At 56.8% G+C, this 470912-nt stretch overlaps 152 protein-coding genes and 1 non-coding gene across 153 annotated transcripts; 82 read left to right on the forward strand and 71 right to left on the reverse strand.

Annotated features, from left to right (window-relative positions):
* Positions 1–278: 278 nt before the first annotated feature.
* Positions 279–3370, reverse strand: B0I36DRAFT_234868 (serine/threonine-protein kinase ATG1; the record flags this gene model as incomplete). Its single annotated transcript, XM_046149348.1, has 3 exons — positions 279–421; positions 479–3140; positions 3239–3370. The coding sequence occupies 3 exons, from the start codon at positions 3368–3370 to the stop codon at positions 279–281; spliced, it is 2937 nt and encodes a 978-aa protein (XP_046019093.1).
* Positions 3371–5497: 2127 nt separating this feature from the next.
* Positions 5498–6154, forward strand: B0I36DRAFT_312000 (uncharacterized protein; the record flags this gene model as incomplete). Its single annotated transcript, XM_046152443.1, has 1 exon — positions 5498–6154. A coding segment is annotated over one exon (607 nt), but the record flags the coding sequence as incomplete, so codon positions are not given.
* Positions 6155–6929: 775 nt separating this feature from the next.
* Positions 6930–7950, reverse strand: B0I36DRAFT_312002 (uncharacterized protein). The gene has a single exon (XM_046152444.1). It carries the CDS (start codon positions 7769–7771, stop codon positions 7271–7273), a length of 501 nt encoding a protein of 166 aa, XP_046019095.1. The 5' UTR covers positions 7772–7950; the 3' UTR covers positions 6930–7270.
* Positions 7951–9212: 1262 nt separating this feature from the next.
* B0I36DRAFT_358248 (ornithine aminotransferase) lies at positions 9213–10681 on the reverse strand (the record flags this gene model as incomplete). The annotated part of the gene is made up of 3 exons (XM_046157936.1): positions 9213–9356; positions 9419–10120; positions 10184–10681. 3 exons carry the CDS (start codon positions 10679–10681, stop codon positions 9213–9215), a joined length of 1344 nt encoding a protein of 447 aa, XP_046019096.1.
* Positions 10682–11577: 896 nt separating this feature from the next.
* On the forward strand, positions 11578–14538 carry B0I36DRAFT_312006 (Alg9-like mannosyltransferase family-domain-containing protein). The gene is made up of 4 exons (XM_046152445.1): positions 11578–12250; positions 12326–12547; positions 12607–12800; positions 12862–14538. Exons 1-4 carry the CDS (start codon positions 11972–11974, stop codon positions 14297–14299), a joined length of 2133 nt encoding a protein of 710 aa, XP_046019097.1. The 5' UTR covers positions 11578–11971; the 3' UTR covers positions 14300–14538.
* Positions 14539–16378: 1840 nt separating this feature from the next.
* On the forward strand, positions 16379–18766 carry B0I36DRAFT_312009 (major facilitator superfamily domain-containing protein). The gene is made up of 4 exons (XM_046152446.1): positions 16379–16563; positions 16623–16895; positions 16965–17871; positions 18000–18766. Exons 1-4 carry the CDS (start codon positions 16542–16544, stop codon positions 18304–18306), a joined length of 1509 nt encoding a protein of 502 aa, XP_046019098.1. The 5' UTR covers positions 16379–16541; the 3' UTR covers positions 18307–18766.
* Positions 18767–20075: 1309 nt separating this feature from the next.
* B0I36DRAFT_371414 (Phosphoenolpyruvate/pyruvate domain-containing protein) lies at positions 20076–21160 on the forward strand (the record flags this gene model as incomplete). Its single annotated transcript, XM_046160010.1, has 2 exons — positions 20076–20210; positions 20375–21160. 2 exons carry the CDS (start codon positions 20076–20078, stop codon positions 21158–21160), a joined length of 921 nt encoding a protein of 306 aa, XP_046019099.1.
* Positions 21161–21920: 760 nt separating this feature from the next.
* B0I36DRAFT_371415 (RNA polymerase I associated factor, A49-like protein) lies at positions 21921–23345 on the reverse strand (the record flags this gene model as incomplete). The annotated part of the gene is made up of 2 exons (XM_046160011.1): positions 21921–22781; positions 22854–23345. 2 exons carry the CDS (start codon positions 23343–23345, stop codon positions 21921–21923), a joined length of 1353 nt encoding a protein of 450 aa, XP_046019100.1.
* A 781-nt stretch (positions 23346–24126) lies between these two features.
* B0I36DRAFT_312011 (uncharacterized protein) lies at positions 24127–24829 on the forward strand. Its single transcript, XM_046152448.1, has one exon. It carries the CDS (start codon positions 24517–24519, stop codon positions 24748–24750), a length of 234 nt encoding a protein of 77 aa, XP_046019101.1. The 5' UTR covers positions 24127–24516; the 3' UTR covers positions 24751–24829.
* Positions 24830–25972: 1143 nt separating this feature from the next.
* On the forward strand, positions 25973–27220 carry B0I36DRAFT_358253 (kinase-like domain-containing protein; the record flags this gene model as incomplete). Its single annotated transcript, XM_046157937.1, has 5 exons — positions 25973–26048; positions 26113–26236; positions 26301–26610; positions 26663–26866; positions 26927–27220. The coding sequence occupies 5 exons, from the start codon at positions 25973–25975 to the stop codon at positions 27218–27220; spliced, it is 1008 nt and encodes a 335-aa protein (XP_046019102.1).
* Positions 27221–28716: 1496 nt separating this feature from the next.
* B0I36DRAFT_419873 (uncharacterized protein) lies at positions 28717–31838 on the forward strand (the record flags this gene model as incomplete). Its single annotated transcript, XM_046162139.1, is given in 6 exon segments — positions 28717–28741; positions 29132–29260; positions 30319–30405; positions 30427–30844; positions 30860–31481; positions 31608–31838. 6 exon segments carry the CDS (start codon positions 28717–28719, stop codon positions 31644–31646), a joined length of 1320 nt encoding a protein of 439 aa, XP_046019103.1. The 3' UTR covers positions 31647–31838.
* Positions 31839–32755: 917 nt separating this feature from the next.
* On the forward strand, positions 32756–33613 carry B0I36DRAFT_312018 (uncharacterized protein). The gene has a single exon (XM_046152449.1). It carries the CDS (start codon positions 32989–32991, stop codon positions 33475–33477), a length of 489 nt encoding a protein of 162 aa, XP_046019104.1. The 5' UTR covers positions 32756–32988; the 3' UTR covers positions 33478–33613.
* A 915-nt stretch (positions 33614–34528) lies between these two features.
* Positions 34529–34993, forward strand: B0I36DRAFT_344691 (uncharacterized protein; the record flags this gene model as incomplete). Its single annotated transcript, XM_046156288.1, has 1 exon — positions 34529–34993. The coding sequence occupies one exon, from the start codon at positions 34529–34531 to the stop codon at positions 34991–34993; it is 465 nt and encodes a 154-aa protein (XP_046019105.1).
* A 1399-nt stretch (positions 34994–36392) lies between these two features.
* Positions 36393–37743, forward strand: B0I36DRAFT_312022 (40S ribosomal protein S18). The gene is made up of 4 exons (XM_046152450.1): positions 36393–36518; positions 36688–36707; positions 36807–36917; positions 37091–37743. Exons 1-4 carry the CDS (start codon positions 36480–36482, stop codon positions 37389–37391), a joined length of 471 nt encoding a protein of 156 aa, XP_046019106.1. The 5' UTR covers positions 36393–36479; the 3' UTR covers positions 37392–37743.
* A 108-nt stretch (positions 37744–37851) lies between these two features.
* B0I36DRAFT_18720 (SBDS protein C-terminal domain-containing protein) lies at positions 37852–39387 on the reverse strand. Its single transcript, XM_046148762.1, has 2 exons — positions 39241–39387; positions 37852–39168 (listed from the first exon to the last, which is right to left on the reverse strand). The coding sequence occupies exon 2, from the start codon at positions 39117–39119 to the stop codon at positions 38148–38150; it is 972 nt and encodes a 323-aa protein (XP_046019107.1). The 5' UTR covers positions 39120–39168; positions 39241–39387; the 3' UTR covers positions 37852–38147.
* Positions 39388–40324: 937 nt separating this feature from the next.
* B0I36DRAFT_232729 (Alpha/Beta hydrolase protein) lies at positions 40325–42055 on the forward strand (the record flags this gene model as incomplete). The annotated part of the gene is made up of 2 exons (XM_046149165.1): positions 40325–40841; positions 40902–42055. The coding sequence occupies 2 exons, from the start codon at positions 40325–40327 to the stop codon at positions 42053–42055; spliced, it is 1671 nt and encodes a 556-aa protein (XP_046019108.1).
* A 1784-nt stretch (positions 42056–43839) lies between these two features.
* B0I36DRAFT_212222 (10 TM acyl transferase domain found in Cas1p-domain-containing protein) lies at positions 43840–45966 on the forward strand (the record flags this gene model as incomplete). The annotated part of the gene is made up of 3 exons (XM_046148933.1): positions 43840–44972; positions 44994–45633; positions 45670–45966. Coding segments are annotated over 3 exons (2070 nt in total), but the record flags the coding sequence as incomplete, so codon positions are not given.
* A 424-nt stretch (positions 45967–46390) lies between these two features.
* B0I36DRAFT_312029 (uncharacterized protein) lies at positions 46391–47073 on the forward strand. The gene is made up of 2 exons (XM_046152451.1): positions 46391–46682; positions 46845–47073. The coding sequence occupies exon 1, from the start codon at positions 46481–46483 to the stop codon at positions 46655–46657; it is 177 nt and encodes a 58-aa protein (XP_046019110.1). The 5' UTR covers positions 46391–46480; the 3' UTR covers positions 46658–46682; positions 46845–47073.
* Positions 47074–48428: 1355 nt separating this feature from the next.
* On the reverse strand, positions 48429–50134 carry B0I36DRAFT_358261 (uncharacterized protein; the record flags this gene model as incomplete). The annotated part of the gene is made up of 3 exons (XM_046157938.1): positions 48429–49054; positions 49595–49999; positions 50071–50134. 3 exons carry the CDS (start codon positions 50132–50134, stop codon positions 48429–48431), a joined length of 1095 nt encoding a protein of 364 aa, XP_046019111.1.
* Positions 50135–51212: 1078 nt separating this feature from the next.
* Positions 51213–53940, reverse strand: B0I36DRAFT_232748 (uncharacterized protein; the record flags this gene model as incomplete). Its single annotated transcript, XM_046149168.1, has 2 exons — positions 51213–53537; positions 53599–53940. 2 exons carry the CDS (start codon positions 53938–53940, stop codon positions 51213–51215), a joined length of 2667 nt encoding a protein of 888 aa, XP_046019112.1.
* Positions 53941–54379: 439 nt separating this feature from the next.
* On the forward strand, positions 54380–55381 carry B0I36DRAFT_312038 (uncharacterized protein). Its single transcript, XM_046152452.1, has 3 exons — positions 54380–54568; positions 54628–54749; positions 54808–55381. The coding sequence occupies exons 1-3, from the start codon at positions 54500–54502 to the stop codon at positions 55205–55207; spliced, it is 591 nt and encodes a 196-aa protein (XP_046019113.1). The 5' UTR covers positions 54380–54499; the 3' UTR covers positions 55208–55381.
* Positions 55382–56486, reverse strand: B0I36DRAFT_312039 (mitochondrial 54S ribosomal protein YmL31). The gene is made up of 3 exons (XM_046152453.1): positions 56266–56486; positions 55812–56041; positions 55382–55666 (listed from the first exon to the last, which is right to left on the reverse strand). Exons 1-3 carry the CDS (start codon positions 56313–56315, stop codon positions 55614–55616), a joined length of 333 nt encoding a protein of 110 aa, XP_046019114.1. The 5' UTR covers positions 56316–56486; the 3' UTR covers positions 55382–55613.
* A 150-nt stretch (positions 56487–56636) lies between these two features.
* Positions 56637–57887, forward strand: B0I36DRAFT_260600 (Sedlin). The gene is made up of 2 exons (XM_046151126.1): positions 56637–57111; positions 57222–57887. Exons 1-2 carry the CDS (start codon positions 56927–56929, stop codon positions 57541–57543), a joined length of 507 nt encoding a protein of 168 aa, XP_046019115.1. The 5' UTR covers positions 56637–56926; the 3' UTR covers positions 57544–57887.
* On the reverse strand, positions 57830–58994 carry B0I36DRAFT_312045 (histone-fold-containing protein). Its single transcript, XM_046152454.1, has 3 exons — positions 58653–58994; positions 58267–58404; positions 57830–58208 (listed from the first exon to the last, which is right to left on the reverse strand). Exons 1-3 carry the CDS (start codon positions 58660–58662, stop codon positions 58045–58047), a joined length of 312 nt encoding a protein of 103 aa, XP_046019116.1. The 5' UTR covers positions 58663–58994; the 3' UTR covers positions 57830–58044.
* Positions 58995–59931: 937 nt separating this feature from the next.
* Positions 59932–62484, reverse strand: B0I36DRAFT_232847 (uncharacterized protein; the record flags this gene model as incomplete). Its single annotated transcript, XM_046149179.1, has 2 exons — positions 59932–60009; positions 60076–62484. The coding sequence occupies 2 exons, from the start codon at positions 62482–62484 to the stop codon at positions 59932–59934; spliced, it is 2487 nt and encodes an 828-aa protein (XP_046019117.1).
* Positions 62485–63257: 773 nt separating this feature from the next.
* Positions 63258–64026, forward strand: B0I36DRAFT_18847 (uncharacterized protein). Its single transcript, XM_046148763.1, has one exon. The coding sequence runs from the start codon at positions 63497–63499 to the stop codon at positions 63983–63985; it is 489 nt and encodes a 162-aa protein (XP_046019118.1). The 5' UTR covers positions 63258–63496; the 3' UTR covers positions 63986–64026.
* Positions 64027–64067: 41 nt separating this feature from the next.
* Positions 64068–64768, reverse strand: B0I36DRAFT_233517 (uncharacterized protein; the record flags this gene model as incomplete). Its single annotated transcript, XM_046149235.1, has 2 exons — positions 64068–64582; positions 64657–64768. 2 exons carry the CDS (start codon positions 64766–64768, stop codon positions 64068–64070), a joined length of 627 nt encoding a protein of 208 aa, XP_046019119.1.
* Positions 64769–65605: 837 nt separating this feature from the next.
* Positions 65606–66738, forward strand: B0I36DRAFT_233048 (NADH-cytochrome b5 reductase 1; the record flags this gene model as incomplete). Its single annotated transcript, XM_046149200.1, has 4 exons — positions 65606–65774; positions 65840–65921; positions 65986–66529; positions 66589–66738. 4 exons carry the CDS (start codon positions 65606–65608, stop codon positions 66736–66738), a joined length of 945 nt encoding a protein of 314 aa, XP_046019120.1.
* Positions 66739–69544: 2806 nt separating this feature from the next.
* On the forward strand, positions 69545–71548 carry B0I36DRAFT_344703 (uncharacterized protein; the record flags this gene model as incomplete). The annotated part of the gene is made up of 1 exon (XM_046156289.1): positions 69545–71548. The coding sequence occupies one exon, from the start codon at positions 69545–69547 to the stop codon at positions 71546–71548; it is 2004 nt and encodes a 667-aa protein (XP_046019121.1).
* A 2935-nt stretch (positions 71549–74483) lies between these two features.
* On the forward strand, positions 74484–75239 carry B0I36DRAFT_18902 (uncharacterized protein). The gene has a single exon (XM_046148764.1). It carries the CDS (start codon positions 74617–74619, stop codon positions 75088–75090), a length of 474 nt encoding a protein of 157 aa, XP_046019122.1. The 5' UTR covers positions 74484–74616; the 3' UTR covers positions 75091–75239.
* A 2695-nt stretch (positions 75240–77934) lies between these two features.
* B0I36DRAFT_312062 (uncharacterized protein) lies at positions 77935–79128 on the reverse strand. Its single transcript, XM_046152455.1, has one exon. The coding sequence runs from the start codon at positions 78936–78938 to the stop codon at positions 78435–78437; it is 504 nt and encodes a 167-aa protein (XP_046019123.1). The 5' UTR covers positions 78939–79128; the 3' UTR covers positions 77935–78434.
* A 2925-nt stretch (positions 79129–82053) lies between these two features.
* On the forward strand, positions 82054–82695 carry B0I36DRAFT_18936 (uncharacterized protein). Its single transcript, XM_046148765.1, has one exon. The coding sequence runs from the start codon at positions 82102–82104 to the stop codon at positions 82579–82581; it is 480 nt and encodes a 159-aa protein (XP_046019124.1). The 5' UTR covers positions 82054–82101; the 3' UTR covers positions 82582–82695.
* B0I36DRAFT_427356 (uncharacterized protein) lies at positions 82401–83489 on the forward strand (the record flags this gene model as incomplete). The annotated part of the gene is made up of 4 exons (XM_046162425.1): positions 82401–82844; positions 82921–83058; positions 83132–83188; positions 83265–83489. Exons 1-4 carry the CDS (start codon positions 82779–82781, stop codon positions 83487–83489), a joined length of 486 nt encoding a protein of 161 aa, XP_046019125.1. The 5' UTR covers positions 82401–82778.
* A 2938-nt stretch (positions 83490–86427) lies between these two features.
* B0I36DRAFT_18960 (uncharacterized protein) lies at positions 86428–87094 on the forward strand. The gene is made up of 2 exons (XM_046148766.1): positions 86428–86884; positions 86972–87094. The coding sequence occupies exons 1-2, from the start codon at positions 86612–86614 to the stop codon at positions 87041–87043; spliced, it is 345 nt and encodes a 114-aa protein (XP_046019126.1). The 5' UTR covers positions 86428–86611; the 3' UTR covers positions 87044–87094.
* Positions 87095–90015: 2921 nt separating this feature from the next.
* B0I36DRAFT_312068 (uncharacterized protein) lies at positions 90016–91054 on the reverse strand. The gene has a single exon (XM_046152456.1). The coding sequence runs from the start codon at positions 90951–90953 to the stop codon at positions 90543–90545; it is 411 nt and encodes a 136-aa protein (XP_046019127.1). The 5' UTR covers positions 90954–91054; the 3' UTR covers positions 90016–90542.
* A 2741-nt stretch (positions 91055–93795) lies between these two features.
* On the forward strand, positions 93796–96071 carry B0I36DRAFT_379896 (uncharacterized protein). Its single transcript, XM_046160795.1, has 3 exons — positions 93796–94323; positions 94386–95187; positions 95336–96071. The coding sequence occupies exons 1-3, from the start codon at positions 94114–94116 to the stop codon at positions 95584–95586; spliced, it is 1263 nt and encodes a 420-aa protein (XP_046019128.1). The 5' UTR covers positions 93796–94113; the 3' UTR covers positions 95587–96071.
* A 3324-nt stretch (positions 96072–99395) lies between these two features.
* Positions 99396–103043, forward strand: B0I36DRAFT_19008 (uncharacterized protein). Its single transcript, XM_046148767.1, has 9 exons — positions 99396–99636; positions 99694–99850; positions 99953–100289; positions 100345–100407; positions 100520–100673; positions 100736–100877; positions 100939–101099; positions 101159–101647; positions 101719–103043. Exons 1-9 carry the CDS (start codon positions 99586–99588, stop codon positions 102901–102903), a joined length of 2739 nt encoding a protein of 912 aa, XP_046019129.1. The 5' UTR covers positions 99396–99585; the 3' UTR covers positions 102904–103043.
* Positions 103044–103182: 139 nt separating this feature from the next.
* Positions 103183–106186, reverse strand: B0I36DRAFT_234206 (fungal-specific transcription factor domain-containing protein; the record flags this gene model as incomplete). The annotated part of the gene is made up of 2 exons (XM_046149285.1): positions 103183–105379; positions 105438–106186. The coding sequence occupies 2 exons, from the start codon at positions 106184–106186 to the stop codon at positions 103183–103185; spliced, it is 2946 nt and encodes a 981-aa protein (XP_046019130.1).
* A 1673-nt stretch (positions 106187–107859) lies between these two features.
* B0I36DRAFT_19034 (uncharacterized protein) lies at positions 107860–109388 on the forward strand. Its single transcript, XM_046148768.1, has 2 exons — positions 107860–108576; positions 108632–109388. The coding sequence occupies exons 1-2, from the start codon at positions 108046–108048 to the stop codon at positions 109058–109060; spliced, it is 960 nt and encodes a 319-aa protein (XP_046019131.1). The 5' UTR covers positions 107860–108045; the 3' UTR covers positions 109061–109388.
* A 29-nt stretch (positions 109389–109417) lies between these two features.
* On the reverse strand, positions 109418–115432 carry B0I36DRAFT_312083 (peptidase family C50-domain-containing protein). The gene has a single exon (XM_046152457.1). The coding sequence runs from the start codon at positions 115196–115198 to the stop codon at positions 109571–109573; it is 5628 nt and encodes a 1875-aa protein (XP_046019132.1). The 5' UTR covers positions 115199–115432; the 3' UTR covers positions 109418–109570.
* A 1240-nt stretch (positions 115433–116672) lies between these two features.
* Positions 116673–117526, forward strand: B0I36DRAFT_19044 (uncharacterized protein). Its single transcript, XM_046148769.1, has one exon. The coding sequence runs from the start codon at positions 116773–116775 to the stop codon at positions 117466–117468; it is 696 nt and encodes a 231-aa protein (XP_046019133.1). The 5' UTR covers positions 116673–116772; the 3' UTR covers positions 117469–117526.
* A 58-nt stretch (positions 117527–117584) lies between these two features.
* On the reverse strand, positions 117585–118868 carry B0I36DRAFT_234611 (DHS-like NAD/FAD-binding domain-containing protein; the record flags this gene model as incomplete). The annotated part of the gene is made up of 2 exons (XM_046149330.1): positions 117585–118666; positions 118754–118868. The coding sequence occupies 2 exons, from the start codon at positions 118866–118868 to the stop codon at positions 117585–117587; spliced, it is 1197 nt and encodes a 398-aa protein (XP_046019134.1).
* Positions 118869–119819: 951 nt separating this feature from the next.
* B0I36DRAFT_312085 (cation efflux family-domain-containing protein) lies at positions 119820–121907 on the forward strand. Its single transcript, XM_046152458.1, has 2 exons — positions 119820–120964; positions 121036–121907. The coding sequence occupies exons 1-2, from the start codon at positions 119956–119958 to the stop codon at positions 121656–121658; spliced, it is 1632 nt and encodes a 543-aa protein (XP_046019135.1). The 5' UTR covers positions 119820–119955; the 3' UTR covers positions 121659–121907.
* A 609-nt stretch (positions 121908–122516) lies between these two features.
* B0I36DRAFT_312087 (actin-like ATPase domain-containing protein) lies at positions 122517–125013 on the forward strand. The gene is made up of 3 exons (XM_046152459.1): positions 122517–122851; positions 122949–123418; positions 123507–125013. Exons 1-3 carry the CDS (start codon positions 122797–122799, stop codon positions 124746–124748), a joined length of 1767 nt encoding a protein of 588 aa, XP_046019136.1. The 5' UTR covers positions 122517–122796; the 3' UTR covers positions 124749–125013.
* A 505-nt stretch (positions 125014–125518) lies between these two features.
* On the forward strand, positions 125519–127409 carry B0I36DRAFT_19075 (Alpha/Beta hydrolase protein). The gene is made up of 4 exons (XM_046148770.1): positions 125519–125731; positions 125933–126192; positions 126353–126425; positions 126512–127409. Exons 1-4 carry the CDS (start codon positions 125602–125604, stop codon positions 127282–127284), a joined length of 1236 nt encoding a protein of 411 aa, XP_046019137.1. The 5' UTR covers positions 125519–125601; the 3' UTR covers positions 127285–127409.
* Positions 127410–129773: 2364 nt separating this feature from the next.
* B0I36DRAFT_204618 (histone-fold-containing protein) lies at positions 129774–130004 on the forward strand (the record flags this gene model as incomplete). The annotated part of the gene is made up of 1 exon (XM_046148813.1): positions 129774–130004. A coding segment is annotated over one exon (231 nt), but the record flags the coding sequence as incomplete, so codon positions are not given.
* A 1182-nt stretch (positions 130005–131186) lies between these two features.
* Positions 131187–135021, forward strand: B0I36DRAFT_312097 (kinase-like domain-containing protein). Its single transcript, XM_046152460.1, has 5 exons — positions 131187–131676; positions 131798–131984; positions 132055–134530; positions 134608–134812; positions 134943–135021. The coding sequence occupies exons 1-5, from the start codon at positions 131597–131599 to the stop codon at positions 134980–134982; spliced, it is 2988 nt and encodes a 995-aa protein (XP_046019139.1). The 5' UTR covers positions 131187–131596; the 3' UTR covers positions 134983–135021.
* Positions 135022–135536: 515 nt separating this feature from the next.
* Positions 135537–137358, reverse strand: B0I36DRAFT_358285 (uncharacterized protein; the record flags this gene model as incomplete). Its single annotated transcript, XM_046157939.1, has 3 exons — positions 135537–136920; positions 136993–137259; positions 137327–137358. 3 exons carry the CDS (start codon positions 137356–137358, stop codon positions 135537–135539), a joined length of 1683 nt encoding a protein of 560 aa, XP_046019140.1.
* Positions 137359–138296: 938 nt separating this feature from the next.
* B0I36DRAFT_358286 (P-loop containing nucleoside triphosphate hydrolase protein) lies at positions 138297–139136 on the forward strand (the record flags this gene model as incomplete). The annotated part of the gene is made up of 2 exons (XM_046157940.1): positions 138297–138345; positions 138439–139136. 2 exons carry the CDS (start codon positions 138297–138299, stop codon positions 139134–139136), a joined length of 747 nt encoding a protein of 248 aa, XP_046019141.1.
* A 273-nt stretch (positions 139137–139409) lies between these two features.
* Positions 139410–140410, reverse strand: B0I36DRAFT_371440 (ribosomal protein S5 domain 2-type protein; the record flags this gene model as incomplete). Its single annotated transcript, XM_046160012.1, has 2 exons — positions 139410–140154; positions 140247–140410. 2 exons carry the CDS (start codon positions 140408–140410, stop codon positions 139410–139412), a joined length of 909 nt encoding a protein of 302 aa, XP_046019142.1.
* A 1760-nt stretch (positions 140411–142170) lies between these two features.
* B0I36DRAFT_358289 (EthD domain-containing protein) lies at positions 142171–143010 on the reverse strand (the record flags this gene model as incomplete). Its single annotated transcript, XM_046157941.1, has 2 exons — positions 142171–142416; positions 142804–143010. The coding sequence occupies 2 exons, from the start codon at positions 143008–143010 to the stop codon at positions 142171–142173; spliced, it is 453 nt and encodes a 150-aa protein (XP_046019143.1).
* A 1424-nt stretch (positions 143011–144434) lies between these two features.
* On the forward strand, positions 144435–145292 carry B0I36DRAFT_379912 (oxidase; the record flags this gene model as incomplete). Its single annotated transcript, XM_046160796.1, has 1 exon — positions 144435–145292. The coding sequence occupies one exon, from the start codon at positions 144435–144437 to the stop codon at positions 145290–145292; it is 858 nt and encodes a 285-aa protein (XP_046019144.1).
* A 277-nt stretch (positions 145293–145569) lies between these two features.
* On the reverse strand, positions 145570–147297 carry B0I36DRAFT_312106 (Emopamil binding protein-domain-containing protein). The gene is made up of 5 exons (XM_046152461.1): positions 146915–147297; positions 146815–146841; positions 146617–146753; positions 146314–146548; positions 145570–146204 (listed from the first exon to the last, which is right to left on the reverse strand). The coding sequence occupies exons 1-5, from the start codon at positions 147201–147203 to the stop codon at positions 146068–146070; spliced, it is 825 nt and encodes a 274-aa protein (XP_046019145.1). The 5' UTR covers positions 147204–147297; the 3' UTR covers positions 145570–146067.
* Positions 147298–148152: 855 nt separating this feature from the next.
* On the forward strand, positions 148153–152099 carry B0I36DRAFT_281816 (uncharacterized protein). The gene is made up of 7 exons (XM_046151497.1): positions 148153–148434; positions 148501–148608; positions 148677–148984; positions 149044–149073; positions 149138–150452; positions 150522–151076; positions 151139–152099. Exons 1-7 carry the CDS (start codon positions 148354–148356, stop codon positions 151736–151738), a joined length of 2997 nt encoding a protein of 998 aa, XP_046019146.1. The 5' UTR covers positions 148153–148353; the 3' UTR covers positions 151739–152099.
* Positions 152100–152427: 328 nt separating this feature from the next.
* On the reverse strand, positions 152428–154533 carry B0I36DRAFT_358293 (KRI1-like family C-terminal-domain-containing protein; the record flags this gene model as incomplete). The annotated part of the gene is made up of 2 exons (XM_046157942.1): positions 152428–154316; positions 154395–154533. 2 exons carry the CDS (start codon positions 154531–154533, stop codon positions 152428–152430), a joined length of 2028 nt encoding a protein of 675 aa, XP_046019147.1.
* An 871-nt stretch (positions 154534–155404) lies between these two features.
* On the forward strand, positions 155405–156240 carry B0I36DRAFT_358294 (rab5-like GTPase; the record flags this gene model as incomplete). The annotated part of the gene is made up of 3 exons (XM_046157943.1): positions 155405–155476; positions 155539–155602; positions 155681–156240. 3 exons carry the CDS (start codon positions 155405–155407, stop codon positions 156238–156240), a joined length of 696 nt encoding a protein of 231 aa, XP_046019148.1.
* Positions 156241–156790: 550 nt separating this feature from the next.
* On the forward strand, positions 156791–160270 carry B0I36DRAFT_379917 (uncharacterized protein). The gene is made up of 4 exons (XM_046160797.1): positions 156791–157206; positions 157263–157372; positions 157432–158154; positions 158217–160270. The coding sequence occupies exons 1-4, from the start codon at positions 157169–157171 to the stop codon at positions 160220–160222; spliced, it is 2877 nt and encodes a 958-aa protein (XP_046019149.1). The 5' UTR covers positions 156791–157168; the 3' UTR covers positions 160223–160270.
* Positions 160271–160558: 288 nt separating this feature from the next.
* Positions 160559–161266, reverse strand: B0I36DRAFT_358296 (uncharacterized protein; the record flags this gene model as incomplete). The annotated part of the gene is made up of 1 exon (XM_046157944.1): positions 160559–161266. One exon carries the CDS (start codon positions 161264–161266, stop codon positions 160559–160561), a length of 708 nt encoding a protein of 235 aa, XP_046019150.1.
* An 882-nt stretch (positions 161267–162148) lies between these two features.
* B0I36DRAFT_233176 (PIG-X) lies at positions 162149–163778 on the forward strand (the record flags this gene model as incomplete). Its single annotated transcript, XM_046149212.1, has 3 exons — positions 162149–162444; positions 162505–162565; positions 162642–163778. The coding sequence occupies 3 exons, from the start codon at positions 162149–162151 to the stop codon at positions 163776–163778; spliced, it is 1494 nt and encodes a 497-aa protein (XP_046019151.1).
* Positions 163779–165627: 1849 nt separating this feature from the next.
* Positions 165628–166132, forward strand: B0I36DRAFT_312115 (uncharacterized protein). Its single transcript, XM_046152462.1, has one exon. The coding sequence runs from the start codon at positions 165638–165640 to the stop codon at positions 166061–166063; it is 426 nt and encodes a 141-aa protein (XP_046019152.1). The 5' UTR covers positions 165628–165637; the 3' UTR covers positions 166064–166132.
* Positions 166133–166557: 425 nt separating this feature from the next.
* B0I36DRAFT_233686 (P-loop containing nucleoside triphosphate hydrolase protein) lies at positions 166558–167866 on the forward strand (the record flags this gene model as incomplete). The annotated part of the gene is made up of 4 exons (XM_046149247.1): positions 166558–166620; positions 166731–166907; positions 166974–167591; positions 167729–167866. The coding sequence occupies 4 exons, from the start codon at positions 166558–166560 to the stop codon at positions 167864–167866; spliced, it is 996 nt and encodes a 331-aa protein (XP_046019153.1).
* A 1201-nt stretch (positions 167867–169067) lies between these two features.
* B0I36DRAFT_358299 (transcriptional regulation of mitochondrial recombination-domain-containing protein) lies at positions 169068–170130 on the reverse strand (the record flags this gene model as incomplete). The annotated part of the gene is made up of 2 exons (XM_046157945.1): positions 169068–169601; positions 169792–170130. 2 exons carry the CDS (start codon positions 170128–170130, stop codon positions 169068–169070), a joined length of 873 nt encoding a protein of 290 aa, XP_046019154.1.
* Positions 170131–171139: 1009 nt separating this feature from the next.
* B0I36DRAFT_312118 (P-loop containing nucleoside triphosphate hydrolase protein) lies at positions 171140–174379 on the forward strand. Its single transcript, XM_046152463.1, has 2 exons — positions 171140–171222; positions 171296–174379. Exon 2 carries the CDS (start codon positions 171482–171484, stop codon positions 174254–174256), a length of 2775 nt encoding a protein of 924 aa, XP_046019155.1. The 5' UTR covers positions 171140–171222; positions 171296–171481; the 3' UTR covers positions 174257–174379.
* A 1048-nt stretch (positions 174380–175427) lies between these two features.
* Positions 175428–177388, forward strand: B0I36DRAFT_235703 (DNA photolyase, FAD-binding/Cryptochrome; the record flags this gene model as incomplete). The annotated part of the gene is made up of 2 exons (XM_046149418.1): positions 175428–176828; positions 177002–177388. The coding sequence occupies 2 exons, from the start codon at positions 175428–175430 to the stop codon at positions 177386–177388; spliced, it is 1788 nt and encodes a 595-aa protein (XP_046019156.1).
* Positions 177389–177780: 392 nt separating this feature from the next.
* On the reverse strand, positions 177781–179898 carry B0I36DRAFT_358302 (uncharacterized protein; the record flags this gene model as incomplete). Its single annotated transcript, XM_046157946.1, has 2 exons — positions 177781–179590; positions 179675–179898. 2 exons carry the CDS (start codon positions 179896–179898, stop codon positions 177781–177783), a joined length of 2034 nt encoding a protein of 677 aa, XP_046019157.1.
* Positions 179899–180472: 574 nt separating this feature from the next.
* On the reverse strand, positions 180473–182073 carry B0I36DRAFT_312123 (PrpF protein). The gene has a single exon (XM_046152464.1). The coding sequence runs from the start codon at positions 181949–181951 to the stop codon at positions 180764–180766; it is 1188 nt and encodes a 395-aa protein (XP_046019158.1). The 5' UTR covers positions 181952–182073; the 3' UTR covers positions 180473–180763.
* B0I36DRAFT_260670 (tetratricopeptide) lies at positions 182074–186367 on the reverse strand. The gene is made up of 2 exons (XM_046151127.1): positions 183472–186367; positions 182074–183410 (listed from the first exon to the last, which is right to left on the reverse strand). The coding sequence occupies exons 1-2, from the start codon at positions 186061–186063 to the stop codon at positions 182361–182363; spliced, it is 3642 nt and encodes a 1213-aa protein (XP_046019159.1). The 5' UTR covers positions 186064–186367; the 3' UTR covers positions 182074–182360.
* Positions 186368–186642: 275 nt separating this feature from the next.
* Positions 186643–190018, reverse strand: B0I36DRAFT_260672 (kinase-like domain-containing protein). Its single transcript, XM_046151128.1, has 3 exons — positions 187742–190018; positions 187577–187676; positions 186643–187522 (listed from the first exon to the last, which is right to left on the reverse strand). The coding sequence occupies exons 1-3, from the start codon at positions 189794–189796 to the stop codon at positions 187113–187115; spliced, it is 2565 nt and encodes an 854-aa protein (XP_046019160.1). The 5' UTR covers positions 189797–190018; the 3' UTR covers positions 186643–187112.
* A 2440-nt stretch (positions 190019–192458) lies between these two features.
* On the reverse strand, positions 192459–194525 carry B0I36DRAFT_344736 (glycyl-tRNA synthetase; the record flags this gene model as incomplete). The annotated part of the gene is made up of 2 exons (XM_046156290.1): positions 192459–192854; positions 192924–194525. 2 exons carry the CDS (start codon positions 194523–194525, stop codon positions 192459–192461), a joined length of 1998 nt encoding a protein of 665 aa, XP_046019161.1.
* Positions 194526–195112: 587 nt separating this feature from the next.
* B0I36DRAFT_19313 (RNA processing factor 1) lies at positions 195113–197005 on the forward strand. The gene is made up of 3 exons (XM_046148771.1): positions 195113–196303; positions 196369–196462; positions 196538–197005. The coding sequence occupies exons 1-3, from the start codon at positions 195528–195530 to the stop codon at positions 196922–196924; spliced, it is 1257 nt and encodes a 418-aa protein (XP_046019162.1). The 5' UTR covers positions 195113–195527; the 3' UTR covers positions 196925–197005.
* A 241-nt stretch (positions 197006–197246) lies between these two features.
* B0I36DRAFT_312131 (uncharacterized protein) lies at positions 197247–198899 on the reverse strand. The gene has a single exon (XM_046152465.1). It carries the CDS (start codon positions 198597–198599, stop codon positions 197532–197534), a length of 1068 nt encoding a protein of 355 aa, XP_046019163.1. The 5' UTR covers positions 198600–198899; the 3' UTR covers positions 197247–197531.
* A 753-nt stretch (positions 198900–199652) lies between these two features.
* B0I36DRAFT_t17 lies at positions 199653–199770 on the reverse strand. The gene has a single exon. It is a non-coding gene; the product is annotated as a tRNA-Thr (tRNA).
* Positions 199771–199961: 191 nt separating this feature from the next.
* B0I36DRAFT_260682 (uncharacterized protein) lies at positions 199962–205454 on the reverse strand. The gene is made up of 2 exons (XM_046151129.1): positions 201174–205454; positions 199962–201115 (listed from the first exon to the last, which is right to left on the reverse strand). The coding sequence occupies exons 1-2, from the start codon at positions 205006–205008 to the stop codon at positions 200373–200375; spliced, it is 4578 nt and encodes a 1525-aa protein (XP_046019164.1). The 5' UTR covers positions 205009–205454; the 3' UTR covers positions 199962–200372.
* A 797-nt stretch (positions 205455–206251) lies between these two features.
* B0I36DRAFT_358310 (uncharacterized protein) lies at positions 206252–207145 on the forward strand (the record flags this gene model as incomplete). Its single annotated transcript, XM_046157947.1, has 3 exons — positions 206252–206395; positions 206458–206718; positions 206780–207145. 3 exons carry the CDS (start codon positions 206252–206254, stop codon positions 207143–207145), a joined length of 771 nt encoding a protein of 256 aa, XP_046019165.1.
* Positions 207146–207164: 19 nt separating this feature from the next.
* Positions 207165–208272, reverse strand: B0I36DRAFT_233651 (uncharacterized protein; the record flags this gene model as incomplete). The annotated part of the gene is made up of 3 exons (XM_046149244.1): positions 207165–207556; positions 207630–208027; positions 208091–208272. The coding sequence occupies 3 exons, from the start codon at positions 208270–208272 to the stop codon at positions 207165–207167; spliced, it is 972 nt and encodes a 323-aa protein (XP_046019166.1).
* Positions 208273–210476: 2204 nt separating this feature from the next.
* B0I36DRAFT_234470 (developmentally regulated GTP-binding protein 1) lies at positions 210477–211894 on the forward strand (the record flags this gene model as incomplete). Its single annotated transcript, XM_046149317.1, has 4 exons — positions 210477–210762; positions 210862–211390; positions 211509–211617; positions 211739–211894. The coding sequence occupies 4 exons, from the start codon at positions 210477–210479 to the stop codon at positions 211892–211894; spliced, it is 1080 nt and encodes a 359-aa protein (XP_046019167.1).
* A 2734-nt stretch (positions 211895–214628) lies between these two features.
* B0I36DRAFT_344743 (uncharacterized protein) lies at positions 214629–217330 on the reverse strand (the record flags this gene model as incomplete). The annotated part of the gene is made up of 3 exons (XM_046156291.1): positions 214629–214889; positions 215769–216115; positions 217267–217330. 3 exons carry the CDS (start codon positions 217328–217330, stop codon positions 214629–214631), a joined length of 672 nt encoding a protein of 223 aa, XP_046019168.1.
* A 3399-nt stretch (positions 217331–220729) lies between these two features.
* On the reverse strand, positions 220730–224625 carry B0I36DRAFT_312154 (PXA domain-containing protein). The gene is made up of 3 exons (XM_046152466.1): positions 223686–224625; positions 222833–223628; positions 220730–221706 (listed from the first exon to the last, which is right to left on the reverse strand). The coding sequence occupies exons 1-3, from the start codon at positions 224251–224253 to the stop codon at positions 220806–220808; spliced, it is 2265 nt and encodes a 754-aa protein (XP_046019169.1). The 5' UTR covers positions 224254–224625; the 3' UTR covers positions 220730–220805.
* Positions 224626–226763, reverse strand: B0I36DRAFT_312156 (zinc-finger of mitochondrial splicing suppressor 51-domain-containing protein). The gene is made up of 2 exons (XM_046152467.1): positions 225140–226763; positions 224626–225075 (listed from the first exon to the last, which is right to left on the reverse strand). Exons 1-2 carry the CDS (start codon positions 226630–226632, stop codon positions 225024–225026), a joined length of 1545 nt encoding a protein of 514 aa, XP_046019170.1. The 5' UTR covers positions 226633–226763; the 3' UTR covers positions 224626–225023.
* Positions 226764–227503: 740 nt separating this feature from the next.
* B0I36DRAFT_358315 (CPSF A subunit region-domain-containing protein) lies at positions 227504–231606 on the forward strand (the record flags this gene model as incomplete). Its single annotated transcript, XM_046157948.1, has 4 exons — positions 227504–227747; positions 227932–230011; positions 230231–231515; positions 231580–231606. The coding sequence occupies 4 exons, from the start codon at positions 227504–227506 to the stop codon at positions 231604–231606; spliced, it is 3636 nt and encodes a 1211-aa protein (XP_046019171.1).
* Positions 231607–231794: 188 nt separating this feature from the next.
* B0I36DRAFT_233025 (uncharacterized protein) lies at positions 231795–232698 on the reverse strand (the record flags this gene model as incomplete). The annotated part of the gene is made up of 2 exons (XM_046149198.1): positions 231795–232472; positions 232567–232698. The coding sequence occupies 2 exons, from the start codon at positions 232696–232698 to the stop codon at positions 231795–231797; spliced, it is 810 nt and encodes a 269-aa protein (XP_046019172.1).
* A 2550-nt stretch (positions 232699–235248) lies between these two features.
* Positions 235249–239527, forward strand: B0I36DRAFT_235731 (PH domain-containing protein; the record flags this gene model as incomplete). Its single annotated transcript, XM_046149420.1, has 2 exons — positions 235249–238964; positions 239050–239527. The coding sequence occupies 2 exons, from the start codon at positions 235249–235251 to the stop codon at positions 239525–239527; spliced, it is 4194 nt and encodes a 1397-aa protein (XP_046019173.1).
* Positions 239528–241246: 1719 nt separating this feature from the next.
* Positions 241247–243658, forward strand: B0I36DRAFT_358317 (uncharacterized protein; the record flags this gene model as incomplete). Its single annotated transcript, XM_046157949.1, has 2 exons — positions 241247–241805; positions 241872–243658. 2 exons carry the CDS (start codon positions 241247–241249, stop codon positions 243656–243658), a joined length of 2346 nt encoding a protein of 781 aa, XP_046019174.1.
* A 153-nt stretch (positions 243659–243811) lies between these two features.
* Positions 243812–249553, reverse strand: B0I36DRAFT_419919 (putative death-receptor fusion protein-domain-containing protein). Its single transcript, XM_046162141.1, has 8 exons — positions 249191–249553; positions 248284–249122; positions 247286–248228; positions 247005–247235; positions 246718–246952; positions 246361–246665; positions 245784–246286; positions 243812–245728 (listed from the first exon to the last, which is right to left on the reverse strand). The coding sequence occupies exons 1-8, from the start codon at positions 249298–249300 to the stop codon at positions 243984–243986; spliced, it is 4911 nt and encodes a 1636-aa protein (XP_046019175.1). The 5' UTR covers positions 249301–249553; the 3' UTR covers positions 243812–243983.
* Positions 249554–250167: 614 nt separating this feature from the next.
* B0I36DRAFT_312173 (Tim17/Tim22/Tim23/Pmp24 family-domain-containing protein) lies at positions 250168–251619 on the forward strand. The gene is made up of 2 exons (XM_046152468.1): positions 250168–251068; positions 251140–251619. Exons 1-2 carry the CDS (start codon positions 250397–250399, stop codon positions 251200–251202), a joined length of 735 nt encoding a protein of 244 aa, XP_046019176.1. The 5' UTR covers positions 250168–250396; the 3' UTR covers positions 251203–251619.
* Positions 251620–253155: 1536 nt separating this feature from the next.
* Positions 253156–255145, forward strand: B0I36DRAFT_312176 (uncharacterized protein). Its single transcript, XM_046152469.1, has 2 exons — positions 253156–253296; positions 254639–255145. The coding sequence occupies exons 1-2, from the start codon at positions 253177–253179 to the stop codon at positions 255074–255076; spliced, it is 558 nt and encodes a 185-aa protein (XP_046019177.1). The 5' UTR covers positions 253156–253176; the 3' UTR covers positions 255077–255145.
* Positions 255146–256236: 1091 nt separating this feature from the next.
* Positions 256237–257619, forward strand: B0I36DRAFT_358321 (uncharacterized protein; the record flags this gene model as incomplete). Its single annotated transcript, XM_046157950.1, has 1 exon — positions 256237–257619. The coding sequence occupies one exon, from the start codon at positions 256237–256239 to the stop codon at positions 257617–257619; it is 1383 nt and encodes a 460-aa protein (XP_046019178.1).
* A 2755-nt stretch (positions 257620–260374) lies between these two features.
* On the forward strand, positions 260375–262413 carry B0I36DRAFT_235526 (WD40-repeat-containing domain protein; the record flags this gene model as incomplete). Its single annotated transcript, XM_046149404.1, has 4 exons — positions 260375–260504; positions 260572–260653; positions 260753–262118; positions 262186–262413. 4 exons carry the CDS (start codon positions 260375–260377, stop codon positions 262411–262413), a joined length of 1806 nt encoding a protein of 601 aa, XP_046019179.1.
* An 825-nt stretch (positions 262414–263238) lies between these two features.
* B0I36DRAFT_312180 (uncharacterized protein) lies at positions 263239–263639 on the forward strand. The gene has a single exon (XM_046152470.1). It carries the CDS (start codon positions 263261–263263, stop codon positions 263507–263509), a length of 249 nt encoding a protein of 82 aa, XP_046019180.1. The 5' UTR covers positions 263239–263260; the 3' UTR covers positions 263510–263639.
* A 1021-nt stretch (positions 263640–264660) lies between these two features.
* On the forward strand, positions 264661–266401 carry B0I36DRAFT_379945 (uncharacterized protein). Its single transcript, XM_046160798.1, has 2 exons — positions 264661–265161; positions 265230–266401. Exons 1-2 carry the CDS (start codon positions 264911–264913, stop codon positions 266014–266016), a joined length of 1038 nt encoding a protein of 345 aa, XP_046019181.1. The 5' UTR covers positions 264661–264910; the 3' UTR covers positions 266017–266401.
* A 927-nt stretch (positions 266402–267328) lies between these two features.
* B0I36DRAFT_232893 (uncharacterized protein) lies at positions 267329–267763 on the reverse strand (the record flags this gene model as incomplete). Its single annotated transcript, XM_046149185.1, has 1 exon — positions 267329–267763. The coding sequence occupies one exon, from the start codon at positions 267761–267763 to the stop codon at positions 267329–267331; it is 435 nt and encodes a 144-aa protein (XP_046019182.1).
* Positions 267764–268570: 807 nt separating this feature from the next.
* B0I36DRAFT_312185 (ribosomal L28e/Mak16) lies at positions 268571–269636 on the forward strand. Its single transcript, XM_046152471.1, has 5 exons — positions 268571–268696; positions 268792–268886; positions 268964–268987; positions 269080–269204; positions 269278–269636. The coding sequence occupies exons 1-5, from the start codon at positions 268657–268659 to the stop codon at positions 269444–269446; spliced, it is 453 nt and encodes a 150-aa protein (XP_046019183.1). The 5' UTR covers positions 268571–268656; the 3' UTR covers positions 269447–269636.
* A 1761-nt stretch (positions 269637–271397) lies between these two features.
* Positions 271398–272734, forward strand: B0I36DRAFT_371468 (lactate/malate dehydrogenase; the record flags this gene model as incomplete). The annotated part of the gene is made up of 6 exons (XM_046160013.1): positions 271398–271410; positions 271488–271630; positions 271705–271792; positions 271867–272329; positions 272387–272531; positions 272594–272734. 6 exons carry the CDS (start codon positions 271398–271400, stop codon positions 272732–272734), a joined length of 993 nt encoding a protein of 330 aa, XP_046019184.1.
* A 575-nt stretch (positions 272735–273309) lies between these two features.
* On the reverse strand, positions 273310–274570 carry B0I36DRAFT_312200 (transport protein particle component). Its single transcript, XM_046152472.1, has 3 exons — positions 274353–274570; positions 274045–274252; positions 273310–273841 (listed from the first exon to the last, which is right to left on the reverse strand). The coding sequence occupies exons 1-3, from the start codon at positions 274457–274459 to the stop codon at positions 273707–273709; spliced, it is 450 nt and encodes a 149-aa protein (XP_046019185.1). The 5' UTR covers positions 274460–274570; the 3' UTR covers positions 273310–273706.
* Positions 274571–276129: 1559 nt separating this feature from the next.
* Positions 276130–278127, reverse strand: B0I36DRAFT_358327 (PINIT domain-containing protein; the record flags this gene model as incomplete). The annotated part of the gene is made up of 5 exons (XM_046157951.1): positions 276130–276791; positions 276846–276948; positions 277007–277317; positions 277392–277730; positions 277968–278127. 5 exons carry the CDS (start codon positions 278125–278127, stop codon positions 276130–276132), a joined length of 1575 nt encoding a protein of 524 aa, XP_046019186.1.
* An 896-nt stretch (positions 278128–279023) lies between these two features.
* B0I36DRAFT_312205 (uncharacterized protein) lies at positions 279024–279910 on the forward strand. The gene is made up of 3 exons (XM_046152473.1): positions 279024–279162; positions 279335–279589; positions 279681–279910. Exons 2-3 carry the CDS (start codon positions 279376–279378, stop codon positions 279821–279823), a joined length of 357 nt encoding a protein of 118 aa, XP_046019187.1. The 5' UTR covers positions 279024–279162; positions 279335–279375; the 3' UTR covers positions 279824–279910.
* Positions 279911–283342, reverse strand: B0I36DRAFT_312206 (YL1 nuclear protein-domain-containing protein). The gene has a single exon (XM_046152474.1). It carries the CDS (start codon positions 283179–283181, stop codon positions 279987–279989), a length of 3195 nt encoding a protein of 1064 aa, XP_046019188.1. The 5' UTR covers positions 283182–283342; the 3' UTR covers positions 279911–279986.
* A 1114-nt stretch (positions 283343–284456) lies between these two features.
* Positions 284457–285938, reverse strand: B0I36DRAFT_19776 (uncharacterized protein). Its single transcript, XM_046148773.1, has 3 exons — positions 285472–285938; positions 285160–285219; positions 284457–285101 (listed from the first exon to the last, which is right to left on the reverse strand). The coding sequence occupies exons 1-3, from the start codon at positions 285699–285701 to the stop codon at positions 284615–284617; spliced, it is 777 nt and encodes a 258-aa protein (XP_046019189.1). The 5' UTR covers positions 285702–285938; the 3' UTR covers positions 284457–284614.
* Positions 285939–289313: 3375 nt separating this feature from the next.
* B0I36DRAFT_344765 (uncharacterized protein) lies at positions 289314–289758 on the forward strand (the record flags this gene model as incomplete). The annotated part of the gene is made up of 2 exons (XM_046156292.1): positions 289314–289418; positions 289531–289758. 2 exons carry the CDS (start codon positions 289314–289316, stop codon positions 289756–289758), a joined length of 333 nt encoding a protein of 110 aa, XP_046019190.1.
* Positions 289759–293639: 3881 nt separating this feature from the next.
* On the forward strand, positions 293640–294735 carry B0I36DRAFT_312212 (uncharacterized protein). Its single transcript, XM_046152475.1, has 2 exons — positions 293640–294477; positions 294660–294735. Exons 1-2 carry the CDS (start codon positions 293931–293933, stop codon positions 294662–294664), a joined length of 552 nt encoding a protein of 183 aa, XP_046019191.1. The 5' UTR covers positions 293640–293930; the 3' UTR covers positions 294665–294735.
* A 3953-nt stretch (positions 294736–298688) lies between these two features.
* B0I36DRAFT_312219 (uncharacterized protein) lies at positions 298689–300131 on the reverse strand. The gene has a single exon (XM_046152476.1). The coding sequence runs from the start codon at positions 299932–299934 to the stop codon at positions 298759–298761; it is 1176 nt and encodes a 391-aa protein (XP_046019192.1). The 5' UTR covers positions 299935–300131; the 3' UTR covers positions 298689–298758.
* A 1316-nt stretch (positions 300132–301447) lies between these two features.
* B0I36DRAFT_312221 (SYF2 splicing factor-domain-containing protein) lies at positions 301448–302749 on the forward strand. The gene has a single exon (XM_046152477.1). It carries the CDS (start codon positions 301583–301585, stop codon positions 302654–302656), a length of 1074 nt encoding a protein of 357 aa, XP_046019193.1. The 5' UTR covers positions 301448–301582; the 3' UTR covers positions 302657–302749.
* Positions 302750–304261, reverse strand: B0I36DRAFT_312223 (uncharacterized protein). Its single transcript, XM_046152478.1, has one exon. It carries the CDS (start codon positions 303898–303900, stop codon positions 302992–302994), a length of 909 nt encoding a protein of 302 aa, XP_046019194.1. The 5' UTR covers positions 303901–304261; the 3' UTR covers positions 302750–302991.
* Positions 304262–304694: 433 nt separating this feature from the next.
* Positions 304695–305543, forward strand: B0I36DRAFT_233957 (chromatin-modifying complex subunit AF9; the record flags this gene model as incomplete). The annotated part of the gene is made up of 1 exon (XM_046149263.1): positions 304695–305543. The coding sequence occupies one exon, from the start codon at positions 304695–304697 to the stop codon at positions 305541–305543; it is 849 nt and encodes a 282-aa protein (XP_046019195.1).
* Positions 305544–307294: 1751 nt separating this feature from the next.
* Positions 307295–309210, reverse strand: B0I36DRAFT_371475 (uncharacterized protein; the record flags this gene model as incomplete). Its single annotated transcript, XM_046160014.1, has 2 exons — positions 307295–308674; positions 308944–309210. The coding sequence occupies 2 exons, from the start codon at positions 309208–309210 to the stop codon at positions 307295–307297; spliced, it is 1647 nt and encodes a 548-aa protein (XP_046019196.1).
* Positions 309211–311140: 1930 nt separating this feature from the next.
* Positions 311141–311504, forward strand: B0I36DRAFT_19893 (uncharacterized protein). Its single transcript, XM_046148774.1, has one exon. The coding sequence runs from the start codon at positions 311238–311240 to the stop codon at positions 311460–311462; it is 225 nt and encodes a 74-aa protein (XP_046019197.1). The 5' UTR covers positions 311141–311237; the 3' UTR covers positions 311463–311504.
* A 786-nt stretch (positions 311505–312290) lies between these two features.
* Positions 312291–313382, reverse strand: B0I36DRAFT_344772 (inositol-pentakisphosphate 2-kinase-domain-containing protein; the record flags this gene model as incomplete). The annotated part of the gene is made up of 1 exon (XM_046156293.1): positions 312291–313382. The coding sequence occupies one exon, from the start codon at positions 313380–313382 to the stop codon at positions 312291–312293; it is 1092 nt and encodes a 363-aa protein (XP_046019198.1).
* Positions 313383–314521: 1139 nt separating this feature from the next.
* B0I36DRAFT_233727 (nucleoside transporter family) lies at positions 314522–315981 on the reverse strand (the record flags this gene model as incomplete). The annotated part of the gene is made up of 2 exons (XM_046149249.1): positions 314522–315707; positions 315770–315981. 2 exons carry the CDS (start codon positions 315979–315981, stop codon positions 314522–314524), a joined length of 1398 nt encoding a protein of 465 aa, XP_046019199.1.
* Positions 315982–316823: 842 nt separating this feature from the next.
* B0I36DRAFT_371477 (aldehyde dehydrogenase) lies at positions 316824–318402 on the reverse strand (the record flags this gene model as incomplete). Its single annotated transcript, XM_046160015.1, has 3 exons — positions 316824–317113; positions 317179–318034; positions 318097–318402. The coding sequence occupies 3 exons, from the start codon at positions 318400–318402 to the stop codon at positions 316824–316826; spliced, it is 1452 nt and encodes a 483-aa protein (XP_046019200.1).
* Positions 318403–319790: 1388 nt separating this feature from the next.
* On the forward strand, positions 319791–321954 carry B0I36DRAFT_19933 (alcohol dehydrogenase). The gene is made up of 6 exons (XM_046148775.1): positions 319791–320064; positions 320237–320313; positions 320381–320500; positions 320592–321188; positions 321376–321482; positions 321607–321954. Exons 1-6 carry the CDS (start codon positions 319940–319942, stop codon positions 321664–321666), a joined length of 1086 nt encoding a protein of 361 aa, XP_046019201.1. The 5' UTR covers positions 319791–319939; the 3' UTR covers positions 321667–321954.
* Positions 321955–322196: 242 nt separating this feature from the next.
* B0I36DRAFT_344776 (uncharacterized protein) lies at positions 322197–323309 on the reverse strand (the record flags this gene model as incomplete). The annotated part of the gene is made up of 5 exons (XM_046156294.1): positions 322197–322267; positions 322353–322427; positions 322547–322612; positions 322717–322869; positions 322997–323309. The coding sequence occupies 5 exons, from the start codon at positions 323307–323309 to the stop codon at positions 322197–322199; spliced, it is 678 nt and encodes a 225-aa protein (XP_046019202.1).
* A 931-nt stretch (positions 323310–324240) lies between these two features.
* On the reverse strand, positions 324241–325237 carry B0I36DRAFT_19955 (uncharacterized protein). Its single transcript, XM_046148776.1, has 2 exons — positions 324630–325237; positions 324241–324530 (listed from the first exon to the last, which is right to left on the reverse strand). The coding sequence occupies exons 1-2, from the start codon at positions 325173–325175 to the stop codon at positions 324294–324296; spliced, it is 783 nt and encodes a 260-aa protein (XP_046019203.1). The 5' UTR covers positions 325176–325237; the 3' UTR covers positions 324241–324293.
* Positions 325238–325925: 688 nt separating this feature from the next.
* B0I36DRAFT_344778 (uncharacterized protein) lies at positions 325926–326498 on the reverse strand (the record flags this gene model as incomplete). Its single annotated transcript, XM_046156295.1, has 1 exon — positions 325926–326498. One exon carries the CDS (start codon positions 326496–326498, stop codon positions 325926–325928), a length of 573 nt encoding a protein of 190 aa, XP_046019204.1.
* Positions 326499–326783: 285 nt separating this feature from the next.
* Positions 326784–328354, reverse strand: B0I36DRAFT_312241 (uncharacterized protein). The gene has a single exon (XM_046152479.1). It carries the CDS (start codon positions 328336–328338, stop codon positions 326989–326991), a length of 1350 nt encoding a protein of 449 aa, XP_046019205.1. The 5' UTR covers positions 328339–328354; the 3' UTR covers positions 326784–326988.
* A 3930-nt stretch (positions 328355–332284) lies between these two features.
* B0I36DRAFT_358347 (uncharacterized protein) lies at positions 332285–332770 on the forward strand (the record flags this gene model as incomplete). Its single annotated transcript, XM_046157952.1, has 2 exons — positions 332285–332448; positions 332617–332770. The coding sequence occupies 2 exons, from the start codon at positions 332285–332287 to the stop codon at positions 332768–332770; spliced, it is 318 nt and encodes a 105-aa protein (XP_046019206.1).
* Positions 332771–333004: 234 nt separating this feature from the next.
* On the forward strand, positions 333005–334066 carry B0I36DRAFT_312246 (uncharacterized protein). The gene has a single exon (XM_046152480.1). It carries the CDS (start codon positions 333435–333437, stop codon positions 333981–333983), a length of 549 nt encoding a protein of 182 aa, XP_046019207.1. The 5' UTR covers positions 333005–333434; the 3' UTR covers positions 333984–334066.
* Positions 334067–334186: 120 nt separating this feature from the next.
* On the forward strand, positions 334187–335497 carry B0I36DRAFT_358348 (mitotic checkpoint regulator, MAD2B-interacting-domain-containing protein; the record flags this gene model as incomplete). The annotated part of the gene is made up of 1 exon (XM_046157953.1): positions 334187–335497. The coding sequence occupies one exon, from the start codon at positions 334187–334189 to the stop codon at positions 335495–335497; it is 1311 nt and encodes a 436-aa protein (XP_046019208.1).
* Positions 335498–335693: 196 nt separating this feature from the next.
* On the reverse strand, positions 335694–337760 carry B0I36DRAFT_344782 (uncharacterized protein; the record flags this gene model as incomplete). Its single annotated transcript, XM_046156296.1, has 1 exon — positions 335694–337760. One exon carries the CDS (start codon positions 337758–337760, stop codon positions 335694–335696), a length of 2067 nt encoding a protein of 688 aa, XP_046019209.1.
* Positions 337761–339766: 2006 nt separating this feature from the next.
* On the reverse strand, positions 339767–347949 carry B0I36DRAFT_391961 (uncharacterized protein; the record flags this gene model as incomplete). The annotated part of the gene is given in 13 exon segments (XM_046161424.1): positions 339767–340850; positions 340981–341002; positions 341015–341095; positions 341111–341123; positions 341133–341450; positions 341460–342177; positions 342261–342838; positions 342923–343309; positions 343577–343681; positions 343691–346657; positions 346729–346839; positions 346939–347768; positions 347880–347949. Coding segments are annotated over 13 exon segments (7161 nt in total). The 3' UTR covers positions 339767–339889.
* A 2459-nt stretch (positions 347950–350408) lies between these two features.
* Positions 350409–351584, reverse strand: B0I36DRAFT_233662 (putative 2OG-Fe(II) oxygenase family oxidoreductase; the record flags this gene model as incomplete). The annotated part of the gene is made up of 3 exons (XM_046149245.1): positions 350409–351116; positions 351179–351245; positions 351316–351584. 3 exons carry the CDS (start codon positions 351582–351584, stop codon positions 350409–350411), a joined length of 1044 nt encoding a protein of 347 aa, XP_046019211.1.
* Positions 351585–352327: 743 nt separating this feature from the next.
* B0I36DRAFT_358352 (serine hydrolase-domain-containing protein) lies at positions 352328–353401 on the forward strand (the record flags this gene model as incomplete). Its single annotated transcript, XM_046157954.1, has 2 exons — positions 352328–352388; positions 352569–353401. 2 exons carry the CDS (start codon positions 352328–352330, stop codon positions 353399–353401), a joined length of 894 nt encoding a protein of 297 aa, XP_046019212.1.
* A 191-nt stretch (positions 353402–353592) lies between these two features.
* B0I36DRAFT_427431 (uncharacterized protein) lies at positions 353593–355031 on the reverse strand. The gene is made up of 2 exons (XM_046162426.1): positions 354676–355031; positions 353593–354585 (listed from the first exon to the last, which is right to left on the reverse strand). Exons 1-2 carry the CDS (start codon positions 354749–354751, stop codon positions 353813–353815), a joined length of 849 nt encoding a protein of 282 aa, XP_046019213.1. The 5' UTR covers positions 354752–355031; the 3' UTR covers positions 353593–353812.
* Positions 355032–355487: 456 nt separating this feature from the next.
* On the reverse strand, positions 355488–361019 carry B0I36DRAFT_379973 (uncharacterized protein). Its single transcript, XM_046160799.1, has 10 exons — positions 360605–361019; positions 360025–360532; positions 359725–359963; positions 359374–359659; positions 359064–359297; positions 358972–358986; positions 358136–358911; positions 357907–358069; positions 355922–357845; positions 355488–355815 (listed from the first exon to the last, which is right to left on the reverse strand). The coding sequence occupies exons 1-10, from the start codon at positions 360827–360829 to the stop codon at positions 355626–355628; spliced, it is 4560 nt and encodes a 1519-aa protein (XP_046019214.1). The 5' UTR covers positions 360830–361019; the 3' UTR covers positions 355488–355625.
* A 378-nt stretch (positions 361020–361397) lies between these two features.
* B0I36DRAFT_427433 (uncharacterized protein) lies at positions 361398–388014 on the forward strand (the record flags this gene model as incomplete). Its single annotated transcript, XM_046162427.1, has 3 exons — positions 361398–361521; positions 362050–362225; positions 362280–388014. 3 exons carry the CDS (start codon positions 361398–361400, stop codon positions 387852–387854), a joined length of 25875 nt encoding a protein of 8624 aa, XP_046019215.1. The 3' UTR covers positions 387855–388014.
* A 16-nt stretch (positions 388015–388030) lies between these two features.
* B0I36DRAFT_419938 (multicopper oxidase-domain-containing protein) lies at positions 388031–391144 on the reverse strand (the record flags this gene model as incomplete). Its single annotated transcript, XM_046162142.1, has 8 exons — positions 388031–388358; positions 388486–388688; positions 388722–389175; positions 389238–389394; positions 389434–389750; positions 389862–390013; positions 390076–390195; positions 391079–391144. 8 exons carry the CDS (start codon positions 391142–391144, stop codon positions 388163–388165), a joined length of 1665 nt encoding a protein of 554 aa, XP_046019216.1. The 3' UTR covers positions 388031–388162.
* Positions 391145–391698: 554 nt separating this feature from the next.
* Positions 391699–399698, reverse strand: B0I36DRAFT_235736 (uncharacterized protein; the record flags this gene model as incomplete). The annotated part of the gene is made up of 9 exons (XM_046149421.1): positions 391699–391790; positions 391847–391903; positions 391963–394061; positions 394115–394166; positions 394218–395612; positions 395655–396027; positions 396088–398752; positions 398816–398978; positions 399053–399698. 9 exons carry the CDS (start codon positions 399696–399698, stop codon positions 391699–391701), a joined length of 7542 nt encoding a protein of 2513 aa, XP_046019217.1.
* Positions 399699–401160: 1462 nt separating this feature from the next.
* On the forward strand, positions 401161–402292 carry B0I36DRAFT_20097 (uncharacterized protein). The gene is made up of 3 exons (XM_046148779.1): positions 401161–401361; positions 401421–401471; positions 401586–402292. Exons 1-3 carry the CDS (start codon positions 401306–401308, stop codon positions 402205–402207), a joined length of 729 nt encoding a protein of 242 aa, XP_046019218.1. The 5' UTR covers positions 401161–401305; the 3' UTR covers positions 402208–402292.
* Positions 402293–402870: 578 nt separating this feature from the next.
* B0I36DRAFT_20092 (uncharacterized protein) lies at positions 402871–403728 on the forward strand. Its single transcript, XM_046148778.1, has one exon. The coding sequence runs from the start codon at positions 402994–402996 to the stop codon at positions 403711–403713; it is 720 nt and encodes a 239-aa protein (XP_046019219.1). The 5' UTR covers positions 402871–402993; the 3' UTR covers positions 403714–403728.
* A 206-nt stretch (positions 403729–403934) lies between these two features.
* On the reverse strand, positions 403935–406454 carry B0I36DRAFT_312276 (nucleolar complex-associated protein 3). The gene has a single exon (XM_046152481.1). The coding sequence runs from the start codon at positions 406317–406319 to the stop codon at positions 404262–404264; it is 2058 nt and encodes a 685-aa protein (XP_046019220.1). The 5' UTR covers positions 406320–406454; the 3' UTR covers positions 403935–404261.
* A 204-nt stretch (positions 406455–406658) lies between these two features.
* B0I36DRAFT_312278 (60S ribosome subunit biogenesis protein NIP7) lies at positions 406659–407828 on the forward strand. Its single transcript, XM_046152482.1, has 3 exons — positions 406659–407043; positions 407148–407192; positions 407282–407828. Exons 1-3 carry the CDS (start codon positions 406827–406829, stop codon positions 407575–407577), a joined length of 558 nt encoding a protein of 185 aa, XP_046019221.1. The 5' UTR covers positions 406659–406826; the 3' UTR covers positions 407578–407828.
* Positions 407829–407836: 8 nt separating this feature from the next.
* On the reverse strand, positions 407837–409837 carry B0I36DRAFT_312280 (glutamate 5-kinase). The gene is made up of 5 exons (XM_046152483.1): positions 409678–409837; positions 409512–409553; positions 409088–409386; positions 408761–409031; positions 407837–408693 (listed from the first exon to the last, which is right to left on the reverse strand). Exons 1-5 carry the CDS (start codon positions 409685–409687, stop codon positions 407936–407938), a joined length of 1380 nt encoding a protein of 459 aa, XP_046019222.1. The 5' UTR covers positions 409688–409837; the 3' UTR covers positions 407837–407935.
* Positions 409838–410027: 190 nt separating this feature from the next.
* Positions 410028–411383, forward strand: B0I36DRAFT_312281 (peptidase M76 family-domain-containing protein). The gene is made up of 2 exons (XM_046152484.1): positions 410028–410808; positions 410874–411383. Exons 1-2 carry the CDS (start codon positions 410230–410232, stop codon positions 411099–411101), a joined length of 807 nt encoding a protein of 268 aa, XP_046019223.1. The 5' UTR covers positions 410028–410229; the 3' UTR covers positions 411102–411383.
* B0I36DRAFT_419943 (kinase-like domain-containing protein) lies at positions 411384–413102 on the reverse strand. Its single transcript, XM_046162143.1, has 3 exons — positions 412829–413102; positions 411795–412760; positions 411384–411725 (listed from the first exon to the last, which is right to left on the reverse strand). Exons 1-3 carry the CDS (start codon positions 412919–412921, stop codon positions 411612–411614), a joined length of 1173 nt encoding a protein of 390 aa, XP_046019224.1. The 5' UTR covers positions 412922–413102; the 3' UTR covers positions 411384–411611.
* A 796-nt stretch (positions 413103–413898) lies between these two features.
* On the forward strand, positions 413899–414459 carry B0I36DRAFT_20160 (uncharacterized protein). The gene has a single exon (XM_046148780.1). It carries the CDS (start codon positions 414107–414109, stop codon positions 414389–414391), a length of 285 nt encoding a protein of 94 aa, XP_046019225.1. The 5' UTR covers positions 413899–414106; the 3' UTR covers positions 414392–414459.
* Positions 414460–414987: 528 nt separating this feature from the next.
* B0I36DRAFT_312286 (mitochondrial import inner membrane translocase subunit TIM13) lies at positions 414988–415809 on the forward strand. The gene is made up of 2 exons (XM_046152485.1): positions 414988–415282; positions 415374–415809. The coding sequence occupies exons 1-2, from the start codon at positions 415199–415201 to the stop codon at positions 415530–415532; spliced, it is 243 nt and encodes an 80-aa protein (XP_046019226.1). The 5' UTR covers positions 414988–415198; the 3' UTR covers positions 415533–415809.
* Positions 415810–417197, reverse strand: B0I36DRAFT_312287 (coiled-coil domain-containing protein 55-domain containing protein). The gene has a single exon (XM_046152486.1). The coding sequence runs from the start codon at positions 417128–417130 to the stop codon at positions 415883–415885; it is 1248 nt and encodes a 415-aa protein (XP_046019227.1). The 5' UTR covers positions 417131–417197; the 3' UTR covers positions 415810–415882.
* A 49-nt stretch (positions 417198–417246) lies between these two features.
* On the reverse strand, positions 417247–418516 carry B0I36DRAFT_312288 (uncharacterized protein). The gene has a single exon (XM_046152487.1). It carries the CDS (start codon positions 418118–418120, stop codon positions 417449–417451), a length of 672 nt encoding a protein of 223 aa, XP_046019228.1. The 5' UTR covers positions 418121–418516; the 3' UTR covers positions 417247–417448.
* B0I36DRAFT_358366 (heterokaryon incompatibility protein-domain-containing protein) lies at positions 418449–419820 on the reverse strand (the record flags this gene model as incomplete). The annotated part of the gene is made up of 2 exons (XM_046157955.1): positions 418449–418505; positions 418642–419820. The coding sequence occupies 2 exons, from the start codon at positions 419818–419820 to the stop codon at positions 418449–418451; spliced, it is 1236 nt and encodes a 411-aa protein (XP_046019229.1).
* A 1634-nt stretch (positions 419821–421454) lies between these two features.
* B0I36DRAFT_312290 (uncharacterized protein) lies at positions 421455–422947 on the forward strand. The gene is made up of 2 exons (XM_046152488.1): positions 421455–422000; positions 422083–422947. The coding sequence occupies exons 1-2, from the start codon at positions 421847–421849 to the stop codon at positions 422778–422780; spliced, it is 852 nt and encodes a 283-aa protein (XP_046019230.1). The 5' UTR covers positions 421455–421846; the 3' UTR covers positions 422781–422947.
* A 706-nt stretch (positions 422948–423653) lies between these two features.
* Positions 423654–425078, forward strand: B0I36DRAFT_344801 (uncharacterized protein; the record flags this gene model as incomplete). The annotated part of the gene is made up of 1 exon (XM_046156297.1): positions 423654–425078. One exon carries the CDS (start codon positions 423654–423656, stop codon positions 425076–425078), a length of 1425 nt encoding a protein of 474 aa, XP_046019231.1.
* Positions 425079–425449: 371 nt separating this feature from the next.
* Positions 425450–430413, reverse strand: B0I36DRAFT_233338 (uncharacterized protein; the record flags this gene model as incomplete). Its single annotated transcript, XM_046149224.1, has 3 exons — positions 425450–427132; positions 427185–427463; positions 427519–430413. The coding sequence occupies 3 exons, from the start codon at positions 430411–430413 to the stop codon at positions 425450–425452; spliced, it is 4857 nt and encodes a 1618-aa protein (XP_046019232.1).
* Positions 430414–436901: 6488 nt separating this feature from the next.
* On the forward strand, positions 436902–437931 carry B0I36DRAFT_312304 (uncharacterized protein). The gene is made up of 2 exons (XM_046152489.1): positions 436902–436978; positions 437052–437931. The coding sequence occupies exon 2, from the start codon at positions 437277–437279 to the stop codon at positions 437745–437747; it is 471 nt and encodes a 156-aa protein (XP_046019233.1). The 5' UTR covers positions 436902–436978; positions 437052–437276; the 3' UTR covers positions 437748–437931.
* A 3163-nt stretch (positions 437932–441094) lies between these two features.
* Positions 441095–443737, forward strand: B0I36DRAFT_371493 (uncharacterized protein; the record flags this gene model as incomplete). Its single annotated transcript, XM_046160016.1, has 4 exons — positions 441095–442018; positions 442197–443181; positions 443242–443633; positions 443690–443737. The coding sequence occupies 4 exons, from the start codon at positions 441095–441097 to the stop codon at positions 443735–443737; spliced, it is 2349 nt and encodes a 782-aa protein (XP_046019234.1).
* A 1791-nt stretch (positions 443738–445528) lies between these two features.
* Positions 445529–447602, forward strand: B0I36DRAFT_344805 (uncharacterized protein; the record flags this gene model as incomplete). Its single annotated transcript, XM_046156298.1, has 2 exons — positions 445529–445654; positions 445740–447602. 2 exons carry the CDS (start codon positions 445529–445531, stop codon positions 447600–447602), a joined length of 1989 nt encoding a protein of 662 aa, XP_046019235.1.
* A 563-nt stretch (positions 447603–448165) lies between these two features.
* Positions 448166–449491, reverse strand: B0I36DRAFT_344806 (uncharacterized protein; the record flags this gene model as incomplete). The annotated part of the gene is made up of 2 exons (XM_046156299.1): positions 448166–449395; positions 449489–449491. The coding sequence occupies 2 exons, from the start codon at positions 449489–449491 to the stop codon at positions 448166–448168; spliced, it is 1233 nt and encodes a 410-aa protein (XP_046019236.1).
* A 911-nt stretch (positions 449492–450402) lies between these two features.
* B0I36DRAFT_312309 (uncharacterized protein) lies at positions 450403–451666 on the forward strand. The gene has a single exon (XM_046152490.1). The coding sequence runs from the start codon at positions 450791–450793 to the stop codon at positions 451436–451438; it is 648 nt and encodes a 215-aa protein (XP_046019237.1). The 5' UTR covers positions 450403–450790; the 3' UTR covers positions 451439–451666.
* Positions 451667–451717: 51 nt separating this feature from the next.
* On the forward strand, positions 451718–454561 carry B0I36DRAFT_312310 (beta-lactamase-like protein). The gene has a single exon (XM_046152491.1). The coding sequence runs from the start codon at positions 452170–452172 to the stop codon at positions 454402–454404; it is 2235 nt and encodes a 744-aa protein (XP_046019238.1). The 5' UTR covers positions 451718–452169; the 3' UTR covers positions 454405–454561.
* On the reverse strand, positions 454562–455778 carry B0I36DRAFT_312311 (uncharacterized protein). Its single transcript, XM_046152492.1, has one exon. The coding sequence runs from the start codon at positions 455352–455354 to the stop codon at positions 454704–454706; it is 651 nt and encodes a 216-aa protein (XP_046019239.1). The 5' UTR covers positions 455355–455778; the 3' UTR covers positions 454562–454703.
* A 183-nt stretch (positions 455779–455961) lies between these two features.
* On the reverse strand, positions 455962–459022 carry B0I36DRAFT_312312 (uncharacterized protein). Its single transcript, XM_046152493.1, has one exon. The coding sequence runs from the start codon at positions 458825–458827 to the stop codon at positions 456227–456229; it is 2601 nt and encodes an 866-aa protein (XP_046019240.1). The 5' UTR covers positions 458828–459022; the 3' UTR covers positions 455962–456226.
* Positions 459023–459278: 256 nt separating this feature from the next.
* Positions 459279–460487, forward strand: B0I36DRAFT_312313 (dolichol phosphate-mannose biosynthesis regulatory). The gene is made up of 3 exons (XM_046152494.1): positions 459279–459421; positions 459645–459725; positions 459860–460487. The coding sequence occupies exons 1-3, from the start codon at positions 459419–459421 to the stop codon at positions 460046–460048; spliced, it is 273 nt and encodes a 90-aa protein (XP_046019241.1). The 5' UTR covers positions 459279–459418; the 3' UTR covers positions 460049–460487.
* Positions 460488–460655: 168 nt separating this feature from the next.
* On the reverse strand, positions 460656–464128 carry B0I36DRAFT_358378 (uncharacterized protein; the record flags this gene model as incomplete). Its single annotated transcript, XM_046157956.1, has 3 exons — positions 460656–463866; positions 463963–464041; positions 464122–464128. 3 exons carry the CDS (start codon positions 464126–464128, stop codon positions 460656–460658), a joined length of 3297 nt encoding a protein of 1098 aa, XP_046019242.1.
* A 1782-nt stretch (positions 464129–465910) lies between these two features.
* Positions 465911–466588, forward strand: B0I36DRAFT_312318 (uncharacterized protein). Its single transcript, XM_046152495.1, has one exon. The coding sequence runs from the start codon at positions 466098–466100 to the stop codon at positions 466398–466400; it is 303 nt and encodes a 100-aa protein (XP_046019243.1). The 5' UTR covers positions 465911–466097; the 3' UTR covers positions 466401–466588.
* A 1140-nt stretch (positions 466589–467728) lies between these two features.
* Positions 467729–470566, reverse strand: B0I36DRAFT_371498 (uncharacterized protein; the record flags this gene model as incomplete). Its single annotated transcript, XM_046160017.1, is given in 5 exon segments — positions 467729–467875; positions 468212–468608; positions 468645–468853; positions 468866–469015; positions 469034–470566. The coding sequence occupies 5 exon segments, from the start codon at positions 470564–470566 to the stop codon at positions 467729–467731; spliced, it is 2436 nt and encodes an 811-aa protein (XP_046019244.1).
* Positions 470567–470912: the final 346 nt, after the last annotated feature.

Here is a 470912-nt window from a genome sequence, read left to right on the forward strand (position 1 = left end):
GGTAAATGTGAATGCTGTGCGAACCAGCTCAACCCAAAGATGATTGTGAAGGCAGACCATGCCGGCATTCCCAGTGCAGCTATTGCCTCGCAGAATAAGAAACAAAGAGAGGAAAGCAAGAAACAAAATAAGAGCTGATACTGTGAAACTCTTGAACCGTGAGGCCCCAACATGTTCTCCAAGACAAAAGACAAGAATCTCGTAACGTGTCATCATAGGTCGTGGTCCGCATATGTTGTGTTTGCGACTCGGTTGTCCATGGCCTCATCGTGCTTTCCTCACGAGACGCTCATGGGGACACTTCGTGGCGTAACATCGCCACTCCGCCGGTGGGTGAGGCTCTGTTGCGCCTTGGAGGCGTTCGCAATCATCTGCATCTTCTTGCGGAGCGCCGAAAGACGGCCAGATATCATTTGAATCACTACACGGAACGTATTAGTATAAGAATCAAGGATACAGGGTACAAATGAGGGCTCACTCTTTTGAACAGCTTGCTGGTCATCCTGGTTCATCTCTGATGCTCCTTCACGACTGGAGTCGCGCTCAGCCAGGGGACTGCTGGGTGTTCGCGGCTTTGCACCGATGGGGGAGTCTTCATGATCCAAGACTGCCTCCAGCATTCTAATGGCTGTAACGTAGGAGATCTCGCAGCCGGCAAGATCCTCATTTGCAATCTCGTTGATTGCTGCGGCGCGACTCATCTCCAGAGCTCGCTCATACATCAACTTCTCGGCACTTAGGCCAGACGACAGCACAATGCCATCCGCAGTCGTCGAGTTAGCACCGACGCTGTCTGCTGGCAAATTGTGGTTGTCAGGATGGCTGGGGTGGTCCTCGGGAAGCTGCTTCTGTGCATCCACAAGCCGAAGCCGCACCAGTTCGGCTTTCTCCAGCGTCTCATTGAAGCGGCGCCGGATCCACTGCACGGCCGAATTGACCCTGTTGATGAGGTTTTGCGCTGCAGCTGCCTCCCGGGCAGCATAGTGTGTGGGCGAGCCTGCCATGTCGAAGCGCGTAGCTTTCCGACCCCACCAAGAACTTGCGATGTCCATAGACTTGGCCAGGAGAGAAAGTGCTTTAACATACAGCACAAGCGCCTCCTCTGAAAGCACAACCACAGCTTCAGGCGTCAGCCCATCCTCATCCTCGGAGCCGAGCTGCTCTGCTGGCGTGCCGCCTAGGCCGTGCTCCATCGAGGGTGCAAGTGGCACAAGCTGCTTGTACTTGACCTCGGCAAAGCCCCAGACAACATCACTGCGCGTCGCATAGTCTTCGATGCATTGAGCAACCCTGGCGTCTTCGTCTAGCAACCCGCCAAGCCGCCCGTCTGTGAGCAGGGCAGTGGTTGTATTGAGTGTTGGATATGTTGTTGGGAACGGACTGTAGAGATGTGGTGGTGATGCGCCCTTCCCGAGCAGGTGAGAAGGGTACTTGAAGCCAAACAACCGAACACTTGCGTCTTGAATTGCTTTTGAAATAACAGAGGTTGTCGAGCTGGGGCTTCCTGATAAACTCTTCTCGTACGAGCCCCTGCGATAATGATCGACCTGCTGCCTGCCCTGCGCGATCTGCAACGCATTTGAGGGTTGCGCTGGAACAGCACCCGTTGTTGAGGTCGGAACACCTTGCTGAGTCGCGCGGCGGACGACATGGCCGGCTCGCAATGACTGTGGCTGTGCTCCTTTCGCGGCCAACTCATCTGCAAACGCATTGACCTCTACATGCTTCTTCTCCACGACGACATAGTCTCGCTCAAAGGCGATATCCTGAGCAGTCTTCTCCTTCTCATCCAATGAGGTCTGGTTGGCCTTGGGCCGGGCTCTGCCGACTCCATCCGGTGAGTACGATGTTGATGGTTGTTCGTCCCTGGAGTACCGGTTTAAGGAAGCATTCGAAGTTCTCCGTCGACGATCCTCCATCAGAGCTGGGCGACTGGGTGCAGATGTGGAAGGAGCTGGCGGCTGTGGTCGCCGGATGCCTAGTCCTGGTGCTATGTCGTCTCGCGGCGACGACGATTGGTACGACGTGCCATGGACAGCTTGATTGTCATACCTGTCGGTAGCATGTGCCATCCGGGGTGATTGCCGGCTTAGCTTTTCTCGTGGCGAGGACGAGCCTGGGTCCTGCCGGCCGGGGTCCTGGTCTCCTGTATATCGGCGATGTATGGAAAGCCTCCTAAGACTCGCTTGTGTCTCATCTGTCTTTGGAGGAGTGCGGCTGACTGTGGATGGCTGGCGTCTGACCTGGGGCACGTCATCTTCGACCAAGCCAGGAATGTCACCAGTAATGGCCGGATGCGCAAAGAAGTTCTCAAAGCTCATCCGTTCAACAGGGTTCCGCTTCAGCAGTGCCCGAATTAGTGATTTCGTCTCTGCAGTGACTTGGCAGTCTCGCGAGAATTTGATTTGGTCCTCGGCATTCTCGATCTTCCTAAGGAGTTCCACGTGGTTGCTGGCGCGGAACGGCGGCCTGCCGGATACCATCTCGTAGAGGACTGTGCCTACAGACCACAGGTCGGCCTTTGCATCATAACGTTCATAACGCAGGATCTCAGGCGCCATGTATAGGGGAGAGCCGCACAGAGTCTCGGCGAGTGAGGTAGCAGGCAAGACACGGGCAAACCCAAAATCCGCCAGCTTCAGCATGGGAAGAGACCGCAAGCCTACCGCAGGGATCAAAGAGTCCTGGCTGGCGCTGAGGATAGGTCGAACATCTCGGTTGGCCTCTCGGTAAGTGACTGAAGGTAGCAGGAGGAGGTTCTGCGGCTTGACATCGCGATGTACGAAGTTGCCCTCGCGAAGGAACTGAAGAGCGCTGGCCAGTTGTTTCATGAAATGACGAATCACGACCTCGTTTAGTCCAGCATTCGGAACGCTTGGGTATTTGCGGGCCATGTCGCACGTAGCTGGATGCGTGATGAGTTTCTCCCTCTTCTTAATGAACAGAGAAAGATCACCGAGCTCGCAGTATTCCATGATGAGGTTGATATGGGTCGTCGACTCGAGGCAGTCGTGGAGGGCGACAATATGTGGATGCCGGAGGCCCTTTAGGATCTTGATCTCGCTGTACAGGTTCTCCTTGAGCTTCTTGTTAAGACGGCCCAGCTCGACTGATTTGATAGCGACCGCATCACCGGTGACCTATATGGAGGCGACGGGAATGTCTCTGTTAGCTCCTAGTAGCAGATCGAGAGATAGGGTAGCGGCTGTGCAGGTTCTCCCGGGGCAGCTTGGCATACCTTGTGCTTGCCCATGTAGACCTGAGCGAAACTTCCTTTGCCTATCTCGGACCCGATGACGAAGTTGCCGACAACATCGTCACTGGTTTTCGAGCGCCGCGAGGAGCCCGAAGAGGTCCGATGGTCGGCCATGGCTTCCTGTGTTGGGGTTGACGCGCACAGGTTGGCGAGGTTGAGGTGTTCAGCCCGAAGGCTTATGAGGGCGTCTGGGGGTTATCAGTGCCGCGGAACGTCGTCATGTAAGCGACTGAGACAACCTCGAGTTATCGGGAGACCTTGGCGGTTTTTGGAGAGGGCGCCCGCGGAGTGGGACAAGGTCGGGACGCAAGGCAGACGCGAGCCAAGCTTGTTGCGAGCTGCAGGTGAGGTCGAGGTTGAGGTCGAGGTTGGAAGTCGAGGGCGAGAGGTCTCTGGGGACGAAGGAGCACCAAGTGCCGGAGCCTGGCCTAGCGAGTGATGGCAAGGGCCCTGGGGAACGACAGGAGACAGGACGGGACCGGATCGGCCAATGCGCTCGTGTGTCGCCAGGGTGTGTGGTGTGTGGTGTGTATGGGGGAGGGCGAGCGCGGCGACAGGACAGGCGGGTACCTAGCCCAAGTGGGGACCTCGACCTTGATGGCGATGTGCCGACAGCTCCTCGAGGCCGCACTGGCGTCGCGAGTGGGCGCCTGATGCGCAGTGCGCTGCACGAAGCAGCAACAGTGCAGGCGGGGACGGTGGGTGCTGGTTGCACAAGGCGGGACTATGAGGTAAGCAGTCTCGTGGCAAGGTCCGGTGTCTCGAGCCGGGGCGAGGACACTGGCTGGGCTGGCGCAAGCAGGACGGGTGGGAAAAAGGAATGACAGAGCAGGCGTGGTGACAGCAAGGAGAGTAATATGACGATGACAGTCCTGTGCCGAGCACGACGACGGCGAGGGAGCAGAAGAAGAAGAAGAAGCATCGACGAATGCCATGGCCGTCCGCCCAGGGCACGCCATTCGAGCGGAATCGCAGTCATGCACGAGGTGCCAGGCCAGGCGGGTCACAAGTATCGTCAGGGGGGCAAGGTACTTGACGGGTACGCGCAACGCCTCGAGGAAGGCGCGCGATCAGGACAGTCGATTGCTCTCACAGTGCTGCACCTTACCATGTACGCGTGTTGACGCTGGTACGCGAGAAAGTCATGCACTTGCACTTGCACTTGGCGCTTGTGTCCTGCGTCCTGCACGTCGAGGATGACCACGACAACTTTTGCTGTCCATGGAAGCACCTAGCAGCCACGATGTCTGTCGCAGGAACGTCGTCGACGACAACCTTCTCATCGCCTTGTGTGTCCGACCCCAGGTCGACTGACTGTGGTGTGTAAGTAAGCGTGTGCAGCCGCCATGAGTGGTCTAGGCTGGATGCACACATGGCAAGGCAAACGCTGGGTCCACCCAATTCTTCGATGACTGCATTATCATCCCGTCCTCCCAGGACCAGATTAAGATGACACTGACCTTCTGATGGCCTAGCCTCTCCCAAAAAAGGGTCGCCACGCCCGCTAAACAAGCTCCTTCTCAGTCTTGCTTCCTGGGCGCCTTCAAGGCTCTCTGGCGCTAAGGCAGACGAGTTCTCTGGACGGGGAGGAGAAGCCAGTCATGGTGTCCTGCATCCTGCCGCCATCCGTCAATGTCCAGCCCGGGTCGGCGCAGACTTTGATGGTGCTTGCAGACCACTCGAGACACGACTGGCAAGCCATGGCCGCTGGTACGAGGACAGCACCTTACACGCCCACAGTCGGCCCAGTCACGAGACAAAGGGGGCCAGAAGAAGAGGGCGACGGACTGAGTGGACGAGAGAGTCACTGGACCACTCGAGGCCGCCGGGCAGATAAGGCACGACCTAGGAGGCGGTCGAGGAGGTAGGTCTGCGGACATAACCATGCTATGCACTGATATGCCTGGCAGTCTGGTGATCACGAGTCCAGCTCGCGCCAGCCCCCTTCTGGCGCAGGCGACGAGGGGGGGCGTCAACCATCTCGTGATCACGTACCCTTCATTGGCAACGGTACTTTGCTAGTACATGGCGCCGATACATCCAAGGTTGGTCCTGCATCCTTCCGTGGCCATTGTCGTCCTGACTCAACCGGCCCTCCACCAGCCTCCGCATGGCGCCCTGCATGCTGGCAAATGGGACGGATGGCCGTACATACTGTGAAGACTGGCAGCAAACACTGGAGCAAAAGTCCTGTTGAAACACGCCAGGCAGGCAGGGACAGCGACCCAGCCAGCCGACGACGATGGCTCCGCTGTGGATGCACAGGTACGCATCCGCGATGCAGGCAGCCCGTGCCTCTCCCCACCTCCATATCTCAGCCTGGCACGCCCCTGCAGTTGCCTTGCCTGCCTCTGTGATGCAGCTCCATCCATCGTGGCAGACTCTGGGGCGCGCCCACAGGCCCCTGATAGCAGGGTGCCAGCTGCATGCCTTGGCAGCCGCGACAGGCCTGCTGCGCGCGACGTTTGTCGAGTCACAACCTCCTCCGCCTTTCGTGTCCGATTGCAATTCGACACAGCCTTGTCCGGATCCTGCCGACAGGCTCTTGTCCTCGAGACCGACAGGCCAGTCCCAACAGTCTCTCTCCATGCGGCTGTTAGCTGTGGCGCGTCCGCAGGCGCGCGTCCGCAGGCCTGGTGATGTGTATAAGCTTCGCAGCAGTCGATATGGCGTCATAAAGACACAATGCCGCGGCGCTTGTCTCGCCCGCGGATCACCACACTGCGCCGTCGAGCTAAGTGCAAGCAGGCGATCCCACAGCGGCCGGCGAGTAAGTCACGTCTGCTCACTGACTCGGGAGGACTGGTGCACACTGCCCGTTTTGCTGCGACGGTCAAGAAGGCCGTAGCCAACGAAGCACCTCCGCCGAGCCGGGTCATGCAGCCCGGCATAGCGCCACCGCAGCGGCAAGCCCGTCTCGATCTCGTACCAGAGACTACTCTGTATGTAGCAGGCGGTCTTGCAGTCGGCTGCACTGATCTTGCTGACGGCTTCGTGGCCGGCTGCTAGTCGAACTGCGATCCTTCTGGAAGGCAGCCTGCTTCGAAAGCTCATGTTTGGTAAGCGCACCGTGCAATTGCACCCAGCATTCCAGCGGGTCTTTGGCAGCCTTGGACATTTGCCTACCTCTCCTAGGTAAGCAGGTATTGTCTGCTTTGTCTGAGGACGGCCATGAGGAAACACGCTCGTTCTGTGTTCTGCTACGTCACTTGCTCCCGTGGCACACTGCTCAGTCTGTTCGCCAACGATCCCCATATGAAGCTCGTGGACAAGAGCCAGGCCCCGTTGTGAGAAACACCATGACTGATGAGTCTCCAGAAACGAATTCCAGGCTTCCTCCAGATCGCCAAGGCTGGTTGCCCGCAAGTCATGGCACACCCCATACACTGGCCCACGACACCATGCAGGGGGGGGCCGATGGATGGAGCCTTTCCCCAACTCGACTCCGTCTTCGGGGGGGCCAACTTGGGCGGTTGTCTTACTATGGTATCTGCGCCTGTCAGTCCTCCACACCACACCACGCAGACACACAGACGCTAGAGGTGGCCTTTATCAGGCCAGCGATGCGCTTCAAGATAAGAGGCCGAGGAGCACTCAGGACAAGTTCGGCAGCTCGAATGCGACCCAAGCCGTCCCCGAAGGGTAACCCGGCCAGACACTGTTCTCACTTTGGCCATGCCAAATCAGATCATTGCTCATCGTGTTCCAACCCGCCAAGTCAGCCATCCATGTGGCACGTGCAAGGAGCTGGCTAGTCGTGTGAGCCAGAGCATGACGGTCCAAAGACCCTGAACGCACGCACCCCAGACTGGACTTGAAGGAACCTTGGCGCAGAATGTGGTCGAGATGCGCGTGCACTTCCTCGGGGAGTTATGGTAACACCGTGTTGTTTCGAATTGTATTGCTTTCGAGGTGATTAGGGTGCCGCACCTGAATGACCAGCCACACAACCCTGCCTGGTACTAGCACACCAATATTGGCTGCTCATGCACAGGCTTTGACGGGTCGACCGGCTCAAGTCCCGTGTATTGTAGATTGTGGGCTCAATTGTGAGTGGACACCCGCCATAACATGAGATTTACTCATTCCCGAGCCTTCTCGGGCTGTCAAGCGGAAAGCCCAAGCATTCAAGGTTGAGAAACACGGCAACAAGACCTGATCCACACCAGGCGGCAACTTGTGGATATGGCAATGGCAGCCAGGCAGCTCTCTCGAAATTCGAACGAACATATGGCCAACCGCGTAAACCACACCGGCAAGATTCCCTCTGGAGGAGCAGGCAAGCCAAGGGACTGACCAGGCAGCCCAGCCAAACAACAAGCAAGCAGACTCGCGAACAAATCCCAAGCGCGAAGGCCCGCTCCCGTCCTGCAGATCAACACCCCAAGCCCAACTAGTTGGCTGTCTGCCTACCCGCGCGTATGTCCTATGTAGGTACCCAGTCACAGCCCAGAACAGGCCGGGAAGATGCATGCACGTACATGTGATAGACAACTGCCTGGACAGAACCATCATAGGCAGCGGCGGACATCCATGACATCCTCTCTCTCTGTCTCTGGAGCCAACGAGGAGGCGTTCACGGGCCACGCAGATGCTGTGAGTAATCCGCCCAGCCAACTAGGTAGAAGTGCCAGCCGGGTACTCGTCCCGTCTGAGTAGCCTGCGGCGTCAACTCTCGACGAACCAACCACCTCTCAAGGGGGGGGGGGGGAGAAAAGGGTAGATGGAACTGGATTGAACCCCCCCGGGGGTCCTGCCTGCATTTCCAGAGCATAGCCCCGATCCCGCGCCATGTATGATAGCTATCAAGAACCAACCAAATTCAGAGTCCCCACGATGTCCTTACTTGTGATGTGTGACTTTGGGGGAGCAGAGGGAAACACCTGATTTAGACGACAAGGGGGAGGGGTGGTGTATAGTGTTTCGAGCGTTACCCACAACCCGTGTCTGCTTGAGATCGCGCACACACACATACACACACACACATCCACTTCCACTACCACGGCTACTTCCACAGCACACACCGTGGGGGGTACGTAAAAGTCAGGCATGATAATTGATCATCTCTGTCTCTGGGCTCTGTCTGCCACTGGGCACAGAACCAGGCCCAGAGAGTATAGTATCACATCAAGCAAGATGATGATTGAGCAGCAATCTAGCCGAGCACGAGCCACAGCCGAGGGCGGGATCGGCCCTTTGATATATCGAAGCACCGTGAAGCCTTAAAAGTAGCCAGGGTCCATCCCGGGCGGCGACTTACGTCCTGGCTGCCGCGTGGTCCCGGCTGTGCTGTACCAGTATTAGCACGGTGTGTCCGGAACGGGGGCCGTTGTTCGTCCAGAAAGAGGGGGTTTGTCCACATATTCATGTGCATGCACACACACCTGCAACAATGTCTGCTCGGCTCACAGCTTCGTAGACGAGTGGGGATTTCACTATCGTCGTGGTGCCGCGTTCAAGCACCCGGACGGGCAAGATGCGGGAATTCGACTACTGTCGATCCATCGTGCACGCCGCTCCTGTGACAGGAGGGCTAGATTTCATTGCAGCAACTTGAGTCAATATCATGTGGTATCGAAGTCCTTTTTTCTCAATCTGCATGAGCCAAGTCTATGTCAACCGCGCGGGCGATGCGTCTAAAACCCGTCTTTGGACCAACAGATGAAGCGTCCAGAGGGTCAAAACCCAGAACTGACGCGGGATATGCAAGGAAAAACAGAACCCCAGTAGTGGTATCATTGTAACTCCGATTCCCAGTAAAGCCCAAAAATGCTAAATGTTGGTAGCCCGATAATGTTTAATGCAGGATGGCTGGGGCTCAATGCCCGCCAAAGTGTGCTATGTCATGCGTTGCAGAGTTTTTGAGCTTGGTTTTGTGTGAAATAGGCGAGGTCGTCGTCCATTGTGGCAGCGCTCGATTCTAATGAAACGAGGTTGACACCCAGCGACAGAGCCTTTAGTGGTGCGAGTCTGTGCTTGGAGGCAAGTTTGGCAGCTCCTTGAGGGCTTCACCGATAATGCTGACCGACTTGCGCAGCTGCTCCTCGGAGATGACCAGAGGCGGAGCGAAGCGGATGATGTTTCCGTGTGTGGGTTTGGCCTGTTGTGGTCAGTCAGCCGAACGTCACTCAGTCAGTTCGGTTGGGGAGAGTCGGCACTTACAAGCAGTCCTTTCTCCTTCAGCAGCATGCAGAGGTCCCAGGCAGAATGGCCATTAGTCTGCTCCTCATCAATGACGACCGCATTCAGCAGACCCTTGCCACGGATGAGCTTGATCAGCGGCGAGTTGAAGGCAGCCAGGCTTTCACGGAAGAGATTGCCGAGCTTCTCGGCTTTCTCTGTGAGATTCTCCTCCTCCATGATCTCGAGGGCACGGATGGAGACCGCGCAGCCTAGAGGGTTGCCACCGTACGTAGAGCCGTGCGTGCCGGGCTCGACTACCAGCATGATCTCCTTGCTCGCGAGAACACAGCTGACGGGGTACATGCCACCCGAAATGGCTTTGCCAAGAGTCACCATGTCTGGCTTGATGCCAGCCCACTCGGAGCACAAAAGTCTGCCCGTTCTGCCGATACCGGTCTGGATCTCGTCGCAGATGAAGAGGACGTTGTGCTTCTTGCAGAGAGCCTGCACCTTGGCGAGGTAGTGGGCATCCGGAACAACTACTCCCGCCTCGCCCTGAATCGGCTCGACGATGAAGGCGGCAGTCTCCTTACCATGGGCCTCAAGGACCGCCTCGAGGTCCTCAAGGTTGTTATAGCGGATCGGCTTGCCAGTCGAAGGGCATGTAGCGCCAACATTGGGAATGTAGGGTCCGTAGTTGTCCTTGGACTCTGGGTCTGTCGACAGGGTGACGGCAGTCATCTGTGGAAACAGGGGTTAACAAACCACGCAGACAAGCCAGATGAATTGGCCTTGAAGACTTACTGTGCGGCCGTGGAAGTTCTCCTCGGCTCCAAAGATCAGGGCCTTGTGCGCAGGAATCCCCTTGACCTTGTAGGCCCACTTCCTGGCGATCTTGATGGCAGTTTCGACCGCCTCAGCGCCGGTGTTCATGGGGAGGGCCATATCGTAGCCAAACATGGCATGGACCTTCTCCGCCCACTTGGGGAAGACATCGTTGTGGAAGGCCCGGGAGCTGAGGGTGAGCCTGCCGGCCTGTTCGGTGAGGGCCTTGACGAGCTCCGGGTGGCAGTGGCCCTGGTTGACGGCACTGTAGGCAGAAAGGAAGTCGATGTAGTGCTTGCCTTCAGGATCCCATACGTCGACACCGGAGGCCTTGGCAAAGACGACTGGGAGCGGGTGGTAGTTGTGGGCAGCGTACTTGTGCTCCGCCTCGATGGCGCTCTTGGTCGACGGGGCGTGGAATCGCGAGTTGCTGGGGGTGCCGTCGCCGGCCGCGGGGGCGTTTGCGTGGGGCGCCATGGTTGTGGTTGTGCTCTGGGGGACTATATATGGTGAGTTGCGGAGGTGTTGGAAGCAGGATGAAGATGGAAGTCTAGCGGCGGTCGGTCTGAAGAGCAGGGGCTTTTTAAGAATGGAAAAGGATAGGAAGCCGGCGACCTGACACGACCGAAGGCGGACCCTAGTAATGGAAGGGCGTGTCGACTCGGCAGAAAAGGACGGCCAAAGAATGGGATGGAGGCGGGCGCGGGGCCCGGCCTGCACCGGCAGGGGCAGCGGCAGGCGACAGACAGACAGACAGGACGCCAGGTTTTAGGTAAGACAAACCTGGCAGTGGCAGGCATTCCCGCGACACTAGACCCCTAAGTGCAAGTCGAGACGGGCAGGAGGCCACTGTTGCTAGTGGCACCCAGTCATGGCTGTCACATGAGGGCCCCGTGGCCTGGCCAAGGCTGCATCTGGCGTCAGAGTGTGCCGACGCAAAGCGGCCGAGCACGGTGTTTGTGACGTTGTGTCCTTGTCAATTCACATGGTTGCGGGATTCGAACGACGAGGCGGCACCATGTCATCGCACTGGGTGGGCGGCACGAGGGGTTGCCCGCTCTCTTCGAGGACAGAATCCGGGGTAAGAAAATGGTCCATGCTGCGTGTGCACTGGCAATTGATTGCCTGGCAGGCTGATTGGCCTGTGCCCCTGTGATCGATTGCCTGCCTCGAGATGTTCATCTTCAACTTCTGGATAGTGGCAGAGCCTCATCGGCCAATCTGTCCCAGGGGCTTATCAGCCTCGGGATGCACGTTGCGAGGCAGGCACTGGCGTGCTTGGCCAATGGACTTGGGCCCATTGGCAAATGTGGAGGGACAGGACAGGCCCTTGAGCCTCAGGACATCTGGACATGTCGACACTGACGCAACGTGGGGGTGGATCATGCCTGGGATTGCGCTTATCAGGCCTGGCTTATCGCAGCTCACGCCAGAGTTGGATGGACAATGAGAGGGTCGACAGACAACAACACTCCAAGTAATTAAAACGTCAATGCATCGTTGTCGCCTATCGAGAACCGCCTCGTCCAGTTGACCAATTCACTCTTGTCATTGCCGGGGAGCCTCACAAGGGTCCAGACTCGGCGCCGTCCCAGCCTCGGCCACCTCCGCCGTCGCCCAATCTCCCCGGACCCGGTCGAGCCCCCCTTTTCCTCCAACCACGGGGCCGGCCAACTCGGCCCGCATTCTCAGTTCAGGGTCTCCAGCTGAGATTGCGACTCTTGCCGTTCACCACACCCTTCCTGGAGACTACCGGCTGCCTACACGATGGCTCCAAGCAGGGCTTCCAAGTCCAGGACCAAGGACAATGCGGTCGTGGCAGCTCCCGCAGAAGCCTCTGCGGCTGCCGAGGCAGGTGCTAAGGCTGAGGAGGTCGCGAAGCTCGTTGCCCAGCAGGCCAGAGAGACGCTCTATGTCATGTTTGCGTGGCGATGCATCAATGCCTTTGCCTGTCGCACATTCTTCCAGCCCGACGAGTACTACCAGGCCCTCGAGCCAGCGTGGCAAATGGTGTTTGGGCCAGACAGCGGTGCCTGGCTCACCTGGGTATGTCTGCGTTCGGTGCTTGGGCGGCATCCCAAAAGTCGATCGACGTGTTCAAAATGTACTGACAATTCGCAGGAGTGGACATACGGCTTGCGCTCCTCGCTGCATCCCGCCATCTTCGCCATTGGGTATGCTCTGGTGGATAACTCGATAGGGGACCTTTACTCCGTCAAGGCAAAATGGCTGGTTGCGGTGCCCAGGGTGATGCAGGCAGGCTTTGCTGCCCTGGGTGACTGGTACAGCTGGAGGCTGGCCGAGAGGCTCTTCGGACACAGCACATCGATTTCGTGGGCAGTGGTAGGTCTCATCTTCTGAGGCGAATATGCTACGCGCCGTTGCTAATCCCAATCTGGTAGCTTGCCATGACCATGCTCAACCCGTGGCATTTCTACACGGCAACTAGGACGTTTTCAAACTGCCTCGAGGCCACTCTGACTATTGCCGCGCTCTTCTATTGGCCCTGGGAGCTTCTCGGTGTCGAGAAGACGGCCGAGGGTGCTTCCAAGGACGCTGATGCTGCTCCGTTGGCCACCTCGAAGCAAGTCAGCAGGTACGACAAGTCCCTTCATCGTCCGCGATTCCGACTCCAATACTCACAGTTTGCCATCTAGTCTACGCCTGTCTTTTTTCCTTGCCGCTCTGGCCATTCTACTGCGCCCAACTAACGCCCTGATCTGGTTCGCGGTCGGCACCTTGATGCTTACGCGTGCCACGCTAGACGGCGAATCGCCCTTGACACAACGCAACCTCCTCGTCATTTTCCGTGAAGCCATCGTTGGCGGTGCGGTCGCGATCTGGCTTGCTCTCCTGGCGGATCGTGCGTATTTTGGCGAGTGGACATTCACCGCGGTCAACCTGGTACGCTTTAACGTCGCCCAGGACCTGGCCAGCTTCTACGGGCAGAACGACTGGCACTATTATCTTTCGCAGGGAATACCCCTAACATGTACGACACTTGCGCCTTTCGTACTTACTGGCCTCTGGAAATCGACCAGTTTCGGTACTGGCGAAAGTGACGTGGCGATGCCCCTCAAGACCAGGAATGCTCTCAAGACTCTGAGCTTCGCAGCCCTGACGAACATTGCCTCGCTGTCCCTCATCTCACACAAGGAAGTCCGGTTCATCACGCCGCTCATGCCCATCTTCCACGTCATCGCCGCGCCTTACGTCACCTTCTTCTTCACGAACGCCAAGGCCGCCGCAGCCATGTGCCCTCCGCCTCGACTACAGTGGCGCCGCACCCCGATCCTCGCCTTGGGGGTGATCGCAAACATTGTCATTGCGGTGTATCTGTCCTGGTTCCACGCCGCGGGCCCCAACCTCGTCATGAGCTACCTCCGCAACGAGTTCGACGAGATCCACCCGGAGTCGCTAGCGATCGACATGGACCGCCGGCTTCCCAACGTCGCCGCGCTCGAGACCAAGGACACAGGGGCGAAGCAGGACGCCGACAACGAGCTCTTTGCGCTGTTCCTGACGCCCTGCCACGCGACACCGTGGCGCTCGCACCTCGTCCACCCGAAGCTGGCCGCGCGGGGGCTGACCTGCGATCCGCCCGTGCACACGCAGCCCGGATCGCCCGAGCGCGCGGCGTACCAGGACGAGACCAGCCGGTTCTTTGCGGACCCAGCGGCGTGGCTGGACACTGAGCTGTGGCCCGTCGTCGTCCCTGGTGCTTCCGACACGACTAACACCGCCGCCGCCAAGGCGCCCATGGCGCGCTACATTGTTGTCTACGACGGCCTGGAGGAGATGCTGGTCCGATACTTTGAACAGAACTGGCAGCGGCTAAACGTGACGGGCATCCAGAAGGTGTGGACCGCGTGGAACGGGCTGTTCACGGACGACGACCGCAAGGCCGGGAACCTGAATGTGTGGCGGGTGAGCGGAGTGTACGAGGAGACGGACCGGGCGAGGAAGGAGGCACGGGAGAGGGGCTTCGAGGAGAAGCGGAGGGCGAGGACGGCGCTGCACGCCAAGAACGAGGCGGACAAGGCAAATAAGGCGAGGGAAGAGGCCGCTGCGGGGGAAGCAGAGGGTGGGAAATAAGTGAAATGATTCCAGCGTGGACCATGTGGAGGACAGCCGTGTACGAGCTGTTGTAAAACATGAGGAGCTTGCAATCTGAAAAGTTTGGTGTTCAAAGAACGCGAAATACGTGCCCCAGCATGCATGCATGCATGGTTGGTTGGTTCGCCTGGACTGCCACGGTTTGGGGGACAAGACCTCACGACTATCGTCAACATGATCATCATCGTCGTCGTCGTCGTCTCTTCACATGAGTGCCGTGGCCTGGGGGGACTAGAATTGCATCATCTCGTCCGCAGGAGGGACAAATGACAGTTTCTGCTGGACCCGCGTCCTGGATCCCGAGGCTTCGGCAAGCAAGCGAGGGGGGAAGCTGAAAATGCACCAGCTTTCCCTCTCTCTCTTCATTCCAATATCGTGTGTATGTGTGTGTCGTGGCTTACGAAAAAGACATTTCGCACCTTCCCAAAACACGCAAGCACGGGATTGTAGCAGGGGGCACCTTTAACTAGCGCAGCGCCGCCAGCGAAGACCATCGCACTATGAGCAGCAGAGCTACAGCCGCCTCGCCTCGCCTCGCCTCGCCTCGCCTCTGCAGCTGACGACTGACACGAAGCCGAAGCCCCAGACTAAAAAGTCCCCCCCTTCCCAAGTTTGAAGGAAAGGGGAAGCTTGTCAGCGCGGGGTGGCGGCGGTGGCGCTGGCGCCGGCTGGGGTCTGGCTGGGAAAAAAGTCTGGGGGTGGGAGGGGCCAAGATGCAAGCAAGTAGAGAGAGTGCGGAATATGTCCCGTTACCACCGACGACAACGCCGCCGCCGGCGCCACCACTACCGGTACTACCCTCACTGAGGGTTTTGACCTGTCTGACAGGATGGTGCCGGGGCAGGCCGAGGTGTGTAGATTGGATTTGCGCATATGCGATTCGTGTATGTGTGTCGAGCTAGGATTAGTTTGACTACTACGGGCTCGATAGGATACTTTGGGGCGCGATAGGCTGTCAGATTGAGTGTTTTGCGTTGTTGTCGATTGGATGCGAGGCGAGGGTCTCGGTAGGAGAACCCTGCAGGGACTACCAATGTCAGTGCTTGCAGGGCATTTGCCGTATGGAGGTCAGCGGACGGGGAGAGATCGTCGGCTCCGCTGGGCAGACACTGGAAGAAGGATGCCCAGAGCCGCGACGGGTCCTGGAAATGTGGGAACGGCCGAAGCCGATGTATGACAGGCCAGGTCCGGCGGACAAGGACAGCAATATTCGATGCCAGGAACCGGCAGGCATTCCCCGACCCGACGTCCCAAAGATGGGCCGTTTGGTGCGAGGTTCGGGCAGAAAAGGTGGGTTCCGGTGCTGGAGACGGCGAGGGCAGTTCCACTTGGCGCCTGCGGTACCGGTGCTGAGGCATGCCACGGTGAGGCAGTCCGATCTTTGTCATAATGGATACCTCTTTCTACATTGAGTGGCTTCTGATGTGTAGGAATTACCAGGAAATCCCAAGTCTGTCAGCACTGTTTGTTGGACGGCTTTCGTCGGTCAGCCAAGCTGGTGATTGGGTGCGGAAACAATCCATTGCCAGAAGACGGCGGCACTAGTGAGGACAGAGTTTGGCCATGCCAAGCCTTGGGGGCAGAAAACCCCTCCCCGGGAGGTCCGGCAACTGAGATGCGTGGCTGCGCTGGCGCTGATGCGCTGCCGAGGTGGTTGGTGGTTGTTGATGACTGGGTGCAGTAGACCGATCTGGGCGCAGTGCTTGTCAGACGCCACCGGGGCACCCCAGCTCAATAGCGACGGGGTGTTGCGCGTCGCCCGCGCTGACCAAGGACACCAAGGACAAGAAAGCGCCTGCCCAGCGATCACTGGGGCAACTGCAACTCGGAGGCCGTAGTCGCCGGTAGAGTTGCGACCGCCGGCAACCTGGGAGGTGGTGATTGTAAATACATTGAGTGGACTCTGTATATGCGAGGAGATTTCTGGTCCGGAAGGCGCCTCTAGGGCCGCCCCATGTGGCCCCCGCATGTGGGGATGGGCGGGATAGACGGGGGCATGGGCCCCCTTGACTCAACCGACATCGGGCAAGCGCCAGTCCAAGTCGCAACCTACCAGACGTAGCGTCCGCGCAAACTTATAAACCAATTTGCTCCGCGCTGGTTTTCCTCTCCTTCGCCCTCTTGCAAGCTTGAATCGCCCTGTCGACACTCGTCGTGACCATTTCCAGCGCGGCCGTCGCAAATCAACCCAGATCTCCGCGCCTAGACCCAGCGGCCCACCATGACAGGGACTAAGGAGCACGGTACGTCGTCAGCTGCCCTTTCTCACAGCAACAGCCTTGCTGACTGCTCTTCCATACAGTCCCGGCCTCCGACAGCTTCGGCGACGGTGTCGGCAAGTTCGACGAAGCGAGCAATGACCGCTACGATGTCGAGAGCCCCGACGTGGGCCCTCAGTGCCCCCCGCACACTACGCAGCGCAAACTCATGTCCAAGATCGACAGCCACATCCTGCCCTTCATCATCGTTCTCTACCTCCTCGCCTTCCTCGACCGTGTCAACATTGCCAATGCGCGGTCCTTCAGCCTGGAAGCCGATCTTGGCATGGACGCTGGTGGGACACAGTACAACACTGGTCAGTCGCTGCCCACTCTCCCACCATCCCAGTCCAGCTTTCAAGGACTCTCAACTAACTGAAAGACAGCTCTCGTGATTTTCTTCGTCCCATATGTCTTGGCGGAAATCCCCTCGAACATCTTTCTCAAGCGATTTTCTCCAAAGGTCTGGCTGCCGGCGTGTATGCTGGGTTTCGGTGTCGTGACGACGTGCCAGGGCCTGGTCCAGAACTACTCGGGCCTGCTCGCGACACGCTTCTTCCTGGGCCTGTTTGAGGCTGGCCTGTTCCCTGGCTGCTTCTACCTCCTCAGCATGTGGTACAAGCGCGCCGAGGCGCAGAAGCGATATTCCCTCTTCTTCGCTTCCACGTCCCTGGCCGGTGCCTTTGGCGGCCTGCTCGCGTCGGCCATTGGAAAGATGGACGGCGTTCGCGGTTACCACGGCTGGCGGTGGATCTTCATCATCGAGGGAGTTCTGACCTGCGTGGTTGCTTTCTTCTTTTACCCCTTCTTCCCCGAGTTCCCTGAGCAGGCCAAGTTCTTGACCGATGACGAGCGCACGTTTGTGAAGCTTCGCCTGCAAGCCGACCAGGGCCACAACGCCGCTGAGCGCAGGACGAGCTTCCGCGACGTGCTCACAGTGATGAAGGACTACCGCATCTACCTCGGCGGGTTTATGTACTTTGGCCTGATCGTCCCGGCATACGGATACGCCTACTTTGCGCCTGCGATCATCTCGACCTACAACTACGACCCCATCCAGACGCAGCTGCACTCGGTGCCGCCATGGGCGGCCTCCTTTGGCTTCTCGCTCCTCATTGCGGCTCTGTCGGATCGCTTCCGGCACCGGGCTTTCTTTGCGCTCGCGCCGCTCGCCCTGGCCATCAGCGGGTTTGCCATCCTGCTGACCATCCACAACAACACGCCTGTTCAGTACATGGCGCTGTGCTTTGTCACGATGGGCTGTTACGGGGCCATGCCTATCATTATTTGTTGGTAAGTTTCCGCCCACTCCTTTTCCCGAATAGCAGTTGCTCTCCCAGTCCCTTACTGGCTCGGACATATCATCAAAGCAAATGCAAAACCAAAACAAAAACAAAAACTGACACGACTCTCGCCTTCAGGTTTGCGATGAATCTTGGCGGCCACCACCGGCGAGCCATCGGCACGGCGTGGCAGGTTGGCTTCGGCAACATAGGCGGCATCATTGCGACGTTTGCCTTCCTGGCCAAGGACAAACCCTTCTACCGCCCGGGGTACTCGATCTGCATCGGCTTCACGGTGCTCAGCGCGGTCGCGAGCACCATCTACCTGCTGAGCATCATGCGGGAGAACCGGCGGCGGGCCAAGACGGTGACGGACGTGGGCATGACCGAGTACGACAAGTCGGAGCTGGGCGACCTGAACCCGGACTTCAGGTACATGTACTAGGTACGGCGAAAAGGCTGTGCGTGCAGACACAAAAGAAAAAAAAGCCCACTCTGGCGGCGTTGACTGATGTCGAGGCTGCTCGGGTTGGCCTAAAAATGCTTTTGTTGTTTCTGTCTCATGGGATTATTGTCCACATTCAGAGGAGGTGTGGCGGGCTGAAGTCGGGCATCTATGTACAGAAAATGAGGTTACGACTTTTTGATGATGAGAAACTGCTGAAATTTTTGGACACAATATACCCCACGATCAAACTTGATCAGTACATTGTACAAGTCATCGATGCTCTCTCTCTCTTTGTGTGTGTGAATAATGAGCACATGCAGCATTTGCAAAGTGTCGAGATGGTGGTGATTGATGGTGATACAATCATCGAAGCAAAGTATGCACACATTGTGGATCCGGGGATCTTGCCGAGAACAAAACAAAGCTGGGGTCGATTCTGACACAAAAAAAAAAAAGGCCGGGCCAGCAGCCCTGGAGGTCACACTACTGGAGCCATTCCATTGGCGCAGAGGTACCTTCGTACCCTCGTAGGTACCTGTACCTACATTGCCCAGCTCAGGGCAGCCGACGGAAAGGGCTCCGATCAGACAGAGCGAGCAGTGGGAGCAGGAAGCGGCGCTGCCGAAGCAAGGCCAGCCCCGCACAAAGGGGGTTCCCCCATCGGCAGGGACTGTCCGAGAGGGAGGGAGGGGGAACACAACAAGCAAAAGGATGTGGGGTCAGTCGTCATTCCCGCTGTGTCGTCACCCTGTTCTGATGAGGATGATGGACTGATCAAAATAGATCAGAGTCAGAAACCACGGGGAAGAAGGCGGAGCGGTTGTCTCGTTTCGCCTCTATATTGACACTGGGGAAATAAAAGAGGCGATGACGGAGATGATGCTGTTGTTGTTGTTGTTGTTGTTGTTGTTGTTGTTGTTGTTGTTGTTGTTGTTGTTGTTGTTGTTGTTGTCTGATGTTTGTCTGTCTTGTAAAGCCTCGTCGGGTTGGTTACCACAGGCTGCCTGTGATGTCAGGCTTCGGTGCCTCGGCTACACAGTCCGTGCTTTTGTCCTTCGGATACTCGACGACTTGGTTCGAGTCGCACAGCAACTCTGCCGTCTGAGGGTTGGATCGAAAGGTATAGTGTTGTGCTTGTCTGAAGCCCCGGAAATATCTGGGAGCAGCTTGCAGCAGGATATCAGGAAATTCCTTGTCTGTTGCTTCCTCAGAAACGATACAAGAAATTCTAGGAATCGGGGACCTCCGTCGGAGCAATCCCACCTGTCCCAGTGTTGTGCAGTGCAGGCCCCGTCTCCACAAACGGGGGCAGCAGCGCGCGCCGCGAGCAAAAGGCGAACAGCAGCAAGGGAAAAGTGGCACGGCACCATACTGATGCTCGGCCGCACTTCCTTCCGACAACGGAGCCGCGCCGACCCGCCGCCCGCCGCCGCCGCCGTGCTGCCCGGCAGCACAAGGGCTCCTCGCAGTGGCGGCTTATATCTACCGATCCGTCTCCGGGAGGGGGGGAAGGGACTTCTTTCCCTCGCCCTACGGCTCGTCAGAGACAGTTTGCTTTAAGAGGCTACATATCCCGGTTCCAAGCGGCGTGGTTCCGTTCGATTAGACATCCAGGCACCGAGACCACCATACCTGCGTACCATACCACTACAACACGTCCCATCCAGGACGACGACTCCGGCCGAGGCACGAGCTAACGATTGCTACGCCGCAACCAACACATACAGCAGACTTTTCGACATATCAAACCAACGAACAACGTTGCCATGGCTGTGTCCAGGGGCGCCGCCAAGCTGCGCGAGTACCTCGCCGACCCGGAAAAGGTTGTCGTCTGCCCGGGCGTGCTCGATGGCCTGACGGCCCGCGTCGCCCTGAGTGTGGGCTTTGACGCCTTGTACATGGTGAGCTCTCTTGCCCTTTCTTGGCCACTTTTTTTCCTTTCCCTCGTCTGGCATCGTAGCAGATTGTCATCGTCGTCGTCGTAGTTTTGTGCCATGTACACTTTTTCTCGTCCATCATATTACTGGACTAACCTCCTGCCCTCCTCTTCCAACCCGGCTTCAAGACCGGCGCAGGCACAGCAATCTCCCGCCTCGGCCAGCCAGACCTGGGGCTCACGACAGTCGACGATATGGCCACAAACGCGGGCATGATCGCAGGGCTGGACCGCAGCGTGCCCGTGATTGCCGACGCCGACACGGGCTTCGGCAGTCCCCTGATGGTCGCGCGCACCGTCGAGAAGTACATGCTTCAGGGCGTGGCGGCATTCCACATCGAGGACCAGGTGACGACGAAGCGGTGCGGGCACCTGCTGGGCAAGGAGCTCGTCGACACGAGCGTGTACGTGGCGCGGATCCGGGCCGCCGCGGCCGCCCGCGCGGCCATGCCGGGCAGCGACATTGTCATCATTGCCCGGACCGACAGCCTGCAGAGCCTCGGGTACGACGCGGCCGTCGAGCGGCTCAAGGCGGCCGTCGCGGCGGGCGCCGACGTCGCCTTCCTCGAGGGCATGACGACAAAGGAGCAGATGGCCCAGGTCGTCAAAGACATGGCCCCCACGCCGTGCTTCCTCAACATGGTCAGCGGCGGCGTCACGCCCCTCGTCGACGCCGCCGAGGCAAAGGCCCTCGGCTACAAGATTGTCATCTGGCCTATGGCCTGCATGACCAGCGTGTACCTCGGCATGCGCGACATCTGCCGCGAGCTCAAGGGCACCGGCAGGATCGAGGAGAAGTACGAGGACGGAAAGCTCGTCGGCGGCGTCCGCGAGGTCTTTGAGTGCGCGGGGCTGTCAAAGTGCTCGGCCTTTGACGCCGAGATGGGCGGCACCTCGTTCAAGAACGGCGCCTAGAAAAAAATCGAGGTTACCGTCGCGGGCATAAAGAGATGGAAATAAGAAAGCTTTGAGTTAGGGAAGATACCATGTTGAAGAATCAGAAATATTCACCTGTCGAAAGCCATGTTTCGTGGTCGCATAATGCCGAAGCGTGGGTCAGCCCTTGCTTGAGCAGGCATGTTTTGCACGGTCATGGTCAAAAGAGTGTGTAAAGAAGAATGAGCGAGAAGTACAGCCGATTGATCAAACGCTGTTGGCGACTGCTCCGCTCTGGTACAAAGATCGAACTCTGACCAGAGGCACACGCTTCACGAATCAGCCTCTGTGCTTCCTGGCGAATTTGATCTTACTGCTATAACTATAACTGCAAGCTTTGAAGATCTCAAACGATGAATATCACAGACCAAGCTTTGCCATGCAACCGCCAGTCTCCTGTAAATGCATTGTCTACGCGGACGTTGGGTAGACATTTTATCAACCGCAAAGTCCTCCATCCGCCCTGAGCGTGGTTGTGCCTTTTTGTGCTATTCCCTCCACCGGCGCGGATCATAACATACAGACAGACGACCCATCCTCCCTCCCCGTTCACGACGGACGTGCGGAACTAAAAGTGTATAAAGCAGCGGCGATTGTCGTACGCTGGTAAATGTATTCTGCCCTTTGGCAAAGCATGATCCGAGCTTCTGAATAAACTCGATGGTATGTACAGTATGCGTCATTGGCTGAAAGCATATGCGCTCGCTTGCCTCCTTCTCTCACACTTGACTAGCATCACCTACCTCCGCGCCCGCTGATACCGCAGCTGTGGGAACTCGAGCGGTAACGACAGCGTCGCGACCTGCTTCTGTGTGCCCTTTTCGTCGCCCTTGACGACCTTGACCTTGCCGCCAATCTCGCGCCAGTACTGTGCAAACTCCTTCTCGTCCACGCCCATGTCGTACCGCAACGCACTCGTCTCGATCGAGTAGTTGCCCACAACCGCCGCCAGCGCGCACGTCCAGGTGCGGACGAGATCGATCTCGAACTTGCGCATCTCGCCCTTGTTCGAGAACCGCCGCCGGATGTTCTCGACCACTGGGGAGGGGACCGGGTCCAGCAGCTGGGCGAGCTTCTCCTTGTGCGGAACGACGAACAACCCGCGGCCCTGGGGCTTCGCGGCCCGCTGGAACTTGATCAGGCAGTCGAGGTACCGCAGCACGCGCAGGTGCTTGATAGCATTGGGCCCGCTGGCCACCGCCTGCAGCCGGTGCGAGACGTAGACGTTGTTCCCGCTGCGGATGTCCTGGCCCTTCTTGACGCTGTCTTGCCAGTCCTTGATCGGGATCGAGTTCAGTATGTCGGCACCGATCATCTGCTCTGGCTGGTACACGTCCTGGATTTCCTCGGCGTTCATGTTGCACGGCGGCACAGGCTTGGCAGCGTCGGCCGCAGCCTGCAGGTCCTCCTTGGTCGCCATGCCGCTCGTGACCTGCTGTATCGACTGCATCACCGCCAGGGACGTGGCATTGAGCTTGCTGGAGCCTTCGCCGACGGCCTTCTCGGGGGAGATGGCGTTTTCCGTTATCGCGGCGAGCGCCTTCTTGGCCTTCTTGGTTCCAAAGGCGTGGCCGAGATCGGTTCGGAGGTCGTACATGGTCTATTGTGTGCGTTTTGGTTAGCAAGAGCCCACCGCCACCGTGTCAGAGAAAGCCCGATAACCCTCTCGTACCTTGGACAGATCCCGCTCGTTCTCCTTCTCCGGGTCTGGCTGCTGCGCCCTCACAACACCTCGGATCGCCATCTTGCGCGCCTCCATGACCGCGAGCTTTCCGGTCGCCGGGTCGAAAACACCAATGTAGTGCTTGAGATGTGATTCCCGGCCCCCAGGACCTTCCTCCCTGCCTGTGTAGTCGAGCTTCTCGCCCGCGGAGGAGTGCAGCATCAGGCTGTTCGGCAGGACCTTCGACTTGCGCGTGCCCGCCGGCGCGGGCTTAGAGTAGGCCTGGAATTGTATCGAGGGCGGCAGGCAGAGGCCTGGCGTGGTGGCTATGACGGGCGGGCATTCTGTGACGCTTCGTACGGACGCGACCTTGACTGTGGACAGTTGGGACTGCTGTTGTTGTGATGACTGGCTGGGCTTGGGTGTCTTGCTGGACGACTTTTTGCTCGACTTTGACACATCATCGGTCCGCTTCCGCTTCTTCTCAGTCGAGACACCCATGGCTGCTGGGGTGTAGTGAGTTGGACCCTGTGTTTGGGAAGCGATGCTGGTTGGGACGGTTAAGGCAGGCCGCCTGAGTCCGACTTCTGCAGGTTTTTCGTTTTTGTTCGCTGCTCACTGGTCAACGGGAGCGTTCTCTCGAGTCGGTGCGAAACAATCGCATCTGCTCCTCTCTGCTGCCTAGCAGGGTCACGGTGCCAGCGAGGGCTGCTGCAGGTACTCGAAGTGTTGTGTTGTTTTGTATGTTCAATTGCAAGACAGACAGCCCCCCGGGTCGGCGCGGCTAAGAAAAAAGTTTCGGTATCTTATCGCCTGGAAAGTTGGGGATGCGCCACTCAATTGGGGGGACCCTTCCAGGTCGTGACCACCACCCCCACATGCCTACCAGAGCTTCCAGGTGCTGCGCGCTCGGCCCTGCAGGTGCAATCACTGGGCCGCGACCACGAGACCAGCTCGCTCGTGGTTTCAGAAATCAGTCACACACGCCAGATGTGCTCAAGTGAGTGGACGCGTTCTTCTCACAAGGTTGATGCCCTTGCGATTGGGCCTGATCTCGCTGTTCATGGTGGCCTGACTGCTATACCTGATCTCGACGTGACGGGGCCTTGATGCATGCCCCACGAGCAGCTGTGCGTCATACTTCCAGTGCAGCTGCCGCGGCCTGAATCCTTGGAATGCATCACCCGGAGACACATGTTAGCATGAGCACACGTCATATAGGATGAGGACTTGCAGAGCGCGGCGTAAAACCAGTCACGTGTTTCTCGGGACGCAAAATTCATTGGGTTGCAGAGACTGTCAATTGACTAGCAACTATTTCATCGCATCATCAAAAATCGTTCCTAACAGTGGCTCTGCCACCAGGCGTATTCATAAACGTCATTCCAACTCGATGAAGGTTGACCATCCCATTGTCCTGCAGAGCGCGAAATTCAACATTGGTTCAGACCGCACGCCGCCGCATTGTTCGTGTCCATTGCCCGGAGGTTTCTCACGTGGTGAGAACGACTTGTCGATTGGTTGTGTAAATCATTTGCCGGTGACTGCTTGCGTGCGCGCGAGAATGTGTGATCCGAAGGGTAGATTTGCCATGATCATTCTAGTTGCTCAGCACTGATGGGTTGAGATCGAGGAGGGGCGATTCGTTTATTTGCTGTGACGTGTTAGTGATATGATGTACGGAACAATCCTATTGAAGCTGCCAGTGAGTCCTTACCTGCGCGCCCGCATCTTTCTTCTCTTGCGCTTGAGGCGTCTGACTCTCTTCTTTCTCCACTTGGCTCTCATCTTGGCCTGTCGTTGGTCATGTCAGCGAGTGTTGCGTGGTGCGGCTTGCACCCAGTGGCACACGAGCAGCCAATGGCGGCAGATTGGTGGTCGGCAGCTGCTGCCGGCACTTTTCTGATGGCCATTGACGCCCGCGCGGCGGCACGAGGGACGGACGGGGTTCTTGCGGCTGCACTTACGGTTTGCTGTGATGAGAATGCTTGGTGTTGCAAGTGTCAGGAAGGTGGGAGGGGTCTTGAGTTTGACCAGAACATGATGTAGGACGCAGTCCCGGCGCGGGCGGTCCAGTTTCGGCCTAGTGCCAAAGGGCCGGTGTGCCCTTGCCCTCGCTTAGCACAATTTCCAGCGCGTTGTGCCAGCCGCGCACTGCCTGGCGCTGGGCAGCGACAGCCAGGTGGGTCGCTTGTGGCCGGGAGGCGCACAGACCACATGCAGCTTGTGTCGCCACCCATCGGCAGCTCCCTTGCAACCATGCAGCACCACCCAGAGCTCTTGCTGCTTTGTGTGGGGTAGCTCCGTGGTGCAGGTCTGGTGGTGCAGTTGGCTGCTCGAGACTGGACTGCCCCCCCGGCGTGCCGGCCGGGCTGACAGCAACCACCAGACTCTGTCGACCTGTGATGTTTTCAGGCGGCGCCGTCTGGACTCTTGCCGGCTCCTGGTGGCTAATCTACAGCCATGCATTCGTGTAGTGCCCAGTGATTTATGTTGTTCAGCACCCAGACACCTTGATTGGGGTTGCCTGGAGAGCTGCGACGATTGTACGGATGCCCACGTGCATGTGTGTAGAGGCAGCACGTTGATGCATGACTTTCGATGGTAATCGCATTTTGAATTTTCCAAAACTGGCTGGATGCTCTCTGTCAATCTGACAGCCTGTTCCTGCATTGTAACCTACTCGCGCACGCATCGCGTGTGAGCTGCATATGTGAAAGCTGTCATTGTATCACGGAGAGTTGTAAGGCTGGCCCGCGCAGTGAAAGAGCACTATTGCCGTTGCTCGACCATGACCTCGGGACTTTGGCGGTAGAGTGCTCATGTGTAGTCGATGGAATGGTACAATGTTCTCCGGCCAGCCGTGGCGTTGGACGCTTCCTGCGGGCGTATGCAACACACAGCAAGTCCAGGTGATTTCACAAGGAAGGAGCGAGGCCTCGGATGTCATCACAGAGACCAGGCCGGGCACTTGCCGCTGTGACTATTGTCAACCAGCTCTGGAAGCCAAGCAATATGAGCAACAGAGAAGCAAGTGCTCGTGGCTCAGATCAAACAACATCTGGCACGCTTTGACGGCGGATGTGCCCCTATTCTCAACCCGCTGTGTCGGCCTTCTCGCAGCAGCCATGGCGGACAGGAGAGTCGTCGCGGAACTCGACTGCTCCCAGTTGCACGACGCACTGCCTGGGTTTGCCCCAGCTGGTGAGCTGTCCTTTCCCTCTGGCCTTCCCTGCACTCGGTCACTGACCTACTCAATCCCCATCAGGAAACGGCCTACTGCGCAACAGCTCCTCCACCCAGCTGCATGACCTCCAGTTCTGGGAGAAAACAATCAATCTCAAGATCCGAGAGAGAGAGATTGTGTCGGTCGGCCGAGATCCGGCGTCAAAGTGGGTTCATCTTGAGCTGCACCGCAAGATCACCTGCCGGACTGACCTCTTTGGTACCGCACAGCAACCTGATAATCGACAACCCATACGTATCTCGAAATCACTTCCAGATCTATTCTGTCATCTACGATGAAGACACCCAATACGGATATGGAGAACTCCCCATGGTTTACGTTCAGGATTGCCAATCCTTGGAGGGAACATTTGTCAATGAACGGCGTATCGGATCTAAGGCCCAAGGTCACACTCCTGGCTACCTTCTGAACCATGGAGATAAGATTGAGATTCGGCCATATTGGAAGTTCCACGTCAACTTGTGGAACATGCCAGTCACGAGGCGCGCATGGCCCAAGATTCAGATCAACGAGACGCATGTGAGCGGGTCCATCGCAATCATGACAATGAAACAGGCTGCTGACGATACAGATATTCCGCGACCGCTACATCATATTCGACCGACGACTGGGAAATGGTTCCGTTGGCACAGTTCATCTTGCTCTGAAAGTGCGCAGCAATCGACAGGTTGCCTGCAAAATCCATGACCTCGACAAGCTCAGATCGCTCAAAGGCCAGCAGCAGACGGTTCGGCGTGTCAATGATGAGAGCGATATTCTTGCAAAGCTTCATCATGTTCGTCCCCAATGCCTGTTGCCACTCCGATGATGCTAATTATGCTACACACTGCTACAGCCGAATATCCTAAGATTCGAGTATGCGTACAGGTCCCGACACACGCTGTACACCTTCATTGAGCTAGCCACAGGCGGCGATCTGTTCTCGACTGTGCTCTTCCATGAAGACAGCTTCCCGGCTACACTTGCACAGCTGATAGTGTATCAGATTGTGCGGGCGATCCGGCACTTGCACAGGCAAAACCTGACGCATCGCGACCTGAAACCAGAAAACATCTTCTTCGCAGATGGTCCTTCGGGTCAAGGACGGGTCATTATGGGAGATCTCGGCTTTGCGACAGGTACTGATTAGGGACGGCACTTGAGCACGGTGGGAACGGACGCTTACATGGCACCGTAAGTAGAACCTGGGCACAACTATTGCACAGAAGCTGTATTAACTTGACTCTAGGGAGGTGTACAGAGGTGACAGCTACTCTTCCGCTATTGACATGTGGTCGATTGGGGTCATCACCGTCTTCTTGCTGCTCCCTCAAGAAAGACAGGGTCTACACAGGCTCAAACGTCACAGCGAGCTGACCTTGGAGAAATACCTCGAAGACCTCTTTCAAGACCACGCCCAGCATGACGAGCCACTTACTGCCTCTGCAGTAGACTTCATTCGCCACTGTCTCAAGGTCGAGCCTGCGCATCGACTTACAGCTTCACAGGCAAAGAAGCATGCCTGGTTTGACGGGATTGAAAGCAGAGAAGACTACCGGCGTGTTCGTGAGCAGATGGCAAGCTTGCACAGACGAAGCCATCATATCGCGCCACCAATCGAGGAACTTCCTGATGTCGAGGAAATACCACGCCCACGCTATGAGGTCTGTGCATCTCCGGCCGAAACACAACCTCTGGAACCATGCGAAGGGGCTGTTTGTGACTCGCAATGACTCAAGCCTGAGCCGATGCCTTCGCCCTACTTCCACACGTGATTGGCAAAGCTTGTTCAAGCGATGTTGACTGATCAAGGACCATGAGGCTCCTTTACACAAAGCTCCGCTGATTGGCTGAGGACACGCAGTTCAGCCGAAAAAGGCAAACTTGTAGAGCCCCACCCAAAATGGCTCCAGACAATGTACGATGAAGACAGTGACCAGGCAAGCGCGCGGTCTAATTTATAATCCAGGGGGGTCGGTTTTCGAATTTTGGACGTTGTACTCGCAGACCGATGGGACGTTCTGCAATCATAGCTAGCCATGAGCCATCACAATCACAAGTCGCATTATGACATATCTGCATGCACATGTCGAGCAGAAGTCGAGGTTTTCTACTGGTCTGGCATGGGCAATATGGCCCTTGCAATATTAGGCGCACTTCATTTGGTCAGCTCATTGATCACCATTGTTAGCATAGGGTTGTTCTCAAAGTCCGAATAGCTGCTCCGTTAGTACACCATCGTCAAGGTTACGAGGTTAGTAAGTACAAGATGCGTGCTGGTCGATCGACCGTCTGGCTCGCTGTGAATGTTAGCAAGTACTGTCAGTTGTGAAGTGCTTTGACTTTCTCAGTAGCCAAGTCTTTGTCGACGCATTCGGTCGACTCTCCATGGGGGCAGGGGAGTTGATTCATCGGGCTGGGTGGCAGTGTGAGTATTGTGGGGTGCGTCGGCCGGTGTTCCTTGAATGTCCTGCATCATGAGCCTGTACTTGTCATCAAGATCGGTAGCGGGGGGGACGACGAGGTTGTTAGTATGGTTGTCCAGGTTGCCTTGACCCGTTGAATCTTTACTCTCGTTGTTGCCGACACTTGACTCCTGAGCAGTGTCTTGACGCTGGTCGAATCCGATCTGCCATCCGCGGCCTGATGAGCGAGCGCGAAGCCCTTCATCGTCACGGAGCGTGCCGTTGGCTTCCGCGAGGCCGCGCATCTGCTGCAGCTTGCGCTCATTCTGCCAGTCTGGCATGGCGATGGCGTCGTTGATGACTGCCTGGACGAGCTTCTTGGCCATGTCGACTTTATCCTGGGTGTTAGCGGTGATGAGGACGTGCAAAGGTGAGTCGCTGCCGTTGCCGTTGCCGTTGTTATGGTCTTCTCCTCTGAAGCCTCCAGCTTGCTTCCGCGCAACAGTGCTGTCTTTGCCTTCCTTGATCGACCCTCTGCCGCGGATGACTATGGCGGCGTCAGTCTGTTCCTGGAGCTTCTTGATGTCTCTGCCACGAGGGCCCAGGATCTGCCCGATGAACTTGATGTCCGGGTGCTCCTTTTGCGGGATGAGCAGTTGGCAAGTGTACTTTGTCGGGCGGCGATAGTCCGCTGGTGCCTGGTACCCGGGCGCCGAGGCGGTTAGTCTCTCCACCAGGCTGTGCCGCTCGCGCTCGAGGGCGCGGCGGTGCCGCTGGATCCTGGTGTTGGTGCGCCGGCCACGGGCGTCGTATTCTGGTTCGGGGGATCGGTCACGAGGTCGTTGCTGGCGCTGCTTCAGCTGCGGCTCGAGGATCGTGTCGGGGATGCGCAGACGGGCTGATATCTCCTGGACGCGGAAGTGGTCGACGTACGAGTCCTTTTGCTCGGCGGTCATGGTGGCGCGGATCGCAGTGGCAAGGACCGCGCCGCGGGGGTCAAGGAGAGGGAGTTCTGGGGACGTGGTGGAGGGCGAGTGCCATCTGGTCAATCGTGGTTGCTCCATGCTGGGATAGATGTGTCGGATGGCTGCCGTTGTAATCAATGCCTGTGTCTGGTAAGTGTCAGGGTTGTCATGGATAGGTAGTTCTTGACATGATTGAGCCAGGGCGAAAAAAGAGCGCGGGCTGAGCATTTATGTGCTGAGCATTCATGTGCCTTGCGCGAAAGTTGTGCAGAGGCATCTCCGATGGCTACGGAAGGTTTAGGCTCCCAGGCTAGGACATGCTGGTGACTCAAGATGCAGGGAGTTACGACCTGTGGCCTTTCCGGTAGGCCTTCGTGTGATTTGTTGTGCCAGCCGTGGCACATTCATGGTAGCCTCGTCGAATTCTGTGCCTGGCACCATGCACAACCTTGACGGAGAAGCACACAACATCAGTGAAAAACCCATTTTGTCACATCCCATCACTAGCAGAAGGCTTTCTCGCAAGTTTTCCGAATTCATAAGCTCCCCATTGTCCATAAATGATCCCTTCAAGACCTCGCCACTTTTGCAACTGGCAGCAAGACTTGGGACAGCTCTCACCAAACAATCACCAAGTCCTCAGTGTCGCTACTAGTCTATCCAGGCAAAAGACATGGACAAGAAAGAAAATCAGCGTCCTTGGCAATCACCTCGTGGTGATGATGCCTCTGGGCATTCGAACCGCCGCGAGGCTTCGCCATCCAAGGATCCAGGAGCCCCCAGCCAACCAACTCAACAGCTTGTCCTTCGGGAAAGATCGTCGATCACAACCACGCCTGCGAACCCCAGCGAGCCAAGGTCACAAGAAGATGTACCAGCCGGAAATGGATCACCTCAATTAGCAGGCTATCCTCTACACGTCAAGCTCCCATTCGACCTTCGGGATCCCAGTGTTGAGATCGAAGGTGACGTACTGGACGCCCTAGCCAAAGTCTTTCCTCGCACCAGGAGCCTTGGCGAGTTTGCCAATCGCTCGTACCTCAATTTTGAAGTGGAAGAGCTCCCTCCCGGACCATGGCCATTGACCATCGCGGGCGTGCCCTACACTATCGGCGACATCAACGGCAGGACTGGCAGGGGACGTCTGCTTCCTCGAAAGGCGGCTGGCAATATGCGAGTCCGCATCTGTGGGGATCTCGAACGTGGAGCACCCAGCAGCCGCCAGGCATTCCGCTTGTACGCAGACACCATCACCAAGGCATTCTCGGCGCTTCTCCCAGACATAACTGTGGTAGAGTGCATTGCTACAGCAGATACCCACATGTATGTTGTCCTCGGTGATCAGGTGGACATTAGTGCTGTGATTTCTCGGCTTCCCGGACAGATTGGTCGGATGTGGACCATGTACGTGAATGACAGGGACCTTGGACGTCCGGAGCCCGATGCTCTTCAGGCACTCCTGCTGCGCACCACTACGCCAGATCCAGCGAACAAAATCGTGGACGATACAGCGTCTGTTGTCCTGCGACCTGGTGTCCTGCTGTGCTCCTTTGTGGACGGAACACATCAGACCCACAACTTGATCACCTCGGGGGTTGCTGTACAGAACGTGGTAGGGGATTCGTTCATGACAACAGCTGCCCACGGAATCGGAATCGACACTATGGTGTATGCAGGACGGCCTTCCATCACCAGCGACTTTCGCTCAGTCGGCGAAGCGGTGGTAGAGTTGGCATTCACTGATATTTCACTGGTTGCGTTGAAGTCGAACGTGCAGTTCCGCAACCGACTCTTCGACCAGCGTGAGGAAGAATCTGTACGCTTAACCAGCATAGTGGGTGAGGATCCCAACGACGACAAGGTCAAGATTGGTGACTGCGTGTCAATGGACACTCCTTTTACAGGGGCGATCTCAGGCTCCATCATGCACAAGAGCTGGAGATTGATCAACGAGCCTCCAGAGCATCCTGTTGAGAAGAGACTTCAATATGTTGTGTATGACTGGGTGTACAATGGAGAGCGGCCCCCTGATCAGAAGCTGGTGATTCCTGATAGCACCTGTGGATCAGCGATGTATGACGACAGACGGCGCATCACGGGCTTCTTCCACATCGCGATAGTCCGGGGTCTCATGGAAGGACACTATGCATCTGTGTCTGGAGACGAGCTTGTCCGAGCTGGCTACACGCTTGTGCGGCCTGAATGAATAAGTTCAAGACGGAACAGCATTCGTACGTCTCTGAAGGCTAGCCGACAGGGAACAGCAGCCATCACAATCGGGGTTGAATGATCAGGAGGTGTCTGTCCCTGGGATGGGCCGTTGTTGTCCAGAGTAGTTTTGCGTCGCGTGTGTTTAGGGTCATCACCTTTGGCCGTTTCAGCCTTCACTAGATCTGTGGGTAGCAAGTAAATGGGCTTCTTAAGCAGGCCGTGATAATGTGTCTCTTCGTCTGCTTGGCTGCTCGTGCTTATAAGAGTCGCTAGGCTCACCATAGTCCAAGTACACAACGATGCAGCAAACCTCCATACTTCTAATACCTGTTCCTTGTTGGGCATAGGCGGCTGTCGAACAATGGCGGTTCATCAGAACGTCATTCAGGTACACGGCGGGAACATGTTTAGCCTGAAGTGCCACGCAGAAAAGTGGGCAGGGTCATCAACATCGTCATGTCAGATGGACGTGCAGAATGCGGACCCTGGAAAGAGGAAATGGCACGAGCAGAACCCACGACCCCCCACCCGAATGACCAGCGTGGCGCTGCAGCAGGTGGAATCGTCGCACAGGCAGCGCTACGTGCTCGTCGTCTGGAATGATCTAGGAACGGGTTCCATACCTCCATACCGATATCTGAATCTCTAAGCCTCTGACCCTCTGAACCACTCAGAGCACGCGAGATTCGTGTGGGGTCAGCGCACGAGGAGTCATGTCTGGCCGGACCTGGAGAAAGTCAGTGCCGTGAGACGGCCACGCGTTGGCAACATGGAATTACGTGATAGCACGGCAGCGGTGGAAAGTCTGAGTGAGGGTGGCAGCTCTGGGGTGCGCCGTGCCCCGAGACGTCACAGGCCACCACCACTCGTTAGCGACAGGAGTAAAGGCGAGGAGAAAAAGGCCCGACAAGTGCTTATCAGTGGACAGGGCCGCCCAGCTCCGCCGAGACGCGCCGAGGAGGCGCTACAGGCGCGAGGCGGCTGATGTGAGTGGCCAGCAGGCGGGAGTCGGATGGGGAATGAGGCGTTTTTTGTGGGCGTGGATGAGTGAGTGAATTTGGTCACCGAAGACCCGTATCGCGCGCGTGATTGACTGCTCAAGTGTGTGCTGGACAGAGCTGGTGGGGCACAGCGATGGGAGGTGCATTGTGGGGGAAAAAGGGTCCAGCACGGCAGCATACAGAGGGGACAATCTGGACTGGGGCCTCGTCCCGAGGTCGCCAGCCAGTTCACGATGCAGAAAAGAGGAGCCCTCACGCTCGAGTCGACTTCTGTTCAATGCGCTCCTGTGGCCGGGTGATACAGGAGGAGACACAAGAGGTAGAGTTTGATCGTGCATGACATTCCCCGTATGGGGCAGCCTTGATGGACGTGGAGGGACGAGGAGAAGAGACGGAGGGAAATTTTTCGGGCAAATGGCTTCCAGGTCGTCCGCGTTCAAGGCTCCGGGGGATGGAGAGCACGGCACATCAGAGTTCTCTTGGCGGCTAGAACCTGCCATCCTATCGGGGGCGACGGGCGGGAAAATTCTTACGCATGTGAAGCAGACTCCCGGGTCATCACAGGGCGAGAGGGTGTGGGAGAGCCAAGGGACTGGCCGGGTCGGTCGAGCCGAGCAGAAAGCTGAAGCGGACAAGCTGAGGTACAGAGCAGAGCCTCCTGCTGCAGGGGAGCAGCGAAGGTTTCGAGAAGGCTGCGGTGCAACCCGAAGCAAGACAGGCGGGAAGAGCGCTGATCGACGGCCGCGCAGGAGGCGGAAGCGGAACGTTTCGACGCTAGGAACGAAGGGGGCGACACGGTCGGCAGCGGTAAGAGCCGGGAGCTGACAGCAGTCATCAGGAAAGCCTCTCGGAGGTAACGTTGGGTCCGCATGGGAGGCGAAAACGAGTGGATGGCTGTGCGCTGGACTGGAATAGTCAGTCAGGCTGGCCGAAATGGTGTCAGACGATGCTGCTAAACGAGGCAAAGAGACAGACTTGAAAGGGCATGTTCAAATGGCAGACAATGCGGGTGCGTGAGAGTGAGAGCAGCTCCAAATCAGGCAGGAGCAACCCACGCACCGGGCGGCGGGCCGAGTCCAGACCTGCCCGCCGCCCACGATAGATGCATCCATGGATCGCTTTATCAGCTGGCACAGCAGAGAGGCGAAACGGGGGGACAGATGGCTGCACCAACAAGTCGGCGGCGGGAGGAGTTCTCGGCCAAATACGACACGCGAGTGACGTCGATCAGCAGTTCCAGGTCCGCCGGCGACCCCGCAAAGCCCCGGCCCTCCCTGGCGAGCCTGGCACTCACTGCAGCGCCCTCGCGCCTCCAGCGCGCTGTGGCCGGGCCCAGCGGGCTTGCAGTGGAGTGGGGCCCTCCCTCAAGTCCCTCGAGGCGTCCACGGGTCCCTCTCGCCCGACCCACCCTTGCCCCGTTCCAAGACCGGCCCCTCCATTGGCTCGTCTTGGGTCTGCCCCAGACCACTTGGCTCCGCTTGCGTGCCCCGGCCTCCTCCGGACTGTCGGCACCTCGCTCGTCCTCCATCCCCATCGTCTCGTCGGGACCCTGCCACCCCTCCCCTCCCCGTTGCGGTCGCGCACCCGCCGAGAGATAAAGAACGGCCATGGCCCCGGCCCCTCCGCGACGCTGCCCATGCGGCTCGCTCGAAACCGTTTCCATACATATCATCGACCCTTACCCGACATCTACGTTTGTTTGAAGCCTGTTGCTCAACATCCTGCCGATCAGTTCTTCCCGCCTTCGATGTCACACTAAGACTGTCTACGCCAACCCAACCGGCTCCTGTCGCGTCCCACTAGTCGCCTTCGACTGCGCCTTTCCCAGCGCCAGGCCGATCCGCAGATCTCGCGATACACTCACAATCAACACAACATGTCGTTCTTCAAGCGATTCGGAGGCAGCAAGACCTCACAACGGTCTTCTGGATCCGACAACGAGTCGAGCGCAGCCAGCTCGCCAAAGGGCAGCGGCGAGGGCGCCGGCCTCACCCTCACAAAGACCACATCCTCCTCCAGACTCGGCCGTGTGTTCTCGGGCGGCTTCCGCTCAAGAAAGCTCTCAAACAAGGGTGCATACGCCCACCTTCACAAGCCATTCACCCCCGAAAATCTCGAGCACCAGAAGATTCTCAATGCGTTCGAGTGGAACTTCGGCACCAAGAGAAATAGCTTCGACTCAAGCTTCAGTGGCATCAGCCCTTGCACATCCCGACGAGGGAGCATGTCAGACGGCGAGCGATCACTGCCACCGTTCGACTGTGCCGACCTGAGCGCCCGCATCAAGAAGAGCTCCATGGACGACGAAGATGTCGCCCCTGACGCCATGCCCTCCAACTAGACTGCGGCCATGACGACGAACTGTCCGGTTTTATACTGAGGCTTCTGTCAACCCAACAAAGACAGACATTCCAACCTTTTACACAAGAGCGACCTACTTTAGGCGGAAGACGCCCATGCAAGCATTTACGACGGAGTTATTCACATACATCGGGATACGTGGCGTTCGGCGCCAATTGTTCATCATTTACGACGCGGCCGGTCGGCCGCCATACATAATGCACCATCACGACCAACTACTACATCACGCAGCGACACATGCGGCGTGGCGGGAGAAAAGTTTCTTTCATTCTTGGAATAGACAAAAGAATACCTCATTCCCCTTTCGGTGTGGGAACAATGGGGGAGGACGGAGAAAACGCGGCATTGAGACAGAGTTGCCTAGACCCAGGGCGAGCGGCGCGCCACCTGGCGAATCTCGTTCCTGATGCCCACACTTGTCCTCTTAGAGAGACGCCTCCATGCATATAGACATGCTCGCGAGCGAATCAAAAAGATACTCCTACCACACCAACCATGATTGACCAATGAACACGTGCGCGTCCCCTTCTCTGAAAACCTTGTCGTCTATGGTAGTCACGCGGCAGCTTCCTGGTCAATATCTTTATCTTGCGATATCGGACCGACATGTGATGCACTTCGGACTGGTATCTATGGTACTAGGCAGTCTAGTAATATCTGCTATGGAGAAGATAAGAAAAGGAAAGTATTGCCTCAGCATTTTCAGTGTAAAGATGGTACTCCTTGGGATAAACCCCCACAATAGGAGGGAATACACCTCATAGACTGTGTAAAATGGTGTCATCATCGGCAGACCTACCGTAAGAGAGAACAGAGAGAAGCAGTCTTGCGAAAACTCTCTTCCGTCGCCAGCGACGCGCAAACGCACTGCGTAGCGACGACTCTTGTTGCTTACTTTACCTGGTCCTCAACGCTCAGAGACTCACTTGAGTCCAGAGTGCAGATCAGGTAAGAGGGCCCTGTGGTAACTACAAGCCCGGCGGCCATTCAGGTAGCCCATGATGCGCGCGCGGCTGTTGGAGATGCAGTGCATGCGAACAAAGTGGCCTTTCAGTGAAGGCGCAGGTGAATGCAGAGGATGGGAACTCGCGGTGTCAGCCTCTCCCGTCACGCGTCTTTTCAATGAGGCTCCGTGCGATAAGACCACTCCAGGCAATCGGCATCCCAGCAGCCTCTGATTTCCAGCCGTCTTGGTCGCTGCACGTGACCGATCCACTTTCCAGATCACCACTGGCCAATCACAGCCTTCTCGAGAAGAGAAGGAGCGCACGGGCCAAGCACTTTCCCACAGCTGCCCTAATTAAGCGAAAAACCCAAGGAAAAATCCTGGCTGGGGCTGGGAGGGACGACTGGCACCATCGAAAGTGGCCTGCTGCTCCTGCTACTCAAGATCCCGTCACTCCACGACATCCCCTCGATCGACAACCAAGGTAAGGCAACAGTTCGACAAGACAAGGTTGCCCATCATGTCGCTCGTCTCCAGTGAGAAGACGAACTTCCAGTTCGTAAGTGCCGCCTGCCACGCATCCCGAACTTCCCCGACCCGAGCACGATTGCGCGCATCGCCGCATTTCATCCCGCGGATTTTGCATGATGCATCCGTAACCGCGACGAGGAGAGAGGAGGCAGTTCAGCAATGATGAAATTACAAAGCGTGCTAACGTTCCGCTCTAGATTCTCCGTCTCCTCAACACGTAAGCTCATCACCTGCACCGCACGATCTAGCAACGATTTGCAATTGCGACATACCTGATCTCGAGAGGATTTTCACCATTCTAATTCTCATCAAATAGGAACGTTCGTGGCGAGGAGAAGGTTATGTACGCCCTGACCCGCATCAAGGGTGTCGGTCGTCGCTACTCCAACTTGGTCTGCAAGAAGGCCGATGTTGACTTGAACAAGCGGTATGCACACCCCCTAAACCACGACGACACATGACCACATTGCGGGAAGCGTCTTTGAGCACGACCGGGACAAGAGGGAGCGGACGTGGAAATATTCAAGAACCAACCGTGGTGGCATGATGTCGAAATGTTTGGGAAGGTCACCAGGCTAACAGGAGGTTGTGTCATTACAGTGCCGGTGAGCTCACCTCGGAAGAGCTCGAGCGTATCGTCACCATCATCCAGAACCCCACCCAGTACAAGATCCCCGGCTGGTTCCTCAACAGACAGCGCGACATTGTCGACGGCAAGGACTCGCAGGTCCTCGCCAACGGTGTCGACTCGAAGCTCCGTGACGACCTCGAGCGCCTCAAGAAGATCCGCGCTCACCGTGGTCTCCGCCACTACTGGGGCCTCCGCGTCCGCGGCCAGCACACCAAGACCACTGGCCGCCGCGGCCGGACCGTCGGTGTCTCCAAGAAGAAGGGTGGTTAAGCGTTTTCGCCACACATCATACAGTACCGAAGGGCGTTGGAGTTTTATTACATCTTTGGTTCAGATCATTCATCAATGCGGATGAAACATCACAACAACACATGGCGTGAGGGCTGGACTAGGGAACTTGAAAAAAACAAAACTCTTTTGTTGGGACTTGCAGCGGAAGAAGAATACTGGTCAACACAAATCAAGAAAAGTCTGGGAATGCGGCCTGCTCGCTGTATCCTGTCCCGCACTGGGCGGATGTGGCAGCATGGTCATGCACAGCATGGGTGCACTAGGGTGTGTGCTCTTCCTACAATTACGAGTCCATCGCCTTTATGAAAAAAATACAAAGAATCAAAAACAACCTGGTCGATGTGTGAAATGCATTACTTGTGAAAGTCGCGTCAGACGTTTCGCGCCTCTGAATACTGTAAAAGAGATCTCGTCAGAAGGGAATACTCATCGTCTCACTTAGATCAATTGAGACGCAGACTTGGTGGGCGTTGCTCAGCAACACTTGCAGGCTTTGGCCTTTCTTAGTCACGCGGATACATGTTGTTTGTGGCCACAGACCAGCGAGTGTAGACTTTTGTCACGTGTGATCAATTCTGTAATTCTTTCGGTTGGCAATATATGAAACTATGAGGGCATGCTATGTCTTAGTAAAAATAGAAACACCGAAAAGGGTATCTTCATCAACCATTTTATTCTTGTCCCGCTCCCGGACGCCTACTCAATGTCCTCCTCCGGACCTTTCTTTTGCGCACTTTAATCCTCATGAGTAACAGCCATATCCAGCACTTCGACTCTGCCCTGTCCTTTTGTATGCGTGCCCACAAAGTCAGAAAGCCCCTTGAATGCTCCCGGCTCGACGAATCCGACAACCTCCCACTCGCTGCCCACCATGTCCTGATTCTCGATCTGCTCAATATAGCTGAGGATCTTGTCCTTGACGGTACCCGGGGCCTTCTGCTCGGCCCCTCCGTCCTCGGCGGCATCAGTGGACGACTTGGCCGCGTCGCCTTTGACGGCCTGCTTCAGCGCGCTCGTCGTGCATGTCACGCGCAGCCGCATCCGCGCGCGGGTTACAGGGATCGGTTGGTGCGCGATGAGTGCCTTCATGGCGTCCAGCGCTTGCGACTTGGCGGACTTGGTTGTCACCACACCTGTCCATGTGTGCTCGCGAAGCTTCGAGGAAGGTATTGGCTTGGCCTCGCCGTCGTCGCCGGTCGCCGGCGTCGCTGTGCCGCTACCCGTTGCGGAGTTCCCTCCTTGTGACGATTGTTGCTGTTGTTGGTGCGCCTGTTGGCTGAGCATGTCTAGCGCCTTTTCAATCATGCCTGTCGTGTATACCCGCTTCGTCCGAGGGTCGACCAGTTTGCTGGCCACTATGCTGATGACCTCGTTGTGTACCCTGTCCATTTGCGCTGCTCGTTCCTTCTCGCCGACTTGCAGCTCTCCCTTGTTGAGAATCTCGAGGATGATCTCGTCGGTCGTGGTCTTCTTGCCAAACGCCTTCTCAAGGTCTGCCGTCGGCGCAGTTTGACCCTTGGACACGTTGAGGAAGACGTTGGGGATCTGAAGCACCTCATCAAGATCCTTCTCAATGCCGGATCGCCACTCAAGGACCTTGTTCTTGTAGCAAGCGATCTCGAAGCGCTTCTTGCCCTTCTTGAGCCGTACCAAGGACACGTTGGTCAGCTTGATCTGATTCGAGGGCTGGTTGATCATGCGCGACATGGTGGTCGATAGAAGAGGCACAGGCTCTTAGGAGGTGGTTGTAAATGATCTGGGAAGTATGAGGAATGACTTCGGAAATGCTGAAAAACCGTGACAAACTCCTACTTGGGGGGATGCGTACAGGGTATGGTGTTTAATCAACGTCTAGAAATGTGTATGGTGGTTCCGTCCCTTTGGAGGGTATGACGACTTTTTCGCGTGCTGTGTCACCCCGCCCCCACTCGAACCTGGCAGTGCCGATTAGATAATGGGCTGTGGTCCTGAGGCCGGCGGAGGACGATGCTGACGCTCAATCACTCTGATTCATGCTTAAAGCTGAGAGACGGAGCTGTGTGCCGTGGTGCTCCATAACCCAAAACGCATGTCCTCTGGAATGCCCTCCTAGTACGTGTAGCTTCTTCCTTTAGGACGGCGCTGAGATGGGACTTGAGAAGGATCTCATCATCCTAGTCGCAGACCTGACTGATGCAGTCCGAGACTAGCCGCGACGACATCGAATTTGTGGCCCGCCCGCACCAATCTGTCAGTCATGGAGCGAGCCGTGGTGATCTGCAGTATGTGCTGACTCTGAAGCAGGCAGCAGCAGGTGATGCTTCACGACAACACAGACCTGACATGCGATGGCGAGTAATGCATGCACAAGACGCGCGCCGTGCCGTACCTGCATGGATCTGTATGACGGTCGTACAGTACACAGATACCCTGGCGCACGAGGCCGCGGGAATGCGATGCGCAATGGGCAGGCCGTGGCTGAAACCACATGACTTGTTGCGTTGGGGGCGGGTTGCTGTGGTGAGTGGGGAGTGCCTGAGCGGCCAAAGCCGCAGGCGGACAACAATAGGCGGGCGGCCAGACGATGACGCATCTGGGATGCTTATCGCGTCGAATCAGGCAGGCACGGCCACGCTACTGGTTGTCCTGGCAGGCACCCTGTGGGCAGCTGCGACAGCACGAGCCCGCGGACCGGGGCCCGGCGCACCAGCGTCTGGGGCAGCTCTGCTAGCTCTCGCGGCGCCCGCCCGACCTTCTCCAGCTTCCGCATCTCGCTCTCCATCCTCCTCCATCTCCCCGTCTCTCCCTCTTCTCTTTCCTCCCCCATCATCACCAGAGCTGACGGCGTCATACCCATCTCTCTGCTCATCCATTCCTACCATCCCATCCATCCCCCCATCTACCACCTGACCCTCGTACCCGTCATCGTCATCATGAAGGCGGCTACCTCGGCCCTCCTGCTGGGCGCCTCGACGGCCTTGGCCCACCAGGACCAGCATGTCCTGGGCGGCCACAACGTCCCGGCGTTCGACTACAACCATCTTGTCAACACTGCTCCTGAAGCGGCCAAGCCCATCGTCGACGCCGTCAAGAAGCCGTGGGAGGCCATCGAGAAGGCCCTCGGCGACGTCCCTACCCAGGCCAAGGATCTGTGGGACGAGATGTCCCTCCTGGTCCCCGGCTTCATGGAGAAGGCCGCCAACATGATCTCGCACCCCAAGCCCCACACCCGCCGGCCTGACAGCCACTGGGACCGCATCGTCAAGGGCGCCGACATCGAGAGCATGTGGGTCGAGACCGATGGCGTCAAGCACCGCAAGCTCGAGGGCAACCTTGAGGCTTACAACCTGCGCGCCAAGAAGGTCGACCCTTCTGTGCTTGGCGTCGACGATGTCAAGCAGTACAGTGGTTACCTCGATGATGAGGCCAACGACAAGCACCTGTTCTACTGTGAGTTTTGTCTGCCTCTCCAGACCAAATCTTGAACCGACCTGCTAACACATCCGTCAGGGTTCTTCGAGTCTCGCAACGACCCCAAGAACGACCCCGTCGTCCTGTGGCTCAACGGCGGCCCTGGCTGCTCGTCTATGATGGGTCTCTTTATGGAACTCGGCCCCTCGAGCGTCCAGAAGGACGGCACGCTCAAGCGCAACCCGTACGCGTGGAACAACAATGCCTCCGTCATCTTCATCGACCAGCCTGTCAACACTGGTTACTCGTACAGCAGCAACCCTGTCTACAACACCGTTGCCGCTGGCAAGGACATCTATGCCCTCCTGACCCTCTTTTTCCACGACTTCCCCGAGTACGCCAAGCAGCCTTTCCACATTGCTGGCGAGTCGTACGCCGGTCACTACATCCCTCAGTTCACCCACGAGATCCTGTCCCACAAGAACCGCAACATCAACCTCCAGAGCATTGCCATCGGCAATGGTCTGACCGATCCCTTCACTCAGTACGCCGAGTACCGCCCCATGGCTTGTGGTAAGGGTGGCTACCCTGCCGTTCTCTCCGAGAGTGAGTGCCAGTCCATGGACAACGCTCTTCCCAGATGCCAGAGCCTCATCCAGGGCTGCTACGACTCCGAGAGCGTGTGGAACTGCGTTCCCAGCGCTATCTACTGCAACAACGCCATGATCGGCCCCTTCCAGCGCACTGGCTACAACGTCTATGATGTCCGTGAGAAGTGCAAGGATACCGCAAACTTGTGCTACACCGAGACAGCTTGGATTGCTAGCTACCTCAACCAGAAGAAGGTCATGGATGCCATTGGCGCCGAGGTCAACGACTACGAGAGCTGCAACACCGACATCAACCGCAACTTCTTGTTCCAGGGTGACTGGTCCAAGCCGTTCCACCGCCTGGTTCCCAGCATCATCAAGCAGATCCCCGTCCTGATCTACGCTGGTGATGCCGACTACATCTGCAACTGGCTTGGCAACAAAGCCTGGACTGAGGCTCTTGAGTGGCCCGGCAAGAAGGCCTACAACTCTGCCAAGCTTGAGGACCTCACGGTTGACGGCGACAAGTACGGCAAGGTCAAGACCAGCGGCAACTTCACCTTCATGCAGATCTTCCAGGCTGGGCACATGGTCCCTTTCAACCAGCCCGAGGGCTCTCTGGACTTCTTCAACCGCTGGATCGGTGGTGAGTGGTACGCCTAAATGGCTTGCCGCAGTGAGGGACTCATATCATAGTACTGCATGTTTTTTGGGCCTCGCGGCGTTTTAGTGCTTCAGCAGCCAGCTAGGACAGACAGCGCATTGGCCAGTAAGGGGGCCTCTACAGCAAGAGCATACGGTGCTGGCATGCACTTTTGGATTCGGATACATTGACAGATTGAATGATCAGCATTATGAAAGTACAGCTATCGTAATGTGTTCGCTGCAGAAGATTGTGTGTATATATGCCAGAATGTCACAACAGATAAATTACGAAGGCCTCGATGCAACAGCCAGGAGGTTCCGTACTCAAAAAACATTGTGAGGAATCAATCTTGTCAACCAACGCACCTGACGCCGTGTGGCGAAAGGGTCCTGGGCTCAAGATCCACGCGTGGAAACGCTTCGTGGACCGAGCAAGGCGGGAGACCGGTTGCGAAAGCTATCTAGTGTGATCGGACTACCGCGCCGGCGTGTTCTGATCTGATCGATGGGAACCTACTGTGACTGCAGAATGGAGGGAACTGTCTGAACAGAACCCGGATTGTCTTTTGACGATATCTGAAGACCCATCTGCTCCTGCCGCGACATCGGAGTTTTCATTTCGATGACGTTGCTGCTAGCTGGTGTGCGGTTGGTCTGCTTCACGGCGCTGTGTCCAGGCGCGGGAATGGCGTGTAGCCAGCCGATCGTAGCTGCGCGTGCGCGCATAGAAGGAGAGATGGAAGAGGAGGGAGTGTCGTGTACTGAAGAATTTCTCGTGAGAGAGATTTGGGAGCGGAGTGTTTCCACTCTGTGGAGCAGGGGGGTTGGGGGCGGAAAGGAGATGGACAGCTGGCAGGCACTTTGGCACTTGTCAGGCTCACTTACACAGACCATCACGCCGGCGTTGACGCAGCACCCGCAGCGATAATATCCAATGCTGAGGTAGACGTTCGGCAGACAAATAATGTGAGCGAAGCAGATTGTCAATTTTGGTAAGCTCAAGCTAGCATGAGCTTATTCCTTGCTTCTCTTTCTTACTGAGGAACACCCGTTGGCTTTTTTGAAGGCAACTGGTGCAGAAGCTCACTCTCCAAACTGAGGATGTATCGACGATAGAAGCGAGGTCCTCGCAAGAATTAGAGACATGCGGCCTTGGCTGAATATATGAATAATCAATCGTATCTCTTCCCTGTTCATGAGGCTGTTGCGAGGTGGAATGTTGCTACTTGCGTTATGCCTGTATCAATTGGCTAGGAAGGAACGATGGCGGGATGGAGGAACTCGCGTGGACGAGCACTTTGGACGACAAGAGTGCCATCACGCTCCAAAAAAACTATCTTGTCTCCGTCAGTCAACACAGACTATTGACGCGATTCTGCGGCTCCGGTCCGAAAAAAGACATCCCCACGTTCCACAGTGAGATACACTTAACGAGAGTATTGGCGCTGGTTGAATAAGTACCGTTCCACGCACGGCCTCTTTGGCCGCTCCCTTGCTTGTCTTTTTTTGAAATTCACGTCTCACCAAAAGATAATCCAAGAAGACCAAAGTATTGTGGCCCAGAAACATTTGGTGCCCCAAGAGTTACACTATGGCTCGAAAGCATTGCATCACGTCTCTCCGCAAGAAGCTCCGTCGCACTCCCAGTGACAGATTGCCACTCAAGATCATTACTTTGTTTTGGCCGTTTGCCCTGATCTTTGCCCTGCTCAGATTGCCCCTCGGTATGTGCATCATCTCGGGACGGAGTCAAGTGATCGTGGCTACTTAGTGTATTGACAAATCTTTGTGCAGACTCGCTCGACCCGCACCGATGCAATGCATTGCTCAAGTCCGGCACTTGGGTGCGGCATCCATCAGGTCCTACTGAGATGCAGCGTTGGCAACCAGCTGGGTGTCAGACGCATGATTACAAGACGGATGAGCTTCGCCAGTGTTTCGATGGCCACAAGATTGTGCTTGTCGGTGATTCCACAGTGCGTCAGCTGTACGTGGAAATTGCAAAGCGGTTCGACATCCATACGTACCATAAAGCTGCCTGGCACCGTCACCAAAATCTGGATTTCCAGAGTGAAAATGTGACCGTGGAGTTCATCTGGGATCCGTGGTTGAACAGCACACAGTCCTTGTCCAGAATGGCTGTCGACTCGGAATCACATTCTCACAAGGTTTCCGCAGATCTAGCAGATCCCAGCGCAAGAATACCTATTTCGCTTTTGGTCGCCGGCAGTCCAGGTCTATGGGCTACTCGCTATGGAGGAGAACAATACATGGATATTTTCAAGGACCGTCTGGACCAGGCGCAGAACCTTTTTGCAACAATTTTCGGTCAATCATGGGCACCAAATGAGCTCGGTTACAATATGCGCATACCTCTCGTCCTGTTGACACCAGTCCAAGTCCTCGACCATCAGCACCTTGAGGACGATAGAGCAACAACCATGACATCTCAACGCGTTACAGCCTTAAACGACTACCTACAGCAGACAGACATATCTCCTCGTGTCCTCTGGGCGCACAATATGATGCTTGACGGCATCCCAGGCAAATACCAGAATGATGGGCTCCACGTTCTCCCACATGTAGCGAACGAGAGAGCTAATCTTCTGTTCAACGCCGTGTGCAACTGGAAGCTCTTGAAGAACTCAACTACGGGCGACTCTTGTTGCACAATGAACAAATCAGGGTTATCAGCGGTTGAATTTGGATTAATTGTTCTCACACTTGGATTCGGCACACTCTCGGGCAAGAAGATTATGGGCCAAGGAGTGAAGGGAGCTCTTCAAAAGCCATATCAAACATTCCTTTGGTTTTCTATCATCGGTGTCATCGCGAGACTCATGAATGGGACCTCATTCTTCCTCAGAGAGCCACGTCAGCCCGATCCCATAGCCATCGCTTACCTGATCGCCATCTGGCTGGCCACGAGTTTGTTGTCCTAGGACGGCGGCACCAGAGACAAGTCAATCTCGAAGGCGACTCCCAATCGCAAAGCGACAACGCTCACTGGGTTTCTCTCTTCCCAGCAGTGTGAAGAACTCAAAGGTTTTATGCAAGGTGTCATCCTCGTATATCATTACTACCACGGATCACAGGTTCTCTGGATATACAAAGGTATCCGTGTGCTTGTGTCGACCTACCTCTTCTTGTCGGCATACGGTCACACGACCTATTTTCTGGCGACTGGCGATACGTCATTGCGACGCGTCGCTGTCGTGATTTTCCGGACCCACGCACTTGCTATACGCTTGATGTTGTCTGCGGGCACTACGTATACTGACTATTACTTTATACCCGTTCTGACATTCTGGTTCCTTATCTGCTGGATGAGCTTTCGTCTAAAGCAGCACAAAAATCGAATCCTTGCGCTTTTCTGTATCAAATTGGCGTTGTGCGCCTTCGCCACCGACGTATTGATCCTTACACCGGGAATCCTAGAGAAAGTTGTGGGGGTTTCAAACATGATCTTGCCTCTGCGCATCGACCATCAAGAATTGCGGTTTCGGCTGGGCTTGGAGCGCTACATTGTATACGCCGGCAGTCTTCTGGCTTACACTGTTCACAAATACCGTGGAGTAGACGACCACGAAGGTTTCGTGCCGATGAGGAGCGATTTCTTTGTAAGCTCAGAGCACCATCCGGCGTTCAAGACCAAATTTCGCAGACATACCATTGCTGCTGCAGGCACACTTATACTGCTCTATGGTGTTGTCTTATGGTTCACCACGGAGAAAGGCGACTATAACCGGGCCCACCCCTTCATCTCTTGGATCCCAATCTTGTGCATCGTAGGCCTACGTAACATGCATGCGTGGGTGCGAGGCTCGCATATGCGACTGCCAGCTAAGCTGGGGCGCCTATCACTTGAGACATACTTGTTGCAATATCACATGTTGCTAGGGGACAATGCTACGACACGGCTGCGCATTGGACTGTTCGACCACGCCGAAAATCGCTGGAGGCTTTCTTCAACTGCTCGATGGGCGACGAAGCTTGAACCGGTCGTCCTAATTGCTAGCTTCCTTGCCTGGGCTATGCTTGGTCACGAAATTACCAGAAACCTCACAGAAGCAATCTTTCGGTTCTGGCCGAAGAGCACGCCAGCTCGCGCGCCAGGTTCGCAAAACATCAGGGCAGAGTCGTCCAAGAATACGCCATCTGCGCAAGTGGCAACTGATCTTCACGGCTGAGCTGCATCGCTGCCAAGCTCGTGATTTGGGGTAGCACTGGTTTTGGAATCAAGGCGACCAACCAGGTCGGCGTCAACCACCTCACCCAGTCGCCTTCTGCCCTGTAATCTGCACAGATAATAGTGTAGGGCGACCAATCAGGCAATCGACATTACCCTGTGTGTCGTTATTGTGGTAAATATGCACGGTCAACTCCCGAATGTACAGCACTACATGATCCTCGTGTTGGCCCAAGCAGCAATGTGCTCCGTCCATGAATTTTCCACATGACACCCAGGGCTCCATTAACTTGACGCCGATCTTTATTATCGCAACCGACCTCCTGCTATTATTTTCTGAACTCCCGAAAAGCCGGCGCCACCTCATGCCCTTCAACTTTTGTCACTTCAGAGATTCTGACATTGTTCAAGCTGGCAACGAATTGCCTTAGTTGTGCGTCATCTTCGTTACGACCACTATCACATCTGTCAGCTCGCACTCAGGGTACATGATGAAGTCACCTCGCTGGTACCACCATTGCAACTGTGCTCCCTCCATTATCGCAATTTTACGCTACTCTCGAGCGCCCGCCGCGTGGTTGCGACTTGCCTGTCGGAACGGACTGGTGCAGCACATACCATTATGGTCGTACATGTGTATGTGGGATATTGGGGTTGGACTGAAGTGACCCTGGCTGCAATACAGCTTGTGTAGGTTTGGTGTGGCAAAAGGGGACTGATTATTGGGCGATATCATGTGGTTTGTCGCCGGGAATAGTCAGATTGTTCTAGCGTCACACTGCATATGCTAGACGTTTTGGTGCCCTGATGCGAGTTCCGGCAAGTATTAAAACTACTGCAATAATCCATGTTGTTCTGATATGCCGAAGACTACTGTTCCCATATTACCCGGCAAGACCTTCAGGTTTCTTTACAGCCCAGTAGGCAAACCATCCAGGCGCTCTGACAATGACGGAGGGGTGAGATCAAACAGCCAAGGCAAAACCTCAAACCTTGGCTCAAGCTTTAGAGACTTGGACGGACTTGAGAAAAAAGCAAATCAAATAATCCCTGTTTTGCAGGCCGGACGCTGGAGCTAACGATGCAGAACGGATGCCCGCCCGGAGACTTGCATCTGCACAACGTGTGCCCCCCTTGCGACCGACCCCAACGGAACAATAGCGAATGAGAATAAGACCAGACAAACGTGGTCAGGCTCAACAAGTTGTTCCGGGATATGCCGAGCGCGGCAGACGCTTGTGGTGTAGAGTGGCACTGCGGCGGGAAAAGCCTCTGTCGGACGGGAGATGGATGTTTGACGAGACACTGACGGGAAGATAAGATGCCTTGTGAATAAGTAAAAATTATCATGGCAACAAATTATCTTGTCAACGATTACGAAATTGTGTCTTCAAAAATCCACTTCGCTAGCCGGGATCCCAACAGTACAAGGCTATCCGAAGCTGTCCCGAGCCCAGCATGGATACAATAGAGTTGAAGGCTAGGCGAGCGACATGAAATTGGGGGATGAACGGCAAAATCGAATTATTGCTGCACCTAATAAGAAATGATCCCCCCTTTCAAGAACGGCGACAGGAAGAACACCCTTGTACATGGCACGCTTGAATGCAGCATGGCTCGACGATTGGTACGGCTGAAGAATGATCAACTAGCTCAGCCTCGCGAGAGCATACATGCCACGCCCGCCCTACTCTCACAGATCATCCCGGCTATTGCCGAATATGAAAGGACTCGCTCTCGAGAGCTGCTCCTACCAAACCATGACCTCCAACAAGGCAACTCATTGAGCCTATGCCGCGATTGTTTACACGTTTAGCGAGGCACTCTGCTTGGCCGTGGCCACACGGCTGATGAGTCAACGACAGCGCAAGCCGCGCACAGAAATTGGAGCATGGGACTCACCGACAAGCCTCACCAGAACCCCCACGTGTTCGACTTAGGGACCATGCATATGGCTGCTTCAGCACAGCACATCACGAAGGCGTCCAATTTATGAGGTGATAATTTTGAAGTCTCCAAAATCTGGCACCCTTCCGATTGTTGGTGTCCACACCCCCACGAGCGAATAGTTTCTGCATGTGTTCCATATCGAGAACCGGTGAAGAAATAAACAAAAAAAAGCTCATGTTGACAAGTAGCACACCTGCGGCCATCATGAGCATGACATGAGCCTGCAGCTGACGCTCTTTCTCGGAGGACCGATCAGTGCATGATTGTAGCGTCGGCAGAGCGGCCGGAGAAGTCAATGTCGACCTCCACGGTTGGAACCTTGCCCGATTGCGAGATCATGCGGAAGAACGGAGCCAGGCTGTCACCGCTGTATGCTTTGACGTCGTATTTGACCGCCGAGTCACCGCTACCTGCAGAGCGGATCTTGGCCGTGAGGATGCCGCCGTTCCACCACACCGTGACGCTGTGCCTCTGCTCGTACGGGCTCGGTCTGGGCATCCCCGCCGCAGTTGATACAACAGCACTGCCCTGCAAAGTCGTGCCTGCTGCTACTTTAGCTGCTGGGCTACCGCTGCTGCTGTCGCCGTTGGAGCGTGCGCCACCATCATCAGCCAGGGTTGACCCGTCTTCGTGATCCATGCCCGATGCCGTGGTCGTGATGGGCATTTTGGGGCTTTTCTGCTCGACGGCCTTTGCGGGGGTGACCTGCCCAGGGAATGCAGTCGGATACTTGCGGCAGTAATCTAGAACAGCAACTTGCAGCGCCTTGATGCCGGCTGGAGACCGAGCAAGGAACTGATGCTGACCTCGCCCCTCCCAGTTTGCGCTGAAGACTATATCGAATACTCTGTCTTCAACGGACAGCGGCGAAGGGACAACTGCGTTGGGCCGGTGAGAAGGTATAGGAAGGGGCGGGCCTTGCGGACCTCTGAATCCCGTGGGTTTTGGCGGCGGCTTCGCCAACGCCGTGTGAACGCGAGCCCCTTGTCCGTGAAGCTGAGTTTGCTTGGGCTGAGCCGGCCCCAGCAAGCCATGCCGCTGTGGCTGGCCGCGATGTTGCACTCCGGACCCGGGGGCAGCGGAAAACAGTCCCCGTAGTGCGTGTGAATCGCGACCAGCATTGGGGGCGGCCGTGGCTACTGCAGGAGGACAGACTAGTGACGACACCATCGGCCGTGCTGCAGATACCGGAGTCTGCAGTGTCCTGTGACCTGCTGGCGCATTCACCGCAGCCGTCATTCGCTGAGCCGGACTGCAATTAGCTGTGGTGGCTGCTCTCTGCCTCGTTCCCGCCTGCGAGAGGCGGCATAAACAAGGCAACCCGTCTGCAGCTCGCGCGGAATGGCTGCTTGGGCGAGAGGCGGTGCCAGTGGCCAGCGTTTTCGATCCGTTGGGGGTGCTCGCCTCGCTTCCCCGACGGGTGGTAGCTGGCGTGGACACTTGTGCGGCATCGTCATCAGTGTCGCTGCCCTCTTCGTCTTGCCAGTCCGCCATGGCAGTGTCGTCAGATGTCTCGGACAGCACATCGTAGTCGCTGAGCCAGTCTTCATCGTCGCTGTAGTCTCGTGGAGCAAGCCTCGGGCGACGATTTGAGACATGATGCTGCACACCGTGACCACCCCTGTGGCAGTGTACCGTCCTCATCGACTTGTCGTGTAACGACGCCAGAGCACTGTCCAGATCGCCTGACGGGTCAGAGCAGACAACCGTGCCGGGAGCCACGCCTCGAACCATGGCACAGGCAACGATCTGCCCCGCTGGGCTTTTCTCTGTGATGATCATGATATGGCTCGGGGGCATCTTCATGAATAGGGCACAGTTGTCTATTTCGGAAACCACGTAAGCATGGACGGACTTTGCGTAGAGAAGAGCTCGCTACTGGCAGATGACTTACCTATGATCATCTCCCGAAGTGGTGAGTAGTGCCGCAGGGGGCTCATGGTCGTGGTTGCTGCCATTTCGCTGTTTCAAGGGCAAATGCAAGTCGTCGTGATTGTCTGCCACAAATTGGGGGTGCCAGGTTTCTCCCCAAGGCGCGGTCGAGAGAGCTGAGGAGGGGGGAAGAAAGAGTTGGAAAGAATGCATTGAGCCGTGTAGATATCGTTGTCCATCTTTACAAAGTACTTATACTCTCGCTGCCGCTGAGTACGTCTCGGCAACGGCGACTTGCCGTGAGGCTCTGCTCGCCTATGCAGGTCCCCATGATAGGCCGGGAGCGGCCAGCCTCGAGAGTGCAGGCTGCTCTTGCATCGAGCCTGTCCCGTTACCGTAGATCTACATGAAGCCAAGCTTCCGTCAAGCTGTCTGCTCAAAAAGGCTGCCCCAACCAACCAGCCTTGCGCGGTTCAGTCCAGGCGAAAATAAGACGGCACAGGGCGGAAGTCGCGTGTTGCCCAAGTCTCATCCCCGTGGTCATGCTGCCGAGTCGTGGGTGATTTCCATTGGCCAGTGTTCGCTTGAGAAGGAGCGGCCCAACCAGAGTTCCTTATCGAATGGTGAGGCGAACCGCTGCAACCTTGCGAGACACTTGGGTGCTTCCGTGCCGTCTGGCAGCTTTCACTGCGAGATGCCACGCGTACGACAATGATATTCGTGTTTGTTGGTTTGGGTGCCCAGTAGCACTCTGTGCTCTCGTCTTCTACTCTGCCTCGTAAAAGCCCCATCACATTGGTGTCTACGCCCGCTGGGATGACTTGCTGTTCCCAACGCCAAGGTCGCCGTCCTCGCCATCCTCGCCTCGATTTGGGGGATGCCGTTTATTCGTCGAAGCTGGTCAAAACATCCTTGCGCAAATTGGAGAATTGAGATGGGCAGTGGATCGGCAAGGGATCTGCCAACCCTATAAGGTCAGACTTGTTGGAGATCATGAGGCCATACAGGGCAAGTTGCCTTGCTTGCTTCCATGGTGAATTTTGACGTGATATCTGTTGCTTCAACTATGTCCTTGATTGGTTCTGCAAGCCCCCCCTCGAATCATGCGCTCCAGCCTTGCTTTTGCTGTGTTCCAGAGAGTGACAACTATTCTACAACGCCAACTCAGTTTGTTACCGTCAACCTTTCCAGTCGTGACTTGACCGCCTCTAATAGCATGCTCTCTCTTTCGAGCAGGCTCTTAACTTGGGTGACCTTGGCTTTCCGCAAGTCCGATGGGACACGCAGATCGCCCTTCGCTGGGCTTGGTGCAGCGTCGTCCTCGGTGCCATTGCCGCCTAGCTTTTTCGCCTCGTCGCTCAGCTCCTCGCCCAGAGCCATGGCATCATTGTACCTCTGGATTGTTTGTCTGAGTTTGGGAGGGCCTTGGGCCGCATCGTCACCGCCCAGTATTGTGGACCCGAGCGTCCTGACTTCTGTGACCCAGGACTTCTCCTTGTCACTGAGCTCTCGACTGGTCGCTTTGCTGACCTTGCGACGCATAGCCTCCAGCCGGGCTTGTAGTTGTTCTCCTCGAGCCTGTGCTTCCTGTATCCTCCTCTGAATGGCTTCATCATTGGTCTCTGTGGCGCCGTCCTCATCCTGCTCATCGTCGCCGGTGACGGCCTCAACCCTTGTCTTGACTTCATTCGCCTTGATGATCTGCTGCTTGAGCTCGTTCTGGAGCTTCTCGCAGCGCCTGAACAGTTCAGCCGCGGCAACACCAAGCCTGTATGTCTCATCGCTAAGGATCTTGTGGCTGTCCGTAAACACTTGCAACGTAGCAGGCGAGCAGCGCACCTCCTGGTTCACAAGCGCCTTGTAGCGACTAGTCCGAAGTTTCTCAAGCAAAGCAGGCAGTGTCGAGCTCTCATCGAAGACGTGAGATGGTTGAAAGACTGGACGTGGCTCGTAGAAGTCGAGCGGCTGTACCTCGGCGTCCTTATCAAACGCCGGGGACACTGAACGAACAGGCTGGAACTCGTCTTCTGGGACGTCAAATGCCATGGCCACCGGCTCGTACGGTGTGGCTGACAGGAGAAAATAGCCAAGATCCGGATCGCGGATGGCAACCGCTGCCGCCAGAGGAAGGTGGGAGTCGCCACGTCCTTGATTGGCATACAAGCGCTCTCTGGTGGAGCTTTGCCCGCTCACAAGAAGGTCGATCCTGAAGTCCGATCCGGCTTCTGAATCGCCCTGCAGTTCACTCTCCAATCGGAAAACCCAGGGCGAGAGTGAGACAAGAGTAATCGAGGATGGGTGCGTGACGTAGAATGAGTAGCGAGAAGTGACATCCGGGCTGAACACTGGCCAGCCATTTTCGGCATCATCAACCGCAGTCAGAATATCCATAGTCTGGAAGGTTAAGAGCGAAGGTGGTATCGTGACACGTCCCATGATCTTGGATTTGTTCTGGGGAGGTAGCCATTGAGCTTGTACGCCTTGCACGTCGAGGCAAATCCGCAACTGCCCGCTCGAGGACAGCAGGCAGATAACGGACAGAGAGAGGCCCTCTCGTTCAATATCCTCGAGCTCCAACTCTTCATCCTCGCCCATCATGAGCTCGTCGGTGTCAAGCTTCTCGCCGATAGCAAAGATATCGCTCAACTCAAGATCAAGATCCACCTCCGAGTCCGGGCTCATCTCGAGCTCGAATGGGCCTTGCAACCTTGGCACGATGCCGGGACGGGCGGGACGCTGGTAGACCTCAGTCGGCGGCTCGCCGGGAGGCCCCTCGATGATTCTGGGCTCCTGATTGTCAAGATCGCCCATCCAGTCGAGCTGTTGCTGTGCAAGCAGTCTTGCTTGTTCCGAGACTGCCGGATCGTCTTCGTTGGCTGCAAGATTTGCCACGATCGATACGGACAGAGATGGTATCAGTGTAGGAGGTGGCGCCCATAGGGTTGGCAGCAATGGACACAGCGCATAGACGTCGCCTTCACGCATTGCGATCCACAAGGTCATGGGCGACCAACCCCCAGAGCCCCTACCGGCAAAGCAAGCAGAAGCCACCTCCATCTCAAACGAGTCTGGGGTGAATCCTTTGGTCGTCCCGTCCGTTGAAGCTGAAAAGTTCTGGTCGAGGGATGTGCCGTCTGCGAGTTTCTGCAAATCGATAGTGAACGAAGGCGTATCAAAGCTCCATCGGTCGTTCTGGGAAAGTTCCCACACGCGTACAATAGCGTCCTTTGTGACCGTGACCAAGGCGGAGCCATTAACTCCCAAAGGATGCCACAGCACGGAAGCAATCGCAGACCTGTCGACGACGTGCGTGGTTGGGCCGAGCGTCCACGATTTGGGCTTGATGACTTCGATACTCGGCGCTGTCAGGTGGGACGAGTCTGGCAGTAGTATAACGCGCACGGTGTGGGTGGTGACGACCGCCATGAAGTTGGCAAATGGCGACATGATGAGCTGTTGGATGTCTCCACCAACAGGCACTTGAAGGGTCTTTCAATTCCAGAACACGGTTAGCAAGACTTAACAGAAATGGCACAGGTGTTCCACCTACACGAAAGCCCTCCGCATCATCCGACAGAGAAGGTTGGGAGATATCGTCATCGCCTGGAGCAAGGGAGCTCTCGCGCTTGAACCGGCCAGTCTCTGGGTTGCGATCCACGCCATCTTGCCATCGTTCCTTTAGGTAAACCAGATCTGCCCAACGAATCTCTTTTCCAACAGCGACGAAGACCTCTGTGCCACGCCGAGCAATCGTGCGCCGTGGTCCTGGTGGCGTGCGATTCTTGGTTGTCGAGGAGCTCCTCCCGTTGTCAAGATCCGAAGGAGCGAAGACCTCGTGACCAATCGAGGGCTTTGAGAGCCACGGGGGCGTGTAACTCTTGATTTTGACCATGGCTAGTATGCCCGTCGCGGGAGCGAATCGAGTCTTGGAAAGAGTGAATGCGTCCGTTCCAGCTCGGTGGGGGCGCAATCGTTCAGTGTCGCATGACAAGCCCACAAAGCTTTGCGATTGTTGCTGCCTCGGGGCAGGTCCGTGGTCGAGCTATGCTGAGAGCGCTGCCGAGAAGGATGCAGCGGGATGAGAGCGCTGTGAATTGTTGTTTTGGATACTTGTTGCCCCAAGCTCGGAGCTGTCGTTGACTAAGTTCTGCCAGACAGCTTGAAGCTTGCCTAGCGCAGCTGGGAAAAAATGGCTGGGCTGCCCAGTGGTTGCTGCCGCGACGCGTCTGGTAGTCGGTACCTGCCGCGCAGCTATGCCTTGGCCCGCCAGAGAAGTACCCCTTCTGATGTGTAGGGTCTGATGGGTCCAAGCGTCTCTCACTGCGCTTTCATCTCAAGCCATCTCTCATGCTCCATTCCGAGACTCACAAGACATCATATTCTGGCTTGAACGACAGGAAGAATCCACTTTTGCTTCACCGTCCCATCACAAGGCAGAACCAGATCTTACCATGGCAACAACCGCCCCTCGGCCAACCGTCGACCGGCTCGACCGACCCAGTGCATACTACAGCCAGAAGGTGCCTTCGAGCCATTCCTCTCACTTTATCAGTATGCTGACTGCTTTTCACCCGGACAGAACAGGCGGAGGCGGCCAGACCCTCGCGATCAGAGAGATGGAGATGCAGAGATGGCCAATGGCGCGGCCGAGGAGCCTGAAGACCCCCTTAGAAACGCCACCACACTTTACGTGGGCAACCTGTAAGTCGCACGGCATACACAAATCACATGATGGACAGCGCTGACGATCCGGGCACAGCTCATTCTACACGACGGAAGAGCAGGTGTACGAGCTCTTCTCCAAGTGCGGCGAGATAAAACGTCTCATCATGGGCCTTGACCGCTTCAACAAGACGCCCTGCGGGTTCTGCTTTGTCGAGTACTACACGCACCAGGACGCGCTGGACTGCATGAAGTACATTGGTGGCACAAAGCTGGACGAGCGCATCATCCGCACCGATCTTGACCCGGGTTTCGAAGAGGGCCGCCAGTATGGCAGGGGCAAGAGTGGTGGCCAGGTGCGTGATGAGTACCGTGATGATTACGACGAGGGCCGAGGCGGCCTGGGCCGGGCGCTCCAGAGCGAGCGCATGCGCGACAACGAGCGCCATAGGGAGAGAGACACCGAGTACGGCGACGACACGTATCGGCCGAGGTGAAGGGACGACGATTTGCCTATTTCGTGTACAGTATTCTGCCACAAGAAGCGAGGTCGGATCATGACAAGTTATGCGGAGGGTGGCAGGGAGGACTTTACCTGCAATCAAAATCTGAATGACGCCCCGCACACGCACTTATGGGACAAGCCCTGACATTGTTGCAACTACCGCCGAATCAAAGCCTTGAACTCCATTTATATTGATTGCTGTGGCCCTGGAAGATACAAAAGCGACCGCATCGCAGAGCACGAACGCTCCCTAGGTGTTGTAGTGTTACACCTGGCAGCCTTTTGGTTTCGCCAGTATATGTTACATGAAAAGACAATATCTCGTTTTGTTCCGCTCTCCATCCATCGACCGCCCACAATGACAACGACCAATGCTCGCTAGCCACGGCCTTGCCAGTTTAGTAACCAGGAGGATTCACTCTTTGTGACACTCTCGTCCACTTTGGTAGTTCTGTGATGGGAAAATGTGTCAGTCTCGTCCTCTTCCAGAGCCCATCCACCAACGGCAGAGTGTCCATGACAGTCCGTCGCCTTCCTTCCACACAACGCAACCGGCCTTCCACCCTCAAAATAATACCAAGAGAAAAACAACATACTGTGAATGCCCTTCCTGTATTTCTTTTCCTTGCGGTCGAACATGGTGTACTTGTCCCGCGGCAGCATCTCGGCCTCGGTGGGCATCTCGGCCTTCCACGTCTCGAGCGCCTTGAGGGTCTCGCCCTGCCGCGCGAGGGCCTTGTCGAGGGTGTCTACCACCGCGTCGACGGCCCGGAGGCGCTGCCGCTGGCGCGCCTTCTGGAAGCGGGACAGTCTCCAGGGGATCTTCCTATATCGTGGCGCAGTTCTGGTCAGCCGGGTTCCTCCTCGTATCGTCCGGGCGTGGATGGCGACAAGTCTGTAGCGGGGCAGACTTTCGAGGGGACGCGCTCGCTCAGTCCGCACACAGCATGTCATGCTGCTATAGACTGGCGAGGCCGAAGCTCCTAAAGTTGTCGTCGGGCTAGGTCGATGCATGTTACGGTGATGCAATCTGGGGAGGATCTGCCGTACCAGAGAAGACCTCCGGAGAGGCTGTTTGTCGGCCGGAACGCTCCAAACATTGTGTCTGGGGTTTTGTCGAAGGGCGTAGGTCGCTCCCTGCCAGGTGTAGTTGATCGTTGATCGTTGAATATCAGGCACGCGGTAGCCCTTCCGATGTCGACAGAGCTCAGCACCCTAGAAAATCAGCGATGGGTTTGCGCCACATGGATGCTGGACCGACTGGCAAGGTCGTGTGTGGCTCAGGACTGGGTGAGCGCAAAGACAGAAGTGGGGCCCTTTCTGGGTGCTGGACTGGAACCGCCCAGGTGCACGTCAGGGGCCGTCGAGTGGATCCGGCTCCATGCCCAGCGGGGAGCGGCCGTGAATGGCGACTTGCGACTCCACGTTCGAGGAGCTGTGATCGGGAAGCTCGTGGGATGTCCAACTTGCGCCGCCGCCGCCGATAACGACGCCTCACACAGGGCAAGACGATCCAGCAATATCCTCGAAGCTCTTCACGCACGCCAAACCACATACGAAACCTCGCGCATTCCCACAGGCACAGCATCGCCTAAGAACCTGCCGCCCCCAAAGCACACAGCACCCCTCCGGCGAGGGCACCCGACATCAGGAGCCACGACCGACCAAGACACCACCACAACCAGCCGGCAGTTCTCCCTCCCAAGTCACAATGTCATATTACTTCGCGATAATAGGCACCCAGGACAACCCGCTCTTCGAGCACGAGTTCGGTACCTCGAAGCAGGGCGGCGACGGGCAGTCCCACTTCAGCGAGCAGGCGCGCCACATGAACCAGTTCATCCTGCATAGCAGCCTGGATATCGTGGAGGAGGTACAATGGGGTAGTGGGCAAATGTAAGCACGGGGGAACCCAAAAGATGGAAGGGTGAAGCACACGGCTCGTGTGTCTTGACGAGTACATTCACTAACTTACGGTCCCCGGCCCATGGGGAGGAAAAACACAGGTACCTCAAGATTGTCGACAAGTTTTTCAACAACTACGTCTCGTGCTTCATGACGGGCAACAACATGAAGTTTCTGCTGCTCCACCAGCCCACCAACGCCGCCGCCGGCGCGGGGACCGCAGGCTCCTCGTCGCGCTCATCGACCTCGATCGGCGCGAACCCGACCTCGCCACAGGCAGAGGAGGCCATCAAGAGCTTCATGCTGGAGGTCTACGAGAACTGGGTCAAGACTCTGATGAGCCCTTTCTACTCTGTCAACCAGGAGATCCGGAGCCCCGTGTTCAGACAGAGGGTCGCAGCGGCAGGGCGCAAGTATCTGTAAGATCAAATCCGCCGTTGGAGAACGTCAATGGAAAGGGATTGGCAGTATGGAATAATTAGACAGTGTCTGTCTGGGAATAGAGCATTGCATGGCGTCTGGCGTCCAAGGATATACATTTACCTCAGGAAATTACACAAAACATTGAGTCGGCCTCGGTCGAATCATATTGATCTCAAACGACACGGGACAAGGAGCCGGGCTTGTAAACTTTGTATACAAATCCTACCAAAGACAGAAGAATCACGTTGTAATTATCACGTCATGCGAATGCAACATTGATAGCAACTGTGGTAGCACGCCCGTTCATGGGGCTGATTGTATTGTTGTAAAATTATCAAACACCAACGCCAGTACTGAATGTGTGTATCATGCCATAATGTCAAACGTCCCAGAACCCAAATATCCTCATGCTGCGCCGTATCTCGTATGTCTAGTTGGGTACTGGTATTATGTTCAGTGCCAAGGCAACCAAGTATAGGGCGACGCGATGTTGTATTGCGCTTAACCGCCGAAACCGTACAGGGTGCGGCCCTGGCGCTTGAGAGCGTAGACAACATCAAGAGATGTAACGGTCTTGCGCTTAGCGTGCTCAGTGTAGGTAACGGCATCACGAATGACACCCTCGAGGAAGGACTTGAGGACTCCACGGGTCTCCTCGTAAATCACTGGAAAGGGAATTAGCGGCGGAGCACAACAAGTAGACTGGGTGCGTTGGGAACCTACTGGCAGAGATACGCTTGACACCGCCACGACGGGCGAGACGTCTGATAGCGGGCTTGGTGATGCCCTGAATGTTGTCACGAAGAATCTTGCGGTGACGCTTGGCACCGCCCTTGCCGAGACCCTTGCCGCCCTTGCCGCCTGTGCAGAAATGAAAGTCAGCAACATGCCCAAAACCCAGTACCTTGAACTGGTGATGGATGAAGAGGTGTGTCGACGAGTCGCAGCTGACAAGTGACGATTCGAGGCCACAAAGTCACGTCGAGTATGTCTCGGCTACGCCCCGCCGCCGGCAACACAACATGGTACATGCGCCGTGCAGTGTGAAGATAAGGAGTGCGGGTACGAGATGCCAGACATGGCTGATGCGAGAGAATGATGTCACTTACGTCCAGTCATCTTGAGAGATGTGGTAGTGTGGTTATGTGATGAAGGTTGGGATTGGAGTGTGTGATGGTAAAAGTCGCGTCGTGTATGGTGGAGAGAGGAATAGGCGGAGAAGGCAGCGGAGGGGGCTCTGGGGGAATCCGGTTATATGTGACAGGGCGGTGCGGGTTACTGATTGCAGCAGGCACGCGGTGTGAGCAAGGAAGGAGCGTGCGTGACGGGAAGTGGCGCTAGTCCTGTTTGGGTGGTGCACCGGTGATGTTTGCAGACCAGCCGGGTGCAAAAGCGCACTGCAACTTGCGCCTGCTGTTGTTGACTCGCAGATGCGCGGGGTGGGACTGCTGGCGCGTTGCTTTCCAGCACGTCAGGACTGGGCACTGCGGGTGCGTGTTTTGGCTGCGCTTTCGAGCTTTCACCCGCTAGGTTTGGCTGGCCCCACTTGCAAGATCCAGCTGCGCACCCGTTCCTGTGGTTGGCTCTGATCCGGCCGCGAGCTGCCCCATCTGAAGTATCTCTTTTTTTGATTGGCTGCTTCAGGCGTGATCCCCCTGTCCAAATCGGGTTAGCTCCAATAAGCTTCACTGCTTGTCAGCTCAGCTTTCAAGCTTCCAAGGTTGGGTGCCGCTGCATTCAAAGTCGAGCTTGCAGCACAAATAGCAAGACGGCTCATCATGTACCAACCTCAGCAATGAATGCGCACAAGTCCAATCCCTCTTATGGACAATCCCTGCTAGCGGGGCGCCTGCCAAGGCCTGCCCTGTCGCAGTTCCGATTCGAAGTCAGCCTGGGTGATGCAAACATCCTGCGTGCTACGTCCAGCGCTAGCGCGGGAGCATGCCATCGGCATAATCTGTAACATGGACAATCCCATGACTACAAGAAACCAGGAAAAGAATGACACAATCATGGGAGCGCCTCGACCTCCAAAATATATTACACAGGCACAGTTGACTTGGCTGCCCTGCTTAAACCTATTTTCGTGAAACAGTCATGCTCGTTGTCGTATGGCCCGGTGGAGCATCATCCAAGGGCGCTTCCAGAAGACATTTTAACCTGAACGCCTATGCAATGCCAAACCATACCATGCTTGTAAGGAGCCCAACGGAGCGGCAGAAAACCAAGGATCCTCCAATGAGTCTCCTTTGCTTCTTGCCATAAGCCAAAAACACCGGCGCCTTGCTCAATCAACCATGCACACGGGCGGACCGCAATCACCAGGAAAAAAAACCCGCACCTTTCCAAGAGCACATGCGGTATGATTCGTGATCCAGCCAAAACCACTCATCCCATCATTGAGTCGTCGTACCCATCATCGTCGTCCTCGAGGCTTTCGATAGCTTCCTTGATCTGCTGGCTCGCCTATGGTAGTGTGTCAGCTTTGGCAGATTACGAGGAATCCTCCCTTTCGGGCGGGCGAGAACATACCTTCGGATCCAAATTCAGAGCTATCGTAAAGTGCCGCACGGCCGAGCTCTTGTCATTCTGAGTCTTGTACAGCTTCCCCAGGAGGAAGTGTACTGTTGCCTCGTCAGGGGCCAGATCCTTCAGAATCTCCAACTCTTTCCGAGCGGCGTCGAGCTGGTTGAGGGCCAGCAAAGCGCGAGCTTTTTTGTATCGTGTCTGCGCAGCATGGGGCGCAAGCTCCGTAGCTTTGCTGAAGTACTGCAATGCCGGCACAATCTTTCGCTGTTTCTCGAGAACGTTTCCAATGCAGCAGATGAGCACAGCATTGGTGGGGTTGATGTTGGACGCGGCGTCGAAGTGCGTGTACGCCATGTCGTAGTTGCCGAGCTTCTCATAGACACGTCCTATGCCGTAGTAGGCATTGTAGTGCCGACGATCCGCACTGATGGCTCGCCTGTATGCTGTAAGTGCCTTTTCATATTCCTCATTGGACACGTGCTCATGGCCCTGTAGAGTAAACGCGTAGGCGAATTTGGGATCTAGTTGAGTTGCCCTCTTGAAGCATCGTAGAGCTTGCTCATGGTCACGAGCCAGGGACCACGCATTCCCGAGAGCGCACCATGCCTGAGGGGAACGCCAGCAAGCATCCACCAATTCATGGGCCAGGAAGGATAATTCGGTCTCTCGCTTGAGAAACCATAGGATGGTCGAGTACACTTCCATGTCCTCGAAGCGCGTGGGCGCAAGGATGCGCAACCTCCGGTAGTACTTTTCGGCCTCAGCATACGCGGCCTGCTCATAGTGTGCTTTTCCCATTTGAGAGAGCACCCATGGTGTATCTTGTTGCCCACGTGGGAGCGAGGCATAGGCCGTGAGAGCCTCGGCGCCCTGAAATTGTGACTGAGCATGATAACCCGCAGCAAACTTCCGAAGAAGCTCAAGCACATATTTGAGCGCCTCCTCTACTTTAAGATTATCCGGCGTGCTTTGCTTGGGAGCTGGCTGTTGCACTACGGGCTCTTTCACCCGCGGAGCTTCCGCATGATCAACATCCATGCCGCTATCCTCAAGAGGCTTGCGATTGCCGCTTACTGCCCGTCCCACGGTGGTGTTTGCAGATATTGGACGAGCCAGTCGAGGAATCGGGGGCCTAGCCTTCTTCAGCTCTCTGGCGGGGGCGACTGACGTCGTAGTCGTGGCAGGGTGAGATTTGATGTTGGGGTTTCTGGACATGTTGATCCTGGCACTTCGTCTCTGTGGAGCGCCTGGTTCCTCTGAATGTTGCCTCGGCTGTACCGGGTGCCCGGAGACCGTCCGCTTCCTCTCAATAGCAGCAATGCCTGTTGCCGAGGGGACGCGCAAGCCTCCTGGCGCGCCATCTGAAGGCGCGTCTTCTTGGACCTTGTCGTACGCGCGGAGGGTGCGCTTCGTCCCGAGGCGATGGCCTATCTTAAGAGGCGGATCTTGAAGACCGGTATCTATGGGGAGCGTTTTCGCTCTGCGTGTCGGGGCAGGGAGCTGCTCAGAAGGTGCGTTTGGCACTCTTATATTTGAGTCAGAGTTCGACGTTGTTGGCGTTTCAGTAAGGTCAGATCCCATGTCCAGTGTTGACGTAGCCATCCTAGAGCGTGCAGCGGCAATCTTGGACAGGAAGTCGTTTTCCCCAGCGCCAAAGGGGGCCGAGCTGTTGCCGAAGAGGGAATCACTTGACGACACAGCTTTCTGAGAGTCGAAAGGATCTGCCATGTCGGCTGCCGCTTGCTGTCGCAAGTAAGAGCGCTTGCTGGCCGCTTCTGTCTGGTGGGCGATTGCGTTGTCCTTCTGTTCTGCCAAGACGCCGTTCTTGTTGCTGTCATGGCTGCAGCAGTCCAGAAAGCTTTCATTCAACTTGAAGACGTTCTGTGTGCGGACATCGACACCCATGTCACACAGAGCTGTAAACGCATCCCACATGAAGGGGTTCGCTTTCAGAGCCTCCTCGAAGCTAATGACCGCCTTCTTCTTCTCGTCGCGTGCTCGGTACAGTTTGCCAAGAAGGCATAGGATGGTGGCAGCATCCGGATGCTGCGACCGGGTCGTAGCTCCGTGCTTACCGAAGCCATTCTTGCCGGACCAGGACGCTCGAGCTCGTTCGAGGGCTTGGATGCCTTCTTTGTGATGGTCAAGTGCAAGACAGGTCTGCGCAAACAGAAAAGCGCAGCTGACGTGGCTTCCACGGTGTCCGACTGCTTTGCTGATCTCATATGCAGTCTGGTAATCCCCAAGCCGAAAGTGGCTGAGCGCTAGCAGATATACCGATTCGCTTGTGCGAGGATCGTGGGCGGCGAGCCTCTCGGCGAAGAACAAGGCGTTGTCATACGCAAAGTTGTCGAGGTGGTAGTGCACGACCTGCCTGAGCTGGGAAGAGACAGCCGAAGATGACGGCGCCATGCTTGCGGTGTCCCAGGCGAATGGGGCAGGTGCAGGGACAGAGCGTTTGGTTGCTGTCAAGCCATGTGAAGTGCCCCATCCAGCGAATGGCCCTGAGAAGCGTGCTGTCGCTGTTTGCTGCTTGCTTCGCACTACGCCTCGTCCTTATAGTGCCAGGGAAGCGTAGCTGGAGGTGATGGGCTACAAATTCAGTCGAAGAGGCCCGCTCTCGTGAAGCACGGCGATGACGGCTACAAAAAGATTCCTTTTTGTTGCTACGTGGTGCTGCACGCGGTTGGCCTCTGTGGTCGATTCGCTCGGGCGGGGGTTTATGACTGGCGCGAAACCTCAAGTTGTGATGTCAAAGATTGCAATACGCGCATCCTGAGGTGTGAGGGTGGCGTGATCGATACAGTGTGATGGGAAGGATGTTTTGCTCTCAAATCGGAAGCTCTCCAGCGCACGGCAGATGTCTGCGACCGTCAAGAGAGTGTGGGGAGGGTCGTCGGTGAACGCTCTTTGTCGACGAGGTTGCCGGGCTATGGTCGGATCGAGAGTGTGGCCTTTAGGCACCGTCGTGCGTAGGCGAGACAGCGAGGAAGCACGAGCCGAGCATCGACTTGTGGGAGGTTGCAGCTTCGCGGCCGATGTTATGATTGTGAGTCGGAGGTTGGGGCCATGATTGGTCTGGGATCGCAAAGGCACCGCCCCACCCGCACGGCGGGCGCCTGGCCTAGCAACAGGGCAACCTCACCTGGGCATTCACACCCTGTGCACTTTGGGCACTGAACTGGGTCCAGTCCCGCTGGCGCTTAAGGTAACTCGGCTCAGAGTCGCCGCAACCGCACACATTCTCATCCTGCAGCATTCCACGCATTGCAGCCACGGTCTGTTCGCAGAGCAGCTGCCACAGCCAGTGACATCATACCTCTAAGCCACCAGGTCAAAGACGTGCGGCAGCCGCTTTTGGTCTGCAACTGGCAAAGTCCCCGCCTCCAACAATCTTCGTCGCCGACACACCCGCCCATCCGACATGGCTCAGAAAGCCCGCAAGGACAGGGCCAAAGCGAACGCAGCAGCCCTGAACAACCTGCACATCGGCACTCTCGCGGTCAACGTCGTCTTCATCCTGTTCCACTTTCTGCTGAGGAGGCGCTCTCTACTTGCCTATGGCATCCTTTCCGTGCCCAGCTTCATCTGCGAGTACATCCTGGAGACGACAGGCCGGCCCAAGTATGATCCCGAGACGAAACAGCTCAGGACCGCTGGCGAGGACCTAGCTGCTGCCGGCCTGACAGAGTACATGTTCGACATTATCTGGGTCACTTGGGCTTCCACCGTGCTCGTCATCTTCTTTGGCAACTGGGGCTGGCTTCTATGGGCGGTCGTTCCTGTCTACGGTACTACTAAAGGCTACAGCCTTCTTGGCGCAGCACGTGGAATGGCCGGCATGCAACAACAGGCGGGTGATGCTGCTGCGGCACCACCAGTGGGGAACAGGCGGCAGAGACGCGCCGCCTAGTCTATCTGATTTGAAAGCCTTCTTTCAAGTCTGTGCAACGCGAGTCCAGCCGAAAAGGCTCAGGACTGGCCGATGTGCTCCCTCAGTTCGGGAGGCGATGGCATTCGAGCTCCATAGTCCACTCGTCCACGATCTCTTCGGGAACATCGCGCACTATTACGTGGATGTGTTCAAGCGCCCTCACGCTCTGAAGGGCCACCCAGTTCTTGAAGAAGAGAACCTTGTCCTCTCCGCCTGGACCCAGCCGATCAATGAAAAAGCGTCGGACGAAGTCCGTCACCAGGCGGCGACTCTCTGGCGTCATGTCGCCCACGGTATTGTCCGTCTCGATGATGGTCCTGGTCCAGACCACGATGTGTCTCATGTCGCTGGTGATGCCGTACGGCCAGTCATTGATGAGGACGCGATAGTCCGAAGGGTTCTCAAACGGAACCAAGGACGCAGGAATGAAAGGTGGTTTGCCCCATGTGCTTGGGAGGCGATGGCAAAGTAGATAGTTGGTCATGCTGCCGTACTCTGCCTTGGTCTCTGCGGTCCACTTCATATATCTCCGCAGATCTGACGGCTTGCGCTTCAACTTGGAGAGATCATTCCGGCCTGGCTCAATTGTGAGATGTTACACCTTTTGTGACTTTTGGTGATAAGTGAGATGCAGGGGCATGGCTACCTACGAACAACATCGGTCATGTCTGCCCAGTCATGGTATGGGAATTCTTCGTCGGTGAGCGACAGAACCCAGCGGTCCACCTCGGTGAGGGGGAATGGGGCATCGTCTGCAGACATCGCCGCAGAGGCCGGGTCTGCCTTCGTCGGGAGCTCCTCGCCCATGTTGCTTGGTTCGCTTGTCCTTGCGGTACAGTGGATGTAGAGGGTGAATGTGTCGCGCCAGCGGTGACTGGGAACTCGACTCAAAAACAGGGCTTTCTATGATGTGTGCACTTCGCGGGATTCTCAACCGCGCAGCAGACTCTATCGCTACAGAAACAGAGACCTCTCAAGACATTTGGAGGGCGTAGAGGGTCAGGGAGCTTGGGTTCACGAAGCATTAGTGCATTTGAGGCAGCATCCAGCATCCAGGAGTCTACAGGGTAAGCACAGAATTCGCTGCGCGCGAGTTCGCGATTGCGGAAGCGGAACATGGAAACCGGGGATCAATCAGCGCCAAAGCCGGCCTTAGGGGTCTTGGGCGACCCAAGCCAAGTCATGTCCATGCCGAGTCGACTGGCGTGTCTCTGTGTTACGTGCGGCTCTGCAGTCGCCATAGCAGGGACCATGAGAACCCAGTAGCTTGGTACATTCTGTACATTCTGGCAACCGCTCGGGTTCCGCGGAATGGTGCTGGAACCGCAATCAGAGAGACCCTGGATTTCTCGTCTGTCCCTGAGCTCACTCACGGTGGAGAGAGGGGGGTGCCCAGGCCCATGCAGGGTCGACCGTTATTGCTCTCGGAATCGGCCCATAATAAACCCCCAACCAAAAACCCTCGGTCTGGCGACGTCCCTCAAAGCTCAAGAAAGGCCCCTCCCCAACACCAGACAGCTTGATCATCTCTCGGCGCAATAACAAACTGCACAGGACAACTACCGAATACCTGGTCGCGACACACGCAACTCAATCACAATGGGCGTCGAGGACCTCGTCATCCCCTTCACCAACAGGGTGTACCTAGACGCCATCTTCATCCCAGCTGGCCTCCTGGTTGCTGGCGTGTGGATTGTCAAGCCCGACTACATTGTCCACGCAGCTGCAACCGCTGTAGCCCTGTCTGCCATCAAGTTCAGGCGCATGCGTGAGTATCCGCAATCCTATGCCCATTCTGTTGCGCACAAGCTCACATTGGTGTTGTCCCTACAGAGCCCAAGAAGATCCTCAAGCCCGCCGAGTTCCAGGATTTCGAGCTGACAGAGAAGACCGTCCTCTCCCACAACACGGCCATGTGAGTTCCGCCAGCCCCAACCGCACGCGTACGATTCCGAATTCTGACATGCCTGCGCCTGCAGCTACCGCTTTGCCCTCCCCTACCCGACGGCGATCCTTGGCCTCCCCATCGGCCAGCACATTTCCATCGGCCAGCACATTCCCCAGCCCGATGGTTCGTCCAAGGAGATTGTCCGGTCCTACACGCCCATCTCCGGTGACGACCAGCCTGGCCACTTCGACCTGCTCATCAAGTCGTACCCCACTGGTAACATCTCGAAATACATGGCCTCGCTCGCCGTCGGCCAGAAGATTCGCGTCAAGGGTCCCAAGGGCGCCTTTGTCTACACTCCCAACATGGTGCGCCACTTCGGCATGATTGCCGGCGGCACCGGCATCACCCCGATGCTGCAGGTCGCCCGAGCGGTGCTCAAGGGCCGCGCCGACGGCGACAAGACCGAGATTGACCTCATCTTTGCCAACGTCACCGAGCAGGACATCCTGCTCAAGGAGGACCTCGACGAGCTGGTCAAGACAGACCCCGGCTTCCGTGTCCACTACGTTCTTGACCGGCCGCCAGAGGGCTGGACCGGCGGCGTTGGCTACGTCACTGCCGACATGATCACCGTGAGTGGCACTGCCTTGTACTTGTGTGAAGAAGAATATGGCTGATTCTCGAGGGACAGAAATGGCTTCCCAAGCCTGCGGACGATGTCAAGATCTTGCTGTGCGGCCCGCCGCCCATGATCAGTGGTCTTAAGAAGACCACGGAAGCTCTTGGCTTCAAGAAGGCCCGCCCTGTAAGCAAGCTCGAGGACCAGGTGTTTGCTTTCTAAGCAAGTATACTGGGTCGTTCCGAGCGGTACAGCTGTACAAAGCACGGAAGTGGCGCGCGGACGGAATGTCCTGAGAAACTCATGCCACGGCCACCACCCGCCATTGGGCATGGCCTTGACCTGTTCGTAGCAGGATGTCGCGCCTAGAAAGGGAGGGGCGGTCCCAGAAGCTCTCAGTAGCCGAGGAGGGTTGCCGCCGGGAGTTGGGGGCAACACAAAGGCATGTATTCTAGCGTCAGGTGTTGGCCTGGAGGGCCTGGATACCTACCAGGGATTGATACAATACAAGCATGGCCCCCTGTGGTCAGGATGATCGTGGAAAACATGTTGCAAAACTCGGGGCAGCCGCGAGGCCGCGATCTTTGAACATAGCCGCCAGGGGCAGCACCTGACATCATCGAAGCACAGTTGGCTACACGATTCTACAGATCACACCCACACCGCCATGAAGCCTCTTCGTGGGCAGTTCGCAACGTTCCATCTTTTAGGCACACGACAGCGTCCGCCAGCACAGGGCGAGCTGGCTGGGCTTGGGCCCAGTCGAATGGAAGCTAGATGGGGCGGTGTGTAAGGTTTGGCTTGTCTGGCAAGGCCATCCCCGATTGAGCCCCAAACATACCTGCAAACCATACAGGAGAAGGGGATAGGCTTGCTTGGGTGCTCGAAAAGTGAGATTAAGCTGTTCTCTAGTTCTTTAGGCCCTTGTATTTCTACTCTCCCGGCGTGTCTTGTTCTTTCTCTCACAATGTGTATATATGTTTGACACAATCGATCGATCGATAACGATTTTGGTCGCATGGAAAGAAACAGGCAGGTCGATTAGAGATAAGGCTCCTACCGATATGGAGTCGGGGGAGGGGGGGGGGAATTATGGGGCGGGGTTGGAGAGAGCTGGAGGTCTGTGGGCGCGCGCGCGCGTGGTTGTGCGACCAGCCTGCCGATCTCGGATGCTGGAGCGTCACGTAGCGCTAGAGCCCCTCATCCTTCCCCCTCAGTGGTCGTTGTAACCCGATAAGGTTTCTGTGCACGGGATGTGACAGCTCTGACTTCCTACCTAGGTAGTTTCGGTCACACCTTGCAGCACTTGAACGGCCTTTGAGGGATAAAGAGAGAGAGTATTTGCTTTACTTTCCTTGCTCGGCACGGATTTGGGTTTCTGGGATGCTCAGGTTTGGTCAGGCACGCGGATGGAGTTGACGAAGGGGTGGGCGCCCGGACCCTGCTTTGGTTCAGCGCCGACCCAAGAGTCTGGTCATGTGCAATCGGAAGACGAAGCGACACACACAAGGCGGCGAGCTGTCTATGGGTGTGTCCCGGCCGCGGGACGCTCCCCCTGCGTAGTTGTCGGGGACTGGGATGCTGCCATTATCTTTGTGCCACGTGCCAGAGTACGTTGAGCGCGGAATCCAGAGTTTTGCTGAGCTTCTGCTGGGTGTAACGGAGCCAATACGAGGTGGCAACGGAGCTTGCGACGCACGGCAGGTCGGGACGCGCAGGCAAAGCCAGCGGCAGCCCACAATGCAAGTGGCAGACTGACGCGGCTGGGATTATGACCGGGAGAGTGTTGGGCCCTCGATTTGCAGGTAATTAGGGAGTGAGGATGGCTCTAATTGTTGACATAAATGTGTGGGAAAATGCTATCATCTCCTAGACCAGCGGGCGCTGGTGATCGTCGGGGCTCGCCCCTTGCCCTGCCGGGCTGGCCGGCCGGGGCTGCAGGAGAACGGGGGTCCCACGGGCCTGGGATGGCGTTCTAGAAGCCCTTGGCCAGCAGCGGCCGACAGGCACCGCCTGGCCACAGGGGCCGCCAGAAAACCACACAAAATATTCATTCCCGGCTCGGCGGCACACGCTCGTGCATGCGCGCATCATCCCTTCCTTGTGCCTGCGCTCCATCCAGCACCCGTTTTCGCAGACCGCCCTCCGTACATACATCCCACCGCTGTCCGCCTGTCCGCCTGTCTGTCCTCGCGGCCCCATCAATCATCGGCGATCCGGCCTTAGCGAACGCGCAGCTCAGCGACTCGGTCGTGCCTTTGCTGCACCCAGCCAACCAGCCGGCCAGAGCAGATCCCAAAGCAGCCAGCAGTCAGTCGCCATCCCCCCACATCCGGCGCTCGCCGACCTGTCGCCCGCCTCCTCCCCACTGAGACACCACCACCACCACCACTTGCTTGCTTGCTGCTGGCACGCACGCGCTTGCGCCCTTGGTCGCATATCGCCGTCTCTGCCCAGGGCCACAAGTCCCCAGCCAAGACCAGACCGGCAGACTGCTCGTCTCCCAAGGGCCCTCGACTCGCCAGAACAGACACTGCACTGCTGCAAGGCTGCCACTGCCAGCCCGGCCAGAAGCCAGACATAATCTTCACGTCATTGCCCGTCCACACAAGCTCGGCAGCTCGACTGACTGACTTACTGCTTGTGCATGCGCCGCCGCCCGCATTTCACTTTCTCGATCCTCAGTGCATCGACCTCCGGCCTCGCTCCTTCTCCGCGTCCTGCCTGCCTGCTTGCTTGCTTGCTCCCCCCTCCATCACGCAATCCACCAGTGAAGCAGCCGTCGTCGCCCGGGCTCGAATTGGGTCACCGCTTGGGAGGAAAGAGCCTGTGGCGCGCGTCGGACTAGGTGTTGTTTGTGGTCTTGGGTTCGAGGTGGCTTTAGATTCGAGGATGCATATCCCCTAAGCATCCCTTCATCTCAGACTAACAACGATCGGCGCTTCTTGCTCGCGTCCGCCCTCCTGCCTGGTGTGGTCTTATACTTTTTTTTTTGGTTCTCTCACGACGGACGCCACAACCACCAACAATGGCTGCAGATACGGACAACGTCTCTGCGCTCGTGGCCCAACTGCTCGACAAGCTCGCCTCGCTCGACAACCAGGTCCAGCTCTACCGCCAAGACATGGCCCACGAGTTCCAGCGGCACTCGCGAGAGCTGCTCGAAGACGTCCCTCGGGACGTGGCCGCACAGGTCGAGCAGGCAGTGGCGGACTCTCTGCACAACTATCCGGTCCTTAACCCCGGCTTCTCTGATCTCGCCAGCTCCATCCAGGCCGACCAGCTCGCCGACCCTCTGGAGCGCATCGAGCTCGACAAGAGAGCCCGCGCGGGCAGCCGGTCCCCACCGCCAAACCTGCCGCATACGTCTGGGGTGCCGCCCGAGCAGAGCGGCAATGGTCCGAGGAGCCCACATGAACGAGAGCGCGAATTCCATGGTCTGTTCACACCGAGCTATCTCCCCTTGCTTGAGGCTGCACCACGACCCGGTCCCGAGAGGAGGAGCGTCATGTTCAATGCTTCCACCAACACCAGCACATCCCCTCGTACCTCGTCGTCGTCCACATCACCACTACCCAGAAAGCAGCGTGACCATATCAACGATGAGCCTAACAGTTTCAAAGATTCGTCTGCGCCCTCGTCATCATCTTTAGCTACTGTCTCGACGCTTCGACCTCACCCAAGCCGCCGCTATACTGAGGAGACACTATCCTCCGTGACATCAGACGATAGTGCCTCGCGATCACGACCTCGGAGTGCTCTGCGGCGGTCTTCGAGCTCCTCCACAAAGACGCAAAGCCCAAGACGAGTGCGTTTCGAGGTCGAGGGCACCGAGGTGCTGCCGACCATGTCGCCCATGCTCTCGCCCCGTCTGTCAGATCTGCCGCCGTCACCATTGAACAGCGCCGATAACATATTGGGTCCATTTGAGGAGGACCCCTCGTTGCAAGGAACCCTCGCGAGTGATTACAACGACGACGATCCAGTCACTGAATTGTTGGGCAGCTCCCCACCAAGACCCAAAAAGGTGTCCTCGACAGATCGGTTAAAAGCCCTCGCACGCAATTCCACAGAGGACACGTCGAAATGGACAGTGGTCGGCGACATGCAAGGCAGCGATGACGACGAGGATGAGTTGGTCATGGGTGGGCGGAGTGCTAGGCAACGAGGTGCATTGGCCCAGGCAGCCGCCCCAGCACAGCCTGCTCAGCCGGCCGTGACTCACGATTCTGTGGCACATCGTATAAATGATGCACGCTTGCCCAGCCAGCTTAGTGCGGGCTTGCCGGTCGTGCAGGAACATGACGAGACTTCTAATGCGGAAGAAGAGGGTTACGACAGCAGTGAAAGCGACGAGCTTATGATGCCCGCGCGACGCTCAAAAAGTAGCCCGCAGCCAGAGGCTTCCTCCGCCGTTGTGGGCGCATCTGCGCAAACGGTCCCCAACGCGCTGAACGCAAGTATGACAGAGACATCAAGATTAGAAAGAGCCTCTCATCCTACTCCTGGTGTTGATGAGGAGGACTTGTTTGACTTTGACGATGAAAATCAAGCTTCGCCAAAGCCGTCAGATAAGAAAACGCCAACCAAGTACATTGAGGAGGAGGAAGAGGAGGAGAATCCCGAAGCGGCCTCCCCTACTGTCACACCATTACGCAGGGCCGCCGCTCCTGCCAGTCTCCCTTCGGCATCGCGGAACGTCAACATTTCGAAGCCTCCACCACCACCGAAGTCCCCCACGAGCGCCATGGCCAGCGCGCTGATGGGAACGTCAATGGGGTCATACAAGGGAAGACCTATCATTCTCGGAAGTGTTAAGAACGAACAGTTGCACGAGCAAGTTAGTCGAATGGGCAACTTCGCCTCGTTCGTGGGTAGTGTGGACGGCCGCACGGGTGTCGACGAGAAGGGGAGCTACCGACCTGAGGGTATGTCCTTTACCGGCACGCCAAAGAGCCTCAGCGAGCGCATGCTCAAGGAGGAGCTCGAGGAGGAGGAGGCAGCTCGCCGTGGTGGGTCAACCACTTCCTAAGGCGTTCTGTCCAGCCCCCCATTGCAAAGCAGTGGCGTAACCCCCTCTAAAGGGACGCATCCACGACACTTGGACTTGGTTCTCCTGGGCTGCTGATGGGGAATCGGTCAAACCTTTTTCACGCGTATCCGGCTTGGCACACAAGATTGCCAAAGTCCGCAGTCATCTTGGCACACACCTACATCTATAAAGCGCACCTTTTGTAAGCGACATTATCAGCATGGATTAACAGCGGATGGCGGTCAGCATAATTGTGAGGGCACGGAGAGGAGTGCACATTGCACCGCGCTTGTTTGTTCGAAAGGAAGGCCACGGAACGCTCTCCATACCCCCCGGCTGTACTCGAGCCAGCTGAGAGCGAGTGGCTGGCGTTAGGGAGTTGTATGTATCAACGGCGTACGGCGGACAGAACAGGGCATAAATTACCTGCACAATGAAAAGTTTTTACATTCTCAAACATATGCTTGTTTCGATACCTAGTAATTAGCGTTGCAACTGTTCCTCGGAAATCGTTCTGTTTCGGAACATGTACCTGCCTATCATCACGATATGTCCGCTTGGCAAGATCCTGGCGAGCCATATAGATAGCCTAAAGTATAGAAGCACGGTCAATGCGTCTTTGCTGTACGCCTAGTATCAACGACCAGGTTCGCTGGCACACTCCCTCCGCCTGACTTGGATTTCCAGTCAATCTTGGCCGTGCATGGCCCGGCCTCTTCTGATTCCCAGGTTGGGGTCTCTCGCCGTCGCTCGTGCGTCATGACGGGCTGGCCAGCCTGGTCCGGCATATATGTGGTGTACTATTTGGGCCACCTGTGGGTGGTGAGTGGTGGGTGGTGGCGCACAACTCATGCTGATGATGATGATGATATGAATGAGAGAGAGAGAGAGAGAGGGAGATGTGAGTATACTTGGAAAGCCATGGCTACAAAGCTGGTAGGTGCCGGAGATAGGACCGTGGCATATATCGCTGATGAGCTCCTAGTAGGGGCTTTGGGGGTTTTTCTTTTCTTCCTTGCCTTTGCCTCTCTCTCCTTTGGTCAGCCCAGGACCCAAGGAAGTGTAGTTCTTTGTTGGTCAGGAGGAGTGATGGCGACTTTTACAGGGAAGAGGGTCGGGGCCTTATTTATTTTTTATTTCTCTCTTTTATTTGAAAGAATTCTTTTGTGGCGTGGGTATCGATGGATGGGTAGATCTCCTGTTCTCAATACTCTGGGTCTATCGTGCCGAAAGGAGGTGACGTCGCAAAGTTAAAGGGAAAGAAGAACTCAACGGTTGTCCTAGAGGGGTCTGGTCGGTCGGCGGAACGAGTTAATCACGAGGTTACCACTACCAACGCTGTGCGTTTCCCAGCCCTTTTCCGCGCCTCGTGGGGAAGTCAGTCATTCTTGGCAGGTCCAGAACTGATGACAAGAGGGCGGACGAGCAGCAGAGACAAGAAGCAGAGACAAGAAGAGGAAGATGTGGGAACTAAAGGGGGGGTGAGCAAGGACGCACTACAGAGTGTCGGGCAGTAGCGAGCGACATGTGGTTCAAGATGGACATGAGGATTTATAAAAGTTACCAGAGTCAAAGTTACAGGTTTCTACTGCCATCAACTTGGCATCCCTCCCGGTACGAAACTTCGAGAGGGAGACAGGGCCAAGCAAGAACGAGGGAAAGAAACAACAGCCGATCAATATCTCAAGCAGGACACAGCAATGTCCAGTGGAACCTAGTCACACAGCCACTAAACACAGACAGACAGGCTGGAACAATGGGATGATCACCTCGGCCATGTGGTCACCTCCCTATCGCGGAGAGAAAAGAAAGGGTTCCTGCATCGCAGGATGGGGAGCATACGTCCACAGGCGATATCTCTCCAGAATGCTCAAACCCAAGCTCTCCCGAAAATGGGGGATCGCCCGAGAGAGGTTCTGGTCCGTTTCTTTGCACATGCTCTGATTTAAGCGAGGTGCGTGATGTCGAGCGAACCCGTCGCCATGATACCACGGACACATGTATTTTCACTTATTCCCTTTTCGCCCCCTTTCTGTCTCGCCGGCAGGCACGAAGGGGTAGTGATTATGGGCGAATTCTGATGCTATGGCTTGGTCCTACTTGTTTATAATGCTTGAAAAGCTTCTCCCAAGCACAAGAGAGGATTCTCCTGTAGCCATATCACGCCTTGTCGAGACCCCCATGAGCATTGTTCAAGCACAAGCGAGACCCGACGGGTTTCTTTGGAGGGCAATATAAATTGTTGAACGAGGCTTCAACGTTCAGGAAGTCTTGTGTCGCATGCCCGAGTGGCCAAACCCAAGCCTCAAGGGTATCTACCTAAGGTATTCAACTTGCAACGCATCCATATCGGGCATCATCCCAAGCGAGGCGAGCGATTGCTGGTGAGATCAACCGGCGGATACGCCGGAGCGCGTCGTAATAGTACATCTATCGCAAATGTTGAGAGTACATCTCTCCTTGGTATTTCTTTACCGATCTCTAGACGAGGGAAGGGGTGTAGTTGAGCGTGCAAAACTCTTTGACCGTCCTTTGACTACGGTTAACCGAGTTTCTCTGTCTCTGTAAGGCATTCCATCTCGTCTAATTCCCTGTGCAATTCAGTCTCCCTTTCCCTGGTCATCATACGACCAAATTCCCGTTCCCGCTTTATTGCCTCGCATAAGTGCCTCCTGTCATGGCGTGAGCACTACATACTCTGGTGTCCCTGGAAACCCCCTGAGGGAGGGGGGTGGTCAAATCAACGAGTTGCCACACAGTCTGGGAAAACTGGGCCGCGAATTCGTGTTTGGATGTCCCAAAGTCATCCAAACTCCCTTCGCCCATGAGTTGTGGTGGTGCCTGCCCCCCCACTGAAGTAAACGACCCCCGGATGTTTCGTTCTCTCTCACCTGTCACAACCTGTTCCAAACAGGGAAAACAATCGTGTAAACGCAGCCCCCAAAATCCCCCGAATCCCCCCGAGGAAACGCCTCCCACAGTCACCCCAAAAGCCCTTTTTTATTTCTCGGCAAGCCCCCTGAATCGGCCTAGACCATGGATGATCCCAGAGGAGAGCTCGCGAGGCCATGAAACGGGGGGCGCAGTTGCAACACAGACAGCGAAAAAGCACCGGCACCAGGGATCTGTCTCTCGCCTCGTTACATCCCGCTCTTGCGACACCAGCAGCCCGCCATTCGAATAAAGTTCCCTGCAAGACAAGATGTCACGCAACAACGAAATGTACCGGGATCGTTCGTCTTGACCAACCATGCCAGTGCCAAAGTGGCACAGCATACCAACTACTACCGGTACTCAGGACCCCGTCTGGTTTAGATATTTCCTCAACACCGGCAAACACACAATCCGCCGCCGGAGCACCGCGGGCCTCCGGGGGGGGGGGGCGAGCAGCGGGTTCTCTTTTGAGGCACGTTGCTTTTTTGCTCATTATTGACATGGTTGCCCGCAAAGATAGGGCTCGGAACAAGGGCTGTAGTTTGCCGGAGACATCACCGTCCGGAACTTTAATACACGTGTTGTATGGTTCAGGGAAGTGCCACTGAGCTCTGCTTGCACTAGTCTGGCGAGTGGTCCCTTGCATGTACATAGTGTTGGCAGCTGGCTCACAAGGACTCCTCTGCGCAGTTGAGCATGCGAGACGTGTGAAAGCATTGGCATTGGTTGAGTTCTTGATGTCTTTGACGCCCAACGTCTGGCTCAAGATGGTAGATAGCGTCCACTTGGTGTCGGCCAAGGTGGTCCCTCCAGGAGAGACTTGATTCCCGTTGGCTGCCAGTCAGAACTTGTCAAAGGAGAAGACTACGCTCCCTACTCCCCCTCTTCGCAGCTGTCATGTCTGGTTAACGCCCACGGAGATCAGCAAGGACCGCTACCTGCCGTTTGTGATGTGACATCGCTTGTGTGGATGGATCACGACGGGTGGCACTACCACCACTGTCCTTGACCGTGTGGCGTGTACACAACCGTGTGCGGCTTCCATTACGCGTCGGCGGGACCCTTTGACCTCGGGTAGGCCCTTTTCTTTCCTCATTGGTGCCGCCACGCAGGCGAGGCCCGCCGGGAGGAGCAGGTTTTCCCAAGACTGAAGCAAGCAACTGGTACCGGGCGTCGCCTGTCACTGTTTGTTGGTACCCTGGTCGGCCGTTTTGGTCGTCGCCACCACCACTACCGCCATGGTCGTCGCGCCAGGCTCCTTCCGCCGCTCCCCGCGGAGGGAGGAGGTGTGGTGGTGTAGGCTATAGTGGCAGCCCCCTGGCATTATGTCAGTTGTGAATCGTGCAGGCGCGATGCGACGCTGCGTGCCAGCATGGAGTGGGTGCCAACGGTGATCGGTCCCTACGCAAATGAAGAGCAAGCGGCGCCGTTTCAATCCAGTCCAGACCTTGCAAGGTATGGCCGGATATTCTCCGATCACGCGTGAGCCTTGCTTGTCCGCCTGCTGCGGTGCCAAACGACCCCCCCTCCATGATCTCAAAGTCCGTCAGCTCGAGGCCGGAGACTTCTGCCTCTTGCCGCCAAAGATTGGACTCGAAAAGCTTGTGACCCTTGCAGACCCTGGGCGGCCTGGGGGCTGCCAAGTTGGCAGTGGTGTCGCACTCCCCCACACCACATCGCGAGTGGTGGTCGGTCAACCACCTTCACCATGCTGACAGGCCACAAGCGATCGAAAACAGCCGTGGTCAGGGTGGTGAGGTCGAAAGATGACTCGCGTCTGCAGCCAGCGGCCTGGTCCTCTCGGGCGTATGTCATTCGTCACACGCAAGTTTTGCCCCTGCAGTGCCTGGCCTGAGCCTGCTTCCCAAAACTGTGAGCCACACCTAGTCTGTTGGACGGTCAGGTTGGGTTCGCTGATCAACCGACATCAAGTCAGCGAGCTACTAGCTGGACTGGGCTAGTTGTGCCACCTCCAAAGAAACAACGGGGAGCTTCTCATCACGGACTGCCTCACCACACCACAAGAGAAGACCGCTTGCACTGTTTCCACGACTCGAGAATAGTCTGCTTGTTTCATCGATTGTTTCGAGAGAGACCAGACCCACGGTCCAGATTCGCTTTGGCTGATCAACCCCGGTGAGACTATCAAAAGTTCGCACATGGTCCCCGTCAGCGCGACTGACCGCAGCCCTTACCAGGGCCATTGTCTAGCTAGAGATGCGGAACGTCCTACGCACGCCGAACGACCCAGGGACCCACGGATCCATGCTCGGCTGCATGCTGATCAACGCACGCTGGTCTCGACTGGCTTATCGATTGCCGGAACGTCTCTCCGCGTCCAGGTGATGGGCCAGGGGGCTTGCGTGATCATGCACAAGGAGTGTATTCCGAGAACCACGTTTCGAAAGCCCCAGTTTTAAAAGTGGTTGACATGTCGAAAAGTTCCCGCCGCAAGCCCCTGCTGTGGGTTTCCCCTCTCCTCCAAGACTGAACCTGGCCAGAACGCGAGGCTGGCGCATTCGCAGCCCACTCGAGAAAGTCCCCTATCACCATGACGAGCCGCTGACGAGTCTAGGGCTTTTATTGTTGTCGGCAAGGGGAGGCTGAGCGGACGCGCTAGACCATGGCGGCTCGATCGATGAAGGTTGGAGCACAGTATCTTTTGGGGGGGGGGAACAGCCAGGTGGAGTGCTCGGCATGGGCAATTGTTGAGCTCACCCGGAGGAATCACATCACCGGATCCTGAAAAACAGGGTGGCCAGCCGTCCTGAGATGATTGGTGATCACGGCGCAAGTACCACACTGGTAGGGATCTGTGTGCATCTGTACTGGGTTCCAGCATTCCTGGATTTGATGTCGCTCGAGTTGGCAAGAAAAGTGGAACATGGCCTCGTCAACTCCTGGCTAAGTGTTTTGGCTGGCGCTGGTCAACCAGGCCATCCCCACCCACCCTGCTGTCACTTGAAAAGCTGCGCCCACGGCTGACACACACCCAGCCATCGGCAGCCGCCTTGCACATCTACCGCTGCTGCAGGATGCATGCATTTGCTCAAAGTGGCAACCGGTAAAGAATGCTGGCCTGGGATTGGGGTTGGTGGCGCCAGTTCTCTCCTCACCCCAACTCGATGACGGCTCCTTGTGTCGTCACCTGCATGACTGTCTGCCAGGCCTGTAAGCGGGACATATTCCGAATGACATTCGAGAGACGTCACGCTGTTGTTGCTGTCCAGACACGGCACTGAAAAAGCAGTCTGGTGCGTCGCCCCCTGGTGATGGGACGCGAGAATCAAGTCAGCTGGCCAGTTTCCGCGAGCAACCCGATATCTGTGCAGACCACGATTTCGTGCTCGGTTGTATACACAAGCCAACCTGCGTTCACGAGGGAGATTCCAATGGTGGATCTTGCAAGGCCGTGTTCGCCATCACGTGGTCCGAACATGCTGCACGAAATGTAGGAGTCCAGTGCCATGTTCTTCAAAGTCACGAGCTTGACGTTCCTCAACAGGCTGGAAAGGAGGCCCGATGCGTCCCGTGCAATATGCACCCAACAGTGCCAGCCAGGTATCGTCATGTTGAGCGCACCAGGCGTCATTCATGGTCTGGTCGGATGGAGACAGCCGTTAGACGCAAGTGATGCATCGGGGTGTTTGAGTTTCAGTGATGCTCGCCTGTGACTGAGCGACTGGAATTCCCCCACCCAAATATCTTCACATTCTGACTCTGCTGACATTTTAAGCTTCTGGGCCGCTGCATGGAAAGGTCATTGCCTGCCTCTGGCGTTCGTCTATTGACCTGCTAATGCGTAGTGTCCAAGGAAGAACTTTGGATGGTATGAAACCGGAAGGCATCGCTTGCAGCACCGGAAGTCACATTTCCGACTAGGGGACCCGTGCTGGGGACAAAGCTCGGTTGCCGCAACCCCCCTTGGCTGTTGGCAATGCTGGCGTCCTTGTCAACTGGTGCTGCTCGGCCCTTCTGAGACGATCAATGCTAAGAGTGGAAACGTTGACATATTGCCGGCGCGGAACAATGTGCGTTGACGGATTCCATTGATGGGACTAGCACGGCGATGTTTCAGCAAGATGTAGCTGAGAGGAAAGGCACACTCGGGGCTGGCTGCCCGGCCGGGTGAAGCGCGCAGCGTCGAGGTGGAGAGAGTGCCGATGCAAGGTTTGTGGGGTTGACTGGTTCGGCTCCGATGCCAAAGACTCACGCACGGCCGCCAGACATGGAGGCAGTGCGGCGGGCAGAGACAAGAATGGCGTGGTTCCCCACGCCTGCACAATATAGGCGACAACCCCTGAACCCAGATGAGAGTTTGTGGCAAATGGTTCGGAGCCGGTGTGTGGGCGTGAGGGCGGACCCCTGAGCTAGCTAGCGGTGGCTGTTGAACAAAGATCGGGCTTGCCTGGGCCAAAGGCTCTTTGATGGCAGTTGCAGGGTGTGACGCCATCATGAGAGGATAATTTGAGTGTTGTCAAGGAGAAGCCCTGCGCATGAATGCTGTGGGCAGGAGTCAGTCCACGTCGCCCTGTGGTGTTAGTGGACTGCTAGGCCGCCTGAGGATAGGCAGTCCATCTTGGCCTCGGGGATGATGGCTTGAATGGGGTTGGTACGGCCAAGGTGGCACCGGAGCTGACGTCTAGTCCCGGAGACCAGGGGACCAGGGGGTTCCTCCTGTCAAAGCCCTGGGTGGGATTCCAGAAGGGTTTAGTGGGCGTAGAGGGCCGACCCTGGTCCCTGACGGTTCCTTCGATGATGCCAGGCATCGCATGCCCTGACGCTGCTGCGCTGGGGGTGGGTCCCAGCCGACGTCGATCGTTGTCATGGGGCTGCAAAGTTCCAACAGGCGACGATGCGAGCTGACGCCGAGGTGGTGCGTGCCCAAGGCAGAGTCATTGCTGCTGGCTGGCTGTCCTCGCTCGCAACAGGCGTCAGGTCCGAACATGCATGGGCTGCCAAGTTAGTGTGAGTAAAGTCACCACAGGCATGGTGTCGTCGACAACTTAGAAGTTCCACAATGCTCTGACTGATCTGATGAGAGGACGCGATTGGGCGTGGGCAGTGAGTGAGTGGACTCGACAATGTCCAGATGCAGCAGCTGCAGCTGCCCTGGTGCGTGCCGGCGCAGTCGCCCGGCAGTTGCGATCCGCGTCCCCCAGCTCCATCCATCCTCCAGTCACCACCATCGTCGGGCCTCGCCATCAACGTCAAACTTGCCCACAGGCTGGCGCCGGCCCCGTGGCCCCTCTTCGTCGCCCGCTAGACAAGTGCCGCTGCTGTCCGTTCAGGGTCCCCCCCAAAGCACTTCAGACGATGCTGGGTCGCGATGCGCTGGGTACCAGCATCGCAGCCGCCCGCCCGCCTCGCCACTTTGGAAACACCGGCGCTGGCTCGAGCAAAAGCCGAAAATAAATTGATCAAGCCCTACAGTCGTGGGACGGGACTAGCCAACCTGGTGGCCCAAAGCCCAATCGTCCCGCCGTTCCGGACCAATCGCAAGTGCAGAGAGCGTTGATATCGACCAGCAACACCAACTACACACAGACGTGATTGATGGCACAAGGTCGCACGCGGCTCATGTCTCGGGACGTGGCCCCCGAATTCCTCTTCGAAACTGCTTCGGGCACTTGAAGCAAATGAATAATGTCGCTCCGCGCCTGCCGCCGTGCGCTCACCACTCGGTGTGAAAGAGGTCAATCAATCCCCTAGTGCGACGCTGCCCGCTGTACAGATGCGCTCGGGTTGCGACAGAGCAAGATGCGATTGGTGGGTGACAAAGGCAGCCAGCCAGCGTCGATCTCTTGGACGGAGTCTGCGCCAGCAAGCCACCCGCACCAGTTCCAGTGTCTCGGGACTCAGGCCAACGTCCCATCTCCGCGTGCTGGAGCTACGCTACTACACTGGAACGTACCTCGAGGCACGCACCTGGTGTGACCTGGCTTGTTGTGCTTCCCTGCGAGGCAGGCGACATGTTGCTGTGCAAGACATCCTCCCCCGACCGCCTGCACGATTCAAGGGCATTGCGCACACCGGTCGTCGGGTAAGCCTGGAGACTTCAAACCTTGGTGCTCTCCTTGGTCTCGAGAGGAATTAACGTGAAAAACCGAACCATGCGTCCTTGTGACCATGCGCACATATCGGCAACCCTCAACCTTCGGAGAGCAGTGCAACGTTCGGAAATGCTGTGTTTCTTTACCCTGGAGACACTAGACACGACTGCGGCGCAGCAGCTCCCTCCAGCTTGCCTTTCTGATTGTAGGCAAGAAGACCCCACTTGGAGAGGCAGAGACTTGTTCATCATTCAGAACTTTACGCTAGACTGGAAGATGCCGGTCCTGAAGACCAGTCCCGCAGCAAATGTTTTCTGTTAATTCGCAGTGCAATTTGCGCCGCCGCTACTGTGGACCAAGAGTATTGTATACCCCGTGTCATATGGACCAAGGCCGAACTAACAGCTCGTGCGGCGTAGTGAGCCTGACGACGGCTCGTGATCCAAGTTCCCACTCGAAGCTGTCAATGGGCCATCCCTGCACGCCACGCATTTGAACGGAACAAGCCTCCATGCTCAGAGGGGGTTCCCTGAGGCAGTACGCTCTCTAGCCTCTCCAGGAACGGGGGTGTGAGACCAGCAGGGAAGCAAGGGGCACGGCCTGCCACGATGAGATTGTCGACATGGGTCTGTCTTGCTTGTACTGCGTATGCCGTTCGAAAAGCCACACCCCTCCCCCCTTCCCCGTCGGCTGGACCCCTACGGAGTGCGCCTCGATCCAGGCAAGGTGATCTGATCTGAAATTCCTGGCCTGTAACAATGCCCTCGGCGTAGTCTGCAGCAGCCCTGTCCTGTCAGTGGGCACCAGCCGGTCGATCCGTCAGGTATCCTGGTCCAGCAACATGCTTATCCACGCGTGCGCGGGCGATATTCAAGCAGGGCCTAGCACAGAGTGCTCCCCACCCCCCCAAGAAGAATGGTGCGCGAAACAAGAATTAAACTACTCCGTGTTGCAGTCTGCCGGAGATGCCTGTCTCCCACGCATAGCATGGCGTCCGGAGTCGTGCCCAAACAAAGACATTGCATTGTACAGTCATGATTGCCTAATTTGTTGTACGACGGCAGGGTTTCTGGTCGTACTAACAACCGCAAGGACGGTCTCTATTCTGTCAAGGCAAGATGACCTCTGCCGGTCTGGCGCCTCGAGTTGGAAACTTATGACGGTGTTAAGATCACGCTCCTGCGATGCAACCCTCCATCGCCTCACTTGTTTCCTTCACCCACGAATGTCACGCCGGCCTGCCAATCAGTGCGACTGCCTGTTTCAGAGTGTTTATAGCTGGTGGCGATAAGTGTACCGGTTCTGGCAGCGCTCATCCGCTGGGTACCTGACCGAGTTTCCCCGGAACCTTGTTTCTCTCCAGGTTGGTGCAGCCGAACAGTTGCCCGTCGTGATTCTGGGATCCGTCATTGTGGTGGAAAGTTCCTCGCCCACCTGCTGCAGTTCCCCCAAATGAGCCGATCGTGGTGATCTTGCAATTTGGCTTGTGATTCTCAACAACTCGCATGCAGCAACCACGGCTGTGCAGCTCTCCTCATTTTGCGCGGGCCCCACAACCTGCCATATATGTCGCCTGAATTAATACTCGGCCGACCGCCATGGATTTCTTTCTCTCCCACCAGGTTAACCCAAGCTCACTCACGGCTTAAAGGACTTGGATCAGCTATAAACAATCACAAGCCAGAACCCGCACGCTATTACCTCATCCCCCGAGCCTCTCTCGGACAGCACGTCGGCAGCAGTGACCCCCAAGCCAACACTGTCAGCGGTTCCTGGCCCATCAATAACAGCCATAACATAAGACAACTATTGCACAGCCCTGCCCTCCTCCCAGCTCATGCCCGCAACAAAATTCCCCGGATCATCCCAGTTCCTCGTCTCAGCAGCACACCCCCTTCCCAAGGATACAAGCCCGGCCCCTTTTTGTACACCAGGTGCTCTCACCTGGCTCGCTGCGACAACTGGCGACGACAGCGTTCCGTCTTTGGTGGGAACCTTGCTCCTGGGCGTCTGCTTTGGGACAGCGTCTCGTACGCTCTGGCCTAATGAAGCATTAATCACAAGGGACTCTCGTCCCAAAGTGAGCATCAGGGCAGAGCCAAGACAGGAGTACGCCCCCTCTCCCCAGCCCGGCTTGTGACTCTGTTCTGAATCCGTGGGCGTGCATGACACATGTCATGACTTGACATCGGCGGCAAACCCCTATTCCGTCGACTGCCCGCCCGCCTTCTGTGATCGAAGTCATGCACCGCAGAGTCAAGGTGCTAGCACTCTCAATGAGCCGGCCATGGAGCGTAGAGGGCATCCAGGTACATGCAGGGACTCATCGAGTTCCTGACGAGTCGATTCCACCTGACAGCACGATGCACATGCACGTGCACGTAGGCAAGCACCCGCTCACGACGCAGCATGACAAAAAGTGCCAGGCCATACCATACCATTGTAAGGACAGGAAAGATGCTTGTGACAATCTGGCAATCATCTACCGGCCTGGCCCTGCCCTGTGGACCTTCTGGCGGCTGCGTAAGGCATGCCGCTCCCTGTGACAACACACAGGACACCACCACCACCACCAGGACATGCATGGGACCTGCAGCTGGCCCTCGATGTCTCCTCCACCACGGGTACTACCTCCCCCATGATCGGTGGCCAGGTACCTTTATATTTCCCTTCCGACCGGGCCACTGTCTAGGCACCCCTGGCCCCTCCCTTGCAATTTTGCGCCTCAGGAAGAGCAACAAGTTCAGCAGCAAGGACTGGCAAGTGGCGGTGATGGTGGTGAGCCACATGCCAAACGGCCGCTTGGGCTTCGCATGACAGGCCCAATCAAGGCCCCCCAGGGTCGCTCTTGTTACTTACTGGTGGCATTATCGCCACTGGGGCAGCTGAGGCTCGTGCAAGCCTTGAATGTGCGCACCCTAATATCTCGACGCTCGTTTTTGAGGTACTTTTAATGCTCATGACTGGTGGCTATTGTGGCGCGCGAAAGCCCCAGTATATCGACTTGATCCCAACTTGGTATACACAGGGCTGGCAAGGCGAAGGACGCCACAGAAACACCGAGCACCAATGAACCGGTGTGAAGACTGGTCTCCGAGCATCGGCCTCTTGCGCAAAAACATAGTGGCTGCTGGAGGGCGTCGCCTTGTGATCCTGAGGGAGAGCGGGCATGCAAGCCACATACTAACACAATTATTTGTGCGGGATGCGACTCCCGTGGCCGTGATAGGCAGGCCGTGCCAATTCTGCTGTCCTTGACTTTGTGAAAGCGCGGCTGAGAAGGACGGCAAGTGCCGCACATGGGAGGCGACTTGCCTAGGAACCTGCTCCCACGCTGGCAGCCAGGAGGGTGTTGCGTCGAGTTGCTCGTGCCAAGTATCTCGAGGTCTGGCGGACGTTGTGAATTTACTACAGGGGCCCGCAAGGGAAATGATGACTAAGGCGAAACCGGTGAAGAGGGCGCAGCGGAAGTGCGTTATTTCTGCACGCATGGGCCAAGAACGACCCATTCGCTTAATACCATGCAATGCATGTGTTCTTGACGGCCTTTTGGTCTTGTTGGCAGTGTAAGAAGCGTTGGGGAATCCAGGCTGCCGTGGTTGGCACGTTGCAACACCTGAGTGAGCGGTCACGGAGTAGCAACAACAATAACAAGACAAGACTGGAGCCATGCGATTGGCGAGCGCGGGCCCTGGGCCAGTTGGGTTTGACACATTTCGGGTTGCTGGGCACACCTTCTGGAACCAAGTGCGGCCAAGGAAGGAACAACACACTCCATCCCCTATGTGCGACCCCACTTTCAATCCTCAGACTCTCCATCCGTATGACAAAGCACCACAAACCCACAAACAGAGGTCCACGCGTACACGCAAGCTGCCCAGGTGTCCAGTGGAAGCATCCGTCGCCGACTCCATCCTTTCCTAATCGACGGATCACGATGACGGGTGCCAGCATGCTAGTCGGAACCAAGCGTGTCTGGGGCGCGGGACATGCACTCCCCTTTGATCCGCAAAGGAGATCCCGCGATCCTGGCAGGCGGGAATCGTGTCTTGGGAAGCGCCTCCTTGCCCGCCGGCCCATTCCGTTGCCTCGGATCCTCCATCTGCCGGCCGCCCAGCAAGAGAGAGAGAGAGACTTCTGAACCTGACACATCCGGCAGAGCTCAGTGACAGGCGAGACAATTCATGACACGGGCAAGACAAAGTCGATACAGCGCACAGCCTTCGTGTCCGGATATCTGGGCTGGGTCTCAGACACGGAACAAGGAGCACAAAAGACATGAAGGCGGACATTTCCGCGCCTTGCGTCCTGTCAAACCTGTCAGGTGCGTGCCACGCGCCCCCTCGGCGCCCGCTCCCAAAGCCGAGACACAAGATCGAGTACGTGGCTTGGATCTCCTGCCAAATTTTGTTGTCTCTTGGACAGCAGATGCCAGTGCGAGAGCTCTTGAAGCGGTGTCCCTTGCCATGTCTCACTGTCCGCGACTACTGATCAGGCTCCTGGGGGGGGGGGGTCGTCTCCTCCCTCGACGCCCTCTGTCCAGGTGCTTGAATCCAGTGACCTTTCTCAGCCTAGCACAACCCACAGTTCGAAAGCCCGGAACTGTCTGAGATCCCGCAGTGGCATAATGCAAAGTCTCAGATCTAACTTCTCCATCCTTCTCCATCTGACACGTCTGCATATGTCTGCATGTCTTCAGCACACCCACGACCCACTTGCTTCATCTGTCCATTCCATCGGCACCACCAGGCTCTCTAGTCTCACCCGGCCGGTCATGTCTCTGTAGGTTCTCCCCAAGCGGATGGCATACGTGTCTGCTTACACTGAGCTTGGTTACCGCCGTTTTCTTCCTTTGACACAGAGAGATGGAGTGGGCCGTGCTCACGTGGTCGCTCAGTTATGCACCTGGGCAAGCCACTCAAACCACCGTCCTCCAAAGGACTAAGATACGTCCCCACTCTGCCTCCAGCATCTCGCTTCCCAACATCAGTGATAGGTCATCGCGCGCCTCGGACGCGAGGTGATCCAGGTGCGATTTCCGAGAAGAAGAATAAGAATAAGAAAAAAAGTTCCCGGAAAACAGATACATCAACCAACCATTTAGATCCGAAATCCCTGAAGAGATGCGGGAAGCGTTGCACTCGACAGAGTGGTTACAAAAAAGCAAGCAAAACTGACAACCAGTCGCACCCTTAAAACGTCGATATGTCGGACTTGTCCATCCCAAACTCATCAAGGGACCCGACTCCGACTCCCCGGAGAAAATTCAAGACCCTGCCAGCATGCAAGAGATAGGCTCTGTTATCTCCGTCTTCGCTCAAGAATTATCGCCTCGACTTGTCTCTATGGGTAGGAATGGTGTCACGGCGGCGGCACAGTTGCACTGGCGTGGCTTGGGCGGGCGCCGGGGTTGTCTCCGGCCAGCCACTCAGGACTGCCGCCGTGCACGTCGAAGCTGCGTGGTGCAAAAGTCAAGGTCATGCCAGAGAGGCGAGCTTCTTTGTGTGGGGGAAGGGAAGGATGACCAGGGTGATTGCTCTCCCGGGCCCAAGGATTCCGTTCCATCAAATCTCGCAAAGCGGTTGCAACTCAGGACTGCCAGAGTTAATTAACCTTGATGACCTCTAAACAGCCCTTTTTCTACACCCTGGCCTTCTCCCACCAGCACCATCGTATCCGCATAGGCAATTGCCACATGTAAAGTGTGGCTGCCACGGCCCTTGACAGGACCCCTGATCCTAAAGGTTCCTTGGGAGAGAGAGCACGGAGTTGCATGCCATTCTCGGACTCCATAATAAAACTGCCTCGCCAATCACCGCGCACGATTAAAACCCCTTTGCCGATCCGAAGAGAGCAACCGCCCCACCCCTGCCTGCCCACCATACATACATACACGCATCGAAAAGAGCTGAAAGAGAGCCAGGCACACACAACAGGGCAGTTTGGGGGGTGGGAGGAGCCTTCCCTGCAAAGTCAGGTAGCTGCACACCACGATTTTTGGTTTAAGATTTTCTTTTTTTCTTTCTTTTCTTAGGGATAGCCCACCGGTGCGCCTCTGAGCCGGGAGCCTAGGGGAATGACGTATCAACATGCACACCTCGTTCGTCGTCGTATTCGCCAATCATTTTTTGTCGTCGTTGTTGTTGTTGTTGTGTCGTGTCCCTTTTCTTATGCCTCTCCTCCAGTTTGTCCTATTTTTTTTTTTTTTTTTTTTTCCCCCGGCGGAGCCACGGAACTGTCCGTTACTTGTCAAGGCGAGGTTCGGGTTGTGTGGCTGAGCCTCTCTACGCGTAGCCCCATCCATGCCCTGCCGCCGCCGCTGCTGCTGCACTTGCCTAACCCGGTAAAGGTCGGTCTTCTCTCTACGCGCGTGCGTGCGTGCCGGACGAATAAGTGAAATTTCAATTCTAATCACTCTCGGAGTGGTTTCATGTAGAGCGAAACACATAATACACTCGCAAAGTTTGGGCGACCGAACCAATGTGCAGAATTGACACAAAAAATTTAAGCGTAGTAATAACCGTCGGGTTCGTGGACGTTGTGTGGTAGGGAAACGCTAAGGTGGTGACGCCCTTTCCTCAAGTACATCATCATTTGGAATCTATCTCATCATGTGATCAAGGGGCGGGCGGGCGTGGTAAAGAACCAAGAAGAAAAGAGCGCAGGGGCGATGGGAGCATTTTCAAGACAGCCCACCATACAGACATTGCATCCGAAGTATGCGAGCGAGATCTTGGCAAGTCCCGAGGTGATCGACCCGAAAAAACGTTTCAGTGGCTGTCCCAACTCACTTTTCCCGAGGTTGCATTTTTGACAAGCCCTCGACCAGGGGGGAGAAAGGCTGCTGCTGGGCAGGAGGACGGACGGTGGGTGGTGGGGGGAGGGCGATCCCGCAGGTCAAGCAGAATCAGCAGACAAGGAGCGAGCTAGGCCAGGGCCCTGCCCAATCAGGCGACGGGAGAGCGAGGTTCATCCCTGCTGCCGCGCCGTACTTTTGGCCTTAGTAAGTAAACTGGGGACGGAGGGCCGACTCGGTCGACGGGCCTCGCTGGCACCTGAAAGAGCCAGATGGGGACCGCAAGCGAGAGGAGACCCAAAAGTTCCAACGGCACCCGAGCTGACACTCCGCAATGACGGGAACGACGACGACGACAACTGTGGACCGGTGCCTTGCGACGACGACGAGCCGGCGAATCTGACCTCTTGAGAGCGACGATCATGGCAGCTTCGAGGAAATAACTAGCCGACCTCTGGCAAGACGACCTGTTAGCCGAATCTGGGTTGGCGTCGCCCTAAGGTCCGTCTGCCTGCGACTGGAGAAATTGGCATTCGTCAATTACTTCCCTTTCACATTGGTCCCCCCTTCAGAAAACGAGCGTCAGGCTGGGTGACTGGGCCGCCCGTTGCTGAGATTGGCGACGCACGTGCTGATGGCGTCCGACTATTTGCTTGCAGGCAAGGCGATCAATTGTTCAGGCCGCCGCACAGACCAGGCACAGGCGGGAAGAGATTCATTCCTTTACGTATCCAGGTCTGCACGACGAGAAGATGGGCCCCTGACTGACACCCGGCCTTGCTGGCATTGACACGGTGGGGCCAGCAGCTGTCATGGAGGATCGAGGCAGGCTCTTGTGACCACGGCGCTAGGTCCGGCTGCCTTGTCTTGTGCATATGCGACTCGCACGCGGCAACTGTTTGTGGCTTCCCGTATTGATGGCACAGCTAATGGCGGAGGATCATGATTCATTCAGCACCTGGGCAGAGGTGAATGCGACCGTAAGCTTCCGGGTTTACCATGGCATTCGGATGCAGTGTCTGTGTTCTGGGTCACAGATTGCCTGTCTGTCGTCGTGGCGCCATGACCGATGAGGCTAGGGGAATGACAGGGCCTGGACTCTGCTTACGCACGCAGGCGTTCCTGACAGATCGCGCAGAAATAGACTTTTGACGGCTCTGTGGAGAGTCTGGCACGCCAATGGCAGCAACGGCGTCTTTGTTGGATGAGCTGGCCAGGCATGGTGTGGAACCATCCCACGCCCGCACCACGCCAACTGGGCCGCTGTCTGCAATTGTGGCAGCACCGGGCTCCCCGGGCTGCTGCTGCTGCTGCGCGAAATCCACCACGTCGGTCAATGTCTTTGGCCCTGGCCGGCCTGTCACCGTCGCCGTCCTACTACTGGTCAGGACTGGGATGCCGGGCCCACCACCCGCTGCCAATTGGTGGTCTTGAGATCTGATCGGGCGCCTCCTCTGCGCGTCCCGGCTCCCCGAGCACAGACTGCAGCCTTTTCTGCATTCTGTCAAGTCTAAGCGTGACACTTGACGCGCTGCCACCTCTCTGTCACCACCAAGCAGGCTCGAGAGAATTGCGGATGGATGGATGGTTCGGTCATTTGCGGCCGTGGTGATGATCACTGCCCTCGCAGACCACACCCCGCGTCATGTTTTGGCAGCGACCGTCTGATGCGCCGAGCCGCGTGGCCTTATTTCTTCTCTGCCGGGCCTTGCTGTCTCGTGTCATCTGGCCGATCGCGCCCGCTCGTGCGGCAGGCTGCATGCCAGATCTGTGGTTCTCGGGTCGACAGCGCTCGAGACTTCTTTCTTTTCCTGGACTAGGGCCTGGCTGGCAGGCTGGCTGGCCCGTGAGTCGAGGTTAAGGGTGGGTGTGGGTGTGTGTGTGCGGGCCAACGCCCAGCTGCCGCAGGCAGGCTGCTGGTTCCTTTGACGTGGCTGGCCTCGCCTGATTCCTTTGGTGGACGGCAAATCATGACACGACAGAGACGTAACTCATTCGCGCTCGTACATGTTGATGTGCTGAGCTGTGGAGCGGAGAGCAGCAGCCCGCCCGCCCGTGTAGCCCAGCCGGTGCGGTGCCAGCCAGCCAGGCGGGGACGGCTGCTGCGGCTGTCCCACAGGCTAGCCAGAGGACGGGTTGCAAAAGGGGACAGGCAGCCAGCTGATGTCAGAAGTGCCGCAAGGGCTGGCCGTGCATGAGGGAAAGAGCAAGGCAGGCACTGCGAATAACCTGGTCGTGGGTTGACTCGCGGGGCGTTTTGTGTGACGGGCCCGCAACCGCCTACCCACACATGTGTTACTCGGGAGCCCCCTGGCCCTGTTGTCTGTCAATGCCAGTCCTGTCCTCGATGTGAGAGATGATGCAGGCTCTGATGGAAACTGCGTACGTAGTGTGCGTCTCGACGGCACAGGCCTTCGCCGCCAGACTTCTGCGTGCATCCGTCGACGTGGATCTGGTCTGGATGCAGCTTCACATCACACCTGACCTGTCCCTCCCGTCAACCGACTGGCCGTCCCGCCGTCGTCAGTCAATGTTAGGCTGGGTGGCCGGCCAGCCAATCCCGGGACTCGCGCCGGGTAGCGCACGTAAGCAGGATGCACGCAGGCAGGCATGCAGAACAAGACCCGGCAGGGGCCGATCTGGGTGCTCACACACACATTCACACACTCTCTTTTTCTTTCTCTCTCTTTCGAGTCTTCGTCGTTGACCGGTGCCCCGCCCACCCACAGTCGAATGACATGTGCATGCAGCTGGGCGCTGCTGCAAGCCCTCACGCACTGGCGCACTGACTGATCGATGACAAGTGCGCCCACAACGCAGCCAGTCCTCGGTAGCCCCGCCCCCCCAGGCTTGTCACCGTGGCTCTGGGGGTCCGTCCCCTCTTCCGCTACGTAGCGCAGCTGTCGTGGGGTGCGGCGACGTCCGCAACGGGCCAGAATCCTGCGAGAGCTGGTGACTGCTCGTTCGTCTTGGTTGCTTGCCATGTCCAAGCGGCGCAGGCAGGCCCGGCCAGCCGCTGCAGCGTCCAAGGTTGTGACTGATGGCAGCAAGTCCGCTCCTGTTAGCCTGTCCACGCGGAGCCGAGCCAGAGGCAAGGAAAGGGCTGACATGCAACCTCCTCTGGCTTCGGGGGCAAGTCGCGTTCGCCCCACGCACAGACAATGACGCAGTTGGCTGAGGCAGGCTTTCAACTCGCGATTGCTTGCCCAGATCATGTCGACGGCGACCGCCGACGCCCAAGGGCTAACTCGCAAAAGGGGGTTCGTTCGAGGCAAGCCCCCAATGCTCTACCTGTAGTGGTGGCGGCACCATCTTTGCCAAGGAAGAAACGAAGGCGAATCTCGGTCATCTCGAAGCATCGTGGAAGGTCGGTGTGGAGAAGGGGTCCTTCTTGGTCAAGGCGTGGCTTTCCGCCAATCTCGTCCTCACAGTTGTTGTCGCAAAAGGCCGACACCCCATCGTAGGGAGCCTTCACTGCACTGCACCCCAGGCAGCTTGCCAAGAAGGGCTGTGTATGGCCTGGGTTGCCCAAAGATGTCATACCTGCTGCGTAGAGTTTCGGCAATACAACCTGTACCAACAGGGTCAAACGGTTTCCCTGGTTCCGCCCTCCAAGACTCATGACGCTGATCTGTTCTGGTCCTGAGACTAGCTGAATAGACTTCGCTGGTAGACAAAGGCACAGGACCGCACGGTTCCACGGGGCTGGGACTGAGCTGTCATGTCATGCCATTGGCTTGTAGAGATGGCCCAACTTGTCCCAAAGGATAATTCTTGGCGTATATAGCCGCCAGCGCTTGTTGCCATCTCGTCTTGACTTGCAACCCGCACCCGAGCGAGGAGCCCTTCGGCGGGCAAGGTTTCAGTGGCTGACCTGTCCGCCCAGTGGCACGCTGATGTCAATCTCAAGTCCCGCAGGGTTCACCTCGCCGGATTGGCTTTCCGCGATTCGAGAACCTTTCGAAGTCTCGCACTTTACTTTCCCCTTTCACACTAGCCTGCCCACGGCTCTCCAGTCAGACACGCTGGCCGCCTTTGCTAGAGTTGGCCCGGAGACGTCAGCGCACGGGAAACAGGAACATCCTGATCGAACGGTTGCCGGCACGGCGGTCAGGCGCGTCTAGAGCGGTAGTTGGCTCGACCGGTAGGGCCACCCAGGCTGTTGGGACTGACGACGGCACATTTTGAGTTTCTCTAGAACAACTTTGCGACGCCTTCGTGCCTTCTATCCTGCATCGGCATGAGAGAGTTCGCAATTGCGTGTGTCGCCTGGATTGGTTTGCACCACGGGCTTTGTGTAGTAGCGCCCCGCCAGTGACCCCAAGGTGCGGCCTCCTCTGTCCGCGACGCCAAAACGTCGTCGTCATCACTCGCGACCTGAGCACGATCAACTAAGCTGTATCATGTGGTTGAATAGTGAATGAACCATGGCCGCCTAGAAGTGAGTCCGTCCTGTGACGCCATGTACATTCGGATATTTCCGTAGGCTTCGCATGCTGCTAATGCACCAAAGGCCCATTCTGACTAGGCGTTGCTTGCTTGATTGCTTGCCTGCCTGCTTGCACAGCATCCACACGCTATGCCAGATCTTAGCACCAACGCACCTACACATGCACGCACCAACGGCCGTGGTGGCTACTTCGGGGTAGGAACCTCCGTTTGGCCGACCTTTGCTGGAGATGAGATGAGGACTCATTCAGGCGGACAAGCCTGCATCCAAATATCATAACTGCAGTGCTATGATACTGGCCCCACGGATGAGACCCGGCATTCAAGGACTCGAGTGCCTCCAGACGCCGAGGTTTAGTCGACGAGCTTGCACTGTGGCAGTTTCGCTTATTCGTCCTCCAAGACTTGCTGCACCGCTTCTGGTTCTGACAGCTTTTGTTGCTACGCGAACTTATGCGTGGGCAAGGGTCGGTAAGATCGATCCTGGGTCCCCGTCGACACGCATGGCCCGCCATCGGGGCATTTCATGCCTTGCCCATCTAGCATGCCACCCGAGGAGGAGCGAGGGGGCGCATCGCATCACGCATCGCGTCACTTGCAGGGTGCAAAAGAAGAGACTGGGAGGGGGGCGTGGTCCGACGATGGCTGGTAGGGGTCACTGTGCTGCTGTCAGTCCAGCTTCTCCCTGTGTCTTGTGGGCGTGCAGTGCAATGCCATGTCGTATGCCCACCGACGGTGGTTTCGCTTGAGCTTTTCCATGCTGTCGCTCCATCTTGGTGCACGTGGGGTGGAAGAGTAATACTGCGGACACCCCACCACTGGGGTCAATGCATCATCAGCTCCGTGAAGCAGCGTTGACTGACATGACATGAGCTCAGGACAGCGTACCGCACCAAGGAAACCCTGCCCTTGGATATGCCGTGAGTTAGGGTTTCTGGCGAGCCCGTGCACGGCTGTCTCAAGCCAGCAAGGCGGCAGGCTGTCGACTGTGTTCGTGTGTAGCACATGCCTCACGTCTGCTACGTTTTGCGAGATCCAACAGAGCGGCGGGTTGCCGGGTCTGGAGAAGAGTGGCAGTTGCAATGTACAGTACATGCCCCCTCGCACAAGCTTGGGGGGGGGGGGGCTCTCGCACCTTCCTGCTGTGCTGTCCGCAGCCGCTCCTGCGCCTTCTTCCGCCGCGATCTTGGAAACGAGAAAGGGGCGGCGCCTGGATCTGGACGCCACCGATACACAACGTTTGGCCTGGTACTCTCTCTCTCTCTCTCTCTCTCTCTCTCTGCTGCTTCTCCTTGACCACCAGCTCTTGTGCTAAACGTTGAGACTTACGACGATCTACCGCACAACGAACGGCTCCTCCGCCCATCTCCGCGTCCCAATGCCGCCACACCCAGATTGAGGCCCGCAGGCGTCGATGCAACAACGAACCGCTGCCACTGGACCTGGAGACGCTTGTCGGTGTGCATAACCTCACGCCCCCTGGCTCGTCGCGCCCCTCTGTCCGTTAGCCTGCATGAGGAAACGCCACCGGCACCAGGGCGCCATCGTTGTGGGGAGGTGGACCGCCCGAGGGAGGCCCTGTCCACAGCGCCGGTAAAAGTACCAGAGCCCCTGCTGCCGCCCCGACGAACTTTGTTCCCTGGCCTGGGGCCGACGGTACACCACGGGGCGCCGCTGCCCATACCGCTGGTACGAACACGGCAACCGTTCAAGGCCCACGGCCGCCCTTCGAAGTTCCTCGCACAGCAGGGGATCGATGTCATATCCCAGTCGCAGCGCTGTCCCACGAGCACCTTCGCAGCGTTTAGGCCCGGAGCCCCATCGTGCGCAGGCCATGCCCTAGTCCACGCCCACGCCCTCACCTGCTCCCACGCCCTCTCGGCCCACCCCTGCCCCCCACCACGCTTCGTTCGTGCATCGTCCCCTAGTGAGGTTCCAACCTACTTGGGACCGTTGATGTAGCCGCTGCCCAAGCTGGGCCAGGGCGGCTTCGACAACTTCATTCAAAAGCACTCGGCCGCCCGACGCTTAATTCTCTGTACTGCTCCTGCTACACCTAGACACGCCCGTCTTTTCATCACAACAAGTTCACCGTGAGACATTGACGCAGTCCTGCTCATCCACTTCGACAGTCACCTGTACTTGACGCTTCCTCCTTGAACCAGAACACACACTCGGCCACACCAACAAGGAAGCATTCGACACCTTTACCCATTATATCGACCATCTTCACGCCGCCACCAGCACTGCACATCTTGAGAAAGACTTCTTCCCTCCTGGACGACACGCCACGGCAGTAGTTCGCCGCACCCATTCTGACGTTGTGTCATGTTATGGAATATCGCCCACAATTTTTTGGAATAGACACGCACCACCACCTTCACAACCACCTCGCAACTGGCAAGATGTCCACCCTCACCATGTCGGCGCCCCACCACCACGTTGGCTTTCACAGGGAGTTTACCTGGCAGGAGCCTCGCGTTCAGCAGGCATACCGCCCACAGGAAGAGCACAACAAGATCGCACTGCCATCTATCCGACAGGTATGCACTCTCACTTAGACGCTGGCCTGAGCAATTTGACTTGAAGCTGACCATCTCCACAGGCATTCCCAGAACTGCAACTGCAGATCCAGCAAGAACCACCGTCGAGACCTTCGACTACCGCCGGCATCTCTCCTGCTACTTCGCCAGGCTACATGTACTCCACAGGCAGCACCAAGCGCAGAAGATTATCGATTGAGACTGAGGATGAGGTTTCGAGCAAAGTTCCCCGGCTCTATGAGGCTACCCAGGTTCTCCCTGCTCGCCACAACTCTCCCCCACAGGCCTGGGCCGACTCGCATCCGAGTGTATTGAAGAGTGTTGTCCCTGCTTCTCAATCAGTCATCACTTCTGAGGCGCGCTCTCCCACCGACTCTCGCCCAACCCTGCCAAGCTTGCCGCACCTCAACTTTGATCGCCGAACAAGCGAACTGCCTCGCATGGGAAGCATGTCTAGTGAGGACTACGCTGTTGACCCTGCGAGGAGAGCAAGCATTGTACACGGTATGAGCCAACGCGAACCCTTGCCTCCCCAGCAAGAGCTGCGCTCTGTCAGTGCCAGTTATGATTATCACTCGATTCACCGAGGCCAGCCGCCTGCCATGCCCTCAAACCACGTACAATATGAACGCACCCCTTTCACTTCCGGGGTGTACAGTCGTCCTTACCACCGCGATCCCTACATGCGCATGAACGAGCTTGGTATGGGTCAAGGGGTTGAGAGTAAGCAGCGCAAGCGTCGTGGCAACCTCCCTAAGGAGACAACAGACAAGCTGCGGGCCTGGTTTGTGGGTCACCTGCAACACCCATATCCTACTGAGGATGAGAAGCAAGATTTGATGAGGCAGACGGGTCTGCAAATGAGTGAGTACATTCCACCCCAGGTGCTACATGGCGCAAACTTGTTCTAGAATCCTTTTGTGGGATCTGGACTCAGGCGGAAAGTCAAATTGTCGTGACAAGCGCCAGAGTTTCCCGTGGCGCAAACCAGGACTGACCATTTCTGCACTAGACCAAATTTCCAATTGGTTCATCAATGCACGACGTCGCCAGCTGCCCACAATGATCAACAACGCTCGTGCCGAGTCCGATGCCACGAGCAGCCGGGAGAATGACGACAGAATTCTCCCCTCCACTGAGAGGGACGCCTACGGTAGTTCCAAGCGCGCCACTGGCCACCTCAGCGACGGGGAGGGCAGTTTGTATGACGAGGAGCTTTCCCATCATGCAAGAGCATCCCACATTCAACGTGGCAGTGTTTAAGACCCTACCAACACATCTCAATAATTCCGCATACCGTCTTCGTGTCCTACACAGTCTTGGACCGAGTTTCTTAATACCCCGGCACCGATTCATATTCGCTGCATTGTCCAAAGTTCGTTTTGAGACGACTGGGCATTTTTCTTTCTCCCTTGTGGCATATGTCCATGCCTTTTTCTTTTTTTCTTTCTTTTGGGCTGTCGTCATGTCGACGTCGCAAATGCAGGGACTTTTACCCTGCACTATACTGGTCTGGTTTACACTTACATCAAGCAATGGCGTTCTGGTGGTTTGGGGAAAAAAGCGTATGTACAATGGAGCGTATACACATAGAGTTGGACCATTTCTGGGCATACTTTGCTGGTTCGAGCAGCCGACACGGGCAGGCTAGCCCCCAGTTTAAACATTTTGGTCAAGACATACCATAAAGATAGCATGGTGCTCCGCGGCGCCTCCACTCAATGAAAGGTAGACATTACTTTCGAGCCACTCCTTGTGTTGTGTTCACGTGGTTTGCCTTGTTGAATCGCAGTTCGCCCATCGTGACGGTTCTCAGCCATGTGGCGTGCCCCCATCCCGCAAGTAGAGCTTGCACACTGGCAGATTGTCCCGCTTCCCACCCAGTTGGAACGAGAGTGCCACTACAACCCCCCACGAACAAACACATCTCTAAATCTCCGATGTATGAAACAAACACGGACACATGCACGGCCATGCAGAAATGGTCACAGTAATTGAGTAGCAAGCAGTCCTTCATCCGACTGTTGTTACCTGTGCGGCGGCTTCTTTTCGAGTTGTGAACAGGGATGTCCTTGTTGTCGTCGTCGCCGTCGCCGTGGGTGTCATGTGCACGAATTCTGGCAGACTGATGCGGTAAGGGAAAGAGGGGTTTGAGAGAGCCGGGTAGGTACGAATCCGAGTCTTTCCGTACCAGACAAAGGGCAACGACCAAATCTAGTCAAGCGCTCTCTCTCTCGTAAGGGCAACTTTCTTGGGTCCTTGAAACGACGTGCACATGCTTGAAGTCGGCACCGAGTAGAATATCTTTGGGGACCGCTGATTGGTGAGTGAGTGCAAGATTGAGCATGGGCTGTAGATCGAGCGGCATATTTGACACTTTTGCAAGCCAAAACGATGCGGCTTCTTCTCCCTGGGACTCGGCATTGACCAGACAAGACCAGAAGGGATGAGGAAGCCTTGCCTATTTTGGTAACAATTCAAACTCTCCAGCGTGTTGGCTCAGCTGGCTGACCTGTCCGCCAACCAGCCAACCATGCGACCCAGAGATTGGCGTTGCCAAAGGAGTTTTGTGCTGCGATGGGGCGTCGTCTAGGTTTGGGGGCTTTGTGCGGAACAAATCCGGGCTGACACATCGGGCCAGTCAGGTGCTGTCTCCTGCTGTGCTTCCGATCCAGGGTCGTCACCTATGATCTTGGCTTGGTTAGGGCCCAGTACTTGTCAGCGCAAGCGGCGAGACCAGCAGCTGCGCGGTCGGCCGCTGGGGGCGCCAAAAGTTCTTTAGCGCGGTGCCGATTACTAAAAGTTCCTGGCTGGCTTGGCCTCGCTCCGGTGGATGGCAGACATGACACCCGCACAGAGCAGCACTAATGCCACAGCGAACACCCAACGTCGCGTCACCCTTGCCTTAGAGTCAAACTCTAATTCTGGGAAGCGGCCGGGCCTCCTCTCAGGGCGGGCTTGCTGGGCTCGATTGGTGACTTGACCCCACGTCGCTGGCTGTGGGGCACCCTTCGTCCCAACCTAACGTGCGTACTTAGGAGCACAAGCTACTTGAAGTGTCAGTTGTTTGTTGCGCGCTCTGTTGAGCAGCTGGCCATAGAAACCACTTCGCCGCCCGCCGTTGCCGTCGGCACTCGGGAGAGGAGATCATCACCACTTCTGGGCTTCTGTTCAAACCCTGTTAAGCCTGGTATGTCTTTCTCCGCTGTCTTTCGTGTTCCCGGCCCCTTAGGTCAGGCAAAGCGAAGATCCTCCTCGCGTCGCGAACGACGTGGTCGCAAGTGGCGATCGCCTGCGAAATGGCGACACTCTTCTATGAGCAGGCTGAAGGCCATTTTGACCAGCAAGTGGGTAACAGCTTGTGCAGCTGTACGCCGCACCAGCTGTATGCGGGCAACCCCATAGCGAGCCTGCCGAAACTCTGTTAGGCGCTTGGATGGCGACGCGAAAGCTGATGTCGCCCCAGATTGTGTGTCAAGTTCTGAGCCTCTGTCTGGAGTTGACCCGACTGCCCGCAGGCTGCTGCCCGCGCTGACGCCTGCGGTGTATTGTAGGCTGCAAAGCCCAATCTGCTGGCAATCTTTCTTCCTGGGAGTGTGTATTGCGCTGGTGTCTGTGAAAGCTGAACGAACATCACACGATTGGTGGTGCGTCGATAGTAAGGGCAAGCCCGACCTGCCGTGAGATCTGCACAGCCGTGCGTACCAAATCCTTCTTTTTCCGAAACCACAACACGCTTTGCCAAATATCGCGAGGCTCTGCCAGGGCAGGACGCCACCACAGACTGACCGAAGGTCAGGAAATCAACTAGCATGTAGTGGAGGACATGCTTGGCGTCCATGACCATGCTCTTACAGGCAGATCCGGCAGAGGAGCTGAACGCTGCCACGCGGCAGGCAGGATTAGCGGTCTTGGACAGGCTTCGGCCCGCCTTGACGAGCCACAGGCAATGCTCAATATGCAGCGCTAGTAGGCACGCACTTGCAGTGGCCGAAATTTGCCCGTCACTATTATACTTTCCTCGCCTGCAGATCAGTAGCTTTGACAGGACGTCTCAGCGAACGATGGAGATTTGAGTGTGGACAATTCCCCGTCAGCCGCGAGTTTGGGTCAGTCAGGGCATGGCAGTCGGGTGAAAGTGGGTTGCGAGGAGATGAGGCAGCGAAAGCACGTCGAGAGGACGGTCCACAATTGACTTGCACGATCATTGCCAGCAAGCGTCGATCAAAGAGACCATGTCTTACTCCCGCAGCAGTGGACGATGACCTGCCTGGGGCAGCCTATGACTTGTCTAGTAACCGTTTTGTGTGTACGGTCGGTTGTGTCCCGAGGGAACGGGCGATTGGGGGGGGGGTAATTGTCATCCGCGCCGTCGCGACAAATCGGCAAGGGTTGCCCCGAGTGGTGTCCATGGCAGACGCCGGGTCCAAGCACAGTTGGCAGGCGCAGAAATAGGCATGGTAAGTGACGTGGGCGGCGAAAGCTGGCTGGCGGGCGGTCCAGGAACCACTGGGGCACACGGTCGGAAATGGCCGAGGGAGGATTAAGGTTGTGATCCGGTCGGCGAGGTCGACCTTAGCCTAACACGGCAAGCAACTGCGATACTAGACAGGCGAGGGATGGTGGAAGCGATGCGATGCGATGCAGGCGACTGCGCGGCGCCGGCCTGGTCTAGCCCGGCTCGCGCCATGACAGTGTCGCTGATCGTCCAAGGGGTGTGTGCGTGGCAGGCAGGCAGGCGGGCAGCATGTCATGACTGCAGCCGCCATCATGCCCATTCTGGAGTAGGACGCTGTTGTGTTCGCAAAGTTCGGCCGTTTTGGCCAGCGACGCCGCGCGTGTCATGTCATGTTGACATTGCTCAATGGGGCAGCTGCAATGGAAGCGCCTCGGCGGAGGCTGCAGGGCGCCATTGGCGTCGTGGGAAGCTGCGATTGAGGGCTGCTGGCAATGTATTGCTTGCACCAAGTTGACCGTGCTTAAGTAATCATGAGCCAGCCCAGCCTCGGAGCCAGCCTCGGCCTGCTGGTTCCTGCAGCACCCGTTACGCACGCCATGACAGTCGAACGTACAATGGCCTGACGATACGCGTCACGCCCAAAGACTGCTACGATACCTGCCGCTTCCAGAGGCTGTAGCCTGCGCGACTCAGGCACTCAGAGCACCGCAACAGGACCCCGCCCCGGCCCCGGCCCCGGCTTCGGCTCCCTTGCCCGTCTTCCTCCGCCCATGTAGAGCAACATCCCGGGTCCTGGCTGCGCCATGTCGTCCAATGACACCGGCCCGGACGGGCTCGCCTCCGGCGACTCCCTGGTACGACACGAGGACAATGGCATACATGCTCGCGGCCGCGTGCTAACTTTGATACAGGCATGTGTCGCTTGCCGATCCCGCAAGCTCAAGTGCGACCGCACCAAGCCCTCATGCACACGATGCCTGAAGCTCAAGGCCGATTGCATGTACCCAGAGTCACGGCGGAAGCCAACCTTCAAACGCCGCAACGTTAAGGAGCTGGAGGCCCGCTTAGGTAGGTTGTGAGACACCTTGGCAGGCAAGTCGAGAGACGTGTTGACATGCCGTCGCCGGAATCCGCCCTTTTGTTGTCGACGATATCTGACACCTCAAGCAGCCCAAGTCGAAGATCTCCTGCGCGAGGCGGGCAGTGGCAAGCCGCTCGGGGACTGCCTTGGTGAAGATGGCACAATCGTGGAGCAAGTCGATGTTGATCTTGAATCTGCTCAACTGCCAGCTACCGAAGACGTCTTCCTGCAGGGTCTCGACTATGTTCCCAGCACAGGTCTTGGCGAAGCACGAGAGGATCCTGCAGTGTCAGCTTCTCTACCTCAGGACTTTGTATCAGGACTGCCCAGCAAACCATCTTTCGGACCCGACCCAGGTCTGGGGCAATTGATGGGGCTAGGCGGGCTTTCCGAGGCTCTGCCGCCGTTTGAGGTGATGGAAGAACTGCAAGTTGCACTTGGCGCGCAGGTAGTCTCGACTCGTGTACTAACTGTGTCACAGTCATCGCCTGTTCTTCACACGACAGCAGCATTTCATCCCAATCCTCCATCCAACCCGATATCTGTAGGTTCTTGGCATGACGTTAAAACACCATCTTCCAGCACTGCTCAACAGTTCCGACGAGATAGGTATCTGGAAACCCTGCGACCGAGACTAGCTAACTCATACAATCAAGGCATGCATTCTACTCGGCCCCGCATATGAAACCGCCAATGTGTCTGCAGTACGCAATCTGGTGTCTGACTTCCAACGGTGACGCAAAATACCATAAATATCACGATGTCTTCTACCATCGTGCGAGGCAGTATCTAGAGGCTGACGAAATGAAGGTTGGTCTACAGCTACATACCCGTGCTTGAATCATACAAGGAGACTGATCCGCGGTGGGCAGGGTCATGGAGAGCATTTCATCACACTTGCACATGCGCAAGCTTGGTGTCTGGTGGCTACCGACGAAGCCAAGTCGATGCTTTTCATGCGGGCAGCAATGAGCTGTGCCCGAGCTACGCAGCTCAGCTACATGATGGGTCTACGTATGTTGCTTGTGTAGACTCGATTACATGTCGTTTCTGAGATGCTGACACGACCACCTAGATCGGCTCGATTGTGGTCCTGAAGATACAAGCCCAACACTGGCTCCGCCCAAGGACTGGGCTGAGCTCGAAGAGAGACGTCGCACGTTCTGGGGCGTCTTTTGTATAGATAGCCATAGCTCCATATCAACTGGTTGGCCTCATCTGATCGATGTCGCAGAGGTACGGCACAAGCAAGCAAGCCACACTACGGGGAGACGCAGCTGACACATTCACTACAGAGCGTAACCACTCGCCTGCCAGCTTCCGAGACTGCTTTTCAGACTGGTGAAAAGGTCGATTCACCCATGTTGGTCGAAGCTCTCCAAGGAGCATCATATTCTTCATTTGCCGGCGCCGTCATAATCTGCCACTTGTTCAACATAGTCAACCGACATGTCCATCGAGGGAAGCCGACCGATAACCCTGAAAATTTCGAGTATGGTGGATTTTGGACGAGACACCGCGACATTGACAATATCCTGTCCAGCGCATTCATGTTCCTGCCCGAATGTTTCCGACTCCCAGAGAACAATAGAGACCCAACAGCAATACATACAAACCTCAACCTTCACGCAGCTGTCATCAGTCTACATCATGGCGCAATCGACAAGATTGAAAGACATCAGCTCTCTGATGAGGCCCGAAAAGCCAGCGAAGACAGATTGTCGTGCGCAGCTCAAGAGATTGTCAACATAGCCAAGCTTACCAGCCACATCAACAACAAGATGGTTCGTATCTCCTCTTGAACTGCACAGAAGTGCGATTGTTCGTCACCGCTGAGTGCTAACGTCGACTGCAGAAAAGCCCGCTTGCCGCCTTGTCCTTGTACTCGGCTGCGTCGGTATACATATACCTGGCCAAGACCAGACGAGAGCCCGTCATGGTCGGCAACCTTGACTTTCTTCTGGCGGCAATGGAAGCCATATCTCGTGAACATGCCATCACTGGTGGCTTTCTCAGACAGGCAGTTCTGGACATACAGCGCAATGACGTTGCGAACATCATCCGGCTATCTAGAGTCGATACGCTCTCGAGAAAGTTTGGCCAAATCCAACCAAACAGTATACCCCTAGTTGCGCGCTCTCATGTGTCTCGCCACACCGAAGGCGCGCCTCCTCTGCCGGGGAGACTTCCTTTGGGCAATCCTGTGGGTCGCATCAGCACCAGGAACATGTGCGAGGACAATGAGACAGTACCCATCTCCCATGGGTTCGTGCCCGTGGTTGACAATTCTAGCAGCCAGACGAGCCGTCAGGATCGCAATGGCGGACCCGCTGGCTGTTCGGACAGTGTTAGCCTCAAGCGAAGGCGGATGTCTCCATCTACAGCGCCTGATCAATCAGACGACAGACCCAAGCCGTTCACGTCTCCGAGCCAGTCCTGGAACACAAACAGCGCGCACAACACCACAATGAATCAAATGCCCATTCCTCACCGAGTGGCTTCGCCATATGGTGGCACATATGTGGATGGGGGGAACTCACGAGGAAACAACGGTCCCAGCACACGGTCTGCCTCTACTACTTCCTCGGAGCGCATCTTGTTAGGCGTGACAGCATCCCCCCTCGATGCGCAGAACACCATGCGGCCGAACCCATTTGGTGCTGCAAGCCGTGGGAGTGGCAGTGACGCCCAGCAAACCATGGCATCGGGTTTTACTGGGAACAGCAGGGGTTGGGATATGAACTCGCCCCCAACCTCCAGCTCGGCACATACATTCACCATCCAGGGCACAAACGGTCTGGTAATGAGTGACATGAACGCTGGCTCCACGAGTCAGCACAATGCCTGGGACATGTCTCTAGCCATGGACAATGCAGAGCTAGACTGGGACGTCATAGCTGCTTCTCTCGGCGTCGACAACGGTGGCAACAGCGGTGCACACAGCACCTTTGGAGCCCCCAAGAGTAACAGCAACAACGATGACACCAGCACGAGTAACATGTCTGCGAATATTAGCAGCAGCATCGGTCACGAACCATGACCTTGTATACATCTCAGCACGACTTGTAAGACTATAGCATCACAGCACCTTAGATACCCAGCAGATATGGCTTGATCCGATGCCGGAACGTGGTCAATCATGGAAATGGTATGTAGTTTGAATATTCAGCCACGCGCGTGTGTATGTTCCTCCAGAAAATCAGACTACAATACAGTACTTTTTCGAAAACCTTCCTCAGGGGGTATAAATAAAAGTGACCATTGTGTGTGCCACAAAGCTCCTGCTCAATGTTGCAGATAATGTTTTCACGCTCTAGTCTTACATTCCCGACATATGGGTATGTTGAAGGTCCAGCGGGTCGTTGAGGTTCTCGATCGAGGCCTCGCCGCTGGGAAATATGCCGCCAAAATTATCAAAAGCGCCCGATCCGCCCATTTCGCCGCCGGCAGCAGCCAAGTCGTGGGCGAAATTGGCCGGATCGAGGTTAAACGGCATGAACCATGCAGAAGACGTCTCTGGCGCAAAGCTAGGTGGAGCCATGGATGAAGAATGGGGATGAGGTGGGATCGTGTTTGCGTTGACCCTCGGTGTCGGCATCGAATCGTGGACGGCAGCTGGGTCATTACCATTACTGCTCGTACCCGCAAGCGCATGCCAGTCGATCTCGTCCGGATCCGCCATCGCACGTGGATCCAGATCGCCATACGCATTGAAGACAAGCTGGCGATCAAGCTGTGGTAGTATTGCAGAAGGGGCGTTCGACATGGGCAGTGCAAGCAGATCCTGCGATGTGTAAATGTGACCACCGCTGTGTTGTTGCAACAGCGGCGGGACGCTTGCTTGTTCAACAGGACTGATAGGTGAAAGCCCGCTGAAGCCAACTGGCAGCTGACCCGGAGCCTGTGCTTGCATGCTTTCCCGACCAGCTTGTCTTTGAGTGGGATGCAGAGACGTATTTGTTTTTGGCACTTGCTGCCGTAGAGCTTGAGCCCCGTGCCCACTCGACTTAATAGCCAATACCTGCCCGTCGACGCCGGCCAGCACAGCTTTCGTGCTTGCTTTGCGTTTGTTTGGTCCAGTGCCTGGCCCAGGCTCCTTGTTGTCGTGAGACTGGGCGGGAGACAGCTGCGTCATGTATTCCTCCACTGTATGCAGCTCAGGCTTCTGCTCTAGCACGCCATCGTCACCAGACTCGCGTTGTTTGGCGGCCGCAGGGTCCACAAAATCTGATGCCGACACCCCGTGTGGGTAGCGTGAGAACCAGTCACCGTACTGAAAGACCGGCGACGTTGTCGTGCTGTCGGTAGGCGGTGCTCCCCGGCTAGCGGCGTCCATGCAAGTGCGGTATTGTTCGCGAAGGTTTTCTAGCATAAAGTGAAACATGCCCCAGTAGCGTTTCATCCTCGAGAGAAACCTGATGTTCGTTGCAAGATGCTGTTTGGCAGCGTGCTCCAGAGCAGCGTTCCCAGAGAAGATGCCGAAGATGTGTACTGTACCCGACAGGAAAGCGCAGTAGCCCACAAATGGGGCGGATACAAGATGTCGTTCGGCATCTTTGAGCACTTCAGACATCCTATTAGCCGCTGCGAATGCCTGCGCGCCAGCCCGGGTTACAAAGTCTTTCGGGGCATTAGTTTGTGAACTACCAGTAGGCGACGAGACAGCGAAACGATTCAGGAAGAGGATGTTCTGTTGTATGGTGATGTGCAGAAACAAGAACTGGTTCGCCATGCGTTCAGTGTTGTGGAGGTGAAGATTCTCCCGGGTGTATTGCAACTCTAGGGGGAGCTTCCGCGGGAGGTCTTCAGCTTGGCTAAGCAGTTCGGTATATCTGGACGAACTCTCCCACATGTGATGCGAGTCGTCCTTTTTGCCACCTTGATTCAGGTACGATATGATTCTGCCCCATAGTGCAATCGAGCGTATCATGTATGCTGCAACGCCCATATTCTCCTGGGGATCTGCCAGTTGACCGGCGTCGCTAGGAACCGGGTGCGGAGTGCGGCCGTGCAGATCTTCAGTCGGGCCCGGCATGTCGAGCTGAAAAAGCTTCTCTTTGATGGGGAGCTGAATTCTGACGTCCTCTTCTTTCACAAACATAGGTCTGTCGATACCGGATGATGTGAAGCGATCCATCAGAAAGCTTGCCCACATGGTGCGCCGTCGGATTTCACGGTCAACAAAACTCAGGGGCGTGTTCGACTTCGGACCTTGTGGGTCGTGCTCGAGATCGCGATGTAGTTGTAGAGCAAATGCCATTCGTATGGCATCACCGCCAAGCATCCAGCTTCTGCCGCCTTGGCAGGTGCCGAACTCATGCAAGGCAAGTATGAGATAGCAAGTCAAGATCGTAATGTTGGGCCAGTCGTATCGCCGTTTCACAATTTCGCGAGCTGAACTCGCCCAGTCCTCTCCACGGAGGAAGTGTACGGTGTTCGAGAAGAAGGTATGCTGAGAGAAGCGTGCAGAGACAGCACAGACGGACAATATCAAGACAGGAGGCAAAGTCCCCGCACTGTGTAGTCCGAGTTAGCGACGAAAGCTGCGGATTGGATGTTGTGGCTGAAACCTACCGGAGTTTCCTCATGTAGCTGGGTTTGTGCAGCAGGTGGTAGGCCTGGCCGTAGACGACCTCGAAATACACCTCGGCGAGATGCTCCTGGAGCTCTTGTGACGGAAGCGCATCTCGACCTTCCGCCAGAAGCTTGCTTTCCTCCTCCTCTTGCACTTTGAGGGCAACGGATCTGTTGACATCATTGGAACCGGATGCACTCCGAGCCCATTTGTTGAAATCCGGAGCAAAGGCCTCCTCGGCCTTCCTTTTCTTCACGCCTTGCTTGAGCGTCCCTGGCAACGATGGCTTGACCACAGCACGGATTACAGCATTGGCAGATGCTTCTTGCTCTGACTTGGGCAAGGTTTTGATGATGCGATCCTCCATCCTCCTTAGCCTTTTGTCGAGCATGGCCATGTAATCTGTCCTCGGCGCAGCCTTGCGCGTCGTAACTTTGTATACGCATGGCAGCCTGGAACGGATGCAATGCTTGCAGGCGGGCTTCTCCCCGGAGCACCGGATCTTCTTCCTTCGGCACGATGCACAGGCGAGGGGCAGACGTTTCCGTTCTTTGCCGGCCTTGGTTTTGAGCTCACTCCATGCGGGTGCGGCGTCGTCCTTGCTGGTCATTTTGCGCCGGCCACCAAGCTCCACGCCGTCATTCTCGCCACTGTTCGGCATGCTGAAGGCGTCCATCGTCTGGTCGTCAATCTGATCGTCGAATGGATGTTGCCCATCCTGACTTGCTTCATCAGATTCAGCCGCCATGGCTGCCTGCTCCTGATCTTGGCTCAGATAGGCTGCGGCCGCAGGCAGATGAGTCCCCGTTACGGATTGGGAATGCCGCTTGTTCGTCTGAGCTTGCACATTGCGATTTGTCACTTGGGCGTCCACCACATGAGGTTGATGCGAAGGGTCAATGGTGCCAAAGTCGTCGCCGAGAGCAGACATTGGGAAGCCGAAGTCGAGAGAGCTGTTTGATGGGGTGACTACCCCATGCGAGGCCATGTCGACAGGCCACGCTTCCTGGCCACGAGGTTGTGGGCGTTCTCGGCCGTCTAGGCCTGTGGCTTATTGGCACGCAAGGTTGGAGCGCCTAGACTGCGGCTCTGACGATGTAGTCCACGATGACATGGGCAAGCGGAGCCTGCGGAATGGTAGGCGGCAGCACGAAGCAGGACCACTGTGGAAGCAACGCGAGGAACGGCAGTGGCCGAGAGTCATGGTCTCATGACGTGCGGGCGCGGCTGCGAGCACTGCAAGTCGTGACCTGGCAGGCACCTGTGCTCTTTGAGAAGTGACGGCGGTAGCGTCGAGACTGGCGGCGGCGGCGGCGGCAGCAGCAGCGTCAGCAGCAGGGCGACAAGACTTGGGCAGCAGTGTGTGCAGCCGAGGATGTAATCAAGTGGCAGCTGGCGAGGGCGACGATGGTAGGGGGGGCCGCTGGAGAAGGTTGGGGTAGCTGGCAAGGACTTTCTCAAGGGTGGGAGGCGGCGAACCCTTGCTGGGGGGGCCCAGCGACGGGTGTGGGGTACAGTCCGATGCGGACATGGATGCGGAGAAGCGCGTGTAGCGTCCACCTGAGCACCAGCAGCGCCTCTTGGTCAGCATGACTACAAGAGGGTATGGACATGGGGTGCCATTACCTAAGCGTCGGCTTTCGTACCTAGCCTTAGAAGCCCCGTCCCATCAGGACTGCCCAACAGCCAACTGGCCAAAGCTTGATTCATGCAGCAACAGGAGGCTTGGTTTCGAGTTTGATGTAGGATGGCTGGCGCCTTGTGCTGCGATGGGTTGAGAGCAGATCTGCAGGGCCGTGCGCAGCGAGCGGCAGGACCTTGCAGGAGGTTGACTCGAACCGGACTCGTGACAGGCAGGCCAGGTGTACATAAGGGCCGAATGCTCAAATGTCACACCATCTCCCTCTGGGCCCGCCCCCTGGTCGATGCGAGCAACGCCGGAATCCTTGTGAGATGCAGCAGAGGCGCAAAGCCCTGCCGGCACTTGTCTGACAGCAGTTGGGCGACGCCCGCCCTGCATGACCAACGATGGCCACGCCTTGGCCTGGACGGATTCATACTTGACCCAGGGACCTCTTGAAAAGGAAAGAGGGAAGCGACGTCGTGGCCTGGTGACAATGGGGGGTTTGTCTGTTCTCGAAGGTGTGTATCTCGAGTGAGCACGCAGGAGCTGGCGAATGGTGTATCAAAGTCAGAGACGCGTGTGCGGCTGGCAACATGCGTGCCCGGCTCATCGGTGGCAGCAACGACCAACTGCTATCTCATGGCAGGCATCGCCAACGTTCCTTCCCACGTATTGACGCCAGCAATGGCACGGCTGCACCAGCATCTGCTTGTGGTATCCGTGACGTGCACCACTGACTGCCCTGCATCTTGTGCATTCAATACATCGTCAGCTTGATTCACTGCACATCAAACCACTGCCTACATGAAAACCCTTGCCACTTACAGCAAGTCCCTCGAGCCAACAGCTCCTCGGACATCTCCATAGAAGACAGCCCGTCATCTGCCAGTAATCGATTGGTGTTGCTCTCGCGATATCTGAATTTGAAGAGGCTTTCCATCCCAGTCTTGCCTCCGCCGCCGCCGGTGCTCGAAATCTCCAAGATGTCGACGTACTACGAATTCCGTATGCTAAATCTACCGGCGCGGTATGGTCTGTCAGCCAAGAGCCAAGCCATGCTCAAGGCCCACGACGACTTCACGACGAGCAGGATCACTGAGGCCGAGCTCGGACGCCTGGTCAGACTTTCCAAAGACAATCGTACTGCGATGGTCGAGACCATGGTCAAGGTTTCCGAGATCATGGCCAAGAAGCCAGAGGAGTCGACGCACTGCCTGGCCGTCATCAAAACCTGTGGAGAAATCATTGCCATTGCAGACAAACCAGTCCCTACGAGCGGCTTCCCATATTTCTTCAAGCTCCCACCCGAGGTGCGGCAAAATGTCTACCAGTACTATCTCCGATCCAACGAGACAACCAAGGTCCTGATACCACACCCCAAGAAGCCAGGCGGCTGCTGGTGCGCACCACACGACAATGCGAAATGGATGACCTTTACGAAAAAGTCGGTCGCGGCACTCGGTGCCAGCAAACGACTGCGTGAGGAGATACACGCGGCGTTGTATCAACGATATGTAAGATGCGCTGATCGCTTTCAGGGACCAGAGATCCGTCTAACCCGATGTGCAGACTTTCCACTACCCCTGCGCCTGCGAGATGGGGCGTAGTCTTGACCGGGACATCGGCCTGATGGAGAACGTCCGCAGCATCAAGTTTCACTGGTGTGGCCCGCAGGCCGATACCGCTATCCTCAAGCTGAAGCAGTGCACCTCTCTAGAGTCGCTGTGTGTCGTCATCTCGAGAAGCACGACACGACACCTCACAAAGCGAGAACAGAGCTTTCGCCCGTACTTCGGCCACAGGACGAAGGCCCTCCTCACAGATGCGCTGGGAGTCGATGAGCTACTCCAGCTTCGCGGCCTGAAGAAAGTCGAGGTCTGCAATGTCGACCGGAAGCGAGCTGATCAACGCAACAGCGACGACCGGGCTTGCCTGGCTGCCCTCTTACTTTCCAGACTAAAACTACCGCGGAAGGATAATGACGAGACCGCACTGTAGATCATCTGCGGATGTGGCATTCTAGCACGATGCAACTCGCAGAGTCCCGCCCCCTGGGCTTCTCGACGTCATGATATAGTGGGTGGCTCGGGTGACAGGGGTCTTTGTTTCTTTGCCTGCGGTCTCGTGGAGCCCGTGGAGCGAATTGTGAACCGTCTTGACTTTGACAACTCGCCATTTCCCGATCCACTCGAGTCGGAGTATTTTATGTCAGTCGACGCCTGCTCGTTGGTCGTGTGGCCCGGTGGCCCTACCTGTAGAAGTGCCAAAAATGATAGTTATATGCATAGAAAGTTCCTACATGTTAGAAAATGACTTTTACAACCCCATGCACTTCACCATTGTGTTGCAAAGCTGTCTGAGATGAAGAAGGATGTCTCATTTCCATGTCCCTCAACTTCAACTGCGACGTAATCTATCCAATATGTTCTACAGGCACAAAATCGCCAATCCCGTAACCTTGTCTTCTCTTCCGCGCGAGAGAGAGAGAGCGAGCACTGTCGTGCACTCTCAAACCCCGATGTAAACGGGTATGCCATAGACCACGACTGCCGCGGCAGTCAGATATCTGAACCGGCACGCGCCCCTGGCCCGCACAATCGCCTCGACCAAGCTCGCCTTGTCAGTTTCCTCCGCCGTACCGCTTGCGCTGCTGGCCGTGCTGCGCGAACGGCTCGCCGCGCTGGCCTTGCCTTTCTTACTGCTGCTGCCACTGCCGCTACCGCCGCTACTATCGCCACCAGCGTCTCCGCGCTTCCGACTGCGCCCTCCAGATCGAGACTTGCCGCCATCCTGCGCACCGCTGCCGCCACTTCCATGAGAAGAGGAGGAGGAGGAGAATGTGCCTTGCGGCAACAGGCCCCAGTTCTCAAACATGCTCCCCGCGAACCGATCAATGTCCCGGTCCGTCACGTCCCACAGCGTGCCGGCCACCGCGGGGCTGCCGGCGAGCATGTAGTTCCACACGGGGCCGTGGCACTCAAACTCGCCGACGTCGGCGAGGCTGGCGGAGCTGCAGCCCAGGAGCAGCGCGACGGCGCGGCACTTGGGCATCCTGCGCACCGTGCGGCCGCGGATGTACTGCGCGCCGCTGCCGTGGCCAAAGTACAGGAGTAGGTCCTTGGACAGCAGGCTGGCCTCGAACTCGGCCTCGGTCGGGGCGCGGCCCTCGACGGACGACCAGGTCGGCGGCATGCTGGCCAGGGGCCGGCCAAAGGTCGACTGCGTGTTGCTGAGGTCCGCGCCCGGGTTGAGGATGTAAGAGCCCGACTTGATTGAGATGTGGTGGCCCTGGCGTGGGTGGACGTGGTTGCCAGGTGAAGGCTCCGAGTCGACCTCCATGTCGGATTGCTCGGCGGTGTGAGCCGTTTGCGTCTCCTCTCGCGCTCGCGGCCCTGCTCCAGGTATATTCTGCTCGAGTATGAGCCTGCGAAGATATGCAAGCGAGGGCACTCTCGACACAGGAGCGCCTTCCATGCAAGGAAGAGACTCCCAGGGGAAGATATGCAAGGCCTTGTCAACGATCAAGATGGTGTGCGGCACATGCTCGTCGGGTGTCCCGGCTTTGACCTCGTCCTGATATGAGTGGATGGCGTCGAAAGTATCAACCACCATCGCGTCAAAGTCAATCTCGTCGTACGCGTTGCGTTCGCCATTGAACTGCAGGATGTCGATCACAAAGTAGAGTAGGTCATTCAGAGGCTCGTCCAGGTCTGCCTCTGGAGCAGTCGCGTCTCCAAGACTGACAAACAACTCGTAAATTCTCGGGTCAAGCGTGATCTTGGGCCCTGGCGCTGATTTCGGCTTCTTGCCTCGGACTTGGCGCCTCGAAGGAAGATGCTTGTCGAGGATGTCCAGAAACGATCGCTGGAATCTGGCGAGGAGCTCAGGTTGTCTTTGGCTCGGAGCGAACACTCCCTTGAACCCACCGAGCCATGTCTGCTCCATGTTGTCCAAGAGGTCCCTCATCCGCTCGTCCAGAGCTTCTCGTTCCGCCCACCATTCGGCTTTGGCGCCTTTCTGACTCATGTCACGGGCATCGTGGCACGTGCGATTAATGTTCCTGATGATCTCCAGCAGCTCTGAACGGCCTTGGTGGAAGTCAAACACATCAATGTCGGCATCTCTGGAGTTTGCCCGCTCGAGGGGCAGCCGGATGGCGAAAGGACTGTGGCCAGCCTGCAGTTTCGTGATGCACAGGTCATGCTGGCCCGCCCCCAGCGATACAGATACGACATTCCAGTCGCTAGGAATGATGTCGACAAAGTCGCGCTGAAATCTCGCCATATCGGTCGCCGGCTCAAGACTGGATCGTCGGTTGCTGTCCGAGCTTTCAATGAGCATCGGCCACGCAGACTTGGCGAGCTTCCTGGAGTCTTGTGCAAGAGTCTTTCTCTCACGGCCCCAGATAAGATTCCTCGCCATTTCCACTGAGCAAGTCGCATGTGCAGAGTGGCTAGAGCGGTAGCTCTTTGTTGAAACGGTGGTGGACAGAAGTACCGCCACGTTCTGCAGCAGTTGAGCCACGCGGTGGACAAGTGAAGCGTTGCCATTGCGGGTGGCAGTAGAGCGAGCCTCAAAGAGATAGTCTTGGGCGCGGCGCAAGCCGTCCTGGAAAGACTGGCTTTCTAACACGGACGCGCGGGATCCTGGAGACTTGGTCAAAGACAATCGGTCGATGCTGGCTCTGTCCTTGGCACCGGCGGCAATGGCAGGAAACGACAGGGTTGACTCTTGGATGACGGAAAAGACGGAGTCATGGCCCATGAGTTCTAGACTATGACCAACCAGGCTGACAGCCTGAAGATATCGGACCTCGGGCAAATCCATAGGAATGGTTGACAAAGCTGTGGTGGACTCGAGCAGCTTCGTGGCCGCAAGCCAATCCTTGTTTTGTATAGACATGAGAGATTGCTGTTGATACACTGCAGCTCGCAGTTGGCCGAGAAGAACATCGAGGACAACAGGCGGCTTTGCCGTTTGGATGGTCACTTTAGCTCGATTAGCAATCGCCTTAGAAGCTGTTGTGTTAGCTCGCGTAGATTTGGTCGCCCTTGGTGCCTTGATCTGTCTGGTTCGCGCTTTTGTAGTCGAGGTCTGAGTTATGCTGAGCTTCGCCATGTCGTCCTCGAGCTGGATCTCTGGTGGATATGCTGTCGCCTCCTGACTTTCTGCCAGCACTTTGATCATATAGTCAGCCTTGGCGACAATCTCTGCAGCGGCTTCGGGATCAGTGTCGTGGTAGATCTTGCTCAGCCGACATAGAGCGCGAACATTGGCGTACGTAGGCTCAATTGCATTCATAGTTGGCAGCAACGTGCCTGCTAGGTGCGCGGCCTTTTCTGTATCCCCAGCACTGCGGTGAATGAAAGCCAGCCAAGCTGTCGCCTGCAAGGAGTAGACATTGGAGCGAGTCTTGGCCGCAATCTTCTGAGCCTGCTCGGCGTAGTACAGGGTTTCTTGATATAGCCCAAAGTGTGCGTATATCCACGACAGGCGGCACGTAAACTCGAATAACGCGCATGCGATCTTCCAGAAGCGAGGTCCCGCCATATCGACAGCAGGGTGTACTTTTTCGGCTACAGACTTTTCAAGACCATTGCCTTCTTCCGTCCTTTCGTGGTGGGATGTGTCGGCTGTTGTCTCGTCCAAGGACTCTTGGTTCTCAAAGCGTACCCAATCGTGGAAGACACTTTGCACGGCGTTCTTTGCAAGGTCGAGTGCGTGATGTAACTCGCCACGCTCGAGTGCAATCAGCGATGCAATAGAAGACGCCCGTGCAGCGAACAATCGCTTCTCGATGCCGCTAACCATTTTCGCCGACAGTTTGTTGGTACTCGAGGCAGCGTGTTGGGCGGCGTGGATGTGCGCGTCTGCTTTTTCGTACTCTGCAACTGCCAGATAGTACTCAGCCGCAGCCAAGTGAAAGCCAGCCGTTGCATCCGAAGCGATCTGCAGCTGAGCGATGTCATGTTCGCCTTCTGCCATGACTTTCTGGGCCCTGCCAGACTGTCCTAGCTGGAGCTGTTGGAGTATCAGGGCGGAGGCATGGACGAATTGTCTGTCCTGGTTTCCATCCGATGTAAGCTGAGCCACCTTGCGTGAGAGCTCCAGTGCATCCGTAGCCAAGAGCGCCAATCCTCTGATCCTTGCAAGATCGGACAAGGACTGTAGCATGGTGAGAAGCTGTTCGGGATCGTCTATGTGCTCGAGAAGGTGTTCAGTTGTGGCGCATTCAGATAGGGCCTTTGTCCATTGGCCCAGTGCTTGCCTGACCGATGAGACATCTAGATCGTCTCGGATGAGTGCCAACGTGCATGCCGCGAGGCTAAGCAGATGTGGAATATATCCCTCCAAGCCGGCGTCCTCTGCGAGCGGCGATTCCGAGATCGTTGCTGTGGTCGCATGGAGCTCTTCTTGCCAGCAAGTGGTGTCCGTTTCACGTCCGAGACTTCTCAGAGTGACTCGCAACAGCGTTCGAAACCTCCTGACTGGATATTGTTGTGCTTCATACAATGCCAAAAGGGACTCGACGAGGGAGGTGAAGGCTTGTTCGTCTTGTGATACCCTGGCGTCGTCGGTGTACACAAAATAAAGATCATGCTCAAGAGCGACGAACTTGTCCGAGCCAGAGAAAAGCCAAGTCCAGTCTACAGGCTGCTTATCAAGCTTCGCCAGGTTGCACACTGCTCGTGATAATGCCTCAGCCTCGGCGGTCTTCCTCCAAGCTACAACAACAGGCCTCGTGGACAAAGTTGTAATAATGTCCTGTGCGATGTCTTCTCTAAGCAGGTGGTCTCTGATAGATCTGATCGTATCAGCCGCATCGTCTTTTCGGCCCGACACTCTGCAGAGCTCCGCGAATCGTTCCCATTTGACAAGCAACTGCGCACGCACGCGCTCGTGGTGAGATGCATTCTTGACAGAGTCGATTGACCTCCGCAGCGCGCATAGCGATACCTTTTCGGTGGATTCCGACGCAGATTTGCGAAGGATGAGGTGCTGTTGGTAATAGAAGTGGGAGACCTTGACCAGGTACGAATTCGAGGGGTTCTCTTGCACGCTCGATCGGAAGGTGTCTTCGAAATGCTCCAACAGGCCGAGGACATCCTGCAGCACAGGGTCCAACTGCTCCCACTCCAATGCTGCCTTGTCGAGAGCAACTTTCAAAAGCATAAGGGCAGAATCGATGACCAGATGAGCATACTTTTTTAGCAACTGTCGACGCTGTTCAAAACGGAGGAGGTCTTTTGTTGATCCTGGGGTGGCTGGGGGTTTGCCTAGCCACCTCAAGCAGAATCGTGGTAGGAAGAAGATGAACCTCTGTAATTCTTGTTGCACACGGTGGTCCGTCAACCTCTTTGGCGAGCCCACTAGCATGCTCATTACAGTCTTTCGCAGATTGCAGACACTGAGCAGCAGTTCATCGAGTTCTGCTGTGCTCCCTCTCAACGGACCTTGCAGACCCTCCAGGACGTCGGCAGCCAGTTTCTCGTGGTTCTGTCCAGCAGTCCTCAAGCTGAGAGACAGCATTCGTGCAGCTACAGAGCATTGTCGTGCAGGTGTATCTTTGGCAGTGTCGCTGTTGTCCCGAACCTTGGTCATCCACTCCAGTGCTTCTTTGAGCTTGCCGGCTTCTTGAGACACAGCCGCAAGCATTTCGTAGATTGGGATTGGCGCGGCATTTGACGCTGAGCAGCCAGAAGCTTGTAATTGGTCGAAGACTTGTGAGCATGCCCCAGTCACAACGGTATACGTTGCAGCTGCCTCAAGTTGCGTCCGCCGGGTGAAAGCCTGTAAGCATTTCGAGAATGGCTGCAGAATATCCTTATCAGCATCACCCCGGGCATTGGCCCACTCCCATGCGTGCAGCTTCAGAGCGAATGCGATGGACTGGGCCTCCAAGCAGGTCTCAGGCCGAGAGCTGAGTTTCGGCTCATTTGCTATGCCGTCATCTTTCATCGACAAGCTGCACGTCAGGGAGAGAATCGTCTGCGATAGAGTTTCCAGCTGTTTCGAGCCCTTGTTACGATCTGCGGTGCCCTTCTTCAGAGACAGCCTGATATACTGGAACGGTGATGTCGCATTTTTCAGTCGTAGGAGAGGCAGTACCGCCGTCAGCAGAGGCGTCTTGTTCATGCCATGTAATATGCGTAGTGCTTGCAGTTGAGTCGATATCACTAGATTCAACAACGGACCAGCTGCGTTGTCCGGAGGGAAATCGAGCAGGTCAGAGAAGACCTTTGCGGTAGTTGTCGCCGTTGCATTCGCGCTTGCCGAAGTCGGTCTCGTTGCTTGGCCCGGCGGACTGACGAGGAGGCTCTCGAGTCGTCTTTTAAGCAGGCGTATCTCCTTGAATGCATGTTCGTAGAGCCTCAGGGCGATCAGTTTATTGATGAAGGAAGACAACCCGGATTCGAGCTGCAATTCGGGTAAGGCGACCGTGCCTGCCGACTGCAAGGTCCTCAGACAGTTGAATGCGACATGAGCGCATTCAACAAGGGCGAGGCAGCCGTTCGAAACAACCCCGGGCGAAGAAAGTGGCAGCTTCTCTGACTGTTGCATGGGCGATGTCGAGACTTTATTAACGGCGCGAGGTTGTAAGGGTGCCATTGGGGTTGATATTGATCGCCGAAGGGCTTTCCTTGAATTCGGGCCGGCAGACTCTGCGGTGTCTGAAGTACTGCCAGCCTGGGCCGGTTCTGTGTTCTTTGCCGCATCGCCAAGGGCTTTGAGGGACGCGTTGATGACCTGTGTTGCGAGGACAGCCCTCTCTTTTGGTGGGAGACTTCCATCGTTGTCGGCCTTGGCAGTCGTTGTCGACTTTGACGTTCGGCTTGTCGTGGTTGTCCGCCCGGCCGTTTTAGTTGTCGTTCGTGATGATGTCGTCCTTGTTGTCGCCTTGGTTGTACGTGTGCCGGTCGTACGCTTGTCTGTGGTTTCGTGGCTCTCCGCGGTCATGTCCTGCAAGAGCTGCTTCAGGGTCGCTGAGATGCTCGAGTTGCAGGCACTGGCTGAGGCAACCCCGTCGCGGACGACGTCGACCTGGGCCCTCGAGGGTGCCATGCTGGTGATGCTTGGTGTCGGAAATGGAGCTTGTCGTGTATCGTGTCTGAGGGCGAGATCCTCACTGAGGCATCATCTGGGTGTGCGTAATTCGTGGTTGGGCGAGCCGGTCCTGGACACTGCCCTGTCCTTTCTGTTCGGGTGACTCCAGAACGCCGCGCTGAAACAATGCAAAGTGAAGATGCGAGCGACGCCAATGCAAATGCGATATCGTATCCCGGCTGCTGTGCGTCGAACCAAAGATGAAGAAAATGCTCCCTAATCCCGCGCTCACAAACATAAACTGGAGCTCATCGTCACGATCCTGGTCCGCGGCGCTCGGCTCCTAATCAATATTGACAGGGCCCAAAGCATCCCACCTGGGGCCGCCACCATTGGCCAGAGGCTGCTCACTTCCCGGGGTGTGGACGGGGATGCACCCAATGACGCTAGTCCCGGAACGGGTAAGTCTCGTCGACCAAGCAACAAGAGCAGCTCACCAGTTGCCATTGGCCAGAAATTCATGGCGGGCATGAAGTGGATGGGTGGAGGAGGTGCTCTCAGAGCCAAGTGCCACCCTTTCGATTTCGAGATTTCAAGGTCAAGCCAACCTCGCACAAGTTCAATTCACCACAAAGGCCACAACGGCCACAACAGCGTCGCACTCCATGGACAAGTCACTAGCGCTTGCTCGAATCGCGCGGGGCGTCCGCAGCAGCCGTGCTCAGCGCACCGTCGCCTCTCTCCCCAGCCTTCGACCACAGTGCAGGCCAACACAACCGCCAGTCCTTGCTGGCCGGCACATGAGCTCCGGCCCCTCCGTCGTTCAGCCCTCGTTCTGGAAGTCAATGATACCAAAGCCCTTCCGCCGCAAGACGGGCCACCACCCAGAGTTCCTCGTCGCGCCCAAGAAGCCCCGGTCCAAGGAGTGGAACCCGGCGACCTTCTTCATCGTCATCTTCCTCTTCATCGGGTCCATGTCGATCCAGATGATTGCCCTGCGCAGGGACTTCAGCGCCTTCACCCGCCGAGCGGACGTGCGGATCGGCCTGCTCCGCGAGGTTGTCGAGAAGCTGCAGCGTGGAGAGCCTGTCGATGTGGAGAAGGCGCTGGGCACGGGGGATGCGCAGAAGGAGCTCGAGTGGGAGCAGGTGCTGCGCGAGATCGAGCGCGACGATATACTCAAAAACACACAGAAGAGCAGTCGGTCGAGATCAGCGCCCAGCTCGTCCGGATCTGCTGCTGCGAGCCAGTCCCAGTCTGCACCTGCTGAGAGCAAACAGGATGCGACGCAGTCGGAACCGACCTCGGCCACGGACAGCGGGACAAAGACCAAGGCGGCCAGCTTCTCTAGCTTCTTTTGAGTATGTATTTACATGTATCAAGATGTACCAACAAGTCCACCAAAATGTATATTAGACCGGAACGCTGCCCAATGCCTTTTCGGCGATGCTGGAGCGCAGTCGTTTCGCAGACGACATCACGACATCATGTCCTTGAACACAGACGCTCCATGGGCCTCTACTCTGTGGTCATGGCCGTCCTCCAAAGTTGCTTCTTTTCTCGAGAGCCGAAGCTCCTCGACAAGCGCAGGGAGCAGTTCGTCGGTCGGGATCTCCACCCTCACACCCTGCGCGCCATTCTGTGACGGGTCCAAGTTTGTGAAGAATGCATCCTCACCTCTCACTCCTCCAAGATTGACAATCGCAATCGGGACGCCTCGGTCCTGCGCCCTCTTGACCAGGCGCCACGCAGAATATGTCGCAAGCGACGTGCCGAGCACCAAGACTCTGGCGGCGTCCTCGATCGCCTGCTCAGCGGCCGCTTTTGCTGCGGGCCGGACATTCTCCCCGAACATTGTGACCGCCGGCTTGAGGATGCCTGCATTGCTGGTAGTCTTCCACCCACCATCGGCGTCGGACTCGACCGTCGCGCGACTCCCATCCGCCAGGACGGGGGGGCTGCTCAGACACCGCGGGCAGGGCGGGTAGCGGAAGGTGGTGTATGGGGCATTGGGCACATCGACATCGCCATCCGGGTTGGCACGCATGCCCCTGGCCTTTCGCTCGTCCGGGTCTTCCGTGTCCAGCGCGCCCGTGGCCATAATCTCCTGCAGGAATGCCGCCCAGGCCGGGTTGAGGCGGGCGAGCTCATCCTGGAAGACGTCCCGAGGCAGCTCCTCGTGGCAAGACGTACATGTAGTCGCCCTCAGATAGCCGTGTAGCTCGACCGTAGGTAGCTGTGGGTGCGCCTTTGGGTGGAAGGAATCTACATTCTGCGTAATGACCGTGTCCACGAGCCCCAGCTCGCCCAGGTGCTTGACCGCGAAATGTGTGGCATTGGGCCGCGCCTTGTGCAGCGTCGTCCAGCCCAGGAAGCTGCGCGCCCAGTACCGCTTGCGGGCCTCGTGGCTCTGGAGGAACTCGTGATGGTAGATGGGCCGATATGTCTTGTTGACGCGGTACGTGCCCTTGGTGCCCCGGTAGTCGGCGAGGCCGCTGGCCACAGATATCCCCGCGCCCGTCAGGACGACCGTGGGCGATGCCCCCGCATTCGTTGCTACTGGGTGGTGCTGTCGTTTCGTGATGAGCCCGGGAAGTCGTCCTTGGCTGCCCTGGGCCGCCTGATGTTGCTGAGCGTCGTCACCACCAAAGAAGTTGCGCAGCGCGGCGAGGGCGCCGGTCTTTGAGGTTGCGCTCGCCGGGATGATTGTCGGCGCCGCAAGGATGTCCGTGTAGGGGATTCGGAGCTTTGAGCTGCGCATCTGGGGCGACGAACCCGGGATGGGGGATGTCCGGCAGCTGAAAGTGCGGCCGGAGCGGGATTGTAACGGAGCTCGAAGTCGTCGGCCTGGTCCGGTTGGGATATGGTGGGATATCAAGTCGTTGGTGATTTGTGAAGTGCAGCAATCACATTGTCTCAATGCCTGCACTGCAGGGTGGAATTCCCAAGCGCCAATGGGGTGCATGACGACACGCAGAATATAAAGTGGACTACGCCGAGGGCTGCCAAGCCGGGGCTAAGAGCTCCTGGCAAACACCCATTGTGAATTCGGGTCAAAGACAGCAAGGAGTACATAGAAGCATGCTTTCTACGCAACGATCAAATGCCATTCTGCATGATGTCCCTTAGGAGACGTGGGGAAAGAAGATCGTGAAGATGTCGGGTCTTCAAAGTGTCCAAGCTGGCACGGAGCTGTTGAAGCAGATCGCTGTCAAATCGCGTACATCGGATCGTTGGGCCTGGGCACGGCCACAGGTGGTCTCCGACACCGGGGATCTGGGGCTTCTTTGGGTTCTTCCACCTCTGTTAGAATTGCTTTCCCGGTTCGACAGGTGAGAACGACGATGGTCTCTGTCTGGCCTTGGTAGTATGGAGCCAGGATAGAAGTAGCGTTGACGATTTAACCTCGAGGTACCTGCGTGTAGAGACCAGAGTCAAACCCCAAGCAAGCACTGCGCTAGACGAAATTCCCCTTGTGGACGTCCTGTGCCCCCAGCAAGGGCGCCCAAAAAGCCCCATAACCGGCTGGCATGTATCACCAATCGTCCGATTCAGGGCGGCCGGTTGTGACGGGAGGGGAGCCCGGGCTGGCCGCTCGACGTAGCGGGCATGAAGCGAGCGGAAGGCTCGGCCTGCGAATGTCGGCTCTGGTCATTGTTCCTGAACCGCGCGGGCCATAATTATCTCCGTCCTCGACACTCCAGCCATCTACCGAGTGAGTTGCCCGCCGCTCGGCCATAAGTACTCGACAGCCCCCAGACACCTCGCTCACATGGTATGGTGCCTTGGATGCGCCGGCCCCAGATTCTCGCCGCCTGACCGGACCGGACGCTGCCGCTGCCGCTGCCATGCCTCCGCTGCCGATGACCAGGTCCTGCCGAGGCCGCGTGCCTGCAACGCCGGCCTTGCTCAGCTCGACGTGGACACGGGCGCTGCTCAACCGGTCCTCTGCATCCTCCTCCTGCACAGCCGAGCCACGTCGCTTCCACGCGGCCTCGCCAGCCCCTTTGCGCGCGCGTCCTCGCTCTAGCCGCCCTGGCCCCTTGTCCCAAAGGCCAGATCGACTCGCCTCGCATCCACAACCACACCACCAGCCGCCGCCCCCTTCTCTTAGCTCGCGCCCCGTCCTCACCACCACACCAAGCACGTGCTCTCCCACGCCCGACCGTCCTTCTGCTCCCTCCTCCTCGATCCCGACCTCGCCGCCGATACAAGAGCCAGTGCTCAATCGCACGACAGCTCAGCACGGTCTCCCTGCACGACGGCCGCCCCGCCGCTCCTTTCCAGCCATGGGCTCGCTCCTGCACACGAGGGGCCACGGCGGCCACCACCACCATCATCACGACAATACTTACCTCACCTCGGGAAACAAGAACGATGCTGGCGTGCGAATCACCCGCATCGGTCTCTACTCGAACCTGGGTATGGCCATTGTCAAGGGCGCAGGCGGCTACATGTTCAATTCGCAGGCCATGGTCGCCGATGCCATCCACAGCGTGACGGATCTCGCCTCTGACGTGCTCACCCTCGCCACAATCTCTTGGAGCATCCGCCCGCCGACAGACAAGTTTCCAACGGGGTTCGGCAAGATTGAGAGTCTCGGGTCCCTCGGTGTGTCAGGAATGCTGCTGTTCGGTGGTCTGTGGATGGGCTACGGCAGCCTGCTGTCCCTATATGGCCACTTCTTCCTGGACCCCTCGGCGGCAGCCGACCTGCTTTCTCACGTTCACTCGCACGGCCACAGCCACAGCCATGGCCATGGTCACGACGACGGCCACGGACACATAATACCCAGTCTGCATGCCGCCTGGTTAGCAGCGGGCACAATCGCCATCAAGGAATGGCTATACTATGCGAGTACGTGTCACCACTCGCGAGGGAGAGAGAGAGTCATGATATTGCTTACTGACACGACTTTCTGTGCACAGCTATGAAGGTTGCCAGAGAGCGCAAATCGTCCGTGCTCGCCTCGAACGCTGTCCACCACCGCGTCGACAGCTGGACCGGATTCATCACACTGGGAGCGATCCTAGTTGCCAACTTTATGGAGAGTGCCGCTTGGGTAGACCCTGTGGGCGGTCTCTTGATCTCCATCATGATTGTCAAAGCCGGCCTCGAGAACACGATCGCAGCGCTTTTCGAGCTTGCAGACCGAAGCATCGACGAGGACGTGCAGAACAAAGTCGCCAAGCAGGCGAGGCAAGCGTTTGCCAAGATCGACGGCGGACACGAGTTGGAAGTACGTGAAGTGACAGGCGTCAAGTCTGGCCAAAATTATCTCATCGACGTTGAGGTCGCCATGCCCGGGGCATGGACCATCGCCGACACCCGAGACATTGAGCGGGAGATTCGCACGCTGGTGGGAGCCAAGGTCCGGGGTGCGCGCAGAGTGCGCGTGCGGTTTGTCTCCAAGGACGACGAGGTCAATTCGAAGTTTGATGAATTCATCCCTGGCGACATGAGCCCGAAGTCGAGCCCGGAACCAGAAGATGCGGACGAGCACGACGACCATGACCATGACCACCACAATGGCCACGGCCACAAGCATTAAACGGTTGAAGACTATAGAGAAGAAGGGTCTTGGTGAGCAGAGGCCAGCCGCATCCTGACTGACCACCAATGATGGCATTGAAGTCTCTTGTCAATAGAAAATATCCTTGGCTTGCAGGGCCCGGAAACAAGACTCGACCCATAAAATAACAATATAGATGGAGCAATAACGGGCTTAGACAGCATCTTGTCTGTCGCCATGACTTGAGAAACCCAAAACTGCTTCAGACCAAAAAGTCGTCGTATTCAACAACAGGTCCGATCTGCTCTATGTCCTGCTGGTGCTATGAACGGACCGCCGCAGCGAAAATGTGTGTGCATCTGACTCAGGCTCTTGTCATGTGTTGAGGTCCTCATTTCACTCGTACGGCCGTCAACGAGTTCGGAGGACGGCCAGACGAAGTGTGACACTGCCATATTTGAACGAAACTCGCTTCGAAACTGCATCGTCGGAGCTCTACGGAATTTAGGCTAAATGCTATTCTTGGTGGGTTCGGCGGTCCACTTTCCCATTGTTTCACGGGTCCTTCAAAACCACATGCTGGGGTTGCCCATCATGACTCGACTCAGTTGTACTATGCATGCTGATGGTTACAATACTATCCAAGGAGTTCTTCTGGCAACTTGGCATGACCTGCGTATGATCACAGAGGAGACCACGTGTACACGTGCTGCTGTTGCTCAATGGTGAGGGGAATCATTAAATTGGGGGTGGGACCCCTCTTCCCCACACGGGCGGATTTGGGGGGGCACGTCAAACCGACGTAATGCGGGCGTGATTCGTGCGGATATCATGGCGTTGAAGTAAAGTTGGTTGCACCGTCGCCTAGAAAAAGCCCCCGAATCCAACCGCTCTCAACGGGAAAAGCGCATGTTTACTACCTTAGCCGGGACAAAGAAATCTATTTGTTTCAGTCGTCTGCACGTGGCCTTCACCCGGGTTTATTGTGTGCTTTTTCTGCCACCTGTCGAAGACCTGCTCTAAGACACACTTATTTCCTTTTGGACCCCGTCGACAACCCGACTTCGGTGTGATCACGGAGATACCGCACGCCGCTCTTCTTTCGAGACGCCAGAACCACCACAATCACTGCTTTCCCCTGAAGACTTTGCTCGGCCACAATCCGCTCGACTTCGTGATGGCCTCTGGGCCATTGTACCTGGGCTTTGACCTGTCGACTCAGCAGCTCAAAGGTGAGACCCGATTGCCCAAATTTGGGCCAATTACTCAACCCACCGTTACTCAATGAACACAACTGACTTTGGAACACCCATCTCTTCATTCCCACAGCCATCGTTGTCGCCTCCAACCTGACAGTCGTCTCCGAGGCGAAAGTCGACTTCGATGCCGACTTTGGCGCCAAGTACAAGATCAAGAAGGGCGTCCTGACCGACGAGGCCGAGGGCGAGGTCTATGCCCCCGTGGCTCTGTGGCTCGAGAGTCTGGACCTCGTACTCACGCGGCTGCGCGACGACGCCAAGTGCCCGATCAGCCGGATCAAGGGCATCAGCGGCTCCGCACAGCAGCATGGGAGCGTGTTCTGGAACGACAAGGCGGAGGCGGCGCTGAAGGGGTTGGGCTACAGCCAAGGCGGAAGTGGAAGTGGGAGTGGCCTGCTGGAGCAGCTCGATGGCGTGCTTGCCTACCCATTTGCGCCGAATTGGCAGGACCATAGCACGCAGGCGGAGTGTGACTTGTTCGACGCCCACCTGGGGGATGAGGCCAAGCTCGCCGAGGCGACAGGCAGCTCTGCCCACCATGTGAGTGTTCTCTCCCTGGACCGTTGCTCCGAGACCTCGTTGCGAAATCTGGCTCGTGTTCTGGGAAACTGACCCTCGCGTGTTGTAGAGATTCACGGGCACACAGATCATGAGGATGCGGCGGAAAAGGCCCGAGGTCTACAAGAACTCGGCTCGCATCTCGCTCGTCTCGTCTTTCCTCGCTTCCGTCCTCCTTGGTGACATCGCCCCGCTTGAGATCAGCGACGTCACCGGCATGAACCTTTGGGACATTGCGAACGAGCAATGGAACGAGCCTCTGCTTGAGCTTACGGCAGGCAGCAAGGACGCCGTGCCCGACCTGCGCGCCAAGCTCGGCGAGGTGCCTCTGGAGGGCGCGGAACCTCTCGGAACCATCAGCCCGTACTTTGTCGAGCGCTTCGGCTTCAGCAAGGACTGCAAGATCGCACCATTCACCGGCGACAACCCGGCCACGATCCTCGCCCTGCCCTTGCGTCCCGGCGACGCGATTGTGTCCCTGGGCACCTCGACCACGTTCCTCATGAACACTGCGACGTACAAGCCGGACCCGTCATACCACTTTATGAACCACCCGACGACAAAGGGCCACTACATGTTTATGCTCTGCTACAAGAACGGCGGCCTCGCGAGGGAGAAGGTACGGGATCACCTGCCCAAGCCGCCGGCGGGCCAGGATCCATGGGCCAACTTCAACAAGGCCGTGCTCGACACCCCGCCGCTCGACGTCAAGCCGGGCGGCGACGCCAAGACCAGCAAGGCCAAGCTGGGCCTGTACTTCCCGCTGCCCGAGATCGTGCCCAACGTGCGCGCGGGGACGTGGCGGTACGAGTGCTCCGCGGAGGACGGGTCGGGCCTGGCTCCCGTGCCGGAGGGGGACCCGCGCTGGCCGCCCGAGGCCGACGCGCGCGTCATTGTCGAGTCGCAGGCGCTCTCGCTGCGCCTGCGCTCCCAGAGCCTCGTCGCCGCCCCGCCCGGCGCCAAGAGCCAGCTGCCGCCGCAGCCTCGCCGGGTGTACCTCGTCGGCGGCGGGTCGCTGAACCCCGCGATCGCCCGGGTCATGGGCGACGTGCTGGGCGGCGCGGACGGGGTGTACAGGCTCGACGTCGGCGGCAACGCCTGCGCGCTGGGCGGTGCGTACAAGGCCGTCTGGACCCTGGAGAAGGGCCCCGAGGAGAGCTTTGACGAGCTGATTGGCAAGCGGTGGAAGGAGGAGGAGGCCATCCAGAAGGTCGACGATGGGTATCGCGAGGGTGTGTTTGAGAGTTATGGAAGGGTGCTCGGGGCGTTTGAGGAGATGGAGAGGAGAGTGCTCAAGGAGTTTAAGAACTAGATGGAAAGGCCGCGGGTAATATCAGAACATGTTGCATGTACAAGGTCGAACGAAAAGTGAATTCCAGATGTGTATTTGCTCACTCGGAACGAGAGAAAGAACAAGACCTCTGCTCGACTCGAGCTCCTCAAACGCCATACGCCCCTACTTCTCGGCTCGCGTAGCTCGCAACATGCCCAAGCTCGAGAGACCCCAATCAGCCTGAGGAATGATTCAGGCACGTTGGCTTTGAAGAAAAAGATGTAGATGCAGTTCTCTCCGCAGGGTTACCTGCAGCTGTGGAGGAGGATGGGGAGCGGGCTAGATCTGGGTTTAGATCGTTGGGGTCCGCCAGGGCTGGCGCCAGGGCCCCGGTAATGTAGCGCACGCAGATCACGTACGTCACCAACCTTGGAGTGCAGGCGCGGGATGTTACCACACCACTTGCACATCACAAGCAGTGTCTTTGCTTACCTTAGCTCTGGCGCACCGACAAAGTCATTGTCGGCCTCATTGACTCTGTCGGCTTCCATTGGGCTTGTGCTGCTGGTGGCAGTCACATGCAATTTTGCATCTAGACGAGGCACGGAGGGGGTCGATTGGTCTCGTTCAGGACAACACTCGTTTGCCTTCATTCCTCCCTTTCGCTGCCCTTCCATCTCGGCTTCCCCGGCTGTAGAAATCACTCGACGCGATTCCAGATTGTGATATCAGAACGGATACTGCACACAGATCCATACTTTCGCTCATTAAGCCAGCCGGATCCAACCATTACCAGGTACACCTGCATGTCAGCGTCTCCGGAGAACCGAGACGAGCACACAACGACTGTTTCTGGATTCTTGGAGGGTTCGAAGCGAAACGACGAACAAAAATGTTCATGTTGGGCCCCGTCTCGGCGCTCGACTGCATCGCCTTCTGCGTCTTCCTGGCGATCCAGCTGCCATTGCAGGTCGGCCTGTTCGAGACGCTTGGGGTCCTGATCCCATGTCTGCCGTTTCTGCGTAAGTTGTCCTTTCTCTCTCTCTTTCTCCTCATACAACTCCCACCACGATTGGAAATGTGCTTCGAACTCATCGACATATACATATCCGCGTCATGCATGCATGCATGCATACCTCACGCCCAGCATGACATTTCGAATATGCCTCCTCTTCGGTAAAACAGCGAAAAGCTAAACCTCCAACCCGCCAAACCAACCATAGTCCTCAAACTACCGTTCCAGTTCCTCAAGACGCGCTTCCTCGTGCCCGCGCACCGGCAGCCCCCGTTCGTGGCCGTCGCGAGCCCCTTTGAGGACTTTGTCATCCGCTGCGTGCGGTACGCGTTCTCCAACATCCCGCCCAAGATCGGCAGGGTCTTCTTCTCCAAGGCCGTGGCGCTCCCGTTCCTGAGGTTCAGGCTGCTGAGGCACGGGTTCCTCAAGACCCCGTTGCATTGGAGGGAGTATGGCGATGGTGAGAGGGCAAGTCTTTTTTCTTTGTTTTCGTTTTCGTGTTCTCGTTTCAATGTCTCTTTTTTCTTTTTTTTTTCTTTTACGAAGCTTCACTGCGTAGTTGCGCGAAGCATTTTTGCCTATTTCATGGTGTTCATATCCAAGTGCTAACATGTGATCTTGGGTTCAGAAACGATTCAAGGGGATATGGATTATCCAGGATCCCACAAAGAGGCCTGATTGCTGCATCTTCTATGCTCATGGTACGTCGACTCTGGTGGCCAAACACACATCACACCAGGCCTGCCTGCGATCCAGATTGTTGACCACGTCTCACTATGGACAACAGGTGGCGGCTTCATGATGGGGTCGTCATACTTCTACCTCGAATTCCTGCTCACCTGGCTGAGCCTCCTGTCGGAGAGTGGCTACAAGAATCCGGCCATCTTCTCGCTCGAGTACACTCTGGTACCTGACGCGTGCTTCCCTACGCAGCTCAACCAGTCCATCGCCGCCTATGAGCACGTCTCGTCCATGGTTGGAGACGCCTCCAAGATCTGCGTCGCCGGAGACTCGGCGGGCGCGGGCATCGTGCTTACACTGCTATTCCACATTGCCAGACCTGACGCAAAGCCTAGGCGGGTGTCCTACGTGCCGACCTATTCTCTGCAGAAGCCTGGTTTTGCCGTGCTCATCTCACCATGGGTCACCATGGTCTCGCCGCTGCATAGGAACACGGAGAGCGACTACCTCGAGGCCAGCCATCTTCATGGATATGCCAAACAGTATGCCGGCGGTGCACAGTTTGTCCACGACCCTCTGATATCTCCGGGCAGCTGTCGCGATGTCGATTGGTGGAGCGAAGCGCTCCCGAGTAGGGGCGTTCACCTCACGTATGGTGCCGAAGAGATGTTGGCGGCAGGAATAGCTGACCTCGAGGATTTCCTGCGGCGGAATAGCTTCAGGGTCACTCAGCATGCGGAAGCTGGGGAGATCCATGCCTGGCCAGTCGCCAGTCTATTCTTGTGCAACACAATCGACGCGCGGAAGAAGGGCTTGGCCGATATTGTGAAGAAAATCAAGGAGAACATCACGAGCGACGAGGCCAATGAGGGAAAGTAAAGAGTCATGACAGAGACGACGAGAACCACGAAAGGAGAAACATGCGGGGTGACACAGCCATGTCAGATTAGATCAAGTAACGCCTTCATCGATCGCTCCAATGCCCTAGAAACCTTGACGCCATGTGTGATACACGGCGACCGGCTTCTTGTTGGGCTGGAGAGTGTGATCTCCGACAAAAAAGCTCTTTGAAACTCATCATCATCCGTGGCTGTGGTATAAAGCGTGTTTGGGTCTGTTGCGAACACATCAAGAGGCAGTCATGGCTCTTGTGATGTACAGCGAATGTGCGACCAAAATCCAGACTTGTCTGGTGGTCTGACCTACCTGCGCTAAATCTTGACTGATTGATTTGTATAACAACCGGGCATGCTGCAAGATGACTTGATGAGTGCGAGACACGACAGACAAAGCTGCAGTTGTCGCGCAACTTGATGCTGTGGACGCGGCGGATGCCGATGCCCAAAGGCCACCTCTTCTAGGAGAATATCTCATGGTCGCAGGGCAGGCGGGTTTGATTGATTCAGCGAAGCAGACCTTGGAAGTTCTGGCAGGAGTCGAGAGGAGGCCATGACACTGGCCCTGGCGTTGTGTGGGCAGGAGGGAAGTGATCATCTGTGAGCACGTGGGGCGCGGCAGGACGTGTCAGATTTGGATCATCGGCCGCGGCCCCCGACATCCACCATGGCGCGTTGTCGAGACCACGGGGAGGTCCGCGTGCCCAGCCGTGGTCATTGTTGCCCAGGTATGCATGCGGATGCTCGGAGTCATCGAACTCTCAATCATCTGCCAGATGGCCAGACGCCCAGAGGCAGAGACGACCATCAAGAAGATTTGCGCAAGAGCGGGCGACCCAGGGAGGTGGGCGGGCAGACTGCCGTTGAGGTTGAGGATGCAATGAGGCCTGCCTGCTGCCTGCCTGCAAGGCTGGCCGCTAAAAGAGGGTTGGTGTTACACGATGACTTGCGACACGCCCTCTGCCCCACTGTGGGATGTCTGCAAGCCCAATCGAGGCCGGAGCGGAAGCTTTATTTTTTCTTCCTTCTTTGCTCCTGCCTCGAGCCAGCGCTGCTGCCCAATGGCACAGCGTGCCAGGGCGGGTACTGCAAATCCTTGCCAGGGTCTACCCGCTGGCGCACCCGCGCCAGGCACTGCACAGGCGGATATAAAACCACTGGCCCAGCCGCGAACCCGCCCGTGCTGCCAGGCACGCACCCAAGCGCACCTCCCGGCACCCGCCCAGTCGATACGCGCCTTGCATAACGAAACCCACCACCTGCGTCACAGGCAATCGCGTGGGACTGTCGCGACAAGTCACCCTCGCCTTTGGAAACCCACACACAGGCCTGAGTATACGCAGTCCCCGCTCCCAGCACTGTTAGGTCAGGCCAGCCATTCAACAGAGCCAGGACGAGCCTCAGACTTATAGAGCCCCGAGAGCGATCCTACTCATCTCATCACCTCGCTCCAAACCGATCCGAGGCTGCAACACCAAGCCAGAAAGCCAGCCCCACTTTTGACAGCCTCGGGGTTGCATCACAAACCACCACGACATATCTAAGTACGCCTGTTACGTTCGTATTCTGTCCCACTTTTGGGACGGCGTCTCTTGGGATTTTGTTTCCCATCCAGGTGTGCAAACCGGCGCCATGGCTCCCATTGACGGGTCCTACGCGCCCAAAAGCCCCGACCTTTCATTCTTGGCATCCTCTGGGAGCGACCAGATATCCTTGCCACCACCGCCAACATCACATCAGCAGCCATACGGACAACATGCTCGAACACCATCTACGGACTATTCCAATCAGTATCGTAGCGCGCCAGCGCCTCTGCCGAACGGTGCCGGCTATGGAGGCCCTCCTCAGCACGGCTTCGTGGCCTCGCCCTCATACGCTTACAGCAGCCTGCCCCCTCAAGCCCAGCCCCACATAACTTCCCCTCCGCCACAAGCCTTTCTCCGTCAGGCTCCTGCGCCGCCAACCAGCCAGCTTCATTCTTACCATGATGGTTCTTCCTACAACAATCCTGGCCCCCCATTGCCGCCATTCTCGCCCCAGCAGCACCATTCACCTTACCAAGCCGCCAGCAGCTCACACGATCACAGTTCTGTGACACCACCGCAACAACACCAACATTATCACCCGCTGCATCACCCACCACAGCAACTCGGTTATTCACCGCCGCAGCAGGGACCGCACACGCCCAACCATCTCCATTCACCGCCGCCGCCGCCGCCAGCAGGCTATTCGCAGACCGCATTTCCTCCTCTCAACTCTTACGGCCAGCACGCGCCTCATATACCCTATCCGTACAGCCAGGCGGGACAACAAGCCGTGCCAGCAGGCAACTACCAAGTGGCGCAATACTCCAACCCTCCCTCCGCAGAGCAAAGCTTCCCTCCGCCAGCTCACAGCTCGCTGCCCGAGATGGCGCCCCCGAAGCCGGCGGCTCCAGCCAAGGAACCCGAAATCATGTTCTCTCCAGTCAAGACCAAATTCCCCACGGCGCGCATCAAGCGCATAATGCAGGCCGATGAAGAGGTCGGCAAAGTCGCGCAACAAACACCCATCGCCGTGGGCAAAGCGCTCGAGCTCTTCATGGTACAGCTTGTGACGAAGAGCGCCGACGTCGCGCGGGACAAGAACTCGAAGCGCATCACAGCACAGATGCTCAAGCAGGTCATTGACTCGGGGCAGGAATGGGATTTCCTACAGGATATCGTCGCCAAAGTAGGAGAGGAGAAAGAGGGCGCAAAGGGCTCCGCAAGGGCCAAGGCGGAGAGCGAAACAGACGAAGACATCGAGCCTGCCGAACCCAAGAAGCGGGGAAGGACTGGCCGCAAGAAGAAGGGCGCAGAGTGAATGGTGTTTTTCGCGACCAAGAACATCATTGCTGCACTCACACCTGGAGGCGGCGGGCACACGCTCAATAACGACGGGCACAGTAGCCCCATGACTATAACGAAATCACGACATCCACCATATCGTCATGCGGAAGACGACGGCATCTCGCCAATAATGCTAATGGCGTGGCCGCCGGTTCCCCGCTACGATTCACGTGAGCGCAGCCATTTTCGCGGCCTGTTGCCTCAAACTTTGTGCATAGATGATTTTTGGGACAATATGGTAAATGGCCAGTTCTGACAGCCCATGCCTAAATGTGATTTCCGGGAGGGATTTTACGGAGCAGGGAAATAGGAGGGACGGACACGCGTCCACGCATATATGGCGTCACGATAATAGACGAGGTGTCTCGGGAAGTTTTTTGACAGCGAGCAGTGCATACATTATGGCGTACCTTGGCGGCGCACACGTAAACACAGGTGCAGATATCGATACTTGTCACGGGATGGCGCCTGTTTTATAATAAGCACAAATGCAAGGGATACGATCCCGCTCTTTAAGACGTTTGGCAGTGTTTGGCACGAGGGAGAATTTGTGATGTGATGAAGCTTGCGGGAGAACGCGATTGGCCCCCACCTGAGGGTCGGCAGAGCTGGTCGTTGTTCTCGTGTTGACTAACATGAGCCCCGCCCCGAGAGCTCAAGGCTGTGGCCTCGCGTGTGAGCTTCCACACAAGATCTGTCAGTCTCAATGGGAGGGCTCTGCCGCTGCAAGCCACGCAGTTTGTGACCTTTGTGTGCACAGGTCAGGCTCACGTACTGTTGGCCTGTCTGTTCCATTGAGGTACAGTCGCTCGCAGCCGCACATGACCGGGACGATGCACGCTCGAGCAGCAGCAGCAGCAGCAGTGCCGGTGCCCCCGAGGCTCGAGCAGTGGATTGGCCCGGGTCTGGCGGGCGGGCCTCCCCTGTCCTGTCTGTGCCATCCGGCCTGCCTCCTTTAGACCCTGCCGGCCCGCGGAGCGCTACGTAGCATGACCTCGAGTTCCACCACGGAGCATCTGGGCAGTCTCGAGATTGCATGAGCTCCCGGGCGCTCGTTCAAGCATTGTTGTCCCTCTCGCGAACATCGACTCCCACCCGGCCGTGACGTCGAGCCGCAACCCGGCACCTCTCGAAAAAGCGCCCTTTCTCAGCCCATTGCAGCTCCATCACATTGCCCAGCCCGTGGCGAGACCCCCCCCCTACAGCGCACGCGCACCCCGCCTCTCTGACCGTCGACGCCAAGCCCCAGCCATGATAGAGCTCTGTCGTGCTGCTGCGGCCAGTTAACGCGAAGCGACACGACTAGCAATCGCCCACATAGGGAGGGCGAGCCTCGCGGGAGACGCCGACAAGTGCCACTGCCGAACACATCCCCTCGTGGTGCGACCCCGGGCGCGGACGTCGGGCCTGCCGATTTAGTTCGCCATGTCTTGGGACCTGCTCCAGCGCTTCATCGAGAGTGATGTCTTCAACCAAGACCCCTTCCTCTCCGTGTCGTACCTCTCGTCAGTAGCGTCTGCCTCTTTGCTTCCTGCTTCGGGACGCGCCGCCCCTTCCGCACAACCACAACGCCTTGCCACATGCTGCCACTGGACTCTGACTAACTCGGCGTCTTTCTGGTCACAGTCGTTACGCCGACCATGTCGGAATCACATATGTGCTCTGCTCGAAGCTCCGGCAGTTTCCTTATGAGGACGTCGAGTTCTTTCTCCCGCAGCTATGCCACCTCATAATAAGCGTTGACAATGAGTCAATGGCCCTGGAAGAATTCCTCCTGGACCTGTGCGAGGAGTCGGTCTCAGCTGCGTTACTGGTAGGACTCTGGTGCACCCTTGAAGGGAAGCTGTGCTTTACCTGACTAACCACTGTTCTACTTTGTCCAGACATTTTGGCTCTTCCAATTCTACCTACACGACCTCGCCCGAACGCCCCAGACGCAAGCCTTTCGAACCTGCCGACGGGTGTACAACAAGGTCCAGCACATAGTGTTTGGGCTTTCCGACGCCCCACGCAACGACAAAATCAAGGAGAATACGCTGCCCGTCACTGTTCTGGCGAGCTTCGTCCTCGCCAGCGTGGGCGTGCCCCTGCTGCCGAAATGGGCAGGCCCGCTGGCCATAGCACAGGCACGCAAGGCGCAGCCCGACGGCGATGTCGTCCACGAGACTGCGACACCGACTATCAAAGTGGCCAGGAGCAAGACGGTGACAGGAACCACGACAACGGCAAAACCTCGCCGGCCAAGAGAGTCGCCGGCACAAGCGCCTCCAGCAGACCAGGTGGCATCGCCCAATGGCAATGCCAACCCTCGGACGCCCATACACCGGTCTTCTTCCTCCGAAGCCAAGCCTACCGCCTCTGCCGAAGGGCGAAAACCAGCCTATCTGGAAAGTAGGCTGCTGGAAGCGCGCCTGAGCTCGGCATCACTGCCACTACCAGAAGCTCGCTCCCCGAGGGCTGTGTCGAGGCCCTCGACGCCTATCTCGGCAGGAATTCCACGGCCAGGCGGAGATTCGATTTCTAGGCGCCATTCCTCTCATATCAAGACGATGATGAGCAAGGCGGAGCTCACGCCCAAGAAGAAGGCGAGACTCTTGCGGCAGAACTATTTCCGCAGCCAGCTCGCATTCTTGACTGCACTCGAGGATATCTCGACAAGGCTGGTGATCGTTCCGAAACCGGCACGGCTCAGCGCGCTGCGTGCTGAGCTGGCTCTGATCGCGAGGGATCTGCCTGCGGAGATAGACGTCCCCGTTTTGTCCCCGCCGACTCTCGTAGATGGGAAGCCCGGGTCGAGTCGCCATCACCGAATTGTCCGGATCAACCCGGCGGAGGCTACGGTCTTGAATAGCGCAGAAAAGGTCCCCTACCTCCTCATGATTGAGGTCTTGAGAGACGATTTCAACTTTGATCCCGAATCTCCTGACAATGAGAGATTGTTGTCGACGCTTATAGCCGAGCAGGGCAGCCGCAAGCGATTGTTCGATCTGACTGATGCCCAGAGATTACCTGCCAGCGGGAGACCATCTGGAGTCGGAGATGAGCAGCCTGACAGTGTCTTTGAGCCAGTGTCCGGTGACCTTGGAAGCTCTCCGATGCTGAAGCCCGCTGAGCCGGGGACGCCTCCCGTCGTTCCGCAGCCGTTGAAGTCACCCCTGAACCCTATGCGATTCCCCAGTGGAGCGACAGGCTCAAGCATGGCTGAAGTCATGGGTACTCCACGAACCTCTGGTACTTCCACGTCACGGTCAAGTAGTCCCGGCCCCTTGCGGAGAGGGCCGATTACCAGTGCGAGGAATGCGTCGGTTGATCAGCCTGACTTTTCCGCTTTAGCAACGCATATGCGGACGGCTTCTCAAATGCTGGCCCAGCTGGAGGCTACAAGCGGCAAGCGGCCGAAGCATGAGGTGGCTGCGATTCGGACCAAGATCATTGCGAGCATGCAGAGCCTGGAGGAGCAAAGCTTTGATCTGGACGACGGGCAAGGGCCGACTTTCGACCTGATTATGGCCAAGAACGCCGCTTCTGCCGCCGCCTCTGTCGGTGGCGAGCCCGACAGCGAGACTGCCGACATGGACGACGTCGAAGCACTAGACCCGGCGAGTAACACATCCGCCGGTGCGGCACGCATGGAGAACGACGCAATGACGGGTGGTGTGCAGCGTAAGGGCGACCGTGACGACCCGAGCGCCGCCGTCTTTGGCGAGGCATGGCATATGAAGAAGGAGCGAATCCGACAGTCGTCGCCGTATGGGTGGATGAAGAATTGGGACTTGGTCAGCGTGATCGTCAAGACGGGCGACGATCTGCGGCAGGAGGCATTTGCTTGCCAGCTCATCAAAGTCTGTCACAAGATCTGGACCGACGCCGGGGTGCGCGTATGGGTCAAGCTCATGAGGATACTGGTGGCGGGCGAATCGGCTGGCCTGATCGAGACCATCACAAATGGTGTTTCGCTGCATTCATTGAAGCGCAGCCTGACGCTCGCATCCATCGAGGCCGGGATCAATCCGCGCCGGCGTTTTGCCACCCTTAAGGACCATTGGGTAAAGACCTTTGGCAAGCCGGACAGTGAGCCGTACCGTGCGGCCGTTGACGCGTTCAAGCGGTCGCTAGCAGCGTACAGCATGATCTCGTATATTCTGCAGCTCAAGGATCGGCATAATGGCAATGTCCTCATAGACAATGAGGGTCACATTGTGCACATCGACTTTGGCTTTATGCTGTCCAACTCGCCTGGCTCCGTTGGCTTCGAGGCTGCCCCCTTCAAGCTCACGTACGAGTATGTCGAGGTTCTTGGCGGTGTGCAATCCGAGGACTTTGCGGATTTCAAGGCGTTGTGCAAGCAGGCATTTCAAGGTATGCATTTGACTTTTTAAAACTACCCCTGCCCGTTTAGTACTCCTTCTAACGACCACTTTTCACCCCCTGTGCAGCCCTTCGTCGCTCGGCAGACAGCATTATCGACCTGGTCAGCATAATGGGCCGGGATTCAAAGATGCCGTGCTACGCGGCGGGCGTAGGCCAGGCGACCACTGCGTTGCGGCAGCGCTTCCAGCTGCACCTCAGCGCCGACGAGGCCGAGGCGTTTGTCGAGACAGACCTCATTGGCAAGTCCCTGGGCAGCTACTATACACGGCTGTGAGTAACCTTGAACTTTTCCCCGCCTTGATGGTGCTTGCCTTCCCAGGTTCGCTCAGCTGAGCCATGGGGCTGCACTTTCTCCGTTTGTCTTGAGTATTATGATGAACTAACTGATTGGGTTTCGTAGTTATGATACTTTTCAATATCGGACTCAGGGTATATACTAGATCTCGCTTCACATCCCTTCTTCACTGGATCTGTGGGGGGGGGGGGGTGGGGGGCGCAATGGTGGTAGGACGCTTTTGAGATGAACAGGGGGCATTTCGCGACAGGACGGTATCGTGCGAGACGGCAAGAAGGCAGAAGCGCCAAACTAAAACCCCGCGCCAAACCAAGCATGCCAAACATGTTGACGCATTCTCACATTATACACATATGGCATCATATATATACCAAAGCATAGCAGTAAATCAAGAAAGCATATATCGATCTCTGCACGGAGTAGGAATACCAAAAACAACTTGTTTTTTTTTTTGTTTCCCGTCCCAAAGTCGCATGGGTGCGTCTGGATCATGGTGGAGGTACTGAACTGAGCACAAAAGTTCTCCTCTCAAGGATTCTCTCTCCTTTATAGTGATAAGGATGGCACGTGAATCGGTAACCCCCTGATCGCTGATTCTGCTCGTGGTTGACAAAAACAAACTCTCTCCGTACAAACCTTCATCCGCACATGGAAGAGATATATAAAGTCCCATCACAGCTGACATGCGTCTCTGCCTACTCATCTCGCAGTGCACTCGGCTCCAAACACGCCCGAGCTCGCCGAGCCCAGGCCCAGAAGTGCAGTGAGGCCCCATGCCAGAGCACCCGCTTCCCAGTCCAGCTCTTCGGCAGGCAAGATGTCGCCTTCCTGGAGGGCCGCGGCCTCGGCAGGACTGGGCTCGTACGCCTGGTCGGCGGTTTCACTACTGACATCGCCATTGCTGTTGTTGCTGTTGTCGTGTGGAACGCTGGCCAGCGCTCTCTGCGACGACCGCCCTTTTCTTGGCCGGGGAGCGCCGGGGATGTGAGCTTCTTCTTGAGTGGACTTTGAGGTGCTCGCCCGCGTCTGCCGCCGACGTCGTGCAGGAGTTGCTTCTTCTTCATTGTTGTTGCTGTTGTTGTCAGAGCCCTGGCTGACAACGGCATCGGGGTTGCTGCTGGTGTTCGCGGCCGGCACTGGCTCCTTTCCGTCATGCCCAGCGGACACACCGGGTATAGCAGAAGCAAGAATACGTCGCACGTCTGCAGCACGTGTTGCGGCCCAGACGCCGAGGCTGAACGCACTAACCAAGACATCGAATCCAACAGCTTGAACTGCGGGATGGTCGCTGATGGACCCGAGAATCTTGCCTATGGCCGTCGTGCCACGCTCCCACTTGCTCCGCTCGTCAATGTCCCAGGGCAGGAACGCGCTGTGTCTGTGGTAGTGAGAGTCGGGTGCATTGTGGGCGAGGCCGACTGCAGAGGCTTTGGCGTGGAGGATGAGTGACATGGCAGAGATGAATCTGAACATGGTCGTCAGCGAGCTGTAGGCCTCATGCGGCGTTGCGTAGACCTTGCCCCAGCTTGTGGGAACCAGGTACGGTGCCAGCACCGGAATAAATGTCGACGCTCGCGAGAGAAGGGCGACTGCGGCAAAGGACGGGGTCCCTGCTGCATATGGGAGGAGGAAGACGGATCCCAAGCCGAGAATCAAGCTGCTGTAGAAGATAAATGGGCGTGGGTGCCAGGCGTTGGGCTTGGAGGCAAAGAGTCTGCTCCTGATTCGGCGCCATCTAGGCAGGGGGTTGCTTGGGAAGACGAGATCTTGGTGGTTCGTCGCCAAAGGTGATGGAGTCACCAGCAGAGCAAGGTAGAACAGATTCTGAGCATAGGACAGGTTGACGAGATGGGCCAGAGTCAGGAACGATGGCAGATTGCGAATGCCACGACGGCGGCCTTCGACAGCAACAAAGGAACTCCAGGCCACCGTCGCAAGATCGATCTGCTGGCCCCACCAGAAGCGACGACTACGCTCGGCCACGATCTCGAGGGTGTCCCTGTATACTGGCGTGTCGCTGAGCCACTGGCCGAGATAAAGCTCGGTGTCCTTGTGGCCGAGGCTATTCTTGTGCGGATACCAGCTGTGGTACATCATGTGAGCCAACGGACTACTTTCTCTTGGTATTCAACTTCTTCGCCACAGAGTCACATACCTCGGCGGAGCCTTGAGCCCACGCTGGTCGGCCCATACTCTGTAGGAAAGAATGGCACCGTCGGCAGCAGAAGAGGATGCGACGGTGACAGCGAGGACTGCGAGGGCGGCAAAGACGGGGACCAACTTGGAGCGCCTGCCTTGGCGCGATCGCGTGTCCTGAGGGGGCCCCAGAGCTCGATATGAAGTGGCCAGGCTGGTAACGACAGTATATGTCAAGTATACCACGGCGGCAACGTGCAGAACCGGGGCGGCCACGGCAACGTAGCTAAACGGAGGTGAGTGGCTGTGTCAGAAGGTTGGTAGACGACATTTAGCGGGCAGGGAGAAGCTACCTGACAGGATTGGGGAACACGACGGGAGCCATGGCGGAGAGTTGGTGATGGCTGCAGCTGGAGTGTGTAAGTGAGGAAGAGGATACCAAGTGATGGTGAGGCTGCGAGAGGTCGCGACAGGTGACTAAGACACACAAGGCGCGGTCCCTTGCGGCCGTCGCGGGAGAGCAGTGCAGGCGAGCGAGGGCAGCGATAAAAAAGCAAGCCGGTGGTTGGTGTCGCTCAAGCTGGCACGGGTTGGAGTCGCAACTCTATTATTGTTGTTTGTTTGCACGCGCCTGCAGGCCCAGCCCAGCCAGTGATGTCACTCTGCGGCAAAGTACTTTGAGGCAGGTACTTTGCAGGTGCTGCTTCACGACATCCATGGCCTTGGCCAGACAGAGAGACTGGCCCTGTCGCATCAAATACTTCACTCTGGGCCAAAAGATACCAAACCCCCGCGGCTGAACACCACACATCAACCATCAGACAAGTCCATCCCAAGGCATCCGAGACAAACACACGCTGGCCTCCCTAGACTGCGTGGCTGCCAGGGCAGCACTGCCGGCCAGGGCCAGTCGTTGCCATGACTGCTACCTACTAGTGAATGTAGGTACTTAGTGTAGGCATTTCAGAAACAGCAAGGCAGAGAGCTCTGCACCAATACTTGACGTTCTCAAACTGCTAGGGCTCCCCGCCCGTTCATGCTGATGTCAAGTTTTCCAGAGCCCAAAGTCGACCGCTCCGTCTAATTAACATTAGAGACGACCCCTGGCAAACTGCCCCGCTGCTGTCAGGCAAGCTGTCAACCCTGGGCCCACGCCCCCGCACGCACTCCAGCGCCGCGCTAGCAAGGACACCATCGCGCCCGAGTCTGGCGGTCCGTCGGCTTCGTTGTGTTCATCTGCCGTCCCTTTCGCCCTCGACTGTCCCGACCATTCCAATTTTCCACCCAGATCCTTCGCGGCCGCTCTTCTTCGCCCGTGTCGCCATGTATCACCTGGCCAAGGGCCTCTATCGCCTCGCGACAAGCAAAGAGGGTCAGTGTCCCAATCCACATCAACCACGCTCACATGCCCCCCTCCTCCTCTTCCTCTAAACACGCAGCTAACCTCAACTGCGCAAACTCTTAGAGTATTCCGTCATCCTCCTCGGCCTTGACAATGCCGGCAAGACAACCTTCCATGAGCAGGCCAAGTCGCTCTTCCTGCCAGACCGTCCAGACCCGAAGCTCAATACCGTGCCCACCGTCGGCCAGAACGTCTCCACCCTGACCTTGCCCGACATGTACCTCAAGATCTGGGACGTCGGCGGGCAGCACTCTCTTCGCAAGCTCTGGCAGAGCTACTACTCGTCCTGCCACGCCATTGTCTTCATCATCGACAGCACAGACATTGGCGACGGGTTCCTCGACCTCGACGACACGGCGGCCGGCACGAGTGCAGGCAGTAGCAACAACAACACCAACGGCAGCGGCAGCAGTGGCACAACCGGCAAGAACAACCCGGCCGCGACGAGCTCATCCACAACAACCGGCCGCCTCGAGGAGTGCCGGCTAGTACTCGAGGACGTCCTGCAGAACTCGGAAACCGAGGGCGTCCCGCTGCTCATCCTCGCCAACAAGCAGGACCGCGAGGACTGCGTCGAGGTCGTGCGCATCAAGGAGGGGCTTGTCAAGAAGGTCTTTGAGGGCGAGAAGGCCAGCAGCATCCGCGATTCGAGGGTCCTGCCCATCAGTGCGCTTACCGGTACGGGTGTGCGCGAGGCTGTGGACTGGGTCAGAAGTCGGGTCAAGTGGAACAAAGAGTCGCGGCCACCAGTCATGAGGTAGCGCGAGCGGAACCTGGCAGATCTGGTAGGGCGAGATTGGCGGCCGGTGCGGAAGGGGCCGAATCGCCCGGGCGACATATATCTTCTCTCTTTCGAGCGGGCATTTGGACGGCGTTACGGAGTGATTCGCATATGGATTGGGCATCTTCTTGTGCGTGTGTGCGAGCAGCACCATTTCAGTGGGCTCTCGTTCCTTTTTATTTCCACTTTGTGGTTCTTCTTGGTCTATATCTCGACGACTTCTCCGTTCCAATCGACTTGTCGGTCGATCCAATCAAACCATGGGTATCGTGTTCTCATTCTCCGCGGAAAGCTCCGCCAGGAGCCCGCCTTTATCCCTCCGCTTGCTGTCCTCTGCGAGCTTCTGGTCCAGATAAGAAGACAGCTCTTTGCTCTTTTGTAACGACACGCTCGCGCACTGGAGAAGGACCGTGGGCTCGACCGCCGCCCCGCCCAGCTTGGCGATCTGGCAGATCTCGCCGTGCCGGTTCAGACTGATCGTGCAGCTGCTCGTCTGGAGCTGCTCCTCGAGCAGCGTCGCGTCCAGCAGCACAATCTCCCTCTCGGTGCCGTCCTCCTCGCCATAGAAGCTGAACGTCACGCAGAACGGAGAGTGCAGCCAGCTCAGCGGCACCGGCTCCCTCTCGGCGGGCGTGTATATCGTCAGCGTCTCCCCCTCCATGCTGGTGTCTGGTTTCCGGAAATGGCGGAGGGCCGCGACCACGGCGAGGCACGCCGCGTCGATGAGGTTACCGTCGTGGCTGAGCACGTGCAGGTCCGCGCGGACGGACCAGCACTTCTGGCCCGCGACGAGGCACAGCGACTCCGTGTCGAGCGCGTTGGACCGCCGGATCGTCTTCTCGAGCAGGCGCGAGAGCAGCACCTCGGTCTCTGTGGGGCGGTTGACCTCGAAGGCTGGCGACGCCATGGGGCTCAGCTCGGTGCTGATTGTGAAGATGCCGTCAAAGGGCCGGTCGGTGTAGGGGACTGTTACTTCGGCGGAGACTTTTGCGAGGACTCTGTAAGGGTTTTCGGCAAGCCGAACATTAGCAACGAACTGGGTGGTGGGAATATAGAGGAAGAAAGTTGGGCGAGGGGAAGGGAGGCGCACCTCGTCTTGCCGAGTGTCACATCTGCGACGCCATATTGATCGCCAAAAGTGAGTTCGAGCTTGCGGAACTGGTCGAGCGCGCGGCCGTCCAGGCGGTGGCCCTCGTGGAGTGCCTGCACTACAAAGGCCCTCTCGTTGAGAGACGGCTCGGCCTCGCGAGGCATGTCTCTTGATCGCTTGTGTTGTACGGGCGGCTTGTGGGGGTGCTTGGGAAGTCGGGCGTTGTCCAAGAAAAACTCTGTAGCTGGATCCTCTACTACAATGCCAGAAGAGACGATCGTGTTCCGTTTATTAGTGAGTGTTGTAAGGCTTGTGTTTGTCCTTCACATTTCTCAGTGTTGAAGGTCGGGTCTATGGTGGGGCTCGTTCTGCAGAATGGAGCTTGTCAGTTTTCCCAATTGGCGTCGATGAGCGCATGGGGGCTTTTTTTGGAGATGTTCTGCCGGGCGGTAGGGGGTGTATCCTTGTGGTTCAAGCCAGGGTCCGCTCGCCTACGAAAGTGTCCCCTGCTGCTTAAGGTTGCCGCGGTGGTTCTGCTGCGCAACGGCTGTATCTTCAACTTCATACACTCGTAGCCCCCCTGGCACAACCACTGCGAAGCGCAGCATCCGCAACAAGCAAATAACCGACCTTCATTCTTGCGGTAACGCTCATTGCAGACATTGCACCAGTCATTGCAGACACTACAAACCCTCTGATCATTCCGACCTTTCAGCACTCCAGCCAAGATGACGACGGCTCACAGACCTACCTTTGACCCAGTCAGTCACCACCACCCCTTCCGGGGCCTTTTTTTCTTCTTTTTTTCTCTCCTTTTGCTAACCACCAGACCCCTTGACACAGGCACGAGGCAAAGAAGCCCTCCGCGGCCCGGCCTACCACCAGCGCCTCGCGCCGGCCCACACATCCCTCAAGTTCCGCAAGCCCGGCCAGGGCGGCGCCGCGGGCGCCCAGAAGCGCGACCTCCGCGCGGAGCTCCTGGCCGCCGAGGCCGCGCACCTGGCCAAGCGCAACGGCGGCGCTCTGCCGTCCGCAAACGACAATGACGACGAGACTGCTTCTTCATCGGGGACGGCGACGGCAAAGAGACCGCTGGCGGCGTTGGCGTCACGGGGCGGCGAGAATGGACCAGACGGGGGAGAAGAAGAGGCGGGCGTGGAAGATTTCGAGGCGAAGCGGCGGCGCGTGCTGGAGGAGAGCAGAGATATAGATGCGGACTCTGAAGACGACTCGGATGACAAGGACGGCGACAATGATGACGATGACGATGACGACGACGACGATGACGATAGCGATGATGATAGCGACGACGACGACGCCGAGCTTCAGAGAGAACTCGAGAAGATCCGGCGGGAGCGCGCGGAGAAGCGCGAGAAGGAAGAGCGCGAGCGGCTCGCGGCCGAGGAGGCCGAGCGGGAACGGGACATAGCGCTGGGCAACCCGCTGCTCAACAACAATCGCGAGCTGGCGAAGCAGGACTTCAACATGAAGCGCCGCTGGGACGACGATGTCGTGTTCAAGAACCAGGCGCGCGGGACGGAGGACAAGGGCAAGCAGAAGGAGTTTATCAACGTGAGTAACAGGCTCTGAATTGGGGCATTGTGCCCCCCCCCTTCGACTCGAGCGCGCCGCGCAAATGAGTTTGACACTAACGGTTTTGGAAAAATTAGGACTTGTTGCGGTCCGACTTTCACAAACGCTTCATGGGCAAGTATGTCCGGTAGACAGCAAGTAATGGGATTAAAGCCGCATGAGAGACTCGATAGAAGCATTCCTCCCACACAAGAAATTCAATACAACGATACCCGGCACCACTTCGCCCCCAAGGACGTACATGTCAATAGTCAAACGGGCTCCACGTTCTCTTTTTGACCCTCCATCCCAACATGCCAACGAAATCCACACAGCAGCAGACACGCCAGCGTCAGACTGCAATCTTCTTAACCTCGCCCCTCACCCGCATGACGCCGACCTGCTTGTCGATGAACCGCCTCTCGTCGGGCTCGATGACGGTCTTGTAGTACTCGTCCTCGAACGCCGCGGCGAACTGCTCAAACGAGTCGATCTCAAAGAGGGCGCACCCGTCGTAGTCGTCCAGCAAGGGGGCGCCGTCTGGGTTCTCGGGTCCGATGGCGGGGACGTCGTCTTTGTATTTGGGCTTGAGGTGGACCTATTTTGGGAGGGCAAGGGGTCAAAAGAAGTGAAGAGCAAGTAAGTCCATGAGAATGGAGAGAGGCTTCTTTTTCTTCGGGCAGGACGGGAGGAAGGAAGCTGGTCTGAATCCCGGTCTCACCCGTGGGCAGGCGCAGGACCAGGCTTACATGGTTTTGCAGCCAGTGTAGGCATTCAGTCGCCATGGCATCACCCCCTTCGTAACGCAAGGAGACTGTCCGGCGCATACACTTTTTCCACCTATGCAACAGTCTCTGCCCACAGACGCAAGGGGTAATGGTTCACACGAATCTCACTAGTAGCATGAAGCAATTCCACCGATTTCCAACAGGAAAACAAGTGAAGTACAACGGAAGAAAGTGGTGAAAAGGGGGGGATGACAAACCTGCGTGTATATAAGCCCGTGCCGCTCAGCCCACGGCTTGACAATGACCCCGTGCGTGTACTCCCAGTGCTCGTAGAACTGCTCCGGCGTCATGTCTGGGTGCCGCCGGATGTACGCTATCGACATGAGTTTCTGCTGCTGCTGCTGCTTCTGCTTCTGCGGGAGAGGCGGCGCCGCGGTGGTCGTCGTGGCGTTCGTGGTTGCCATTTGATCTTCTGGTGCCTTCTTCTGTGTGAAGGTAGGGGTTATGTGTGTATGTCTCTGCTAGCTCGGGATTATGAAGGTAGTATAGTTGCGGCAAACAAGGGATCTGGAATATGAAAGCCCCGGGTTTCTCTGGGGAAACTTTGTACGCGCAGCGGCCGGCGGTAGTGTTATGCTTTTTATAAGTACAAGCAAGGGTTGTCTTCAAGAACCTATGCGAGAAAGGCTACTCGACGGTGCATGTGTTGGCTGGGGAGTGTTGTCTTGAGCATGCTGCCCCCCCTCCCCTTCTTGATCTTATGAATTCTGGCACGTGAAAGCAGCAGGGGGGGTTTGTTATCGCGGTGTTCTCAGAACGAATGAAATGTCAGTCATGCTTGCAGGACGTATCCATGAAAATCGGCTCAGGGTCCAACTCGGCATGGCAATCGACTTATACTGACAGACACGGCCAGGATGCGGAAAAGGGCTGCCGGGTTTGACCCCCCCGACTTGCACGTCTGCGCTAAGCTCTAGACTAGGTTCTCCACTGCCAGAATTAGGGAAGGGCCACTTTCCCCAGATTCTGCACATCACCCCGCCCCTGTTCCTTTGGGTGGGCTCGCGATAGGCTATCTATCACCTGGGCAATACTTGCAGTATGCATGGTCGAGCAGATCAACCCTACCAAAGAATGTTCTACGAAAACCCCAGTAACGCCAACATATAATAACTCCGCGTTCTCCTGAAGGACATTGTCCACATCTTTGCAGCGTTCTGAGGAGTTCACGAAGCTGCTCGTGCTGCTTGTATTATGGAGCCCACGGCGTCTGCTGGGAGGGACGATGCCATCGGCCAGTGCGGGGGGGGTATGGATTCGGTAAAGATATCGTAGACATGTTCCCAGATCTCCTCATCGGTTTGCTGGCGAGCACTGCGATCAAGAGAGGCCTGACGCAGTCAAAGTCAAATTCGTCAGCGGCAACGCAGAGATGAGTTTGAGGACGTCGCCTCGAACGCTGTCGTGATGCGTCTTCGGACGCAGAAGATGCGTGGCTGGCAGGTTTCGTATAGCAGCTAAAACGTCGAGAGTGAGTTTTTGAAGATCTGTAATAGTTAGTTAGAAGAGTACCGGTAAAGCTGGTAATTTATTCTGTTTCCATTTCCGAAAGTGCACATGGCTTGTGAGCGTAGCGTTCTTAGCCAAGACTGTTGCAAGGTAGCCACGTCGCGACGAGACGGTCACCGTGGCCACGTGCTCCTGGAACGTTTGCGTACGCGTGCGGTGCCTAAAACAGATCTGCGACCTCCTTCTCCGTTGGTCGCCGAGTAATTACCAGGCCATTGCGTTGATTGCTGACCTAAAGCAACTTTTCAGCAAAGAGCGAGTCGTGGTATCGTGACGACTGGGCGATATTGACTCCCTGGTGAAAATACAAGTGAAATACATGGCTTTCGCCACTGGGAAACTAAGCGCCAACAATGTCATAGACTCAAATACAGACGACACGAGCGCATACATTATGTCTACCCACGCTATCCTCGGCGCAAATGGAGGTACGGGCTCGGCGATTCTGAGATACCTGCTGTCCTCGCAGATACCCGACCTTCATATCAACATACTGGTACGCTCAAAAGCCAAGCTTCTCGAAGCTTTCCCACGACTTGAGTCCACCTCGTCGGCCACCATCACCATCTTCCATGCCCCAATTCCGGACGAAAGTGCCCTCCAAGCCTGTCTCAAAGGCGCCTCAACTATAGATGCCTGCGTCGCTACCAACCACGCCAGTCGCAAGGTCGACATTCCTTTTACGACGGCAGCACGTGTTACCGCAGCTCTCGGCCAACTCCGCCGAGACGAGGGATCCGAGTACAAGACACCAACCGTCGTGTTGATTCGATCCTTGTCTCTGAATTCAGACGTCAAGATCAGCGTCCCCGGTTTCATGAAGAGTTTCTTCATCTGGGCGATCTGGTTCGTCTACGAGGATCTTATAAAGGCCTGTGGGCTCTACGCCGGAGCCGAGAAGGATGGACTGCTCACGCCCATCACCGCGGACCCGCCTATGCTGATGGATCCTGAGGGGACCAAGGCCACTGGGTATGAGATTATGCTCAGTGGCAAGGCGTCGTCCACGTTGAGCTATGCCGACTTTGGCGTGGCCATGGTAGAACTCGGACAGCGCCGCGAAGAGTTCGGAGGCAAGATTGTCGGCATTAGTGCAACCGGCCCAGTTCGGATCACTGTCTGGCCCAGCCTCGTAACCGTCTTCATGGGCTTGAAAATCCGGCTGTTTCCATTTTAAGATCGGGCAAACAGGCCGTGGTTCGCGGGTAGGTGTATAGGATAATAGGTTGACGATGTTTCGGACGTCCTAGGGGAACTCAATATCCTGCTGGAGCTTCTGGAGTAGGAAGCAATTAACATTCGCTCTGTAGTAGATGAGCTTGTCGTGCTTCTCAGGAGACGTAGATTTGTACTTCTATGTTTTTTGATATGATAGAGAACAACGATAGTGTTACTAATTAGCGTAATAATATTGCTTTCAGAGGCTTGAAGTTATTACTTAAGGTATACGGTGATTTAGACATAATATATCAATACTCTGAGATATCACTTAGTTGCTACTGTCAGGAGAAGTCTTGCAAGGACAGTGTAACGGAACCAGGTCACAGCGAGAGCATAGCGTAAGCGTCACTGAGGGGTTAGGAGAATGTAGTGCAGTCTTTGTTGTTCGAGAACAACTGATCCCTGACCTTCTTCCTTCTTTCCTTCGACTTCCCTTTCCCTTTAACTCTCGTCAGGCCGCGATCCACCAGCCACACGCTTCCCAGCGGTCCTTTAGAAAAGTTGATCGAAGGTGATGGGAATGGCCGCATTAACCCTGCGAAGCTTCCTGGAAACCGGAGGGGTTAAGTGCATCACATATCAAAATACATTCATAGGCAGGGCTGATGATTCCTATTTCGATTGCGTGCGGAGTGGCTGGGTTATGTACTCACAAGACAGCCAGTACAGGTCTCTACGGCGTAGGGCTGTCCATTCTCTTGACAAGTAGTAACCGGACAAGTACCACGCTTCTACTCCGCCTTCTTTTCCTCAAGTTCAGCTGTCCCCTTGCCGTCGCGCAGGCTTTTGCTCTCATCCAGGGTGACAGCCATGCGCTCGACCGCCCTAAGCGCAACAACGACTGACTTGATGCTGTTGTTCAACAGGACTGATATCAAGGGAAACTAGTAAGCAGGATGGACTCGCACTATCTGCACGGACAGGAGGCAGCTATGAAGCCAGAACTCCTTGCCCGCTGCCGGGGCTATTCGACTTACCAAGGGGAACTGCGGCCCATGGGAGGTTGAAGCCAACGTAGTAAAGCCAGAAATACTGGGGCTCGGGCCTGCTGTCCCACCGACCAGTGAAGTAGCTCTCGGTCAGAGAAGTGGAGTAATACAGAGAAACGCTGAAGAGGTGTGCTATGCACACGATCATGCGCAGCGGGTGCCGGAGAGGGCTTTGCAGCACAGTCGAGGCGGCGCTGAGGAACGAGAGTGGGCCCAGGACCACCTTGAGAAGGTAAAGGTATCAGTAACGCCAAAGTGATTTTCTCCTTACCGCAAGCTTGTGAGACTTACCACGGTGATGGCTTCGACACTGAGCATGAAGGGATCCGAGATCAGGTAGCGGGAATCAGACAAGGCATATTCCTTCCACAGCTGGGAGAAGAGATGCTGAGACGAGACAATGGTGGCGTGATTGGCGACGAAGTATCCTGGCAGCGCAAGAGGTGAGAAGGTGCTGGGTTAGATGACGGCCACGGTGATAGATCTTACCTTCGAAGAAGCAGTGTAGACAACCGCCTGTTGGGGAGTATGTGAGCACAAGGGCAGATAGCCATGCCAGGGGCCAGCTGGAAGACGTGGGGCAACTCACACATGACGAACCACGACACGACAGCCAGGCTCGAAGCTGTCAGCTGCGGGTTGACCTTACGGGCGAGCACGCCGGTGGCCAGGATCGTACAGCCCAGCATACCGGCAAAGGATGCCAGGAGCACATGCAAGGGCGTCTCATTCTCGACATAGCCTGAGAGGACGAGGTCTTGTGGAAAGTAGGGGTGCTGAGGCGGCAAGGGCTCCAGAGGCACCGCAGCAGCGGCGGTGTCGTTGACGCGCCCCTGGGCGGCAACCCACCAGGACACGATATTGTCGAAAGCACCCATGGCTGACTGCGGAATGATACACTGGTCAGAGCCGAGTGGAATGGCGTGGCAACAGGCAAGTGGGAGTCGACGAGTCTGCGTCTGAGCTGACGATAGTTAGTCGATGAAAGAAGTCAGGGGCTGCCGTCCGGACCGCTTACTTGGGCCGGTATTGCCTGATTTCCCCAGGCGTGCAGTGATTGGCTGCACACATGCACAATTGGCAGTCGCTAGCGCAGCGGCAGTTCAGGGCCCGCCCATCAGGGGTCCAAGACATCCATATGATGACATCCCATGCGTATCCTCACAATCGATTCGTCCTCTATGGGGAACTGACTGTGGCTTTGGAGGAATCTATCACCAACTGCGCAAGGCGATCCGATGGATGAAGCAGCGGTGGCACACCTCCAGTCTGGCTTGGCACCAATGCCTAGTGAGACGAGGATTTGAGGAAGATTGCGATAAGGGAGGGCCAGCTGCACATGTCCCACCCGACCGACTTGCCTGGTGGGCCAGGCCATAGCCCGTAGGGCTGGCCGGGTGGTGGCTGTCCATCGACCTGGCGGCGGGAGATGCCTGCCCCTTGCGTCATGAGATCTGCCAGTCCCCATGATGGGCAAGCTCTTGCACATGTTGGCCAGGACACACGGGGGCTGAATGGCTCCCGCCGTCGCAGCCGCTGGGCAGAGCGTACGTAGCGTACCTTAGGTACGTAGGCTCGGTCACCAAGTTGGGTGTTGGCCTAAGAAATGGTGGCCGGGCGTGCCAGTTGCTTGCTTCTGGGGCACGTTGGTGACGCTAGGCCCGTTTGGGCGACCGAGGATGAGGATGCCTCCCAGTGCTGAGCTGGATTGGAGGGGCCTGCCCTATCCTATCGTCAGCGCCGTGGAGCCGGCACCCTGCTCAAGCCTCGCCTGCCCCCCGCGGACGGCTCAAATCGACCGGCCAACCTCTGTCCATCTCGGTTGTCGCCAGGGCCAGATAGCCTCAAACTCCATACCTCTCGCTCGACTTCGTATACTGTAGCAAGTTGCAGTTGCAAAGCCAGGCTGCGCCCTCACGCCCAGTCCTCACCTCCGCAGTCCACAATGCCGGCCACGGCGTCGCCCCGCCACTCTCCGTGATCCGTTACCCAAGTACCCGCCCGTGACAGCCTCACCTGCCGGCAACAATGTCGTCCAGCGTGCCCTTTGTCACGATCCAGTCTCGGCGGCCGGCCGACAGCTCCAGCCTGAGCAGCCGCGATTCCACTGTACGTCGCGGCACGCCCGACGATGCCATGTCTGCTGGTCGCCTTGCTCTAACCCGCCCCTCTCAGTACGGCTCCTCTGCCGGCGACGACAAGATCGCGCCCGCCACCCATGACACTAGTAGAGTAAACTACCATGTCAAGGACATCTCGCATTTCGCCGCAAGTCTCGAGGGCGTATGTGAATCCTCCAGCTTTTGCTTCGGCTTTTTCCCGGTTTGCAACTGACCCGCCAGCCATCACAGTCTGCCGCGAGAGCATTCCCCAACAGAGGGAGCTCCCAGCGCTACTCAAAGGTCCACGCCATCCTTCTGCATTGGAAGTGTGACGATCTCTTTGTCCTGCCTGAGCTTGAGGATCTTGAGTGCTGCTTCCGCGAGGACTACAGCTTCGAGACGGAAACGTTTCCTATCCCGTCAGACAATGCCCATCTAGAGCTCATGTTGCGCATTGGAGCCATGATCAAGGAGCACGAATCGACCGAAACTCTCTTCATCGTCTATTATGGCGGCCACGCAAAGATTGACGACTCCAGGCAGAGCACCTGGTGCGCGTAAGGGACCATTGTTACCGATGTATCGCACAATCGCAGCCGCTGACAATTACATCTAGGACACGCTCCACCGACTCTCCTTGGTTACAGTAAGTTGGCGTTGGCTCATTTATGATAAAATACGAGGGATGGAGACTAATACGCAGCAATCAGGTGGTCAGCCATTCAAACCCTTCTGGAAAGATCTCTCTCGGACGTCTTGATCTTGCTAGACTGTTGTGCTGGTGCCGCCAGCGCCACCTTCCCGAGCGGAAATAGTGTCACCGAGACCATCTCCGCCTCAAGCTGGGATGCCATCGCCCCGGACCCGGGCCGGTACTCTTTCACAACTGCTCTCATTGAGGTCCTATCCCAGTGGAAAAGAAGAGTGTTCTCGGCCGCCATGCTTCACGCGGAGGTCTTGGCTCGGTTAAAACATCCCCGCCCAGTCATGATCAATGGCCGCCACTACGAAGCCCGCTCAACACCTGTTCATTTCATGATGACCAACAACCACAAGGTGCCAAGCATTGAGCTGGCAAGGATAATGTCAGACGACCAAAGGCCGCCCTCTCCACCAGAAGATGCGCAACCGGAAGATATCGCACTAGCAGGTCGGTCCGCGGCGCCTCAGGAAATCATCGGGTCTTCCCCGAACGAAGATATCCCGCATGTCATGATCTCCCTTGCTCTCGAGGATAATCAACGGCTCAATATCAGTGAATGGCAGCAATGGCTCTCAACCATCCCCGCGTTGGCCAAATACGTCAAGGTCCAGGGCGTGTTCAAGAGTCATTCAACACTTTTGCTCCTGTCCATGCCCGTATCTATCTGGAACGTCTTGCCTGACGATCGGGCATGCAATTTTGTGGCCTTTATCCGGTCAAACAACCTGGCGATAACGGATGAGCCTCTGGAGAAGCAGGAGGCGGACCAAGTGGAAGTCGGCAATGATGATGTTGACGTAGAGGTGGGCAATGAGCGGCAGTACGAACCCAGTACCCGCGATTCCGTGTGGTCTGGGACAACCGCCTTTACCGTATTCGACGGCGCACCGTCCGGATTTGGAGGTCGACGGCGACCGTCGGCGGATCACAGTATCCGGTCCTTCCGCCCATCACCTTCAACAAGATCCCGGACAGGAAACACGATCGGCTTAACCCCGTCCTCTGCGCGCAATCCCTTTGCTTCCGAGGCTGGATCAAGTAGATCAGCAGGCGTACCAATTTCGAGGAAGGTGGCCGGCTTGGCTTCAATGTCTGAGCTGAATAGGAGTGCATCGTTTGACAACATGACGCCTGTTCTCAACAAGCACCGCAGTGGGCGGCGGACTTATTTCCCAGATACCGAGGCGCTGCCAAGCCGTCCCGCGTTAGCGACGCACGTAGAGGCTCGCCTGGAGGAATACTTTCTCGGCGAACCGTATCCAAGCGTGGCCGTCAAGGAATTCTTAGCGTCAAACCTGGGGATTGAGACAACGGACATCGATGTAAGCTTACACCCGGAAGTCCAGCATTGGCTCTCTTGTCCAGCATCGTATACTGACATTATACCATAGCTGTGGTTCCACCACCGACGAGAACAACAAGAAGTCGCCGCGAGACTGCAAAGCCTGCCCCTTTTCGAAAACACCCCTGGCGCATCGCGAGAGAGTGTGCAGATGCTTTTACCTGGCAACCTCAAAGCACTGCTTGAGGAGGTTCCCACGGAAGACGTATTGATACTCGATCTGCGATCGTCAGAAGAATTCCAGAGATCACACATAAATGGAGCGCTCAACGTTCGTGCCCCAGCTTCGTTTGTCTCCAGGGCTACATTGGAACTGCTGGAACGAGCGCTTGATGAAGAAAACCAGAACAACTTTGGAGAATGGCAGACAAGCAAGTGTATGGTATGCTATGACCGTCATGTGGAGTTCCCATGGGAGGCACCAGTTGCAGAAGCTCTTTTCAACAAATTGAGGGAAAAGCAATGGCCAGGACAATGCTTCGTGCTCAAGGGTCACTACAGGGAATTTTCCGAGTCCTTTGATAAGCATATCATGGGGACGCGGATGACGGACGCCGCCAAGGAGTATATTGCGAGTCTCCAGGAGAAACCGAGAGACACGCAGGTAAGCTGTTCTCATCACGACGCAAAATCAACCAACTGTGCCGTTACTGACTGCCTATGAAGCAGGGCGACGATCCATACCACGACTGGCTGGAATTGCTAGAAGAGGAGAACACCATACATTATACAGACTTGGCCGACACGGCCAAGACCGAGAGGCTGGAAGCAATGGTCGCACATCAGAAAGAGCTTGGAGTTGATTTTGAGCAGAGGCACCCGTCTCTGGCCCGCAAAGCGCGGGATCTCAGCCCCTCTGCAGGCGATTGGAACCTAAAAGCTTCCATGGTCAAGCATCTCGATCGTGGACTCGAGCTCATGCGCAAAGCAGAAGGCAAAGCAGCTGTTACCTATCGCGATCCCCAGGACTTGAAATCAGCATATCATGACTACCCGCGCACGACGAATCTCAGCAAGCTAAACACTTACGCCGGACCCGACGGCCATCACCACAAGTCAGTTGATGGCGACGAGGATATGGGCATCGAGCGTAGGGCTAGCGATGGGTTGTCCAAAGGTAGCGGCGGCGGCGGGGGACTTACCACGAGATCGTCAACAAACAGTGGCGAAGACATTACTCTCGATAGAAAGGCACCTCGTCTCGCTGGTGGGCGTGGCCTGATGAGCAGGTTGCTTCATAGCAGAAGGTCTGACGGGCCTAACTGATGATGGCAGACAGACAGGGCCAGCTTTCACAGTCTGTGACAAGGACCGGTCACCCGTCACGTAGGGGGCAGAGCGCAGCTGCTTAGAACATATCATTTCACGGATAAGGCGTTCACTGACATTGAGCGGCGGACATCAAGTGTTTTTTGCCATTTTTCTGTTGGGAAACTGGAGTTTATTGGTCTAAGTCATAAAGAGCGCCATCTTGTTGTATATATGCTCCGCTTCGAAATCAAACCTCAGAGTTCACAAGACCTCTCTGTCCATTATTCAAATAGGCACTCTCTTGATAGCCTGCGCGCTTCGATCGTGCGTATCTCGCTCCTTTATGTCCTCCACCATATCAACCAAATAACCACCGTGCTAGGTTCATTGAGTGCACCGAGGCTCTTAGACGAGCAAATCATCAGCTACAACGGCAGCTTGCAAGTTATGGGCGGAATTCACGCGTTGTCATATCTGGCCAAACCACTGAGCGGCAAGCTGGCGGTTCGGAGTACCGACTAAATCTGAGATAGGTCTTCCGTGCTCAACCAAAATCGTTAGATTTGGAAAAATGTTCTTGTGTTTATGTACGATGCAGAAACTGTCTATCTACAATACTCTTCGCGACTTTTTGCACACCACAAACAGCCTCAAACTCGCAGGATCAGAATGAAACCACCATTCCAAAGATTATAGCGCAAGTCTTAAGCAGTCGCCTCGGCGTTCTTCTTGCCCTTGCTCCTCGTGCGCTTCTTCTTGCTCCCGCCCTCGATAATGTTCAACTCGCCAGCCTCACCTTTCTTCCCCGCCGTCGCGGTTTCTTCCACGGGGTCTGGCCGGCCCGGGTTGAACGCCGGGGGCTCCCGCTCGAACTCTTCGCCGAACGTCTCCTTGCGCCATTGCCGCAGCCGCGCCTTCTTGCCGAGCCGCTTCTTGTCCTTGGCCTGCTTGTCCTCTGGCCGGAAGTGCGCGAGCTTCTTGAGGCCGGCGTACTGGTTGAGCGCCGAGTCGGACGCCATGAGGATATCGAGCGTCGTCAGGCCGAACGACTCGGGCTTGGTCTCGCGGTACCGGAACCCGGTCTGTTTGGGCTCCGCGGATGTGCTGGCAGCACCGCTGCCGCCGCCGCCATTGGCGAGGATCTCGGGGTCTTCAATGTTCATGTGTGCGTCGACTATGGCCTCGAGCTTGGCGCGCTCCTTGCGAGCTTCCTTTTGGGACTGCAGGCGCTCCTTCTTGCGATCCTTGGTGGTCTTTTGCCGCTTCGCGGACGGCCCGTCTTCTTCGTTGTCGTCGTCGTCCTCCTCCTCGTCGTTGCCTGCGCCGACAGGCGCCGCCGCAGTCTCGTCATCAAAGTCCGGCACCAGATCCTTGATATCGATGTCGTCATCCCATGTGGGCTTCTTCGGCTTCTTGGATTTGCCTTTCTTCTTCTCCTCTCCTTCGTCGTCTTCATTGTCTTCGGACTCGGCGTCGGACTGCGCGGCGCCCATCTCCTCATCGGCCTGCGCGTAGTACTGCTCGTTGAAGTGCTTGGCCATCTCCTCCTCCCATTTGTCGTTGTCGAAGCCTGCGTCCAGCAGCTTCTGCCAGTCCTCGTCGCGCAGCGCATTCCCGGACAGGCCCGCGGCCTTCCGGATCTTGTTGAGCTTGTTCTCCGCCTCCTCGATCTTGAGCCGGCGCAGGCGCGCGCGCTCCTCCTTGCGCTGCTGCTTCTCCAGCGCCTTCTTCTCGGCCTCCTGCTCACGTTGCCGCTTGCGGCTGCTCTTCTCCTCCCTCCTTACTGACCGCGCCGCCGTCACGTCACGGGCATAAGTCTTGAGCACTTCGTTGCTCTTGGACGGGTCCTCGAAGCGCAGGTTGTAAGCCTCCTCCCACGCGTCGGCCTTGTCGTCGCCGGCGTCGTCGCCGTCGTCAGACTCGAAAGCCTCCCACTTGGGTCCCTCATCCTCGACCCACGCGCGGCTGGCCATGAAGTTGGACAGGAACAGCTCCGGGTCCTTGTCGGCCAGTGTGACGTCGGGTTTCGGTACGGCAGGCGTCTTGACCCGTCCTGCGCGAGAAGGATGTATGTCTGTGGTGGCCGTCGCGGACTCCACCTCGGTAACTTGTCTCTCGGGCTTCGACTTGGCCTTGATGAAGTCGTCGCCGTCGTCTTCGCTCACGTCCTCGTTGAACTTGGCAATCTCGTCGCGGATAGACTGCTTGATGTCGGCCTGTTCTTGCACATAAGACTTTTGTGGAGCAGCTTCGTCGTCGTCGTCAAAGTCCTTGCCCGTGTCACCCTCGAGATAGCGCTTCCTGTGGTAGTCCTGGATCGTGACGGGCTTCTCCTTCTTCTGCTTGGCGGCGGCGGCGGCAGCATCCGCAGCAGCCTGTGCTTCTTCGATCGGCGAGTAGAAGGTGACGGAGCTGTCGTAGACTCGCGGGTCCTTCTTCCTGATGGCCTCGAGGGTGGCGTTCAGTTGCGCATCGAGCTCGGCGGTCGCGAGGAAGCCGTCCTCGTCTTCGGTCTCGTCATCGGACGAAGAGTCGTCCGAGTCATCGTCGTCGTGAGTGCCATTGGTCTTGCCGGCCTTCTGCTTCTCCTCGACTGAAGCAAGGGGAATAATAGTTAGTTGGGTGGCGGGCTCTGAGGGGTGAATAGCCTGGCGGTTATTTGTTGACATACGTCTGTGCTTCTCCTCCCTCTTCTTGTTGTGTTCAAATCGCTTCGCATACTCCTCGTTCACCTTGAGCTCGACGCCGCCGCCAGTGTCGTCGTCGCTGTCATCGAAGACGCTTGGCTTCTTCGCTTTGTCCTTGGCCATGGTGGTGGTTTCAGTGAGAGTGAGTTTCAAAGCCAAAAGGAAATTTGTCCCTGCTCAGGTTTGGCCGTGTGCTGGGACCTTTGCCGTGGTGTAGATGGTGGAACAATGTTCGTACGTATCTGCGACTGTGCCGCCTGCGTAGTTCTGGGGCTGCCAAGTGAAGAAATGATCCAGGACGAAGCTATCGCGACAATCTGCGCGGCCAGCAGCGGCCTGCCCTGCGCCCGTCTGTACTTTTTTTCTCTTATCGATTTGGCGCAGCGGAGTGGCCCCGCCCAGCGCGGACCCTGCCGCCACAGTACAGATCTGTTGAATGCACTGTATCTGCCTGGGCAGTGCTGGCAATGCTGATGCCTGCACTGTCGCTGGGCGGCGCTGCCTGCGCCTGAGGCGGCGGGCACAGAACGCAACAGGAAGCAGGGCGGGCAGCTGTGCAAGGTGGGCCGCGATAGCTGAGCCCATGACCTATCGTCGCTGTGGTGCCGTCGTCGTCATTTCCTACCTGGGTGCTCTACGCTCGTGAGCATCTCTGCCCGCTTCTCATCTCTCGCCCACACCCTCTCCGCCCACATCTGCCTCGACCTCTCGCAGTCCTCCTCCCCAGCAGGCTGCCACATAACAGCATCACCACCACCGCCTTTGCGATCGGTATCGCCATCCTAGTCTTGAAATACCTGTGCCTGCCTGTGCTCTCCGCCAGCCAGCAAGCGTTCGCAGCCAACACACCTCCTTCCCCATCCGACCATCCCAATCAACCCGCCCTCCGCCGAAGCGTCCCATCACGACGTCTTGGGCTTCGAAGGATCGCATCCATCTTTCTTCGTAGGAATTCACACAATCCACATCATCGAGCGCCGGAACAGCCCCCAAAATGGCCGACAACGCGCCCAAGCCTAGCAGCAGCGTCAAGCTTGTGCTTCTCGGAGAAGCAGCCGTCGGCAAGGTGCGTTCCCTGCCGCCAAAGCCGTCGTGGTGTGATGAAATGCTAACACAGAGTGCCTGTAGTCGTCCCTGGTCCTGCGCTTTGTCAACAACGACTTCCAGGAGAACAAAGAACCGACTATCGGAGGTGCGCATTCCTAAAACCAGTGATCCTTACTATTTCTCTACCAGCACATCCCGGCTAACTGTACTCCTGCTGCTGCAGCCGCCTTCCTGACCCAAAAGTGCAACCTCCCCACACGCACAATCAAGTTCGAAATCTGGGATACCGCGGGCCAGGAGCGCTTCGCCTCCCTTGCGCCGATGTACTACCGAAACGCCCAGGCCGCCCTCGTCGTCTACGACCTCACCAAGCCAACGTCACTGATCAAGGCCAAGCACTGGGTTGCAGAGCTGCAGAGGCAGGCATCTCCCGGCATTGTCATCGCCCTTGTCGGCAACAAGCTCGATCTCACCAGCGGTGGCGACTCAAACGGGGACAGCGAAGGCCTCGAGGGCGACGACGCGGGTGATGCCCGGAAGATCTCTACCGAGGAGGCGCAGTCATACGCCGAGGAGGAGAGCTTGTTGTTCTTCGAGACTAGTGCCAAGACCGGTCACAACGTCACGGACGTCTTCACAGCGATTGCCAACGCCATCCCCGAGACTTCCCTGAAGACGGCACGTGGGCCTGGGGCTTCGAACGCTGTCAACCGTGGTGGAGACGAGCAGAGAGTAAATCTAAATGGCCCACGGGAGGCCGCGAAAGAGGGATGCGCCTGCTGAGCTTGTTGCACGCGCCGTGGAGGTTGCTCGTTAGTTGTGTTTCCTTGTTGCTACATCGTTGTCGAGAAGGGCTGCGGTAGTATATGCATTTCGACCTCGTTTTTGGGAGTCCAGGGATTGGGAACTTTGTTGAGACTATGTTCTCGGATCTTACAATCGAATCATGTTCATCATGCGTTACTGGCTTTCTATTAGAGACTCTCGCCGGGAAGCTATTGCGGTTGCTACGTTGTGCGAGACCCTACTAGTTCATGCATCATGGTTGAAATCAATGAACGCCACTATCAACAAGAGCTCTCTGATGTGTCCCTTTACAGCTTGCATTAGTATGTTCTGATCAAGCCATATCGATTCTCAAATACAATGATCAGCCACCATAAGTAGTATGAAGCCACATCAATCCCATGGGCATGGTGGTTGAGATAATTTGGAGCTTTTGAATAGTACTTAAACCTACAGTGCGGAAGGCGCACCACTGCGCACTGTCTATGTGATGGCCGCCGGACGGTTGCTCCGTCTCCCAAAATCCTTTCCTCCACCTGCCGCTGTAGCTTTACATTTCCGCATCGCCTGGATGGGTTCGCTTTGTACCATCCACGAACACGTGCAGCCGCGCAAACCCAGCCGCGCCGCTCTGAAACACGGTCAGCCTTGACTGCACGATGCAAACACGCGACACCTGACGGGAGTGTTGCACCGGATCTTGTCAGCCCTGCACAGGGGACTGCCGCGCCAACACGACGACGCCCGAACGCCTACCTCTTTGCGCCTTGCGCGTTCGCCCATGACTCGTCTCTGAGTCGCGCTCGCGAACTTTTCGCACTACGTCTGGAGCCTCACTTCGTCTCAGACGTAACGGAGGAGAACGAATCTTCACACCAATTGCGACTAGACGTGCCCAGGGAGCTGCTCTGCCCAATATTTCGCCATGGCAGCACTCACGGAGGCTCAGGTCGAGCTGGCGAAGTACGTCCTACGCAACGACAGCTCTGCCATGAGATGATATACTGACGGCATCATAGTTCCCTCACCCAGGATGAGCTCCCGACCAAACTGCGATGCGCCGTGTGTAGCAAGCTGGCGATTAATGCGTATCGTCTACCGTGCTGCGAGACTGCCATCTGCGAGACTTGTACGTCCCACTCGCTCGACTTTTTCTCGTCCTTACTTGCAACTAACGAGAGCTTCCAGGCCAAGCGACGCTGCCATCCTCCTGTCCTGTCTGCGAGCATTCTCCCGTCTCCGGCGCCGACTGCACGGTGTACAAGTCGCTACGAACCACGATTCGGGTCTTCCTCAAGACCGAAGAGAAGAAGCGCGAAGCCTCCCGACCAAAACCATCCGACTCGGCCCCAGCGACCCCTGTGGAGAACGCACCACCGGCTCTAGCAGCGCAACCAGCAACCGACGATGCAGCCCATGGTGCGACTGCTAAACAGTCCCAACAAACAGCCATCTCAGACGATACGGGAACAGCTGTCCCGGCACCACCGTCGGGCGAGCAAGTACTCGGTGATCCCGCTCAACCCGCCGACGGGCGACCGCAGGAGGTGAGGGGAGCAACTCTAAACGACTTGTCTTCTTGCGCGTCTAACGAGATCTCCAAGGGTGACGCGACCGTCGCACGAATCGATGCGGACGGCAAACCGACCGATCAAGATTTGGCCGAGACTACGGAATTCACCCCGGAAGGTGGTGATGCTGTGGCCGGCGACGACGCGGACGAGGTTACCGAAGCTGCCGATGATGACCAAAACGGTTACCAAGAGAACGGCATGGGCTATAGTTCTGGGCCATCGGGCGGCAACTTCAATGGCATGAATTTCGCTGGTGCAGACATGAACCAGATGCAGATGATGATGGCCATGCAGAACGGCATGAACCCGGCAGCGTTTGGCTCATTCTCGATGCCAGGTAAGTCTTCAGCAAATTCACATTGCAAACGGACAACCATGATACTAATCAATGGCACGCAGGCATGGATATGAACATGAACCCGATGATGATGCCAAACATGTTTATGAACGGTGGCTTCGGAGCGCAAGGTATGGGCATGAACGGCATGAACATGAACATGGGCATGAACGGGTTCAGCGGTGGCGGCAATGACTGGAACGGACAGCAATCATGGAACGTCGGCCAAGATAATTTCAATCCAAATGCTCCTGGCATGGGAAATGGTGATTTTGGCAATTTTAACTCAGGAAACTATGCTGGTTATGGCCATCACACTCAGTACAATGATTACAACCGAGGCGGCTACGGATTCCGGGGTCGTGGACGCGGCCGAGGTCGCGGTTTCTACGGCGGCTATGGCCGCGGCTACCACAACGGCTACAACAACGCCCCCTCTAGCTGGGCACAGCAGAATGGACAGTACTACAACCAGGGCGCACAAGGAAATGGCTTTAATGCCGGCCAGGGCGCTCCCGGTGGTTCCGTGGACGACAACAGCCAGACCACCGACCAAGCAGGAACTACGATCCAGACAGAGGATGGCGAGACGACCCAAACAGGCAGAGAAGGAGCTGTAAACAACACCAACGGCGCAGGTTCCAGCTATGGAGATGCCTCTCAAGCCGGAGCGCCCGAAGGAATGCAGGCTGATTCTGGATCTGGACCACTCCCATCTGCCACCGTTCCGGATGTTCCTCTGAATGCTCCCACAGGACCAAAGGCTATGCGCCAGGGACTCCCCAATACCAGCTTCCACTACTTGAAGGCCCGAGGACTTCTACCTGGAGACGCCGGATCCAATGGCTCCGTCGTGGCCAGTCCTGTTGACGAGCGTCATCGATCTCGCAGTGGATCTGTACATGCCTACAAAGATGAGAATCGGCGCGATAGTGAGCATGGCGCACACACGTACGGATCAAGTGATCAGAGGCGGCCTCGCGGCGACGACGACGACAGGCATGAGGAACCAAGACCTTACCCAGCAAGCAGGAGCCAAAGTCGTGACCGCAGCCACGAGCGCAAGGAGTCTAGGAGACATCGCCGACATGGGTCCGAGTCGGCATCCGATGGTGGCGATGACGATGATGGCCGCGACGTCGATGACGAAGACCGGCATCGTAGCCACCGGAGCAAACGAAGGTCAGCCAGGGATGAGGATGACTCCAAGGGACGGTCGCGAGACAATGCGCACGACGACAGGTCGCGATCTGCATCTCCTGATGACCGTGAACGTGACAGAGACCGGGACAGCCATCGGGATCACGATAGAGAGCGGGACCACAAACGGTCGAGCCACCGCAGCCGCCGTGATAGGGACGACAGGCGGCGCGAACGGGACCGCGACCGCGACCGGGATCGGGACCGTGAGAAGGATAGAGATCGTGACGGGGATGACGACCGCCACCGACGTTCTGGCCATCGGTCCTCGCGCCGTGACCGCGACTATGACCGCGGAGATCGTGACAAGGGTCGCGACGACCGGCGGCATGAGCGGCGAGACCGTGACCGTGATCGTGACCGTGACCGTGAGCGGGACAGAGATAGAGACTCTCGTCGTAGCAGCAAGGTCGCGAGCAGTACCCCGCTGACGCCCATCGAGGGCTCCGAGTTCAACCCGCCCAGCGGGCCAAAACGGCACACGAGTATCTTCAACATCAAGGGCAACGCGACCGGTAGTGGCGGCACGTTGAACCACAAGCGCAACAGCGAGTCTGCCTCTCGCTCCGGCGGTGGCACAAAGGGCAGTGGCTCCTCGACGCAGCCGGCCCCATCTTCCTCGACTGCTGGCAAGGATATTCACACTCTCGAGCGCGAGGCCAGAGACCGCGAGCGCCTGCTCAAAGAAGCCCAGCGAATTGCTGGCATGGCTGGCTTCGCGGGTTCCAAGCGGGGCCGGGACGACTCGGACGATCGTGGCAGCGGCAGCCGTCGCAAGAGCCGGCGCAGCGAGGCCGTGAATGCCGATGAGGAAGAGTCGCGCATGAGGCGGCTCGAGGCTGAGCGAGAGAGGGACCGCTGGGACTGAGATGGTTCTGATGATTCCCGGCACTCGATGCCACCCGGGGGGGGGGGGGGGGGTACGGAAATTGTATAACACGAGCAATCAATGGGCAACCCTCATCGGGACCCTCGGCGCCTTATGACATGGGGAAGGAAGCATGTGCTAGTCGGCAACGTTTTTTTGCCTGATCTACAGCCATGTCTTTTGTCGAACTTCAGGACAAGAGTACAAAATCAAAGCGCGCCAACGCGCGTAGTAGCATGTGGAAAATAATAGAGTTTGTCTTGAGCAGAAACGCGCATACAAGTGCTCATTGTCTTGTGGAAGATGTAGGTGCGCATCGTACCGCGTGCTTCGAATCTAGCAAAGTCTTTGGTAGTGTCTTGTAGAGGCATTCAGGATTACTTTTGCCAAGTCAGATGCGGCTCCGCCAGATGTTCCCAAAGTGGCGTTCGCAATGTCTGCCTCTTCTTCTTCTTCTCCCTGCCCTTGTCCGCATGAGTCGACTATGACGAACTGCGCGCGGTCCTCTGGCTGTTCTGGGTCTTCCTCGATTCTCCAGCCGCCACGACGTTCACCGTCGCTCGTGGCGAGGTGAGATTTGGCCAGCTCCTCGAAGAAACCCTTGTCCTCCTTGGCGACCACGAAACGCCGAATCCTCAGCAAGCTTCCAGAGACCCCTTCGACATTATGGACATCCCTCAAGAGCGACGGGGAAAAGGCCTCGACGTCGGCGACGTGGAAGTAGTCTATGTCGGTGAGATCGATAAAGTCGAGCAGCGAGCCGAACGCGCTCTTGTTCTCGGCCGAGGCGATCCAGGTGTGGTGCTGTTCCACCGAGGCCCAGTGCGCGGTGATGAGGATCTTCCTGGGGTCTTGGGTCTGCTGGAAGAACGCGGCACCTCTTTCCTCGGCCGAGGAAGCTGTGGGCTGTAGGTTTGCCGTGGTACTGTTCTTTTCGAACCATCCGTCTTGTATGGGGAGAGCCTTGCGGGCAGCACTCGCAAAAAGCTCCAGGGGAAGAGACGAGTCCCGGAGGGTGATGTGAGCAATTTCGGTCACCGGCATGTTGGACAACTTGCTCAGGAGATTGGGGTTTGGCGCTTTTCTTTTCTCACTCTTTGTTTTCCTTCTTGCAAAGGGGCAAGACTATTCTGAGAGTCTCTTGCTGGAAACATGTCCGTCAAAGCGTCTACGGTGCAAGTGAAGGTCATCTCGGGGACCTGCAAGGAGGCTTGCGTATCCTGCTGTCTGCCTTGGCTCACCAAGGTGCGGATCGGGTGCAGGCACAGGGACCGCGTAGCATGTAGATTCCTTATCGAAATGTTGCAGATCCCCCGCAGTGCGTCAGACCTAAGAACGTCGCGTACATGTTGACATCAAGAAATGGTACTCCTGCCAGGATCGTCTTGCGCAGTCGGACAAATAATGTACCATATTCATCAATTGTCGAAGACGCCCAGGAACTCATATAATATAAGCCAGACGTGCACGTGTAGTTATATGCCGGAACTGAAATTAAAAGCTTGCAAGGTATGCAAAACCAAGCATACCAGGGCATTTCATTCTCTAGGTGACCAGACTTCTCATGATAGGGAGAGGGGCAGACGACATTCCAGTCTGGAAGCCGCCGACGCTAAATCAGGCAGTAGCGGATGTTGGTGTGCAGGGGTTCCAGGGGTCGAGGCGTCAGCAAGCACCTTCCCTGCCTGCCTGCAGCACTTTGCGTCACAGCTGAGCCCAGGGATGGCTTGGAGGCTGCTGCACCGCCAACACATCACTCGGCCACGTTCAGCTCCGATTTCGAGATATCGGGACACACAGGCACATTCCCTACCTCGGTAGATCTCAAAACCACCACGACGGCGCCCCCCGAGACAGCGACAGACCGTATACATACCATCTCGGCGACAGGACTATTCCAGAGCGATCCAAGACCCCTCCCCTAGCATGCGGCAGCGCACCACCTTCTTCCATCACAACGACGATGGCGTCGAGCCGGCTGACCTCAAGATCACGAGCGATTCCCTCTCAGGCCCAGACCTAGTCGCGATCCGCGAGGACAAGATCACCCTCGACCTTCAAGAGCTGCCGGGAGAGCTCCGCGAGCTTCTCGCCAGGTCCTCAGAGCTGCATCTGCGCTGGGAGAGCCCCAGGCGGCGCGATGCGACCGAGTTATGGCCATCTCGGGTGACCCCGGGCCTGCACGTCTTCTATACGCCACGGAGCGATGACAAAGCCGAGACGTGAGCCTTCAGAGACGCAAACACTTTATAGGGAGGCCTCGTGTCCTGACAAGAGCATAGTGGTCATATGTGTAGGACTCTCCGCAACACATTCGGGGTCATGGATTGTCAAACGCCGAAGGTATGTACAACGCTGTGCCTTGGCTTTCCCTGATGAGCACTCGTTAAACTAAGCGCAAACACGCAAACACGTGTAGGACTCTTTCACGAAACTGCCAAAAAGTGAATTCAAGCACTCCGCGGCCTACCACTATTATCACCCGCTCAGCGATCTAAAACACTTCGGCTTATATGCAGGCCAGTACGCTTGCGGCCCATCGGATTCTGCCTGCGCAAAGAAGTTCGCCAGCCTCGACTCCGCAACCTCATTCGATTTCTCCTATGATGCGTCAGTAGATACTGTCAAGGCCTCAATAATGTGGCCCAGAGGGAAACAACCGCTATCCCTGACCGCAGTGCCTGGCCATAGACTCGAGGTGGGCATCATGACGCCCGATGCGCCTCCATACGTCGGACCAGACGAGCTAGGAGTGGCTGGTTTATTAGTTGTATTGGGAGAGCACCAGAAGCCTAATCCAACGCTCTTCGCGTTCCCTGCTCGGCACAAGGCCTCTCGTGTCAAGTTTGCGTCCCGCTTCCTCTCGCCGGCAGGCTTGCATCCCTCGCTCCAGTTAAAAATCAGCTCAGCCAAGCCGCCCATCAACGATGAGTCTTGTTCTATGTATGCGCATCTTACGCTGCCGCGCACAATATTTGGCGACAGATACCAGCTGCAAGATGATCTCTTTCTGGCGTCCAAGAACTTGACCGCGCTCCGCTACATGAGCGAACCTGTAGATCTCGAGGCTCCAGACTATGTCATGAAGCTTTGGGGCTCCAGCATATTGCTTGAACTAAAACCACCACAGCCAACAACAGATCAGCCGTGGACCGCGGAAGTCCCACTTCATTTGCGATACTTGGCTCCCACGCCTGGCGGGTATCAGACAATCAGCATCCCATACCCTGCTCTGTTCTGGGCCTGCGAGGCAGAACAAGGGATAAAGTTCACCAACAGTCCCTTCGATCGCCCCCACGTTGGCTATGATTCTCTGTTCAGCGCGGAAACTCTCTTCTGGCACATAGACCCTCAGCCAGAGAGAACCAATCTGCTTACCAACGACATCAATGTCCCGGTACTGAACACGGAACAAGCCACATGGGTCAACGCCGGGACGACTCTCGTCGTCATGCTCGGCTTTGGCTGGATACTCTGGAAGCTTGTTTGGGTGGCTCAACGATCTGGCCTTTCAAGCAAGACCCCAAATGAACTTTTGGCAAAGAAGCAACAGTAAAGCTAAAGCCAAAATGTCGCAACGAGCCCTCTTCGATGTCCCTGCGATGATCTTGACACAAAGCGCGTAGCAATTTGATAATGTTGGACTGTGCCACGATCAAGACAGGGTTGTGGCCTGTGCAATCTCATCCAACTGTGAATACAGTTTGTTCTACAAATTGGCGGAATATATGGTACCCTGCAAACCAGCGAAGTACCGAAACACACAAGACAATCATTTCCGCAATCGTGTAGGCAGCGCAACAACTTCATGAGAATCATTAGACGATCGCCTCTGTCTGTCAGGCCATGCTTCCGTATAACAAGGGCTACCTTGCCATTGACACGAGGCATTTGTGTCGCACAATCCATTGCCATTTTGCAGCTGAAAGGTTCAGTCAGAGCCAATCATCTTCAATATGCGTCTGAAATGCATGTCAGGGAGGACATGCGGCATTGCGATCACGACATCCCGGGCGGGATGGCGTGCGCTGACCGGAGGTTACCGACCCGTCAATCGTTGTTCTAGACCACGAGCACATAAAGCACTGACTGCTGCTGTTCCGACTCTATGCCAGGATCTCTCAATTTTTCGAAGTTGCACTGCCGTACCTCGCCTCTCGGATCTCTGCCCGACAGCCTTGGCCTGAGCCGCCCTCAAGTTCGATTGCGTGGCAGTCTTGGGTGCATGGTGAGCACTAGTGGTGGCTTTAATGTCTCGCTGTCGCGGCGGGAGCAGATTGGCTTCTCGGATACGGCACGATCGATATCTCCCCGCCTGTGCCATAAGTCAACGGAGCGAACACTGCCAACCGCATGCAACCCCTGCAGGAACGTACGACCAAACAATACAGCAGAAAGACGACTTCTGATTCGTAGACGCTGCGGCATGAGATACGAGACTGTATCGACGCAAAGCTGCTGGTGTTCTTGTTGGTCTCTTAGGCTCAGACGGAGTGTTTGGAGTGCTCGGACATGGCGAGTCACGACTGCAATATAACGTTTGACGACTCTCCTCTGCTGCACACGGCGCACTGAGGTGCCATAAACTGATCAAAGGCTTTGTGCCAGCAAGGGTGAGATGCAATGGAAGCTCAATGGTAACCTTGGGTTGCTACAAACCCACAACATCACTGAGAGCTTTGAAAACGTGCAATGCAGCAGTCTCACGAGGAAGACGGCACGCGCCAAATAAGCATGACACACAAGACCACACGCGCGTGTGTTCTTTGGGCCACCCGACGAGCGAGGTGGGAAGTGGCCCCGAGGGAACAGCCTCTGAGCAGGGCTGTGAAGGAAGGGGTGGGATGATGTCATGGCTACGGAAAGCGCCATTTCCATTATGTACATCCATGGCTAACTAGCGTGGGACACAACAAGGCAATCAGAGTCTTTGCAGAGACTTCCTAGAGCCGGGTTGCGCCCCTCCCCCCTCACCAGGTTGTCAGAGGCCCCGGTCCGAGTTGACAACCCGGTGCAGAGCTTCTTGAGCTTCTATTGGTCGAGCGCAGGGCCCCGGTCCTCTTTTAGCACAAGGATCAAGGAAGTCAATTGCCGGACTCGACTGCTGTCGTTCTTGCCTCTCTGTCCCCCAGCTCTGCTGTCGTCATCTGGCAGGCTCACAACCGAGAGGATTGCCACAAAAGGGGATCAAGCCGTCCTGTCCAGACGCACTTCTAAGCAGTCATTTGGGGTCGTCGAGCTCGCTCAGCTGAAGGACAGGCAGGGGCTGGAGTTGATGACTTGGGGTTTGCAATTGGAGAGGCCAGCACTTGGCCGGCTAGTCACCACAAGCTCCCCACCCGATCGTCTTCGAGACACGCCACATCGAGATGTCTTTGCCTCCGGCAAACCTTGTTGCGGGGACGTGAGGAGCCCATGGCTCTCTGTTGCACACTATGTACTCCGTACGCCAGTTGCGCCGGAAGAGCTCCTACGAGCACCGGCTCGCACCGACGCCCGCGTGGCCCGGTAGCCGCGATGCCACTCCCTTTCGCCTCCCCTGCCGTGGCGCCGGAACCCACCCGTCCCAGACGCCCGTGGGTGTGCCCTGCGCCCGCTCCAGACCTTGGCTCCGCACCGGCTCCAGCCGGAGTGGTTCAGGTACATTGTGGGCGTGGCTTCTCAGCACGGCGACCCGGGTCACTCTACTTGATGCGGTTGTGCGCGGCGGGCGGGCTGCCCAGCCTGGTGGGGACTGGAGATCTCCATGTGCGCTCATCATGGGCTTCTGCCGTCACACCTTCCTACCGGTACCTAGGGCAGGCCGCTCAGGACAACCACATCGCGGGACCCCACCGCTGACAGCGTGGTTGTCGGCGTGGCTCGTCCCTGGATCAGGGTCCCGACATCCTCGCGCGTGTAGATTCACGATGGTATTTAGGCCGCCCGGCGCCGTTGCTCCTCGGTCGTGTCTGCTTCCTGCTTCTTGTCCTCGTATACATCTCCTCGACCTCGTCCTCATTGTCACTCCCACCACACCATATCACGATTACATGATCTGGCACATTCAATGATCCTAGCTCTCAACTACTTTATGCGCGGTGCCTACTGAGCGACACTCCTTTGATCTCCCTTTTCGACGACCGAGCCGAATCCCAGGTCTTTTGCGACACCACGCCAGTTGACTGTGACGCCTGCCAGAAGTTTGCAGGTCCCCCCCATACATCAGCGCGCTCCAACACTACGCAGCCAACAGAGACATTTACCCTCTGCTGTGTGTGATCAGGGCCAGGTTTCATTGCCCAATCCCTACAATCCATCACCCGGAAGAACCCCCCTTCAGGCGCACGACCACGATGTCGACTAAGCCTATTTTCGTGGCGACGCACCCACGTGCTTGCTCCACGGCCTTTGAGAGGGTTAGTCCACCCCAGCATCAGTTATTGGCGCAAAGTAGCGCTTGGTCCGCAGCCATGGACGCGCCGTGATTCCTGTTAGACTAACATCAGCCCACTTTCGTATTTTCCAGGTCTTTATGACCCGCAGGAAAACACTCCAGTGCGCCCACGAGCCCTTCGGCGACAGCTTCTACTACGGCCCGGAGAGGCTGTCTGAGCGCTACGACGAAAAAGGACGTCAGGAGAGTGGTTTTGCCAACACGACCTACAAGGATGTGCTCGACCGGCTCGAAAGAGACGGCAGCGATGTATGTATTATGCCCATCTCTCCACTGTCCGGACACTGGTCCTGCATGCTGACTTGCAACCAACAGGGCAAGAGAGTGTTCGTAAAGGACATGGCCTACTACCTGATGGCCCCCAGCGACAAGCCCACCACTCTGGCCCCGTCACTCACACAGGAGAGCAACGGAAGTGCCGTAAATGGCGAGAAACACGCCAACGGCACGACCAAGGGGCTGGAAATCCCCACGTGCATCCCCCTCGACATCCTCAAGAAGTTCCACTGGACTTTCCTGATCCGCCACCCCCGTAGCGGCATCCCTTCCTTCTACACATGCTGCACCCCGCCGCTCAACGCCGTGACTGGCTGGGACAGCTTCATGCCCAACGAGATGGGCTACCTCGAGCTGCGCAAGCTCTTTGACTACCTGCGCGAGCAGAAGCTCGTGGGCCCCCACATGGCCGGCGAGCAGCCCCAGAGCGAGGGTGATGTGTCCATCACCGTCGTGGACGCCGACGACCTGCTGGACAAGCCCGCCCCCGTTATCGAGGCCTTCTGCCGCGAGACCGGCATCGAGTACACGCCCGAGATGCTCTGCTGGGACGACGAGGAGAACCATAAGTACGTCGCCGACGCGTTTGCCAAGTGGAATGGCTGGCACAACGACGCCATCAAGAGCACGAAATTGACGGCACGGACGCACGCCAAGGTGAGTACAACAAACATGCGCTCTGCCCAGAGCATATTCATTGATACATATGCCCCCCCCCCCCCCCGCGGGTTCAACCTGTTTCATAATTTGGTCTGTGGATACTAATTCCGTCTTCTCTCTCTCTTCGCACACAGAAAATCGCCACCCCTGAAACTGAGAATGAACAGTGGAGGCAGAAGTTTGGCGACGAGGCATCCAAGCTCATCCGCAAGCTCGTCGACGAGAACGTTCCGCACTACGAGTACCTCAAGCAGTTTGCCGTCAAGGTCTAAAAAAAAAAAAAAAAAGGCCTACTGGCAATACTTTTAACCCAGCTCCGCCTTTGGTTGTTCTTCTGTTTTCCTTGCGTGTGTGACAGGGGCAAAGGGGGGCGTCCTTGTCGGCTCTGGCTTGTCGGTAGACAGTCGACACTCACTTACAACAACGGGGGTTTTACGACCCATGGAATATTGGGTCGTCATCCAACCTGGGGCTTTGCACACGTTTAGCATCGGTGTGCCGCGCCGAGCTGTCTTGTCCTCGATTGCATCTTTTTTTCTTATCCAATGGTTGAATGACGTGGATTTCCCACGTACTGGGAGTCATTATAAAGGGGAAGATGAGCCACAGCTTCATCTTGTGTGGAATACCGGAGGAGAAACCCTAGGGCTCTGGGTTTGCGACACGCGTTATGACCAAATAGTACACTCGACTTCTCAAAATGAATAAATACTCGGGGAGTGGGATCTGATGTTCGCTGCAGGTGCAACTGGATTTGCTAATAACATGAAGACCACTTGCTGATCGTCTCGTGTTCACATGCACTTGGGAGGGGCTTGTTTTGTAACTCACGCTCTTTGCATTCTTCCTGATTGATCCCAATGCCGTTGGTGGTTGTACATGGTTTCTTTCTTACGAGAGTACAAATATCTACAAATATACCTACACGCTCTGCGTGCTTAGTGAAGGGTCCCCCGGCATCCTGAGGTCCTGCCAGCGACGTAGCGACGGAGCCACACCATCTCTCCTGGTACGTCCATGCTTTCTATATTGTTACATCTTCGTGCGGGCGTGTGCGCGCACCCGGTATCCATGAGACTGACGATGTGTGTGTGTGACTCCTCCTTGACCATGGAAAACACAACGAGACCGTATTGAGACCCCTCGCCGCCGCCGCCGCTGCTGTTGTTGATGCTCCCTATTGCAATCACTTCTTTTCCTTGGGTGCTACATCCGCCGCGTCTTTGTCAATGCTGTGCGTTGTTGTTGCCGCAAGTTGGGGTGCGTGTGGCCCCGAGCCCTGCTGCTACCCCAGTCTCTTCCTCCATGCAACTATCCATCTCCAAGTTCATATTTTGGAACATTGCGGTTCGCTCTGATCTGTCCGCTCTGTGTTGGTATGCATCTCCCACTCCGCGCACCATCCTCGGCAAGACTCTTCTTCCTTTGAAGGAACATATTTTCCTGATGCTCATACTCCAATATCGGCCGACTCTACAAGGTGTTGCCTTGGGGCAGCGGCTGTGGAGCGAGGCGTTCAGCCGCTTCTGCGGCGTCCACGTGTGTCACGTTGTCGGGCCATGCGGCCGCGTAGTCCTTGTGGTTGGGGTCAGCCCAGTAGATGGTCGCGGGGACCCGGACGCCGCCCGACTCGGACCCATCCTCTGCCGCCACCTCCCCGGGCCGGGTGACCCATATCTTGTTGCCCTTGCCGAGCCCGCCGAGGACGGCGGCCATGTCGGCGATCGAGTTGGGCAGCATGTGCCGGTTGAGCTGCACGCCGCGGCCGTGCTTGTCGAGCGTCGCGCCCGTCTCGGGATCCCGCACGAGGCTGGGCTGCTTCTTGCCGTCCCACGTGTAGCTGTGCAGGAAGTGCGCCTCGCGCAGCATGTGGTACACCGACAGGCCCACGAGCCGGTGGCCCTCGGGGAACTCGACCATGGCAAAGGGCTCCCAGTAGTCCTTGCGGATCTTGGATGGCTTCAGCTTCTTGCCGTTGTAGGGTATGGTTCTCATTTGTTTGTTTGCCTATCAAACTCGGGGGAACATGAAGGGTTAGTAATATGCACTTGACGAAAGATTGAGCTGTGAATTTTCGAAGGGGATTTCCATAGCGCAGTGGATGCCCATTCAGGCGGACATGGGCATGATGTGAGATCCACCAGGACTCGCAATTATGTAGTCGTGTGACGATATGAATGTCTCTGCTGGGACGCACCTTGAAGTTGCGTTGTAATGAGAAAATGGTGAGGCCATCGAGGAAGTGCCGGAAGAACCATATCCGGTCGCCATGGCCATGCGGCCACGAGGCAGGCCGGGGGGTGTCGTCTGGCAGAGACTCTTCGATCGATTCGAGCTCATCTCTGGGTACCATAGAGGCAGGCAACTCGCTTGTTGGTGAGGAGGAAGAGATCGTCGTGTGGCTGGACTCGGTTGTGAGGCTGCGAATGGCGGGCCTGCGGCTGGCGATGGCGCAGGCAGCCCGGGCGGATGGCCGCAGGCTGCTGGCCGACAGCTTGGCCAGCTGGGCGGTGACGGGCTTGAGTCGGAGCGCCATTGTCGTCTTGCGGGATTGGCGCTGTAGGGCGAGGAGGGGGTATCGCTCAATGCGAGGCTATCGCGGCTCGATCCTGGCGTGTGATTTTGTTCCTCAAACGCGGAGGGACTCTGCGCTGCATGGCTGACCCCAGTTAATCGATAAACGTGGATGTGGAAGGGCAAGCAACGTGCGACATGATTGGCTACGGTCTCTGAGCTGACCCACTTCTCTCTCCCTCTCCCTTAGAAACTTCAAGATGCACCTAACTGTTGGCATATGGCTGATTCTTGGCTCTCAAAGAATGCAAGCCATAGTGGGCTGATTTTGATGACTAGTTACATCGGTACAGCAAATGGATCGTCACAACGGCCTGAATACATGCGACCTGCAGACGATTCAGAGTTGGTTCTCCAACTCTGCCCAATTCGGGACAAGGTTGTGAGCACGGGGCACTGGAAAATATCAGGCGCTGACGTCTCAATGGGACGTGGGCGACACGCGCCGCTTGCACATGGCCTCGAGGTGGTTTAACGCCTGAGTAACAACAGACAAGTCTACTACGTCGGCTGCTTATACCAGGGCCAACAATGGTCGATGTCCAAGGAAGTCGAACGCTTGAAGTAAGACTGAACGGGTTTCAAAGTACTCGAAGGGACTAACACCTATACTTTCTGGGCCTGAATCGGCCGAAGCTATGATCCCCCGACTTGTGATGTCGGCTTGAGCCGCCGTTGCAGTGTGTAGTTGCCTCTTCCAAGGTTGAGCATATGCAAAGTGGTACGACCAGGCCCTGGTGGGCTGTCTGCACGACAGGCACCTCTGATTGGCCTGGCAGGCAGCCTAACTCACACAGGGTACCCCGCCTGGACAGCAGACATGCCCCGAAAGGTGGGCCCCACATTCTGAGCGCAACCAGTAGAAGCTTCTCCAGGCGGGGTGAAGCTTCGCGAAGGCCCTATGACATCGTCTGGCAAGCTCCAGCACACCCGCGAACCAGCAAGCTCCTGCCTGCTGCTTCGTGCCCGAACAACGGCGGCCCTTGTGCCTCATGCTCCACCACCACCTCACAAAGCATAAAACTCGCGTCAGTATCCCGCAACCGCCGCATCGGTGCGTTCCTAGTTTCCTGTCTCTGCAAAGCTTCAAAGGTCACACAAAGTGTTTGACACACTCACTGTTACAGCCTACCACGTCAACCCATCGACACATCGACACGCAAAGCACAAGCCTCGCACACACATACATACAGAGGCTCCAACCACAACGCACGCCGTCGTTTCTTGCTTCTTTTTTGAATCCTTTCACAGCAACAAATCTAATCCAACCTAATCGACAGGTGTGAAGCTACACCACCACACAAGATCCCAACATGACTTCACGCATGGAGTTCACAGACCGGGGCAAGCAGGCCCTGGAAGACGCCATGACTCTCGCCGAACAATACGCCCACTCACAACTCCTCCCAGTCCACCTCGCCGTTTCCCTCCTCGACCCCCCGCCGGACCAGTCCAAGGACCAGCAGAACGCTCCCCCGGGGGCTCACAGCAGTCTTTTCAAGCAAGTTGTCGAGAGAGCCCACGGTGACCCGCAATTGCTCGACCGCGCCTTGAAGAAGAACCTGGTGCGGCTGCCCAGCCAGGACCCTCCGCCCGAGAATGTCACAATGTCACCTTCATTCAGTGCCGTTCTCAAGAAGGCCAACGAGCTGCAAAAGACACAAAAGGATACCTACATTGCTGTCGACCACCTCATCACCGCGCTGGCAGAGGACACCTCCATCGCCAATGCCCTCAAGGAGGCCAACATCCCCAAACCGAAGTTGGTCTCTGATGCCGTACAATCCATTCGCGGCACGAAGCGGGTCGACTCCAAAACGGCAGACACCGAGGAGGAGCACGAGAATCTCGCCAAGTTCACGATCGACATGACCTCGATGGCCAGGGAAGGCAAGATCGACCCAGTCATCGGTCGTGAGGAGGAGATTCGGCGTGTGGTTCGCATCCTCTCAAGGCGAACCAAGAACAACCCGGTGCTCATTGGTGAGCCCGGTGTCGGAAAAACCACCGTCGTCGAGGGTCTGGCCCAGCGCATCGTCAACGCTGATGTTCCAGATAACCTCGCCGCTTGCAAGCTGCTGTCCCTCGATGTGGGAGCCCTCGTAGCTGGCAGTAAGTATCGTGGTGAATTCGAAGAGAGAATGAAGGGAGTTTTGAAGGAGATCACCGAGTCCAAGGAAATGATCGTACTCTTTGTCGACGAAATCCACCTGCTCATGGGCGCTGGCGCTTCTGGAGAAGGTGGCATGGACGCCGCCAATCTCCTCAAGCCTATGCTTGCGCGTGGTCAGCTGCACTGCATTGGTGCGACCACCCTCGCCGAGTACCGCAAGTACATTGAGAAGGATGCCGCGTTCGAGCGACGCTTCCAGCAGGTCATCGTCAAGGAGCCCAGCATTCCCGAGACCATTTCCATCCTTCGTGGTCTCAAGGAGAAGTACGAGGTGCACCATGGTGTGACCATTGCTGATAGCGCCATTGTCGCCTCTGCGAACCTTGCCGGTCGCTACCTCACTTCCAGACGCCTGCCAGACTCGGCAGTCGACTTGATCGATGAGGCGGCCGCTGCCGTCCGGGTGGCTCGTGAATCTCAGCCAGAAATCATTGACTCCCTTGAGCGCAGGCTGCGACAACTACGCATCGAGATTCACGCACTTTCCCGCGAGAAGGATGAGGCCTCAAAGGCTCGCCTAGAGATGGCCAAGAGAGATGCCGAGAATGTCGAGGAAGAGCTGCGGCCATTGAGAGAAAAGTACGAGAGCGAGCGACAGAGAGGCAAGGACATCCAAGAGGCGAAGATGAAGCTTGATCAACTTAAAGTCAAGATGGAGGACGCGGAACGCATGCGCGACCACGCTCTTGCGGCCGATCTCCAATACTACGCCATTCCTGAGCAGCAAGCCCGGATCAAAGAGCTCGAACACAAGAAGGCCATGGCGGATGCCGAGCTTCACCACAGCGAGACAAGCGGCGCCATGGTGACTGACGTTGTCGGCCCCGATCAGATCAATGAGATAGTGTCTCGCTGGACTGGCATTCCTGTCACTCGCCTCAAGACATCTGAGAAGGAGAAGCTCATCTACATGGAGAAGGCACTCGGAAAGGCTGTCGTGGGTCAGAAAGAGGCCGTCACGGCCGTGTCCAACGCCATTAGACTCCAGCGGTCCGGATTGAGCAACCCAAACCAGCCGCCGAGTTTCCTGTTCTGTGGTCCTTCTGGTACAGGAAAGACTCTGCTCACAAAGGCTCTGGCCGAGTTCCTGTTCGACGACCCCAAGGCCATGATTCGCTTCGACATGTCCGAATATCAGGAACGGCACTCGTTGAGCCGGATGATTGGTGCTCCTCCAGGCTACGTCGGCCATGATGCCGGTGGTCAGCTCACAGAAGCCCTTCGTCGCAAGCCGTTCTCCATCCTGCTGTTTGACGAAGTCGAAAAGGCTGCCAAGGAGATTCTGACGGTCCTCCTCCAGCTCATGGACGACGGCCGCATCACGGACGGACAAGGTCGTGTGATTGATGCCAAAAACTGCATCGTTGTCATGACCTCCAACCTTGGCGCCGAGTACCTGGCCCGCCCCGCAGGGCGTGATGGCAAGATCGATGCTACCACTCGCGAACTTGTCAACACCGCTCTGCGCAACTACTTCTTGCCCGAGTTCCTCAACCGTATCAACTCAATCGTCATCTTCAACCGTCTCACGCGCCGTGAGATTCGCAGGATTGTGGATCTCAGACTCAGCGAGATCCAGAAGCGGTTGGCGGACAATGATCGCAATGTCATCATCGATGTGAGCGACGAAGCCAAGGACTACTTGGGCAATGCCGGATACTCACCAGCATATGGTGCTCGGCCACTGCAACGACTTATTGAGAAGGAGGTGCTTAACCGCCTGGCCGTTCTCATCCTGCGCGGAGGTGTACGGGACGGCGAGCGGGCACGTGTTGTTCTGCGCAACAACAAAATCACAGTTGAGAACAACCATCCCGACAGCGAAGCGGATGATGAGGAGGATATGATGCTTGACGAGGAAGACGCAGTGGAGGAAATTGCGCCTGAGGATATGGACGAAGACATCTACGACTGAAATGCCTCGACGGGGTTATTATGAAAGACGTGTGACGACTGACGAATGAATTTGGATCACTGCATGTAAATATTTAGCGATTGTATTGATCAAATTAAATGAGACTAAGAGTTTCATGCTTGACCAACCTAAAAGACCAACAATTTGTGAAGCTTGAATCTGAAAAAATGCTCACCCACGCTTGTCCGTCAGCTGTGGTCCACAGACGGGTAAACTACTGCATCGGCTGTGAGGAAGTGGACTTTCATGAATCATAACAGTCGTAGCAACGGCTTCTGCATGACACTACGTCATCGATCGCGCGCGGTTCGATCTGCAAGCGTAGCGTTGCGCCAGATGTAATGCGGAATAGGTACTGGTCTCGGAGTCTAATTTGCTGGGCCCCAGCAAAAAGCAACCAACTCTACATTGGCTGCCTTTCCATGCAGAGCTACTAAGACATGCGCATGAGCAGCATGCGGGAACTGGTTACATGGAGCTAGCAAGCACGGCGGTATGGATCAGATTGGTTGCCCAATTCGTGTACATATATATATCTTTCCCAAGAACCCACAGAGAGACTTAAGAGACAGGCCAGTTCCAATTCCACGACGTCCAAGTCCTGGGCATGTTAATACGACGCCCATTCACAAGTACTCGCACACCTCGTATTGCTTGTGATACGGTCGACAACGTCGCCGCATTGAGAGCGTTCATCACTGCCAAGTCTACACTGCTGGGTGGGCAGTCACCTCGAGAAGGGCTACGCTGCCGGTTGTTCCACACAAACACCACCGCCTTCCGGGTCTGGCGAACTTGTTTGCCTGAGGGAGTGTTGTCGCGGTCACGCCCGGCGCAAACGAGTTGCGTTTTCCGTGGCACAGACACTGCGGAAGTCTTGGGGAGGCATAAGCTGCAGCGAGTGTGGTATACAAGCATAAGGTCAACGACGGCACGGAGCGGCGACACCGAGAAGAAGAACAACAAGAAGACGACGACGCAGAATAAGAAGACCAGCACGCACTCAAGCAAGAGCACGAGTGCAACCGGCCCCAGCGACGCGATCAGCAAGGGCAAGGAACAGAAGGACGTCGCTCGCAGGGAGAACAACAACAACGACGACGACGACGACGACGACGACAAAACCAAGGTTCCACCTGGGGCCGCAACAAAGACAGCGACCGGCCCCAAGATGACGGCCAAGAAGAAGAACGGAGCAGGCAGTGCGAAGGGTCAGGAGGAGGAGTCCTCGCCAAAGGCCGCGGCGGGGCACAAGCACGAGCGTGCGGCCTCGACGGACGACGTGCTCAAGCATCCATCGACGAAGCGGGCCAAGGAGATTGACAGCACCGAGAACCCGAACGACGAGCTGAGGCAGCTGATGGAGAAGCATGACACTGACGACAACAACAATGACGACGACAACAATGACGGCGACAAGGTGCGCAACGTCCTCCACTGGTTCCGCAGCAAGGACCTCCGCGTCGAGGACAACCGGGCGTTGCACGCGGCTGCGGAGAAGGCGGCCCAAGGTAAAGGAGGTGGAGGAGGGGGTTGCCTGCTCGCGTGCTTCCTGTACTCGCCCGAGGATCTCGAGTGGCACGGCACCAGCCCGGCCAGGACGGACTTTATGCTCGAGGGTCTGAGGATCGTGCAGGAGCAGCTCGCGGACGACCTCCACGTCCCGCTCGTGTTCCTGACGGCAGAAGAGCGCGGCATGAAGACGGACCGGGTGCTCGAGTTCATCAGGGACAACGACGTCAGCCACGTGTACGCCAACATCGAGTACGAGGTCGACGAGCTCCGGCGGGACATTGACATGTTCCACCAGCTCGACGGGCACGGCGTCAAGCTCGTGCTGCACCACGACCAGACAGTGGTCGGGCCGGGCAGGCTCACCACGGGCGCGGGCGGGCCGATGAAGGTCTTTACGCCGTACCACAAGGCCTGGCTCGCCGAGGTCGCCAACGAGCCGGAGCTCATCGACACGCTGCCCGCGCCGAGGCCCAACGACAAGGCCGTCAAGAACGGCGGCAAGACCAAGAAGCTGTTTGGATCACCGCTGCCCGGCATCCCCGAGTCCAAGCAGTACGCCTCGGACGACGAGAAGAACCGCCTGCGCGAGCTCTGGCCCCCCGGCCACGCCGCGGGCATCAAGCGGCTGCACGACTTTCTGGACGCCAAGGTCGACACGTACTCGACCAACCGGTCCAACCCGGCCGCGGACAACGCGAGCCGCATGTCGGCGTACTTCTCGTCCGGGATGGTCTCGGTCAGAGAAGCCCTCGACGCGACCCGCCAGCGCAAGGGCGGCGGCGGCGGCGGTAGCGGAAAGAAAGGCGGCTCCGCGGTCGACTTTTCCCAGTCCGGCCCCGGCGGCGGCGGCGTCGCGGCGTGGGTGCGCGAGATTGTCTTCCGCGAGTTCTACCGGCACATGATGGTCGTGCTGCCGCACAACAGCATGAACCTGCCGCAGAACCTCAAGTTCGACTTTGTCCAGTGGGAGGATGACGAGGAGGGCTGGAGGAAGTGGTGTGAGGGGAAGACGGGGATGCCTTTTGTCGATGCCGGGATGAGGCAGATCAACCACGAGGTTAGTCTTTCTCTCTTTTGTCTTCTTTGTTTTTTGTTTTATATTTCTTTTTCTTCTTTGTCTTCTTTCTTTCTGCTCAATGGACACTCGATGAATTTCTCCTTGCTTCAATGTTGTGTCTCCTTTGGAAGGCCACAGATCACAACTAAACCAAAAAATTGTCTCTCAAAAAGGCATACATGCACAACCGCCTCCGGATGAACACGTCCTCGTACCTCTCGCGCAGCCTGCTCATCGACTACCGCCGCGGCGAGCGGTACTTTGCCGAGCACTTGATCGACTGGGATCTGTGCAACAACACGCAAGGGTGGGAGCCCAGCTACACCGTCTTCAACCCGGTCACGCAGGCCGAGAAGAACGACCCGGGCGGCGACTACATCCGCCGGTGGGTGCCCGAGCTGCGCGGCGTCGAGGGCAAGGCCGTGTTTGATCCATACAACCGCCTCAGCAGGGATGAGTTTGACAAGCTGGGGTACCCAGCGCCGCATGTAGACTTCAAGGAGAGCAAGGAGAGGTGTGTGCAGCGGTACAAGCAGGACATGGCAGATGCTGATCCGTGAAAGGGCGGCGCGTCACGATCAGAGTTGGAAGCACTCGGGCGGCGTGCGTAAGAGTCAAAGGCAGTGGCCAGCTCAACCTGAGAAACAGCCCGGGGAAGGCATTTTCCATAGTCAGCAGGCTTTTGTGTCGGGAGAAGGCCCATGTGACGCCATCACGGGCAAACCAGGTCTCTAGACCAGTATGTCTATCCTGCATAGAAAGTCTGTAGACAACGTAAAAGAGCCTGGATGGTCCCAGGCACATAAGTTCCACTCAACGCGATGCAAATGCCTTTCAAACGTAGCCTTGAATCACTCCCTGATCCAGGCACCAACCACCCACAAACGACCCATCATAGGTGGTGGCTCAGTCATCAGCCATCCATGGTTCACGCTCCTTGCGCGTTGTTCGTCTACATCTTCCAGAGATCATGCTGACACCCCTCGTCTCCTTCTTGCCCATGCTCACCTACTCCTGAGTGCGCCTGACGCCTCTCCTGGTCCCTTGTTATGAACTTGAGCATCGTCATGCCGATATTCCGCACGACCAGGTCGCCACGGCGGTCCGCGTTGGCAATCACCCACCGGAAGTGGTCCTGCGCGGCGGCCTCGTCGCCCACGCGCACCCGAGCCATGCCGAGGACGAGTATGATCCAAGTGATTAGGTTGGGCACGCTGCCGAGCTTGAGCACCGGGTTCTTCCCGCGTTTGTCGTCGACGCCGATGTCGTCGTCGTTACTGCCATTGTCGTTGCTGCAGGTTGTGAAAGAGGTGGTACCTTGTCGAAGGTCCTCGTCATCTTGGGGCCCGCTGCTGGGGCGATGTGAACCACTGCCCTGCCCCTTCTTTGAGGCCTTTGAAGGAGCCATTTTTGAATTCTGCTTGCCAATCCGCTCCTGCTTCTCGAGTACCTTCCGCATGCCGTCTTCCGCCCTGAGGATCCGACCCACGCTGAGATCGTCCAGCGTCTGCGAGACGATTGCCGATATGTCGGCGTCAAAGTTGCCCATCGTGGCTTGGTACTGGCTCCAGCGCTCGTGCATGTCCCGCCAGTTGCGTATCCGCTCCGTGATCCAGGGGCCGTCTTCGTGCGCCGGGGCAAGGGTAACCGAGTCCTTGCTGCTATTGCTGCTGCTGCTGCGGCGGCGGCGGTGATCGTAGCCGTCTTCATGGTCACTTGTCGTGATTCTCTCATCGCCAACATCGTCATCTTCGCTGGAGAAAGAATGCGATGTTGAGATTGACGAGCGTGGCGTCTTGGAAGGCCAAGATCGAGTCGCCCCTACAGCACTGGTCGTCGTCGGCCCTTCCGGTGTCCCGAGGCCAGTGATGTTCCTCGCCCTCAGGGCATTTACCATCTCAGTCTCCGACGCTAGCATGACGGCTTTGCGGAACTCGTTCATATTCTCGTCGCCCTCGCTCATGTGCCATCGCCTCATGGACGCCCAGACTACTGCCATGGGGTGGTTCCGTGTCAGCGTCAGCGGCGTCATCTCGAGCAGGTAGTTGTGCACGATGCGGGCCAGTTCTGGCCGCTTCTTGGCTGCCATGTCAAGACTCATCCGCATCATGCTGGATATCAAATCAGGGTGCTGCTGCTGGAGAAGTGACTGTATGCGGTCAAAGTGTGGCTGTAGAAGCTGCGCGACCGCCGGATTGCTGCCACAATTCAGTGCGTCGGCGACAAAGCAAAAGGTGTCGTGGAACCTGATCAGGTCTGCCCCGAGATGAAGCACAGGCTTGTTTGGGCTATGGCCGAGCATAATGCGCCGCCATTGTGTGGAAGGGGTCTCGGATATGACCTTGTTAGTCTGGATGTAATACCTCACAGCCAGCAGAGTCCTTTCCAGGTCTCGAGTTGAGGCTGGAGCGCTCAACCGAACCGCCAGAGAGTGTGACATCGAGGCACTGCAGCACATATCCACACTGTCGAGCGGAGTCGTCGTGAGGGGAAAATCATCCGACGCCGCTGGTGAGCCCGGCGAAGCCGGGGGGCGATGTGGTTGCGCCGTGGCACCAACCTGCCACAGCAAAAACGGGTTGCGCTGCAGGTAACGCTGGAGTTTCTTGTCTGAGCTCTGTCGCCCGCCGAGTCGGATCTGACCAGCAGTATCCTGGGCATTCATATGCCTCAGCTGGTCTATCAGCAAGCTCTTTGCCTCGCTCTCTTGTATGTTTTTCGTGAACCCCCACGCCCGAAGGCGCTTTTTGTACATGTTGATCCTTAGGAAGAGGTCAGTGCAAGTCTAGAAAGCCGCCAAAGAGCATTTCGGGCAGGCTTGATTCGTCTGCGCCAGAGACACTCACGTCGCATGAAATCCATAGTCGGTTTCGAGAATAGCTCGAACCTCGGGCAGCGTCTGGTTCTCATCAAGGTACAAACGCTTGATGGTGGCCTTTTGGGCCTGCCATTGCGAGGGAGTCGCATATTGTTTCTTCTTGAAAGCGGTGTTTGCAGAGGCCGGAGAGGAGGATGCCGTCCTGCCCTTGGTCCCAGGAAATGCGGACACCTGGGCCGGAGGAGACTGCATCTTTACGTACACGTAGCTCTCTCTGGACTGGAAGGATGCATATGCACGGCACCAGGCCTCTCGAAAACATGCAGGATCAGCTTGGACGTCAGAGAGGAGAGGAGGGTGGGGTGTTTATCGAGAATCGCATCGAGGAGATAGCGGCCCGAGGGGTGTCGGCAGGTCAGCGTGACATGGCAAGTGGTTGGACCTTGTTGGCGATACCGAGATGCAGCGTTGCACGTAGCGAGGCCAGGGTGACACTATACGACAGGGCAGTGCTGTCAGCAGAACCACCGCCCGGTTGCACACCTCACCGCAGCCCCCAAAGATGGCGGCAGCCTTCTGGCCAGCCGAGAGAAGCCAAAGCTGGAGGATGACAGAGACTCTCCGTAGGGCTGTATTTGGGAACGGCACCCCTGCCACCCCGCCCGGTGATGAGCCCCCAGTGCTGATCGCCGTCCTGGAGGTAAGCCGGGTATAAGTGGGAGCCACTCCCCGCCGCCTCTGCGGGGCCGGCCTGGATGGAAATAGTATCTGTGGTTGCACAATCAGGACTGGGCATGATGCTGTAGCTGCGACCATGCACTATTCATAGTCAGACTCGTTCCATCAAGCTTTGTGTCTATTGCTTATCCGTCGTGCCCTGAGTAGTCATCCACACGCACGACTGCCACAGGCTCTTTCCCCCACTGCAGCTCTGGCCTTTTGACTTGCTGTTGAGGCAGCTGCTTCCCATTGGTGGTATGGTGCAGTGAGGTATTCCCACAGCACAAGCCGAGATGCTTTGACATCGAGTAAAGCCGGCAGCTTTCCTGCTCCCTTTGTGCCGCAATCATCCAAGTAGCCGTGGTCGCACAGCCACCTGTCGGGCAAGCCAAGTGATCTAGTAGTAGACTTCCCCCTTCATGAGGACTCGTGCCGTGCGCAGCAGGTCTGCAGACACAATCTTGCCGTTCTCGACTGTCGTACTAATCTCGACTCTCCCGCTCGGGTGGCCGATGACGACGGAGCTGCTGCTACCTTTGTCGTCATCTCGCCGGCGGCGGACCTCGGCTGCCAGAGTACCCGGAATATTTGCCGCCGCACCCAAGCAGAGCGCCAATGTCAAGGGGACGTCCTTGTGCGGCTGGCCCATGGAAAGTGCCAGGCATTGCACGTCGACTCCATCGTCTGCAGTCTCGTCGAACAGAAGGACAATCTTTGGCACGCTCTCGGTCTTTGGATCGAGGCCCATCCTCGTCGCGCCAGCCTGCCGAATAGCTTCGAGCCTCGCCTTGAGCTTCGCATCGGCATCAACGACAGCCGGTGTGAACTTTTGGGCCGTCACATCCTGCCCGACCTCCAGATCACTGACCCGAACAAAAACGCCTGGATTGGATACGTCGACCAGCGAGGCCGGTATGCTCCCCGCGCCGCCTGGCAACTCGAGTATATCCACCGCATTGCCCGTGGGCAGGGCCTTTCCCGTCTTGGCGCCGGCCGGGTCCAGAAAGCTCAGGGTGATGCATGACTGTGTGCCCGGGACACCGTCCATCGCATAGTCGCCCTCGGGACAGTACCGTGGCGGGTCGCCGCTGACTCTGAAGCGCGAGTGCACCACCTTGGACGTGTTGGTGTTGAAGAACCGCACCGTCGCTTCCCGATAATCTTCTTGGTCTGGGTCTCGGTCTTGGCCCGTCAGGTCCTGCTTCACCTTGGCCGGCGTGTCCCCGACCAGCCCTTCATCCCAAGCCACCGGCCCGACAGCAGAGCTCATGTTCCCACAGTTGCTCGCGAGGTCCAGCACGCCATCCTTGATGCCGACCTGGACAAAGGTAAAGTCGACGTCGACGTCCGGCCGCTCCGACCTGGAGAGTACGCAGATCTTGGACGTCGACGAAGTGCCGCCCCCCATGCCGTTGAGCTGTCGCGCGTGCACCGGGTCGGGGCTTCCCATTGCGGAGGGCAGAACAGTGTTCCACTGTTCTTGATCCTGCGGCAGGGCGTCACGCATGATGACGAGCCCCGTGGTGGTGCCGCCACGGACGAAGAGGGCCGGAAAACTCCGTGGAGGAAGTGTTGAAGATACCATCCTCACTGGAGTATGTGACTGAGTTAAAAGGCCTCGTCCACGAGACAGAACGTCAGCTTGTGAACTGAGGCTACTGCGCAATGCATTAGGGGCGGGCGATTGGCCGCTGGAATGCAGGGTAACCCCCGCCGATTTGACAGCATTCAGCGCCGTCTAGGTTAAAACGCCAACAGCACGTCCAAGCCACGATTCTACATATAAAGGCCATTCCACGAAATGAACAAGCATAACCACTATCATCCTCAACACTCAAAATAGCTACGGCCCATATATGCATTGAACGACGAGGAATTATACAGCAGTGGCAAATAGAGGCTGAAAGGATAAGAACTCCATCTCCAAGTAGTGTTTACAACGAGCATCAGTAGGCGATGCAAGCATTTCAGTCTTGTCCGCACTTCAGCCCCCTTCACTCGTCGTCATCCTCGTCTACCATGCTCGTATCCGCCTTGCCGCCATTAGCCCTTGGGCTACCACCACCTTCATCCTCATCTTCATCACTGTCATCCAGGACGCGGCCGCGGCGCGCCCGCTTTAGAGCTCGCTTGGCTGAAGCGCCGCCGACCTCGTCGTCGTCATCATCCTGGTTGGCTCTGTGGTCCACCTCCATCTTGTCGTCAGCCTCGTCGTCACTGCCACCTCTAGACGCATCGTCCGCATCCGACTGGTCGGAACGGCTCCGCTCGAGCGCCTTCTCCGCACGATCAAGAGCATCATAGTCCTCGTCGTCACTGCTGTCGACGACCAACTCGGCAGATTTGTACTTCGAGTTCTCCTTCTTGGCGGCGAGTCTGCGCCTCTTCTTGGGCTGCGTCTCGTCCTCTGAATCGCCATCGTCTGCGGCAGCCTTCTTTGACTTCTTCGAGCGGCGCTTGGGGGCTGGCTCCCCGTCCTCTGCCACTCTCTTCTTGGTGGAAGTCTTCTTCTTGCGCCTTACTTGCTCGCCTGTCTCACTGTCTGTCGTCATCTCGGCAGCGGCGCGTTCTTGATCCTCCTTGAGGCGGATTTCGGCCAGTTCCCGGTCGCGAGCAGCAATCTCTTCGCGCTCCTTGGCGATCTTCTGTTTGCGTTCGAGCTCCAGAGCAAGGGCCTTCTGTCGTTCTTCATCGCGCTTCTTGAGCTCCGCTTGCCGTTGCTCGAGAGCCGCGGACAACTTCTCCTTGTTCTTCTCCTCATATTCCTTCTGGCTCTCGATCTGGCGAGCGAGTTGTTTTCTCTGCGTGTTGCGAGCCATGCTTGCACGTTGCTCCAGTTCAGCCTTGGGGTACGGGGGTTGCGGCTGGCCAGCAATCTCGTCAAGCGCTAGGATGGCAGCCTCAAGACCGTCCGAGGCCTTCTCAAGCTGCTCGAGCGTGCGTTGTGTCTCTGGCACGTGCATGATGATGTGCTGGACCAGCTGAATCTGGACGAAAGCGACGTTGAACTTGAAATGGACTTGGTCAGGCGCAGCAGCAAGGGCCTGTTCATTTCGCTTGTCAGTATTGTGCCGGCTCGAATCATGTTCTTTGAACACAACTCACCTTCTGAGCATACTCCAGCGCAGTGGCGTGCGCATCTAGACTCTTCTCGTGGCGACCCTTATTCAGCCACGTCCGGCCCAAGCAGGCAAGGATGCTCGAATCGTTCTCCTTGCCGGATTTGGCAAGCGCTTGCTCGTAGTTCTCGATGGCCTTGGAGAACTGGCGGAGCTCGGCATAGATGTGACCGATATTGACATTGACATTGGGGTCCTTGACCGTCTCTCTGACCTTCAGGAAAATCGGCAACGCGGTCTTGTAGTCCTTCTTATCCTCTACAAGAGCAATGGCAATACCTTGAGCAGCATATGCGTTCTTCGGGTCCAGCTGGAGAGCCTTGTCGAAAAACTCGACTGCACGCGTATACTGCGCCGAGCGCTTCTGTTTCTCCTGATCCGTATCGCGCCGCATCTCGCGAGCCGCCATCAGGTAGAGGTTGCCCATGCCCACAAGCGCATACCGATCATGCTTGTCGTAGTTCTGCAGAGTGTGCTTGTAGTGGCGGAGCTCTGGGTCCTCGTTGACATTAGGATTTCTCTTGCGGGAGTTGACCTTGCCAAGATACCATCCATACAAGGCACGGACATCCAGATCTGATGGGTTCTCCTGGTACAGCTTGGCAACAGCATCGGGGCCTTCCTTGCCAGAGCTTTTGCGCAACTTGATGTAAGCGAGGCGTGCCTGCGCATCAGTGTAGTCATCATGCCTGGCAATCAATTTCTCATAGACACCCTGGGCTTCGTCGGTGCGGTCCTGAGCCTCGTAGCTCCGGCCAAGGTTGAAGCTGATGGTGGTGACCAGGGCATCTGTATCTATCTCATCGTCCTTCTCACCGATGCGAATACATGATCCGAGGGCGGCTTCAAACATTGCGCTCGCCTGCTCATGTTTTTCGGCCTGTGAGTAGAAGCAGCCGATATTGTTGAGTAATTGAGGGGGCAAGTTTCTTCGCAGCGCATTGCGGAGCGCAGTCTCGTCCTGTATATCTGTAGGGTGTTCCGAGGCGGGAATTTGATCAAGCTCGAGCTGTTCAACCTGCTGGAGGCATTGTAGGGCCTTCTCCGGCTGGTCGTTTTCGTAGAGCCGCGCGAGATTGAGAAGAACAGCGGCGTCTGGGGACAGGTTCTTTTTCGGGTCTTTCCAGGCGGTGCGTACTTGCTCAAGATTATCGATGGCTTTCTTCTTCTCCGCACTCTTGTCCTCTTTGGTTGCCGCAAACTGGCTCGCAGAAACCTCCTCTGCGTACAGTGCGCCAAGCAGAATCATGGCTTCGTAGTTGCGCTCCTTCTTGCCAGTTGGCTGGACAATCTTCTCAAGCCGGAGCTTTGCCTCTCCCAGGTCATTGTTCAGCACTGACAGCTGCGCAAGTCCAAACTTGGCAGGCAAGAAGCCACGGTCGACACCACCACGCGCCTCGTCAGCACGGCGGTAGTAGTCTGCCGCAAGCTCTGTATTGCCATTCGAGTGCTCTTTGCGAGCGAGGAGGTACCAACCATCGCTAGCAATGGCGTTGACATCAGTGTACTGGATAGCTTTGTTCGCGAGTGATTCCACGTGGGCGTAGTTGCGCGTAGAGAGGAAGTAGCCCGAAAACGTCGCGCAAGTCAGAGGCTGGTTCTTGTCGAGCTTGAAGGATTTCTGGGTGTATTCGGTCATGGCCTTCTTGTACAGCTGAGCAAACTCGGGGCTGTTCACTGGCACATTGCCACTGGCATCGAGATAGTACAATCCGAGAAGGATGTTTGACGTCTTTGAATCGGGGTTGATCTCTAGAGACCTCTCCCAGGCCATTCTCGCGTCATCCTTGTACCCAAGCTGCCAAAAGCAGCAGCCAATGCCAATTCTCGGATCGGGATCAACGAGATCTGGCATTCTCCTCAGAACATCCTGGTATGCGACGAGCGCTTCGCGGTGCTGGCCAAGCGAGAACATGGCTCTCGCCTTGCCGAGCAGTGCCAGCATGTTCTTGCCCTGCGAGACCTTGCTCGCCTGGTCGAAAGCCTTGATGGCATTCCGCAGTAGCTCGACCTTGTCCTGGTCTATCGCATCAGCACCAGACGACTTGGACGGGGCTTGCAGCGAAGCCTTGAGGAGGAGCAGAACACCACGCGCGAGAAACAGCGGCGGGAAGGCCGGGTTTATCCGCGAGGCCTCGTTCAGCGAGGCTGTCGCAACCTGAATATAGTAGTCCTTGGTCTTCTGGTCGTCGCCCTTGGCGATACGGGGCGCCTCACGGCTCTTCCATAGGTTCATCCAGCACAGGCAGGTGACAATGCTGAGCTTCTCCTTGGGATTGTTATCCTGCATTGAGCTGCTGCCGCGGTTGAGAATGTCAATGGCGTGGTCGACCTTTTTCTGCTTGGCGTACGCCATAGCGACCGTCATCCAGTATGTTCGCGCCGCGCGTTCGTTCTCGAAAAGGGTGCACAACTCGGTAGGGTCATCCATCAACGCTTCGAGGTCGATTTCGACAGCCTCATCCTCCTGGTCGCCTTGTACCGGGACATCGATGGCTGAAGGGATGTTGGAAAATCGTTTACTGGTCGGGTGGCCGTTCGCGGCGCCATTGGCGCGACCATTCTGAGAGGACGACATCGCGAGACAGGTTTAGAGTGATGGCTTGATGTCGAAAGGCCGCGGTTCGGTGTCAATGGAAGGGGCGAGATCGCGGCGGCAATCGGGCCTGCTGTCGTTGCTACCGTTCTGAGCAATGGCTAGGGGTGAGTAGCCGCGAGAGCTCCAGGGGTGCAGCTGTCACGACAAGCTCACGGGAGCATTTCTCGTGTCGACGTGTGGTGAGATGGAGTATGTGGGTGATGCGAGATTGTGGGTGATGCGAGATTGTGGGTTGCTGTTGGCTGGCGCCCTGCGCGTTGCCGAGACGTGTCGCGCGATGGAGGGAAACGGCGAGGTTTTGGGTAAGTGACACGCCTGGTATTAGTGGCCGCGCATCACGACAGTTAGCTGCGCGAGGCTGAACAAATTCTGGTGGACCTTGCAGGCACGCATGCGGCTCCGACAGACACAGTACGAGTATCGTTCCTCGTGTCCGGATACGCACGGCCCAAAGCATAACCCTGTGGTCCATTCACGATGACCAGCCTCTTCCACCACAGCTTCACTTTATTCTGTTTATTCTAAGGCTGGCATTCCAATATTGATAGCGAGCATTGTGCCCAACATTTGGCCTATGAACAAAGTCCTCACCAGTGTGGTTTCATAGGACAGTACTGCAGGTCGATTCCAGTCATGCACCTTCACGTGTTGCATCATGGAGACCGGCACATTGTTCCAGACATATCCATCGAAACAGCACAAATTCGTGCTTGAAGCAACTTCCTACGCTGCAGCTCTTCAAAACGATTATTTTGGTCAACGCAGTATATGTTCTAACAGCATTTCTGGTACGCTTGTGATGTCTCTACACAGGCATTCTACCTCCCTGCCCCCACCAGACCTACCCAGAAAACATGTAAATGACCTCCAAAACGCCTGATGGAAGCTCGAAGTCTGCCGACAAGAGTTTCTCGTTGAGTAAACGCATCCAATTCATTCATCATCATCTGCTCTATGCAGTAGGTTCGCTAACGGAGTAAAGAAGTGCCGTGCAGAGGGTATATGACGTGATTAAACATGCACACGCCTTATTTGGCGTGCTTTCGGAATGCGAGGAGTTCTGAGAGGCTGGCCAGCGGGCAGCCGTGCTTCAGGAAGTCATGCTGCAGCAGCTCATCCGCGGAAGCACGGCTCTTGACATCGACGCAAAGGCAGACGGACAGGAACGCCTTAAGCTCCTTGCTCAACTTCTCTGGCTTCTTAAGCCGCGGAGTACCGTTGGTGGCGATGAGGTACAGAGCCTTCAGGGGCTCCTCGTTCAGGTACGGCGGCTCAGACTCGATCATCTCAATAGCCATGATACCGAGTGACCAGATATCGACCTTTGGACCGTACTCTTTTTGCTTGACAACTTCAGGAGCCATCCAATAGGGAGTACCGACCATGGTGGCGCGCTTGGACTTGGTCTCAGTGAGCTTGGCGCAGAATCCGAAATCGGCTGTTCATTTTGTTAGCAACGGCATCTTACATTCAAGGCTTTGTCGAAACGTACTGATCTTGACATTTCCGCGGGCGTCAAGGAGGACATTGTCACTCTTGATGTCACGGTGAATGATGTTCTGCGAGTGCAGGTGCTGCAGTCCCTGGCATGTCTACATTGCGGTGCTGTCAGTCTGATGTCCCCGGCCAAAACTTGTGCGGACGGGGCAAAGCTTACCTCCAAGCAGATGGTTGAGATCTGCTCCTCGGTGATGACGGGGTTGTTGTCGATGACGTCTGTCAGAGCACCACCCTCCATGTACTCCATGACGACCCAGAGCTCGGCATTGTTATTGCGAAGGAAGGCGTCCAGGAAGTTTACTATGTTCGGATGCTTGCTATCCTTCATTACCATGATTTCGTTGACGATGAGCTCCTTGCGCGGCTGGTGGGCAAGATCCATCTGCTTGATCGCAACTTGAGCTCTGGCGCCCTGTTGCCGGAGGACCTCGCGAGCAACTGGAGAGGTCGCTCCCTCCTTGACCTTGGCTACATATACGGAGCCTGAAGCACCTTGACCAATCTTCTTCTGTTTGGCGTACGAGATGTTTGGATCCTCCTTCGAGACTGCCTCTATCAGCTTGGTCATTACCTCCTTCTCGGTCATTTGCGACATGCGGGCATCCTTGCTCTTATCGGACGGCGGCGGCTTGGCCGTGAGCGCAGCTTCGGCGGCCTTGATACCATCGTTCTGAGCAGGCAAAGGCTTCGCTGGCACGTTGAGCGGTTTGACAGTCGGCGGCATGCGCTGTGCTTGCGATTGTTGGGGCTGACCATTCGAGCGAGGCTGCGAGGAGCTGCTTGGGTTGGTAGGGTAGCGTTGCTGCTGTTGATCGTTGCGAGGCGGCATCCGTTGTCCAGACTGGTCACGAGGCACAGATGAGCTGCTGCCAGAGGACGGGGGCATATTAGGCCTGGCAGGTGAGCTGGACTGGCCACCGGGCGTCGGCGGTGCGGGACGCTGCGCCCGAAGGTTGTTGGCTTGTGAAGCGCCGACCTTGGGCGCTGGAGGAGCAGCACGGGTAGGATTGTACCGGTCGGAAGAAGCTGGCGCACCGCCGTATCCACCGCCAACTTCCTGTTGTGCCAAGGGAACCTTCTTCTTGGGCAGGGAAGCCTCGTAGGCCTCTTGCTCGCGCCGCTCCATCTCTCGCCGGTTCTGCTCTTCGATCTCGCGCTGTCGCTGCAATTCGAGCTGCCTCTTGCGCTGCTCTTCTCTCGCGGCATCGGCGGTGGAGTAGCCGGCGCCAAAGCCGTTCGAGCCATCAGGGGGTGTAGGCCTCCGTGGAGCCGAGCTTGAGGACTGAGGAGGCTGGTTGGGGAAACTGTTGTTGCGTTGCCCCGGAGGCATGGGACGAGGCGGCGCGACTGAGCTGCTCCCGGCGCCATAACCGAGCTGCTTGTTCTGAATGCTTCCTGGAGGAGGGGTAGGAGTAAGGCTGGGGTACTGTTGCGGGTTCTCTGCCCGCTTGGTCAGGTCAGAGTAGAAGTCCAGGACCTCGAAGACGGCCTGAGGGTTCCGCTCATAGTCTTCCTTTGTGATGGCGGACGAGTTCAGAAGCTTCGACCACTCAGGCGGCAGACCAACAAATTGACCTGTTGAAGGGTCGAAACCAACATGGACAGCGTGTGAGAAGTTGGTGGGGTTGCTCACACCACCCATGGTCGGGCAGCGGCCATAGATGAGATCGATCCAGTCGTACAGATCATCGTCGCTCTTGACCTTGATGTGTAGAGTTTTTGTGTTACCGTCGTCATCACCAGGGCTATTTGAGGAGCCGCCAGGCTGCCTCTTGATCTCGAAGATGGTTCCGGCCGACTCGACGCGCCCGACATTGACGACATCCTTGAGGTAGAGTGTGTACGAGACCTTGCCGCCTTCTGTCTTGTGGAAGTCGAGAGCCTCCTTACGGAGGATCAGATATTTTTGCTTCCAGGGCTGGATGAAGTTGCGACTCTCTTTGACCTGCGCCCAACCCTCCTTGATAATGGCCACACCGCCCATGCCATCGGTGGCATTGGACCTCTCGCGGGCGAGAGGGAGTGATATGGTGGAGCCGGTGTAGGTCGATGTTGCGGTCCGCGTGATCGGCGAGATGGTCATGTTCGCCATGCTGCCAGGCAGGTTTGTGTTTGGCGTGAGGTTGAGACGGGGACGGTCGCCAGGCGGCTTCGGGGCAGGGCCTGGGTTCATGAACTGCCCCGACGAGTACATGCTGCCATTGTTGGCCATGGTGGAAGTGGGGGAGGACGGCTCTTTAGAGCGCGGGCAGAAGTGGTGGCCGGAAGTCCCAGGGCGTGTCGCTGCTCACATCTGCAGCACTGATGATACACAGACCAGGCCGGGGGTTGCGTGAGGGAGAGGCGACAGAGCGGCGGCGAGCAGGTCGAAGGCTCGAAATGAGGGGGGTTGTGCTTTCGCAGGCTGTGTGGGCTCAGGGGCCAGTTGATGGAGACAAGCAACCTTGGAAAGGGAGGGGAGGGGGGTCCTCGCAGTGGCGGCGTGGAGAGCCGGACCCCAGCCAGCCAGCCCGGCCCAGCCCAGCAAGCAAGCAAGCACCACTCGGCGAAACAACCACTCAGCATCAACGTCCTCCCGCTCCTTGCCTGGCGCGCGCAAGCGAGGCGAACAGCCGGCCATATCCCATCCAATGACTACGAGCAAAACAAGTGGACAACAAGACTGCTGTCTCCCTTGTCCCGTCATACTGGTTGAGGATACTCGCCGATCACATTCGCCCGGACTGTCGTCCTCTCTGCACAAAACGCTGCCAGGAAGAGGGTAATCTATGCTTGACGAGCCGTGTTACTCCTTGGGACCTTGGAAGCCAGTGCCCCATCCCTTGACGACTGCACGGCCGCCACGAAGGAGTTGTCTACCACGGGGTTACTTCAACGAATCGTGTGTGGCGTCCACCAGTGTGGCTATTGGTTCCCTAATCTCAGAGATATGCCTCACGTCCGATAGCGCGTGAGCGCAACATGTCTCTACGCAGGTGGCAACTGTTGGGATGCATATGGGCTGGTGGTTGGGTATTGCGCGCACTGCCCTGTCGATCACGGAGTGTTTGGCTGTAAGCAATCCCCTAGGTGGCATTGGTTGGGTGCATGTGTTTCGATTCCATCTCCATGACCAGTCTCTCGTAGACACATGACCCATAACGCTCCTCGGCATGGACAGATCTTCTGGAAGTCTGGTCAGGATTCCTCCGCAGCAATGCTCATGTCGCCCCGACCGAATAACAGCATGCATGTCGCAACGTCGTGCAGAAGCCTGCTGGCTCCGTTGATGTTTCACGCATGGGGTTCATCCGCGTGTGTCGATACGGCGTGCTTCGCAGCTGCCAAGTACGGCAAACCTACCTCAAGGTACGCTTAGGAATGCGTGCGGCCCCTGCCAGCCTTGTGCGTTCGTTGTAATTACAGCAAAGAAGCATCCACTTCTCTCGAGGCCATCTGCCATGTTCTCTCGCCCGGGCACACCTCGCCCCTTCATAACAGGCCTCTTTCTTCACCACGGTTCAAACGGACCAAGCCAGCGTCCAACAGCCTTCCGGGCAAGGATGGAAAAGACAATGGCGGCACGGGAGCGGGCTAGCCAGGCGCCGTGTGGGGTCGCCTGAAGCATCAGCAGGGATACACGTGCGATTCCCAAGGGTTGGTCAGCCAGCGATGTCACAGCAAGGTAGCGGCGGCGACATTACTGTACTCTTGCGCATCCACTGTTGGGTTGTCATTATAACCAGGTAGCGTACTCAGCACCCACGGCAGCTGGATTCCCTGCTGATCCCTGCGCCGGGCCCAGGAGTAATTAAGGCCGGGCGTTGTTGGGGGCAGTCTTTGGCCGGACCGCAGCACCGTCCGCCTGCAAGCCGGCGCAGGGCCCGGAGATGAGAGGTGCCTGGACGACCCCACTGGACTGGGCACCACACCGGCGGGAACGGCCGCAGGTCGAGGCGTGGAACCGCTCGTCGGTGGCCTTAGGACTGCATGAAGCAGCCCGGCGGGTTTTCGACGATCCGCCGCTTGGCTGCGAGCTAGCCGCCCCTAGGTGTGTTTTAGCACGGACGAGGCGACGGGCTTAAAAGATCAGCACCCCTGAAAGGCTGATGGCCAAACTCTGAAGGCTGTGGTGACAGCCGCTGTGGGTGTCATCTCTGCGGCTCGGAGCCCAAGGGGCACAACACAGACGTGTGTGGGAGGAGGCATCGTCCCCTGATCTCCACCGCACATCTGTTCTGTTTCATCGTTCTACAGCATCTCGGGCCTGCATCGTTTCGCAAACCACGTTGCACCCTGGCTAGCATCGACACCGCCACAAGTCTTGGGCGATTCGCGCCTTCACACAAGTCCCGCTGTTGACACGCCTGTCCCTGCATGGGTTTCAACACCACAACCCCACGACCCTACAGCGGCTAAGTCGACGAGTTTCAGATTCTCGGCTTCGCTCCCACCTAGACTGCCCCACCTGTTCTAGGGATTAAATCGCCTGATGCCCCAGAAGGAAGGCAACATGCAGAAGCCACTCTTCCGCTCGTCATGAAACAACGACGTCACGAGCGTGTCCATCTTTAGGTCACCAGCTCTTGGCGTTGTCTCGATCGACTGCCAATCGCTATATGCATGTTATTTGGCAACAACACATAAACACATATCATGGAAATACATGATCGCGGTCAATGGCTTATCTTGACGTGCCCATCAGGAACTCATCATTCGAGAAGCCAGGCTTTTGGTGGAGATATTCTCCACGTCCGACGGGGGTATTTCTCTGGCTTCTGCCTGAGCCTACGATATCACATGTAAATGATGTGCAATGAATGAGCGATGTAAACACCCGTGACTATTCGTCTTTTGTAATCGTCTTTTATTGCTTGTTCTATCTTGACAATATCTTAGCGAGACGCGACCTCAATCTCCTGGCCCTCGAAAGCGGGCAGCTCGGCCTCAATATCCTTCCACTCCTTCTCGCCGTCGGCAAGTGACTTGATAGCGGCGATGATCTTGTCCTCATCAGCGCGGACCTGCTTCGTCGAGTCACGGTCTCTGAGTGTCAGCGTGCTGTCCTGCAGGGTCTGGAAGTCGATAGTGATGCCGAGTGGAGTGCCCAGCTCGTCGTTGCGGCTGTACCGCTTGCCGATGGTCGCGGACGAGTCATCGATGCGGCTCGACACGCCTGCCTTGCGGAGCTTCAAAGAGAGCTTCTGGCAAATGGGTGTGAATTTGTCGTTGGAAGACAGGGGCACGATCAGAACCTTTGTAGGGGCAACTGTGGGAGGGAAGGACAGGACCTAGAGATTGTATTGTTTAGCCATCAGTTCCAACGCGGGTAGATGTCTGCTGAATGGGAGAGCACTTACCAGGCGCGCCTCGTCGCCACCCTCGCTGCCGCGAGTCCAGAAGCAGTGCTCCATGAGAGAGTACAGGATTCTCCCAATGCCAAAAGATGGCTCGATGACGTTCGGAGTGAACTCCCGGACGTTTTCCGTCCGCGTCCGTCTCTCAATCACGATGAGCTCCTTGGGGATTTCGACCTTGCCCTCGCCAACGCCGGCAACCTCTAGAATGATGCTGCCCTTCTCGTTGAGCTCCTTGGCGAGCGACTCCCTCTGCTCCTGGGTCGTAGCCTCGACAGCCGCCTCGACTGTCCTGCCGTCCTTCTTGAAGTGAGGGCCAAACTTCTTCTTGTTCAGGTCCACCTGCCACTCCTCAATGACGAGCGGCTCTGGGAGTCTCTGGCGCACGATCAGTGGCGAGCCAGTCTTCTTGGCGTGGACGCTCAGATCGTAAGCGCTGCGGTCGGCGCAGCCAACACACTCGATCCAGCCGTATGAGGTGAAAAGCTCAGCATCCCAGCAATCAGCAGCGTAGTGGGCCATCTCGTTGGCCATGTGCTGTCTGAAGCGGATCTTGGATTGATCAACACCAATCTTCTTCAAGAAGAGGTGGATGCGGGCCAGGAAGTAGCCCAGCGTCTCATTGTCGACAGTGCCGTCCTCGACGGCCTTGCCAATCGCGACCCTCTGGATGTCGGTCTTGCCAGAGAGCTGAGTCTCGCGGTTTAGCAAAACAAGCTCGATATCCTTGACCTCGGAGAAGCGGGGGTGCTTCTTGCCACCCTCGGGATCGACAAAATGCTCAATCTCGGCCATGAGGAACTCGCGGACACGGAGCAAGCCAGATCGAGGGGAGATTTCGTTTCTGTAGGACTTGCCAATGGACGCGGAGGCGAAAGGCATCTGCTGCTGGTTGAACTCGAGAAGCTTGGCAAAGTTGAGAAACTGACCCTGGGCCGTCTCGGGTCTCAGGTAGCCAGGCAGGTTGCTACTGGGGCCGATGGCAGTCTGGAACATAAGGTTGAAGGCGACAGGAGGCGAAGGCTGGACACCGGTAGCCGGGTTCTTGAGGTCGTACTTCTTGATGAGCTCGCCGAGTTCGGTTCCGTTGTAGTTGTCGATCTTGGCGAGGATCTCCTCGTACTCTTGCACAACGGCGTCGTCGAGCTTGATGGCCTCGATGGCGCCCTTGATCTTCTTCTTCTTCTTCTTGGGATCCTCCTCCTTCTCCTCAACCTTCTGGCCACGAGCCTCCTTGTCGCCCTTGAGGCGGGACTCGAGGATCTCCTCGACAAAGTGATCGGCACGGATGATGTCGCCATTCTTGGGGTCCTTGCACATCCAATCGGCGAACTTGTCGACGTGGCCACTAGTCTTGAGGACTTCGTGGGGGGTGAGGACACTGCAGTCGACCTCGAGCATGTCCTCCTCGAGAACAAAGTGCTTGCGCCAGGCGTCGATGACATTAGCCTGAAGGGAACAGCCGGGCGGGCCGTAGTCGTAGAGACCGGCGACACCACCGTAGATCTCAAAGGACGGGGTGTAAAACATGCGCCGCCGGAGCATGGAGTCGAGGGCGGCCCGGTCGAGGGGCTTGCCCTTGAGGGTGGTCGCTTCGCTGGTCATGATGGGCTTCTTTGACGACGACGACCGTGGGGGAGGCTGGATTCTGGAGAGTGGACGCGAGGTCACAAAGTACTGTGATCGCACGCGAGCAGTCGGAGCGGCAAGATTGACGGGCAACCTGATGACACGAGGCGCGAACGGCCTTTTCACAACAAGGTGAGGGAGCTTCATTCACACAAAAGGTGGGGGAGGGGGAGTGACAAAAATGAGTCAAGGTCCACCCGTCGAGGGGCAGTTGCGGCTTCCAATCGGAGCGGGTGTGCCTGCAGGTACTCGTCCGAATGGGGAGAATGGCAGAGGGACCGCTGTGCGACAGCTAGCTCAAGCAGAGAGGGCTGGGCTGGGCTGGGCCCCTAGCCAAGGCGGTGGTACCGTACGTAGTTATCGCAGTCGGCCACGGCCGCAGAAATCGGTGGGCGGACCAGGCTCTTCCGCTGTGTCAGTCCTGTGTGCTTGGGATTGTGAGGGCGGCCGCCCGAGTGCGGAGGGAACCTCTCTGGGCGTGAGATTGGTTTGACTCACACCTGCTCTTGCTGCGCAGGACACGGCCGGTCCGATAAACACTCAAGTAGGTAGACTTGGCAAGTGACTGCTGCCACACAAGTACGAAACCACAGTCTTTTTCCGGCAGAGCAAGAACATGCAAGAGAGAATACGTGGTTTGGAGATCCTGGGTCTTGAAGGCTGGGGTTGGGCCACGATACCTGCAGGGCGCTAGAGCCAATCATTCCTTGGGCCCGCTGGGATGGGTTCGGGGCTGCAAGCTCCACTAAAATTTTCTACAATCGCAATCGCAAGTGACCCTGGAGAATGCTGCACCGGCTTTCCTACCTACAATCAAGACTCTCATCCGCGACAACTGCCTCCTGTGTATATCGATCTGGGTGCTGCCTACTGCAGTGTATCTCGTCACAATCTCCAGAGCGCACAACTCCCCCCCAGATAGCAAGCGAACAACCACTCTTTGACAGGTGATTGACCTCAGCGGTCTCGCCAAACACCATGGGCTCAGACTCCATCGTCAAGCGGGCGCCCAACAAGGTCCGCCGCCAGGAGCTTCACGTCAGACACAAGAGACAGAATGAAAAGGACAAGCGCGAGGCCCGCTTCCGGCGGAAGAAGGAGGAGGCCAGGGATCCTGAGCTCCGCCGAGCTCGTGTCGCCAAGAACGTACCGGCTTCAATCGACAAGAAGCGAGTCTGGGACGATGTCGACGACGACAGCCTCGGAGCCAATGTCGACATGGCACAGCTCATGAAGAAGCGGCGGCTACAACAAGAGGAGGCCGAGGAGCGGGCGGCTGCAGGTCTCGGAGAAGAGGACGACGAGGCTGAGGCCCAAGATGACGAGGACGAGGAGAATGATAGCATGCTGGGCTCAGATGAGGACGACGACGACGGCGAAGAGGATGAGGAGCTCGCCGCCAAAGTACGAGCGAAGCAAGCAATGCGGGAAGATAGCACCGCCGCGTCGACGACATCCACCAACCTCGACATCACACCCGACGCGCTCGTCGCCCGTTTCCCGACGCTCTTCTCAGACGACCGGCCCGCCGAGCCCAAGATTCTTGTCACCACAAACCTCAACTCGACTCTCCACGACGAGGCCCATCTCTTGTGCACATTGTTCCCGAATTCACAGTACATTCCCAGGTCGGCGCACAAGTACGCCCACAAGTACTCTGTCCGGGAAATCAGCAAGTTCGCCAGCAACAGAGGCTACACTGCGGTCATCGTGCTGCGCGAGGACCAGAAGAAGCCAATTGGCTTGGACATAATGTAAGACTATGCTGCCATTTCGTGTCCTCCCGCGTCAGACATCACTTGCTAAACCTACAATGCAGACATCTGCCTGCTGGCCCGACCCTCCAACTTAGCATCAACACGTGGATTCCCGGCAAGAAGCTGCCAGGACACGGCAACCCCACCAACCACTATGTACGTAACCACCGACCAACCAGACACCCCCTTAGCCACTCGACTCGCATCACGAGCTAACAAGACTTCCTTTAGCCCGAACTCCTCCTGAACAACTTCCGCACGCCACTCGGTGTGCTGACCGCCAAGTCCTTCCAGAACCTCTGGCCGCACAACCCGGAGTTCCAGGGCCGGCAGGTCGTCACCCTGCACAACCAGCGCGACTACATCTTCCTCCGGCGGCACCGCTACGTGTTCCGCGACAAGCGGGCGACCGAGAAGAGCGTCGTCGGCGCCGACGGCAAGGAGCTCAAGGGCGTCGAGGACATCCGCGCAGGGCTGCAGGAGCTGGGGCCCCGCGCCACGCTGAAGCTGCGCCGGATCTACAAGGGCATCGGGCGCGCGGGCAGCGAGGGCGAGGACGCCGTGCAGTGGGAGTGGAAGGCCAAGATGGAGAAGGTCCGCACGAGATTCAACTTGTAGACAAAGAGAGAGAGAGAGAGAAAGACACACCCACACACATTCCTGGCCCTGCTGGCCTTCGGACTCTCCACTGCTCAGACCCTCTGGATCTTTGTTTGGCGAGCTGAACCTTTTGTACGACTTGAAGCCTAGTGACTACCGTGTTTATGACGTGGGTGTAAAATGAATTCACTGTTTCGGCGAAGTTCTGAACAAAGACAAGAAGATTCGGCAGTCTACCTAGCACGAGACGCAGGGGATGCACATCTCGGACGGGAACGCCACGCAACATCGTGTGCATCGGACAGGGACCATATCAGCAGACTGATGGATGTACCGTTGTTGTTGCCCAGGATATTCATTCACTCGAAGATAAAACAGCTCCAGTTTATATCTATCAGGTATGCGCTCCATCGCCCGCGGAGCATATATACAACACTGAGCGAGATCGGTCTCGTGAATTATAGCAGGTCTAGGCTCAAATAGGCCAGGAGGTGATGGTGATTGTGATGACCAACAACCAACATCGAGAACGCTCGAAGCGACTGGTCCAAAAGATTACTTCCTCGATGGCTTTTCGTTCATTGTACAACTGCATGGTAATTCAGGCTTGTGAACAAACGCATTTCTAGTAAGTCGACGGGGGACTATAAGGATGATTTGTGTAGGACTGAGAATTGGAGGACGATTGAGTCCACGAGCCATCATTAGTAGGCACGGGGCTCGTGGACGGATGGCCGCGCGTGTCACCTGCATACTGAGTGTGAGGGCTACCGTATGGAGGTTGCCCATGCGGAGGATAATGAGGGTTTTGGTATGCCCCGTTGGCACCTGCAGGCGCATAATCCTGATAGCCAGTGGTATTGTTATTGTGGTATGCCATGTCGCCCCCGAGCTCGGAGAGCAGAGGTTGCTCGGTTGCTGCCGGGTTCCCTGGCGGGCGCCACGGTGTCGCGCCCAGCTCGACGGCGTCTGTCTGCTTGTTATCGTTTGCCCATTCCGAGGGCGCCGGCGTTGATGACGAGAAGGCGCTTGATCCTGGAGGATGCCAGGAGCGATGATCCTGATCTGACGAGGACAGTGGCATGGGACCCTGTCTCCGCCGCGAATAAGCCCATATAAACCACGCTGCCAGTGCAAGTGCAATTGCGCCAAACCCAACGCCCACCCCTATGCCGATTTTCGCGCCCGTAGACAGAGCATCGTCGGAGCTGGCTGGGCTCGCAGGCGACGAAGTCGTCGGAGAGGCGCTACTGCTTGCTGTGGAAGCACTCGTCGAGGTGGCAGCAGTGGGAGTCGTCGAGGAAGTTGTCGCAGTTGCCGCCGCAGCAGCAGCCATGAAGGCATCTTGGGAGACGGCGAGAGTCACGCCCGTGCCCTGACAATTGGAGACGAGGGTGGCATAGACGGTGTTGAGGTCGCCGGGGCTGTCTTTGGCGACGCACGAGGCCGTGTTGTAGACGAAGTTGCCCTTATTGGTGCACAGGCACTGGTTCAGCTCGGCGCCCGTGCTGCCAGTACACGCAGCGCTGTCTGCCGCGCTGTAGAGACAGGCCTGCGACCCCTGAGGGTATGCGCTGAAGTCATTTTTGAGGGCGGCGGCGAGATCGAGGGGAAAGAGGGCGACGGCGACGGCGACGGCGTCAAGCGCCAAGAAACGGGTACGGGGGAGCCCCTGGCCGAGGAAGGATCTCATCGTGGGGAAGCCGATCGGGGGTGGATGCGTGGCGTCAGCACGGCAATGTCGCGCATGGCAACCTGGGGTTGCATTGGGTGTCTTGAGCGTGCTGATCGATGCGCGGGTCAGTGCACCGAGGACTTGGTTATGCTCAACGATGTAGTTGCGGTTGCGGGAAGGCTGGGAAACGAAACGACGGCGGTGGCGTGTGCGAAACGAGCGGCAGCCGGTCTGTGAGGCGGAGGAGACCAAAGAAATGGGAGGAGGGTATCAGGAGGAGAGGAAGAGGTCGGGAACGCGGTAGTCCTCGATCCTGGATACGAGTAGGGGAAGGTGAGGGACAGGCTCTCTCTCACGGGCGGTTGGTTCTCAAGTCGTCTAGAGTAATTACTGGCTGGCCGCATTCGTCCGCACTCATCCATCCACCCAGCAGCAACACAAACCAGCTAAGACTCAACCCTGGCAGGCACACTGTTCCTCTGCTCACAACGGCACACACTCGAGTCTTCCCTCCCCCCTCCCCTGCCCCGTCATTGCACAATCCAGTGGCTTGGCAGATCTTGAATAGCCCTAAACTTAAGTGTCGGATCTTCGCAGCGCATGGTCAGAACTAAGGAAGTCCGGCGTGGGGCCCAGCTCGAGGTGCTGTCGTCATCGCTAAACATAGCAAATACTATACCCGCCCTTCCCCCTCGCTACTCCATCGTCAAGAAATGGCAGCAGTGCGTGCCATCTCAACACCGTTATTGGTCACCCAAAAGGTGTGATTTCCTCCTGGCTCAGGTTCCGAACTCGGGCAGCTACGACAAGGCGTTACTCGGGCTTGGCCGTATCTCGAAGACTGGCTTCCGCATGGCTACTTGTTATGCCGGCGACTGGGGAATCTCTTGCTCTGCTCGATAGTTGCGTCTTGCCAGTTGGCCTGTCCAAGCGGGCATAGAGACACAAAAAAAAAACATGATGCCCGCGGAGCCATGGCACAACAAGAATAGGGAGATTGTCTTCAACGACAGCCGCCACATTGAACTGGCCCGCCGACGAGTTGCCCCTGCGCAAAACCAAAAAAAGAAATGCCCACAGGCTGGATTGAACAACCGACCTTTGCATATCATCGGGACTGGGGACCAGTCTTCCGCATGAGTGTATTAGGTAATACAAGTGCAACGCACTACCACTGTGCTATGCGGGCGAATGGGGAGATGTGTCTCAACATTTCTTGTTGCCAGTCGCTGGCTTATTGGTGTATATAAGGGATCAGGAGTTTTGGTGCAAGAAACCCCATCTGGTCGACATAACCACCACTCTGATACTGCTTAGAATTGTTCACACTTGTCTCAGGCAGGCTCACGCACGACGACACAACATCACGCATACTCGATGCACCATAAAAAGGGAGTGTCATCCTCATCAGAAGTGCCCAAAGTGAACTGACATCAATCCCAATATGCACGCTACATACCCCCTCATCGGCATGATCCAAAGAGCGGAAACCCAAGACACAAACGCCAATCGCCGTTGCTAAGATCATCTCGTTTCCTTCGTTCTATGCCAACGCGCCAAAAACACACACAAAGTGTCCCTCATCTGCCCTCATCGCATGACACTCTGGTCAGGCCTTTGTCATGCACGGCGGCGCCTGAGGACAATGTAGAAATCCGTCACAAAAATGTTTCTTTGGCTAATCAAGAATTCGGCTTCTGGCTAAGACCTATGCAGTTCGTACGAAAGAAGACGTCATGCGTGAGTGTGTAGTAGTAAATGTAATGCGGTCATGAAAACGGCAGTAGTCGTCTACTGCGCGAGAGGCGAGGTAGGCTCATTCGCACTACCGGCCACGGGTTTCGTTGAGCTGCGCTCCGATGGCGACATCTGTTGGCTCTCCTCGACTGCCTCATTGGAGACCATGCTCTGCGGCGTGAGATGAGCTCCGGCGAGGGCAGCCTGTCTCTGCTCCTCAGTGAGGAGGTGGCCAAGACCTTGCTCCAGACAGAGCCGCGCGTAGTCGGGCTCCTCTGGCGTGACTGCAATCAGTCCACCACGCCTTGGCACACGGCGCTCGGGAGGCGGGTCGTGGCTGAGCTTGTAGCTTTTCGGCCGATCTTCGCCGGCGAACTGCCCATTGACATAGTACTTCCATCGCGGCGCAAAGTAGCCCCGGCTGCTGGCATCGGGGTCCTGCTTCCACTTCGCAGGTGTAGCGCCCCAGGTGTTGAGCGCGGACTCGGTCTCGGGAAGCTCGCGGTAGTCTATCGAGATCTTGACATCCTGGAGGTGAGGAAAGTTGGGGACCATGAACAGAAAGTCAGAAGCTTTGACAAACCATAGGTCCATGTCAAAGAACAGCTTGGCGGCGTCGCCACGCAGCTTCTCGAGCTGCTTGTAGCCCATCTGGAGCGGATTCCCCTCAAAGTAGTCAGGAAGTTGCATGCCAAGTCCGTACAGCTTACCCTGTGTCAGGGCGTAACGCTCGTTCTCAAGCCTCCAGATGACTTTCTTCGCAATGTTGGAGGCCTTGACTTTCTCCCATGCGGTGTCTGACATCAAGGTTAGCAGTGTGATGGGGACGCATGCTGGTTTGCCGGGACAACTTACATCGTGAGAGCGACAGATCCTTGTCGCCCAGCAGAAGCGCGACCTGGGTGTTGAGAAGCCACTGCTCCCGACCGGCTGCTGTGCCAGTCGCTTCTGGGTTGATCGTGTCGTAGCGGACACCTTGTGCCATGGCGAAAAGTTCTGCATACTGTCGCTGCTTTGGATCCGGGCATGTGTCGAGCCAGCGCAGGACGGGAGGGAGTTTGGACAGCCGGGCGCGTTCCTGCTCCTGACGGATGCGCTGAAGCTCGGCTTCCCTCTCAGCTTCGCGTGCAGCCCGTTTCCGCTCGCGCTCTTTCCGTTCCTCTTCCTCGCGAAGCTTGCGGGCTTCCTCGGCCGCCTCACGCTCGCGACGGATTCTGGCTTCTTCCTCGCGCCGTTTCTCCTCCTCAGCGGCCTCTCGCAGCTTCTTTGCTTCCTCTTCCTGCTTTCGCTGCTCTTCCTTTCGCTTGCGCTCAGCCTCTTCCTTCTCCTGCCGCTCGCGCTCTTCACGCTGGAGACGCTCCTTTTCGACACGGGCCTTTTCCTCTTCCTCGAGGCGCTTCTTTTCTGCCGCTTCCTGCTCCTTCTGTCGGCGTCGTTCTTCTTCCGCCGCCGCCGCTGCACGTTTCCGTTCCTCTTCCTCGGCCTGCTTCTTCGCAGCCTCATCTTGTTGCCGCTTCTCTTCTGCAGCACGCTCTTTCTCCAGCTCTTCGCGTCTCCGGGCCTCCTCCTGTTCCTCGCGCCGCTTCCGCTCCTCATCCCTCTTCTCCTGCTCAGCGATCTCGGCCTGCCGCTTCTTCATGGTCTCTTTCTTTGCAGTTTCCTTGGCTTGAAGGTCGTCGGTGATCTCGCCTTCGGACATGTGAGCGTCGCGCATCTCGATTTCAGGCACATCTGACGCAACAGTTATGCTGCCGCGCTCTGACGTCGTCGACTTGACGGAGAGTGCTCGTTCCCGGTTCACCTTTTGCACCTTGTCTTTGCGCTCGGGCTCTTCAATTCGAGGACGTTTGTGGTTCTCTGGAGATGTCTCCCGTTTCTTCTTCCGTCCGTCGGGAGATGCGCCTGCCACGTGTCGAGGTTCCCGGTTATCGGCATCAAGCCGCCTCCTCTTAGAGGGCGCTTCACCGTCATCCTTCTCGCTTGTGCCGTGACGTGGCGGAGTAACACTGGCACGATGGCGTTTGCCGTTACCCTCGCCGCCTGAGTGACGGTCCCTCGAGTCATCGCGCTTGAGAGCCTTGGTACGATCGTGGTATTTTTCGGATGGACGCTCTGCGCGTGGCTTTTCGTGAGCATCGTCAGCCTTGACGTCACCTCTGTCGTTGGAAGCCGTGGATGCCATGCTCGACCGGCGTTGTCTATCACGTTGGCCTTTCAAGTCGCGCCCAGAAATGAGCTTACGGCGCGGCTTAAATGCCTCGCCATCAGATGAACCAGCGGCGAGATCTGACTCTGCCCGTTTCGGTTTCGGTGCTGGAATCTTTGATCCGCCGGGAGTCGACTCTCGATCTGAATTCGTGTTGACTATTACCTCGTCTTTCTTTGGTCGCGCAGAGGCGCGCTTTGGTGAGGATGGTTCTTCTTGATGACCAGATATGTCGGCACGGCGCTTCTCTTTGGGACTGCCGACCAACTTGGCCGACTGGACCTTCTTTTTCGGCTCCCCCTCTCGACTAACACTTGACGGGCGTCGTTTGGGAGGCCGAGATGTTTCTGGGCTGGATTCTTTCCGGGTCATCCTTTTGGGCTCGCCCTCAGCTTCGCGTTCTCGCCGATTGCTTGAGCTTGCCTTCTTCCCCAGACCTTTCGCTTTGCGGTACTCATCATATGCATTTTTCAGCATGTGCTCTTCTTCCTTCCACAAGGGTCCTTCGCGGCGCCTTGCGATCTCGTGATAGCACTCTCCTTTAAATCGGCGTGTGGGATCAAAACCACTTTGGTTGAGTAGCAATTTGATGACTTTGGCATTTTCCTGGCCGATCGCTGCCAGCATCGGGGTGCTGTATTGCGGAGGCAGGCCCTTCACAGGTGCCGGGTCAGGGTTAGCGCCACCCAACGCCAGAAGGAGCTCCATAACCACGTTGTGCCCACCACGCGCTGCACCAACCAAGGCTTCTGGGTCATCGCAGCCTTCCCTGACTTGAAGTACGCGCGTAACAGTCTCTTCATCACCTCGGGCGGCGGCGTGCCGGAGCGTCTTCTCATCCAAGTTCATATACAATAGATGATTACTGGTTTTTGTTGACCGCATGGTTCCGCCTCGTCGTTGAGCTGCTGCCGAGGCCTGAGGAGAACGACGGGGACTGTCCGGCCCTTGAGAGGACACCGTATCGAGGTCTTGAGGTTGCCGGTCCTCTGATGGCCGTAAATCTGCGGACTTTTCCTTGGCCTCACGCAACACAGCGCGGATCTCTTCGGCGTTATCCAAGTCATCCGGCACCTTCTCCAGTGGCTCGTGACCCTCCGCATCGGCCTTTCTGGGGTTGACACCAGCATCTAGCAGTAGCTTGACCACTTCTAGGTGGCCATTTTCGACTGCGTCCAGCAACGGAGTTTCCTTGTCACTGTTGCGGCAGTCAATGTTGCAGCCGGCCTCGATGAGTAGCTTGACGATATCTTCGTGGCCATTCAGCGCTGCCACTTGAAGTGGGGTGTTGCCTGCGTAGTCTGCAAAATCCAGATCCTCCGGTCGCTCGCCAAGCCGCCGTTTAGCCACTTCGTACTCGCCCTTTGCGCAAGCTTTAGCAAACTGTGTTTGCCCGTGGTTGTCGACGTGTCGTTTGTGTCCGGTTCTTGTGGCTGGGGACATGGTAGAATCTGCTGTCAAAGGAGTAGCCAGCCGTCGCACCTTTGAGTTCCGTGGATGAGAACTGGCGCTCGCGGACGAGTCATCAGAATGATATTCGGTGGCCTGTAATGGCGCCGGCAAGCGGCGTTTTTTGGAGACAAGCCCATTGGAGGATTGCGAAGGGAGCTGTGTCGAAAGACTTCGTCGATGAGGCCGACCATGCGGCGAGCTGGACCGATCTCGGGTTGCGTTGGCCGTCTTGTCCCCTTGGTGATACTTGGCGGATACGGAACGCTGATCACGATCCTTGGGTGTCACAGAGTCAGGGTGTGCATCTGACACACGAGGACGCCTTATTTTTTTGGGCTCTTCGTCATCAGACTCTACCTTGGCTGATTTCCTCTTAGTGGGGAAGTTCTTGTCCCCATTCCTGACCCTCTCCCGATTCAACCCACTGCTCAGTGCTCGAGCTCTAGGTGGCCCCTCGGATCCTGATTCGGATCGAGCATCTCCTGAACGGCGACGGCGATGAGGCGGTGGTGAGGCTGGTACCGAGCTCAGGCCGCTGGAGATGTCCTTGTTTCGTTGCTGCTTCTCGCGATCCTGGGGGCGTTTCTTTCCGGCAGTCAGAGCTGTCCGTCGACGCTCCTCTTCTTCTCCGCGAGTAGTGCCGTTGCGTGCAGCATCAGGGCCTGACTTGAGCGGTTTCCGAGGGGCGGCTTGGACGTCCGCAACTTCGCCATCGCTCTTGTCCTCGTGCTTGATGAACTTGCCCTGACGTGGCTTGGATGGAGAGATGCCATCTTTGCCAGCAAGCACTATGGTCTCAGCATCGGAGTTTTGATCATGCCAGGAATCCACATCTGCCGGGGGCGATGCGCCATTGCTTGTCGTCGTGGCCTTGGGCTCTGGGGAGATGCGACCGTTCACTAGGGTGCTGGCGTTGTTGATGGCAGCAGCTGCGTGAGACGCCGCCTTGGAGTCAGCGGGATTCTCCGCGCGCCGCGACGGGGAGGTCGCCTGCCCAGTGGTTGCGGACTCGACAGCATTCTGCGCATCCATAGCAATCGATTCAACAACCAAGCCCTGCCGCAGTGCACATGGTCGCCACGCTGCGAGAGGTGTGGCGAAGTGATCGAGCTCCAGGCAGTCTGGCCAGTAAACCGGTCGCGCCAGCCGGGTTCGCGTCAAGTGATGTGTGTGGGTAAATGATTGCGAGTCCTAGTAAGGTTGAACGTTCGAAAACTCTCGATGGCCGGTGTCGTGACAATCTGGGGAGGTTGTTGGTTTGGTGTTGTTGTGTATCCGGCTGCGGGCGTTGCAGGTCGTGATCGGAGCGCGTCTGCGCTGTGAGAAGCAGGGTCTGGAGGTTATTCGCGACAGAAATCGATGGCCGCAGAAAAGTTGGCTAGATGCCGTGCTGGCGACGGGAGGAGAAAATGGATGCAGTAAGCCCGCGTGAAAGGCCAGAATGAGGGTGAGGGAGTGCAGGTGCAGGTGTGTGAGGGTGCGAGTGTTTGGGTGGTGCGGGAGACGGCGAGGTGAATTGAAGATGGGCCCAAGCGGCGGCCGTGGTGCGCAGCCAGAGCTGCTGTCCATGGAGGCAAAAGTGGCACCAGCAGGAAAGCACGCTTGGAGGACCCCTGCTGTGAGGAGGCTGCCTTGCACGCTCTGCTGCCCCTACCCGGGAGCACAAGGGGAGGCCCCCCCTGGGTGCCGGCATCAGTCACCACCCGCATATTAGCGTCCTGGCCTTGCTGCAGCCGTTGAGAGACACGGCGGGCCGGAACAAAACAACACATCGTCGTCCAGCCTCTTTCGCGCACGCCACAGGAGCATCATTCCCGCAGGCATTAGGAGGAGTTGCCCGGGTGCTCGACACGCCGCATTGACTGGATCTCCGTGGTGAAACGGAGGCACATCTTGGTCGAAGACTCTGACCCTGCACGAGCAGGGAGCCATCGCCCACCTGGACCTAGTGGATACAGTAGTGAGATTGGCTGATCACCGCCAGCTGCGCTCGTGATTCGCTCGCCGCGTAGGCCCTCGAGCCAAGACAGTCAAGCCTGGCCAATTGCTCCCCTGCCTGCCTTGCCATCGACTCCACCACGGCCACAACGGCTGTCGACACAAGTGACGCGGGGACGCGCCTCGACATCCTCAACCACAAGAGACCATCACAGCCTCGCTTAGCCGGCCCTGGAGCTTGCGGTGATTCGACAGCTGCTGTTCTGCTGCCGGCTCCATCTCCTTGGTTTCAGTTGCTTCCATCTTTGTATCTCCGCAGGCATTACTAGATCACGAAATGGCAGCGTACACCGGCATGGATAACGGATCCCCAGCACTGCCACGGTCTCTCGAGGATGTTCGGATCACCGGCCTTCCACCAGTCGCCTTCTACATTTCTGATTTCATTACCGCAGAAGAAGAGAAAATCTTGCTGGCAAAGGTGCGAATTCGTCGTCCTTCTCGCCCGCTGCGTTTGCTGGGACTGACGTCCCCGTCCGCAAGATCGCTGCTGCCCCAAAACCACGCTGGAAGCAGCTCACACATCGAAGACTCCAGACATGGCCGTCAGATCTTGTCAATAACAAACTTGTTGACGCACCACTGCCAGTGTGGCTTCAAGAGCCTGTAATTTCAAGACTCAAGTCCATTCCCATCTCTCGAGACCAGGCATCGTCTCATGTCTTCTGTGACAGCCCTCACGGTGCCCCGAACCATGTCCTGGTCAATGAATATCCTCCGGGAATAGGCATCATGCCACACAAGGTAAGCGCCATTATTGCCTGCTTGCTCTATGTTGTCGACTTTCTCACCCACACGGGCGTAGGACGGGTCCGCGTATCATCCGGTCGTCTGCACGGTCAGTCTTGGCGGCAGCCTGTGCTTGAACATTCACAAGACCAAAGTGGACGGCACGCTAGACACGGAACCAATATGGAGGATCTTGCAAGAGCCCAGGAGTCTCCTCATCACATCTGCCGACTTGTACACCGAGTATCTACACGGCATTGCAGACATTGCCGAAGACATCGGCCTGTCTGAGCACAGCATCGCCAACTGGGGTCTTCTTCGTGATTCGGCAAGCTTTGCAGAGGGCCGCAGTCAACGCTTGACCCGAACAAGTTTGACATATCGCGATGTCATGTCTGTAGCGAGGCTGGGGAACAAGTTTTCGTTCCTGCAGAAAAGATGAGGTCAACATGAGAAGCCGGCTAGTACACCAAGGGAATCATCCTCCACTTTCCCCGCACCTTGTCCGCGCCAAATTTCTCTTCGTACCATTGCTTGGTACCAGCTGCAGTTGCGCCTAAGTTGATGGCAACAAACATAGCCGCACATAGCAATGTGCGGTTGATTGGCTTGCCTGCTGGTGCAGCAACGATGGCCAAAGCCAGGTATAAACAGCATTCGCAAGTGTAGTGCGGAGACACTATGAAGCGGAACAAGCCCCGATCCGGGAGCGAGTATTTCTTGAGAGTGGACAAGTACACATGACATCTGTTCTGCGACAACCACGCCACAAAGAATGCGAGTGTCCCGAGCACAGTCTTGAACGTCGGCATCTCGAGATCCGCGATTTGGTGACGAGAGTGCAGTATCGCTCCTGTGGGGAAACCTTTCAGTATCACAAAGATATTGTGCCCAGCTGGGTGTGCTCATACGAGGCCTGTACTTACGCGAACCCTCCGCCCACACAGCGATACTCGTGGAAAAGTAAAAGGCAAGTCCCAGCGCCCAGTGTACGAACCACATGCGCGATGACGACGACCGCATAACAAACAAGCTCTCATACAGTCGTCTGCCGCCTTGAAGACTCATCAGAATCCATGTCAAGACAACCTGGTCCATCGTCATGCCGCGCTCACTGGCTGTCATTGCAAATGATCCTTGGGACACTGCAGACCGCAATATCCTGCCGTTTGTGAAGAATTGTGTCGCCCAGAAGGCCGAGCAGACGACCGAGATAATGTAGAAGTGCGCGAACCACGAGTGTGGCACCTTGCCAATCGATGTGATCCAATCGAGAAGCTGTATGAACCAAGCATCGCCATTTGCATTTTGCGATTGTTCAGCACTCGACACAGACTCAGTTTCATGGCCGACGGCGTCTGCCAATGGTCTCTGAGTAGATGTTGACATTGGTTTTTGGTCCGTCTGCCTCTGCCTCTGCTTCTGCTGTGATCGCGGCCCGTAAGAGAGCAACAGGCCCTTAGCCGAGTCGGGCATTATCGTGATTCCTAGTACGAAAAGTGATGCGACAACATAAAACAACTGGCAGGCAGCCGCTGGTGTGAGGCTCTGCAGCCAATACGCTGCCATAGTCATCGAAGTCGCGCTGGTTATTGCCGGCTCTTGGTTATCTGCTGCCATGCTTGACCACAGACCAAGGGGAGGCGGTGGCGGAATCCCAGGCTCAGGGCGCTCAGAATTGGCGTTGACGGTCTTCTTCGAGATGATGCTATTCAGGTCGCAGGGATACCTCGCTTGCTGGTTCTCCTGATTCCGCAGGGACTAGATGAAAGCCAAAGTGGTTGTTTGGGCAAGTTGTGATCTTGTTGGAACAACTTATGCCTTTCGAGGAGTTGCTCTGGCACCAACCGACACGGCAAGCGTTAGTATATACTGCATAAGCTCATATAGATGCACTAAACCGACTCCATGTGGGTACTCTCTGGCAACGCATCCATTGATGGAACAAATGAACCAACAACTTCGTGGTGGCTACACTACGATAACATGGAGCTCGATGCTTGATCCTAATCTTCGTCATATATCCTGTGCAAGGAAGCGTCATCAGGTGCTCCGACACATCGTTATCAAGATCAAAGATCCTAGGATTTGATCGGCCGGATACTACCCTTGACTATTTCGTAGTTTATCACTCCCATTCTCGTTTGAAGTTTATCCAAGCGACTTCTAATACACGTACGAGAATGCTCAGAATGGGGCTCGGTGAAGCTAGGTTTTTTTTTTCTTGAGATCACGCTGGAACATGCAAGTCGCAGTCTCTTCTTTCAAAAAACACAATCCACAAAGGAAGCAAGAAAAAAAGGGGGAATTAATCGGGAAGGGAAAAAAAAAGAACATAAACGGGAATAGACCCTATTTTTGTCGGCGGATGTGCGCCGAAAGATGTTGGGGTCTTCTCCTACAATAAGTACTATGCCTGACACTGGGAATACTTTTTGTCTCTGGCCGTGAGTAATTATAGACGTATCCCCCCGTTATGGAACTGCCTTCCTCTAATAGAGCTGCTCAGTGAAGGCACAAAACCTGGAGTTCTTATAAAGGAATCTTGAACAATAAGATGCGTTGGTTTCTATTGTGCCTGTTCGTCCTTTCTCAATCGCTTGGGGCGAAGCTTGAATCTATCCAGTTCCAGAGTTATTCCGCGGCCCCTGAATCAATTATTGCGTATGGCCCTACTACATAATAGTCGCGGGAGAAAAGGACGAAACTCGCGATAGCGACGTGGAGAAAACGGGCAAAGACGGGCAACGACAAGTTTCATCGCGCCACAGCATAATTCCTGAAATCCTAAACATGAATATTCATGGCCGATGTCACGCCTTCGCGGTAGCTCTTCTCCCCGTCTGACCTACCACTTGTCTCCCCCAGAGTGGTATTACACAGCATTCTGGTCCCATATGCCGATGCCGATGTATAATGTTCGATTTTCGAGACTGATACACTATCAACCAAAGCATCCGACATAAGCGAGCCTGGCCACCTGGGCTGATACGTAGCGAACTCAACCAACGACCGGAAAGACACAAATCAAGCTCTCTGCAAATCGAGGTCTAAATCCATGACGTCCGACATGCTGCATTTTAATCTGGACGTGCTGAAAAATCTGTAATGCTTTTCCTGGTGACACTGGAGTTGCATCTATCCGGAATATCTGTGCACCAAACCGAGCATCATGCACAAAACGAGCATACCATAAACCACGGCGGAAATTCTTCGGTGCCCGCCACTGCTAGCGCGGGGCTGACATCATTTTCGGAGGGTCTCGCGCGCCCGCTGGAGGAATCTTTTTGCCCCACTGCTGCGAATGCTGCGCTGGTGTCCCAACTTTTTTGTGATATACACTCGGGCGGACGACGACAACAAGCGTATCCCGAGACTCGGCCTGGCCAAGATTGCTGCATAGTAGGTTAACAGGACGGAAAAGGAACCGTCGGAAGAGACACGAGAACAGACTGTTAGAATCATCACAAGTCCCTCAGAAAGCGTAGCCGAACCGGCAGGCTCCAAACCGCAAAGATGTCGACGACAGTAGAGAAGGTAAGTGACCGCCCCCCTTATGAAGAAAAATCCGAGCATCGGGGGCCCCCCAGAATGCTAACGCACGAGAACAGATCAAAGAGATCGAGGCCGAAGTAAGTCAAGGCTTAGATTCAGGACAATGCCCAGCCGGCCAGGACCAATCCCATACCAAGGTTACCGCGGCACGGCACGTGTCGTTTCTCCTCGGCAGAGTCCCCGAATCCTAAGCTGACGGGACATGTTCCCCTGTATAGATGGCCAAGACTCAAAAGAACAAAGCCACATCATACCACTTGGGACAGCTCAAGGCCAAGTTGGCCAAGCTCAAGCGTGAGCTGCTGACTCCCAGCAGCAGCGGCGGTGGTGGCGGCGGAGCTGGTTTCGACGTCGCACGCACAGGTGTCGCCAGTATCGGCTTTATTGGCTTCCCCTCCGTGGGCAAGAGTACGCTCATGAGCAGGCTCACTGGCCAGCACTCAGAAGCTGCTGCGTACGAGTTCACAACCCTGACGTCAGTACCCGGTCAAGTCATGTACAATGGTATGTTGCCCCGTGTCTCAAACCTCAGCTGTCTCTTGGCGGAGGAAAAATACATCCTTCGTGGTTTTTTGGTGATTTGGATACTGACAGGTAGTTCAGGCGCCCCATTACAAATGATTGACTTGCCCGGTATCATCGAGGGAGCCAAGGATGGCCGTGGCCGTGGTCGTCAGGTCATTGCAGTCGCCAAGACATGCCACTTGATCTTTATCGTTCTCGACGTCAACAAGCCTCTCACGGACAAGAGAGTCATCGAGTCCGAGCTGGAAGGTTTCGGCATCCGCATCAACAAAGAGCCGCCAAACATCACTTTCAAGAAGAAGGACAAGGGCGGTCTCAACATCACCAACACGGTGCCAATGACCCACATCGACCACGACGAGATCAGAGCCGTCATGAGCGAGTACCGCATCAACTCGGCAGACATTGCCATCCGCTGTGACGCCACCATTGACGACCTCATCGACGTCCTGGAAGCCAGGAGTCGGAGCTACATCCCCGTCATCTACGTCCTCAACAAGATTGACGCGATCAGCATCGAGGAGCTCGATTTGCTGTACCGGATCCCCAACTCTGTACCAATCAGCTCCGAGCACGGGTGGAACGTCGACGAGTTGATGGAGGCAATGTGAGTAGTCCCTCTTCACACCAATCGCCCTTTTAGATCCTGGCCGATGGGGTTTCGCGATTCTCCACACCACGACAAGAACCCTTGCGCTGACCAGATTGCCATTGTTATCCACCAGGTGGGACAAGCTCAAGCTCGTCCGGGTCTACACCAAGCCCAAGGGCAAGCTGCCAGATTACTCGGCTCCTGTCGTTCTCCGCTCGGGCCGATGCACAGTTGAAGACTTTGTGAGTGGATCATCATTGTTTTCCCCCTCGCGGGCCCAGTCCTGCCCTTATTACTCGTTCAAGCTTCAAGTCTGTCCCCTGTTGAGCGGAGACTGACCCCTGAGACCAACAACGCCCGCAGTGCAACGCAATCCACCGTAGCATCGTCGAGCAATTTAAGACGGCCATCGTCTATGGCAAGTCTGTCAAGCACCAACCGCAGCGTGTGGGCCTTGCCCACGAGTTGTGTGATGAAGATATTGGTAAGTGGAAGCAACCAGCAAGCGCCGAGAGATAGCCGCGGCTGCTCATCCCCGACCCTCCTAGCGGCAGCCCTTGCCCGGTCACCCTGGTGTTTTCCGCGTGAAGATGGTAAAGAAGGTTGGAGCAGTTTGCTTACTATCTCCCCAATGCAGTAACGATCCAGAAGCGATAGAAAGGCAGGAAGCCGAGCTGCTTTCTGCAGGAGACCATGGGCGCTCTCGACTTCTCTCTTGTCTGGTCATAAGCAACGATCTTGTGTTGGCTACATCCCGGAAGCCTCGGCGTCTAGGGCGACTAACGATAACGAAAAGAGCCTGTTGGTGGAATAGTTGTTGGTTGCGACATGAGAGCCGCCGTAGAAGTGCGGCGCCAAGCTGAGCCAGCACTGGGGATGGACAAGGGCCCGGTTGTCGACCACCGCAATACCACTCGTACCATTCATTGTCGAAACCTCGCATAGAGAGCGGAATGCCCGAACAGCCTCACCAAGCCGGTGACGTTGCGAAAACGATCCACTCCTGTAAGCCATGAGATGCACCGAAATAACCGAGCTTCGCACATCTTCTCAGGGATGGCTCCCTCGCCCATGGAGAAAGTGAGGATCTGAGAGAGCCGATCTGAGGGCCCGTGACCGGCCGTCCGCACCCATGCTCGCCGCGCGGTATTTTGAGTGAGCGATCTTGGGGAAAGGAATCAAATGAACACGCTTGGTGGAGAATGTCTACATGGGACGATGGTCTTGGCGTTGTTGGTTCTCTTGTCGTGGCGATGACAGAAATCGTGTTGGCGGGTGATGGCAGGGTTTACCCTGGATTGGTAGAAACAGGCAACTCGGTCCAGCATGGGTGCAAGCAGGCCAGAAGAAAAATTCGTCAAGAAACGTGATGCCTGTGACGTTTCTGCAGTATTCTGATACTTTCTCGTTGGCCAAGTCGCAGGGCGTGTTTGCTTTGAACCTGGCAGGCGCACACCGGGAGCAAATCCCCCGGAGCCGTCATGTAGACGTGGGCTGGGCATGTGCATGCCCAGCACACAGACCGGAAACCAAGGCGACCTACCCCGGAATATGTCTGCACGCGAAAAATGCGACGTGCATTTGCTGCCACCGGTAAAGGTGCATCCAGGCCGGCAGTGACCGCGCCTGTAAATGGTCTCGCCTTATGCGGCCGCAGAATCCGAGCGAGGGTAGGAATGTGAGATGGAGGGGGGGGATATGCAACCAGACGCCGTGCATGCCCGAATGTTGCTCCGCTTGTCAAGATCCATGTCATGCCGCCAACACCTGACGCTAAAGAATGGGATGGCATGGGAGCGAGTTTGGCGCACGAGCGAGACAAGCGCGGCAAGCAATTGCGGGCTGGATCCATATCTTTGTCAGCCTGCCTGGCGGGGCAGTCGGTGGAGCGGCGGCGACCATGGCAGGGATCTTTGTGTTTGGAAAGGCCGATTCGTGTGGCTCTGATGGGCGCAAATCCTCGAGACTTGTTCTCCAGTCTTGCACTGACAGGACCCGGGAGGCTGAAGTCGTGGGCAACCATTGACGAGGCGCGTTCAAATCTCGGCAGTCCAGTCGCTGGCGGTCTGGGGCCAATTCAGACTAGCAGGGTGGGGAAATGCGGCACCTTTGTGGCGGACCTTTCAGAGCTCGTCTCTTGCCGCCGGCAGCTGTGATTGGCCGCCAACTCTGCGCAGATTAGCCTTTAGCATCCGCAGGCCCTCATGATTGTCACTGTTGTCATTCGCAAACCCCGACAGACTGTGATTGCTAATCGGCAAAGCTGTCGAGCCCGCTCGGGGGTCGCAATCGCTTGGCTCGTCGTATAACAAGTGTCCGGGCTACATAGTACGGGTGCGTGGCTTCAAGGCATTTCCCTACGGCATTGCCCGAGTAAGTGACAGCCTGCTAGTAGACATCACACAGGCTGCCCGGCCGACCGACGAGCTGCGCCCAAAGTTCTGCGCAGGGCTGTTTGCACGGTGGCGTCGCGATCACTGCGCATGCTCTGGTCGCTGTCGCAGTTGGCCTTGGGAGTTGATCTGACGCGCAGCCACGCAGACACAGAGGACAGTCCGTCACAGTCGTGATCGACCCTGCGAGATCTTAGCCTCGGAACTCCTCAAAGATTCAGACAAAATTGGACGGTGGCGTTCAAAGGTGACAGACATGCTTGGGCAGCACGGGAGGCCTAAACGATTCCAGACCCTGTTGAAGTTCGGGCAGGGGATTGTCGAGGGCAGAACGGAGGAGGGCAAGGCCTGTTAAACGGTGTCAGGTAAGGCACCGGTGATGTGACCAATAGGATATGAACCGTGACAGCCCCAGCCGGCTCGGAGTGCTGTTGTGTTCCACTCTAGTGGCATTTCCGCCCCTGACCCTAGTCGCATCTTGGCAGAGTTGCCGGTGGTGCTCGATAGCCACAGCCAGGAGGGATCGGCATTGGTAGTGTGGTTGCTAGCTCTAACATGCTGGCACAGGTAACTTATGGTGTGGCCAAAAGTGATCGTTCTGGCAGTCTCATCTCAAAAAAATTGATCTCTCGAAGACCGCCTGAGTAGCTGCTTGCCCAGCAACATCCAGCTTTCTTGTCTTGCTGAGCAGGCCAAGGAATGAAACGGGGACACTCGAAAGGTTGCGAAGCTCGAAGGCCAAGTTGCCGTCCTCGATGCGCGTGCATGCCCACTACGTCGCGGACATGTTCGTTCACTTATGCCGCTTCTGGACGTTCAATATATTCCGGTCTATAGGTGTGATCGACACAGCCACCCGCTCACAGCCGAGCCTGCGTCATGAACATCAGTCGAGAATATGATGTAGCAATGTCAGGAGGTATATGGTCCACGTACACACGCAACGTCGACAGTTTCAAAGTTGAAGCGAGATGCGCTGCGAAAGGGGCAGAATGCTCCTCTTCCGGTTTGCCCTTTCTGACACGAGGATGTCCCGTTTGTTGACAGCATGCAACCTCACCCCAGCAACGTTGGAGGACAACATGTAGGTTTTCATGAGGCTTGGTCGTGCTCCAAACTGCCTATAAATAGTGCATTGTCGTGAACCACGAAAGGTTTGGTCCTGAAGAAGGGGTGCGTTTTCAGTCAGAACAAGAAGTTCGAAAATTCTCGAGCACTGATTGCAACAGGGCCTGTCAGCGGACATGGCGCGAAGCATTGGCTGCTGGAACCTCGCCGCGCTCGCTGCGAGACGGGCTGTATGATTTCCATGTGCGAAGTGATGAAGTGCTTGCAGACGTTTGTCGGATAGATAGTAAGACCATGGAAAAAATAATAATTGGGATGCTTTCTCCAGATGGCATTGCTTGAAATGGCGGCAATTGCTGGCCCACTCTGGCATGATCCGGCTTTGTCAATGACAAATGAATGTCGACCTCAGCTGGAGCGTCTGAACACTTTTGAGCAGCCAAGGTGACCTGAAGCTCTTTGGTATATGCCTCTGTGACGCCTGCCCGCCCCTGCCGTTATTTGAACGCCTGCTCCATAGGATGTAACGCCGTGTGATCTCCTCAGACCCAGCTAGACTGATTGCGGCAGGGTCTTCGTGCTCGTCAGACTGGTTAGGCAGTACTTCCCAGTGATCCTTGTCCCCGTGGACCAGGGCTGGCTCGTCTTTAAGTCCGCGGGGCCGTTGATATGCGGATCCTCCCGAGCCGAAACGGGCAAGCCGATGAGAGGTCTTCATCCAAGTTGACACTCGCAGTCAAGGTTTACCTCGTTGTGGTGGTTGGAGGAAATGAGTTCCATTGCCGGCACACGCCACTTTCAGCATTGCAGAGGCTCCTATAGAGTTTTTGGATATAGCAAAGGGCGCAACGATTGGGTTGCAGTGCTTCAAGTAGGCCAACGCATTGAACTTGAAATCGGCTGAAGGCGCAAGACCTGCCCAGGGACATTACTGAAGCATGCAACACAAGCAGGAGGGTGATACCAAAGAAGTGTCTCAACTGGGGATGTTCGCGACTGCCGCTAGCTGGAGAGCCGCGATGATTGTGGCGGCTTGGATTCGAGGGCGAACAGCGACGCCTGCTAGCTTGGCGTCTCCGGCTGGAGGCCTGCCATGTCACAGAGGTGTCGCCACTGGCTGGCGACGCTCTGATGGAGTTGTTGTCGTCGTCTTCGTCCTCATCTGTCCAAGGAGGAAGTCGAGGGACCAAGTTGCCGATCGTAGACGACAAGACACGGCGCCACACGACTAGGATGTGCGTGCCTCCCGCGGGTGTGTGTTGCTTGGATTCAATATTGCCTGACGTAAATTTTCCGGCGTAGTAGCTGCGCTATGATATGCTTCCGGACCGTGCCCAGCCTTACACTGCTTTGTGGCTCACTGGGGGAGCGAGCAGGGCCAAGCAGCTGGCCTCGGGAGTTGCTGGCGGGCAGGAGGAGCCTGATGAGCCTGATGAGCACGAAGGGGAAGGATAAAAAGACGAGGGTGTGGACGGGAGGTGGTGCGCGGGCTGGGGTCGGGACGGGCATACCCTAGGCTCAGCGGCTGTCTAGCAGTGGACGGGACCCGCTGCCAGATCTCTCCATGGCCAGGGGAACCCTGCCCGGCCAGTGAGTGTGCACTGCAGGCGCACCTCATGGGATCCTCGCCGCCTCTCCTCCTCACTACCTCGTCTGCTGCTGCTGCTGCTGCTTGCAAATCATGTCACTCCCGTGCCCTCCGCGACATCTACCCGCCCAGCAAGTCAGATCACCGCGCCCGCTAGCGTCGGAGCGCAACGCTGGCCATCAGCCAGTCGCCCGCGCGAGGCACTGCCCCTCAACCATGGCTCTATTCCTTTATCGGCCATGGCAGCCCGCCCCGGCCCCCATGAGCCCACCTCCGCCGTCCAAGGGGTCCGCTTGCTCGCTCCATGCAGGCATCCGCGCGCGCTCTCCAGGGTCGCTCTCGAGCCCAGTTGGTGATGATGATACAGTGCCCTCTCCGCTAGGCTTCGGCCCTTGCCGCATGGGGTATCCTGCGTCTGCTCTGCTCTGCTATGGCCAAGGTGTGTGGGTGTACAAGACTCTGGCTGGCTGATGGTGTTGATCCCATGCTAGGCACCGCTCGCACAACAGGCTTGGGCAGCTAGGCGAGGACCCTCGCCAGGCATCCTGGCATTTATTTCCTTATGCTGCATGGCAGCGTCGACGATGATCTGCCCGGGACTCAAGCACTCACAGGCACGACGTCACATACATGCTGAAGCGAGACGCACTTTGCAGCGTGGCCTGCATGGACAGCAGCACGACTGCAACTGACTGCCCAATGCCTTGCAGAATCACTGCGAGGCTGCCACGCACCTTGCGCGCTTCAGACAGAGGTGTACCCGACCAGCAAGCAAGCCCATCCAAGGCTGGCTGGCTGGCTGGCTGGCTGGCCTACAACGGCCGCCCGAGGTCATGAGGTACCTCCCCTGCCCAGGCCCGGTGCCGAGTCAGCTTCTTCGAGCCACTTGCGCCAACGGCCTGACATGCTACAGTCCGCCGCCCGCCCTCGTCGGCTCGAGCCAGGGCCCTGGTCTTGAGATGGCCTCTGGTCATCATCTCCGCCCGGAGGGACGCAGTAGTGTTGTAGTCTGACCGTCTGGCAGCTACCACCACACCCCCTTCGTGCTCGTTCTCGGCCACTGGGCCCAGTCGAGCCCGCCCACACCCGCCCGCACTCGCCTTTCCTCTCGCACGCCCCGGGCCCTGCGTCCGCCAGCTTCAACCATGCAAGAGCTTCTTACAACATATGTACTGTCCACAGCTCCTCCCCATGCTCCCCAAGCTACCGTTGCAACTGCCTCCCTTCTGGTCTCGGCCTCGCTTCTCACCGTGTGCTTCAGGTTGCCGTCCGTCGAGTGCCCAAACCATCAAAACGGCATCGTAGCCTCGCCCGGCCTTTGCCCAAGTCTCCTGTCTGGTCTCTGGCTGAGACTCCCGACGCTCTCTTTACCTCTTCTGCCTTTGTCTTCCTAACCCTGTCTCTTGGACCTGGCTGCTGCTTCTTCTGCTACTCCATCACTTGTCGATATTGTCATTGCGCCGCGGTATTGCAGATATTGGGCCTCGCTTTCAGTCTCATCCGAGACTGCCATCTACGCGTCGGCACGTTCTTTCCTCACCACAGCTAACTTCACAACCCCACGGCTTCATATCTCTGGCACATTAGTTGCCCTGTTCTTCGCGATCTTGCGCCAGAACTGAACTCAAGGTTGTCTCGGTTGATTCACTACGTACTCGCGAAGCTGGTTGTCCCGATTCGGACCGCATCCAGGCGGCCGCCCAAAAACAAGTGTCACGACGACACGGCGACTATTTCTCTACGACCGATGACTGGCGACTGCCCTTTGCCACAACCAGCATTCCGACGTCGGGGGCCCAAGCATCTCTTCGAGGCCCGTTGAGGCTCCCGTTCCCCTATTGGAAGTGAGAGTTGGATTAGGACTATTGCCATTTCATTTTGTTCTCTCATCTCTCCTGCGTACCAAATTACTCTGCCTGCCACCTGTAAATCCGCAGGATAGCCAGAGGAGAGCCATGATTGCTCCCAGCACCATGGAGCAGGACAGCCAGGCTGATCATGACAACGCTTATCAGGACGGAACCTGGGCACACTTACACTCATATAATTCGATGCCAATGTCTTCCTTCGAAGACGAATATTATTCACAGCCTGGAGGACAGCCATTGTCGATGGAAAGCTTCAACATGCAGATGGCGCCCCCACCGCCGCCTGCTATACGAGCACATCCGCAGGGTGTCTACTCGACACAGCTGCCCCATGGACTGCTGATACCCTCTCAGCCGTCGCAGGTGCCTTGGCCCAGCCTGCAGACAAATCCCTCTCGCAACTTCTCTGCGCCTCCTATTCCGATCCCGCCAGCCTCTGCTCCCCCACGCGTCCCTCAGACTAAGCTTCCCTCGACGACCACGACTGGACCGCGCAAGACCCTCACCATCGAGGACCGTCGAGCCATGTGCAAATATGCCGAGGAGAATCCGCATGTCAAACAGACAGAGATCGGTGCCAGGTTTGGCGTTGAGCGAAGGTTTGTATAGAGACCTATTCAATGAATGCAGCTTGATGGCTAACGACGTCCAAACCAGCACCGTCTCCAAAACTCTGCGTAACAAAGACAAATTCCTCAACAAGGCCGAGGAACAGAGCAGTTCTCCCACGCAGCGCACTAAAGGCAAAGGCCCCCCGGACATTGAGCGAACGCTGGCATCATGGGTCAAGTCTGCGCAGAAGTCAGGCGCCCCTATCCATGACAAAGATTTAGAGGAGAGGGCACGCTTTTTCTGTGCCGGAGCGCACTGCGATGGCTCAAAGTTGATCACAAGGGCCTGGATCGAAAAGTTCAAACAAAAACATGGCATAGGGCCCAGAAGACGAGCGTCTGAGACGGCACTCTCAGACACGCGATACAAGAGCCAGCCCGCCTTGTTGGCCGCCTCGAGTACGACCGGCACAATTTCCCCAGTCTCGCCAAAGACCAAAGCGTCTCCTCTTGTGCCTGCGACTGCCAGCGATCTCAGATCATCGCTCTCAATATCGATGGACTTTGAGAGCGATGGAAAGCAGCATCACCCGCGCAGCGCATCAACCCTTCCTAGCGCTATGAGCGATCCAGCCAGCGCATCCTTCTCTGGTAGTGCGATCAGTCCAACTTCCGCTTACACCTTCTCGCCCAACCTCACCAACAGCCTGTTCGACGGCCTCGGTCCTGGCCAACACCGTCATCGCAGCCAAACCTTGCCAAACATTGACCCTCTGGAATACTTGGACCAGTCACATAATATGGACTCTCTCACTCCAAAAATCAACAACACTGGAACTGGATCATCTTCAGCGATGGCCTCTCCAGCTCACGAAGTGGCAACCAACCCGTTCACCTTCGAAAGTGCAATCTCGACACCTGTCCTTCGCCATACAAGCAGTAACAGCAGCCTAACCGGCCGATCGACGGCCTCGGCTGCTGTGAGCGGAACCCCAATCTCTGCGCCCAACTCTCCTACGCAGGATGACGCGCGGAGAGCCGCAGACACCCTGCTGTCATATCTGTCCAGTATGGCAAGCCCAGGCCTTGTCGACAAGCAAGACTACGACGCGGTGGTCCGCCTCACCGACAAACTCCGCCTCCATCAGCACTCGCAGATCATCCCTCAGCAGGGCCTACTCAGCAAGATGAACATGACAGGCCAAGGGCTTGGCATTTTGTCCAGGATACCAGAGGGCGATGCAGAAATGCTGCATTCGCCTCTGCACCAACTAGAAAATTCATAAACAGCAGCTCGCGCTGCTAACCAGACGACAGTGCTGCACACGACGCAAGTCCCAGTCTCACGACTTTCATCATCATACCATACGCCATACTATACTCTAGCGGATCACATCCAAAGCGTTCTCCACAGAACCAAGTTTTGCGCAACCATCTACACGCAGATGTTACTACTCCCCCACGCGAGCAGTTACAAGCACTATCCCCATTATTACGAATAGGCACAGCTACCGGACCACATTCCAAAGATCTCTAGGCGCTCACGCGAACTCGAATACCAATATCTGTTTATTTGCCGACTTTTGTTTTCATATTTTGCCCTTTTTATTTATTTATTGATCATTTGGTTGTTCATATTGTTTGATTCCTATCATATATTTTGCTGTTCTTAGGGCATAAAAGCGAGGCATTGCTACAAGCCGAGGTCCAGGGTCTGGATGGAAGTTTAGGTAGAGGGACTGCCCGGACACATGTCCTCGGTTGTCTGATTTATCCTCGCCGTCGGTACTTCATCTCATTTATGTGTTGAGGACATACAACAAGTCAGTAATGATATCGCAAATATGATCTGAAAATTTACCTTTCTACAACGTTCAAGCAGGCCGTGAAAGCGAGAAATGTTTGACAGTATTTGGTGGTATCTACACTACTAGCTCTACTAAATCTGGCATGCCAATATTGCTAAGCCAGACGCTCCTCGAGCAAGTCAACGACACCCCTTTCGGTCAGCTCGGGCATCAATCGTACAAGGATAAGCTCGAGGACGCCGTATAGCAGGTGCTTATTGCAGTATGGGTCTGAGAACAGGTCCAGGATGCCGGACTCGATTTCCATAATGGCCCGCTCGGTCTCGGGGTCCTCTTCCTGTGCTTCCTTTTCTGCTGCGGCTGCCGATCCTCTGCCACTCCCCGCGTGATCAATGATCTTTTTGCTGGGATGTGCCATTCCGGGCGTCGGCCTACCAGGGGTGTTGGACGTCGGCTGATTGGGGCTAGGGGTCGCTTCAGCGGTAGCGGAGGATGAGATGGAGGACTGTTGGCGTGTTGGCCTTGCCCGCCGGTGTGCTGCTGCGTTATTCGCCAGTGTCACATGAGCGGTAGCAGCGCCTGCCGCAACTGCGTCACCTACATGCGCGATGCCATGTTGCTGCTGCTGTTGATCATTGTCTTGTGTCCGTCCTGATCCCAGTCCGAGGTCGACCCTAGTCCCATTGGGATCGACTTCTGCTTGAAAAGCACTGTTGGTTTTCTGGAGCGGATCGGACCGCATCTCGTTGGCGGCGGCTACGGCGCTGGGCTGCTGGAGCTGACCACCGCCATGTTTGCTGATGCTAAGCGGTGAGCGCAGCCAAGCCCACGCACTGGCGCCATAATAGAGCCTGCCTACCCTTTTCGGGACGGCCCCCCAGATCGCCCTAGCGCATCTGCGCTTTAGTGCAGCAAGTTCCTCATCGGATGAAGGGGGGGTCAAGGTCGATGTTCCTGGGGCATTGTTAGGGAAGAGTGCGCCGCGGATGGAGCGCAGCAGTGGGGGCAGGTGATCGGGCGCCAGCATGTATGTCTGGATACAGTGTGACATGAGCCTATAATGGGTGTTAGTCAAGTTCACAGGCTTGCAGCCAAACATGCAGAAGAGATTGGGTGACGACGTGGGGGTTGCCCTGGAACCGGTGTCGGATCTTTGTGAGCAGGCCCAATTGCTCTGCACGAGACCCCGATGAGGCGCCATGTTTGATGGCGCGATGGGGCTGCAACACATAGCTTGTCTCCACATGACTCTGAGCTACTCCAAACGAAATGATGCTCTCGCCGCGGTGCAGACAGAGCCAGGCAGCTCGCCTGATATGCTCTGAGACCAGCATGTGTGGACGTGATGTAACACAAATAGTGTGACTGGGAGGACGAATCTGAAATCAGCTACCCCAGCAGAAGACCTGGGGGGTGATCCAGGCAGCTCTCGAAAGAAGAGAACCTAGGTTCTGATGCTGAAAACATCGGGGCAGTCATGTCTGTTGACAGGGTTACGGCTCATGATCTCACTAAGATCAGACCCTCGAGGACGACATGAGGCGGAGACCGGACAGAGCTGCCCCACAAGATGGGACTGGGCATGTCCGGCACGAAAGGACAGAGTCGCAACACGAAATGTGCTATGCCAGATTGGAATGGAGAAAAGTCTGTACAGGCTTGCCGGTTGGTGACGCCCCTGGTACTGGTTTGTGGTCGGCGCGTAGCGACGGCTTGCGGCTGGCTCAACTTGAACATCCCTGTCAACTTTCCGTGCAATCGGAAGAGCAGAGGCCTAACTCGTCTTGTCATTGGCTCGACGGGATGCGATCACGGGGAACTGTCCGTCGTCCTGCGGGCCACCAACTTTGGATGCTTATGCGCCACTTTCAAACAGGACTGGGTTGCTCAACTACAACCAACTTCACTTCTGATGAAGTGAGACCTGTGTGACGGAGTGCAGCCAGCCACGTGGACCTGTCCTGCAGCCCTCGTGTGCCTGGCTGAGGGCGTGTAGACAGTGAATATCACGGTGGCCAAATGTTTCGAAACCAGTGAGAACGAACTGACGCGGCTACACAGGCCATACAGCGCCGTTAGGTCTCGGAGCAGAGTTGTCCTGCAGAAGCACTTGCTGCTAACGCATTGTAGTGGGACCAACTGGACACGTAAGGGTACTGATGTAGGAGATGATTCGCCTACCTGTCCAGGACTCCGTCAACATTTGCGACTTTGCCCGGTCCACTGAGTCCACCCCATTGCAAAAGAGCAAGGGCTCCCCCGAGCCACGGCATGCGTGTTTGAACCTCAATCAGGTTTCCGAGGCAGGACCAGATGGCGAAAGAGGCCACAGGAACGTCAGGAGTTGCTGCGTAAACGTCTGACGATATCGAGGCTGCATATGGTTTTCCGTCGGGTCGAAGCGTCGATTTAGGGGTGTGAGATTGGAAAGAAGTCCTTGGTGGTAAAGAGCGCGACAAAGCCACAGTGCTGAATAATAATCTCCCGATGTTGAGCATAACAAAGAGACTTTGCATGATTGACCAGAACAGGCTGGTCAAGATCGAGCCGTGTCGCTTGGACTCAGGTATGTTTGCCTTGCCACCACTCCCTGGCTCGAGGTCCTGTTGCCGTGCCGAGGACTGCTGCTTCTGTCCCAGCCTGGTCAAGATGATGAAAATCTCCCATAATAGCCATGGCTGGGAGAGTTTCGCGATCATGAGGTTGCCGATGATCAGCTCTGAAAGGATCTGCCCGACGATCGCGACCAGGCACTCATTCTGGAGATCTTCAGTTGGCAGCAACAAGGCCAGTACGCCCTGGACTAGTAGTTGGCGGTAGGCGAGCTCATTTTCGTTTTGCTCTTGATCACTGACCCCGTCTTTTCGATGGGGCACCGGAGACAAGGCGGGCAGGGGCCAGAGCGAATGATAGACCTCACGCAGGCTTGACTCGAGAGGGGGTCGTGCTGCAGAAGCATGCTTCGCAATCCGATAGGCTGCGCCACTTGTGTCAGCTCCATGATGCCTGGCGGTTTATCGAGCGGACGACCTACAGCGAACATGGGCATCGAGCAGATCAGGCAGCTCATCAAACAAGAGGCTTTCGAGATCGACCTTGCGAAGCCTCTGCTCCAAAGCGCGCGTGACGTGCGCGATTATTTGCACAATCTCGGCAACAAAAGTCTCGTCTGGTGTGATCTTGCCATACCAGTTCTGGACAGACTCCCGAAGTATGATGGAGATAAGGGCGTACAGTTGGAGGTCGACATCGTTGCGACTCGTGAGTGGCGGAAGGAGATCCTCGATCGGAGCAGGCGCGGTCCTTCCTCTGTCCAAAGAAGCCTGAGGGCACAGCGTACGACGTATGAGCGCCGCTGTGGTCTTGTCGGACAGGAAATCTGCCGTGGGTGGGCGACTTGGCCGTGGCTGAGGTCTCGCAGCGCTCGGGTTTGTGGTTGTAGCTGCCGCGGCTTGCTTCATGGGGCTCGTTGGTTCGTATCCAGGGGACGGCGGCGCTCGCCCGTCTTCGCCTCCATGGTTTGCGCGTAGCCTTGTGTGGCCTTTCGCAGTCGACGTGCGGGTGGTAAGAGGAGGCGGTGCGACTGGTGCCGCTGCTGCCATGACCCCTTTGATCACAAAAGTATCCTGCTTACTTTCGTCTGGTCATGGTTCACCGTCGCAGGTGCGAGCGGGGTCGGAGTTGAGTGTCTGGTGGTTGAAGCTTGTTGCGAGATGACTGTGTACTCCATCCGCAAACTATCCTGCTGTGGAAGGGCATGCCGCGGCCGCACCTGAGAAGCAGCTCGAGGACGGTGTCGTGATCCTGTGCTAGCGAGTGGGGATGGAGAGGTGTCGTGGAGGGGGACGTCACCGCACAGCTCCACCTCCAACCAGGATCATTGGAGAGACCCCAGCCGTGCAAGGCACAATGTACTCTCCCACGTTGCACGCGATTCTGACCTGGAAGGAAACGGAACATCACACATCGCGAGAAGCGACCAGGACATAGCTCAGATACTGCCGCGCTTTACAGCTTCATTTTTGTACAAGTGATTCACGAAGAGACTGCTCTTGTGGAATCTTTATTGCCTCGGTGACCGCATCGCTTGCTCGCGGATCCTGCTTAATATCAAGCACACCACGACTCTCCTCTACTGCTTACAGAAGCAACGCAACAATGGTGATCTCAGAGCTGAAAGTTCCTTCCGATGTGACTGATCTCGGAATTAGACATCACTTCCCCTCTGTGCGACTGGGTCGGCAGAATATGTGTGGCTCTATCGTAATGTACACAAAGTACTATACATATACTCTGATGGATATAGGCGGCTAAGCCAATGTTACAAGTAATGCTACAGTTGGAAGACCTCTTCTCGGCCAAGGCAGCGTCACTATGTTGATCTTGTCGTCTCCTCTTCGGCATCCTTCCGCATAGTCTCGTATCTACGAAGTTGTTAGCCATACACCGGGATTGATAAAGTATTGGAAAATAGGGGGCGAGACGTACCTCTTGCCTCGGAAGGCCCAGACTCCCCAGTTTCCACACGAGATATCCTGCGGATCGAGGTCGTTAAGATCCCATCGCAGACTGCGGAACTTGTTCTCGCCCGGCTCAAGGAGCATGTCGAATTCTCCACGACAAGTCTTGTTCACCCATTCAATATCTCGCTCCATGTCATATTGAGTGTATCCGGTCACGATGATGGGTGCCTTGGTCTCAAGAAGCAACGGCACAGTCTCAGCCCACTCGTGTGAGCTCGCCGGGTGGCCCATGCCGGGGTGAAACATGACGAAGCAATCAAAGTACGGATCGTATGGCGCGAAATGGCCAGTCTTGTGAAGGGTGTGGTAGTAGTCAACAATCGTGCTGATTTTCATAGTCGGCCAGACACGATCCTCCACAATGGCGCCAAAAGGATTGGTCGGTGTGCGTGGTGGTAATGGGAATTCATCGTCGCGATTGCTCATACTTTCAGGTCCGATGAAGATGAGATGGAATTTGCCACGGGGAAACAGATGGGAGAGCTGCACCCAGACATTGCGAGGAAGCGAGGATTCAGCTCGGGCTCCCAGGATGAAGATGCGCACAGGCGGTGCCTCTGGCCGCAGACCCTTGATTCCAGCGCCACCTCCGGTCTTTGGAGGGTGCAGTGTATAGCGTAGGGCACTCATGCTCTTGAGGCCTTCAGGAGTGAGTCTGTCGCCCTTGCGAACACCATAGGGGCTAAGCTCGTGCAGAATGCTGCCAATCGTGACAGGATAAGTAAGAAGCCGCGTCGCCTGGCGCATGCTTCGGTCGTCGTTGATAGCCTCAAACTGACGTGTGTATAGAAGTGTGTCCCAGTTCAGCAGGTTGACTGGCGCCTCGTCCATCTGAGGACCCGCGTACTCAAACTCTGGGAAGAAGCGACCGGAACGGAGATCATGGTCGTCCTCGTTGATCTGCTTGAGTGTATCGCATATTTCGAGATGGCGCTCATAGTCCTCTGCCCAGTGCTGCTCACTACAGTAAACCGGGATGCCACAATCGGGACACTCAAAGTCGACATGGGCTGGCGGTTGAGTGCCGTTGCTTTCGACGGGAGGGGCCTTGCCATCGCTAGGAGCGTGAGCAATGCGGTGGTCTGGATGAGGGCAGGATGCATGCTGCCGTATAAACGCAGCACGCCGCCGCATATCGGGAATTGGCGAGTTTGTGTACGAGTGGAAGAGGTCGTCGGGATGAAGCACGAGCTTCTGCTTCTCGCCATCGGCTGGGGCATTTGTTGTCACAGAATGACCATCGTCGGCGGACTTTGGCTGGGCGCTGCCAAAAAGCGAGAAGGATTTACGAAGAGGAGAGATCGGCGACGATTGGGCTGTGAGGTTCGTTGAGCGCCGCCGGCTGTAGGCAAGACCGGAGAAGTTGCGGGCGACGTGAGTCGGGGCAGTGGTGCGGCGGGCCGATCGTAAACAGCTGCGGCAGACACTGGACGTCGCCAGGCGTATTGATGGTTCCATGGCGATTTGGGCCGAGGGCAATCTGCTGCAAGCAAGTCGTAATGTGCCGAGACGACGAGCTGGCGTGGCTGTGGGCAGGTCAGGCCTGGATCGTGCCACGATGTCGAGGCCCGCTGCACAAATTGTTCACCAGCTCCGGAGCCTGGCGGAGCATCGGGTCGCTGGGTCCGCGCCCGCCGGGAGCTTTGGCGCTTGAGGGGGGGGCTCTGCCAGTGAGCAAATCCCAGCACATCCACCTAAAGGCGGCCTTGAGCCACAATATGGCTTCTGATGGCTGTTCGTTCTGCACTTCACTCACATCCTTGCTAGATTGCGATGCCACTTTTACAAGTGAATAATTGAAGCATGATTTGCATCGCACATCATTTGGAGTGCACCTGCGCATATTCCTTTTTGGTCCTGTGCAGCAAAACAAAGTCTTTGTCGAGCCTCTGGCGGGCCACAGCACCAAGTCCCAGGGACGTCCATCGGTGCCTGTGGCGCAGTTGCTGTATGCGGCTCCAATCTCCAGCTGTCGGGTGGGTCGCGCGCAGGTCCGCCTAAGAAAGCTCTTCCAAAATTTGGAGCTGCGCTCGCTGCCTGCATCACACAGCTTTGCTCCTACTCAACACCACTCGCCCTGCTTGACCGCAACGAGTACCCAACTACAACCTTCCCCCGCTGCAGCGCGATCCTCGCGGTCGACTCCTGCATACACACATGGCGTCGTAGTCTCACACCTGCGGATTGCATTATTTCAATCAATCCTTGCCCGACTCCTGCCTAGTCGTCATTTTAGGCCCATGGTCCTCGCTCAGCGCGTCGTTCCTCCATAACCCCCGACATCAGGGACGAAGGCGCGCAGGGAGCCGTTCCCTCCCCATCAGCGACCATGGCGACTACTTCGAACATGTTCCTGTACTCCCTGACGATCCAGGCACCGACTACGGTGACGCAGGCGATCCTGGGCCAGTTCTCGGGGACCAAGGAGCAGCAGATTGTGACCGCATCGGGTTCGCGCCTGACGTTGTTGCGGCCAGACCCAGCCCAGGGCAAGGTCATCACAATCCTGTCGCATGATGTCTTTGGTATCATCAGATCCATTGCGGCATTCCGCCTTGCTGGCAGCAATAAGGGTAAGATCTTCCGTGTCCTGTCTTCGTGGCTGTCACTGAGAGATTTCAAAGCGCGGTTGGTCTAGCGCGACTTCAAGGTTGCGTGACCTTGGTCTCGAAGTGGTGCGGTCCTTGAACACTCTTTTGCTTCCCGCAACACTGCACGTCTCACATTGCGCACGCGCTAACGAACATTGCCGGATAGATTACTTGATATTGGCGACCGACTCGGGACGGATTTCGATTGTCGAATATATCCCAGCGCAGAATCGGTTCAAGCAGCAGAAGTTGGAGACCTTCGGCAAGTCTGGTGTGCGCCGGGTCATTCCCGGGCAGTATCTTGCCAGCGACCCGAAAGGAAGGGCTTGTCTCATCGCCTCGGTTGAGAAGAACAAGCTGGTCTATGTGCTCAACCGCAATGCACAGGCTGAGCTCACGATCTCTTCCCCGTTAGAGGCACACAAGGCGAACACTATTGTGCTGTCGATGGTCGCGTTGGATGTCGGGTATGCAAACCCCGTGTTTGCCACTCTGGAGGTCGATTACTCCGAGGCGGACCAAGACCCTACCGGGGAGGCTCTGAAAGAGGTCGAGACCCAGCTAGTGTACTATGAACTTGACCTTGGTCTCAACCACGTTGTCAGGAAGTGGCATGATGTTGTCGACCCAACAGCCTCGATGCTCTTTCAGGTTCCCGGCGGTAATGATGGGCCCAGCGGAGTGCTCGTATGTGGCGAGGAGAACATCACATACCGGCACTCGAACCAGGAGGCGTTCCGCGTGCCTATCCCAAGGCGGAAAGGTGCTACCGAAGATCCCAATCGCAAGCGCACTATCGTCTCCGGCGTGATGCACAAGCTCAAAGGCAACGCGGGGGCGTTCTTCTTCTTGCTGCAGTCAGAGGATGGCGACGTGTTCAAGGCCACCATTGATATGGCCGAGGATGACGAAGGAAATCCGACTGGCGAGGTTCGCAGACTCAGAATCAAGTATTTTGATACTGTCCCCGTATCGACCAGCCTCAACATCCTGAAGAGTGGGTTTCTTTTCGTGGCCAGCGAATTCGGTAACCACCACTTCTATCAGTTCGAGAAGCTTGGTGATGATGATGAGGAGCTGGAGTTCTCCAGCGACGACTTCCCTGCTGACCCGCTCGCCTCGTTCTCGCCGGTATACTTCTATCCACGACCTGCTGAAAACCTGAGTCTTGTGGAGAGCGTCAATTCGATGAATCCCCTTATTGACACCAAAGTCGCCAATCTCACCGAGGATGACGCCCCTCAAATCTTCTCCATTTGTGGAAATGGTGCTCGCAGTACTTTCAAAACTCTCAAGCACGGCCTGGAGGTCAACGAGATTGTGGCGTCTGAGTTGCCTGGTATTCCTTCGGCCGTCTGGACCACAAAGCTCACTCGGGAGGATCAGTACGACGCATACATCATTCTGTCTTTCAGCAATGGCACCCTAGTTTTGAGCATTGGCGAGACCGTCGAGGAGGTCACCGACACCGGCTTTCTTTCTTCTGTTCCCACCCTCGCCGTCCAGCAGCTGGGCGATAACGGGCTGATTCAGGTTCACCCCAGAGGTATCCGGCACATCATTAATGGCCGCGTTAATGAGTGGTCGGCCCCGCAGCACCGCACCATTGTGGCCGCGTCCACAAATGAGCGTCAAGTCGCAATTGCTCTCAGCTCTGGCGAGATCGTCTATTTCGAAATGGATACCGATGGGTCCCTTGCTGAGTACGATGAGAAGAAGGAGATGTTCGGCACCGTGACTTGCCTAAGTCTCGGACAGGTGCCTGAAGGGCGGCTGAGAAGCTCTTACCTCGCTGTCGGATGCGACGATTGCACGGTACGAGTGTTGAGTCTTGACCCTGATTCCACTCTTGAGAGCAAGTCTGTCCAGGCTTTGACTGCGGCGCCATCTGCTCTCTCCATTATGTCAATGGAGGACTCCTCTTCCGGTGGCTCAACACTATATCTCCACATCGGACTACACTCTGGTGTATACCTCCGAACTGTTCTCGACGAAATTACCGGAGAGTTGACAGATACCAGACAAAAGTTCCTGGGTCCCAAACCAGTCAAGCTCTTCCAGGTCTCTGTTCAAGGTCGTGGCTGTGTCCTTGGGCTAAGTTCACGGACATGGCTAGGCTATTCGGATCCAATCTCCAAGGGCTTCATGATGACACCTCTGGACTACAGCGACCTCGAATGGGGGTGGAATTTCAGCAGTGAGCAGTGCGAAGAGGGCATGGTAGGCATCCAGGGTCAGAACCTCAAGTAAGTCCGGCGTCTTCGCATACCCCTGATTGAACCTGCAAGAGGCCTTTGCCCCTTGACCCCCTGGACGGAAGTGATGAAGAACTGGGATCCGATGCCAAAGTGCAATGAGGTCACCAAATATTATTGTACCAATTGTTCCTACTGATCCGTCAACCCATGTACCACTCGTGTTTCTTCACAATCTTATTCAGAAGGAAACTAACAAGGTGGTGACAGGATCTTTTCTGTGGATAAGCTTGACAGCACCTTGCTGCAAGAGTCTATCCCTCTTACGTACACACCGAAGCGGATGGTCAAGCACCCGGAACAGCCCTATTTCTACACGATAGAGTCGGAGAATAATACGCTCCCCCCGGAACTGCGCGCGAAGCTGCTTGCCGATCCCGGCGTCGTCAATGGCGACGCAGCCGTGCTCCCTCCGGAGGACTTTGGCTATCCCAGGGGCCGTGGGCGTTGGGCATCATGCATCAGCGTGGTTGATCCATCTATTGAGAAGAGGGTCTTGCAAACCCTTGATCTTGAGGATAACGAAGCAGCTGTGAGCATGGCGACGGTATCATTTGCGAGCCAAGACAACGAGACTTTCCTTGTTGTCGGCACCGGGAAGGACATGATCCTGAATCCTCGCCAGTTCAGCGCTGGCTTCATCCATGTCTACCGATTCCAGGAGGATGGTCGAGAGATTGAATTCATCCACAAAACAAAGGTTGAGGAGCCACCAATGGCCCTGATTCAGTTCCAGGGACGACTCCTGGCAGGCATCGGCAAGACTTTGAGAGCTTACGACCTGGGTCTGCGTCAGCTTCTCCGTAAGGCTCAGGCCGAGGTCGCGCCGCATCTCATTGTCTCACTACAGACTCAAGGCAGTCGCATCATTGTGGGAGACGTACAGCAAAGTGTCATTTACGTTGTATACAAGCACGAGAGCAACAAGCTCATCCCCTTCAGCGATGATCAGATTGCTCGCTGGACGACTTGTACTACTATGGTCGACTACGAATCTGTTGCAGGTGGTGACAAATTCGGCAATGTCTGGATTGTTCGCTGCCCGGCCAAGGCCAGTGAAGAGGCTGACGAAGACGGCGGCGGCGCCCATCTTGAGCACGCCAGAGAGTACTTGCATGGCACCAATCACCGCGTGAGCTTGATGACGCACTTCTTCACTCAGGATGTACCAACCAGTATCACCAAGACCAATCTTGTCGTTGGTGGCCAAGATGTCTTGCTTTGGAGCGGCATACAAGGCACTATTGGCGTCTTCATTCCATTTGTCAGCCGTGAAGATGTCGACTTCTTTCAGAGCCTCGAATCCCACATGCGGACTGAGGACCCCCCACTCGCTGGGAGAGATCACCTGATCTACCGTAGCTATTATGTGCCTGTTAAGGGTGTCATAGACGGCGACCTGTGTGAGAGATTTGCATTGCTCCCCACAGACAAGAAGCAGATGATCGCGAGCGACCTCGACCGTTCAGTCCGCGAGATCGAGAGGAAGATTTCGGTAAGTTTTGAGTGGAGTCCTTGTCCTCATCAGTCATGTGCTAACTGCTAACGTCACCAAACAGGACCTCCGCACCCGATCAGCGTTCTGAGCACACTTTCTTTGTGTAGTCCGAATCGCTCTCGCCACAGTGACAAAGCGACAACCCTTGGCGTGTGGATAATGCTGGGATATTTTGTTCGAAACTTGGCACGACACCATCCAGCTGTTCAGACAGCCTCTCACTGGCTGCACAGCCGACAAGCTCGGTCATTTCATGGCAACACGTACTTCTATGTACTAGCGTCTAGTGAAGCCTGGTACCCGCGTCGCGCCACGAGGTCGTGCTGCCGTTTTCCCTCGCTTTGTACTTTCGAGAGGATGTGCGCGCTCCCACTCCTCATCTGCCAGATAGGCTTCTACGGCGAGATCCATGTCATAGTCGGCCTGCTCCAAGTATAGTACCGCCAAGTCGTACTCGTGCACTTTGCAGCTGACCATCCACCTCCGAATCTTGGCTTTGCGCAGCTCCTCCTCCTCACCTTCAACCGGACGGGGAGACAGTGAGATACCTGCCTTGTAATATTGGCCAGGTATTATGACTGTCCGGCGCGCAAGTAATAAATGGTCTGCATTGAGGTTATTCGCCCTCCGCAGCGCATCCGCTGGGACACCATAACGCAAAGATAATGAGGAGACTGTATCATCGGGGTGATGGAGGAAGTGCAGGGTATCCTCCGCGACGTCGTCATCCAGCGGCACCGACTTTTCGTCGAGAGGTGAGGACGAATTGCGAAACGGTCTGTGAATCGTGGGATATGACGTATATGGTGGCGGCGCTAGAGATTCGACGGCGGCTGGATCAGATGTTGAGGCTACCGCGTCATACGACGGTGGCTCTTTGAGGCCCGGCGGGAGGCTACTCGTTGTTTGAGAAATTTGACAATACGGGCAATATGTCCTAAACCTCGGGTTGCTCTTTAGAGAATCACATTAGCACGCAAGAGTGTTGCGCTTGCGATACAAAACCAAACGAAAGGACTCGTGATTTTTCGTGATGATGATAACGTACGCGAATGCAGGCGCCGCATATGACTCTGGGGCAGCACTCCAGCCGATGATCCGGAGGGAGTGGCTTCTCGGAAGAATCGCTATATCGCTCGACCTGTGACAGGAGCATGGCGCAAGTGCAGCACGCCTCCATGTTTGAGGCTGGGCGAGGAGAACCTCTGGCGGACGCGACAGTCATTCTGCCCGGATTCTGTTCGCTGATGCGCGGATATGCAGGGTGGCCGGGCAGAGCGGTTGTTCTTTGTGGCTGTCGGATCTGGACGCAGAGAAGGGTATTCTCGCGGGGAAGTGTTGTGATGGCGGCGGAGGCAGTGGTGACGGATAAAACGTCGTGGGGGTCGAACAAGCTTGGAATTTGGGCCAGCCTAGACACATTTCGGATCTAGATGTCATGGGGCGGCGGGTGCGCCTACACAGCGGCGGCAACGCTGCCTGTTGCCCCCCCCCCCCTACTGATCAGGTCCAAATTAATCCGGCCCAAGCCCCCCCACCAAAATTGGCTGCACAGTACTTGCACACGACAAAAGGCCACAGAACCGTCAAACGAGGTCAGAATCGAGTAGTAATTATTGCATTTTGAAGCTGGCGATGGCGGCTTCAATATTTGGTGTATCCTCCGCGCGCACGGGCCACTGCGCGAAGGCGACGGTCCATTGTAGTGAGGACCTTTGTGATCAGCCGTTCCGGCACTGCTGCCCACGCCGACTTCAAACACTCCTCAAATTGGGAGGTATCACCGTCGTTTCTTTTGAGGGCCATAATGTTTGGAAACAGTTTTACTAGCTGGCGCTTCATTGAGGCCCAAATGTGCTCAATTGGGTTGAGATCTGGCGAGTGTGCTGGCCAGTCTGGTAGTACCGCAATGCCCCTGACGGCGAGCCAATCCATAGTACTCTCTGCGCAATGAATTGCTGCATTATCCTGCTGAAATACCTGCCAATCGTCGTATATTGGGATGAAGCCATCGCGTAATGCCTTCTGATAACTCCAGGCCGTATAGCCCTTCTTTCGCTTGTTAGGATCTGGCTGCGGTTCGCGCTGCATTATCACCAACTCTGACCGGCACCCCACGCCGTTCTTCAGGTATATGGCACCCCAAACCATAATGGATAGGTTCGCCTTAACGTGCGATTTAAGGTTAACGAACTGGTCGTCCCATTTCTCGCTTGGGAAGCGGAATACCCATTGCGCGGGTGCGTTCGTGGAGTTCTGGCAGGACGACTCATCCGTGAAAATCACCTAGATCAAGTCAGGATAATCCCACCAACTTCACTTACACGTACCTCCTGCAATTCGTCGACTTTTGGTAGCCACTCTCTTGCAAATGCAAGCCTAGCTCTTCGTGCTTCTTTAGATAGCGGAATCCTCTTCTGAGCTTTCCACTTACGTAGCTTAGCTTCGTGAATGATGCGCTTTATAGATGTCTTGGAGATCTGGAAGGGCATGGCTTGTATGATCTCTGGCCACGTCGCTTTTCGCTTGCGTTTGACGATAGTTAGTACGCGCCTTCTCTGGGCATTTGTGAATCCATTGCGACCATTCCGAGGCGATTTGGCTAGGTTGCCGTTGTTTTTCCAGTCCGAGATAATGCGGGTGATTGTTGACTTGGAGGCCCGCGTAAGCTCGGCAATGCGGCGGTGCGTTACACCTGCGAAATGGGCGGCGCAGATAGCTGCTTTCTTCTTAGGAGTGAAATCCTGCTTCGGCAGCCTATCGGCGCACACTCCAGCAACAAAATCATCCATGATAACCTCAAAATGCGCTCGAAATGGTGGTTTTGAAGAAGGGAGGGTTTGCAGGTGGCGCGACGCGTTCGCGTCGGTGGGGTGGTTGGGCCGGATTATTCTGGGCCCCAACTGTAATTGCTGGTTAAGTCCGGCCCAGGTACATGTGCTCCGCTGACTGTACGGGACTCTACTTCCATCATCACCACTGCGGTCCTTGCTCTCGGACTGCTTGACTTTCTGGGCGGCCAGTCCGTGTCTGTTGTGCAAGGGAGAACAGTTGTGCTATTTCATCGCATCGCACAACATACCTCTTTCGGCAGATCAGGCCCTGGCGCTGAGCTGCATGGGTTTCGTTCTGAAATAACGGCATCGAGACTGCAAGCAACAATGTCTCAGGGAGGAAATCCCCTAGTCCCCGAGCTCCAGTCCACGTACCAAGAACAGTTTGAAGACACCTGGCTGCTTTGCATCGATGTCACTTGGTGCACCGGAACAGCTCGTGACGGTAGTCGTTGTCTGTGGTCAAGCACCGATATTCCAATCGGCCGGTCTGGTTGTGGTACCGTGACTCGTGCTGGGGTTACGTCACGATGCCCAAGCGCCGGTGGTAGCGTGCATGGGCTCGGCGTTAGCTTAGCGGGCAGGTCCCTTGGGGACGCTGTGGAGCTCTCGCTGCCAGCAACACCACTGAGCAGCTTGAACGCAAGTCCACTCGGCAACTCGAGCTGTGAAACAACAACTGCCACGACAACGACGAAAGGCAATCTGCCCGACAGAAAAGCCGATACACTTCCACGGCAGACCTGCTCGCCAACTCACCTCGCCACTCAGAGCCACCTACCACCCCTCGATGCATTCTCGCCTTGCTTCTTCTCCCGACTCGTGACGACGCCTCGCCCACGATGGCTGACAGCGGTTCACCTGTCAAAGCCGGGTTGGCAGCAAAGGCAGCCTCGATGACGAACCATACATTCAGGCCTAGTGGGCCATCGGTCGCCGTCATGCTCAACGAGGCCGGCCTCGACTCTCCCTCGTTCCGGGCCACAGCTGTCCACTTCACCGAGCAGGTCGACGCCATCGAGCGCTGGCTGGACGGCTATGCCAAGGCTAGCGCAAAGCTGTCGCACGACTTCCTCGCCCTCGAGGACCACGTCAATGCCTACATGTCCCGCATCATCCCGCCAGTCCACATCACCGCCATCGACCATGACTACTCCGCGCTCGCGCTCAAGCGATTCGGCGACGGTGCACGAGAATGGTGGTCCTCAATGCTGGGCACGGCCAAGAAGATGGAGACGCTTTCGACCGAACCAGTACGCAAGTTCCTCACCGAGGAGCTCAGGACGTTCAAAGAGGCCCGCAGAGTCCTCGAGGCGACGCAGAAGGCCTTCGACACCACCCTCGCCCGCTACGTGGCTCAGTCCAAGACAAAGGAGCCCTCGTCACTGCGCGAGGACGCCTTCGCCGTCTATGAGTCTCGCAAAGTATACTTGAAGGCCTCGATGGAGTTTTGCCTCTTCGCGCCACAGCTCAAGAACGCACTCGACAAGCTCCTGGTCCGCATCTCGACCGACATGTGGCGAGAGATGAAAAAGTCCAAGTCCGCTGCGGGCAGCTTCGGCAAGTACGGCCAGGAGATGGACCGGGTACGCGGCTGGGTGAAAGAAATGGAGCTCAACGAACCCGTCTTCAAGCGTGAGCTGCTCACCTCGCGCCGGGATATCGGGGAGACCGCACTGGCCAGCTTCAAGCCATCTCGGGAAATTGACGACTACGGTACTTCGACCGTGCCTTTTCTCGGGTCTAGAGGGCCCATGAATGTGGCTACGGACGGTCAGGCAGCCGTCATCTCGGAAAAGCAGGGCTGGCTATTTCTCAGGACGATTTCGGGCAAGCCAGCACGGCACCAGTGGATCCGCCGGTGGTACTACTGCAAAGACGGGATATTCAGCTGGCTTGTCAATGGGCCGCAAGGTGTTCTGCAGGGCGATGAGATTGGTGTTCTGTTGTGTAACGCCAAGCCTGCTGTTGGAGAGGAGCGCCGCTTCTGCTTCGAGGTCAAGACGAAGAACCAAAGCCTGATGCTCCAAGCTGAAACCCAAGCTGAGCTCATTGAATGGCTGGAAGTGCTTGAGGTTGCCAAGAAGAAGGCCTTTGAGGCAAGTGTCGGCAGGAATGCATCTCTGCTGCCTGGAGGCGTCGACCCAGCCTTTGCCATCGCTCAGCCTGCCCTTCCCGAGTTCTCCGCCAAGTTCTTCGATGCGCAGATGAGCTTCGGAGGCGGCGACGACGGACCGCTCGCCATGGACCGCACAGGTACGCTCGCTGTGCCAGGACAGGAGCTTGGCCCTCGAGCAAGCACGGATGGCACCATCACCTTGCCCAAGCGGTCTGCGACTTCAACTCTGGTACGCGAAGAAGGCGAGAGTGGCCGCGAACACGCCGCTAGGATCATGCAGAAGCTCGATTTGCACCGCAAAGCAACATTTGGCGCACCCGAAACGGCCAGCACGTCCGCCGCGGCTATGCCTACAGGCGGCATAGCTAGCTTGATATCGGCAAGCCACAGCCTGCTGCCCAGTCACCAAAGTCCAATGCTTGCGCAGCAGCTCAGTTCGAAATCAGGATCCACGGCAGCACTCACAGGACCGGAGATGCACCCCGGAACACTGGCCCCCACGACGCTGGCGCGACCTCCCGCCCCTACCAGTCTTAGCAAGACAGCGGTCGTCTACAGTGGTGACAGGGCATTCACGGCAAATCCAACTCGGACCATGCCAACTGCCATTCTTGCAAACTACTGGGGTAGTCATGCCTGGTCGCAAGAACAGACGAGCAAGATTGCCAGAGAGATTTCGGACCCTGATGATCCGTTTGGGCCGAACTCGCCTACTATCATGATGACACGAGCGAACGACAGTGAGACGGGCACGCCGCTGTCGGCGCACAAAAAGTCTGTCAGCATGGATGCCAAGATCTTGCCGCCGTCGGCACAGGAGAAGCCGCCACAGGAGACGTTCCCTACCGGCTATCCGATTGAACTCAAGACCAATTCTGCACAGTTCCGTCTCTTGTTCCCGTCGGTGTCGATAGATGAGAAGCTTGTCTTGGTTTTCCGAGCCTCATGGAACAGTACCGCTGACGGACAGCCAAACACTCCCCAGATGGCAGGGAATGGACGGATCTATGTCACTTCAGACAACATGTACTTCTATGGCAACCAGATGGGCCTCGTCGTTACGTATGCGTTTAGTCTTGATCGCATTACCGAGGCCACGGCTGCTCCTGGGAAGGACTGCGATTTCATCTTTCTGCATCTGGATCAGGATGATGAGAATGCGTACAACAGAATCACGATCAAGGTCTACTTGGAGAACCTCGACTTGCTGCACGCTCGTCTGAACCTGCTCATCGACGACTTGCAAGCAGAAGAGCCTATGGACACCTCCGAGCTCGTACAGATGCTCATAGGCCTCGAGGGCAATACGAGAGAAAAGCGCAGCCCCAGCGCGGACAGCTGGGAGAATGTATCTGCGCACGAGCATGGCAATGAGAGTGCTTCTGGCAGCCGTGCGGCGAGCCCGAGATCACATGACTTTGTCTACAAATCTCGCTCGCGAGCCGTGCACAACCCTTTCCCCAAGATCCAGCTTCCAACTCATCCCGTATTCTTTGAGCCTGAAGACATGCAGAGAAAGGTGGCTGAGCGGAACTTTGAGATCAGCGCCAAGGCATGCTTCCACGTGTTGTTTGGCGACAAGAGCTTTGTTTTCCCCAAGATGTACTTCGACCGAAGGGCCAAGGAAATTGCTCAGGGCCCTTGGGTCAACATCCCGGACTTGGATCGCCTGCAACGAAAGTTCAACTTCAAGGTAGACTTCTCCTCTGGACTGCTCAAACAGACCAAGGCCTTGGATGTCACCGACTATCAGACCATCGAGGTCTTTAGCGACCACGTTACATACGTCGTCACATATGTGCGAACACCATGGCACCTGCCCCATCCAGATAGTTTCAGGCTGGTTACCAAGATTGTCATTACACACGTGGCCAAGTCCAAGTGCAAGCTTGCACTGTTCATCAAGGTAGCCTGGTCGAAACCACCAACACTTGGCCGCGCCATGGTTGAGCGGCAAGCCCTGGATGACGCGGGGCAAGATGCGGAGGAGCTCGCGGATGTGGCTACGGACCAGGTCAGGAAGCTAGGCCACCACAGCCGCACCAAGAGGGCGATCCAGGTGTACGGAAACGTCGGGCAGGAGCCTCAGGTCCTCGTGTTCCGACCAGGCGATACGGGCGACGCCTCGAGCAAGAAGTCGCAGGTGAACCCGCGGACAATGACATCCATGGTCTTTGACACGACGCGTTCTTTCATGGAGAGTGTGGCGACGTCACTGATGATGTGGGCGTTTGCCGTCGTCAAGAAGGCATGGGACGTGGTCACGGCGCAGCGTCTCCTGCTGACCGTGCTGGCCCTGAGCGTGATGGTCAACATGCTGCTGTCGTCGCAGAACACAATGGAGTGGTGGGGCGAGCGCCGAGCTGCCAAATTTATGGGACGCATGGGCATCACACCCAACGTGGTGATGAGCAAGGCGATATACCTCTCGGACCTGGAAGATGCGGCACGCGGCTCGAGGGTTGAGTACTCGTTGCCGCAAGGGAGCACCTGGTGAGCCCTTTCTCCCCTCCTTTCCCATAACACGATGCATGTTCTGCATGGGCTCCCGTGGCTAACGAGTTTGTGAACATGACAGCTTTGACAAGTACCAGGCCATCATGAACAGCACCTCGGTCGAGGCGCCTTGGGATGATGCGGGCGCAGGCCTGTCGCTTGCGAGTAGCCGATCCGCCGCGCGCCGGCTGCGGCGCACTCGTCAGCGCTTAGGCACGTACCGGCACGACCTGCTTGTCGCTATCCGCATGGTCAACACGGTGGAGCGCGAGGCCGTACAGGCTGAGTGGGAGAACTGGCTACTGGACGAGAACGAGCGGTGCGACCAGGCCGGCACGCTGCTCAAGGGCATGCAAAGCGGCGGGAACTCGACTACCGCGACGACCACCAAGAGCAAGAAGGAGAAGAAGCTGGCGCAGCAACAGAAGCAGAAGAAGGACGAAGCAGAGCAGGACAAGGCGAGAGCCGAGCTAGAGGCGTGGTATCAGGAGTACTGCGGGAGCTGCCGGGCGGATCGCGATGCTGTGCTTGAGGCCAAGGAGGTTCTGTCGCTGAAGTAGAAAGCTAGCGAATCGTGGCGAAGATGTGGTTTTTTTTCTCTGTGAGAGGGACCAGTATTGGTTCATCTCAGCATCTATACATGGATACCTTAGGAGGCAAGCACAGCGGCAGCAAGAGTATTCCTCATATTGTGTATACACGAGCGGAGTGTCCCGCGATGGTCACAAACCCCACTTCTCGCGCGTTGTGAGTGTACACTAGGACAAGACCAGGGATGTGATGAGAAAGGGAAGCTCGGATCGTGACTGGCGCCGGGTGTGAAGGAGCAACTCATTCGTGCCGACAAGCTCCTCGGTGGTCACGTTGACGTATGTGTTTTGGCCTAAGCAAGGAAAACCCCCCACCCACCGCCTCATACCCGGACGGAGCAAAGTATCCGTTAGTCTGCGAGTTAGCCTCGCGGGGGAGACGCAGTATGTAGACGAGGAAAACCGGAACACTGTCGCGTGTCACAGCCCAGAAGGGGGCAGTTCCCACTTGAGCTCTCTTGAACATGTTCCCCCCTACCGCTGCGACAGGGCCTTTGAAGAGGCGCCTGTCATCATTGCCCGGGGGGCCTCCCCTCAGTGCCCCATGCCCAGGAACAGGCCAAGCGGGAGGCGCTAGAAGGATGCATGCAGCTGTGACGTCAACCCCCCCTGCCAGCGGGTTGGACGCTGGACAGCCCACATCGTCGTCGTGCGCGAACTGGCAGAACCCCGCGACTCAGAGGCTCAAAAGGCTCAAAGGCTCAAAGGCTCAAAGGCTCAAAGGCTCAAAGGCTCAAAGGCTCAAAGGCTCAAAGGCTCAAAGTAGCACGCTAGCACTCTCTGTGAGCAAGCAGTTGAGCAAGCGTCGCAGCTAGTTCAGGAAATTTCCAAGTAGTGTAGTCGGGTGCTGCAGGCATGACGGGGTCATCGAAGTCGTTTTTTTTGTCCCGTGTGAGCCTCGGGCTCCATCCCCGCATTGAGTGTATGGGATCGCCCTCTCTCTGTCTGGTGCCGTCTTGCGTAGACGCACTACTTGGCGGCATGTCGACACTGACACAAACCAGCAGGGGCTCCCTGCCATGCTAACGACCTTGCAGACTGGACCGCCCGGGGGTTGATCGACATCGCCGGGCCTGAGGCCATCATCCTAATCGCCGTCTCTGAAAAAGAAACCGGCCCTCTTCGCTCCTGGAGGCTCGCCGGCACACCCATCTACTCCTGCTTCAAACATACACGAATTGACCTCTTGCGGCAAGCATCGCAACCTCTCAGGCTGGCCGATCGATTGTCTCCTGTCGCCTGCCTATATCCAGTGCATCTGCTGCATTCGCGTCCATCTCGCCCCCATTGCTGTGCAGACACGTGCATAGCCCCAAACCGTTGAGCGACGATCTCTGGGAGGCAGCCCGGCACTCTTGATATACCTCTGGCGTAGACCGGCAGACCTTGGTCAACGGCATATCCATTCGCAACCACCAACTACTACATCCATACCATCACTCGGCAAATACCACGTGCCGTAGATTGAGCCGCATCCTGTCTCGGCTGCGTCGGCTTCCTGTCTCCATCTCGGGACCCACGGCCGGCTGCTGTCAACGCCACCTCTCTGGCTTGTAGCAAACAAACAAATAAACCAAGGCGACAACCACTTCCAGGAGTTGTCGAGTATCCCCAATCCAGGCTTTCACACCTTTTGCCTGCCACGATCAGGACCGCCGTGCCATCCCCACACACCAGACCGCAGCAGTCATGGGTGGCGGCGGCCCCCACGAGGTCTTCAAGGCCCTTGGTCCGGCGGATTGGGCCAAGGACATCACTCCAGATGGCAGCCCCGACGGCCTCCGCGACTTTATGCTCTCGACATTCAGCGAGGCACAATGCATCATTGACTCGATCCCGGTGGCCACCGGTATCACCGCCACCTCGACAGCGGCAGGCCGGCCCCGCGCGTCCACAGACTCGAGCGTGGCCCCGGGCTACTCCAGCGCCCTCCCCGGCCGGGCGCCGCAGACTGACGATCGCGCAAAGGCCCTCCGCAAGGACTGGAAGGAGGTCAAGGTCAACCCCAGCGAAAATCCTCTGGGCATCCACGTCTACAAGATGAGCGGCAAGGACGGCAAGGGCGCGTGGTTCGCCCGCCGCAGCCTGCACGAGGGCCTCTCCTTTGAGCGCTGGAAGTTGGGGATGGAGCGCGAGTTTGCCGAGACGATGAAGGTCAAGAAGGACCCGGGGAGCGGCAACATCCGCGGCATCGGGGCCGAGCGGTGCGTCGAGAACACCATCGTCGATGGGTGTGGCAAGGCTAAAGGTATGGTGCTTCTGTATGACCGGGCTGAGCGGGACGGATACTGACATGTCTTTGGTTCAATTTAAGTCTACCAGCTGTCTGCACAGTTCCCTGGCCCTACCACACCACGGGACTTTGTCACGCTGATGCTCACATCTGACTCGGCACTTGAAACACCAGTGCAGGACGGTCAGAAGCAAGCACGGCATTTCATAGTCGTGTCCAAGCCATGTGTCCACCCAGAGTGCCCACAACGCTCGGGGTACATCCGTGGATACTACGAGTCTGTCGAGTTCATTCGCGAGATCAAGGTCAACAGGCCGCTGCGGAGGACCCAATCCTCGACCGACACCCGGCCCAAGAGCGGCGAGCCCAACCTCGCTGCGGAGGCAGCCAAGGCTGCCCTCGAAGGGTCGGCAGCGAAGGAAGGCGAATCGGGCCGGCCCCGTGGCAAGACCATCGCCTTCGCAGGGGCTGACGGGTCTGAGCATCCGGAAAAGGATGCAATGCAGGAGGACGACGACTCGAACACCATGATCGAGTGGCTCATGGTCACGCGCTCCGACCCCGGTGGCAGTGTGCCGCGGTTCATGGTCGAGAAAGGCACGCCGGGCGGCATCGCGGGCGACGCCAACAAGTTTCTCAAGTGGGTGTCGTCCAAGAACCTGCAGGACTTTGACGAGGCGGATGAGATGGACAGCAAACTCAAGGGCGAGGCGCAGGACGCCGAGGAGACGGCCGTCATGCACCAGAAATCCTCGGCCGACCCCACGGCGAACGTGCTCGACAAGCCGACCGTCCAGCCGAAGCCGAGACTGTCGCAGACTCCAGCACCTCGATCTACCCGTATGCCCAACAAGAACAACAACAACTACAACGGCTACACTGACGGGGGAGAAGAGGATCCCTCCCCACAAGGCTTCTACGGTGTCATCGCCAACGCGCTGGGCATGGTTGCCTCGCACCTGCCCAACCCATTTGGTACGTCGGCCAAGGGCGGGGACACCGATGCCAGCTCGTCTATTGCGTCGTCGGATATCTCGGACGACACTGCCTCGTCGATCCATAGCTTCCACAGCCTCGAGAGCGGAGACGAAGGTCTCGGCTCTTCCTCGCGGGCAAGAGACGACAGCGGCGGGACGGGCACAGGAAGCGCAGCAGTCTCGGTACGTAGCATGGAGTCATCGTCCGCAACCGCGGCGGCGGCAGGTGCGGGCAGTCTGGCGGGAGGGGCAGACATGACGAGGGCAAAGCGCAGCGCGACGCAGCACGAGAAGGAGCTCCGCAAGCTCGAGCAGCGGAAGAAGAAGATGGATGAGAGGCACGCGCGGGACCTGGCGAAGCGCGCAGACGACTCTACAAAGGACGACAGCGCGGTCTTGAAGCTCAAGGAGAAGCACGAGCGGGACCGCCAGCGCCAAGAGGAGAAGTACCAGCGGGAGCTGCGGAAGCTCGAGCAGCGCCGGGAGAACGAGGAGCGCAAGGCAGAGCGCAGGAAGGCCAAACAGCTCGAGAAGCAGGAGAAGAGCGACCTGGGCATGGAGCTCGAGCGGCTCAGGGCCGAGCGCGACGTTGCCTTGAAGCAGATAGAGATGCTCAAGGAGCAGGTTGGCGAGCTGCAAGGGCAGAACACCCTGCTTGTTGCGAGGCTCGGCAGGGAAGGCATCACCATCGCAGGAGGTGCGGATGGGGTCTTTTCGGATCTGAGCAACGGGCGCAGGCCGGTTGGTGGCAGTGCTCGGGGCCCGAGTCGGAGCATCGGATCGGCGTCGTCAACTTCGATAAAGGCGGCATCGGTCAAGAGCGCAAAGCCTCTGGATCCTGGTGTGCAGGTTGACGGGCCGGCTTGTGTGAGAGAGCCTGTCAAGGGGTGATGTATCAACTTTCCAACATGGGACAGATTTCCCGAGCCAAAACGTGAACAAGCGAATATCCCTAGTCTTTATACTGGTGGTAGTGGTTGAGGTATTTATGGTGTTTCATAGCTGCGATCATCGGTAGCGATCTTTTCTGCATCTCAATATCAGGCTCGTCATTGCATGCACTTTCAAAAGAGACATGGTACAGTTCTTCTAGAAATGGTTTTAGGAAACGCCAATTTTCGGAATGATAAGCACTCCCCCTCAACTGCCAAAAAACCCATCTATCGACGGCAGTCGTGCAACAAGGCCCCCAGGAAACGCACTCGCCGAGTTGTCCTCAGAACCCCTCACAGAGCGCAACTAAAAGCCCGTGGACCTCATTCTTCCTTCCAATCTCCGCGAACCGCACGAGTTCCCTCCGGATCAACTCCCTCTTCTTGTCGTTCCTTGCCTCCTTCTCAGCCACCTTTACACCATCGCCCGCGCCCGCGCCCGCACCGGCACTACCGCCGGTCTCGGGCTCGGGCACTGCAGAACCGACGAGAGATACGCCACACGTCAGGATGCGGTAGCAGATGGCGTACACGGCGGGCTTTGACGTCCATCCCAGCGGGCCGTCGCGGCCCTGCTGCCGCTGCTTCTCCTTCTGCTCCTCCGCCTCCTTCCCTTCCCCCCCCTCGTCGTCGCCGGCGGCGATCCGATTCAGTGTCTGCAGAGCTTCCAGGGTCCATGTCGAGAGCGCCTCGAGGACCGGATGAGACTCCAGACTCGAGGACGAGGACAGCAGCCGGGGAAAGCACGCGATGAGGGCGGCCCGCCAGCGCTGCGCCTCGCGGACCTCGTCGACGTACAGGTTCTGCTCCTCGACGACGAAGAGGGCGTCGTCGAAGCGCATCGCGAGGCGGAGCTGCTCGTCCGCGGGGGGCCAAGAGGTCTCGGTGTCCTCGTAGCCGCCCGTGTTTTGGCCGACCGCCAGCCGGCAGGCGACCTCGGCGCGGAACTCGATCGCGCTGCTGCTGCCGCTGCCAAACTGCTCGCACAGCCAGGCCAGCAGCCGCGCGGCGGCCTCGATCGAGGCCAGCGCTTGGGCGCCACCATGCCCCGGGAGGAGGATGTTGCCCGTGGCTGCAGCTGCGACGGCGCGGACCTCGTCGTCGTCGTCGTCGAGGCTGTCGTATAGCGCCAGCAGCCAGGGGAGATGGGCTTCGTCCAATGGTGGTGGTGGGCTTGGGTTGCTGGTGTTGTCGTTGTCGTTGTTGGTGACAGTGCTATCGGGTAGGGCTGGTGAGAGGCGCATGGCGGTCGAGATGGACAGCATAGCACTGGCGGCAGCGAACCGCGTATCGAAGGTCTGGTCGGCCGAGCCGGCGGTCGTCATCATGAAACCCCAGGTGCGAAGCCAGGTCGGCAGCATCCTTTGGTATACTGGCTCGTCGCGGGCAATGACGACCGCTAAAATGCAGCCGCCAACCTGCATGATGGACTCGGAGAGGCTCGGCGTGATGGGGAGTCTCGTGATATTCTCCCAGAGCCGGACAAGCTCTTCAGTTGCGGGCAAGAGGGAGAATTCAGGCGAGGGAGCACTGATCGCCTGGTTCAAGAGCGCGCCCAGATTCTCGAGTGCCAGTGAGACTGGCTCAGTGGCCCGGGTCTCGAAACAGACACTCATGTTGGCATCCAGCAACACCACGAAGGTGTCTTTGTCCATGTCCGTGGGTAACCTTGACAGGCGCTCGAGCATTGCACAAGAGACGTTGATGTCGGTCTCCAAGGCGTCTTTCAGTGCTGCTTTCAAAGTGTTGTTGGCGCTGCCTGGCGCGATCTGCGTCACTGCCTGTGTCTGTGCCTCTCCAAGCCTGAGGTGAAGAAGCGCGGACGTTCGGTCTTTGAAGCCGTCGTCGAGTATCGCCTTCGGTATTGCGATATGTGATAGCCCTGTCCTTGCTGATTCTTGTGACGCCAACTTAATGATGGTGTTGACGACGTCAATGTACACTGCTTGTACCTCCGAACAAGAGCTGCCATCAGAGACGATGTCCACAACCGAGGAAAGCATGGTGGACAGCGATGTCAGAGTCATGGCTGTGCTGCATTAGTACAGTGACACCGTCAATTGCGTGGCCAAGGCTCAACATACCTGAAATCTGCTCCGGCATGACTTCCGATAACCGTTCAAGGAGGAACCTGAGCGTCATGAGGGCTCCGTGGAGCTTGTTCGCAGACGAAGTCGACTTCAGAACGAGATCTTGCACATCCTCGCTCCACCCAGGTTGGAGCAAGAAAGAGCACAGGGTGCGCGCCGCAATCTCGCGAACGTGCCAGATCCGGCTGCCGAGGTACCATGAGATCAACTCGTACAGTTCGTCACGGGCTGCCTCAGGAGGACCGGCGCGGCGGATGATGTCCAGGGCGGGAAACACAGACTCCGCCGATTGTGAGCCGATGAGCACCCCCTCGGCCTGTTGGCCCATCTGGAGCAGGTTGACCAGGACTGCTGGAAGCTGAGCGAATTTGTGATACGGAATCCTGGTGGTTTTGCCAGCCCAACCTGCTTCTATGGATGCCTTGCTCTCGTTGGTACCCAAAAGGCAGTCAATCAGGCTGCGAAGGAGAATCAAGCCACAGTTTCGTATCGCCCAGCTAGAAATGGTTAGTCGTATGTTGTGGTTGTGGTTGTGGATGTGCAAGGGAAGGACAGAGATATCTATACTTACACCTCTGACTTAAGACATTCTGCTGCAAGTTCCAAACATTCCGTCAGATAGGGTTCTGCCTTCTTGCTCAGATATGAGCTCTTGAAGATGTCCTTCAAGCAATTCAGAGCATGGACTTGAGACAGATTGGATCCGTCCGTCTCCGCCACTCTAGCTGGCCGCCGCGATATCCGCTGCAACTCCCGGACGACATCATGGAATGATGGCTCTTCAGCGTTCGACGACAGGACCCCGACAATAAGGGCTGGAATGCCAGCCGACCGGCGAGTTGTCGATGCTTGCGTGTGTATACATTCCAAAGCCCCCTGAGGCTTCGTTAGTGAAGGAAAAGAAGTAGTATGTGCGTTTAAGGCTCACCAGATACCACTCATTCAGGAGATTCGCCCCGTTGCTTTCAACCGGAAAGTACTGAACAAGCTGGCAACATGTAGCAAATGTTTGTGAAACTGTGGTGAAAGCACCGCGGTGTCGCAGATTTGACAGTTCTTGGAACGTCAACCTGCCAATGATCTCAAAGCTTGCGCGAGCATCTGCACTTGGCTTTATTTTTGACTCGCTCGCAAGACGGCTGGCGATGACTCGCAGAAGATTGCTTTGACGGTCGTCAGAATTCTTGGCTTGCACAGTAGATCACTGGGGCTTACCTAGACTCATGCACCGCTCGGAAGCTATAGCTGAGCAGATCTTTGGTGTCCAGTCCATCGACTTCCTCAAGATCTTCGGGCAAGTGACCCTCGGGCGAATCGTCACAAAGGATGTGCTGGACAATGTCCCAAATCTTGCTACAGCACTGAATCGTCCTGTTTTGGATCGCATAAAGTACTTCTCTGTCTTCAACTGAGAGAGAAGACGTGCTCAAGGAGCTCCAAAGATAGCTTTTTGCTGTCAGTATGTCGTTAGAGTCTCATTCGCCGGGTTGACATACCGAAGTGAAGCGAAGTTTCCGTGAACTGGACTTTCCAGGACTGCCGCCGCCAAATCCTTCTCCGCCGAGATGATCTTCTTCTCCAGGTCATCTAGTATAAGTTGGGGGACCTTCAAAGATTCACCACACTGGGATCTCCACAAGTGAAGCAGATGGTAGGAGCGGGCAGCTCCATCAGAGTGGTCAGCACGAGCGGTCCTGCTGGCAAGCAGGTCGGCTCTCTTGCAAAATTCTTCCAGTTCTGTTGCCATTTGCGCATCACGATCGCCAATTCGTGATGGTGTTGGAGATTTGGTACTGGTCGATGCCAGAGACATGATCAGGCCTGCTGCAGCGTCTCGGACATCGTCAAAAGGGTCCATAACAAGATCCAGCACACATCTCAGCCAGACTGAATCGACAAAAGGGCTGCTAACTTCTCCAAACATGGAGATCTCTGACTCTTGGACCAGAGGTGAGCTCAGCACATAATTTGTCGCCTTCAAGGATGTGATGTGGCGTTGATAGGATGCCGTAGGACTCATCTCATTTTTGAGGAAGTCGAAATACCAAAATACGAACTCGCGGTGTTGTCTTAACGTCATTTCAACGTGGCTGGCACCAGCGTTTGAAGCCGTACCCTGTGATGATGTGTTCTTCGCCTTCTTGACGGCCTTCTCATAGTCGCGTCGCACGGACTCGAGGGCCCCATGGATTCTCTTGATCATGTTGCGAGAATGACCGAGAACTTCGTACCGAAACTTGGAGTTTGAGTCGGAGTGGAAAGATGGAAGGTGTTTCTTGAGAAGATTCAGAACCTCTGGTGTGTACGGTCGCGTAGTGGAGGGTGAGGCGATCAAGATGGCGACGGCAGAGGAGCGTGCGTCATGAGAGTCATGGCATAAGACCTCCTCCAAAACATGGGCGTCCAGCTGTGTCACGGCACCAGGCTTTTGTTTGAGCCCTGGGAAAATAAGTCAGCAAAGGTGTGTGACTGTCTCTTGGTGCTCTGAACCTACCCTGGCCTGGCTCGTCCACAACACCAGCTTTCTTACCCGCCTCTAGCATAGACAGCCACAGCATGGCGTTCAGGTTCCAGCCCTCGCCACGATCACCTGTAAGCCCCTGAAGACTCGTGAGCCGCTGCAGATACTCGAGCGCGCCTGCCCGGTCGGTCTTGAAGAGCGGCATGAGGATGTACAGCCGCACCGATTCCAAGAGATCGGCATTTGCTTCGAGTGGCGGGTAGATAAAATCATGCCAAGTGCTCGGGGGATGTCTCTCATCACCATCTTTGCTCAGCGACGCTGTCAATATCGTGACTATGAGTTTTCCTGCGGCGGGGCAGACGTAATGCAGAACCATCCAGTCAAATATCTGGCTGACAAAGTTCTGCCATGTTGTTCCCTGGCTCATCTTGGATTGATGTATCTTTTTGTATGTAGCCAAGACATCGTCCAGATATATCAGCTTCTTCTGCAGAATGTGGTCAAGAGCAGTCAGTGCCGACTTTATCGACGGCCGTGATGATTTCTCAGTAATGATTGATACTGTTTCGTCGAGAATTTTCGACTTGATCGACAGGCCAACTTCAAGTGACGGGTTCTGCGCGGCGGAATAGGTGAGGAAGTCGAGCACAAGCCTCATCGAGCGGTGGGCGTCCTGCTCATTCCATTCAATGAAGAAATTGAAAATCGTGGCCGCGGTGTCTTCTGTGAAAGCAAACTCCCTAAGTCTGAGCGAAGTCGACCTTGCACATAATTCGACCAGGCCACAAAGCTTGACACAGGCGTTGCCAGACGACTGTTTTGGCTTAGACGCGCTGAGGAGTAGTGCTCGGAAGAGCTCTTGTACTTTTCTGTCGATTGATGCCATCAGTCATGTTTCCTTGTAATTCGAGGGCTTCTTCATGGGAACTTCTCTTACAATGTCTGCTCATTTTCAGGTTGTTGTTCCAACCAGATGAGAGCATGCCTGGGGTTGAATGAAGATTCTTCAATGCCCCTTATGATCTCTGACAGGTCATCGGACGCCATGACGGCCAAGAAAATTTTCTGGGCTTACACCCTTTACAAGTTGTTCTTGTCTTGCAACCCACGATCATCCGTTTTCCAAGGTGGGGGTTTTGCGATGTGTAGATGCCAGCCAAAAGCGCTCGGCGTGGCAGCAGCTGCCTTGACGTGAATGATTGGGCCTTTGTGAATGGAGAACAGACTACCCGAGGCCTGTATAAGCAACTTGTCTTGCCATACACATCGCCAAGTCGATCAAGACCATTCCCATCGAAAAGTTACAAAGGTACAACAACAAGAGCAGGTGGGATGTGAGAATTTAATGTGGATCCCGCCAGTCCGCCTCCGGTCTGGGGCCGTGTTGCAATTTTTAAGCTTTGCGACAGCTTCACGTGCTGGCTGCTTGAGTCGTCCAGGGCTGTTGGGCCCAGAGCAGGTATATCTTGACGAGAAGCTAGTACAGGCATGGCCACATCCTCATTGATTGAGGCGACTAAATATTCAAATCACGAGATGTGACTGTCTATGGGGAAGCGATGTTCAAGTACCATGGTACGGGGGATGTTTAAGAGAATACCCCTCACGAGACTGTTCGCAGAATGCAAAGATGGATCGCTCTGAGAAATCCGACTTACACATGCACGGACGGGTATAATTGTATCGGCCAGCAAGACGCCGCCATCTTCATGGGCTAGCAGGACTAAAGGTGTGATGATGCGTGCGGCGCATACGGTGTGTACGGTGCATACGGTGCGTGCAGAGAAAAGCACTTTCTGGAATGGCGCACGGGCCATCCGGCCGGTCGGCCGCCCAGTTTGACTCGAGTCCCGCGGCTCCAGCCTGCCTGCCTGGCGGCGGCGGTTGGAGATTTTTTATTGTCAGCCCTCCACCCGCCAGACTCCTTGCACGCCGCATCGTCACCCTTCGCCTCGATCCCGCTTCCCCCAGCACATCCGTCCTCGGACCTCGACCGGCCCTCTCCCGTCCCGGCCTTGCTCTCGCCTTTGAAAGCGGCTCACACCTGCTCCTGTCCTCAAGGCTCTCCCTACCCGCCCGCGACGCTTTTCTCCCTCATCGTCCTCGCACGGCACATCTTCTATACGGCATTTCGCGCACCACCATGTCGATCTGGGACGCCCTCCTCGGACGCAAGTCGTCCTCTCAGCAGTCGTCGTCCTCGTCGACAACGACGCCCTCCACACAGACGACCGAGATCGAGCCGACGTCATCCACCACCAGCTACAACCCCAGCCCTTTCAGCCCCTCAGAACCCCAAGGCGTCGATGCCTTCCTCAACAGCTCCGTGTTTGCGGACCCCTCACAGCTGCACCCGCTCGCCGGCCTCGACAGCGACAGCTTAGAGTACCTCACGCTTGAGGACTCTGCCCTCACCGACCTTCCCGGCGCTCACTCTGCCATTCCGTCTCGTGGCTTCAGCGACGATCTCTGCTATGGCACCGGCATCACATACCTTACGGCTTTGACCATTGGTGGTGCGTGGGGTCTGCAGGAAGGCCTGAGGAAGTCTGTTGGTCAACCGCCGAAGCTCCGCCTCAACTCGACCCTAAACTCGATTACCCGGCGAGGCCCTTTCCTGGGCAACTCGGCTGGCGTTGTCGCCATCACATACAACTGCTTCAACTCGGGCATCGGTTACATCAGGGGCAAGCACGATTCAGCCAACACCATCGCTGCTGGCACATTGAGTGGCATGCTGTTCAAGAGCACCCGTGGTCTTCGGCCCATGCTCATCTCTGGTGGTGTCGTGGGATCTGTGGCTGGAGCCTGGGCGGTAAGAATCCCTTCATTACGCGATACTTTCCGGTCATCCTTGAGCAAACAGCTGACTAGATTGATATCCAGATCGCCAAGAAGGTCATGGTACCTGACACAGATGCTTCGCCCAAAGAGCTGCAGCTACAATAGATGGCGCAGCCTCGACAAGTGAAAGAGAACAGCTCGGCCGTTCAAGTTTGAAACGATTTTTCTTTTGATACCACGAGACGTGCGCCACACCACCATGTATACTATCCGGATCAGTAGCGACGTCCACGCCACCGAGCGAAAAATAATCACGCGGCGATATTCCCTCGGTTTTGTTAAGCATATAGGCGAGGATGTACTTGTGTAGATATAGAGGGCATTGGCTAGAGGGCGTGGGTTATGCGACGATGGGCAAGTCACGATCTCTCCTCCAACTGGACATTGCATGTACAATACGGCGAGCAAGCACATAGAAGTGCAGCCTGCAGTTGCAACTCGGACGGCGTTTGGAAGTTTTGGGAAGGCAGAGGCCATTGCACCTTCTGACATGTAGCACAATATTGATTCCATCTTACATTGCAGATGTCCTTGCTGTTTGGTCGACTGTTTTAGCTTTGTATCGTGGTTCGCATTATTGCGACCTTCTCTCAGCCTCGAGCTTCCTGCTCCTGCCGTACTTGTACAGCATCTCCGATTGCTGTGCCAGGCGGAACGAACCTCGCGGTAGTCTCCCAAGCTAAAAGCATTCACGGACGATACTGTTGGGCATATCTGCGACGACTGGCCGACCGATGCGCAGACACACCACTCAAGCCCGAGGGTCAGTCGCACGAGGAGATAGCTGCTCTGCAGTGCACTGTTTCTCAAGAGGCGCAATCATGCTTCGCCGCAACTCACACGAGTCAACCTGCGCGGTGAAACCAAGAGCCTAGGACAGCAGCGTGGTCAGCCTGAGCAACCTCAGTCATGAGTTCTCATGCTGTGGCTTAAGATGACTCTGTAGGAGAAATTCAGACATGGAAGGGCGCACTACTTGTGTCCAGAAACTCCCTGACAAACCCGTTATGCAGATGGTCTATCTAGCTCGTCACAAATTCGCCTGCAGTCCCACCAACACCTGCGATGTCTTGGACAATTCTCCCGCCGATAGGAATTTCGAGCAGCAATCGATTCGGCTGTGGAACTGGATCCTTAGCAATGAGTGGGACCACGGCATGGCCACGCGGATGCTCACATTAGCTACACAAAACTGGCCAAGGAGAGGTTGATATGGGACGCGAAGGGTCTGCGGGGGTGACACTGCGCCGGAACCAACGTTTGACCCAACGGTCACGGCATAGTCATACAAAAGTCTCAACATCAAGAGGACAAATTTACATCGTATCACGTCAACTCTCTGGATGTCATTCGACTCAGAATACGACCGTGATGGCCTCCTGAAGTCGATATCGGGCAACTTATTTATTTCCACCTTCATGCTTGTTAGTCTTAGGGGGGGGGAGGGGGGGGCGGGCTGTGACATACCACCCAATGGGGGTTGTCGTTTGCTGGCGTGTCCGTACCTGGTGTCTAATAGTCTGAGAATATTGCATATGCTCACAACATTGCCGTACTCCTAGCCAAAGGGCCTGCTCATGCTTCTCATCTCCACGTTCCGAAGCCTGCATAGCTCATATCTAAGGTTGTGTGATGGATACTGGACTTCCATTTGCATGCGGTAGGGTCTGAAGCAGAAGAACTCGAGTTTCGAATCGCCCGGGAAACTCGCAAAAGGCCAATTATTAGTATTGTCAGAGGTGCAATTAAAGCGTTGTCTACTTAAGTACGTTTGCAATAGTGCGGACATCACCATAATCCGACATCTAAAGAGTGTCCAACTACACGGAGAAATATTTCGGTAGAGAGGGGCAAAATGTGTATCTGTATGTGCCTGCCTCTTGCGTTGATATCAAAGCCGCCGACCTCTGCTTCAACTTTGACCTACCTTCCCAAATATCATCTTCACTGCCCTCGTTTGACGACACCCAACTTTAAAGTCTGCTCGACCGCCGGCCTGACTGACACCATTGCGTTGTCGCCGCGTACACGCCATATTCGATCTAGTTCAAGACAGCACGGCGACTTTACTCGGTCGAGATGTGCCTTCCGTGCTGGCCAGTCAAGGATATCTACCTCGAGGACGACCCTCCCAACCAGTCAGTGCAATATGTCTGGGACGGAGGCAAGTGGGTGCAGACTGTGAGACCAGTCTCTTCGGTAAGCATGTCAAGTTCGCCTCCCGTCTTCTCTCTTCTTGTCCCTCTTGAGCACGATACACATCAACCATGGAAGCCCTCTTGCCCAGAAAGTTTTGCCTCTCTTCTTCGCTTCCCTCTCCCTCTCTCGGAAGATGCGAAGCCAGGCACCAACATCTCAGTCCGACTCGGAAGCATCACCAGGGCAACGGCTGCCTAGTCGTGCCACACTGGCCGTGCTTGGTCGAACAATTCCTAGTTGCACCTCACACCGGACCTTTGTTCCTGAGGTGCGCATGACTTGGCAGTGGTGGCTCTGCTGTCCAACTGCGCGTCCCCGTCTGTTTGCCTTCAAGGCCGCCCACTCTCCTCCCACATCCTCTCTCGTACCACCCACCTTCGTACAATACATGGTCGTCGCCAGCGAACCATGACCCCTCCTCTTGCAAACGACCAGAAACCCAGAGCTACTGCTCCTCACCCGGCCACTGTCAGCGACCACATTGACGACGACCGCCCTCAAAATAAGAGAGAATTCTCTGCCGCTCCTCCGTCCCGCCAGCCCGGCATCACCAGCACCCACAACGGCAGCAACGACCAGAAGCCACTCCCCTCAGAACCCACTCCAGGCAGTGACGAGGCCCTGAAGCCACCTCCCACTCCTCCTTCGCAGTTTCAGCAACCCGGCCCCGGATTCGAGAACAAAGTCTCCGGTCACACCACTGGTTGGAACTGCTCTGGTATCAACGGCTTCAACCCGTCCACAGGCCACCAGCCCATCGCACCTCAGCACCAAACCACGGGCTTCCTCGCCCAGGCTGTGCCTCCCTTCTTTTCGCATCCTTTACTCGGCACCGCCACTGTCGGATCTCGTCCCGTCGCCATGGCCGACTATTCCAACAGTGCCATGCCCAACCAGGGCCAGCATTTCCAGCCTCCCGTCCCCGATACCACCTACGGTGGCATGGTCCACACCTGGCATCCACGCTTCGATGGCGCCTCTGGTCCGCAGTTCATGATGCCTGGTCACCCCGTGGCATTTGGTGCTGTCCCCATGGCAATCCCACAGGTACTGCCCATCCATCCTGTTCAGACTATGGTTCACCTGTCGGGGTTCATCCCACAGGCGGTACTAGTGTCAACTGCCTCGTGCCCCAGCTGTCTTCACAATGCAAGTCCCCATACATGTCTGATGGTGTGTCAAGCACTTCATCCCACGCAACATTTCTTTCTGGCTCGTCTTGATACTGGGAACTGGTGACAGCTCTGAAGATTTGATTCTTGATTCTCACCTGGAGCTCACATGTTACTGTCCCCAAGATTTGATAACGATGGGGGATGGCGCTGACTCTTAGTGGTTTTAGGTCCATCCCGGCATCGCCAGCGCACCTGTCGTCATGCAGCCCATGATGAGCCCTGGTCACCATCCTGCCTACTACAGTCCCGGCCAGACTGCGCAGTACATGCACCCGGCACAGTTTGTCAATGCCCAGAACCCGGTATTTGTAGGTCATGCCGGTGTTGCTCCTCCTCCTCAGGCTCCTCCCGACATCATGGGTATTGGCAAGACCGGAGCCGAGGCCTGGTACGAGCAGTGCTATAATGCGCAGAGCGAGTCCAACAAGATGAGCGAGCCCCAGGACTTCAAGCCTGCAGACCCTGACCCTGGTCGCATGTATCCTTGCCGCGAGGTCGATGGTGCCTGGACCCAGCGCAATCTCGTCACCATCGAGCGTCTTGACGATGCTCGCTGGTATATCGACAGCCATGGTCGCTTCTATGCTGTTCGTTCCGCTGACTAACACTGTGCACAAATGTTCAGTATCGGTAAGTTTCAGGGGGCGTTCTGGGGCTCGTGTAGGACGTTGCTGATAATATCAGAGACAATGAGAAGATTTTCTACCGCAGTCCCACGAAATAAGCGGCCAATGCTATGCTCTCGTTGTAAGTGGCCCACTGACAAGGGTGCCTGGGATGAAGACTGACGTGAGGGAAAGCTCCGCCTTGCAGCCGTTTGCCACTGCTGGAACATACACTGAACTTGGGCTTTAAGCACGACGGTCGTGATTCTTACGGTTTGGCAAAACCACTGCGGCGCCATTGAGAAGGAGTGCGGGATATTGTGGTTACTATCAACACTAGATGCACGGGCCCGCATCAATGGCACAGAGAGCTCATTCTCTTCTTGTTTTCCTATGATTTCTTCGGGGGTTTCTGAACGATGACGATCCAGAACGCGCACTGCGTACCAATCCGTGCATGTCAATCTGAATCCACCGTTATCCTACTTGTCATTTTTCTTGAAGTCATCTAGTGCACCTTGACTGTGGGCTTGTCAACTTTGAGTAAATCAACAAGACTGGCCATAAGGTGTTCCTCAATAAAATGTAAAATGTAGAAGATGTCGATGATGGCCATTCAGATTCTCCGAAGCGAGCTGGGGAAACCCTCGGTGGTCTCCATACAAGCCCATATTTCAAACTTCATCACAAGTTTGATCGGGTCGCATGCAAGGAGCAGTCTCCAAATCTCGACATGACGTTCAGACAAGTTCGCGAAACCCAGGAGTCTCCACTTTATACTGCCCAGTCTCACGGCATGATTGGCGCACATTGCACAGTCTCCAGCGACAGGCCCACTGAAATTCTTCGAGGGCAAAACCACATTCCCTTCAAACCTGCGACTTACACGCCTCAATGCTGCCTCCAAACGTGTCGTGTCACCTTGACTGCTCTGGCGAGCCACGGAATTCGAGGCGCGAGCTACCAGGAAGCAGATTATCAGACCATGTAATGGTTGGCCAGTTCTCTTGAGCTTTGGCTCAGGCACACATCTTCTCACGCCGTCGCAATTTGCAATTCAACCTCCCATCATTCATCCATTTCAAGCACAACCCGCAAAGCATCACTAAGACAGGCCCCTGGTCCACACACTCATGGACGCAACCGCCAGACCATCCACGATGGCCACCAGCAACGCCTACCAGCGCGCTCTGGACCAGCTCGCCCCGCTGGAGCCCATGCTCGCGGGCTTCGCGCGGCGCAACAAGAACCAGCACCGGCGCGCGCGGTGGTGGGCGTCGTTCGGCATGCTGCGCCGCGACGTCAACAAGCTGCTCGTCGAGCTCGTCGGGGCGGCCGGGTCCAAAGCCGCTCGTGCCTTGAGTGCTACTACATCTTCAGCACCTTCTCCGGCGACCTCCGTGTCTTCTGCGGCCCCCAAGGCCAAGAAGACGGCGGCGACGGCAGCAGCAGCAGCAGCAGCAGCAGCAGCAGCACCAAAAGCAAGGAAATACGAGGACCAGCACCTCCTCGCCACCGCGGACAGGCGCGCCGCCTGGATCCGCGACGTGCTCGTGCCCAAGTGCTACATCCAGTTTGGCCAGCTCACGGCCGACAACCAGTTCGCCACGCTGGGCGTCGTGCTGCTGGGCGTGCTGGCGCAGGTCGACGGGGCATGCTGCGCACTTGTCGGGCAGCGGCGGCTGTCTGTAGATCAGCAGCATCAGCATCAGCAGGAGCGGGAGCAGCCGGAGATCGCGGAGAAGAGAGGTACAACAACAGAGATGGTGGCGGCGGCTACTGCTGCTGCTGCTGCTACCGAGGGCCGCAAGGTCTCCAGACCTGGCTCTGCGCCCGTTGACGGCGTGCCTCTCGCAGGTAGGGCGATTACCCGCGAAGAAGCAGGAGGCGTGATATCTCGGGAAGCAGCAGCCGCTGCCGCTGCTACCGCCTCGATTCAAGCCGGCAGCAGTGGTGGGCGCGCGAAGATTCCGACTTTGGCCAAAGCGGCTCCGTCGCCGTCAAAAGGGGGCACAGGTACAACTGCGGGTCTAGAAGACGTTTCCGACCTGGAGAAACGTCGCGTCGAGGTGGCACAGAAGATGCTGAAGCGCAAGCGGGATTCTGCTGCCGTCGATACACGTTCCCCTGCTTCGGCCGTGCATCACGAAGAGGATGAGAAGGAGCCACAAGACAGCAAGAGCGATGGGGGCCCCGTGGAGCAAGTCCAAATAGCTGGCGAGACGACAAAGAGATCCAAGGTCTCGACGAGCACGGCCGAGTCACCACAGCCTGCATCAAAGGCTCTCATTCGTTCGCAAGGGGACGTAACGACGGGCACAAGCACAGGGTCACTCCCGGACAGGAAAATGACGAAGGAGAAGAAGATCAGGCCGGCGGAAATGGATGGAGAACAACCAAGGAAGAAAAATTCGAAGAAGAGCTCCGGAAAGGACGACGACGACGAGGGAGAAGATGCGGGCAGAAAAGAGAAGAAGAAAAAGAAGAAGAAAGGCGGAGGTGGTCGCGACGAGTTTGATAGTCTCTTCAGCTCTTTATTCTGAGTCGTTTTGCGCTTTTTTTTTACAAGTTCACACTCGTCTCCTGAGTTAGAGACCTGTGGTGTGGTCTTTTGTCTTTATACAGGATTTGAGCAACGCAATATACCCCCAAGCTTGCCCATTTGCAAAGCGCTACCAAGTAGCCGTCACGAAAGCCCTCAGTCGCGTTTTCTGTATTGGTTAATGGGGTGCGTGTCAATGTGCTCCGTCTGCCGTATGAAATTCCACAGCCTGATGGGAACAGGGAGCCCAACTTCGCGTAGCTATTGCCAAGCAAGGTGAAGGCTAATTTCGTTCATCATGATTGGCTGCCTGGCGTTATTGCTGACATGACCTCCCGTGAGCGATGGGCAAGGGTTAAAACTAAGTATGCCTGCCGCATGGAGCCGAAAAGGCGACAACCTAATACAACTTCAGGGACAAGCCAGCCAGCCATGCCAGCCTGACTGCCTGCCTGAGGTCATACATGATAATCTTCCTCCGCTAGCTGCACGAATGCCTGGTTTGAGCATGGTGTGTGACTAATGCATGCAGTCTGACACAACTTGCACCTCGAAGGCGTGTGGGGTGAACATCTCAGCACGCATGCGTTCTCTCGTTTACACTGCCAAGCCGCCCGGGCGGTGGATGGCTGGGCAAGGGTTGTAAACAGGCTCTGGAGGGTGTAGTTAGTTCGCGCTGGCCTCCACGCGCTCACGCCCTCGCCAGCAGCTGGCAAACACGCCCAGCCAGCTCGCGTGGAACTGTCCCGTCGGCGGGCGACAGTCCCTAGATCCTGCGTGGGATTCAAAAAGAAAGGCAGAGAGTATTGTTTACCACTCCTCGCCACTTGCATGCTTTGGTCGCTTGCGTGCCGGATGGAAGCTCCACCAGCGCGAAGGGGTCGGACCTCGCAGGGGTGAGAAAGAGCCTGATGGCATCCACAGGGGTGTGTCGTCGTGGACTTTTTTTTGAATCATTGGGGAGATTCGTCCGCTGTGGAGCAGGGATGCGCGAGCGAGCGACTCAGGTGTGTGAGGAAAAAGAAAGGTGGCTCCCGAGCAACTAGCTGTGCCCACGGGATAGGGTGGTGACGGAGCATACATATCGCCGAAACTGCGCTTATCTCCCCTCGTCCCTCTGCCCAGCCCAGCGAGATACCCTAGACCAGCCATCTTCCAGTATCGCGTGCGAGGCCGTTTGGCAAGGTGCTCAACCCTCGATGAAGTCTTGGCCTGAGATACGACAATCCTGAAAAGGACCTCGATACAATCGTGATTGTGAGGTTGTTGGAGCTAATATTTTCACAGTCAACATCTGAACAAAATCATATCCTTGTGAACTACTCATCAGGACCTTGAACTCGGCCGAGAGCAACAGGCCTTCGAATTCTCTCCATCCTGGCCGGCTACCATGGACTGTCCTGTCCCTGTGCAGCACAGTACTGCCGACATATCACAATTCGCAGCCGGTCTGACAAAGGCACCCATCGCACCTCAAGTATCCCTGCCTAGGATTCATGTCTAGTGTGCTCATCTCGTGCAAGACTACAGGATTCTGAAAACGACGGAAACGTGCTTCTTGTTCCAACAGGTGTGGCCTCTGTCAGCAAAGCAAGCGTGATGATGAGAGTGGCAAAGAGAGTGCTCTTCCTGCCTGTCTGCGCGAGGCTGCGATGCCTGGGCGGAACCATCTGCATCATGTGCCCGAGCGTCAGTGGCCACGCTGTAGGCAACCTTGGAAGGCATTGTGTGTCGTGCGGGACATGAGATCATGGCGCGGGTGTGTGTCGAGCGTCGGAACATGCCTGGCATCCATGGATGGTATTCCACCATGCCGGCCTGGGGTGAGGCTATCCGGCCTCGCGCCTGTGGGTCTGGGCACACGCTATGGGCAGGAGCGACATGGGGCCTTCTCCAGGTGTGCAAGTGGGGCGTGGCCCCCCTGCCGGGCGGACAGCACCGCGCTAGCGCCAGTGCTGGTGCATCCCAGTGGCCGCTGATGCCCCCCGAGCCCCCCATGCTCGCCTTTACGCAGGGCTCCACCCGCCCACCCACCGGCCCCCTGGCCCTGCAACTGGCCTTACCCTGCCCTGCCTGCCTGCTGCATCGGGTGCAGCGTGTGGCTTGTGGCAGAGAGAGCTCCTGCGGCTGTTGCTATTACTGCTGCCCTGCCAATTCTCTGCCGTCCCGCCGCCGCCTCCGCCTCTTTCGTGCGTTGGCTGGAGCCCGGCCTAGACGACTGCACCTGCCACCACTCACGCCCAGCTCGCGATCCCAATTCTTCACCCGTCCACTCCCTCTCTCACCCTCCTCATCCTTCCCCTTCACCCCCATCGCCGGCTTCCCCGCCCGCATCCTCTCTCCCATCCAGCACGCGTCTCGCGCATCTCTCTGCGCGTTCGCGATCCCAATCGCCCTCTGCGTTCGTCGTTGGCTTTCTCTCGTCCCTCGTCATCGCGCAGCTTTGTCGTTGACGCCCCCGACCCGACCCCTGAGCCGCCGCAAGTCCATTTCGAGCTCAATCCGCCGCGACAACTACTGCTTTGGTCGTTTCCACGACCACGATTCAGTCTCTGCCTGCAAGTCCTAACTTGGCAGCACGACACACGATTCGCGCGCCAGATCGGACAGCCAGGACGACCAGCTTGCGCTAGCGCATTGCCTCTCCAGCATCGCGCCCACGCCCAGCAAAATCTCCGACCACCTCAGCGGCCAAAGATAGCCTCTTGCGCGTCGACATTTTCACCATCAAAGGCCCTCGTCGCAGTCGGTCCACCATGTCCATGTACCCTGGCCACCGCGGCCTCCCCCACCAGGGCGGCTCGTCGCGCCTGAACGAGCTCCTCGAGCAGGTTCGCGCCGAGTTCGACAACCAGGTCCGCGTCAATGAAGACTATGAGCGCCAGAGTAAGTGGAGCCCGCCCAGGGAACAAGAGGGAAACGAATGCAAAGACTGACAATTGTCATCAAACAGTCCAACAACAAATTCAGGAGGCTCAAGTCATTAGAGAAAAGGTCTATCAGCTCGAACAAGCGCACATGAGCATCAAGCAGAAGTAAGATATCCTTGGAATTTCAACGAGGCGATCTCCCAAGCGACTTTGTATCCAGAAATAGGGTTGTCTCGCATCCCTACTAACTTGTTACACTTGCAGGTATGACGAGGAAATCGTCCTTTTGCGCCGCCAGCTCGAAGGCACCCGTGGAGGAGCGCCTCAGCCACAAGGCATGCAGGGCCCTCCCCAGCACGGCGGCCCCTCGAACGGTCCACCGCCCGCGATCAATGTCGGTAACAACCTTTTCAGCGGCATCATGACCGGTCAGGGTGGCCAAGGCGGCGGTTTGCCTCCTCAGCCTGTCCCTCAGGAGCAGCAGGCTCCCGGACAGCACCACCAGATGCCTCAGGCCCCGCCTGGTCTTCAAGGCCCTCCTCCGCCTCCGCCGAGCCAGCAGCCGCCATTCCAGCCGCCATATCAGCAGGGCCCTGCGCCCAACGGCTTCCCCGGCCAGGCGCCGTCGAGCACTGCTTCCCCTGGACCTGGCAAGCGCGGACTTGGTCGCCCGCCAGCCGGCGGCCCGGCTACCCCCCAGATCAACACCCCGATGCCGTATCCCGGCCCCGGAGCCTCGCCCCAGGTCGCCAACCACCCCACACCCGACCACCGAGCGATGCAGCCTCACCCTGGTCCTGGCATGGTGAACAATGCCCTAGGCGAGGTTGATCTTGAGCGCCTCCCTGCTCACTTCAAGAAGACCCGCGACGACTGGTTTGTTGTCTTCAACCAGCAGGTCCCGCGTACTCTTGATGTCGACCTTGTCCACACGCTCGGCCATGACAGTGTTGTGTGCTGTGTTCGCTTCAGCCACGATGGCAAGTTCATTGCCACTGGTTGCAACCGCTCCGCCCAGATTTACGATGTCAACACTGGCGAGAAGCTGTGTGTGCTGCAGGACGAGAACGCCGACGTCACTGGCGACCTTTACATCCGCAGTGTGTGCTTCAGCCCTGATGGCAAGTACCTGGCCACTGGTGCTGAGGATAAGCTCATCCGTGTGTGGGATATTCAGAACCGTACCATCCGCAACACTTTCGCGGGCCACGAGCAGGACATCTACAGTTTGGACTTTGCTCGCGATGGCCGCACTATCGCTTCCGGCAGTGGTGATAGAACCGTTCGCCTGTGGGATATCGAGACTGGCAGTGCCATGTTGACGCTAAGCATAGAGGACGGCGTCACCACTGTTGCCATCTCGCCGGATACCAAGTACGTTGCTGCCGGCTCTCTGGACAAGAGCGTGCGCGTCTGGGACATCAAGGGTGGATACCTCCTCGAGCGTCTCGAGGGCCCTGAGGGACACAAGGACAGTGTTTACTCGGTTGCATTCTCGCCCAACGGCAAGGACCTCGTCAGTGGCAGTCTTGATAAGACGATCAAGATGTGGGAGCTGTCAACACCTCGTGGCATGCAGGTACCCAACCCTAAGGGCGGTCGGTGCGTCAAGACCTTTGAGGGACACAGGGTAAGTTTCTGGCCTAGATTGAATGAATTGCAGAGAATGTTGACCAAAGCTAATTGCGATGTTGTAGGACTTCGTCTTGTCGGTTGCGCTTACGCCCGATGCCAACTGGGTTCTGTCCGGCTCCAAGGACCGCGGTGTGCAATTCTGGGACCCGAGGACGGGGTACACCCAACTCATGTTGCAGGGACACAAGAACTCGGTCATCTCGGTCGCGCCCAGCCCTGCTGGAACTTTCTTCGCCACTGGTTCCGGTGACACTCGTGCCCGTATCTGGTCGTACCGCACTATCGCATAGGTGCAGAATGGCAGATGACAGGTGGGAGGGGCTGAGAAGCATTGTCAGCCAGATGATGTACTGGAGCCGTGACTTCGTATGCATGATTCGAAGCCGGCAAGTGAGCAGCCATCATCGTGTTATACTAGGTCTTGAGAGGTTGAGCTGTTAGAAGCAGAGAGGAGCCGGTCGATTTGGATGAGAGAAGAAGAAAGCTATGATACTCAAAGGCAAACGGCGTATAAGGTAACGGGGCACAGCGACATACTTGCCCACCCAGGCTGGGGGGCTCGTGCTGTTGCCCGCGACTTTTTATTTTTGTTTCTGAACTTTTCCAAGCCAAATAAAGATATACTCAATCACGAAACGCCCCACGAAATTTATGGTTAACCGCACTTATTGTGAAGTGGCTTGGGGTTCCATTATGCAATGCCTCTGCTTACCACAACTATGGGCTGTGTACAACATCAACAACACCAGCCAGCACCTTGGGACACTCGGCTATTCAGATGGCAGAGAGCATTTCATGTGTTGCAGTACGAGACACCTCAACGCAGCGATTCTGTTGTCTGTGAATGCTGGCCTGCACGTTTCAAGTCGCGCGGCAAAAAGACAACACAGAGATCAACGAGAATGCCTCCTCACGGCAGTGCAGTCGAACGGGTGTTGTGGCCGAACGATTCCGAGGGGGAACCGAGAGAGAACCGGGCGAAAAGCCTCCGACTATGGCGTATGTTTTTGAACCCTGCGACGCTGACTGGTGATGAGTGGTTTGGATGTTGTATGTGGGTATGTGTGTTGCTCGATGGTATTACTTTTAGTTGGAGGCGGGGGGGGGGGGGGGGGGCACTGTATAAGGTTTCCCAAGATGTACTACATGGTATTGTACTTTGCCGTAGTGCTTTCAGACGTAAAAAAACATCATTTCGGCGATAGTTCCGGGGTGCTTTGCTTTTGGCTCCTCCTCTTGTCCAGGGCCGGAAGTCTCAGTACATGGCCTGGACGATCAATCTGCCCACCCTCGCGCAGAAGAAACGTACCGAAACAATCCCCGCCCCCGCTGATCCTGGAGTCCTTGTACGAGGATGAGCGGCTGGCTGGCTGGAACCAAGGATAAAGTGGGAAGACACGAGTCAAGTGGCATCAACAGGGACAAAAGCACCGACGATTCTGGATTTGAAGCAGGGAGGGTTTCCGGACTTTCCGTGTTTCCCGGCCCAGTGCCGCCGCCATTTCTCTTCTTGAGCTGGCAATGTTAGCGGTCAAGTAAGATGATAGGTCGTCTCATTCACCCTCTTGACGCGTGGCTCCGGCAGGTAGACGATTCCGCTGAGGCAGACCCAGAGGCGCCGTGTTGTCCAGTCTTACACCTTTGGGTATGAGGTCATGCAGTCACTTTAAAACCACGGGCTCAAAGATTCCGATGGCGGCGGGGGCTTCTATGCATGGCCAAGCAGATGAGGTACAGCGAGCGTTGTTTGTCATTAAGTCTAGTAGTGCTGGTTCACTGGGAGTCGGACGGGGAGAGACACGTACTATGGGTTACGAACACGAGTACGCCGGGGGTTGGGCTCTTGATTTCCCCGGCAGATAGAGTGCGGAGCGGGAGCGGATTCCAGAAGGGCGGCCGTCACTGCACTGTTATCAGATCGAAGCCAAAGGCGGAGCTTTTGGGGGGCAGTGCAGCGGCACTTGGGGCGGGAAAACAGCAGAGCAACCAGAAGCTGTCCGACCGAGTGCTGAAATGGGGCACACTTCACTAGAAAGGTATGGTGGGTGTGGGCGCCGGCTGGTGTGATTGGCTCGGAAGCTGGAGTTGCCAGTGGTGCCACTCTGAGGGAAGAAAGAGCCAGCTTTCTCGTGGAGCTTGCATGTTTGTTTCGGGGTGTGCCAAAGTGTTTGTCGCCACCCACTTGATCGCTCGGGGCGGCCGCGCGGAATCCCTTTTTTGCCTTGCCCGCGGGGGTGCCGTGTCTCTCTCTCGGGACTGCTGTGATTGAGTGGTGACTCGAGGATGTGCCCATTGTCGTTCCTGAGCGAGCGCGCCATCTCCACAGAAGCAGGGACCGGTCGGGTCAGGCGATGGTCGTGCTGTCAAAAGGCGCAAAGGGCTTCCGCAGGGCCCGCAGCCAATGAGACCGCTCGCCGGTAGCGCCACTGCCTGTTCGGTCCAGTGCCAAGCACGCGAGATTGCCCTTGAGAATTTCCCAGCAGATCGGTTGCGGCCCCTGACTTGCGCTGCGCTGCCAGCCCTTCTTCCCTTGTGCAAAGTGCTGTACCTGGTGTAGTCTGTGCTGCCGAGCACAAACAAGCCCACTGCTGCACTGCTGCGGCATTGACGCTAGTCGCCCTCCTAATAACTTAGATCCCGGTCCCTCGCTCCTTCCACCTGCTCATATTAAACAATCAACAACGCCGCCTCCTCCGGCCCCTTCTTTGCACCACCTCCACGATCTTGGCCTCTCCCTCGCCAATTCACCAAGCCACCGACACCGCCACCTACTAAGTCTCGCCCACCATGGATGTCGTCCTCGAGGTCGCAGAGACCTTTGTCGGCGACTATGTCTACGCCTGGGCCCATCCTGCCCGCCCGGCGCCCTACGACTTCCCCAACCAGACAAACCAGACCGCCCAGCAGGTCTTCTCGACGTGGACTTACAAGCCCTCGAGCACCTACTTCACCCTCGAGCCCTCCCAGTACGCCTACATGAGCGCCTGGGATCGCGACAACATCTTGCGCCAGGCCATCAGCCTTTTCTTCATCACCTGGTGCGTACCCTCTCTCCCGCAGATGTCAAGCACTTTGGCCCAACTGACTTGTCTTGTTATCGTTGCAGGGTTTTCGGCACGCTCCTCTACTTCATCTTCTCGACCCTCTCTTACTACCTCATCTTCGACCATGCCCAAATGAAGCACCCCAAGTTCCTCAAGAACCAAATCTCCCTTGAGATGAAGCAGGCCATCACCTCTGTACCCGGCATGTCGCTCCTCACAACCCCCTTCTGGCTCCTCGAGGTCCGCGGCCACACCAAGCTCTACGACACCTCGGCCGATGGTCCAGGTGTGTGGTACGACTACTTGCAGTTTCCCTTCTTCCTCCTCTTCACCGACGCCTGCATCTACCTCATCCACCGTGGCCTGCACCACCCCTTGGTCTACAAGCACCTCCACAAGCCGCACCACAAGTGGATTGTGCCCACGCCTTTCGCCTCGTATGCCTTCCACCCTGTTGATGGCTGGTTGCAGTCGCTTCCCTACCACTTCTTCCCCGCTCTGTTCCCGCTCAACAAGTACGCCTCGGTCTTCCTCTTCGTCTTTGTCAACTTCTGGACCATCCTCATCCACGACGGCGAGTACATGGCCAACAGCCCCATCATCAACGGTGCCGCCTGCCACACCCTCCACCACCTGTACTTCAACTACAATTACGGCCAGTACACCACCCTCTGGGACCGCCTTGGTAGCAGCTACCGCCAGCCTGATGCTGCGCTCTTCCAGAAGGAGGCTAAGCTCAGCACTGCTGAGTGGAACAAGCAAACTGCCGAGATGGAGAAGATTGTCAAGGAGGTCGAGGGAGAGGACGACCGCACCTACGACCCCGTCGACACCAAGAAGACGAACTAGATCCACTCATCCGGAAATCTGTCTTGGGACACTGCGTTCTCAGGAATTCCGGTAGGATATGCTGAGAGTCCCTGTCTTCACCAGACGATGATCTTGTATATATAGCTGAATGACGAGTGATGCGGAACTCGAAAGGGACTCGTCAGTGGGCCCAATGGTTCGAAAGTGCTTCGACCTTGGTGCATACCGAGAGGCCCTGCAGAGACCAAATTCTTTATTTGGCATCTATGTGGCGAGACTGGCAGCATCCAACATGACCAGATGTGCCAGTCACGCAGGATGAAAAGCGAGATAGAAAAGGCCATTTACGACAGCACACACTTATTACCCACCTCTATGGGCATGTTATAGATTAATGATAATAGTGGGATTTTCTTGCGTAACCATGAGCACCTGGGAAACGAGGCACTAATGCCATTCTCGAGTGAAAGTGTCGACTATGAACTGCGAGCTGCCAGCACTCCCAATAGCTGCGATTGAGCGATTTCATGATCATTGAAGGTATTACAGGACCTAAAGATTCTGGAGTAGTCTGAGTTGAAACGGCATTCTCTCCAGTACGCAATAGTCTAGAAAGGGGCACGTCGTTCTTCGCATGTCTTGAAGGGTGTGTAGTAGAACGAGAGCACGCAAGCATGGCATTAATCAGCAGATAAGTAATATAGGTAGGTGTCTTATTTAACTATCGACTAGGCTAAATAACGCTGCACAGAGTCTCCGGCTAACCGCCTGGAGCAGGATATAAACTAACATATGGACGCCAGAAGAACGCCTGCAAAGAAGACCATGGTGTGTGACTGAGGGGAGACCAAGGAAAAAAAGTAGTGACAAGTGAGGAAATGAAGAGAAAACCACATGGGAGGAGGCAATATCGAAGAATGGCTGTGTTTCTGTCTAGGCTGGGTGCCCGCCTGACGAGGATGCGCTGGGACAAAGGTATCAAAGGTGGTGATGGATGGTGCGGTTGTCAAGGACCGGAAAAGGACCAGGAAATTGTTGGGAGAATGTCGTGTAAGAGTGGTGCGAGGTCTGCCCACCTTGGGACGTTTCCTGGGAGATTACGAATAAGAGACTGTATATGTGTGTGGCGCAGACGACTGACTAGGATCCGGCCTGGTGTCGCTGTCCGCTGATATCAAAGGAAGAAAAGGGCAGGAGAAGAAGCCGAGTCACGCTGCTGGTGGCAGAGGTTCAAGCGGCGCGCGGCGGCTGTCCTGTCGTGCTTCTGCATTTTCTCGAAGTTTTGGATTCCCCGCAGCGCGCAACGTGCGTCCGTACGACTGCCACCTGGAGCTCGCCATTTCAACTCTTCTCATGAGAAAGTGACGAGCTTGGGGTCTCTGGGCCGACCGTCCGGGCCAATGTTGTTCTGGCTGAACCGGCGCTCCATGTAAACCCTGCGCGCCTCGTCAAACTTCATCCGCCGCTTCTTCATGATCTTGAGGATCTCTGCTTTCGCGGCGTCGTCCAGCCCCGCGCGCGAGTCGCCCGAGTCGACGTTGCCGGCGAGGCTGAACGTGTCGCTCGATAGACCGGCCTCGATGTCGCCGCTAAAGGTGGATGGCAGGCGCTGGTACAGGGCCGAGTTGGTGAACGAGAACGGAAGGCGCTCGTAGAGGATGGACCCGGGGCGCGGGAGGCCGATGTAGACCTCGGGCACGAGGTGTAGCCATCGCTGGCGGGTGAGGTAGAGACCGGTGCCGGACGTCAGGACGAGGAAGACCAGGAAGAAGAGGACGTAACCCATGGCGGCGGGTGGGCTGTCGACGGGCGGGTCGCCGTCGGGGGTGGGTGGTGGTGTGCGTTTGGAGGCGAGCAGCCAGGTCAGGCGGTTCAGCTGGCTTCTCGAGGAATGCCGGGAGGAACGTGTTGTTGATATGACGGAAGTGTGACTTTGCGCTTTGCGCACAGCTACAGATGCGGATCGCGCGCTCAGAGCTGGGTCAGGCAACGGCTCTGAGCTGGCTGGAGACGGGTCGTCGATGTAGGTTGTCCGGATATTTCGGGACCAGGGGCTCTTGGCGCTAAGCCGTGGTCATAATTAGTCGGTACCTGGCGTTTCGTCAAAGTTGCGCGGAAGAGCTACGCCACATGCACAAACAATGTGACTGTGCAGTTCAGGCAGCAGTGGTTCTTGTTTTGCGATGGCGAAACGGTGCTGAAGGTTGAGGCTGTAAAAAAGCCACGACGATCTTGTTGCGATGGGCTGCCGCTCAGGTCAGCTCAAAGGCCAGCCGTCCCTCCAAGGTGCTTGACCTGATGGTCAGGTCAGGGACTCCTCCTGCAAGGGGGTCCTAGGGGAGGGAGGACCCGCGACTGAATGACATGAAGCATGCGGTTGGGTGGGTACGCCATGAAAGGGGCTCCACCCATTGCTTGAAAGTGCTTGCGCCACAGGCTGACGTGCACCTCGTTGTCCAGGGCTGCTGGACCTTCCAAGGTTGCGCGAAAGCCACAACCACGATAAGATAGCCACGAGCCGCTAGTACTGATTGGGCGATTTTAGCGATCACTCACACATTTTGTGGTGGGCTGTGTCTGTCTCGAAATCGCAAGTGAACGGGCGGGCGGGAGCCAAGCCGCGCAGTCCTGAGTATTCCGCTTCAATCCAACGATATCGCATCGACGACACATATCAAAATGGCCTCCACACCCGCTGACCTTGTCTGGGAGATTGTCCGTACGTCGAGCTCGCCCAAAACCCGCGAACTTCTGCGATTCCGGCCGACAATCCGACAGAAATGCTGACGAAATAATTTCTTGGCCCGTTTACAGGCAGCCAGAACTCCTACCTCGTCAAGAGGAAGAGCGGCGGCGGCGTCCAGTTCTCCCGCGACCCCCTGAACCTCACCAACCTTCACAGCCGCAAGGTGCGTACCTGGGACATCTCTGGGACTTGTCCGTCCGTCCTTGGGAAGAAAGAAAATGACACTAACAGCTGCTCTAGTATGCCGGTTTCGTGAACGACAAGGTATGACAGCTACGCCAAGCTCAGTTTGACGATCCTCTCGACGACGCTATGCACCCAATAAATGGAGGGAATATTGACAGCTTTGCCCGCAGGCCATCGGTGTTGTCCCCAACGAGAAGGGTGGCGTCAAGGTCATCAGCAAGAAGGCTGCTGATGTCCAGAAGCCCGCCAAGTGCACCACCTCGACCACCTTCCACGGTGGCAAGACCTCCCGCAGGTTAGTCCCGCCTATTCGGCCGCGAGTGACATCGGTCTTTCAGAATACTGACGTGGCGCGTCTTGTCGTTCAGCACCTACAAGGCTATTGCCAACCAGACCGCCAAGAACGGCTACCGCCCCGACCTCCGCGCCGCCGCCGTCTCCCGCGCCTCTGCCATCCGCCAGTCCCAGCGCGAGAAGAAGCCCGAGCCCGAGAAGAAGGTTCGTGGCAAGAAGGCCGCCGCTGCGGAGTCCTCGTAAGCGCGACACAGAAATGTGTGGCGACCATGCGGACGGGAGTCAAGGACAAGACGAATTAGTTTGGACGAGGATCTAATGCGCCGCAGCCCAAAAGAAAGGGCCAGCATGCGATACAAAAGACCTGTCCCGGCGGATAGTCAAAATAAATGAATACGCTGAAATATCGAAGCAGACTCCGTGCAGCACGCGATTCGTCGATCTACAATCTGCAACATGTCATGTGCTGTGAAACACTTACCTGCCTTTTGAAAGTATGTGGGTTGTGGACAAGGATGAGTGTTTGTGAGTGCGCTGCGGACATTGATCTGAATGGTGAAGCCTCTGCCAGCACTGCCGCGGCCCACACCAAGGGCCGAGGACAATGACACCATGCTTGCGCCATACAGAGCAAGGCAGCGTGCCTATGCTGTTCTGCCAAAACTGTCACGGACGCGTAGTTACGCGCTCGGAGCTCGGAGATGACCACCAGGACGTGTTGTTCGTCACAAGCGCGGTGCCCGATCTCGCCCGAGGCTCACGGCGAACCTCGGGGCGATACGGATGGGCAGCTTGGACCGGCACCAAGACGCTAGCGCTCGGCATCGCATGTGGGATATGACGTCGCCTACGGGATGACCCGACGAGGTGGTTCACGACAATTCCACGCTGTGCTCGGGAGTTGTCGACGGCCATGGGGCACTGGCAGGTTTGGGTTTTCGGGGTGTCACAAGCCTGGCTCCCGGCATGGCCACACGGCACGGAGGACGCCGGGCCGGCGGCCAAGCAGGTAGACCGATGAGAAGCTGCCCGGGTGATTGGCCCATTCGCTCGACTTACACCACTGCAGTACTGGCGATGACAGCGATCAAGTCAGCACACGTCCCGCTTTGCACTCTGGCACAATACACGAAGCTCCGGCCCAGATGGAAAAAATCTTGTGACAAGCCCCAGACACACAGTGCTATCCTGCTCAGCGGCCGTCCTTTCTTTTGTTTCCTATATATAATTCTGGATAGAGATCCCCCGCCCCCAGGACACAAGGATCCAACGGCCTGAGGGTTGAAACAGGCGCTGCTACAGACCTCTGGCGGGAGCCGTCTTGGGCCCGGATGGGCAAGTGGGGCGCTCGCAGCACCCGGGGCCGGGCTACCCCGCCCCAGTCCAGCAGCGGCGGCCCTGGAAGCAGCACCAGGGCAGATCCCAAAGTCTGGAGCACCCGCCCGCCGAGGAGGGGTAGCTAGCTCCCTGCACGTACGCGACATCCATCGCGACATGCATGCGGCGCCTCTTGTTGGGTGGAACATTGCTAGCGCGCAGAGGAAAAAGAGGGTCACGCCATAGTTAGCAGCTGCTCAGTGTCGAAAGCACCTGCATGGCCCGGCAACATGGAGCCTGAGGCGTCTGTTGTCTGCTGCTCGCCACGGCCGCTGGATGATCCCGCCGTGACAAGTACCTCACCCGCCCAGACTGTTAAAACACCCGGCTCCCCAACCTTCTCACGGCCCTGAGCTGCCTCTGCTTCTCTCCCCCATTCCTCATCCTTCCCACTTCCAAGATACCCAGAGCTTCTCCAGGTTCCAAAAGACATCCAGACACCCATTGGCAGACCTGTAAGTGTCCCGTCGCCCGGCCCTGCCGGACTAATATCCTCCACGCTTTCAGCTGCTTGCACCGGGGCGGCCCTGCTCCATCCTCGGAGCTCTCTGTCCCCCCCACCTTGGGGCCTTAGGTGCTCGGCTCAACCCCAACATTGGCCTGTTCTGCCGGCTCGTATCTGCCCTGCTCCAGTGCCTTCCTCGCAGACCCCTCCTTCTATCGTTTCGACTCTCTCTCGTCCGTCCTCGAGCCTTCGTCTTCCTCAAGCATACCATCTCTCGCGACGACTCAAAGCCGCACTCTGCTGACCATCCTTCAGCTGCTCTCTACACCACTTCCTACCCATTTCCCCGCCGACCCTTCCACATCAGTCAAGATGGTCAAGGCCGGTAAGTCACAGAGCACCCGGCAAGCCGCAAGCTCCTCCGTTGATCCGAGACTAACGCCCGCTTCCCCGAACTTTCAGTTGTTGCCGGTGCTGCTGGTGGCATTGGACAGCCTCTGTCCCTGCTGCTCAAGCTCAACCCCTTGGTCGATGAGCTTGCCCTGTACGATGTCGTCAACACCCCCGGTGTTGCTACTGATCTCTCCCACATCTCCACTGCCGCTGTAAGCACACCTCAGAGGCTTGTGATGAGCCGCTCGACAGTCCAGGTCCTCATATCTCCTGACACACATTGCAGAAAGTCACAGGCTACCTCCCCAAGGATGACGGTGGCAAGGCTGCCTTCAAGGGTGCCGACATCATTGTCATCCCCGCCGGAGTCCCCAGTAAGTCATGCTTGGGCTTCAATCGGAAGCGCCGGCCCTGGATCCGCGACCAAAGCTACTGACACCAACTATAGGAAAGCCCGGCATGACCCGCGACGACCTCTTCAACATCAACGCCGGCATCGTCAAGGGCCTCATCGAGATTGCCGCCGAGGTCGCCCCCAAGGCATACATCCTTGTCATCTCCAACCCTGTCAACTCGACCGTCCCCATTGCTGCCGAGGTCCTCAAGGCCAAGGGCGTCTTTGACCCCAAGAAGCTCTTCGGTGTCACCACCCTCGACATTGTCCGTGCCGAGACCTTTGTCGCCGAGATCGTGGGCGAGAAGAAGGGCCAGGACTTGACCATCCCCGTCGTCGGTGGCCACTCTGGCGAGACCATTGTCCCCATCTTCAGCCAGATCTCCTCGGGAGCCAAGATCCCTGATGACAAGTACGATGCGCTGGTCAACCGCGTCCAATTCGGTGGTGATGAGGTCGTCAAGGCCAAGGATGGTGCCGGCTCGGCCACCCTTTCCATGGCCTACGCGGGTTATCGGTAAGTCCCCTTTGTGAGGGTAGCTATCAGAGAGCACAGCTGACAGCAACCCTACAGCTTCGCCGAGAAGGTCCTCAAGGCCGCCAAGGGCGAGAAGGGTCTTGTTGAGCCCAGCTATGTCTACCTGCCTGGCGTGCCCGGTGGTGAGGCGATCGCCAAGGAGACCGGCGTCGACTTCTTCTCCGTCCCCGTCGAGCTCGGCGTAAGATCATATTCACCCAAGAAATTTTCAAGATCAACGTTTCATGCTGACGATATGCACAGGTCAACGGCGTCGAGAAGGTCACCAACCCTCTTACTGGCATCAGTGACAAAGAGAAGGAACTTGTCAAGGTTGCTATCGAGGGCCTCAAGGGCAACATTCAGAAGGGTGTCCAGTTCGCCCACAACCCTCCCCAGAAGTAAATCATCCCCGCGGACTCCTTTGGTGAAGCTACTACCATGTACAGCAAGGCGAGCGTAATTTCTTTAGCCGTACTCAGTCATTCTGCATTCAGGAGGCTGCTATTGAGCTGGAGGCTGTGAAGTTGCACAAGCCAGCGTGGCGTGTAGTGATACGCAGAAAATACGCACAAGCCAAAACAGTAAAATAAAAGTACTTGTGACTGATACATAACCATGTGTTATCTAGGTTGTAAGAGCCGCTCTGAGCACGACTGGGGGGTTGAAGTCAAAATGGCCCGTCGGAGGGCTTTCCGTGCGCGCAGCTGGCATCAGATCAGGATGTTGCGGCAACTCCGAACAGGCCGCTGTCGAGGAATGAGTTTAGGCTAAATTGCCACGGCGCTACTTGGGCGGCGCCGTTCCAGAGAACTCGCCGGTCTCATCGACGCGGTGGAAAAGCACGTTTGTGGGTTCAGTGCGCAGACAGCACGGAGTTGGCAGTGTTTCTTTTGCGGTATGCAAGCATATGCACCGGGAGCTGCACGCTGCAGCAAGAAAACCCGAAATCTACCAATAGGACACAAATCTGGCACGGCATGCTCCCTTATGCGTGTGATTAATATTGTTGCCTCTAGACCGCCAGTTTTAGGTCTGGAGGGGCTCTATCATATCTTGTCTATCTCATCCGGTGATATTCGTGGACATGTTCGGCTGATATCAACCCGATCATATCTGCTTATCTTCCGGGCATATAATGTGCCTCGGAATGAATCGATCGCAAATGCTTCTTATGCGCCAATGCTGTGATACCGAGGTGGATGATTTTAACCCAATTCGACCCCATTACATGCTAGTCACTCACCATCCCACGAGCTTGACACGCGTATAAGAGGTCGGTGATGTCAAGGAGCGGCAGCGGCGCGGGCGGTTGCCGGGACCTGGTAAGTAAGTTGGGGAGTGAGGAGGAGGGTAAAGGGGGAAAAGGGAAAGCAATCAGGACTGCTTGGCGGGTATCGTCTTGATCTGGAACACGGCGCCGGGGATCTCGTTGGACTCGGCCTGCACCGTGGCCTGGATGCCCATTGCCGCCAGGGCGCCGCGCAGGATGCCGCAGGGGAACCATAGGAACTGTATAGCACGGTAGGCCACCGAGAAAGAGGTCAGCAACGAATTTTTAATGAAGAGGATTGGAGGTAAGATTCCGCGCGCCACGGCTGATGGTCTGTATAGACTGACGGGTTCAAAAGCTGGCAATGGAGGAGTGGAGGAGTGAAGGAAGATCTGGCTTGTGACGATGAAGACCGGAAGAAGAAGAAGGCAAAGACACATACCGGCTGCGCCCGGACGACGGCCTGGCCGCCGGCGTCGGTGCTCATCCTCGCGAGCGGGCGGAAGAGGTTGTCGGTCAGCACGTAGACGCCCCGGTGGTTAGTCTTGAGGTTGTCGACCTGCTTCTTGAAGACGAGCGTCCAGAGGTCCTTGCAGACGAACTTGATGGCGTCGAGCGTGTCGTTGAAGCGCGGCCGGTCGCGGGAGAATCTGGATGGCGGTGGGTTCGATTCCGTCCCTTTGTTAGCATATCCTTGTGACTGATTGAGGCCATTCTGGCCGGAGGACAAAAAGAGAACTGACAACTCACCTCTCCACTAGCCCCAATCCAACACGATAGCCGAGCGTCTCCAACCGATAAAAGACCGCATCCCGCTCCTCGTCCTCGTCCAGTCTCCTCGTCGAAGATGACCCCATCGTCGTGCTCCCCGCCGTGCCGCCCCGATCCGACTGCGTCGGCGGTGGACTTATTACAACCCCCGGGGCCACCACGCCGCCGCCTGCGTTACTTTGTTGTTGCTGTGAAGATGACTGCTGCTGTCCGCCTTCCCTGCCTCCCGTCCCTGACGACGCTGCTGCTGCTGCTGCTGCCGCGGCCGCCGTGCTCTCGAGCTCGTTCGCCACCCGATACGCCATGGGCACCAGCTCTATCATGAGGAAGTCGAGACATGACGTGCTGAGAAACGTCGCAGTCGGGTCTGACGCGTTGTACGGCGGTAAAGGCTGGTCAAAGGACGACATATTGTGTGCGTCTCTCTCCCTCTATTCTCTGGCCACGTCGGACGGCCGTGCGGGCTGACTATTATACTCCTCAAGTGCTGGGCTGCGGAGGGCGCGCGCGCGTCTATGTTGGAGCAGACTAGCACGATTTGCGGCTTATGTGCCTCCGTGTGGGAGGTCTGTATAACTCTTTCCCCCGGGACAGTACCTCTCTCGATCTGCTGGCTCCCAAAACGTCCCTGTCCGCGTGGTTTGCGCTTCGCTCGCTCGTCCTAGAGTGTCGCCTCTTGGGAAGTCTGGCTCTATGCTGTCTCGGGACCGGATTTGGACCGTCGCAAGTCGTCCAGAATGGCCGAGCTTTGTCTCTCGCAACCGCGCACAAAAGGGTTCGCCGCCGCCGGGTTGACTGTCGTCGTCGTCGTCGTCGTTGCAGCTAGTCGCTGTAGCACACGGGCTCCGAATCGAAGCCGGCGGTCAAGATTCCCCAGTGGGGGCGTCCGGAGTAGCTCGATGCTTGCTTGCCCTCCGCTGCGATAAGGAGCAATGACAACCGAACGTGCGCCCTCCAGGATCTAACCGGTTAAGTGTGCGTACCAATCCCGGATCTTTCTGCTCTCGTAAAGTACCGAGGTGCGATTGCGTGTTCGGGAGGGTGCGATGAAGCTCAGCAGACGTCCGTTGCTTGGGCTCGTGGGGCGTTCTTTCGCGCACGCGGTGTTTTCCTGGATATCTCTTTGTAGCGCGTCAAAGCTTGGCTGGCTTGCTGGTCCGAATCATCGGGGAATGATGAGGTTGAAGGTTGGCCGCCGTGCTGCGTTGTGGTCCGCTGCGCCCGCCAGGGGAGCTGTCGACGAACCCCTGTGGGGTCGGATGTGGGGGGTTTCTGCGTGCATCTCCATCAACGGCTCCGGCACATGACAGACGCCACAGACGACAGACGAGGCTCTGTTCTTTGCATTGAAGAACAAGGTGGACTCATTTCTTCTGCATATATGAGGTACGGCACGTCTATGTTTTATGCGCTTCGCGAGATATGCAGTAGTAAACTCACGTTTGGCTCATATGAACAAGCCTATGTAAACCTGATGGTATCCGTCTCCACGAAAGCAAGAGGTATTTCCGCAACTCCAGTCGTCCCATGGCCCCGAGCTCAATCAATGCAACGCCATGCTCCAGGCCGCCAATGGCAAATGGACATACCACAAGTATTATGTACATGAATCCTTGGGGCGTTATGCCCACTCAAGGCCCCTCACTCGGCTCCAGCTCAAACAGAGAGCGATATCGCTATATTTGGCGGACGGTCTGCCTCTTCTGGTGGCACCCATACACCAGACGATACGCTGCCGCCCATGTTCGCTCTGTCTTTAGACTGAATAATTATTGGGAAACGGCAGAGTTGACATGTGTTGCTCAGTGCCGAGGTTTTGCCGCTTCGCTGGTCGCATGACTGGCTCTTCGTCGTCGCTGCTGAGCGTGAGGTCAATAACCTCCGCTGTTCGCTTGGTCCCGCCTCCAGAGCGCGGAGGCACGGGCGGCTCACGAGCGCCACCATTGGGCGTGCTGACTTCAGTCGCAAATTGCCGCATCGGCGTCCCAAACGTTGAGTCGACAAATGGATTGTATGACGGGGCATTCGATATGATCAACAAGTCGTCATCGTCTTCGAGCTTGGCGGATTGGTCATTGTGCCCGTTGTAGCGTGTGCCCTTGTCAGAGCTCTGTGGTCTCCACGAGCCGTCCGGTTCTATCGTGACTTGCTCCTCGGACTCGGATGTCTGCTCGAGGATCTCCTTGGCGTATTCGTCCACCGCCAGTGATGTGTATGGCGCTGGCCCGTTGCAAAGTGGACAGAGCCATTGTGGTCCTTGTTCTTGTAGCTGAAGATATGATGTGGCATCAAAGCATGTGATGTGTTTGCACTGCGTTCCTCTGCAAGGCGTTCGCAATCTTGTATAGCTGAGAGGGCACTTCAAGGACAGGTTCAGATGCGTGACTCCGACATCAGGATCATTTGCCTTGTCAGAGACTGTGTAACTTTGTGTCAGTTTTGGACCTTGTGAGATGGAATGCCGCGACGTACTCTCTCTGATTACCGTCTCCTTGCGGATCTTCCTATTCTTAATAGCTGCGACAAGATCCGAGATCGGTGTCGTCTTGCAAATGTAAAGTCCCACGTAAAATTTCTGCGCCGAATACAGTCAGCACAGCACTGACGAGACGGGACTTCTCGAGGAATCTCACCTTTGATGTGAGGGCATACGTGAAGTCGACGGTGTTGGCATAATTGTACTGCTTGAGCCGCAGCGCATCTGTGATATCCACAGGTCTAGTCGAGCCAGGCTTCCCTTTGAGACCACGGGTATTTGCCTTGATGTCACCCCCATTCACCTTGATCTCAGATTGGTGGGGAAAAGAAATGTCCTGAGCCCCTTGGAGATCGCCAGCGCAGAAAACCATGACTCTGTAGCTTTTGTCGTCGACACACTTCTGCAGCGCCAGCATGTCGCTGACTCTGACGTGGAGCTGCACAGAGTTTCGGTGCTGGCTCATAGCTAATGATGGTCGATGATGAGTTAGTGGTGAGTACAAACGGCCTCGGGCCGCATTTACATCCGGGGGTGCTTACCCTCGCACGTCTTCACATTGCCAATTCGCTCCTGCCGTGAATAAAACGGACTGGGCTTGTACTCGATGTCATTCGGCGAAGGCGGCCGGAACATGGTCGAAGAGTGGTGATTAGAGAGGCCGTTTGTGCTATAGCCGTTCTGCTGCTGGTAGACGGAATTCTGGCCGTGATATGGATAGCCAGGCGCAGCAGATCCTCTAGACTGGGCGCTGTATGAAGTCGTTGCAGAGCTTTGCGGTAGGGCCTGTGGTGTTGCAATGGTTCCCTTACAGACAGCCAAGATTGAGCTGCGAATGTGCTGGTACGTGGCTGGATCTTTGCCACAGCTCTCGTGCAAAGCTGGTTGTGTTCAAGTGTTAGTATATGTGGTCGCGTGAGAGACGGGCAGAAGTGGAAGAAGCTGAGCAGCCGGTGGTGTTGTGGTTAGAGTCGGGGCAGAACCAGCAGCCACCGGCGTTCGAACGAGGCCTCGCGTGCTGATGCAGATGTGGCATCAATGTCGAGATATGCGCGGCCTAGGAGCCTCTGGCGCCTGGAGACAGGTTCTCGGCCAAGTCCAAGCGGATGCCTACGTACCATTCTTGATGCGATTCTGCAGACTGGCCTTGACGCCGCTTGTCGCAAGCCCGTTGGTTGCGCAGATCTGCTGGAGCTGCTTGTTGAGCAGCGTGTTGAGGGACCGCTCCAGCATGCGGATGTCTGCGCGGATGTCCGCAGTTGGTGGAGGGGAAGCCATTGTCGCCGCGCTGTGTCGTGTCGTGCTGTGGGACGAGAGGCACACGCTGTCGTCTTTGAGGGTTGCAAGAACGTCCGACACGGGATGGGCGCCTCATGGGAGGCAAGGCAAGCACGACCGGCAGTGGTGGCAGGGGCAACCGCAGAGGCGGCTCGATTTCTCAGTGTCGTGGCTCTGGGCTGCGCCGGTTGGCGAGAAAAAGTGACGACCCGGTGCAGCTGCTCTGTCCGAGCCTCTGCGCCCTTCTTTGCGCTTCCGCCCACAGCCACTCTATCCGCAGGGTTCGTGGGTCGCTACCGCATGGGCGATGTGTTGGTGCTGGTTGGCGCTGACGATGGTGCGAGACTGCGTCGGTCGTGAGGCTCGGTCAGGCAGGCTGTTGGCGTTTCAGCAATGCGGATACGAACGAGCGTGTCCCCAGGTGGGCAGCAGTCTGAATTGCGCAGGCGTCGCCTACAGTTCGAGAAGTGCGCAGTGACCCGATGTGCCTGGCATGGGCATCGAGCGACCGTCGAGAAGAAAGCGCTGGCTCGTGGAGGAGTCATGGGCAGACCCAACCCATCGGACAAGTACGTACATTCATGGCTTTGCCAATTCTGCCCGGCGAGGCATCTCGCCTCGGGTCGCTCCGTCACTCTGTTCCGGGCGGCAAACACCAGGCTCAGGCTGGGCTGCGCCGCGCCAGGGCAGCTCGGGCACGCGCGCAGCGGGTCCCTGAAGTGCCAGCGCGGGAGCCCATCGCCATCGCCGCCCGGAGCCAGCTAGGCTGCTTCCAGCGGGCGGTCAGGCACTTTGCCAACCTCAGCGACCTCACTCAGCACACCTGAATCCCTTTGCAAGGGTTGGTGGACCCCTGCCCAGCAATGCACTCCCGCCCCACCAACAATTGAACCGCTCTCCAATCTGGACCTTATCGCCTGGCCTTTTTTTTCTGCTGGCATTCTCGTCGCGCAACTCCAAGACGTACGGCAGCTAGCTATTCACCACTCGAAGGTTGTGCGAGACAAGGTTTCGAGTACACAAGTCCTCGACGCTGTAAGTTTGCCAGTTTTCTAGCGCGTGCTCATGTTAGGCCTTGTAATGCTACGGGGCTTGGTCACTGTGGCACAGTTCCAGGCCCTCACATCCGCCTGTTTCCTCATCTGCGTCTTCCTCGAGGCAGACCACCGCAACTTTTCCCCGCCTGTCGCTAACACACCCATCCCAGAAGAGATATCCCTCCAATACTAAAACCCGAATCTCGTCAAAATGGCCAAGAGCTCCCGTTCCAGCACGCGCAAGGCGAACAACCAGCGCCTCAAGGCCAACGTCTTTGGCCCCGTCGAGTCCGCCCGCGCCGAGCGCCTCTCCGCCAAGCTCCTCGAGATCGCCGCCCAGCCAAAGCCCACCAAGGACGATGACATGAAGGTCGTGGACGATGTCGACGCCGAGGAGGATAATGATGGCGAGCCCAAGGCCGAAGGTAAGCGCAAATCTGGCCATCCCCGTTCGCGCCACACGTCGTCAAGAAAGAGACTGGTTCCCTGTGAACTAACCAGAGTGGCCCCGCATAGCTTCAATGGACGTCGATGCAACCAAGCCTGCCGCGAGCTCATCATCGTCCAAGAAGAACCGTGTCTCAAAACGGAGAAAGACGAGCAAGATCGTGTTCCCCAAGTACAAGGACAGGCGCACGACTAAGAAGGGCAAGAACTAGACCGCAGGAGAGCTCTTCTCTGTTGCATTCACGTAGGCATTGTACGGCGTTCAGGGTCTGTTTTGTCTTTCTTTCTGTCCTCGACGATTACTGTCAAGATAGGACACAGAATATATTTTATTTGACACACAATACCGGGCTTCCTGCAGTGCGGGTGTGATACTCATATCTTGGCGGTCGGAACTGTGTGAGACGGGGCCGGCGTCATCCCCATGTCTTGTGCTGTAGTGGTCGGTGCCATTTCAAGGGTCGCTGGAGCCGGCCCGATTGGATGTTGTTCCTGGGCCTGGGACGTTCCGATGGTATCTGCTTGAGGGACCATGGCGGGAGCTGGCAATGAGGCGGCGTCTTTGCTGACGTCGGCAACAGGCATAGCAGATTGGCTCGGCGGCACTGTTTGGACTGCTGGAGAAGGGGCAGGTGGTGGCATAGGCACTGGCGTGGTTCCAGACAGCTGTGGCTGGTTGGCGGAAGCAGCCCCTGAAGCCGAGGTCGAGCCCGGCGCAGTTCCATCAGCAACGGTATGCGCAATACTGCCGCCTCCGGTGTTGGTTGGGCCGCCAGTCGGGTTCGCAGCCGGCTGCTCAGCCACTGTAGCCGCGGGCACAGGTTTTGGTGGTCCAGGAGCGGTTGGATCAAGGAAGCGAGCTGGGACTCCAAGAGCAGCAGCCGAACCAGTCCCCATCCAAGTTCCTAGCAACTTGCTGAACTTGTACTCGCCCTTCTGCAGCTTTTGGATCTCCTTGTATGCAAAGCTGTTGTAATATGGCAAGCCCGTTTTGGGGTCCTTGTAACGTGCCGGCTGGCCTGTGATGACGCATCGAGGGGCCGGCGCTGGTTTCGGAAGCTTGTTCATCTCTTTGCCGAACAGGATCTTTGTTTGCACCGCCTTGTCTTTGATGGCGTTTTCGTTGAAGTTCTGCAGGATGAAACAATTCCGCGTGGCCTTGCCGTCTGGCGGTGGTGTTCTTGGAGGCGGAGGGGTCTCTTCTTTCTCCTTTTCCTTCTTCTGTCTTCCGCCACGGGCAGGCTTCGTAGGCGGTGGGGGAGCTAACGGCAGCCGTTGTTGCTCTGGCATGCTCGGGGCTTGCATATCAACTCGGCCATTTTGAAGGACAGGTTGTATTTGCTGGGACTGAGCTAGTGCCACGGAAACTGCTGGCGAACCAGGTGGTAATTGCGGACCTGAGTCTGATGTCTGCTGACTTCCATTCATCGGAGCTGGAGCGGGGAAAGATCCCGGCGCGCCTGCTATTGGCATCTGGCCAATCTGTGGTATCGACAGACCTCCAGGACTGATCCCCGCAGGACGCGCAAGGAAGCTTGACCCCATCTGTACTCCGTCTGGAGGTGGTACCGAGACCAGCTGTGCGGGTGGTGCAAAGCTCATGGTGGTATACGTGCTTGTTGCCGATGCCGTAGGTTCTGAGGACACGAGCTGTGAAGGAGCATCTGAATGTGTTGGCGGGCGTTGAGATTCGGGTTGAGCTCTGACTGGTGCAGCGGCGTCTGGAAGACTGACAGCCACGTCTTTCATCTCTACATCTGGTTGAGCTTCAGCTGTCCCTGAGGACAAAGGTTCTTGCTTCTGTATATCCGCAGCCGACAATGGCTTTGGACTTGTCGTGGTCGTGGGAGATTCAGCGGTTTCTATTGATAACGAAGGTGCCCCTTGTTGTGGCGGGTGTTGCTCCAGCGTGGCGTGTGGCACGGGCTGGGTCTGTGAGTCTTCTGTTGCCGTTTGTGCTGCTAGATCTGGGGCAGGTCGTCCATCAGGAGTCTCTCCATTAGCCTGAGAATCTGGCACTACGCCGATCGGGTCTGGGTTCGGTGCAGCTGTGTTGGTGGCTGGGATTTCCGCGTCGACGACAGGTGGTGAAGGTGATGCTTGTTGAGAAGAGGTTGCTGGCTGTGCTGCTGCTGGTTCCATGCCTGTTTCAACAACCTGAGATGGCTGCTCGGTGGCTGATGGCTCTGCAGCTCTCGACTGTGTGTCCTGCTCTACACTGAGAGTTTCAGCTGGATTCGATGTTTCTTGATTCGTTGTAGAGGTCATTGGTGGTTTTTCTGACGAGGTTGTTGATGCCTCTAGGGCCGGGTCTGTTGTGGGATTCAGGGCTGGGATATCTGGCTTTGGCGCGGTTTCGACGACAGTTGGCTGCTCAGAAGCAGCCTCCTCCTTCGACACCCCATCAGCCATGGGGACATCTTCGTTTGTACCTGGCAGCGTAGCGTCTCCGTCCAGTGCCGATCCTCGCTTCTTCTTGAGAGGCTTCTCTTCAATGGTGACAATCTTGCCCACATACTTGAGCTTGCCGTCAACCCACTCGCCCACACCGCTCCAAAACGTGACCACGGGCCCATCGAGGGTGCGATTATTCAGTGCAGCCAGCTTCGCCCGCCGCTCCTCCTCCCTCTGCTTTTCGGCCTCTTCCCAGCGATTGAGGCTCTTTGCGTTCTTCTTCTCTATGACTGCGGCCTCAGCCAGGCGCTCTGCCTGTGTCTTGGGCGGTTTGCGTAGCGCCTCCATTTTCTTTGCCTTCCGCTCCATGGCCTCCACCTGCTTGATTCGCTTCACCTCACGCTCAATCATCTGCTGGTGGAGCTGCTCCTTGCTCAGCATGGTTGTTTCACGCCGTGAAGCGCGCGTCGGCATTTCCGCCGGTGTAGGAAGCCATGATGTCCGCTCAGACTTCTTCTTGGGCCTAGGGGCACCACCTGGCGGTCGCGTGCTGGTAGTTGGAGTGGCCGCGCTCGACGAGGTCACGGAACCTTCTGCTGAAAGTTGGGGCCCAGTTGCAATCTTGACCTTCTTTCGGAACTTCAAGGGTATGGCCTCCTGCGCCTTGCGCTTCCGCGCGGCCTGTCTGTTTTCGCGTGCCTTCCTCTCGAGTTCTTTCTCGCCTTCCAGGTCGTCGCCCTGCTCCTGTGCGTCCTCGTCATCGGATGACGAGTCCATGTGTAGATCGGATCCGTCCTCGTCGGCTTCGCTGAACGCCGCGTCGTCGCCGTCTTCGGCGAAGAGCAGCTCGAGCTCGTCGTCAGGCTCCTGTGCCGCAAGCATGTGCTTCAGCCGGTTCCCTGCCGTTGAGCGCTTTTCGCGGCCAGTCGCCAGCCATTCCACCGCCGGAGCTGGCGCGTCCGCCTCTCTGTCTGACGCGGCATCGCTCGAGGATGAGTCTGTGTCACTCTCGTCGTCGTTGTCCGGAGCAGTGTTGTGGTCGGCCGGCTCGTTCGCAATCATGGTTTCCGGGTCCGTCGTGTCGGGCGGGTTCTGAGCGAGCGCTGGCTCCTCTTCGGGTGCTGCTGCCGGCTGCTCGTCTGCCGGCGACTGGGGTTCATCTTCTGATGTCGCCATTCTAGTCGAATGCGGCCTGGGGCACCGGACGCTAGATGCGAAATGCCGAATATGGCGAAGAGTCGCTGCAGCGCATGTTGTGCGCCGCGTATGCTTTCGTCGTCGTCACACGTCAGAACGCAGTCCAGGTGCAACTTCGCCGTGAACCGTGGCAGTCTTGCAGCGGGAATGTGTGTAGACAAGCTATGGGGCCGTGAAAAGGTAATGGACCACTTTTCCTCTTGCCGATGAGCTGGGAGCAGGCGCGGCTTAACGCGTCGGCGTCATTCAGCGCCAAGCAGCCAGGACAGGTGTGGATCCACTTTTCGATGCTCCCCAAAGACAAAGGCGCAGCACATATGGAAGCGACCTTTTGAGTTGCCTGTCCACAGAAGCTCTGGAACCGTCCACAACATCACAGTCAGGCTCGGCGGCCCGGTGCGGGGATTGCCAGGGTTAACGCTGATGGTAAGCTTGAGGCGGAAGAAAGAGGCGAGATACAATCTGGTATTGAGCAGGACCTACATATTCACCCGGACAGTCCCCAGGCTTCATTACAGTCACAAATAGGAGCATACAAGGGCGCGAAGAGTGCAAGTCGAAGAGCATTTTTCCGTGTTCGATTACTGAATGCGAGACACATGGCCACGGCTCTTGCCATAATGCCACAGCGAGGACGTTCCACGCGCACCAATGCATGTGCTGTCGGAAAACATGTCGCTACTGCAAATGGTCTTCATGGTTCGTGAAAGTGCTAATCTGATGGCATAAATTCGCCGCACGGGTCCATCAAGAAATCTTCTTTGGATTCTGTATGGATACTATGCAACAAGACCTCGTCTTCTGACTACAATAGGTAGTCTGCCTTCCAAGAATTTCCAAAACGCCGCCCACGCACCCGCTCCAGGGTGTGGTGTATGAGAGAGTATATATGAGAATAAAGAAACGCCATGCGAATTGAGTACAGCTGGAGAGGAGAGCTCCCCAATGGAAGACGCGGATGAAATCAGTGAAAAAAGGCCCGGAGTCTTGTGGAGATGATGTCTATGTTGAATTGTGGCGCAGGTATCCCCTGGGATTGTTTGAAAATTCGGTCCCATGGTTGAGATTGGAATTTGCGCGGTAAAGGTGTAGTACATGCAATGGTGTCATAATACGCGATTTGGCCTCACGATGGTGGTGGACTTGAGGTGGTCCTCGCGGCGCTCGACAGACCCTGACCAGGAAGCTGGACTGGGAGTGGCGCCCGTTCCCCACGTTCTGTCTCAGCTACGCCGCTGGATCCCTGACCGCTACCCCGGCCTAGTCATCCCATCCAAGGCACTCGGGCCCCCAAAGGAACCCAAAGGGGGAAGCCGACCCCTCACAACTTTTGATTGGGCAGGTCAGATGGCAAGGACTTGCGGAAGGAGACCAGCGAGTTTGGGGGGCTTGTCAGCCGTGCCGCTCTGGACTCATCGCCCGATCATGGGGGTAACGAGCTCGATGCTCTTGGGGCGTGAGTAGCCAGTGGGTTTCCGTGAGGGCAGCGGACGTTCTGAGCCAAAACCGCTCGCTGTTGGATACACATAGGCTGATGAGTATCCCCCGTCATAAGTTGATGAGTAGAAGTTGGACGGCTTTGTGTAAGATGTACTGGGGCTATTGGCGACGCTACGGGCGAAGGGCCAAATGCTTGAATGGGTCGACACGGGTGAAGGAGGACTTGGCGGGCGAATGTTGAGAGACTTGAGCGCCGAAATAGCACTCGTGTACTGGGCGGTGTTGGGGGTACTTGGAGGAGAGAAATACGTCGAGCTTGGGCGGGATGGTGAAGCACGTGGAACGATGTCTCGCAACTCGGGATCTCCGGCGGCATGAAACGGCAGGTTGTTGCCGAACCCATCGAGATCGTACGCTCCCAAAAAAGACGGACTTGTACTCTGATCATGTTTGCGACACCTACGATGCTTGTTAGTATATCATTTGTGGGGAGTTTGAAACGTGACCAAAAACCTACACATCCGAGCAGTACAGGGAGGTCTCATCGGCGGATAGAAATTGTTTCTCGCAAGTCATGCTACATTAAAAGGGCCAGGTTAGCAATCTCAAGGGCTCGTGAAACAAAGAATGCGGAAAGAGTAGCCCTTTGTCCCCTGCCACACGTGACACCACAAGGAAGCCTCCGCGAATTGCCCGTAGTTGGGATTGGTCCAAAAAGCAAGCAAGAATGGATGTCTTGGGGTTGTTCTCTCAAATAGTGCGGGGGTGCTCCTCAGACATGTCTGGGCAGGACTGATGGTCACACAAAGCGAGGAATGCGGTCACTCACCAGAATTGAGGGAAGCATTCCCGGTCATTGTCCCATAGTCTCTGTTCTTCAGACTCGCGCTCGCGAGTCTTTGGGTTCTTGCCGAGCTTCTGCACCGTTTGAGGGGTTGCCCTCCTCGAAAGCTGCGGCCGGCGGCCTTTCGAGAGGTCGGAGACACCCACGGCTTTCCGGACGTCTGTCATGGACGTGTGAGCCGAGATGTGCCCGGACTTGCGGCGAGTGTGATGCATGGTGGACGGAGAGCGGCCACTTGAACGAATTTGGTGATTTGACGTGCACTTAGGGCACGGGCGAGGAGAGCGACCAAGCCTGGCGTGTTGCGGCTGCGATTTCCTGGAGAGAAACCCGAGATTGCAGGCGAAAAAGCGCCAGGATGTGAAGTGATGGTTGAGCTGTATTGCCGTGGGCGGACAAGAGCTTGGTCCAACGTAGCTGAGAACCAAGACCCAGAGAGAACAAAAAAAAATTGAGTTGCCCAAAGAGCTGGCACCTCAGAATACTGCTCGGAGCAGGGCGTGGAAGCTTCGGGCGATGATTTGGCTAAGAACGGGAGCGGCGTCCTGGAAGCGGTGCTGAGGTAGAGAGTGGCGGAGCGGGAGAAGAACTCTAAGCCGGAGTGCTGTCAGGTACAAGCGAGGAATTGCTTGAGCCAGTGGGCAAGGCGGACGTTTAGTTGATAGATAGAGTCTGTCGTGGCAGGTAGCGTCACTTGCCGCGTGTATAAGCGCAAAGTACGGCTGGGATCAACGGGATGTCAGGACGATGGCGATGGCAGGGCCAGAAGGAGCGGAGGCGAGCAGGGCAGCGGCGGGAAAGCAGCGACGAGGCCGAGATATACCACGGACGAAGCACCCACCGGGTCGACGAGGCCCACCAAAGAGGCAGAAGTGCCCGGCGATGTGCACATGGGGGTGGAACAAGGCCCATGGCCGTGGCTGCTGGCGACCCCCGTGCGCCGTCTTTGTGCGAATGAATGGAGCACGATGATGTGGGGAATGGCGTACGCCCTGCTGCCCCTCCCTGCTGCCGCTAGCAGCCCCTTCGAGCAGCAGCAGCAGCAGCGGTAAAAAAGAGCCCTGAGGCACGTCGTGGCCAGCGTCTCACGCACCGCAAGGGTGGCACCGGCCTGGCAACTTGTGGGGAGGCCGTATCAACGTTATCTGCCGTGACTCCTCGTCCCAGCCGAAAGCGGAGCTGGTGGGGCCCTCCTGCCTGGCCAATCGCACCTCGTCCTGCCCGCTGCCCATGGTCCCGGACGAAGCGCTTGCCAGGTCCCTGCAAGGTGCGGCCACCCTCACCAGGCCTGTCCACACACACCCGCCAGCCCGTGCAAGCAACACGACTTGGATGTGGACAAGCATCGTCGTGGTGCACATCCCGTCTGGCTTTCGGGCGGCCTATGAGACTGGGGGTCCCTCCCGTCTTCAATGGAACCAAGGGAAAAAATTTTCTCCCGCCGTCTGACATGTCGACCGCTACACATCCCTTGCCGTCCAGAACCCCTTGGACACTGTTGTCGGCGAAATAGAACCTGGTGAGCCATGGGTGTCGGCATCCACAGTCAGAGCCCAGATCGCCAGAGTCGACGAGAATGGCATTGACTTTTCAGGGGTTCCCATCAACATCGGCACGCCATGGGCCGCTAGCATGACATGAGGGGCCAGCTGACGGCTAAACGCCCCATCAAGGTACCTCGGTGGGCGTGGCTCGAATGGTACCACCGGGAACAAGACGGCATGTCGCAATTCTCTGTACAGGGAGCGTTCGTCTTGCGCTAGAGCACGTTATGCTGACGCAGCCCAGAGGTGACTAACACGTTTCCACCACTGTGTGCCTTGTTACGTTGCGTACAACTCATCGGCTCTATACACGAAACGTGACAAGTAAGCCGCGTTTCGCCCACAAGGCGTTGTTCCGGAACACCATGCAGGATGCACACGAAGTTGTGCAGCGCATCCGGTACGCGCATGCTGGACGATGCTGCAGGTTGTGTGCCCTCGCATAATGTCCACAGAATGGTCCCCCAGTGGGTCTTATCAAGGGGAACTCTGGGAGCGGCCCCATTGTGAGTTGCGGCTGGAAGGCAAGACAACGCCACCGAACACGACCCTTTCCGAGCACGCCATTCGACAGGGTTTTTTACTTATCAGAACAAGCCGCACAGCGTCTCACGAAGGTTCTCGGTGTTCATGATGATGCTCCGCAAGGTCACGGCTCTCCTTGCTGAATCGAGGTGACTCGCAAGGTCAACAAGGTTGTGAAGCCTTCACGCCATTTCAAACCGACAGATTGCCAGCCGGGTGTTCATAAGGAACCCCGAAGCACACCTTAACGCGGTGTTATAGCGACACCACCACCGCCCTGCCGAAGATGGCACGGTCAAACTGTTCATGGATGTCTTCTCGCTTGGACCATCAACTGTTAGTGAGAGCCACAAATGATTGCCGCGGTGGAACTTGTGGGTGTTCAGGAGGAGTGGAGTTGAGTGAAATTTTTCGATTGTCCCTCCCACATTGGTTGTCAACTTCCCCGGATTAGCCCTTCCCGACGGCTGGACAGGCGTGTGCAAAATATGGCACCGCCACTTCCGCCTCTTCCAAATGCTCGAGGTCCAGCAACGCCAGGAGACACCACTTAGTGGGAGTAGTATTCTGGCCAGGAAGATTTCGTCCAAGATGTCACAAGTACTATTCTGGCCTCTACTATTGCGGCACGAAAGGATACACGTGTGACCGTCTTGCAGAAGTTTCCTGGTCGGGTGGAATTTTTACACAAATCGAAACGCACGCACATTTTGATGAAGGCTCTCACGATACGCCGCCCACTCCTTACGAGCACGTTCCTGGTCGTCTGGTGTTCGGTGTCGAGTTCCACAGCGACACCCCCCTGGTCCGCGGCTCCCACCCTGCACCCCGTTCAAAACCCACTCGACCTAGCGCCGGGGCTTCTGACAGAGGGCGTGGTTTCGAGATCAAAATTTCGACATCACGTTGCTGGTGGTGAATGCCCTCTCCAGGTCGGCAGGTACAATCCCTGCGTCTCTAGTCTTTATGCGGTCTGCCCGAAAAATCTACAACTTCGTCTGCTCGGACAGTCGTTCACGTCAATCTCCTACCACGAGGCGAGAGTGAGGCCGAGGCAGCCCCCCGCGCCGTGCCGTAATTCTTGGGGCCTGAACTCTATGAGAAAGGCTAAAGTTTTAGCGTGATCGTCAAGAGCATGTCAAAGACGCACGTTCCCGTCTATGCCCTTCCTGTGGGGAGCCCGGCCAACCAGATAACGATTCAGCCTAATTTTCCCGTGCTCGCAAGCTAGCGGGAGCCGGACAACTTTTCTTGCCCTCAAATGTCCCTGCCCGTGGGCGCTTGGAAGCACACTAGTACACGAACAGCTCGATCGACTGGAATGGAATGGCCCGGCGAAGACGCGTGGAAGTCGGTTAGCCTGACGTGACCAGTGGCGGGGTGCTCTTTGGAGGCTGTCACCGCCATTTCAAGACGTCCTCGAGGCTTTTGTTTAAATCTCCCACGATCGTGCTTGCAGAATTTTCCTACCGATTGTGCGGCATCATCGCGATCGTGGCAGCCAAACGGACCAATTCCAGGTCCACCTCGTAGACAACGAGGCGAGACAGCATTCGAAACAGCAATCTGCATGCCCGAGCAATGCACAGGAGAATGCCGAGATGGGACACTATTTGCGCACTAACAGCAACTAGACGTTGAGACGATTGGACTCATTTGCTATAATCTCCAACTAATCATGCCGACGCGCCTCGCGAAGATGCGTCACGAGAGCTTCGAGAATCATCTACGGTCTCTTTCTCAATCTTCCTGACCGCCATGACCACGGCATGGGCGCGACCTATGACGTATCAAGCCCGCATGTGGCGCAAGTTGGTTTGCTCCAATGAGGCACGCTCGGGAATGTCTCTCCATCGCACACTGGTCAATCTGGTTCGAGTTTAGGCGCACCTCGAATGTCGAGAATTGAGGAACAGGTTGGGATTTTGAGGCTCCAGAGGTGCCGCATTCACTCGGTCCGAGATCCTGTGCACAGTCAACCTGGACACGCGAGGTGCTCGTCTTGGCCATTGGATATGTCACCATGTTGCAAGCCGCTTTGGTACATCAGACCGACTACTTCACTGCCTTGCCCGATCCTGGTGGCCGTCCTGAGAAAACAAACCTGGTCCTAGACTTTGATGTGCGTCACTTGCATTTAGCATCCGCACAACCCATGCATACAGCAGGGGGACCTCCTGCCCCAAGTGAAGCAGGCGGCTAGCTGTCTTTACGCTGTGCAAGGTCTTGGAGAGTGATGTTTCTTGGTCCAGCCGTGAGCTGCACAGCCAAAAGCGGCACGCATCGCAAATGCACTCGAGGGAACGTTGATTCTTCCTTCCGGTCTGGGACGACGGCAGTGCGTTTTCCCGTCTCGGATGACGGCCCAGGCAGCCCTATCACGCAGTTTGATAGCTTTTTGGGGTCTAGAACTGCCTCACGCGTTTTGGGTTTGTGGGGGTCAGTCATCTCGTGGGGTGAGGATCAGCTTTATGCAAGGAGAGAGCGTCACAAGGAGCACCGGTGATCTTTACTGTGTCCAGGAATGCATTTCACACAAGACGCTCCTCGGCCGCTTTAAGCCCCGAGACGCGCAGCCCTGCAGCAGTCAGGGCTGGCTTTTGAAGCAGGTTCTTGTGCATTAGGAAAGAGCCGGAACTGCCTGATCTCGAGTCCCGTAACCAGGTGGTACAGATGTTTCGCCGAACAGTATTTCCACCTTGCATCCGCCCACCTATCCGCCCTGTCCTTGGTGTCGTTTCGTCAGGGAAAAAAGAAATGGGGAATACTACGACGATGACGACGACAACGAACCACATTTGGGTGCGGCCATCATACGAAGATTCCATACATCTTTCGACACACGAAACCTCGAAGCGAGCTGTACGCGCGTAGCTTACCTAAGAACAACTCAGGACAGAGAGTACTAATTACTGGTGGACCAGTATGTACCGCTCTTCGACTTGTATGTACGGGTAGCCACGCACGCATCCACCACATCATGCATGGTGGCACAATATAGCGTGTGAATGTCGGCCCGGTTTGCACTCCCCACAAGCGCGCGGCCCTGGTTTGAAGGTGGCCGCCTGCAGCAACAGTGGACGAGACCCTGCAGGCAGGCAGGCAGGCAGGCAGGCAGGCAGGCAGGCAGGCAGGCAGGCAGGCAGGCAGGCAGGCAGGCAGGCAGGCAGGCAGGCAGACAGGTCTGCGCTGGACATAGCAGTCTCGTACCTACCATGTAGATAGAGAGGTGCATGCATCATGGGACTTTTGGTAACTTGCTCCCTGTGGCATGCCGCGAGAATAACCCGGAGATAAATGACTGGATGCTCCAGTATCCCCCCCTGGCGGCTGTTTTGGCCTGCTGGAGCAACAGCCTCGAATAGCAACAATGGAAGATCCCACGGCTGATAAGCTGGCACCACGGGTACCGTCGGCTCTTGAGCCTGGCGGGTTGGGCAACGGCGGCTTCCAAGCTCGCACCCCGGAAGCCACTGCGGCAGGTACCCAATCTAGGGTATCTATCTGGGAGGGAACCCCCACGCTGCACGGCCGGGCTGCCGAAGATGTGCCAGCATCCTGTGGAATGGGGAAAACAGGGCCGACACAGGCACAACAAGCACCTGTTGCTGCCCACGACGACAGGCCCTGGACGCACCGCTCGACGTGTGCGGTGATGGCAGGCTGTCTGTCACCCTTCCAACCCCGGACAGACGTCATATCCCGCGCTCGTGTGTGCTTGAGATTGTGCTCGGCTCGGCTCGGACCACAGCAACCAGAATAGACGCCAGGCCGGCGACCCAAAGCACATCACCTGTTCACAAGCCCCAAATCCCAGGTCCCAGGCAATCTCAGAGTTGTCAGCCACTTGATCCGTCTCGCAGACGTCAATTTCTCGCCTCCAGGGCTACGACTCAGCAACCTCTAGCATCCACGACTCGCTTGCTCCCACATCTCCTCCCTGGTCGACAATGCGATATGCCCAGCGCTTTCTGGGAGCCAGTGCCACACCCGTTGTGGGAGTGGCATCGTCGCCTCGATAAGTGGCGCCAGTCTTTGCCTGCATGCACTGCAACTGGGACCTACCGTGAAAGTGCTATCTTTCCATCGCCAATGCTGCGAACCCCGGCATCGGGAGTGTCCGCTGCTAGGATGCAGAGATGCCCACGATCCTAGGCCCCACCCTGAGCGATCCAGCACAGCGTCGGCGGTTTCCGCTCTGCGCGTGTCAGGAGCACCCTCCCTGGTCTATCCTCGAGGCCGCCTGGCCACGCGATATTCATCTCCAATGGTGATGGATGAGGACCAAGACATGCAAGATGCCTCATAGATGCAAGCATGCTGACTCGTCACGCACCGCTGAGCGTTGAGAACGCCGGCACGTGCCTTGACGTCGTTGGCAACCACACACACTTTCCCCCTCGAGAGAAAGAAGCAGGTGGCTCCCCATCCATAACATCACGATAACGCAAGATCTGCGCTGCCGCCGTCAATCCCCCTGTTCCCCGCACACCACCCGAGAGATTGACATGCGCGTGGCTTTCCTGACAACACAGCACCCGCGCGCTAGACCTGCCGGCACGAGTCAGTCTGGGTTTCAGGGTTCTACACAAGGAGAGGCTGGCTTGAGGGAGGGGCTTGCCCTCAGATCGACCATCTGCCGCGAGCATCGAATAAAGTCGTGGCCGTTGGGAACTATTGTGTGCATTGTTCTGCGGATGGACGACTACCGAGCCTGCCTAGCCCAGCTTGCGTTAGCGTGCTGCTTCTCCTCCCTCCCCCATGGCGACTGTGCTTTGCTCTCGATGCCCTCTGACACGAATCACGAATATCACATCATCGGACAAAAACATGTGAGCAGTCTGACGCCTAGCTAGGCCCAGCCGGTGAGCCAGTGATCAACGGTGTTCGAGCGTATCACTCATACACCACATCTCCGCTCGCCTATCTTGTCGATCCTTCTCGGTCCTTGCGAGTCGAGAGATCTGCTACGGTACGGTACAGAAATGCCCCTCGTGATCCTCGTAGGGGATCGTCTTGGCAGTCTGGAGTCTGGGACACGCCATTCCGCCCGGCTTGCCCTTCTGGGCACAACGCCCGAGACACCCGCGCTGCGTCATCTGGTGTCACAGGCAGCGAAGGGGGGTTGCTGTTGTTGTCGTTTGATGCCGCACGAGCAGCTAAGCTCGGCTCAACTTGACCTGAGAAGGACAAGGGCCGAAAGAGCAAGGTTGCCTGCGCTACCTACCGTTGAGGAGTGCATGTCAGGGGTCCTCTGCGCATAGCTCGGGTCTGTCGTTGGTTCGCGCTGGTTGCTCCCCCCTCGCATGACGTCGCCGAGCACACCATCCCATCGACTGGGCACGATAGGAGCTTGCCCGAGCTGCGCAAGGCGATGGCTAACGAGCTGCAGGCGGCTGAGGGTGTGTGGCTGGGCGCATGGCTGAGTGACGACACGGTCACGAGGGCCGCGTCCGCCTCCGTGGCTGATTGACCGCCTGGCCTTTGTCTTGGGTTGCCGGCAGAGAGGGAGTGGGTGTGCATCGGCCACTCAGCTCCTTGCCCTGGACCAGTCCGGCGTGGCTGGAATCCGGGGTTTGTGGCCGGCCTTGACCTTGACCTTGACGCCGCATCCACACAGTACCTGTCAGTGAAGGGCCGGAATCCGGGGTAGCCGGTATCGGATGCGGGTCATCCTGCCTAGCCATCCATCCCCCCGTCACCTTCGCCCGCTGCTGGTGGGACACGCTCGACAGGGTCCTGCTTATCTTGTATGGGACAGCCGCGGCGTGCTTGATACGACATCTTCCGGCCCGTCAGCCTGGGGCTGCCTACACCTCACGGGTGACGTCGAGGGTTGGGCGTGCTATTTTCGAGCACAGCTCCTCCTCTGTCCATAAGGGCATATGCTATAGGGCCATTGCAGAGCCCGGGCATTCGAACCAAGACAAGACGAGTCTTGGGTCTGGGAGACGAGGTTGGATCAGAGGCCCCCGCCTGGCTTGGAGGGTGCCCGTCTGACACAGCAACACGCGCATTCGGCCATGGACAGCCAGCCACAGCTTAGATCAGCCAATATCACATACCATATCCTCCTCAGGTTGCTTACACTGGTCCCCCATCGTCACCACACCATACCACACAATACTACGCATCACTGAGAATGAAAATAAATGAACAAGAGAGCCGTCCGTCTGCCTCGGAGGACCATGCTCCGACGACCTTGTCCTTGCCCTTCTTTGCCCTATCATCCAACACCTTCGGCCAAACAACCGCCCCCAATCCATCTATCACTTTGCCTGACACCCCCAAAGCCCTACCAGCCAAGCAAGAAATAGCGTCGAATGACGGGACAGTCACGTCCTACACGCGTATGAAACAGCGCGCCACTTGCACATGCAAGCCTTCCAGCCTTCGAGCAGCCTAAGCCAGCAACACGCACCCAAGTGGACGGTGTGGACGTTGCAGCCATCTAGACCTTATTCGGGCATGACAGCTGACACCCACACACACGCATACACGACACCACCACTACCATTTCCAGAAAGCAGGAGCATGCATGAGGCGAGGCTTTCTAGACTCGATTCTCACAGGTCGACAGACGGACAGGGCAGCCAGCCAGTCAAGAAGGGGGTGTGTGCGTGTGTGGGAGAGAGGGAGGAGGGAGGGGAGACCGTTAATTCTTCCGCCCCCCCCCCTTCGTTCCATCCCCTTCCCTTCCTTCCTCTCCCCAATTCCCCTATGTGGCTTGGGCATAGATGGGAAAGCGGCCAGAAATGGCATCGGCCAAATTCTCGCCCATTCAAACTTTTGCCTTGCGCGAGAGAGAGTGAGAAAGAGGGGATACAGAATGCAGGATGTCCATTGGATGTAGCCACGCAAATGCAGCAGCTGCAGGATGCAGTTTCAGAAGCACCTACACACATATTGAATCACACGGCCGGTAGGTTCCTTCCTTTATTGTCATTATTATCCTTTACTCTTTCGCTATTTCTGCATGCCTTGCGTCGATGCCCGAGGATGTAGACGGCCAGCTTTGGCGGTAGATGCTGCCCATGCTTTCACGGCCTGTTATAGTGTTTTTTTCCTCTCCTGCCACAACTATATACCTACTTAATGTGTTAGTGTAGATAAGTGCGTACATCCCTGACAGCAGTGGCGGTCGGGCGTGACTGCAGGAGGGGGGGGGGTGGATCGCTATCTGGTATTCTCATCAGCATACGTTCCCCAGCACACGAGTCAAGACTATCAGTCGTGCTCACTGCATGGGTTGTTCATTGTTGTTGGTGTTGTTGTCCGTGGCTAGGACAGGAGGGGAGTTGTAGATGTCGTGCTGTCGTGCTGAGATGGTGTAGTATGGCGAATCGGCAGGTCTGGATCTCCGCAGGGGGGTGGAAAAGCCTACCTCGCCCTGCTTTGTCTGAGCAGGCGTGATTATGTGAAAATAATGCGTCAGCCTTTTCTCCCTCACAACTTATCTCCCATGCATGGATCTTGAGCACTGGATCTTGGGCGCTGGTCTTTTTTGGGCACATATCTCTATAGGTCGAGAAAGCTAGTCATGCCCCTGTGCCTTCCGACATGTAGGGCGAGCACATCCATATCTTGTTTGATTCGAGCTGGGGCGAATCAAAAAGTCTAGAAGAAGGGGGTACCCCCCTGGAGAGTCGACGGCATGCTGGTGTGTGTGTGTGTGATGTGCACATGGGTGAAGGAAGGAAATTGGTCGCGTGGACACCCTTTGGACACACACCACCACATGAGACGCCACTCTCCAGAGGACTCGGCTCGTTCCGGCTCACGGTGTTCCGTCTAATTGCCATTTGTGCGCGCCACTTGTTGGTTCATGAGCCAAGAAAAAGAACTTGACTAGTTGTCGTTTTTGTTTGTTTTGTCGACTCTTAGCGCCGTGTCGAGGGGGGTTTCATCGAGGGCTCGACCAAGTGATGAAGTCCTAGACTTTGCCGCCCTTCGTGAACACCAACAGGGACTCTAGGATGACTCTGAAGGAAAGACATCGTAGTATCCGCTGATTCGTGTCCGGAACTTTTCCCAATTGTCGTCCGCTGGGACGACTGCGCTGGCTACGCCAAGGATGATAATTCTGCCAGATCGAGGCCAGGGCTTTTCCCCCAGAGGTGGTTTTGAGGTCTGACCTCAACTCCCGTCATAGTGGGAGGCGTATCGCGAACCTCGAGTTGTTTTTGACAGTTGCGGGAAGGGTCAGATAGTGCATTCTTCCCGCCGCCATTACTTGTGGTGATCGTTTCGTGGGGACGTGGACACACGACCGGTGCCGGATCCTTTTTGAAAGCGTTCCAATCATGAATAACCGTTTGAGCCTCGCGTGATAGCTCATATAAAAGAAGTAGCATCAGAACTAGCCAAACAGCCTGCTGGACCATTTCGTCGGTAATTCAAGCTGCGCCCCGCGTGGGACAGAGGTAGTTTCAAGCACTCCCAGTAGCTTCAAGGGAGGTGTCCATACCCTAATGTGAAACTTGCGGCTGCAGTCTACGATCAATACGTAGTTGTACGCAAGCCTTTTCAAGTTGAAGACTCAATGCTGTGATACAGGGCTAGTGAAAGTCAAGTCTGGGCCGAGTTCAACCTGTATTGAGCTGCTACTGTCTCTTACATAGAGCGTATCGACTGAGAAGACCGACACCATCCGGCCCCTTGGATCCTAGCTTAACCTCCCAATTCGAGATGCTAACAAACAAACTGCCAATACATGCTTAACAACCAATACTCCAGGTCCTCATTCTCATGAACCAATGCTTGACGCAAGTTCTGTCCATAAAGGATTACATATGGAACTCCATCGTGGGAGCACTGTGCCGAGACTACGTCTGTTCGCTCAAAACCACAAGAACCGCTACTTCATATGGGGCGGGTTCACACCCAGGGTAAACTTGCTTGGGATTTCCGGAGATGGAGGTCCTGGGTCAAAGCCTTTCATTGCTACTGGCACTCGGGATTTTGGACCAGTATGGTATAACGTAATCCACGGGCGAGTGGCCCACTTTCATTCACTATACCGAATCCAACTCTTCTTCACGCGTTTATTCCACCACGAAAGATGGAGACGCCTTCTAAAGAGAGTCAATTGTTCCTTGCTATCCAAGCAATGGAAAACGACCCAAACTTAAGCACCCGACGCGCTGCCGAGATGTTCAACGTCCCCCGAACAACCCTACGACGCCGAGAGAAGGGAGTACCTGCCCGACGCGAAAGCCCTCCGAATTCTACAAAATTAACCAAGCTGGAAGAGGAGAAGATTGTCGAATACATTCTCGACTTGGATGCGCGAGCATATCCTCCTCGGCTAAGTGAGGTTAGAGAAATGGCGAATCAACTACTCGCGAAGCGCGACAGGCCAGGTGTCGGAATCAACTGGGCCTCAACCTTTGTTAAACGACGACCAGAGCTCCAGACGCGTTTCTTTCGCAAGTACGACTACAAGAGAGCCCAGTGCGAGGATCCCGACGCGATAAACGCGTGGTTTCGGCTTGTGCGGAACGTAGTTGCGAAATACGGTGTCGCGGACTCCGATATTTACAACTTCGACGAGACAGGCTTTCAGATGGGCGTTATCGCGACCGGGATGGTCGTTACAAACGCGCAAAGACGTTCGAACGTTAAGATGAAGCAACCGGGTAATCGGGAATGGGTTACGGTCATCCAGGGCGTCGGCGCGACCGGATTTTACGTCCCGCCGTTCGTAGTATTTGCCGGCAAATATCACCTCTCGACCTGGTACCAAGACGACGCGATTCCTCGCGACTGGAGAATTATAACGTCCCTAAACGGCTGGACTACAAATGAAATTGGTCTAGATTGGATTCGGCATTTCGATCAGCATACAAAGTTGCGAACAAAAGGCGATTATCGCCTCCTCGTCCTCGACGGCCACGAAAGTCACCACTCGGTCGAATTCGAGCTCTACTGCAAGGACAGCAAGATTATTACGCTCTATATGCCTCCTCACTCGTCTCATATACTCCAGCCTCTCGATGTTAGGTGTTTTGGTCCGCTGAAGAAAGCATACGGTCGGCAAATCGAGCTCAAGATAAAGGCGGGTACAACGCATATCAGTAAGGAGGACTTCCTCCCCTCGTTTTTAGCAGCATTCCAACAGATAATGACGGAAAAAAACATCCAGGGAGGCTTTAGAGGGGCAGGACTTATACCCTATAACCCAGAAGCAGTCTTATCTAAGCTCGATGTAAAGTTCAAGACGCCAACGCCCCCAGGGACGCCTCGGAGGTCACCCGAGCTATGGACTTCCCGAACGCCTACTACAGCTATAGAAGCCCGTTCACAGTCTGATTTTATTAAAGGTCGAATCTCTCGTCACCAGGGAAGCTCTCCAACGTCAATTATTGAAGCAGTTGAGCAGTTCACGAAGGGGGCAAAGGGGATTATGCATAAGTTTACCTTAATGGAGGCAAGGATGAAAGCCCTTGAAGACGAGAATGCAATACTTAGCAAGCGTCGTAGGGCGAAAAAAACACGTCTTAGGAAAGGCCAAAGCATGACTCTAGGCGAGGGACAAGATCTCGTAACCCAGAGAGAGGTAAATGCTCAGGTAGTACAGGAAATGCAGGAAAACTCTGGGGGTGAAAGTCGATCTGCACCAAAGCAGCGGTGCTGTAGCGTCTGCGGGAAACCCGGTCATAACGCAAGAACTTGTTACATAGTTACTCTTGGGTCTGAACTAGAAGATAGCGATTGAGCTTAATTGATTTAAGGCGTTGGGGCTGTGTTATCGAGGGTGATACCTGCAAGACTTGGTTGGGGTGGGCCACTCGCCCGTATGGGCCACTCGCCCGTGGATTACGTTATATGTAGAATATGTACTTGTATTATCCCTTTATGTGGAATGTAGGATCCCGCTCTCTAGTATGAACATAGCCGAATTTGCAATCTGCCATCTTCCTTGGAATCCTAGGCTTGGAAGACGTACGAAGTCGGTGGGCGGATAGAGGATGTTACTGGGGAGATGCCTCGCTGATGATAGGTCATCTGCGCAAAGATGAGACTCTGGCTCCGTCGCTCCCGTAATTATGTGTTGCTGCACAGCATAGATATCTCGCCATGATAGATAGCTTGCCTTGATTGCAAAGCTCCTCCAGGGAACGGAACGGCGTTGTCTAGGACCTCTTTGTTCACCGAGACAGGTCCTCCGTGAATGCCACAGGATATCTCCTGCATGACATCGTCATCCAACCGACACATGCCGCTCCGCATGTTTCGGTAACGGGCGATCTGGGGCTTGTGGGACTGTATACTGGCCCGCCGTCGAGCCCGCAGTTCCCGCAATTCTTGTATGCCTCGCGCGCTGCTCCCATACCTGCTCCCACGGCGACATCGCCTGGCCATTGCCCTGCCTTGTCGGTTCCAATTGAATACCGCACTTTGCAGCGAGCACCGAGGCCAGATTCTGGAGGTCTACGGGCGGAGGTAGCTTGCGGTGCCGAAAGTTGATGATTAGGTTGTTGGTGAAGCACAAGATGTGCGCATTGAGATGGCGCCAAGCATTCTCAGACATTTTGACTGGCTGCCTGACGAAGCTCTGGCACCTGTCGGCAACGATTTTGCCCGCGGTGGACACCAGCTCCCGACCCTCTGAGGTCTGCATGGTGTTTGTGATTATCCTCTCGAGCTCCTCAAAGTTCGTGGTTGACTCGATAGCCCTCCGGAAGCCGGCTGCGTCCTCGTGTCCTGGCGTCGTCCGCCAGGAGAGTTTCTGTCGGCGCAGCATGTACTGCATGACGCTTGTTACGTTGTCACGGATGCTGAGCTGGACTCCGTTCTGGAGGAGGACATCCCACAGCATGCGCCTGTACTTGTCCTTCTTGATCGGCCACCGAGTCAGCTGCGGCGCATCGCCTTGCGATCCGAGCAGAGCGGCGGACAGCACGTCAAAGTCAGACATGCGCCACGGACTGAAGACGTTGGCGGCGACCTGGGCGAAGCGAGTTTCCAGCTGAAGAGACTTCTTGTTGAACTGGTTGATGTCCTTGTTGAGCGCCTTGAGGGCGAAAGTTCTTGGCTTCATCGACTTATGGGGGGTTCCGTCTAGTAGTGGTTCGTATGGGCGCACGGCTCTACAATCCTCGGCATCGAGGTCTATGAGCAACGGAGATGCTTCGAAGGTTGGAAACTTTTGGCGCATTGGGATCTTGCGGGTTTTGTTTCTTGGCCAGCGTGGCCGCCAGTGGACGAGACGAAGCTGGCGCGTCGGGCACTGGGCTTGGGCAGGCAGACTCGTTGGTGAGAGGTCGGGGCGTCTTATGTTGGCGGATAGAGTTGTTAAGCGTCGAGCGGCATTCGGCTGTGCTGTCGTGTCTGTGGCGAGCCGGCTGTGCCGACTCGGAACACGCCTCGGTATCATGGTCTCGGCTGAGGATCTCACAGCCGCCAGGACTGCAGATGGACGCTGAGGACAGATCAAGGGGAGGAGGGTATTGTGGACTCGCGCTGGTCAGCCAGAGAGTCGAGGAATGCTGCGCGCTGGAGGAGCTTGGGTGAAGGGTTGCGGGGATCTGTCGTGTGTTGTTGCTGGGGAGATTGCTGTTGGAGAGTGGCACTATGCCGGGTTGTGCTGAGTTCGGCTTGTTAAGCGACCGTTTGCCTCCCTCCAGGTATGCTCAGTTGGTTACCCCTCCCATCCTCGGTGACTCTAATTATGGCCCGACCGAAAAGCACCGCCGGACAGATCACAGAGGCAACCAATTGGCCTTCCCCCAAGGTCGTCAAAGATGGCACTCTGCTCTGTACATGTCATGCTGTCACGACCCAAATCCCAGTTTGAACCATGTACGTCGCTTCATTATGGGTGACTTGTCCCTCGCGTCTTTGACATGGACGGGAGCTTGTGGGAGCGCCAGCACTTCTCAGGGCAGAGACGGCGGCGCACTTGCATTGCTGCGGGCCCTTCCCCAGGAAAAGGGACGGGCGACACTGGGGCGCTGGGGCCGTCGCAAGCGGCGCGGCAGGCGGATTCTGGGGCACGGCAGGGGCCGCCCCTGCCTTTGTTGGAGAAGGCCTGTCGCGTGCTCTCTTGTCGTCGTTGTCGCCGTCGTCTTCCCAATCTGCCCTCGCCCCGTCCTCTCGAAACCAGATCACACAGTCCACCAGGCTCAATCTTGATTGAAAGCCAATCTTGTGCCAATCTCGAAGCTTCATACGAATCAGACGCAGGTCCTCGCAGTGCTACCACCCAGGCTTTCGCCTCGCACGACACCACGAGATGCAGCTTCACTAGCGGAGAAAAGGCTCACACCACCCATCGCAAGTCCCAACCAGACCCGCCACGCTACTGCACTGCGTTGCCCTGCACCTGCGCGCTTCCCCCGCTGCCGATCCCCCGGTGCATCCAGTCCCTCGTTCATTTCAGCGACGCAATCCCTCTCGCGCTGATTCAACTACTTCGACGGCCAAGACTGGCTCTTGAGATCCAACTCGAACTCGGGCTGCAGTGCAAGAGAAGCAGCATATACGTCCCTCAGGTGCCGCATTTGGTGCAAGGATTCATACTCCGCCATGGCAGCTTGGAGCGGAAGAAATATCTCCAAGCATAGGCGGTAGGCCAGGGCTCAAACAGAGAGGTGGCAGTAATGAAGGCGCCAAAGGGCAACGTCTACTCTTCCTAGACAATCGCCTCTTGATGAACGATGGAGATATTGTTCCTTTCAGCGAAATACGTTCCTGTGAACAATTGCTCCGATGCATCAAAGGCGTGTCTGTAACCAATCCGTGTCCAAGAGCACGTTCATTGTAGGCCAAAGCACTACTGTGATCGATGGCTGCTTATGTAATCAGTCCCTTATCAAGATCAAGATCTCCTTCGATAAGACCGGCCGCCCAACTCGCGCCTGCGATTCTCACTAGCGTCATTGCCGCCAACCAAGAAGCACGCCTTTCAGGAGCGACGACAGTCTTGAGCGGTCTCCCCCACAAACGACTCGTCAACACGACTACTGGTGCTTTCAATCAGCGACATAATAACCTCACTTTCTCAATTAATCAGCCCTGCCGCGATGCCTCCCAGGAAGCGGAAGACTGCCGCTGCAGCGCGCGCAGAGGCAGCAGCAGCCGAAATCGAGAAAACACAAGCAGAGGAGGCACCTGCGCCGGTGGACGCCGCTACAGAGCCCTTAGACACAAAGATGGACGACGACGCTTCACAGACACAACAGGCTGCCGCTGAGAGCTCAATACCATCAGAAGCCGGCGCGGCATCAAACTCAAAGCCCGAACCATCAGCGGAATTGGAGCCGACCGACACTGCTGCTGCTGCTACTTCATCATCATCAACAACATCATCAAAACCTGAGACGACATCAAAACCTACGCCAACAACATCAGCCGCGGACCGTATGGCGCGCTTCCGCGCGCTCCAAGCCCGCGCCAAGTCCTCGAGCGACCAGAACCTGGCCGAAGCCACCAAGGAGACGCAGCGCCTGGCCTCGGACCCATCCGCGCTCACAGCCCTAAACCGCCGGCGCGACATCGCTGCGCACAAGCTACTCAAGGCGGACACGGAGGATGCGGGCGGTGACTTTGAGCGGAAGCGCGCGTGGGATTGGACGGTCGAGGAGTCGGAGCGGTGGGACAAGCGGCTCAAGAAGAAGGGCGCGCGGCGCGACGACAATGCTTTCCAGGACTACCGCGCAGAGAGCAGCAAGGTGTACAAGAGACAGGTGCGCGAGATGGCTGCGGGTAGCAGTGAGAACATGGCGCGCTACGAGAAGGACAAGATGGCGGCCATCGAGAAGGCTGCGGCCAGCGGCGGGCTGGATATCGTGGAGACGGACGACGGGGAGCTGATCGCCGTCGACAAGGACGGCACATTCTACTCAACGGCCGACTCGACAGGGTTCGTCGAGAACAGGCCCGACCGTGCAGCCGTGGACAGGCTGGTCGCGGATATGAAGAAGGCCGAGGAGGCCAGGTTGCGCAAGAGGAGGGAGCGCATGGCGCAGAATGGCGACGACGGCGACGTCACGTACATCAACGAGAAGAACAAGCAGTTCAACCAGAAGTTGAACCGGTTCTACAACAAGTACACGGCCGAAATCCGCGACAGCTTCGAGAGAGGAACGATGATTTAAAGGATCAGGGAACTGGCTGGACGGTTGAGAGCGACAGTCTTGCATGCTCATGGTTTCGGGAATGGAAGAAGGCTTGGCGACATAGCGAATCATATTGCTTTTCTGGTGGTAGACTGGTAATTTCTGTTGAATAATCATACAACTCTGTCCTCCTTGCGACTTTTTGATGTCTATGAACGATGTCGCTTAAACATTGGGAAATAGCAGTGCAATGCATTGAAGAGGACAAAATGGGGCCCGGCTGACAACACAGCCTCCCAACGTGATGTGACACTTTCGAGTGTTCTCGGACAATGTCATTGTAACCGAAAAACCCTTGTGCACCATTCACCACCTTACAGCATTTCCTTCCTCCATGCCCGTGTAGCCAGGTCCTCAATCTGCGGGACTTCCACCGGACCCCGTACACTCTCGTCCTCGAGCGCCTCCACGACGGCCTGCGCAACAAGATCGGCCTTGAGCGGCTTGACGCCCGCCGCACCCATGAACCCGCCGAGCACGCCGCCGGTGATGCCGTTGAAGAGGGCGCCGCCGGCCGTCATCCCGGCCATCGCCATCGTGATCGGCCTGCTCGAGTCGTACATGAACGGTGCGCGGATGTAGACCCCCCTCACGGCGGGGAACTCCCTGGTGATGGTCTCCTCGGCCTCGCGCTTCGTCTTGATGTACCGCGCGGGCAGGACGGGGGCGCCCCCCGCAGCGGACATGTACGCAAAGGCCTTTGCGCCAGCGTCGGCGGCCACCTTGGCCAGCATGATGGCGCTGTCGCGGTTCATGTTCTCGTAGGTGAGCTGCTCCTTGGTCTCGGGCGGGCGGATATCCTGGGAGGCGGCGGCGGCATCATCGTACCGGACCTTGCGGTCGAGCGGGTTGCCCGGCCTCGGCGTCGAGGAGAACGCGCGCTTAAGCCCCGTGATCGGCGACTCCTGCCCGCTGACGGCCTTTTTGTAGTCGGCCTCGAGCAGGATCCCCATGCTGTGCACGACGTAGTCGGCGCCCTGGAGGAGCGAGGCGTACGTGGCCGGGCGCAGCAGGTCGCCGCGCTCCCACGAGACCTTGTGCGCCCAGCTCGGGGGCGAGGCCGAGGACGTGATGCTCTGCCACACCGGGTTGCCGGACCGGCTGATCGAGGTCACGTCCCAGCCGCGGGCGACGGCGTGCTGGCATATCCGCGAGCCGACGAAGCCGTTGCCGCCGCAGACAATGAGGCGTTTCGCTGCCGCTGTCGTCGTTGACGATGTCATGGTTGTGTAGGTAGGTGTCTTGTGGTGGACGTTGTTTACAAGGGGCTTTTTTTTTTATGTTGCAATATTATTCTGCGAGATCTGGTGGTGGTGGTGAAGCTCACGCTGTCGTGAGAGGTCGTTCGATGTGGGTGAAAGTGGGCTGAGAGAGAGAGAGCTCTGGTTTGTGGTTGTATAGGCAGACAGACTCTTTTTGCCTCTTCGGAAAAGAGAGGAAGCTCAATGCTTTTGTATCATATAGTCTAGGACCAAGATACCTGCCCGGTAGTCAGACTGGCAAGCTTGAGTGCCGTTGTCGTGGTCCTACAGCGTTATCCCGTAGTTGTTCCTGCCGGTCGACCGCCGTGTTGGGGAAAACTGGGGTCCAGGATGAACGACATCATCACCCATCACCTCTTGCATGTGGAAAGCGTTATGCTCAGATAACATGGTGGGGCCAAACTGGCTTCTGATTGGTTACCCTGGTAGCTGTCCAGGAACAGGAACGAGCTCTGCCAGAGAAATTTCAGTGGGGCACATCCACTCCGCCATCCAATGCTGCCTCAGGTCTTCGTTGTCGCGACACCTCACTGACAGTCACCCGGCACCGCAGATCTCCGTCTACAGCAACCGTAAGACGTCGCCACTTGTCTCGACTCGCCAACCCCTCACGGCTCCTCGGGCCACAGCGGCGGTCTGAACATCGCCAACCGAAAGAGCAGGTCACTTATCACTTCGTGCGCTTGCGCTTCCTCGCGGCTGCCATCGCCGCCTTCACCAACAAACCACAGCACACCCATCACCAGGCGCTCAAGATGGCACCAGTCCAGGGCAAACGCGTCAAGGGCGTCCAGGTCTTTCGTCCCTTCATCTACGGCACGACTGCGCGCCCGTTCAACGACACCGACAACCCCAAGCCCCCAGGAGTGCCTATCGACCACACGCACTCCTGGCAGGTCTTCGTCAAGGGCGTCGACGACACCGACGTCTTCTACTGGCTTCGCCGCGTCCAGTTCAAGCTCCACGAGTCCATCCCCAACCACCTTCGCACCATCGATGCCGAGACAATCATGCGAGACAACGAGTCGAAACCGCCCTCGAAGCGGCAGAAGGGCTTCGTCGTCAACGAGACGGGCTGGGGCGAGTTCGAAATCACCATCAAGCTCTACTACGACAGCAAGAGTGGCGAGAAGCCCCAGACCCTCTACCACCATCTCAGGCTCCACCCGTATGGCCGCACCGAGGCTGAGAAGGAGGCCATGCGCAATGGCGGTGAGATCGTCGCGTGGGTCTATGAGGAGCAGCTGTTCAACGAACCTTTCGAGGAGTTCTTCAAGGCCCTGACCTCGGGCGTGCACGACAAGGGCTCCGCGCCCGCAGCGACCGGAGGCAAAGGCAAAGGCAAGGGCAAATCCGTGGCGCCCCCGCCCACCCTGACCCAGGACGGCGAGGTCAAGGAGCGGAGCGCCATGATTCCAGCGACAACCCGCCCAGGACAGCCGTTCAGCAAGGAGACCGAGGCCCTTGAGATTAAGCGCATTAAGGAAGCCGAGGACAAGGTGCACCAGATGATCTCCGAGGCCAACAGAGCCGTCAAGGCCAAGGAGGCCGAGCTGATGAGGCTCAAGGCGGAGAATGCAGGCGTCGCAGCCTCGGGAGCATAGGCTGCATCTGGAGGTTCATGCATTCCTGCAGGAATGGATAAGGGGGCAAGAACTCTTAGTGCATACAGTCGCAGGGCCGACACCGTCACTGTTGCCAGCATGACGGAGCGCCCCTCGTCAGACTCCAGCAGCGACGACGAAAGCCACAAAGGCAGGACTCTGGTCGTGGGCAAGCCTCGGCATCGCCAACACAGCGCCGGCGATTTCTCCGATGGTATCGACAGTCCTGCCAGCAGCCGTACCGTGTCGAGCACCAGAGACTCCGTGTCGCAGAGCGTGCCGGACCAACAGCAACCCACTTCCTCGCACATCGTACATCTCAGAGTGGACCCGTCGGCCTTGATTCAAGTTATCGACGAGCGAGAAGCGCCGCGCGAGTTGTAAGAATATCCCAACTCCATCCTCCGCTGTGCATTGGCGACGTGGAGGCACAGGTTTCATCAATCTGCAGCCATATGTCCCAGGCACGCCGAGGAGAGAGCGCTTGGGCGCCGCAGTTAAAAGAAAAGCCAGCCGAGATTCCGCGGATATGACAAATCTACAAGATGTGAGCGCCCTGCCGCGCAGCCCATTGTGTGTTGCTCTTGCACGCACACACGAGGCGTGTTTCCAGGACGAACTGCCCTAAAAAAGGGTTTGCGGATACAGGTGAATACGAATGTTGAGCTCCGAGTCCATTACTAGGCATGGCGAGGGCACTTTTGACGAGCACGAAATCGACAACTCCGCCAAACAGTACTCAAGTGCTCAGAAGGACGGTTTCGTACATGACATGGGGGAAAAGCAAAGCTGGAAGAAGTCTGGAAGAATACGATTACTTCACATAGCCAACGTAGCAACAAGAAGTTATACCAGAGTCAACCAACCGGACTGTGAAACAAGAGTAGAACAATTGCAATGTCTCCGATACCTTGATTGGTTTTCGTCGTGTTCATCGCACGCGACAAAATCACTTCGATTCTAACTATTTGGGTCCACCATGGTCACCACGTCACTTGATTTGCACCTGACTCCCCCATTTCTTGGGAGGATCAAACTTTTGTGACTCGATGAATGTTTTCATTTCATGCACTGGTCAAATTAAGATCTTGTGCGTGTGTGCCCTAAGCTATCTAGGGCCTCGGTGCTGGTCTCTTCGAGTTTGTTGCTTGCTTGCTTGCTTTTTATAGCTTCTGTTGTTTCCAATCTTGTACTGGAGATAAGATATACGTAGAGTGAGAGAGAGAGTGTGTGAGTGAGTGGTGTGTCTTTGTGAGGGTGAGCTCCCGGTATATAAGGAGGAAGCTCCATTAACCAGCCATTGCCGCAGATAACTTTTGCGAGAATGTTGTGTGATCGTACAGTGATCGTTGCCCTGGCTGTGGAGGCAAGACCAGAAAGGATTTCCGAGTCTGCGCCGCGTCCGTCCGATGACAAAAGAGATGTGACAGCGTCAAGCTGTGCGTCCTTGCTGTTGGTGAGTCATGCAATCATTTTTCGTGATTACATAAGTCATAGCTCTCTCCAGTGAGCCTCAAGGACGAAATCAATTCCCCAATCCCGCTACCAAACACCGTCGTTAGGTAGAGAGTGGGGATATAAAACCTTTAAAAGCAAATCCACATCCACCAACCGAGCTCGAGAACGAGCTTTCCATGAAACTTTTTAATGCCAAAATCGCTCCTGAACGCCAGTGCTGAATGTCATAAATGAAAAAGAAAACCGACAAAAAACATTAAAAGGGAACGAAAGAATGAATGACCACGATGGTCTCATTGTGTGGCCTCATAGGCAGGAGGGGGCGCATCCTCGCGGTCGGCCCATGGATCACCCCCATGGCGCTGCTTCTCGTCGTAGACTCGACGTGCAATCTCGCCCGCCATTTTCATGATCCATGCTTGTTCAAGAATGACGGATGACTCGGAGCCCGCCGGCTTGTGCCGACCCGAAACCATTTTGGCATTGGCAGCAGCTTCCCACGCCTTGGCTTGGCGCGCCATCACTGCCTCTGATGCTTTCGAGGTGGCCTGTACCGAGGCCGTTGGGCTTACAGCAGGCTCCTGGTAGATGTCCATGTTGAGCGGTGGACGACGAGGAAGCTCCTTCTCCGAATGGAAGCGAACCTTGCTTCTGGCTCGCTGCTGCGTCTGGGATTGTGTTTGCACGACATCTTCGTCCTCTTCGGGAATCGAAGCGGGCATGAGTGGTTCGGAACTCGGGCCCGCGACTGACGCCGAGTCCGAATTGGTCGCCATATCACCCGCCTCGCTCGTCGTCTCGCTAGCCGGCTGTTTCCGGAGGTTGACAACCCGCGTCTTCTTCTTCCTAGTCCGCAGATTGCGAGCTCCGCCCAACGAAAGACCAGCCGTTGCGGAGTGCAAACTAACCAGCGATGGTCTTGAGGGCAGGTTTCCGTCGCCAACACTACTCGTGTCCGTAAAAGTGTACGTTGTGGACGACCCAGCCAACGACTGCATGCGCACCAAGCTTGGCGTAGCCAGCGGAGTCGAGGTGCCAGTTGACTGACGCTCAGTAGCCCCAATCCAAGCCCTGAACATGGTGTTTCTGATACCCGGTGTAAAGAGAGACAGAGTGCGATGTGATTCGCTAAGAGCTGCAAGTCGCAGCAAGTTTCTCTGTTCGAACAACGAGTGCAACTCAGAACCACCGTCGGATGCCAATGACGCAATCTGGTTTGCATCGAGGACTTGACCGGTCGAATTGACAGGTGTCTGTGGTAGCTTGGCGAGAGCATCAACCTCAGCATCCTCCTCAGATCCGTCCTTGAGGGACTGCTCTTCCGTACGAGGCATCTGATCTGGACACCATAATTGCAACGACAGACGATGGATGATGGCAGGCAACTCGTCCATCATAAGGTTGCGCAGTTGGGTCTCGATAGTCTTCTGGAGATAGTCTCGCACAAACTGAATCGAGTCAAAGGTCGAAGAGACCTTGAGGGACTCCAGAGGATCATTGCGAAAGACAATGGTCAAACCCTTCTGCTTCGAAAAGACGAGGATAATGAAGGCAGAGAGCTTGATCTCGGATAAAGTAATGGACAGAGGTATCGTCAGACCATCAGCAGCTGCCAGGGGCTGCGGCGAGGTGAAGCTCGGCTTGGCAGATAGATACGTGTTCAACGGGTTTGCCTGTGCTCACAGTCAGATATGGCTCTACCAGATAACTAATGACGGCATCGTGAAGTAGGATTGTGACAAGATAACCAGGGTCCCTGGGCCCAGACCCATGTAAATGCAATCTCGGAGATGATTCATGCAGCAGCCGGCGAAAAACAGGCCCATCCGTTCCAGAACAGAGCAGAAACAAGCTCTGAGGAACGCGGTGCCAGGGTCTCGAACACAAAAGAGAGGGGCTCTTGGATGAGGTGACGCGTGATTTGCGCGAGATAATTGCATACCTGAACTCGTGTGCGGAGCGTGATTCGCGCATCGCCAGTATAGCACATTTTGAAGATGCCACGGAATCTGTCCTCGGCAAGGTCGCCAATCTCGAGGATCTCAAGGTCCGGAGGCACAGAGCCTAGGTTGAGCTCTGTGACGATGATGTCGTCGACTATTATTGGGGGCTTTGGCGACTTATTAAGCGCGGCCGTCAAGAGGTCGGTGGCGCGAGCGTAAAACGAGGCGTCGGCCGCCAAAGGCGACCAGTTGAAGTTGAAGGCCATGATGGAGGATGCGATGACAGGAGCTGAGGGGGAGGAAGTCGGATATCCTATCTAGTCATCGTTTTTGTTGATCCGGACATAGGTACTGCTGCGCTTTGGCAGTGGCGTGTTCAAAGCCCGATACAACGAGCAAAGGGCCAAACGGCGAGCAGCTCGTCGTAGGATTTGTAGAGCTGTTGAATGCTCTCCAAGTTGGTGATGGTGCGGGCCGGTCCGTAAAAGTCTGTCGAAAGGAGAGTGGCTGAAGCGAAGGGTGACGAGGCTGTCGTGTGATGCCGCGGGATTCGGCGGGCAAGGGTGAAATCAGATGAAGCGGCGGAAGAGCAGACGAGTCGCGGATGTTGCAGGCAGGCCGAAGGCGGGAGCGTCAGATGTTTGAAAGGGTGGTGTGATACGGTGGTGCGCTGCCTGAGCCGGGCGTCTGTGGTGGTGATGCAGGTCGAATGCGGGTTGTGGGTGTTGGTGGTGGTCGAGAATGGGGATGGATGACACAAGGGGACCAGGAACTGGTGGAATTTTCGGCTCGACGACTTGTTTTGGAGGCGGGAGCTGCCAGGGCACAGCTCTGCACCAAAGCCGTCACGGCGCCACTTTTTTGGAGGCTGCGGGCAGCGAGGCGGTATGCCCGGCACCCGAAAAGACTGCGCGGGTCCTGGCCTCCGTTCAGCTCCGCGAGCCGCGACCGTCGCCAACGGTGCGCACACTTCTCGAGACCATCCCAGCTTCCAATCGGCACAGGCACCACGGCATGGATGTCACCCTCACGTAGCAAAGCCAGCTTTCTGCTGGCAACGTCCACGTCGAGGTACTGCCGGGATACTCCCAGCTGCGCTGGTGTTCTGCGCTAACTTGCCCGTACATTGACTGCACTGCCCCCCCAGAATCCAGCACACCAGATTCCAGCCGGCTCTCCAGCAACCGCAAGGAAAAGTCGGTCTGCTTCACCGCTGGAGCCGTTTCTGCAACCTCTTAAGCATGTCTCGGTGTCCTTGCAGCTGTGGTTTCAGCAGCTGTTCTCGACCCCCAATCGAGAGAGTATGCTCTGTATCTAAGGAGCGACACTGCAAGCCAGCATCCTGGTATGACGAACCCCTCTCGGACAGGAACCCTCGTCCATGGGGTTTCGAGGCTGTGAAACGAAGCATCGTGACCGGGGCAGCCGACCTGGGTGTCCCAGGAAGACTGTGTGTCAGCTGACGACAATGCTCCGGAAACATGGAGAAAGCCTGTGCCCGATCACTGCGCGGCATGGGGGGGGCAGCTGGAAAAAAAGTCTTCGCGCCCACCACCACTGATGCCGTTTCTCTCCACATTGGCGCCGGGGAAAAAGGCGATATCCCGTCCACTTTGCTTCTCGCTGCGTTGGCTGGCGCCCGTCGCGCGCGCCGGGGACCACCCCCCCGGCCCCTCACCGCCTCAATAGCGTCTTCACATTGACGTATAGATTGCCGCAAATGACGGACCGAGGGTCCTCCATGGTCTTTGTTCAAGCACAATCGGCTTTAGCATTGAGACCTATAAGGAGTAATAACCAAAGGCCGAGCGCGGTCGGTGTTGTTGACAGGGACTGTTTGCCGACATCCACATCAAACAAACGAAACCGTCCCGTCCCGTCCTGTCCTCGCCGTGCCGTGCTCACGATGGGTTGAGGGCGCCATTGCGGCGTACTGCTGGCCAACCAACTTCTACTGCGTGGGCTGCTCTCCACCCCCGTCGAGAACCACCACTGAGAATGGATGGGACTGGACTGGCGTAGCCAAGGCGCGCATCATCTTTGCGGGGACGCGACCGGGGCACGCGACCACACACAAAGCAGCAGCGTCACACCCCGCCGCCCGCCAACCACCGAGAGCCCGAGAGCTCGCCATCCGATGACTGCCCGATCTCGTCGTACCTTGCTTGAGCCGGCTTTCCCCGACACGATGCTACCCCTCGGCCTCTTCTGTAGAAGGGGCGCCCCTTGGATCTGCCTCTAGGTGCTGGCCAGCTTCAAGGCTGCCGTTCACGGCTTTGGGACCTGTTCTGGCATGGATGTACCCCAGACGCTCAGAATGCCATTCCTGATTGCCAAAGGTCCAAAAGCGAAAGAGGCTGGGAGGACAAAAAGAGGGTCGGCCGCATCTCCTGCTCTGCATTGCAGTGCCTTGCATATCATGGCCTGCAGTCCAGAAAGCGCTTCAAGCATGACTGTTGAGTGTGTGTGTGTGTGTGTAACGCCAGCAAAGCAGGAGATTCGCAAGGAGGGACCCTGATCAGCGCTCATGCGCTGCCGCCAGTGCACGACCAGCACAGCGGCAGCAGCACCAGAGCCCAATCAATGCATGCCAATGCATGCGCTAAGCAAGTGTACCTAACCTTGGAATTGTTGTTGTGTACCGTGGAGCAAAGGAACGCTTGGTGCGCATCTGGTGCAAGGAGGTAAGCAGCTTGGCTCTGCGTTTTGATTCGCAGGCGTGCGATTTTACAATGCGCGAGATCGTGAGCCGGCCTAGAATCGGCCGTCCGGCAGGCATAGGAGTTTGCAGATATACCAAGTCCGACGGAGTTGAGCGAGTCAGTCGCCCGTGCCGCCAACTGTGCCCTTTCTGGGCTCGGAGTTCTGTTCCTTCACTCCGGCAAGTGATTGCTGGGCAACACGGGATACAACGAAGCATATCTCCTAGTTTGCAAAGCAAGCCATTTGGCCACTTATGAGTGGGATTGAAACACCGGCAGACAGGGGCGGCAGGGCGGAACTGATGACTATAACATTTAACACAGCCTCCTCATTATGACTTCACAGGTCTCGTCCCTATCTATGCCCGTAGTAGTTGCTGTCCATTAGCATTATGGTGATTAATCCACTCTCGTCCCGCTTGCCCCTGTTGAATGTGATTGTCCATGCCCGCCATGATCTCGCGATCGTGCCGTCTAAGACTGTAATGGCGTCAAATCATGTGAAGGCTGCCATAACTCGCATATGCCATCACACATGCCTTTCGACGATAACAGCTCTCTTTCCACCCCACCTTGACTTTGCAAGTCCGGAGAAGCATCTCATTTACCTCCCATCCTGTCTAATACAGAAGTACATCATCCTCCTACTCGTCCTTCGGAGCACGAGCGAGGAATGCGGCGAAAAGCTTGTCACGTGAATGATCGTGATGAGCGCGTAGGCGATCCAGCTCAAAGATGCAGTTTGTCTCTAGTCGCGGCTGCTCCTCGCCAGTATACCACCCGTTGTCAACGAGGTTGTTGTGCGAGTCCTGCCAATATGTCTGCTTGGCTTCCCAGTTTTTCTTGTCGACATCGGCCAGTTTGATCAGAACCGGGGCGTTTTTGTCCTTGGGCATGCGCACAAAGCAAGAACAATCCCGCAACGTCATAGTCAAGCCGAACTGTGCATCGGACGGGTTGTCGAACAGGGCGCGATCTGGATCACCGCGCACTTGAAGCTGTCGTAGGCGCTCGAGCAGGCCAGATTGCTGGAGGGCCTCGGCAAGCCGCTCACGGTCATGTTCAGACCACGAAGGAGCCAGGCGGTCAATGGTAGCCATTCGAATCCACCGCTCTGAGTGAAGAAGCCCCAGCGGGCAAACAGGAGGACCTAGTTTCGCCGCCGACTTGCCCTCGGCCACCTTTTGTGCGATTCGGTAAGCCTCACGGGCGCATGTTCGGCACCGGATCGAAGTCTTTGGCGCCAGGGGTGATTGCGCGAGCCACTTCGGCTTGAACTCAAGGGAGAGGTACTCTGGCGATTCGCTCATGTCCTGGATGAGCATGGCGGAGCCGACACCGATGTGGGTGTCTTCTGCAGCTCGTGCTTTCTTGCTGTCCCGTTTCCGAAGTTTGTCGAGCTTGTCTGCAGTCTCTTCCGTGATCTTAACAAGGACCTGCGGTACCACGTGCTCCTCGCCCACTTGGGGGACTACAACACCATCATGGAACTGCTGCAGTGTGTCGTAGTCGCATGGTACGATGCCGTCCGTGACTTTGGGCACACGCAGCAACGTCTCCGCAAACGTCCCCTCAGGCAAAGGCCAGCTGGAGTCGCGCTCAGGCTTCTCTCGGATGACAAAGACCGTGTTGGCCCTCCCTTCGGCGAGATACTCGAAGTCGTAGAATTTATTCAGTGCTTCTGTCAGACCTCCGGGCGTCTGCCCGTGCATAAAGGAAGAGGAGGATTCGACCATCGTGCTGAGTGCTGGTATGTGCAAAGAACTGCGAGAGTAACCGCAGAAATGGACAAAGCAGTCTGGAAGCGTGCAGGACAGATGTATATGACTATCTTGGTGTAGCGATGTTGACAGATGGATCACGCTGACGTCGCCAGTCGGGGACAGTTAGTCCAGATTACCGGCTTGGGATATGCAAGGCTGGCCAACGAGATCGCGCGAAGCAGGGGGTCGAGGTTGTTTGGAGTATGACAACTGGGGATGCGGCCTGGGACGGGAGGGATGTGATCCAGCTAGACCCTGTCATAAGAGCTGAACTCGGCGCCGTGCTGAGTGGCTGCTGATAGCGGGGATGCCTTTTAATCGAAATGGGACGTCGAGAGAGCGTGGATGACAAGGTGCTCAAGGGCGATTCCACGAATCTCGCAGCACGGCTGAGGTCGAGATGCGCTAGTGATGCGTCGTTGGTCCAGTCCAGTGTAGTAAAGGGGCTGGGCAGGACGTGACGATTTGTGGGACTTCAGGAAGGAGCGAGTCGCAATTAGAAGAATGCAGGAGCATGAGCGTCCGGATTGGATGCAGAAATGGTCAAGCCAGCTCAAGCGTCAACTTTGCCATTCAGCCTCACACGGCGTCTGGAGCAACGCTCAATTATAGCACAGGTTTGCTCCATGCCAAGCCTGATTCCATTTCCTTGGAATAGGTTGCCATCGCAGACCTGCTCACTGGTCCCGCATTACGCGGCCATCGACCCACGGCAGGATACGGGACTGTTTCAACGTCACAGCCAGGCTTGCCTCCTCCCGGCTTCACAAGACTGAGCACCCGTGGTTACGGCGCCTTACAAGGCTCTTCGCATGCTCAATGGAGATCCCACTGGGGCGCAGCAGACTCATCCACCCCAAGAACTCCCGTGGTGCAGGGTCAAGAATCCTCACGCGACGTCTGAAGCCGCCTCTTTTGCGGCACACGTGCCCCTCCACGACTTGGCGCAAGGCGCTACCAAGCCGAATAACAGGGTCATGCATCCACTTCGGCAGATGATGACCACAAGCGCGCCCTGCTGAGGGTCTTTGATGTATGGGATTCTGGTTTTCCTACATAGCGCTACTTGTGGCAATGTGGCATCACCAGCAAACAGCTTATTTGAGTCGGATCTATACCCCCGCCACCGTGAAACTGAGCATGCTGCCAGCAGCGAGGCCAGCGACGAGGCACATGCCCATGAAGCCGCCAGCGGCCTCCCGCTCGCCCTCCTCGACCCATTCGCTTGACGCCATCATGCAGTTGGAGGCAAGCCACCCGTTTGTAAGCCCGTAAGGGAACTGGACCAGCAGGAGAAAGAATGCGTCACTACTGATCGCCGCGCCTTTCCCGTTCAGGTTGCAGAGGGCATACAGCGGCAAGAATAGGAAGCGGGCAATGCTGAAGACGAAAAGCACCGCTGGCCGGTCGCGAAGCGGCAGGACGAGGGCGGCGGATCGTCCGCTCAGATCCCCGAGGTTCCAGAAGAAGAACGCCAGGGGAATGAACGCATATGGCTTCAGAAGTGTAGGCGCATCCTCAGATGGCACCACTGACAAGACCTTTGGCGTGAGAACTGGGAAGAACATGGCAACCACAAAACACATGAAGACTGCGCCAGCCAGCCAGTGCAGCTTCTTGAAGAGTGTCGTCATGCTGACCACCTTGCGAGCGGCTCGCTCAGCCTCCTCGATCGAGTTCATCGATGCTGCCATGTGCTCAGCCATCCGGTTTTCAACTAGTTGATCGTGACGCCGGACCAGGGGCACGAAAGCCACGAGTGCCACAAGGGACACAACGACGGCAGTGACAAAGTACAAGAAGGCAGCCTTGCCCTCGTCGTTATCTGCAGCACTGGCGTGAGTGCTCGTGTCTGCTGGAGGAGCCACAAGCACCGATATGACTTGTACCAGTGGTGGTAGCACGCCGGCCACGCCTTGGCCTGCCATGATGGCCTGAGTGTACTCTGACCGACCGAAGCTTGCAGCGAAGGCGAAGGCCCCGTTTTGAATCAGTCCGGCGGCATAAGCCGTGCTGCCGACAATGATGAGGATAAATGTCAAGTATGCGGCTGGTGCCAGGTCGAGGAAGATGCGTGTAGACAGCGCCAGTAGGGCGAAGGCTGCGACATTGATATATAGAGCCAAGTTGATGCGGAACGGGTACGATGCAGAGTACTGGATATTGCTGAGGATGACCATGGCGCCGAGGTTCGTGAATGTCGAGACGGTAAGAATCGCGGACATGAAGTTGTCTTGTACCCAGGGGTCGGCTTGAAACCGTGCTTGAAAGTACGGCTGCGCGGCGAGAAACATATTCCTGCACGAGAAACATATTGTCAGAGAACTGGCACACGACGGCAAGCGACAAGTATCACTTACCATGCCCAAAGCATGGCCACGCCTAGCAACGCGAATATGCCATATTCTATCCATGAGAAGGTCGGTTCTGTAGAATCGTCGAGGTCCGTAGACGGGTCGTTGATAAAGCTGGTATCTGCAGTCAGAGGCTCGTACTCGGCAGCCTCCTCTTCCTTCTTCGAGAAGAAGGCAAGTAAGTCCCGCGTGGGACGGAACGAGCGAATGCGGTCCATGATGCTTGGGAATATGCTGCGCCGAGGATCGTGTCTAGGCGAAGGGGGGGTTGTTGCGATGCTTGAAGTTTGTTGGCAGGATGCCCCGGGATGGGTCGAGGACGATCAAGCCTGAGTTTACTTTTCGCGGTCAACGTCAGTAGCCATACTGGGCGCTGCCGATGTGCACGACGGGCCGGGACGAGGCGGGACGGATGGATGTCGTGTGATAGGATGCTGGCGTGAATCAGCAGGCATTGTCATGAGGCTTGCTGGCCGACCACGGAAGCGTTGCAGATAAGGCGAACACACAGCGGACCCACAACGCGTCCAGTGTGGGGGCCACCGTCAGAGTGCCGTCTTGTCTGACCATTGGTTGCGGGCGGGAAAGGTGAGGGCCTCAGCAAACCGCCCTCTGCAATTATGTTTGTTTGACTTGCTGACAATTGTCCGCCTGACGACGTCGCTTCATCCCCTGCATACGTTTGGAGCACGATGCCCCGCCCGCAGCGCAGGATCGGTCGCTTTCGGCCTCAGGATGACCAGGATAGAACGAGGCTTCAAGCCATCGATCGTCCCGGTATCAACACCACCTGCTTTATGCCGGCTGAGCCAAGGAGGACGCATTCGTCGCGCAGCCTACACCTGGGCATTACCGATACAGCTAAACGGACCGCCCCAAGGGCAACCTGGTTCAGCGTCGAAAAAAAAAAAGCATGCATGATATGACTACACCAGCTCACGATCAAGCCGCTGGGAAACAACATCTCAGATTCAGAGCAACCAGAGTAGCAAGCAGCAATGTCCGAAGCATTCCATTACACTCAACATATATTTCTTTCGTATGGCTAGACTTGAGTCGCTCAGGGCCTCGCCTTGTGGTAAATGGTTTGCGTGTTGCACCAGCCCTTGACACCCTCGATACCCCATTCAGTGCCGATGCCACTGTGCTTGTGGCCACCGAAAGCAGAAGTGGGCGACAGGTTGGCGTGCTCGTTGATCCACACGTTGCCAGCTTGAAGCTTCGAGGCAATGCGCTTGGCCTGTGTGGTATCGTTGGTCCAGACAGAGGCACCGAGGCCATATATGGAGTCGTTTGCGCGACGGATGACATCGGCCTCGTCGGACCACTTGAGCGTCGGGAAGATAGGGGCTGTGTCACGTCAGTACAAGGTCGTCTTACACGGTCGTCCGCCTGAGCTAGGAGGGATGACTTACCGAACGGCTCATCTGCCACGATCCTCGAGTCCTCGGGCGGGTTGTCGATGATGGTTGGTGTGACAAAGTAGCCCTTGCCACTACCATTGTGAGCAGCAGTACCACCAGTCGCGATCTTGAGCTTCGTACTCTGGATGTCTTCCAAGAGGTTCTTGACCCGCTCGAACTGCGGCCCGTTGGCGATAGGGCCCAGGAAGACGTTCTCCTCAAAGCCGTCGCCGACCTTCAGAGTGTTGACATAGTCGACCATGGCCTTGAGCACGGCATCATAGACCGACTCGTGGATGTACATGCGCTTGATGGCCACGCAGATCTGACCAGAGTTGAGCAGAGCAAAAGTAGCCAACTTGGGACCGACCTCGGCAGGATCGACATCTGGGCAGACAATGGCAGGATCGTTACCGCCGAGCTCGAGCGTGACACGCTTCAGCGTCTTGCTGGCGCTGCGCATGACGGCCTTTCCGGTGGCGGTGGATCCCGTGAAGCTGATCTTGTCAATTCCTTCGTGCTCAGTCAAGATTGGCCCGAGGCTGTCGTCACCACTCAGAACCTGCAATACTCCAGGTGGCAGGAATGGCTGTGCTATCTCGACGATCTTGAGAGCCGAGTAAGGTGTGAAAGGAGAAGGCTTGATGATGATCGCATTGCCGGTCAGAAGGGCAGGCGCTATCTTGCCTGTTCCCAGCGCAACTGGAAAGTTCCACGGCACAATGCCAACAGCGACGCCGATGGGGGTGTAGCGAGTGATGACGGTGTGCTCCGGGTCGGCATCCACAACATTCTCAGGGATGGTGAAGTTTGCAATCTTGTGAAAGTTATCGGCCCCTGCCGCCATTTCGATCTTGGCGAACATGAGCTAGGACAGAACATATGTCAGCAAACGAGGTGATCAGCTGCGTCCCAAACATCTCGACTTACAGGCTTTCCGTTCTCCTTTGTCACAAGCTTGGCAAGCTCATCAAGGTTTGCGGCGACGGCGTCGCCAATTTTCCGGAGAATGTCGGCACGTTCGGCCCAGGGCACCTCTCTCCATGCCTCTTGGGCCTTTTTGGCAGCCGCAACAGCCCTGTCGACATCTTGCTGTGTGCTCAAGGGCACTGGAGGGTTCTCCTCGAGCGTGGAAGGGTTGAGGGGTCTGAGAGTCTTTTCGGTGCTTTCAAGCTTTCCATCGATGACGTTGAAGAACTTGGAGAAGTCGACGGGCGGGATCCCGTTGGAAGCCATCTTTGGGATGCTTGTATTGATATTTCCTATGTGGAGAAATCGTCTTACTTCGCTCTACTTGGTGCTGATCGGGGAGGAACCAAGTGTTTGCCACGGGCAGAGAACCGAGATCACACAAAGTTGGGGGGCACCCGCTGTCATTCATATACAACCGCGTTCTCGAACGACATCGAGCACATTCTCGCCCCCTTTTCTCCAAGAGGGGCACATGGCATGACGCATCTGCCGGCCGCGTTACCCGCACCTTGTGGGTTCGGGAGTTAAGAAACTCTGGAATCCGAGCTGCCCGACTCCTTCCTCAGATGGGCAATAGGACCCTGACAGGTGCTAAGAAACCGATTGGGGGGCCTGTTGCCTCTAGCGCCATCCTTGACCGACTCCATGTGGCGGCGGGGACGGGGTCTTGAGAACTTCTCAGGAGTGGAGAAGGGCCGTCTAGCGTAACGGGGCGCGAGTTTCAGTGCTGGTTGGGGATCCTTCTTGATTGATATGGTCGGTCAAGAACAGCCCATCAGGCACACAAGGCAAGCCCGGCACGTATAACATGACGACATATTTGTGCGATACTTCTCACCGTCAGTCGGTCTCCACAGAACCCCGGTGTAATATATGCTCGTCAGCGGGATCCTGCCAGGTGCGCTAAGTACACTATCCTCCCGCTGTTCTGTTGAATCCAACGATGCTCAGCAAGAAAACTAGAGTGGTTCGAGGACTATGCAAAACTTTAGCGAACTGCCGAGAAAAAGGCCCTGGCTGCCCCAAATGTTTCGTCACGATACAGGGGATCTGGCCTCGGTTGGTCGCCACGGAGCGGGGCATCTGCAGGCCAAGGGTCGCATGTTCTTGTCGTGATGAACGGACAGGGGCATCTACCGCTCAAACGTGGCAAGGGTAACGATGTCGAGCGACAAGCTTCAAACGAACATCGACCGATGGTCCGACTGCAGCATTTGCTCGAGGCAGGCTCTGTTGCGGGGCACCAGGGATCTGCCTGGACCTGCGGAACGGCCTCCGCTCCTCAAGGAAGCCCGCTATCCCCGTAGTGGACACTGGCAACATAACGATGCCCCAAATGGGAAAACCGCCGTTGGCGATATGCACACACGTTCCAGGGAGGTGCAGTCTTGTCCACTTATTGCCGTCCTCAGAACCCGACCCACGGTCCAGTCTTGGCTCCGTGGCTATTGGGCAGCCCAAAGACTGGCCTCGCGGCAGTTGTGCAAACCTAATTTCAGCCATCAACTATGAGCACCAGGCGACAAGGCACGCTTGGCCTTGGGCACACCACCAGTCACCCGCGCATCGAGTCTAGCCTTGTCTTCTTGGAGAGCATGGCAATGCCATCTCGTGCCCATGGCCAGGAATCGGACCCCTCGTGATCGTTCCCCGCGGCCCATGGAAGAAGATGCGTGCCCTGGCGCCTATATGTTGGGGTCCCCCGCAGGGACATGCTATCACTGCCATTATCTATGGAGATAACATCATTCGACTCGTATCACGACTACCTTGCAGCATTCGACCCACCCTCTGAGTGAACATGTCGGTCAGCGATAGCACATCCTCCTACAAGGCGGTCATCTATGCAGACCCGCCCTCCACCAAGACTGAAGTCGTGGATCTCGACATCCCTGAACCCGATGTTGGCCAGGTCCTTGTACGGCTGTAAGTCCCCGCTCCCGATCATTGTAATCATGTTGGTCTCGCCAAATCATTGCCAAAAGACACCGTAGTCGTGCTATCCAATGATGAGCCTAAAATAACCATGATCACGGCGTGCCCTATCAGATATGAGACATGGTAGTAGTGACTTTGAGCTAACAGATACACTGCACAGACACTACTCTGGCGTTTGTCATACAGACTACAGCTTTTGCACCAATGGCTTTGTTGGAGCACCGCCTACGATGAAAGGTAGGCTACATTCCACAGCACAACCCATCTATGTCACAGGCACTACTCACACGAAAGTGATGAAAAGGGCAAATCGGCGGGCACGAAGGCATCGGCGAAGTAGTCAAGCTTGGCCCTGGAGTAGTGCTTCCAGCTGTCGGCACAAGAGTCGGCATCAAGTACGCGGCTGATGCCTGCCTCAACTGTGGTAAGTCCCCAACCACGCTTAATCACACGACGAGTCACCAATGTTCTATACAAATCTTGAACGCAGCCAAATGCTGACCGTTGTGCGCTAGAACCCTGCCTCCTCGGGGGCGAGACTTCATGCACCCAGGTCAAGATCTCGGGCTTCTACACCCCCGGCACGTTCCAGCAGTACTGCCTGACGAGCGCAAAGTACGCCACCGTCATCCCAGATGGGTTGCCCTCCGATGCCGCCGCGCCACTCATGTGCGCCGGCATCACCGTCTACTCGGCCCTGACCCGCGGCGGCGTCAAGCCCGGCGACTGGGTCCTCGTCACCGGCGCGGGCGGCGGCCTCGGCCACCTGGGCGTGCAGTACGCCCGGGCTCTGGGCGCGCGCGTGCTCGCCGTCGACCACGGGTCCAAGGAGGACCTGTGCCGCTCCCTCGGCGCCGACGAGTTTGTCGACTTCTCCCAGTTCCCCGCCAACGAGCCGCCGGGGGAGAGCCAGATGGCGGCTCGCATCCGGGAGCTCACCGCGGGGGGCGTCAAGATTGCGCTCATGTGCTCGTCAAACAGCGGGACTTACGAGCAGGCCGTCTACTGGCTCCGCTTCAGGGGCACCATTGTCTGCGTTGGCGTTCCGGACAACGCGGCCGTCATGGCGGGCAGTCCGATGATGTTTCTGGAGAAGGAGCTTCGAATGATTGGTGAATACCCTCCCCCCACCCCCTCCACTCCTTTGTCTAGTTTGTCCATTCGCCCTCTCTGCTTTCCAACAAAGGAACCAAAAGAAAGGGCTCAAAAAGCGCTAGCTGCTGGCGGCAGTCAGGATCTTCATGTTGATGACTGGGAAAACTTGACTGACGAGCTGGTATTACGCCAACGAATTTACAGGAGTCAAGACCGCGAATCGCCAAGAGGCTGTCGAGACACTGGCCCTGGCAGCCAAGGGCGCCATCAAGACGCACTTTGAAGTCCGGCCGATGGGAGAGCTCACACAGGTCAGTACTGTTTCTCTCGCCGGCTTCGTTTACCATAGTCTCTTGCGGATATGAAGAGAGGCCGGGGTATAAAAAGAAAGGGAAAAGCGCGAGTGGCTGACAACATGGATTATGGTGTTTGTAGATTTTCGAGGAAATGGAGAAAGGCATGCTTCGTGGCCGTGTTGTTCTGGACTTGCGGTAAACTCAAATCAGATCTGGGGACGATTCTTGACCGGTCAAGCAAGGGGCTTGTAGATATGGTGTATATTGATACGAGCTTCTTCCCGCATTCATGAGCGATGTTGGCTGGGGATGTGTAGCTGGCACTTCGTGGCGGATAGCGAGCGTACTAGAGCAGGATGAGATCGAATGACCTGAGCAACATTGGGCACTCGAGAAACGTACTCCTGATCAAGCCTGTGCTCAATCTCGTGATTGGAGACCGAGCTGAATATTCTAGACTGAGCGAGGTGCAACAGAACTCCAGCTCACGAAGAGATATCTAAGCTTTAAGCTCGCGACCTCTTGTATCCAGCCCATGCCCAGCACCATCCACCACAGCAACACAAAGACGACCGCCTCGAGCTCTCCGGACCACCGCTTCCTCTCTCGACTCTGTGGGAAGGGACGCTCTCGCTTCGCACTTTGCCCCTCCCCTTAAAATGTACCACAAGCCATACGTCCCCTTCCACTCCTCATTTCCTTTCAACGTCATGGCGAAGTGATGGCCGCTCAGTGGGAGCACACACCGTTGGTGCAGATGAAATCCTCGTCGCAGTCATTAAAGGTCGCGCAGGAGCAGCCTGTGTTCAATTCGCATCATCAGTCAAACTCGGTTGTTTTGATCGGCGCAACAAAAAGACAAGCATGGCATCATCATCGACTTACCCAGGCAGTGGCCCTGCCAAGCACAGTCGGTCTGGCAGCCGCCGCCGGGGTTGCTTCCGGTGGAGCAGTACTTGCCTAGATGGGGAATTCAATGTCAGTACGCGTGGAATCCTGGTGTTGTCGCGTGACACCTTCAACCTTTCAACCGCCCAAGGCGACGGAAAGAGAGAGGAGGGGGGGGGGACAGCACTTACTTGCTGGGTTGTTCAGGTAGACGTGGTTGGTGTTGCAGGTGCGTGGGTTGACAAACAGCTCCGTCACTTTTTACCCCCCAAGAAAGCCCAGTTGTTAGCTCTTGTCTCTTGTCTGGAGAGGTTCCATGGTTCGCAGTCTCAAAGTCACATAAGAGGGCTTCATCACATACAGTCAACCTCCAAGTTGGGCGAAGGGTTGCGGATAACCCACTGATCCGGGCCTGGGGTCAAGCTGTTCTCGCACTGGACCTGCGTGTTGCCGCCGTTGACGTTGTTGCCGGTCCAGATGTCGATGTGCCAGCGGCCCACGGCCCAGTCCTCGGCTGTTTCGCGAGATGGGTCAGTTACAAGTAATCTTGGATGCTCCCCGTCCATCTAGGGACATTTGCAAGGAAGCATATCCCCACAACAATAAGGGAGTGGTGTGATGGGGAAGGGGAAGAAACCCACTGCAAGTTTGGCAATAGTCCTCCATGCGAATGTACTTCTTGATATAAGGAAAGTACACAATCTCGCACGTCTTGAACTCGCCCTGGGCAGTGGCAAACGTCAGCGGGTCGTTGTAGCTGCCACTTCCGCCAGCGTTGAAGTTGCGCCCCGCGCCGCAGTCGTACGCCGTGGCAGTGCTGCCGGCCGGGTCGTTGTCCGGGTTGCCATAGAAGGTGATGTCGAGGTTGCTGGCGACGGAGCAGGACTGGGCCGATGCCAGCAAGGGCATGGCGGCGCCACCGAGCAGAATGGAGAAGAGTGCCTTTGAGAGCATCTTGAACAGCTTGGAACAGGTGTACGGAGACTTGAGGAAGGGTTGATTGTTGCGGTGGGTGACACTCCCCTTGAACTGAAGACGGAGGCAGCTTGCCAAGGCCACATATATACTGCCGGTTGACTTGCTGCTCGTAGTTGTTTGCCGTCCATCCCGGCTACGCCCTGAATAGCTCAGTGGCTGCCCACGGCACATTCCGTTGTTCAGAACTGCCAGGCACAAGTCAGCCATACCCGGGGGTTCGGCCATGACTGAGCATCGCCAGGGGCATACGCAAGTGTTGTCAGTATACTTTTGATCCTACGGCAACGTTTCATGGCGTCTGTGCTCGTTTGTCCCGCTCTTCTACCATGGGCCCCGAGTCCTACGGGTCGGACTTGCATCGATGCTGGCATCAGCAATAATATGTCCTTAGTCATGAACCGGCAGTTGACCCCAGATCATCCACTTCCGTTGACACCCCGGACGGACCCTTGGCCAAGCAGGTGCGCACGCAGCATTGGACATAGCCTTTCATGTGGCCTGGAAGAAGCCGCGAAGATGAGTTTGGCCGAGGGAGGGACTACTCAGCTGATGCTCTTCGGCTAGGAGAAAGTATTTCTTGTGCATTCTGTCCTGGCCTCAAAAAGCTGCACAATGTGTAGATTTGAGGATCCAGAGTTGCATCGTGGCAGGGAACTATACTGTCGCTCTGGCTTGGCATGGTACGGAATTGGGTCGTTCTAAGCCTTTTGGGGGCAGCTGGTCAATTAAGGTGTAACGATCCTACTGCATATAGTCGAAACAAGCTCCCGGAGGAATCGCCAAGCCTGGTTCCCGCGGCGATCGTAAACGGGGGATGTGTAAGCCAATCGAAAAAGGGTGCCATCCTTTGTTGATTGGCTCATGATGGCCATCCTCCTCCACAGAGGAGAACTGTGTGTTACCACCTGGTCGAACGTGGGTGATTGCATGATCCCATCCTTCCCGACTGTCAGCCTGCAGCTACCTATGCTGTCTTGATCCACTTCCTCCCCTGGAGCACGCGGCGCGGAACTCGCGCCACTTGACAGAGACGCCCCAGTGGATGGCGTCATCCTCTGCAACGTAATCATGCAGTGGGCACCACCGCGAAGCGGGATACCCAGGCTGACACAAGTCGATCCGCAATGAGGCGCGCTTCAGGTATGGATGCGAGAGCAGATCCAGCAGAGACTCCATCGCTGTGGTTGGGACGAAGTCGTGTATGTCCCAATTGCCGCGCTTGTGCGGCTTCGGGTCCGGCACATAGCTGGGGAAGAATATGTCCAGGACGTCTCTGGAGTGAAAGTTGACGTCCATCTCGAACCCGAGATATCTCAGATCGCCGTGCTCGATCAGGCTGCGAAGCAATGGAAAAAGATCACGTTCAAGTTGCAAGCTATCGCCGACTTGAACGATGCGCATGACGAGATGGCGAACTTCCATGATTTCAACCAAGTACGTGTCGGTCAGAGACCTGGTGTCGACGTGCTCAGACTTTGGCGTTCTGACAACCCAGACAAACGTGTTGAAGATGCGCCAGGCCCTAAATGCCTCCTCATACATTTGCCTGCTGGCGAGAAAGAGGTTCATGGGGTAGAGGTCGCCCTTCAACTCCATACGTACGGTATCCTGATGTTGTTTTCTGCGGAGGAAGGGTATTCGGCGAGATCCATAATGTGGCGGAAAGGGAAAAACGACGAGATATCTCAAAACAGCCTCTCGCAACTCTGACGGCAATTGAAAGAATGGGAATGGCTTGGTGTCTGTATAACCAGTGTTTGAGCTGATCTCGAAACTTGACGAGGGCTTGCATGGCCCATCTTGCGAGTCTCCCGCACGCCGTGTCGGAAGCCGCATTTCCATTTCGAAGCGAAATGCGGTATCTGCACCGCGAAAGGCCCATTGTCGTTTCGTTGTGTTTGACCTGGAATGGCTGGGATTCGCTGGTACTTGTGTGCTTCCGCAAGGTTCGAGCAAAGGACGATATGATTGTCTTTTTCTTGTGTGGCCCAGACTGCGACCTCTTTCCAGAGGCCAACACTCAGAGGCCATCCATCTTGACGAAACGTCAGTGCCTAAGCGAGTACGCCCTGGTGCGGCATCGTGCCAGCGTCGATCGAACACAGACCATGGGGCATTCTTCAACTTTCTTGCATTTGCCATAGAGAGGTCTACCAGCGCTACAGGCCAGATGATCGTTGGCTTTTGCCGCGTGCGAAGAGCCAGAGCACAGACAGGGGTCACCCACGTCACCGACTCCAATTCCCTGGTCTCAGCTACCCAGATCCTTCCTGATAGGTGGTTGCCAATGTTTGCTAATGCCCACGCGAACATCACGAGCCGAGCAGAGAGAGGCTTTCCTGGAGGGCACCGATGGCTGCTGTCTCGGCTTGGGCATGCTGTTAGGCGCCTTACCGGGGTTTGTCTCCTTGCCCGCAGACCTGCAGCCCGTCTGTCACGGCCATGTGGCATGCACAGAAAGGCTTGTTGGTCGAGGCGGACAGCGCCTTGGCAATTGCAAACGGCCCATGTGGTTCTCCAACGGGTCATGGGGGCGGGCTGGTGGCCTTTCCTCCACGGCGCTGACAGCACTTGAAGGGAAAAAGAGCCCATTCATTTCCGTGGTGGCGGCTCAAGCACGATCCAGCGCCCCTGCCAGCCGTCGAAGCTCTGTCGGATCAGATCACTGGTCTTTGCCCATGGCACCTTGAATGCTCCCGAGTTGAACATTGGCGAGTAGACTCTAAGGTCGTGTGCACTTCCGAGACCATCGAGCTGTTCCCGAAAATGGCGAAGTGCTTGCTTCGTTTCACCGAGCACTAGCGCTGGGCGGTCAACACCGGGCTTGGCTTTGGCCTTATTGGGTCGACCATATCCGTGACTTGTGAACAGGCAGACGATGGATATCTCTGGCGCGCCAGCGGCTATATCCGCGTCTTGTGGAGGGATGATGTAGCAGTGGCCTACCAGGTCTCGTGAGGCGTAGCGCGCCTCCGCACTGGTCTTGAAGTCGTCGCAGTATGTGCGGTATTGAAGATACGCGCCGGGGAAGATGCCGCGCAGCTCGAGGGCGAATCCCGCACCCCATTCGCCCAGGCAGTTTGTTGCGTGGACAAGATATGATCCTGTTGGTAGCGAGCGCAGGGTCGCAGATGCGGACTCTAGGTGGAAGGCCGCGACCGGCATGGTGCTGTTGGCTGACCCGAGATTGCAGTGGCTGCCTAGGCCGGCGCAACAGAACGAGCCGTGAGCTTGTTAATAATCAGCGTGCGGTCTTCTCTGCATGAGTGGGTGAGACGTTGTTGGAATTTGCCCATGTGAATGACATCGTTCATGGCGATATCCCCCTCCAGTTGTTTGGGGGCCATACCTTTACCGTGCAACCTAGCGTTGCACACTGTACGAAGCACGGTTTTGTTCACGCCCATCATCGACTACGATCAAGTCCCAGTTGTGGCCACGTAGACTGTCTGAAAAATTAAGCTATCATTCGAGAAACTCATATCTATCAAAATAAAACTAGTGACAAAAGAGAGTTGGCCAAATTCGCCGTCCGTGCCATAGTCCTCTAAGCAGGAAATAGTGATTCGTTCGAGGACTGGCTCGATAGTACCCTGTCACCCGAACACAGGAGTATCTTTGCCAGTCCTTGCCCCAGCTCGCTCCACACGAGACTCTACTGGACCCAGTCGCCAGCAAAGGTCTTGCACTGGCCATTGTCGCGAACGTTGGAGTTCGTGTTCAGACAATCCTGGTACTGCATCTTGCACGAGTTCTGAGCATCTCCATAGCTCTGACTGAATTGGTTGGTGGAACGCTTGATCATGGCCACCTCTTCGGCATGGGACGACCGAGGACGAGGACGCCCGCCAGGACCGCCAGGACCACCAGGGCCTCCAGGGCCGCCGGGACCGCCAGGACGGGTTCCTTGGCTCGGATCATAGTTGCCTCCGTACCACTGGTTGCCAACTTTGCCGTTAGTCTTGCAACCTTGAGCATAGACGCCAAGGCACTGGTTGTACTGCCATTTGCAGGCATCCGCACAGGCGCCCTTGCAGTCCTGGCGACGGTATGAGGGACACCTGGAGCTGTCATTATCAGTGTACAGCTTGTAAGGATTGCCGCTCAGGAAGTCGCGCCGGAGGTTGTTGCAGGTCACCAATGGCAGCTCAATTCCGCCAACAGGGTTGCCGGGACCGTATCCGTACTTGCTGGAGCTTGGTTGCTTGCAAATACCAGTTGGCGAAGGGATGTTGCAGGTCGACGTGGTGGTAGTGGCGGAGCTAGTTGTCGTGGTTGCCGGAGCCGAAGTCGAGCAAGGATAAACAGAGGTGGTAGTCGTTGGCTGACCGCCATTGATCGGGGGGTATTTGTTGAAACAGCCGTTCTTACCACCACGGCCACCGTCCGAGTAACAGTAATCCTTGACGCTCGCGCACCAACCAGCGTACTTGAAGCAGTCCATGGCATTGGGCCAGCCAGCCTTGAGGAAGCACGAAGCGATCTGCACCTTGCAAGCGGACCACGCCAAAAGGCACTTGGACTGGTCAGTGAAGTCTGGAAGAGGCGAAGCACACCAGTTTCCGCAGCCAAACTCGCACTTGGGAGGAATAACGACGGTGGAAGTGCATTGGGCCGGGCCAGTGGTCGTGCTGATGCTTGAGGAGGAGGTGATGGTGCTCGTCGAGGAAGTAACCGATGAGGTTGAAGTGCTTGAGCTGGAAGACATGGAAGTCGACGTGGAAGATGCAATGGAACTAGTCGTGCTGCTGCTTGGCAGAACGGGCACGAGGCCGCAAGTATCCTTCGAGAACAGCTTCTTCGCAACATAGAGGTTCAACAAGGCGGGTCCGCCGCAGGTTTGGCTGCTGTCTCCCGCGCAGGGCATGTTGCAGGTGGTTTGGTCCTGGGCCAGTGCTGTGCCATCGCCAACGACGACACCACAGTAGCATTCGCGTGAGTACTCGGTGCCGGCATATGGGAAACCCTTGGCAAGACAGGCCTGCAAGCACACGTTCGTCGTCATGCTGTCGCCGTCGAGCTGGTCCTGTCTGAAGAAAAGAGCCTTGCCAAGAGGGGCCTGGGCGTCGTCGGTCCAGCAGCCGACAGAGGCATAGTCGGAGGTTGACACCGAGGAAATGGGGTCGAACGACGGATCTGTGTAGATGCTGACAGCATTGTTGCCCCCACAGATTTCATTCTTGTTGCCGTTGCATGGCAGGTTGCAGGTGCTCTCGCTGACCGCGGACCTCGAAATGGTCTGGCCGCAGTAGCATTCGCCATAGTAGCCAAGGCCTGCGAGACGGAAACCGTTGCCTGGAAACGGGTCGTGAGCAATTGGAACTTCGTAATGGATGACCCGATCTCGACTCACCTTTGCAGACAGCCATGCACTTCTCGACGGTTCCAGTGCTCGAGTCCATGTCCGACTTCATATCAAGGGCGTAAGGCTCGCCAGGAAGGCCGTTGTCGTAGCAGCCAGTGTAGGTGAACGGCGTGAACACCTGGGTGCATGGCGGTTCCTCCACGTACCAGGCAAGGGCCGTGGGAAGGGCCGCCAGGGCGGCAAGCGCGCCGAAGGAGTGAAAGGCCTTCATGATGGGCAGTGTCGCTTGTAGCCAAGGATAGCGCGAGGGAGTCGGGAACTTGTCAAAAGACTATGAGTAGTAAAGATGGAAGCCCTTGAGTGTGTTCAGGAGCTGAAGCCTGGTGATGGACGAAATCTGGGAGGTACAGGCTGGCGACTGACGCAGCCTTATATCATGACGAGACCGAGCCCGCAATAGGCACAGAAGCAAAGTGTTCATCTTCGCCTGAGGCCGAGCCTGGGTCTGGCGGAACCAGAAGCACGGCTCTGGATCCCACCTGCAGCTAGGACAATGTGGATAGCAAGTTTGTGCAGGTGTGAGCGGTCCAGAGCGGGCTAGCTAGCAGGCGTGCTGCATGGCGCGGAGGAGCGGGAGAGGCGGGACCTAGGTCTGGAGTCATGCAGGAACACGGCCGGGCAGCCGCCATCTGTGCATGGAAGCCTGGACATCTCGACTTGCAATCTGGTGGCATGAAGCCGTATCGCGGCCCGGCCAAGAGAGACGAGGTGGACGGTGGAGAGTTGTGCCACCAATGGACCCGTCTGGTGCGCCGGCAACTGCGCCCTGGGCTGTCAGGGGAGCCGCTCCTAGCGTGTCCGACCCTTGCCCTGCCCGACCAATCAACAGGGCCCATTCCGCCCTGGTGCAACCCGTTCAGGGCAGGCGCGCTCAAAGGCGGTGCTACGCCCTGGGGCCCAGCGCAACCCCGGCCTAGCCCCTCCACTGTGGCCCCATGAGTGCAGCACGTACATGGGCGGTACGGTGGTCTGCTGCAACAACATGTCACGATCTAGGCCATCCATATATGACCCGCGTGGGGAGTCTCCATACTGGCGTGACAATCGCGGCTTATCGAGATCCGATCTGACCGGCGGCATGCATCTGTCTCCAGGAGGGAGGGTCATCTTCTGCTTTACTCGAAGAGGGGTCGGCAGCCATTGAAAGCAGCTTGCAGGTGGGGAACCTCACTGCCGTGACAGATGCGTGTTTGAAGCATATACGATCATGTTTGGAGCACATGTGGTAGCCATTAATTACGCTTACACTTAGGGTTTGCAAATACCAAAGCATACAGGAGCGCATCGATTGTGCTGTTCACAGACAGACAATACCGCTAATGTCAGACAAAACAGACGCTGGGGAGCTGGCAACATACGCTCTTGTGAGCCTATTACCGTCTGCCTCACGCCACAGCAGGATGAGCAAACCTTACAGCAGCCCCTTCAAACCAAGAAGGCGCCGCTTCATTTCTGCAGAACTTTCACCTAGTCACACAACCGCGTCTGGGTCACAAGGTGGTGCCGGTCGGCGGCACTAGGTTCTCCGCATCTTGGCCCGGCCTTGCCAGCTAGGCTTGACTTGGCCAGAGCAGCGGCTCAATTGGGCTGGAGTTCGGCCATTACCACGCACTACGGTGCGCTTGATGCCAGATCGAGACGCCTGTGGCCAGTCTGCCGCTCTGGTCCCTGCGCTAGCTCAGGTACGTAACGGTTGGTAGCATGCCTTGCGGTATCCAGACTGCCATTCATGGAAAGGCGTCCCTGAACCCGTGGGCGATCACTGGGCCAGATTGCCTTCGCCTCGAGTGCTGTGCCCCCGAAGCACCCGATCTCTCTGGAGTGGCCGAATGGCCTTGCGAGTACCGATGCTATTTCTAATTTGTCCGCGACCTGAGCCAGCCACCTGTAACGGCCTCACGATGCACCCACCATTCCAGTAAACGCCACGAACTGATGCCCGGTGTAGTGGCCGCACGCTGGAAGTGGCCGTGGCACACTTGAGGCTTACCCATAGAAGGGCCCGAGCATGAAATCGCGAGCGGGAGGGGCCGCCAAGCATAGACATTTGCATTGGCTGGTGATTTGACTCGCATGGTGCAGCCTCCACAAGTCGATTCGCACCGCCAGGCCAACTACCTTAAGGTATCTCGGGACTGTGCAGATTCAGCCCACATGCCAGCCTTTCTCGCTTTGGGTCCCTTGCTTTAGCAGCACTGCAAGTGATTGTGTCAGACACGGGTCGGCATAATTTCCTTCTGTCACCTGCATCAGGACCTCAAGCCCACCGGCCCATCTGATTACATGCAGCTTGGCTGAAGCCGGCGACGGTGAGGCACGCCAAAGGGCTGAGGCAGGTGCGGGAAGCCCAAGCCGCACTAGGTCGGGACCTGCGCCTGCCTAGCCCGCAGGCGCGGAACTCGGGCGCTGCCGACTCGGCCGCCTCTCCTGCAGAGCGTTGCATTCGAGCTCGGCACCATTTTAGAATACGAGATCTCATTTCGGGGTATCCCAAGACTCGGTACAGCCAAAACTCCCAGAAGCTTAGAGAGTAAGTGGATAGCGAATCTATGGTGCTGCTCAAAAGTGCCGTTGGCTAAGCGTAGCACCTCTGTCTTGATGGGGCTCTGCGGCCAGCCAGAGCAGAGACCCCGGCACAGGCTGAATATTGCAAGGAGCTTCCTGCCTGGTCTGTCGATCACCCGCCGCTCCAGAAATCCACCCTCGGCCTTTTTCGTCCGGGCCACCACCACAATGCCAGATCGACCATCAGACATTCATCCGTCACAATATTCCGCTCGGTATTCCCACTGAGCAGCATAATCATTATGCCACAGCTCAGACTCATCTCGGCAGTTTCGCCTCGGCAGTCTGCTCTTTCTTCGTACATGAACCCCTCGACCTTGCCTTGCGAGTATCCGTTCAAGCAATGATGCGCAACTTAAGCACCTTGCAGAACAGGCTGGTGTCGTCAAGGCAAGGCTGCAGGTCACGATGTTGCAATCCACGGCCCTCCAATGTTGCTTCCTAGAAAGATCGGCGGTCACCGAGTGATCCTCAATTCAAGCTCAGAGGTGGGCGGACCGCTTGGTAGGTACCGGAAGAGGCGCCCGCGTGTCTTCCCCCGCAAAACTTTACACGATGCCCAAAATGTCTTGCAACCCTACAACTGAATCGTTGTTGACGAAACTGTATTGCACAACGCACATGCTCATGGTGGATTGTGGGGGTGAAACCTTCTGGTGTCGTCAAAGGCGAGGCTTCACCCCATTGCGAAAGTGGATCCACTCCGACCATGTTAGTGATTCAACAGTGACGCCATGACTACGGGACCAGAACTACGCACGAACAGCAGTGACGCACGGGATTGTCCCATGTTGTGAGGCGCCCTTGCATCATGATTGCCCAGGGGGTTCAGTAGGTATTGTTTTCGAGGCAGCATTGCTGCTTTGCTTTCCTCCCACGCAACGCTGAGCAAGTACACCGTCACAGAAAACACCCCCGTGACAACAAGTCGTTGAACCAAGCAGGAAGCCGACGCCACAGTCAAGCACCCTTTTCACAAGTTATCACTCTCAGCGCTATAATTCTCACGAAAACAATCGTCATGTCTGTCGCGAGAACCTATGTGTCACGGTTGAGCACTCGGTGCCCACCGACTCTGAGCCGCTCCACCACAGCCGTCGCCTCGCTTGCAGCACGCCGGACATTCGCCTCGTCGCAGCCTCCGCGATCGCAGAGTCCACCGGCACATCCCAAAGAGAACAGCGAGTAAGTAGTATTTCTCCTCAGAACAAATGCAGCGGTAGTCTTCTGCGAGCCTCCGCCAAGGGTGTAGCTACCTGGCCGCAGCACGTGTACGCCTGGCTGGAGAAACCACCACCCTGTCCATGGGAAGAAGAAGAACAAGAATACTGACCACGGGCCATCCACCAACAGCAAGCAGATGTATGCATATGTCGCCATTGGCCTTGGAATTGGCGGTGCCTTTGCTTTCCTGCTCGGCCGCCCGGGAAAGGCTGCCGCGGTCGCGCACGAAACGTCTTCGGTTCCAGGCAGGCAGTCGCTCAAGGGTGGTGATGAGAAGAAGTAAGGACAAGATGAGGCAGCAGAAGGGTTTCAAGCCTTTTTTTTTTCCGAAGTGGAAAAGCAATAGGATAAATAAATATTAACTTGATCATGCGTCCGGTGCTAGAGGTTCAAGTCCTTTTCTGCGCTGCACTGCTGGTGCGTATTCATTCGTGGTCCTCGTGGCGGCTGACCACCAGTGACGCTATCACTACGAGTTTGAAGATACTACGAGCATTGCATCAGTATGTAACATTTCCTAGAATACTACCAGACGTTTCTTACATCATGATTACTTACCCAGCTATACAGGCTTTATAAGGTGTTGTTTTCATAAAACTGAAGCGCCGGGTTCACGACTTGAGTTTGCTCTGTTTCAAAGCACCTGCAGGACTGCAACTCACAACCAAGCCGCAGAAACAGAACGACGCGACATTGATCCGAACTCGAAGCTGGGTCGATAACACAGAGAACACCTCGACCAATCGCGATTTCTGCCCTCCAAACTTAGTCACGATCGGCATGGCCGTCATGAGAACATCTGTGTTGAGACTTGGAAGCCGTGCCAGGGCCGTGACACTGGGCCGCTTGGCGGCTGCTCCCATTGCACGGCGAGCCTATGCCTCGTCGGACGACCACCACCACTCGGACCCCCCGCGGTCGCAGAGCCCGCCAGCGCAACCGGGGAAATGCAACTCGTAAGTGACATATCTTGGTGGGAACGATGCACGTGTGGGTTGTCTGCGAGCGAGCGGTCTGTCTGTCAGGCGGACTGGCGACCAGCAAGCTCGTGCTCTGTCATTGACCCCCCCCCCTTTCCCCTTCCATTGCCGCAGCCAGAAATGCTGATATTGGGACTTGGCAAAAACTCCCATGGGCAGCCAAGAGATGTACATTTATGCCGGGATCGGCTTGAGTATCGGCCTTGTGTTTTTTTTCCTGATGGGTCGCCCGACCGAGGCTGCCGCTGCCGCAGCGGCGGAGAGGGCGACGCCCGTGAAGGCACCGGGGGAGACGTCGATCAAGGATCCTCACAAGTAGGACTTGTCGCTGCGAGACTGGAAGTCAAAATGTGTATTCGCGGTAGAGCTAGGAATGGCTGTATTTTAACCAACACGGTCGACGATGAATATGCGGATGAATTGCTAGAGCGTGAAATGAGGTTGAACAAACCCAACATTGTAATAGTGCCTGACCATTTGCTCAATCGGCAAACCCCAGCATCCTTGTCTCAGTGACACGAAGTGGCCCCACATGCACTTTTGCACTTTAGCGGTGCTCCATCATCCACGCTGGCAACCCTTGGGAAGCTCAAGGCAGCGAGCGACGTCACACTTTTTTGCAATATCGCGGATCACACCAAATCTTCCTCCGTGTCGCGCGGCACCTCAACTCAAGCCCCCCCAAAGACGAGCCCAGCGCTCAACATCACACAACGGCAATGGGCCTCGTCGAGTACTCGGACTCCGAGTCCGACTCGGAAACCGTCGTCGCCCAGCCTCCTCAGAAGCCCACGGCCGCCGCTCAAGCATCGAGTACCACCACCACCGCCACCACGAAAAAGCCATTCCAGCGGATCGTAGACAGGTCGAAGCCCGGCAAGATCGTAGTCAGCCTTCCCGGCGCGGCGGCGACAAGATCCACGCATTCCGACGCGAAGAACGATGAACAACCACCGCCGCCGAAACGCGCACGGGTCGGCGGCGGCGGCGGCGCATTCAGCGGCTTCAACGCGCTGCTGCCACCACCGAAAAACGCCGGCGGCAACAAGCCTGCCGCGAGCTCCACCAGTAGCGGCAAGCCAGCACCCAGGCCGGGCGTGAACCTCAAGACGGGCGCGACACCGGGATTCAGGCGAGACAATGATGGCGACTTTGATGATGATGACGGCGGCGGCGACCGCGGGAGGGCGCCAGGACCGGCGGAACCCTCGATACCCGAGGGACAAAAGCCGGCAGACGAGGTCAAGCTCGTGGGGAAGCCCATGATGTTCAAGCCGCTCTCGGTTTCGAGGAAGCCGGCAAAGGGCAAAGGGGCAGCGCTGGGCGGCGTGAGAGCAGCAGCTGCGGCCGCCGTCGCGGGCACGACAAAGTCTACTCCAGCCGCCGCCGTTGTTGTCCCGCCAGTTGACGGCGCGACGCCGCCGTCAGCGGCGGCAGCGGTGGAAGCAGGAGATCTCGGGCCTCCAAAAAAGAAGAAAAAGATGTCGTTATTTTCCATATCACACGAGGGCGACGCCGACGGTCCGACGGCCAGCAATGCTGGTGGCGTGTACGAGCCCGTGTTTGCGAGCGACGACAACGTGTCCACGCAGGAGGCCTTCGCGCAGTACGACGCGCAGTTTGCATCCCACCAACACTCCGAGGTAGCCGCATCGGCCGACCAAACCAGCTATCATCAGCAACCCCTAGTCAACACGAGCAACGACCTAGACTCGATAGCGTCAGACCTAAACCTCTCGGCGGCAGCCCGGCGCGAGCTGTTCGGCCGGCGCGGCGTCCCCGACCCGACCCAGTCGGCGAGCCGGGTCATCAACTTCAACACGGACCGCGAGTACGCGGCCAACGAGGAGCTGCGCGCCAGCGGCGAGGCACAGCCTACGTTCAACCCGGTCAGGGCCATTGCTCCCGGCAAGCACAACCTGCGCCAGCTCGTCAACCAGGTCCAGAACCAGCGAGAGGCGCTCGAGGAGAGCTTTGCCAAGGGCCACAGGAACAGAAGCGAGGCCAGTGCCAAGTACGGGTGGAGGTGATGAGCGGCGCCTGCAGTTACAAGGAAAGGGGTCTGGCGAGTTTTATTCAAACAGCCATGGTCATAATTTCGTCAAGAAAAAGGAGAAACAAAACTATGTACAAGAACAACCTCAGCAGGGTCTACGAGGCAGAGATACCAACTATATACATCGATCCAGGCTCGCGCCACCGATTTCAATCAGCCCCGTCTATCTATCACCAAGTTTCGACCGGCGCGGTCCTGTTCTCGTTCCACGTCCCCTCGCGGGAAAAGAGAAACCCCCACTCCCCGCGCGTGATGGGCGAAATGTCATCATACCCGTTCGGCGTCATCGGCCCGAGCTTGTCGGACTTGCGCCTCTCTCCCTTGCCGTCTACCGGCGACAAGAGCTCGTCAATGTTGCTCCAGAACGGCATGCCGTGGAACGGTCTGGCAGTGCGGTCTCCGTGCTCGCTTTCGTCGTCGCCGTCCTTGGCCTCATCCTCCCCCTCGGTCTTTACTTTTTCAATCTTGATCTCGATCGCCGCGGCGGTCTGGAGTGTAAGCTTCGGAGTCTTGCCGTTCAGTCTCCGCGGAGAGAGTTGTGGCTGCCGCTGCCGCTGCTCCTGCTCTGGAGACTCGTGTACTGGAGATATGCTGGCTGGGCTGTCTCGCTGCTGTGGCGACTGCGCAGTCATGATCGACAACGGTGGGCTCGACACAGGCGTCGGGCGGATCAAGGTGGGCTTCAGCAGAGTGTTATTGCCGAGGTCGACCGTGCTGATCTTCAGCGGCGGGCTGGTCGTCCGGCCTGCCATTGGCGTCGCCCTGCCTGCTACTGGCGTTGCCCTGCCTGGCGGAGGCGTGCCAATCTTGACCATTCTCCTCCTCATGAGCGCCTCCTGGTGCTCACGTCGGTCTTGCTCCTCCTGCTCCCGCTCCCGCCTCTCCCGCTCGCGCTCTTCCTCCTCCGCCGGCGAGGGCTCAAACGCGCCCACCTGTGCAGGCCCGCCATACGCGCGCTTATACATACGCTCGACGGCAGCCAGGGCGCTCGGGCTGACGCGGATCCAGTCGTAGCTGCGGTGCAGGTCCGACCTCGGCACCTGGCGCTGTCGGCCCGGGCTGAAGCCGAAATATCCTCCGGCACTTCCGCTGCCGCTGCTGCCGTCGCCGCCGAGAACGAGGCGCCGCAGCTCGTCGACCGTCTCCTCAATGCGGGTCTGCGCTGCCGCCTTTAGCGCTGCACTGCCATCACCCCCAACACCACCACCGCCTCCCATGGAAGCAGCAGAAACAGCACGGGCGTAGCAAGCTAGTGCAGACTTGAACGTGTAGAGCCTGTCCAGGCCAAGCAGCGTCAGCCCTTCCGAGCAGAACAGGACCTCGTTCTGGATGATGCTGCGGCGGATCAGGTCCGCGTTGAGCCCACATGCCGCAGCCGTCATGGCCGCAAGTGGAAGCGCGCCTGGTGTGCCGCCGCCACCACCATTACCATTAGCATCAAGATGGAACTTGCGGCTGGCCTTCTCGAGAACAGTCCGGACAAGCTTGTCGTCCTTGTATGACAAGGGCGTGGTATAGACGAGGCGTATGCCAAACTCGCCGGTGGGTCTCAATCCCGGGCCCCCTGCTGTTGTTGCGCCGTTGTTATTGTTCGAGGCCGCCAAGGCCCTGATCGACGCAGGATCTGTCGCCGAGGACATGCTGCTGATCATGCTACCTGGGGTATGCGGCGTCATGGGTGGCGATGCCGTGCCATTGTGGAAGTACGACATGGAAAGCATGCTTCCTGGTGTCGGGGGCCAGACACCGCGGCGCCCGGGGCTGAGTGGTGTGTCATACGAGGCCTCGCTGCGGGGCGAGAACATTGGCGATGACACCGCGCTCGCGAGGTATCCATCCTGCAAGGCGTCGGTGGCGGTGGCGGAGGTAGAGGAGGTGGTGGAGTACAGGGATGCGAGAGAGGCGTGCGTGCCCTTTCTCACGAGCGACCTGAGCCCCGCGATCGGCGAGCGTAGAGGGGATGCCAGCGATCCTGCTGACGACGGTGGCGACGTTGGCGTTGGTGGCACCGAGGCCGAGGAGAGCGAGGAAGGATAGTGCTGGTTCTGAGGCAGCTGGTAGTCCTTGCGGACGACGACGAGGGTGAGATGGAGTGCCTTGCGAGCCAGGCGTTTTGATGCGTACTCGAGGGCGTCTGTGAGGTGGGCTGGCAGGCTGTGTTGCGTGTCGAGGATGGAGGTGCCAGCCTCGAGAGGCGAGGAGATGCGCAGCCTCAGGGCTGACGACGATGGGGCCATTGTTGCTGATGAATGGCTCTGGATGGGCGGTCTATCTTTGGTGCTGGTTGTGGCTTTTTGTGGTCGAGTCGGATGCCAAGGAGGCTCGCTTCTCCCTCACTGTAGAAAGACAATAAGATAAGAAGGGATTGTGACTGAGACGCGGGACTTTGAGAGGACCAGTCGACTAGTGAAAGTGACCACTGCCCGTACTGATGTAAAGAAGGAACGTGTGAGGGACAGTGTGTGCAAGTGATGGGTGTCAGTCCGGTCCTCGAGCGCAACGACAATGACGGTGACGAGGTCAGTCTGGCTGGATCTTGGAATGGGAGGCTGGGAGTGTATATAAGTCTGGTGTTCCTGCAGATTGATCCCCGCTCGGCACTGGAAGGGACTTATCACAGTGCAGGGGGAGCAAGCAAGGTCAAGCTCCGAGAGAGTGAGCCCCTGGCAGTAGGAGAACACAACCCATGTATGACGATCTGGGGTAGAGAATGTGCCGATGAGGATGGACTCGTTTCATTTCTAAAAACAGCCCTGAAACAGGGACGGGACGGCACAGAAGACGAGAAAGAGGGTCGTTTTTTTCAGCAAGAGGGACATCTGTTCGGCCTGCATGGACAACTTTGTTCAACTTAGCTCGAGGCGGGACGAGTCCTGTGGACAGGCAGGCGAATGGGGTGCGTCCCGGGTCGGGCAATGGGAAACGGCGGGTCGGCGAGTGTGATGGGCGGCCGGGGAGAGATATGGGACCCTGGACAGGCGCGGGGTCGTGATTGGTGTGATTTGGCAGCATGTATGCCGGTGATATGCACACTTGCGGGGCTGGCGTGCATTGCATGGATGCGCGCGGTTGTAGCGCCTGGGCTGTCTGTCTGTTGTCTGCACTTGTTAGCATGGGCAGGAGATGGGAAATGTGCTGCGTGACGAGATGGCGGGACCAAGGAAACCTGGTGTGCGGTGGGTGGCAGTCGCTGTACGGCACAGTACGTTAGAGTAGTGGTGCATGGCCTGCTGCGTCAATCCCACGCTGCAGGATGAGCTTGACCTGGGCGGTGTGTCAAAGGTCAACTACCACCGGAACCTTTGCTCTGTCCGTCAAGTCCTGGGCAGAGACGCCGGCCAGGCTGGCTCTGCTCGTGTCGACCTCATTCTTAACACGTGGCCGTGCTTTCTTCCAACCCAGGACAACCAGAGTCGAGGGTGTCGTGAGTCGTGCCTGCCGCCACAAGGTGGACAGTCTCCCGCCGTGGATGGACACCAACCAGATCCCTGCTGCTGCCCTTCCAAGGTTGCTAGCCGCCGACCACACAGCACGTCCACCTCCCCCTGGCCCCAGCCAATCACCATCCCCCACAACGATGGGCGGCTAACCCGCAGCACTAGACAACTTAAAGGCTGATTTGATGGTGGATGATGGCAGAGCCAAGAATAGGTCGTTCGCTGGCCCTCGTCACAGGGCCTCAATCGACGCAGTTGCGGGGCTCTCTCAGCTGAAGTTCTTGGTGAGTGCAGATTGGCAGAGACATGAAACCAGGGCGACATCTCGGGACAGGGGCCAACAAGCAGACCGTTATTTCGGCTCCGGTCTTGGGTCGCAGCGGTAGTGCTCTTTCAGCTAAGCTTAAAAATATCCAGCGGTATCAAGGTTTCGTCCCGCAGACGTGGGCGGCATATGGCGTCGGAAGTGGCTTCATTGGCCAGTTTGTTGTTTGTAATTGGCGGGTACATACCACCACAAAGAATTACCCAAAACCCCAAGCCGTAACAACAAGAGGGACGAACTCGATCATAGGCAAGTCTGTCCCATGCAGAAGCTGTGCACGACTTCTAACAACAAACACAAAGCCGCCCGCCCTGTTCCTTGCTCTCCGCAGGTGTGACACATTCGGCGTGCGCCTTCAACAGCACCCGTGAATGAATGGGCAGAACCAAGCATCATCTTGCTTCTGCACCACCAAGCCGACCTTCTCAACGTGACCTTGATGCTATGTATCTGCTTTGTTTGTTTCTAGCTATGTAGGAGAGTACATTTCTAGCCATGTAAGAGGGTCCTTTTCGGTGGCCCATAAACCTAGACCAATCACCCCCTTGGGTGACCTCTTTTCTTTCTCGCACACAAGCCATCAATCACTCACCAACCGGCTGGGTCACTTGGCAGAAGCCGGCGCGCCGCCGCCGCCGCCGGCCAGCCACTTACTGCTCTCGGCGACCTTTATCGCCAGGTCCGCGATGCTCGGGCTGCCGAGGATGCTGAACAGGCTGATGTCACACCTGGCCTCCTTGACCAGCCAGTTGCGGATCTCGACGGCCGTGAGCGAGTCGACGCCGTACGCGTGCAGCGCCTTGCCGGCCTCGATGTTGGCCGCCGACGTGTCCATCATGCGCGCCAGCCTGTTCCGGATGGCCTCGGTGACGGCGTCGGCGGCCTTGGACAGAGATGACTCCCCAGCTGCTGCAGCCTCCAATGCCGTTCTGAGAGAGTCACCGCTGCCAGGACCACCGCCGGCGGTGGAGGCTTTGTCGGCTCCGTCGGCGCCGAGGTCTAGTTCTGCACCGGCGAGCTGGCGGAAGCGCGGGTCCGAGAAGGCCGGCGGTTCCGCGGGGTTCTTCATTGCTCGGACGGCGCCGCCGGTCGGGAGCCCGGTGATGATTTGGGACGGCAGAGTGTAGTGTTCTGGTGCAATGTTGTTGTTATCATTATTGTTGACGCCGTCAGTGCCGGCGGCAGCGCTGTCGAGTATCTCGCCACGCATAGCGGCGTTCATGAGCAACAGGAACTCGCGCTCGCGGAGCCCCGACGACGCCCACTTGTCCAGGTTGCTGTCGCCCTCGCGGCTCTCGGCCACGACGCCGACGTCGAGCATCAGGCCCAGGTCGAGGCTGAGCCCGGCCTGGCCGCGCCCGCGGCGGAACGAGGCGAGGCTGTCCATGAAGGTGTTTCCCGCGGCGTAGTTTGCCTGGCCGGGGTTGCCCGACACGCCCGAGATGGAGGAGAGCAGGATGAAGAAGTCGAGGTTGGGGGGAAGCTGTTCGTGCAGGTTCCATGAGCCCTGGACTTTGGGGCGGACTGATGTCACTACATCGTCAAAGGGCATGGTTTCGAAGATGCTACAAGAGATCATGGGACAGCCTTGTTAGAACCTAGGACCAGAAAACAACAGAAAAACCAAAGAAACTGGGGAGAAATGCAAAAGAGAAAGACGAAAGACAGGAATAAAGGATAGAAGCAGGAACTTACCCGTCGCGCAACACCATGGCACCTTGCACGCAACCCGCGATCCGTGGCTGAGTGCTCCGGCACGTCTCCAGCACCTGGCGCAGGGCCTCTGCGTCGGCGACATCGCAGCTATACACTGCGGCCTGCGTACCGCGGCGGCGAAGCTGCTCCACCAGTGCAGCAGCATTGGGATCAGATGGCCCTGACCTCGAGACCAGAGCGAGATGCCGCGCTCCGCAACTCGCCATGTGCAGCGCCAGACTCCGCCCGAGCCCCCGCAGCCCGCCGACAACGAGATACGTCACGTCGGGCCGGAGCCGCAGCACCGAGCGCGCGGTAGGGTGCACCGAGACAGTGTCCGCCGGGTCGAGATTGATGACGATCTTGCCGACGTGCTTGCCGGCCTGCATGAAGCGCAGGGCCGCCTCGATGCGTGTCAGGGGGTACTCGTTGATGGTGGTCACAGGCCGCAGGACGCCTTGCTCCAGGAGCTGCGTGACGTCGCGCAGGAGGACGTTGAAGCGGTCGTGGAAGCGAGTGAGCATGAGATCGAGGTTGAAGAACGCAAAGGACGCGCTGCGGGCAAAGGGGCTCATGTCGAGCCCTGCGTGCGCGTTGATGTCCTTGATGCCGAGCTCGACGAACCGCCCAAACGGCGCGATGCAGTGCCACGTCTGCCGCAGGAGCTCCCCGGCCAGCGAGTTGATGACGACGTCGACCCCCTTGCCTCCCGTCACCCGCCGGACGCCGGCGACCAGCGAGGCCCCGTCGCGGCTGCTGAAGATGTGGTCGGCCGGGATGCCATACGTCTCAGTCAGGAGTCGTGCCTTCTCTGCAGACCCAACACTGGCCAGGATGGTGGCGCCGTAGTGCTGAGCCAGCTGAATCGCCGCCTGACCAACACCGCCAGCGGCGGCGTTGATGAGGATCGTCTCGCCAGGCTGGATATTAGCCACGTCCCGAAGCGCACCAAGAGCCGTGGTGAAGACGATGGGGATCGAGGCAGCCTCGGCGAAGCTCATCCCCGACGGCACAGGCTGACACAAGGCCTCCTTGGTGCGGAGTATGGTCTTGAACGATCCCGCGGAGGCCTGGAAGACGGCGTCGCCGGGCCTGAACCTCGTCACGCCGCTGCCGACACGCAGGACCACTCCGCTGGCTTCACGGCCTAGGTGGACGTCGGCGAGTTGACCCAGAAGAGTCATGACGTCTCGGAAACTGTGCACGGGATTGTTCTTTGTGTTAGTCACGAATTTCTGACGTCTTGCATGCATAAAAGGGTTGTTGCATCAGTGACCTACTTGACACCAAAAGCGCGGGATTCCATCTCAATCTCGTCGGCCGCCAGCTCTCTCTGGCCCGTCTTGTCAAGCCTGAAGTACAAGGTATCGAGCAGCCCCGTGTTTCCAATATCCAGCTGCAGCCCTGCCTGGATTTGGCCGAGCACGGCCGTCTCTCGCGCGGACTTGTCTTGATGGGTCGCCGTATAGCGATTGAGTGCGGGACTGGTGATATATCGCTCGACAAACACGGCGCTGTCGTGGACACTGAGCTCGCGATCCTCGACATTGCTTGCTGTCAACGTCATGGCGATGATCCGAGCGGCCGTCGCTGGATCCTTGAGGGACGAGGCATCAAACTCGAGCGTCTTCATGTCGAGCTGTGGGTTCTCGTTACGGACACTTCGCATCATGCCCTTTGTGGCGGAGAAATGCGGTGACCATGTCCTTGATACCCAGATTAAGCGGCGAGTGTGCAGAAGGGTGTGTCTCAAGAGCTCAAACTGTTTCTGGCTTGAGTCCAGGGCCAAAGCGTCATCTGCCTCTATTAGCGATATGCAAAGGCTGTCCTTCAGGAGGTCTGGCGAGCCCGATCCCCACTGAAAATGAGATGTTGAGAGGTTATGGTCTTCCTGCAATGCTTTAGACAAGCTGTCGGCAAGCTGAAGAGATCTGGATGATACATTTTCCGGCAAGAGGATGAGAATCGGCTTCTGTGCATCGACATTGTTGTCTGCAATAGGCTGCTGCTTCTTGGCATACACCTGAACTAGGCCAAGCCCGCCGAATGCCGCATTTCCAGACATTTCGAAAGACTTCTCGAGCCCGTTTCCACCGAGGACCTCTTCTAATGCAATTCGAGCTTGGACTTGCTTTTCGGAGCGATCTAAGAGCAGTAGGTATCCTGTGGGCTTCAGCATTGATAGTAGTTGTGCCAGAGTTTCAGCCTCGAATGCGGTCGCATGGGAGGAATCGAGGATGATAGCGTCATGTTCACTGCCAGACTTGCTGTCAAGGCGTGCCTCAACGTTGACGCTTACGCCCAAGGCGGTTTCTTGGTCCTTGCTGTCCTGGTTTGAAGTGGTGGCAGTCCATTTCAACCTGCTGGTGAACTGCCGGCGTCTGTGCAGTGGAATCGAAGCAAGTGCCTCGAGAACTGCCAGGCGAGCCTCTTCAGTGCCGTCACAGACTTCGAGGACACTGCCGTATGGCTGCGCATGTCCAACCAGTACTAATACCTATCGATGGATCCAAGGAGTCAGCCAGCCAGTCATTGTTTAAACCCAGACAACAATCCTCCACCCTCCCGGGGCCGAGTTTCTGGCTGTCTAGCTTACCTCGCCCAATATCTCGTTTAGGGCCAGCGGCTGCCCACGAGCGCCATTCTTTTGCCAGTATCTTTGCAGAGCCTGCTGAGAAGAAAGCTCCAGCAAAGGAGCGCTCTGCATCACACCATAGCGTTCCTTGGCCGCTGCACCGCTGCCCGAACTGGCGCCCGCCTCGTCGAGCAACTCGGATCCAATGACTCGGCACTTGACACCCTTGACCTGGATCGCGGGACTCGCCGACCCTGCCCTGCCGACAGCCATGTCTGAAGACTGCGCGCCAACGTCGGCATAGCCAGCGAGCTCCTCGCCGGCAGCGCTGGGACAGTCGGCCGCCACTCTGACGCTCTCGATGAACACGGGCACGGCAGCACCCGTGCTGTTCCCATGCCAGTCCTTGTCGACGGCATAATGGAGTTGTAGGAGACAGTCGAGCGTCGAAGGGTGGACGAGATGCGCATCCTCGTATCCGCCATGGGGCATCATGCCGCTCCTGTCCCCAATGCGTATCGTGGCGCAGGCAGACTTGCGCTGATCTCCTCTGCTGCCATGGCCGCCGCTGCCGATTTCTTCGTCGTCGCTGCTGCCCTGGCTGATCTCGGTGACACACTGGAAGCTGGGGCCGTAGAAGAAGCCCATGTCGCGGCCGGTGGCGTAGAACTTGTCCACGGCAGCGGGGATCGTGCATTCTTGTCGTCGGGCGGCCAGCGTCCTGGCGAACTCCGTCTCTGTCTCCGTCTCCGGGCCGGACGAGCCGACGACGACGACCTGGGGTGCCTGAGTCTTGTACGTGACCCGCACGAAGCCGAAGCAGTTTGTGTCCAGCTCGACCGCGGTGCCGTTGGCCACGGGTGCGCTCGAGATGCGGAACTCGTGCCAGTCCTGGGCCAGGCTGTTCGTCTTTGGCGTCAGAAGCTGGATCCTCGTCTCGACGCCGCCGTCGTCGTCGGGCACAATGATGGGCCGCTCGACACGCACGTCGCGCACCTCGACGGCCTCGACCTCGCTGCTGCCCGCCATCTGCCTTGCCGCCTCGATGGCCATGCACACCATGCCGGCGACCGGGTACAGGATGACCGACTGGATCGTGTGGTCGCGCACCCACGGCATGTCGGCGACACGCACAATCTGCCGCCAGGCCGGGTCCCCGGCCACCGCGTCGGTCACGGGCGCCCCGAGCAGGTCGACGCGGTTCTTCTTGCGGAAGCGCAAGGCCCGGCTCTGTCTGCTCTCGGCCCAGTACGCCTTGTCGTGGTTCCACGGGTACGTCGGCAGGTCCGGCATTGGGCCCAGTCTGCCGTGAGGTGCGCCCTTGGGGGACCTGTTGACTAGATCGACGATGCTGCCGCCGCCACTGCCCCCTTCTAGTCCGGCGGCGACGAGCGTGCCGACGGAGTCGAGGGTTGTCTTGTCGGCGGGCTTGCCGCGCGCAAGACACGAAGTGTACATGACGTCCTTGTAGCCACCGGCCTTGAGTATCTGCTTGATCGGGCCTTGCAGAGCCGCGTGGGGCCCGACTTCAACCAGAATGTCGAGTGCTGCCTGGCCGGCTCTTCTCTGCTGGCGGAGCCCCGGGGCAGATCCGCTCAGGAGGACGGCGAGAGCCTTGGAGAACTGGACGGGGGATGTCAGGTTGTCGACCCAGTACGCAGGCTGGATCCTGGTGTTGGCCAGGTCGAGGGCCTCTCCCGTGACGCTCGACGCCATGGCAGCAGCAGCCGTGGCCTTTGCCGGTGCGGTCGATGCCGGTGCTGCTCCCGCAGCAGCCTCGGATATGCTGGCCAGATAGTCCCCGGCAATCCTGGCCATGTGGAAGGAGTGATATGCGTTCTCGACGCGCAGCTTCCTCGCAAACAGGCCGGCCGTCTTGAGCAAGGCCTCGACCTCGTCCACGGCGGCGTCGTCGCCAGACAGCGTCACCGACTCGGGCGAGTTGATGCAGGCAACCTGCACCGTCCCGCTCGTCACTTTTGCAATGTACGGCGCCACCGTCTCCGGCGAGGCCCCCGCGGCCAGCATGGCCCCGTTGAATGTGCCCTCGGTGGCGAGCGCCGAGCACAGGTGTCCTCGCCAGTATGCCACCGTGTACGCAGCCTCGCGGGTGAGTGCCCCGGCGCAGAACGCGGCCGCAATCTCGCCGCTCGAGTGCCCGACCACCGCGGCGGGCTGGATGCCCCACGAGCGCAGGAGGTCGACGAGGGCAATCTGCAGCGCGGTGCAGAGCGGTTGGGAGAACTTGGCCAGCCCGAGCTGCGAGGTATCTGCCGGGCGGTTGAGCTCCTCCAGGACGGACCACGTGCAGCCGAGCGAGCGGAAGTGCTCGTCGGCCAGGGCCAGCGACCTGCTGAACACGGGGTACTCGCCGAGTTCTCGGCCCATGCCGGCCCACTGCGCGCCCTGGCCGGTGAAGACGAAGCCGATCCGCGGGCCGGCCGTGCTTGCGGTGGACCGGACCGCCCGCGGGAGGAGGGAGGACAGGCCGTCAATCAAGCTGGGCACGTCGCTCGCGGTGATGACCGACTTCCACGCAAGGCGAGACCGGCGGGAGGACAGTGTCGAAGCGAGCCGGTCCAGGTGGAACTGCTCGTTCCACCGCGACAGCTCCTTCTGCTTCTCCGATTCGAGATGGTCGACCAGTCGCCGCTTCATGGCGAGCAGCACCGACTCCTCGTGCGCGGAAAGGACAAAGAGCCGCTGGCGACTCCGCTGGTCAAGCGGCCCAGCACTGTCCAGGCCGTCATCGCTCTCCTCGGAGCCAACGCCCGAGTCTGACGTGCGAGGACTCGTCGCGGGGCTGGCAGTGTTGTGCACGGCTCGCAGCCCGCGCAGGCGGAGGTAGCTCGCCGCGTCGTCGACGACGGCGTGCGCGTTGGTCCCGCCGTACCCGAACGAGTTGATGCTGGCCCTGCGGAGGCCCATGCCGTTGTCCGGCCAGGGAATGAGCTCGGACGGCACGCGGATGTTGGACGCCGCAAAGGGGATCTTGGGGTTCAGCTGGTGCAGGTGCACCTGGGGAGCGATGACTCCCTTCTCGAGCATCAGCACCGCCTTCACCAGACCGGCAAGGCCGGCAGCGCCTTCAGTATGTCCGATCTAGTCCGTGGGAAAAGGAATGGTTAGTTATTTAAGCCCTTTCGCTTGCTCTTTAGCACAACTGTACTCACGTTTGACTTGATTGATCCTATGTAGAGCGGGTTGCTTGGGTCGCGATTCCGCGCCAAAGTGCTGGCAACAGCCTTGCTCTCGGTAGTATCACCAGCGACAGTCCCCGTTCCCTAGAAGTATTCCAAGCATTGCCGGTCAGCGGTCGACCCAGTGCAAGCTTCAACATCTGCACACGCAAGGAGCGAGAAAGGGGTGGATTGTATACGAACATGAGCTTCCAGGAACTGGGTGCTATCAAAGTCCAGCCCAGCCTTCTTGTAAACCTTTGTGATGAGCGCAGCTTGAGCCTGCGCGCTGGGCAGAGTGATGCCCGAGGTGTGACCGTCCTGGTTGATAGCAGTAGCCCGGATGACGGCCCGGATGCAGTCACCGTCCCTTACCGCATCGTCAAGGGGCTTGAGGATCACCGACACTACACCCTCCCCACGACCGTACCCGTCGCCCGAGGCGTCAAAGGACTTAGACTTGCCGTCCGCGGATAAGAAGTTCATGCTCGACATGAAAATGAAAAGCTCAGGTCCGAGCATGATGTTGATGCCTGCAGCAACAGCCACGCTGGCATCGCCGCATCGGATCGCCTCGCAGGCCTGATGGAGCGCCACGAGCCCCGACGAGCAGGCAGTGTCTAGCGTGAAGCTGGGCCCGCGCCAGTCGTAGAACCATGAGACGCGGTTCGCGAGCATGGAGAAGCCCTTTCCAGTGGCGCTATACTTGGGTCCAACCTCTGGGTCTTTGACCAGGATTTCGTTGTAATCCTGGCTGAACGACCCGACATGGCAGCTCGTGTTGGTGCCTGCTAGGTCCTCCATCCGCAGGCCGGCGTTCTCCAGACCCTCGTAGATTACCTCGAGGAGTAGCCGCTGCTGCGGATCCATTGCTGATGCTTCGGACGGGGATATGCTGAAGAACTGGGCATCGAATTCGCCGACATTTCTGTCCATAAAATGGGCCTCGCTCGGGCGGATAGTGCCGGGTCTTTGAGACGGGTGCTGAAAGGCGTCGACATTGAAACGACTTGCGGGTATCTTGGACAGGCAGCCTGTAGTTTGCGGGGCACGAATAATGCAATGGTCAGCCTCTAAACCTGAATGCAGCAACAAGTTGATAACACTCGATGTGCCCGCCTTCGGGAGACGCCAACAGAACTTACTCTTCCGATCACGCAGAATCTGCCACAGCTTTTCGGCGCTCGTGCTGTCCCCCGGAAGGCGACAGCTCATGCCGACAATCGCTATAGGCATAGCCGAGTCATCTGGCGCCATACTCCCCATTTTCGAATATCGATATCAGCTTGTCCGAGGCGAATGGTGTTCAATTGTCTGTCTTCGTGCCTGTCGGAATAAATCGCGAAGCCCCGAAAACTTCTAACTTTGCACTTTACGGTTCTGTTTTATCGTCTCCTGTGCTGCTCTTGCGATAGTCAGCCGCAAAAGTGATAAGTTCTTATGAGTTAGAGGAAATACTGAGTGGCTTGGAGCTCAGCGAGTTTCAAATGTTGCATTCCTCTGGATTGATCCCGAGGGTAAACAGGACACTCGGGCACAGGGTTTCTGATCGTGGTGTAGCAGCATATCCCTCCCATGTGCACTTCTCAATCTCTCTGATAGTCCTTTACGATCATCATTAAGTCTTTGGTGTAGGAAACCCTCATACCCGCACCAAAGCCCACAGAAGTCTGTCATGCAGAGTTGCGAACTATGATGGCTGGCCAATTGGCCAATGACAAACAACTATCAAGAAGGTCGGCAGGGGCAAGGGCCCCTGTCCCATGCACGGTAAGCTGACCCTGGCCCACTCAGGACCCTGCCTCGCCGAATATCCTTGTCCATGGCCGAAAAAGTCAAATGGCAAAGGACTATGCACAGATGGGAATGTATAGAATCCCATGCTGACATGCAAAGTAATGATCTGCTCACCACGCCAAGCTGACGTGATCATCAGCCCTGTCCCAGACGGGTAGCGGAATGTGTCAACGGCATTGCACCTATGTGCATTGCTTTCTCATACTGAGACTGGGCTTCTAAATGGGGAACTAGGGCAACAGACACGTGGTTTCCCGATATCGGCCACCGAACCAGGGACTTGGCTTACACTGAGTATTTGCATCTGACATTTGCCGTCATTGTGGGTGGTGGTGGTGGTGGTGGTCAACCACGAGAACTTGCTCTGCTCAAAACTGACGATAATAAATTCATTTTGTGTGCGACCGACAACACGGACAGATTGATGTCTTGCAATCCTGTGTTGGGATGGGAGGTTTATCCTTGCTGTCTTGAACTCAATCCATGGACACCAACAGTGTCAATAGCTACCATAATACGGGATGAGGCACTCGCGCATACGTGCTTTCCCTTTAAGATGCGGAAGCGGGCAAAATTGATCGACATGCACTCTGTCTGGATTGTGATTGACGGGTGACAGAAAAATTGTGGTGGCTGTATTTGAGCCCGTTTATAAAGGAGAATCTTTAAAGGCACGACAGAGTTATGCAAAAGTTGACACGAAGGAGCCAACGTCTACCACTGCCCCTAGAGAATTTCAGCAGATCTCACAGGGCAATAATAGCGGCACAGCTTCGCATAATTCAAGGGATTATTTATAACAGTCCTAGTATGATGACTAACTAAACTTTCATACTGATTGACTGAAGGGATCTTAACGCATCGTCTTTGGAAAATTCAAATATGCCCCTTAAAGTAGAGGATACCCTTGAGTTCATTGTGGGCCCAGGGGATTTCCTTCCTTATATTTGTTTTCTTTGTTTTCCTTGTCTAATAGACGGTTTGGTGCTATGGTAAGGCCGTCTTGACTCTATAAAGATTGAACCTTCTGTACCAGCAAGAAGATAATACTCACAATAGATCATCTTGCACTTTTCATCTCTGAGTTGACCGTGTCCCACCTCTGAACTGCTACTCGGATTAGTACCATTATCTTATGGCGTGCATAATCCCGAATTTCATCGTGCCTTTAGATATTCCTTGAATAAGCACACTAGTACTAAAATACTCTTTACTAGGTTACCTAACCGACTTCAGTATACTCTAGGTCCCCACTTTGACCTCCAAATTTCTAAGGACGAATACTACCAACCCCCACGTGACCTGCTTCCCAAGTACCTTAGTTACTCTACTTCCGTCTAAAAAGCAAATCGTGTGAACGCAGGTAACAGTTGAGACAAGCTCTCTTCTCAGACGAAGTGGTTTTTCTCTACGCCCCTCGACCTGTCGTTTCATGAGAGTAGGGCCCGCCAGTGCTCGGCGTTGAAACAGACAAAGCTACTTCAGAACACAATCGCCGTGGTCCTTTTTGCTCCAATTTGACGCAAGGGGAATGAGAGGCCTGTTGCCGAGCAGGTTCTCGGGTTTTCTGGGACGACGACACCAAATGCCTCGGACCCACTGCATTTTTCTTTTTTGCTCTCTCTCTCCATTGCAAGAGCTTTCTTCATTCTGATACACTTTTTGATCACTGGGGGCACCATGGTGCGGAGTATATAATCGAACACAATGGAATCCCCTGCAACGAGTCTCTTATATAGAAGCAAGATTGTGTTATTGCATAATGCATGGTACCTATGCGGAAAAGGTACATCTCTATCATGAAATGAAAACAAACGTCGCGAGTGAGGGGCTCCAAGCGCCACCTCCATGGTACCCAGACCGCATGGCCTTTGGTTCTATGCCGCCACTGTCTGGCCAGCGCTGCTGCTGTCATGAGCGCGGTGTATGCCCGCCTTCTCCATCCCGCCCGTCAGGATGACATTGTTGGCCTGTTCTGCGTGGGACGCGCGGAAGTGGTCAAACTTGAGGTTGTGCCACTCCCTCGCGGTGATCTTGGCGCCGCGCGAGTCGGTGTACTCGGCGTCGTCGGCGGGGCGGAGGAAGAACGCGATCGAGTGGCGGTGCTGCAGCTGGCGGCCCTCGTGCGGCAGGACGCAGTGCACGGCCGAGAAGAGCTGCTGGTCCGAGAGGTAGCGGAGGGAGTCGCCGACGTTGATGATTGCGTGGCCCGGCCTGGGCTCGACGTCGAGCCACTTGTTGAGCTGCGGCGAGAGGACCTGCAGGCCGGGCTGCTGGCACAGGAGGAAGGTGAGCGTGCCAATGTCGGTGTGCTGGTTGTGCCCGCCGGCGTTCCGGGCCTCCTCCTCGGTCTGCGCCGGGTACCGGAACATGGACATTGTGCTTGTCGACGCCCGGGAGGTGTCGTGGGCAGCCTCGATCTTGTTCACGCCCGGGGGCAGGCCCATTGCGAGAGCGAGGCATGAGAGCATGGATAAAGTCAGCTCATGAGCTCCCTGGACGAAAGACGTGAAGAGCTCCTTGTTCTTGGCAATAGCGGCTGGCAAGTTGGCCTCAACGCCCGAAAGACACTGCTCGAGAGAGACCTGACATACTGCCCGTGTCAGTACGAACAAAGATTCTGCATTGTGGCTACACAGAAACCGACCTTGAGACTTTCGTAATGATCGACATGCCCAGGCTTAGCACCGGTGGAAGTTCCGCACGGTTCGTAACTTAGAGGGTTTTGCTCAATTAGTTACGCATTCGAGGGATTGTGGACACTAGACATGATTGCAGACTCACCCAGTTATGTCTGAGTCATGAGCATCTAGCATCTTGGTCGCATCCGGCAAGTCGAAGTAATCGTCCATGAACGACAAGACATCGCGCCAAGCCTTGACCATAAAGCCCGTTGGTGGAGTTTCCAAATTGAGGTAGAAGAACCCATACACCTTGCAAGCTTGCAGGAGGCGTTGAGATTCGTCCGCGTCTCGTGACAGGAGCTTTGCAGCGTTCAGTGTTGGCATTGGAGCCAGCCCCCGGCTGGGCGATTCAGCAAGACCAACGGCCATGGCGAGTAACGTGTCACGATTGAAGACGTTATTCAGAGTCCTTGCCCATTTCACATAGCGCGTGTGAGCCTTGCTCCTAGTTTTCTCTTTTATCTGTTCGCGAAAGCCCTATACGTCTAGCTGTTCATGACTGACGGGCGATAGATGATACCCGTGAAGCCCACATCCACTCTCGAAATGCTTCTTGTCGTACGAGCATGGTTTCAGAATGTGGGGATCAGATTAACGGTGACATGCCGACTAGGCCATCTCGATCAGCTGACCCTGCAGATATGCGACCGGGGTTTGTCGATGGGAAGACTCCGCTGCAGAATATGCACCGTCAGCTTATGGGTCATACACGGGTCGGGGATGCATGTGCACCTCGGCCGTGGCTGTCCATCCATGTCGCTTCGGTTGATGCCGGTGCCGACTTCACCCCTAACTAATTGAAACCCCTTGGCGGTCTATGATAGCCCACTAATCAGGAAAGAAGCAAAAAAGGAAAAAGGTAGAGAAACACACATGGCTCCTCAGCCTTATCAGCCCTGTGTAACTAGCCTGAGGCATCATCCATGGATCCGCCCTCGTAAGGAAGCGATCGCTCGACATACCTAGTATTCACAAGTCTTCGACCAAAGTTGGGCTTCGACAGCAAGCTATGGACCCTGTGGACCAAACCGATCCACCCCTGATCTCTTGCCCTTCTTCCTCTTCTTCTTGTCCTTCTCCCTGGCCATTTGCCATTCTCTGTGAGCACCAAGATGAGGATCCTGTGCTTGCACGGGCGCGGCACCAACGCCGCCATATTTGAACAACAGCTTCGTGAGTAATGGCGATCAGCAGCCAGCCCAATCTCAAAATCCGCTGGCCAGCACAAAAAGTCAAAAAGTCGTGTCACCAGACACGTACCTATCATTCTCGTTGCCAAACCGGTTTCCCGCCCTGGACGTGTGTGTGCTTGGCTTACACGTGTTTATTCTTTTTTTGCCGCTCGCTACTTAGAACCCCTGATCCGGCGACTCCCGGCACACTACCAATACGACTTTGTCGACGGACCCGTACCGGTGAACCCGGCCCCAGGGATCGCCGACCACAGCGCAGGGCCATACCTGGCCTGGCACCGGCGGAGCTTCTCTGACGAGGTCGAGGAGGCCCACGGCTTCCTGTCCAGCATTGTCAGCGAGGACGGGCCGTACGATGGGGTAATCGGCTTCTCCCAGGGCGCCGGCATGGCGGCGGGGCTTCTGATTGCAGCGAGCACTTGGGGTGGTGAGGCGGCAGCGGCGGCACAGGGGGCGGCCCCGCCATTTCGATTTGCCATATTCCTTTGCAGCCAGCTGCCCCTGGCAACCTCTTGGGCAGCCGCAGCGGTGGGATCGTCGGCGTTCCTGGCCGACCTGACAGACGAGGCCCTGGAGTACGAGCGCCGCCCGGCCATGGCCGAGTTCTTGGGCCTCACGGACAGCGAGCGCGCGGTCGGGCGTGACACACCGCCCGGATGCGGCAACGGCGGAGGCCGCAAGATCTACAGATATGGTCTCGGGCCCCTGGAAGCCCCGGCGGAGAGCCAGACGGGGCACGCGGGACGGACTGGTGGTGGTGATGGTGGAGGTGGGCCGCTCGTCGGCGTGCCTACTCTCCATCTTGTGTCGCCCGCCGACGGGTTCGAGCCGTTCGGGCGCCAGGTCGCGTCCCTGTGCGATCCGGCCAGGGCGCGCCTCGTGTCCAGCCCCAGCGGCCACATGGTCCCACACGACCCCGAGTTGCTGGACAAGCTCGCTGCAGAGATTCAGGACTTGGTCGTCGAGGCTGAATTGGTCGATTGCCTGTCCTAAGCTGCGTAAATAAAGGTACCCACTCTGCAGATGCTAGGTAGCGCAGCGTACTTTGAGCACCTACGTTCTGTTTGTGCGGTTGCATTGATACGCTACCAAATCACTCATGTGCACTCCGCGACTCTTTGTAGACCTTGAACAAATCAATAGCGTTTTCAGGGGAGAGCACAAAGGCGACGACGCTTGCGGTTCAATGACCATCATTCAATCTCACATGTTACAAGATATTTCTAGAGTCCCGAGATCCCTCACAGGGACAACGGCCAGCTAGGCCAGGCCCCACCAGGATGACTAATGCTTTGGGATGGCCCCACTATCCTCCCGAACCCCGGCCCAACCCCACTTAGCGTACGCTTACATACATGTGCTTAGCGTATTTTGGCGTACTCAAGCTTCGCGAGCCGCCCCGTGTCAATCCCGCGGATCATCGAAGCCGGCATCTCTGTGGGGACGGCCATGTAGTCCCAGGTCATCCCTCTCGGCATCTTCCTCGTCCATCAGCGCAACGAAGCGGCTCTGCATGTGTCTCATGTCCGGGAGGAAGCACGGGTCCGACCGCAGCAGGCCCACGTCGACCGAGTACGTGTACAGCTGCGCCAGGTCGCCAAACGCACCCCGCGCCTTGTCGTGCAGGCGTCTCTTGTATGACGGGATGTTGGTGGACGAGGAGGACGAGGACGAGGACCCTGCGGAGCGATGTTCTGGTGGGTGCCAGTAGCTGCAGTCAGCCACGCTAGATGATCGGCTAATCCGACGAGTGCGAGCCGGGCTGACGAGAGCGGCGTGTCCTCGTGTCTTGTCTGGCACAGAAATGTCGCCTGGCAAGGCCATATGTGGCGAGGCCAGCATCAGGTGTAGTTGATGCTGTGCTTCTTGTTGCGGTGCTGGCGGGGTCGGCAGTGACTGCCCTGGCTGTCGTGACTGAGGTAATGATCGTTGGCGGGTCGGCGGCATGTCGTGGTACCTGTTTTGGACCTGCTGTTCTATACCGAATGCAAACAAGGCGCGGTGATCGTCGAGGTTGTTACCAAAGTCATGGTCGCCAAGCATCTCGGAGGGGTCGCTAAATAGCTCGGCGTGGTCTAAGCCGCCGAAGAAGTCGCCTAGCTCGCTCGTGTCTGTCTTGTCGAGCGACGCTCCGGCATCATAGGCTGCAGGCGCGTTCTGCTGTTTCAGCTTCTCTCCTGGGTTATTCACGAGGACAGGACAAAGTCAGGAACAAGAGCTCTGCGGTGCTGGGATTTGGACGGTGTTCCGACTTGTGGGCCACTTACGATAGCGGCGCTGCGCCAGTCTGTTCTGCAACTTGCGGCGGTCCTCATAATTCGCGTTGCTGATGCCGTCCATCATTGCAGCGCGGCATGTCGCAGTCAGTCGAGCTGGGGGAGACGGGCTTGAGAGCAGTCGAATTCAGAAAGTATTCCATTATCGGGTTATATTCGATCGGCGTCGATGTTGCAGTTGTCACGTCGCACACATGAAGCGGCCGCGTCCTTGGCTGGCAGCAGGGGAGTATGCGAAGCCACAGGGTGGTATACGAAGCAGAAGGATCGAGAGGCCTGCAGCACGCTGTCCGCCTGGGCCCTGACGCGACGCGGATTTACTGATGGGAGGAGGGGGTGAGTCTGCTCCAAAAATTCCTGAGCTCGTTGTGAATTGTCCCGTTCGGTCAGTATATCTCCACTACGCGCAAAAATGCAGTCAATGAGGTGATTGCCGCGGCAGGGCTGCCGTCATAAAACCCCAGGCGGGCTGGCGTCAGTCAAGTCTGGGCAGGCCGCGCAGGGACCAGATGCAGATAAGACCGGGAAAGTGCGGAGACTACCTACAGTACGTTAGCGTAGCGTATGTGAGTGCCTCGAGGCACCCCCTAGGCATTGCACCTTCGTCCTTCCTTATTATGTGTGTAGGGCGTATGGATGTCTGGTGCGCCTGGCTAGGGGCCTCTGCGGATGTGTACAGGTGCAGATACGCGGCCAGGGTCGAAGCAGCTGAACATTGGGGCTGGCGTAGGGGAGCTGCTCCGGCAAAGAGTGGAGGGTGGCTCGGGCTCAGTCTCCAATCAAGGGACGTACTTAGTGTAAGGTAGTGGATGCAGTTGCAACAAGGCTTTGTTTCTCACTAGTAGAATACCTGGAGGACCAGGACTGCACCTGTGCCTTGTCGGAGACCCGTTCCTTCCACAGACCCCTCCAGGGGGGTGCCCAGGTGGCTTTTCAGGGTCCTAACCGTTGAGGCGGGGCAGCACCTGCCTTGGGGGACCCTGGGCAGCCACCCTTCCCTGGTCCAGCACCACGACCTCATCCATGTCCTCCTCGATGCCGCTCGTGTTATGCACCACCGACAACACAGTGTAGTCTGCAAACTCGGTCTTTATATTCTGTCGCATCAGTTCGGCCGTGTCGGTATCAACGCTGTAAACGGATGGGCAATCGATTCCACGTTAGCGATGCGGCCTGACGCGAGATCATTGTGGGGGAGGGGGTTCTATGTTATGATAAGGACGCGTCGCACACTTACCTGCTCGCGATCTCGTCGAGGATCAATATCTTCCACCCAGACTGCGGCTTCCGTCTGAGCAAGCGGCCCTTGACAACTGCCCGCGCCAGGCTCAAGAGCTGCATTTGGCCCTTGGACCAATTCGTCGGCACCAGTTCCGCATCGAGCCCCCCGCGCTCTTCGAGTGCCTTGCTGAGACCAACACTCGCCAACACTTCGTTCAGCATGGGCACATCAGAGCTTCCCTCGGCCGTGGCAGGGTCAAGCAGGTCGGGCCCAGAGCTGGAGAGGAGATTCTCTCTGATGGTCCGGGCCGGCAGGAAGAATGCCATCTGCGTCACCGCATTTAGCCGGCGCTGGACGAGGTCCGGATCCATGGTGGACAGGTCAGAGTCGCCGATGGTGATGGTTCCAGAGGAGATGGGGACGATACGGAACAGTGCCGAGAGCAGAGTAGACTTGCCGCTGCCGGATCTGCCCATGATCGCCGTCTTGGAGCCAGGACGGAATGTCAGTGTCACAGACGACAAGACTCTCGCGTGGCTGCTTGCTGAATGCCCGTCACTAGGCCCGCTATGGCTGATAATCCCCGCGCCAGTACTTTGATTCGCGTCCTTGGCCTCGACGGCATAGGCATCTTGCCCTGCCTCCCATGTCGCGGATACACTCTGAAAACGAATCTCGTCAGACTGGCGATGATGAGCTCCGCCTTCGAGCTCCAGGCTATCTGTGGGACCTTGTTGCCAGGCACTTGTCCGAGACGCAACCGAGTCCACGCCGCTTGCCACAGGAGTGTTTATTGAGAAGTCTCGAATTCTTGCCACCGCACCCAAAGACGTCTCCAGGGATGCCCAGTACCGGACAAGCGCAGTCAGGGATTGATTAAACGAAGTGAGGTTGACCAGAGCCACACCCATTGCGGCGCCAGAAATAGTCGTGTCGGGGGCCTCGGTGGCGACGACTATCAAAATTGTTGCGAGCAGGGCCACCAGCAGGTCCATTGTTAGAGCCAACCATCGCTGCACCGTGTAGAGAAGGTAGATCGGCCGCTGGGACATGTCCAGCCTGTGAAGGTGTTCGGCCTTGAGAAAGTCTCCAAATCCACGACCGAATGCGCGCATCGTCGGCATACCATGAACGGTGTCCTTGAAGTTGCTGTACAAGGGGGCCTTGGCTTCTATGTCTAGCAGACGAAGCTGCCGCGAAGTCCTCAGGTAGAACTTCTGCACGACATAGATGACAGCCAACACGAGAGGAATTGTGACGGCCATCAAGCGGATCGATACGGAGATGATGATGGCCTGCAAGGCGCACAGTGCCGCGAATATGACGGTGTTGAAGCCGGCAAGGGGCAGTGAGTAGTCAAGCATCTGCAGGTCCTGGTTGAAGCGGTTGAGCGTGACACCACTGTCCAAAGTCTTGAAGAATGCTGCCGGCGCGGCAAACACTGTCTGCACCAGAAGGGAGTGCAGACGCGTGCCCGAAGCGGTCGTCATGGTCACGAGCAGCAAGTGGGCGGCGACTCCCATACCCGCAAGACCCAGGATGCTCAACATAGCGTATATCCCAATGTAGTACCCGGTCGAGTGGACAGGGCTGTCCGCACGCGCTTCTGACCACCACTGGACCCAGATAGTGGAAAACTGGAAGCAGAAGGCACAAGCCAGACAGACGACCAGGAAGCTCACCGTGTTCAAGAGGCCGGCTGCTCTCGTGTAGAACGAGTAGATGCGCCAGTCTCCAGTCTTTCTCTTGAGGTCGGCCTTTGCTTCGAGTAGGCGAAGGTCTGCGTTTGTGGAGTCGTCGGTTCTGCCCTGCTCCTCCCTGACCGTGGTCGTGACAGGCAGCACAGTCATAGCCATGATCTTGTCGTCACTGGTCGTGACGGTCAGGCCACCGTGAGCATCCATCACGAAGACTTGATCCGCGACAGCGATGACGCTCGCTTTGGAGTTCATAATCAGCTTGAGTCTCCAAGACTAGCTTTAGAGCAGTGGGGATCTCACCAGAGTTTGAGGCGATCACGACAGTGGTTGAATTGCGCCGGAAGAGTCCGAGAGGACCCATGAGCTTTTGTACCACATGCTGCGCGGTAGCCGGATCAAGACCACTGAAAGGGTTGTCGAGCACCGCGATCTTTCTTCTTGCGAAAACCAAGCGAGCCAGAGCCTAAAGCACGAAAAGTTTAGTCGTCTTGGTGTTGTCACGAAATCACGTGGGTGCAGGCGCACTCACCACACGTTGACGTTGACCTCCACTCAGGTTCCCACCTTCGTTGCCGACTTCATGCATATCGCCGTCGGGCCAGATCTCCAAATCATGCTCGAGGCCACAGGCTGCCACGACCTCGCGATACCAGGAGTCCACGAGAGTGGCACCGCAGAGAATATTACGGCGCACAGTCCCCGAAAAGAGCCAGGGTGACTCAGCACAGAAGCCAACTTCTCCTCCCATTACCCAGCTATCACCGGCCGTGCGTTGGACCTCGCCCAGAAGACCGAGGAGAAGCGTGCTTTTCCCAGACGCAATGGGGCCTGTGACAGCGACGATCGAGCCTTGTGCGACACTGAAGCTCGCACCTCTGACTGCATCCTCCTGGGAAGGCCATGCATATGATGCTGACTTCGCGACAATGGCCATGCCGACCTTTTCATTCTCGGTGATTTCGTGCGCGTCTCTGCTGATCGGGTCAAAAGCATGTAGGCTTTGAGCAGGCTCTTTGCTTGATTCATCGGCTGTGGAGCATCGCGCCGACATCGATTTCTTCTCGTCTGTACTCCTGTCTCCTTTCGATGACGGGGCCTCAGGAACTTTCGCAAGCGCATCGAGCCGGTCGAGGGAAGACAGCCCTGCAGCAATGCTCGGTAGAGCTTGTACCACGACACCGAAGGGGCCAGCAATCAGGTTTACCAATGTAAGAGCAGTGAACGCTTCGGCCGCCAAAACCTGAGAGGAGCCCTGGGTGCTGACTACCACGGCGTAGAGACCTAGAGTTGCGAGTGGTCCAAGAACTAAGTAGAGTGTAAGCCAGATTTCCCCAAATTCGCTGATACTAGGCACAAGACTCTTACCTAGGGTTGCTTGGGCTGCAGAGGACAAGAGAGACGGTGAGCACGCTGATTAGTCCTTGCGCGCACGAGTTGAAAGTGTGACAGGATCTTACATATCACAAGTACCGCCATCATCAGCAGTCGAAACCAATGGGATTTGCGAATCTCTTGTGCCCGGAGATCCTTCATCGCTTGAGATGCTGCCAGTCCGATGCCGAGGCTGCGTACATCGCTCAGGCGATCCAGGACCGCTGTCGTGAACGAGATCCGGTCTTGGACTGCTTGGTTCCAATTTTTCTGAGCAGCACCGATCTTGCCCAGGAATGGAACAGTGATTAACAAGCAGACTTGCGAGATGAACGGTAAGCTACTCCGCCCGGAAATTCTCTTGTTCACATGGGGGCAGTTTGGAATCAATCTTACGCGTAGCCACGGTGATGGGTGATGCAGATGCCCAAGAGATCTGCGAAGCGAGAATGTATATCGCAATGGCGATCTGTACAAGGTTTGCCCAAACCTCATGGACGTCCTCGAGTCCGACCATTGCCTTTTCCACGTCGACTGTCATCAAGGTCAGGGGCGCCATGGCGTCGACGCGAGCTGCTCCGCCGGCACTTCTGGTCGTGCAAGAATAGATATAGCTGATCAACCTGGCGCGGATCTTGATCATGTAGCGATTGACCAGATGCCAATACAACGCGGACGATAACTACGGCGGTTCAAATGAGCAACAAGAATCAAGTGGCATGATTTCTCTTGGTGGTGCAATCATACCGCATAACCCACAAAGGTCAAGATGTATGCTGGAATCAGGAATTGACCGTGGACTTTGTTTCGCTCGTCACGGGGGATATTGGTGTAATTGATGGTCGTATGGACCAACCATGGCTGCGAAACGGTGAACCCAATCAGAGCGAGTCGAGGTATAATGGGAACGAGGAATGCTGCGCGCAAGTTGGCAAACAGTTGCCAGAGGAGCTTTGTATTCATCCTGGGACCGCCAAAGGCTTTGTCTGCAAGATCGACGTTAGCATCACACTGTGCGACGGAGCGGCAAGGGGTGGATCGCTCGACCTTGAAATCTCCCGATGCTCGAGCTCTGCAAATCGGCAGCGATGGGCATGAGCGTGTCGAGCGCAAGGAATGACCTGTGACCCTCGACGAAAAGTGTGGACAGCCATCCGAAGAAAATGCGACTCAGAGGCCCCGCGTATTCTTCCTTGCTGTAAGTTGCATCGGCATCGAGCACTTGGCGTTTCTCGATATTCTCCAGCACGAGAACGATGCATTTCAGGCTCAAATGGACGAGGTAAGCAATCGGTAAGGCCGCGGCCCCGAAAATCAGCCATAGCGTTCGCGCTGTTGCAAGGTTCAACAAGATGTGGATGGAAAGGAAGAGGGTGATCTGGTAGGAGGGTCGCGGCGATGAGGCATGTTGATGCCAAGATAATGCTCCGATGGTGCCAGCGGCGACGACGTCGAGGCTGGCAGCTGCGATTGCGAGCTCATAGCAGGAGATGAGACTTGTCGACAGCAGGACAAGGACGACGATCGCACAGGCGAAGAGCAATGCCGATGCCCCCTGAGGTTGAGTCAGAAACAAAATTCCGACACGTACACTCCCAGCTCGAATGACAAACTGCTCCAAACTTACAAGCTTCCACAGGCGGGACGAGCTAGGACGCTTCGCAATGACAGGACATCCTCTCAGGACAACGACTCGGTACAGAGCTGACGGGACAAACACGCAGAGCGGTAGGATCGAAAAGAAGACCAGTTCGAACAATAGAGTAAAGTCAACACCGCCCCGACATTGCGGGCCGGCCCATGGGCCCAACGAAGCGTCGACTGATGGCGGACACATCATGGCTGATGGCATTGCGAAAATGGGAGATGCAGAGGGCACGAAATCGCAGCGGCGCGGGTGACGATGGTTGCAAGGTCTCTAGAGCGAACCTCTCTGGACAACCAACAGAGCCGACAACCCACAGAGTCAACCACCAAGAGACTCAACGACCAACAGATCCAAGGGTGGACTGCAGAAGGGCAGGAGACCACGTCTGGCGAACATTGGCCGTGCCCAAAGGCAACCCCTGCGCAGGGTGAAGTTGCCGGGGGTCTGGTCTCCACAATAACGCACTGTAAGCTGACAATGCAGCCGTTTACAGTATGTACAGGGTTGCACGCGCTTGCTTGATACATACCCTTTTCATCGAAGGCCTGGTCCTGGTTCTACTGTCCCCGCTGCCAGGGGCCACCAGAGTAACGTCTGTTCGTGTGGTGCACAAAGGCACGCTCTGTACATGTTGTTTTCCATCTCGACACCCCCGCCGGCATATGCATCATCAGCTGATGGCGTAGACGTACGCAGGCCCCGTATGCTGCTTGCAATGTAGGACCTATTCGCCCACAGGTAGACAGGGTACCCTGATCACTACCTGCAAGGCATGATTATTCACCACCCGAATGCACTGTCCTGGGCTGGAGGGAGGACCCTGAATCTGCAGGGGTCCGATTTGGCATGCACAATGATGCTGGTTGGCGATCTCGCATTGCCCGAAACCGCACTTCGTAAGTTGAGCACTGTTTAGGACTCTGTCGAAGTCGATCGTCTTTGCAAAATCGTTCCAAGCAGGCATCGCGCTGCAACTTACCTTTGAGAGCCTGAGAACTTCTCACATGCCCAAACCTGTTTACAGCGTAGTCAAGAAATCTTCGAAACTGGTGAGTTGTGACTTCCCCGTAGATGATACTGATCTGTGATTGAGGAGCAGAAAAAACACCATTACGTCATGTCCGCGCACTCTGAATCTGCCAGCGGCCACTGGACTCGGCACGCCGTTGGCTCGGGAGCATGTTATTTTCCCCTTCGAAACGATGGAGTGCCAGGCGACGGGAGGCTTGAGGCCCTTTCGCTGCGCCTGGAGAAATTTCAGGATGGTGAGAAGAGCCAAAATCTGGAGTTTTCGCAGATTTGTTCTGCGTGGGCGCTTGTCCTTCCCCTCTTCGTGGGCCATGATAGTGCTGCCTTCATTGCTCTTCAAAGAGATGGCAATGGCAGGACCATGTCCCACATCGTTGTCAATACCTGTGATGCAGTCACAGTACAGGCTCTAGTCGCTTTGGTCGAAGACCAAAGACTCCAACACGCTCGCCAGATTACGACGGAGGAGGACGACGCTACACCCACCATCACCAGACTCCCCAGCAATACCCTTGTTTACACGAGCACCGCAGAGCTGGATTCGGCCGAGATCGAAAAGCTGAAGTCACAAGTAAGAGTTCGGGCAGAGGAAAGTATTATAGGAGATTTCTGACACCTCTGATAGTTTCAAATCGTTATTGGAGTGAGCAGCCTGGGCACTACAAGCGCTCAGGTAACCATATTCTACAACAACCACCACCTTTCCGCAGGTCAAGCAAGCTACCTGGCTCAGACTATGGAGTCATCATTGGAGATTGTCGTCAACCAAGCTTCGACGAAGACAAGAGAAGTCATTCTCTTGACCCGGCCGCAAAAACAGCAGCTCGAACTCTGGAACACGACGCCTCCGGAGCGAGTGCCTGCCTGTTTTCACGACCAATTCCTCAAGGCGGTCAAATCACACCCTAACAACTCCGCGGTCGACGCTTGGGACGGCCACTTCACCTATCTAGAGCTAGAGAGAGCGTCGAGGGCACTGGCTATGCACCTTCAGGCTGCGGGCGTGGGACTTGGAGCTCGTGTTCTGGTCTGCGCAGAAAAGTCCAAGATGACCCCTGTCGCCTGGCTCGCAGTCCTGAGAGCTGGCGCCACCTTGATTCCCGTCGAGATGCTTCTGCCACTAGCCCGGCTGAAGCAGATTGTGCAGGCCGCGGGTGTTGTCGCGGTGCTTTCCACCCCGAAGTACTTGCCGACTGCACAGGAACTCAGTGCGAATGTCTGTGTGGTCGATAACGAGCATATTGATTTGGACCACGCCCCGTCACCATCTGTCGAGTTTCCCACGGCTGGTCCAGATGATACGGCATTCATTATGTTCACGTCCGGCTCCACAGGTGTACCCAAGGGCATCGCCACTACCCACGGGGCATTTTGCTCATCGCTGTTGAAATTGACCAGTTTGCTTACCGCCACTAGGGTACTGCAGTTCACGTCGTACAGCTTCACTCCCGCCTTGTACGAGATCTTGCTGCCTCTCATACCACACTACGTCGCCTGCATCTGCATTCCATCAGACCACTCGCGAATGAACGATTTGGAGAGGTACATTCGCGATTCAGAGGTCGACATGGCCATCATGGTGCCGTCTCTGCTACGAGCTCTCAGGCCAGAAGAAATGGATTGCCTCAAGCTTCTTGTCCTCGTTGGCGAACCAATGGGCCCCTCCGAAGTCGCTCGGTGGACGCCTCACGTCAAGTTACTCTATAGCTACGCCAGTTCTGAAAACGGACTGGTCACTGCCAACGGCCGCCTAGCAGAGTTGAGCGACGTCCGCAACATTGGCTACGGATTCGGCGACTGCTGGATTGTCGATCCCCAGGATCACAACGTACTCCTCCCTATTGGAGCTGTGGGCGAGCTGCTCGTCTACAGCCCTTGCACTGCCTCCGAGTACATCAACCAGCCAGAAAGGACAAGGGAGACATGGCCCAGAAGTGCTTCCTGGATGACGAGCCCCCGAGCGGACTGCCGATTTTGCCGCACGGGCGACCTCATGTACTTCAACTCCGATGGCAGTCTGAGCTACGTGGGTCGCAAAGACACGATGATCAAGATCCGTGGTCAACGGATCGAGGTGTCTGAGATATCCAGAGCCATTATCGCACAGGAGGGAATCGAGGCAGCGGTGGTAATCTCGCCAGGCCGAGGGCGTTGTGCAGGCACGGTCACGGCTGTGTTGAAGCTCAGCGGCGACCTGCCCTGTGGAGAAGACGAGCTCTTGCAGATGGATAAATTGCGAGCCGTGTCTGGTGCTCTTTGTACCGCGACAGTGGCAAGACTGACTGAGAGTCTGGCCAGTTCTCTCCCGGAGTACATGGTCCCTACAAGGTGGATTACAGTCGATAAAATTCCTCTCACAATCACTGGAAAGCCGGACCGTATGACGATCACGGCATGTGTGGACGACATCAACGACAGCATCTTTGAGCGACTTTTCCAGTCTGCCGAGACTTCAGCCGCCACGAGTGAGGACCAGCGTTCGCTGACTCCGACGGAGAAACAACTTGTCGCGATCTGGGCCGAAACCCTCCGGCGCAGTGAGCTTGATATCAAGCCGCACGACTCATTTATAGCCAATGGTGGAGACTCGATATCTGCAATCACGGTCACCAAGCTTTGTCGAGCACAGAATCTGCTCCTGACAGTCCGCGATGTACTTGGCAGCAAGTCTCTGTTCGAAATGGTTGAGCTTGTCAAGGAGGTTGGCGTACAGGCCGCCGCATCAGAACAGGTCTCAACCTCAGCCATACTGTCTCCCCATAGATTTGCACCGGCTGAAGACCAGCAAGACTACAACACGGTCAGCGTGGCGCCCTGTTCCCCGATGCAGGAGTCGATTCTGCTCAGTCAGTCGCAGCTGCACGATAGCTACCAGTGCTCTTTCATCTTCAAGGTGTCTGCGAAGTTCGCAGTGGACCTTGAACAATTCAAAAGCTCCTGGCAAATGGTCGTGGACCGCCATTCGATCCTGCGCACCGTCTTCATTGAGAGCAAGACTAGGATAGGCACTATGGATCAAGCAATACTGCGTCATCACAAAGCCAACATCTCTACATTCAACCTGCTGCGGTCACGTGTGGATCCTCTGACAATCCTGCACAGCCATCAGGTTATTTACAATGAGAGCGAGCCACCACACGCCATGACGTTTTGCCAGACTGGCAAGAAAGAAGTCGTCCTTAAGCTCGACATATCGCATCTCATCTTTGATGGCTTTTCCCTGCAAATCATTGTGCGCGACCTCGTTCTGGCACTGGGCGGCCACCTCGAGGTCCAAGGCGCTCCAGACTTTATCGACTATGTGGACCTGGTAGCAAAGATTGACACTGCCGAGTCAACTACATTCTGGCGCAATGCCCTCTCGGACTTCGAGCCTTGCCGGATTGGGCGTCTGAACTTCGCACCCAACGACGCTGAGGATGAGTGGGATGAAGACAATTGCCTCCTTCAGATATCAGAAGGGATCCCACAAGTCGCTGAAATAGGTCAGTTTGCCAGAGAGCGGGGAGTGACCGTCTCTGGTGTGCTTCAGCTCGCGTGGGCGGTTGTCCTGCGGCAGCTTATGAACCGCGATGACGTGGCTTTTGGCCTGCTCATGTCTGGCAGAGATGCTCCATTGCCAGGTGTTGAGGACATGGTTGGCCCTCTGATCAACACCATCACCTGCCGAGCGAACCTAGCCGGAGACAACCTGACAGTGTTGGAGGCGCTTAAAAGCCAGCAGACAGCGCTCCTGGACAACTTGGACCACCAATATGTGTCCCTCGGTCGGGTGCAGAACGCACTCGGAGTTAAAGAGAACCTCTTCACGACGTCCATGTCGGTCCTCACCGTACCTGACGCTTTCACGTCTGCTGCAGCGGCGATTGGATTCAACGCGGAGCTCATTCAACATCGCCAGCCGACCGAGTTTGAAATCACAATCAACCTGCAAGTGTCTGAGAGCAAGATCAATGTACAAATGGACTACTGGAGCAGCCATATTCCCACCGAGAATGCGGAGAGCATCATGGCCAGCTACTTGAAGACGATCCAGTCCATCGTGTGCAGTTCGCCATCGACCACCATCAGAAACCTAGACATCATTGGCGACAAGGATCTCGAGCAAATAACTCAGTGGACCCAGGCGACGATGAGGCCACCCATCGAAGGGACTGTGCACGAATTGTTTCGTACACGGGCACGGCAGCAGCCGACCTCAGAGGCCCTGTGCTCTGACCAAGGGTCTTTCACGTACCAGGAGCTCGACGCAATGACAGATCTGGTCGCGACTCGAATCCTCCAGCAGTTGTCCAAAGTCGATGGAGATAGCAAGTACGTCCTGGTCTGCGCAGAGAAGTCCGTCTGGACTGTCGTTGCGCTACTCGCTGTGCTCAAAGCTGGCTGCGCCTGTGTTCCTTTGGATCCTTCGCATCCAGTCCAGAGACTCCAGCACATCAAAAGCCAGTGCGATGCCAAGCTGCTGCTGGTTTCAGATGCGACCAGCCACTTGGGTAACGTACTGGCTCTCGAGACCCTACCGGTTGATCAGAGGCTCGTTGAGGACTCACAGGGCGAAAAGAACTCTGGCGTCCTTCGGCCAGGAAGTCCCGAAGACGATGCATACGTGATATTCACGTCTGGATCGACCGGAGTTCCCAAGGGCATCATGCTCCAGCACAGAGCTCTGAGGTCTAGCATCGAGCGCCACATAGGGCCGATGGGCTTCGAGCCGGGCTGCCGAGTGCTGCAGTTTGCTGCATACGTCTTTGACCTGAGCGTTGCCGAGATCTTCACCACCTTGTGTGTTGGAGGGACCGTGTGCGTGCCGTCGGACGAGCAGCGGATGGACGGCCTCGTCGACTTTATCAACAAGTACGATGTCAGCTGGGTGTGGTTCACACCGTCGTTTGTGCGGACTCTCCAGCCCAGCCAAGTTCCGTCGATCAAGACCATGGTCGTCGGCGGTGAGCGTATGACGGAGGACGTGATACGCACATGGGCGCCCAGTCTCCAGCTCCTGCAGGGTTACGGTCCTGCAGAGACGGCTGTCTTCATGTCCAGGGCGGCGTACTCGAGAAGCCCGAGCTTCGAGAACCTGGACAAGTCGAACGTCGACCGCGCATACGGCTCGGCTATGATCATCGCCGACGTCCACAATCCCAACAAGCCCGTGCCGATCGGAGGTGTTGGCGAGATCATCATCACCGGCCCAATCCTGGCGAGGGGTTACATCGGTAACAAAGAAATGTCTTCGTACTCGTTTGTAAAGGGCCTGAAGCTCCCTGGTGGCACGCCGGACCAGCAGTACTACCGATCTGGAGATCTTGGCCGTCTCAATGCTGACGGGACCGTTTCTTTCGTCGGCCGCAAGGATGCACAGGTCAAACTGCGCGGCCTGCGTATTGAGCTCGGCGAGATCGAATCTGTCCTCGGCGTCACTGCTGCAGTATTGCTACCCTCAGAGGGACCTGGCAAGAACCAGATCGTTGCCGTGCTCGCCCTTGACGATGTGCTTTCGGCCACGGCCGGGCTAGTTCTTGCTAATGGGGATGTCTCCCAACGAGCGGCACAGAAGATTGAGGAGCTGAGGGACAGCATTGCCACCAAGCTCGCCTCATACATGATGCCTTCAGTGTGGATCGTGCTCAAAGCCCTCCCGATAATGAGTTCGGGAAAACTGGATCGTGGTCGCCTGAGTCGCTGGCTCTCGACAATGGACGAGAGCACGTACACAGATATTGTGCAGGGCTCGGAGAAGTCAGAGGGCTTCCGAGAACAGTACTCTGTCGCCAGCCCCCAGGAGCTGATCCTCCTTCAAGCTGTAGCAGACACGCTGAACAAGCCTCTAGAGGGTGGCCGCATCAGTCTCCGGGCGTCCTTTCTTGCTGCTGGGGGTGATTCTATATCGTCCATGCAGCTTTCGGCACGTTGCCTTGGTCTAGGCTATCGTCTCAGATCTCGTGATATCCTCCAAGCCAAATCCCTGACAGCGCTCGCGGGTCTGATGAAACCGTTGGCGCCAGCCATCGCCCCCGTGGAGGATCTGCTTGAGCAGAACCACGATCTCCCATTCACTCTTGGCCCCATTCAGCAGAAACACTTTCTTTCGAACCCAGACGGCCATCAACACTTCAACCAGCCCTGCATTTTTGAGATTACCAGGGACTGCAGCCCACAGTCGATGGAGGAAGCTCTCCGAGGAGTAGTCAAGCACCACGGCATGCTGCGCACGACATACCAGAAGATCGGGAAGACATGGCATCAACGAACTGCACCAAAGGAGCAGGCCGACAAGTTCCTCATATTCGAACAGCATCGCAAAACCACATTCGATGAGGTTCTGGACGTCCTCAAGATGGATCAGCTGAGGACTGATTTCTTGGGTGGGCCACTGCTCGTTGCCTCCATGGTCACTACCACTGACTCTGGGACAATGCTTGTGCTGACTTGCCATCACCTGGTGGTCGATATCGTCAGCTGGAGCATCATCATGCACGACATGGGAGATCTACTGGAGGGTCGGCAGTTGTTGCCAGCCACCATGCCTTTTCCACAGTTCATCAAGTGGCAGCAGGATCACGCTCAATCAGTTCCTGAGTCGAGATCGGCGACACCCGAGAGGTCCAAGGACGACTCTGAGAAAGCCAGAAAGTACTGGAACTTCACTGAACAGAGTAATGTCTACCGTGACGAGGAGCATTCGACTTTCCAGCTATCTGCACAATCCACCGAGAGTCTGATGAGCATCGCATCCGGCGGCACAAGATATGAGCCAATGGATGCCATCTTGGCAGCCCTGCTACACTCTTTTTGCAGTGTGTTCCCTGACCGAGCTGCGCCTTCAGTTCATCTTGAAAGTCACGGACGCCAGACTGGGGACGAGGAAGATGCAGACGTTTCCAGGACTGTGGGGTGGTTTACAACAATAGCCAACATGGCTGCCAATGTGTCACCAGGAACCGGCTTACTGGACGCGCTCAAGTCTGTGAAGACAGCTCGGCATGCCATGGCCGAGAACGGATCAACTGGGTTTATCCAGACATACGGTTGCCATGATGGCGAGGACTGCCCGGTGGCCGCTGATGACACCATAGAGCTGCTCTTCAATTTCCTCGGAGAGCAGCAGAACTCTGGACATGGCAATGCATTATTCAGATCCGTCCACTACGAGGGCGCTGCCATGGTGGGTTTTGGGCCAGACTTGGCCCGGACAGCACTCATCGAGATCAATGCGCTGGTCCACGACGGATCTCTGCTGGTTAGCACGGGGTTCCATAAGGCACTCAGGGCGACAATGGGTTCGATACCACAATGGATGGACTCGTTTCAACAGAGTCTCAGCAACCTCGCCGGACTGGTCGCCAACATCTCTCCGTTCTTTACAACTTCAGACTTCCCTCTATCGAGCTTGTCACAGGCCGACCTGGACATATTGATGGCAGACTGCATCGCATCAGGTGTCAAGCTCCACGAAATCGAGGACGTGTACCCATGCACCCCAATGCAACAGGGGCTTCTCATCAGCCAGCAGAAGTCTCCCGAGCAATATGTCGTCGAGGCCATTACCAAGCTGTCCAGCCGCAACGGTGAACACATCGACATCAACCGACTCGCGGCTGCATGGGATCTCGTGGTACAGCGCCATCCCATCTTACGAACCATCTTCGTGCAGACTGCGAGCGCAGAATTGTTTTGCCAGGTTGTGCTCAAAAAGGTACCGTCTGCTGTCAACTTGTTGCGGGATGTTCCCACGGACACGGCACATGATGGTCGCAGCCCTGCGGCGCTCTGGGCAGGGACTCGGTACCATTCTTTCACGTCGCCTTGGGTCATGACACTGGCGAGGAGCGAGTCCGGACAGGAGGTTGATTTCTGCCTCAAGATCAACCACGCCATCAACGACGCTCACTCGATGTCTCAGGTCACGCGTGAGCTTGTCCAGATCTACCATGGGGAAAAGGCCGGCCACTCTCTTGCACCAGTTTCTGGGTACGCCGAGTATGTCCGTTTCCTCCAGCAGCAAGACGTGCACGCCACCCTCGATCACTGGTCCAAGTACCTGGACGGCATCACCCCTTGCCACTTCCCCGTCCTCGAGCACAGCAGCAGCAACGCCGAGCTCGATCGGACACAACATGGCTCGCGAACCATTATCCGGTCTCTCCAAGAACATCGTGAACAAGCCCAGCGGTTCTGCACCGAAAACGAGACGACCTTGTCGACCATCTTCCAGGTCGTTTGGTCGGTCGTCCTGGCTCAGTTCACGGGCACAGACGCCGTCTGCTTCGGCTATCTGAATTCTGGGCGCGACATTGAGCTCCGAGATGCTCAAGACCCCCACGACATATGCGGGCCTCTGATCAATACACTGGTCTTCAGGGCCAATGTAGACCCCAGCCAGACAGTCGCGGCTGCGATAGAGCAAGCGCAGCGTGATCACTTTGACAACTTGCCGCACCAGCACGCCTCGCTGGCGATGCTGCAGCAGCGGCTGGGTCTTTCTGGCCGTGCGCTGTTCAACACGGCTGTCTCCTTTGCGCGTTTCAAGGACGACAGTTACGGACTGGACCCCTCGTCGGTCCTCGTGCCCAGCTTGAAATTCATGTACGACCCGACTGAATACCTGTGCTCGTTGAACGTGGAGTCGAGCGACACGACACTCGGATTCGCATTCAACTATCAGTACGAGTCGATGCCGTCGTCTCTGGCAGAGCATGTTGCAGAAGCCGTCGAGACCATCTTCTCGTCCATCATTTCTGGCAGCCCGAGCGGCCTCTCTGCCGAAGACCAGGGCGGACAGACTCTGGGCGAGATCAGCCTCGTGGGCGCCTCGAGCATGCAGCAGCTCAACAAGTGGAACTCGCCAGAGCTTCCTCCAGCCGTCGAACGCTGCGTGCACGATATTGTGGAGGACATGGTCGCCTCGCAGCCCGACCACCCTGCGGTCTGCTCGTGGGATCTGGAGCTGACTTACAAGCAGCTGGACGACCTGGCCAACGACCTGGCACGCCGCCTGCGAGCATGCGGCGTGGGACCCGAGGTTCTGGTGCCCTTGTGTTTTGACAAGAGCGGCTGGCACGCGGTCGCCATGCTGGCCATCATCAAGGCGGGTGGTGCTTGCGTCCCGATGGACCCGTCACACCCTGCAAGCCGACTGACCGAGGTTGTGACCACTGTCGAGGCCAGAGTGATGCTCGTCTCCCATCAGCATGCCGCACTCTTCCGGCCTCTCGTGGACGTGCTTGTGGTCACGGGCCCAGCTGGCGGCTTTGAGATCACGGGAGCAGCAGCTGGGCCGTCTCGAGCTGCGGTTGGCACTCGCCCTGTCGAGCCGCACCATCTGGCCTCTGTCGTCTTCACATCTGGAAGCACGGGCAAGCCAAAGGGGATCATGTTGCACCACTCTGCGCTGGCGTCGGCCGCGGTGGCCTACGGGGAGATGGACAAGATCGGCCAGCACTCGCGCGTGCTCCAGTTTGCGGCCTACATGTTCGACATGAGCGTCGGCGACCACTTTACGACGTTGATGCGCGGCGGCACCATCTGCGTGCCCTCGGAGCACGAGCGTGTCAACGACCTCGCCGGCGCGATCGCAAAGTACCGCGCCAACTGGGCCTTCCTCACCCCGAGCGTCGCCAGCGTCCTCGAGCCCCGCGATATTGCCGGCATGCACTTCATCGCCCTCGGCGGCGAGCGTGTCCCGAGCGAGACAGTCCGGCGCCTGGCCGCACACACCTGCCTGTCCGTCACGTACGGCCCGGCCGAGACGTCGATGACCATGGCCGGCAACATTGGCATCGACGCAGACGCCAACCCGGCAAACTTTGGCCACCAGGTCGGCACCTACATGTGGCTCGTCGACCCCCATGACTACAACCGCCTCGTCCCCGTCGGCGCCGTTGGCGAGATCCTCATCGAGGGGCCCCCCGTCGCCAGGGGCTATCTCAACGACTCAGACAAGACCGCCGCCGCCTTCGTCACGGACCCTGCCTTCCTCTCTCGGGCCACACCCCAAGGCCATGCTGGTGGTGCGCCGCGCAGGATGTACCTCTCCGGCGACCTCGGCCGGTACAACGCGGACGGCTCCGTGTCCTTTGTCGCCCGCAAGGACAACCAGGTCAAGGTCCGAGGCAACCGGACCGAACTCGGCGAGGTCGAAGCACACCTGTGGAACCACCCTGCCGTCCGCCACGGCCTGGCTGTCATGCCGACCTCGGGGCCTCTGGCAAATCGCATCGTGGCAGTCTTGTCCATGCGTAGTTCTCAGACTGCCTCGGCAACGAAGCGGCCTCTGTCGGGGCTGGACCTGCTCTCGCGGGAGATGAGGGCAGATGTCCAGGCCGAGATCGAGCAGGTCAAGAACGTGGTCATGAACAAACTCCCCTCCTACATGGTCCCCGCACGCTGGCTGGTGGTCCAGAAGGTGCCGCTCAACACCTCTGGCAAGATAGATCGCAACAGAATTCGCGACTGGGTGGAGGCATTGGAGGAGTCCGCCCTGGAAGAGCATCTGGCGCTGGACACTGCTCCAGCCGTGTCCGAGGGCGATCTCACGGACATGGAAAAACGCATTCGCGACACAGTTGCCCATGTGCTGAACAAAGAAGGCGACGTGTCCATCTCCAGGTCCTTTGTGAGTCTTGGTGGCGATTCCCTGACTGCGATGCAGGCAGTCTCGTACATCCGGAGGCACGGAATCTCCATCTCCGTACAGGACATCCTGCAAAGCCCAAGTCTCTCAGAGCTCGCAAGGTCGGCGAAGACACTAGCCAGCTTGGACAGTGCCAAGATCGGTATCCCAGAGGAGGTCGAGGACCAATACTTTGATCTCTCCCCCATCCAGCAACAGTTCTTCCGCTTGATGCCAAATGGCACACAACGATACAACCAGAGCTTCGTGGTTCAGGTGACAAAACAAGTGGCTGAGTCCAGCTTGTCAGAAGCCCTGGAAGCAATAGCCAAACGACACTCCATGCTTCGGGCAGTGTTCCAGCAGGAAGCTGGAGGCCAATGGCGGCAAAAGGTCCGCCGTATGGCTGGCTCAGCTCGCGATCGTTTCTTCCACATCCGCACACACCATCGCGAAGCCGGCGCCTCGTCGCTCTCGTCCTTTGTTGCCGACATCCTCGCCAGATCCGACTTTGACATCTCCAATGGTCCACTGTTCAGTGCACACCTGATCGACACCCGTGCCCGGGACGGTACTGCGGAAAACGACCAGCACATCGTCCTCGTCGCGTCACATCTCATAGTTGACTTGGTGTCCTGGAGAGTGATTCTCGGGGATCTTGAGGACTTGCTGTTGAAGAGAAACTTCAATGGTCGTGAGGCTGGACCGCTATCCTTCCAATCATGGCTCAATCTCCAAAGCAAATACAGCGCCCTTAATCACCTTCCCTCCAAGGCGCTGGGCGTGGCTGCGGCGCCTGGCCTGCCAGACTATTCATTCTGGGGAATGCAAAACACCGACAATCGGATAGGGGATTCGACGACGCTGTCCTTCAAGCTGGATGCTTCGACCACCACTGCCGTCCTCGGGGATGCTAATGACGCTTTCGCTTCTGAGGCGGTCGACCTGATGATCGCTGCAGTGCACCATGCCTTTTCCAGCATTTTCCCGGAACGCGAGTCCGCAACTACTTACATTGAGGGTCACGGGAGGGAGAGCTGGGATTCATCCATCGACCTCACCAACACCGTCGGCTGGTTCACCACCATCGCGCCAGTCAGCGCAGCCAACAGCAAGGACGGTGCAGCTGACCCTTTGTCCACGATCGTAGACATCAAGGACTCGAGGCGCTCGCTCGACAGCAACGGCTGGGCGTTCTTCTGTTCGCAATATCTCAACGAAGAGGGCCGCAAGCAGTTTGACAAGCTGCGTTGGCCCGAGATTCTCTTCAACTACACGGGCAAGTATCAGCAGCTCGAGAGACAAGACGCTCTGTTCCGCAGGCCCAGTGGGGTCGACGTGGCGGATCTGGAGCAGCACAACTATTCCGGGGACGCCGTCCGGACTGGACTGATTGATGTCCTCGTCGTTGCCGACGCGCACTGCCTTGAATTCACGTTCATATGGAACAAGAACATGAAGCACCAAACTCGCATTCAAGCCTTTGTCGCGCAGTGTCAACGCGTATTGGAGCAGATGGCCAGGGTCCTGCCTTCGCTCCCAAGACGTCTAACACGGTCGGACATGCCACTGATGGCGCCACCGCTCACTCAAGAGGACCTCTCCCGAGTCGAGAGCCAGCTGGCGCGCAGAGGCGTGCACGACGTCGGCGTGGCACAAGAGGTCTATCCGCTCTCCAAGGTGCAAGAGGGCATGCTGCTATCGCAACAAAAGGGCCAAGACGCGTACATGTTCTTCACCGTCATCCAGATCACGACCGCTTCGTCCGCACAGGCGCATCAGGGTGCGAGGCTGCTCCAAGCCTGGCGCAGCGTGGTCCAGCACCATCCCATGTTGAGGACTGTTTTCCTGGACGGCGAGACTGTTGGTGGCGGTTACAACCAGGTCACACTCAAGACTACCGATATTGAGACTGAACATGTCCACGTCGCCAGTGTGTCCCAAGCGATTGCGAAGCTAGACTCTGCCGGAAGCTCGATAGACTTCCGCGCGGCACTGCCCCCTCATCGCTTCACGCTCTGCACGACCGACGAAGACGCCATGTTTCTCAAACTCGAGATGGACCACAAAATCATCGATGGGTTCAGCTTCGGCGTCCTGCTCCAAGACCTCTCCCTTGCATATGATGGTCGGCTCGCTGGTGATGGCCGCCCTGCTCCGGCCTACAGTAACTACGTCTCGTTTGTCAACCAGCAACACGCCGAGAGCAGCGCGCACATCCGGCACTGGCAGGAGTACCTCCAGGGTGCTGCTCCTTGCTATTTCCCCGCGCTCCTGGATGGCAAGCCGGACCCGGCAGCTAAGGGACAGTCCACGGCCCATGTAGATGTCGACCTCGGCTTCTCCGAGCTCGAAGAGTTCTGCATGAAGCGGGGAATCACCGTCTTCACGCTTCTTCAGGTCAGCTGGGCTCTCGTCTTGCGTGAATTCACAGGTTCCGACCAGGTCTGCTTTGGCTTCCTCGCTGCTGGCCGCGACGCCCCGGTCGAGGGCATCGAAAGGCTCATTGGTCCCGTCATAAACATGATGACTTGCTACCTAGACTTCTCCGGCGCCGAGCAAGTCGACGCGCTGCTCCAGACGACACAGAAGCAGTGGCTGGCCAACATGGAGCACCGCCACGTCGCACTAGCCGACATCCATCACGCCCTGGGCCTTTCCAGCGAGACCGCACTGTTCAACACGATCTTGTCACTGCAGAAGGCGAAGGACTCTAGCCTAGTGACCGCCCTGGGCGGCTCGAGCGGCTCCATCCTCGAGACCGCGCGCCGTGTTGCGGGGACGGATCCCACGGAGTACGCCATTGCCGTGGACATTACAACATCGGCGTCGGCGATAGAGATTGAGCTCTCCACGCAGAACAGCCTCGTCTCCCCTGCCATGGCGGAGAACGTTGCGTCCAACTTTGCCGAGGCCATTAGGGCCGTGATACGGGCCGAGAGCAGCACGCGCCCTGGCGACTTGGCCGTGCTCTCGCCACGCAATATCGAAGCCATCCACGGATGGAACAAGGTTGCCGGCGACAACGGCCGCTCAGGCTTGGGCACCATTATTGTGGATGCCTGCATCCACGACCTCGTCAGTGCTCGGGCAGCGCTCACGCCGAACAAGGAGGCTGTCGTGGGATGGGACGGCAGTTTCACTTACGCCGAGCTGGACGAGATGGCCGATCAGCTTGCAGCGCATCTCATCAGTCAAGCTGAGCGCGTGGCCGACACAAACACCGTGGCCCTTGAAGCGGGCTCGATCATTCCGTTCTGTTTCGAGAAGTCGGTGTGGACTGTCGTCGCGCTGCTGGCTGTACTAAAGACGGGCCGGGCCTGCGCAGCCCTCAACCCGGAGTACCCCGACGACCGACTGCGGAGCATCGTCGATGCCACCCGATCCAACCTGATCATCTCCTCGCCCACTCAGGCGGGCCGTATGAAGAGGCTTGCCGGACAGGTTGTCGCAGTCTCTCCTGCGACACTAGGCCAGCTGCCGAAACGTTCTCGCGAGGAGGTCGCAGCGGCGCTGGAGACGGAAAGGAGCAGACCTCACAGAACATTGTCTCCCGCCTTCATCATGTTTACGTCGGGAAGCACGGGAACTCCCAAGGGCGTCATCATCGAGCACAAGGCCCTGGCGACTTCTTCCCGAGCCCACGGCCGCGCTCAGCACGTTCACGAGTCAACCAGGGCGATCCAGTTTGCGTCGTACACATACGACGTCAGCGTCGAGGAGATCTTCACTACTCTTCAGCGCGGCGGCACCGTCTGTGTGCCTTCTGACGCCGAGCGTGCGGACAACATCGGGGGAGCCATTGCTCGGTATGGGGCGACCTGGGGCGACCTCACGCCGACGGTCGTTTCTCTGATCCAGCCTGACACGGTGCCATCGCTCAAGACGATCTGCCTTGGCGGCGAGCCGGTGCGGCAGGACGTGGTCGACACCTGGGCTGGACGGGTCGAGCTCATCAACGGGTACGGGCCGGCAGAGGCCAGTGTGGCCTGCGTCGTCTCCGTCGAGGACCTGGGCAAGCCCGGTGTAGATCCCGCCGACATTGGAGTCGGTGTCGGATGTAGCACCTGGGTGGCCGATCCCAGAGACCACAACAAGCTGGCCCCTGTTGGTGTTATTGGGGAGCTTCTCATCGAGGGTCCCGTCCTGTCCCGTGGCTATCTGGGCGACGCGGACAAGACTGCCGCGTCCTTTGTCACCGACCCGAGCTGGGCTCCGAGAGCGATGCGGGCGTACCGTACTGGAGACCTCGTGCGCTATACGTCTCGTGGCACCTTGGTGTTCGTCGGCCGCAAGGATTCGCAGATCAAGATCCGCGGGCAGCGTGTCGAGCTGGGCGATGTCGAGTGGAACCTGTCTTCGTGCCCGTCCTTGAATGGCGTTCTGGTATCGTTCCCAAAGAAGGGCAGCTGTGCTGGGCAGCTTGTTGCCGTGGTGGCGCTGCAGAAGGCCACTGCGGACTCGCCATCCGAGAGTCCAGACGCTGTGACCGGCTGTGCCAACGCAGTGACACTGGTACCGCCATCTGATCGAACGTCCTCCGCGCTCGCCAAGGCAACCGACTGGCTCTCGAGCCGCCTCCCGGACCACATGATCCCCCGCGTGTGGGCGTTTGTCGAAAACTTGCCGACCACAATGTCTGGAAAGCTGGACCGCAAGGCTGTCGACACATGGCTCAACGCCAGTGACGAAGCACTCCTCCGGCAGCTCAAGGACTTTGACAACCACAGCATCGGCACGGCACCAGTGGCAAACGCAGCAGAGCGAAAACTTCAGGCCATGTGCGCCGAGGTCCTCAACCAGCCCATCAGCGAAATGCATCTCGCACGGTCCTTTACCAGGCTCGGCGGCGACTCAATCTCCGCCATGCGTCTCGCGTCCCACGCCCGAGCCAACGGGCTCGTCATCTCTGTTCAGAGCATTCTTCGCGCGAAGACGCTGGCTGCCATTGCCGCGAGCGCTCATGCCGCCACGTCCACATCACAGAACAAACAGCTATCGCAGTTTGTGGACCAGGCGGACGTGGCTTTCCCGCTTACACCGATGCAAGAACTACACTTTCGTCTCTATCCAGGCGGCGAGAATCATTATAACCAGAGCTTCGCCGTCTCCCTCGAAGCTCCAGTCTCCGAAAATGAGTTGTACAATGCTCTGCGCGTGCTCGTGCAGAAGCATTCCATGTTGAGGGCTCGATTTCAGAAGAAGACCGGCGAAAACATGTGGCAGCAATACATCACCAGCAATGTGACGGAGTCTTTCCGCCTCGAGACACACACAGTGGACACGATGGCCTCCATGGGGCCATTCTGCCAGAGGGCTCAGGAATCTCTGGACCTGCAGACGGGGCCCCTATTCTGCGGCGTGCTGTTCAACGCCGCGAACGACGGGAGCCAGTGCCTGTTCTTGGTTGCCCATCATCTTGTCACGGATCTCGTGTCGTGGCGAGTACTATTGCACGACCTGGAACTGACTCTGTACAAGAACGAAGGGGTGCCTGGAGGAAGCGTGTTATCTTTCCAGGCCTGGAGCCGTCTTTCCCTGGCTCATCGGCAACCAAAGCAGGCTGTGCAGACCAAACAGCCGTCGTTGCCGGTCTTCGACTACGGGACCTTCTGGGACTTGGTGCCGGAGGGGCACACTTTCACAAACTGCAAGATTTCTGGATTCTCCCTGGCCGAAGACCGGACAGCGGCTTTCCTCAGATTTGCTGACAATTCCTTCGGAGTTGAAGCAATTGATATCCTGCTCGGGAGCTTGATATTTTCTTTCAGGGAGACATTTGCAGATCGCCCCAGCCCGATCGTGTTCAGCGAAGGTCACGGACGTGAAAGCTGGGACGATAATGTCGATCCGTCAGAGACTGTTGGATGGTTCACCATTCTCGTTGCGGTATGCGTGGATTCGGAGGGTGCCAACCTTAGTCTCGTCAAGACAATCCTGCGAGCAAAGGACGTCCGCAAGAGAATCGAACCGCAACGGCTGCGCCATTTCTCGACTTTGCTTGACACTCAACTCGCCGAGAGGCCCATCGTCGAGGTTCTTTTCAACTACCTCGGCCGATTCCAGGAACTGGAACGTGGGGAGTCCATGCTCAAACCGCTAGCCCGCGCACAGCAGGCCTGGACAGACGTGAATCTGCAAGCGAAGCGGGACTCAATCTTCGACATCGAAGCCAGCGTTGCCGACGACTGTTTGAGCGTACGATTCACCTACGACAAGGACCTGCCACGGCAAAACCTTGTGGCTAAGTGGATCGAGCAATATGAAGCGAATCTTGAGCGCGTCATTGTCGAGCTCGAGCAGCAATCCGCGTCACCAACTCTGAGCGACTTCCTGTTGCTCAAGATGAATCACGCCGAGTTTGACAATCTTGTTGAGCAGGTCTTGCCACGTCTGGGTGTAACTGATGTGGCGAATATCGAGAACATCTTCCCCTGCAGTCCGGTTCAAGAGGGAATGCTTCTCTCGCAGGGACGCTCGCCAGACTTGTACGAAGCACATGTGATCTTTGAGGTCAAGGACTCTGCGGCTATATCTGTCGACATCGCCAGGCTGCGGAAAGCCTGGAGCGATGTCGTTGCCCGCCACCAGGTTCTAAGGAGCATGTTGGTAGAGTGCCCAGCAGATGGAAGCATGTTCCACCAAGTCGTCTTGCGTTCTGTTCAAGATTCAACAGAGGTGTATCAGTGCGAGGCAGACGACCCCAGATTTTGTGCACCGAAATCAATCGAGGCAAACCGGACCGAGCAGGAACTTCTGCACCTTACCAAGCTCTACCGCCTTCGGATCTGCCAGACGAGCCGTGGGCAAGTCTTCCTCAACCTTGAGACGAATCATGCCATCACGGATGCTGCCACCATGGCAATCATCTTTGGTGACCTGAAGGCCGCATACGCAGGCACTCTGCCAGCGAGTGGCCCGCAGTACAGTGACTACGTCGAGTATATTGGCGAGATCGACAAGCACGCTGCACTGGCCTACTGGGACGGATACCTTGCCCGCGTGGCGCCTACAACCATCATCTCAACGTCCTCGCTGGCAGACACCACTACGAAGCAGCTTAGCACAGTCCGAGTTCCCATCGACCTTGATGGGCCACGACTCGCCGCTTTCTGTTCGGAGCATAATGCAACGGTTGCCAACATCCTCCAGCTGGCGTGGGCTCTTGTGCTGAGGACCTTCACCAGCTCGAACCAGGTCTGCTTTGGATATCTCACTTCTGGACGCGACGTGCCTGTCGAGGGCGTCACACGGATTGCCGGGCCAATGATCAATCTACTTGCCTGCAATCTCGACTTGGGAGATTCAACCACACCGCGCGAAGGCCTAGAGGCCGTTCGTGATGACTACCTCGCGGCACTGCCGTACCAGCACGTATCCCTAGCCTCCATCATGCACGCGCTTGGCCCCAAGCTCCAGGGCAACCAGTTGTTCAACACGATCATCACGATCAGCTCCGGGACGTCCAGCCCGGCCCAGAAGGATCAGCCTGCCGGTGGCCTTGAAATCCTTGCCCTCGGCGGCAATGACCCGACCGAGTACGATTGTGTGGTTTCCGCAGAGGTCTCGGTAGCTGGTGTGTCCGTGTCAATCTCGCATTGGACAGACAAGATTTCGCACAGGCATGCCGGTTCCTTGGCAACAACGTTGGCGCAGGTGCTGCGGAGCATTGTCGAGACGCCTGCTGTATCGTACGCCGACCTTGCCGTTCTTGCACCTGGACAGGCCATGGAGCTCGCTGAGTGGAACAACTACGACCAGGAGCTCGACTACGTCAACACCTGTGTGCACACCATTTTCGAGAGACGGGCTGCCAGTAGTCCAGACAGCCCTGCCGTCTGTTGGAAAGGTGGATCGTTCTCGTACAGACAGCTCGACGGCTTGGCCCAGAAGTTGGCCCTGTACCTGCGAGACAAGCACAATGTCAAGCCTGAGACCCTCGTGCCAGTAAGCTTTGAGAAGTCGCCGTGGATGGTGGTTGCTGTGGCTGCTGTGCTCAAAGCCGGCGGTGCCGCCGTTCCGATCGACCCGGCACACCCGCGCAGTCGCAAGCAGGATATCCTCGAGGATGTGGGAAGCGGCTTTGTCATCACCTCTGCCCAGGGCGCGGCTCAGTTTGATGGGCTAGCCGAGGCGCTCGTCCTTGATCAGGGCCTAGTGGACGACCTGGATAGCCGTAGGAAGCGGTTGAGTGCTGCTAATGTCTCGGACCAGGTGGTGTGTGCAGAGGTCCGTCCAGAGAACGCGGCGTTTGTTGTCTTCACCTCTGGGTCCACGGGCAAGCCCAAGGGCGTGGTGCTGGAGCACCGGAACGTGAGCACGTCGTGTGCAGCCCAGGCAGTGACGCTGGGCGTGGGACCAGAGACACGCGTGCTGCAGTTTGCGTCGTATGCCTTTGACATCAGCATTGGTGATACGTGGACGACGCTGATGCACGGCGGCTGCGTCTGCATCCCGACCGAGGAGGAGCGACTCAACGACATTGCGGGCGCGGTGAACCGGATGCAGGCAAACTGGATGTCGCTCACGGCGACCGTCGCCGCCCTCGTCGACCCAGAGAGCGTCCCATCGCTGAGGACGCTGGTGCTGGCTGGTGAGCGTGTAACGGAGGAGAATGTCCGGCGCTGGGCTCCGCGCGTGCGCACCCACGTCTGCTGGGCCCCGGCCGAGTGTACAATCTACTGCTCCGCAACAGCTCCCCTCGATGCTGCCCACAACATCCCAGCCAGTGTCGGCAGGCCACTAGCCAGCAGGATCTGGCTGACCCAGCCTGGCAATCCCCATGCTCTGGTGCCGCCGGGCTGTCTGGGCGAGGCCTGTGTTCAAGGCCCGTTGCTGGCCCGGGGCTATCTCAACAAGCCAGACCGCACCCGCGAGAGCTTCATCGACAACCCGCGGTTCCTACTCGCCACTGGGGCCTCGCCACCGGTACCGTACTGCGATGCTGCCGGCAATAAGACCGCCAATGGCGCCGGTCCGCTGCTGCGTGTCTACAGGACCGGAGATCTCATGCGCCAGGAGGCCGATGGGACTCTGACTTTTGTTGGGCGCAAGGACAACCAGATCAAACGTCACGGCCAGCGTCTCGAGCTTGAGGAGATTGAGCACCACCTGCGGGGCCAGCATGTGGTCGGTGACGCTGTCGTCTGCGTGCCAGCACGGGGGGCTGCCAGAGACCATCTCGTGGCCATCGTCTCCTCTTCGTCTACAGCGATGAACGGCGTCACAAGCACCAGCCACCTCGAGATCCTGGACAGACATGAGCTTGACATCATCCAATATGATGCCGCAGGCCTGCGGCTTCATATCGCAGAAAGAGTCCCCTCGTACATGATTCCCACCATGTGGATCATGGTGAACAGCATCCCCCTCGGAGCTACAGGCAAACTGTCCAGACAGCTAGCGCTCGCGTGGTTGGAGGCCATGACCGAGACCGACTATCGCCGTGTTCTCGCCCAGGCCTCAGGAAACCCCAGAGGTGATGTCGAGCCTGCCTTGAGTCCCATCGAGACCTCCATCCGAGCCACCATTGCCCAGGCGCTCAACCTCGAGGCAGACCAGGTCTCGCTGGATTCAACGTTCCTGAGTCTTGGCGGCGATTCCATTTCAGCAATGCAGATCGCTTCGCAATGCCGGGCTGCCGGCATCAACTTCAGCGTTCGGGATCTGCTTCGGAACAACACGCTGAGAAAGCTTGCGATTCTTGCCAATCCGACTAGCAACGAAACGATCCAGAAGGGGTCTTCCGCAGCCACCAGGTCTGCCCTTGATTCGCGTAACAGGCTCCCAGTGGTGCCGGAAGACTTTACCCTGCTGGCGCTCAACAACGAAACCCTCGATGCACTGCGGTCAGCCGTTGCGAGATGCACGGGCAGGCAGCATGCCACCATTGAAGCGGCATACCCATGCACGGCGGTCCAAGAGGGCATTCTGTTGAGTCAGAGCAAAGACGGGTCGCACTACAACATTGAGCTTTCATGGAAGATGTCGTGGAAAGAGCAAGGGCGTCCACCCTTGACTCCGGACTCGGTAGCTGATGCCTGGCAGGAGCTGGTGCAGCGGCACTCGATCTTGCGGACTGTCTTCGTGCCCAGCTTCCGGGATGCGAGTGCATATGATCAAGTTGTCGTTTCGGACATGGGATCAGCCTCAGAGATCAGAGTTGATGGGGTGCGCCGTGGATTCACCAGTGTCCTTGCAAAGGACCAGCAAGCTTTACCAACGCATCTCTTCAGTGTCAGCTCGTCCAGCCACCATGGGGAGGTCCTGTGTCATCTCCAGATCTCTCATGCGCTTCTCGACGGTTCCAGCATGAACCCGTTGCTGGAGGAGCTGGGAGCCATCCTTGCTGGTACTCTTGCTTCAACTCCACCATTACAGTTTGGGCAGTACGTCGAGCACCTCGACAGCAAGGAGTCTGCCGAGACCACCTCACTCGAGTACTGGCAGCACTATCTGTCTGGCTCCACGCCGACGCATGTGCAATTCAGTTCTGTCAGCGAGCAACAACGACAGCCCGAGCCGCAGCCGCGAAGCGTTGCAGTGTCGCTGGATGCCGAAACCTGTCGGAGTCTGTTCGCCCTCTGCCGACAGCGGCAAGTCACGCCGGCCAGCGTCCTCCATGCGGCATGGGCTCTAGTCCTGAGTGTCTATGCTGGCTCTCGAGATGTTTCCTTCGGCTATCCTTCTTCTTGGCGTGATGTGCCCCTGCCTGGGATCGAGCAAGCCATCGGGCCGTATCTTTCCATGCTCGTGTGCAGGGTTGACATGACACAACACACAACCCTGGCGCATCTCATCACTACCATATCGCGCCAATCTATGCAGGACAAAGAGCATCAGAATGTGTCTTTGGCTAGAATCCAGCATGCTCTGGGTCTCGCGTCTGAGCAGCCGCTCTTCAACACGACGATGTCGATTACGCGAGAAGACTCGCCCTCGAACACGGCACCAGCGATGCCGTCAGCCTTGACACTTCGCAATGATCTAGACGATCTTTTCAGCTGGGAGGTCCTTGATGGCAACAGCCCCAGCGAGTACGCCTGCGTAGTCCAAGTGGCTCTCGACAGATCGTCCAGCATCACCTCCAACATATTCTACTGGGCTCACCAAATCTCGCCAGACCTCGCCAGCAGCATTTCAAGATCCTTTGCGGCTGCCATAACCACCATCACCAACGCACCCAATCAGGAAATTTCCAGAGTTTCACTCTGCAGCGAGTTTGACAAGAACCGGATTCAGCAGTGGAATCATGCCAACCTTGCGCCTCTCGCGGGCTGCATCCACGAGCCCTTCGAGCAGCAGGCTCTGCTGCGGCCAGAGCAGGACGCAGTCATCGCAAGCGACGCCACGCTGACATATCGCCAACTGGAAGATCTTTCTACCAGGCTTGCGGTCCATCTTCAATCTCTCGGCGTCGGTCCTGAAGTCCTCGTCCCGTTCTGCATCGAAAATACAGCTTTGGCTGTGGTGGTCATGTTTGCCATCGCCAAGGCTGGGGGTGCCTACGTGCCTCTGGAGCCCTCTGACCCTCTCGAACAGATTGAGAGTATCCTCGAAAGTATCTCTGCGCCCGTGGTTGTCGCCTCAGTTCCTCAATCATCGCAATTGAGAAAGGATAGCCGCACAAGGGTAGTAGTCCCTGTCAGTCTTGCCTTCATCGCGCAACTTCCAGCAGCAGCCACCGGCGACTTGGATTCGGCACGAACATCGCAGCCCACCAACAGCGCCGCCGTGTTCTTCGCACCTGATAGCACTGGCGGTACACCTAAGGGCGTCGTATTTGAACACCGGGCGTTGCACACCAGCATGAATGCCTACGGCGAGTTGCTTGGCATCAGCCCTTCGACACGCACTCTTCAGTTCTGCGCTTACTGGGACAACCAAGTTGTCCACGACATCTTCACCACCCTGGCGCAAGGCGGTACAATCTGTGTCCCCTCGGCAACAGAACGGTTGGATGACCTGGCTGGTGCCATCAGTCGGATGCAAGTCAACTACGCATACCTCCCAACAACCGTGTGCCTCAGCCTTGCCACCCTGGACCCCGTGCCGAGTCTCAAGCAGCTCGTGCACGGCGGAGGCCCTATCACTCGCGAGTTCCTGGATGCATGGGCAGGCAGAGAAGGCATCCGAGTTTTCCATTGCTACACACCAAACTCCGATTCTCTCTTGCCCACAGCACAAGCCGTCTCGGGTGATATGTCGACATCTACAATCTGCAGACCCACAGGCGGACATGCCTGGATCGCGAATCCACACAATCACCATGACCTGATGCCTCTGGGCACCGTGGGGGAGCTTGTCCTTCAAGGCTCGACTTTGGCACGCGAGTATTTTGGAGACTCCCAAAGGACCCGTGAGTCATTTGTCGAGGCACCGGACTACTGTCGCACCGACTCGATTGGTAGCGACGATGCCGCTGATGTTGGCGGGACCAAGGGCCACATCCATCTCCGCTGCTACAAGACGGGCCGCTTGGCATTCTTTGGACCCGATGGGACTATCCATGACGCGGGACCGAAGGACAGTCAGATCAAGGTCAACGGACAAAGGATCGAACTGGGCGAAGCCGAATACCATCTGCGACAGGCTCTAGGGCCGGAGGTACAAGTTGTTGTAGATCAGATCAAAGTCGGTGAGGCGAAGGTGCTTGCGGCATTCCTTTGTCGCACAAACGAAAGGGTCAGCATGGGCACCGAGACCACTACTGCAGAAAGTGTTATCCGACCGGTGACCGAACTCCTTCCTGACCTCGAGGAGCTGGAGGCTACCCTTGGCCGAGCCTTGGGCGAGGTCGAGGAGCATATCATGGCGTACATGGTGCCCCAGATATTCCTGCCTATCACGCACATTCCTATCAACACCACGGGTGAAGTTGATCGCGCAGCTCTGCGGGAAGCCGCTCATGTCTTGAGCATCACGGAGCTTCCTCGTTACTCTCTCTTGCGATCGGCATCTGGACTGTACGAGGCCGGCGGGCGTGATACCGACGAAGCATGGCCGACAACGGCGCAAGAGGAAATACTCGTTCAGCTCGCAGCCGAGATACTCAACGTCGGCGTCGATAGCTTGGGAGCACGAAGCAACTTCTTCCGCCTGGGGGGAGACTCGATCTCCGCGATTAAACTTGCAGGCGCGGCACGCAAACAAGGAGTGTTCCTGACCGTGGCGGACATCTTCCAGAATCCTACAATAAAGAGCTTTGCAGCCTGTGCAGCTGCAAAGTCGCAGACGGACTCTCAGAGCGACGCACTTCCGGTAGTGAAGCCAGTGTATGAGCCCTTCAGCGCCTTGCCAGATGATCTGCCGCTCGACGACATGCTGGCACAATCTGCTAGATATGCTGGGCATTCTTACAGCTCGGCCATGAGCGCACTTGACCATCTGGTCGACGTCGCCGATGTATTGCCCGCAACGGAATACCAGGAGTGGGCGCTCGCCTGCAGCAGCATGCACGATCACGGTTACAACAACTGCTTCAGCCTGGATCTAGGGCGACATGAGGCGTTGAGTGACCCTAGCGCGGTGGCAGCAGCTCTGCAACGACTGTCTGACCACCATCCTGTCCTCCGCACGTCTTTCGCGATGTGCAGAGATATCCTGTACCAGGTTGTCCACAAAGGACCAATCATCCGGTTCGAGCACCATGACCTCCTACATCCACAGCAGAACCAGGAGCAGGATAGGGTCGCTCCTCCGCGGAGTCGTGATGAGATCGCGCAGTCTCTCGTACAAGACCATATGCCCCTAGGACAGCTGGCCGTTCGATTTGCCCTGGTTCGCGAGCATGACGCAAGAAACTCCCTCTTGGTGAGACTACCGCATTGTCTGTACGACGGCATCTCGCTGCCCCTGATGATGCGCGATCTTCGAGCAGTGTTGGACGACGTTGCGGGACAATCAGTCACCCCGCTGCGCCCCGTGGTGCCGTTTGCGAACTTTATTAACACCACGCACCTGGCCGACAAGTCACCCTCGGTGGCTTTCTGGGCCGAAGCCCTGGGTGGCTCGACCATGACAAGCCTGGTAGACCATGCAAGTCCATCGGTAGGAAACGTCCTCAACCAGCGGCTCGACCGCACCATCTCCGTGCCTGAGTGGTCTTCTCACGGCTCGGACATCACTTTTGCCACCGTTCTGAAGGTCGCCTGGGCTCGGACCCTATCTTTGGTGACGGGGCTCGACGATGTCGTGTTCGGCCACGTCACTGCCGGCAGGAGCGCGGCCAGCGTAGACGACATCGAGTCCATCGTGGGGCCATGCGTCAACATTGTCCCCGTGCGAGTCAAGACATCTTGCTCCACTCCTCTTCATGTCAATGGCGAAGGAGACGACGACAACCGCAACCACAACAACACCGAGAGTGGCGGCGTCGGCGAACTGCTCCGAGAAACACAATCACACGCCGTACGCGCACTGGCTCACGAGGCCCTGGGTTTCCGCACCATCGTCGACCAGTGCACGCAGTGGCCCAAGTGGACGAGGTTCAGCTCGGTCGTGCAGCACCAGAACCTGGAGGAACAAATCGTTTCGTCCTCCACGGCCGCGGCGACGCTGGCGAAGGAGGAAGAGGAGGAGGATGGCTTGCTTGAAGAGAACAGCCCGGCCACTCCAAGTATGCTGGACGCGTACCTGCCTCCCAACGACGCGGCCGATGTCTGGGTGTGGACCTTGCCCCAGCCTGGCAGCGACAAGATGCGCGTCGAGCTCGAGTTCAGCGACTTGACCATCACGCCAGTAGCCGCGCGAGCATTGATGGATATCCTCTGCGACCAACTCGTCGCTCTTACAGCTGGCACGGGCGGCGATTTCAGTGGCCCCAAGCTAGACCTGGAAGCGCAGAGGGCTCTGGCGTGGACCCCAGGAGGTTGGCAGAAGATCCGCGCGACCCAGCAGTCCCGGTGCGCCAATGTGAAAGTGTGCCGGTCTGGCAAATCAGGGGTGGCGGAACAGCCCGCGCTCAGCCCCGAGGAGGTTGTCTCTGTGGCTTGGAACACGGTGCTGGGCATTGGCGGCAGACCTGACGATGTCGGCGCGGCCTTGGACCGTGATGACTTCTCCGAGTCCACTACCAGTTCCGATGGTGCACAAGAAGAAACCGACAACCCGAGTGTCCAGAACGAGATGAAGAGCACCCCAACCAACGTCGAAGTCGCCATCCAAGGTCTGGACCGCCTCGAAAAGCACGACATGGTCACTTCTGTCATTTCTGTCTCCTCGAGCGACAGCAGAGGAAGCGTCAGCAGCAACGAGAATCGACTCGCCGAGAGACTCAGCCCGGAGGAGTCTTCCACACCTCGGTCCCAACATTCATCAGACATTGGCTTCGACAAGGCCTCCCTGGAGAATGCAATCATGACACATCTGGGGCGTTCTCGCCGAGACCTGCAGCTGTCGGACAAGATTGAAATACCGTACTACGAGCTTTCGGGCAAATGCATGGTCCCTGTGCACATCGCAGCCGTGTACCGGGCAAGTGGCTACGAGGTGGCGGTCGAGGATGTCATGCTGAAGCCCACCATGCGGGAGCAGATTGACATGCTCACTGAGAGTCTTCAGGGTGTTTCTGAGACACGCGTGCTCTAGGAATGTTTTTTTGGAGATTTTTGGCGCCTTTTCGATAATGCTTCTCCTTTTCTTCTTTTTGCGCATCTTCTTTTGATTCTTATATGCTTTCAGCAGTCTTTCGTGTTAATTTAGACTAATTTCACTCTCCATTTCAATGGCTTCCTTAAATCACCGCACAGTATAACTCGATTGAACTTGCAAAGGGCATTACGCTTCGATGAGATAATGAACTCATGGCAATGGTCCGAAATTCTGGCTACACTGTGTAGAAAAAGGCACCGTTGGCTAAAAATGTAGATTGTTGAGCTAAAGTCCCCCTCTCCATGCTAGATACCAGAGTTGTCCTGATGGTAAGGCGACGTTGGATACCACGCCTTCCAGTCCGCGCAGGTATCGTCCATGGCAGCGAGCTGCACCGCGTCGCCGCCAATCTGCTGCGAGAGCTCTCCAGCACGCGCGAGGAGCTGCAACGACAAGCCCTGGCTGGCGTGCCAGGCGATATGGCAGTGCATGAGCCAGGCTCTATTTGGGAAAAACCATTTATCAGTAATGCTATGCCATCAAGATGGGACGCACAAAGACAGGCCCAAGAGGAATTCCTAAAGGGGGAGGAAACAACACAACAAGGGGAAAGAAAGACCAGCCTTACCCCGGATTATCCGTCTTGAACGTAATGACCGTGTACCCCGTGCCATACAGACTCACGGTGTCCCTCCTGGGCGGGTTCTTGGTGTTGAGCCTCACGAGCCCCGGCACGAAGGGGCCGCGCCCCTGCGCGAGCACATAAAAGTCATGCCCGTGGAGGTGCATTGGGTACCACACGTTGACGAGCGTGCGGTCCTCAATGACCCACTACACCGACTCGTTCTTGAGGTCCACGCTCACGACGTTCGAGTTCCGAGGGAATTTCAACGGCAGCGGCGGCTGCTGCTGGCCCGCACCTGCGCGGTGCACGTCGAGCACGGTCGGGTCGGACCAGTTGACGATGAGCGTCTTGGTGTTGATGGTCCAGTGGTACACGAGGTCGAGCTCGTAGTACCACGCGACGCGCAGCCTGTCGCTCACCTTGGCCGGGCCGACGTCGTGCTGGAGCCAGGGCGTCAGGCTCTCATAGGGCTCGTCCTCGCACGAGTTGGTAATGGTGCGGGCCTTGGCCGTCGTGGGGACGGCGGCAGGGCTCGTGTCCGCGCCGGCGTACCGGACGATGCCCAGGATGTTGCCCTTGCTGTCGTTGTCGTTGAAGTTGCAAGCCGTCTGGTAGATTGCCCGCATCCAGTAGCGGCCTCTGGAGTTGGCGGTCGTGGGCTTGGCCTCGACAATGACGTCGTAGCGCTGTCCGCTACCAAGCACGACGGCGTCGGTCTGGTACGGCACGATAGGGACGAAGTCGTTGGCAATGACGGGAGCTTGTGGCCGTCAATGGCAGGCTTGAAGTAGCCGTCGGTCTGCGAGCCGATCAGGCGGATCAGGTATTTTTTGCCGGGCTCAAAGGGCTGGTCGAACTCGAAGCGCTCGCCGGTGCCCTTACACCTGGGGTCAGTCGAGCGAGCACACTGGTCTCAGGTGTTCTTGTCGTTGATGAGGCCGTTCTCGGCACTGGGCTGGTGGAGGGCGACGACGCGCTGGGTCGTCTCCCAGATGTGGAAGACGGAGCCGTGGAACCAGTCCATGAGGACGAGGGGCCCGAGGTCGACGTCGTAGTTTGCCGTGGCCGGGCCGTGGATGACGAGGGGCCCGAGCACCATGGCGAGCTGGAGGCTGAAGTGCGAGTGGTACCACGAGGTGCCGTACTGCGTGGCCCTGAAGCGGTAGGTGGTCGTTTTGCCCGGCGCTGTCGGGCACTGCGTCACGCCCGGCACGCCGTCGTGCGCGTTTGTGTTGCGCTGATGGATGCCGTGCCAGTGGATGGCGGTCCTGTCCGGGGGGAGAAAGACGCATGCCAAGTAAGCACATGCTGTTACCTGAGTGCTTTCCGTTTGTCGAGGTGGCGAGGGATAGATGCCTAAGGTGCCTACGCGTACTTACCCGTTTGTCTCGATGTTGTTGGTGACGTGGACGACCACTTCGTCGCCCCAGTCGGCCTCAATCAGCGGACCCGGCATGCTTCCGTTCAAGGCAAGCACCGCAACCTCGTAGCCGTCTGGGGCCAGCTTGATCAGCTCAGCATTGAGCCAGTACTGGGAGTGTCTCGTCAGACGTCAAGCCATGCCAACCCAATAGAAGCCAGCCAGTCACTCACCTCCCTCGTTGCTCCAGTCTCCGGCACAACCTCATACCAGTCCGTGTTGATCGAGTGCTGGCCCCAGCACTGCCTCGAAGTCGGCGAGTTCTCACATGGTCCTTCTGTAGCCTGTCGAGTCTCCAGGACACCTGCTGCTCTCAAGGTCGACGCCCAGGCTCGGACTTGTCCAAGCCAGAGCCCAAGCCAGAGTAGTCTGCTCACGATGACGTCGAGATCCCTCGGTTTCTTCCACATTGTAAACATACTCCAGACCATCTCAGTTTTCCAACGTGAAAGGGATGGTGAAACTATGGTCGGAGCGGTTCAACAAGAAGAACGCCAAATTGGCAACAATTTCAAACAAAAGTCCATACATATACATCAGTCCATGCTTTTTCCGCATGCGGTACTTCGGTTCCAAGGCACCAAGCAAGGACATCATTCCTGGCACTGAAGACGAGATCATGCTTCTGATCCAGGGTCCCAGGGAAGGCAGACACCACACCATGCGAGTGTCATTTCTCAGGCAACGCCACGATCTTGCTTGGCCAGGCAGGGGGGATATTCCAAGAGCAATGCACAGGCTCGTGATAAGTGACCAGTTGGAGCCATAATCCCTGAAGTTAGAGGCACAGGACTCGTGTGTCTAGCCCACTTCCTCGCTCGTAAAATCATAAGATGCTAATGCGGAGAACACCCTGGCTGGTCCAGGGGTGCGAGTGTACGTCCGTTTCTCCGCCGGTATGCAACCCTGCCCAGGCCGAGGCGGCGAGATAACGACGCCATTCATTGATGACTTGGCGGGCTCGCGCACTTCTTCCATGATAAGCCCGACGGTATCGGACAAAGCCACAGCGCAGCGCGTGCCACGTTCAAAAAGAATGCTTGGGCGGGCCACTCACATTATCAAGTGGCAATCCAGAGACGGCCGCTTCTCGTGTAAGCCGTAGCGCATTCACTGTATTTAACGTGCCGCGCAAAGAAGCGTGTTTGTTTTCCCCTAGATTCAAGACAGTAGTACGTGACAATGAGCTGAAGTGTCGAAAGGATGCTCCCTCGCCATGGCTCTCAGCCTCGGCTCAACCATTTCTCGCGCGACTCTTGCTTGTTCTCCAACTGCGGAGTACAGCAACACCCATGTAAACCAAGCTTAAATCCCAGCACTGCAGGAAAGGAAACAAAATGGTCTGCTAAAACAGCACTGCAATGGGGCCCCCCTTCCAGCTTCCAAGGCGGGCCTTTCGCCGTGGCAGGTCGGTCCCCTAGGCTGCAGTGTCCCTCACAACAGTTGGCTCGATGCTTGGACAAGAATCAGAGAGGGGATATGCACTACTGCCTCTGCATCCAACCACGTGAGGCTGGGAGCTCATCTTGCCGACATTTTGTCATGTATTTCTAATATTGTTCAGGTACGTCGCAATACTCTCCATGCTTTAGGTTTTAATCAAGCCGGATGAAGACACTCGCTGAGGCGGTGCACACCTGCGCCGCAGAAACAATACGCACACCAAAGACATCCGTGAGAACAGAGTGCTGCCCTCCAAACTCCTTCTACCCACCAACGCCGTGCTATTCCGAGGCTATGCAAGGTCAAGATCGTGTCTCTCGTGTCCTTCGTAAGAATAAACAGGTAGCTCAAGCTCAGCTTCCTTCCTGAGCGCCGTTGGAAACTTGCATGCTGAGCTCGTCCAGGTCGTTCAGATGCTCTGATGAACCTACTGAATTCTCCCAGTCTTAAACCTCTGTTAGTGAACCGAAGTATCTCTCAATAACAAACATGGGCACTTACCAGAGCCTTCATCCTCAATCTCATCAACCGTTAGTGTAGTCATGGGCCCAAGAACAGCTATACCTGCGTCAGCACGTCTCGTCCCTCACGAATCAAAATGCCGTGAGAACACCTACCTCGACACAGTTGGTGATACTGCACGTCGGCGACGTCCTTCGCCTCGTCCTCTGGAGAAAAGTATGACTCGCAGTCGCTGATGACCTGGAGCAGTGGATAAACCGTGTCTCTAGCTGCTGGCACACCACGCTCCACATGGTTGTCGCGCAGATAAATCAGGCACATTAAACAGAGTCGCCTCGCCCCGGCGACCACGGCTTTGGCTTTCGCCAACCCGTCGTGGTCCTCGCTGAAGTCTGGCGCTGGACCATATCTAAGAAGTGTGTCTTGGATAAAGTGGCACACGTCTCGGCTAACGGTATGGTCGATGTGGCCGAGAAGGCCTGGCGCCCACTTATGGAAGCTCGCCATAGTCCTCACCTGCTCATCAAAGTCTTCGGCACTTGTATACACGTAGCGCTGGAACTCAAAGAAGCTGCGGGCTTCGGCGTTCTGCACATTGCCACAATGCCCATTGATGTGTGTCCGGAGCCGTTCGATATTCTCGTCGTTCTGGCTGAAGCGACAGTACACGCGCGCCGCCCTCAGGTAGGGAGCGACACTGTAGTGGACGAACTGCCCAGTGATTGCGGTTTTCAAGGTCATGAAGATACAGTCGTCCATGATCGTGCTAAGATTCATGAGTCTTCGGATAATGGAGTTCGTGGCAGGTAAGTTCTGGCCGATCTGGATCAATTTGTCGACAAAGACGTTACCCCGCGTGCGATCCCACTGCTGATGGAGAAGGTTAATTTCCATGCTCGAGAATGGTATCTTTTCTTCTTCGTAGGCAATGACGAGGCGGTTCTCGTCAGCCTCAACGATGCGATCCTCCTCGATCTCTTCATCCATGGCAGCCAAAAGAACATCAATCAGCGAAATGATGTTCTCATAGCTTGGCGATCTCGTAGCCATTCTACGCGACAGCGTCGTGGCCAGCCGAGCATACTGCGCGTTCAGATCAGAAGCTGCATCAACGGTAATGATGGACAATGACTGATGTAAGAAGTTGCCTTGGATAAGAGCTGCGGCTTCCAGCTTTCCGAGTCGTGCAAACTCAAACATGGTGCCAAATAACTCAGGCCATGACCGCAAGGAGACGTGGAATTGTTCCCAGAGGCGGGAAAACATTTCCACGGCCTGAGTAATGATGTTGTTTGGCCCGTCAATCTCTTCGCCCTCCAGAAGCTCTGAGCCATAAGGTTCTGGGAAATTCTTTTTCAGACTTCGTAGAGTGATCAGCAGCGTCCTGCTGATTTCGTGCCGAACTGTTGGGCTGGGATTCTTCTGCAGAAGCATGACTAGTGCCTCTGAGCGTCTCATCATGTACTCGAAGAACGCAAAGCAGCACTGTGGGCACCTTTGACAGCTCCGCTGCAGAAGCCCCATGAGATCGTGAAAATCCGACAAGTCCTTCGCTCGTGACGCGACTTGGTCGAGGTGGCTGATGCCAACCTGCATAGCCAAGTTTTCCAGGGTGTGGTTTGGAGATGAGCAAATACCATTCCAAACCTTGTTGAGTACGCGAATGACAAAAGGGATATGGCTGGGATCATGCAGACAGTGTCTGTGGACGATCTGACTATTTTCTGCTCGGATTGTTGGGATCAGGTCTGGAGGCAGCGGAATCTGAGATGGTGTTGTCTCCTTCTCTCTGACGAGAGGTGAGGCTCCAGCATTGATTGTTGATGCGCGCTGGTAAAAGAGCATATAGGCACTGTAGACCTTCTCGTGTGGCCCTCCGTCAAAGGGCTGACGTTGATCCTGGCCGCCGAAACAGGCATCTTCCATCATGGAAGGATCCCAATCCGTGACCAGGTCATCATTGAACTCTACCCACTTCTGTGCAGATCCAGCATTGGATCTCTCGCGGATGAATGAGTAATAGTGCCCCGACTCGGCACTCCCAGAATGAACCAGAACGCCAACGAGTTCGAAATGGTCAGGCTCAGAAGCATCAGGCATATTTGCGAGGTGGCGAACAGTGAAGGGTGTCATGTCGATGCGTGCGGGGAACCGAAAGTGGTCATTGATCTTTGCGCGGGTCATCGTTCGCAAGTTAAAATCAAACCTCTTCAAATGGAAGATGAGGTTGTTCGGCAAAGTTTTGAAGCATGCCCTATATTGGTCAGCCAGGCTCAGGATGAAGCATTTCTCGTTTCGCAAACTTACCGCTTGACTGCATCCACGAACTTGTCGCAGGAACTGCATTTGTACTTGTTGTCTGCCAAAGTTAGTATGGGCACGACTCTGGATCTAACGCTGCTATACGTACCGCCTTGCATCATCTCCCCGTCGACATACGCCTGCAAACTTTCCTCTAGTGTTGCTTTGCCTTTAATGTCGCACTGTATGGCGGAGAAGTCCTCAAATCTCTCAGAGATATGATCGCATTCTTTGGACTTCACTTGCTGCACAAGCTGGCCTCCGAATATGGACCTCAGATGCTTCTTGTCCGCCTCAAACGGCAATTGAGCTTCCCACCTGTCGAACAGGAGATTGTAAAATTCGTCGACGTCCATCTGATTGTGAATGTCGATTGGAGTCTCATCATATGTCGAGATCTGGCCCACGCAAGATTGAGGGTCCACAAAACGGCGCCTGCTACCTTGAAGCGCGGCAAATAGTTGTCGAGTCTCGCAAATCAGTCGTTGACGTTGCGGATCTGACACGCGTGCTGACAAGATGAAATGGCGGAACTCTTCGTTCATGAACAGTTGTGTGACCAACGAGTTTAGATAACACGTGTTCGACAAGTTTCGCAAGCCGGCATAGCCACAAGGAGCTCTGACAGCTCTGTGTCGATCGAAGGCGTGGGGTAATTCGTAAAAGTATGGAGACTCATGACCCTCTTCGAAAGGCGTCAGGCCGTCAAGATCGTTCAAAAGGCTTGCTGGTGTTGAATCTCTGCTCAAGTCGAAAAGAATGTCGTAAAGTGTAGCACGTGTGTTAGGGTTGACTACCGCCTGTGGGATGATTGGCTGAGAATCTTCCATGAATGACACCGAAGGGAAGAGATGATGATGGAGTAGCCTGCGGCTGAAATCATGGCCTAGCGGTGGCACCAAACCTGTAGCACGAGCATGCTTGAGTGCAAGGGACAAGACTGTCGCGAGGCCATGCGCTAGTGAGTCGTGTACGTTGGGCAGAGTGATATCTTCGGTACAAGTATGAGCGAGGAGCAGAGCTCCACATCTTTTGAGGCAAGCAGAAAGGTCGAGAGCCGGGGACTCTGTCTCCGCGAGTTTTGTGAGAAGTTGACTCGCTAGGTTGAAGACTTCGTCACACTTTTGCGGCTCTGCAGATGCAGCTGGAAGCATCTCAAAAACAATGGACCAGAAAAAGGCTGCAAAGTCGGCTCCTTCAATCGCATTTCTAGCGCCAAGGCTTCTGCTCGCGATCAGACTCGAGATGCCATGTCGTACAGCTTTCCTATCGTCGTCTAGAACCAGCTTTTGAAGGATGCTGCCTACTTTAGGGAGTCCGCAAAATGTGTCCCAGAAGTCTGTGCTTTTTTCCGACGATGCAAGAATGGCGTCGAAAGCTTGTTCCGTGAGCTTTGAGCTAGCTTGGTTCTGTGTAGCATTAGTCGCCTCGTGCAGGATCTGCACAAGAACATTGGCCAAGTCGGAAGAAACGAGCGAATGCGCTGGCGATATGTCTATCCCGTCTGTCACGTATTAGCAAATCCTCACATGGTGTTCATCATTACCAGACTTGCCTTTCAAGATCTGCACGTAGCTATCTACCAGATGAGAGCGCAGAAGGATAGTCAGATCCTCACTGAGATTTTGCCGGATGAAGTCGTCGTCGCAAAGGGCAGCCGCGAGCAGGTTGAAGACCTTGATTAAGGCCTGCTTATGATCAGACGCGGACTGGACAAGATGGCTGGCGTCATGGCTTGACGATTGGACTACGCTGTTACGGAGGCGATTTGTCTGGACGTGTTCTCGCAGCGCATGGACGGCATACAGCGACTTGAAAGGTTGACCAATCGGAAATACATCTCGATGGGTTGTCTCCGGATCCTCGAGAATGACCAGTATCGATTCATCAGCTGGAAGCTTGATGAGAAAGTGGTATATCTAAATGCGTGATTAGTATTGCAGTGGGAATGGAGGAGACCAGCTTGATGGGATCATTACCTCGGAAGCGAGGGTCTCATCCATGCTCAGATATTCCCATAGCTCCTTGAAATACCGAAGCACTTCGATTTCAAGCGCGGATGCTCCTGGCCGAATGCGAGATGGTTTCTCTGACGTGTCCGATTGCCTCCGTACCAGAATTAAGCCATTCACAATATCGAGTTCTCGTAAAGATTTGCAGATGTCGTCGCTAGACGGAGCTAGAAGTTGTCCACGATAGTAAAGCCTATAGTTGTCAAAGCCTGTGGCTTCCTTCAGATTTGCAAGTAAAGAGGCACCGGTATTATGCAATCCGATCTCGAGAGGCATTATCGTAGTTTGTTCCTCGCCGTCGAATGCTTGGTACTTGAGGTCTGCGAGGTCCCCGTCCACAGCACTCGGTGCTTGAAGCATGAGAGAACGAAGGTCCGGAGCTGAAAATCGCGTTTGCGTACTGAGCGACCTCAAAAGATCCTTGATGACTTTGAGGGATCTGGTGAAACGCAGCTCGTGCTTTTTCACTGTCGCCAAAGGATTCTGCCCCTTGACAACGGCAACCTCATCATTTTGCCGTAAAGCTTTTGCAGCAGTTTCGAGCTGACGCAGACAGCGACGTGCTAGCGAGAAGTGTACCTCACGTGCGCGGTCCGGGGGAAGGCTTTTCATCGCGGCACTGTTGACATAGACTTCGCTCACCAAGGTGTGAATCGCCTCGTCCTCTATGGTCTGGGGAGTAGCCTGAAGGATAATCTTCCACAACAGCTCGAGGCTGTTCACACTTGTGATGGGTTGATCGTCAAATATTGTGGTGTTCGGATTGTTTGTTTCCATTGAAAGAAGCTCTCGCACAAATTCAAGAGTGCCACCACAGAAGTACTCGGGTGATAGGCTGGGTAAGTATTCCTCTAAGCAAGCCAACAGAAATTTGTTCTGCAGTCGTGTGCGTCTGAGGGCATTGTTCAGGTCGTCCCAGCCTGCTTTGACATCATCGGGACACAGCGCTCCCGGTCCAACCATGAGGTCCCAAAGCTTGGCACCCAGGTCTCTTGGAATAGAAGACCCATGGAGTGTGATCAGGCTGGAAATGAATTTGCGTCGTGCTGGTCCGAAAGCCGATGCATATACCGGTGAGAAGCCCACCTTGCGGGCATTGGAGATTGAGCACTCAAGTTCGTCGACGATAAGCGCTACGAAGTCATGCTCTGCAATCAAGGTCTGCAACGAGGTGCCTGTCGTGGTCAGCAGAAAAAGAACCTGAAGGCTCCCGTGAGTCGTTGTTGATTTGGCCACGATGTCCTTTTGGCAGCTTGAAAGAAGTTCCTGGCGGCCTGGAGCTGGGCAGGCTTGCAATATGATGTCCTTCATTTTGCCATAGGCCCACGTGAAGATTTCGGGATTTGACAATGTGGATCGTTCCGCAAATATGGACGCTTCTTGAATGAGTCGCAGGCAGATATGTCGAGGCTCGGCCAGCAGCACATCCTGGGAGTTTCTGTAGACCTGCTGAACCAGCGCGGTAAACAGTTCACGCATCCCTGCGTTGAAAGCATCAATTTCTAGAGACTTCATCTTCTGGAATAAGCTGCTGACGGTATCGAGTTCGAAAAGCTGTGCTATTTTCAGTAACATGCGGACGAGAGCATCAGCAATGCGGGGATCGCGGCTTGTGTTGATTGTGCGCCACAGCAAGTCTGTCTGATTCTGGGCGTAAGTCTTCGTCACCATGAGGAATCCGATGATATTCGCACTCTCGGCTGTGATCTCGGGATGGCATGAGGGACTCAGGAAGTAGTCAATGGTGCCGTGCCGCACCAAGAAGCCGGCGAAGCATCGCAAAAAGGTGAGATGGGCTTCGTCATCAACCCCGGCTGATAACTTGTCCTGATAACGTTTCCACTGTCCGATGAGATCGTTACACATCACGCTGACAGCGGACATTCGAAGCTGCATTTGTTGCGAACGAACCAGGGTCTCCAAAGCTTTGAATTTGCGCTCCAGAGCGATGGCATCTGGTAGGAACCGATGCGGGACTTCCGGGTTGTTTGCACAGTAAGTTCGCAAAGTCTCTTCGACTTCAGGAATCGCGCTTGCCAATATCGTCTTGTGTATTTCCGACAGCCATGAGAGTAGCGTCGATGGGCTGTCACCTGACAAATGGCTGGCGAATTTCTCGGAAGCCTTCGTCATCATATCCCAGGCAATAGTCAAGAAGCGGAAAGCTGCTGTCATGTGGCCCTGCAGAGTCTGCGTTGGCTCGCATGCGTTGCCACCCTGCATCTGTTGGCTCTGTGAGAGATTGCGAACCAATGCCTCCACCAAAGCGCTTATCTTTGCGAGATGTTCCATTGTCCTCTTAGGATTTTTGGGCAGTGTGACGGCGAGCACCTCGGAAAGCTGCACGACGCCAGACAATCCAGAGTTTCCACCTGTTTGATGCAGAAAATCCGTGAGGATCGCAGACGTGTCTGGCTCACGCCCGTCATTGCCCAATTGCTCGTCTTTATGCGCTACCAGGGCCAATCGGTGAAGAAAGTTTGGCGCGTATAATTCAGATGCGTCGGTGTCCGCAGCGCCATTGGACAGGTTGAGCGTATAGTAGTCTACCGTGAGCGTGAATGCTGTAAGTCTGGCATAAGAATGCATCAAGTCAAGGACGAGGCTGAAGGTATGTTTGCTTTCAGTTGTGCTGTATCTAAAATACCTTGTTAGACAAGCAGAGAGACCATGCAAACGGGAATGCAAGACTCACTTCCTCCAAATCAAGGGGAACAGCTCCGGCAGGTTGAGCCAAAAAGCTTGGTTTTGCTGACAGGCCGAAGCGAAGACGTCGGCGGTCTCCGCGCTGGTCCAAAGCAAGACATTGTTCAGCCAGGAAACCAAGGACTGAAGGACCTCATCAGGGTCTTGTACACCTAGGCGTCATAACATGTTAATTCAAGAACCTGACAGTCTCGTTACACTGTTTGGCAAGAACATGAGTCCCTACCTTGATACAAATATTGGTGCAAGCGCTGAAAGGTATCAAAGCATGTATCGTCAGGAGGAGAGAAGTAAGGGAATTCCGACAGTGCAGCGCTGAGTCGAGTTCTGCGATCTCTCGGGGAAAGTCCTGTCAAAGCTTCCGTGCCCGCCATCTCCTCAACATCATCGTCGGGTATGATGACCGGGTCTTGTGGACTTCCATCTACTGAAGTCATCACTGAAGCTACTTCTTGCACCGCAAGATCGAGGGTACTTGCACCATCAGACCCGCCCATTTGGACCCTGATTGGCGAAGGAGATGGAGGAGAGCTTGCGCGCCCATCACGCACCGAGCCATTTCTAAGATTGATTGTAACCCTGCTGGAGACTGGCTCAGGACGAGGACTCGGTGACTCCGGCGGGGTGCTAGGCATCGCAGCTTCTGATGAGTCGACCTTCGCTGCCGACCTGCCAATGGCGGCAATCTGGTCGCTATCCGTGGCTTGTACCTGCTTGGGAAGGCTGCCTGATTTGGTGCTTGTGGCCGACAGCGAGGTCCGTCGGCGCTTCCTGGCTGACAGCTCACTCTCATTGAATGGGTTTGGGCGTATCGAACAAGGCTCAGAAGAGACCGCGCGTTCTCGGGCGTCTGGACTGTGACTCGGCTCCATGGAGCCCTCGCCTATGACAGCAACAGGTGGAGAAGCTGCTGCGCCAGCCACGGCGGCGGATGTTGGCATCTGCACGAGGACGCTCGCGGACTTGGTAAGCTGAGTATCAGCATGTGGGTGGGTGGCCAGCAGGCTGAGGTAGATCGCAAGTCCTGCACGGTTTGGTCGACGAAGTTGAGAATCGTGGTTGAGGAATGCGTCCAATGGCTCAAAGAAGACGGCCCGCCAAGAACAAGGCGGATGACGGAAGACCTCCACACTTGCTGAACCGGCTGGCAGATTGAATGTGATTGCCTGCTCCCTTGCAGCCAACGCTTGCACTGATGATCCGTCGATATGGGTGCCCTGGCGACTGGAACCGCAGAAGGCGACGTGCTACTGTAAAGTAATGGCTTTGAAAGCTGGCTTGGAGTCTGTGAAGAATGACACGAACTCCCGAGGGCGAAATGATGTACAAAGAGCTCTGGGCGTGAAGTGTGTAATCGCAACGGTTTGTGATGTGACGGGGTCCCTGGCCGCTGCGGGGGAGGGGGGGGGGGGTGCAAGCAAAAGTGACAGCCCCACCGCGCCGTGCTAGGCTGCTATTCCTGCCACCAAACTTGCCAATTGTGCTGTGGGGCCTGACGTGCAAACCCAGGCATTCTCCGCGCAGAAACATTTGTGCACGTTTGCTGGCCCAAACGATGTCCGTAGTCGGGCAAGATGAGGCTGGACGCATATGAAATAGGAGAATCCAATAGCGTTGGCGCGCAGGCTAGCATGGAGCGAGAATGTACATGGTTGAAATGGAAAGATCTGGTGACGTCATCATGAGATTCCCTAATCACAGTCAGGCATCGACACGGACACTCGGGATAAGAGACGAACATTGTGGTCCTTAGTGCAGCTGCTCCACTGGACGGCGCGACCAGACGCGGACGCGTTTCTCCTGTTTGGAGGTGCAACTTTTGCTTTCTCAAGCCGATCAGGCCCTAGGAGATTTACACCCAAGGGGAAATTTTCACTACTGCTCGTGTCTCATACAGGAGCCTTGGCTCGGTGGGCGACCACCACAACGACCACGTCCCCGAACTGACGCCAATGGTCAACTCGGTCTGTTCGGTGCTAACTTTAAGAACACGTCGTCACCTAAGGCGGGAACGCTCGGCGCTGGGCTTGTGGTTGTGCTGCTCTACAGCGGCATGCAATCCAAACATGTTAACACCCAATATATGTATACACACGAAGGGTACTCCCGAATTTGCAAAGGCAAGACAGGAGGAGGATCATTTCTTAAGCGCTTCGAGGCCATGCTCAAGTTGTGTCAAGCCGGGCTGATTACATTCAACAGCTTGAGTGCCGGACCCTCCGCAAGTGGCTCCCGGGTAGTGGTCGGCAGTGCGGTGGACCCCAACCTTGGGACTCAAGCAGTGCTGCTTTGGCTCAATCAGGGTCTTGGGGGCTGGACTTAATCCACCACATACTTGCACGGAGTGGCATACAGCACGTATCGCATCCATCGGTTTTGTCAGGCAAATATCTCAAAGGGTTCGAACCTCTCGCTGACATTTAGTGTTCTGCTTTGCCAGGGAAGTTGTCTGCACACTCGCCGGTCATCCGCAGGCGTTATGGATAAGAAGAAAATTGTGCATCAACTTGATACGCCATATTCTACGGCGAAATGGTAGGCGCCCGGGTGTTGCATCCTCCCACAGTGAATTGCCATTTAACATGTAATCATAGGCCAGAAATCGCGCTCGACGATCAAGACACCGTCTTGGAACTCCTTTGCACGTAAGTTGTGTTGATCTTCAGCCAGTGCCCCTTTCCAACCTCAGGGCCACAGCACGACACAAAGTTTGACAGCTCAGCACGGCATCGATGAGAAACAAGCTAATAGCATGCAAGTCTGCTGTCACCAATTGGAGAACACAGGGCACAGCACGTTCAGCGCTCAAAAGGCAAGAGGGATACAAAGCGGAAACGCACAGAGAAGAGTCCCGGAACGATCAAGGCCCCCTCGCCTCCACCTGCGCCAGAGCTGTTGTCTCATATAGATGTCGGACTGGTAGCTGTGACCCGGCGATTGCAGAACCTCAGCAAGGACACGAGGGCAGATCCTCCCAAGATCCAACTCCTAGCAACTGGAGAGGATAAAGCTGTCCAACGGCCTTGTGCGGCAGTATTTGTCGCCCGCGCATCCCAGCCTAGCATCCTTAACAGCCATCTACCACAGCTGATTGCCGTTGCCTCCCAAGCACTTCCGGACGAAGAGCCAATTCGCCTGTTTGGTATCTCCAAGTCGTGCGAAGCACGGCTTTCGGACGCTCTGGGTATCCCGCGCGTGTCGTGCATTGCGATGGACGCCGACGCCCCTGGTGCGAAGACCATTCTGTCGTTTGTTCGTGAACGTGTTCCGCCCGTTACGCTTGAGTGGCTCGCGGTGGCTCGGAGCGGCGAATATCAGACCACAAACATCAAACACGTCGCGACGACGATCGGAGCACGGAAGCAAGTAGCGAAAACGTAAATGATCCTTGCCCATGGCAGAAGCAGAAACCAGAAAATGCGCAATTTGGTGGTCATGGACATATAACCGGTGGTCGAGCGAGCGTCTTGCTGGTTAGCTACGTAGGTATTGTTCGCCCTAGGAGGCAAATATAGTGGTGCTGCCCTCAGTAGGTTGCCACGGCTTTCTTGATGGCAGCCGGAACACAGATTGCCAAAGGTAACTCGAGCTGGACCTGGAAGATATGTCGCCGGGCTGCTCTGCACATGCACCGGGGGCACAAGTCTCTGCTGGGGCCTACGCTGTACATGTGTGAGGTTGTTCGCAATATCCAGGGCAACGGCGCACTCAAGACGCCGTGCCTTCCCGTCCACCCTCCCGCCAACCGTCGACCATCAACTGGAATCGCGGGACAACAGAACCTGAGGCATACACACACACACACACACAACGTCGACGTTCGTGCAGTATCCAGTCCGGAGGCTAGCTACAAACCTCTAACCCTGCCTAAACGACTTTCGACCTGGAGCGGCGCAGATGGTGACAACGCCACTTCTTGAGCTGTTCTGGGATCAAAGAAGGGCTTGCATAATCAAACTCGCGGGTCTCTCATCCACGCACTTCATCACGACCTACCGTTTAATCCTTCTCGGCGAGGCCTACCTCGAAGTCACGAAACGTGCATATTCTCTCGAGCACTCACAGTCAACTCACGAATACATCACCTGTCTTACAGATCCTGTGCAAGACATGCTCAGTCTTCGTGAGACAACCTGAACACTGCAAAACACCAAACACGACGACGCGATGCCGCCCGCAGGTGATATGAACATGGCGAGGGAGCTGCAGGCCGAATTTTCTCGCAAAGGCGGCGGCGGTCGACCCAGCCGGCCTAGTAGGCCACGACAGCCGATCAACGAGACACGAATCCCGTTGCAGCCTGTCTGGGCTCCTCAATCTCCTGCTGCCCGTCAGCCTGTCCGCTCATCAGCATGGGCAGGACCACTGCTCACTACCGCAGACCAAGCAAGACGCCAAGAACCTGTGCACTCAGCAACGACTACCTCTTCGGCAGGCTACACGACAAGGGGTTCAGGTCCGGCAGTAGCCACGAACAACGCGAAACCTGCCACGCAAACTGGATCCAGCACGGACTTTCAAGCACACCCACAGACACTCTTCTCCTACAACGACCCATCTTTTATGTCCGCCAATACAACAGCATGGGGTATCCCGGGCCCTGGCAAGGAAGCCGAGCATCACACGTCGCGACCACCTCTACGTGCTACAACCAATCTGACCCCTACAGCACCTGTCTTCAAGCCGCAAACGGTGGACAGCAGCGCCATGTCTGTTGATTCAGACTATCCTACCTTAGCAAACAGCCTCACCGTAACCTCGGGCATATCGGGCTACCCCATGGTTCAGGCTACTGATAAGCAGAAAAAACAAGCTGGCACCGCTCCCAAGATTGTTCAGAGTGGACTGCTGAGCGGGCCAGGTCTCAGCAGCTCGAGATGGGCCTGATATAGCATTCGACCGGTTCACTGGAAATATCAAGACCGTGCACACGTTGTAGATGCTACCAAGCTGTCTCGCCTAGGTGGCTGGCCCGTTCGCCGGTTCAGTTTCTGACTTGATCGGGCAAAGTCACATTGTAGGATTGCATGGCCAGGGCAGATCGCATGGCTAGGGCAGGTTCCTAGAAGAGTCCCAGCCGCAAGAAAACGGAACCTCATTACAGGACCATGCGGAATAATTTGCCATTGTAAATAGACAAGACACAGCCCTTGTAGTTAAGAAAGAAAGAGCTCTTGCCCACTCAGGAATCCTGCGCAGTTTAAAAAGCGATGACATCTCTGGGAGAGCTCCGACCTCCATCTTTTGACAGACAATCATGAAACCCCACAGTCTTTCGTATCTCAGACCTCCCGATCGTTGTGATTTCCAAGAAACCGGGAAGCGTGCGGCATACAGGCTACTTCGCTCAAGGTCTCCAGACGACAGCACCTTCGCGCTCGAGAAGTATTCAATTGCTGTCTGTTTGAAGCTATTACTCTTCATTAACCCATTTTTTACTTCTGCACAAGACTCTTCTCCACCAACTTGACCCCCTCTCTCACCTTGGGGCAGTAATGCCTCCGCAAAATCTCTCCCTCCCAGACAGTCGCGGCATACGGGTTGCTCCCCTCAACGCTGTCACTCAGCGGGTTGAAAGTGCCATCGCCCTTCCTCTCCTCCGTGTTCCACAGGCTGGCAATCTTGCGCCCGTGGGAACCGCCGACGTCAGTGAGCAGCGCGAGGATGGCCTGTGTCGACTTCTCGGGCGTGTGTAGCGCCGTGGTCATGAGCTGCTTTGTAAATGCCGCGAGTCGCAAGGGTGGCACACTCCGGATGTTCCATGGCGGCAGGAGCACCGCGGTCAGACACCGAATCAGCAGCACTGTCGTGGTTTGCAGGTTGATCTTGTTCTTGTTCCGGCTCGCTGCAGCTGCGGACGACTGCGGAGCATCCGGGTCGGGCAGGTGTAGCGACTTGGCGCCGAGCTCGAGGTCCGCGTTGATGGACAGCGGGAAAAGGGTTTGGTAGAGATGTGTGGTGAAGAAGGACAGGTCAAGGTGCAAGTCCGATCGGGCGTTGTGGGCATCCTGGCCGGCGAGCAGGGCGAAGGCTGTGACGGTGCACAGCAGGGCTTCTCGGGACGGGTTGCGCACAGGTGCGTCCACGCCATCTTCACGATCCTCTGCGTCTTCCTCGATCTCGTCGTCCGCGTCGGCGAGCGCATCGCTGTAGCGGATTAGGTCCTTGAGGGCCTCGAGCAGGTCGCCAAAGAAGTCCTGGTTGATCAAGTGCGAGTACTTTGCCAGACCTTCGAGTACAGCGCCCATCAGCTGCGGTGTGCGCTGCTTGAGGATGCGGAAGTAAGTGGCGAACACGAGCTTCAGAGTCTCCGACTGCATGCGATCCCTCTCCTCGTGGCTGACGAGCGCATCAGCATTTGCCATGTCCTTCTCGAGCGCTTTCTGCTCTTTCATCTCCTTGCGTGCTCGTTTCGTGCGGAACTCCTTCTTGAACTTCTTCCTGCTCGGTCCCTCGCCGCCGTCCCGCTCAACCGTGTCCGTCGATCCTTTGCCGGAGAATTCCGAAAGCACACGCAGATGCAGGAACAAGTTGATGACGCTCTCGTCGATTTGATAGTTCCGCGCCTTGATCATCTTTGAGAGCAATGACACTGCCTCCATGGATGGACGGCCCTCCTCGTCATCTTGGAAGAATGTCTCGAGCGCTCGTAGACACTTGTTGAAGTCATCGTCGACCCTCCTTGTGCTGATCTTGCCAACAAGGATCTTGACGACCTCGTTGCGAAAGTTGAAGTGCGGCACGCTGGTCAGCAGGGTGCAGGCACAGGTGATGGCGATACTTCCCAGGCTCTGCCCCTTGGCGGGTTTGGCGCCTGGCTGTGGCGCTTTCCGACCAGCCTTTGCGTGCTTCGCGAGTTCCTTGATGTAATTCTGATATCCCAGTACGAGAGCCTGCTCGTAGCTGCGCAGAGACCGCACGTCTTTGGAAAGCTTCTCCTGAGGCCCTTCTTCTGATTGAGGGCGGATTCGATATCCCGGGATGACATCCTTGTACACGGCCAGCTGCGTGGCGAGGGCGATCTTTTGGATCGCCAGAATCTTGGACTGGCCGATCTTGGCGAGAGCCTTGAAGGCACCTGCGTTCTCCTCGGGGGTTTCGTTGAGCATAAGAGCTATCTTGGCGAGCTCCTCCTTGGCCTCCCGGATCTGTATGTGCTCGGGCACAACGGGCACGTCCTCCTCGGGCTCCTCGTCCTCTTCCTCTGGATCCGACTCTTCATGACCACCCTCAAGCCATTCCTCGTCGCTTTCGACGATGAGGTCGTCACGGACTGCCGGGGCGTGGTGCACGGCGTCTGCACGCTTGATGGGTAGCCGGGTGCTGGTCTCCCGCTCCTTCTTCTTGGCCTTCTTGGCAGCTTTGGACTCGTAGGTATGTTCAAGATCCCAGTTGGCGGCATTCTTGAAGAACGACTTCTGGTTCTGGCGATCATCAGCCTCGGGCTCCGGCGTGATCCTCCTCTTCTTTGAGGGCCGCGAAGCCATGATCATGACGGGCGAGGACCTAGGTTCCGGAAATTCGATATGGCTGCCTCAAGCAATTTTCCAGCGCAATGTCTCAGAGTCGTGAGCAGGTGCTGTCAGGCTGTCTCGAATGGCTGTTGGTACACGTAGGCAAGGACTTGATCAAGCAGTCGTCTCATAGCAAGGTCAGTGAGAGACGAAAGTGAACCCTGGATCTTTTACAGGTGGCCCCACTTCCACGAACCTATGCAGCCAACCACAGAGCTTCATGCGCTACGGACTGCTCCACTCTTGCAATACACCGCCAAAAAGTTACAACCGGCAGAATTCTTCGGCCTGTCATTTTGCGTTGCGACTCGAGCTTGCGACAGCACACAGCGAAGAGACCCCACGCCAGCCAAGCCGACTGACGACAACCTCGACTTTGGACGATTTAAAGCCACGAAGACGATCGCCGAGTATCAAACCGCGCGGAATATCCCTGAATCACTACATACCACTTGATAATCTCGTTCCGCGACGCATACCGGCATCATGAGACCTCTTACCGAGACCGAGACGAAGACGCTCTTCGACAAGCTCGCAAACTACACGGGTGCCTCCCTGAAGCAACTCATCGCCCCGAGGGAAGATGGCGATCGTTATGTCTTCCGCTTGCACCGGGATCGCGTCTATTATGTGCTCCTGAGCATTGCCAACCTCGCCACCTCGATTGCCCGCGACAATCTGCAGTCTCTCGGCATCTGCCTCGGTATGCGGCAACCTTTTCTGAGCTCGGCCAGAGTCCTGAAACGTCAATGAAAATTGGCCATCCAAAATTTAGGCGTGTTATTCTGACTGTGGTACTGTTTCTAGGCAAATTCACCAAGTCTGGAAAGTTCAGATTGCACATCACAGCCCGTAAGCCCCCCTCCCCCCGGTCAAGCTCCGCACCATCGCATAAGTCGTTCCTCCCTCACTAACCCTATCATCCTTTTCCTCTGTTGTAGTTCCCATTCTTGCCGAGCACGCTCGCTACAAGATCTACGTCAAACCCAACGGCGAGATGCCCTTCCTGTACGGCGGCAACATTGTCAAGGCCCACGTGGGCCGGTGGACCGAGGACTGCCCGGAGCACCAGGGCGTCGTGGTCGTCTCGATGAACGACACGCCGATCGGCTTTGGCGTGACCGCGCGCAGCACCGCAGAGGCCAGGAGACTCGACCCCACAGGAGTCACCTGCTTCCGGCAGGCCGACTGCGGCGAGTACCTGCGTGACGAGGACACGCTTTTCGCTGGGCAGTAAACACTTTCCGGTTTAGGCGGCTGGGGCTGAGCCATTTGGATGGCCTAGGGGTAGGAAACACAAAGAGATGGCAGGCTCGAGGGGCACAGAAGAAAAAAAGCACCCAGTGCATATGGGCGACTTGCTGCTTGTCATAATAGCACAGAACGGAGTAATGGCGTTCCTGGGAAATTACTTGCATATAGCACAACACATTCGGCATGTTAAAGGCTGTGCTCAGATGCACGCAATGAGATGGTGAAACGCGGTGCACGCGAGGTTGGTTAATCGCAAGCCAAGAGTTTGAGCGTCCTTGACCCTCAGTATGATTTGTCTATGTTCGACTTATGAATCCTCTCCTTCACATCCGGACGTTTCTCTATAAAATCGGACCGTTCTCGTATGCAGCCACACCTCCCACAGCAACTTCCGCAACGACAGCCTCTAGTGGTGCTGGAGAAACGGGCCTGCTCTCTCGCCGCATCAAGCTCACATTGTCCCTGTCGGCAATGTACTCGCTGTCCGCGTAGCCGAGCAGCGACTTGATCTCTCGACTCCGTTTGCCCTTGACCCGGAGAACCTCGGGGGCCGCATAATTCACCACCGCCCGCCCGACTTCGACTGGCTGACCCTCCCACAACCTACCGTCCGGTCCTGGCGCGGCCCTCCGCTCAACGACGACCAGTCTCACGGCTTCCTGCTGACCGAAAGGGCCTTCGACGTCCACAACACCGACGGGAAGGAGGCCGGCCTTTTCCGACAATGCTCTATGCGCGCCGGCATCGATATATATTGTGCCGTGCGGCGCGAGGCCATGCAGGATCCAGATGTATCTATCTCGCAGGGGGTGCTCGAGGGGTGTGAATCTGGTATGTAGTGGCGGCTTCTCAAGAGAATCAATGGCGAGGGATGCAGTCGATCGTGACAGCAGGTCGTCTGCGGCGTCCCCCTCGACAGGTTCCTGTGGTGGTGTGCTGGACGGCTTCTGCGCTTGCACGTATCGCACGATCTTGACGATGTTCCCGGGGAGCGAGGATTTCGTGATGACGGTTGTCACGCCAGCTGAAGTCGCGAGCCTAGCAGCGATGATCTTGGTTCCCATGCCGCCGGTGCCGAGTGACGACCCAGCACTCGATACTGTATCAACAGTGTTAGTCACAGTGACCAGAAGTCGCGTGGCAAGAGACGCATCAGAGGTACGCACCATCAGCTTGTATGGACCCTATGTCCTCAACCACTTCTATTGGTTGGGCATCCGGGTACGCCCGAGGGTTCTTGTCGTACAGGCAGTCGACATCGGTCATCAGAAACAGGAAGTCGGCATGGACCATGGCCGCCGTGATGGCAGATAGCGTGTCGTTGTCGCCAAACTTGATCTCGGCCACAGCCAGTGTGTCGTTCTCGTTGACGATGGGGATGACGCCCATGTCGAGCAGTTCGTTCATTGTGCTCTGGGCATTGAGGTACCTCGTCCGCTAGTTATTTGTCAGAGGCGTTTCTACAAACCTCAAGATACAGCGACTTCACTTACATCAGCGATGTCGCTTCGCGTCAGCAGGATCTGGGATACTGGTTGTCTCATGTGGCCGAAAAGGCTATCCCACAGACTTATGAGCCGACATTGCCCAATGGCGGCCAGGGCCTGGAGTTTTGAGAGGTGTTTCGGCCGCCTCTGAACGTCCATACGGCGAAGACCGACGCCGATGGCGCCAGAAGAGACAATGACTACCCTGTGTCCATCTTTACGGAGCTTGACGGCGGTATCTACGATCAGACTGAGGATGGGAAGTAGAGGTTCATGTGTCTTCTCGTCTACAATTGAGCTCGTGCCTGGATACAGAGTTGGCGGTCAGTCGAAAAGCTTCATGATCTTGCTAAACCGTGCCCCACTCCACGTCTTGCCATTGCAGGTCTTTGAGCAAAGGGCTTCTTGGTAAGATAAAGGTTTAGCTTACCCAGTTTGATTACAACCGTCAATGGCTTTGGGGCTTTCATGTCTGCGTCCTTTGTCAGCGTTTGTGATCTGCCAATCGGGCTTCACGCAAGAAGGTGTCGGGCACACTGAATTTCCAAGGTTGAATGTTAAAGGCTCCAGGGGCTTTCCAAATTGGTGGAACATACGTGAAGCCATAACGGCAGAGACCTGTTATGTACGAAGTGGACAATATTCGAACACTTCCTCCGCAGCGACAACGCGAGACTCCAAGGCGTGAATTCAAGTGCCGGCTCGCCCTGCCGAGTACAAGCACGCCCTTGTATGCGGTGTCATACCGTGGTGCAGGTGGGTTTGTAGAACTCATCCTGGACGGGCAGCGGCCATGGTGGGACCGACATCGGCGGGGCCCGGCAGAATAGAAATGTTGTCGATGGGAGCTGGAGGAGATGTCTGACCGCCTGCCGGATTGTGGCGAGCTAGCACTGACCCTGGGTGCGTGGGCCCGGAAAGCAAGCTTGAACTCCACCTGGGCATCTCGAATTCGAGATCCAGGATTTGACAGTGTATCACCATTAACACCAGCACTTTGCGCCAAACACATATCCAGCTGCCAGAGCAGGGGAAAGAGACCAGGGAGCCCATATCCGAGTCCGGCGTGGTCTCAGCTACTCAATTTAAGCGGCCACGTACCCGTTACCCCACCGCACCTACGAGAAAGCACAACCTCAAGAACCGCAATGTCTTCATCAACGTCAACGTCAGTGCCGCCGGTAAGCACAAGCACAACAGACTCAACAACACAACAGCAACAACAACAACCAGCCTTCCCCAAGATCCTCAAGAACGACCCGGCGCGGACAGGCTTCGACCCCAAAACCAGCTGGTGGATAAACTACTTCAAGATCCTGACCGGCTCCGTGACACCCGAGGGGCAATTCCACTACCGCGAGTCGCGCTACCGCGCCAACGAGGAGAAGGACTGCAAGCGGTGCGACGAGTTCCGCGACTGGGCCTTCAACTACTCCCCGACCGTCATCTTCCTGCGCGACAAGATTGAGAAGCTCAACGGCCGGCTCGACGAGAACAACGTCGTCTGCAGGCGCTGCCCCGCGCGGCTCACCGAGGACGGCGAGGTGCACAGGCAGGCCGGCGGGTTCAGTCCCGAGCACGGGATTCTCATCTGCGCCAACGAGGTGCGCGACCGGAAACATCTCGAGGACACGCTGAGCCATGAGATGGTGCACGCATGGGATCACTTGAGGTACAAGGTCGACTGGCTGGGCCAGAAGGATCTCAAGCACGCGGCGTGCGCAGAGGTGAGTGCCCGTCCGCATTTTGTAGGCACAGTCTGTGGATCTGGCAAACTGACTGGGAAGCACAGATCCGGGCAAGCATGCTCAGCGGCGAATGCAGATGGACACGTGAGACGTTCACGAGAGGCAACTTTACCCTTACCGAGCAGTTCCAGGACTGCGTGCGCAAGCGGGCAGTCCAGTCTGTCCTAGCGCGGCCTAGCTGCAAAAACGATGTCGAGGCTGTCAAGGTCGTCAACCAGGTCTGGGACTCGTGCTTCTCGGACACGCGGCCATTTGATGAGGTGTATCGTTGAACAAAGGTCTAAAAGCTCTGACAAGTGTCGCCAAGCGTTGACAGCATCGGGGCTCGTTGCGAGAGGGACGACAAACCAGGTCAATCCCAGTGTAAAACAGTGTTCTCACGAGTGTATATACTTTTGGCAATCTCCTGCAATCGGACGACAGGCGTGCGGCGTTTAGCTTTCTTTCTCTTCATACAGCGCTCTCATTGCAGGCTCAAAATCTGTAAGACTGTATCTGCTGGTGTATGCTGATGTATCAGATATTTGAATAAGGAATGCCCATAGGACATTCATGATTGTCATTCCATTATGCAAAACTCCCTGTGCTGGTGCCATTTACCCAATAACGCCTCTCCCAGAACAAAACGCCGTTTTCCTACCACGAGGAACTTCGATCACACCAATACGCTACAGAAATAACGATCAAAGCAATAAAACCACACAAGCGTACTCGCTGGAACGCCACACTCCCTTGCAGCACATCATCATGAACGCGCCAGCGGCAGCCATTATGCATCCTCACTACGATTTCTCACGATTCGCCGCACGCTCGCCCTTGACGCAGTGCTTGACGATCCATGGGTGTGTCTGGATCTGGTCAAGGGGTATTCTCTTCTCAGGGTCAAGAACAAGAAGCTGTGGTTGCTGTGTCAGCTTGCTACACTTTCAAGAAGCACTGATTCGATCGTCTTTGGTCAAACTTACGCGCTTGATCAGATCCCGGGCCTCGGGGCTGACAAAGGACGGGATGCTCATATCCGCCTTCGCTATCCTCCGTTGCGTCATGACAGGAGTGTCCTCGAAGGGCGCCTCGCCAACCAAGAACTCATATGTCAGAACGCCCAGACTCCACAAGTCGACCTTTTCGTTGTAGTAGTTGTCGGTGCTACCAGGCTTGATCATCTCCGGAGGCAGGTAGTCCAGCGTTCCGCACATGGTCTGCCGCCTGCTGTTGGGCGCGTGTACACTCCAGCCAAAGTCGGATAACTTGATCTCGCCATGGACACCGACGAGAATGTTCTCGGGCTTGATATCCCGGTGGATGACGTGCTTCCTGTGGAGATACTTCAGGGCACTGGCCATCTGCGCGATGTACTGGGATGCCTTCCATTCGGGGAAGCGGTTCTCGCGACGAAGGTGCTTGTAGAGTTCGCCCTTGCCGGCGAACTCCAGGATCAGGAAGATGCGCTTGCTGTCGTGGAAGTGGCCGAACAGCTGAAGGATATTGGGGTGCCTCAGATTACTCTGAATCTCGATCTCGCGACGGACTTGCTTCTCAACGCGACCCTGCTGCAACTCGTTCTTGTGGAGGACTTTGAGAGCGCAAATAAAGCCACTCATCCGCTCGCGGACCAGGTATACCCGGCCAAACTTGCCCTTACCCAGTGGCCGGCCAATCTCGAACATGCCGAGGTGGAATTGCTTCGGTACCGAAGGCTGCTCGACGAGGGTGATTGACGCCCGCTCGGCGTGAGCTACCTCCTCGGACGCTCTCGAAGACGATGGCAGCGGTTTCCTGATCGGCGATGGTGGCTGGGGTGCCTTTCGTTGCGCGGCTTGCGAGGGGAGTGTGACAGAGGCTACGGCATTGCCGTTCTGCGTCTGAAGGGCGACCTTGTACAGGCCCGGGCGGCTGTTGCCATGCGGCAGCTGTGTTGTTGTTGTCACGACCTGGGACACAAACCATCATCGTTAGTCGGAGAATGAAGAGTGGCAAGGCAGGGGACACTTGAGCGCACCTTTGACTTGTACAGCCTCGAGCTCTCGCCAGAGTCATTCTCGTCGTTGACGGTCAGGTGCTCAAAGCGAGCCTCGAGCGTACGGGCAGCCATCCTGTTGGGGCAAGACACGGCTTTGCTGCAGCTGCAGATGAGCTATGAAGAAGGCGCAAGATGGCAGAGGTGTTGGTGGGCGTGTAGGATGTGCGATGAGACTAAGTTGAAGTCAGAGTCGAGGTTGGACAAAAGAAGTCGCAAGGTCTAGATAGCTGTGCTGGGGAACCAGCTTGCTGCTCAGCGGGTACCGGTTGGCCGTGCTGGGGCAGCTCAGCTGTGTGGGCTGTGCCCTTGTTTTGCTGCGGGTGGTTGATTGATTTCTCAGGTGGTGGTCGCGTTGCTCAGGGCAACCACGGGCCTTGGCATCCCTGCCGTGCGCCTGCCGCCGTCATGTGGCTGCTGAACTGCTAGTGCCCCACTCCTCAGAATCTGGGGATCTGGACAGGCCCAGCTCGACTTTGGAATGTCCGAAACACAGCATAATGAGTTAATCGGAAACACTTACGATTATTGATGCGTTCACATTCTAGAACTTTTCTGTAGTAATCGTCGAGCCTTGATTTGATCTTTTCCCTTTTTTCCTTTTTCGACAAGAAGACCAATCTGTGCTTATGTCACACGTTTTGTCAACCAGCAGTGCTTGAATGCACGAAATGCACACCAAGTCTCGACTCTCCCAGCCTTGAAAACCACCGTTGGAAGCCCGGGAAAAAATTGATAAAATCCAGATAGCTCGGCAGTGGCCTACATCTTTGGCTGGAATATGCGCGAGTGGAAGCTCATGTGCTACCCTCCCAGCACTAACCAGAAAGACGATTCCGTGCATGCCACTACAGCCCTGACTCCAGCCTTATTTAGTCCATCTGACCGTCCATGTGCCAATAACGCCGTGCAACTCCATAAGTGCAGCTTGATTGACTCTGCGTTCCTCCACCGTTGACTCATAGATGTCTGTCGCAATTTGAGCAGCAGTATGCAATGCCAGACCTATCCTTCCGACAAGATTCCCCAGGCCTACATGACTTGACTGTGGCCAGCCTGCCACGCTCGTTGCACCAGGTGATCGTCGTTCCGTTCGGATAGAAAAAGGCACACTCGAATTCGCCGACATTGCTGCAAGGCTGGTTCGTCTCCCCACGCTGGTGCAAAGAGTAGTGCGGTGATAGAGCCGTCGCACCGGCACCGAAGAAAACGGCCACTGACAAGAAGGTGTGTAGAAGCATAATTCTAGTGCCGCTCAGGATGCTCGAATTCGCCAGTGTGTTTTTGAATGGTACTAGTCCGGATGTGAGGTGGACGAGCAATATTGAGGCGAGTAGTTGTCAGTCTTATTCTTCTTTGGAGGAATATGGAAGAAAATGCTCAGGAACGACTATGCGTGAAAATTCAGATGCCCGGACTTGCTGGAACCCCCAGACTGGCCAGCAGGAATATGGTCACATTTATGCCAAAAGCCTCTCCGAGCTGAATATAAAACCAACAATAATCTGGGGTTCTGATCAGCATGGGCTATATTGGCTGACGTAGGAGAACATGTCCTTGCCAATCGTATCATCGTCGTGGTAGCAGATAAGATTGCGATTTGCGTGAGGCGGATGTTTGGGTGTAAGTGACAATGGGGGGTGTGCACGTTTTATGGCTAAGGTAGTCTGACGCTACCGTGCGCAGACGAGCATCACAATTACAACGGCACGGACCCATGCCTAAACGTCTCTGAGACTTCGTGATCGACTCTGAGCGATGACGACATATCTCAATCTGAGCATGAGTCTTCTTGAGGACGAGCAAGGGCAAGAAATATGTAAATATGAGCGACAGAAGTGCAATGTATGCCCCAGGCCCTGCTGAAAGTCTCTGGGTGCGATGTGCTTGTTCCTATGTGCATCCTAAACAGGTTGCTGTATAATAAACACCAGCCAAAGTTCTCACTAAAGACATGGCCTCATGTCTAATTACCCACAAGAACATTCCGTACTGGGGAATCAATTGTTCAGGTTGTATGCTCTTGTACCATGGAGGTTGTCATGTGCTTGCACTGAAAAATGGGCGGATGAGTAAGGCACCCTAATCAGCGTCATAACTGCCTGAGGCCCCCCACAATGCACGGAAGTGGCATGCGGTCCGGGGCAGTCGTTGCATCAGGATCCGATAAAGCTTCAGACTTTTTATCGATTGTGCCAACGTCGAGAAGCGCATCGACAACCACACCAACACCACCACTCTGCACCAGATTTGCTTCGTAGCCAGCAGATCGCTAGTCCAGCACCTACTCAAATCCATCGTTCTCGCCCGAAGCAACGGTCATCCCACGCAGCTCTCACCGAAACCGCCACCATGGACTCGGAAACCGTCAAGCTCGAGGTCATCAAGCAGGTGCGGACGCAGTATGCCATGGAGAATGCGCGCCAGCTGATTGACGTGAGTTGACTGTTCTGTTTGATCTCATTCTATCCCCAAGCCGTCCCATGAGCAAAGCCACTGACAGTTGCCTCGTGTTCCGCTCCTGTAGAAAATCAACGACCACTGCTTTGCCAAGTGCGTTCCCAAGCCCAGCACATCCCTCTCGAGCGGCGAATCGACATGCTTTACGCAGTGCATGGAGAAGTACATGTCGGCGTGGAACCAGGTCAGCAACACGTACATCACCCGGTTACAGAAGGAGGCGTAGACAGATCACCGTACGGTCACCATATTCAGTTCTCGACTGTTCAAAATGGGACGGGCTCGGTGGAGAACAAGTTGCGATTCGAAACCTACAACGGGCGGCGAAGCAGCAGCAACGGATGGCCGCTCGTCATATCTTCTGTACGATATGTAGAGGGAAAGGTAACGGCACGCGAGCCAACGGAATGAGCTTGTACACCATGTATAGTATAGACAGAAATCTATCGCCATAACGAATTAAAGCCGTTGGAGGGGTTGCTTCTCTTCCCGAGCCTTTCTTGGCCTTGGCTATTCTTCTTCTGGGTGATGGCAATGGACTCGAAGGGGTATCATATTGTATCTCAGTGCTGCTATTCAAGCCTGGCCCTGCTTCTTGGCCTCCTCCGCCGCCCGCTTGCGCGCCAGGTATCTCTCCTTTGCGCTCGAGATCTCCGAGTCCGTCTTACGGCTCTTCGCGGCGCGCTCGACCTTCTCCCGCTCCTCCGCTTCCTCTTGCATGGAGCGCTTCAGAGACTGCTCCAGCTGCGCCTCGAGCATGCGCGTCTGCCGCTCACGCATGGCCTGCTTGCCACCCGGCGCGAATTGGCCCTTGGAGGAAAACCTGTCGTCTCGCGAGTCGCGACTCTTGTCGGTGTCCCGCTTGACCTCGGGCTTCTTGGCAGCGCCCAGGTTCAGACCACCCTTAAGCAACTCGCGCTGGTCAACGACCTGCCCGTCCTCGTTAATGGCAATACCAGCGCCCTTCCGGTTCATTTCCCTCGCGAGATCCGCCTCCGTCTTGACCTTGTCCTCCTCCTCGCCCTCTGCTCCATTCGCCGCTTCTCTGGGACCCTCCTTGGCCCTCTCGGCCGCGGCCTGCACAGTCTCCGCATGCCTCCGGTCATTCCTCTCCAACAAATCCTTGTAAAACGCCGTCATCCCCCCGCCTTTATTCTTCTCGGCCTCGGCCTCCTCGCGCTTCTTCTCCTCCTCCTCCAACCGCCGGTTCTCCTCCTGCTGCTTCTTGTACGCCTCGGTGACAAACTTGTCCTTGTCCGCAAACTCGTCCCCCTCGAGCTCCCGCTCCCTCGCGATCTTCTTCTCCTCGGCGATCAGCGCGTCGCGCTTGCGCACCGCCGCCGAGGCGAGCAGGCTCTTCATGTACTTGGGCCGTCGCTCCGCGTCCTCGGGTGTGATCTTCTTCTCGGGCTTCAGCGAGTCGTACACGCCGTCGTAGTCATACACGGACGGGTCAAGCTCCTCCGCGGCCTCCTGGTACTTGCGCGACTCGAGCGCGCTCGAGAGGTCGCCGTACATGGACATTTGGGGCTTCTTGTTCTTGCTGCCGCCGCCGCCTGGCGGTTGTAATGAAGGGGCTTTCGCATTCTTGGATTTTGAGGTTGCTGTTGAGGAGGTCTTCGAGGTTGCTGAGCCGAAGCCGAAGCTGTCGTCGTCTAGCTCGGTGATCGCCGTCCCTTTTGATTTGTTGTTGTTGTTGTTGTCGTCGTCGTCATCGGAGTCGTCGTCGCCGCCAAACATTGGCTTCCGTTTGGGGGGCGCGGGTTTTGTCGGCGCTGACTTCTTGGTCAGGTTCAGACCAAACGAGAGACCTGGTTTGCTCATTCTGCCCGCCAGATGTGTCAAAGCTTGGATGTTTGCGAATGTGTGATTGTGTTGCAGAGAGTGCAGTTCACAGTCGCAACACAATGTTCAAAGTGCATTGCGCGCGCCCCCCCTGTTATCGATACTGTGCACTGAACAAAACGTCATTCCACGATCCACTTACACGTCGGCAACCCGTAGTTATGCTTAATTACCCATAACTAAGAACATTCGCGTTTCTACCATTTGCTATTGTACTGGACTTCTGCCTTTTACTCACAACGCGTGGCCACCATCATTGACGGTCGGTGCCTCCTCGTATACGTGTTGTAGTGAGCCCTAATCTCCCTTGTACTCCTCCACCCTCTCTATGTACCTCCACCACCCAAAACTTAAACTTGGCTCCACGTACCTTTGCGCCGGCGGAGGCTGCCTTGAATCTTGTGGACCGGCGTCAAGCTTCTCTGCTAGGAGGTTCGCGATGAGCCTGGCTCTTCGATCGTTTGCGAGTTGAAGGATATCGGCGCAAGCTCCCCAGTCGACGGTGACAACTCCTTCCAGGAGGGGTTTCAGCACCTTCGCATGACATGGTTCGTTGCGACACATGTATGTCGCAGCGTCGACTATAGTGTAGACAATATCAAAAGTCAGGGGATCTTTGTAAGCGCCGAGAAGCGCTTCCCACATCGGATCCCCACTTGTGTGATCCCGGTGGATTAAACCCACAGCATGTCGAATGTCCTCTCCTTTGACTGTCAGTCCATACCGCAAAAGGAGATGAACAAGCTCGATGCGCCGGGTCGCGAAAGCTTCCAGAAAGGCCGTGTTTGGAGTATCCATGTAAATCTGTTTTCTGCGTTTTGTGCGTTGCAGAATTGTTTCCGGCATTTCCGAGCTTTGTGACTGGATGGCGAGATCCAGAAGCTGGCGCGCCTGTAGTCCTTTCCACGGAGGCCTAGGGACAGGTTTCCCCGGACTTTTCGGTTGCTCGGGTATGTGGCTACAGAGCATTTTCAAGACTTGAACGTCGCCTTGGAACGTGGCGATCGCTATGCCGTCCGCCAACTCGGGGGAACTGAGACACCCTGTCGATTTGTTGTGGTTGAGAATAGTCTGTACCACTTCTCCACGGCCGCCATGACAGTCAGCTGAAAGGTCGAGAAAGTATGCGACTTCCGGTGGCGTTTTGCAAGTGGCGTTCCGTGCTTGAGAAGGGTTTCGACGACCCCAGCGTGGCCGCGCACAGCAGCACAAGTCATTGCCGTCACATACTCCGAATAGTCCCCGCTGTCATGTGCTTCGTCGGAGAAAGAGACCGTCCAGGACAGTCGCCCAAACCTTAAGGTCCAGCGGCGTTTTGCGTTTGTTCCGAGCTCCAGCAGCCTGCGGACGACATCTGCATGGCCCATACGTGCAGAATGGAACATCAACCATTCCCCCAGGGACAGCTCGGCGAGTCCGCTAGGACTTTTTCCAGTGGACTGAACTTTCTTCAGGTGCGTTTGTGCACTTGGGTGGCTCAATAGCAGTACAATGAGTCGTCCAGACGACTTGGGATTTTCGATTGCGGAATAAAGCACTCGCAAGTCGATTGTCCCCTTGTCGCCATCGCTTGCGAGCAGCACCTCAAGGTTGACGGTGTCGTCCGCAGCAATGACCCACTCCAAGACGGTATTGTACAAATTCTCGATACAAGGCAGGAATTGGCTCAACTCAGTCCATGCTCGAGGAGCGATGAGTGTAGTTTCGCAACCGCAGAAATACGTGATCATGTCGAGGACAAGTAAGGCCTCGCTTTTTCCATAGTCTGGTTTGAGCGCTGTCTTGGCTTCGAGGTCGGAACACAAGTCCAAAAGCGCCCAGACTTTGTCCCGAGCATCACTCGCCTGCGATGCCGCCAGACGTTGCAGCAAAGAGAAGAGAGGTTGTCGATCAGCCGTCCTATTCTGACCCGGCAGCATGTCGAGGATCTGTTGGCAGTGCGGAGGTGGTGTCACGTTGAAGAAACGAAGGCCCGCGAGGAACACGTCGGTAGCCAGGGATGGAGAGCCACAATGGATTCGTCCCTGGCCGGCATTCGCGACTTCCTGTACGATCCAGACCCTGTAAAACCATGACTGCTGGAATATGATATCAAAGCCTTGTTGCACTCTTGGCATGAGCGCATAGTGTCGCTTTTGGAGGATTCGCAGAACGTCCGTGCTCCTGGCCTCTGCCGTGCTCCTTGAGTCTGTTGGCTCATGGTCGCCATCCACCAGACAAGTATGCAGCTCGCGTAACACCGCGAAGAGCAGATCCGTCATCTCCGTGGGTCTTCCAACGCAGAACAAGACCTGCCGAGCGAACCGAAAGATGTCACCCATTCGCTGTACTTGATGACTTCTCTCTGGGATGTTGCCCTGGTCAATGCAGATGGCATCTATCCACAAGACGCGATCTTCATTGACAAGTCGGAGGTCGCGAAGGATCAGGCTGAGATTGAGCCCGATGCCCAGTCGTTCTTCATTGATGACCACGAAGTCCGCATCCTTGTCTGTGCCCCAGGTGTAAGAGACTGCTTCATAGTCTGTTCCGTCTCCAATCTGCGCGTCGACAAGATCACAATCGATCTCAGCGCCGCGTTCCTTGGCAGCTTTGAGTCGTGCAACCCTGAAGAAATTACCACCATGGTCGAGTTGGCTATATTTGTATGGCGTCGGGTTGCCATCCATGCCGCTAGTTCCCTCGTGATGCCTCGCCACGGCAGGGTCCGTTCGAGTTGCTGTGGTTGGTACTAATTGTGGTGCTGGAGTCTTGAATCGTGCCGGTCTGCTGGTTTGCTCAAGTTGTCGTTCTACCACAATCGTTCGCAGAGTTCTCGGGCCTTGCCAGAGTTCATGGTCAATCAATTCTCACCAGGCCGGACTGGGCTGGGCTGGGCTGTGCCGAGCAGGTCTGTCTGCCCCGTGACTGTTGGTCGTGGCGAAGCTGCATGTCGCATGCAGGCCTGGCTCCAGCGAGTACCGTACACTGGACTGGTGCCAATCATTTCTGAACCCTGGTCAAGGCCCTTCCATCAACAGTTCTTCCCTCTTACAAGACCATCCAGATCCGGTTTTCTGGATATTAAGCCGCATGTTACACAACTCATATGCACCAACACTTTGTATAGTGGCTGAATGCAACGGAATTTCAGGAAGTGCTTCGCTTCTCGTTGGGCTGTTCCCGATGCCAGATGCGTAGGCTCGCCCAAGAACCTCTTGTCGACTTTCGTCTGATTCAAACACTTAAGTAGCACCACGGTGCCTCATAATTATATGTCAGTTCTATAGCAAGGGGAACTATTTGAGAGCATCACCCGGCATTGATATAACTCTTTCCGTGCCACACTCGCGGCGGCAAAATCTATGATCTAGAGTCGTTGTCAGTTCTGATCACCCAGCAACAACTACATCATGCTCTTCTAGAATGTGTCATGCAAGTGCAGCTGATCATACGCAGGTTGTTAAACGCCTTTATCATTATAATGATAGAAGCGGTAAAGGCCTCGGGGCAGTTCACATCTTCATTATGTCGAACCGGTCTGAAATCTGCACGAACCATCATTCTTGAAGGAGATAATTCGAAGAAAGGATTGGATTACGCATTGAAACAAGCAATTGAAAACAGAAAAGGAAACCATTGAAACCAAGAATGACGCCACTTCACTCCGAACTGGGCCCATAACAAGTCGTCAAGCCGAAATTCATAAATGCCAATTGCCTCGCAGAGGGTCACTTCCACGCCAAGCACAGCCACAGCCATGAGAGGTGAGAGTGGCGGCGAGGAATGTCTGTCCGAGATGCTGCTGCTATAACTCAGGGTGATCGCTTCTGTAGCCCACATGGAGTTCTGGATCGTATTTGCCTTGAGCATATTGGACGAAGTCCACTGCAGGTTTTCTGCAGTCGAGAAGAATGAACGTGTTGACCAGCTTTCCCGCACCCTTGCGACTTTTTCCAGCTCCCATGTATATGTGATGCCTAGCAAGCTTTCTCGACATTGGCTACCTGTGTGATGCCCATTCCTCGCAGGTTTGACACACAGGATCAACTTTGAAACTTCTGAGCTGAGGGACCATGATGTCAACGCTTGATATCCGAGAATTGCATGGCGTCATCTATATTGCACAAAAGGAAGGGAGCTGAGGCTGACATGGACACAGTCATCGTCACAAATATGATCCAGGTTTTCAAGTGGAAATTTTCGGGCAAGCGCTCCTGGCAAAATGTCGGCCATAACGAGTTGACAAAACTGGATCATGAAGCATATATCGGCACATTGCTCTGCGCAAGCTTAATCCGGTATCACAAGTAGTGATTTTGACCTCCACCTTAGGTCCACATCTTCATCAGACCTTGCGGGAATCCCGAAATTCGAACCTAAGTTGTGCATAATCAAAGCCCTAGCCATGTTTGTAGTGAGAGCAGATTGTTCTGGGTTTCGGTAGTATTTCTGACCCCCTGACGTGAGCCAGATTACATGTAAGCCTTGATTGGGTCGGAGCATGCAGGTTCTTGCGTGGCCGAACAAAAGCACAGGGATGGATCGCGTCAGAGCCTAGAACGAGTAGCTCAGCGCTGAAGAATTTTGGTTGGTCACGAGCTGCTGCATTATGCAGGCGAGTCCGAAGACGCGAACCCGAGGCGGCTGCCATAGGACCCTGGATTCGATTGAGAACCCCTGGACAAGGGCCATGATATAACGGAGGAGCTCGCCATGTCAGGAACATTGCGAGATCTGACCCGATCTCTAAAGGCAGGGACGCCGCCAAAGCCTGAAGCGGAAGAAGCCAAACCAAGTATGGACGGGTACACAGCCACTTATGAAGACCGACGTAAGCTGCAGAACAGATTGGCCCAGCGCCGCTACCGTAAGTCCTGATGCCTCAACAACCAAGCAATAGCCAAGGCTGCGCATGGAGCCATATGCTCACGAGGGTGTCGCCATGGCAGGGTCCAAACTGAGGCAAGGACAAGAGCCTGCTCTCGCCTACGATGCCAGCTCCTCTCCAGCCCATACAGGGTCGAACGGGTCGAACGGAACGCAGGAACACAACGAAGCAATGTTCCTCGACTATCTGGACACGCTAGACCACAACATGGACGGCCAAAGCAATTGCGAAATTACCGACACTGGTCCCAACCTTTCGTATCACATGTACAACAACAGCGGTGGCGGGGTTGCTCCGGAGGAGCAGCCAGACTTGGCACACCTCTATGCCGCGCCAGGGCAGCAACAATCAGCAGCGTTTCAGACTGGGCTGCAAGCGATGCGGGCGACATGTGTTGCAGAGACGCAATCGTATCGTGGCCCACTCGCAGAGCCGGTGGCGACAAGAGCCGAAGAGTGCCTGTCCATACGACGCAGGCCGCACGCGGAGGTGATGGTGGCGCCCGGCAGTGGCGGACCGACGAGGGTATGCAGAACCGAGGAGAGACCAGGGCACGGCGTAGCGGGCACGACCATGTATCAGGCGCGTCTGCACGACAAGGCAAGCAGCGCATTTTGGGAGCTGGAGAAGCTGTACAGATATTCTGTGGACGTGGGCTTGCTGCGGGCAGACCCTGAGTTTGTCCAAGGCATGAGGAGCATGCAGGACCGATTCAGGGCCCTAATGACTGTAGATTGCGAGGGGGGCCATGGGAACTGACTGAATACGTACGTAGAGTGATATGTAGGCAGCTTTGTCAGACCGTGTTGACAAGTATTTCTGTCGATGGGGTTGCCGGCAGGGAGTGGGCCGGGGCGCCGGAGGGATGGGGCCGGCCGGCCCTGGCCGCTTGGCTCCGCTCCTTCCTCATCCAGCAGGCGCAGCTGCCAGAAGGCGCGGCTGCTCAGCAGTCAGCTACGCTACCTATGCGGCAGACGACAGCACGGAATCTCATAATCATGAGCCATTCTGTGCGGCCAAGCAGCAACCTGGACCAGATGAAGGGGGAAAACGCCCATGTGTCCTGCGAATAGCGGCCTGCTCATGGCACTGTTCGTTGACAGCCACGTGGCCGCGTTCAGGCAACTAAGCTGTCAGTCGAGGGGACACGCTTACGGGTGGGAACTTGAACCGAGATACGCTGTGAACACCGGCGTGGTCATTCAACACGTGGAAAGCAAAAAGCTCGAACATTGTGCTCCAGGCTCGGTATGGAAATGACGGCTGCTTGTGCAGGCATGCATGAATGCGCCTGTCGGGCCGATGTGGTGCCCAAAGCGCGGATGGGAGCGTACATGGATGATACTCAGTTCAAGAGTATGGATATCAGGTCATTAGCCCAAGCAAGTGCCAGAAGCTGCATGACAAGGTTGAGGATGCAGGGCGCGGGAAAGTGCCTTGGCGTGTCCGATCAGCGTTTGATTACGTGACACAGATAGACCCTCCTCACAAGGTGCAAGACAAGGGTGGACGTCATTTTCGCGCCAGCAGCTTTTCCCATTGAACCTCCACCTCCAAGCCGCAACCAGGACAACAGTGAAGCACAGGGACAACCCGTCCCAGACTCGCACAGCAGATTGCCGAAATGCCACAATGACCACGCGGTCCATGTCGCCTCGGCGGCGGCATATCCTCTCCTCAATCAACCCAGACTTTGCACCTCTGCAATCCCCGCCACCACCGCCGGCAGGCAGCACTGTCAAGCAGCGCCATGATTCCAAGGCACGGTCGTCGTCGCCGTCGTGCGACAGAGATCGGCCTGCCTCGGCGGCGGCGCCCGCGAACGAGCACGCAGAGAATAGCAGCCATCAACACAGCAGCAGCGAACACCCCGTAGGCCCCCCCGACGACGAGCAGCGCCGGCACAAGAGGCCCTCCAAGTTCCGCTTCAAGTCCAAGTCGTCAAAGCACTCGAGCTCGTCGCGGCACTCGTCACACCGACACCGTGACCGTGACCGCGACCGCGACGAGCGCTATGCAGCCGAGGATGGGCTGGAGGTCAACCTAGGCCGCTACCGCGAGAGGGAGGGCTCCGACCATGGTACCAGGAATGGCAAGGACGACAACAACGACGATGAAGACAAAGACTCGACAGCGTCCTCCTGGCGCCGCCGGCATCGCTCTTCCCACCGCAGCCACCGCCAACGCGAGGGCGACAGCGACAGCGCCGATCGCAACGAGAACGGCGAACGCACAGGTCACCGCCACCACCACCACAGACACAAGCGGCGCCGCCATGGCCACCGTCGAAGCGAGCAGCCGCGCTCCCCAACGCCCCCAAACCCGCACGACCCACCGCCCCTCGACCCCGAAGCCGCCTTCCGCGAGTCCCTCTTCGACGCGATGGCCGACGACGAGGGCGCCGCGTACTGGGAGGCCGTGTATGGGCAGCCGATCCACATCTACAACAACCACAAACAGCGGTCTGACCCGAACGGCGGCGAGCTCGAGGAGATGGACGACGAGGAGTACGCGGCACACGTGCGGCAGAAGATGTGGGAGAAGACGCACGAGGGGCTGGTCGAGGAGCGCAGGCGGCGCGAGGAGGCCCGGCGGCGCAAGGACCAGGAGCAGACCGAGGCGGCACGGCTGACGGAGGAGATGGAGCGCAGCCTGCGCCGTGGAGAGGAGCGGCGCAAGAGGAGGGCCTGGCTAGACCGGTGGACGAGCTATCTCGAGGCGTGGGAGCGCTGGGATGGCAGTGTCGAAGGGATCGCCTGGCCTGTCGCTGACGTTGCGGCTGCGGCTGCCGGGGGGAGCCTAAAGGGCGAGGCTAATGTCCCCGTGGTAGATCCCGCCGCCGTGCGCGAGTTCTTCGCCACAAGCATCAACCCCCACGACATCGGGGAGACCGAGTTCCTAGCCCGTCTCAAGAACGAGCGCGTCCGTTGGCATCCAGACAAGATCCAGCAGCGGCTTGGCGGCAAGGTCGACGACGTTGTCATGAGGAATGTCACGGCTGTATTTCAGGTCGTGGATAAGCTGTGGTCGGACGCACGGTCGTCTAGAACTGGCTGAGTGCGTCGTCAGACTGGGTTGGAGAAGAAGACTAGATACCCCAAGAAGCATCAAAATGAAGGGCAGATGCACATACGCATACTTTTTTTTTCTCTTAAGATTTCTTGTTTACTCGTCCGTGATGTGATGTAAAGAAAGAAGAAATGCATCGGAAGTGGTATTGATATTGGCTCATCGGCATCGATGCTGATATCCAGGGGGGCACTAGGTGAATCATGGGAAAATACCGTACTATATAGTACAAACAACAACAATAGCAACAGATAATAAAGTGCCCCTGCATGACTACTTGGGTGCATGCACAACAATAAAGACCACCTTCCAAACGCCCTTTCCCGCCCCTAACTCTGAAGCTTGCGCCTGTTATCGATCTACTGGCTCGCCTGTAGCAGCCTTTGCATACTCTCAATATCATTGATCGTCTCGTTGAAAATCCTTGTCACCGAGTTGAGGACCTTCATGCGGTTGTGCTCGCCCCTCGTCCTCCAGATCTCGGACATAAGCTCGCGAGAGATCTGCTCGAGCTGCTCAATCGTGCAGCCCGACGTTCGCGAAGTGAGCTGCATTTGGAAGACATCGGCAGATGCGTCATCCACCTCCACGTGCTGAGACGCAGCGGAGTTAGAGTGCAGCTGTGACTGAGAAGCGTCATCGGGGAGTGGACTGTTGAGCAGATTTGCAACACTCGCAACCTGGGAAGACTTTGCGCCAACGGGTGAAGTATTGTGCGCAGAGCCCTGGGAATAATTGGGATACCCTCGCGCCACAGCGTGAGCCTGTGAGTGCATCCAGTGCTCGTCGCTGGAGGTGTGTTGAGTCAAGGGCTGTGTGTCAGGGATTTGCTCGCCAGGGCTCGAGTGCTCGCCATGCGCTGCGCCATTCGTCAGTTGAGTGCTGAAGTTGGAAGAGCGATTCGACGGATCGGAAGTCTTTGTGGTTGAAGCATCATTGGCAAGTGCCGAGGGCGATACACCAGGCGGGAGCGCTTGTACTGCCGATACCTGAGAAAGCTGCGTGTCGGCCCCAGCAGTCGCCCGTGCGGATAAGTCCACAGGACGCTGTTCGATACGTGGCCACTGCGATGGTGGTTGCATCGCAGGATTCCGTTGGGGAATCACAGAATCCGCATCAGTCATCTGGGTGTCTTCGCCAGCCATTGGCGGTGCTCCAGCTAGATCACTCGATACGGCCGCTGGGGCGGGTGATGGGGAGTCCTCGTCCATGCCATTAGCAAGGTCCCCGATTACCTGGAAGTGCGCAGTGGTCGTGTTGAGCCTTGGTGGTTGGCCATTTTGCGAAGTGTTCTGTGCACCTGTGCCATTCGCCTGCGCCGAGTCGACAACAGATTGCATCGCTGCCTTTTTCCGCCGCCGCTCCATCCGAATCTCTCGGCGTTCTTGCTCCTTCCGGAACTCGCCCTCCCAGTCAGTCGTCACATTGTCATTGTTGAACTTTGTGTTGACGTCCTGAATGTCAACCTCCACATTGGAAAGCAATTCGGAGGCTTTCAGAATCCTCTGCTTGTCCACCCCATGTGCCTTTGCGTCGTGGTCGAGAGCATAAATGTCTCGCAGGAACGCAAACGGGCTGATGTAGTAGCCATTGGCTAGGCGCTCCTCGATGACTACGATATCCATGTTGTAAAAGAACTTGCCTGTCGCCGTTTCTCGTAGAACATTGGTTCCTTTGCTGTCCTGGTCAATTTCGTAGGGACGCGGCTGTCCGGCAATGTCGGGTGACACAAAATTGGGGTCTTGCTCGGCAAAGAGGTAGTCATACTGTGCAGGGACCAAAACAGGGTTCCTGAACAGCCTGTACTTTCGATTGATCTGATCCATGATGGGCTGGAGGTTGACTTTCAAGAGATTCAGGAGACGGCGGTAGTCCAAGCTGGCCTTTCGCATCTCCTCCTTGGTCTGCTTTTTTGGCGGGGGAGGTGGCGCGACGGGAAGCGTTTCGAGAACACGCTTCTTCCGGTCCACAGGGTTAGGAAAGTCCTTTGGCGACCGACGAATATGATCAATGATCCTTGCAAAGTATTCTTGACGATTTTCCTGAGCGCGAAGTCAGCATACTGCTTTACTGCAAGGAAACGATTTGTCTCACCTTGAAAGGTCGCGCGATTTCTATGCAATTCCGACTTGAGAAGCCAAAGAGGTCTCTCTTGAGCTCAGGGTCCAGATACTTCGCCTCTTTATCTGCGGTGGCGAGCAGTAGGACAGGATCAGCGGGCTGCAGCGACCGCAGGAGGGTGAGGAAGGTCTCGAGTCCCTCCCCGGTCCTCGACAATCCATGGTACCAGGCGTCAACATTCGGAATAAAGATGACACTCGGCTGGTGTCGCTTGACCTCCTTGAAGAGGGTGAGAAGCTTCTCTTCCACTTTCTGTCAAATCTGTTAGCTCGGCCACTTACTTCATGCGAGATGATCCATGACTTACCCCTACGTCGCCAACCACAGTCGCCAGGTCGAAACTTTGCACGTGCACGCCCTCGAGGTGGTGCAGTAAAGCGGGACCAATGTAGGATTGGCCCATGCCTGGGGAACCACAAATGAGGAGTCGGGGACGGTACGTTCGTGACCGCTCAAACTCCTCGAACAGAGCCTCGCGGCCATGACCAAAGTCTTCGTCATCATAGGGTTCCAGCATTGCCTCCTCGAGCGCAGTTGCTTTCTTGGTCCGAGGCAGCACGGCATCGAGTGCCCCCTTCATCATAGCAACCTGGTCTCGTAATAGAGGCTGAATGACCTTGGGCAGAGGCGCTGCCGCACTCGTAGATGACCTTTGAGACGAGGCAATGATCTTCCTCTTTGCGATGACAAAGTCTGACATCTGCACGTGGATCTTGCTTGGGTCTACCAACAACTGCTCGCTCGTCATGTAGATTTGAGGATATGTCCTTTGAATGGCATTCAGGCCGGCCTCAGTACACAGCGAGCGCAGATCGGCACCACCGTAGCCTTTGGTCTCCTTTGCGAGAGACTGCTTGAAGTCTTGGGATAAACCCCAGTCCTTTGTGTGGATGTCAAGGATGGACTTCCGGGCGTCAACATCAGGCAGGGGAAAGTAGAACTCTCGGTCAAATCGCCCGGGCCGTCGCAGTGCTGGGTCGATGTTGTCGGGTCGGTTCGTGGCGCCAATGACGATGACTTGTCCACGCCCGTCCATGCCATCCATGAGCGCCAACAATGTGGAGACGATCGAGGCATGGATCTGTTCCTGCTTGCTAGACCGAACTGGCGCCAGGCCATCGATCTCGTCAAAGAAGATGATGCTGGGCTGCGTCTTTCTCGCTTCCTCAAACAGAAGTCGCAGCTGCTTTTCGGCCTCACCAACCCACTTGCTCAAGGCATCTGCACCCTTTCGCATGTAGAAGGAGATCTTCTTGCCACCGAAACCAATAGAATTGGCAAGGGCACGGGCAAGCAACGTCTTACCCGTTCCTGGGGGTCCATGGAACAAGACGCCTCTGGGAGGGGTGATCTTCAGGTTGAGGAAAAGCTGTGGATACAGTAGCGGCAGCTGCACCATCTCCTTGAGCTGATCAATATGGTTTTGCATGCCGCCAACTTGGCTGAAGTCCACAGACATGTCCACTCCAAGCGGATCGGCATCTGCCAACGCCTTGCGGTCCTTGATCTTGCCAACATTGGGGCCAGCGGCACCTGCGGTATTTAGAATCGCCGGATGTGTTGCTGCTGTTGGGGTCACCCCGACACCCATATTGGCTCCACCACGTTCAGCACCTTCGTCATCACTGCTGTCGGGATCGGCACCACCAGCAGCCTCATAAGCTCCGGTGCCCCATGGCCCGTTGAACAGTGCTCCCTTGGAGAGGTCAACACCGCCAAACGGTCCAGCCAGGGAGAGCAAGCTGTGGTCCCAACCACTTGCAGCGGTGGCACGTCCGCGGCGTCTGGCTGGAGTTGGCACGTTGTTCTCTTCATCCTCGAGTAGGTTGATCTGGTTGAGCGCTGGAATCGTGTAATTGACGGGGGCTCGTACGCGCTTGCTGGGAACCGTGAGGTGGGGTTCCGGCGTTCGTTGCCGTCGTCTTCTAGGTCGATCAGCTTTGAGTTCTTCAAGTTCGTCTGCCAGCTCATCGGGATCGAGCTCCACGTCAGACTCCTCGCGCATTCGAGACCTTCGAGAGCCCCGACTCTTCGCGCGTGAGCTCTTGCGCCCTCGTGTCGGTGTTGATGACTCGTCCTCATCGTCTCCGTTGTCTTTTGCAAGCTCATCATCAGAGCCATCGTCGTTGTCATCGGCAACTTCGTTGGGATCGAAATCGCTGCTTGGCTCGGCCATCGACTTCCGGGCCCGTGAGCCGCGGGTGAGACGACCTCTGGTGGCCGGCTTCTCTGGTGAGTCTGCGTTTGCATCTTCCGCCGCCGCCGCGCCTGCGGCGCCACTCCTGGAGCCCCGAGTCCGGCGCTGGATAGGCATTTCATCGTCCTCATCTGCATCAGCGTCTTCTTCGACCGTCTCCATTGGCTGGTCCTCAATCTCAACAGTAGCATCAGCCACATTGCCAGACTCCTCGCCTTTGTCATCGGGGACATTCAGGACGGTGTCGTCTTGCATTGCGTCGGCATCGTTGTCCTCTTCTTGACGACTGCCTTCTTGCGTTGCCTCCTCGATGACGGATGGAGCTTTGATGCCTTTACCGCCACGGGTAAGTCGAGTAGCTCGCCCTAATGCTTCAGGGCTTCTGCTCCTCGACGACTTTGCGGGCAATGCATGCTTTCCTGAGTTGGACAACTCCACCATCTCGTCATCCCGGTCCACTGTATTTGACCGCGTCGCCCGTTTGATCGGATTCAACGCTTCTCGTGATGCGCCGCGAGTTGTTCTGGTGTTCCGCATGGCGGCTGGCGTAAGCTTAAGCTTGATGATCTTGGTGGGTCGGCCCTTGATCTTCTTAGGAGTGTCATCCAGTTCGTCTTTGTCTGTCTCTTCTACAGCAGCAGCATCATCGTCATCCTCTGAGCTTTCCTTGTAGGTCTGACGTCGTGTTGCCGTCTTTCTCTGGCGACGGCCTGTTGTGGCATTGACGGCTTCCTCATCCTCGTCATCCTCATCATCGTTTTCAATGAAAGAACCCTCGTCGCTGTCCTCGAGTATATCGTCGTCGTCATCGTCAATATCTGAACCTCGATATCTGCCACCACCTCTCTCCCCACGTGACGATTTCTTCACGTTTCGTGACTGGCGCGACCGTTTTCTATTGGGCGGGCTGGGACGGTTGGCACTGGGGTCAAAGTTCTCGTCCTCCGAGTCAGATTTGTTTGGATCGAAGTCGAGAATGTTATCGCGCTTGCGCTTGGACGGCATTTTGTCGGCTTGACGTCGAGACGACGGGGCTCTACACTCTCGCCTGTGCTGATGCGAGTCGGAGGGGTGGTCTTGATGCAAGGGTCGGTCTATCTCGCTAGTAATGGGACGACGAAAGTGCTAACACTGTCGATGTCTGGCGGGCACAGGTCAGCACAAGAATATCACGCACAGTCAAGCTTGGTGGTGTATGATGACTGCCAAGTGCAAGCAACCTGGGCGGCCAATGTTGACACGAATGGCGTGATCCAGGCAATCGAGGAATACTCAGACGTTCGTGCCGGCTCTCCGTTCAAGATTCACCCGGGGCGGAATTCCGTGGCTGGACTTACAAAAAGATGCCTTTCCACAGCAGAACCTGAAGGGATCACTCCATGGGCTGCGGATTTGAGCGCAACAGAACCCGCAGAAACTTTTGGCAGATGCAGCGAAGCGATAGGCGCAAGTTGGTATCGGACTGCGATCAAGTGAAGACGGCTGCTTGGCGAAACGGATGTCGTGAAGTCGAGAAGAAATGCCAATGGGGAAAGTGAGGGCGATGCAGTGGTGCAGAAGATGGGCTGGCACGATGCGACGCGGAACGTGTGAACTGGCAGTGAGCGACGGAGGCAGCGGTTTGCCTGGTGAAGGGAGAGAGTCGGCCAGGGAAAGAAGTGAAACGACGCGATGGACAAGATGTGCAATCCTGAGCAGAGGCGTCTTGCGGTTGGGAGCATGCGAGCGTGAATGTGTGGTGATGGCCCGGAGCTGCCCAGGTGGACGACGTGAGCGAGGCTCGAGGGCACACGCAGGCTGGCGCGCGTCGGGTCCTGGCTGCGCCTGCCCCAGGCACTGAGGCAGAGCTGCGACTGCCTGCAGCGACGTGAAATTGAACGACCCCAGCAGCCAATGAGCATGCAGGCGAGGCCGGATATGTGGGTCGGCTGGGGGGCCACACGCCGGTGGACGCCCCGCCCGCAGTCAATTGTCCACCGCCATGCTCATCATTTCCCACGCAACTCCGGCACCCTTCGCGGCCAGCAGCACGTTGCCGATTGAAACACAATTCCGACACTCTGGAGCTCACAACCTGACCTCTTTTATCTGCCGCTCGTCACTTTCCATGGAACGCTCACGTGTCATTCAGTCTCGCTGCTGGTTGTCCCAACTCGTCGCAGCGCCTCCCAGTGACCCAGCAAAGTCGTAGACGGCATCACGATTGCTCGCAATTCTGTAGCTCCGGGCCCGGCGCCCGACATCTCGTCATTGCCGGCACCGCCGTCGCGGCGCTCGACCGTGGATCAGCCCTACCATGCCGAGTTGTCCACGGTGCCGGGCGGGGAGCGTCCGGGGCTGCCAAGTCGCGCGCCGTCCGTGTGCGCTACGATGCAAACAACGGGGTATGCATCTAAGCGTGCCAGGGAACCTCAGCAGTGTGGAGCAAGTCGGGCCCACTCAAGTGCTCCGTGTCTCCTTCACAGGGGAGTCTGCGCGCGCATGATCAACACCAGCCCATGAAACCCATGCAAAGCACGCAAGTCAAATTCCTAAGCATTGAGTTCCTTGTCAGATCGTGACAGGCTCCTATCTACGTGAAACTTTACCATGGACAAGTGCCTGGCGCGGCCTCTTCAAAATACACACAATCAAGAGTGTCGATCTCTCCTGGCGACCCAGATTGTGGTCGAATGGTGCACACACACTTAGGCTCCCAAACAGCATTGTGAAGAGCAACCGAGTATGCCTGCTCTCTTCTCGGCGTTCTCTCGACTACGAGGAGTCCAGCGTGTCAGTAACACGACTGCCTCGGTTCGCGGATCAGGTTGTCTGCACAGCCAGCCCGCAGCATGAGACAAGTTGGGCATGCATATGGCTGGACGCTGCAGGACAGCCATGGAACGCTCGCTCTTGACCGTCATCACACAGATACGGGGTCGCCTTGCAGATGCGCTCCGTGGATTTCTCGCAGTGCTCTTCTGGTGGCAGAGACAAAAATCAAGATTACGTTGCTGTTCAAGAAGCCTCCTGCAGCTTCCGCAGTAAGTCGGGTACACCATGGCTGGGCTTCGGCAACCATTTGCGTCATGGGCAATCTTTTAACTCCGTCAGCTTTTCATGGCGGCAAATCCCGATATCATCTGTCATGGAGAATGGTTTGCCAAGGTTTCTGTGCTGTGCTTTAGACCTCTTTCGATTTAGACATCCTGTCATGCCGACAATATGCCGTGCCTCCTTCTGAAGACCGTGCTGTCGAGTGGGGGATAAAGCGTCCACAGGACCCTCTGATGGTCTACCTTTGAATTTCGCTTCCTGCTGAGGCCTCTTGCCTTGTATCATTTCAACCTGTCCACTCTTATGACTTGAGTCAATTCTTGGTCTCAGCTTTGATTCTTCTGCTCACTACACCATCGCCAAGAAGGACTTGATAATCATTTTGTGCAATCCACCGCCAGAAATCGTTTTGGATTCCACGTTACGTCCGGAAATGCCAACCTTACAGATTACAAGTTCAATTTTGGCCGCACAGCAGGTATGCAGCTGATCTATGGTGGTTTTCAACTGCTGTAGACTTGTTCTTCCTCAGTCAACAAACTCCCTGGTACGGATATGAGCTTTGTGTAATCGTCGCAGCAACCCCTGGCCCCGCCCAGCCCTCCAAGTCTGGAAATCTGGTCTTGCAAATCTTTGAAAGTTGTGACCAGCAGTCGTAACTCTTCTTTCCAATCGAATCGCAAGTCGTCATCGTCATGGTTCTCTGGGTCGAGGTCATCAAAGGCGTCATCCGTCTTCTCCTCTCATGCCCAATCCATGAGGACTCTTAAATTCCCGACTTCTCTACCGAGTGTCTCATCTCCCACGGCGAATCTGTATACATATTGCGGCCGACATACGAACCAGCTCCTGTTTGGTGGGAGGTCAATATCTACTTTTTGTATGGCTGAGTTTGGTCGTCATGGGAGTTGCAAGGGGCGGGTAGAGAGGTTGGGGCAGGCGTCTCAACGAGAAGAACTTTTGGTCGCTAACAGCAGGAAGAGCCACAGGAATTGAAACCGGCAGAGCCTCGGCGACTATGTCTTGCACTCTCTTCTCATGTTATTTGTTGCCTGGGCTCGAGTATGGCATTTCATCGACGTTGACAGCGTCCATGTGAGTGTGTCAGTGTCTCGAGAACCATCGCTCCCAAAGCCCTGCGCAGCGTTCCTACCCAGCAGTATGGCCTGCTCGCAGCAGTGCCCCAACAGTCGCGACTTTGCATGTGGTCTCCCGGGTCAGCCTCTGGACTCTCACCAGAAGCTCTCTGGCATAGATCATGGACGTATCCATTGATTTCCGAAGAAATAAAATCTGTCTGCTGCACGGTTTTGAAGTAATAGGCGCTTGTGAATTCAGTAGACCACTCTGTAGGTGTTTGAGGAGCGCCTCTCTTTTTTTTGGTGGTTTCTATAACACCCATCGCCGCTTACATATTTCGATTGAGATTACCATTTACAAATGTTCGGCCTATTTCTCTTCACATTATTTTTCATCTACATCCTGTCATGCTGGAGCACCCTTTACCGGGGAAACAGCATAAAGTCACAGGCGGAGCAGTGGGCACTAGCTTTCTTTGAGATTCGCACTGCCAACACTCTCTACCGTGTGTGCCATGAAACTCCACAAAGTTCAAGCATTATCACAAGAGACAGTATTGAGCAGTTGCTGGCGAGCCACAAAGCATTTGGGTTTGTAAAAACCTTAACTCTTTAATCACCTCTGAAGACTCGGACTTATGTAAAGTTCTGTTGCTTCCGGCTGCATTTGAAATAGCTAACGGGTACAGGGCTGAGAGCTAGGTTCGGCGGTGCGCACGTCGAAACAAGACATGTCAGGCACTCATTCTTGCTACAACTTGAGCTCACATTCACGAACATGCACGTCACAGGCCATTGTGCACTATGATCTATGCCCATTTTTAACAGCAGTAGAGACTTACCAAAGCAGTGCAAATGGGTTCTCAAGAAGACATACCTACAGAATATATTTCCTGCCAGCACCACTTGTTGAAATCGTAGAATAGCGCTCGCCACAAGACGATAGCAGGACCTGGCGAAAAGATGCGCTACTAACCGAGCTTCCGGGGGGCGTTTGCCCACGATCAAGTTAACACATTCGCAGCGAGTCAGGCGAGGATTCCGGAACGCCAGGAGTATATTCCGGGGCCGCGCCCAGCACGGCACATCTGACTCATCCCACAACTCCAAAGGAAAAACCTACTACCAAAAACCAAGAAAACGGACATAGATGGGGAAAAGGTCTGACCCGACTGTGCCGCCGTCTCCCTCAGAAAAACGCAACTCGACCAATGAAAACTCCCCGATGCCCGCGTCCCGAACCTTGTGGTATCGGAAAGTTTAGTTTGGGAGCGAGTCCGGACAAAGGATCAAGGGGAAAACTCGCGCGGCTAGCGGATAGGCACCCAGCAATCATTTAGTCTAGTTCCTAACGGGGTTGTGGTGGGGAGAAGGCTTTGTTGAACGGCTGCACTAATGCGCGTCATTTGGGACTAGATACGAGGGTGCCAGAGGTTAGGTCCCAGGTTACTGTATTGTCAGCTTGCCAGTCAGCTTAAAGTTGGCCGATGCGTATGTCCATTCACATGCCGAAGCGATGATTGTGGAGTGCATTTTGTACCTTTTCTTTTTTCCGTGTGTATCAGTGTGGTCTACCACCGAGTTTGTCTCTCTCTCCGAGCGCGCCTTGGAATCGTGGCTCCACCAACAGTCTGAAACAGCCCGGGCAGAAGCCATAAAACTTTACTCGACATGACTACTGTCCCTTCGATGTTCTAGACTCTACAAGTTATCGTCAAGTTCTATCATCGCCACGTAACATTTACGCTACTAGCCTTTCTCAGACGGGGTGCCTTGCCGTCAATTCAATTCAATTCACCCGAGATGACGTGGAGCGCTTGCCGAACGAGACAAACTAGTCAACAATATCAGGTACCAGACAGCGTGGCCACCACGCTACTCCAAGCGCTCCGAACCTTGATCGGGGAGCGGGGATCTGACGATCATCTTCAGCAGTTACCCAATATTGCCCTACACGTGTTTGTGCCTGCGAATGCGGGTCCGTGACACTTTGCGAACCTGAGCAGTATCCCTGTTGGAGGCTCATGCGAGTTTAGACCTTGTATCACACAAAGGAATCCCGATGACGTGGTTCGTTCGCAAGGGCTTGATGACTGAGCATAGATACAGTTTCCCCCGTCCTCCGGATCTCTACGTGGCGAGTTTCAGGGCAGGTCTTATTGTCTGTAGCAGGCGCTTGGCCATGCTATCTCCATTGAATTTCGACAAGGCCATCATTCTTGGAAATAACCTGTTATCAAACCCGAGCTCTACTTTCAAAGAATGAAGAGATACTAGCGTTCCGGGGACCGACCATAGGAACTCTCTTTGTCCAAGATCCATATGTCTCGCAATTCGGAATCAAGTGTGGCACCCGAGTCGTCCGACGGCCGACTGCAGAACTTTGTGTTTCTTGCAATGTGGGGCGATGTGGTTGATGCAAGAGGACTTGGCTCTCGGGATAGCGACGTCGAATGATGCAGTTCGGGGCCGGGTAGCTGCAAAGGCGTACAGTGCTCGTCGTCCCACACCCGACAGCCCGAGTGGTTGGCCATGTTGTATGATCAAGCCGTCGGGATTCGACCCAGGGACTTGGTTCCGTGATGGTCATCTGCTAGATACTGCCACAACTATCAGGAACGAGACGTGTTTGCTCCTGCGAATGTCTAGATTGTATCGTTTGTTCTGTTTTCAAGCGTCCCATGAGTGCTTCAAAGTCCGGTACATCACCATTTCACGGATCCCTGGCCTCCGAGTAACATCCTGACACGGCACAACTGAAGCTCTGGTGTGCGGAAACGTGGTTGGAAAGGCGTTCATTCCCTTTTTGCGCCGTGGTTACACGGCATCCGGCCGACTCGTCCGTAGGTCGGTGCTTGGCCTTGAGATAGTGAACACTAGGCAAACGTAAATGAGCATGTGTCCATCTTCCTTCAGCTCTCCGACGCCGGCACGAGACCAAGTTCGCTATCACCAACAACGGCCACGTAGAGCTGGGCATCTGGCCATTCCTCCAGCCACTTGTTTCGTCAGTGACGAGCCTTGCACTTCGAAGATCACCACCACTTGCCCGAATAAGAACCGGGTAACATGGCAGGATTCTGGACAAGTCAGGACGAGCGCTGTATGCTTGGAGATGGATGTAAGACCTTGAGGGCGAGCAAGTCCTACTATAGCCCGGGATCAAGCCTTGTGCATCGCCATGTCACCATCGGCTGATACCCGGAAGAGGCAACAACGGAGTGCCGGGTGCAGTACATGTGGATACGCCAGCCGCCAAAATCAAGATTTGATCCTTGAGTTATTCCCCGAGTGCTAAGGCTGATAGAGGGACCGCATTGATCGATGGGAAATGCACCATGAGATGGTGACTGTGTTGTGCCTGCCAGGATCACATATGCCGTGACTGGATCTTGGATCTCAATGGCGACGTGCATCTATCTCAGCGGCTGAATTCGCAGCAGCCTGATGCTAGACTGTGTGACGGTGCAATGATCGTCAGCAGGGGTTGATGAGGCCGGCCACTCTCATCGTCTGGGGCAACAATACCAATGTTCAAAGCTGTATGTTGACAACGTTCGATATTGGTCAGCAGTCCAGTTGGCCCTTGCCAGCGTTGGACAACTTGGAAGGGGTGGCATGGTTCCTTGCCTTTTCTACCACTCCGGACTTCCAACACCTGCATGTCGTTACAACAGGACACTAAGGTAGCATTGATCCGATGAGACTATCTAGTCCCCCGATCTGTTCCCAGGCCAATCCACTCGGACAAGCATGATTCGGGCAGTAAAGGGAGCCACCAGCCCCCGGTCAGCGCCATTCACACGGCTGGCCGCAGAGCTAGAGGAGGTACATATATGTACTGACGAAGACGGCCAAGCAAACCAACATTGTTCGCAGACAATCCAGTCCAGCCACCATGGATATTTGTGGCAGTCCGTCCCCACGAATCCATGTCTTTGGCGGCGGCCTAGGACGCTCGGCATCAGTGCCCTGTCGTCTCCCGCAACACAATCTCGGGCTGGTCGACTCGGGATCGCGGTGGGCTTGGCCGGGAAGCGAGCATGGCGCCGACGGGCGGCTGAGCACTGCTCAGGGCTAGTGCTTCAAGGAGCTGGCGGCAGCCCTCTAGCTGTCACACTTGGTGGACGCGCTGGCCACAGTCTCCATTTATGCCGCCACTGGAGAGGTCATGGCGTGGCTACAGGACATTCGCAGATCCGGACTAGTGGGAACCCTGCCTAGAGCTATGTGCGGATGCTCAGTTGCGAATCTCCCAGCACCAGGCCGGAAGTGGTTCCTCACTGAGGAGAAGAACGAGGAGGATGTTGATGATGTTTTGGGCCCCTGTGCTTGGCAACGAGGGTTGGAACGGGCGACGTCCAAAAAACACCAAAGACATTGCAGACACGACCCGAAGCCACCAAAGCGCGCGCCAGTGAGACATGCATAATCACGCTCGCCGCGCCATTCTCTCCGGGTCCTGTGAAGTTCGGCCCAGTCCTCCCAGCATGCTCAAGTCATCATCATATTCGCCGTCAATGCTGCCCCTGGTTCAGTGCAGGTGGCCCGTCCTGGACACACACCAATCACAACGTCACGACGAGCCTCCACGTCCTTCGTGCTCGGGCAACCTTGCAGGTCCGCGGCTCGAACAGGCCTAGTTCCGACCAGGATCCTCCTTTAAAGCTGACTGGCGATGGGGCCTTGCGGGCCATTTGTGCCTGGATTGAGCCCCTATTTTGACAAATGATACCCTGGGCGCTGTCGACCGTTGCCGAAACTTCAGGCAAGCGCCAAGTTCGCCAAGTCGTCAGCCTAGCGGCGCTCCTGGCTGTTTCTCCGACCAAAACATCGAGGCTGTTTGTTCTCCAGGAAGACAAATCTGTGACCGTGACGGCCGGGCACGTTTTTGGTGCACTGACGTGGCATAGACAGTTTTGGGACAGCAACCGGCAGTCTTACGCGCGACAAGATGCTCCAGGCTCTTGCAACGTCTGGATGGGCGGCGTGAAGTTCACGGCAAGGGCATTAACATGCTGCCGCCCCCTGCGACTCTCCAGTATTCCATGCAACTCTACCCTTCCAATCCCTGACGCTCTTTCCATCTGCTGTTTCTCGCACCCATTGCGCCTCTGCGGCTATTCGAATACCGTGTCTGAGACGGAGCGGGCATCCTGCGAATATGATGGCATGGGCTGTGCTGGCCTTTCGAGCTGGGGGCCAAAGGCGTCTTTAGTTGTCAGCCAGCGACTGAAGATTAGCGTGCGGATGGCGGCTCCGGTTGCATGACGCGCAGGCGCAACCTCTCAGTGCTCCAGGGCTGGAGTGGATGCCAGGACGCCTCCATCAGAGCCCGCCCTCTGCAGTATTGTGCCTACGCCAGGCAATTAACATAAGTGAAGCAGGTGGCTGCGAGCTGGAGGAGCCTTCATTTGCTGCACAATGAGACAAGAAGCGGCACTAGTTAATTAACCGTCCTGTCGCGATTAGCTGGCTCTGGCCAAGTAGTCTGAACAACGCGGGCCCGTGCCAGCCAAGGCTGGAGTAAATGATGGCCATGCCAGCCAGGAGGAGAACAAATGAGCCCTGCGGCGCCCGTGGCAAGGCAGGCCTGTCGTGTCAGATTGCCATCAACGACATCCGAGGCCACAACTGATAACAAGCTGTTGCCGGGCCACATGGGCAGGATACAGTGCAGGATCGCCTTTGGATGAACACCTCCCCAAGCAAGGGCACACGATCGGGTGCCAACCAACCTTGGCCTCTGAACCACGGAGCCCCAGGCATGTGACATGACGAGGACCTCGATCTTCAACAATGCTCAGAGGTGCATGCCTCGAGCCCGAGAGACACGGCAAGGGATCGACCGACCCAGGCACCTAGCTCTCGCGCGTACAGTACCGGCAACGATGGCATGACTGATTGTTCCCTTACACACGCATCCCGCTGCCAGGCTCAGCCCAGCGCTCGTCGCATGACGCAACAACACCGTGTCTGCTTCGAGGGTTCTAGCACTGCATGTTTGGTGAAGCAGGAGATCGGGAATATTTCGTGCATCGATGAGCTGCGTCCTTGGGCAATTGCTGGAAGTGCGTGGAAGCCTCTGCGAGCAAGAGAGAGAGAGCGAGAGCGGGTGCACTGCAGTCGACCACCCCCCGCAGCACGCCAATGGCACCCCCAACCGACCCCTGTGCATGCTTGAGGTGCCCCCAATTGTGCCCCCCCGTATAAACACAGCAGGCCACTGTTCAGTGGGGCCCACCGTCGGTGGGCTCGCCCGCTTTGCTGATCAGGGCTGCGAGTGCTCCAGTGGGCGAGCAGGCTTGCGTCTCCCTGTCCTGCCCCAAGGTGGGTGAGCACGCATGTCTCCGCCCAGTCGTGCGTGCGCGAGTTGCTTGGCCGCTGCCTCTCCTCGCCGCCCGAACCCTTTCTCGCGGCGCTGCTCTGCTCCCAAGACGCATCACCACCTGCATCAATTCGCCCTTGCCCGTTTCCCCTTCCCCCTTCAACCCACTTCCCCGTCCTGCCTGCCTGCCTGTCTCTCGCTTCCGCTTCCTCAGCGGGCATCTCCTCCAGTGCAGCTCCTTCCCCGTCATCACACATTTTCCATTTCTTTTCTGCATCTTAGCTTGTCTTGCACATATTCCTCGGTTGCCCCCTTTTCCATCGTCTTCTGCCCGCGGCTATTCCCGCCCGGCCACGTCTTCTCAACGCACATCGCCAGTCTCCTTCATCGTCCTTGCTTATTTTCCGCACTTGACTTCCCCGCCGTGCCTGCGACACATTCACCAGGTCGTGGGCCTTTCGACAGTCGCTGTCCACCACTCCGATCTGTTTTCAGGACGCCCCAATTACCACGCACCAGCGAACTTCTTCGAAAACCCCCCCGCGAGACGAGCACTGCCTCGCTCGTTCAATCGACCAGCACACACACGCACACAAGCGCGGGATCACGTCTCCGACAACAACTCAAGCAGTTCATTTGGACTTGTTGGCTGGCGAAGACTTTGAGCCTTGAGCAATCTCGGTGTCAGTAGTGCATACGCTACTTGGGCCCTGTTACGTCGACCTCATTCCCAGGCTCGTAATACTACCACGGGGCTGCCAATTCACACCGAATCTACAAGGACAGAATTGGCCGAGTACGTGTCGATCACAGCCTCGGGCAACAGCGTGGACCATCCCTCTCGACTACGATTCTACTCGCGTTTTCCTCGATCGCTGGCGGTCCGATTCTCCCATAACCTTGTCGAAGGTTAACGGGCATCTGCTTCGACGTTCGTGTAGATCTCACCGTACACACCTGCTAGTCTACACGGACAAGTCAACAAGGAGGTCAGTCAAATTTGTTTGTTGGGTAGCTCTGTCGATATTGGCAGGCAAACTTGAAACTAGTCGTTGTTGTACTGCTGAAGGCCCAAGCTCCATCATTTACGAGACAAGCTGACGATTTCTCGAATGTAGTGTCACCCGCATTACACTTGACTGTGTAGTGTAACAAGCCTGACACGATAATCGTCTAACTCAGAACCTGCTCACGCATCGAGCAAGCCTCTTGGTCGTTTCGTGCATCGGGGAGTACCCAAACTATGGCCGCTGTGGTCCAAACCATTTCCCAGCAGCCCAACCCCGTCGTGATCCTTCAAACAAGGCCAAACGCAAACAAGATGCCGAGCTCATCTCAATCTTCAGCTACCCTCTCGTATGGGTCAAGCTCGCAACGACCTGGCCCACAAGTGACAGCCCCTGGCCAATCTTCCTACCGTGGCACTTCGACCCCAATTCAGCCGTATGCCTTCACCTCAACACCAACTGCGGCAACTGCGACACAGTGGCAGCAACAGCAACAGCAGTATGGGGTCTACAGAGCACCAGCTGCTTCACCACCTGCAGTAAGCCAGCAACAGCCGATGAGCCAGAATGTTGGATCCTCGGAACAACAACCGACCTTTGCTCAAGTCGCTTCTTCCAAAGCATCGCCGGAGCGATACAGGCGACCTGTAGCACGATACACCGACTCGTCGCCCAGCGTACTGCAGACAAACCTTGTGCCGAGCCTTCCCACTACATCGACTCCCACCAATGCTACTGTTGTGCATCTTTACAACCCACGAGTTGTCGCAGACCGAGCTGGGGCAAGTTTTGGCCAGCCTCGACCGCACAGTGCATATGGCTCCGTCATGCCAGGGGCATCGTTTGATGACATGCAGCTCGACCGACAGCGCAGTGATGAGGCACAGAAGCGATTCCGCCGCCGAAGCATGCACACTATTGATTTCTCTGGCTACCCTAGTCCAATGACGCCTCAACAGCTCATGCAAGCCGAAGAGATGAGACGTGCAAGTGCTAGCAAGAGGCTGAGCTTCAGTGGTAGCAGCAACCTGGAAAATCAGCATAAGAATATCTCCCGAGTTCTGTCAGTTCCAGCTGTCGAGAAGACCAGTGCGCAAGCTCGCAACGCCAGTGCAGAAAGTCTTGTATCCAGCCGCAGCAGCAACTCGCGACCATCCTCCGTAAGTAATTTTGCCTTATCTTGTCCACTCACCGACCCTTCGTGGCCATTTAAGCACGCAAAGTCGGGGTACTTGCCCGATTCGGAGCGGATCGACCCAATCACACCCAGTCCTTGCTCTTTGGCACAGTCGTGCACTCACCCGACCATGACTGACAATGTACCTTGCTCTGCTGCAGTCTACCAACCGACACTCCAACGGAACAGCCCCCACAATGAGCCCCGCCTCAACTTCATCAAACTCGTCTGGAGATTCGTCGACAAACCACGATCACGCTCCCAAAATCGTCAATGTTCCCGCTCGCAGCTCGTCGTCGGATGTTGGCAAACGTATCGCAACCCCCTCACCACTCTCTAAGCCGGTCAACATGGCTCCAGAGCCAGCCCCGGCGGCGACAGTGACGGACACCCCCGCCAAAACAGCCACTGCCTCTGCCGCAACACCTGCTCCTAGCCCAGCCGCTCAGCAGTTGGCCGCGATCAACGAGAAAGGTGGCAAGTCTAAGAATAAGACATCTCGCCTGCGACGCGCATTCTCGTTTGGAAGCGCTGCTGAATTGAGGAAGGCGACAGGACAAGACGTCACGCCAGATGACAGCAAGGAGACAGGCGCCCAAGTGCCTGGGAAGGCACAGAATGAGCCGGTGACAGATGATCCATACGAGGCCGAGCAGGCCCGAATTGCCCAGAAGCAGGAAGAGGGCGGCATCGGAAGCAGTATCTATTCGGGCACCAAACTGTTCTCCAACTCAACCGATAACCTTTCGATTTCATCAACGGCGTCTTCCGCGTCGATAATGTTGCGCAAGATGGGTCGTGGCATGAAGAAGGGTGGTCGATCGCTCAAGGGACTGTTCAGACCAAAGTCTGTCATTGGGGTCCCCAGTAGTGACGCTGTGGTCAATGATGCCAGCCGGCCAGCAGTCACCATGGTAACAGTAGAGGCTGAAAGAGACCGGCCTGACACTTCTGGTGGCACTCACATTCAGTACAACGGCTCGTCGTTGCGCCCACGAAACGACAAGAACCTCCTCGACGTTGGAAAACCTGATGAGCGCCTTGGGAGTTCTGGTACTGATACTTCCGCCCCACGGAAGAGCATTGTCGGTGGAGAAAAGGAACGCGCCGAGGTCCTTGCCACAATTCGAAAGGGCATCCTCAAATGTAAGTGATATATTTGGTCGACGTTCTCGACTCCACGTTCCCAAGCTAATATCTCGATAGCACGCGGCGATTCGCCGAGCCCCTCGCCGAGCACCCGAGACGTTAAAGGGCCAACTTTCAACCTTCCAGCCATCCCGAACGTGAGCGACTCCCCCAACTCCAGTGCCCCCAGCACTCCCACCGAGGATGGCCACAAACGGGCCGGCTCGATCGCCATCGGCAGCGAGGACTACTTTGTGTCCGCCTTGCGCCTCCGGCAGGACACCAAGAGCGCCCCTGTAACCCCGGCTGGCACTTATCCGAAGCGCAATGCCACTTTCAGCCCGCGCATTGTCTTCTACGACACCTTCCCTCCAGCAGAGTATGACCGCCGCGGTGAGATAGCCACGTGCAACCGCTTGACGCCTTTGTTGGCGCAGCAGATCAGGGAGGAACTCAACAGCTTCAAGATGGTGTGTATCCTGCCTCCACATTATCTGTCAATAAATCATGCTAACCTACTAAATAGGAAATGGAGGTGCATGAGACATCCAAGATATACACGCATTTCTTTTAATGACAGCAACAAGGTTCCGACGACTGTTTGGCCGCACGCGTTATTCTCAATCTATGGTTGTTCCTCCTCTGAATCATAGACCTGTGGTCAGCGCCCCGGAGGATTTGTTTCAGTCTCCCTCACGGCGTTACAAATGGACAGCATAGTACGGTGTCATGGCGTTTTCTATCTTCAATTTCCTATATTCATTTTTTAGCAAGGGAGCCACAGCTTCTCACCCAACGATTCTAATCACCATCGAGCGACCGGCCACAAAAGCTTTCAGACTCAACAAGACCTTATACTGCGATATTGATCACAAGCCCTCACGGTATCCAGATCCTGGATTGTGGTGCAAAGCAGATGCAATGCACTAGGGGGGCCTGTCCTGGCAAAAGAAGTGGTACAAAAAGCAAGACTGTATCTGGAAGACCACGCTATCGCGGCGGCGGCCTTGCCTGGAGGATTTCTGTGTTTATGATGTCATTTCCTTGAGCGTTCTGTTCAGAGTACACAAAATTATACTACATTTGGCCACGGCTTTCTCTTCCCAGTTGACTCTGCAGCAGGGGTTAGTGTATGTCACCGGACAAAGACGTGGAGACGCGGGACGGGCCCAGCCAGATACGGTGACGAGATGGTGGTCAGATCCTTGTCACCGAAATGGAACACGAAGAACTAGGTGGCCCACCTGTCACATGGGGAGCTTCGGCGGAAACACGCTTAGCTCAGGCGGTGCTTACAACAAACCATGCCTCCACTCCGCTCAAATTTAGGAAACCGATAAAGGATAGCTGTGATTCCTTGCAATCAGACCTGAGCAGAGTGTGCATTCAAAACCTGAGGACCTGAGTTGAGCAGGTGAGACAGGAAAGGAATCTGGAAATATGCGGGAGGCACGGGGAGATGCGAGGGATGAGACCAGACCCGCTCCTTCTGCCAGTTGCTGCTTGCCGCCTGAATACGAGAGGAGGGCACGCGCGTCCGCTCTCGTCCCTTTGCTGCGCTATCTTTACGTCTCTGGTTTCCGTGGGGGTCTGCCGAGTTTGCACAGTGTGTCATTGTTCCTCAGCCGGCGTGCTGGTTGTTCTCTATGGCTCGCCAACCCTTCTCGAACCTTTGGCTTGCTGCAAGCGCGATCAAGATGGACAACACAAGTGGACGGACGAATGGGCGATGATTCCAGCCGTTGCTGATCACTGCTAAGGTGACCTCATCTGCTGCGGAATCTTGCGGTCCCGAGCAGCAAAGGCGCTGGTCACGTGTGATTGGACGATATGTTTCCTGAGAGCCATGGTCTTGTGGGAAATTTATCCTTTGGCTTATGATTTTGTCGAGGGATGATGTTCATTACCACTGCCCAGGAACTGGCCGCGATACCTGTGTTTGTGGAATGTAGAGGCATGTACACACGCCCTATGGTTCGGGTCAAGAGCGGCCCTGAGGAACCTGTCCAGTCAAGTCCACCCTGGAAACCCCCGCGTGCATGCTTGGAGAGACGTACCTGATTGGTTCTTGCAGGAATAGAACCCACAAAAAAGTCCATCGCCTCCAAATGGATGCCCGCGATTCATCGTCTGCAGGGTCTACTTTCTGACCATCCATGTTGACTATTGCCACGTGCCACCGACACAGCCAGACTGTTGCACGCTTTTGAAGGGCACGAAGCAGCAAGCGGCACCACGAGAGGGACGCTGCCGGCCTGATCGACTTCCGCGCCCCATCCTGGAGTGTGTCCGACGACTCGGCCTCCGTTGGAGAGCCCCTCCTCCCGCCGCTCGCTGGGCCGTTCCGTTCCGCCGTTTCGCGACAATGACGTCCGCAGCCGACTCGCTGGCCTCGGCGCCCGCAAAGGCCTTCCTCCGAGGGCGCGCGTTCTACGAGAGCATAGGAAGTCCAAAGTTTGTGGTTGCGCCCATGGTCGACCAGTCCGAGTTCGTACGTCGCCTCGCATCTCCACGGCAGTGACGGTGGTGACTGCTCAATGAAACGACTTGCTGACGTTCTTGTGTTCTCGTCCCAGGCCTGGCGCATGCTTACACGATCCTTCCTAACCCCAGAGGAGAACTCGAAGATGCTCGCGTACACGCCAATGTTCCACGCGCGACTGTTTGGCGACACGGCAAAGTACCGAGACCAGCACCTGCAGACGTCCATCACCAAGGAAGCAGAGCCCGTCCTGCCGACGACGCCCGAGACCGCTGCGGACACGTCCCTCTACCTCGACGGCAACCCGGCGTTTGACCGTCCGCTCTTTGTCCAGTTCTGCGCCAACGACCCGAACCACCTGCTGTCCGCCGCCAGGCTGGCCGCCCCATACTGCGACGCCGTCGACCTGAACCTCGGCTGCCCGCAGGGCATCGCGCGCAAGGGCCACTACGGCTCCTTCCTGCAGGAAGACCAGGAGCTTATCCACAAGCTCATCAGCACGCTGCACCAGAACCTCGACGTGCCCGTGACCGCCAAGATCCGCATCCTCGACACCAAGGAGAACACGCTCAAGTACGCGCAGAACGTGCTGTCGGCGGGCGCGAGCATCATCACCGTCCACGGCCGCCGGCGCGAGCAGAAGGGCCACCTCACGGGGCTCGCGGACTGGGAGTACATACGCTTCCTGCGCGACAGCCTGCCGCCCGAGACGGTCATCTTTGCCAACGGCAACATCCTCGAGCACGGCGACATTGAGCGGTGCCTGGCCGCCACGGGCGCGGACGCCGTCATGAGCGCAGAGGGCAATCTCAGCGACCCGGCCATCTTTGCCACGCCGCCGCCCGTCGGGCAGGAAGGGCGCGAGTACTGGCGCGGCGCGTGCGGCGGGGACGACGGGAGGCAGGTCGTCGGCGGGTACCGCGTGGACGCCGTGTTCCGGCGGTACATGGACATCATGCACAAGTATGTCCTCGGGCAGGAGCCGCCGGCGCGCCGGCCGCTGTTTGTCGTGGGTGACGACGAGAGGTGGCTGAAGGAGGCCGATGCCGCTGATGCCGCCGCCGCAGCAGAAGCAGCAGCAGCAGCGGAACACGAGCAAGAAGGCCCCGCGAAGAAGAAGCGCAAGACGGACAACAATAAGAACAACAACAGCAACGACAAGGCCGCTAACCAACACCACCACAACAACAACAACAAAAAGGCCAACACCTCGCCCAACCTCGGCGCCATGCGGCCACACCTATTCCACCTCCTGCGGCACTTCATCGCCCTGCACACCGACATCCGGGACAGCCTCGCACGGTGCCGGGCCGGCGACGTCGACGCGGTCGAGGCCGTGCTGGAGCAGGTCGAGCGCCGCGTCGCAGGCGGCCTGATCGAGTACCACCGGACCTCGGGCGAGAGCGTGCGCGAGTACATGCTCTCGACGGCGAAGCCGGCCAGGGCCGGTGCCGGGGCCGGGACTGGGGCCGAGACAAACGGCGCCAACGGCAGCGACAGTGCCACTAACCCCGCTGCCGACGGGAACTCAACAGCAACAGCAAGCGCCGCCAGAGAGAGCGGATCACAACAGCAACAACAACAACAACAACAGCTGCCAGCGGAGAGCTCCCTCGAGACAGTCAAGGCCTGCAAGCGGCCCTGGTGGGTATGCCAGCCCATCGTGCGGCCCCTGCCCGCCGAGGCCCTCGCAAAGGGCAGCATCCAGCTGAGCAAGAAGCAGCAGAAGGCACTTTCTGAGAAAGCCGCCGCTGTTCCTGCTGCTGCTGCTGCTGGTACTGATGCTGCTGCGACTCCCTCAAGTGCGACCTTGAGCGCCAATGTCAGCGAGGACGGTAGCAGTGGTGGTGATGGTGGTGGTCCGCTAGCCAACGGCGATGCGGTGGATGGGATTAGGGAGCCCAAGATGGATCCGAAGCAGCCGGGGCTGGTCAGCGATGATTTGGTCCACGGCTGAAAGGTGTGCGTTAAACAGTAATGTAGTCCCGGTGTGAAAGGAGGAGGAGGAGGGGGGGGGGTTGTGTATAGCGAATCGAGGCAGTTTGGGCAGTTCGAAGCATGCTGCGCAGGTGGTTGGTCGCCGTCGAGGGAGGGCACAAACGTGTACAAAGGTGCATATTACAGGGGCGTTTTAGAGTGACATTTAGCATGAGGAAGGACGGCATGGGGTGGTTGGGAGCGCCTGGCAAGATTTTCACTTGATATATAGAGACAAAAGAGCTTGAAAAGATTCATGTTAGACGATGGACACAAGTCCAACCACTGTTATTCAACTCGACATTGCTGAACCGCTAAGGCCAGATAGTTCATTTCACTACTATACAACAGTTTGGGTTTGGCTACACCTCCCTCGCAAGACACGCCTAGATACAGCTCATGTCCCGACACGATTTGCTGTTGCCATTCGCCCAGTTCGAGCGCCGGCGCAGATTCTCTTTCATGTATTTAGCCCAAGCCCAAGCCTAGCTCTCGCCGAGCAGGATCCGACTATAGGTTGCCACCAGACGTATACACCTTGGCTTATTTGGTCTTGGCTTCGTAGGACTTGTTGTCGCCCTCAAGGACAACATTGTCACGCTCCTTCAGCAGAGCAGCCACTGCGCAGAGCGGACCACCAAGGACAAACCACTTTGCAGTGAGGGCAAGGGCACCAGGCAAGCTAGGGTTCTTGACGGTGCGCTGGTGAAGGTACAGGGCCCAAAGAACAAAGGGGATGCTGCCGACGTAGACGTCCCACTGCAGGAAGTTCTTGGCGGGGACAGCAAGGTCGCCCGATACGTAGCCGGTAGGGTTGATCTTCGGGATGTTTGTGATCCAGTAGGGCACAAAGACTTTCGAGAAAGTGGCCGAGTTGATGAAGGCGGCATACCTGGGAATGTACCCGGCGATGAGCGAGCGAGCAGAATCAGGCAGGACGCTGAGAATGACAACAGGCAAGTGCGTCATGGTTGTCACAGTGGTGACGAATTCGTAAACGCCCGAGACCGCAACGGTGTAGCCCTTGCCGAGAGTAGTCGGCTTGTCCTCCTCATCACGGGGGAGAAGAGAGCCGATGGCAGTGTAGAGAACGGCATGCAGGGCATAGAGCACGAGAACAGTCCAGAGTGGGAACAACTGCCAGGCGGCGATCCACTTGTAGTGCGCGCTGGCACTCATGCTGGCAAGACTTGGCATGTTCATGACAGTGGACGGGACCAAGTAAGTGATGGTGATGGCAGCGGGCAGCAGGGCCATGTCCCACAACAGGACAAAGAGGGACTTGCGAGCAGCCTCGCCGTCGCCGTTGCGGAGCTTGGCAACGGGCGAAATGAGAAGATGCAGACTGAGCCAGATGGGCGCAATGAAGGTGTAGGTCAGGAGCTGCATGGCGAGACCGGCAGGGCCAACCCAGCCAAGGAGGCCGTAGCGGTTGCCATTGCGTCGGGCCTCGAGCACGAGCAAGGTCCAGGCGCTGCCGAATTGGGCGAGACCCCAGATGGAGAAGGCGACGGTGGACTGGTCGACGTCGCCGTCGATCAAGGTGCTGAAGAAGGCGACCAGACCGACGAGCTTGCGGTCGAGGGGACCAATGCCCGCGTACTCCCTGAGAAACGGCTGAGGGGCGCCCGGGAGGAAAGCAATGTTGCCGGCGGCAAGGTCCTTGACGACCTTGCCGAAGCCAGTGCCGAGGATGGTGCCGATGGAGGCGCGGAAGCCAAAGAGGGAGCAGGCGATGAAGACGGGGATGAGTATGTATTTCGTGTCGAAAGCCTGGACGAGGGAAGCACCATTGCGGGGTTAGCAAGCTTCCGGCGCATGGTGACGCAAGGGGAGGGGACGGCTAGAGATGGCGAGGCGACATACCATGGTGGAGAGCGGGTGCTGCGCTGGCGCGCAGACTCGAGGCGGAAAAATTGAGCTACGGGCTTGACGCGCGCGAGACAGAGACAGAGACAGGCAATGGAGACGACTTGCGTCGGCCTGGGAGGTTTGGGAGGAAGAGCTGCAGAGAAAGATTTTGAGCGTGCTCGAGGGGGAACGGGAAGCGGGCAGACAGATAAGTGTTTTGTGCCAAATGTGCATCAGCTGGAGCAGGGCTTGGCGCGGCCGGTCCGGTCGTACCTTCCCAATGCGTGCAGGGGTCCATGGCGGCCCCTTCACAGTCCCGCAGGCTCCGGCCCAGTTTGCTCTGCTCCCTTATGTATGCGAATGCGAAATGGAGACAGATGGGGACGATTCGTGCTCCAGATTCCACAGTCCTCACGGCGTGGATGGATCTTTCACCACGCACCGACCAGCAGCCCCGAGGACAGCGCCGGAGCGACGGGCTCGTGCAGTAAAGAACAGCTCACAGTACACAGCTTTGAGACCCACCGGGCAGGGCGAGCTGGACTGAGCCGAGGCAACTCGCAAGCGTGGACTTTTCCAAAATAGGGCTGCCAGCCAACCCCCGGTCGGTCGATTCCTGAACACAGAACCCATGCTGGACAATGATTGAGCAGGCACTCATCGCCTGGGAGGAGGGAGGAACGACGACTGTCGGCGGATCGGTCAGACAGACATGTTGCCCCGGCCCTGAACAGGGAGGCTTGGGTCCTCGTTTTTGACAGTTGAGGTCGTTGAGGCGGGCAATGTTCCCCGTCTTGGGCGTCTTCGGCTCCGACTCTGTGGGGCTCGAGTCGGTGGTGCCGTGCCCTGACTCGGGCACTGAGGAACCAGGGACGTTGGGGTGGCGTCGAATATGCACGCGATGGCTTGCAGTGTCGCTGCAGCCAAGCACGACACGGCGGCTGCCGCCATCAGCCAGCTCCGCGCGGGTTGGTGATGGCCTCACTCCCAGAGTAGTCGTCCAGCTATGCGGCGCATGCACTTGCGCTGCTACGCGCTTTAAGTACGCTATGTAGGGCCAGCAGCACTCGCTACATACTAAGTACCCGGTGCCCATGCTGTGCCGCGTCGTGCCAAGTCCAGGTTTGCTGCCTGCACAATCCTGCAATCTCTGGTCCATACGAGGCCCGCCCCGTCATACTTAACCAGTCGTCCCAGCCCTATTGACTCCCAGCGTTCTGCTTGCAGCGATCCTTCAGAAAAGAAGAACTTGTTTCTGGACACAGCCCGGCCAGCACTGCGAACCCACTGCACACCATCACAACCACTTTCGCAACAATGAAGACCACCTTCTCCACCACCGTGGCATCTTTCACCACCCTGCTCGCCGCGTCCCAGGCCGCTGCCTCGGGTATGGGCGGCATTACCGCCCTCGTGGCCCGCCAGACGGTGGAACCCACGGGGCCCTGTGCGACCAGCGCGGCCTCAATCATCGTCCACGCACTACCTGCTATGGATCCCGTTCTCTTCGAGTACTTGAGCGAATACTTCGCCACGGCGGCCACCACCGGCCCGCCCAACTGCGCAATCACCGATACACCATCGTCCGTGTCGAGTGCCTACGCCTCCTTCACAAACCAAATGAGCAGCTGGTCGTCTGCCGAGTACGACGCTGCGCTGAGCTTCGTCGAGGGTCCTTGCTTCGTTTCTGACAACGACGCGGCGGGAGAGGTTGCCCAGCTGCTCACGGCGGTCGACGCTTACCTGGGCAAGGGGTGCAGTAGCAGTGGCGGCGCGGTGCCAACACCGACTCCAGCATCGTCAACCACGGGCGGCAGCAGCAGCAGTGGCGGTGCCGCGGGCGCCACGGGGCCTACCACGTCTACGTCGACAACTGCGCAGCCAGGTGCCGGAGCACAGGTTACCCAGGCGCCTGTCATTGCGCTCGCGGCGGGTATGGTCGCGGCGGCTGCTGCTTTGGTGTAGACGCGTAGACTGGTGAGACTTGGGGATTGTATGTGCGCGCATGTATATTCGTGAAAGACAAAAAGTTGTATAATAATCTTAATAGACAGTTCTTAGACACACCGCGTCGAGCTGTGCATGGGATATGGCATCATTTTCAATGCACCGACAGACCTGCCGACATGATGACAAGCACGAGTCCAGCAAGTAAGGAAGCACGCCCCTACGACTGCGCATCTTTGTCTTGTCTCTTGCGCGATACGTGCCGTGGCATAGCATGCGGAGATTGGCCAGATGATCCGGCGCTGCAGGCAGGCACAGCCGGGGCGAAAGCGATACCGAGACCAGTTGACAGCAGCAGCAGGTGGGGCCGATCGGCGTCGACGCCTTTGCTGTGCCGGAGCGGTGCCGATCCCCGGGCACTGCAAACCTTCCTGCCTAACTCCCCGATATCCCACAACAACAAAGTGTCCATCCTGGTGGTGATTGCGACCTCGGGATCGCACAGCCATGCATGCCTCCTACTGTGCCTCGCTCGTCCGCGCGGCGAGACCGACCAGCCGCGTCGCTGCTGATGACGAACAAGGGTCCGAGTCCGCTGCCACTGTCCTTTGGGCTTGGTGTATATATCAGCAAGAGTCAGCTTGTTTTGTCCAAGACGAATCACTACATCAGCCTGTCAGTGAAACCCAGTCGATCCTCTGGGCTCCAACAACCACATCTGTCCCAGGCAGCACATCTCGCAACCTACAATGTGTGCCAGCGACTACGCCCAGCATTACCCCGTCATGGCCGTCGAGCCTGACCACAAGGGCGATTCATATACTCGCGACCTCAAGATCCCAGGCATCACAGCATCAGCAACACCTGCCGACGGGCCTATCACACCAATCTCGCCGCTTTCAACAACGGATAATGCTCCCACCGCAGCACCAGCAACGACCGGCACCACCCTGGCCGGCATATCCCCTTCCCTCAAGGAAGACAGAGATGTCATGAGGGGCTTCATCGGCGACCTCAGCCCGTGTGTCGTCAAGACCGCCCCTGGTCCCATGAACCCCTCCGGGGTGGCATGGAATAATGACGCATACGCCTTCCTCTCGCAGCCGTGCCCGACAGACGGCACCGCCAACCCCAAGCTCTGGGAGCAGTCCCGGCGTTCGGCTGCTCAGGGCCTCTTTGAGGTCGTGCCCAACGCCGTCTATCAGGTCCGCGGCCTGGACCTGAGCAACATGACCCTCATCGAGGGCGAGACGGGCGTCATCGTGGTCGACCCGCTCATCACGCACGAGTGCGCCGCCGCCGCGTTGGAGCTGTACTACAAGCACCGCGGGAACCACCGTCCCGTGGTGGCAGTCATGTACTCGCACTCCCATGCCGACCACTATGGCGGCGCCGCCGGGATCCTGCCGGCCGCCCACCTGGACGGAACCCAGACGATCCCCGTCATCGCCCCCGAGCACTTCATGCGGGAAGTCCTGTCCGAGAACGTCTTTGCTGGACCGGCCATGATGCGCAGGGGTGTCTCCATGTACGGCGCGCGCCTGCCCAAGGGGCCCCGGGGCCAGATCGGTTGCGGGCTGGGCATGACGACGTCCCTGGGCACTACGACGATCGAGGCCCCCAACACCATCATCCGCAGCACGGGCGAGGAGCTCACCATCGACGGGGTCCGGTTCGTGTTCCAGATGGTGCCCGACACGGAGGCGCCCGCCGAGCTCAACTTCCACCTGCCGCAGCACCGGGCGCTGTATATTGCCGAGTGTGCGACGTACGGCCTGCACAACATTGTCACGCTGCGCGGGGCGCTCGTGCGGGATGCCAAGGCGTGGGCGCGGTATCTTGATGAGAGCATGGTTTTGTTTTGTGGTGGTGATGGTAAAGACGACGAAGGCATGGACAAGAGCGACGACGCTGTAGCTGCCGCCGCCGCCGCTGGTGACATCAACAAAAGCAACAGTAACGACATGACCAATGACAACGAGCCCAAGGAGGCCAAGACTGACGTCCTCTTCGCGGGCCACCTCTGGCCGACCTTTGGCGCTGCCGCCATCACCCGCCACCTCTCGGAGCAGCGCGACCTGTACACCTTCCTGCACGACCAGACCCTGCGGCTCATGAATCAGGGCCTGACGGGCGCCGAGATTGCCGAGGTGATGACGCTGCCGCCGGGGCTCGAGGACCGCATCCACGCGCAGGGCTACTACGGCTCCGTCAGCCACAACGTCAAGGGCATCTACCAGCGGTACATGGGCTGGTTCGACGGCAACCCGGCCAAGCTGTGGCAGCTGCCACCGCGCAAGGAGGCGCTCCGGTACGCCGAGTGTCTGGGCGGCGTGGACGCGGTGCTGCGCAAGGCGGGCGAGTACATTCAGCGGTACAGCGAGTTGGGTGACGTAGACGACCTGCGGTTCGCGGCGACCCTGCTGGACCACGCGGTCGCCGCCTCGGACCCAGGCAACAACCGCGAAGCCCGGCTGGCGCTGGCGGGCGTGTATGACACGCTGGGCTTCGGCGCGGAGAACGCGACCTGGCGCAACTTCTACCTCACCGGGGCGATGATCCTGCGCGCCCCGCCGGCCATCGTGCAGCAGCAGCGGCAGGCGATGCTGTCGCGGCCTCGGTTCGCCCCCAAGGCGAGCGTCGAGCAGTGGCTCGACGTCTTGTCGGTGCAGCTGGACGGGTTCGCGGCGGGCAAGGAGGAGACTTGTGTCGTGCGCATCCGGGTGACGGACCGCAAGGAGGCGTGGAGGGTGAATGTGAGCCACGGGGCGCTGACGAGGCGCGAGGTTACCTTTGCCTTGGAGGAGGAGGAGAAGCAGGAGCAGGAGCGAGGTGAGCTGGTGCTGAGCCTCGAGCACCGCGAGCTGTTTGCCGTGCTGGCGACGGCTGATGTCCCCATCGTCCAGGCGCGGGCCAACAAGCAGGACTGCAGCGCCATGTTGAGGATATTGGAGTTATGCGGCGTGCTGCCGAAGCGTGCTTAGACCTTTGTGTCTGCCTGGCATTGTCATCCAGGAGAAGGGTCGACTGTGCTGGCGTGGTTGTGTGGACCTGCTCCTTGAAAGCTCGTAATTTTCCTTCCTACTTAGAGATATCCCAGAAAACAAGTTTCGTCGTTGCCATACAGCATGATATCCTTGACAGAAGAATGGACATTCCCCAAATGTGAACTCCCAACAACAACAACAACGATTCCTTCACTATACAGTTGTCCCGGTATACCTGCCGGGTCACACACAGGAAGAAGTTGGAGCCCAAGCAATCTAGGAACCGTATGCACCTTTCACAGCTCCCCCCTGGCAGCCAAATACGCAGCAGCCGGATCCGCCCAGATCTCCAACCTCAGCACCTTCCAACCCCGCCGCCCTTCCTCCTCCCCTCCCCCTTCAAAGACATAGCCCAGCTTGTAGATGAAGCTCTCGTCCCACTCCTGCCCCGTCTCCTTGCTCTGGAACCTCGCCCTGCCCTTGACGCACACCTGCCTGCCCTCGACGTCGACGACGAACGGGCTGAGCCCACCACACCCCTCCTCGACCTCGTCCCCGGGACGGACATGGAACCGCATGTCCCGGTAGTCCAGCACCCGGCCCACCGCCTCAAAGTACCTCCTCACCCCGTCGTGCCCGCGGAACGGCCTCCCCAGGAACGGCAGGAGCTGCTTGGCCCGGCTGTTGGCGGGGAGGTTGACGAGGCCGTGCTCCAGGACGAGAATCTCTGCTGCTGCTCTATTCTTCGTGGTGGTGGTGCTGGTGGTGCTGGTGGTGTCAGGGGAAGAAGCAAAGAACTTTGACACGAGCTCCGCGGGCGGCGTGGCTTTCTGGGCAAACGCGTCGCAAAAGGACTGTGCTGCCGCGAGGAGGGCGCCGCGCGATGTCGCCTCCAGGTGGGATGAGGAGCCTTTGGTGTTGGTGTTGTTGCCGCTGCTGGTCGCCATTGTGTCTGGTTTTCCTGTTTTTATTTCTTCTTCTTCACTTCCTTCCTTTTTTCTGTGTGTGTATCGTCTGACAGAGGTAAAGAACCAGGTGTGTTGGCTGGTTTTGTGTGTGCTGTGCGTTGGTGGCTCCTTGGTTATTCGGTTCGCTGCTCTATTGCTTTAGCATGCGCTTTCAAACGTTGCGGGCTGCGGTTCACGGAAGGCCGGGCCAAAGTGGTACAAGGTTTCCACGGAAGGTATCACTCAGGCTTGGAAGCTCGAGATCAGGGGCGTTTATTTTGTTGACGATATGCGTTGCAAGTGATGGATGTCTCCTCTAAGCTCGTGGAAGCACGGGCACAAATACGTGCTGGTTATGGTTTCTATCATCAAACGGCCCCTCTAGAAGAAAGAAAAGACAAGGTCGGCTTTGGACCTCGGGTATGTCCTCGGGGGAAAAAAAAGAACTGACGGAACTCAAACGTCATTTGCATGTCCCCCCAAAACCCTCTATCCCCTACCTACACCCGGAGCTAGAACCGACGTAACCGGGCCGCGACCGTCCCCACTGCCGGCAACGTCTTCCTTCCCCACATCCGCCCAACTTTAATTCAGCACTATGGTTGGGTCAAGGAGAAGCTGGAACTTGCCATTCTACATGGTCTCACAAGGACAAGCTAGGTTAGTCGTCGGATGTTGGTCACTGCCAAGCTGACGTGATACTACTATTTCTCGGTAATTCGCTATGCTTTCATTCTGCAAAGATGCTTATGGTTCGTCCGCCTCTCTTCCAACGAGTGTCCCCTCATATCGGCACGGTGGCTGCACTGGCCACGCCTCCCACTCCCAATCATACACCACGAGAATTAATAAACTTGTACACAATCTTTGCTTTAACCCCTGCGGTCGCGCTTCTGCGGCGGGGGGGAAGGCGAGCGGCTGTCGCTGCCGTACCTCTTTCGCTTGTTGCCAGCCGGGCTTGGCGAGCGGCTCTGATACGCCGGGGCAGCCCTCCTGCGTGACCCGGTGCTGCTCACAGAGCTAGTGTTGCGCCTCCTTCCCTTGCCGGCGCCCGCAGGGGGTGACAATGATCGGTTCGCCATGCGGCCGCGAGCAGGCGGTGGAGACCTCGAACGAGACGCGCTGTCACCGCGGGCCCTGCCTCCTCCTCGAGGTGGGCTGACAGATCGTGAGCCACCGCGAGCCGCTCCGGCTTTTCGAGGCGCCGGGCTCCGGCTTCGCGACGGCGTATAGGAGCGCGAGCGCGATCGTGAAGAATAGCTGCCACGGCTGTATGAGCGGCCGCGCGTAGCAGGCCCTCCGCGGTCAGCGCCACGGCCTGCGGTTCGAAGCGGACTGGCCGAATGCGAAGCTTGTCTGGCACCTCCACGACGAGGCGCGGGGCTGCGGCTCCTGCTGTACGACCGAGAGCGAGACCGCGAGTATGACCGGCTTCTGCTGTCGGAATAAGATCGCGACCGACTTCTGCGGGGGCTCCGCGAGAGACTGCGTCCCCGGTCACCAGACCTGCGCGGCGGTGTTCGCGAGCGTGAGCGAGAAGAATAGGAAGAGCCAGTGTAGGAAGAGTAGCTTGACACGGAATCGGAGTCTGAGTGGTCGGCAGGAGCAGGCGCAGGTAGCGCCGGCTTCGGCATATTCGCCAAGAACTCTCTCATGTCCTCGGTCAGCGCGCCCATGCCAATACTCGTGAAGTAATTGATAGAGAAGCGCACGTTGCGCGGATTGTCTCGGGGAAACAGTCCAGTAAGGTCTGCTTGCAAGTCAGGCTCTCTCATGCGGGCCTGGAGCTTCTTCATGCCTAGCTCCTCCGAGATCTCCTGAAACAAAATCTTGATGAAGATTCTGCTCGCAGACGTCGTCTCGTCCTCGTTCAGGTGGATCACAGACATGGCGTGCCACCCAATGGCGTCCGAGCCAAAGAGATGGCCAAAGAACCTAGCAATGTTGCGAAGCCGGTTCGTCTCATAACGGTGGATTGTCTCGTAGTACTTGCGGAACGAGTCCTCAAAGAGCTCAGTCCAAAGCCGGTTGATCTTGGCGAAGCGCTCGCCAATCAGACCAAAAAACTTGGTGTACGTCTTCTCCTGACTGCAGCACTCCACCACCATGGAAGGGAGCTCGGGCTCCTGGCCGGCCGGAAGCTGGATCTTCATGAGCTTGTGCACGGCTTCTTCTGGGTCCATCGCACTTTGAATCGTCAAATAGATCGTCTTGCGCAGGTTGACGAGATCCGTGTTACTCTGGTCCTTGATTTCCATCGCCTTGACGCCCTCGTCTTCCTCTTCGGAGCTCTCGTCATCGTCGTCATCGTCGTCGTCTTCGTAGTCGCTGCCCTCTCCCAAGATCGCGGCCCTCAGCTTCTTGTAGCTGGCCTCGTTCTCCTCCCACTCAGAGTCAAACTTGAAAATGTTGAGACCATCCTCCACATCGATGGGTGCCGTCAGATCGATTCGGTGGGTGATCTGGTCCTCCTCCTCAATCAAGTCCAGCTCCTCTTTGATCGCCGGATTGTCCTTGAACTTGTCCTTGCGGATCTGGAACAGGACCTCGATCATGTATTGCACGCGCTTGTCGATGTCGGCCTCGTGCAGGATATTTCGGAATTGGTCAAATATGATCCGGGCCATGGGCGGGCTCATCTCTTCCAGGTGCTGGGCGACCTCTTTGGTCAAGCCCACGGCAATCTCCACGCTGTCATCGGTCGGCTTCTCCAAGAGCAGCATGAGCATCTGCGCCGCCAGCATCTCGTGCACAACTTGCTGGTTGACAAGATGCGCAATGAAAGTGGTTGAGGACAGGCAAACAGCCTTGTCATTCCGCTTGAAGCCCTTGCGGAACTGCATCACCAGCCGCTTGACCAGTAGCTCGCCGACCTGGGGCAGCTTCGTGTTGACGATGGCGGCCATGGCAGCATAGATGGGCGTGAACGGCAGCGAGGCGGCCTGGGCCTTCATGATGCTGCGGCAGAACAAGCCGCGACCGCGCATCAGGTTCTCGTTGAACAGCTCGGGGACGATGTGCTTGATGTTTGAGACGTTGACCTTGTTGATGAGACCGTTGATGGACTTTTTGAGCGCCTCCCAGGCCATGCGCTGGTATTCCTTGCTTGTCTTGTCGGTGATTTGGGCCTGCAGGGCCCGCAGGCGCGCTGGGGGGATGTAGGTTCCGCCGGAGCGCATCGTCAAGAGCTTCTCGTACTCGGCTTTGGCGGCGGCCTGCTTCTCTTCCTCGGTGGGCATCTTTGGGGGCGTGCGCTGGCGCTGTGGCGATCGCTGGCGGGAGGCGAGCGCCGAGTGCTTGTGGTTGTTGTGGGCGCCATCGCCGCCGCGACGGCCCGGCCGGTAGTTGTCGCCGCCGTCACGGGGCCGGCCACGGTCGCCACGGTCGCGGTCATCGCGGCGAGGAGAGCGAGGCTGCTGGACGGGTGAGCGGTCGCCCAGGTGCGACGAGGGTCTGCTGTCGACGGTTGCCATGGCGCGCGATCTAGCAAAGTGCGAGGAGGCAGGAGGCTAGAGGTGTCGTCGTTTGCATCGAGCGAAACAATCCGTCCGCCGGTGCTAGTGCACCCAAGGTTGATTGAGCGACTGGTTGAGCTGGCTGGTGGTTATGAAGGATTGGTGTGTGTGAGTGTGTGTGGGTGTTGGGATCGGAGGTTGTCTCAGACGACCACGCACGTTGCTGGACAAGCAGGCAGGCAGGCACATGAGAAACAGACTTTTGGAGGAGGCTGAACGCTGGTCCAGCGACTGACTGAATAACTGACTGGGGTGCAGGGTGGGTCTGCCACAGTCGCGCCTTGCCCACCACAGCCAAGAGACGCGCGCTGCCGCAGGGTGAGGAAGCACCCCTGGCACCCACCCGTGGTGGATCGCATTTGCGGAGTACGGACACGATACGTGGTGCTTGTGCTTGTCAACCTTTGGAAGCCAGTCAACCGCCGCCCCTCGCCAGCGACTTGAACAAACAACCACGACAGCGTCTTCCTTCCTGCACACCTTCACGACACTCCTTTCCCGCGAGCACGCACGCCTCTCTTAGTATTTCTACGGCCCTTCTAATCAACAATGGTGCGTACACCTCTTTTTCTCAACGCCACAGTCCGTGAGCCTGCAGCGTGCGGCCATCTGCAAGGATCCCCCTTTCCCTGCCCCAGTCTTCAAGACGACAAGACTCGACAGCCATCGCGAGAACGAACGACTTGCCTCTGCCGACCCGGTCATGATGACACCCCGCCATAGTCTTGAACAGTCATGAATAATGGCAGAACTGACATCCCACACACAACTACAGCTTGACAAACTCGTCGGCCTCACCATGCTGGTGGCCGCCTCCGTCGTCTTCCTCTACTACTCCATCTGGACGTTGGCCATGGTACGTCTTCTCCCACCACACACACACACACACACACACACACACACACACACCCCAATGGGAGCCCCCCCGATTGCTAGAGCCAAAAGACAAACCAATAAAAGAAATAAAAAGACTGACCAAAATAAAAACAGCCCTTCGTAGATGCCGACCACCCTCTCCACGCAATCTTCCCCCCGCGCGTCTGGGCGATCCGCATACCCGTCATCCTCATCCTGCTCGGCTCCGCCGTCGTCGGCTCGTTCCTCTCCATCGTCATGATCCGCAGCAACAAGAAGAAGGCCGCCAAGGCCAAGGCCGCGGCTGCCAAGAAGAAGGCGTAAAGACAGCCCAGCGCTCGCCACCAGACTCTCTCTCTCTGTCTCTCTTCTTTCCTTTTTTTTGCGCCGAGGGAGAGGAGAGGAGGGAGAGAGGGAAAAAAGAGAGAGAGCAAGTGCGGTGGGCAAGGAATCTGGTCCCTGTGCAGTCAACCCGAGAGAGGCATTTGGGGATCAGGTGCTTCGCGCGGGAGCTAAAGAGGAGGCGGAGGAGGAAGGAAATGTAACGACGCTGGCCAGCACCTTGCAGATATGTGTGGTAACATCTCAAAGGCCAGATTGGCGGTACGATTGGCCACAGACACATCAATCCCTATAAACAGAGGAGGACGAGCTGAAGAACTAGACCAAAAATATACCACCCATCTTCGGCCTTTCTGAGCTTAAGGAACCAGACCACTCGCCATGATCGCAGAGTGTCAGCCAAGTTGAGCCAAGGGCCGCACTGTCGTGAAAGCACAAATGACATGGCACAGCACGTGGCAGGGGGGATTGCAGGTTCTGTTGAGTTCCTTGTACGTTGACTACCTAACCTAGATACACAACGCCAGACGCCGTCCCTCTGGCACAGGCAGGATGATTTCGTGTTTCAGTATTGACCAGAGTGTAACGCCTATACCCTTTGATCCGCAAAATCAATAACCTCCAGCTCGTCCTCAAAGAACTCATCCTCGTCCTCTGCGTCCGCCGACGCCCGATTTCCATGTCGGCGTCTGCGAGTCGTCACGACGATCTGCTCGTCGTTTTCGCCGACCTGCATGACACGCTCCATGGCGTACGCCGGCAGAGCCCGGTGGTCCTCAATGCTACCGCTCACCGACTCGTCGTCCACAGGCACCGGCAGACGCATGCTGGCTTTGACGCCACTGATCGGCTGTCCGAACGCCCAGGCCCCTGCAGCGTTCGGCTGCGCCTTCCGGTCCTTCTTCGACCTCTCCGGCCCAGACTGCTTGACGCCAATTCCAGACACCTTGCAGTCGTACTCGAAGAGACCAACACGCCTGTCAGTGTGGAACGGCTGGTATGGGGCGCTTGATTCTATCTCTGCCTGAGGTATCGAGGACTCGGGTCCGAGCACAGATGCGCTCAGATCGGTTCGGTGCGGCAGAACCAAAGTATGCCCTCCGTCCTGTGGTTCCGGTAGTGCAACCTCCAGCTCGCTCTCTGGCTCGATCGACTTCTTGACCAACGGCGCAAGAACATCATCAGGGACATTCCTCAGCTTGAAGTCTTTGTACGTGCGACTAGGTGGTAGTCGACCCGCTCCGACTGACGTTTTCCGACTCTTGCCGGTGAACGTCCTGACCATGCCATCGCCAACCACAAACAGAGACGAGTACTTTCTGCCACTTAGCCAAGTTGCGCAGGCTAGGCCGGGCAGCATGTTTTCAAGTGGCAAAGCGACACGATTCTCTCCCGTGTGTCGTAGTTGGCTGATAGCGGTGCCTGCGTTCCCCAGTGAGTGACTAATGCCGGCAGCCAGTACTTTGCCGCCATAGCTCGCGTGTTCCATGATTGTGGCGTTGCTCTGACCCTGCGTGCTGCTTCGTCGCTGACCACTAATGAGGGGCTTCGCAGCACCGTAAGCTGAGCTTAGGGCGGTCGATGCAATGGACACTGCCGACGGGGCATTCTCAGCTCCTTTCTGGTCAGTCTTCTGTCCTGGCACCCTACGGCGCGGTGGCGGCCACGTATACGCAGAGTTCGGCATGTCCAGAAGATGCACAGTGCCTTTCTCTGTCACCATGGCGATGCGATCGCCATTCGGGTGCGACCACGCCACATCGACGATGCGAGCCACAGTCATGCGCGAAAATTGGGCAACTTGTCGTACGCGCGTTGCGTGCCCAGTGTGAGGCTGTACGTTCTGCAGAGCAGACGACTTTGTGTGCTGGATACGCATGAGATCCCACACGGTCTGCACATCTCCCTTGCTGCTGGCTGTGAACAGCAAGAGCCCGGTCGGGGCAAAAGCCACGAAGCTGCAGCCCAAGGGGGCCTTGAAAGTCGTTACATGATGGATCACGGTCGAATTCGCCAGTGTTGATAGGTCGAGTACAGAGACCAGGCCTGGGTCCTTGGTTGGTGCATGACCAGAAATGCCATATGTTGGCGGAAATTGGGCGGCGTCGGGGCGCGAGCCGTAGGAGTTGCTCCATGGCGGCGAGCCTACAGTAGTCGGTCTGGCTTGTGGTTGCTGCCCGGGTTTCCAGTAATTGTTCCATAGCTGCATGCCGTGCTTGCCTACCCACTTCGCACCCTGAATGAACTCTTGTGTCGTCTCGCGCATGATGCGATTCATCATGCCGTCGGAAATGGGCGAATCCACATCAGAGCTTTCATTAGGCAGAACTGGGGATGCCAACGAAGCTATGCCAGGAACTTTGCCTTCGAGCGGCACCGGCACGAGAGCGTTGAGAGTGGACTGTGAAGCAGGTGCCGGTGGGCAATAAGCCAGCCATCGGCCATTCAGAGAAATGATAGGCGCGGGCGGCAGTCTTCGAGCCGGGAGCGGGCTTCGGCTTCGCTCCTCGTCTGGCGTCAAGTCGCCCTTGTGCCCTTGCTGAATACTGGTCCAGATCTTGCCCACACACCTGAATTCCACACCCGGTGCTTGTTCGATCTGTGCTTGTCTGTAGATCCAACTTTCTCCTGTCTCACCCGAAGATACCACGATGTGACCTTCATCTGCCCGGATCTGAAGTGCTCCCGAAGGCGGGGGACTACGGAAGACGGGATTGGAGAGTGAAGACTTGATCGGAATCTTGGGCAGCTCGAGCAAGACTCCCACCAACTTGCTCGTCTTCAGCGAATAGACCTCGACGGAAGTCTGGTACGCATCAATCGTGGCTGTTGGTTTGACAGCCGGACTTGGTTTCTGGTTATCTGACTGAGGGGTCCGGATACCGTCTAATTTGGGGCTCCCCATATCCGCGCTAGATATTTCTGTGGCCACTTCTGTGTTGGCAGTCGGTAGAGCTGGGCCATGGACTACGACAGCCACCAACGGGAATACGTTGCTGGCATCGGGACCACCGGTCCAGTTCAGTATCTTTGCCTGGCAGACTGCTCCCCGCAGCCCTTTCAGAGTTGAGACAGGGTCGACTCCACGCTTGTTGACGTTGTACACATCCAAGCCGCCCTCGTAGCCGGCGAGAACAACGTTGCTGCTTCCAGCCTTGTGCGCCACTGTTGTGCTTGGGAGAACATCAAAGCCCAAGTGGTATCCCCGCTCGCCTGCCTTGATACCACCCTGTTGACCAGAGCCAAAGTCGAGCTCGGGTGCACCATAAAAGTGCGCCTGAGGCTGGTGTGGCAGCGGCGGGTTGTGAAGCGGGCGGTTTCCACCAAAGGGCGAATGCATCGAGCTTCGGCGGATCGATGGGGGCGAGGAGGCTTGAGACCGAAAGTCGTGGACAGGGAAGTGGCCCTCTGCTTGGAAGCTCAAGGGACGTCGTATGCTCTCTGGTGGCGAGACAGAGGTTGCATATTGTTGTGCGCGAGCTCGCTGTTGAGGGGTCCACGCATAGCTGATTCCGCGAGAGTCCTCGTATGACGATGGCTGAGTCGGTGGTGATTCACCCATCAAGCTGATCAGATTGGGCGAGCCTCCCAAATGACTCATGGTCTTTGGCCATTCGCTAACCACGCTCGGTGCCGTGCTTGCAGATGCAGGTATCGCGGTTGCGGCACCCAGCATAGGGGATGCTACCACCGAAGGCTTGGAGGGAATGGCTGCCGGTTCAGTCGGCGCCAGCTCCGGTGACGGTGTCGGAGGCGCTTCTGAGAGTGTCTCTACATCTTGCACCACGGGGATGGTGCTCCTTGATTTCACGTGTTAGAACTACTTCATTGAGTCGGTCGAGATGCATCGTTGCGGGCTTCCAAAGGGCAGGAAGAGGGGAGAGGACAAAACATACGAGAACTTGGCCCCATGCCTTGTCACCGCTGCCACAACCCCTCCACTTTCTCTCGCGTGTTTGTCCTTCTTCTTTGAGCCTAGGCGAGCAGAGCACAGCATGTTAGTGGTGTACGCGAGATTCTCGGCCGAGTTGCCGGACAACGTCATCTTGACTTACCTCCCATAGAGAGTGCTTTGGAGCACACTGAGGCTTCGGCAGAAGCCTCCTGTGCTTTGTCGGCGTGCTATCTGCAAAGACAGCGCCGTCTTCGAGATCTGCAGCAAGTCTGTGCAGTCGACCTTCGTGCGGAGCTGCAAGCAGTACGATGACGTCCTCTGTGCTACAAGGCTGGGGATGTGGCAGTTGGCGGGACGTGATACCAAGTGAGCTTCGGGACTAGTCAATGTACGTATGACCAGCGCCGTGAGAGGTATGGGTGATTCGAGGTGGTGTCTAAAGGTGTGGGAATGCTCCGGGCACGATGTCTAAGCGCGTATGGATAAGGAGTCGAGTGTGTACCGAGCCACCTGTTCAGCACAGCTGCAGGGGTGGTGATGATGTTCTTGAACGGAATTAAGCGTATATAAGATGCGTTGTATGTACGTAGGACCCGCGGAGAAGTGCAGGCTCGTCGAATGAGCTGAGCAAGGTCAAGATATGTACGGGTAGGAAAAGAACGCGACGGGTTGTCTATGCTGGGAGAGATCGTGAAGGTGACGATGAACGAGCAGAAGCAAGCGGCAGGGAATGGAAAGCTGTAGCAGTTGGGGAGTCGTCGATGTCGTTGCGGTCGTGGTCGGATCTAGAGTAGTTTGTTATGCAGTTGGTAGAGAGAGTAAGGCTTGTTGTTGTTCTTCTTGTTCTTGGTGTTCTTGTTGAGGATGAGAGGCAAGAGAGCGAGTCCGGGTCGGAGGGACGAGGCAGCAAGCGCCAAGGGTGCTGGGGGGGAGCTAGGCTAGCTCCAGGCTGGTATCGGCGAAGCTTAGGCGCACGAGCACGGCGCGCCAGGCAAGCAGGGCAGGGCAGTGTGACTGAGTCTCGAGGCCGAGGGGGGCGGGGCAGGGCCGCACATGCAACGCAACACGCGACGGCGCGTGGGCAGCGAGCCAGGCTAGGACGGGGTCAGCGATGGCACATGGGCCATTTGATTGCCCACCAGGGTGCTGCGCTGCCCCCAGCGAGAGCTTATTAGCGCTTCACGTCCCCAACGCGGCCGCAGAGGCTGATGTTGTTGGACCCGAGCTTGGTGTCTGTTTGATGCCTCAGGTCCCTGGCCGGCCTGCCTCATCCCTATCGACACGCGGTTTAGACGTCACCACCGCCGTCTCGATGGCTCATCCGCCGGGCGGCCAGGAGTCACTCTCCCAGGCTGGAGCTCAGACCAGCCGCGGCCAGCCGGACCGGAGAGCAGCAGAGCAGGCGTGACACTTTCCCCTCGCTGGATGCGGGGGAGACCGGGTGCGGCACGGTGCAGCGCTGGGGAGTACCCCTGGAATGCAGGGATCGCAGTGGGATGGCGGCTGGGTGATTACAGTACAACATCACAACGGCACCCGCAACAACCGCAGCATGGGAATGCCTTATCGCTGCAGCTCTGCCCAGGGCGGGGGGCCTCACTACGGGCTGGCGAGGCTGGTGCAGCCAACGCTCCAGCGCAATAAGGCTGGCTGGCGTGCTCTGCTGTGCGTGGTGGGGGATCGGCCTGTCCCAGGAGATCCACGAATGACGTGGTGCAGTGGGTGGGCGTTGGGGTTGCGGGCGCCGGCCGATGCGGGCACACCCCTCACCTCACTCATCACCGGATCCTGCTTGGCCGCGCTCTGGGACCTTGCATCCTGTTTATGCATCTCTTGTCCATGCTTCCCTGCTGGTACTCAGGTCCAGCCGCCCATGCGCAAAAGCATAATTGCGTGCAGCCGAGCTTCGTGTCGACTGACGAGTCCCAGCAACGTCCAGTTAAGCCGTGCGCCGCCCGCCCGGCCCACGTGAGCCCATCGACGGGTCACTGCTTGAAGATCAGGGTCACTTGCTCACCTCTGCCCACACATGTTGCTGCCTTCCGTACCCGTCATCGCCATCCCCCCGCGGGGTAACTGGGAAGAGGACGTCGTCACCTTACGACACTCAAGCCACATAAGACCAAGTCTCAAGTCATGAAGAGCCTTGTCTCGTCCACAGTCGCAGTTTCTGGCATGGTGTCCTTTGGCCTCGCCTATCAGCTAGAACCAGGTCCTCCCACCACATCGGTCCCAGCCGGACCGACTGCATATTCCATGCATCCGGCTCCAGCTCTCTCTCCTAGTGCCAAAACGCGATACCTGACATGCCCTAGTCAACCAGCCTTCCCCGATCCTGGCAGAAGCCATCTCATCTCTCCTCCTTCACCTCTAAAGATATACAAGCCAACCTGCAGCACTACTATCAAACCCGTCCCCATAAAAATAGACGACCCGTGACCTCTTCCAATCTTGATCATCATCATCATCATCACGGCGAGGAAGGTGGGTGCTCGTGGGGGCACTCGTGCCAGAAGTTGCTGCTTACCATGGCACCGAGACCACCCAAGACAAAGCTGACAAGGCGCGCCCAGTTGCCCAAGGGGCGTGTCAGCTGACTGGGTTCATGTCATTCATTTAACCCAGGTGCAAAGCGAAAGCTAGCCTCACCTGCTGCTGCTGCTGCTGCAGCCACTCCCACCCCTCCTACTCCTCCTCCTCCTCCTCCTCCTCCTCCTCCTTTTGCGTCTTCTCGTACCTTTGCTTTCGGCCCCTTTGTTCCGCATTCCTGGAAGCGGAAAGTTTAAAGGGCAAATGAAAGCTCATAGAACAGAGGTGGGTTGTGCATTTCCCAGCCGCTGCTGCCCGGATGGGGGCTGACTACACTAAGTACTACACTTAAGAGAGCTGAGCCAGCCAGCCAGCTGGCCATACTGTTCCAGACAGTGCTGATCGTGCACTCCCCTTTAAAGCACCGTAAGGTATCCTGTATACTTGGTGTTGAACCGCGGCATGCTCCCACGCGGGCCTGTCAAACGGACCGAGATATCCCAGAACCATCACCTACACCATTTACACCACACCACGCTACAACTAACCAATACCTGTATTTTAAGTAAACAGACCTTGAAAGCCATCAAATATCATGCTGCGCGTCTCCCGTGTGCTTGTAGAAAATCAGCAACTTGCTGCCACCTTGCACATGCCACATATCATCATCATCAATAATCAGGAAGCGTGGAGCACCCTGTAAAGTACGCTTAACCAACCATATCCCTCCACCCAAGTATACCTCCAGTCCGCTACGACCAAACTTGAGCATGCGAATGCGTGGTGCTCAGGATGAGGAGGAGAAAGTCCCCTAAACCAAAAGGCCACAGAGCTCCCGGCAGGCAATGAAAGAAGCCCAAGCATTTCAAGCGTGTCTGCTGCCTTCTCAATCTGATAAGACCAGAGCTCTCATCATCGCAAAGTGAACAAAGGGACACAGTCGACACTCATAAAAGAATCTAGGCGTGAAATAGGACTCGAGAACAGTAGAACCTCGTTCATAAGGGTATCATCACCACGACCTATATCTCTTCCTTGCCGTGTCCACAGCAGGAAAAAGCGTGCAAGAAAAGCACAGAAAGAGCCCGATCACGAAAAACAGCAAGAAAATTCCACGACCACCAACCAGGTCGCTCTTGAAACAAGGGTAAAACCTCCATCGCCCCAGCACGCCACCATAAAAGCCCAGGAAAAAAACCCATCGCTTCAAATCTTAAGTCTCCCCAAGCCCCCCATTATCAAGTCCTCACTCCACGAGACGTGACCTCCCCTTTTCCACCAATATTTAGCGCGACCCGACAGTCGGGACAGTACCATTTCGTGGTGCGGGCAGGTATCTCGGTGAGTCCAACGCACTCGAGGTGAAACCATTCTTGCTTGCAGTTCTGTACGCGGGCCGGAGCGGTTAGGGCAGTAGAGGTTAGCTTCTTGTTCTTGTTCTGATTCTTAACCTCGTCCTCTTTCTCCTTCTTGATCTTTTGCTCGTGCAGAATAATGCGTTTGCTCTTTCTGCTGCCTTGTAGCAGCTGTGAGGAGGGGCTCGTGGTAGTAGTGGATGTAGATTTCTTGGTGCCTGTATCCTCCAACTTTGGAGCTACTGCTGCCGGCGCTGTCGCGTGGCCATGCTCGCGAGCATGGGACTCCACGAGAGTAGAGAAGGCATCCAAGTGGAAACTATGGGAGGAATAAGAAGAGTACGAAGTAGATTTCTGGTTGCTCACATCGACATTGTCGCACTGTATCATCGTGCCAAAGCTCACGCGGTTGCACAGGCAGTACCGTGGCTCGTTCGGGTCCACCACGTTGCCGTCGTCGTCAATCTCCACGTCGGCCTCGGCGCCATCGGATCCGAGGCCGGCACTGGCGCCGTTAGAACCCCTGTCACGCTTCGCGGCACTGCCGCCACGGGCCTTCTTTCGTGGTGCGGCTTTTCGCTTGCCTACTGCGCTCGTGCCGCCCGGGTTGGTAGTAACAACGCCTGGGGCTGGCCTCTTGGTGCGCTTGCTGGCTTGCCGCAGCTCGGGCGCTGGCGTGTTGCGGGCAGTGCTGGTTCGCCGCGGACGATCCACAAGTGTATTCGGTGGCTCCTGGCTCGAGCCCTTGCCACGTGAGTTCGGCCTACGTGCAATTGTAGTAGTAGTGAGATTTTCAGACGCAGCAGACACGGCCCCGGCGTTGCTGGGAACAATCGAGGCAGGCGGAGCAGGTACTGGCGTCACCTGCCTTGAAGTAGTCTGTCTTATGTTAGTTGTAGGTTGTAGATTATTCTGCCTCGTTTCCCGCTTTGGCATATCGCGCACAGGCGGCAGTATCGGTGTCGTTGAAGGCTTAGCAGTAGAGGCCACGGGTGACTCCGCCGCGGGCTTCGTTGGCACCGTAGTAGTGAACGATGGCGGCGGCACGGGACTTGTCACGCTTCGAACGGAGTTTACTGGCTTGATGGCAGAAGCAGCACCGTCTCCAGTAGTCTTTGTAGAAGAAACCGTCGCCGCGGGCTTGCCAAAGTGCGGCACGGGTATTGGTGTCTGAGTGGCTGGCGGTACCGAAGTCGGTCTCGCCGATAGTTGTGGGGGCGGTATAGGCGTCTCGGTCTTGGTGCGCTTCATCTGCGGTCTCGACTGCTGCGTCTCGGGCGTCTCGACGGCCTTCTCCACGGTCGGAGCCTCTGAGGTCGAATCGCGCTTCCGCTTCTTGGTTGCCAGAGCCTTGTCGCCGGCTGCATTGGCGGCGGCAGCAACAGACGGTGATCCCTCTGGGCCAAGGAACATGCGTGCTGCTTCATTCATCTTTCTCGCGGACTCCTCTGCTTCTTCTGCTGCCATCTTCGCCAAAGCCTCACGTTTCAGCTTCTTGGCCTCGTTAAGCTTCATACCCCGGTTGCTCAACTGGATCTCATCCGCAGTGAGCGTCTCGGCGCTGATAGCACCTGCAGCGGGATGTTGCGTGCCAGACTCGGCATCCGTAACGGTCGCAGGGACGGCGTCCTCAAATGGCAGGCCGTTGTCCTCTGCGTGTTTTTGCGCGGCCTTGTACGCCTCCACGCCGCGCCCCAGTAGCTTGAGTTCTCGGGCAATCATCGTATCCGATGGGTTCCAGACTGCATTCTTCTTCATACGTTTTCGCAGCTTGGCGAGCTCGTACGGCGTCAATTGCAGCCATGGGGCATACTCTCCTCCCACAACGGCGTCTGGTGGCGGCGGCTCTAGAGCGGCGAGCGCACTGCTCGTGGACATTGGAGCGACCTGTCCTGGTGCCAGAGGCGTCCGTGGTGGCCTTGGTGGCTTTGGTACTTTGAGCTTGGGCACTTTTGGTGTCTTGACCAGCTTTATCCGAGGACCCCCCATCATCTTGTTGCCCGGCGACATGTCATCGTCGCTGCTGTCGTCTCCACTGTCGCTGTACACATTGAAGTCGATCTCATACGGAGCTAGAACTTCTCCAGGCACTGTGATGCGCGGCGGCCCGCGAACTTTCTGGCCGTTGCTGTCCACCCGGAAAGTAAGCTTTGGCGCGCGAGTCGCCTGGGGTGATCTCGTCAGGACCGGGCTCTTGATGTCCTCCGCAGTCGGATAATTTTCGCGCATCGTCTGAAGTTTCGCCAGGATCGTCTTGGCCCGGTTGTAGTGCCGGTTGACATTGTCGCGCATGCGACATGCCTCGGCATGGGAGAAGACGCGCGAATCCACGGCCCGCTGCGCATTCTCGGAGATATCCGCGCGCAGCTTGACCGGCGCAGGCCGCTGATCCGCAGGTAGTGTCGGCAGGGAACCCCACGTCTTGGTGAGCTCGTGAAGTGCGAGAGAGGCTTCTGTATATGTCTCGTCGAGCTTGCCAATGAGCGTCAGAGACCGCATCATGTCGGAAGGCAGGTACTCGGTGAAGTCAAGGTAGTCGGTTACCGTCGCCTGCGCATCCGGATCGGCGCGCATACCGAGGGACGGCATCCGACGCGTGTCTGTCGGGCTTATCACGGGAGACTGAGGTCCGTCTGGCTGACTCGTCTTGGTGGTTGGCGAGACGGCCTGCTCGTCGAGCTGCGTCACGCCTTCGTCAACCTCCATTGACGTTGAGGTCATGTTCGCTGTGCTTGTCGGGTTGTCCCTCAGATGGCTAGCTACACCTATGCCACCGGCTTGTCGGTTTCATGGCGGGGCGATGTTGCCGTGTGGACGTTGATGGCCAGCGCGCGCTCGGGGGTTGGCCGTCGAAGGATCGCGTTTTGCGGCAGCTTCCGAGGGTCTTGCCACGCTCGGGAGAGGATAGGCAGAGGTTGACGGGGTTGCGATGCAGACTTGTCGGACTGTGCAGCTACTCAGTTGTAGGCGCTGCAATCTTGGGTGCTGTACCGTGGTCGTAGTTCGTGGTGGTGGCCTAGGTACGATGCCGTCGCGGTTGGTGGCCGTGCCTCAGGCATATGATGCG

The sequence above is a fragment of the Microdochium trichocladiopsis genome (genome assembly GCF_020744255.1).
Source record: "Microdochium trichocladiopsis strain MPI-CAGE-CH-0230 chromosome Unknown B0I36scaffold_1, whole genome shotgun sequence".
NCBI classification, from domain to species: Eukaryota; Fungi; Ascomycota; class Sordariomycetes; order Xylariales; family Microdochiaceae; genus Microdochium; species Microdochium trichocladiopsis.

Excerpts from the sequence above, each read along its gene's own strand:
- B0I36DRAFT_312002 (XM_046152444.1), bottom strand. The coding sequence starts at position 7,771 with ATGATGGTTCTGTCCAGGCAGTTGTCTATCACATGTACGTGCATGCAT.
- B0I36DRAFT_312006 (XM_046152445.1), top strand. The coding sequence starts at position 11,972 with ATGGCTCCAAGCAGGGCTTCCAAGTCCAGGACCAAGGACAATGCGGTC. Across the intron at positions 12,548-12,606 it reads CATCGATTTCGTGGGCAGTG|CTTGCCATGACCATGCTCAA; the intron begins GTAGGTCTCATC and ends CCAATCTGGTAG. Across the intron at positions 12,801-12,861 it reads ACCTCGAAGCAAGTCAGCAG|TCTACGCCTGTCTTTTTTCC; the intron begins GTACGACAAGTC and ends TTTGCCATCTAG.
- B0I36DRAFT_312009 (XM_046152446.1), top strand. The coding sequence starts at position 16,542 with ATGACAGGGACTAAGGAGCACG. Across the intron at positions 16,564-16,622 it reads GACAGGGACTAAGGAGCACG|TCCCGGCCTCCGACAGCTTC; the intron begins GTACGTCGTCAG and ends TCTTCCATACAG. Across the intron at positions 16,896-16,964 it reads TGGGACACAGTACAACACTG|CTCTCGTGATTTTCTTCGTC; the intron begins GTCAGTCGCTGC and ends ACTGAAAGACAG.
- B0I36DRAFT_312011 (XM_046152448.1), top strand. The coding sequence starts at position 24,517 with ATGATGTACGGAACAATCCTATTGAAGCTGCCAGTGAGTCCTTACCTG.
- B0I36DRAFT_312018 (XM_046152449.1), top strand. The coding sequence starts at position 32,989 with ATGACATTCCCCGTATGGGGCAGCCTTGATGGACGTGGAGGGACGAGG.
- B0I36DRAFT_312022 (XM_046152450.1), top strand. The coding sequence starts at position 36,480 with ATGTCGCTCGTCTCCAGTGAGAAGACGAACTTCCAGTTC. Across the intron at positions 36,708-36,806 it reads ATTCTCCGTCTCCTCAACAC|GAACGTTCGTGGCGAGGAGA; the intron begins GTAAGCTCATCA and ends CTCATCAAATAG. Across the intron at positions 36,918-37,090 it reads GATGTTGACTTGAACAAGCG|TGCCGGTGAGCTCACCTCGG; the intron begins GTATGCACACCC and ends GTGTCATTACAG.
- B0I36DRAFT_18720 (XM_046148762.1), bottom strand. The coding sequence starts at position 39,119 with ATGTCGCGCATGATCAACCAGCCCTCGAATCAGATCAAGCTGACCAAC.
- B0I36DRAFT_312029 (XM_046152451.1), top strand. The coding sequence starts at position 46,481 with ATGAATTTTCCACATGACACCCAGGGCTCCATTAACTTGACGCCGATC.
- B0I36DRAFT_312038 (XM_046152452.1), top strand. The coding sequence starts at position 54,500 with ATGGCAACAACCGCCCCTCGGCCAACCGTCGACCGGCTCGACCGACCC. Across the intron at positions 54,569-54,627 it reads GTGCATACTACAGCCAGAAG|AACAGGCGGAGGCGGCCAGA; the intron begins GTGCCTTCGAGC and ends TCACCCGGACAG. Across the intron at positions 54,750-54,807 it reads ACACTTTACGTGGGCAACCT|CTCATTCTACACGACGGAAG; the intron begins GTAAGTCGCACG and ends ATCCGGGCACAG.
- B0I36DRAFT_312039 (XM_046152453.1), bottom strand. The coding sequence starts at position 56,315 with ATGTTTGGAGCGTTCCGGCCGACAAACAGCCTCTCCGGAGGTCTTCTC. Across the intron at positions 56,042-56,265 it reads CTCTCCGGAGGTCTTCTCTG|GAAGATCCCCTGGAGACTGT; the intron begins GTACGGCAGATC and ends GCCACGATATAG. Across the intron at positions 55,667-55,811 it reads ATACAGGAAGGGCATTCACA|AACTACCAAAGTGGACGAGA; the intron begins GTATGTTGTTTT and ends TTCCCATCACAG.
- B0I36DRAFT_260600 (XM_046151126.1), top strand. The coding sequence starts at position 56,927 with ATGTCATATTACTTCGCGATAATAGGCACCCAGGACAACCCGCTCTTC. Across the intron at positions 57,112-57,221 it reads CAATGGGGTAGTGGGCAAAT|GTACCTCAAGATTGTCGACA; the intron begins GTAAGCACGGGG and ends GGAAAAACACAG.
- B0I36DRAFT_312045 (XM_046152454.1), bottom strand. Across the intron at positions 58,209-58,266 it reads TGTCAAGCGTATCTCTGCCA|TGATTTACGAGGAGACCCGT; the intron begins GTAGGTTCCCAA and ends TTCCCTTTCCAG.
- B0I36DRAFT_18847 (XM_046148763.1), top strand. The coding sequence starts at position 63,497 with ATGGCTCAGAAAGCCCGCAAGGACAGGGCCAAAGCGAACGCAGCAGCC.
- B0I36DRAFT_18902 (XM_046148764.1), top strand. The coding sequence starts at position 74,617 with ATGAAACGGGGGGCGCAGTTGCAACACAGACAGCGAAAAAGCACCGGC.
- B0I36DRAFT_312062 (XM_046152455.1), bottom strand. The coding sequence starts at position 78,938 with ATGATGGCGTCACACCCTGCAACTGCCATCAAAGAGCCTTTGGCCCAG.
- B0I36DRAFT_18936 (XM_046148765.1), top strand. The coding sequence starts at position 82,102 with ATGTCGCCTGAATTAATACTCGGCCGACCGCCATGGATTTCTTTCTCT.
- B0I36DRAFT_18960 (XM_046148766.1), top strand. The coding sequence starts at position 86,612 with ATGACGTATCAACATGCACACCTCGTTCGTCGTCGTATTCGCCAATCA. Across the intron at positions 86,885-86,971 it reads ACTTGCCTAACCCGGTAAAG|AGCGAAACACATAATACACT; the intron begins GTCGGTCTTCTC and ends GGTTTCATGTAG.
- B0I36DRAFT_312068 (XM_046152456.1), bottom strand. The coding sequence starts at position 90,953 with ATGAGTCTTGGAGGGCGGAACCAGGGAAACCGTTTGACCCTGTTGGTA.
- B0I36DRAFT_379896 (XM_046160795.1), top strand. The coding sequence starts at position 94,114 with ATGGAATATCGCCCACAATTTTTTGGAATAGACACGCACCACCACCTT. Across the intron at positions 94,324-94,385 it reads CACTGCCATCTATCCGACAG|GCATTCCCAGAACTGCAACT; the intron begins GTATGCACTCTC and ends CCATCTCCACAG. Across the intron at positions 95,188-95,335 it reads GCAGACGGGTCTGCAAATGA|ACCAAATTTCCAATTGGTTC; the intron begins GTGAGTACATTC and ends TTTCTGCACTAG.
- B0I36DRAFT_19008 (XM_046148767.1), top strand. The coding sequence starts at position 99,586 with ATGTCGTCCAATGACACCGGCCCGGACGGGCTCGCCTCCGGCGACTCC. Across the intron at positions 101,100-101,158 it reads ATCTGATCGATGTCGCAGAG|AGCGTAACCACTCGCCTGCC; the intron begins GTACGGCACAAG and ends CATTCACTACAG. Across the intron at positions 101,648-101,718 it reads GCCACATCAACAACAAGATG|AAAAGCCCGCTTGCCGCCTT; the intron begins GTTCGTATCTCC and ends CGTCGACTGCAG.
- B0I36DRAFT_19034 (XM_046148768.1), top strand. The coding sequence starts at position 108,046 with ATGTCGACGTACTACGAATTCCGTATGCTAAATCTACCGGCGCGGTAT. Across the intron at positions 108,577-108,631 it reads CGGCGTTGTATCAACGATAT|ACTTTCCACTACCCCTGCGC; the intron begins GTAAGATGCGCT and ends CCCGATGTGCAG.
- B0I36DRAFT_312083 (XM_046152457.1), bottom strand. The coding sequence starts at position 115,198 with ATGAACAAGACGCCTCTGCTGACGGCGGTACTGCCTCTCCTACGACTG.
- B0I36DRAFT_19044 (XM_046148769.1), top strand. The coding sequence starts at position 116,773 with ATGGACAAGTCACTAGCGCTTGCTCGAATCGCGCGGGGCGTCCGCAGC.
- B0I36DRAFT_312085 (XM_046152458.1), top strand. The coding sequence starts at position 119,956 with ATGCCTCCGCTGCCGATGACCAGGTCCTGCCGAGGCCGCGTGCCTGCA. Across the intron at positions 120,965-121,035 it reads GGAATGGCTATACTATGCGA|CTATGAAGGTTGCCAGAGAG; the intron begins GTACGTGTCACC and ends TTCTGTGCACAG.
- B0I36DRAFT_312087 (XM_046152459.1), top strand. The coding sequence starts at position 122,797 with ATGGCCTCTGGGCCATTGTACCTGGGCTTTGACCTGTCGACTCAGCAG. Across the intron at positions 122,852-122,948 it reads GTCGACTCAGCAGCTCAAAG|CCATCGTTGTCGCCTCCAAC; the intron begins GTGAGACCCGAT and ends TCATTCCCACAG. Across the intron at positions 123,419-123,506 it reads CAGGCAGCTCTGCCCACCAT|AGATTCACGGGCACACAGAT; the intron begins GTGAGTGTTCTC and ends CGCGTGTTGTAG.
- B0I36DRAFT_19075 (XM_046148770.1), top strand. The coding sequence starts at position 125,602 with ATGTTCATGTTGGGCCCCGTCTCGGCGCTCGACTGCATCGCCTTCTGC. Across the intron at positions 126,193-126,352 it reads AGTATGGCGATGGTGAGAGG|AAACGATTCAAGGGGATATG; the intron begins GCAAGTCTTTTT and ends TCTTGGGTTCAG. Across the intron at positions 126,426-126,511 it reads CTGCATCTTCTATGCTCATG|GTGGCGGCTTCATGATGGGG; the intron begins GTACGTCGACTC and ends TATGGACAACAG.
- B0I36DRAFT_312097 (XM_046152460.1), top strand. The coding sequence starts at position 131,597 with ATGTCTTGGGACCTGCTCCAGCGCTTCATCGAGAGTGATGTCTTCAAC. Across the intron at positions 131,677-131,797 it reads CTCTCCGTGTCGTACCTCTC|TCGTTACGCCGACCATGTCG; the intron begins GTCAGTAGCGTC and ends TTCTGGTCACAG. Across the intron at positions 131,985-132,054 it reads CGGTCTCAGCTGCGTTACTG|ACATTTTGGCTCTTCCAATT; the intron begins GTAGGACTCTGG and ends TACTTTGTCCAG.
- B0I36DRAFT_312106 (XM_046152461.1), bottom strand. The coding sequence starts at position 147,203 with ATGGGTGCTTTCGACAATATCGTGTCCTGGTGGGTTGCCGCCCAGGGG. Across the intron at positions 146,754-146,814 it reads TCTACACTGCTTCTTCGAAG|GATACTTCGTCGCCAATCAC; the intron begins GTAAGATCTATC and ends TTGCGCTGCCAG. Across the intron at positions 146,549-146,616 it reads GTGTCGAAGCCATCACCGTG|GTGGTCCTGGGCCCACTCTC; the intron begins GTAAGTCTCACA and ends TACCTTCTCAAG.
- B0I36DRAFT_281816 (XM_046151497.1), top strand. The coding sequence starts at position 148,354 with ATGTCGTCCAGCGTGCCCTTTGTCACGATCCAGTCTCGGCGGCCGGCC. Across the intron at positions 148,985-149,043 it reads AGGCAGAGCACCTGGTGCGC|GACACGCTCCACCGACTCTC; the intron begins GTAAGGGACCAT and ends AATTACATCTAG. Across the intron at positions 151,077-151,138 it reads AGAAACCGAGAGACACGCAG|CAGGGCGACGATCCATACCA; the intron begins GTAAGCTGTTCT and ends CTGCCTATGAAG.
- B0I36DRAFT_379917 (XM_046160797.1), top strand. The coding sequence starts at position 157,169 with ATGGCAGCACTCACGGAGGCTCAGGTCGAGCTGGCGAA. Across the intron at positions 157,373-157,431 it reads GACTGCCATCTGCGAGACTT|GCCAAGCGACGCTGCCATCC; the intron begins GTACGTCCCACT and ends GAGAGCTTCCAG. Across the intron at positions 158,155-158,216 it reads TGGCTCATTCTCGATGCCAG|GCATGGATATGAACATGAAC; the intron begins GTAAGTCTTCAG and ends AATGGCACGCAG.
- B0I36DRAFT_312115 (XM_046152462.1), top strand. The coding sequence starts at position 165,638 with ATGGCTCTCTGTTGCACACTATGTACTCCGTACGCCAGTTGCGCCGGA.
- B0I36DRAFT_312118 (XM_046152463.1), top strand. The coding sequence starts at position 171,482 with ATGACTTCACGCATGGAGTTCACAGACCGGGGCAAGCAGGCCCTGGAA.
- B0I36DRAFT_312123 (XM_046152464.1), bottom strand. The coding sequence starts at position 181,951 with ATGGTATCTTCAACACTTCCTCCACGGAGTTTTCCGGCCCTCTTCGTC.
- B0I36DRAFT_260670 (XM_046151127.1), bottom strand. The coding sequence starts at position 186,063 with ATGTCGTCCTCTCAGAATGGTCGCGCCAATGGCGCCGCGAACGGCCAC. Across the intron at positions 183,411-183,471 it reads CGCTGGAGTATGCTCAGAAG|GCCCTTGCTGCTGCGCCTGA; the intron begins GTGAGTTGTGTT and ends CGAAATGAACAG.
- B0I36DRAFT_260672 (XM_046151128.1), bottom strand. The coding sequence starts at position 189,796 with ATGGCCAACAATGGCAGCATGTACTCGTCGGGGCAGTTCATGAACCCA. Across the intron at positions 187,677-187,741 it reads TCTCAACCATCTGCTTGGAG|ACATGCCAGGGACTGCAGCA; the intron begins GTAAGCTTTGCC and ends ACCGCAATGTAG. Across the intron at positions 187,523-187,576 it reads CCGCGGAAATGTCAAGATCA|CCGATTTCGGATTCTGCGCC; the intron begins GTACGTTTCGAC and ends CAAAATGAACAG.
- B0I36DRAFT_19313 (XM_046148771.1), top strand. The coding sequence starts at position 195,528 with ATGGGCTCAGACTCCATCGTCAAGCGGGCGCCCAACAAGGTCCGCCGC. Across the intron at positions 196,304-196,368 it reads CCAATTGGCTTGGACATAAT|ACATCTGCCTGCTGGCCCGA; the intron begins GTAAGACTATGC and ends CCTACAATGCAG. Across the intron at positions 196,463-196,537 it reads GCAACCCCACCAACCACTAT|CCCGAACTCCTCCTGAACAA; the intron begins GTACGTAACCAC and ends GACTTCCTTTAG.
- B0I36DRAFT_312131 (XM_046152465.1), bottom strand. The coding sequence starts at position 198,599 with ATGAGATCCTTCCTCGGCCAGGGGCTCCCCCGTACCCGTTTCTTGGCG.
- B0I36DRAFT_260682 (XM_046151129.1), bottom strand. The coding sequence starts at position 205,008 with ATGGATGCGCAGAATGCTGTCGAGTCCGCAACCACTGGGCAGGCGACC. Across the intron at positions 201,116-201,173 it reads GGATCTGTCGCTCTCACGAT|ACACCGCATGGGAGAAAGTC; the intron begins GTAAGTTGTCCC and ends CCTTGATGTCAG.
- B0I36DRAFT_312154 (XM_046152466.1), bottom strand. The coding sequence starts at position 224,253 with ATGGCAGCAGCGGCACCAGTCGCACCGCCTCCTCTTACCACCCGCACG. Across the intron at positions 223,629-223,685 it reads GCTCGATGCCCATGTTCGCT|CCTATCGGATTGCGAAGCAT; the intron begins GTAGGTCGTCCG and ends CAAGTGGCGCAG. Across the intron at positions 221,707-222,832 it reads GTTGACGGAGTCCTGGACAG|GCTCATGTCACACTGTATCC; the intron begins GTAGGCGAATCA and ends CACCCATTATAG.
- B0I36DRAFT_312156 (XM_046152467.1), bottom strand. The coding sequence starts at position 226,632 with ATGGAACCATCAATACGCCTGGCGACGTCCAGTGTCTGCCGCAGCTGT. Across the intron at positions 225,076-225,139 it reads TGGGCCTTCCGAGGCAAGAG|ATACGAGACTATGCGGAAGG; the intron begins GTACGTCTCGCC and ends ACAACTTCGTAG.
- B0I36DRAFT_419919 (XM_046162141.1), bottom strand. The coding sequence starts at position 249,300 with ATGGCGTCCGATGACCTGTCAGAGATCATAAGGGGCATTGAAGAATCT. Across the intron at positions 246,287-246,360 it reads GAATGTCTTAAGTCAGAGGT|CTGGGCGATACGAAACTGTG; the intron begins GTAAGTATAGAT and ends AACCATTTCTAG. Across the intron at positions 245,729-245,783 it reads CATGCCGGAGCAGATTTCAG|CCATGACTCTGACATCGCTG; the intron begins GTATGTTGAGCC and ends AATGCAGCACAG.
- B0I36DRAFT_312173 (XM_046152468.1), top strand. The coding sequence starts at position 250,397 with ATGTCGATCTGGGACGCCCTCCTCGGACGCAAGTCGTCCTCTCAGCAG. Across the intron at positions 251,069-251,139 it reads CTGTGGCTGGAGCCTGGGCG|ATCGCCAAGAAGGTCATGGT; the intron begins GTAAGAATCCCT and ends ATTGATATCCAG.
- B0I36DRAFT_312176 (XM_046152469.1), top strand. The coding sequence starts at position 253,177 with ATGTGCCTTCCGTGCTGGCCAGTCAAGGATATCTACCTCGAGGACGAC. Across the intron at positions 253,297-254,638 it reads CTGTGAGACCAGTCTCTTCG|GTCCATCCCGGCATCGCCAG; the intron begins GTAAGCATGTCA and ends TAGTGGTTTTAG.
- B0I36DRAFT_312180 (XM_046152470.1), top strand. The coding sequence starts at position 263,261 with ATGTACTACATGGTATTGTACTTTGCCGTAGTGCTTTCAGACGTAAAA.
- B0I36DRAFT_379945 (XM_046160798.1), top strand. The coding sequence starts at position 264,911 with ATGGATGTCGTCCTCGAGGTCGCAGAGACCTTTGTCGGCGACTATGTC. Across the intron at positions 265,162-265,229 it reads AGCCTTTTCTTCATCACCTG|GGTTTTCGGCACGCTCCTCT; the intron begins GTGCGTACCCTC and ends TTATCGTTGCAG.
- B0I36DRAFT_312185 (XM_046152471.1), top strand. The coding sequence starts at position 268,657 with ATGGCCTCCACACCCGCTGACCTTGTCTGGGAGATTGTCC. Across the intron at positions 268,697-268,791 it reads CCTTGTCTGGGAGATTGTCC|GCAGCCAGAACTCCTACCTC; the intron begins GTACGTCGAGCT and ends GCCCGTTTACAG. Across the intron at positions 268,988-269,079 it reads CCGGTTTCGTGAACGACAAG|GCCATCGGTGTTGTCCCCAA; the intron begins GTATGACAGCTA and ends CTTTGCCCGCAG.
- B0I36DRAFT_312200 (XM_046152472.1), bottom strand. The coding sequence starts at position 274,459 with ATGGGGTCATCTTCGACGAGGAGACTGGACGAGGACGAGGAGCGGGAT. Across the intron at positions 274,253-274,352 it reads GGATTGGGGCTAGTGGAGAG|ATTCTCCCGCGACCGGCCGC; the intron begins GTGAGTTGTCAG and ends ACCGCCATCCAG. Across the intron at positions 273,842-274,044 it reads CCGTCGTCCGGGCGCAGCCG|TTCCTATGGTTCCCCTGCGG; the intron begins GTATGTGTCTTT and ends CGTGCTATACAG.
- B0I36DRAFT_312205 (XM_046152473.1), top strand. The coding sequence starts at position 279,376 with ATGGCCAAGAGCTCCCGTTCCAGCACGCGCAAGGCGAACAACCAGCGC. Across the intron at positions 279,590-279,680 it reads TGGCGAGCCCAAGGCCGAAG|CTTCAATGGACGTCGATGCA; the intron begins GTAAGCGCAAAT and ends GGCCCCGCATAG.
- B0I36DRAFT_312206 (XM_046152474.1), bottom strand. The coding sequence starts at position 283,181 with ATGGCGACATCAGAAGATGAACCCCAGTCGCCGGCAGACGAGCAGCCG.
- B0I36DRAFT_19776 (XM_046148773.1), bottom strand. The coding sequence starts at position 285,701 with ATGCATCACACTCGCCGCAAGTCCGGGCACATCTCGGCTCACACGTCC. Across the intron at positions 285,220-285,471 it reads GAATGCTTCCCTCAATTCTG|CATGACTTGCGAGAAACAAT; the intron begins GTGAGTGACCGC and ends CTTTTAATGTAG. Across the intron at positions 285,102-285,159 it reads TCCCTGTACTGCTCGGATGT|GTGTCGCAAACATGATCAGA; the intron begins GTAGGTTTTTGG and ends CAAGCATCGTAG.
- B0I36DRAFT_312212 (XM_046152475.1), top strand. The coding sequence starts at position 293,931 with ATGCAAGCCTTCCAGCCTTCGAGCAGCCTAAGCCAGCAACACGCACCC.
- B0I36DRAFT_312219 (XM_046152476.1), bottom strand. The coding sequence starts at position 299,934 with ATGATACCGAGGCGTGTTCCGAGTCGGCACAGCCGGCTCGCCACAGAC.
- B0I36DRAFT_312221 (XM_046152477.1), top strand. The coding sequence starts at position 301,583 with ATGCCTCCCAGGAAGCGGAAGACTGCCGCTGCAGCGCGCGCAGAGGCA.
- B0I36DRAFT_312223 (XM_046152478.1), bottom strand. The coding sequence starts at position 303,900 with ATGACATCGTCAACGACGACAGCGGCAGCGAAACGCCTCATTGTCTGC.
- B0I36DRAFT_19893 (XM_046148774.1), top strand. The coding sequence starts at position 311,238 with ATGGATGTACCCCAGACGCTCAGAATGCCATTCCTGATTGCCAAAGGT.
- B0I36DRAFT_19933 (XM_046148775.1), top strand. The coding sequence starts at position 319,940 with ATGTCGGTCAGCGATAGCACATCCTCCTACAAGGCGGTCATCTATGCA. Across the intron at positions 320,065-320,236 it reads GGCCAGGTCCTTGTACGGCT|ACACTACTCTGGCGTTTGTC; the intron begins GTAAGTCCCCGC and ends TACACTGCACAG. Across the intron at positions 321,189-321,375 it reads GAAGGAGCTTCGAATGATTG|GAGTCAAGACCGCGAATCGC; the intron begins GTGAATACCCTC and ends ACGAATTTACAG.
- B0I36DRAFT_19955 (XM_046148776.1), bottom strand. The coding sequence starts at position 325,175 with ATGGAAATGCGGCTTCCGACACGGCGTGCGGGAGACTCGCAAGATGGG. Across the intron at positions 324,531-324,629 it reads TGAGATATCTCGGGTTCGAG|GACTTCGTCCCAACCACAGC; the intron begins ATGGACGTCAAC and ends TGGGACATACAC.
- B0I36DRAFT_312241 (XM_046152479.1), bottom strand. The coding sequence starts at position 328,338 with ATGACGACGAACGTGTGCTTGCAGGCCTGTCTTGCCAAGGGTTTCCCA.
- B0I36DRAFT_312246 (XM_046152480.1), top strand. The coding sequence starts at position 333,435 with ATGCAACTCGTAAGTGACATATCTTGGTGGGAACGATGCACGTGTGGG.
- B0I36DRAFT_427431 (XM_046162426.1), bottom strand. The coding sequence starts at position 354,751 with ATGATGGACGGCATCAGCAACGCGAATTATGAGGACCGCCGCAAGTTG. Across the intron at positions 354,586-354,675 it reads ACTGGCGCAGCGCCGCTATC|GAGAGAAGCTGAAACAGCAG; the intron begins GTAAGTGGCCCA and ends TGAATAACCCAG.
- B0I36DRAFT_379973 (XM_046160799.1), bottom strand. The coding sequence starts at position 360,829 with ATGCCATCAGCCATGATGTGTCCGCCATCAGTCGACGCTTCGTTGGGC. Across the intron at positions 359,298-359,373 it reads ACCCATCACCGTGGCTACGC|TCTGCTTGTTAATCACTGTT; the intron begins GTAAGATTGATT and ends TCATCTCGCAAG. Across the intron at positions 355,816-355,921 it reads CTCGACGAGATCGCGAGCAG|CGTTGATACCGACACGGCCG; the intron begins GTAAGTGTGCGA and ends ATCCGTTTACAG.
- B0I36DRAFT_20097 (XM_046148779.1), top strand. The coding sequence starts at position 401,306 with ATGGATAAGAAGAAAATTGTGCATCAACTTGATACGCCATATTCTACG. Across the intron at positions 401,362-401,420 it reads CCATATTCTACGGCGAAATG|GCCAGAAATCGCGCTCGACG; the intron begins GTAGGCGCCCGG and ends ATGTAATCATAG. Across the intron at positions 401,472-401,585 it reads GTCTTGGAACTCCTTTGCAC|TCTGCTGTCACCAATTGGAG; the intron begins GTAAGTTGTGTT and ends ATAGCATGCAAG.
- B0I36DRAFT_20092 (XM_046148778.1), top strand. The coding sequence starts at position 402,994 with ATGCCGCCCGCAGGTGATATGAACATGGCGAGGGAGCTGCAGGCCGAA.
- B0I36DRAFT_312276 (XM_046152481.1), bottom strand. The coding sequence starts at position 406,319 with ATGATCATGGCTTCGCGGCCCTCAAAGAAGAGGAGGATCACGCCGGAG.
- B0I36DRAFT_312278 (XM_046152482.1), top strand. The coding sequence starts at position 406,827 with ATGAGACCTCTTACCGAGACCGAGACGAAGACGCTCTTCGACAAGCTC. Across the intron at positions 407,044-407,147 it reads GTCTCTCGGCATCTGCCTCG|GCAAATTCACCAAGTCTGGA; the intron begins GTATGCGGCAAC and ends TACTGTTTCTAG. Across the intron at positions 407,193-407,281 it reads CAGATTGCACATCACAGCCC|TTCCCATTCTTGCCGAGCAC; the intron begins GTAAGCCCCCCT and ends CCTCTGTTGTAG.
- B0I36DRAFT_312280 (XM_046152483.1), bottom strand. Across the intron at positions 409,387-409,511 it reads GACGGTTGTAATCAAACTGG|GCACGAGCTCAATTGTAGAC; the intron begins GTAAGCTAAACC and ends CTCTGTATCCAG. Across the intron at positions 409,032-409,087 it reads CGCGAAGCGACATCGCTGAT|CGGACGAGGTACCTCAATGC; the intron begins GTAAGTGAAGTC and ends ACAAATAACTAG.
- B0I36DRAFT_312281 (XM_046152484.1), top strand. The coding sequence starts at position 410,230 with ATGTCTTCATCAACGTCAACGTCAGTGCCGCCGGTAAGCACAAGCACA. Across the intron at positions 410,809-410,873 it reads AGCACGCGGCGTGCGCAGAG|ATCCGGGCAAGCATGCTCAG; the intron begins GTGAGTGCCCGT and ends TGGGAAGCACAG.
- B0I36DRAFT_419943 (XM_046162143.1), bottom strand. The coding sequence starts at position 412,921 with ATGGCTGCCCGTACGCTCGAGGCTCGCTTTGAGCACCTGACCGTCAAC. Across the intron at positions 412,761-412,828 it reads CGAGGCTGTACAAGTCAAAG|GTCGTGACAACAACAACACA; the intron begins GTGCGCTCAAGT and ends TTTGTGTCCCAG. Across the intron at positions 411,726-411,794 it reads CCCGGGATCTGATCAAGCGC|CTTCTTGTTCTTGACCCTGA; the intron begins GTAAGTTTGACC and ends CAGCAACCACAG.
- B0I36DRAFT_20160 (XM_046148780.1), top strand. The coding sequence starts at position 414,107 with ATGCTCGAATTCGCCAGTGTGTTTTTGAATGGTACTAGTCCGGATGTG.
- B0I36DRAFT_312286 (XM_046152485.1), top strand. The coding sequence starts at position 415,199 with ATGGACTCGGAAACCGTCAAGCTCGAGGTCATCAAGCAGGTGCGGACG. Across the intron at positions 415,283-415,373 it reads ATGCGCGCCAGCTGATTGAC|AAAATCAACGACCACTGCTT; the intron begins GTGAGTTGACTG and ends CCGCTCCTGTAG.
- B0I36DRAFT_312287 (XM_046152486.1), bottom strand. The coding sequence starts at position 417,130 with ATGAGCAAACCAGGTCTCTCGTTTGGTCTGAACCTGACCAAGAAGTCA.
- B0I36DRAFT_312288 (XM_046152487.1), bottom strand. The coding sequence starts at position 418,120 with ATGCTCTGTAGCCACATACCCGAGCAACCGAAAAGTCCGGGGAAACCT.
- B0I36DRAFT_312290 (XM_046152488.1), top strand. The coding sequence starts at position 421,847 with ATGTCAGGAACATTGCGAGATCTGACCCGATCTCTAAAGGCAGGGACG. Across the intron at positions 422,001-422,082 it reads ATTGGCCCAGCGCCGCTACC|GGTCCAAACTGAGGCAAGGA; the intron begins GTAAGTCCTGAT and ends TCGCCATGGCAG.
- B0I36DRAFT_312304 (XM_046152489.1), top strand. The coding sequence starts at position 437,277 with ATGATTCGGGCAGTAAAGGGAGCCACCAGCCCCCGGTCAGCGCCATTC.
- B0I36DRAFT_312309 (XM_046152490.1), top strand. The coding sequence starts at position 450,791 with ATGAAGACCACCTTCTCCACCACCGTGGCATCTTTCACCACCCTGCTC.
- B0I36DRAFT_312310 (XM_046152491.1), top strand. The coding sequence starts at position 452,170 with ATGTGTGCCAGCGACTACGCCCAGCATTACCCCGTCATGGCCGTCGAG.
- B0I36DRAFT_312311 (XM_046152492.1), bottom strand. The coding sequence starts at position 455,354 with ATGGCGACCAGCAGCGGCAACAACACCAACACCAAAGGCTCCTCATCC.
- B0I36DRAFT_312312 (XM_046152493.1), bottom strand. The coding sequence starts at position 458,827 with ATGGCAACCGTCGACAGCAGACCCTCGTCGCACCTGGGCGACCGCTCA.
- B0I36DRAFT_312313 (XM_046152494.1), top strand. Across the intron at positions 459,726-459,859 it reads CCATCTGGACGTTGGCCATG|CCCTTCGTAGATGCCGACCA; the intron begins GTACGTCTTCTC and ends AAATAAAAACAG.
- B0I36DRAFT_312318 (XM_046152495.1), top strand. The coding sequence starts at position 466,098 with ATGAAGAGCCTTGTCTCGTCCACAGTCGCAGTTTCTGGCATGGTGTCC.